We start from the raw sequence: 551,665 nt of genomic DNA, 5'->3' as shown, positions 1-551,665 counted from the left end.
TGCACTTTAAACAAGGGGTTTAGTAGGGTTTACTGGCTGGTAAAAATTATGCTTGATGTCAATGTTACTGTTATTTTCTCTGTGCTTTGTACCAGGCTTTTTTACGCACCCAGAAATTGCAAGGCTACCCAGATCAGCTGGTACAATATATATATATATATATATATATTACACAAAGGTTAACCCCTGTTTATCAAGCCTCACCCACATGCACCCAATAAAAAGGGATGAGCTGCAGTTTATTGTGTTTTATTTTATATATATATATATATATATATATATATATATATATATATATATATATATATACACAATAATATAGGAATACATATACAGGCAGGGCTGGAACGGAGGGGTGGCAACATAGTTGGCTGGGTTGCAAAAGGCACCCACTCGGCTTGGCCCGCCGTTGTATACAGGTACATCAGATTAAGGGGAAGTGCTACGAGATACAAAAGAAAGGAACTCTCTAACCTGCAGAGCTTATATATAGTCTAAGTGGGCAGGTAATATTCAGACACAGATGAGAATGCAGTACAGGTGTGGGATCCATTATCCGGAAACCCATTATCCAGAATGCTCCAAATTACAGAAAGGCTGTCTCTTATAGACTCCATTTTATCCGAATAATCCACATTTTTAAACATGATTTCCTTTTTCTCTATAATAATAAAACAGTACCTTGTACTTGATCCAAACTAAGATATAATTAATCCTTGTTGGAAGCAGAACCAGCCTATTTGGTTTATTTAATGTTTAAATCATTTTATAGTAGACTTAAGGTATGAAGATCCAATTTACAGAAAGATCCATTATCCGGAAAGCCCCTGGTCATGAGCATTCTGGATAGCCGGTCCTATACCTGTACTTGTGTTATTCCCAGTATAATCATCCTATGGATAATATTTACTGTGGTTACAAAGTTCTGTAGTTCACATGTAGTTTCCCTTTCCTGGTGTGAAAAAGGCAGAGCTTCAGAAGTTTCTGTTTCCCATGTGTCCCTGCCCTCTGATCATTTCACATTTAAAGGAACTCAGTATCTAAACACAAGAGAACTCATGCATGAATTGGATACTATTTACTGTGGTTGCAAAGGTTTGTAGTTCACATTTAGTTTCACTTTCCTGAGTCAGAGCTACAGCAGTTTCTGTTTCCCATGTGTCCCCGCCCTTTAATCATTTCACATTTAAAGGAACTCAGCACCTAAACGCAAGAGAACTCGTGTGAATTGTATGAAAAGATACAATTACAGAACAGAACAGAAACATTAGCCATGCACCAGGCAAGTGGGGTGCACAAGCTGCAGTAACTGGGCCACTGGCCAGGGCTCTTGTGGTTGAGATATTTGGATCACAGCAGCAGATGTAGGGCAAGATTAGGGCAGAAACAAAACAAAAAGGGACAGCGTTTTGATGGAGAATGCAGGGGAAAATGCTAATTTTGTGGGATGGAGCCCGTTTCTCACCCCTCACCTGGTGCACAGTCTGAGAAATGAACTGGAGCAAGTGACTTTTGTGAAAGTGGACTACCTATTCCATACCTCCCTACATTTGAATATTGTATTTTTGACCATGCCCATTTTGTGGCCCCCCCCAATACATGACCATTTTAGACACTAATTTGTCAGGTTATGGAAGAATCGAACACATTTCTTTATGCGTTATTACAGTTTTGCCAATAAAAGTGAAATTCCCCTTTAAACTGCATATCTCAGAGACTTACTGATCTTATCAGTTATAATTGTATACAGTAAGGGTGGGTTCATGAGTATTCAAACGCCTCCTTATCTCATTGAACAGGGTGGTTCCCCTTTACAAGTTTTAGTATGTTATAAAATGACCAGATAATAGCTGTTCCTTAGTCTTCATTCTTTATTTGTTATAGTTTTGAATTGTTTACCTTTTCCTTCCAGCTTGCAAATGGGGGTCATTGACCCCCTATCCCATAAACTGATACTCTGTGAGACTACGATTTTATTGTTATTTTTTGTTACTTGTCTTTCTGTTCAGGTCCTCTCCTATTCATATTCAAGTCTCACATTGAAACCACTACCTGGTTGCAGGGCCAGAACTAGGGGAAGACAGAGTAGGCACGTGCCTAGGGCGCAAAGATGAGGGGGCGCCAGGCACGTACCTGCTCTTTCGCCTACCTCATGTCCGGTCCTGTGTCTCCCTGGCTGCCGCTGGTAATTTGCGGTTGAATTCGCTTGCGCGCATGCACATTGGCGCGTAATTTCATGCATGCGCGCTGGCGAGTACTTTCGCGCATGTGCGATTGAGCAGGCACTAAGCTGGCGCCGCGGCCGGCCAGGTTGCCTAGGGCGCCTGGCCGGGTTGGCCCGGCTCTGCCTGTTGCTAGGGTAATTTGGACCCTAGCAACCAGATAGCTGCTGAAATGTCAAGCTGAAGAGCAGCTTAACAAAGAGCTAAATAATTCAAAAGCCACAAATAATAAACAACGAAGACCAACTGCAAAGCGTATCAAAATATCGCTCTCTATCTCATACTAAAAGTTAATTTAAAGGTGAACAACAGGTTCCGGACTGAGAATTAAAATAAACCCTGGAATTTCAGGTACACAGAGGCCCAATCAGCCCACATAGAGGCCCAAACAGCCCCCACCAGCCCACTGAATACTGACTTTCTATGGGACCTTATAGCAGCCCCTCTGGCATTTGCCAGAACTCACAGATTGCCAGTCCGGGCCTGCTGAACAACCTATAATATTAGCTATGAAAGCAAGATTATGAACAGGGAAAGCACAGTGAATATATATTTTATCAATGTTTGTATAAGTGATTAGTGTCAGTGTGAGTCTATTACGCAGTTGAGCAGTTAAGTCCCATACATTCGCCATTCACTCACCTGCTATAAAAATCGTCACAAACAGAATCCTGTGCTGTTTCCCCAAAAGTGATATGTGTTAATTCCCAGATCTTTTAAAACCACTTCAAACTCACTGCGGTTTATGGCATTGCCCCTGCATAACTGTCCTGTGTTCTACCGGCACCATACCAGCAGTTTTGTAAAGCAGAAACTGTGCCGCCCTTTCGAATCTTCGAATCTGCCCCTAGCAACTCCCTTGTTTCCAGAATGAGTCCAGATATAGTCTCCTCTCCATATGATCTTTGGTAAATATAACAAATGGCTTAGAATGGGTGGTCCACAAAAGTAATTTGCTTCAGTTCATTGCAGCCCTTGGTACCCCAAATATGGACAGCACTAAATTAGAATATCGAAGTCTCTTAACTTTGCTCCATAGGCAAGTCTACTCTCCTGCTCTCTGCTTCATTATATTGGAAAGGGCCCCAGAGCAAAGCTCTACATCTGTCTCTCTGCACAGTGCTACTGACTGCAGCTCTGCAAAAAATCAAAATCACATTACTTTAAAATAAATTATTAAATTAAAGGGTTAGTCACCTGAAAATGAACTAATGTTGCAGACAGCTGTGATAATTGAGAATTTGTCAAACTATTTTGAACTTGACTTGTGTTTTCTTTTGGGTTTGTGTTGTTTTATCCACAAAGCAGCATTTTTACTCATAATTCAAGTGAGTTTACAGTATGTAGCTCCTGCAGAAACTTGTGTACAGTGCGTGCATGATCATGTTGCACAAGTTTTCATAGCAGGAATGCCTCTTATTTAAATTAAGTTTCAGAAACTTTGTATCTTTTTCTTGAGTCAGTGCTGGAGAACAAAGAGAAAGTCTGGACATTTCAGTAAGAAACTGCAGGCTGAGCTGTCAAAATAGGGAATGTCCTGAAGAAAATGGGACAGTTGGGAGGTATGTAAGCTTAGGGTGTGCCTATTTTAACAGAACTATCCTTATTTATTGTAACTGGACTTCCTGGTTCTGTAGTCCTGACCTGCTTTTTGTCCCTGTCTCTCTGTTCTGCTTCCTGGTTCTGCAGTCTTGATCTGCTTTTTGTCCCTGTCTCTCTGTTCTGCTTCCTGGTTTTGCAGTATTGCTGGTCCTGCCAAATTGCATGATGCATTTTACAATTAAGAGAAGGATTTTTCCAATAATACAGATTATCCGTGTATGGCTATAGTAAATTGAGAAGCTCTGTTGACAGGGTCGAACTGGGGGGCCCGTGGCCCACCGGGACTGCTGTCCAGGGCCCCCATTCAGACCCTACTGCACTCCTACTGTGTCTCCATGAGCGCCGCCCAACGGGTTGCAAACCCCCGGGCCCCGCACATGAGTGAAAGGGCCCCACAGCAAAGCTCCTATTTTTGTTTCCTGGTTTGTGTGTTTGTTTTAATAAATATTTTAAATGAGCCCATTCAGTGCCAGACAATTTTTGCATCTATTTTACATTAAATAACAAATTTTTTTTTTTACATTTTTGAGTTTATGGGAAATCCCTGGAGGACTAGATCTAGGGCTCTAAATACCAAAACAAAAAAACTAAATTTAAAATATTACATTTTTTTTTTATAATACAAAGAAATACATCAGAAACACAAATACAACATTTTGTTTTTCAAAATTACAACGGATTTGCAAAGTCTAATGTCTTCTGAGCATGTTAGTATAAATATAAGTACACTTAGATTTCTAACTTGTATTAGCAAACCCAGCAATACAAAAAGGCCATTAATAGTAAGATTTGCACTGTTCAGGTGGAAAAAAGATGCCCCAATAATTAATACAAACAATTCAGCTCTTAAAGTGGGGCACAGCAATACCTTCTCTGAACATATCTCCTGCATATCCTTAGCTACTTAGACACAATATCACAAATATGAATGAGGTTTTCTAAACAGTTTAGTGCCAATATGCTTAGGATTACCAAAATATGTGGTATGTAAAGCCCCTAAAATAAAATAAGTGCTTACAAACATTCATAAACTGAGACTTTCACTGCTGCAGAATAAGGAAACTGGGTTTTATGAGTCATACAATGCCTTAACAGTGAGTTGACCCCAGAAAACCATATATCTTTTTTGAAAATTGGTAAATATGTGTTTTTGCTACAAATTATTGGCTACAACACAGTTTTAAGACACAGGTGCTCATCTTCTAGGTCCCTATAATAAAGAAAAGTAACTTTTGTCAGAACCAGGGTCTTAATCCCAATCTGGTTCTTCGGTGTATGAGTAGGTACCAGTCTATTTGAATATTTAGAAGTCGTTACAAGTACACGAAGAAAGGCAGTATCTGGAAATAGAAATAGGTATTTATTATTTTATACTGTACATGAATGATTTTCAAGTTCAGCTCTGTAATACAGGGGTGAACATTGTTTATAGAAACCAGGTACCCTGATGTATCATCCTTAGATCAGAAAATTAAAAAGTGGGACCTTGTGCTGTTTAGGTTGGGTCTCCATGATGACTTCAATTCACGATGCGATAATGGCAGAGCTCACCCGGAACAGTGTGTCGTCCTGCTTGATTGCTGCTCTCGCGATAGACCGGTCACTCCTTGCCGGCTACTACATCAAACTCACAAACCGCTGCGGAGCGCTGATCAAGAACAAGCCAGGAGTCTGACACAATTAACATCAATCTTCGGCTCTATTCACACATGTGAGGATAACAGTGGAGGGTGTACAAATCGAACGCGTTTCATGCCCCATAGCTGGGCACTTCATCAGAGTAATTTGTGTGCACGTGTGTGAATGAATAAATAGCTACGTGCGTGCATATAATTAAAACATATAAAAGGAAAAATTATACTTTCATTTAATTTAAAATACAAGTGATACTGTTGAGATAATTATGCTGAAATATATGTGTAATTATACAATACACATTACAACCGCATAAATTGTGTATCAATGTGTAACTAAATAAATTATTGCACAAATGAATTATTCAAGTTGTGTTCATTTAGTGTATGTGTTTTGAATAATTTGGTAAAATATGAATACAATATCACTATAGATATCACTTTATATTAAAAACCCCTTATGTATCAAATATCCTTCCGTGTTCAAAAGAAAGAAAGAAAGAAAGAAAAGTGAAAAATATATGTACTATGTGTCCATGTGGTTCATTAAAATGTACGAATCAGATAATAATTAAGACATATATATTAATATCACATAATAACATTATTCACTAGAACCATATAGGACACGTATCTATATGCATACAGAAGCAATTTAACATTCCAAATTTTAAAAGGTATATTCCAATAAATGCTAATATGCCAATATATATCCTTAGGTGTTCATATTATATCAACTAATGGAACAGGATAAATTTACCAAAAAAGAGTAGACGTAATCTATTATTTCTCTCCATGATGAAATAATGTTAATTGAACAGTGATTAACACACGGCAAATGGTATTACCACTGCTTTAGGGCTCATTTAACTTTTAAATTGATTTCCCGATACCAAAAGTGCACAGAGCTGATAGAGCAGGAGGATAAATCCCATGTTTGTTTATCAGAAGCCTTTACCTTATATAAGTGCCTTTTACAAAATCTGCATAGGCCAAGGCTCTGCACCTCCTCATGGAAGTTATTCAGCAGGTAACATGCCAATGAACAAATGCAGGACCTTTGGTAGAATCACTGTACTTCAGAATGCCAGGACAGATATGAAAGACATTAGTCAGTGGGTTTCAGGCTTTTGGGGTTAAACTATCCCTCTTTAAGGTCCAACATTTATTTGTTCACCCCCCTTAGCTCATAACAATTTTACTGTAGAAACCAGGGCTACTATTTCCAGTGGTTCTCTACAGTAGTTCACTGCTACATGCTGCTCATATTTTCAGCTGGGATATTTCATAAGTATTGGAGGATACTATGAATGAGTTCATTCCCAAAGAATCAACCATTTCCCAGGTTCACAGGGGCAGACCGGAGCCAATTGACCTGAAACATTCAGTTACACGAGATACACTCTTGTCCTCACAATCTCACATGCACACACAGTGTGTCTTCCCTGAAGCCTCCAGGACTCCTGTCATGTGAATGTGCACTGTGGAAGTGCCATTAGCCATTGAGGGGGCCTCCTATGCCAATAAACTGTTCCCCTGCGGTGGAGTTAGGCTCCCAGGGTCCTGCACCACAGTTTGGGAATTACTGCTTTAGGACTTATTTATTATTCACTTTGATTTTCCATTATCGGAGGTGCAACAATTCTAGATTGGTTATAGGCAACCCACTATTCCTTATCAGACAGTAGGTGGTGGGATGGTCCAGTCAGAATGTCACACACAGAATCCACTGATTTCTCCCCACAGCAGGAATAGTATCCAAAGTAAGATCCGCTGTGACACATCCATTTTTCAAATACTGAGCAGATCTCAGAAGCTGTAAGTGGAAATTTCTGTTGACCTTGTTGAGCTTGTTCTTCTCTTTCATCTGTGGGACTCCCTAGGTAACGTTTATACCCCAGAACACGTGATAACTCCAGAATGAGGGTTCCAGGGCGGGAACCTTGGCCCAACATCTCCTTTTGGTGCCAAAAGTGGGGACTTAGATAAATAACGATTTCATCTGAACCCTGCAGTAGCTCAAAGGTCTCAGGAATTGCACAGTAACTTTTCCTAAATGTAACGCTGAGAAGATTAATGATCAAATCTTGCACCAAGTTTAGGGGGATGAGGGGGAAAGTCTTTTTCTTTGGAATGCCAACAAAATCCTCAGGTTTCACCACTAAGAGACTGTCCTTTTTCTCCAGAGCATCAAATAGAATCCTCAGGGTTCTCTGCTTTGCTTTCTCTGCCACTTTCCTCTCTTCCTCACTCAATAACGAGCCTTTAGGAGAATATTTTGGTAACAATGATCTGGAGCTGAAAAATACAGTAGATTCTATAACACCTGTCTTATAAAACAAAAACCTATTTCAGGGGCACAATCAATAAATGTAAATTCCTGTACTTTGCAATTGGCATTGGACACTCGCTAACATTCACAGATGCCAAGCGCCATCATTTCTCCTTCCCGGTGGCTTGCCCAACCAATATACAATGAAAGTCCTGTCGGGATAAGGGCCACGTTTACACACTGATGTGACCTTCTCCCAATGGGTTTCTGTAGGTCGCCATTATGAGTTTATCTTCCCTCTTTAGCTAAGCACATTGGTAGATAAATCTGGTAAAGACCTACTGCAAGGATCTCACTGCGTATGCCCAGTTTTACAATAGAGCTTCGGACAAGCTGCAAACTGTGAACTTTAAACTACCAATTAAGGAAATAAGCCAGTGGTTCAGCTGTGTGTCAAAAACAAGAAGCTGCTGTATCAAGAAAATATGCTATGTATGTAATGTATGGAGATATAATTTACAGACCTGGATAAAAGGTCTCATACCTGTACTAAGGGTCAATATGCCATTTAATATTGTGGGTCATAACACAATTCCATGCTGGAGGTAATGCTGCAACATGTTATCACCATAAGCATATTTCCAATAAATATGAAATATACAGAGAACAACTGCTACTGGTACTTTTATGCTTATAGGAGTTGGGCTGACCTAAACACACTTCTACGGCACACTTGTATACTCTGATTTTAGTAGAGGTTTCCCTGATGGTAAAAGAAAGTGGTACATGTTTATGAGTCCCCCCCTTCCTGTTTATAGGGGAGTTGTGTATGAGAGAGGGGACTTGTGGCATAGTCTATAAAAAAGGTACCATTCTCCAAGGCCTGATGATGTCTGTGTTATGGGTTCACGTCTCATGCTCTTGGTCTTGAAGGATCTAAGAATAAAATAAGACTGTTATTAGCAGCAGTCAGTGTGAGCACTGCATTGTGAGAAAGAGAATAACACGGTTCATTTAGGCTTCTGAAATAGTTAACAATATCTAGATCTCTGTTATTTTATGCTTGTGGGCTGAACCCCTTTCACTAATCTGCAGCACTCCCAGCGATGTAAATTTTACATTTCGAGGTTCTATATCTTAATCTTTCTATCTGGGACCTTGCCCGACAAGGCATCTAGCATGTGGCAACGGTGTAAATAGTGTTGTTACCATGTCTGTGTATCTAATACATTTATTTGACTCAAAGTAATTTCTTAATGTAGCATAGATGTGCTTATTACATAATGGTGCCTCTTCCAGAATAAGCTTAGTGCACAGAAATGCACAGCACCATGTGAAGGCTGAATATACCATAAAATTCAGCAGCACTCCGATAAGTGATTCAAATGTTTATTCGTGCCACTAGCCAAGCGACGTTTCGGGCTATTCCAGCCCTTTATCAAGGGCTGAAGGCTGAAGGTACCTAAACAGTTTTACAGTTATGACATCTAGTAGTTTGGACCAGGTCAAGAGACAGAGTGCTAAAATCCAAATCTCTGTTTTTGTATGTTTTTTGTACATAATGCACTTTCATTTCAAGCTAGAAGCACAAAAGATTTGTATTGTTTCCGGGAACCACCACTGTATATGAACCCATTCTTACCTTCTTTCAGGTATTTCAGGTGGTACCATTATATCGTTTAAACAGGAGCTCAGATCTGAAAGTGCACACACAGAATCCTTCGACTCCTCCCCGCAGCAGGAATAGGATCTATAGCGGTGATCCCCAACCAGTAGCTCGTGAGCAACATGTTGCTCTCCAACCCCTTGGATGTTGCTCTCAAGGTCCTCAAAGAACATGATTATTTTTGAATTCCAAGCTTGAAAGCAAGTTTTAATTGCATAAAACTAAGTATAGTGCCAAGTAGAGCTTCTTGTACACTGCCACTCCACATAGGGGCTACCAAATAGCCCATCACATCCATTATTTGGCACCCCAAGGGACTTTTTCATGCTTGTGTTGCTCCCCAACTCTTTTTATATTTGAATGTGGCTCACGGTTTAAAAAGGTTGGGGACCCCTGATCTATAGTAAAATCCTTTATGGATCATCCAGGTTTCGAAAGCCCAGCAGATATTAGAAGCTGTAAGTGAGAACAGGGGTGGATCTTTGTTTCCTTCTCCCTCCTCTTTGGGTCTTTCTAGGTAACGTTTATACCCCAACACATGTGATAACTCTAGAATGAGAGTTCCAGGACGGGACCCGCACTCCAGCATTTCATTTTGTTGCCAAAAGTCAGGGCTCAGATAAATAACGATTTCATTTGCATCCGGCAGAATATAGAAGTTCTTGTTATTCACATTGTATCGCTTTCTAAATGTAACCTTCTGAAGATTAGTGATCAGATCTTGCACCAAGTGTAGGGGGATCAGGGGACACATTTTCAGTCTTCTATGGCTAACAAAATCCTCAGGTTTCTCCACTAATAGACTGTCCTTTTTCTCCAGAGCATTGAATAGAATCATCAGGGTTCTCTGCTTTGCTTCCTCTGCCACTTTCCTCTCTGCCTCACTCAATAACCATGGCCTGGAACTGAAAATGAGATTAAATTAATAATTATTTCAGATAAAAAACACTGCCAATGAAATAAGATTTTATCTGTGCCTGAAAATGGTAATCTAGTAGTGCATTGTAAAATGAACTTTAAAGGCAATGGCACATAGGGTGTTTTGCTGTCCTTGAGGAATTTGTGCTACCAAGGTATTTTGTGCATTTTGTCATTTGCAGGGGTAGTGTGATATTATCTATCCCATGTGCTATTGCCCTCTGGGACAAGGAAATCCATTTTATCATCTTTTTGCCTATGCATATACCATAAACGCCATATTGTTTTGCTGAAATTCATTTGCAAAAATGTTGGGCCTCGAGGTCTCAGCAATTATTTGGTGGCCTCTCCTGTGAGTTTTGCATCATCAGTTAGGAAAGGAAAATAAATCTCTGCTCTGCCCCAAGTCAGAAGGAAGGGGCTAAAACCTTAATCAGTTTGTAAGGTAGTGTAATGCAATTTGTTTCAATGGATTGTTCAAGTTGTAATAAAGTTGGATGGTAGTAGGGAAGTAGTAATTTGGAGAAGAAGCAAGGGGGAGGTAGCCATTCTAGCAGTGTGAGGATCAGGGGTAGAAGTTGTTCTGGAGTAGGGGTAGAGTAGGTTGGGATACTTACAACCTTTGCAACAACCAGAGTGGAACCCCAAGCTTGTACCTGCTGTTGAGACAATAAAGCCAAGTCTTCCTTACTTTCTTTGTGAAGTCGGCAGCAACCTTGGCAAGCGTACCCAAGGTCGATGGAACGAATCTGTTGGTCACAGACTGGGCCGAGCAACTACCAGGGATGACTACTCGGTGCAAGTGTACAAGCCCGGGGATTTAATTATGCCCCCCCCAAGCAATTGGCATTGCTGGGGGGGGCATAATTAAGGCAGTAATTAAATTATCAGCCGCAGAGAGGACCACGTTCGCTGAGATCATATGGTGAGGTTGCCATAGTCATAGACTTGCACACTAGATTCTTCATACATGTGTAAGATTATGATATATAATATATATATTATATTAACCCCCCTTGACCAGGTTTATCGATTCTCTTGATCAAGCAGACAAATAATTCACACCAATAAGAGTAAATTAAAGTGATTATATTGAATAATACATCAATCGATTACAATTCGACTAAAACATTATTTACAATATGTACAGTTACTGCTTATTTATACAGTCTAAATTTTACCCATCATAGTTTCTTTCTGGCTATCTGTTGGCTCCTGCTCCCCTCATTCCAGTCTGGCCAGCTCCTGCTCCCTTCAAATGCAAAAGGCCCATCACATGGCTGCTCTCTCTTCTCCTAGGCTGCTTTCTCTCGGGTGCTTCCTTTCTTCATCTCGACCTTTAGGGCAGTGGAAATAACTAAAATTGCCTGTAGTAAAACTAACGCACCTGTCACGAACGGCACCCAAAATACAGAACAGATGCTAGGCTCCTTGGTCTCACCCTCAGCTCTTGCTTCTGTCTTTAACAGCCACCTTTCACCTTGGGAGGAGCCATTGGCTAATCGGATGCCGCCAGGTCTTAATAAGAGAGGAGCCAAGAGAAGGTTCTGGACGAGCAAAGGGGCACAATCGTTAGCAAGGTTTTGGATGGAAAGCACATTTCTTGAAATAGACAGAGCGAAGTCAAAACAGGCTGGGTCGGTGCAGGCAGAGTTCAAGTAGGGTCAGACAGGCCAGGTCAGAGTTCAAGCAAAGTCAGACAGGCAAGGTCAAAACCAGAAGATCTTTCAGAATGGTCAGGCAGGCACAGGTCAGAATTACAGAGTTCAGAATACTCAGACAGACAAGGGTCATGATCACAGAATTCAGAATAGTCAGGCTGGCAGGAGTCAAAACAGGAATCAGAATATACAGGAATTGCACGCAGGAAACTACTAAGTAGAACCAAACGACAGGCAATGAGTGTGGATTTAAAGCCCCTTTAAATATTCAATAGTTCACGGCAAAACACAATGACGTCATGGCGCTGGCGACGATTGCGAGGTATAAAACCCGTAAATTCGCCGCACGCATCCTGGTGATTACCACCATTGGAGGAAGAAGAACCATGCAGCCAGCATCCCTGCCGGCCCACTAGACCACCAGGGTGAGTGATCGTTACAGCAGCTCTCAGAAGGAAACTTCGGGTGACTTTGCAATATCTTGGTTTTACCATCAGAGATTTCAGTTATTTCTAATGGAGGCACATTTTCAAGAGATTTGTTGACCGCAGTCATGCATAAATGCATAAATAATCGCAGGTGACAAGTCTCCCCTTTGGCCACTAGCCTTATTCATGTTTTCGAATACCTGAACCCCCACAGCTCCAAGCTGAACAGATGAGGAGATAAACCCCCAACTTGCCCAATTCCAGTTGAGTTCGTTTCTAACATACACAAATTACTTATATGCAGCGCCGTTTCTGGGGAAGGAGCCGCCTTCCCCAGATGCCCCCCCCCGCACCGACTTACCTGTCGAGAGGGGAGGCAGGAACACGATTGCGGAGATCGCAATTGCACTCTCTCGCAATAGCACAGCCGAATTTCCGGTTTAAAAACTGAAAATTCGGCTCTTAAATGTGCAGGAGCGGCTTTTTGCCGCCCCTGGAATCCTCTCCGGCGCTGCCGCCTGAGGCGAGCGGCTCAGCTCGCCTCATTGGCGGAGCGCCCCTGCTTATATGGTTCAGCCCCTTCCATTCCCAGGAAATACTTTGATATGGATAATTTGGGTCAGGGTGTAAGCTACTCAGAAGACTGATCTTAATCAATATAACTCCCCATACACAGTACATATAATATGAATATGGCCCCAAACACATACATAACATAAGTAAATGGAATACCTAACACATGTGCAGAGAGAGAGGGAGAGATACTTCCCCAGTCAAGGATCCTGATTGTCTGCTTTGTGGACAATTTGTGGCTGGCAGGCAGTTCAAGGAGGGTGGACACTGGCAGGGGCAGGGAGTGGGCTTGGTGGTGATGTAGGGATCACTGTGCTCTGGGCCCCTCTGAGATTTTTTTGCAGAGGGGGCTTGACACACTAGTTATGCTACTGCTACTATTCAAAACACTATTAGGATCCCTCTCTCGTTAACTGTGTTACACAAGAGCAACACCACAACCTTAATTTTATGGTGTTATTTGTCTTTAAAGTGGATCTGTCACTTACACATAAAAAGCTGTATAATGAAAGTCCTTTGTAAATTAAACATGGAACACATTTTTTTTTTTTCATTTAAACATCAATACCATAAAGGTGTTTAAACATCTGAGATGTCAATCGAATATTATCTGCCCTGCCATTATGCCTGTGTCTATGCTAGAAGTGGCACAGTCAATTACTTTCACTTTCCATTCAGCAATTCCTACATGTCACTGCTCTCCACCTTTCCTCCTCAGGCTCTATAATTGTGTAGGGCAGTGGGCATAGTCATTAGGTCCCCCATTATCGTACATACACAAGATTTTGGGGTGATACGCAATTTGTCTTAATAACAGTGTCCACAAAATGGCTCCTGCCTGCTTGCTGTGATTGTATAATTTCAAGACTGAAGGAAACAAAATTTAAATAATAAATATAGTGTAAGTAAAGTTTATTTTGTTCAACAAACGTAGAAAAGAATTTGGAATTATTTCTTAGGGTACCTTTAAGGCAAAACTTTCACTAATAGATTTGGCAGATTAAATGGGTGCAATTTGTTAGTGCAATTCTGTCCATTGTGATTTACTGCATTCCAAAACCCTGTGCATTATATGTAAATAATTCACCAAAAGTGGTTTGTGAGCCTATTACACAGCTGAGCTTTAAAACTTGTGACATTCGTCTTTCTCTTACCTGCTATAAGAATCTTTACAAACAGAATCCCGTGCTGTTTCCCCGCAGCAAGAATACAAGTGATCTGTGTAAATTCCCCAATGTTTCAAGACCGTTTCAAACTCACTGCGAATCTGATTGGCTGAAAGCAGACGTGGTTCATGTCGTTGCCCCTTGCCGACTGTTCCTTGTCCCACCAGCAACGCACCAGGAGTTTTGTGAAAAAGAAACTGTGCCGCCTTTTCAATCAGTAACCCAGGACGAGAATCTGCCCCTAGGATCTCCCCTTGTTTCCAGAATTGGGGGCCCAAATATATTCTTCTCTCATGTGATCTGGGGTAGATGTAACAAATGGCATAGAATGGGTGGTCCACTTTCACAAAAGTCACTCGCTCCAGTTCTGTCCTCAGACTGTGCACCAGGTGAGGGGTGAGAGATGGGAGTCTTCCCACAGAATTAGTATTTTCCCCTGCTTTCTCAACCAAAACGCTGTACTTTTTCTTCAGGGCATCCTTTAGAATATCCAAGGCTTTCTGCTTTGCTCCATAGGCCAGTCTGCTCTCCTCCTCACTTAGAGGGCAAGGAGATGTGTCTTCCAGACAATTCATATTGGAGACTGTAAAGGGCCCACAGCAAAGCTCTGCACCAGTCTCTCTGCACAACGTTACTAAATACACTGAGCTCTGTCATTCCTTATCTGATGCCTAGCTAGTAATATGACTAACTAGAGAAAGAAAAAAAAATAAAGAGGAAGTCACCCAATAAAAATTAACTCATTGCAGACAGCAGAAATTATTTTTAAATGTAGTAGTTTTTATGAAACAGCCTGTGTGTCCATAACCATAAAGGGATACTGTCATGGGAAAACATTTAAAAACGCATCAGTTAATAGTGCTGCTCCAGCAGAATTTTGCACTGAAATCCATTTTTCAAAAGAGCAAACAGATTTTTTTTTATATTCAATTTTGAAATCTGACATGGGGCTAGCCATATTGTCAGTTTCCCAGCTGCCCCCAGTCATGTGACTTGTGCTATGATAAACTTCAGTCTCTCTTTACTGCTGTACTGCAAATTGGAGTGATATCACCCCACTCCCTCCCCCCCCAGAAGCCTAACAAAAGAACAATGGGAAGGTAACCAGATAGCAGCTCCATAACACAAGATAACAGCTCCCTGGTATCTAAAAACAACACTCGATAGTAAAAGCCAAGTCCCACTGAGACTGATTCAGTTACATTACGTAGGAGAAATAACAGCCTGCCAGAAAGCAGTTCCATCCTAAAGTGCAAGCACAAGTCACATGACTGGGGCAGCTGGGAAACTGCCAATATGTCTAGCCCCATGTCAGATTTCAAAATTTAATATAAAAATCTGTTTGCTCTTTTGAGAATTGGATTTCAGTGCAGAAGTCTGCTGGAGTTGCACTATTAACTGATTAACTGCCTTTTGAACAAAAACATGACAATATCCCTTTAAAATCAATACAAGGAAAAACAATCAATTAAGGAAAAGTGGATGATTCAGTGGCAGATGTGATGGGGTGATATATACAGACAATGGAAAGTTTAAGACAAATATCTGGTATGTGAAGGAGAAGTAAGACAAGTGTATGAACTGAATCTTTACAAGAAAAATAAAGGACTAAGGCATAGTAGAATAAAGCAGGAGAAAAACATCAGAAAATAGAAGGAAAATTAGAAAAAGCAGAGATTATGGAACAAGAATAACAAAACAAACGTGCACTTGTTTATTTATAATGAATATTAGGGATGCACCGTATCCAGGATTCCTTTCGGGATTTGGCCAGGATTTGGCTTTTTTTAGCAGGATTCGAATTCGGCCGAATCCTTCTGCACGGCCTAACCGAATCCAAATCCTAATTTGCATATGCAAATAAGGGGCTGGGAGGGAAATTGCGTGACTTTTTATCACAAGACAAGGAAGTAAAAAATGCATATGCAAATTAGGATTTGGATTCGGTTCGGTATTCGGCCGAATCTTTCGCAAAGGATTCGGGGGTTCGCCCGAATCCAAAATAGTGGATTCGGTGCATCCCTATGATTAAAACTTTGCCTGTCAAGCATGTACGGCGTACGTGCTGGCAGGCAAGGGCTCTAAGAACTTCTTGCGCTTACACTGTCTCCTCTTCATCTGCGGCTTTCCGCTCCAAAGGAAAGCCGCAGACAGCTTCATAACCCCCTTGGCAACGAGTGGAGAAGGTTGGGCTGGGAGGGGGATTGCCGATTAGCCCCACAATGACCCCAAAGGCAAAGCAACGTCACTAGGACGTGCCTGCTGCGTGGGTATTTAAATTCAGCCCCCAGCGCCACTCCCCCTCTTTTGTGCTGCACGTGGACGACTTTGGAGCCTCCCTGCTGCGACTCTCCTGCGATCCTCCTGCTGTCTGTGCATGTGAGATCTGCTGTGCCTGCCACCAGGTAACACTTTTGCACCCATTTACACCTTTATTTAGCATAGTTATTTTTCCCCCACTTTTTCCACATTTTTTTTTGCTCACACCTACTACTCACACCTATACTCACACTATACTCACACCTATACTCACACTATACATACACACTTTGCAAGTGTGCTCCTATACACATAATTTTACTTTGCCTTTACTTTTGTCTTTTCCATTATTTCATTGTTCTTGCCCTTAAACCTGCTTATTTGCTCTGTTTGATTTTTTGCCATTATCATTTTGTCCAATTGATTTTATTGCCATTATTCAATTTTCAGTGATTTTACTTTATATTCTGTTCTGCATTACTGTTCATTATATTTTATTGCTTTATTGCTTGTGCTAGGCAGTTTTATAATTACGTTTTCTGTTTTGTGTTGCTGATTACTGATTTCTAGATTTTCTTTAGTTTTATTGGATTTCCATTGTTTTATTGGATTTTTAGTGTTGCTTTTTGGTCGAGTACTTGTACTTGCTTGTACTTTGAATTTTCAGTTTTGTATTTCTGATTATTACTGTTTTTTTCTTGCTTTCCAGTGTTTTACCGAATTTTCTGCTTTGCTTTGTGGTTGACTACAGGTTCTGCTTTGTACTTTTTGGACTTTGCTTATTCAGTTTTCTATTTCTGATTATTACTGTTTTTTCTTGATTTTCAGTGTTTTACTGCATTTTCTGCTTTGCTTTGCGGTTGAATACAGGTTCTGCTTTGTACTTGCTTGTACTTTGCTTTTTCAGTTTTGTGTTTCTGTTGATTACAGGTTATTTACAGTTCCAAAGGAATAGAAAAGAACCCCCACTTGATCAGTTAAACTAAGGCAGTCACAATGTAATTAGGACACACTTATTAATTGTAAGTTGAATTGTAAGCACTTATAAAAACACCACTAATCAGAACATAAGGTTGAATATAACACTTAATAATAATTTATAAAGTGCTGTGCAATAAGTTATAAAGTGCAGTGCGATAAGTTAATTATAAAGAGCTCAGAAATCCAAAGGATCTATATTATCTTAAACCATGAAATTCAGGCGAGCCTCCTTACACAAATTTACCCCTTACCATTATAAACAATGATATTGTGCCAATTAATAGAGTGATACACCAATTAATCACTAATTACTAAATGGATAGTTTGCAATGCTAAAAAATTAATTGGTATAGAAACTTACTAAAATAGGAATTTTAATTCATTAAATATAAAGTGCTACAGTGCTGTGTAAGATGGTACTCCTACATAAATAATAAGGTTCAATTGATTAAATTAACTAGAGGAACATTTTTGAACTAGTTTTTTAATTAAATTATTTATATATTTATAAAAACCATTAATTGCTCTTATTAACTAGTTCATATACAATGGTGGTTTGTACAAATAAAAATGTTCCTCAACATTCCTGTCTATATGGAAACTCCTGGTTTAGGATCATAAATGCAAGATTAGCATGCAAAAAATTAAACTAACCAGGGTGAATGACAGGGGTGTCTTATCGTACTATATAACACTGAGTTATGGCGTGGGTGTCATGACAACGGCGGCACCAATAGGAGGGAGGCACACGTACTCCAGAAGGTCCTCGCGATAGGTGTAGTGGGAGCGTATGAGCGTGTGCGATCAAGGGGTAAGATCCCGCGAGAACTCAGTCACGTGACGTAGGACGTGGAAGTAACTTAAACCACGCGTCTGAATGAACATTTTCATTACGCCTTGACAAAGCAAACATTGCGAAACGCGCATCGGCGTTCCTTTTCTTGATCTTTTGGCTATTTTATTTAAATTACTTAAAAACCTTGGGTTAAACAATTCTTGTGAGGGTGGTGGAAATAATCTTTGCTCAGTTCAGCTCTTTCTCTTCCTCTGCATACTAAACTCCCAGGAGACCGTGGAATTGTGGTTTTACAGGATATATTAGCCTCTCAAACCAGCTTAGGGCTCAGTTAATTACGAGACCACAGTCCCGGTTACTCTGCCTTCTCCATCTTTGTGGTGTCCCAGGGATAGAAAAAATCAGGTAGCAGTTTTGGGACAACTCCACCTCCTCTTATTTAATTTTCCTCCTTTTTTCATGAATTTGAGCATTGATTTTTAGTTTTTATCCTGCTAAATGGCAGTCTAGTTAATTTAATCAATTGAACCTTATTATTTATGTAGGAGTACCATCTTACACAGCACTGTAGCACTTTATATTTAATGAATTAAAATTCCTATTTTAGTAAATTTCTATACCAATTAATTTTTTAGCATTGCAAACTATCCATTTAGTAATTAGTGATTAATTGGTGTATCACTCTATTAATTGGCACAATATCATTGTTTATAATGGTAAGGGGTAAATTTGTGTAAGGAGGCTCTTCTGAATTTCATGGTTTAAGATAATATAGATCCTTTGGATTTCTGAGCTCTTTATAATTAACTTATCGCACTGCACTTTATAACTTATTGCACAGCACTTTATAAATTATTATTAAGTAATATCCAAAGAATAGAAAAGAACCCCCACTAGAACAGACTAAACTCAGGCAGTCACAAAGTATTATTGACACACTTATTTATAGTTAGTTGAATAGACACTTGATTATGCCACTTATTAAATTATTATAAAGTGCTGTGCAATAAATTATAAAGTGCAGTGCAAGGATTATTAGTGAGGAGCTTAAAAGACCAAATTTCTTTCTGTCCCACAATATTATTAGACAATTAATAGAGTGATACTAAATTGATCACCAATTTCTAAATTACTAGTAGTGCTAAAAAATTATTTAATAATTAATTGACTAAAATGAGAATATTGAATAAATTAGATTATAAAGTGCTACAGTGCTAAATGAATTTAGTAGTCCTTCCTAATTAATAAGGTTCATTTCATTAAATAACTAGACTGCCATTAGATAGGATAAAAATAAGAAATTAATTAAATCATTGCTCAAATTCATGAGAAAAAGGAGGAAAATGAAAAAAGAGAGGGTGGAGTTGTCCCAAAACTACTACCTAATTGGTTCTATCCCTAGGACACCACAAAGGTGGAGAAGGCAGAGTAACCGGGACTGTGGTCTCGTAATTAACTAAGCCCTAAACTGATTTGAGAGACTACGATATACTATAAAACCACAATTCCACGGTCTCCTGGGAGTTTAGTATTGCAGAGAAAGAGAAGGAGTTGAACCGAGCAAAGATTCTTTCCACCACCCTCCAAAATTAGTTTGACCCCAAGTTGAGTATATCGTTTTAAAAGATAACCGGATCTGGAAATGAAACGCCGACGCGCGTTTCGCTATGTTAGCTTTGTCAAGGCGTTACGCCTTGACAAAGCTAACATAGCGAAACGCGCGTCGGCGTTTCATTTCCAGATCCGGTTATCTTTTAAAACGATATACTCAACTTGGGGTCAAACTAATTTTGGAGGGTGGTGGAAAGAATCTTTGCTCGGTTCAACTCCTTCTCTTTCTCTGCAATACTAAACTCCCAGGAGACCGTGGAATTGTGGTTTTATAGTATATCGTAGTCTCTCAAATCAGTTTAGGGCTTAGTTAATTACGAGACCACAGTCCCGGTTACTCTGCCTTCTCCACCTTTGTGGTGTCCTAGGGATAGAACCAATTAGGTAGTAGTTTTGGGACAACTCCACCCTCTCTTTTTTCATTTTCCTCCTTTTTCTCATGAATTTGAGCAATGATTTAATTAATTTCTTATTTTTATCCTATCTAATGGCAGTCTAGTTATTTAATGAAATGAACCTTATTAATTAGGAAGGACTACTAAATTCATTTAGCACTGTAGCACTTTATAATCTAATTTATTCAATATTCTCATTTTAGTCAATTAATTATTAAATAATTTTTTAGCACTACTAGTAATTTAGAAATTGGTGATCAATTTAGTATCACTCTATTAATTGTCTAATAATATTGTGGGACAGAAAGAAATTTGGTCTTTTAAGCTCCTCACTAATAATCCTTGCACTGCACTTTATAATTTATTGCACAGCACTTTATAATAATTTAATAAGTGGCATAATCAAGTGTCTATTCAACTAACTATAAATAAGTGTGTCAATAATACTTTGTGACTGCCTGAGTTTAGTCTGTTCTAGTGGGGGTTCTTTTCTATTCTTTGGATATTGTGAAATTTTTGAATACTGACTTTAGTCAGACCTCCACCGGAATTAGAAGGATAAAAATCAAGGGGTGATTCGTGTTTGTATTTTAAATTATTATTAAGTGTTATATTCAACCTTATGCTCTGATTAGTGGTGTTTTTATAAATGCTTACAATTCAACTTACAATTAATAAGTGTGTCCTAATTACATTGTGACTGCCTTAGTTTAACTGATCAAGTGGGGGTTCTTTTCTATTCCTTTGGCGTTGTGAAATTTTGAATACTGACTGCAGTCAGACCTCTACTTGAATCAGAAGGATAAAAACAAAGGGATAGTGGGGTGATTTGTGTTTTTTTAGGTTATTTACAGTGTGACTAGTGATCAGCTATAACTGCATTTTCTTGAATTTTCCATTGTTGCTGTTCATTTTACTTTTTTCAGGAATTGTTCCATAGTTGATCAATACTTGATCCCTAACTGCTTCTTGCTTGTTGTGTAACTAGTAATCCACTATTTTGACCAATATTCATCAGTAGTTGGTGACTGAATTATTGTATTTGGTATTGATTGTGAGTTCTTTGGATAGTACTGTAGGTTTTTTGTTCCTGTGAGTTCAGGGGGTTAGCCTATTTGTTCCAGAAAGTTCCAGGGAGTTTGGAAGTTTAATGGCTTGGTTGTTTTGTTTCAGTTCTGCTTTTTTTTTGGCCTGAGTTTATCTGTTTATCTATCTGTGTTGCAGTAGTTTTACAAGTTTTACATAGAGTGATTCATCTGTTAACATTTTCCGACAGTGAAATAACTTTTAATAATCTGATTTTATCTGCTTGTTCTTTGAATTAGGGGAACTATTTTGTTGGCAGCATGGCAAGAAGGTTTTATAGTGTTGAAGAGGCTGCTGCCCTATGCATGGCCTCTAGCTCAGAGGAGTTTAGTGACTCCGATTCTGAGTATGTGCCCCTTGAATCAGAAAGTGACTCTTCTACTGATGTGTTACCTGGTAGTAGTAGCACGGTTACTGCCCTTGAGGAGCCCATGGAGCTTGAGAATGTGGATGATCTGGTTGAGCAGGAGTTTGAGGATCAGGAAGAGGGTGATAGGGCTGATGCTGCAACTGGAGGAGAACCTGCGTGGGGGTCTCCTTGTAATTACCCCATAGAGATCCCCCCATTTACTGCAGTCTCGTTAAGGTGGACACCAGTAATTATGAGCCAACACATTTTCTTCACTTATTTTTGACAGAGGCTATCCTATAGGATATGGTCCAATACACAAATGTGTATGTCGAGCAATATCTTGCCCAAAATCCCCTCCCTAGATATGCTCGAGCTCAGTCGTGGCATCCCACTGATATTGCTGAAATGAAGAGGTTTGTGGGACTCACTTAGCAAAGGGTCTCATAAAAGCTAAATCCCTGGAGTCCCACTGGGATACCACTACGTGCTATCCATTCCTGTCTTTTCTGCCACGATGAGTAGAAACCGGTATCAGCTACTGCTCCGGTTTCTGCATTTCAGTGACAATTCTACGGCTGTTCCCCCTAATGATCCTTCCCATGATAGGCTGAATAAATTGAGGCCCCTAATAGACAGCCTGTCTGAGCGCTTCGCAGAAGTGTACACCCCCTCCCAAAACATCTGTATTGACGAGTCCCTTCTCCTTTTCAAAGGGCGCCTACACTTCCGTCAATACATCCCAAGCAAGCGTGCCCGCTATGGGATAATGTTTTATAAACTTTGCGAAAGCAGTTCGGGGTACACCAACCGCTTTTTTATTTATGAAGGAAAGGACTCCCCCTGGTTGTCCCCTTGACCTGACTGTCAGTGGCAAAATTGTGTGGGAGCTCATCACTCCACTACTGGGCCACGGTTACCACTTATATGTGGATAACTTTTACACCAGCATCCCCCTATTCAAAACCCTCCATTGTTTAGACACCCTTGCCTGTGGCACCATAACTCATACCTAAAAAGGTTTGCCCAGGGAACTCCTAGACAAAAAATTGAACCGTGGAGAAATATATTCCCTTAGAAATGATGAGCTCCTTGCCATCAAATTTTTTGATAAAAAAAATGTTTTCATGCTGACAACTATCCACAACAAGTCAGTAATTGACATACAGAGAGCTTGTAGGCTCCCAAAATCTAAGCCTCTCTGTTGTAAGGAGTATATTAAGTACATGGGTGGTGTTGACCGAACAGACCAACTTCAACATTACTACGATGCCACCCGAAAAACAAAGGCCTGGTACAAGAAAGTTGGCATATACCTGATTCAAATGGCCCTGTGAAATTCCTATGTTGTCTATAAGGCAGCAGTACCAGGCCCCAAAAAGTCTTATTATAAGTACCAGTTGCAGATAATCCCTGCCCTGTTGTTTGGTGGTGTCGAGGAGGCAGTGCCTGACATGCCTGCCAGTGACAATGTGGCCCGATTGGTGGGGAAGCATTATAGACACGCTTCCACCCACTCCTGGAAAACCAAGAGCCCAAAAAGCCTGCAAGGTGTGCCGCAAAAGGGGTATCAGACGAGATACACGGTACTATTGCCCAAAGTGCCCGCGTAACCCCGGGTTATGTTTCCAACCATGCTTTGAAATATACCACACTCAGCTGCACTACTAAAAATGTTGTAGATTGTTGTGTAGATTGTTGTGTACTGATTGACTTTATTATAAGAATTGGCATCCCGCTTTGTGCAAAATTTATATTCAGGGCACTCCTAGCATTTTATGTCATGGTTAATTTAGTATTTTATTTTACCTAAAGTGTTATAGCTAGCACCGGGGGTTTAGCCAGATGAGGAGTTAGGTGAAGGACAAGGGCAAAACAATATATCCAAAAAAGATGTGTGGACCTCCAATGATGAAGAAGCAATTATATTAAAAATAGAAAATTTATTTAGAACATGAAGACCTAAGGACAAGGGCACCTAAAAATTTGTGGTGCGTGATGAGATAATTTCATCTTGCCTGCTAATGATAGTCTCTCTGATGCCACAAACATCTCATAAGCTCCCCTCTGAGTGCAGTTGCTGAGTATATTGGTATTTCTGGGCAACATTTCAGATTTTACTAGTATATTGGGTCTCCCTGTAATTTTGGTTAGTAGGGGCTTTGGATTTTTGTAAAGTGATCTTTGCACATTCAGGGTTTTTGTTTGCAGTTGGTCAAAGAAAGTTATGGTTTGTTGGTAAATGAGAACAGTTTGCATTTCAAAAGTTTAGGCTAATTGTCTTTGTCTTTATTCTGTCTTTTTTATGGCAAGTAGTTAGTACTGTACTCAGGGCCGCCATCAGAAATCACGGGGCCCCACACAACAAAATTTTCGGGGCCCCCCCTCACGACACCTCCCCTAACCACGCCCCTAACCACGCCCTCACCTTAACCACGCCCCCACCACAAAGGTCACATGGACACATTCACAAACAAATAAAATCATTTTGGCAAAAGGGTTATTAAGCCTGCAACCACATCAAGGTAGACTCTTTAAGCAGGTACCTGCTCTAACCTAAATTGCACTTTGTTTTACAATTATTCTATGTTTAAATTGTACCAATAAGAGCCATTTTGTTTAACCCCTTGGTCAAAAAACAACCAGTCCTAATAAGGACAATGGAAGATTGAAATGTGCCCATCTAGCTAGCATGTCTAATGTATACACACATTTATTGTATAATGCATTTTATGTATACATTAAAAAAAACTGAAACCTAACCACTGGACAATTATACACTGTGATTGTAAACATATAGGCCATCAATAATAACTTTGATTAGTATAAATAAACAGATATACACCATATTTTTATAATAAACAAAATTACTTTTATTAATATGAATAAATAAAGAACATAAGATATAAAACTATTTTAACAATAAAAATAAGAACTTTTATTAGTATGAACTGTTCAGAAGTATAAATAGAAACCTAGTTGTACATGATTCATGATCTAACCACTGGATGATTATAAAGTGCATTGGCAGTTTGTGATTGTTTGTAAACATATAGGCCTTATATAACTTATTTTTATAGCAAACAAAATAACTACTTTTATTTGTATGAATAAATAAGATATAAAACTATTTTTACAATAAAAAATAAGAACTTTTATTAGTATGAATAAATAACATTTAACTTTTTAGAAGTATAAATAGAAACCTAGTGGTACGCGATATAAAACTATTTTTACAATAAAAAATAAGAACTTTTATTAGCATGAATAAATAACATTTAGAAGTATAAATAGAAATCTAGTGGTACGTGATTGATGAAGTAACCAGGATACTCAAAAAGATATGACTGAAAGTGTCAAGTGCTTTGTAAAACCATGTTCTCCTGAAGCTTATTGCAAATAGTGATATACACAGGGCTCAAAGTCTCCTCACTTTACTGCTTGCAAAATCTTTGATAAGTTCTTTGAAATCCAGGTGATTTGCAAGTTCGTGTTCAATAGAAAGCATTGCCAGGCTATTCAGTCTCTGTTCACTCATTGTTGACCGTAGATAGTTTTTAATCAAGGACAGTTTGCTGAACGCTCTCTCTCCTTCGGCCACTGACAGAGGAAGTGTGATGAAGATACGAAGGGCAACACACACCTGTCCAAATATGCCTTCAAGCTGCAGGTCATAGATACAATTTAATAATTCCAGTTGACCAAGAGACCCTTCAAATGTTTCATTGTAGACCTTACGAAGATGTTGTAACTCATCCAGTAATGAGTCTGTAAGATCTTGAGGGTATTTGGCAACCAGCAACTTGGTGGATGCTTCTAGATCTTCATTTGTTAGCTTCCTCAACTTCAATATTTGAGAAAATAAATTGCATATTTCTTCAATTGATTTAAATCTCTGATCTAGGTCAGAAATGATAGTGTCCAGGGTCACGAGAAAAACATTGACTTTAAAAACAGCTTCAGGATCTTCCAGTTGACCAGGAGTTTGTGACTTCTTTCGGCGAATCTGTTGTGTGTTCATAAGTTCAGCCGGAATCTCCATGCCATCAGCAACCAATCTAGCCTCTGAGAGTAGAGCAGGCCACTTTTCTCTAAGAGATTTCATTTCTTCTGCCAATGCTCTTATATTTGCGGCTCCAATCTCCATGGAAACTGACCGTGCCTGCAGAATTTTGTTCCTCTCATCAAAACACTGTAGAACTTTTAGCCAAAAAGTTGCCAGTAGAATTGCACGGAAAGAAGAAAAATAATTATACAGCCCCACAGCCTGTGACTGTGCATCACTTGTAAGCCTTCTAGAGGAAATTATCTTCTCAAGTGCTTGGAGAATGCTTGGCAGCTTCTTAGCGACAGGCCGAATTGCTTCAACTCTTGAACTCCATCTAGTGTCACTTAGACCATGCAGTGAACCAGCAATTTCCTCAGTTAGGGTATGCCACCTCTCAGGACTGTTGCTAAACAGGATGTACAGTCTATTCACACTTCCAAAAAATGTCTTCACTTCAGGACAGCTGGATGCTGCATGCACGCCAACAAGGTTTAAAGAGTGTGCAGCACAGGGGCAAAAAATGGCTTGTGGATACTTCTCCAGGATTCTGGATTTTACTCCTTTAATTCTTCCAGCCATGTTGGCTCCATTATCATACCCTTGCCCTCTGCAATCTTTGAGGTCGATGTTGCGCTCACGCAATCTTGATGTTAGCATCTCAGCAATTTCCTCACCAGTCTTCTGAAAAAAATCAAAAAATTCAAGAAATCTCTCTTGAATGCACCACTTACCTGTCTGTGAACATCTGTACACATAACGTAAAACGATGACATTCTGCTCAGTATGGGAAATATCTGGGGAAGCATCGCATATCACTGTAAAATAGATAGCCTCTTGCCTTTCGGAAAGTATTGCATTGAGAACATGCCGTCCACACAGATTGATGAATTCATTCTGGGTTCCCCATGATAAATAATGAGCTGGAAGTTTTTTCCCTTTTTCTTGGCTTCTCTTCACTTTGTCCAGTTGCTCCTTTAGGACAGCATCATAATGGGCAATGAGCTCAAGGATACAGAGAAAATTCCCATTCTGAATGTCTCCAACTCTTTGCGAACTCCCTCTGAATGCCAAATTTTTTGAAGCAAGAAACAGTTACATCAAGAAGCCTCTACAGGAGCACAGTGAATTTCTCTGCTTCCACTGCCAAAGTTCTTTGAATGTCATGGTCTACACCCTGTCCACCAACAGATTTCTGAAGGCATCGCCAGCTCCAGTAGTTCTTCCTGTGCTGTGCTGAATGTTCATGCTCTGGCAATTTTTTGTACAATTTGTGCCACTTTGACTTCAGTGGATCATACCCTTCCTTTCTGCAAAGAGAACTTCCTGTTTTATTGGCAGAGTCTGTTGAAAAAGCAAGGCAAGTTGTACAGTACAAGACTTTCTTGCTGTCGCTCCATCTAAGCCAATCCCTTAGGATCTTTTCACGTCCATTCGGTGATTTTGAATACAAGTGGAATTCACTAAAGGCCTGGCCGTGTTGCAGGAAGCATTCTCTTCGATTTCTGTGGTGGGCAAGGAGATGTCACATGAAGGCAAAATGCAATTCTCGCTGCAGGAAACTGGCTCCTCTTGGACATTGCTTAAAGATGTGCTGACAATTGGCCCAATGACTTTGCCAGCATCCATACGATCTTCTCTTGCATCTTGACTGCCAGTGTTAGATTTTTTAAAGTATTGGAGCAATGGTTTCTTGTTTTTGATTTTTTCATCTTCATGCTCTCGCCCTCGCTTCTCCTTTCGTTTCTGAGATCCAGACTTATGGTGATACATTCTTGTAGCTGTGATGAAGGCCCTTTAAAATCTTACCTTTTTTTATGCAAGATGAATAAGATGGAGCCCACTTGTTACAAAGTGTAAACAAAATACCTCTTGACAAAAAAAGTTAAGCACAGATTATGGACACAAGGGCAATTACAAAAACAGCAGATAAAGTGCAAAATGTAAAAAGTGCAAACTGAAAAATAGTGCAAACCGATGCAAACGTATCAAACTACGGACCAAAATCCTAGCAAAATTACCAAAACCCAAGGCAAAAATGAAAAAGTAATACAAATAAACACAAGTGCAAAAGTATCAATGTATCACACTAGGGACCAAAATCCTAGCAAAAGTACCAAAGCCCACGACAAAATAAATAAAGTGCAAGTTTTCAAAAAATAAAGCTCTACAGTAAACCCACAGCAGAAAAAGTTAAAATAATAAAAAAAACAGCTAAGCACAAGGCACCACAAAGCAGCTAGGCCTGTAAATGCAAAACCTATATATATTTATATACAAAAAAAAACTGTAAAGATGATGGCAAGCAAAGTAAAAGTCCTATGAAATGTCAGAAAAACCCAAAGTGCAAATAAATCTACATCATAGGACAAAAAGAAGGTATTGGAAGCAGTATAAAAATAATGCTAATAAATCTCAAGCACACAACTAACAAAACACGAAAAGTGCAGAACTATACAAAAAGGAAACACCACCAAAACAACTAAAGAGAACAGCTGATACAATGACCACAACGACACAGAGATAATAAACTTTTATTAATAAAGTCAAGTGACAACAGATGTAAAACAACAACAGCAAGTGCAATACTTACCTGTTGTCTTCACCTCCGTTCAGCAGGAGGGCTTCAAGGCTGAGAATAACGTCATGCAAACAGCTGGGCCACTCCCGCTAAATATCAACAGTTCCTGTTCTTTTGCAGTTGTGATACAGTTTAGCTGTTTAAAAAGGAAGGGAGAAAAAAAGAATTCACATTATGTCTCAGAACTACTTAAAATCAAAGGTAATCACAGACATGCACAATTGGTGGCCAGAACAGGGTGAAAAAATTGGTGGCCAAGAGTTTCATAACAGGATTAAAAAAAACAATTGGTGACTGGGAGATTTCTGACAGGACTAAAAAAGAAAAAAACAATAAGTGTTCAGGAGTTTCACAACAGTGATTAAAAAACAATTGGTGACTCGAAGATTTCTTCCTGGATCAAAAAAGAAAAAACAATATGTGTTTATGAGTTTCATAACAAAAAACAATAAGTGTCGAGGAGTTTCATAACAAAAAACAATAAGTGTTCAGGAGTTTCACAACAGTGATTAAAAAACAATTGGTGACTGGAAGACTTTTTGCAGGATTAAAAAAAAGAAAAGACAAAATGCAAAATATGGGACCAGGGCCCTACTACAATGTAGCAAAACAAACATTTGTGACTTGTTAAGAAAACCAGACAGGGCCCAAGACCAAGAAAAATAACTAGTGACCAGGGCTCCTACTAAAGTTATATAAAAACACAATTCAGGGGAATACCAGAGCTAGATTGGCAGCCATGTGTCACAAAAAAAAACCACTACTGCAAGTCAGGGGCCCTGCATGGGGAACAGGGGGCCCTGCATGGGAATCCGTGGCCCTCATTTGGGGTTCAGGGGCCTGCATTGGCAGCCAGGGGTCACAAAAAAAAAAAAAAAACACTGCTGACCAGGCCCTCTGCAAATCAGGGGCCCTGCATGGGGATCAGGGGGCCCATTGGGGGATATGGGGCCTGGCATGAGGATTCAGGGGCCCTCATTGAGGGTTCAGGGGCCTGCAGGGGCATCAGGGGCCCTGCATTGGTGGCTCAGGGGCAGTATGGGGTTCAGGGGCCCTGCATTGGTGGCTCAGGGGCCCTGCATTGGTGGCTCAGGGGCCCTGGATTGGTGGCTCAGGGGCAGTATGGGGTTCAGGGGCCCGCATTGGTGGCTCAGGGGCCCGCATTGGTGGCTCAGGGGCCCGCAATGGTGGCTCAGGGGCCCTGCATTGGTGGCTCAGGGGCAGTATGGGGTTCAGGGGCCCGCATTGGTGGCTCAGGGGCCCGCATTGGTGGCTCAGGGGCCCGCATTGGTGGCTCAGGGGCCCGCATTGGTGGCTCAGGGGCCCTGCATTGGTGGCTCAGGGGCAGTATGGGGTTCAGGGGCCCGCATTGGTGGTTCAGGGGCCCGCATTGGTGGCTCAGGGGCCCGCATTGGTGGCTCAGGGGCTACATTGGTGGCTCAGGGGCTACATTGGTGGCTCAGGGGACTTACCTGCTTGTGCTGGCGTCTTCTTCTTCCTCCAGGAGGGTCTTCTTCGCCGTCTTCGCCGTCCGTTCGCTGTCTCCAGGAAGCACGTCCTCCTCCAGCGACGTCCTCGATCTTCTGACTGCAGGCGGCAGGCGGCGGCGGCTTAAATAGAGTTGCGCCCGTGCGTACTGACGTCACGCGTACGCACGGGACGCAGCTCTGTGGGGAAAAATGCAGGGCAGAGTCAGGTCGCGGCCGGGCCCCTGGAAGCGGGGAAATCCACCGGGCCCGAGAGGACTGTCCCCCCAGTGACCCCCTGATGGCGGCCTTGACTGTACTGAATGCATAGCCGAGATGGTTGGACAGAAATATGGCACTTGACAACTGAAAACCCAATAGCTCCGCTTTCAGTGCAGATTCTTTCTGGGTAATATATATTTTGCTCTTGTGTAGGCATTCAGCTCTTTTTTTTATTTAATTTTTGTGCACAATTGTGGTTGGCATGCCGCATATTGGCATGATGGGGTGGTATAGTCTATTGAGGTCCTAGGTGACTATTGGGGAGCTTGATTAGACTTTAGACATAAGTTGATTTTACCTCTTTAGCTAATGACACAAGTTTATTGTTGGCATTTCAAATGCTCCCCTTATAGTGCAGTTACCGAAGGCACCTGTATTCCTGATGTATATGGTGGCAAATGGTTTTATTCATAATTGTGCAGATTTTCTATTTGGTGTTCTAAAAGTATTTAAAATAAAAAAAAAAAAGCAGCATTGCACAAGGATTCCGAAAAGTACAGATGAAACAAAAGGGTCGAAGATGCTCCACTAAACAGATAATGGTAAGTAGAATATTCAGTAGCTATTCAGGTTTTTTGTTACTTGTCTTGGGGTTTTGGAGAGAAATTTTGAATGTTTTTTTTTCTTCATTTCAGGCCAAACCATACATTTTAAAAATAACTGAGTCCACAATTCTGCATGCAGGAAAGCAAGGGTGTGGCCGCTGAATAGCTGCAAGTGTGCACTTTCAATGAATATGCAGTTTATTGGGGGATTTTACAGGTAAGGGGGTGTTGATATTGAAAAACTGAAAGGTGCGCGCTTAGAGAGCAGCCCCAAATTTAGCTTTTGTCCCTGTTTTAGGGTGTTTGATAGCCATGTCTTTAGTTGCATCCATACATGTGGGGTATTGTTTTGTTTGAGAGAAGTTTTAGATTTTTTTATTCTGTGGAAAATTCTAACTTTGGGTCTTTTTTTTTTTCTTTATTTCAGGCTTAACTGTAAACTTCTATGGAGAACTGTGTCCCCAATTCTGCATGTAGGAAAGCAAGGATAGCACCACTAAATAGCTGCAGGTGTGCACTTTCAAAGAAAATATCCTTTGTGTGGGGTATTTCCCAGGTAAGGGGATGTTTAGACTGAAAAACTGTAAATTGTGCACTTAGAAAGCAGACCCAAATGTAGCTATTGCTCCTATCTTAGGGTGTTTGGTTGTCGTGTCTTTAGTTGCATCCATACATGTGGAGTATTGTTTTGTTCAGAACCATTTGTATCTTGATAAGTAGCAGGTCTTTTTAGTTGTCATGGCGATTTTGGGGAGAAGTCCAACTTTGGAACCTTTTTTCAGGTTTTTTTCCTTTATTTCAGGTAAAACCGCAAATTCTACTGAGAACTACGCCCACAGATCTGCATATAGGAAAGAAAAGATGGCACCGCTGCATAGCTGCAGGTGTGCACTTTCAAGGAATATATGGTTTGTGGGGGGTATTTCACAGGTAAGGGGGTGTTTAGACTGAAGAACCGCATGGTGTGCACCTAGAGCACAGCCCCAAACTTTCCAGCTGAATTTGCTATTGTGTATTGACCCTGTTTTGGGGTGTTTGGAGGCCGCGTCTTTAAGTGCACCCATACATGCGGGGTATCATTTTGTTCGGGAGAAGTTGCAGGTTGATACTTAGAAGTTTTTTTCTAGTTGTCATGGCAATTTTGGGGGAGAAATCTAACGTTGGAACTTTTTTTTTTCTTTATTTCAGGTCATACTGCAAACTTCTACGGAGACCTGCGCCCACAGACCTGCATGTAGGAAAGAAAGGATGGCACCGCTGTTTAGCTGCTGGTGTGCACTTTCAAGAAATATATAGTTTGTGGGGTATATTTTACTGGTAAGAGGGTGTTCAGACTAAATAACTGCAAGGTGTGCACCTAGAGCGCAGCCCCAAACGTTCCAGCTGAATTTGTTATTGTGTATTGACCCTGTTTTGGGGTGTTTGGAGGCCGTGTCTTCAGGTGCACCCATACATGCGGGGTATCATTTTGTTCAGGAGAATTTGGAGATTGATAATTAGCAGGTTTTTTTAGTTGTCATGGCAATTTTGGGGAGAAATCTAACGTTGCAACTTTTTTTTTCTTTATATCAGGTCATACTGCAAATTTCTACGGAGACCTGCACCCATAGATCTGCATATAGGAAAGAAAGGATGGCACCGCTGAATAGCTGCAGGTGTGCACTTTCAAGGAATATATAGTTTGTGGGGTGTATTTTACAGGTAAGGGGGTGTTTAGACTGAAGAACTGCAAGGTGTGCACTTAGAGCGCAGCTCCAAACTTTCCAGCTGAATTTGCTATTGTGTATTGACCCTGTTTTGGGGTGTTTGGAGGCCGTGTCTTTAGGTGCACCCATACTTGTGGGGTATCATTTCATTCAGGAGAATTTGGAGATTGATAATTAGCAGGTTTTTTTTTAGTTGTCATGGCAATTTTGGGGAGAAATCTAACTTTGGAACTTTTTTTTTCTTTATTTCAGGTCATACTGCAAATTTCTATGGAGACCTGCGCCCTCAGATCTGCATGTAGGAAAGAAAGGACGGCACCACTGAATAGCTGCAGGTGTGCACTTTCAAGGAATATATAGTTTGTGGGGAGTATTTTACTGGTAAGGGGGTGTTTAGACTGAAGAACTGCAAGGTGTGCACCTAGAACGCAGCCCCAAACTTTCCAGCTGAATTTGCTACTGTGTATTGACCCTGTTTTGGAGGCCGCGTCTTTAGATGCACCCATACATGCGGGGTATTGTTTTACTCAGGAGTACTTGTTCATTCATATTTTGGTTCATTGGAATATTTTTATTGGAGTAATTTTGTCAAATTCACTTCTGACTTTGTGACTGTGATGGTTTTTCAGAAAAAAAAAATCTGCAAAAATATTGTTGCGTTTTAGGGTGATCTGTATGAGAGTAGCTTCATTTAGAGCACAAACTATACCACAGCTAAAAACCTAGAGGTATGCAGTTTCTAAAAATACCTAACTTATAGGGGTATATCACTTCTATCTTTAGATATGCCATGTTAACCTATAGATGCCCTTATCTGTTGTGTTCCAATGTAAAATTGTACAAATTGCTGTTTTATTATTGGGGTGTGTTGTGGACAGGAAAAGTGGGATACCAATACATACCTGGTATCGTTGGATTCAGCAGAGTCGGGGCTTTTACAAACAGTAACATTTTTGTCAGTGAATGTAATTCTTCTTTGAAAAAAAACACAACATAAAAATATTTTATTTTTATTTAACTTTCTTTTTACTTATTTCACTCAAAATGTTTGTTATATCTCCATAAAAAGTACAACATTTTGTTTCAGTTTTCAAGCCCAATCCATTAAAAAAAAAAAACAATATATAATGTGTCCTATTTCATGTAGGTTTTCTTGTCAGAAATCCTAACTAAAGGCTATGAGTGCAAAATGTCTAAAAACTGCTTGGCAGTAGATGTTCGTTCTTAGGACAAATTGGCTGGCAGCGAAAGGGTTAAGGACATGTGCCCTTGTTGTTTGTATACTTAGTAATGTGTACATAACAATGCCCTCTTGGCAGTGCAGCAGTGGTATAACTGTGTTATTATCATCTGACAGCAGGATGTTGTCCAAGTAGTTACTGGTCTCAGCATATAATGTGTTTGGATTTCTAGTACATACAGTACTGCATTGCATTCCTCCTAAATGTTCAGATTTTCTCAGGACAGTCCCGTGTTTGACAGCTCAGCCCGCTGGCCTGAATCCTTATTAAAATGCCTGCATTGCTCTTTGATCTCTGTTCAAGCTGAACTGAACAGCCAAAAAGGGTTATAAAGTCTTAGTGACACCTTAAAAGGGGAGTCAAACCTAATAATTGAAAGCAACTTTCCAATATACATTCATTCCACATTTTCATTGGCTTTAAAATTCTAAATGAAAGCCGCATCTGTCCCTTTCTAATCTCTGTCCTGGTGGTTCTGACCATTGAAACAATGTAGCAGAAGCCAGCTGATTGACAGATCTGTGAAGAAGCATGTAAGTCATTATGAGAAATGGAATTTTGGTTGGAGGTAAGCTAACATCTGCTACATTGTTTGCAGAGACAGAACCAGCAGTGAAAAAAAGAGACAGACTCGTACTGATTTCAGCTGCAGTCACATTGTAGACCGTCCAACCTCCTGTATTTGTACAGAGACAGTTGAGGTATACAGTACAATACAGCGCATTATTATTATTATCCTTCTGAAGAGTGGGACTGTAAGGTGCCTGCTGCTCATCTCATCGTGTGCATCTTGACGGTTGCAAATGCGTGCATCATGACACAGGCATGTTGACATCACTACGCTGGAGCATGCATACGCAACATGGAGCATGCATACGCAACATGCTTCAGGGACGCTATACAGCCTCCTTCATTGCAGGGTGCTCTCCTTGACTATTTGCGCCTTATTCTCTGTCTTGTTCTCCAGTGCAGTCAAATCGCTCTTGGAAGGATCCAGCATGGAATTAGTTCTGCACAATTTAGTATCTTCAGCAAAAATTGAGACGGTCACGGTACAAACTGATAGTAGAGTTACTGTGATTTTCTATGTATTCCAGTATCTTAATACTTATTACTAGTAATAGTAATAGTAGAATGGTATCCCTATTTGAATAGTGGCATCATATTATCACGCTCACATAATCTCTCAAAACCATGCCAGACCTTGAAGAATCCTGGAAATACATGAACTTGTCTGAATATCCCCCAGGCAGGAAATGTTTTTCTTCTTCAGAGGCCAACAGGAGCTGAAGAAGTTTTTTTTTTCTCACCCTTAGATTAAGTTTGGGAGAAAATGCTTAAGATAAAACAGTTATCTGACACATGAGTTAATTTTCAGATGACTTCCCTTTTAATTCCTTTATTTATTTATTTATTTATTTAAATGTGGTTTCGATTTCCTGCAGAGCTCAGTGTATTTAGTAACGTTGTGCAGAGAGACCAGTGCAGAGCTTTGCTGTGGGCCCTTTACAGTCTCCAATATAATGAATTATCTGGAAGACACATCTCCTTGCCCTCTAAGTGAGGAGGAGAGCAGACTGGCCTATAGAGCAAAGCAGAAAGCCTTGGATATTTTAATTGATGCCCTGAAGAAAAGGGACAGCGTTTTGGTTGAGAAAGCAGGGGAAAATACTAATTCTGTTGGGAGACGCCCATCTCTCACCCCTCACCTGGTGCACAGTCTGAGGAAAGAACTGAAGCAAGTGACTTTTGTGAAAGTGGACCACCCATTCTATGCCATTTGTTACATCTACCCCAGATCACATGAGAGAAGAATATATTTGGGCCCCCGATTCTGGAAACAAGGGGAGATCCTAGGGGCAGATTCTCGTCCTGGGTTACTGATTGAAAAGGCGGCACAGTTTCTGCTTGACAAAACTCCTACAGACGTACAAGGCCAGCGCCATGAACCACGTCAGATTCGCTATGAGTTTGAAAGGGTCTTGAAACATTGGGGAATTTACAATGGTCACTTCTACTCTTGCTGCGGGGAAACAGTACGGGATTCTGTTTGTGAATGTTCTTTTATCAGGTAAGAGAATGGTGAATGTCACAGGCTTTAGTGTTCAACTGTGTGATCAACTCATGCCAACACATATCAAATTACATATACACTGTACCTTTCCCAGTGCATATTCTTGTCACTATAAGATGTTACAATGTGCACACGGATCCCTTAGCGCCACACCATAATAGTCTAAAGGGGAGGTAGAGCAGGTCCCTGCAGAGTAACAGTCACAACAACAAGTGTTATTTATTTTAGCCAGTAGCAGCAGTGGCAAAGATTTTGCTTCCACAAAACAGAATAACAGCAAAATTATACAGACAGTTATCAAACATTGTTCCTCATGTCGGGTAGGTAGATATAGGTAGGTGACTATTTATAAAGGGTATGGATGATCTCAGTTATGAAGAAAGGTTGGCCAAGCTGGGATTCTTTGCACTGGAGACAAGGCATATACTCCCATATGTATTAAAAGGCACTACGTTTGCCCAGGATCAGTAACCCATAGCAACCAGTAAGATGTTTGCTTTTAATCAGATGACCAGTAAATCCTACCAGCTGGTTGGTTGCTATGGGTTACTGCTCCTGAGCAAACTTAGTGACTTTTATTACATAACCCCCTTAGTATGGATGTGATCACTTGGTATAACTATTTATGGGGACGCCTAACATAATCGCTCTGCTTCTTTATCCCCTAGTAGATCTTTCCAAAGGACACAAGGGCACCCCTTGAGAACAAATTAGGTTCCAAATTGTGTTCCACACAGAGAGCTGTGATGTTGTGGAATTCTCTCCCGACAGTGGTTGTACTGGCAGATACATTAGATAACTTCAAGAAAGGGGTGGACAACCTTTTAGCAAAAGAAAACAAAAGACCATTGGTATTAATACAATGTTAATACAGGGACTGGTCTAAAAATGCTCTGAAGAAACTGTACTCCATCGGGATTAACTAAAGGTTAAGATATTGACATGTAATGCTATTTTCAGTTCCAGGCCATGGACACTGAGTGAGGAAGAGTGGAACTTGGCAGAGGAAGCAAAGCAGAGAACTCTGATGATTCTGTTTGATGCTCTGGAGAAAAAGGAAAGTCTCTTAGTAGAGAATCCTGAGGATTTTGTTGGCTTAGAAAGACTGAATATGTGCCCCCTAATCCCCCTAAACTTGGTGAAAGATCTGATCACAAATCTTGCCAGTGTTACATTTAGGAAGGGATACAATGTAAATTATGTTCTGCCATATTTAGACAAAATCATTATTTATCTGAGCCATGACTTTTGGCAACAAAATGAGATGTTGGAGTGTGGGTCCCGCCCAGGAACCCTCATTCTGGAACTGTCACAATTACTGGGATATAAACGATATTTGAAGGAACCCGCAGATGAGGGAGAACAAAACAAAGTGCAACAACAGCCACATAAATTCCCACTTACTGCTTTTAACATCTGCTGGGTGTTTGAAACCTGGATGAGACACAGAGGAGTCTACTCGGGATCTTATGCCTGCTGCGGGGAAGAGTCAAGGGATTCTGTGTGTGCACTTTCTCACTTGGCCGTCTGTTTGAATGATATAACCCCACCACCACTTACACCTGAAAGAACATTAGAACCACCTTATTATCTGTAAAGATTCTATTAATTGTTTACTGGTTCTGTGTACAGTAGTGGTTCCTTTGCCCATTTTGAGTAGTGGTTTCATGTATAGTAGTGGTACCCAGCCCGATCCTTTGTGGCATTGGAAAATCAATGTCCAGTAAACAAAAAACATGGAAATTTGTAAAAATAAATGGGCCCCAAAGTGTCCCTGAGATCTACAGTTCCTGTAAAGTCTGAATTTTGTGATCTGAGGAAGTTAAATAAATAAATACCTGTTTCAGTTGCCTAATATTCTATACCATCATGTGCTCATACAAACTCTTTAACACACATACAGACCGGTACTCACAACTCATACATTTTCATGTAGTAATACTCATAAATAGTGATACAGGCTGATACATACTAATCTATTGATAGACTAAAAGAGACTCATATGTTCTCATACTGTATATACTCATAAACAAAGTGTCACGGTCGGCACCCTAAACCAGAACTAGTGCCAAGCTCCCTGGTCTCGGCTCGGCTTCACCAGTAGTGTGACCGCCTTTGGCTTCGGGAGGAGCCCTCAGCGTACTCAGATGCCACCTGGACTTTTCGAGAGGAGCAAGGCGAGGAGTTCTGGCAGGCAAAGGGGCACAACTGTTGTTAAAGTCAGTTAGGCCGAGGTCGTGGTAATAATAAGGTAAGACAGATTCGTGGTCAGACAGGCCGGGTCAAGGCAGGCAGATAGCTAGAGTCGTCGGGCAGGCAAGGGTCAAACTAGGTAATCAAACAGATGGGATGAGGCAGAATCAGAGTCAAATAACAGGCAGAGGTCAAACCAGAACGTCAAACAGGAGGGTTAAGCAGAATCAAGGTCGGTTTCAGGCAAGGGTCAGGTTCCAGAGATCAGAGTAGTCAAACAGCCAGGCAGGGGTCAAAACAGATAATCAGGATTAGATTCAAACAGAATAGCAATAGCTAACAGCACCAGGAACAAATCCTATCACGGGCAATGACAAAGAAGAAAATGTCTCTTTAAATCCATTTGAATTTCGCGCCATTGCGTGCTGACGTAATCACGCCAGCGCGCATGCGCCTATAAAAACCGGAAGTGCGCGCGCGGCACGCATTAGGAAGCCGGCAGTGAAGGAGAAGGACGGTGCGGCCGGCGTCCCCGACGATGGCGCGGCAGGCGTCCCCGCCGCACCACCACTAGACCACCAGGGAAAGGATTCCTTACACAAAGTCTTAGGGTGTAATATTAAGTGTGCACCAGGTCGGGTAACCCATAGCAGCCAATCAAATGCTAACTTTGCAACATTTATTGTAACAAACACAGTCACATGATACTCATTTGGATTAGGTTTGGTCAGACACTTGGATTCGGCTGAATCCTAAGCCTGCTGAAAATAGCTGAATCGTCGTTAAATCTCGAACCAAATCCTCGATTCAGTGCATCCTTAGTACTAAGCCTCATACATACTCGCCCACAAAGACACTGGTAAAGGTAATTTATGTCATTGGAAAGATCAGTCTCTCCAGTATATTAGTGTTCAGTAGAGCAGAACAGGGAGATAAAAAGCATGTCATACTGCGGAACCAGGAAGCAGAAAGGAGAGTCAGAGATTGCAGGTCAGTACTGCAGAACCAGTATGCCCAGTTACAATTAATACCAGAATTCTGTAAATGGCCACACCCTGAGCTCATGCAGGCAGCAGGCAGGTATGACTGGTTGCACAATCACTTCTAACACTCTGTACAGGTACAGAGCTGTCAAAACCTCCCCTCTCCCCCCCCCCCATTGTTTCAGGAATTACCAAATTTTGGGCTCTGTTCCCCTGATTTCTCATGATTTTCCACAATTTTTCTGACGATTTGCATGCAAAAATCCAATGAGTGCAGGAGCAGAAGATTTCAGTGATGCCAGCGGAGTGATATGCACATGCGCAGCACGGAATCTGTGACTTCAGGAGAACTTGTGTGACTGCATGTGACATCACTCTTGGTCGAGTAAAAATTTTCATCCCCCCATAATGAGTGTTAATAGGTTGACAGCTCTGCAGGTAAGTGTAAAAAACATGTCCTAGGGTGATAAACACATATGACACTAGCTTATACAGAATATTTTTTGGATGCAGTAAATAACAGGTAGGAATCCAAAACTTCCCAGTGCCAGTCTGTGTTTCCAATGGCACCTAAAGTTGCCCAGAGTACCACTGCGTTCAAAAGTACAATTCATAGAATTGTTGAGCTAGAAATCCCTGCCTCTCCTGATCTCTCTTCCATTCTGCAAGACATTACAGAACATGAGGCTTAGCTTTCCTTCCTTAGCTTTAGACTTAATGGCCAAGTCCATTTGGGATGAAGTATGGGCTGTTTGCACTGGTCCTGACTAGAATTCAACCCCTGAATAAGTGATTCCAGTGCCTTCTCTATGTCCAGAGCTCTGATTCATTCTACTTGCTGTTTCTGCTTGCATTGTTTTCGCAGTCTATTTCTCTAGCCATGATAGTTACATAGTTAAATCGGGTTGAAAAAAGACAAAGCTCATCATGTTCAACCCCTCCAAATGAAAACCCAGCATCCATACACACACCCCTCAATATTCTCACATAAATTATATATCTACCCATACCTATACTAACTATAGGGTTTAGTATCAGAATAGCCTTTGATATTATGTCTGTCCAAGAAATCATCCAAGCCATTCTTAAAGGCATTAACTGAATCGGCCATCACAACATCACCCGGCAGTGCATTCCACAACCTCACTGTCCTGACTGTGAAGAACCACCTACGTTGCTTCAAATGAAAGTTCTTTTCTTCTAGTCTAAAGGGGTGGCCTCTGGTACGGTGATCCACTTTATGGGTAAAAAAAGTCCCCTGCTATTTGTCTATAATGTCCTCTAAATGATGGTACAGGGCAAGCCAGCCTGTCCTGCATTAGCTTGTGTGTCCCTTAGCATGTAGCCTTCTTAAAGGAACAGAAACACCAACAAATTAATGTGTTTTAAAGTAATGAAAATATAATGTACTTTTGTGCTGCTCTGGTACAACTGGTATGTTTGCTTCAGAAACTCTACTACATTTTATATAAACATGCTGAAAAGGAGAAAAGGCACAGGATACACAACAGATAAGCTCTGTGGTATACAATTGGATTCTTTAGAACTTAAGAATCTGTTATCTGCTGAGTATCCTGTGTTTGAATGGCTGCCCCATGGCTACACAGCAGCTTATTTATATAAACTATAGTTGCATTTCTATAGCAAACACACCAGATTCCTTTAAACGACTTTCATTTTATGGTGTTACTGTTCCTTTAATTAACTTAACAAGAACATGTGAAGACACCTCCACTTTGTATCTCTTATTCATGTAAGCATTGAATTCAGTCTGGTCATTACCTGTTTAACATCATTGCCTGCTGCTTACTAATCATCACAGGGAAGTCCCTAGAATTCCTGTACTCCATACAGCAGTTCCTCAAAGGAATTGTTCAGTGTAAAAATAAAAACTGTGTAAATAGATAGGCTGTGCAAAATAAAAAATGTTTGTAATATAGTTAGTTAGGCAAAAATGTAATGTATAAAGGCTGGAGTGACTGGAAGTCTAACATAATAGCCAGAATACTACTTTGATTTGCTACTTTGGTTTTCCCTGATTGGTTACCAGGTAGTAACCAATCAGTGCCGTGAGGGGGGGGGGGCACCTGGGCCACGACTGTTTGCTTTTGGATCTGAGCTGCATTCTAAGGATGAATTGCAAACTCACTGAATAGTAATGTCCCACATGGCCCCCTTCAAGTCGCTAACTAACTCAGAATTATAGAACTGAAAAGCAAGAAGTAGTGTTCTGGCTATTATGTTAGACATCCAGTCACTCCAGCCTTTATACATACATTACATTTTTGGCTAAATAACTATATTAGAAATATTTTTTATTTTGCACAACCCATCTATTTAGCCAGTTTTTACACTGAACTGTTCCTTTAAGAAAATGTTGTGTATGTAATGGAACACACCCTTTCTTGGAAGTTTCTTATATAAGGAATACGTCAGCTGATAGACAGACTGTCAGAGGGTGCTGAGCACTATGGATGCCATGGACTGTTGGGATGATCTTGGGATGATCTTGGGAACCAGAACAAAGAACATAGAAGAAGTTCCAGACTATGTGAACGTGAGCACAAATTGGCTGTGGAAACAAAAGAGAAAGCTCACTTGCCTCTTCTGCTCCAAAAGAAACACCTGGATAAGGTAAAGGATTCTGAATGACACACACACTTGTCCTCTAACACCCACACAAATCACTAATTTATAAAGGCTTAAGATGTCCATACAGAGGCCAATGAAAGCTTCTGACTTGGCCCTCCACACCATATTGATAATTCATTGGCCAGTGTCCAGGGCCCTCCGGATTTCCTGACCAATATCTAGCTAAAAATTAGTCATTTATTGAGCAGGTTAAAAAGTCCTGTAGGACTGGAAAAAAACGCAACCTCCCATAGTGACTGAATTAAAGATGACAATCCAGGATATACGACGAATGGAATATTTGGCAGCCTTACACAGCTCTCATCTACCAAATTACGAGAAAGTTTGGTCTCCTTGAGACCTATTGCACCCACTGACAACATGATAATTTGCTCCCAGATAAGGAACTTCCTTCAAAACACCCCCGAGCTTGGATAGTTCTGATGTCTTTATTTTGTTATTTTCCTTTCCTTCTCCTTTTTTTTACTTTCTCTGTCTTCCTTTTCCTTTCTAAATACATCTACAGAATGTTGATAACGTTGATGACTTCTCTGGTGGGCCACCCCTTTGCTGGGGGCAGGCGAACCAAGGTGTAAAGGTTTTTTTTTTAAAGAAACATACCATGCTTTCTTATCTTTTTGTATAAAATGAAACAATATGTTGATATGATGTGCACAATGTCATTGAGCAGATGTTGTAAAAATGAAGACTCAACATTAAAAAAAAAAAAATAGTCCTGTAGGATGAGGACATGATCAAGGAGCAGATTCCATTCCTCAGGGGTCTCTGAATAGGGTTGCAAACCGGCCTGGGCAGTAAAAATGATGGTTGATCCCAATGTTATTAATAGGGAAAAAAGATAAATCTATAGGAAGGCCGGTATTTTTTTTCCAGAAAAGGTGGCAACCCTATAGAGGACCCCAGTGTGCTTTTATACAGGCCAAGGAACTATGAGGTGAGCAGTTCTATAGACCAGCACTGGCTCTTTGTGAAAGCACATGATCAGAAAATGACCTGAGATGGCTGCCTACATTCCAATATTATAATTATAAAACAATACACTTATTGGGTTAGGAATAAAATGTTATATGGTAGAGTGAATTATTTGTAGTGTAAACAGTGTAATTTAGAAATAAAAACAACACCATATAAATCATGACAGAATCCCTTGAATAAATCACCTCCAGTTGGACTAATTAAGGGAACATGTAAGTTACTCTGGAGAAATACTGCATCTGTTAATTTATAATCCACCCTGTCTCCATGGTGATAACAAATCCACTTAGTTATGTGAGGCATGCGAAGAAACTAGGGATGCACCGAATCCAGGATTTGGTTTGGGATTCAGCAGAATCCAAGTGCCTGGATGAACCGAATCGAAATCCAAAAATTTACGGGACTTTTTATCAGACAAACAAGAAATTCAAAAATTTCTTAACCATGTAATGTGCCCTTGGTTCTTCCCCCCCACCCTTTTCCCCTATTTACATATGCAAATTAGGGTTTGGATTTGGCCGAATCCTATAATAGTGGATTCTGTACATCCCTAGGAGAAACAACAACAACTACTACTATTTGGGAGCATCATGTTGCTTCCACCTGTATTCAGTGCTTGGATGTGCATGTCAGCACAGGCCCATGAGAAAGATTTGGCTGAGTTGAGTTAGCTGTTAATAAGCTATAGAATGACCAGCTCTTAACAACCTTTAAATTGGTCTTCATTTTATTTCTGTTTTTTAAACTTTCTGATTCTCAGGCGAGGGCCACTGAACCCATCAGCCAAGAAATATTGCTCTGCGAGGCTGCAATTTTATTATCGTTAATACTACTTTTTATTAATCATCTTTCTATTTGTGCCCTCTCCTATTAATATTCCAGTCTCTCATTCATACCACTGCCTGGTTGCTAGGGTAATTTTCCCCTAGCAGTCACATACATGCTGAAATTTCAAACTGGAGAGCTGGTGAACTGCTAAATAATTAAAAAAGCACAGAAAATAAAAGGTGAGGTCCAACTGCAAATTGTCGTAGAATATCGATCTCTATGCCATACTAAAAGTTAATTTGAAGGTAAACAACCTTTAAAGTAGTCTGAGTGAATGTTATTTTTTACAGTGTCTAGTGTGAGGGGCCACCTTATGAAGACAAGTTTCTCCACCCTACTTTCTGTTGCCCTTTAAGAGGAATGTTATAGCGACAGTGCTATGTTGAAATGAGAGAACCCCCCTGCTGGCCAAAGATAGGGAATGCAGCGTGACACAAACCTTGTAGCATGGAGCTGCAAAGTGTAATTTTACACTGATCACTGGTAATTCTAATGGGATTTAATAGTCAAATATCCAGCTCATAAACTATTTAGTATTCTTAATCAAAACGGCAGCAAATAGCATGGGCTGCACATATAAGTCAATGCAGATCCGTGTATATAAAAGGCAGAGACAGGCAGATTAGAAATTGAAGAGATTTCTTTAAGAAGCATATGCTTGAGTCAGACTAGCCAGGAAGCCTTGTACCCAATAGCCTCCATTTCCCCAGTTATACACCTCTCAGTCCCTGAAAGGCAAACATTTCTGTTGGGGTTTCCAGCTGAGGGTGCACATAGCACTTTAGCTACATTAAACTTCTGATTATAGCAGCAGCACCATCCCCAGACCTGACTACGTCCCAACAGTCCTCACTGCAGATTAATTATACTGACTCTTTGCTATATTTTTATACTTGCTTATGATAGCATCTCATACTGTATGTTTCAGCTCCAGGGAAGTGTTCCTGGGAGATATTGCCTATGGTTCAATCCTGACTGAGAAAGAGAGGAAAGTGGCAGAGGAAGCAAATCAAAGAACCCTGAGGATTCTATTCGATGCTCTGGAAAAAAAAGACAGTGTCCTAGTGGAGAAATGTGGGGATGCTAATGGCCTTTTGAGGCAGAAGAATTGTCCGATGATCCCCATGTGCTTGGTGCAAGATCTGATCACTAAACTACAGAATGTTGAATTTAGGAAAAGAGAGTATATGGTTCATGAGAGCTATGATCTCACAGATTCAGATAAAATCATTATTTATCTGAGCCCCCACTTTTGGCTACAAAAGGAGACATTAGACATTGGGTCCCGCCCTGGAACTCTCATTTTGGCAGCTGCACAAATTCTTGGGTATAAGTACTATGCAGAGACACCCACAGATGAGGGACATGTTCAACAACATCCACCCACGGTCCCACTTTCAGCTTATAGTATCTGCTCGGCGTTTGAATCCTGGATGAGACACAGAGGATTATACTCTGGATCCTATTCCTGCTGTGGGGAGGAGTCAAGGGATTCAGTGTGTGCAATTTCTGATCTGAGCATCTGGTTGAATGATATAGCCCAACTATAACTCTAACTACATTCATATGAGATATTTAAAGCAGGGAGAGGGCTCTATTTCACAACCTTTGATTATCACTCCACACCCCCAGAAAACACATTGCAGGCTGATAGAAATAGAAACATTAACCCAGAAACACATCCCATAAGAAGGTTTGCATATCACACCATAAAGGAAACCTAAAAGCTCAATAAATACATGTTATCTGTGTAAAGCCATAGACATAGTTACAGCACAGAATGTGACATTGCACAGTAAAACATTCTGGTTAACTGCTACGAAATCAACCTTCTCTAGGTATGGAAAGCTTGCTTTAGCTTGGTTGGAGGGTTCCAACGCACAAAGGATAATCAGGGAGTACACATTACAGGACATATAAGAGATTACATACCCCTACTATAAATTATAAGGATATTAGATGTCACTGAGGCGTTCTGTGACCACATAAAGGCATGAGGCTGTAGACTGATTGTGCAACTAGTTCTATTTATAGTAAATATGACTAAAATTACTATAAAAGACTTACTTCAGTTCCGCTCAGTGAACTTTTGGCAGGTATTACTATATACCATGACATTCAATTGCAACTACAGGATTAAACCAAGCATCAAATCGCTTCTGCCAAACAATAGATTTATTGGCAAGGAAAACATTTTGATTTTAATGTTTTACTCAACATAAATGCAATCAGTTCATTAAACACTTGGGGAAAAAGGAACAGATATAATGTACAATATTTTATAATAAAAGCTGTGAATCATTTAATCCCATCTTCTAAGAGCCTCAATGTGCCCCCCCACCCAAAAAAATGGTATGACAGCTAGGTTGTCTTGTTGAATCTTGGTCTGTCATACTCCCCGAGATTGGCTTCTTTCATTCTCTGTCGGACTTTGAGCTGGTCCAGACGCTTTTTATCCACCTCCCTCTTTGCCAGCAGGAAGAGCAGGATGCCAGATGGAAAGCCAATGGCCCTGTGTCATGGAATAAACAGATTATATCTGAGCAGGTCGGTGCTCAACTAAAGGTGGATTGGACTGTACATCAAGCAGTACACTTATTGGAGACTGTGCATTTTGCTTAACAGAGAAATCCTATGCTGCCACAACAGCAGAGGAGAAAAAATTAGCAACATGGATGCATTTAAAAGGCATCCATGTGAATTTTAGGATTATTGGGTCACCTTCCTGTATAAATTAAAAGGCTGAGGGTATTTGCTTATAAAGCCCCTTTGGCTCTAGATAATACAGCAGAGTATTAGCACTTATGTATAAGAACTCCAAATACTGATTCTTATGGGTTTCATTGGGTCCTTTACTTAGCAGGTCTGGCAAAATGCTGGGAGATTATTACTCATCAAGTGGCATTGAGTGCTGGCAGACAAGGACATTATATGATGAATAAGATACATGGTGATAAGCTGTTTTAGTATCTGCGGGATCAATAGACTTGCATAACTAAAGGTCATCCAGAGCAGGAAGGATTCTGAATGGGGAAGCCACCTACATTGGGAATTAAATCCTGAGCCACAAGCCTAACAGAGATCTTTGATCACTGCAGATAACATTTTTTTTCTTATTATTGGGGTAAAAAAAATTGCAAAAGTGTTTAGGAGGAACAAGTGATGGATATCTAGTTTTTTATGGGGAGGGCTTTAACACATTTATAATTGTGTTGACTGCTATTCCACCAACCAAGGGCAAGAGAGATGATGATATCTGTAGATTCCCAACCAGAGAGGTGTCAAAAGCCCCAAGTTTTTTTAAATGGCTTTACACAAACAATAATATACAGTCTGGGACCTGTTTTTTTAAGTTTCTGTTGCCTCCTTACCATGCCAGACCTACTTTCTTCAGAGGGTTTTTGGCTTTGCGCTGGGGGATGTACTCTGGTGTCCTAGAGGCCTGTTCTTGTAGCTCAGGTTTGGCCCACAGACGTGAGTGGGTGTGCAGCTGCTTTGCATTGTGTGGTATGGAGGACTGGAAAGCAGAGAACTGTGACTTCACAGAGTCAACCAAGACAGCTGGAAATACAATAAAAACTATGATTAGCCATTAAGGAAAAATTAAGTTTACCTTGTTTTGTTTTAATTTACATAGACAGTACAGTATAGTAACATAGTAAGTAAGGTTGAAAAAAGACACATGTCCATCAAGTTCAACCTTTTAGATTTTTTTTTTAATCTGCCTAACTGCCAGTTGATCCAGAGGAAGGCAAAAAAACCCCATCTGAAGCCTCTCCAATTTGCTTCAGAGGGGGAAAAATTCCTTCCTGACTCCAAAATGGCAATAGGACTATTCCCTGGATCAACTTGTACTATGAGCTATGTCCCATAGCCCTGTATTCTCTCACTTGCTAAAAAGCAACCTTCCTAAAGCTATCTAATGTATCAGCCTGTACAACTGATTCAGGGAGAGAAGTCCACATCTTCACAGCTCTCACTGTAAAAAACCCCTTCCGAATATTTAGGTGGAACCTCTTTTCTTCTAATCAGAATGGGTGACCTTGTGTCAGTATGAGGATATAGCTTACTGTGTGTCCAGAATATGCCTTTTCTGTACATTAGTATTTATAGATATGGAAGGGAGGTGTCATGTTTCCAATTAGACAGTACAATATGAGGGTATAACTTACTAGATTCATTCCTTGATTTATACATATGGTAGAGAGCTTACCCCTGTATTACACAGAGTGTCAGGGGAGATAACTATCATTTCCCCTACTAATAATCAATTGGAGCTAAAAAGGGACCTTTTCCAGATCAGGACTAAGAGTGAATGATGACTGAAACCAGTTGAACTGCAACTATAAAGAACCCACTAACAGCTGGAGGAACGCTACAGAATATGTATCACTGCATACAATACACAATGTATATCAACAAACCATTTCTTAACTTATATATACACAAGTTATTACTTGTTGTGATGTTACCGGGTGTCTCAGTCAATACCCTCTCTGTTCAACCCTAAAGCAAGCCCTGACTGACTATAAAGCTCTTGGAACCTACTACCAGTGGCCCTCCAGTTAAAATACACTTCCCAGCATCCCGAGAGTGACCCTAGCTGCCACCTTCGCTAAACAGACATAACAAGAAACCGAGAAACGTACCCCACATGCGCCCTCTTCTCACTGACACCAACATCCTTCGCACGGGCGCCGCCATATTTGCTGTTTGAAACCACGACTACTTCCTGTCATGCGTAGGGCATTCTGGGTGTAGTAGTTCCAGTGCGGGATTTGGCGTGTTTAAAACCATTTCTGACAGGACTTTACCTGTCAGAAATGCTTTTGACAGGTAAACCTTTGTGTATTAAACTGTCCACAAATAAAGCTCTCAAGGCAAATTCAATTTCCGGCATGCACTAGAAAGCGCATGCGCATTATGTCTTGTTTATGTTCCCATTGCTGAGCGTAAGCGAATCAGTCCTGGGATACGCTAAGCACTGGATTGGCCTAGAGTCGCCTTGCTCACCTCCTATTGGCTGCGCGCCTGCTTCTGTCCAGCAGCTGATGCATGTTCTGTTGTGCGGAAGCGCAGTGCTGCGGAGAGTTTCCCACGTGTGTGACTTGGCCTGCCCTGGGGTATCGGTACCTGAAGGACAAGGACAAGGCTTTGGAACAGGTGCAGAGTAAAGGTTCATGGTGTGATTGGTGGGCGTGTATGTGGGCCCTGGAGCTGTGACAGGAAAGGGGAAGTGTGGGAAGGCAGATCATGTCCTTATTTCTCTGGCCCTGGTTTCTATGTCGAATGCGGCTGTTTTGTGCCGATTCCCTGCTGGACTCCAGGAACGTGGTGTTTGGTGACTTAAGTAAGCCCCAGAGGGCCCCACGTGTCATACAGATATCCTACATGCATATGGTCAAAGGTGGTCCTGACGTCTAGTCCAATAACAGAGTTGGACTGTCTGTAGCCATTCCTGGCAGTTACAGTCCAATAAACTCTTGTCTGCCACACGCCCCTCCCCCCATTAAAGGGGTTACAAACCACGAAATAAATATTCAGCTTAAAGAAAAGGCAATATCATTCTAAGCAACTTTTCCAGAACAGATTATGTACAAATGTTCCAGATAAGATAAATGGGTTGCTTTCACTATCAATTGCATTCACAGATATCTTTAAAATCAGTGAAATTGTGTAATCAATGTATATTGGGGAAGTTTAACCCCTTTTCTAACATATACTGGTATATTCTCCATCAAGTGTTCCAGCCCACGGAAACCCACTGCATTTGCTATTATTGTTCACCTTTGATTTTTCTTTAAGTATGATGTAGAGTGATGCTATGAGACAAATTACAATTGGTTTTCATTTATTATTATATGAGGTTTTTTTTTTAGTTTTTTATTCAGCAGCTCTCCAGTTTGCAGTTTCAGGAATGTGGTTGCTAGGGTCCACATTACGCTAGCCGCTATGCATTGATTTGAAAGAGAGGCTGGAATATGAATATTAGAGGCCTGAATAAAGAAAGATGAGTAATAAAAAGTAGTAATTACTATATATTTGTTGCCTTCCAGAACATTTGTTTTTTAGATGGGGTCAGTGACCCCCATTTAATTTTTTAATTAAAAAAAAAAAATAAATAAATAAAAAAAAATATATATATATATATATATATATATATATATATATATAAAAATAGAAATGAAGACCAATTGAAAAGTTGCATAGAATTTGCCAGTCTATCCCATCCTAAGTAAATACAGTTAGTAAGGAAAGATTGACCTCTGCGCTTAGTGTATACTGATTGCTTTGGTGCAGCACCGCTTTGTGTGTGGGATCCACAAAAATCAGTTTCAAAAATAGGGTAGAGGTGCGCTCCGAAGGCTTAGTATGTGTCTGCAGGGGAAGAAAGAGCACTAATAGTATAATACCGTCGGAAATAAGAATGGTAGGCTTGATCTGTGCTACTCACATTCGGATAATAGGCGCTTAGATAGAGAAATCGGATACAGGAACAAACAACGAAGTGTGCCTGTCAGATAAAAAGTCATATATGGTGAAGTATAGCGAGGAAATTGAGCACAGCCCGCACTCAGATTGTACTTACAGGATCGCAGATGTTAGATCGCATATCGATGACTGCCATGCTATGTTCAGTGTTAAAGTTTTCACTGTAACTTTAACACGGAGCATAGCATGGCAGACGTGAGACTGATATGAAGCAGTTGGAACATCCAGCAGGGCATGTTTGCAACTTTCATTCAACTCACAGGCAGTAATACTTACGTTCGCCTATAATCCGAATGTGAGTAGCACAGATCAAGCCTACCATTCTTATTTCCGACGGTATTATACTATTAGTGCTCTTTCTCCCCCTGCAGACACATACTAAGCCTTCGGAGCGCACCTCTACCTATTTTTGAATTTTATCCCATACTAAAATTCAACTTTAAGGTGAACCACCCCTTTAATAAATATTTCCCTTTACAATTGCTGTTACACTGGTGGTGGGAAGGTCGTACCTGTATCACAGTGAATGGAGAGGGAACTTTAAAGAGAAAGATTTATCGTAAGCAAAGGGAAACGGATTCTGATGCGCATATTCAAGTGAGCTGCGATTTCCATGCCAATGTGTGAGCCTGTTTGCAGGGGCATAGGGGTCAGATTGTAGGAGCCAACACTGGAGTGCGTATCTGGTGGTTCTAAAGTCACGGTATGACTCTAACCCCACTTCCTTCCCCTTTGTAGAGATTACACCACCACCCTGTGTCCCACTCCTCATAAGACGATGGAAGGAGCAGGAGCCGGGGAGGCTGGAGGTTCGGGGTCCCCCAGCCCTGAGCCAGAGGAAGCACAGGCACCAGCTGTAGAGTTTCATGAGGATGAGGAGATCATCGAGGTGCTAGAGTTGAATGATGCTGAACCAGATCCAGGTATTTCTGATTGATTCCCCCAACAGGTGCTGAGTGCATAATGTCAGAGTTCCAGCCTTGCCGTTATGTGTGGCATAAGCAACACAGTCATGGGGTGAGCCCTGTACCATGGGGCTTTATTTAAAGCCATGTCAATTATTGGACATTAATGAATGCAGCAGGGGTCACTGTTTTCTTTTCTGTGTGGGCCATAGTATGCTCTTAGGTTGGATGGATGGTTGGGGCTTATACTAGTTAACTACTCTCACAAGTAGACTGGCCATTAAAAGAACCCACTACATGACCAAAAGAGGTTGGCACCTGCCTGTCCAACATCTCATTCCCAAACCAAGGGGATTAAAGGAGAACTAAAGCTTAACTAAAGAAGTAGGTTAGAAATGTTGTACATTATATTTTGGGCTTCTGTACCAACCAAAGGCAACCTCATCCCTTTAGCAGTAAATATATGTGCTTTCAAAGATGCCCCAGTAGCTCCACATCTTCTTTTCTGCTGATTCACTGCACATTCTCTATGCTGCTGTCAGTTACTGAGCTTAGGGACCGACTCAAAATATACAGTACACATAGAATACAAATGTAGTAATATGAGGCTGTTTAGTAATTTTAATACAGATAATTACTACATGGCAGCACAGAAACCAGTGCAACTATCATCAGAATTTAATAATCTGCCCTGTAGCATCAGCTTATATTACAGGCCAACCTTTATTTCCACTTGATAATTTGCGACAATCCCTAAATTTAGCTTCTCCTAAACTGCTCAGAGTCCACTGAGCATGTGAGTGTTGCAGACACTTTCCAAGATGGTGACCCCCTGTGACAAGTTTGAAGTCCTCAGTCATTGCTGCTATTGAGAAGCTGAAACTTTAGGCTGGTGCAATAAGGTCATTATATAAAACAAAGCATTTTTAGCCATATTAATGTTTAGGGTTTAGTTACCCCTCCCTTTGCTAGATATTAGAACATTGTTGCTGTCATTCAGCCACGAGCATTCGTGAGGGTGGGCACTGATGATGTGGATCAGGCCTTTCCCACAGTTAGGGTTCCATTTCAATTGTTTGAAGTCAGAGCTCTGTAAAGTCAGGTTTTTTTTTTTTTACTCCCATCCAGCAAATCCATTCTGTATTGACCTGGCATTGTTCATGTGGGCATTATTGTTCTGAGACAGGAAAGATGAGGCATTTTCTGTAAATGTCTTCCATCTGGTCTTAACATATATTGGTACATGGCTGAGCCTTCTTGTACTGTACCTTTTTGACCATTTCATAGAAAGTACATCGTGTCATGGAAAGGTAATGTCCTGCTTACTGTCTCTTTTGCCCAGATGATCTTGCCAGCGACATGGAGGATGTGGACTTCGCAGATGATCCAGAAGATGGGGAAATGGCCGATAATGAGGAGTGGGAGACAGAGGATGAGGGAGTAGAAGAAGGAACAGACCCTCATGATGACAGTGAGCTGACGTTCTCCAAACATACAGGTAATACCTATCAATAGGTTAACTATTTGTGGTGTTGCCTATTTATTGATATCACTGGCTTTCACTCTAACATGGAGCAATGTAACTATCACATTGCACAGTCAGGAGCACCAGTTGCTGATACATTCGTTTCCATTTGTTTCAGCCTCTGTGTTCTGTGTCAGCATTGACCCCAAGGAGAGTGCTCTGGCAGTGACAGGGGGAGAGGACGACAAGGCATACATTTGGCGCCTGAGTGATGGAGAGACTCAGTTTGAGTGCACAGGTAAATGTAATGTTGCTGACTAGTCTTGCACTTGTCTGCTTTTTTTTATTGTACTCATGTACTTAAAAAAATAAAATAGGGTGGCAGCTGGCCCACACAGTGGCATGCAAGTTTGTCTTTCTTGTAAGAGGGCGACAATATTCTCTGACGGGGGAACTTGGCAGTTTTCACACACTTGCCTTCATGGGTTTATTCATTTTACTAGCTGCTGGGGTTGGCCTTAGGAAACATACTTGGTATTATAAAGCTATAGGAGTAATTGATTAAGTTTATTTGCATGATTTTAATGGGACTTCCTATAGTCCAGTGATACTTATAAGTTAAAAATATAAAAAATAAGAGAAGTTGTTTAGAATTGACCCTTTCATAACATACTAAACAATAACTTAAAGCTGAACCACCCCTTTAAAAGCAGTTGGATGTAAAGCATCAAGATTTGGCATTCTACTCCGTTCTCTTTTTTTACAGGTCACAAGGATTCCGTTACTTGTGCTGTTTTTAGCCACGACTCCACTATGGTGGCCACAGGAGACATGAGTGGCCTGATCAAGGTGTGGAAGGTGGAGGGGGCACAGGAGATCTGGTCTTTTGAAGTGGGAGATCTAGAGGTAAGGTAATTGAATGGGGTCTGGTATCTTGCCTTGCACCTGCATTGGGATTGGGATAAAATGGGGCTTAACTTGGCTTTCCCACCAATTGCTTTGGTGGTGTCAACACCTTTAATCTGAAATACACAGCAGTTGCCTCAGAGAATTGCCAAATCTTTTACAACCTACCATATGCGTTCTATCTGCCCCCTTTTTGGGTCTATGGCATGTAAGTGACTTGATCTGCCCTTTTCTCCCCGGTAGTGGCTGGAATGGCACCCTTGTGCCCATGTGTTGCTGGCTGGCACAGCTGATGGAAATACCTGGATGTGGAAAATACCCAGTGGCGAGTGTAAGACCTTGCAGGGCCCAGGCTGCCCGGCTACCTGTGGCCAGTTCATGCCTGATGGTAAGAACCGTAATAAAGTCTTGTGTCCATAATATATTGTTTGTTTGTCAGTAGGAAAAGATATGGATTTTAGAGCTTGTTTGCTTAATTACATCTAGTTCTGCCTTGGAGCTATATGTACACATTCAAGAGACTCAAATTATGTCTTAAAGTGCAATTAAAAGCAATAACACAATTTGGTCTTTGTTGTATTTGTTTAGGAAGGAAAGCTGTGGTGGGCTATGAAGATGGAAGTGTGCGGATATGGGACCTGAAACAAGGAAGTGCTCTTCATGTCCTCAAAGGTTAAAAGCTTATTCTGGTCTTACCCCTTAAGAAAATGTTTATGACTCTGATGATGCTGCTCGTTGCTATGAAACCTTGGGTTATTTTTGCGCAGTGACAGCAGCAGTGTGAATGGGTTGATATCATAGATCCATGGTGATGCAAAACCATTATGAGAAACAGCCATATGTTGTTTAATTTTGGATTTTAATGTATAAAACTTAAATATTTCTGTGTTGCAGGCACAGACGGACACGCCGGGCCTCTCACTTGTGTGGCTTCTAACAACGATGGCAGCCTCGTACTCACAGGTTCAGTGGACTGTGATGCAAAGTTGCTGAACACTGCAACCGGCAAGGTGAATGCTTCTCTATGTGTGGTCCATAATGAACACTTATTCCCTCTAGCGCTAAAGTATCTTTGTTACCTCAAAGCCTCTGTGCTGGAGGAGAGTGTCTACAACTGTTCTTGCATTATCATTCTCATCTCCATTCTCTATTCTTGTGTTCCAGCACCTACTGTAAAAGTAGAAGTAAAAGTAGAAGTGGGTCCAGGGATGCCTCCCTTGTTCAGGAGAAATATTGTGTTGTCTTTCTGACAGTGCACATAATCGAGAAGGAGTTAGAGGGAACATTGCCAGCTTATTAGTCAGTCTGGAATCTTTCTCTACAGGTTGTTGGCGTTTTCAAGACAGAAAGCAATGTGTCCAAGGCCTCAAGACGGGAAGATGGAGAAGCAGAGACCAACTCAGTGGAGTCTTTAGGCTTCTGCAATGTGTAGGTTGGGGTTACAATTTCACTCAATTTGATAAAATCAAGTTCACAGCTAATTTAAGGGTTTGTCAGTAATTGAGACCAGCTACGTTTGTTTTTGCGTCCGTAACTAAATGATGAAATGTTAAAGGATAACTAACCCCCAAACAGATACCTTTTAAAATTGCTTATTTGCGCACTTTTGCAATTTCCATTTTTTTTCCTTTTATGGAAAAATAATTTGTACTCCTTACAAAATGTGTAGTGTAAAGAAAAGTTTATTTTGCTCAACTAACACAGTCAAATGGGATTTGGAATTATATATTAGGGTGACAGGTCCCCTTTAAGAGTTAATATTTCTAAAAGCTCTGGCCCTGTTCCCACATATGGCACCATATGATCTTGTAACGTGCAAGAAATTGTTTTTGGCTGGCGTCCCCTCCCCCCCACTTTTTTCAAATGGTGATCTGTACATCTTTCCCTAACAAATTCCTAGTAATTCGTAGAATTGGGAGTTAGCTTTAATGTTTGTGCATCTATATCTTCATGTATTTCCTTATACCATGTTGTCTTGTCTTTAGCCTTCCCCTGGTCGCTGTTGGTTATCTAGATGGCACTTTGGCTATATATGACCTCTCTTCTCAAAGTCTGAGACACCGGTGCCAGCATGAGGTAGGTACTAACTATCGGAGTAACAGAAAATGAAACAAAGTAACAATGCACCCGCAAGTTAAATTGAAACAATTGTAACTATCATATATATCTATTGAGGAAAAGCATGTTGGAACACACAATGACTGCCGTGTCCCTCCTGTATTCCTCCAGTTAACTAGTTCAGGTGCTGAGGTAATTAATTAATTAAAACTCAACTTTTATTAATCTCATTGAAAAGAACACGCTACACAAACACATCATTGGGGATCACCCACAATGAAGCTGGACAATGTCCATAAAAATACACATAACTTAAAACCACATAGGATGGACAAGTGGGATATTGGTGCACTGATATCCAATCAGCCACTGTCTCTACAAATATATTCAGTGATGAGGCATATATAAGTTTATCTTTGCTATTATCTATGTATACCAAATATTCTGGTTGTTAAAAATTAATCCCAAAAGACCACCAAAAAACGGCTTATCCTTTTAGCCAGATGGCTATTTCCTTTTAGCCAGAGTGAAAATATGCCTTTTAGTGACCAAGCGTCAGTAACTGGTCATTGCCAAAGCCAGTCCTCCCAAACCACCCTTCCATCAATTCCCAGAGTGATTCTGCCTACCTACCCTTATGCCCCTGAAGAAGCCGGGTGTCCGGTGAAACGCGTTGGGTGGCATAGGTGGACAGTGGGAGACCAGCTCCCTTCTGCTCCCTACGTAGGTAGGCAGAATCACTCTGGGAATTGATGGAAGGGTGGTTTGGGAGGACTGGCTTTGGCAATGACCAGTTACTGACGCTTGGTCACTAAAAGGCATATTTTCACTCTGGCTAAAAGGAAATAGCCATCTGGCTAAAAGGATAAGCCGTTTTTTGGTGGTCTTTTGGGATTAATTTTTAACAACCAGAATATTTGGTATACATAGATAATAGCAAAGATAAACTTATATATGCCTCATCACTGAATATATTTGTAGAGACAGTGGCTGATTGGATATCAGTGCACCAATATCCCACTTGTCCATCCTATGTGGTTTTAAGTTATGTGTATTTTTATGGACATTGTCCAGCTTCATTGTGGGTGATCCCCAATGATGTGTTTGTGTAGCGTTTTCTTTTAAATGAGATTAATAAAAGTTGAGTTTTAATTAATTAATTACCTCAGCACCTGAACTAGTTAACTGGAGGAATACAGGAGGGACACGGCAGTCATTGTGTGTTCCAACATGCTTTTCCTCAATAGATATATATGACAGCATGAGGTAGGTACCAGGTCCATTACAATTCCACAGTAGGTATTGAGGGTAAGGTATTTATACCTTTATTGTGCTCCCAGAACATCCTTTTTCTGTATACAGTAGAACCCCCATTTTACATCCCCTGATTTTACGTTTTCCCTCATTTTAAATTGTTGTTTTGTGGTCCCACCTATATAATATGCATAATACATTTCCCTGATTTTACATTTTCCTGGATTTTACACCATTTTTTTCTGGTCCCCTGAAAAACATAAAATGGAGGTTCTACTGTATTTTAGGGATGCACCAAATCCAGGATTCGGATCGGAATTCGGCCAGGATTCGGCCTTTTTCAGCAGGATTCGGCCGAATCCTTCTTCCTGGCCGAACCCTTCTTGCCGGCCGAACTGAATCTGATTCCTAATTTGCATATGCAAATTAGGGGTGGGGAGGGAAATCACGTGACTTTTTGAAACAAAACAATTACGTCTAAGCTGTTTTTCCTTTCTCATCCTAATTTGCATATGCAAATTAAGATTCGGTTCAGTATTCGGACGAATCTTTCGCAAAGGATTCGGGGGTTCGGCCGAATCCAAAATAGTGGATTCGGTGCATCCCTAATTCCTACTGTATTTGTATTTATACATTGTGAGAGAGAAGTGCCATATTGTTTTCCCATTGTACAGTACCATATTTTACACATCTATTTCTGTCTATACAGTCAGGAATTGTTCAGCTGCTATGGGAGCAGAACTCACCTGTGGTGTACACCTGTAGCTTGGATGGAGCTGTCAGATTATGGGACTCTCGTTCAGGCAAAATGATAAGTGAATACTTTGGGCACACAGCTGAAATTCTCGACTTTGCTCTGAACAGGTGAGTAGACAAGTGAGGACTGCTGCTTACAATGGGTATTAGATGGAATCTGTACCACTGTGACAGAATGCTCTGTTATATAGATAGCTGTAGTCTCGGCCATAAAGCTGGGCAGTACTGCTGTTTACGATGGGTATTGGATAGGATCTGTACCACAGTGACAGAATTCTGTGTTATACAGATAGCTAGATTCTCAGCCATAAAGCAGGACAGGACTGCTGCTTACAATGGGTATCAAATATGAGTTGTGTCACTGTGACAGACTGCTCTGTTATACAGATAGCTAGAATCTCAGCCATAAAGCAGGCAGGATTGTTGCTTACAATGGGTATCAGATAGGATCTGTGTCACTGTGACAGAATGCTATTATACAGAGAGCTAGAGTCTCTGCCATAAATCAGGTCAGGACTGCTGCTTATTGTTATTATATTGAATCCATGACACAGTTTTTCTTTTTACAGAGATGCTTCTATTGTGGTCACAGCGTCAGGGGATCACCAGGCTAAAGTGTTTTGTGTGCAGCAGCCAGATCGTTAGAAGCGTCTCCTTTACACCCTTATAAGAACATTGTGAGCCACTGGTGTAATCTTTCCTACATACGTATGTGAGGATTTGTGTGCAAATATTTCTTTACGTTTATATACACATCTCCAGAAGCCACAGCGTCCCTCCTGCCTATCACTCTTTTATATGGTGTGATGCCCAGAACTGCGAGGCAATATGTTATTTTAATCTGTATTTCTGTTACTTGAGAACCTCACTGATCTCAAAGAAAAACAATATTTTATTTGCCCAGAAAACTGTGGGAAGTGATGTTGCAGTTCTGTGGAACAAATCATGTGACAAATAAGTGGCAAGCAAATGTTAAAGTGGCCGCCCATATAACCTTTAATATATTATAGGGACTGCCATACACAATGGTGATTTGCCAGAAAGGAGGTGAATGCAGCATGCTTATTGGTTACTTAATGTAAATATTTGCAGCCATACTGGAGACAGCCACCATTGGATTGGGGTGTGAGATTGTATGTTTGAGGCTTGTTTACACTGCAGCCAATCATCAGACTAAGGCGTACATATACATGGAGAGTATATGTGCAAAATAGTGAAATGGATTGAAACTGCTTGAATGAACACTCACAAGTAACTCACATTTATTTATGCATTTGCAACGCGCTCAAAACACATCTTGAATGCATGAGTCTTGTGCCTGTGGGTAGCCCTAATATAAGACACAGTAAATGATTGACCACAAAACAGTGTCTTCTCTGTCGTGGGTGGAAACCTTGAAAGGGATGGTGGGTCTCTTTCGACTTGCCCTAACTATTAATATTATAATAAAGGAAAATAGTTTACCTGTACCAGGTGTTCTCTCTATCCTCTGAGGATTTTCATTGGTCTAAAATAGCAGAAAAGGGGAAGAAAAAATGATGAGGGTATTGTGTTTGTATGTGTGTGTATGTCCTCTGGAGTCTGCTGCAGATAAAGATTGCTTATTAATGGGGGAAATATGTTCCATTACTGGTGATTTGTGTTTGTTAGAGTGACTGTGGGTGGAGGGCAATAAAATATGCATTGAGATCTGCAATTGCGCTCCAAGTGATTTGATTGGCCCCCTGCCTACCTAGCTACTTATAGCTCCAGGAAATATAAAGCTCCAATAACCCATTGCTATAAATGTTAAAGAACAAGAAACCCCACCAGGAAGCCAAGCTAGTCCTGGTTTCCAGTGCACATGCTTCTGGTTGTTGCTCAACATTGACTTACATAGACACCAGGGGGTAAATTTATCAAAGAGTGAAGTTCCGCCACTAGAGTGAAATTCCGCAGCTCTCAATTCATTTCTATGGGATTTTGAAAGGCGTATTTATCAATGGGTGAAAGTTCACCCTTTGATAAATACGCCTTTAAAAATCCCATAGAAATTAATGGGGAGTGGCGGCATTTCACTCTAGTGGAGGAACTTCACTATTAACTTCATTCTTTGATAAATATACCCCCAGGTGTGATGCAGCTGTTGTTGGCCACAAACCTGGTTCTCTGTATGACCAAGCATGGGGGGGTTAGGGCAGCCTCTGGGGAAAGCGCTTGATTCGTCATTTACTTAAAGCAACGTCTCCAAATATCTGTTCTTACATTTCCTATGTATTTATAAAATGATGGGCATTGCTCATGTTTGTTCATATAGAACATCTCGGCTGATATCCTGCTCATGGGTTGCTGTGTTATTGATGCCGTGCTAATCTTTAGTGCCTTTTAAGTTCATTTCCTTCTGCAAATGCCTCTACTTGCTGATGAATTGGAACAACTGGAACCATTGCCACCGTTAATGATCTGTTTATAAATCCACACTCTCTACCATCTATAAAAGATGGCTTGTTATGTAGATTTATCTCACTGGAGCAGTATAAGCATTACTGAGTGTGAGTGAAAATGTAGTGTATTAAAGGCAAAGCTTTTGTAAACTAAGTGTCAGAAGTTGTCTTTTTAATCCTATGGTGTTGGCTGGATTAGTCCCCCGTGCATGTACTGTTATGCACAGGTTCCCAGATGATCACATTCATGTCTGATTCAGCTACTCGTGGTGAAACTTGGCTGATTCAAATGACTGTATCATATTGGACAAGCATGCAGTTTAATCAGTCATGTGGGATTGTGACGTCTGTGGGATTGTCCTGGCCTCTTATTGAGTGAATTTGATTTATGTCCCCACGGGGGCGCCAGAGTTTAACAGCTGAAGCTGCCAGAGCCTTTAACATTTCCTTTTTCACTGGTCTTGCGCCACACTGTGAGCAATGCCTTTGTTACTTGTATATGCGTATAAAATCCAGAAACTACTATTCCTTTAGGGCCCCTTCATCCTCCAAACCCTGCAGAAGATGATCTGTTTTCTAAGTTTACATTGAAAAGACACATTGGTTCTGCCACCGCGACACGCTTATCTACAGAAAATTGGTGGGGGGTGGTGTTAGAATTTTTTTTTCTAGGTGAAATCAAGTGGACCCACACTTAACTCATAGTCCCACCACCCGATCCAAACTAAAATAACTATTCACTGAACTAATGGCTGACATAAAACTTCCAGTTCTGCTGAATTGTGCTTAATCCAAGGTGTATTGAGAAGGGCTCTTGTTCCTCTGTAGAGTGATTAAACTGACACACACAATTAAAACAAACATAAGAGATGTATTGATACTTAGCACAGACGCTAAAGGACCCCTCCATAAAATGGCTCAGCAGCAATTCCAACATAACCAGGCACTCTGAAGTCCAGGCAGAAGCCAAAGAGTGTCCCCCAAAAAGAAGCTTTATATATGTTTCCCCCACACAGTATATAAGAAGTATATACATTTTAGCAGCTAGCATACTATATATATGGTGAAAATACATCATTGCTGCATACAGTATATGTTATCACTTTGCATACTATATGGTTATTATACATCATTATTTAGTACATCTCATCAGTTAGCATACTATATATGGTGAAAATCAAGCATTAAACAGTGTCCCATTCATTGAATTGCTAAAAGATCTAAATGCCATCTTTAAGGTGTTGCTCTATTCTCTCTATCTTCTGCTCTGTCAATCACTAATTTTCCTTACACAAGGGAATAACAATGCTGCTATAGTTGTATGGTAACTCTGTACAGGCTATGAGCAAATTTAGGGGCTGTTCCTGCTGAATTGTACAGGGGCAAGGCCGGCATTAGAAATCAGAGGCCCCCGTACAACAAAATGTTCAGGGCCCCGGCCCCCAAGCCCCACCCCAGATCCCGCCCACTCCACACTACAGTTAAAAGACCACATAGACATCAGTGCTAAAAGAGGTAACCCCCCCCCCCCCACACACACACACACATTATAAAAAGCTATTGATGGTCAGGCCCCCTTATAAGTTAAAAAAAATTGTGGTGCCAGGACCCCCCATAAAAATATTTAAAAAAAATTGGTGGTCAGGGCCCCCCCTACAAGTTAAAAAAAATAATTGGTGATCAGGGCCCCCCTATAAGTTAAAAAAAGAAACATTTGTGACCAGGGCCCCCATAAAAGTGTTTTTAAAAACAAACATTGGTGATCAGGGGCCCCCCTGCAAGTAAAAAAAAATTGATGGCCTGCCCCCCCCAAGTTATAAAAAGCCATTGGTGATCGGGGCCCCCCAGCAAGTAAAAAAAAAATTGGCCAGATCCCCCCAAATTTTTTGCTTGCCACGGTTTAGTGTCTAAGGGGGGTACCGGCTATGCTTTACTTACTTGATTAGCCGGGCCCCCCTGTTTTCAGTGTGCAGCACAGCAGCTCTGTGCACGGAAGATTTTCTCCTATTAAGTACCCTCATGGTCCTTTAAGAATAAGTCCCGGTAAAGCTGTACAGGGATTCGATAAGGGAATCCAATCCCAATGCAGATTTACCGGGACTTATTCTTAAAGGACCAATGAGGTTACAGCAAATCTTTATAGGAGAAAATCCGGCCGGCTAATCAAGTAAGTGAAGCATGGCCTCCCCCCCCCTTAGACACTAAACCCTGCGGGCCCGGGACAACTGTCCCCCCTGTGACCCCCTGATGGCGGCCCTGTACAGGGGAATACCTAAGCTGCCATAGTTTTACAGGCCGCAGAGCAAACCCTAGAAATAATGGCAGACTGGACACATTTTCAATGCCGACATAACCTCATTAAACCTGGAAATTAGAGATGAAATGTAATATCACAGTCTGGTCACTAAGGATGGGCATTATATAATAGTGCAAATGCTAATTAAAGGGATGGTTCACCTATAGGTTAACTTTTAGTAACTTTTAATAGTTTTTGAATTATTTGCCTTATTCCTCTGACTCTGTGCAACTTTCAAATGGGAGTCACAGACCACATCTAGCGAACCGATGCTCTATGAAGCTACAACTGTATTTTTATTGCTACTTTTGATTACTCATCTTTCTATTCATGTTCCCTTCTATGTTCTTTTCTCATTCCTGTCTCTTATCCAAATCAATACATGGTTGCTAGGGTAATTTGGACCTTAGCAACCAGATTGCTGAAATGGCAAACTGGAGTGCTGCTGAATAAAAAGCTAAATAACTAAAGAAACAAATGAAAATTTTGCCAATTGCAAATTGGAGCTCTCGGAACGAGCGACTCACTAGCTGGAATTAAACAATTTTGTCACCTGGCATCTATAATATCTCTATCCACCTTGCTCCAGTCCTGAATTTGCTCTTTCCCCCTGAAAATGCTAACTGCACTCTGTTTTAGATTATCAGGAATCTAAAACAGAGTGCAATCTCTAAATGTGCTAAACTATCAAAATGGGACTGCACTACCTGAACAGAAAAGTGACAGAGATGTGTAAGGATCTGAAATAAGAAGCCCCTTACCAAATTTAGCTCGAGAAATTTGCCAACACATATCAGGGCACAAAGTAACACACATTGCAGCCACTAGGTCAGTCTCCTTGAGCGCAACAAAAGGAAAGAGGGTGGTAGAGCAATACCTCGCTGCAACATTGGTATAAAAATATTGTAAAAATGAATGGAACGCATTTATGGGGAGGGGGCATCATCCCAAGAGTGCAGCTTGTGCAACCACAAACTTGATGTGGAGCGGAAAAGCTGGCTAAAAGTGAACCCTGGCAGATCATCAACAAATAGTAATAGAAAACAGACACAGACAGACAGCGCTGTGTGGAAGGCGGTTTTGCATTGCCCACCAATGTAGTTAAAAGACAAATCGCACAGTTGCAGGAACACATGACATGGCCACAGATGGACCCTGGCAGATTGCTGACTGCTTGTCAATAATGTAACACACAAACACAGACAATGCTGTGCTGTGTATAGGGCAGTTTTAAATTGCCAACTAAAGCAGTCAAAAAACAGATCACACAATTATGGGAACACATTGCATAAATACACACAGTAGTGTAACTAGAGTGCGCCGGGTCCCCCTGCAAAAAAACATTCAGAGGGGCCTGGCCACTCCGTTCCCCATCCCCCTGCCCTCTTCCTGCTTCTACCATGCCAATGCCCCACCCAAACTCTGCCCATGTCCCGCCCAACTCTGCCCATGTTCTGCACCAACTTGCGTCTCCTTCCTCGCCAGTTAGAGAGCAGCTGAGGAGGATGTAGTTTTCTAATTAGCTATAGAGGAAGTAGACCCCCCTGCGACTATGAGATCTGCTTTCTCTATAGTTACGCCACTGAATACACAATTATGACACCTAATTACCACATAAACCCAACCCAAACTAATAGAGATGGCCATTCATGAGTTAAGATGGCCATAGACGCAAAGATCTGATCGTACGAATCAACGTATGATCTGACTTTCCCATCTCCCGACCCTCCACTAACCATAAAGATCAAAGTCTTCCCATTCCGATCAAATAAAGTAGTTAAAGAACAGATCAGCCAATGTTCTGCCCCTGACAGCAATCGTACGATAGTTATGTCTGACAAAGCTACTGACAGTCGCCCACTGAAAATCGTACGATCGGCAATACACGCAGAGATATTATCGGCAGCCGACAGAAGTTTTCTAACCTGTCCGTTCGACCAAACGACCGTTCACCGCCGGACGAAAAATGTCGGGACTCTCCACACATGGTCCGAAAATCGTACGAATCCACGATTCGTACGATCAGATCGTTGCGTCTATGGCCAGCTTAACACACAGATGATTTCCAAGAGGACCAGTTGGTTATAATGATAGAAGATACAATTAGAGGACACAGAGGGGAAAAATAAAAGAGAGAAAAAGAATAAAAGGCAGAGAGAAAAACAGACAGACGTGAGAGTGAACCACCACATGTAGGGTTGCCACCAGGCCAGTATTTTATTTATAGGGAAAAACCATAAAAATATAGAAGGGCGGTATTTTTCTGCAAGGTGGCAACCCTAACCTCATCAGAAACCTGGATTGAAGCAAGAGTCCATTAGGGGACCAGAAAACAGGTCAAATTGCTAGAACTACATATTCAAAGATAAGACCCAAGCTGCAAGTAAAATGTTTAACATAATATGGAACTCATTTGGCCAGTATTGGAACCTAGATATGTTCTTAAGGAAAAAATACAAAAAGAAATTGTGGGAGAATAGTCAAAGGCAGGACTGACCAAACAAACGCCAATGAAGTACTAGAGGGTAAATCTGGTTCACATGTTGAAAAGAATCGAAAAATGAAAGTCTGAAAGGCGGAGCAAACTCATTGGAAGCATCCATATCAACTCTTGTTATTGCACAAAATCTAATACACAGATATAGGAGCAAAGCATGCCAGTGCATGAGCACAATGTTAAAGAAGTCCAAAGAGCCAATACCCTACCATTTGTAGCAGAGCAAATATTGTATTATGAAAGTGAAATAAGACATAGATAAAGGGGAGGAGTTCATTCAAACTGCTTGGTGCAACAGTGTCCAGTCTGTGATCAATAATCATGTGGCAAAATTGGGGCAGTGAATGTTGGGTCACCAAAAAATGTTTAGCAATAGGCTGCAAGGTTTGTCCAGTACTAATGGCTGTCCTAATGGAACACCTGTGATTCCCTGAGGAAGATCACAAAGATATGATCAAAATGTTGGAATTTCTTTTGATTGTTTATTAAAATCAGTCAGTGTATATGTGTGTGCGCGTGCGCCCTGGAAAGAGAGGGAGGGCCCGGGTGATAGTGAGAGATAGGGCTGAGCACTGAAGCACTTCCCCTTGCTGTAACTGAAACTGTAGAAGTCACATCACTAAGTGTATTGGCTGTTCTGACTTCACAAAGGGAGGAATGAGCCTTGAGAAGCAGCGACTGACTGCAAGGAGTTCATTAGCCAGAAACTGCTGGGAAGCTAAAGATTGCGGGGGATACAGGAGTCTGCAGGTAACTTCTTTACCTTTAAGCCTTGGGATAATCCATCAATGTACAGAGTTCTGCCAGGACTACAACCCATGAATGTGGTACTGTGTGTCCAACTGGGCATCTACTAGAACAATTTGTTATTAAAGGGTAACTGCAGCTGAAAACTGTTTTATTCACGAAGCAATTTTCAGCAACTTTCCAAATATACATTAATTTAACAAAATGTAGATGGTTTTAACAGGTCAGTTTTGCAGGTCTGTCAATCAGCTTGTTTCTGTAACATTGTTTGAGGAGTCAGAACCAGCAGTGCAGAGAATATAAACAGCCAGACAGTGTAATGAATGTTTATTTGAGAAATTGCTGAGAATTACATTTTTATTCATTGGGCAAAATCAGTTTTGGGTGAAAAGCACCAAACAAAAGTGCCAGTTAGCTCATACTTATTGCCTGGGCATATGGGAAGCAGATGAAATGTAAAGGGGAGGAATACAGGCCTTGAGTTCTCTGCAGGAATGCAAGGGTGCCAGGTGTGTGCCAAACATGCACTGCTGTCTACCACTTGTTAGCCACAGAGATAAACTATGTAACATCAGCAGCAAACCTACAGGAGCTTCACCTTCACCTTTAGTAAACGGTATGTCTCAAATTAATCATTGCAGTTGGAGCTGCTATGGTGATTCCCTCTGATACATCATACATTTATACATTTATGATCTGCTTACTTTATAGACATGGTTTTAAAGGTCTGCTGCAGTCGTTCCTAGTAATGAGATTGAATATATCAGTAGTGTCTTTTCCCCCCTGGAAAACAAACTGATTAACACACTATTGGCAGGGTGCAGTGCCAGGGATATTGCTATTATATCTTATGATAATGACAGTTCTTATAAATACATATTGCAAGTAAATGTTCAGGTATAAGCAAAAATGGTTGCCATAAAGGGATTTTGTCATTATATTTGGGTAATGGGTATGAATGTAGGTTTCTATAAATCCCTGGATCTTGCACATGAGAGACCCCACAGAGAAGTAGCCAGGACATTGTAAAGCAGCTTCAGCAGGGCAAGATGGAGTTAATAGGGTAAGATGGAGACAGTAGGTCAAGATAGAAACAGTAGGGGAAGACTAAGACAATAGGTCAAGATAGAGACATTGAGGCAAGGGTAGTGTAGAAAGAAGGGTAAGAAGGTGACAGTAGAGCAAGATGGAGACAGTAGAGTAAGAGGAAGACAGTAGGATAAGAAGGTGACAGTGGGGCAAGATAGAGACAGTAGGGAAAAATGGAGATTATAGAACAAGATGGAGACTGTAGGACCAGATGGTAGCAGTAGGACAAGATGGTGACAGTAAAGGTGACCATACACTTAACAATTAAGATCTTTCCTGCAACTATTGGTTGTTCATTTTCAATACAGACATTTAGAGCTGAATCATCAGATATGCAGGTAGAAACAATAGAATTCTACCCGTATCTGATAATTCAGCAGTAAACAGTGGGCAATGTTCAGGATCAAATTTTTCTGACTTGGCCACCATCAACAGGTTGACCGATATCCAAATCTTTTGCTGATATAGGTTGGCTTGTCTCTTGCCACACTCGCACTCTATATCATATGAGTTCATTTTGTACAATAATATCTGTGTATCTATGCCCACCTTAATGGAATGTTGGTGACAGTAGGACAAGCCTGTACAACCAGATGGTGGCAGTAGGTTAAGATAGAGATTGTAGAACAAAATGGAGACAGTAGAACAAGATGGTGACAATAGAGTAAGATGAAAAAATTAGAATAAGATGGTGATAGTAGGACAAGGTGAAAAGAACCCTGTCTAAAATCATCTCATACCATTGCCTTTATTGCTGGCCATTACACAGTGCTGTATGAGAGAATGAACTTGGCTAAGTTTGCAGCCAACCGTGAAAAACAAATGGATACACCTCATCCCTATAAATCATCCAGAGGACCTCCCCCGTGTAACAGAAGCCATTTAGTGTTTTATTGTGTGACCAGCGTGTTTTGTGCACTTGGACAGTCACCACTTTATGGGTCACGTTCACACTCTGTACACACGGACGCGCATGCCAGTCCCACGCATTTTCCTAAATTGTCTTATAGATAACCAAGGAGATTTCCACTTGATGCTATTAAAGGAGAGATGTACTGTATTTACATGCACTGTTTGGTTTGTATTTATGCCCCTGTTCCTTCTGTGCAAATTGGCATTAATTAGGAGATGCAATATTGTATATAGGGGAAGGAGTATGGCACAAGTTCTGTACAGCTAGAATGTAGATAACTGCAGTAACAGCAAAAAGTTTAGTTCCTCAATTAGAGGAGGATGAGAAACCTTGTGAGTCAGGCTAAACAGGGAATCAGTGGCGAGACATTAAGGAGCAACTCAGGAAAACTTTGTATGTATCCTAGTTAATGGTATTATTTACCCTTTACATATGGTCATATTCTATATGGTGTCTCCTAGTTCTAAACAAGATCCTTGTTGGATCTTATTACGTAATAATAGGGATGCACTGAATCCAGGATTCTAAAAAATCACATGACTTTTCATCACACACAGGGCTGGAATGAGTGGCACGCAGAAGAGGCAGCAGCCTAGGGTGCAATGATAGGGGGACGCTGGGCAGCTACCTCTTAAATTGTCTTCTGCCTACTCCTAGTCCACACCCCTCAGTTTAACTCCCCTAACTCCCTCACCCACCCCTCCATCGATGTCCCCTTCCTCCTCTCCTTTTTCCCTCCGTCGCTCACCCCTCCCCTTTTAACCAAGTGCTGCACATACAGTTCTCTTTCCTCCTCGTTTACCTAATTTCCATATGCAAATTAAGGTTTGGATTCAGTTCAGTATTCAGCCTTGTCTTTCACAAAGGATTCGGGATACAGCTGAATCCAAAAATAGTTGATCCGGTGCATCCGTACAGTATACCTGTATATAAGATCCAAAGTTTGGGTCTGACGCTGATATATATTGGTTAACAGGGAACTGGGTGGAGCTCTGAAGATGTTTAAAATGGCAAGCAATAACACAATATACAGAGAATAAAAATGAGCATTTAGGTCCTGGTCAATCAGAGCTTTGGCTCTGCTTCTCTCTGCCTGTGTATTATAAACAGGTGGAAAGATGTGGATCCATTCTGTTCGGCAGCTACATATAGTTGCACTGACAGACAAAGCTTCAGCCTTTTTGGATCTTTCATTCAGTGCTCAGCGGTGAAGACAGGGAAACACAAATACTCCAAGAATGTGCCCCTTAGGGCACTTGTACCTGTGCCCCACCCTGGTCAAGATTGATCCCTTTTATCTGCTTATAATTGGGTTATAGGGTTGCATCTGTACACACACTCCTGTTGGCACAAAAGTATGGAAGGTGGCCTTACATGTGCATGGCCAGGTGTACATTTCTATCAGCCCTCGGGCCAATCGGTTAGTACAGTGCTGTCCAACTTCTGTGGTACCGAGGGTCGGAATTTTTCTGGCCTACGAGGGCTGACAATGGAAGCCAGTGTTAGCCACTTTTTAAACAACACACGTTACCACAAGACCATGTCTACATTAATTTCACTCATATGTGAAAAATTTAAGTCACATTAAAACATACCCTTTCTGTTCTCTGCTTCTCTATAGAAATAATTTAGCAGAAGTCACTAGTCAGTTCTCCTCCAGGTCTGTTAATCAGCTGTTATATTGTTTCAAGAGTCATAATCAGTCGGCCAGAGAATATAAACAGTAAGAGAGATACTGCTTCCATTTGCAATCACATTTACAATAAATAAACCACCACAGCGTTGCCATTTAATTGCTGCAAATCACTTCTTTATGTCCCTTTGGTCAACTATGCATCCAGAACCGCTGATGAGATCTAACAAGATTGAAACAGGCTGTCTGCAAGTTTGGATATATGGCTTTGAACCATTAGGCTGTATCTGTGTTCTGGATGCAGTTGGCCAAGGGACATAAAGGAGTGGTTTGCATGTCTCAGCCCATGATGCCTTATGGGAGAATTACAACTCTCATTTTTGGTATCTAGGCAGTGCTGTGTGTATGGCATGAGACAAGTGAAACAAGATGGCATGAGACAAGAGAAGGCTTCACTTTGCATGTAATTGCTTGTGAAGGCCTTTTTGGCTCATTTTAGCCCATCTCATCCTAGACAGAATGTAGAGAAACAGATGCTGAGAACATAAACTTGATTATTTCCGAAACAATGCAGAATTTTTAATTGATTGTATTTAGAAAGTTTCTTACTTCAGTATGAGGAAGGTTATATTAAATTTTCATTTTCGCGATAGTTCTCCTTTAAGGAAGGATGATTAGTGCCCCTATTTGTCTGTTCTCTGGCCATGCTGCTATCAGTCTGATGCGACTATAAAGGAAATATGATATGAATATTGCAACAATATTGGAAGAAATGTAAACTACAAATAGCCGACTCTATTGCGATATACAGACTCTCGACCCATTATGGCAGAGAAACTATGACCTCAGAGGAATGTATCAGTTTAATTAAGTAATTTCACAAGCTCTGCAGTCAGGTCCTTGATACTTAATGATCATTTTAGAAGTTGGTTGCACCATGAGTCATAGAATTCACATGCTCTGACTGCACCACAAATGGACAATGCTGGGCCCCACGGCACGGAAAGAGATGAACAGGCAGCATTACAGCAGCAGGAGAAAGATAGAGAGGCAGGCACTATTTGCCCATCCACCTGCCAGCCAACAGCACCCAGTCTAGTGGGCCGCACCAAAATGGTCCAAATTGGGTCCCTCAGTTGAAAAGACTGGCTGTGGCTAGTATAATACTGGGACAGACGTCACTAAGCGACATTGTGACTCTCTCTCTCTCTCTCTCCTATGTTCCTGGATTGCACTTTCCACTTACTGCCTGTTTGCTGACTTTAATGATATAACTGAATCCTACTTTATAGAAAAGTGGCTATAAAAATCCAATTCTCTCTGCGGATGTTTACATAACTTGGCATCATCGCCCCCGACAAGATGAGGGAATTTGGTAGGATTTTTATAGCCACGATCCCATCCTTGACCATAAAGCCTTGGTTGCTATAGATTCCTTTGAGCTGTTCATGTGCAGGAAAAGATTCATACAATATAAGATCAGTAATTACATTTTACGTTCATGCAAAGTGCCAGAAATAGCACTACCAAGGGGCCATTAACATGCCCATTACCGTTCCCTTAAATAAGTCTGTTGCAAACTGGTAGAGTAAAACTACCGACAAAGAATTCACAGCTTGTGACACAGAGTAAGGGCACAGGTTGTTGAACGAAGTCATAGCCAATGATACACAAAGGAAATTCCATTGTTCCTAAAAGATTTTTATCTTTTCTTAACAGATGTGGGAACTGTGGGATATGGGTATAGTAAGGTGAAACAGTGGAGCCATTAGTGCACCCATTCAAGTTCCCTGGAAAATGATCCCTGTTTTCTGGAAATGTGTTTATAGTAAGGTCAAATGGTATCAGGTGAAACGGCAGTGGGGCAGGTGTACAGTGAATATATAATGACCTGAGATTATCGTGTTGGTGAACTTTTTCTCTTTATTCTCTCCTGTTGCATTTTCTTATTGCTCTTTTATTGCAATTCTTCTGTTTCCTTATGCATTTTAATTTTTTACTCCTCTGCCCCTCTTTGTGCATCTTTTTGTCAAGTGCCTTTATTCCTTCCCTTTATGCCATCACATTTTTCTTTGCCCCATCTGCTTTTTTCTTTCTTTCATTCTTACATTAATATTTATACTTCTTGTTTCTGTAATCCCTCACATGGCGTCTTATCAAGGATGGCAAAAAGCAGCCCCTGGTAACTTTAATAACTGAACTTCCATTTCTTAATGGGAAATTAACAGATGCTGCCTTTAGAAAGAGTCTACAGTCTTTAAGGAGAGCTTGGTGCACATGCTGATAATTTCCCTGTTTCCATCATTAGCTCCCAAATTATGTTTTGTTGCCCCTTTATTCAAAAGTCATTCAGCTGAATGGTTCCTGGTGGGTCCTTTATCACAAAAGTGAAGTGAAACTAAAAAGCAAACAAGTTTCCTGAATTACAATTTCAAACCTGATTGTATTTAAGTAACACCGTAACTTCCTGTGTACTAAAAAGGCACAGCAAAATATGATATTGATACTGGGCGACATTTTCCAAAGCAGTACACACAACAGAAAGCAGTCTCAATATAACAACAGGATGGTGGCAGTGGAGTCCATAAGGCTCAGTATATGTATGAAAACAGATCATCTTCATAATTGGAGTTTTGGAGTTCCTGAAAATATTTTGCTGTGGCCCCATTAACTTTTAGCCACACAATTGTGTTGCAGAATTGTTATAAAATATGCCCAAAATGTTGACATGAACCTTTCTTTTTCTAACAGAGTCCCCATCAAAAGTTTGAGAAGACCATCATTGACTTAATATATTTATGAAGAGAATGGTTACATTGCCCCCACCAAAGACATATCTCTAAATATGGAATTTCATCCCAATAATTTCTCTGCTGATAATGACTTGGAGGCACAGCGACAACTTATTTTCCTTCTCTCCAGCCCACTTTCTGTCTTCATCATCCTTTCCAACCTCTTCATTATTATTGGGATTGTGTTCAACAAGAAGATACACAACACAGCTAATTATTTCTTCCTTAGCTTGATGTTTGCAGATTTACTTACAGGAGTGGCGCTTCCCTGCATACCCCACATGAGATTTGACAAGAAATTTGGGTATCATGTGTGCATGATCTCATACATTTCACCCAACTTCTTCTTCCTGTCCTTTTTAGCCAACCTTCTAATGGTTCATTATGAGAAATACCTGTTCATTGTATATCCCTTGAGGTACCACAGCATTTGGATGCACCGCTGCGTCCCACTATCCCTTGTTATAGCATGGACCCTGCCATTGTTTTTTGCTTGCTTGCCTATGATGGGTTGGAACAACTGGAAGATCGATTCCAACTGCTCTTATAAATATGTCTTCACAAATGCATACATCTACTTGGAAACCTATGGTGTAGTCATCCCCTCCATCTTGGCAATTGCCTTTATCACAGTCAAGGTGCTAACTGTGGCCAGGAAGCAACTAAAGGACATCAAGAAGCTTCATCGCTCAGTTCAGAGCCAGGCAGTCATAGAGTTGGAGCACCAGATGGACCTGAGGTATGCCCGCTGCATTGCCATAGTGTCTTTGACTTTCTTGGTCTGCTGGGTTCCCTATATTGCAGTCCTCCAGGTCTCAGTCCTGGCCATTGCGCATTATGAATTCAGCTGGTGGATTATCCTCACCCTCACGTGCGTGGGCAGTGGTAGTGCTGCCATCATCCCAATCATCTTGGGTCTCTGCCACCGGGAGTACACAGAATTGTGGAGGAACCTGTTTAGCAGATACTGCTGCAAGCACAGGGAGACTCTTTCCAACCTCCATAACATGACTAGCAAGGAAGAGACTTTGCATGATGGTTTGACTGATGTTAAATAGTAACTAGACAAAATCTTAGATTAACTGCTTGGTTCTGAAGTTCTTCTACTGACTGGGGATGGAGGTAGCCAGAATAGAAAATAGATGATATTCTGTGCATGTATGGCGGAAGATGAGCCAACCGCTAGTTTTTATCGGGCTCCTTCAAATGCCAATGTTTACTGCCGAGTTGTTATATACAGGTATAATTTTATTGTTTTTACCTGTACAAATGATAATACAACTCTAGATGTCTGTAATGAAAACAAAGGCCAGTAACAAATGGAGTGCTACAGGTTGTGTAAGTAGCTTGCCGCAGGCTGTGCCCCCACAGTCCTAAAGATGTGAGAATTCCCTTCATTATAAACCAAACACATGGTTGTAATTTACTCTCCGGCTCCTGAAAGACATCTCTCTATCTATTCACTACTCAACATTATGAGAAAGGGCCTTGTTATCATGACAAGGGTTAAGCGGTGCAGCAGTAATATTACACTATAAGACAGCTTCTGCAAGTCCAAACATCTAAGTGGTTTGTGGAGGTACCACATAATTGGAAATCTCCTATTTATGGTAGGACCAATGAAAGTTTTCCATATTTTAAAGTAGCATTCACAGAAAACACATGGACTTTTTTTTAAGAAATTTGGGACAATATTTTAATTTAAAATATGGGAAACTGAAATGCACTGGAACTGGCGGGACCACAAAAATATGATGCAAATAAGGGAAAACATGAAATGTGGGACCATATATATATTGACTATTTAAATATCTGAAAGAGAGGGTTATTCACTAGCTGATGTTACTGTTTTCCGAATGATTTGATGTACATACAAATGTTACCTTTGGTCTAAAAAAAAACAACTTTATTATTATTTTATAGATACTGATTTCTTGTCTCAACCTGAGTTCTGGTTTCTCATTCTGTGGGTCACTGGCAGATTGGCTGATTCCAGTAGAGTGCAGTGCATTACTGAGCACCAGACTGGTGACGGTTGCTAATAAACCATTTATAAGTAATAGTTAAACCTATTTGTGAAAAATAATCATTAAAGGGGAACAACTCCGTCTCCTCCCATGCATTTCCAACTAGGCTGCTTCCGGCACAGTTCTACCTGCCCTTTCTAACAGCACCATCTGGGTACCTCATTCATAATGCAGAGCATGGGTGTTTGACAGAGTCACTTACAGTGCCAATGCTCATTAGTGGTTGTCACCAATTCAGCGGACTAATTAAAGATAGACAGCAGGGATTTGTTCCCATTTAAACACTCTATTTAAAAAGTAACTTTATTTCCCAAACATTTCTCCTCCTAAAGCGTTTCGTTAACACACGAAACGCGTTAAGAGGAGAAATGTCGGGGAAATAAAGTTACTTTTTAATCCACCGCTGACCTCTGGTTTGTGAAAGTGCACGCAGCAGTTCTGAAGTGATTGTCGGCTAGACCTCCCTAAGCTACGGGTTCGGGGCGTCGCACCCGAGCCAGAGCCTTGGAGCGGTGAGTAACCTGACTTGAATGTTTATGAGAGTAACAATTTAAGCGACTGGTCCGGGGCATTTGCACCTGGACCCACCCAGTTAAAGGGTGAGCGATTTTAAGGAGGATTTTTATGTGTTACCACATTGTATTAAAATTATTGGCTGCAGGGTTAGAGCATATTCAAAAAAGTTTTGTTTATACCCATTTAAACACTGACTACAGCTTGGGTGCATGTTTACAGTTCCTCCAAAAGACTTTGTAGATAAGACAATTTGTACCATAAATGTTGCACTAATTCCAGGATGCATGTGGAATACTTGTTTGGTTGTATTGTCATGCCAAGTTTGTCCGCACCCCATATATATTATATCAGCCATGATATTTATTTTTAAGCACTGCAGAGCATTTCCTTTTATATTCTATTTATGGGAATGGATAAGAATAAAAAGTCTGCTGTGAACCTGAGCCTATCAAGGGAAAGATAGAGCTGCAGCCTGCATATAGGGGTGCAAGGGCCCAAAACACTACACACTCCAGTTATTTCAAATAGGACCCTATGAACCTCAGCCCTTGTGCAGTTGTTAGACTATAACAGAGAGACACTGAATCCAGGCTCACAAATAATGCGTTTTTTGTTCATTTTGTTTATTTTTGGTATTTGGCCAAATCTTTTTCTGAAGGATTCTTATCTTTAGAGCCAAAGGAAAATGTGCTCTGTTTATACTCAGAAACTTTCATCTATCTCCCCTTAAACTAAACAACTACAATAATAATAATTATATTAAAATAAGAGAGCTTTCAAGTATGCACTGTTATGGTTAAAGGGACAGATCACCCTCTAATGAAAACATTTCATGTACTATTATACATGCATGAGACCTCTTATCCAGAATTCTCAGAGTCTAGACCTGGGGTTTTCAGGATAAGGGGTCTTTCCCATTATCTAATTTGGATTTCCATATCTGAAATCTACTAAAATTCATTTCAGCATTCAGTAAACCTAACAGGATTGTTTTGCCTCTAGTAAGGATTTTATTATATCTTAGTTGGAATCAAGTACAAGGTACTGTTTTTTATTACAGCAAAAAAGAAAAAAATTCAATTACTGTATTTGCTTAAAATGGAGTCTATGGGAAATGGCCTTTGTGTAATTTGGAGCTTTCTAATAATTGGTTTCTGGATAACAGATAACCCATACTTGTATTTTATTTATATAGCGTCAGCATATCCCACAGTCCTTTACAGAGATTACACATTTCCTCCAGTCCTTGCCTCAGTGCTTACAATCTAAGATCCCTATAAAATTCACAAACAAAATTCAGGAGCCAGTTAACCTCCTTGTAAGTTTTTGGAGTGTGGGAAGTGAGGAAGATGATGAAGCGCCCAATAGCGCGAAACGCGTCCGAAGACGGCTGGAGGAACAATACAGCAGGAGGTGCCAGTGCCTAATAGTTACAGTTGCTTTTATTAATATATTTTAGCTCCACCTGTAATGCATTATCAATAAATATTAATTTGGCATTCTGCACAGAAAACTTCTTCTAAAAATCTTTTCCTGAAAACTTTCCTGAAGATCAGTAATTCCCAGACTTTGAAACTACACTGAGCCTTTCAGCAAACTGTCAATTCCATTATCTCTTCCCTTCGTTCTGTTATATCTGCCAGCTCTGAGGGATGCCTGGCTCCTTATTATACTGAATGAACTCACTGTGAGATCTGAAATTTATTTTAATCCAGAGAGAAGACTTTCAGGGATCAAGTGCAGATCAATGGGACTCTCTTACAGTTCTTAGGAGACTGAATTTATTTAATACATAATATTTATATTATATTGTAGTGGATTTTACTCCCCCCTGCCCTTTACACAGTGCACCACTATTAGAAAGTTTTAGTCCCACAATTTCTTAAATTCTTTACTCCCATATCCTCCCCCTGTAAGTGTCCATCAGAGTGTTCTAGTCGCCAGGGTGGGGGGCATTGACTTGAAGTTGGAGAACAAAGCCTCTCAAGATGTTGCAGATAAAGAGATTACAGGCTGATACATAGTCAAATGGATTTGATGTTGTTTCTTTCATGTCTATAAACAATAAATCCATAAAGTAAGAGGTTAGTGGCATAATAAAAACATTATTCTCTGTATAGGCTGTGACAGATCATGCTTCCAAAAGAACTCATGGTGCTACAATTGCATTTACTCGCTCCTCATATCTATCACCCAGAACCTCTCCTCCATAATCTAAGACTGTCCAACTTCTGTGGTACCGAGAGCTGGAATTTTTCTGGCCTACAAGGTGGAGGGATGATAACTGAAGTCAGTGTTAGCCACTCCCTGTTTTTAAACCACACCACTTTAAACCACATTCATGTTACCACAAGACCATGTCTACGTTAATTATGGTATCACACCAAAAAACAAATGGTTGGTGCTCACTGCTGGGATTTTATCACTCATATGTGAAAAATGTTGTCATATTAAGACATACCTTTAAATTTATATATAGGGAAACCTATCAGGACCACTGTAAATTGTGCTACATACAGTGACACAGTGCTGGTGCTCCATTAGCATTTTGTATAAGGGCTGAACAGGTGAACAATGTGGTCAGTTTCAGTCTGGGTCTCAGTTGTGAACTGTGCGCTAGGGTGTAAATAATAGAGGTGTCACAAGTGTGAACAATTTTCAGGATCTTATTTGCGGATCTAAATTTGAGGTATAAACAATGCAGGGGCCATTTAATCTCTTTAGTAAATCTTACACAAGGCAAGCAAACCCAGCAGACACACTTTCATGTGGGTGGCCACACAGGGGGGGGGGAGTCACACAAGAGGAGATTCCAAAGTAGCATTCTCAGGTACCAGGATCCATAAAGTTTCTATTGGCTTAGATCAGCGCAGTCCAACTGGCAGCCCATGGGCTGCATATGGCCCGCAGGCTGCCAGTTGGACCGCACTGATCTAAGCCAATAGAAACTTAATGGATCCTGGTACCTGAGAATGCTACTTTGGAATCTCATGGACTTTATATACACTGCCACTGAAATCCCAGAGTGTTCGTCAACTTTATCCCCAGCATCCCATTCCACCAACACATCAGCCTACAAATCCCATTCCCACAAACACATTAACTTCTGCATCCCAGTCTGACCACCCATCATTACATATTCCATTATCCTCTGCCTCTTTGTTTTCTTCCAAACACATTCCCTCCTCATTACAAATTAATTCTCCCTATATTTGTTCTGTCTTCTTTATTGTCCAGAGCCATACAAAACTCTTACTCCATCACACATTTCAAATCAAATGGGTGCAAGATGGTTCCGTAGAATGGCAAGTGTCATATGTAGGGCTGCCATCAGGGGGGTACCAGTGGGTTGGTTAGATCATGGGTGTTGTTGTCATAAATGAAAAGTAGCCAGGGTAGATCAGGGGCATGACCATGCATGCAAGAAGCTTTCTTTATCATTGGGGGCCTGTTTTACTTGTTAGCAAGGTCCGAAGGCCCAGGTGACAAGTTGGCTTATTTTTAAGGTCTAGTGGGTGGGGGCCTTGGCTAACTTAGTAATGCGGGTCCCATGATTACTGATAGAGACCCTGGTCATATGTTAAACTTACATATCCAATGTAAAGAAGCCTGAGCACTAGCTCAGTGGGCTAGTCAGTAGAATATTGGGCATCACCCCAATGTCTGTTTACAGGTGCAGAAACTTAGGGGCCCACTTAAACCTTGTCAGATATACACCCACATCCCAAATGGTCAAAAAGCAACCTTTCCAGCCAGTATCTCCATAGACATTTTTCTATGGCATGACCATTCTATCATAACACAACCTAAAAACATATGAAATAGCAGATAACCGTTAGTTCCCATTTCTTGAACGGAAACGTACCGTGATTGTTATGTTTCCCTGCCCATTTATGTAGTAGAAAGTTTTCTGTCAGTATTACACAATGCCGGTAAAATTTACCTGGCCAGTAAAAATTATGCTTGAAGATAATGTTATTAATAGGGAAAAAAGATAAAAATACAGAAAGACAGGAATAATGTAGCAGAAAAGGTAGCAACCCTATATGCAGGAGATTGTAAGCACTTTAATATGTTTAATATGTGAGTGTGCAGATGGAGGGGTGCTTGCTCTCCACTCATAAATATCATGTTGGCAAACATACGACTTCCAGCAAAGTGCCTCTCCCTCTGACAGCCGCACAGATAAATGTGTTTCACGAGGGTCTGTCTTGCACTTAAACCCTCATGTTCAGGATTTGCTTCTCTCTGATACCCACGGAAATACTAGAACAAGCTCAGACACTCTGGGTACCACTTATTTATTTTTCATGTCCAGGTAATCAGAGAGGAACTAAAAAACATCACTATACTCACATATTTCTATATATTTCTATACCTTTTTACATTTCATGTGTTTTTTTATGATTTCTAGTCAGTTTCTTACCCTAATTGTCACTGTGACAGAATGATCAGTTATACAGAGCTTAGATATATAGGACAGAGAACTCTGAGTATCACTCATGTATTATAAGGGATAAAATACCCCCCTGTAAATTATAAGGATATTAGAAGTCACAGAGGAGCTCTGTGACCATATAAAGGCACAAGGCTGCAGGCTGAGTTATACAGGGAGCTCTGAGTATCTCTGAGTATCACTCATGTATTATAAGGGATAATGTACCCCTACTGTAAATTATAAGGATATTAGAAGTCTCTGATAGGCTCTGTGACCATATAAATGCACAAGGCTGCAGCAAACATTATACATTAAAAGGTAACTATAGGTCATGTTGATTGTTTTTTCACTGATAGTTCCGCTTTTGTAAGTAATTGTTACTTGAAGTTCCTAAACCTGAATGTTTTGTTTCTGTTTCCTAAACCTGACTGTTTCACTTACAGTTTCTAATGCTTACAGACCCCTAATGCACAAATATGGCAGCCTCCACATAGAGGAACATGGGGATAAGAAAGGCAATGTAAAAGAATCAAGCAAATACATTTATGGCAAAAATATAATTATCATTGAAAGACAATGTTATGATATATATTAACAAAAAGTTTTTTTTCTGGTGTCAGCATCTCTTTAAATTATATAAAAAAGTGTGAAGTATAAGGATAATAGAAGTCACTGGGGCTCATTTATCAACATTGGGCAAATTTGCCCATGGGCAGTTACCCATAGCAACCAATCAGTGATTAGCTTTTTAAAGGCAGCTGCAAGTAGAACAATGAATGCAACCATTGTTGCCATGGGTTATTGCCCATGGGCAAATTTGCCCAGTGTTGATAAATGACCCCCACTGAGGAGTTCAGTGACCAAGAAAGGCACAAGTCTGCAGACTGTGGTCAGGAAACTCCAAGGTAACTTGTAATATAATGAGCATTTTACAATACCGTCTACACAACTAATAACATAATATGAGAATATATATTACAAGGTATCTTTGGCTCCTGTGGATAATAAAAATATATTTTTAATAAACCTAAAACAATTTTTTTTCATTTTCCATGCTTTCTTCTGTCCCTTCTGTTTCTGTGCCAGTAAAACATGAGCATTTCCCTCCTCCTCTATATTTTTCTGACATATTGTTTATAAATTGTCCCTTCCTGGTATTATTTTCCCTCCCTGGGGTGTGATGGGATCTTAGCAGATAAATGGTTCAGCGTGGGCACTAGCTGCTCTCTGTATCTCAGACACAGGCCAGGATCTGAAGGCAGTGCCCTTATCTGTGTGTTGGTGCCTAGTAGCAGTGACAATGCCAGACACAGCTTCAAGACGACAATATTTATGTTTATCCAAAAGAAAGACCAGTACTGTTACTAGAATTTTCTGGGCCCCAAAGCAAAATCCTTGTAGGGACCTCCTAAATGTATACTGAATCTGCTCAGTCTGTGCCATCTTCCTTTGCTTCCTTTATATGATTTATTCCAGGACAAAAAACTTTGGGCACTATAATCATTTAAATGTCTGCTGCCTCCCATGCATATAATTCACAATAAAATGGTTTTCTCTCTGTTGTTCCTTTGTTTTACTGTGTCTCTTAACTTCTCCTATTTCTGCTTTGCAATACAACATAAAAGCTTTATCACACTGGCATAAATTGGAATTTGGCAGCAGTTGCCATATTGTTATAAAGCCTCTACAACTGTCAACTCTGTGCTGAACGACCACTCACAGAGATGCCATTTTGTTTCCCTTACACTGTACAGTATGAGGGTATAGCTTACTTAGTGCCCAGGACATTCTTTCTCTATATATTTGTATTTATACATATGGGCAGAAGGTGCCATATTGTTTCCCTTAGACAGTACAAAATTATGATATAACTTGTGTGCACATAGCATTCCTTCCCTGTGTATTTTGGAGGATCCTAGGAAAAAGCCTGACATCCCTGTCTCAAAGGAAGAGTTTACAGCGCAGGAAGCTGGGAGCTAATGGACATTTACTTAGCACGGGGATGGAATAGGGGGGAACCAGCCCTTATCTACTGTCAACATCTCCACTTGTTTGTCTGTATGAGAAATTGCTCTCCATCAGATAATGAAGAGACAAAGGTCTTTCTGTCTGCGAAAAAGGCAGACTAATGGGACACGTCTGGAATGGTCTCCTTATCTGGCCTGCATTTAGAGGGATAGTATTTCGTATTTATCATTTTCTTTTTCTGTAAACATTCACCAAAGCGTAAGACCGCATCTTTCATTAAACCAACTTCTTGCACTTCCTATGTCAGATAATCTGAACCCACAAAATGATGTTACACAGTCAGACAGTGGGGTAAAGGCATAGGTGACACAGTTGAGTAGGGTGCACAGAGAATTGTCACCTTTGCCCTGTTACAGATTCTAATGGCATAGAAACAAAAGATATGGAGGAACATTGGACGAAGTCACCAACCACTAACAATTGAATTTATCAATCAACCATGGGTGTACCTGTGTGTCACTACATCCAACAATATATTTTGATGCCTAAATATGCCATAAGCCCCCATAATATGAACAGATGACCCTCGGGAACATGCTAGAAGCTCTGGTTTTTGCTCCATCTCCACTGAAGATGATTTCATGGAAATTATTAATATTTAAACAAAATGAATATTTTTATCCACAAGTGATCTCTCCTCTTGCAAAAATATTTTGCTGAAATATTCTGCCTCATAAAAACAGATAAACATAACGAGCAGGAATATGAGGTTGGAGATGGGAAGATAAACTCCTTCCTGTAAATGTGGTGCTGCCCAATCCCATTCTCATGGCTTTGCTCATATCCTGCCTCCCTGACAATACACATCTGCTTTCCCCCAGCAGCTTCCATCAATGGTTCTGTGACTTGTTATAAATTGTCATGAGTCTCTCATGGTGCTGTGTGTGTGGGGGGTGGAACATTGCTACACATAAAACATACCTATCATATTCACTGGTAGAACTGCTTCAGGGTGAATGCTATTATCCAATACACAAGAACCATACTGTAAAAAAAAGTTCCTTATAAACAGCACTTACTAATGTCATAAGTTATAATCAGTACAAAGTGATGTCTTATAAGATTCCCTGTTGCCAAATATAATTATATTGTTAACTTGGAGTTCCGTGACCTGTAGCCTTGTGCCTTTATATGGTCACATAACTTCTAAGGGACTTCTAATATCCTTATAATTTACATTAGGGGGTACATTATCCCTTATAATAAATGAGTGATACTCAGAGTTCTCTGTATAACTCAGCCTACAGCCTTGATTTTCAGTAGGGGGGTGCATTATCCCATATAATACATGAGTAATAGAGTTCCTTGTATAACTCCACCTTGTTTAGCAAATGCAGATATTTCTGTTGGTGTTTGCATGCTTGTTTCATGTGATGCACATCAGTAAATTCAGATGCTTGTGGATGTGTAGCCTAAGTCCTGGCTAACATTAGTTTTTTTGGTAATATAATGCTGTTGTGCTTCACAAGTCTCATTTTGTCTGGTTCTACTAAAACTCAAATCCCATAAAAACCCCAAAGGAAATAATTAGCATTTTGAACCTACCTGTGCTATTATTGCTGCGGAATTAATGGGTTACATGTAAGACTTGCTATAATGTGTCATTCACATTGTCGGCCCCTGCAGCCTAGAAACATCTCTCTGATCTTCTGTTGTTTCAAATTCATTACGTTAGCAATGATTAAATGGGGTATTCATGTGATGACATTATTCCTTTAACTTGGAGATGATATCCTATATAATTTACATTGCTCTCCGTGCAGCTCTTTACCCCGTGCTGAGTATATTGGAACTTTATAAATAAAATCAGAATATTTATAGTTTTGCCTTTGTGAGTTCATTAGTTACCAGTGCTCATAATGCTCAATACAGGGGGCTATTTTGTAAGTCCTATAAATTAACTTGATCATAAACCTCATGTAAGGTGGTGGGGGAGATTTAAAGGGCCCCTATGAAGCACAATGCTACACATATACATAAATATATCCTTTATCCTTTATCATTTTGGCATAGGGCTGCTCTATGGGGTTGTCACACTTTGCGTGTACATTCCAGGTGCCTCAGGGACAGACATTGTGATGAAGAGACAGTTATACATTTGATTATTGCCACCATGCCAGCACATACAGATACCAGAATGTATATATGTTATGTCATAACACCAAGTACATTGGCATTGAAGTTTAACAAGGGGTTAATATTAAACTGAGGGCCAGCCAAGGATGGATGCGGCACTTAAATTAGTTTGCTTGGAATGCATCACTGCCCCTATGTCTGCTGGTGCTTTTTGCTTTATAAGGTAATGAAACTATGATCCCACTGGCCCATTAGTCCCATAAGAAAACAGGTCTTAGGGGGGGCTGCATCATTTGTACTGTTAATTAATGAAATCCTTCATTTTTTTGTAAACCATGTCCTACTGACATATTGCAGGGCCCAAACACAACCAAGCCAATCAGCCCAGTTCAATAGCTTTCCCCTCCCCCTGTGGTGAGATCTGCCATCTTGAAATGTTTAACTTGGCGTGAGCAGAGCCATGATATCTCTGGGATTATTTATATGCCCCGGGAATGAAAGGCTCACGCAGGATGGGTTTGGGCTGATAAGGAGAGAAGTGGGATATAGAAAATACAAATATCTGTCTTGCTGCCTGCTACACCCCACCAAGACCGATCCCCCTGACTAATAATGTTTAAACAATGGATCCTATCTATATTTTAAGAGATATACTTCTGTAATAATACAGAGGTGCAGAGCACATATTAGACATTTGCAGTTTTTGGGACCAGCACGGTAACTCTTACCAACTTCATAGTATCCCACTGGCTGCCATTGTGTAACGTTGTGTGCCTAGTAATGACCCCGCAATAATGCGATAGATCAGTATTTCCAATGTTTCCATTTAGGCTATGGGAAGCCCCTTAAAGGAAAACTATACCCCCAAAATGAACACTTAAGCAACAGATAGTTCATATCATATTAAGTGGCATATAAAAGAATCTTACCAAACTGGAATATATATTTAAGTAAATATTGCCCTTTTACATCTCTTGCCTTGAACCACCATTTCGTGATGGTCTGTGTGCTGCCTCAGAGATCACCTGACCAGAAATACTTCAACTCTAACTGTAACAGGAAGTAGTGTGGAAGCAAAAGACAAAACTCTGTCTGTTAATTGGCTCATGTGACCTAACAAGTATGGTTTGTTGGTATGTTTGTAAGTACAGTGAATCCTAGGATCCCAGGGGAAGGCCCTTATTTTTTAAAATGGCAATTTTCTATTTATGATTACCCTATGGCACATACTACTAGAAAAGTATATTATTATGAAAATGGTTTATTTACATGAAGCAGGATTTTACACATGAGCTGTTTTATGCAATATCTTTTTATAGAGACCTACATTGTTTGGGGGGTATAGTTTTCCTTTAAGTGCTTATTGTTCTCTGGATTACAGGATGAGCGAGCAGGCGGCAGTTACCTACAACACAGACACATGGGCATGATAGGGGGTTCACGAAGGCTGCTTAATATTATATTGATACAATTCACAATAAAGCTACAGTTATATTCCCTTCTGTAGCCCAAGTGTGTCATTTTCTGCAGGAAGCTGCTCCTAACAATCTGCTGTCCAACACATTTTGGATGAAGTTTATTTTGCAATGGCATGTTTTTTTATGGATTGTTCTTGCCAACAGAAGCCCGAAAACAAGCCTATGGATTTTGTTTTGCCTTCCTCTGGATCAACTAGCAGTTAGGCAGGTTAAAAATAGTTGAAAGGTTGAACTTGATGAACACGTGTCTTTTTTCAACCTAAATTACTATGTTACTATGTTATAACATGAGCGCAAAGGTTCAATGGCCTGTAAGTAAAAGTGCTTTAAGTTAATTTAGGATGGCTTTGGCATGAGTAGCATTATAAACCTCCCTCCTGGGTAAAATAACACACCCTCCCCAGGACCCCAGTACTTGGCCAGGTACTGCTCTCCAAGTAAAAGTGGGATTATAACATTGCACTGATCTCTAAGGGACAGGGAAATCAGTATAAATCAGTTTAAAAACCTCATCTAGGGCGCAAGTTCTTACAATTTGTTCATAGAGATAGGGGTGACTGGGGAAAATTACCAAGCCACACCCCTTTTAATTGGAAAGTGAACAACCCAGAAACAGAAAGTACAGGTAAATGCTAGCAGAGTTGGGATTCACTTTCCCAGGGGGCAGTTCCTAATCTGAAAAATTCTGTGTGTCTCACACAACATTTCATTCATGTGTGCCCACACTGTGACCCTTAAAGTACTGAGATTCCATAAACCAGAGGAAATTGTTATTAATGTCACTTTTTTGACAAACATTTATTTTGAAACTAAAGAGAGTACAAGAATCCAAAAAAACCCCTATGATTATGCTTGGCTAAAAATATAATTTGCTTACGCGATAGTGATGTGTGTTTAAACAGTGGAACATTTATGGCTTTGCATTAGCCAAATATTTATGAGCTGACCAAGGCGGGAGAAGGAAACCATGGCCATGTTTTTCCAGGGTTTGACACTGAGAAGAGCAGGTATATTTCTGGGCACTTGCCTGATCAATTAGTAGAGGGCACCAGCCCCTCCTGATGTACTGTATGTATATACAGGTATATATGTCTCACAATATATATATATATATATGTATATATGTCTCACAATAGTTACACCAGACCTCTCTGGTGCCCATGGCAGGGTAATGGTTGATTTATAGACAGGGCTTTTAGAGACCTGGATAACAATGTCATGGATCATTTGGCTCCTGGATCATGCACATCTTGTCCATCCATTGTCCAGGAAAACTCTAGCTCTTGAGTATAGAGAGATTGATGTTTTTCTATCCTGTTGTCCTAGGTGACACCTCTACCAGGGGGTGTCCCTGTTCTAGAACTCGTAGACTACTGCAGAAAGCCAACAACAATAAAGTCATCTTGGGAAAGAGATGGAGGGTCAGGCATTAATTCCTAGGGTTGGCTTCTGCCATTTCCACTGCTGCTAGTGCCATAGCCCTTATGGGCCGACCTACAGCAGGAATATCAGGATAGCTTAGCTGAGGCAGAGCAAACAAAACTCCAAATCTATTAGAACACACACACATATACAGTATATAAAATCATTTTTATAATAGGCTTGCTATTAAAGGGTTTTTAGCTAAAAGGGATAATTATGAGATGGCATCTGGAATCTGACTGATATCCGGACTTGATTCGGAATGATTCAGTAGCAGCCACATACCCTTTGTTGTTCCAGGATTGTGATTGCATTTAATGGGATTTGATAATATTTCCTTATATTTGTAATAAAATCTCCATCATCTGAATAAAGTTCTGAACACACCCCAATGCTGTAAACAAAAGACATCCAGTGCAAGTTATATGCCTATTTTGATAAATGTCTCCCTTTTCTTCTAAAAAAATAAACAATACACATTTGTTAATGTTTTAATGCAGATTCTGCATGACAGCACCAGTGGCAATAAGTCATAACATGTTAAACTTTTCCACAGAGCAAAGCCAGTCGATCTGACTCAGACCTTACTATTAGTATTATCAAATATTGTAAAGCGCCAACATATAGTGCTGTGTTGTAGAATAGAAGTGTGTATATATAAAACATATATACAAGTTTATGAAACTGCTTTAGCCTGGTTTCAACTAAAATCAGTGCAATACAAACTACAGTTGACCACTCATCAGGACCAAGCCCAGCCCCTTGACTGGTCAATGGAAAGAGAGCAGCCCAGGGTTGGGAGCAGTTTGGTATTTAATGGATCTAATGGAAATGATCTATGGACAAATCTCAGGTTTATTTATCCTTTGCCACAGACCATGTGACCAGGATGAGAGACTCTGATCAACTGGGCAAAATATTGTTTACATTTAAAAATAAAATATCCATAAAGTAACGTTAGTCATGCACCAGAAACCCTGACCACACACAGCAAGGGAGAGCCTTGGGTTCTTACTGTGCAGAGTACTCTGTGCCCTCAAACACTTGCTTGCCATTGGCTGTTTCAATAGTCTTGACAAGTACCACTTTCTTTGGATTGAGTACTGCCTGGACTGGGGGGAATGAATTTGACCTCAGGGTGCTGGCTGCAGAGGGAATGATTGGAAAGTGAAAAAGGTTTAGATAGCACAATGCCTCACTGATGGAAGGTCAAGCTGACTGCTAAAAAGGACCTTTTCTGCCCCTTTTTCTTACAGGGGTTGCCCTTCTAAGCTACACAGGTATCTACTTCAGGCTAGGGGTTCCCCATCTAGCACCTTGTCCATACCTTGCCCATCCTCTGCCGCTACTTTGCTACTTTACAGTGTTCTGTACCAAGCTTTAATAGAAAAAAAAGGATTTGAGAAGCTGGTTAGCAATGGTCGGATACTCATTAATGTAGCCTGAGGAAAATGCAGCTTTGGTGCTTTACCAAACCCTAAGTATCTGTCAGTCATTAATGCAGCCTGAAAAAAACACAACCAATGCCTTTGTGTTCAACAGACAGGTACCAAACAGGGGCAGGAAACAGGCGATTTGTCACATGTTCCAAAGAGCAGACAGGTCATCTTGGGGCATGGGGGGAGCGATTCTGCCAAATAGAAAGTAGAGGTCTCTTGTTAACGCAGCATGCAGAACATGGCACTGATGAACCGGCAAAGTGGGGGTGAAGGGCCTTGCTGAAAAACAACATGGCATTTGGAAGCTTCAATTGCTAAAGGGCTGTCTTGACATAACTCCATTTGGCTGCCCTGGAAATCTGGAAAATCACCCACCCAGGATTTGAACTCAAGACACCATGGCCGATAAACAGGCATTCTAGGCGCTGCGCCACACAAACTGACTGTCCCCTTTGTGCCTCTGCATTGAATGGTAGTGCCGGAAGTCCATCTTCTGCCTAATAGAGTCAATACCAACCTGAGGTACATCTCTAAGGAAGGCTTCCTAAATAGCAGAGTCAATTGGGCACTCGGCCCCCGGACAGGTAGGTTGTGATTTCAATTACCACCTCTACTAAAAACTCAGTGCCAAAACATCTCGTTGGTTCTGCTTGAAATAGCTCTTGAGAGTGATTCAAAGACTATCATCCACCTTCCATTTGGCTGAACCTTTTCCTTACAGGGCATGTCCTTCTTAGCTACGTGGGTATCTACTTCAGGCCAGGGGTTCCTAGAATTTTGCCCTTATCCTTGCATCAACTTGGGTCTTTTTTTTCCTTATACAGAACCCTTTTTGGGGTTTTCCTAGCATCAGCCTGAAGTTGTCCTTGTCAAACTGCTTAATGAGGACAGTGTTCTGTACCAAACTTTAAGAAAAAAGGATTTCAGAAGCTGATTAGCAAAGGTTGATTACTCGGTAATGTAGCCGGAACAAAATGCAGCTTTGGCGCTTTACCGAACCCTACGTATCTGTCACTCGTTAATGTAGCCTGAGGAAGATGCAATCTATGCCTTTGCGTTGAACAGACAGCTACCAAACAGGCCTAGAACTAGGGGCAGGGAAACAGGCAAATTGCCACATGTTCCAAAAAACAGGCAACTTGAGCTGAAATGTACCCCCTGGGGCTCGCACGCCAGAGCCCTTTGGGGGAAGGAACCAGGCGATGTGCTGCATGAGCCATAGAACAGCCACGTGGGGGTGCTGATTTTGCCGAATCCAAAGTAGCAGTCGCTCTTGAATGCAGACTGAAGAAAATGCCACCGGCGAGACTGCATAGAATAGAGGGTTCTGTACAGGCATAAAGAAACCCTGAAAGGTTCAGAAAATAACCCAATCAGGATTTGAACTCAGGACTCAACAGGCAGGAAAAAGGCGCGCTAGGTACTGCGCCACACAGACTGACTGGCTTAGAAGAAGTCCATCATCAGCCTTCCATTTGGCTGCACCTTTTCCTTACAGGGGTTGTCCTTCTAAGCTACCCAGGTATCAACTTCAGGCCAGGGGTTCCCCCCTATAGGAAGACTTCCGGAATAGCTGCGTTGGTAAGACGTGTGCCTCTGGTCCTGAAGGTTGTCGGTTCGATTCCCAACTGTGCTGAAACAGCTCTTGTTGGTTGTGCTTCAAATAGCTCTGGAGAGTGATGGAAGGACAAGTGCCAGAAGTCTATCATCAGCCTTCCATCATTACAGTTGTCCTTCTAAGCTACACATGTATCTACTTCAGGCCAGAGGTTCCCCATCTAAAATAAACTTCCGGAATAGCAGAGTTGGTAAGGCACATGCCCCTGGTCAGGAAGGTCAATTCCCGCCTCTGCTGAAACAGCTCTGGTTGGTTGTGCTTCAAATAGCTCTGGAGAGTGATGGAAGAACAAGTGCCAGAAGTCTATCATCAGCCTTTTCATTTGGTTGCACCAATTTCATTAAAGGGGATGTTCTTCTAAGCTACCCAGGTATCTACTTCAGGCCAGGGGTTCCCAATCTAAAATAAACTTCCAGAATAGCAGAGTTGGTAAGGCGCGCGTCCCTAGTCAGGAAGGTCGATTCCCACCTCTGCCAAAAACTCGGTGCCGAAACATCTCTGGTTGGTTGTACTTCAAATAGCTCAAGAGATTAATGGAGGGACAAGTGTCAGAAGTCCATCATCAGCCTTCTATTTGGCAGCACCTTTTTCCTTACAGGGGTTGTCCTTCTAAGCTACCCAGGTATCTACATCAGGCCAGGGGCTCCCATCTGAAGTAAGTTTTCTGAATAGCAGATTCGGTAAGACGCGCACCCGTGGTCAGGAAGGTCGTTGGTTTAATTCCCATTCTCAGCCAAAAACTCTTTGACCTGGTCGGGAAGTCCATCATCAGCGTTCCATTTGGCTGCACCTTTTTCCTTACAGGAGTTGTCCTTCTAAGCTACCCAGGTATCTACTTCAGGACAGGGGTTACCTGTGTAAAGAAGGCTTCCCAAATAGCAGAGTTGGTAACGCGTGTGCCACTAGTCAGGAGGGTCGTCGGTTCAATTCCCACCTCTGTCAAAAACTCAGGCTCAAAACAGCTCTGATTGGTTGTGCTTCAAAAATCTCTGAAGTGTAGTGGAAGGGCAAGTGCCAAAAATCCATCATCAGCCTTCCATTTGGCTGAATCTTTTTCCTTACTGGGGTTGTCCTGCTAAGCTACCCAGGTATCTTCTTCAGGCCAGGGGTTCCCCACCTAAAGGAGACTTCCGGAATAGCAGAGTTATTACGGCATGTGCCCCTGGTCGGGAAGGTCGTTGGTTCGGCCTCTGCCAAAAGCTCAGTACTGAAACAGCTCTGATTGGTTGTGCTTTGGAGATTTATGGAAAGACAAGTGCCAGAAATCCATCATCAGCCTTCTATTTGGCTGCACCTTTTTCCTTATAGTTCTTGTCCTTCTAAGCTACCCAGGTATCTACTTCAGGCCCGGTGTTCCAAATCTAACAGAGACTTCCGGAATAGCAGAGTTGGTAAGCGGTGCGCCCCTGGTTGTGAAGGTCGTTGGTTTGATTACCACCTGTGCTGAAACAGTTCTCTTTGTTTGTTCTTCGGAGATTGATGGAAAGACAAGTGCCAAAATCCTTTCCTTACATGGTTTGTCCTTCTGAGCTACCCAGGTATCTACTTAAGGCCAGGGGTTCCCCATCTAAAGGACACTTCTGGAATAGCAAATTTGGTAAGGCATGCACCCCTGTTCGAGAAGGTTGTTGGTTTGATTCCCGCCTGTTCCGAAACAGCTCTGGTTGGTTGTGATTCAAATATCTCTGGAGAGTAATGAAAGGCCAAGTGGCAGAAGTCCATCAGCAGCCTTCCATTTAGCTGCACCTTTTGGTTACAGGGGTTGACCTTCTAAGCTACCCAGGTATCTACTTCAGGCCCGGGGTTCCCCATCTAAAGGAGACTTTAACTGCCAGAAATGCATCATCAGCCTTCCATTTGGCTGTACCTTTTCCTTAAATGTGTTGTCCTTCTAAGCTACCCAGGTATGTCCTTCAGGCCAGGGGTTCCCCATCTAATGGAGACTTCTGGAATAGCAGAGTTGGTAAGGCATGTGCCCCTGGTCGGGAAGGTTGTTGGTTCAATTCCCGCCTCTGCCAAATAAGGAGTGTCCCGAAACAGCTCTGGTTGGATGTGGTCCAAATAGCTCTGGAGAGTGATGGAAGGGCAAGTGCCAGAAGTCCATCATCAGCCTTCCATTTAGCTGCACCTTTTTTGTTTCAGGGGTTGTCCTATATAGCTACACAGGTATCTACTTCAGGCCCGGGGTTCCTCATCTAAAGGAGACTTCCGGAATAGCAGAGTTGGTAAAGCCCAGGTCGTGGAGGTAGTTGGCTCAGTTCCCACCTGCGCTGTAACAACGTTGGTTGTTCCTTGGAGACTGATGGAAAGACAAGTGCCAGAAATCCATCAACAGCCTTCCATTTGGCTTTACCTTTTCCTTACATGGCTTGTCCTTCTAAGCTACCCAGGTATCTACTTCTGGCCAGGGGTTCCCAATCTAAAGAAGACTTCTGGAATAGCAGGGTTGGTAAGGCTCAAACACCAGGTTGGGAAGCTGGTTGGTTTGATTCCCATCTCTTCCAAAAACTTGGTGTTGAAACAGCTCTGGTTGGTTGTACTTCAAATATCTCTGGAGAGCAATAGAAGGACAAGTGCCAGAAATCCATCATCAGCCTTCCATTTGGCTGCACATTTTTCCTTACAGGGTTTGTCCTTCTAAGCTACCCAGGTATCTACTTCTGGCCAGGGGTTGCCAAACTAGAGGAGACTTCCGGAATAGCAGAGTTGGTAAGGCTCAAACACCTGGTTGGGAAGCTCATTAGTGCTATTCCCTCCTCTGCCAAAAACTCAGTGTCCCAAAACAGCTCTGGTTGGATGTGCTCCAAATTGCTCTGGAGAGTGATGGAAGGACAAGTGCCAGAAGTCAATCACCAGCCTTCCATTTGGCTGCACCTTTTTCCTTACAGGGGTTGTCCTTCTAAGCTACCCAGGTATCTACTTCAGGCCAGGGGTTCCCCATCTAAAGGGGACTTCTGGAATAGCAGAGTTGGTAAGATGCTACCCCCCCCCACGTAGGGAAGGTCATTGTCTTGATTCCCGCCTCTACCAAAAACTCTGTGCCAAAACAGCTCTGGTTGGTTGTGCTTCAAATAGCTCTGGAGAGTGATGGATGGACAAGAGCCAGAAGTCCATCATCCACTTTCCATTAGGGCATTTTTCCCTTACCTTTTTATCAACTTGGGTCTTTTTTTCCCCATACAGAACCCTCTTTGGGGTTTGCCAAGCATCAGCTTGAAGTTGACCGTGGCAAATTGCTTAATGAGGACAGTGTTCAGTACCAAACTTAAAAAAAAAAAGGACTTGAAAAGTTGATTAGCAGAGGTTGATTACTCGGTAATATAGCTGGAACAAAATGCAGCTTCAGGAGATGCAGTTGGTAAGATGGGAGATGGTAAAGACATAGCCTAAAGCAGGCTATGGGGCAGATTTACTAAAGGGCGAAGTGAGTAACACTGGCACTAAGCAGAATTGAACGCTAGCAGTTCTTTGCTTTGATTTTCTCGAATTGCCGAAGTAATGCTAGCAAAAACTCATCAGCGTCCGACGCCCAGGACGAAACTTCGCATTTTAGTAAATTAGCTTGTCTGAGCGAACTTTTGCTTGGCGAAGCGTTGTGATGGCTGCGAAGCTGTTGCTGGAGAATTTTGCCCCTAAGTCTCCTACATTTCCTCCTCAGAATTACATGCAATGTAGGGGCAGATAGGGGCAGGAGAAGAGGACACATAGTTGCCTCCACCTGATTAATGCAGCAAGTGCCATGTTAGCATTGGGAGATACAGGGCTGTGGCTATTCCACAAAAAAAGCCGATTGTAGCTTTTTGTACTTTACACACTGCATGCAGCATTGTAAATAAGGCCTTTAGTCTAGGTAAACAAGTTGTTTTTGGTTGGTATCTTTTCCCCCTACCCTGAAAAATTTCCTGTGCCGCTTGCCTATGGTAATTACAGGACTCCGTGTAAGCGTTGCTCACCTTGTGCCACTCCACCAATGCCACATATCCATGCACTCCACTGTGTCACGAGATGCGCTCATTAATCCGCAAGTACCATCCCACTTTCCTACAACAAGTCTTTCCTGCACACTTTAAAAACAATAATCCAGAAGGATTAGTTGAGGGCCCAATGAGCAGAGGGCTGCCACTCCTCACAGCAGGGACAGTCAGTAAGTACAAAGCAGTCCCCTGCCAGATGCAGCTCAAATGCAGCTCAGAGAAGCTAAGACTTCCCCAGCACACACAGGCTTCATCAGTTTATAGGGCAATTAAATAGAAGCAATGGGAAGTATTACCTATAACATATGGATTGTTGTAAAGCCACTCCTGGGTCCTTAAGGGCCACTATTAATGGCACATTCACAATCAAATAAATAATTGTAAAGACGAACTGCAACGAGAGAAAAGCTGTACAACGACTGGTTTGTAAATGACCTTAGTAATTCACTAAGCGAGATCTACAGGCCAGCAACCCCTCAACTCTTTCAGTGCAATCCTACACTAGTGATACTGCCCCAACTGGTTGGATGTGCAGGAAAGGTATTTTTGTAGGAGTGGGTTAAATGAAATGCCCGTGTTGACTCTCTGTACTTCCTGCTCCTGGGGTGGAAGTGTGGTAACACATTCTTATACATGCATGTTCAAACGTATATACAAGCTGTCCACAGTGCTGAAGGGAACAGACACTGAACAAAAGTCTACTACTACCGGGTATTTATGTCCTGGTTCCTACAAATGCCATTTATCTCAGTTCGGCTTTAAATAAAACTTAGCCCACATAGATGTCCACGGTGGGGGGCAAAAGGGGGGAATTTACACCTCCCAGTGAGTTCATTGGTCCAATTCCATCAATCCAGTTGGTTTGAATTCCAAACTAATTAGTCCAAAGTTTTTCTTTTGGGTAATTGCTATCTGGCCAGTTAAGTGAAAGCCTGACCCAAATGTATACAGTCCAAATTTTTCATGCCCAATGGGAACTACCCTGGTAACCAAGGGTCTTACCCATAGATACAAGATTTACTTAACATAAGTAGCATTATACCCATAAGTATTCTCCCATCCACTATTTCAATAATCAGCTGCCTTCATATCAGTAAACATTATTTATAATGTTGATTTCATTTATAACTAGGGCATACAGCATAAGATTATCTGTGGATGAAAAACAGCAGATTAGATATACATATCAAACACCAAGTTGCCCTACTACAAAAAGCATTTTATGCTTCATGCATCAACGTAATTGGGACTGATTTCCGATTGGAGCTGTCTGAGAGTTTTGGAATATACTAGTGCATTATATGCAGAGATCGCACCCATATATGCCATGCCAAAAGGGTAAACTGTTACCCTAAGATTCTCAATGTGACTCCCAAAGAGGGCCTTTATCCAGAGGATATGCAATACTACATCATATCACTTTGCTAGCCTATCTCTCACTATATTCTACTGCACTACAACTTCCCTCATTCATACAGTAGCTGTTTGCTATAGGATAACATAGAGAATATTTTGCTCCTTTGATAAAGTTTAGTCTGTGTTTTCTGGGAGTTGCATTGGTTTTCATTAGCAAAACTGTAATAACACATAAACATTGCACTAAAATGCCCAGAAATGTGTTCAAACGTTCATAACCTAACAAATTTCTTAAAATGGACATGGTAATTAGGGGATGTGCACAAAGACCACGCGCACACTCAGGCCCTTCGTAGGATTACGCTGGTGCCCAAGACCTGAGGGAGACGGCATTCCCAATGGACCAATGTAGGAAAAAAGGCCTGGCACACGGAGCAAGTTAAACCGGGGTCCTACCCCTGGTGTGTTTATTGCATCAAACAACGTTTCGGAGGGCGTTCCCCCTTCGTCAGGTGATCAAATCACCTGACGAAGGGGGAACGCCCTCCGAAACGTTGTTTGATGCAATAAACACACCAGGGGTAGGACCCCGGTTTAACTTGCTCCGTGTGCCAGGCCTTTTTTCCTAAATTAGGGGATGTGGCCATAAAATGGGCATGGCCAAAAAAATGTCACCACATTCTAGCATCTGTCAGGTGACCCCGGTGGAGCCAATAACTGTTAGTTTATACAGGAGCAGTGGTATCTAGGGTTGCCACCTTTTCTGTAAAAAAATACCGGCCTTCCTATTTACCGGCCAGGTGGCAACCCTAGTGGTTTCTCCTTGTGAAAGTTACAGCTTGAAGACCCAGCAATTGCACTATTCCTTTGAGGGCCCCGCTGGGAGCAAGAGACACATGTAGCAGTGATATACTACCAGACACAACTATGGGGTCACCACAATTTTACTTTTGCTATTAAAGGCTAAATAAACCTGCTACCCTCCATTTTTAATTGATAGTGTCCTCCCACAGTACCTGCTCTAATTGCAGGGTTGGTGGGTGCCATGTTTGGCTGCATCACATCCGTGTTTGACTCTGTGGATGTAATTGCCAAGCAGGAGCAAGTGCAATGGAAGCCAGGACCAGATTGGCTACCAGTGTGCATGCTCCTGCTTAGCTTAACAGGGGCCTCTTGATTAAAATCCAAGGTTGACGTTTAGTTCTCCTTTAATCACAAACAGGGGTGCTTTGCCAATGAGGCGAGTTGAGGCTGTCGCCTCAGGCAGCAGCGCCCCACTAGGTACCAGGGGCAGCAAAAATGCAGCTCCAAATGTAGTCAAAGAACAGGGGAGGAGGCTGTCATTTTCAGGTTACGTTATTCTAATTGTTTGTGTGGATTTAGACAGATTTACAGACATTCATGACTCAAGGAAAAATGAATGACTCACAGGTAGGGTTGCCACCTTTTCTGGAAAAAAATACCAGCTTTCTTATATATTAAACTTTTTTCCCTATTAATAACATTGAGATCAACCATTGTTTTTACAGGCCAGGCCGGTAAAATACCGACCAGGTGGCAACCCTACTCACAGGTGTATCCCCATGAAACCTGGGTCTGTTGATTTTTTGGGGAAAAATGACCACACTTCTTATACTAATATGGTTTTGCCCCATTAATAACATTGGCATCAGGCATTCATGATGCCAGCCACGTGGCAACCCTAGCAATACCAACAATCACAAGAGAATGACTCTGTGTAGCTTGGTCTCCAGGCTGCAAGTCATGGATAAAATAAATGTATTATAAAGTAACTTTCTGATCTCTCCAATCATTTGTTGTCTTTCCCCTGGTGTCTCCAGCTCAGGCAACAAAATGCTTAAAATGACTTTTTATTAAAGTTAATGGGAATTAATTCCAGTAAAACCATTTACCATTTGCATAATGGTGGGATATTCCCTGCCAATGCCCTGAATACATATATATATATATATATATTTTTTTTTTATATATATTTATTTATTTATTTTTAATCTATTTATGATGCCATACCTCCCAACTGTCCTGTTTTTTGAGGGACAGTCCCTCTTTTGAAAGCTCAACCTGCAGTCCCTCATTTGTACTGGAAAGCCCTGTTTTTCGCTGCACTGAACAGCCAGAAAAAGAAACAACGTTCCTAATTTAATTGGCTTTTGGCAGAGAGCCCAGAACAGTCACAACAGAAGATGATACATTTGTAACAATTCAAATGTATCTAGATAATCAAATAAGTAATTGTAACAATATAAGATAACAGGTCCCTTGGGAAAAGTTAGACTCACAGGATAAAGGGCAATTCACCTTTATTAGCAAACTGTAATAACTGAAAAAAACCACAGAAATATGTTCAAACTTTTATAACCTGCTAAATGTTGTCAAATGAACATGGTAATCAGGGGATGTGGCCACAAAAATGGGCGTGGTCAAAAAAAGCTCGCCACGCCACGTGCGGAAACTTTTTATCCCTCTTTTTATTTCCAAAATGTTGGGAGGTATGTGATGCATCTCTGGTGAGATTCATTATTTATTGATATGGTAAGCCTCACAAGGTGAAATAGCAGCTATATCTGTCACAGGAACATTGCCGAGCCAACAGGAGAGAAACAATAACAAAGAGAAGCAAAAGGGACATGAGCAAGCATTGGACAGGGGGCTTGAAGTGAATATACCTTTAAAAAAATGCAGACCCTATAAACTGAAATAGCACACCACCTCAAAGAGTAAAAACTGCTGTTTATTAGGCTATTAAAAATGCTTTAGCTCCACCTATCCTCATACTGGTAAAGTCTGTGCCCATCAGAAAGTTGCTCTCATCTCAGCGGAGTAATGAGAAGGTAACGTTTCTTAGGGTATTTATGAAAGTGTGCAAGGTAGAAAAATAGCTTACAAGGACCGACTTTTCCATCTCAAAATCTCAATTTATCTGTTTGTGCTGCAGAACTTCTACCCACTTTGCATCCAGGGCTGGAAGTAGTAATTAGTCCGGCAATTGTTACCTCAGTGAAAAGTGGGTCTTTGCAGTCAAATTGCATACCTCCCAACATTTTGGAAGTAAAAAGAGGGACAAAAAATTTTTTTCTGCATGTAGTGCAGCAATTTTTTGACCGCATCCCTTTCTGTGGCCACACCCCCTAATTACCATGTTTGTTTTACAAAATTTGGCAGGTTATGAAAGTTTGAAAATATTTCTCCTTATCTAAACTGTGTTTTTGTGTCTTAAAATTGTTACAAAGTATCTTATTTGCACCTGTGTCTGTTATGGGCTCTCTGCTAAAAGCCAATTAAGTGGGAAACCTTGTTTCTTTTTCTGGCTGTTCAGTGCAGAGAAAAGAGGGACTTTCCAGTACAAATGAGGGACTGCGGGTTGAGCTGTCAAAAGAGGGACTGTCCCTCCGAAAAAGGGACAGTTGGGAGGTATGAAATTGCTTTGCCCACGACCGCATGTGGCTCTGCGCGGTTGCTCATGTGCGTCCTTGGTTGCGCGCTGTTGCGCACGCGCGTCCCCGGTTACGCACGAATACGCACGTGCGTCCCCGGGTACGCATGGTTACGCACGCGCGTGCCCGGTTGTGCACGGTTACGCTCGCGCGTCCCCGGTTGCGCACGAATACGCACGTGCGCCCCCGGTTGCGCACGGTTACGCACACGCGCACTTGGTTGCGCACTACTGCGGCTGGCTTGTCTACTGCAGCCGCCGTCTGGCCTGGCACAGCACTGTTTGCATCTGTGTCCTAATCTGCAAACTAAAAGGCATGTGAGGGAGCAGATAACATAATTCATGTCTGTGCAACTTGTACCCCTTCAGCTGTTGTTCAACTATGACTCCAAACATTCCCTGACGGCCTGTAAATGCAACAGTACATTATTTTAAGGTAATAAAGGGGGCACATTTATTTGGAATAATTTGTCTGAAAAAAATGCAACTGCACAGCCTGAGGCAAATATATGCCACATAATCGGCTCTCTCATACACTGTACGTGATGCCATAATAATAAGTCACAGATAGCTATCACAATCTTAATGCTTCTGTAGTCTCTAATTTTTGTCAGACACTGCCACCTAGTGACTAGAATAATTAAGAGCAGCATTTATACACAGTATCTATGGGATATACAAATCTTTTTATAAAGTGTAGGGCTCCCATACATCTCAGTTTTGCCAGGATAGCCCCTCTTTTTAACTCCAGGTCCAGTGTTTGGTGTTTGCTTTCACAGTTAGTGCCGCTATTGAGCAGAGGAGATGGAACACTACATGTCAGAAAGGAATTTTCCTGGGTGAGGGATTGTGGTAGCCTCACTATATGATGTATGGGAGTGAGCTAGTGTCTCGTGTGACAGGTAGGGTTGCCACCTTTTCTGTAACAAAATACCGGCCTTCCTACATATTTATCTTTTTTCCCTATTAATAACATTGGGATCAACCATCATTTTTACCAGCTAGGCCAGTAATATACCGGACAGGTGGCAACCCTAGTGACAGGCAGAACCTGGAGACCCCCAAGGGATTGCCAGGGGCTGTTTTTTGGGTTTGTTGGTTTGTGTTGGGTCAATAGATTTTCCCATTTTTGATCAGTAGGTGCTGTTAAATTCCATCTAAAACACAAGACTATATAGTGAAGGATGTGACTGACATCCTTGTGAAGGATGTGACCTAACATTCCCTTGTGCTTTTATTACTGGACCCAGATATAACAAAGTGGAGGCCCAAAGTGGCTGGTTCTGATCTCATTTTGTGCCTGTTTTTTTCCTTCTCTCGGTTGTTCTCCATAGAAGGGCAGAGATTACTGGCACTGGCACCTTTATATCCAACCTGAAAGGAACAGAGATGACAGGTAATGGTTAGTAACACCAGCTCCTCAGATTTTCCCGCTGATCCAGTGCGGAGCTTTGATGCCCGCTGTATAACTGAGCTCCTGGGAGTGTGCCATTTATTCCGTGGTGTCGGTCCTTTTCCTCTGTACCTTTTGAACTATTCTGGCTCACGTGTCGGACCATGAAAAGGCAGAAACACAGAAAGGGGAAAACATCTTTCAGATCCTTAAAAAGTCTCAGTGTTCACAGTCTTTCTAATAATATGTCCTAAAACTCTACATGTAACTGTAACCCTCTACCATCAGTACCAGCTCAGACTCTGAATCCAACATGAACCTTGAACTCATAAGCCACCAATGTTTCTTATGCACTGGGGGAAATAAATCAGCCATAAAAAGTTTTTACTTTATCAGTGAAAAATAAAGTTAAAATTAAAACCAACAAATTTATAAAGGTCATTGTATCACATATATAACCCTACAGCAACATACCAGCACATGTCATGCACCAGAACTTAAAAATTTAGACAGTTCTGTCCAAATACATTATGAAGTTGGTCTTTTTCGTCCTGCAGTACTGAAGATATAACATACTGTAAAACTATGTCAGCAAGCACAATATAGCAGGCCAGAAACATCCAGAAATACCATAAAGCCAGCAGAGATATTCCCCTGTACTAAGCAAAATGCAGCAGGAACAGCCTGTAAAGAGAAATACCATAAAAATATAACAGGACGTAGCTAAGCAGCATGTACACTTGAAACATATAATGCACTTAATCCATGAACTTGACCCCAAGACTCAGATAATGCTTCTCCTTGGGAGGGATATGCTATGGGTCCACAAAGCAAGGGAACAGATAAATGGCCCTCACAATGCACCTTATGCCCAGAAGCTAGACCTCAGATGGGTCATAATAGGAGATGCTTGCCTTGGAAGTGTACACAAACGAGTCTGCGTAAACAGCATGCTGACAAACACACTAGAAAATGGACGCCCCTCCATTTTTCCACCATGCAACAACCAGTTCCTAGTAAAGGAAAAACCTTACAGCACCAGCCTGGTACACCCCCCCCCAAACATTTCTGATGATAATCTCACCTGTGACGATGATCAAGATCATTTGGGATGCACAGTGTTCCAGAGAACAATAGAGGATAACCAATTGGCAATGTCTATTGAGAATAAACTCTTTCTAAAAATAGTGGAACAAGAACTAGTTAAAAACAGTTGGGTCGCCACACTACCCTTCAGGCCTCAGAGACAACGCCCTTAAACTTTTCTCTTCTCTCAGACGCAACTTTCAAAGAAAACCAGACATGAGAGATCACTTCTTTTCTGAATGGCTATTTGAAAATTGCCATGCAGAGATAGCACCCATCCTCAAAGACTGAAAGAGGAGTGCTGGTACCTACGAATATTTGGGGTATACCACCCAAAGAAACCAGGACAGATTAGAGTGGTCTTTGATTCTAGTGCCAAATTGAAAGGTGTTTCCCTAAATGACGTTCTCCTAACAGGCCCTGACCTCAATAACAAACTTCTGGGAGTACTCCTTCGTTTCCGCAAAGACTCAATTGCCTTTATTGCTGACATTCAACAAATGTTTCATTGTTTTCTTGTTAGAGAGACAGACAGAAACTTCTTGAGATTTTTCTGGTTCAGAGACAAAAACCCTTCCAAGGACATCACAGTGTACCGTATGAGGGTGCACATCTTGAGTATGGGTCAGATGTCAGCCAATTAGTAGAAAAATACGTTTATGTAGATGACTGCTTAAAATTGCTACCTTCAAACGAGGCTGCAATCAGTCTTCTAAAAAGGGCACAAGAAGCACTTGCTTGCTCAAACCTCAGGCTTCACAAAATAGCTTCCAACAGCAAAGAAGTAATGGAAGCCTTCTCTTCACAAGACCATCCAAATGATCTGAGAGTTAAAGACTTGGGAGCTGACTCTTTACATGTGCAATGGAGCCTTGGGCTTCTGTGGGACTTCAAGTCTAATACCTTTGCCTTCCATGTAAACAGGGAAGAAAAACCCTTCACTCGCAGAGGTATCCTGTCCACAATAAATAGCCTGTATGATCCTTTAGCTGGTCTCAGAATGATCTGGCACAGACTTAACAAGTGCTATGGCTCAGCAGAGGTAGTAGAGAATGTACTTTTCAAAAGAATTGATTTTCCTAAAATATCCAATAAAGGTTACCAAAAACTTAGGGAACTAAGTGACTTGTTAATGGAACAACAAGTAGCCAAAGCTGAAGGGGACTTACCGGGGCTTTCATTCCTTGACACAGTCAGAGGTGTTAACCCCATAGTGCAAAAAATGCCCTACAACTTACAAGAGTGGTGGATGGCACATGGGTCAAAATTCAAAGAAGTGCACAATGTCCCATTTCCTCCTTTCACTGTATTCTTGGACTTTATATACCAACAAGCCAAGATGAGAAATGACCCCAGTTTTGATTTCACTTTGCCACACGCCACCCCTTCAGTACCTAATACTCACAAAGCAGCAGTAACAGAACACAAAACTAATGCTTCCTCTTTAGATTATTTTCACAGATTTGCAGAACCTTCTCATGAGGAGACAAAGAACAAAGACCCTGGTAAGCAGTGTCCTTTACACCAAAAGCCTCACCCTCTTCTGAAATCAGCCTTCAGAGCCTTCAGAGAGAAGTCCATAGAGGACCACAAAACCTACTTACAGGAAGGCAACATCTGCTACAAGTGCTGCTCATCTACATCCCATCTTGCCAAGGACTGTAAGGTCAGTGTAAAATGTACAGAATGTGACAGCACACATCACAACACAGCTTTACATCCTGGGCCAGCCCCATGGAATGTACCTTACACCAAGAGCACCAGCAAGCATGGCAGGGAGAAGGATGACACTGCCACAAACACACTAGAGATCACTTCCCAATGCACAGAAGTCTGCAAAGGTGCCATAGGCGGCAGATCCTGCTCCAAAATTTGCCTGGTCAGAGTGTACCCAACAGGCCAAACAGATAAAGGCATTAAGCTCTATGCAATCCTAGATAACCAGAGCAACAGATCTTTAGCCTGCCCAGCATTCTTTGATGCATATAATGTCAAAGGCCCAAGCACTCCTTACTATCTAAAAATATGTGCAGGAGTTGTTGAGACCGCAGGAAGAAGGGCATCTGGCTATCGAGTAGAGTCCATAGATGGAAAGGTATGCCTACCCTTGCCAACTATAATTAAATGCAACCAGATCCCAATAATACATCTGAAATCCCTACACCGGACGTAGCTAAGCACCATGTACACTTGAAACATATAATGCACTTAATCCCCAAACTTGACCCCAAGGCTCAGATAATGCTTCTCCTTGGGAGAATTATGCTACGGGTACACAAAGAAGGGAACAGATAAATGGCTCTCACAATGCACCTTATGCCCAGAAGCTAGACCTCGGATGGGTCATAATAGGAGATGCTTTGGAAGTCTACACAAACCAGTCTGCATAAACTGCAGTCCAGGGGTTCCCCATCTAAGGGGGACATCTGGAATAGCAGAGTCGCTAAGGCGCACGCCAAAAACTCAGTGCAGAAACAGCTCTGGTTTGTTGTGCTTCAAATATCTCTGGAGAGTGATGAATAGACAATTGCCTGAAGTCCATAATCAGCCTTCCATTTGTCTGCACCTTTTCCTTACAGAGGTTGTCCATCTAAACTACCCAGGTATCCAGGACCGCCATCAGAAATCACAGGGCCCCATACGACAAAATTTCCTGGGCCCCTTGGGCTGCGCCCACCGCAAGCCCCACCTACAGGTCCGCCCTCCCCACCCCACAAGTCCGCCCCCACCACAAAGAAAAAAAACAAAAAAAATATTGGTTGCTAGGGTCCCCAAAAGTTAAGAAAAAATTAAAAGGTATTGGTGGTCAGGGCCCTCCATAAAAAAAACATTTGTGGCCAGGGCCCCCCCATTAAAAAATATTGGTGGCTAGGACCCCACATGAGAAAAAAGAATTGGTGGCCAGGGCCCCTTAAACGTCCATGCCTTCCTGAAGTCAGCAGCTCTCAGAAAGATGGGGGGCCCGGCTAATCAAGTAAGTGTGGCATGGCCCGGGCCCCCCTTACCCTCGGGGCCCACTACAACTCTCCCCCCTGTCCCCCCCCCCTGATGGCTGCCCTGCAGGTATCTATGTCAGGCCAGGGGTTCCCCATCTAGCATTTTGCCCTTACCTTTGCATCAACTTGGGTCTTTTTTTCCCTATACAGATCCCTTTTTGGGGTTTGCCTAGCATCAGCCTGAAGTTGAACTTGGCAAATTGCTTAATGAGGACAGTGTTCTGTACCAAACTTTAAAAAAAATAAAAATAAAATCCAGACTGAAGAAAATGCCACCGGCTAGATTGCATAGAATAGAGGGAAAGTCGTTGGTTTGATTACCCGTCTGCCAAAACAGCGCTGGTTGGTTGTGCTTCAAATATCTTTGGAGAGTGATGAAAGGACAAGTGCCAGAAGTCCATCATCAGCCTTCTATTTGGCTGAACCTTCTCCTTACAGGTGTTGTCCTTCTAAGCTACCAAGGTATCTACTTCAGGCTCGGGATTCCCTATCTAGGCGAGTCTTCCGGAATAGCAGAGTTGGTAAGGCTTGTGCCCTTGGTCAGGAAGCTGTTCGGTTCCTGCTGCTGCCAAAAACTTGTTGTCGAAACAGCTCCGGTTGGTTGTGCTTCAAATAGCTCTGGAGTGTGATGGAAGGACAAGTGCCAGAAGTCCATCATTTGGCACAACTTTTCCTTACAGGGGTTGTCCTTCTAAGCTACCCAGGTATCTACTTCAGGCCAGGGGATCCCTAGCTACTGGAGACTTCTGGAATAACAGTGTTGGTAAGACACGCGCCCCTGATCAAGAAAATAGTTGGTTTGATTCCTACCTCTGCACTTGGGTGCCAAAACAGCTCTGGTTGGTTGTGTTTCAAATAGCTCTAGAGAGTGATGCTAGGATATGTGCCAGAAGTCCATCATCACCCTTACATTTGGCTGCACCTTTTCCATACTGGGGTTGTCCTTCTAAGATACCAAGGTATCTACTTCAGGCCAGGGGTTCCCAATCTAAAGGAGACTTCTGGAATAGCAGAGTTGGTAAGGTGTACACCCCTGGTCAGGAAGGTAGGTGGTTCGATTTCCACCTGTGCCAAAACAGCACTGGTTGGTTCTGCTTCAAATAGCTCTGGAGAGTGATGAAAAGACAAGTGCCAGAAATCCATCATCAGCCTTCCATTTGGCTGTACCTTTTCCTTAAATGAGTTGTCTTTCTAAGCTACCCAAGTATGTACTTCAGACGAGAGGTTCCCCATCTAGCATTTTGCCCTTACCTTTGCATCAACTTGGGTCTTTTTTCCCCAAACAGAACCCTTTTTGGGGTTTGCCTAGCATCAGCCTGAAGTTGACCATGGCAAATTGCTTAATGAGGACAGTGTTCTGTACCAAACTTAAAAAAAAAGGATTTGAGAAGGTTGGTTACTCGGTAATGTAGCCGGTTCAAAATGCAGCTTTGGCGCTTTACCGAACCCTACGTATCTGTCACTCGTTAATCCTGAGGAGGATGCAACCTATGCCTTTGCATTCAACAGACAGCTACCAAACAGGCCTGGAACTAGGGGCAGGGAAACAGGCAAATTGCTCCAAAGAAAAGGCAACTTGCGCCGAAATGTACCCCCTGGGCAGCGCCGATCCGCGCCTATATGCCGCCTGAGGCGGCCTTCCAGTGCCGCCCCGACCCCTCCTCACGGCGCTCACATTTTCTGCGCAGGAGGGGGTCGGGGCGATGCACGAGGCTAGTGCAGAGAGCGCAATTGCGCTCTCTGCACTAGAAGAGCCGAATTTCCGGGTTGAAAACCGGAAATTCGGCTCTTAGTTACCAGGAGCGGCATTTTTGCCGCCCCTGGTAACCAGGGGGGCGCTGCCGCCTGAGGCGAGTGTCTCAACTCGCCTCATTGGTGGAGCGCCCCTGCCCCTGGGGCTTGCACACCAGGGCCCTTTCGCGGAAGGAACCAGGCGATGTGCTGCATAAGCCATAGAACAGCCACGTGGGGGTGCTGGTTTTGCCGAGTCCAAAGTAGCAGCCACTCTTGAATGCAGACTGAAGAAAATGCCACTGGCGAGAATGCATAGAATAGAGGGTTCTGTACAGGCATAAAGAAACCCTGAAAGGACTGGAAAATCACCCAACCAGGATTTGAACTCAGGACTCCACAGGCGGGAAAAAAGGCACTCTAGGAATTGCGTCACACAGACTGATTCTCTTAGCCAATTGTCCCCTTGTGCCTGTGCATTGAATGGCAGTGCCGGAAGTCCATCTTCTGCCTAATAGAGTCAAAACGAACCTGAAGAACGCATATAACGGAGACTTCCGAAATAGCAGAGTTGGTAGGGTGTGTGCCCCCCTGGTTAGGAAAGTCATTGGTTCAATTCCCACCTGTGCCGAAATAGCTCTGGTTGGTTGTGCATCAAATAGCTCTGGAGAACCTACAGAACCCTTTTTGGGGTTTGCCTAGCATCAGCCTGAAGTTGACCGTGGCAAATTGCTTAATGAGGACAGTGTTCTGTACCAAACTTTAAAAAAAAAAAGATTTGAGAAGCTGATTAGCAAAGGTTGATTACTCGGTAATGTAGCCGGAACAAAATGCAGGTTTGGCGCTTTACCAAACCCTACATATCTGTCACTCGTTAATGTAGCCTGAAGAAGATGCAACCTATGCCTTTGCATTCAACAGACAGCTACCAAACAGGCCTGGAACTAGGGGCGGGGAAACTGCCACATGCTCCAAAGAAAAGGCAACTTCCATCGAAATGTTCCCTTGTGCCTCTATGTTGACTGGCAGTGCCTGCAGTCCATCTTCCGCATAATAGAGTCAATACAAACCCGGGTACCTCATTAAGGGAGACCTCCCAAATGGTGCCAAAGTTATGAGTTTGATTCCAGGCTTTGCTGGAAACTCAGTGCCAAGGCAGCCCTGGTTGGTGCTGCTTCAAGAATACTGGATAGACCAATGGAAGTAACTGCAGAGAGATAGCAGTACCTGTACTATTTGACTGCCCCCATTTTTTTTCAGGGGTTGCCCTTCTAAGCTACCCAGGCCTCTACCTCAGGCCATGGGTTCCCCATCTAGCACTTTGCCCATACCCCTTGCCCATACCTTGGATCTAGGGGTAGAAAACAGGATATTTGCCATATGCTCCAAAGAGCAGACAGGTCATCTTAGCACATGGAGGGGAGCGATTTTTCCAAAACGAAAGTAGAGGTCGCTCTTGAATGCAGCATGATGACCCGGCAAGGTGGGGGTGAAAGTAGCCTGTAGTAGGGGCAAGCTGTCTGTCCTCAGGTCGGTCACTGGGATTGCCAAGCTGTTCATCCCGAAGGTCTCCCTTACTTGGATACCCACGGTGCGTATTGACTCTGTTAGGTGGAAGATGGCCTCTCGGCAATTCCTGCTAATGTAACGGTTCTGGAGATATTTGGTTGTTGTGGTCATCGAGAACCTCACCGAGCAGCTATTGGATCTGTGGCTTTTTTCAACCTTTGTACAGAACACTGTCCTCATTAAGAAATGTACCAAGGTCAAGTGTGGATGGATCCAAGACAAGCCCAAAAAAAGGGCAGCAGTTTAGCTGTCCCGCCGCAGAGTCTAGATCTGCACAGCGAGGTTCCGGATGACCATAACAACTGGATGTCCCCTTGTGCCTTTACATCAAAAGGCAGTGTCGGCAGGCCAATGTGGGGCTTAAGATACCCCGCCTTTGATGGAAGGAGGGGCAAGCTGTCTACCCTAGGTCAGTCGATAGGATTGCCAAGGTGTGTGTGGGGGGGGGGGGGGAGTTTGGCAGCTTCCTTTGTTGAAGAGCTATCCTCAACAAAACTCCATTTGGCTGCCCTTTTTCTACAGGGGTTTCCTGTAAGTACTCCCCCTCCCACTGCCATTTTTGAGGTGTGCCTTGCATCAGTTTGTAGTTGACCTCGGTAAGTTGTTTAACAAAGACAGGGTTCTGTAGATAGCTTGAAAAAAAAATGTGAGAAGCTGAATAGCGAAGGCAGCTTTGGCGCTTTACCGAAACATAAATCTGTCGGTTACTCATTAATGTAGCCCGAAAAGGTACTCACTGGGGTTCAAACCGCAGGCACTTGCGAAGAGAAACCAGGCCATAGAACAGCCACACATGGATGCAGGTTTTGCCAACTCTAAAGTAGCAGTCACTCTTGAATGCAGCCTGAAGAAAATGCCACAGACGTGCCTGTATAGAAGAGAGTATTCTGTACAGGCATAAATAACCCGAAAAGATCTGGGAAATCACCCACCAGGAATTTTGAACTCAGGACTGTCCTTGGCAGACAACAGGCACTTAAGCCGCAATGCCACAGAACCTAATCCTGCAGGGAGTTGTTCCAGATGACCGTTATAATAGATTGTCCCCTTGTGCCTCTGCATTGACTGCCAATACAAACCCGTGATACCTTCCCAAAGGAGGCTTCCTGAATTGCTGGCGTACCCCCAGTCCAAAAGGTTGCACGTTCAATTCCCACCTCTGCTAAAAATTCAGTGCCAAAGCAGCTCCGGTTGGTGTTATATCAACCAACTCTGGAGAGAGATGAAAGCACAAGTGCCAGAAGTATATTGCCCGCCTTCCATTTGGCTGCCCACTACAGGCTGCTCTTCTAAGCTACCCAGGTATCTACTTCAGGCCATAAGTTCCCCATTGCCCTTACCTTGCCTTTGCATCAACTTAGGTCTTCCCCATACAAAACACTTTTTGGGGTTTGCCTTACATATCTGTCACTTGTTAATGTAGCCCGAGGAAAATGCAACCAATGCCTTTGTGTTCAACAGACATGTACCAAACAGGCCTGGAACTAGGGGCAGGAAACTAGCAATTTGTACCCCTTGGGCTCGAACACCAGGCTCTTTGGGGGGGGGGGAAAGACCAAGAAATTTGCTGCATGCGCCATAGAACAACCAAGTGGGCATGCAGGATTTGCAGACACCAAAGTAGCAGTCACGCTTGAATGCAACCTGAAGCAAATGTCACTGACAAGCCTGCATAGAAGAAAGGGTTTTGTACAGGCATAATCAAACCTGAAAGGGACGGGAAATCACCCACCTGGGATTTGAACTCAACAGGCAGACAACAGATGCTTAAGCCGCTGCACCAGAGAGCCTGACCATGCCAGGAGCAATTCCGGATAACCATAACAACCGATTGTCCCCTTCTGCCTCTACATTGACTGGCAGTGCTGGAAGTACATCTTCCGCATAATAGAACCCCAGGTAAAATACCTAAGGCCTACCAAATGGGCTAGAGGATAGGATATGTGCCCTCGGATAGGGTGTGTGCCATTAGTCCCAAAGGTTGTGAATTCAATTCCCACCTGTGTCAAAGCAGTTCCAGTTGGTTGTGCTTCAAAAATACTGGGCCAATGAAAGTCATTCGAGAGAGATGGAAGGGCAAGCTGTATGTCAAAACGTGGGGACAAAGCACAATACCTCACTGATGGAAGGTCAAGCTGTCTGCCCCTAAGTTGCTTTTGCTAAAAAGGGCTCTATATTTCTGCCCCTTTTTCTTATAAGGCTTGCTCTTCTAAGCTACCCAGGTATCTACTTTAGGCCAGGGGTTCCCCATATAGCACCTTGCCCATACCTTGCCCTACCTTTTCCCTTACCTTGCTTATACCTTGCCCTTACCTTGCCAAAGCTTGCCTTTACTTTGCCTTTGCATTAACGTGGAATTTTTTCCCACACACAGAATCCTTTTTGGGGATTGCCTAGCATCAGCCTGCTAGGCTACCTTCTCCCCCACCTTGCATCTGTGCCACCTTGCATCGGTGCCAATGCAGTTGCATGCTGCATTCAAGAGTGACCTCTATTTTCGATTTGGCAGAATCTCTCCCCCATGCCCCAAGATGACTTGTCTGCTCTTTGGAGCATGTGGCAAATCACTTGTTTCCTGTCCCTAGTTCCAGGCCTGTTTGGTACATGTCTGTTGAACACAAAGGCATTGGATGCTTTTTCCTCGGGCTACATTAATAAGTGACAGATTTATAGGGTTCGGTAAAGTGCCAAAGCTGATTTTTCCTCAGGCATTTGTTTGTTCTGATAATGTATGAAGTACTTAATTTTTTTTGTAAATCATGTCCTACTGACATCTTGCAGGGGCCCAAACAAAGCCAAGCCCACCAGCCCAGTTCAATACTTCCCCCTCCCACATGTGGTGAGATCTGCTATCTTGAAATGTTTAACTTGGCGTGAGCAGAGCCACGATATCTGGGATTATATGCCCTGGAGTGGCCCATGCAGGATGGATTTGGGTTGATAAAGAGAGGAGTAGAATATGGAAAATACAAATATACAGTATGTCTCACTGCCTGCTACACCCCACTAAGACCGATCCCTCTGACCAATAATGTTTAAACAATGAATCCTATCTATATTTTAAGAGATAAACTACCCTACTATGATTTTGCTTGGCTAAAAATATAATTTGCTTACTTGATAGTGATGTGTGTTTAAACAGGGGAACATTTGTGGCTCTGCATTAGCCAAATATTTATCAGCTGACCAAGGCAGGAGAGAAAAACCATGGGCATATTTTTCCAGGGTTTGACACTGGGAAGAGCAGGTATATTCCTGGGCACTTGCCTGATCAATTAGTAGAGGGCACCAACCCCTCCTGATGTATATACAACAATGTCTCAATATAGTTACACCAGATCTAGTGCCCACGGCGGGGTAATGGTTGATTTATAGACAGGGGTTTTAGAGACCTGAATAACAATGTCATGGATCATTTTGCTCATGGGTCATGCACATCTTGTTCATAATTTGGCCAGGAATACTCTTGATTTTCTGGACATGAGTATAGTGAGATTGGTCTTTTTCTTCCCTGCTGTCCTGGGTGACACCTCTACCAGGGGGTTGAGATATCGACTCCCCCTTCTGGAACTGGTAGACTACTGCAGAAAGCCAACAATGACAAATAATCTTGGGAAAGAGGTGGCGGGTCAGGCATTAATTCATTCATCTGGCAAAGGGTGTTTGAGTATGGCTGTCCATTATGATTGTGCAGGTAATGAATGCACCACTTAAATGGGTTGTTCACCTTTAAATTTACTTTTAGTATGATGTAGAGAGTGTTATTCTAAGACATTTTGCAACTGTTTTCATTTTTTATTATTTGTGTTTTTTTTTAATTTTTTAGCTTTTATTCAGCATAACCTGTGGAGTTTGAACAGCAGCAGCCCTGATGCCGCACCCCTCTGCGCTTCTAACTTGTAGTGTTGGGGTGGGTCGAGGAGGGGCTGCATCACTAGTGCAGTGAGCGCTATGCACTCGCTGCACTAGAAGAGCTAAATTTCCATTCTAATAAACGGAAATTCGGCTCTTAAAGTTACCAGAGGCGGCTTTTTGCCATCCCTGGTAACTGGCCAATCCGGGCTGCCTGAGGCAAGATTCTCGCCTTGCCTCATGGCCAGAGCAGCCCTGCACATATCTCTAGTTTGCAATTTCAGCAATCTTGTTGCTAGGCAATCATGCATTGATTTGCAACCTAGCAACCATGCATTGATTTGAATAAGAGACTGGAATATGAATAGGAGAGGGTCTGAATAGAAAGATGAGTAATAAAAAGTAACAATACATTTGCAGCCTTATAGAGCATTTGTTGTTGATGGGGTCAGTGACCCCCATTTGAAAGCTGGAAAGAAGAAGGCAAATCGTTCAAAAGCTATAAAAAAGAATTAATGAAGGCTACTTGAAAAGTTGCTGATATCCTTCCATTATATAACATACTAAAAGTTAATCTAAATGTGAACCAGGCATTTAATTAGGAAGTGCAACAACTCTGCTCTTGACAATGTTGCCCAAAGACCCCAGGGTTGGCTACTGCCATTTCCACTGCTGCTACTCAGTGCCATAGCCCTTATGGGCCGACCTACAGCAGGAATATCAGGATAGCTTAGCTGAGGCAGAGCAAACAAAACTCCAGATCTATTAGAACACATACACATACAGTATATAAAATCATTTTTATAATAGGTTTGCTATTAAAGGGTTTTAACTAAAAGGGATAATTATGAGATGACATCTGGAATCTGACTGCTATTTGGACTTCTAGGAATGATTCAGTAGCAGCCTCATACCCTTTGTTGTCCCAGGATTACGATTGCATTTAATGGGATTTGATCCTTTTTCCTTATATTTGTTATAAAATCTCCATCATCTGAATAAAGTTCTGAACTCACCCCCTTTTTTCTTAAAAAATAAACAAAGAAATACATATTTGTTTATGTTTTAATGCAGATTCTGCATGACAAGCACCAGTGGGAATAAGTCATAACGGGTTGAACTTTTCCACAGAGCAGAGTCAGACTTTGCTATTAGTATTATCAAATATTGTAAAGCGCCAACATATTTTGCTGTGTTGTAGAATAGAAGTGTGTATATAAAAACATACACCCTGCCCCCCATGCTTCCACATATAATTGTTTTCTATGAAACAGGAATGGCAGTGTAAGCAATTCAATGGACCAGGAGCTCCCTCTATAGCTGGAAGCTTATGAAACTGCCTTGAGCCTGGTTTCAACTAAAATCAGTGCAGCCACTTGGCTAGACAATGGGAAGAGAGCAGCCCAGGGCTGGGAGCAGTCTGGTTTTAATGGATCTAATGGAAATGATCTATGGACAAATCTCAGGTTTATTTATCCTTTGCCCCAGACCAAAGGATGAGAGACTCTGATCAATTTGGCAAAATATTGTTTACATTAAAAAAAAAAAAAATATCCATAAAGTAATTCATGCACCAGAAATCATGACCACACACAGTACAGCACGGGAGAACCTTGGGTTCTTACTGTGAAGAGTACTCAGTGCCCTCGGACACTTGCTTGCCATTGGCTGTTTCGATAGTCTTGACAAGTACCACTTTTTTTGGATTGGGTAGCGCCTGGACTGGGGGGACGGATTTGACCTCAAAGTTCAGGGTGCTGGCTGCAGAGGGAATGATGGAAAAGAGAAAAAGGTTTAGATAATTATATTAATATAAGTCTGGAGGCAACAGACAAGGAATTCAAGGAAAAGGCAGTATGGGGGAATAGGCTTAAAAAATATTCTGGTCACACCCCTGATCCATTCTGCAAATAGTTCATACTTTATGGAGATCCCATTCCTTTGTGGCCTGTGGAGTGGAGGCTGTCTTGCCTGAATGGCGGCACTTGAGAGGTATAAGATATGGCTACTAGTTGGGAATATTTCTGGAACTCACCCAGTTTGTCTATAGCATTTGCTTGAACATTTGGTTTTTGGTCTTGCATCCTAAATAAAAAGAATTAAGGCAAAGGTTATTATATTGGATAATACCATATCATTCCATATTTCACTGGTGCACATCTAATTAGGAGACACACCGCCATTGAGGGTTCTGAGTTTAGACTGTTCCCTAACAGCTGATCAACTGGCATCATACTCCAAATATTGGGATATCCAATTCTGTGGGTCAGATATTTGTAATAACAGAGAGCAGAAGATAACAGACAATGTCCTCAAAAAGGGAGCAGCAGGGGGTAATAAGCATTGGAAAGAACAGATACAGACACAGGAGATGAGAGGCAACAATAAAGTGGTAGTTTTATGGGTTTGTAGATGGTATCTATAAACAGCCAGTGTATAAGTTAGCAGATGCCTCAAAAAGTTCCCCATGGCCACCAAAATACCCTCTCTTATCTCTATGCCCAAATATATGCACCCCTACCACCTCACCTGGTCTCCTCCCCCTCCAGCAGTTTTCTGTAAGTGGCAATCTCAATGTCCAAGGCCAGCTTTGTGTTCATTAGTTCCTGGCATTCTCGCACCTTGAGGGCTATGTCCTGTTTTGCTTGCTTCAAGGCATCCTCAAGGTCTTGGATATGAGATTTAGCATTACGGATTGCATCCTCCCCGTTCTCCTCTGCCATAGATATAGCACTTTCCAGGTTGGCACGCTTAAAAGGAGGATAAGTGCAAGACTGGGTAAGATACAAACTCAGGTTTAAACTAATTTTAGCCTAAATCAGAGGTTAAAGGGGCAAGGCATACAGCAGACAAAGGTTAAACTGTGCCAGTGGCTCAGTGACCAACAGGGAAAAGAGACCAAACAACTGTTTTCTAAGACTCTGATTATCTGTTCTCCTTTCCATAGTCATGTAGGGAGCACAGCTTGCACTTGATAGAAAGGTTGATTGGGCTCGTAGCATTGGACTATAGATAGCGTAGTGTACATTGCAGTCTGGTGGAACAATAGCTCCCTCTAGTGTTCATGTAGATACTGGGGAAAAACTGGATTCCCTCAGATGGCATGAGGGGTTCCTTAGTGGGACTAAAGCAAATGTGCCAATCTTTGGTTCCAAGAAGACTAAAGGACTTAAAACTGGAAATCTATATGGATGAGGAGCAACTATGGTCTGAGAGAATACCTGTTTTTTTAGTGCCTCATTGTCACTGCTGGCTCTCTGAATCATCCGGTTCATGTCATTCAGTTCGTTCCTCAGAGACTTTAGCTCTTCATTGTTTCGTTTTGCCTGATTCTCCATGTCTTCGATCTGATAGGAACAAATCATGTAACTATAAACATTGCTGTGTCCAGGGGCTTAAAACTAGATGAAGCACCCACTATGGGCCGAGACAACCAACAGACCAAGTCTGCTAATCCTAATGCACCGGATAGTTCTGTCTTACAAACCCAAACATAAAACCTGTTCCATCCATTACCACTTTGTTCAGACTCAAAACATGCCTTTGTATCCAATAAGGATCAACATAGAATTATGGTGTAATGATGAGGCCACTGCATGACCACTGATCAGTGACTAATCAAACTATGTAGACCAGTGCTGCCCAACTGGCGGCCCGCGACCTGCCCTTGTGTGGCTCCCCCACATGGAAGTCTGACAACTGTGACTGCTTACCTTGTGCATTGATTACACCTCAAATGCACTGTAAGCTCCTGCATGATTCACACATGTGACACCTCTATTGTTCACACCCCTAAAGCCCTGTACTGTTCACACCTCAGACTGAAAGTGCCCACATTTGTTCACAACTCATACAAACTGCTGGAGAGGCACCAGCATTGTGTCACTATATATAGCACAGTATAAACTGTCCATCTTAGAGTGGCCCTGATAGGTTTTACTTCTGCCCTATTCTGCCTTCCCTATGCTCTCTGTGTGTGCCATACTCTGCCTGCCCTATGTTCCCTGTGTGCACCATACTCTGCCTGCCCTTTGTTCCCTGTGTGCACCATACTCTGCCTGCCCTATGTTCCCTATATGCCTTACTCTGTCTGCCCTATGCTCCCTGTGTTTGCCATACTCTGCCTGCACTATATTCCTTGTGTGTGCCATACTCTGCCTACCCTATATTCCTAGTGTGTGTCATACTTTGCCTGCCCTATATTCCTTGTGTGTGTCATACTCTGCCTACACTATTTTCTTTGTGTGTGCCATACTCTGCCTGCCCTATGCTCCCTATGTGTGCCATAGTCTGGCTGCCCTATGCTCCCTGTGTGTGCCATACTCTGCCTGCTCTATGCTCCTTGTGTGGGTGCCATACTCTGCCTGCCCTATATTTCTTGTGTGTGCCATACTCTGCCTACCCTATATTCTCTGTGTGTGCCATACTCTGCCTGCCCTATGCTCTCTGTGTGTGCCATACTCTGCCTGCCCTATGCTCTCTGTGTGTGCCATACTTTGCCTGCCCTATGCTCCCTATGTGTGCAATACTCTGCCTGCCCTATGCTCCCTGTGTGTGCCATACTCTGCCTGCCCTATGCTCCCTGTGTGTGCCATACTCGGACTACCCAATGCTCCATATGTGTGTTTTAATCTGCCTGCCCTATGCTCCATGTGTGTTTCATACACTGTCTTGTGTGCCTTGCTCTGCCTGTGAGAGGTGAACCTGGTGGGGGTTTGCTAGCATTTGGAAATACTTGTTAGGGGGTCCCCAAGGTGTTTAATCATGTGCTGGGGATTGCTATGCTATCCACAGGGGAGGATGAGGCATATGGATTTAAGGGTATGTCTTAATATAACTTAATAAACTTGTTTCACATATAAGTGATGGGTGATATCCCTGCAGTGAGCACCAACCATTAGGTTTTTTGGTGTGCTACCACCATTAATGTGGACATGATCTCAAAAGTTCTTGTGGTAACATATGTGTGGTTTAAAGTGAGTGTGGTTTAAAAAACAGTGAGTGGTCAACACTGGCTTCCATTATCGGCCCTCCACCATGTAAGCCAGAAAACCCACCTTGCATTTGTACCAGTATTCAGCCTCCTGTTGGCTCTTCTGGGTCATTGCTTGGTACTGGGCCTTCACCTCATCCATGACGTGCTTCATCTGAAGATCACGGTTGTTGTCCATCGCTACGGTGACCTTGGAATTGTGCGCCTGATGTTCCAGCTCCTTCAGCTCCTAAATACAGGATTCTCTTTATTATGAATGGTCTCTTTCGCTACATTTTATTCTCACTTCAATCTGACATACTTATTTTGTATATATATTTATATATAATAATATTCAATCCATTATTAGAAGTGAAATGTCTGGCAGCTGCTTCAAATGCTACAAAGCAAATGATGAAGGATTGCAAATTCATTAATAAACTGTTCTATAGTACTCTGTACACTGGGACCTTGCCTTCATTTCTCATGTAATATGTAGTCTATCTCGCCCCCCTAAATCTGAAATACCTCATCGTACAGCTGCTTTAGGTACTGAATTTCATCAGTCAGGTTCTCCAGCTTGGATTCATTGTCCACCTTGTGGAGATAAGCGTCATCCAGGTCCTGCAAATAGAAATGTACAAAATAGGTCAGTGGTAAGTGACGGCTCCTCCACTTTGCTCGTGATTTCACCAATTACAGAGGTTTCTTATTAATACTGGTCTTTGTCTGAGCATTGGGGAGGTCTCATCTTAGCAAAGGAACTAAAGGCAAATGAGGGATGGATACCATTAAGTACTGCAGTCAACTAATTGTCACTTCAACTGTGACTTTCTAAAAGGCTAATGTTTCTTAGTCCTTTAAAATTTTCCTTCATGTGGCCAAAATCTCACCTTCTTGGTCAGTACAAAGTCATTCTCTATCTGGTTCCGTCGATTAATGTCATCCTCGTACCTACAAGCATACATGATGCACAATCAGTAAATTTGAGTGAATACACAGGCTTCTCTTGAATCTTTTAGAGAATGATGGAACGAAGCTCAGCTCTGAAATATGTGCTTTCCAGGTTTAGAATCAGAGAGATTTGATTCTACTCTCCCAAGTGGTGCAAGGTTAAATGTACTGGGCTCCTTCCATCCCCTATGAACAATATTCTGTATTGTAAGAATAAGAAGAAACACATTATACTGGGAGAAAGTGAGGCGATACTACATATTCCAAGATGAGGATGTTTATGTTAGAAAGTCATCATAAGGACAAGAAAGAAGGAAAGGGGCATGATGGAAATGTGAACCTGTTCTTCAGTTCCTCCACCAGTCCCTGCATGTTCTGTAGCTCCATCTGCAGCTTCTCCTTTTCATGCAGGAGCCCGTCAATCTGCTGTTTTAGCCGGTTTGCTGATGCTTGTGTGATCTGATCAATATTGGATTTGTACTTGTCTTTTTCCTTTAGAAGAGCCAGCTGGGTCTCCAGAATCTTGTTCTGCTTTTCAAGGTCCCGTACCTTTAAACACACAAACATATGGTCTATTGAGTCCAGTACTAAAGTGCATAAGGGATTAGGGGTTTGTTGTTAAACAGACAGGGGAATAACAGGCATGGGGCGGGGGATGTTGGGGTGAATAAATATTGGATAGAATTCCTTGCTTTATAATGTATATTTTTTAAAGGACCAGAGAGGTTCCAGTGAGACCTGCATTTTGGCTCATGCACTCCCTTTTCTACAGCAGTAACCAAAACATATCTGATCCCCACTGCTGTAAGTGGTGCCTCTAGCACCCTGGGTATGTAACTAAGTTACTCTTTCTATTAAATCACAGTGATTAGTGATTTTCAGAATTCTCAGTTGTACTGATCCAGTGTATAGTGGCATTGTGCTTGGATAGACTCCTACTCCTGCTGCAGACAGCACTTGTTTCTGTGTCGCTATGCATCTAAATGAAAAACCATAGTAGAAAATGGATTTGAGGTGCAGGAGAAACTGATACAGAGAAATAAACCCTATAACCCTTTATTGGGAACAGGACAGGTACCTTTCTCAAAGACCTGGGCAGGTGATAGGGAAACCAGGGAACCCTGCAATGCAAATATAATCATCTGCAAGCAGGGAACGTCATATTATTAATGTAAAATTAATGTAAATAAATAAATGACTTGACTGAAGTTCATCAATTAGAGATCTAATGATAAACTGATTAACCAACACCTTGTTTTGCTGACAATTTCCCTACAGTAAAGGAAAAATCATGTTACAGTCTGCTGACAAAAAGTACTGCAAAATTAACTCTTTGCCCACTAGGTGGTAATGTGTTAGCGTCAGGGGCATTCCTGGCCCCTCCGCCTCCTGAGGCAGCATCAGTTGCTGCCGCCCCCCACGTGCGCTTACCTTTTTGCGCCTGAGGGGGTCCACAAGGGTGGCAGAGAGGGCCAGTATGCTAGCGCAGAGAGCCTAACTACTCTCTCTGCGCTAGAAGAGCGAATTTCCGGTTTGAAAACTGGAAATTCAGATCTTAAAGTACCAGGAGCGGCATTTTTGCTGCCCCTGGTACCTAGTGGGGCGCTGCCGCCTGAGGCGACAGCCTCATCTCGCCTCATTGGCAAAGCGTCTCTGGTTAGCGTTACACAGGTGCTGTCTGCTAACCAAATTGCAATCTCTTACCCTATACCTTTAACTAATTTTGCATAAAAATAAAATATAGTTCTATGCAATTTCCCAATACACATTCCTCTTTCTCTTTTACAGTTATTTGCAGGGAACCAGTACTTTTGGTGCTACATGGCAATTTAGGACGTTACTATTCTGGGTGAGAAGACACATTTGGAAAAAACCTCTTAAGCACAAATCCAGTTACATTCCTCCTCACTGCTTCCCCTTCTGCTTTTCAGTAATAGACGTGTGTGCTTATAACCAAGTTATTATCCTGGGCATTGGGATGTACTTACAAATACCAATGAAAGTCCATTATTTGGTCACTTTGCTTTATGTTCCTGCTGAATTGTCCTTAGAACAGGGGAATATCGTATAGTTCTATGGTATGTTTCTGTACAGGCTATGAGTAAACATAGGGGGCTGTTCCTGCTGAATTGAGCTTAGTACAGGCGAATGTCATAACTCCTAACATTTGATAAATTAAAAGAGGGACAAAAACTTGTGTCGCGCGCAGCACAGAGAATTTATTTTTGACCACGCTCATTTTATGGCCACACCCCCTAATTACCATGTTTATTTTACAAAATTTGGCAGGTTATACAAGTTTGAACACATTTCTGGGAGTTTTAGTGCAATGTTTTATATGTTAGAACAGTTTTAGTAATGAAAGTGAATTGCACTTTAAGATGCTAGTCTCAAGTCTAGCAGATAGAACTGGCCAATCAAATTGAATCTGATAACTGTATCTGTGAGACTGGATTCACATGTATTGCGCCTTGCTATAAGGAGCTGTAAAAGGAAATAAGGTTGAAGGGGACCATAGCTCCCAACATTTTGGAAATAAAAAGAGGGACAAAAAAAATTGCCTTGCATAGTGCGATGAATTTTTTGAACATGCCCGTTTTTGTGACCACACCCCCTAATTACCATGTTCATTTAACAAAATTTGGCAGGTTATGAAAGTTTGAACATATTTCTGTGTTTTTTTTCAGTTACTACAGTTTTGCTAATGAAGGTGAATTGCCCTTTAAGCTGTGAGTCTAACTTCTCCCAAGGGACCTGTTATCTTATATTGTTACAATACTTATTTGCTTATCTCGAAATTACAAAAGTATCTTATATGCAGCTGTGGCTGTTCTGGGCTCACTGCCAAAAGCCAATTAAGTTAGAAACTTTGTTTCTTTTTCTGGCTGTTCAGTGCAGAGAAAAACGGGACTTTCCAGTACAAACGAGGGACTGCAGTTTGAGCTGTCAAAAGAGGGACTGTCTTTCTAAAAACGGGACAGTTGGGAGGTATGCAGGGATGTCAACTGTAAAACTGTCCCCCAGTTCTATTAAGAACCAGGAGGTGCTGTTATTTCTAATTCAGTTTAAAAACTACTAATATCTTAGCAACATTAGCAAAAGAACAAAATAACCAAAATAAATGGCAAATATGCTCAGGGCAGATTCGCTTACAGAAGTTCTTATAACCATGAAACGAGATCCAGGGATCATATGATTCATGTTGTTTTCAGCAAATATTTCTTCATTATGTCAAAGGAGCCACAAAAGGTTTGCAAAATGAAAAAGCAGCAATGCATGCCAACAACAGCCAACTTCTGGGCTTCTAGTATTGCTACCAGGTTAAATAGAAAGTAACACTGAACCAGGAGAGTCAGGTATTTTCTCTATATGATTTACAGATGTATGTGGGGAGGGTCTGTATATATAAATAAAACTGGATGCTAGTGGTAACTCTAGATAGCAACTGTTAGTCAATGAGCCCAATAAGGCTGCCATCATTTTTGATTTGGAGAAATACAATTCCAATTAACTGCTCACATCTTTGGTAATGGGGGGAGGGGCATACATGGCTATAACATGACATGAGCAGGGTCATTATTGTGGGGGGCTGGTAAGGGGCATCTTGGCTAAGGGGGATCCTGAGAGAGACACAAAGGTCCAATTTGTAACTCATAGTATTCTAAATTTGGAAGTTAAAACAAATGTAGGCCACACGTTCACAATCACAGTCACACCTTCAGCAATTCTTCTGTTTGGGGACACTATTGTTCAGCTTCAATCTTGGCAGTATCCTGTTTGCCATGGGTAACTTTCCCTAGCAACTAGGCAGTGGGTTGTAAGTCCAAATGAAAGCTGAATAGGAGGGACTTAAGAATAATAATACAATGTAACCTCACAGCTGTGCACATTTTTGGTGAATGATCCCAATAACTAGATGAAATTTCATAGAGGAAGAACAGCTACTAAGAATAGGTCAGTCTGTAATGTACTAACAATCAGTTTAAAGGTGAATTTCCCCCTTAAAAATACTTCAGTAGCTATAGCTACAGTAGCTATAGTACTGTAATTTAAAGATCTTCCCCTTAACCATTTGCTCACATCCTTAAAGGCAAAGCTAACTGTATTGATAATGTTTTATTGGCTATAATTAATTAAGGACCACTATTCCGTAAAATAATCCCAGCTAATAATAAAGAGAGAAGTCCCCCTGGTTATATTTCTTTATTTTGTTTGGAGCTTCCATTCATTCTGCTTACTTGTCTATGTCAAAAGTTTCAGAGAGCAAATATAAGAGAGAACATTAGCTGCCCCAGCCTTGCACTACTGCTAGCACAATGTAAATATTAGTAAATACTGGAAGCACCACCTGCTCAGGTGGGATGGATGAATCTCTAGAGGTAATTTCTGCTAGTGTTTGGCAGATCACTATGCCCCATTGTGCCTCCAGCAAGCACACAGACTGTAAGCTCTGTGGCTCACTGAATGGCAGATCAGCCTCTGTGTATATTTCATGGTAAACAGGGTGCATAGAGAATCCCACCTTTAGTCCCCGGATACATACCTGCTAAGCTCATTCAGTCCCACATAGAACTCCTATTAACTTACACATCCAGCCACCCCTTTGATACATACTGCAGAATTAATTCTAATCCTGTCACCCTCCCTTCAGTACACACAGTATAAATGGCAAATAGCCCCTGAGGAGAAATCATGACTCATAAACATGCGGCTACAGTATTTATTACTGTATTACTTATTAGAAGTCTGTAGGGCAGTGCTGTCATTTCATGTCCCTGTATCCCTGAAAGCCAGTGCTGGGAATTGTGGTTGGAGCATGTAGGTAGAAAATGATGCTTTATATAAATTATGAGGCACCAGGGCTCTGTGGACTTTTAAATAAGAAATAAAAACAGTTCTGCCTACATTAATATTTGTGTTACATCTCTATGAGTAAAAACATGGCGCCCCCAACCCACCCACCAACTCTTGTTACCTTGTCTATGAAGTTAACAAACTGGTTGTTGAGGCCTTTCATCTGCTCCTTCTCTTGGTTTCTCAGCTGCTGCATTTGGGGGTCCACCTCCATGTTGGGGAGCGAGGAGAGCAAGAAGCTGCTGGAGCTTGGGGTGATACGGGACAGGTTGAGGCCACTGTTAGATCTTTGCATTGCTGGCTGGAAGCCAGTGCTGATTCGGTACACAGAAGGCCTGCCAGATAAGGACCCATGAGAGTGGCTGCTGAAACTCCTTGGGCTCCCATAGCGGTTATTGTACAAACTCATGGTTGTGCCTGGGGAAAGTGGAAGCAACTGGAGCTGGTGTTTGGAGCAGGAGTAGACCCGATGTGTCAGTAACAAGGAGCTGACAGTAAATAACTTGACATTCCTCTTGTTACACCTGCTGGCACATCATTAGAATAAACCTACCCCCTGCCCTGCCTGGGGATGGGCCAACTCATCTGGTTACACCGCCCCCCCCCCTCTCTCTCTCTCTCTCTCTCCCTGTTTCACCTAAAGATAAATACCTTTACTCCTGCTGCTGCACCGCCTTTCTTTTGCTCTTTTGTACCTTTGTACTGTGCTCCAATCTGCACCGGGGCAGCAGCATCAACATTCTCTTCTCTTTTATACCCATTCTTATTGCATGTCTGTTTGCTGCTTGTTCGCTCTCAAAACCCACAAAAGATTAAGAAAATACCTATAAAATCCTGAGCACCTGTTCAACCACAGGGCAATTTATATCTACTTTTGTACTTATTACAATTATTCTATTTTATGCAGTGAGACTTTGTGGGAAAGTCAGACATTACAAATGCCCCTGTTCTAATTCTATAACATACTGTACATGGATAATGCACTCCAAACTAAAAATTATAAGGATATTAAAAGTCACTGCGGAGTTCTGTGACCATATAAAGGCACAAGGCTACAGGCTGAGTTATACAGGTATCAATGATGTATTATAAGGGATAATGTACTCCCTACTGTAAATAATAAGGACATTAGAAGTCACTGAGGAGTTCTATGACCATATTAAGCACAAGGCTGCAGGATATATAGTTATTCTATAAAAGTGTTAATATGCACTAAAATGCCCATTCTGTATTATATCATCTTTTATCTAAAATGCTATTTAGTTTTAATTTCTGCCTCAAGAGCAGTCATGCAAATCCCTCAGTTATCCTGCCTTAAATCACTTGTGTGTTTGTGTGTGTATGGGGGTGGAGTGACTGGCAGTTCCCACCCTCTTCCTGGTCATGCAGGTAAGACTCATGAATAATGAAGTAGAGGGCTGGTGCCTATGACCTGCAGCAGTATGTAGCCCATATCCAAGCACAGACTGAGCACTTTCCTACACAGCTTGTCATAGCTCAGCTTGCTGTCCTTTACTCTGGACTGGCTCTGCCGTTTGGCACCTATATTACTGCTCCCCCCTGGAGCTGCCCCTGATCCCTGTTCAACTTCTCACCTGTGCCTCTTCTAGTTGTTACCCCATAACATCCTGAACTGCTCTCATGGCTTTCTATGGATCCAATGACCCCCCAAGCCGGCGTGGCAGCTTCTCCAGTGTATCTGGATCCCTGACCCCTTCCCGACTCCCCTCCCTGCGGGCTGGGATGGACACCTTTCTGCCCTCTGCTCGCTCTGGCATAGACTCTCTACTCAACAATAATAACAATCAAGAGGTGATGCAGGGGCTGAACGAGAGATTAGCTGGGTACCTTAAGCGAGTCCGTGGCTTGGAAGAGGAGAACGGTAAACTACAGGATGAGATTGACAAGATCAAAGCCAAGAAGAGCCAAGCCACCCAAGACTGGGATGCCTACCAAGACCCTTTACACCAACTGCGAAAACAGGTGAGTTCAATGCCCAGTCCGTAATAAGTCAGAGCTTCCTATTTATTGCACCCCCTTTATACCACCGTTGCATACTGACAGACAGTCAAATTCACCTCATGCCACCGTCTTTCTAATGCCACCCTCTCTATAATGCCAGTTTTAGCCTGTGCTTCAATCAGTTGTTGGATGGAGGGAGCACTGTACTACATTCTCATTGCTATACTGCGACCTCTCCCATGCACTGTATCTGTAACCCCAGCATGTTGGATCCTCCTTCTTCTCCTCTGTGCCTCATATTTACTCTACTATATCTTCCTCTGCCCCCTCTTGCCTTCTTCATCAAGGGTGCATCTAGCCGTTAGCCTTACTGCTATTGGTGAGTGACAGTCCTTAGCATCCCCTAGACAACTGCAGGGTTGCAGGTTGGGTATTGTTGTAACTCTTAAAGTTGAATGCAATCCTTAAAGGACTAACATCCTACAGCTCACAGAGAGATCTGAGGGGATTCTCCAGTCCAGAGCTATGGCAGCCCTCCTGTTTTTTAATTAACATGGGGAGATAACATTTAGCCACTTTACACTGACAGGAGGAGCAGGAGGAATAATATGGTTATGTTTATGTGTTTGTTGCTGGATGGAATATTTCAGTTCTTACTCCCCTGTTGCTGAATATTGGGCCCTATTTGCCTTCTCAGGCCACACACTGTTCTCATTCACCTTGGCAGATGCACCTACTGTATTCCAAGCTGCTGAGCTAAACGTCGCAGTTTAGTACTAGAGGAATTAACCATTTTATTTCCAGCAAAGTAGTCACTAGACATTGCACAGGCAAAAACAAAAATCAACAGATTGGTGTCCATTGTTGGTAGTTAAAGAGTTAAAGTAAAATGCAACATTGTTCCAAAGAGCAAGTTTATGTGTTTTCTGCATGACTTCACATCCCCTGTAAATAAAGCTGTATGGAAATATAGGCTGAGAACTCATGGTTGGAGGATGATTTGGGGTGTTTTTGGTACCATTCTCTGTTCTAAGCTACTAAAAATCATGGGAATTAAAGCACCTGAAATGTACCTGTGTGCCATTGCCCCAAAACATGAACTTCTGGCTTTAAACTCGAAGATCCGGCCATAGCTGCTGTACATGCTGCAGTGCACACTGCTCAGTGCAAGGGCCTCTGGGAAGGAAAACATTAAAGACTTTGCTGTGAGAGCCATTGGGCCTGGGGAGTAGGAATGACTCACATATTGAACTTGATCACATTCCTCAGCAGGTTGGAAGAGATAAGCTTCAGTCTCTTGACCATATGATGAGAACAGGGAACAGGTTTTTCTGCCCTTGGTCAGGTCTTTCAGTGTCTTTTCCTACTGAGAAATGTTGCAACCTGCTCCATGCAACCCCAGCAGCATCTTGTATTGTTATTGAACCCCCTGGGGCAAGAGAACCATGTGATACTGGGAATATCGTATCTCATTGATCCATGTTCATTACTATGCAAGAAATGCACAGATTTAAAGGGGAAGTTTCCCTTTATGTAATTTATTGCTATGAAATAGAACATAAATAAATAATGCTTCTTGGCGAGTTCCTCCAGTTTCCTCCCACACCCCAAAACATACAAACAGGTTAATTGGTTGCTAATAAAACGGATCCTAGTGTGTGTGTGTGACTGTAATAGGGACCTTAGATTGTAAACTCTGTTGAGGCAGGGACTGATGTATAATTTCCGTAATCTGTATAGCACTGCGAATATGTAGGCACTATATACATAAAGTATAATAATGGGCAGCTCGTCCTTCTTTGTATGTTCTATTCTGGGCATAATACTGTCATTTTCCTTATTTGCTTTTCTCAGTGTCAACTTCACAGCACGTCCGTGTGCAGAACCGGTGGAGCTGGAATTAAATGCCCACAATTTACATACAAGTAAAATATCTGCAAACTCCCCACAGCCCCAAAAACAAATAAAGTTTTTTCTCAGGAACACTCAGATGCTGCCCCAGGGTTTTAGACAATTCAGCATTGTGATGTCCTGCCTGAAGGCCAATAATAACATTCAAACAATTGGATAGAGATCTGGACTAGGTCTGCTCCCACTGTTGTTACACCCCTGATACCAACACAGAAAATATGTAAAATATGTAATTATATGTAAATATTTCTAATAATTTGACAGCTGAAGGATTCTGTTCCATAATGATGGAGCTGTCAGGCTGATTGTCCTGTGTCCCTGTGCTTCTTGCAGGTGGAAGTCTTGAATATGGACAATGCCAAACTCCTGTTGCAGATTGATAATGCCAGACTGGCTGCCGATGACTTTAAAGTGAAGTAAGTGGGTTTGCTACCAGTCTATGTTTGGCAGATGGGCAATATATGTGGCCAATGACCCTATAAGTTCAGCATCCAACAGAGATCTGTGGCCGCATGCAAATGATTGTGCTGCAGCTGCTTGGTGCATAAATAGCTGGCATGTAAGGGAATTCCTGGGCAATGCCCTCATTGATGCCCATGAAATTTGCATGTTTTATAGTGAGATGCAAATATCTGACTTGTATTAACGAAAAGGCACAACTAGCGCTTGGCACAGACCTTATGCAGAACATTCAGCAGGCTGGCAATAGCAACATGGTGAATGGCACTGATTGTGGCACTTCCCCTAAGCCAGGGGTAGGCAACCCGTGGCTCCGGAGCCTCATTTGGCTCTTCATCCTGCTTGCTGTGGCTCAGTCTTGCGGCTTTCACATAGTGTATAGAGCCCTCGCACCTGCTTTACGGCTTCTTGAGTGTGCGACCGTGGTAAGCTAACCGTTAGCTTACCGCTGTCGCACACTCAAGATGCCGCCAGCAGGTGCGAGGCCTGTATAGACATGCCAGGCAAGAACGTGCCGCAGCAAGATGATTCATTATGGTCCTTACTGCGGTCGCACACCACAACCAGAGTTCAGCTGCAACAGGTGCAAGAGCTATAGACGAGGATGTGACGCATATTTTAATGACGCTTATAGCCCTTGCCTTTAAACTGATGTGAACATTAGTATTTAATAGGGCTATTCAGTGTTTAATTTATTTCAAAGTAGGCCTACACATGCACACTGTATATTTGTTTCTTGTATTCTGTTGTTGTAACAGTTAAAATTAAAAAAACTTTTAAAAGTTTATAAGCTGTGTTATGTTTTGCGGCTCCAGACTATTTTTCTGCAGTGGAAGAGGGGGCAAAATGGCTCTTTTGATAGTAAAGGTTGCTGACCTCTGCCCTAAGCTAAAGCCATGGGCAATTATTACAGCTCTCTGTTACAGTGTGGGCAAACAATGGCAACAAAGGGGTTACGGGGTTATGTTAAAGTTACACAGGTGTGAGCTGTGCCTGCCATACTGGTATTATGTCTGTTTTTTTGTTGGTAGGATAGAAACAGAAGAGAGTATTGCTGATGGGGTGCTAAAGGACACCCAGGGTTTGCGCAAGATGACAGACGACACCAACTTCGTGCGAATGAAGCTGGAGGGGGAGTTGGATACAATAAAAGAAGAGCTGGCTCACCTTAAAAAGAATCACAAGGAGGTGAGAATGTATAGGACTATGGTTAGAAAGTAGCTCAGGCGTACAGTTCCAGGGTGCATTGCTGTGCCCATTAAAGTTCCTAAATCCAGCAAGGAGCTTAGACACACACTAGCTAATGTGGTGGGTATTTAAATTGACTTGAAAAGGGGACTAATAACTGTTTGGAACAGTTTTGTGTTAAACTATTATAAACCAAAGATCGTAAAAAGGCTCATGAATTCCCAGGCGGTCTCCTTGTAACTGACACTTGCAGCTATCCAATCTCTTGATGAAAAACTTTGTAAGCATTGACTCTGATGCTCATCAAGTGGGCTGTCTCCAAGCAGTTGTGGCAAGTCTAGTCGTCTAACAGCATCCAGCAGTTGGAATCTCAGCTAGCCAACCCCCTGTTTAAAAGCATCACACTGAGATAGTAGGAGAATAAGAAATAAGGCAGATGGGATCTAGTTAATGACTGGAGCTCTGAATGTTTTGTGGATTATGTGAAATCTCCATATTTAGCGTCTTTCTGATAATATCTGTTAAATGTATCTGCTTAATTACCCTCCCCATCACCCGAGGCAGAGAACATATTTGGGGACAGTCCAAAATGTTCATTATTCTCTCTATTTACCTGTGTCGCAGTCACATTCTCAGTAACCAGCAGGGAAGATATAAGTTTATATTTATGCAAACATCTGCTGCTGCGAGTGACAGGAATCACTAGATCAGGATAATGTCTTTTGTACATTAATGGGACAGTGAGTTTGTCTGGACTTAGGCTTATTTGCTTCAATGTCAACAGAAAACACTAAGACAGTGCTTCCTAGACAGTGATGCTCCCCCTGGGAAGGCCAGCCTAGAGGCCATTTAGGTTGTGATTAGTGAAAGAACACCCATTGTAAGCAGCAGTCCTGTCCTGCTTTATGGCTGAGATTCTAGCTATCTGTATAAGAGAGCATTCTGATAAAGTGGGCACTGATCTGAAGTCACAGCAAGTATCATATTCTGCTTCTTTATTATGAAGGAGGTGGCATCCCTGCAAGCGTTGATTGGAAATAACAATGTGAAGGTGGAAGTAGAGGGACCCAAAAAGTCTGACCTGAATGAGAGTGTTGCCCTGGTTCGCAGTCAGTACGAGAAGCTGGCAGAGCAGAATCGAGCAGACGCTGAAGCCACTTATAAGAAAAAGGCAAGTGTTGGGTATGATTAAAAGGGTTAATAAGAGGAGCTTTTTTGAAACTATAAAATATGAATCAATGTCAAGCTACCAGAGCACTCCCACCTTCCCTTTACAGTATCTGTCTGTAATTGTAGTTTAACAGCATCTGTTAGTTGCTCCATGTAACTGAATTTAGACGTACCCCCCATCGGCTCATTTTCCTTCTCTCTCCCATTGCAGCTTGATACTATGTCCCAGGAAGCCAATACTAACAACAAGGCACTGGACCAAGTCAAGAACGAGCTGGCTGATCTGCGGCGGCAGCTTCAGGGCCTGGAAATAGAGCGTCAGACTCTCGAAAAAACTGTAAGATTTTGCACCAGTTGTTGTTATGGGTGATGTACTGTATACCCTGCCATTGTTCCTAGTGTGAAATTGCTTTGACTTCCCTTCTTGAACTTTTGCAATTTTCATTTTATTTTTACAACAGAAACCAAGCAGGAGTTGCTGCCACCTGTGATGTCCTTCTGTGGGCAAACATATCTTGGTATGCACAGGCAGATTCAAGACTTGTGTTCTGATTTGTGGCACTTGTGGGATATAAATTTCCTGGTGGCCAGGGCATTATGGCTGGCAGCAACTGCAGACAAAAGTAGTAGCACCACGGTCAGTAGCAGTATTGTTTCCCATTCCCGGACAGTGGGATGTGTCAGTGTAAAGCCTATCTAACAAGCTGCACAGACTCCCTTTCTACTTGTCTGAAACTGAAAGGACCTAGGCTGGGAACCATCTGCAGGCTCACTTTTTTTTACAAATCTTATTAGTTTCTTTTTTCTGTCTCCGCACCAGGTGGACTCCTTGCAAAATGCCCTGAGGGACACAGAAAACCATTATGGTTCCAACTTGATGGACCTAAACCAACAAATCTCCAGACTGCAGGAGGAACTAGCGGCCTGCCGTTCGGACATAGAGCGCCAAATGCGAGACTACGAGACCCTGCTGAACCTAAAGAACAAATTGGAGAATGAAATTCATGCTTATCGTACTCTGCTGGATGGATTCCTAGACAAGTGAGACTCAGACCTGATGTCTACTACAAGCCCAATGTCACATCCCATAGAGTAGGAAGGGGAGGGAAAGCAGGGGACCTCGGAAATGTTTAAGCACAACTAATGGTCTGTAGTGATCTCTGCTTTCAATTGGAGGAGAGGTGAACCTCTAGGATACTGATGCTAGTATGTCCCCTGTGCATTTTGGGTATATAAAGCTTATAGAACAACAGATGTTTCCCAAATGTCTCTCTTTTACTTTTACTGAGGGTGGACACCCCTGGTGAATTTAAAAGAAATATTAAAACAGAAATTAAACTTTTTTCCCATCTGTCATAACATGGTCTTTGCATAATATCTGTAATTGTGCCCGATACTTTTACATTACTAATCTGACTCCCCCATGTTCTTCTATGAGGAGGCTGCCATATTTGTGCAACAGTAGTCTGTTAGCATTGGAAATAGGTTGAGGAGGACAATCAGGTTGACAAAACAGCCAGGTTTAGGAACTAATAACTTACAAAAACAAACATATCAGGGAAAATAATCAACGTGACCTACTTTTAATGTACATGAATATTTTAAAAGAGTAGTTTTCTAGTATCCGTACACATTTCTTAGGATGTCAAGGGAAATATTTCAATGTTTTTGTTGCAGAGAGGAGCAGCCTGACCAGCCACCGGAAAATGAAACAAAGTGAAGAGCCAGGTATTGATAAGTAAGTGATACCACAATGGGTGCAGCAACTAATCAAAATCCCTAAAAGCATTTCTCAGTATGATTTGTAGGTAATTAAGAGGGTCTAATCTGGGAGGGGGGAGTATCGGCCACAATACTGCAATATTGTTATCTATATTGCTGTTATATATTACTGTATAAAACTGGTGTATGGAATACAGCTTATAGCCATATATCTGAAATATGGCACAAGATTCTTACAGGTGCTGATGGGTAAGTGGGTGGCCTGAAACAAGCAGTTAATATAAGATATTTCTCATATCTTGGTAGGTTTTAACTTACACAGAGGCATATTAACACAGAATTGTATTGGTGCTGATGGGTAAGTGGGTGGCCTGAAACAAGCAGTTAATATAAGATATTTCTCATATCTTGGTAGGTTTTAACTTACACAGAGGCATATTAACACAGAATTGTATTTTTTTTTTAAATAGTTTTTATTTTGTTTTGCAATAACATACAGAAAGGAAAAAAACAAAACATAATGGCAGTAAGAATTCTGACATTTTGCAGTGGTACAAAAAGAAAAAAGGTATATACATTGCATTATGCAGTGCAGTAATAAACAGAAATAAACACATGAAATTTTACATCTCTTTTCGTAGTGTCTTTACTCGTACAGTTGCTGTCTGCCAACGGAGCAGATCTTATTTTGCCATTAAGAGAAATAAAAACAAAAAGGGACAGAAAGGTGAGGAAAAGGGAATAAAAAAAAAAAAAAGAGAACAGATAAATTAAGCCCTTTAGTATTATGGGATGCGCACGTCAGTGCCATGATGCCATCGTGTCATACAGCTTATAACTGTCACATTTTCTGTCGCAAAGATTAATAGTTACACAGTCCCATAGGATACAAGAGAATACAAGAAACAAATAACAACATAAAAATAGACCAAACAAGAGGTGAAGAACTTCTGGTAGAAGAGTATTTGCATAAAGCTCCCTGACATGCAGGGGTGGGCCGAAACAACACGTCGGCTACAGGGGGGGGCAAAAAAATTTTACTCACTGGTGCGCTCAAAGTTAAGGTGATAGTTACAGTCCTGAGAAGGACTCTCATGTAGTACCTCATGTTTTTGTGCAACCTTGCCAGAGAGGCGAGACAGAGCCCTGGAGACGGGCGATGATGTCCTTTGGCGGGCCGCCATCCCGTTTAGGCCCCAAGGCCCGATGCACTCTATCCAGGATCAGCTTATCATGCGGGACATCTGGGATCAGATCTGCCTCCTGGAGATTGATTACCGTGTCAGGTAGGCCGCGTATACGGATGTTGTTCCTGCGGGACCTGTTTTCGGCGCCCTCCATTCGGTCTTGTAGACCTATAATCTGTTGCTGAAGGCCTGTCAACAGATCTGTATGAGCAGTAGTTTCAGCAACCAGCTCATCCACTTTATCTTCTATAGCGGCCATTCGAATGCCGAGTTCCTTGATCTTCTGTGTGACGCGACTAGTTATGGAGTCTGTGACCGACTTAAGTTCAGCCTGTAGCATTTGTTTAAATCTGCTTATCAGTTAATAGTGCTACTCCAGCAGACTTCTGCACTGAAATCCATTTCTCAAAAGAGTAAACAGATTTTTTATATTCAATTTTGAAATCTGACATGGGGCTAGACATTTTGTCAATTTCCCAGCTGCCCCTGGTCATGTGACTTGTGCCTGCACTTTAGGGGAGAAATGCTTTCTGGCAGGCTGCTGATTTTCCTTCTCAATGTAACTGAATGTGTCTCAGTGGGACATGGGTTTTTACTATTGAGTGTTGTTCTTAGATCTACCAGGCAGCTGTTATCTTGTGTTAGGGAGCTGTTATCTGGTTACCTTCCCATTGTTCTTTTGTTTGGCTGCTGGGGGGAAAAGGGAGGGGGTGATATGACTCCAACTTGCAGTACAGCAGTAAAGAGTAATTGAAGTTTATCAGAGCACAAGTCACATGACTGGGGGAACTGGGAAACTGACAAAATGTCTAGCCCCATGTCAGATTTCAAAATTGAATATAAAAAAATCTGTTTGCTCTTTTGAGAAAACGGATTTCAGTGCAGAATTCTGCTGGAGCAAGACTATTAACTGATTCATTTTGAAAAATGTTTTTTTCCCATGACAGTATCCCTTAAAGGAACTGTGGCACGTTTAGTCACAGCCTGATTTTTAGCTCTGCCGCTTTTAGGCATCTTGTAGACAGGGCACAAGGTAAAAAACACCAGTGATATGTTACCAAAAGCCCAGATATAAGCCCGAAAAGCCCCCCCTGGGAACAGAGCTAAGATGGAACACGTCTTATCTGTACAGCATCCTTGGGCACGCCCCCACAGAATTGTATTTTTTACTGTATTGCATGTATATTTAAGACAATGTTTGTAATTAACTAGATTGTGTTGGTATTAGTGTGTCCAATAACACACACACTGTTTTGTCTATTCAACTATACATAATAGAGTGATTGGTAATTTGTAAATTCCTTACAATTTAATTATGTTCCCTTCCAGGTACAGACCCCCCCCCGGGCTGGATTCAGAAGAGAAGCAAAAAGAGAAAGTTATATTTTCATTGTCTTACACGAAGAAACCATTGATTTTAAGGCCGATTCCCCTTGCCCCACGACGTGTGACTTATTTTAAAACAACACGCCTCTCTTTGTTCTTTTGAGTCTCCCAGCACTTAATAAAGCGTTATGTCTAAACAAGGTGTTGTGTTGGTGTTACAGCTGTATTAACCATGGAAAATTAGGCAAATGTTTCATATATTCCTGTTGCAGGTCTTTTCCCCAGCATCCATCATGAAACAGCTAGCAGATAGTACCTTCATCTGTGCTGGGTAGTCATAAGCAATGGCGAGGCCACACATGCACCCAATGCATCTGTCCAAATTCTTCCTCTGATGCACCTAAACTCTGTGCACTGCAGTCTGGACAGGGCTCCTGCTCAATTCTGTCCAGTGGTGGCACTGGTTCTGTACACCTTGTTCATTGCTGCATTATGTAACAGTGATACTATGTAAGCACGTTATACTGAGAACATATGGACAGTTAAAGGGAATAAATGAAGTGGAGTGAAAAGGACATTGGTGCAAGCTGCAAGGGGATTCATCACTCAGCAAAACAGCAGAGATTGAGGATATTAGATTCACTTTGATTGAGTACATTCAAATACGTAATTTGTTTTTAAGTGCATGATTTGCCTTACAGCCGCGAGAACCATTAGTCTGGGTTTCATGTAAACCAGTTCCTTAAAAAAACAAAAAAAAGTTTGCTCACAGCTTGTACAGAGAGAGATAGTATAAAACTATACCAGTGTAGGTATTCACTGGTACTGAGCACAATTCAGCAGGAACAGCCCCCCTAAGTTTACTCATAGCTTGTATAGAGAGATAGTATAAAACTATGGCAGCATAGGTATTTCCCTGTATTATGTACAATTCAGCAGGAAGATATTTGGGTATATACAGTTTGATAAAAGGGACATATGGGATAATTCCCCCCCCCAATCTTATAGGCAATAATGTAGAATATATGGAGCTGGTCGTATTTGGGATAAAAATAATCTTTAAAAATGGCCCCTTTATAGTAGCGCCCTATAGATCTGCTTAGTAGCTGTCCGTATTTCAAATGAGGGATGGGGGTGTCCTAACTATCCCTGCCTGAAGCACGGTAGGAGGGGAATAGTAATTCACAGCACAAGCAAATCGAGGCTTCAGTTTATTATCAGGTCAGCCTAGTTCTGATTGGTTCTTACGGTGCAGAGTGCTGGCGGCTCAGCCTGGGAAAAATGGCAGCAGCAAGTGGAACACATGGGGGGGGATTGGTATGTTTTTTTTTTTTTTTGCAGAAGTTTTCAATAAACCAACCTGAAACACTACTTTTTAAAACACATACCTTCAATATTTAAAGGAGTATACTGCACTTCTTGACATATTCTTGTTTTTCACACAGTCACTTTTCCAGTGGTTCTTTATACATGTTAAAAAGACTACAATGTTCAGAAGCCATATATTTTAATCACCTTTTTCACAGGCCTGTTCAGCAGATACAGTGCTTATCCTAAAAGAGGTCTCAGAACTATATAAAATAACCAGGGCCAGAATTAAGGTAGAAAGATTTATTATCAACAATCCCAAAAAACACATGATCATAACTGTCCAGTTCATCCACGTGACGCACGCATCAGGATTCTGGATGCTCAGTAAAGAAACAGGGAGATTCAGAAGCAAAACATGGAAAGGGGCGGGGATAAACAGTGACGTGACACTGAGTTTTTTTTTTTACCGTTTTTCTTTTTTTTCTGTCATGGCAAAAAGCGCAGCTTCAATTACATTGGCATTTACAGAGTTGCACCTCAAATACACAACATATTGGATCCATTCTGTATTATTCAGTACCAGGGGACAAGAGAACTGAACCAGACAACAATTCACTAGTCTGCTCATGGCGTCACTGCAGATGATCAGCGAGCGGCAAATGTTTTGCCCCTGCAAGAATAAAAACAGACATTTAGTTCAAGGGAAATCAGTGTATTAAGGCCACATTTAGGGCTATTAAACATAAGTATTAAATAATCGCTGTGTAATATAGAATGGGCAACTTTACAGCAGACAGGGGTATAATAGGTGCACTATGGGTGACTATCCTGTCCCACACAGCAACCGTTACACACAGGAAGTGTTAGGGGTTAGTAAAGCAAGAAGACAGCTGTAACAATATATATTTTTATGCTTCATATCAGTACTGCCCAACTAGAGATCATTTCTCCCCCTACTACAGCCAGTACCCACCAACAGCAAATAGGATGCAAATTATAAAGATATCAGAAATCACTGAGGGGTTCTGTGACCATATAAAGACACAAGGCTACAGACTGAGTTATACAGGGAACTCTAAGGGGCAGATTTATCAAGGGTCGAATTTCAAAGTGGAAAACACTTTTCGAAATTCGAATAGAATCCTCGGACATTCGAATTCGAAGGATTTTATTCATTGTACGATCGTATTCTGATCGTAGTAAGATTGTACTCCCATTGTATTTCGAATCGTACGATTGGAACAATTTTATCGTACGATTTTCCTTCTAAACAAAAAAACTTCGAAAATTGCTCTGGAAGGTCCCCATAGGCTAACATAGCACTTCGGCAGGTTTAAGTTGGCGAAGTATTGAAGTAGAAGTTTTTTTAAAGAGACAGTACTTCAATTATCGAATGGTCGAACGATTTTTACTTCGAATTGTTTGAATCGAATTCTAAGGTTGTAGTAGCCTATTCAATGGTCGAAATACCCAAAAAATTACTTCGAAATTCTAACTTTTTTAACTTCGAAAATGCACTCGAGCTTAGTAAATCTGCCCCTAAGTATCACTCATGTATTATAAGGGATTATGTGCCCCCTACTGTAATTTATAAGGATATTAGAAGTCACTGAGGGGGTTCTGTGACAATATAAGGGATAATGTGCCCCCTACTGTAAATTATAAGGATATTAGAAGTCACTGAGGGGGTTCTGTGACAATATAAGGGATAATGTGCCCCCTACTGTAATTTATAAGGATATTAGAAGTCACTGAGGGGTTGTTCTGTGACAATATAAAGGCACACGGCTGCAGGCTGAGTTATACAGGGAACTCTGAGTATCACTCATGTATTATAAGGGATAATGTTGCCCTACTGTAAATGATAAGGATATTAGAAGTCACTGAGGGGTTCTGTGACCATATAAAGGACCAAGGTTGTAGGGGACTCTAGGAAAGTTTCCCTCTGTTGAAATCTATACTATTCACATTCACCATCAGCTCAGCAACTGTAATGTGAAGAAAAGACTCCCTGCCTGCAGTCGTTATCCTAATATATATGAATTATTATGCTTTATTCAAAGTGTGCTGACATTGCTCCCATCAGTCCCTGCTCCAGTATTCTTTACACTCTAAGGCCCCCATCACAGTTACACACAGTGGTCAGTTCTAGCAGAAGCCGACTGGTTGTAGCTTTTTGGAGTGTGGAAGGAAACCCACACATAGACCGGTGGAAACCATGCACATCCCCTGCAGATAGTGGTCTGTTTAGAACTGAAGCGAGGACCCCAGTGCTGCAACACACCAGTGTTAACTACTGCTGCTTGCCGTCATTAACCAGAAAGCTGGTTAGTAGTTATCCAGAAACCAGTTATCCAGGAAGCTCTGAATTATGAGACGGCCATCTCCCATAGACTCCCATTTTACTCAGAGATATAATTAATCCTTACTGGAGACAAAACAATCCCATTGGGTTTACTGGGTTTTTAAATGTTTTTTTTAGTTAACTCAATAGGAATGAATTACCTTCAGTCTCATAACTGTTTTGCTACTGCATCTCCCTTTGTTTTCTAGAAGAAAAATGCTTTCTTGTAAGCCAAAGTCCAGATTTTTAACAGGCAGTTTTCTTATCTGCTCCACAATGTCTGAGCTTTCTTGCATACACTATTCCATACCTCTTCATTCTTGGAGCCAGTGTTTTCAGCCGAGATTAGATACTAGAACTCTGGCTGGATCGCCCCCAAGCAACACTGTACACCAAGGCAACAGTGGAAAACGACTGTCTCCCCATAAAACGCCTCCTCTGTTAATGAGACATTTCTGATTTGATTTTGAAGATGGGGACCACTGAATTAGTTTTCATGGAAGGCACAGTGGGACAACAAAAAAAGTTGTCCTAGGGGACCTAGTTACATTACTGGTTTAAACAAACTTCCATAATAAACTCAGACTGTGCACTTACAGGAGATGATTTTAATGCAACACCAAATGCAATGCAGAACCGTTATTGGGGCCCAAAATATCCTCAGCTCCCAGTAAATCACATATTCATTAATATCTTGGATCTATGGGATGAATAGAAGGTGCAACACCTGGATCTTGTTCCCTTATTGATTTTTGGATAGCCAATCCCTAAAGCCATGCCTCATATTAGGTATCGCAGAATTATAATATTAAATACATATAATAAATATTATAATTATAAACTCACAGACTGGGTTTCCCAAACCACCACCAAGTACTGGAGACCTAATAAAGCTCTCCTGCCTCAGGAATGCACGGTGCGAGAGTTGGTCAATGGGAATCTCACCCACAAACAGGACAACAGTGTGAATGGCCAATATAATCGAAATTTGGGGTCACTCACAGCACTACTGTAGAAAAAAGTGTAAACACACACAAAAAACTGTGATTCTCACAGACTTGATTTGTCAATTAACACTGATGTCAAATGACTACAAAAATGATGGCCAACAGACTGGTCATCTGCAGAGCAACCCACCTGCACCAAACAGCCTTCATCTTGAGTCCACAGACTATAGATAACATCAGTGGAATATTAAACAATGGCTATAGTCAAAACCCAAGAAATACTGTACATAGTCCTGTCACTAGATGATGAAAAAACATTTGACAATTTTGACTGGTGGTACCTACATATGATCCTCAAAGCATTCAGCCTCCCACATAAATTCCTAAAAGCATTAGATAATTTATACTAATCTCCCACAGCTAAAATTTGCAATCTGGACATCTACTACTTAGAATTCCTAATACTCAATGGAACCTCTGGGAGCCCACTCTCGCCTCTACATCGGACCCCTGGCTATCAAGATTGACATTTGATACTTATGATATGAGTTGGACAGAATCGCTAAAAAATTGTGTGGTTTACAGATGATAAGATTTTTACACTCGCCTAACCCATGACATCCCTCCCAAACTTATTCAGGAGAGGAGCTAAGGATGGGAAATGGAGGAGATAAGGAAAGGCAAAATACAAACAAAAAAGGGGAAACTAAGAAAACGACCAACAAGGCAAAGGCAAGGAATCAAATGTTAAACAGTAACCCCAGGAAGACGCAATAACTAAAGATCAGGGCAAGAATGGGGAGAATTCCCAAAAAGGAGCAGTTGGAAGGAGAGGAACTAGTTTTCCTAGAAGAAGATGGAGGTTTCCAGGGAATTAAAAGTATATAAGTAAAAAGATACAGTGGGGAAGGGGAAGGTGGTCAGGCCAGATCCCTTAAAGCCTTAAACTATTAAAAAAAGTTTTTATGTGCAACCACTTTTGGGTAATAATCAGCATTTATGGTTCATGTGATATGAGAAATCACGGAGGAAAGCATAAGGGACAGTAACAGTTTGTACACAGAATGTTTATTTTTGTTTTTCATAATATGAGACAAAGTCATGAATACCCTTGGATTAATTAACTATGTTTTTGTAAAGTTCTTTGGATGTATGTGCATTTGTTCTGCATTAAATGGGATACAAATGCTATTTTCTTATTGTGGTTGCCTTGTTTGCATTGATCAAATAAAAATTCCCTTCAATATGAATAAATACAAATATACAGAGAAGGAACATGCTATATCCACATCTTCATAGATGCAAATACACGGAGAAGGACAGACACAGTAAGCTATACCCTCATCTCCTTACTTACACACCATTTCCACTTGGTGTATTGGGACAGCACATGGAGCCCAGTTAGTGCTAATAATCCCAAAGCATCTTGTTGCCAATTGTTCCCATACTCACGTTATAGTTTTCATCTCTTTCTTCTCTGCGTCTGGACGGGCACGATTCAGAACTTTAAGGAAGTCAGATGTTTTCGCCCTCATGCGAGTGTGGATGTATGCCTGTGGAGAGGGGGATACAGCGCATGAGTGAGCAGTTAGAGTTGCTCAGATTTTATATAGTTACTTATTTAACAGTTATTTAATTAGTCACGGGCGATGTGTCTCAGTTGAGCTTACTTGTCTCTTTCACTCTCAAAGCTTAAATAAGACAGGAACATTATAAGGAGACACTTGCAGATGGCTAGAAACATGTCCCATTGTCTCTTACAGACCCATTGCAGGCACCATGCAACAGAAACCAGAGAGCTGTATCTAGCCAGTTTCATGTAGCAGCCACAAATCAACATATGTGGAACAGACCTAAAGTCCCATTCCAGGAGAGGGGCAGATCCCACACTTACCTTGGAACACTTGATGTGATAGTGCAAGTAATCACGGAATGTGTGGATAAGATTGATGGTGTTGTCTCGTGCATTGGCATTGGTGTGGCGAGGAAAGAGCACTATGAAGGGAATAACACAGGAACAAGTTAGCACCTGGAGAAGGCAAAATTGAGCCATGTTGCCTTGCTCCGGACAACAAACTTACCAAAGGTGATATATCCAATGTTGTCCCCCACTGCTGCATCAGTATCTTTGAGCTCAAGGGGTGGCTCCCGGTGGCTGAAGAGGACCTGAGGAGCTGTGTGACTGGCACGCCGCCCTTCCTTAAACTCCTACATAGAAAAGAATCAGTGTAACTGGCACCACTTTAGAGGGACTGCACACACTAAGGGTGGGGGCACACGGGGAGATTAGTCACCCACAATTAAAAAGGTAGTCGCCACGACAAGGCGATTGTCTTTGTGCAGGGAAGATTTTGTGCGACTTTTGATTCATGCTACATTCTCATCCCACGCAAGAGCCTGAAGTCGTCTCGGCGTTCATTCCCTCGGCATGACGTCTCCACACCATTACACCAGCGCAAGAATTTAAATACTATTGCGGCTACTAATCTGTGTGTGTGTTTGTGTGCTTGTAGGAGATTTCAGTACTTCTCTATGTACATGCGATTTCTGACAAATCGCTCCAAAAAGGGTCTCTGTGTGTTTTGGAGCTACATGCGATCTCAAATCACGCTGTCTGCATAATAGCTGCCGATTTAATCTCCCGGTGTGCCCCTACCCTAACAATAAGAGATTTAAACAGCTCATAATTATCTATAAACTGATGTAGATCAATAAAATAACTAATATCTGCAGTGCAAAAACCTCTTAAAACATCTGTGAAGATCAAGCACTGCACCCCCAACCTGAACAGTGGGAGGGAAACAACCCAGGAATTACAAGAGAACAGGAGACTTGTGTTTGGGTTATTACAGCACCATCACCTACAGAGTGCAAAATAAGTGCACCTATAAAATCAACTCACTGACCTGCATGAAAACCTTCCCGATTACCACATCATCATCATCTTTAAAGACTGTACTGAACACAACTGTCACCCGGTCCTTCTTCGCTTCTACGTACCTGTGAGATAAAGGCTCGTGTTTAGAGTTGGTGATACTGACATCATCACTGTGTCTCTTTGTTTTTTTTAAGAAAATATTAAAATAAAAATTACACACTAGACTGTGTCTCTTTGTTTTTTTAAAAAAAATATTAAAATAAAAATTACACACTAGACTGTGTCTCTTTGTTTTTTTTAAAAAAATATTAAAATAAAAATTACACACTAGACTGTGTCTCTTTGTTTTTTTTAAAAAAATATTAAAATAAAAATTACGAGCAACTCATTGAACTTACATGGTTTCATCGTCCCTATAGTGGATCACAGCTCTCTTCTCTCCGTCCTTGCCCTCCTCCTGGAACTTGAAGTATTTCTCAAAAACAGAGGCAAAGCAGTTGCGCTTCAGCATGCCGGCCTGGTGGATGACGGAGTCCTTGTTGGAAGGCAGAGACTCCAGGTCATAAAGCAAAGAAACATTGTAACCTGCAGAGAGAAAAAGAGAGATTTTTGTATTCACCGTTAAATCTTTTTCTCTTGTTCTATATTGGGGGACCCAGGCACCTTGGGGATGAAGATCCTGCAACTTGGAGAAGGACACTAACTTGTTAACTTTGACTCCTCCTCCTGCTCTGGGCTTTATCCCCTGCCTCCTTCTTCTATGCTCAGTTTCAACCGAAGAGGAGTGTAAGATATAGCAACACAAAACAAAGAACGAGTCTCTCAAACCCCTCAGAACCTCCTATAACAATGAACTCCCAACAAGGAGTAACTATATACAACCATAGGTCGTCTCACAGCAGTGTACAACAGGGCGGGAAGGCCTGTGTCCCCCAATATTGGACAAGAGAAAAAGATTTAATGGTGAATACAAAAATCTCTCTTTCTCTTGCCTAATTGGGGGACATAGGCACCATGGGGATGTCCCAAAGCAACCCCTGAGGGCAGGACACTGTAACCCCTATTAGGTGTTCAGTTCATGGCTGTCTTTAACACCTTCCTCCCGAAGCTGGCTTCGGCTGAGGCCTGTGTGTGAAGCCTATAGAATTGTGTGAAGGTATGTGGAGATGCCCAAGTAGCTGTTCTGCAGACCTGCTCAACAGATGCTTGATGTCAAATTGCCCATGACGTGCTTAGTGATCTTGTTGAGTGTGCTCTAACTTTTAGTGGAGTTTCTTTTCCCTTCACTCTGAGGACACTAAAAGAAACTCGGCATAGTAGGAGGAGGCAGGGGATGAAGCCCAGCGCAGGAGGAGGAGTCAAAGTTAACAAGTTAGTGTCCTTCTCCAAGCTGCAGGATCTTCATCCCCATGGTGCCTGTGTCCCCCAATTAGGCAAGAGAAAGGCTGATTCACAAATGGATGCTAAGAATTACAATTGCAGAATTGTATCTGTTTGTATATAGTGAAGTCAGTTTGCTTAAGTGCTGCCCAAGAATATAATTCCTAGAAGGATTAATATTTGTATCTGTACAGCTGTAAAGATGTATGCATTCTCTACGCCGTTCAACGATCACATTCCCAGTGATTTCTAATTGACTGGAGTTCATCCTAACTTATGAGCCATACCTCACTCATAAACAAGCAGAGCTGCTACAGTTGCCTACCATTAACCTGTTTAAACATGCAATGAGACACAGGGTGATATCGAGCATTATGTGACTCAAGAATGGGGGACAAATTGCTCAAAATCCCCCAGCATTCACTCTGAAGGGTAACCGCATGCTAGCGTGCTTGCTTGACAGGTGATTGTCACTTGAGTGAGTAGATTATGTTAAAGGACATGTAAAGTAGTCAAGAAAAGTGTATAAAAGAATGTGAATTTGTTAAATACCTTTGCACAACAGCCTTATTCATACTGCATCTAAATGAGAAACACAACATCTGAAGGAGGGGCCCTACTTACCAGACTCTGGGGCCACAAGAAAATTTCCATAAACCTTCTTTAAAACCTGCAAAGAGAGAAGAGGGGAAAAAACAATTAAAAGTTAGAGCATTGTGGAAACTTCACTTTATCCAAGATTCCAGCTAACCCACAAAGTGATGTTAATGTGCCCTGCCTGTAATTATGTTATTGGGAAAACATCCATAAACATTTATGTTTGATCAGGATTAGGGCCTGTATAGCACCGACATGTTGCATCAGCAGATGAGAAAGTAAAAAGAGGGTCATGCATGGCTACAGTGTGTTCAGTCCAGTGGCTGATTGGCCAGATTATGTGGAGGATCGATAGATGTATGGACTATCTGTAAGGACTATGGTCTCCCTGAGTCTGTGTGGCTTTTCACTAAGCATTCTTTTCACACACTTCACGATATGCAATAATACATTGGAGCCACTCGAGGCTGAGGTAAACAGTTCCTAGGAAAATGTGTAGTCAGGACACCCTAACAAATGTGGCCCCTGTCCACAACTCCTGGCAACCAGTGATTTGAACATTCATTCTAATCAAGTAATACAGATTATGCACACCAAAACTCAGAAGTGTGCTCTACCCTTTAAGCCACAATCTCCACTCGGTTATAAACTGCCTATCCCTAATATTTATTCCGGATATTTCCAGGTCACTAGGGACTCCTCTAGAGCTCTGCATGTGTGGAAGTGCCGGTGTCAGTGAAGGTGATATTATATGAGCAGTGGAGTTGTGCTGGGGTAGTGTAAGGTTCCAGAGAACATTCCTGTGGTGTCGGTGTTTATGCTGAGCAGAACGAATGATAATGTGATTCAGGCAAGCACAGTAACTCAGGAAGTCTGACACACTTCCTGCTCTCAGACCATATTGCTACGCAAGAACCCGGCAATAGAGAAAGCTCTTTGTTTTCTTCCATAAAAGGCCCTACAACCCCCCCCCCCCCACACACACACACACACACACACACACACACAGAGGAAACATCCTCAGTGCAATACACCTCAGGCCTGACAGTCAGCCAGACTACTGAAGCAGATAAAAGTGGGGACATATTGGTTACACAAAGAAATCTGATATGTCACCATAACGAAACAATAACCACTGTGGGCAAACAAAGGATCTCACGGAGATATCAAACTGCTTGATTTTAGGGTAAGGTCAGACTGTGAGATTCAGAGAGATTTAGTCGCCTGCCGACTAATCGCCTCTTCTTTGGGGGGCGACTAATCTCCCCGAACTTATTCCCCCTGTCTTCCGCCTGCTAGAATGAAAAAATGCTTGTGGCATGGCACTCATGGTGCTTAGTTTTCCGAAGTCGCCCGAAGTTTCCTCGTGAGGCAACTTCGGGCGACTTCGGAAAATGAAGTCCCGCTCAAAAGGGAATTTTTAAGATTGCAGTGCAAAGGAGCAAGAGGCTAAAAAAGATACAGAAGGAAGCAATGAAGTGCTCCTCTGCTGTTTGCAAATAGAATTCAAAAATGGAGGTCACAATCAACCTATCAGGCCACTGGTAGGAACTTATCTATATAGATGGTGGCAGGTATGGCCTTCGGACAATCTATTGTCCCTCAGATGTTGTTGATCTTGAAGGGGAACTATCGCAAAAATTAAATATAAGCTTCATCATACTGAAATAAGAAACTTTCTAAATACAATCAATTAAAAATTCTGTACCGTTTCTGAAATAATCAAATTTCTCTTCATTCTTCTTGCAGGAGTTGGGCGTTAGATAACCACTGACAGATCCAATATATCTTATAGGGGGGCTCCTTTTGCCTAGAAGATGTATCAAAGCTCACTCTATTAAAATCGCCAGAAATCCTGTTTGTACTGGAATCGGCCATTTGACTGAGCTCTAATACATCTGCTAGGGAGATGCTGAGAGTTGTCACAATAACTGGAGGGATGTGAAAAACCAATGACTGAATGCATGCAATCTGATTGGTTAGTCTGACCTGAATCCCAGCAGCAGTGCAAAATACATAATACACCTTGCTACATCATTTCATGTTTTACAGATAGGACATATTCACCTGGCACCCAATGACTTAACATCAATATACATACAATTTGCCACATGCTCCAGTAACACATAATATCCACCCCTGAGGCCAAAACTATATGCATCTATTTGGCAGGTCCATAGAAGCCCATTGGTAAAGAACCATGCTTGGCCATTGATGCTTTTCTCTCCTAATGGGTCTAAATAACTTCCTATTGTTAACCAATTGGTGATCCAGTAGTGAATCCTGACTTGCACGCTATCTGGTGCAGTGTGACTAGCTTTATATATTTATGGTTGGTACAGAAACCAATCAAGCTACCTATAGAAACCAATCAGGGTGTAGTATTTACTGGACTTTTTTTTTTTTTTTTAAAGCAAGGATCGTATTGGTTTCTGTGCGTTGCTGGAGAGCATATTAACTGGCCATTACATATAAATGCACAGAGAACATTTTCATTACCTTCCAGTCCTCCCCAATTTTGTCCCCAAATACAACCCACTGTCAGAGTTAGGCACCTCAGGCTGAATTGCCACAGTTCCAAAAAAATAGTAACAGATTCACTACCCCAGGTACTGGTCATATGGATAGATTTGCTCACCTCATCAGTTCCATGCTCCTGTAGCTCTTTGTAGAACTTGAGGGAAATACTGATCAGGACTTTCGCTTTGTCTCCATTTGGGTTGGACACATGATACAGGACACCATCAAAATCTGTAAAACAAGGTAAATTAGTGTTACTGAAGCAAGCACCGCCAAAGCCCTGGCATTAAAACCAGCAGTGAAAAAAATTATGCATCCAAAGAAACAAAAGCCTATAGAGACACCACAAAACTATTCTAGCACAGACATTTCCCTGAACTAATTCAGCACAAACATAACCGGACATCAGCAGAGAACAAATTTTGGTTTCCCCCGGCAATGCCTGAAGCAGTGGCTCAGGGTGACAGCCTAAAGATCAAATAGGCAACAGGCTTTAAAAAGTCATGCATGCATTACTTACTGCAACCACCGGGACAAGACCGAATCACTGGGTAAGATCTGCATTTTTGATCACCTGTCTACAGTCATGCGTTAATTGCCCTTGCTAGGGCACCTGCCTGTACAACTGGTTATAACTGAAACTGTTTTTGACTAAATCAGAACAAGAGCCAACCACAGTAAACACTATATGAAACAGACTAATATCTTATAAGGTTTATTACATGGGGTTATAGTGCAATTAAAGGGAGATTTTTTTTGATTGCCTTTAATTTCCTGCCAAGAGTCTGTTTTACACAACAGTAATTGACTATAAAAAGGGCCGAGTTCCCCAGAATAAACTTTGTGTAACTACATGTACAATGTATTATCTTTCAAGGGGTAGAATCCACCCTAAGTGCTCTGCTAGAAGAGTGAACATAAGTACACCAAACATCTATACTGAGTTTGATACATCAATATCCTCCCCACCTGCCAACAGGTTATAAGAGTAAACAAACTATTCTATTTGGTAATAGGTTTTAATGGTATACTTTCCCTTAAAGGAACAGTAACATCAAAAAATTAAACTGTTCAACCGTACATTATATTTTAATTACTCTAAAACTTTGTTGGCGTTACTGTTCCTTTAACAATGAGTGACATCTCTTAATGCAAGGTGGCTGGAAGCTGTCATATGCCCCTGCACAGTACGACATGAAGGCAGAGTTTATTGTGTGGGCAGAACATACCTTGGATCTCATATTGGGAGTTGCCATTGAAAAGAAAATAAACTCTTTTCCTGTTTATCCTTTGCTTTGGCTGATAATACAGATTAAGTGTCAATGCAGTTAATGATAGAGCACACGGTAAGTGCAGAATACTTAGGAGGGCTGTTCATTTACCCAGATGTGCTTCAGCTAGCTGCCATTTTTACTGCCATTTTATAACATTAACCATGTTTTCTATACATAATCCTAATTGTCTACAATTATGGATATGGAACATTTGGGAGTAGGTGCTCAACTCTAGGATAAATCAGCTTTCTTGTTGTTGAGAGTCAGCGATCATTTAACCTGCACCAGTCTCACTGGCTACATTACACTAAATGCAAACTGTAACTCAGCATTATTAGAAAAGAATTGAGTTAATCGACGGCTTTACCTGCAAAAGTCACTTCCACCGCCTCTGGCTTGTTCCTGTACAACAGACACAGACATGGGATTAATAAGGGCAGGACAAAGCATAGGAAATCAATGCAATCACGCTTAAAGGGATTCTGTCATGGGAATACATGTTTATTACAAAACATATCATTTAATAGGCCTCCGTCAGCAGAATCCTGTATTGAAATTTCCTTTTCAAAAGAGCAAACACATTCTTTTATATTTAATTTTGAAATTTGACATGAGCCCATTTACTTATTTTCCCAAGTGCCCTCAGACATGTAGTTTGTGCTCTGATAAACTTCAGTCGCTTTTTGCTGTTGCACTGTGAAATGTGTTAAAGTCAAATCAACAGAACAACGGGCAGGTAATATTGACGCCTCAGCTGAAGGGTTTTGTTGCCTAAACTGATAGCACCTCCATGTTTCTCTGCTGGTGTCACTACTCTGCTTGGGGGTAATGGCGCTGCTGGAGGGAAACCCTCCTGTATTTTAGCAGGTGGGGAAAAAATCTTGAAATCAGAAATGTCAAAGGGAGCATTGTCATGCAATCATGCAAGTCAGAGGTCCCACGTGTGACAATTTAAAGGTATTTCCAGGTGCTCTGTTGCCTGCTGGGGGCACGATATCTCAAGGGCCACAAAGCACATCCTTTGCCATTTACGTAAAGGCTACAGCACATGGGGAGGGATGCGGGTGTAACTGGTGCTGCTGTTGGGGACAGTACCACAGGCCTAATGGCTAACGCTGCTACTGCAGGGGGAGCGTAAAATATATTTTCAGGTGTTCTGTTGCCTGTTGGGGGCAAGATATCTTAAGGGCGATCAAGCACAGCCATTGACATTTCTCTAAGGGCTACAGCACATGGGAGGGATGTGGGTGCATAACTGGCGCCGCTGGATTCTGGATGGCGGTATTTTTGACCATTCGTCCACAGCATGATGAAACCTCCACCAAATTTGACAGTAGGTAGCAGGTATTTTTCTTGGAATGCGGTGTTCTTCTTCCTTCATGCAAAGTGCTTTTTGTTATGACCAAATAACTAAATTTTTGTCTCATCAGTCCAAAGCACTTTGTTCCAAAATAACTGTGGCTTGTTTAAATGAGCTTTTGCATACAACAAGCGGCTGTAACATGAGTGCAGAAAGGGCTTCTTTGCAAAAAATGTGGTCTTTGGAGGTGATCTTTGGGTTGTCTGTAACCATTCTCACAATCCTCTGCATATGCTGCTCCTATTTTTTTCTTGCCCTGCCAGACCTGGGTTTTACAGCAACTATGTCTGTGGCCTTCCATTTCCTGAGTACATTACGTTGTCTGGGGCCACACATGAAATACACTAACACTTTTGATTTTTAAAAGTAAATAAAATGCACAGAAAAGAACTACAATACCAGTTGGATAACCAGATGGAGCTATACACTGGAATATGGGACACCTGGATATTAAATAGACTTATTATTATAATTATTATGAGGTTTCCTCGGGAACTGAGCGATTCAAGCTGGGCCGCATTCATATCTATCCTGGGACGCATGCAGCCCTCAGGCCGCAGGTTGGACACCCCTGCTTTAAATATTTGCATTTCTGTGCATTTAAGTATAACCTTTGCTGAACATTATCTATAAAAAGTTAAACTTTTGTGGACTTTCTGTCCCTACTGCCAAATAGAGACAAAATTGCCTGCCCCATTAAAGGACATTACTTCTGGGTTATAGTGATGTCTCTTGTGGGTTACACAGCTGGTTGAGTGTGCAGGAAAATCTACTGGGGGACAGGTATTGGGTCTGAGTGGGTAAAGCAAATCTCTAAACCCTAACACATAAGCGGGGATTCTGTTGCCCCAGCTGACCATCACATGACCAACCGCAAAGCTCAAACGCCATAAAAGTATTGGGCAGATAGTTCAAAATATTTCCCCAGTTCCCAACAGGAAAGTGATCAAATCAGGAGGAACAGGAGTGTCATTATTTTGGGCACATGCACAGTCTAATGCCTGTGTATCGCTGCCTTAAGTCAAGGGAGAATTTTTCAGCCAATGTAAGTCATGAAGCAGCTCCTAGTATTAAGCATATAATTCTATTCATTGGCCTCATAACTAGGACATTACGGGTTGCTAATGACACACATTTATAAGTGACATAAGTAATAAGCAGTCTGGTACATCCGCCAACACTGGTTAGCAATATAGCTGGGCTTGTCCCAACATGCACTGCAAAGCTAAAGGAATCTTTACTGATGATAGGACCTGCCAAGACAGGCAGGGAAATGCACCAAGGATGAGGAAGGTGTAACCCCGCCCCCTTCATAGCAACTCCTCTGAATTTTCACAGTAGGTGGGGCCAAGCTGATAGCAGGAATATATATATATATATATATATATATATATATATATATATATATATATATATATATATATATATATATATATATTTATATTTATATATTTTTTTTTTTTGAGAGAGAGAGAGCGCAAAGGGAGACTGAATCATACCGCAGCTCTGTATTCTCACATCTCTGACCTCAGTGCAGATTGCAGAGTGTGAAGATACCACATCCTACAGCCTCGTACCTGCAGTCAGGGTGGGTGCATGTGGATGGGACTGCACTGGAGCTTGTCTGCAGCAAGAATACATAAAGCTTTATTTTAACAGTCCACCCCCCACCCATCCCCGCCCCAAGGGGTCACTTTAAATAATTCCACAGCAGAGAGAAGGGGAACTTACTCTACCTGGGAAGGTTTAACTGCAACTCTCTAAACACCCCAAGTCAGAAAATGTATCAATATTCTGCAACTTTTTAGCACTGATATCTAGAGAAGAGATGATATTGAATCATCCTTCCGAGTCCTACCCGAAGGCATGGGCTCCGTTGCCCAAGTGTCCCAGGCACTGCCCCCGGACAGCTTGAGCAGGTGGGTTCCCCTTTACCAAATCTAGGGAGGGCCCACCATCCCCAAAAGGGATTGGGGTTGTTTGGACTCCCCTTCACCTAAGCTAGGGGGAGTCCCGTCTACCCTGGGTTCTGCCAAAGCTTCCCCCAGGGCGTATCATGGCCTGCGAGTCCAGCCAAAGGGACTAGGACCACATCCAGGGTGCTTAAACCAAACACGAAAAGGGTGCTGGAGAGAGCGGTGCAATGCCATTGATTGCGTTGTTAGGGCTCCGGCTGGCGGCCGGCAAAAAGAAAGAAGAGGAAAGGAGTAGTGGAGAGAAGATTTCCCCACTAGCCAAGCAGCCGGGGATATGGGAAGCAAAGCAAGATTAAGCGTGGGCATGTATTATACAAGAACCCAAAAAATTGGGACAAGCACTTCTCCATAAAGGATCACTACGCATCGCTTTGGTCAAGCTTCCACTTCATCGGCCTATTCCAGCGGATCAAGCGTATCTGACTACACATGATCATAGTGGCCCAAAGACCAAGTGTTTTCACTTCCTCACATAGGATTATAAGAAGGTACTACACTTGATCTTAGCCAAAAGGCAGAGAAGAGATGCTCAGCCCACACCTGGCCTTGGGGTGATAGAAGATATGAGGATTAACAGCTGGAGGACCACATTTATAGAGATATCAGGGGGAGCTAATGATCCCACCTACACTCATACACAAGCTCTGTAAAATCAGAACAAAGCTGCAGTGTTACAAGACTAACAGAGCACAATGTGCCTTCAGTTGGAGTAGTGCAAAGTGCAATGTACACCCCCTGTAGCCCTTTCCTTCCCCCTGCCCTCCTAAGTAAAACAATCTCAACTCTCTTGCACCCCCTATAATTTCTTCCTACCCTAGCCCTCCTCCCTATCTGTAACCTCTTTCTACTTCCTCTAGATCTCAATGAATCACCCCTCTTTAACAACCAAGACCCACCCACTGCCCCATTAGTTTATGACCTTCATTCCCACTGCCAACCTCACACTATAATCCCCCCCCCCCCCAAACGCCACATATTTTCCCAAAAACCACTTCCCTATTTTACTACCTTGGTCTCCCTTATTCACCCTACCCCACTAATATTTTCCAGGACTCAATAAATGTGATGTCCTGGCCCGCCCCCCCTTACACCCCAGTCCCCTAACCAACTTACCCCCAGCTCTGGTATGTACCCCAAGACTAACTCTCTTACCCCAAGCTCTGGTGTGTTACCCTAGCTTTACTCCTCTTCCCAAAATCCACTTTTCCTACCACAGTGGGGTATCTAGAAGTTACTGGGCCTCAAGGTAAGATCGTGTAAGGGCCCTGAAACACTAGAAAGCAGGCATTTACATAATTATAAACTTCTTATCAATGTCTATTTGGGCTCCCACCCCCCAGTACTCACAGGGCCTGCTTCCACCACCACGTGACACGAAGGACCCCCTCTACTATCTCCAAACACCCCCGCACAAAACACTTTCCCACACCCTAAACCTTTCCCCAGTCCCGGCTCACCCGGCCGCCGCATTCTCAAATTTAAGGGTGAGGATCTCCTCAATGATCCGGTTATTAACCTCCAGCAGGATCATGGCGGCTCCAGGCGGGGGAACAGCAGGAAACAATCGGATCGGTATTTCGGTGTCAGTGTGACAGGCCGCCGCTCCCTGCCCAGAACCACTTCCCTATTCCCGTATTGCAAGATGGCGCCGCCCACAGCAACTTCCTCCGTACGCAAACATGGCCACCTGCTTTGCACAGTCTGCCCCGCTGCTCCCCAGAATGCGCTTCATTCCGTACACTATTCCGTACATTAATACGGCCGCTACTATTCTGCTGGTAAAATAACTTTTTCAAGTCCGTACACCAATATGGCCGCCTCCTGCAACTATTCCTTATAGGGATTAGCTATCCCACCCCTGATGGCACTGTCAGTTATGCACTCTTGCTGCACTTAGTATTGCCCTATTTCCACAAACCTATGCCATGTTCCTTTACTGGCTGGTGCAGTTGGGAAAGGTGCCAATTCTACTACTGAAGAAAAAAAATACTTTTAATATTTTTTCTGCTTGTGGGAGTTTTGTCCTGTTACAGCATCTACTTATTTTTTCACAGGGAAACAGCAGTCAAGTCTTTTTATGGTAGGCATTGACTCTCATGAAAGAAGTATTTAGGCAAAACTGCCACCATTAGAACAATAAAAAGAGACACATATAGTGTGGTGGTGAAAATTCTGGCCACACCCCCATTCAAAGGGGTTATTCACCTTTCAATTAACTTTCTGTATGATGTAAAGAATGATATTCTGAGACAATTTGCCACTGGTTTTCATTTTTTATTATTTGTGGTTTTTGGGGCTATTTAGCATTTTATTCAGCAGCTCTCCAGTTTGCAATTTCAGCTGTCTGCTTGCTAGGGTCCAGATTACAATAACAACAAACCTATATGAATTTGAGAGGTTCTGAATAGAAAGAGGAGCATTAAAGAGTAGAAATAACAATAAATATGTAGCCTTACAGAGCATTGCTTTTATAGATGGATGATCCCCATTTGAAAGCTGGAAAGAAAATTAAGAAAAAAAAATGACCTATTTAGTTGCTTAGAATTAGCCATTCTATAGCATACTAAAAGTTAATTTAAAGGTGAACCACCCCTTTCATGAAACTGCATTTTTTTAGATGAATGGCAGCATAAGGAGTAAAAAAGCACTAGGTGCACTTGCATTATATGAAAGACACAGTGGCCTTAAGCATTCCATTACACACATGCACCCCCAACATTTCACAGGAGTGTATGAACCCTCAACGTAACACTGGGCTGAGATGCTCTGATGTCCAACTGAATCCCTATAAAATAACCCTGATTTTGACTTGCTAGAGCTAGACCATATTTCATCCTCATGGAATCTCATGGAATCTTCTCCTAAACTAACCCTTTTTTGTCCCTGAGCAGTTGTCAAAAATGCAGCCCTAGTTGCAGTTGTTGAAACTGTTTTTCACCCTTTCAACCAACAGCTGAATATAAATTTCTCTTAAAAATTTCCTCGCCAAGAAACTTCGGGCGACTTCAGAAAACCAAAGCAATCCAAATGCCATACTGACAGCGATTCGCATTCTTGCCGACGGGAAGGCATTTCGGGGAGATTAGTTGCCCGCAGTAGAGGAGATTTGTCGTTGGGCGACTAATCTCCCCGAATCTGAATGTCTGCCACCACCCTTAAAAACATTGGCATCATGCAAAATCTTTACTGCCCAGGCTAGTAAATTACCAGCCAGGTGGCAACCCTAGCTGTGAGGTTGCATACTGTACACACTGCTCTGTGCTCCCCACACGCCATTTTTGTGCAGCTTGTGATTCATAGTGGTGGCGCAGCGTATCTTGCAAAGCCAGTGACCAAACTCTTGGAGCAGACTGGCAGAAGCCAAGCTGTGTGTACATTCAACCTCCAACTGCAGGTTATGTAAGGAAAATCAGGACTGTCTTAAAAAATTTGGTGCAATGTTGGGTGGTGGGAGGGTGTAGCCACTTAAAGGAACAGTAACACCAAAAAATAAAAGCATTTTAAAGAACTGTTGCCCAGGAATAGTAAAGGTTATGTATGTGCTTTAAATGAGAATTTATTTTTTGAATTACTTATATTAGATATACCATGACTTGGATGAATGAAAATCTTCATAGTCAGCTTTAAAGGAGAATTCAACCGTAAAGTAAATAAAACCCTACCCCCTATGCTACATAAACCCCCCTCCCTCCTCCCCCCATCCTAGTTGCTACCCCGGGCAAATGCCCCTAACGCTTTACTTACCCCTCGGTGCAGATTCTGTCCAGCGGAGTTCACGGTAGCCATCTTACGGCTCTTCGTAATCTTCGGAATGAGAGTAATGCTTCGGCAATTACCGTGACTTACGGCGCATCCGCAGAAAATTGCTCCAACTGTGCATGCACCAACACGGCACTTACTTCCCGAAGGTTACCAAAGAGAAGAAGATGACTGCCATGGACTCCGCTGGACAGAATCTGCACCGAGGGGTAAGAAAAGGGTTAGGGGCATTAGCTTGGGGCAGCAGTTAGGCTGGGGGGTAGGAGGGCCTGGGGGTAGGAGGTAGGGGGTCTATGTAGGGTAAGGGGGTAGGTTTTTTTTTACTTTATGGTTGAATTCTCCTTTAAAAAGACTTCTATAGTTTATATAAATAAGTTATTGTGCAGCCATGGGGGCAGCCATTTAGGCTAAATAATTATTGGCAATGGAGAGGCATTTTATGGAGATTTGTCCCCCGAAAATGCCTCTCCATTGCCAATAATTCAAATTGCTGGCGGTATGCACAACATATTGCTAAATCCCCCAAAGTTTCTTGCGGAAACAACTTTGGGGCATTTTAACAATAAGTTGGGTATAATACCAGAGATTTAAATTATCTTATTGTGTAGAATAGAATGGTATTCTGCAGAATGCATCTGTCATCTGCTATGTAACCTGAGCCTTGTTAGCCCCTCTTAATTATAATAACTCCGAACCCTGGGAAAGTGAATAAAATGGTGGTGTGGTGCTCACTAGAATAGTATGCTACTGCCAGGGCCAGCTTTAGGGAACAGCAAAAAGAGCATTTGCTCACCTTGAGACCACAACATTACAGGGGACTCTTAGAGGACCCCATCAGCCACATTATTGTGAGAGGAAGTTTCCCTTTAACATGATAGATAGTGATGTGGCCTCACCTGTATGGCACGTACGTGGGCCTGTGTCTTGGGCTGGGTAGATAAGTAAATTCCTCAGAAGAATTACAGGACGGCAACACGCCCTTGATCATCTATGATATAAGTATGTAACACGGGTTGGTGTATATCTACAGTGCAAACACAGATAAGACAAACACATAAATGAGATTTTGAACAATAATGCAAATATATGAGTATTAACTCAATAGCCTCCCATGGGCATTCTTTATAGTTCAATACAGATGCAGAGCAGCAGGCAATAGCGTATGAACTGTGACCCAAATAATGAAAATCCTGTGTTATTTTAATGGCTTGAAACTGGGCATCACCGGCCAGGAATTATTATATCGCTGCCAATATTACTGCATTTCCTCATTTGCACTGTGTGAGACACCAGTTAATGATCAGATACTTACCTCTACTGGCATGACCACTTATCCACACAATTCAGCTTATATTTAACTTTATGGAATAATGTGTCTCTGACTTTCAGTGTCTAACACTTCCAATCTTCTATCCACTGATGGGCACATAGTGTGGCACTTGATGCCTTTAATGGTATGAGGTGGCCTGTAAGCAAAGCAGTTGAAAGGTGAAAAGGGACTTCTTTGGAGTCAAAAGGGCTGCTGTACATAAGAAAGCATCAGCCCTGAGCTCAAACAGAAAATTATATTGATCTGACAGGGAACAAATTTACAGATGGCCATATATACGCCAAGAGTCATCATAGCAGGATACCAACCAGAATAGCAAGGGAATCTTACAATAGGCCCAGATTTCAAAGAGCATTCTGGTATGCCTGGCCAGTTCCTCTAAATTCCAAGCAAAAACCATGGCTCCATTCCCTTACCCATAACTTCCAATGGTCCTGATATAGATAGGGCAGACTGAATCAAGAACTCCAAAAGGGGTAGAGCTTACCATAAAGTAGGTGCAAAGTTTCCTTAAAAAGAAACTTTGGGCAACTGTGACCTGCAAATGTTTCACCACCAGCAACTGAATGCTGGCCAGTGGGAAGGAAACAAGGGACGTCCAGTCACCTACAAGGTGACTTTATCACAGGCTACAAAATGTCCCGTGTGCCATTAACCTAAGAATGAAGTCTCCTTGTACAGTCACCCTCTATAAGCACCTCAGTTGGTAGTCTTCTCTGATCCTCCTGATAGATCACCATCACTGTGTGCCATGGACCTAACAATAGAATAAGATCTTGAAAGTTTCAGCAGTGAAACAGGTCAGGAAGGATTTATTATCTTCTATTGTGCACATGCCAAAAGTAGTGGGTGTCAAGTGAGCCACAGAGCTAGAGGATGAACAATTGCAGTACGTGTGCCACAGTCCAAAGAATGTTTGTTCCCTTTGCATAGCTCTGCTCATGGTCATGCCCTTGGATAAACAGCTGTATGATTCACTGATGCTCTATAAAGCAGATAAGCCTAAATGAAATTCTCTCTCCTCCATATCTTGGTATCAGTATCTGATCCAATTCACCTTTACCTGTTAAGGCCCCTATTTACTAAGATTTTTTAAGCATCGAAACCTAATCTTCTATTGACGTTCCCACAGGAGCAGTGCTGTTTGCTCAAGGAAAGGACCTTATTAATTTAATATGTTTATTCATTGTTACAGTCACTTGCACAACTAGTACAAATAAGTAAATAGTGATTTCTGAAAGCTCTATCAGCATCATCCATGGGTGTCACAGGTCAGCAAGTTTAAAACAGCTTATCTTAAAAGAACTCTCCATTAAGGAACCACCTCTGTCAGGGCATGATGCTGAGCTCTGGAGGGACACACCAGCACCCCCAAGCTTAGCCTACTGCTGTAATACCCCCTGCAACCCTTTGCTTGTGATTGGCTTTTACAAAGGAAGGCAAAAGTGCTATAGAGGGTTTTAAAAAATGATTTTGTGAAAAGTGCTCAGGTTTAGTTGATGCATTGCCAAGTATATATTTAACCTTTAATCAGTATTGTTTTTAGGGGTGCCCAAAAAGAGTTTTAATTAAGAATAGACAGGATGGAGACAGTAAAGGAAGATTGAGACACCAGGAAAAGATTGATACAATATAACAACATGAAGAAAGTATGACAAGATGGAGACAGTAGAACAGGATGGAGACAGTAGGACAAGATTGACAAGGCAGAATAATTGGTGACAAAAGTAAAATTTGCACAGGGGAGTGGAGACCAAGACAGGGACAGTAGGATAAGATGGAGACTGCAAGGCAAAATGGGGATCGCTGGACAAGATGGGGACAGTGTCACAACTGTAAGATAGGAACCCTGAGGCTGCTTAGGAGATCATACCAGAGTGCCATGCCGGGACCAAGTCTTCACCAACGCTCTTTTTGGGCTCTGGAACTATTTGCTGTGGGCGAACAAGAAGAACATGATCACTGCAGATTTGGATCAGAAGTGCAGTGTAGGCAAGGTACAGGCAACGGAATCATAGTCAGGGACAGGCAAGGAGTCAGGGCATGCATATTACAATCAAGGGTCAAAAAACATACAGAAGGTCAAAAACCAGAAGAACAAAACTATAACCAGGCTTGGGCAGGAACTGTAAACACAGAGCCTATCTTGGGCAAAGATTACTAACAGGAGGTGCATTTCAATTTCAAATTTGGCTCCAAAGTGATGTCACATTGCAGAGTAAATGGTATGACGTCATTACACATGTATGAAAGAGCATAGTGACTGAGCACCAAGATGTAAGAGAGTGCACTGGTCTCTGGGTGTGCATTACAGACAGTAAGACTAGCTGGGGGACAGATAGAGGCAATAGGACGAGATGGAGACAGTAGGACAAGATGGAAATAGGCTAAATGAAGACAGCAGAACAAATGGTGATAATGGGGTGAGGTGGACAGAAGGATAAGATAGAGAGAGTACAACAATATGGAGACACTGAAGAAACATGGGGAAAGTAGGCAAGATGGAGGGCGTAGAACAAGATGGTGCCAGTAGGACAAGATGGAGACAGTAGGGACAAGATAGACACAGACAAAAATGTAGACAATAGGACAAGAAGTAGACAGTAAAACAATATGGTGTCAGTAGGCTAAGCAAAAATTCTAATCGGCTCTAATCCCCAAACCTCAAAAAACCAACAAATTAATTAATAGCACAGAACCATAAATGTCCGAGCTATATAATGGCTGCAAAATTAAGTGTAAAACTGCAGCTCACACGATGGGAGAAGTGACCTGGGTGTAAAAACCCCAGGTCCGACACCTTCGGATTAATTCCACTCAAAATAAGCAATGTTGTCTATGAAGCCAACTATTGGCGCACTCACCAAGTCCGGCGTATGGCCCGGGTGCCGTGACCTGAACCTGTAGCTTGAGGTGAAAACACGACCAAAGAATGAACACGCACTCCTGCAGCCAGCCGGTAGGATAAAATCAAAGCTTTATTCTATATTACTAAAAGTTAGGCGTCCTAATGCATTTCGTATCCAGCGATACCTATGATTAAGTATCGCTGGATACGAAATGCGTTAGGACGCCTAACTTTTAGTAAAATGGAATAAAGTTTCGATTTTATCCTGCCAGCTGGCTGCAGGAGTGCGTGTTCATTCTTTGACAGTAGGCTAAGATAGATATTGTAGGGTGCAAATCTCCCCTGCTATTCTTAGGATGGCTTCCAATCAGTGGCGGAACTACCGGGGGAGCAGGGGGTGTGAGCGGGCCAGGGCCTGCACCCCCTCAGGGCCCCCTGGCAGCCCGCGTGCCACTGAATTGCGGGCCGTACGGAGGGGGGCAGCGGCTCGGCTGCGCGTCATGCACCAGGGCCCACCCCCCTCTAGTTACGGTACTACTTCCAGTAGAAGCTTAAGGGAATATAAAGTGATTCAGATATAATTCCAGTAATAATTCCAGTCCAACACAATGTTTGGTAGGAGGGTCTGGTGTGTGTATTATGCTGGACGCAGACACACAGGTTATATGTGAAATACCAAAATTGCACAAGGTCATGATTAGTAATGCAAATTTTTTCGTGAAACTGCAGCAAAAATTTGCAGCAGAAAAATTTGATGCAACAAAAAAATTGTCATAAGAAAAAATGCTCATTGACTTTAATGCATTTGGATAAAAAAAAGTCACCATAAGAAAAAATGCCTATTGACTTTAATGCGTTTGGAGCGTGAAAAATTGTTGGTCGTGTAGTAAATTGTTGCGCGTATTTGACGCCCATTGAATTCAATGGTTTTTGTGAATTTTTCATCGCTTCACAATTTTTTTTACAATTTAGTAAATTTTTCGAAGAGACAGGGACAGATTCACTCATCACTAGTCATGATCATTTATGTCAAGTAGTTGAGCTTTAGACCTGTTTCTTGTGGGGCAAATTTATCAAGGGTCAAGTTATTTAAAACTCCCATGAACTCCCATTTAAAACTCCCATGAAATCGAAATTCAACCAATTGAAATTTATTTAAAAAATCGAATTTTTGAAACTCTGAAAAAAACTTTTCAGGCTGCAAACAACTCCACATTGATCCCAGGACATCTTCCATAGGCTAAAACAGAAATTCCACAGTATTAAGGTGGCGAATAGTCGAATTTGAGTTCTTAAAGGGCCAATGTATGATAAATCTCAAAAATCTAATTCAAATTTTTTTTTAAAAACTCCAATCGAATTCTAACAATTCCCTATTCGAATGTCACAGTTTTGGCCATAAAAAACTCAAAATTCTAATTCAAATTCGAAAATTAGAATTTTCACTTCGACCCTTGATAAATCTGTCCTTTAATATTCACATGGCATCTTTACCTTGGCACATAAGCAAAGCAAGTAAGCTGGTTTTCCAGCGAATGCAGACAAAATACTTATAAAAGCAAATTATCACTATCCGCCTTCTCCCTCTGTGCAGCTTGTGCTCTCAAGCAGACAATGCAATTTATTTTTCAAATATCAGGACAAATAAAAGCAATTTAAATGTTATACGGATAAGTGATACTAAGCAGCCTTTATTAAACAGTTATTCAGCTATACTAAATGCAGAAAATTACTTGTGCTCTCTTATAAGTGCAGGGATAGAACACTTACTATGCAGACATAGGCTGTATCTTTGTCTAGCAGTCTAAGGGATTTAAAGACCAGGGTAAACTTAGAAATGGAGAGGGGCCCGTGTAATGCAGGAATAGTGGGCCCCAGTTTTGAAAAATAAAATGCAACCAGGTCACTTTACGAACACAAGTGCAGTGTGAAAAGTGCACAGGCAAGAGACAGTATGAATGCAGAAAAGTTTAACATGCAACATCACATGCAATAAATGTTAATTCCCTTTTAAGAATTAGACTGAATATAAGAAACAGGACGAAAGGATTCTGGGATTGCCAGGATTTTGGATTTCTATTGTTGCACTTAATAACAGATATATTTAATTAATATTTTAGCATTTGCAGCAGGGGTGTCTACGTTGTCACTCATACTAATTCTTGTTGACCTACTGTTCCCAGCATCCCCACTGCAGAAGGAGCTGTACCTCGATATTGTGGGAGAGTTGCACCATCCAGTGGTTACAAGCAGTATTCACAAGATATATATATATATATATATATATATATATATATATAGTGTCTGCCTCATGTACTAAATTACATTCTTACCCTACTACATACACTCTCCCCAGTGTGAGATACATTTGCCAACGCTGCTAGATATATAGTTTGGGCAAATCCACCAATAATCTTACCTGCTTCCTCGTATTTTATGCAAACTAAATCAATCAGGAATGCAGCTTCTCTGTGTGTTTGCCCAGGCGTCATGCCAATGTGCTGTACTAGTTTAATGGACATTAATCATTTCTTACTGGCAGTCTCACTGCAGCTCATTCAATCATTTCTATTTATTTACTATTCCAAAAACGAGATATAAAAGTTAAAGGAAATGACACATTCATTATCAAGCTATGTTCAGTATGTCAGGTGTGACCCCATGAGATGAACTATAAATATAATCGACTATGGCCAGAACAGTTAGTTAAAGGACAAAAAAAGTTAACTCACTAGGGGGCAGTTTGTTAGGAACCCCTGCTACAAACAACCTCATCTATAAATAACTCTCCTGCTCGGGTTAATTTGCTCGGGCGCACTGAGCTGACATTAAATAAAAAAAATTTCTTGAACCCTCCCCCTCACATCCCCAAGGATCTTCTCTCTAACTGCCTGTCACAAAAAGTTTCCCTGGAAGGATCTCAATAAGTGGCATCATTCCTTTGGCATTCTCTTACCATTATGTCACACTCTTTCCACTTGCAGGAGAAATAAAACCTCAACGTTGCTATTAAAGAGCTTTTCTTTGCAATGAGTTCAATTATTTTACCCTAATATCCAATTTCTCCTGATTCTTACTCTCCTGTTTCAAATACCTGGGACACAGCCTCCTTTTTTCCCGATGCTCTTCCACCCTGCCACTGACTGACTATCTTTGATCAAAGGCAATTCCTAATCCCTAAAGGTGCACTATTTGTCCCATAGAGAGTCTCTTCCACCAAACCTGAACTTCAGAAAGATAACACAAATGTAAGCCACTGGATATCACATGCCTAAAGCTTCCATGTTCCTCTGTAGGAACATCAAAGCCCTTATGAAAAATGGCATGGTTGTCAGAATCTGCGTGCCACCATGTGTGCATTGCCTTCTCTTTAATGTGTAGCCACCTTTTTTTCTAATGGTCAGCCTCCACTATTTCCACCACTAAACATTCACCAGACCTGCATTAAGTCTGTCTTCTGAATTTATCTTTTCAATGTAACCAAATTTTTAAACCCCAAAACCTAAACTACACTCAGGGCTTCAGGTAAATCCTCAAGCTCACAACAAAACCTGGTTTCTATCTAAGGCCCAAAAAGCTGCCAGCTTTTCAATCTTGATTTGAGACCCATTGGAAACCTATTGACACATAAATCTGTAGGTGTTTTCTTAAGGGTGTGGGGACACACGCTAAGATTCCGGGGAGATTAGTCGCCCAGCGACAAATCTCCTATTCTTCGCATGACTAACCTCCCGAAAAGCCTTCCCGCTGCCGAGAACGTAAATCGCCGGCGGGATGGCACTTGGAGAGCTACGTATTCAGAAGTTGCCTGAAGTTTCCTCATGAGGCAACTTCGAGTGACTTTGGAAAACTAAGTGTTACGAGTGCCATCCCACCGGCGATTCACATTCTAGCTGTCACGGTCGGCACCCTACACTAGAACAGAAGCCAAGCACCCTGGTCTCGGCTCGACTTCACCAGTTAAGTGACCGCCTTTGGCCTTCGGGAGGAGCCCTCAGCTTACTCAGATGCCACCTGGAGTAACGAGAGGTGCAAGGCGTAAATTCTGGCAGGCAATGGGGCACGACTGTTTACAAGGATACTGGAAGATAGGAAGCCACCAGGAACCGGCAGGCCGGGCCAGCACAAGCAGGTAGAATAATCAGACAGGCCAAAATCAGGATAGAGATTGTAGAATAGTCAGATGACAGGCAAAGGTCTCAGGATTGGAGAGGTCAACGTAGTTTCAGACAGGCAAGGTCAGGATTGGAGAGGTCAGAGTAGTAACAGGCAGGCAAGGGTCAAACACAGTAGATCAAGACAGGAATCACAAGAATAACACCCAGGAATAAGCTAATTGAACCTAACAACGGGCAAGGTCCTTTAATCTAAATGGATTTATATACCTTTGAATTTCGCGCGACTGTGCCTTTAAATAACGAACGTGCGCGCTGCGTGCGCCCTAGAGGAAGCCGGCACAGGAGAATGAAGCAGCGCGACTGCTGCTAGACCACCAGGGTAAGTTCCTTACACTAGCTGGTGGGAAGGCATTTCGAGGAGATTAGTCGCCCAAAGAAGAGGAGATTTTTTGCTGGGTGACTAATCTCTCTGAAACACTACGTGTGCCATAAAAACAGTATATCTTATCTTATCTTGAACTCTTGGTCCCAGATTTACATCTACATCTATACATCTTTCTATCTGTTCACCTTCCTCTAAAGCAGGCATGTCCATAGTCAGGCCCGGGGGCCAAATGCGGCCCGTTTTTAAATTTCCACCGGCCCTCAGACTCCATCATGAAATTAATAATAATGCGGCTCGCCAGCACAGTTCAATCAGGAATCGCGTCGCTGTAGCAGTAATATTTGGGCACATTAGTGAAATGATCTGCCACTTGGTCTATACTGCTGCCTGTGTGCTGAAGGTGTTAGCAATAGACACATACTGGAACGTAGTGGAACATAGTGACGCCATACTTCTTTAGTTTACTGTACTGGCATGTCAGCCCTAAAGAAATATGCGAAAACAGTGCGTTTCTATGTGCCAGTACGTGTCTATTGCCAACACCTTCAGCATATAGGCAGCAGTATAGACCAAGTGGCAGATCATTTCACTAATGTGCCCAAATATTACTGCTATGGCTATGCGATTCCTTGTTTAAATTAGTTAAATTATGTTAATAGTTCAAAGAATGTCAGGCTGAATGGTCTGCCCCCACACATTTTCACATCACCAAATTTGGCCCTCGTTGCAAAAAGTTTGGACACCCCTGCTCTAAAGACTCTCTCTCCAAGTTCTAGGGCTGCTCATCCAAATTCCTGTTGCTCTTCTTCCTACTTACAACATCTTCCATTCTTCCCCTTCTCTATTTTTAGCATATACATCACAGTCTTCCCTTTTTGGTTCCTCATGAACTTGTTGTGCCTGACAAGAGACACCGCCCTTCTTTCACATTAAAGGAGATAACTTTTATTATGATGTAGAGAGTGATATTCTGAGATAATTTGCAATTTGTTTTCATTTTTTATTATTGAGGGTTTATGAGTTATTTACCTTATTCTTCAGAAGCTCTTCAGTCTGGTAACTAGGGCCCAAATTACCCTAGCAACCATGCATTGATTTGAATAAGAGACTGGAATATGAATAGGAGAGGGTCTGAAAAGAAGGATTAGTAATAAAAAGTAGGGATGCACCAAATCCACTATTTTGGATTCGGCCGAACCCCCGAATCCTTCATGAAAGATTCGGATACCGAATCCGAATCCTAATTTGCATATGCAAATTAGGGATGAGAAAGGAAAAACAGCTTAGACGTTCTTGTTTTGTTACAAAAAGTCCCCACCCCTAATTTGCATATGCAAATTAGGATCCGGATTCGGTTTGGCCGAGAAGAAGGATTCGGCCGAATCCTGCTGAAAAATGCTGAATCCTGGCTGAATCCCAAACCGAATCCTGGATTCGGTGCATCCCTAATAAAAAGTAACAATAACAATACATTTGTAGCCTTACAGAGCATTTGTTTTTTTAGAAGGGGACAGTGATGCCCATTTGAAAGCTGCAAAGAATCAGAAGAAAAAGATAAATAACTATAAAACTATAAAAAAATAAATAATGAAAACCAATTGAAAAGTTGCTTAGAATTGGACATTCTATAACATAATAAAAGTTACTTTAACGGTGAACCACCCCTTTCATCATACTTCCATCATTCAAAATGGAATCAGTCTAAAAACAAATCCCTACCCAAAGCATTTCACAGGGTGAGCCTGTCAGTATACAGTACATCTCGCAGTGGGCCCAACTGTTTGGAAAATCCCATCAGCTCTCTTATTTCTGCCATAGAGCTTTGTTATAAAGATACCATAGTGCATTATGCCATTAAATACCCACAACTGAGCTTGATTACAGAAATGGAACATCTGGGATGATGAAGGTGTATAGTGTAATGGAATATTTAGGGTAGGATAGTGGCAAAATGACAACTATATGAAGCAGTATTATATACCCTTGTAGTTATGCAATATTGAATTAAAGCAACAGCTCCTTATCGCTAATCTCCCCAAACCATACAAGCTCTCACCCGTATCATGCATAAACTGGCCTCCACCACACCCAAGCATCAGGCACAAATCCAAGACAAACAACTTTAAATGTAACAAGCAATTTCTGTATATGATAAAAATGAATTCATATATTGGATACAACAAAAGCGGACCCCTCAAAAAAATAAATGTTTATTGGCACCCCACAAAAGTCATAGGGGCAAATTCACTAAAGCACGAAGCGCCTAATGTTAGTGCATCATGTCACCAGCATCATGTCATTTCGTTACTTCACCGATTTACTAACGGGCGCTGGCGTAAATTCGCTAGCGAAGTTGACCTACTCCAGCGCTACTTCGCACCCTTACGCCAGGCGAAGTTGCGCTTTGGCAAAGGGTCAATGTAACTACGCTAATTCACTATCTTACTGAATGTTACCTCTTGCGCTAGACTTGCCTTCGCCACCTCAGACCAGGCGAAGTGCAATAGAGTAGATAGGGATTGCTTCAAAAAAACGCTGGCGTTTTTTCCTTTTTTAAGGATGATAGGGTGAAAAAGATCGTAAATTTTTTTGGGGTACCCTCCTTCCCCCCTACATTCCCTAACATATGGCACCTAAACTATACACTGGGCACATGTGTAGGGCAAAATAACAACTCTATTTTATTTTATGAAGCTTTCCCAGGCTTGTGTAGTGTAATGTATTTGCTGCTACATATACGTCCATTCAACTTTAACTTGTCGCCGTATGCAAATTAGGCATCGCTAGCGTAACTTCGCTTTGCTTGACGAATTAACGCTAGCGCAAATCGCTACCGTTCACCTCCCTGAACGCAACTTTGGATTTTAGTGAATTAGCGGCGCCCTGGCGAAGTGCGGTGAAGGCGTCGCTAGCGCATTTTCGCTGCTTAGTGAATTTGCCCCATAGGCTGCAATAATAAGTATTTCTGGCCAACCAAGATTTTAGGATCTGTGCCACCATGACAGAATGCTCATTTATAAATAATGCTAGAATCTTAGCCATAAATCAGGGTAAACTGTTGCTTACAATGGGTATCAGATAGGACCTGCACCACTGTGACAGAATGCTCAGCCATAAAGCACAATATATGTTGTACGTGCCCATTCACATTGATCCTTTACTTCCCCAGAAGAAATTGCCTTCTGTTTTAGATTGTGAAAGGCAGAGTTCCTCTTTCTTATAGTAAATGGGCTGCACATTGGTGCTGGGCACAAAGACCTGGAGCATCAGAAGAAGGAACAAGCACAGAGCAGCGGCAGGTAAGTGCACTGCAATATCTCCTGTTATATAAGGAAATACATCATACAGAATATAAATTATATTTGGGAAATTATAATGTAGTTTTAACAAATTTGAATTGCTGTTATTCAATTAGCAGTTTTTGAGGTTTCTGTTCTGCAGTAGTGGGTATTAAGAGTCTTGGAGTTTGGGGTCCCTTTTGTAAGCCAACATTTTGTCAGGGCAATTTAAACCCCTAACAAGTTTACGGATATAGGAAAATATTGGCGTGTCAATAATACAGCCATAGTTTCAAAAATATCTATGGCAGCATGTAAGTGTTCAGCCCAAATCTCACCATAACTGACCTTCAGGTTTGGGTTTCAGGGATATCAAGGAAAGCAAATAAACATTCTCTTGAAACCTTGCCTTTACTGGCTCTACAGGGAATCCACAAGTCATTAGAATTCAGAGCCATAATACTGGAACAACTTTTTACTTACCCCTCGACGCAGATTCAGGCATCGGAGTTCACCGTAGCCGTCTTCCGGGTCTTCTTCTGGCACTTCCGCAATTTCAATCCATTTCGGCGCATGCGCAGTTGTCGCAAACCGGTGAATTGCTCCAACTGCGCATGCGCTGCTTCTTCGGTCTCCGTCTTACCTTACCGAAGACCTGAAAGATGGCTGCGGTGAACTCCGATGCTCTGACTCTGCTCCGAGGGGTAAGTAAAAAGTTAGGGGCATTTCCCCGGGAGGGGGGGGGGCAGTTAGGCTGGGGGGGAGGAAGGAGGGGGGTTTATGTGGGGTGGGGGTTTGGGGTTTTTTTGATAAAGGGTTGAATTCTCCTTTTAGTCTGGTATAAAATCGTGTAAACATTAAATAAAGTCAATAGGCTTGTTTTGCATCCAACAAGGATTCATTATATTTTAGTTTGGATTAAGTACAAAGTACTGTTTTATTATTACAGAGAAAAGGGAAATTATTTGTAAACATTTTGATTACTTGATTATAATGGAGTCTAAGAGAGACATCCATTCTGTAATTTGGAACTTTCTGTATAACGGGTTTCCAGATAAAGGATCCTTTACCTGTATCTCTCTGTACTGAATTGTGCTTAGTACAGGGGGGATACCTATGTTGGCAAAGTTGGCAAAGTTTTTTGGTATTTGTCTGTACAGGCTATAAATATATTTATTTTTGTTCCTGCTGAATTGTGCTTTGTACAAAGGGAATACTTATGTTGCCATAGATTTAGGCTAGGGCCAGACAAGGCTACGATTTGCAGATTCTCTCCAAGTGAAGAATCTGCTGCTCCCCAGCTTTTCTTCATGCAGGGCGGATTTGGCTCAAAATGCAAAATGTCACTTGTCAGTGCCGAAATCCACCGATTCTGCCTGCACCCAAGCGGAGAAAATGTTTCTGGGTGCAGGCAGAGCAGGAACGGAGGAGCAGCAGTGAGCTGATACTCTCCCTGCGTTTCTGGACGAGATCTGCAATCGTCTAGCCCTAGCCTTATAAAATTTCACTGTACAGGCTTTGAGCAATCTTAGTGGGCCGTTCCTGCTAAATTGTGCTTATTACAGTGGAATACCTGAGCTGGCATCATTTTATGGTATTTCTCTGTTTAGGCTATTAGGCGGCTGTTCCTGCTAGGGTTGCCACCTTTTCTGAAAAAAAATACCAGCCTCCCGATATATTTATCTTTTATCTTTTTTTCCTATTAATAGGTGGCAACCTTAGAACTTCCTGCTCAGTTGTGCTTAGTACAGGGGAATATATATGCTGCTGTAGTTTTATGGTATCTCTCTGTACAGGCAAATTTAGGTGGCTGTTCCTGCTGAATTGTGCTTAGTACAAAGGTTTACATATAATGTAGTAGCTCTGTGTAAATATACACGGGCCAGGCCAGCGGGTGATGTAGGCAACCAGGCCGGCCACTTCGGCCCCAGCTGCAGCAGTGCACAACCACGTACGTGCGTTCATAACCGCGCGCAACCGAGGACGCACATACGCAACCGGGGACGCACTTTGACTTCAGAGAGCGCACCAACTTTTCACTGAGGTAACAATTGCTGGACATGGGGAAGGCTGCATGTGAGGTACTTGCCTGGCTCCCCCCCAATCTTTGCACCCTAGGCACATGCCTCTTCTGCCTACCCCTAGTTCCAGCCTTGCACAGCAGTAACACATAGATGTGTACTGTATGAGGTCCTGCCCACCAGGTCTGGAGTGGGAGTCAAAATAGACCCTGGCATTCCAAGTACTCAGAGCCAAAATGAGAGGGTGGTGGGGGTGGGGAAGGGCCCGGTGGGTTGGGAGGGAGGGGGAGCTGGGTGGCGGGGCGGGGGGGGAGGGATGGCGGCGTGGACGTCGCGGGAGGAGGGAGAATACCATGAAACAAAATGAGAAGAAGCCTCCCTCCGGGAGTTGGAGGTCGGGGCGGGCTGGAGGAGGGAACGGCAAGGGCAGGACGGGAGAGAGAGCGGGCGGGGGGGCAGGAACCGGAGCGTGGGCCGGTTCTGGGTCCGGAGGGCAGGCGAGAGCCGGGTGGGCCCGGCGGTGGAGGGGCCAGAGCCGCACGCGGGTGGGCCGCGCGGCCGACCGCGCCCGGGGCGCGGCCCGCGAGGCGCCGCGCCGGCGCCCGCGAGGCGCGGCGACGCCGCGCCCGCCCCGCGCCCCGGGGCCGCCGCGCGCGCGCGCGCGCGGCCGTGGCCGGCGCGGGCCGCCCGCAGCCCGCCCCGGGCAGCGGGCCGCCCGGGCCGGCCCACGCCTGGCGCGGCGCGCGCCGCCGCCCCGCCCCGCCGTCGGGCCGGACCGCGCGGGCGAGTCGGCGCCGCCGGCACCCTCCCGGCGCGGCGGAGCCGGCGGGGCCGGGGGCGGCGCCGCCGCGCCGCCCGCCGCCGGACGCGAGCGGCCGGCCGGCCGCGAGCGGCGGGCCCCCCGCGCGGAGCCGCCGGCAGCTCCGCGCGCCCGCGCGGCGTGGTCGCCTGCCCCCCCCCGCCGGCCGCCGGACCCGCCGCGCGCGGGCGATGCGGGCGCTGCGGGGGGGTGGCCCCGCCGGGAGCGGAGGGCGGCGACCGCGGGCGGCGGAGCGCCGGCGGCAGGGGCCCCGCGCTAGGGCCGCGCGGCGCGCCGCCAACGGCAGCGCGCCCGGCCGCCCGGCGGGGCCGACCGGTAGTAGGCGCGGGGTGTCCCCGCGGTGGCGGGCGCGGGCGCGCGATCCTCCCACCCCACTAATAGTCACTGTCTATGGGACCTTAGTGCAGAACCCACAGATTGCCAGTCCGGGCCTGCTGCCCACAGCCCATTTGTGAGAAGCTTCAGGTAATATAACTGGGTAGAATACTGATCAATCGCTTTTCAGTGTGCTGTTTCTATTCTGACATGCAAATATAGACAAATCAGATGCCGCAAACCTGATCACAGTACAGAGACACTGATGTCACAAACAACTCTAGGGAAACAGAACCTATGTGTTTTGCAACATGGTTACAACAGGGATGGCCGGACATGACTTGTGCAACCTCAGGCCCTGCGTGGTGCAATAACTGACATGCTGCCTAATCCTGTCTGTTGTATTTTCTCTGCAGAACCACCAACCCTGATGGAATTCTCAGTGAACAGGGCTGTTACCATCTGCAACTGGGTCTTATTATATGGCCCTGGGACCAAAGGGGGTTTAGTAGGGACATGTAATAAGACCATTCACTGCAGAAGAAAAAACGATACAATAATAATGTCACTTTCCAACCAGGCTGATGGGTTAAACTACATGGAAGAGTAGGAAGGAATAAGACATATGGGTTTGTGGATAATAAATACAGGACTCGGATTTTACAATCTGACTCCAGTAACACTGGTAGGAGGACTTTTTCTATATTGTTGCAAAACTGAGAATCCAAAGACACACTGAGACAGCTTCACAATAACAGAGTGTTTATGACTTTTATGGAGATTTTATGGAGATACTTCATTGGAATCTCTGAATGACATTGAATTATGTATATAGAAGGTAGTATGGCAGCACCAACGGATGAACACAAATACTAGCACGTGCCCATAAGCCTTACTGAATATTTATAGACAAATATGGTGAAAGTGCATAATATTTCCCTTCCAGATCATGCCAAAATCTAAGCTTCTGAGTTTCCTCTCAGAACTGTGGTAATATTGTGGTCACTTAATGAGTACATAGAAGGGGAAGTGACAGAATTGGATATTCCTTTCCCAAAATGTAGACGTAAGCAGTTTTTTTTTTTATAAACATTCACTTTATTTAACCGGACTATTTTTCTGATGCCTTGGGCCCTGAATTCCCTACTAGAATGGGCAGTGTTTTTTATTTCTTTCATTGTGGCGCTATTCAGTTCCAACTTCCTCTTCCACAAGCTTTCCATCACTTGAAATGATGATGATTTTATTAGAGACCAACACACTGTCCCCTTCCTGCTGCTTTAGGGGACTTAACCATTCTGCTAAGTGTCTTACACTCTGAAACCCAAAAGTAATAGAATGCTTTTTCCTGTCTGCATGTACAGCACCTCCATTTCCCCTCAACAATAGATTCTGCCAGAAGTTTTTTGTCCTCCTTCCACCACCAAGGCAGCTCCTGCAATGCCGCCCCCAGCACTTACCTTTCCTGTGCCGGAGGGGGGTCCTGGTGGGCAGCATTGCCAGTGCAGAGAGTGCAACTGATTTGTCTTTCACAAGGGAAGCCAAATTTCCGGTTTAAAAAAACAGAAATTCAGGTCTTAAAGTTATCAGGAGCAGCTTTTTGCTGCTCCTGGTAACTTGCTGGGACCAAGTTTTCTCTTACTTGCCTAATTGGCAGGGCTGCCATCAGAAATCACAGTGCCCCATACACCAAATCAATTGGTGGCCAGCCAGTTTAAAGGCCCTCCTTCCACAAGTTGTAAAAGACCATTGGTGGCCTGAGCCCCCCCACAAGTTAAATACCATTGGTAAACAGACCCCCCCACACAAGTTAAAATAAGTCATTGGTGACCAGGGCCCCCCTTAAGTTTAAAAAAAAAAAAAACCATTGGTGGCCAGGGTCCCCAATAAAAGTTACATAAAAACCATTGGTGTTCATTGGAATTTACATTGAAAAGTTTTCTTAGTTCTCCTCTTGTTCGGCTCCTTCTTCTCTTTTTTCGATTTGATTCGTCAGCTTCGGGTTCTTTCGGCAGCTTTCAGATCCTTTCAGCGGCTTTCGAATCCTTTTGGGTCTTTTCACCGACTTTGGGTCTTTTCGGTGGCTTTGTTTTTTTTCTGAGGCTTTGGTTTTTTTCGGGCCTTTTCAGAGGCTTTGGGTTTTTTTCATGGCTTCGGGTATTTCTGCGACTTCGGGTCTTTTCGGTGGCTCTGGGTCTTTTCGGTGGCTTTGGATTTTTTCGGAGGCTTCAGGTCTTCTCATCAGCAGCGGCTTTCTATTCTTTGAGACTTAAGGTGGGGCCAGGCAAATCCAGGAAGTGTAGCACCGCCGGGCCCCCCTTTACGCTTCAAAAACCGACGGGCACGGTACAGCTTTACCCACTGTGCCCCCCTGATGGCGGCCCTGCTCATTGGTGCAGCACCCTTGCCTCCAGCTTTGCTGCCCTTCTAGCAGACATGTTGCTTTTGCAATACAATCTCTTTGCAGCACTAGGACTGGTTTCTGGTTCACGGGCTCCCTCTGCTCGTCTTCTACTAAAAGCACTGTTGGCCTGTCCTCCATTGTGGCTCCCTTTCCAGGCCTCCAGTGCTGAGCAGGGGCAGATTTACATAGCGGGAAACCCCTAGCCCTGCTGTCATTTGTCGCCCCCGTACCCTCCCCTTTATTTGCGCAAATTTTTGGAGAAATGGGGATTGGCGCACAGGAAGTTTAAAAAACTATTGTATCTCCTGGGCATCCCCAGTGTTTCTGAACCAATGTGGGTGTGGTTGGGCAGCATGCCGCCCTCTAAAATCCTGCCTCCCTAGGCTCGGGCCTTGGTGGCCTTTCCACAAATCCGGGCCTGGTGCTGAGACATGCTTTCTCCTCTGTGACAGCAGCCTCCATGGCCAAAACACTGTCCAAACAGATTGCAGAGCTATGGCTTGTGCCTGTCTTCCACTTAGGGTTGCCACCTCACCCCTTTAAAACCGAACACAAATGGAATCCACAGCCTGTATGGCTAATCAGCATTTCATGTATATGCATGCTGCAGACTGAAATGATTTATGTGCAGCCATGCATCATTCATCTAAATGATTTTCTAATTAGCCATGCAGGCTGTGGATTCCATGTGTGTTCAGTTTTAAAGGGGTGAGGTGGCAACCCTAACTTCCACTCTAGTTACTGTGCTATTTCTATGCTTTGCAGTTGTTCCTGATGCAGGCAAAGCCTTGACTTTATTTTTCACCAGAACTCCATTTTACTGTGAGTCTGCCAGCAACAGATGCCACCCGGGTTTCTTAAAGGAGAAGGAAAGCTACGGAGGCATTTTATTGCCAGTAGATTAGCTGCAATAGTGCAAGCTAGAATGCTATATTTATTCTGTAAAATGTTTTACCATACCTGAGTAAAAAGCTCTAGAAACTCTCTGTTTGTTTAGAATAGGAGCTGCAGTATTAATGTGGTGTGACATCACTTCCTGCCTGAGTCTCTCCCTGCTCTGGGCTCAGATTACAGTAGAGAAGGGAGGGGGGGAGAGGAACAAACTGAGCATGCTCTTGCCCAGGGCAATGAGGTTTAAGCTGAAGGCAGGAAGTCTAATACAGAAGCCCATGTGTACACAATAGAAGGAAAGAAAAGGGAAGATTGTATCATACTTACCGTGATCTTCCTTTCCTGGACACTCCATGTCATACTTACCGGGATAGCCCCGCCCCAGTGCTCCCATCAGAAGGACCCTCCCCAAAGCTTTAAAAGCCCAACCCCACCCCCCAGTCCGGTGTCTCGTAATAAGCTTCTAGAAACTACCGAAAAAGGGATGGGAAACCTGACATGGAGTGTCCAGGAAAGGAAGATCACGGTAAGTATGATACAATCTTCCCTTTTCCTGGACACTCCATGTCATACTTACCGGGACTTAGCAAGCTAATATCCCAATGGGAGGGAATTTGTTACACATAAGGAAGTGGCCGAGTATAATCTATACCAGATAAAACTCAGAAGAATGAAACCCCCAAAGGTGGACCAAAATCACCTTGTGGAAATCTGTGAACTCTATTTTCAGAGGAAATGGACTGGAAGAGAATAAAAGGAAATAGTACTCCTTAAAGGAACCCACACCAAAGTAATGATACCGAGTGTGAAACCAGCATGACAATTACATTTAAAAAGAGAGAACTATCTCTTATTAAATCGAAGCGGATAGGAACCCAGAGTAACACTTCTACATAGTCTTACTCCTACTACTTACCAGCACGTTTATTCCAACCGCATAACATCCACAAGAGGACTCTTGGAAATGGCTCAAAAGCATGGTACCTGCAAAAGAGGATTTAGTAGGGGGAAGGAAAAATACCATCACTAGTATTCTACATGACCCCGCTCTGTATGACACTACCGGTACATGGCATCACCTAGTGTAGTTCCCAGTCTCTTTAATACTAAGGAACCTGTATTTATTCTAGACCATAACCAATACACCTCTCAATGAGAGGTCCGTAGAATGACTTATGGAGAAGGAGTGCTGCCAATGTGGGAATACCTTACCTGCCCTGTGAGGTATCTAGAAGCATTCTGCAGTCTGTACAGATTGAAATTGTTTTTATCTTTAGCTCATGATCCAACACCAAACAAGACTGGATAGTATTAAAGATCAGCGTGCCCTGGAGTAGACCAGGTAAAAGAAATGCCTGCAGATATGCATAACCTTGCTATGATACAGTCCTCGAGCCTTCACAGATGTGACCTGTACATAGCTGGAGTTATTGTACCCCATAGATTGGGCCTATAAACAATCTGTATGGCCTGCTCCCATGAGTTTACCATATAGGAAGAAATTTGAATGACTCAAGGAAGTATTACAACCAACAATACTGCTAGAGATTGGTTATTCTCAAATCCCCGGACATGGACAGTACCATCCTTAAGTGTTCAAGATTAAAATTAATCTAGGTATGGAGATATAATTATTTACCTATTATTCTGCAATGGAACTCCCCTACTAACCATACATACATGTCCAAGCCTGTTGGCAAGAGATGCAATAACCAGGACCTTGCCTAAGGCCGATACTGCAGCCTTGGTCTAAAAGGATAAAGTGTATAAGACCCTTTTTATAGCTTGATGTTAAGCCCTATGATACTTACCTCAACTAGCCAGGCCAGTCTATGGTGGTGTAAAAGGCTAAACCCAGAGTAACATAGCCCTTTAGAAAACCCAGCATGCCAAGATTGCATGCTTCCTGTCCACCATATGGATTAACATTACAGAATAGCCTGTTATAACGAACCTGTGGATCAAAACTTTTAGCTATAACTGAATTGATGGAGAATACCTAATTTTACAGCCAGCTTTATATGGTACCCATTAATATAATATGTCCCATGAATATATAGTCCGAGAGCTGACCCCTATTGTATTGGAGACAAACTAAATAGGTCTGTATTATAAAATACCTCATTGCAAAGCTCTAAAACCCTGTGGCAGTAGTGAATACAGTATACAGTATGTGATTTAGTCAAACATTTGCACTGACTGATGCACCCACTGTCTTCCAGACTGAGACCAGATAAGTTGCACTCCTGTAACCAAGAAAGAGATCCTGATGAATATCATACCAGTTTTATAAATAGACCTTGATTTATCATTGGAATATACAGAACATCTATCTTGCCTGATATCCAGCTGTGGCGATATTAGAATCCTTGTTAAATGTATATATGACTGTATACATTTCTACGTCCATTTAGCCCCAGGCCAATCCTATCGCAGAAGCAGGATACGTATTTATCTTATTTTCTTAATCAGCAGGAATAAATCCAGTCGTAGAACATAGATTCTAATTAGTGAGATCCTTAAGACTGATAACTATTCCAACAGCCTATAGTTGAATGTAAGCAAATATATGGACCACGTTGACTTCAAAAGTTGTGGTCTACAAGTTCATGTTATAATACAGCCATTGTATAATACCTACCTGCTGTTTGACTATTGCATAACACCCATATGCAATATAGTCGTATACCTTTAAACCAGAATTGGCCACTACTCTCACACCATCTTTGTAACGGTGCATAATCCTATATATTACATAGCATTTATATGAATCAGAATTGGCCTTAGCCAATCCATTTAGACAAGATACATGTCTACATCAGTTACCACCTTTACTGTATCTGTAACCCATATACCGATTGTGGAATACTTACCGGGACACAGTCCCCTAAGCCATTATGGACTGCTGTAAATAAGGGTATAATACTTATCTGCAACACAGCTGACGTACTTAATTAAGTTCATAATACCTATATCTGACTTGGCTAGCGCCTTTAAGTCAGTCTTGGCTGCTGTTATCAGCAAGCATACGTTACCCTATTGGCTTATTTGCAAGAGTAATCCATGCTTATAACCTAAATCAAAGTTACTTGAAACAGACATGACCCAGGGATACTGGAGCCTTAACTTGTGTTACTATGCTTACATACAAACCTGAAGGTTATATAGGCACCCTCCGGAAATGCCTAGAACCTTACCACACCCATTACTCATCAGTTTAACATTTACCTTCAGTTTGGTTGTTCTATTGATTGGTGTCCAAACCAGAGAGATGTATAGCATGTTCATTTACTTTAGTTATAACCTTAGTAAGCACCAAAGCCACTGAAATATTTAAGCATATACATACAGTAAGGTTATAGTAGTGACCAGTGGCTGGCCCAATTAATGTACGACATGTGCATTAGTATGTGGTTATTATAGCCAGCTCCGAACCACTGATGTTACCCCATCTACATTCAGTTTGGTGTAATATTAAAAAGTGCCTATACCAAAAATTTCTAACATGTACATTCATATTTGGTTATTAAAACCAGCTCTGGAACCACTAAAAAGTTTCCACATATACAGTCAGTTTGGTTACCACATAATGCAGCAACAGGCCCAGAAATGTATAACATATGCATTTGTATTTGGTTATTCAAGCTAGCTCTAGAATCACTGAAATGTTTCACATATACAGTCAGTTTGGTTACTGCCTTTTGCAGTGACAGACACAGAAATGTATAATATATGCATTTATATTTGGTTATTCAAGCCAGCTCTAGAATCACTGAAATGTTTCCACGTATACAGTCAGTTTGGTTACTGCCTTATGCAGTGACCGGCCCATAAATGTATAACATATGCATTTGTATTTGGTTATTAAAGTCAGTTCTAAAATCACTGAAATGTTTCCACATATACAGTCAGTTTGATTACTAGAAAATGCAGTGATAGACCCATAAATGTAGAACATATGCCTTTGTATTTGATTATTCAAGCCAGCTCTAGAATCACTGAAATGTTTCCACATATACAGTCAGTTTGGTTACTGCCTTATGCAGTGATAGGCCCATAAATGTATAACATACACATTTTGTTTCCACATATACAGACAGTTTGGTTACTGCCTTATGCAGCGACAGGCCCATAAATGTATAACATATGCATTTGTATTTGGTTATTAAAGCCAGCTCTAGAATCACTGAAACAAACAGTCAGTTTGGTTGCAATATTCAGTAGTGCCAGGACTAGGAATTCCTACATAATGCAGACAGAGCACTCGGCCCAAGAGTAAAGAGGCCCCTTTCTCTGGCTGCCCATCCCAGCTAGCCAGTATCCACATGCTCACACATATACACACGCATATACACACATATATAAACACATATAAATACTGGCTAAATAGTTTACTTCCTTCCATACAGCAATGTCTAAGCTTCTAAGCTAGCTAAATCAGAAGCAGAGTAGAAGAAGTACATGTTAATTTAGTTCACAAACCTATACTATAAAGGAAAGAGTAGTAACACAGAACCTTACCTGATGTTTCAGATAATCAATCTGAGCTGCTAAGGGAGGGGCTGGGAGGGGATCTACCTGTTCATTAACTGAACCTGAACACTGACCTCCAGACTAATTACCCAATTACCTGCAGCTGCTGTTAACCGAACCTGCAGATCAACATAGTATTCTCAGTGCTGAAATAAGAAGGCTAACATTGTATTTGCAACATTCACATCACATATAGACAAGTCTTGCCTTAATGCTGCTTTCAGACCCTGCAGATCATCATTGCATAGAACTGCTCTCAGCACGTAGAAACAGTTTTGCATTATCACTGCATTGCATTATCATTGCTCATAGAACGTAAATATCAGCCTTGCAGCTGCACAGTTCTTCCAATGGCCAACATGGCTCATACTTTTTTAAGAGTTAGGAGACTCTGGAACAAGGTGGCATTCTCAGCTTAAATTTAGCTTTAACTGCCAGTAGATTTAAGACCTCAGGGTTTTCTTTTATTTAACCCTGGAAGCTGCCAATTACCTCAACCTTGGGAAAGTCTTTTGAGGGAGGCAGCTGGCTCTGACACCTAAATTCCTCCAGAAGAAAAAATAATACCCCCATGTGGGGGAAAAAAGAGAAGGAGGCCATAAGGTTCAGGCCGCTAACTAAATATTTGTCATCAGAATAACGTACCTAACTGCCACCTCCCTCTCCCATCCGTAAAAATCATAAAGGGTGTATGAGCCATATACCCCAATGCCGCTGGACGCTTTTTAGACATGCCCAGGTAGGCATACGGATGGGGGGACATAGCACTTGCCACAGACCTGGATGTAATCAGGCTGGAGGGCACATGGATCAAGGAAAGCAATGATATTAGCCACAGTAAAAACTGTGCCTACCTGATCCAGATGTTTAAACACTGAAGATTCCACCTGAGGTAATGTGCTTAGGGGTAAAAGATCACCAGGACCAACCCGAGTCCCTAGGACGCTAACAGCAGCCCTACTGCTTCCCCAAGGTTAAAAAGAAAACTTGCTTCTAACAGGAGCAAAAAAAAAAAAAAAACTGAAGCAGAAGGAAAAAAAGACACCGGACTGGGGGGTGGGGTTGGGCTTTTAAAGCTTTGGGGAGGGTCCTTCTGATGGGAGCACTGGGGCGGGGCTATCCCGGTAAGTATGACATGGAGTGTCCAGGAAATGCTGTGTTTCTTTTGACAGGGGACTCAGAGCAACATTACTTTGGGGGTTTACTGGTATATTTAGATGGACCTTTCTGATAAGGCTTACTTCGTTGTAACCTTTCCTTCTCCTTTAACTTCAGCCTCCCTGTACTTGGCAGGAAGAGTGGCTATTTTCAAATAGCAACAACATTTGAAAAGATATACTTAGTAAGGACTTAAGTTGGCCATAGACGCACCAATAATATCGTACGAAATGAATTTTCGTATGATATTTTGTGCGTGTATGGCAGGAGATGAGCCGACCGATATCAGCAGAAGACTTGGATATTGGTCGGCTTGTTGATTGGCCCTGGCGGAAAATTTGCCTTTGTAGGCACCTGAACATTGGCCACTGTTTAGTGCTGAATCGTCAGATACAGGTAGAATTCTATTGTTTCTACCTGTATAGCTGACGATTCAGCTCTACACGTGTGTATTTAAACGAACAATCTTTCTTGGATAGATCTTTTCCAAGAAAGATCGTAATTGTTACGTCTATGGCCACCTTAACCCTCTGTGGCAAACAGATGACATGGGAAAACCAATACCAGCACACAGGGTATAGCCAATAGCTAACATTCCTTCTCTGTATAATTGTACATATGAGTATGAATCTTACTGATACAATTCTCATTACATAAACACAACAAAAAACAAACCAATGTGCAATCTTCTTTACATAAAGCCTGACAAACCTAATACATTGAAAATGCAAAACATAATGTTAGTAAACAAATGATTTCTCCCAAAAAGTGCTCTTTCTTATATTCATATCTTTAAATGGGTTGTTCACCTTCAAATTTACTTTTAATATAATAAAGTGGGCCAGATTCAATTCAGTGGGAAAAAGTTATCTAATGGTTTAACATGTGAAAAACTCATGGACTTCAAATTCAGTAATAAACCTTTTTCTCACTGGATTAACGGCTGTGGGCAGGACCTCATACAGTACACATCTATGTGTTACTGCTGTGCAGGGCTGGAACTAGGGGTAGACAGAAGAGGCATGTGCCTAGGGTGCAAAGATTGGGGGGAGCCAGGCAAGTACCTCACATGCAGCCTTCCCCATGTCCAGCAATTGTTACCTCAGTGAAATGTTGGTGCGCTCTCTATAGTCAAAGATCTGGCCCAGTAAGTGATATTTTGAGACAATTTGCAGTTGGTTTTAATTTGTTATTATTTGTGGATATTAAGTTATTTCGCTTTTTATTCAGCAGCTCTCCAGTTTCCAAATTCAGTGATATGGTCGCTATGGTCCAAATAACCTTAGCAACCATGCATAAGAGACTGGAATATGAAAAGAAGAGGGCCTGAATAGTAAGATGAGCAATAAAAAGTAGCAATAAAAATACATTGTAGCCTTACAGAGCATTTGTTTTTTAGATGGGGTTAGTAAACCCCATTTGAAAGCTGCAGAGAGTCAGAAGAAAAAAGCTAATAATTAAAAATTACTTAGAATTAGTCATTCTATAATATAGTAAAAGAAAACTTAAAGGTGAACTACACCTTTAAGGGAACATTCCTTTACTTTCCCAGAGACTAACTACATACATATTGGTAAGAGGTTCTATATGGTTCCCTTAGCTAGCACAGTCAAGGTATAGCTTATTGTATGAACATTCCATCTTCTAGTTTCAGTACTAATCATTTTCTTCTATTTGTATTTCTCTTAGGCTGCAAACCAAGAAATAAGCATGTCCTTTGTTTTTGATGGGTCCTTGTTTAACGACTTTGACTTTAACTACACAGACATTTCTACAGAATTTCCAACTATTATCTCCGCCCCATGTAAAAGCACATGGGTTATCAACAAATATTTTGTGGTTGTGGTCTATACTCTTGTGTTCTTTCTTAATGTGGTTGGCAACAGCCTTGTAGTTCTGGTCATCTACTACAACAAGCTGAAGAGGACATCTACTGATGTCTACCTTCTCCACTTGGCCATTGCTGACCTCCTGTTTGCCACTACCCTGCCCTTTTGGGCAGCATATAAAGCCAGCCAGTGGGTGTTTGGAATTTTTATGTGTAAAACTGTGTCAGTATTACAGGAAGTCAATTTCTACAGTGGGATCCTTCTTCTGGCCTGCATAAGTGTTGACCGATATCTCGCCATTGTCCATGCCACTGAAGCTGTTACACAGAAGCGACACTGGGTCAAGTTCATTTGTCTGGGCATTTGGATTTTTTCACTCGCTGTATCACTTCCAACTCTGTTGTTCAGAACTGTGTTCAAAAGTCCTAAAGATGCATATGTCTGCCATGACAGCATTGGGAATGAAAATACAGAAGACTGGATGATCATCTTGAGGATAGGGAGACACTTGGTTGGCTTCTTCATACCATTGATGATTATGCTCTTCTGCTATGGATTTACCATCAAAACCCTCTACCAGACCAAGAGCAGCCAGAAGCACAGAGCAATGAAGGTTATATTTGCAGTCGTTCTGGCCTTCCTGATCTGCTGGTTACCCTACAACCTCACTGTTATTGTAGATTCCCTGATGAGAACCAAGTTTATCAATGAGACCTGTGAAATGCGAGAACATTTAGACGCTGCCCTCTCAGCTACTGAAATATTTGGCTACATGCACAGCTGCATCAACCCCATTCTATATGCATTTATTGGACAAAAGTTCCGGAACAGTTTCCTGAGAATCTTGGCCAGCAAGGGCATCGTTAGCAAATCATTCCTGGCTCGTTATGCTCGTGGGTCTTCCTTTTCCATTGGCTCCACTTCTGGAAACACATCCACCACACTATAACCAGCCTGCAATCATTGTAAATCTTTCATTTGTGTTTGCATGGCTGCTTCTGGCCACATAAAACTTGATATTCACTCAAACTCCGAATTGGACAGGGAAAAACTGCCTTCAACTGCAATTCTAGACATTAGAGCTGGTACTGTGTCTGCTTTATGATCAGGCTATGATCAGTCTTTATATATTTCAAAAGTCTAGCTTCAAATTCTATGATAAATTCTGATAATATTCTGATGCTTTCCCATGACCCGTAAGCTTAGCTCCAGAGAAGCAGGGATAACTCTAAAGGCTTGGATCAATACTGTTATAGGGTTAGCACAGTAACTTCAGTATAACAAATACTTATTTCTAGAGTTTAGTTATCCTTTAAAGGGATACTGTCATGGGGAAAAACATTTTTTCCAAAATGAATCAGTTAATAGTGCTGCTCCAGCAGAATTCTGCACTGAAAGCCATTTCTCAAAAGAGCTAACAGATTTTTTTATATTCAATTTTGAAATCTGACATGGGGCTAGACATATTGTCAATTTCCCAGTTGCCCCAAGTCATGTGACTTGTGCTCTGATAAACTTCAATCACTCTTTACTGCTGTACTGGAGTCATATCACCCCCTCCCTTTCACCCTGAGCAGCCAAACAAAAGAACAATGGGAAGGTAACCAGATAGCAGCTCCCTAACACAAGATAACAGCTGCCTGGTAGATCTAAGAACAACACTCAATAGTAAAAACCATTGTCCCACTGAGACACATTCAGTTACATTGAGAAGGAAAAACAGCAGCCTGCCATAAAGCATTTCTCTCCTAAAGTGCAGGCACAAGTCACATGACCAGGGGCAGCTGGGAAATTGACAAAATGTCTAGCCCCATGTCAGATTTCAAAATTGAATATAAAAAAATCTGTTTGATCTTTTGAGAAATGGATTTCAGTGCATAAGTCTGCTGGAGTAGCACTATTAACTGATGTGTTTTGAAAAAAACATGTTTTCTGATGACAGGATCCCTTTAAGCTTGTGTGATTACAGATTTAATCCTTACACTGTGGTGCACTGGAAGACTGTAGAAGACATATAAAGCAATATTACAGCCTAGGACTGAACTACAGAGAATTGGGGGAGAGAGGACTGCGGGAGAAATGTGTGTTTTGCAGGGAAATCATATAGAAATAAATAAAAGGTATACAAGCAAGGGAAGGATAATGCTAATCATTGTGAAAGAAACAGCTAAGCATTAAGAAAGTTAATGGTGCTGCTCAGGTCATTTCATGTACCATCCATGTGTTGAAGATTAAATTCAAAGTCTAATCCTATTGGTGTATGACATGCCCTTGGCAGAACCAAAACCTTCCAGAAATATTTTCTTTCTGGGGTATGTAATAAAAAGCACATTTGCCCAGGTGCAGTAAACCATAGCAAGCAACTAGCAGGTAGCATTTACTTGTCACTTGTTTAAAAGCAAACAACCTAATGACTGTACCTAGGATATGTTGTGCCTTTTGTTAGTCTTAAACCTCACGATAATATTTTTCTCTGAACCTCTTCCCATTCCTTCTCCATGCTTGATGCCTTCTCCAGCTCCTGCATTCAGTGTGAACTATATCCATGGGCTCTGGCCTCTTCCTGCATCTTAGCTACACTCTGTGCCCTATGTGACAACTCCTTGCTCCTTCCCCAAACTCCAGTTATCTGACTCTGGTTCCCATGTTCATTACCTCTCTGTCTCCTCTCTACTCCTTCTCTATTCTCTGTGCCTTTTATTCTTCTTTTTGCCAAATCTCTGCACCTTTTGTGCTTTCTCTCCATACCTTCCTCTGATCCTCACACCTTTTCTACCTCCTCGCCGCCTCCTTTTTGCTAATTTTTCTGGTCCTCACACCCTCTTCGCCTCCTTTGTTTTATCCCCAGTATCCATGACCTCTCCACTGTGAGGTTTTCTCTTTTCAGTTATCTCAATACCCACTCCATCTCCTATCCATCCCTGGTCTCTATGATCTCAACTCCTCACCACTTCTTCCTCTGATCTTGTCATTCTCTTCATTCTACCCCATTCCTCTCCGTCTCTCTCTGGCCCTTCAACACCCAATCTGCCTCATCTCAGCCCTATCCAAAACCTCCATTACGACTTTAGCTTTGATCCACTCGTCCCCTGCTCTCCAATCCAGTACACTTTCCCTCCACTCCTTCCACTTCCCCCTCCCACCTCAATCTTTGTACCTCCCCTCAGTCTCTCTCCTTCCCCATCTATTTCCTTCTGCAAATGGGTAAATCAGCTACAATAAATTAATTGTGTTTTACTAAAAATATATTAATGCCAAGACTTGTTGCTTGTATGAAGAAACCTCAGTAGAAATGAGGTTCATGTTCCTACTTCCTGTTACAATGTTCTTCCTTCATTGCAGCATGTACAGTACTTCCTTTATATTTCCTGTAAAAAACTGCTGTTGCTGAATAAAAGGGGATTTTCTTGATCTGCTAAAAAAAAAGAGCTGAGAAAATGAATGTAAAGTAATGAATGGCGTGGGCGCAGCCTTATTTGTATTGCACTTAAAGGGAACACTTAAAGGGGATCTCCAGTGCATGTTATTCTAAGTAACTTTCCAGTAAACAGTTTGAAAAAAAATCAATATTGCATTGATAATAAAGCGTAGGATGCCATTTTGTTTGAAGAACTAGAGGTGCTAAAGTGGAAATTTTATATAATTTCGAGTTGTCAAGATAGCAGCAGTATTTACACTGCTAGTATAATGAATTTAAAACAACAGCACCACTTGCTGGTCATTTTGGATGATTGCTAAATTTTAATAACACATTATATATCTGAATTTAAAGAGAGGGGGTGATTTATTGTCGATTTATCCTCAAGGAGTAATGATGAGTTTATTCCACACATTTAATTTGCAATGGGAATTTTAGATACAGATGACTGTTGACTGCAACTAACACTAATACCCTATTGAACTGAATGTGTGTTTAACACTTTAAAGCAGTTGAACAGAGTCTGAATAACAGACTTAGGAATCAGCTGTGATAACAATAACATATACACCCAGATTGACACATACTGGCACACACTTCTTGTAAAATTATAAGGTATCTGAAATCATAGTTGCAAAGAATAAAGGATGCATCTTGCAATATGTGTTGGGAAATGATTGACTTCATCTCACTGCATCCCTTTAACAAACAATTCAAATATTAACTCTTTCTTCTGCACTTCTGCAGGGAAGTTCATGTTTAAAGACCCACTGGAACATTTTTAGTGATTTTTCCTCCTGCACACCGAGATCCATAACATTTGCCATTCATCCTGCTGGTAGTAGGGCATAGAAGGGTGCTGAGCCCTAGTAACACATGAGGTTAAAAAAAGTTCAAAGGGCAAATTACACATGTATATTATACATGTATCACCTAGGTACTATAGGGGTTAATGCACATTCATAGCTGTGGATGCCATTGATTGGAAAGCCAAATGGACATATAATTAGCAATTGGTCTTTACCCACAATTTGGTATATGAAGTTGCTCTTAAAACAGATTGTGTCTGCCCCTTGCAATCCCTTTTTCAGGGTAAAAAACCAACGTATCAGGAATCAGGAATCTACAGTCCTCCAGTCAAGACTCTATGTCCCACAATGCCTTGCCTTGCATCTCTGTTATAAGTCTTCTTTACAGGTCTGGCAGATGCAAAGAATTATGGGAATTGGAGTCTTCAGTGAAAAAATTGTGGGTGGAGACATGTATATACACGTTTTACATTAATGGTAGATTACATAGGAAAAAAACAACCTTTTTCCAACTGTTTCTTAATAGTGCATGATGTTGAAATGTACTCATAATACAATCTCCTGTTGCCTGTTTGCAGTTTACTGGGTTATAATGCTGCATAAGCTAAAGACTTTTCTGGCCTCCTTTGACTGTTGGTGGGTGCTGGGAGTTGCAGTCTATAGGGCTACAGGTCAGTCAACACTGATATGAAATGTTAATATCTTAGCCTGTGGTCTCCATCTTGTCCTACTGCCATCATCTTGCCTTACTCCCTCCATCTTGCCCTAATATCCACCTTTCCCTGCAACACATCCTATAGCTTTGATATATTTTGATCACTGTCTCCAGCTTCTGTTACTGTCTTCATCTTTTTCCACTGTCTCCATCTTGCCCTGTCTCCATCTTACCCTACAGTCTCTATCCCGCTCTATTGTCTTCATCTTGACCTACTGTCTCCATATTCTGCTAATGTCTTTATCGTTTTCCACTGTATTCATATTGCCCCACTGTCTCAATATTGGTCTAATGTCTTCATCTTGACCTTCTGTCTCCGTCTTCTGCTACTCTCTTCATCTTTTTCTACTGTCTCCATCTTGCCCTACTGTCTCCATCTTGTCCTACTGTCTCCATCTTGCACTACTGTCTCCATCTTGAACCACTGTCTCCATCTTGCCATACTTTCTCCATCTTGTCCTACCATCTGTGTCTTGTCCTACTGTCTCCATCTTGAGCCAACGTGTCTGGGGCTATGGGCAGCTGACACTATTTTCTTCTCCCTAAAGTCATTCTGTATAAAGTATGTGTAAGTAAGTGTTATTTGTTAAACACATGCAGATTCCATAGCAAAGAGACCCTGGGGAAGAGCAGACAGAAAGGCACTAAGGCAGCCTCTGTTGGCTTTTTGAATCATTATCCCAAAAAGCTTCTCTGTGTTGCAGGGAAAGCATTTACCACCTGTGGAATGAAAACCAGACACACAAATATGTACAGCTAATACACAGGAGGAGAAATAACTTCTCTCTGAAAAAGAAACCCCCATTGTTGTCTAGAAGTAAATGGAGTGCAATCAAATCTGTAAGGGAATGAATGGTTATATGGGAACAGGGCCCTGCAGTCAACAGGCCTCTAACTGAGAGGTGTTATGAATGGATCCTGGTTGTAGGCATTAGAAAGGTTACGTCCTTTCACTCACAATAGAGTATAAGGTGTGATTTTTCTGAGTGTTATGCAACATTTTTAAAGGCAGACGTCACGTAACCTTAGATTAATCCTTAAGCATACGCCTGAGACCAGTGCCCCGACCAGCCACTTCGGCACCCTCCGCAGCAGTGTGCAACCAAGTACGCGGAGGGACCGAGGACGGACGAGCGCAGCCGAGTGCGGTCGTGCGCAAAGCAATTTGACTTTAGAGAGCGGCGGAGCGCACCCACTTTTCAGTGAAGTAATACTTGCTGGACTAGGGGTAAGCTGCATGTGAGGTACTTGCCTCTTCTGCCTACCCCTAGTTCCAGCCCTGCCTGAGGCAGTTGGGGACTGTGTTTCAATTTTTAAAATATTTCCTCCTCTGTTTTGCCTCTCTCCACTCTAAGCTGAATATTAAAATGATATCTGTGAAAGGACTGTACATCGCAATCCAACAGCCCCAGTCCCTTCCCAGAGACTATTATCCCACTGCTACTATAGGCACCATCTCTCCCTGCTATACCTGCTATCCCACAGCCCCAGTCCTTTCCCAGAGACTATTATCCCACTTCTACTATAGGAACCATCTCTCCCTACTATACCTGCTATCCCACAGTCACAGTCCCTTCCCAGAGACTATTATCCCACTGCTACTACAGACACCATCTCTCCCTACTATACCTGCTACCCCACAGCCACAGTCCCTTCCCAGAGACTATTATCCCACTGCTACTATAGGCACCATCTCTCCCTACTATACCTGCTATCCCACAGTCACAGTCCCTTCCCAGAGACTATTATCCCACTGCTACTACAGACACCATCTCTCCCTACTATACCTGCTATCCCACAGCCACAGTCCCTTCCCAGAGACTATTATCCCACTGCTACTATAGGCACCATCTCTCCCTACTATACCTGCTATCCCACAGTCACAGTCCCTTCACAGAGACTATTATCCCACTGCTACTACAGACACCATCTCTCCCTACTATACCTGCTATCCCACAGCCACAGTCCCTTCCCAGAGTCTATTATCCCACTGCTACTATAGGCACCATCTCTCCCTACTATACCTGCTATCCCACAGTCACAGTCCCTTCCCAGAGACTATTATCCCACTGCTACTACAGACACCATCTCTCCCTACTATACCTGCTATCCCACAGCCACAGTCCCTTCCCAGAGACTATTATCCCACTGCTACTATAGGCACCATCTCTCCCTACTATACCTTCTATCCCACAGTCCCTTCCCAGAGACTATTATCCCACTGCTACTATAGGCAGCATCTCTCCCTACTATACCTTCTATCCCACAGTCCCTTCCCAGAGGCTATTATACTCACTGCTACTATATAGGCACCATCTCTACTTACTATACCTGCTACAACCAGTATTGTGGGCCTGCAAGTGCATGCTAGGTACCCCTGAATATGTTTTGTTAGGCAGAGCAGCACGTTGAAAGTACGCCTCTGGCATTTTATACTGTAACTATACAGTGTATTGTTAGTTGAAAGAGGTCAAAAGATAATATGTAGCATTTTTACTCTAATTATTTCTTGAACATTAGTTCTTTATAGGGCAGGTTATTTTTGGTGGGGATTCTCATTGCTAGTCCCCAGTGCAGTATGTTGAATCACAAGGACCAGCAGGGGACAGTAATGCCTTACATTTCTTGTTGCTGGATCACTTCAATTGCAAGAAAAGATTGTATGTTAGAAAACTACAGATGCCCAATCTTTGATCCTCCAGTCTTAGGTGATGCTGGAAATTGAAGTAATCTAAAGGATCAAGGATTTCCATGCATACCTGACAATTTTCCCTTGAGTCCCTGTCCAAAGTCACATCCCTGTCCTCCATCTGAGAGTATGTGCAGTCAAAGTTCTAGAAAGTACATTTCACCCCTGCAGCTCTCTAATTAAAAAACCCAAACTGTCCCATTGAGGGGTTCACATGTTGCCCCCAGGTATTTATGATTGCAGACACTGCCAGTCTCATTATATGTAAGAAACCTTATTGTTCTTCTTAATGAAATTCAGAGGAAATTAACTTGAAAAAAAGTACAAGGCAGCCAAGTTCAGGAATGAAGCACTATGGCACAACGAAGCTGCAGGCTGGATATATATGACATCTAAAAAATTGTTACACAATACAAATTTGTTGGCCCCCTCTAATATTGGGGATCCCAGTAAATCGCCTCTCTGCAAATGAAAAATAACAGGGCAATATTTTTGAGTGCCTTTTCACACCTGCTGTCATTTATTGGGTTTATATTGATATACAAATATATAATTTCCCAGCTGCCCCAGTCATGTGACTTGTGCCTGCACTTTAGGAGAGAAATGCTTTCTGGCAGGCTGCTGTTTTTCCTTCTCAATGTAACTGAATGTGTCTCAGTGGGACATGGGTTTTTACCATTGAGTGTTGTTTTTAGATCTACCAGGCAGCTGTTATCTTGTGTTAGGGAGCTGCTATCTGGTTACCTTCCCATTAGTCTTTTGTTTGGCTGCTGGGAGGGGGGTGATATCACTCCAACTTGCAGTACAGCAGTAAAGAGTGATTGAAGTTTATCAGCACAAGTCACATGACTTGGGTCACCTGGGAAACTGACAATATGTCTAGCCCCATGTCAGATTTCAAAATTGAATATAAAAAAAATCTGTTTGCTCTTTTGAGAAATGGATTTCAGTGCAGAATTCTGCTGGAGCAGCACTATTAACTGATTCATTTTGAAAAAAAATATTTTTTCCCATGACAGTATCCCTTTAATAACTGAAAGAGAAGGAGCAGGTCCTTGCCAAAGTCTTGCAATCTATTAGGGGTTATTGTTAAACTACATCTCCCAGCATCCATCAACAACTAAAGGCTTACAGCAACAGAGCTTTATAATTTATTTCTTTTACACCAATCTTTATCCCTCTTCTGGTGTTAAACATCTCACACACTGTCATAAATCAGCCCGCGAGTGTCACAGCTCTAATGTTCCATAAAGGTATGCAAACATTTACACACGAATAATGCGAGTGTGAAACGTGCCAAGAGCAACTGCTCCCCATGCACTGCTGCCCTTGGAAGTGTCAAAGCCTCTGATTTCACTGGAGGAATGCACTGACTAATCGCACAAACGTGTGCATTGACTCACTAGGGGACTTAAGAAAGTAAGAGATAAATAAACTGAGGGAATAAATCAGCAGTGTAACTATAAAGGGAGCAGATCCAGGGACTGCGGGATGTAAGGGGGGAGTGTGGGCCTGAAAAAGTTTAGTGATTCCTCCATTTCCAACACCTGCACCCCCACCCATGCAGTCTCCCTGTGGGAGTCAACAAATATACTTTTCTTATGGCCCCAGGATTGTTGCATTACATCCCTGCTCTAAATCATCTACCCTCCCTACAAAGGATTTACACCAAATGTAAAGCTATGGGGGGGGTTCATCCAGGTAATAAATATTCACATGTGAGTAACCATAGTCTTGGTTCTTAGGTGATTAGATCTGACGAGCAGGTCACTGTGGCTCTTGAAACCCCCATTCTTTGCAGTTTCCATATTAATGACATGATCCAGAAGTGCCCATTGGCATGAGTTAGATATAATGTAACTATTTAGTAAGGATAGATTAATAAGGGCCCTAAAAAGGTAATAACTCACCACATAAAGGAAGAGGCCCAGGTGCACCGCCCTGAGTCTTCAGCAAGGGGATCAAACCAGGGAATAATATAGAGCAGGCACTCAAAATAAAGGCATTATTCCACCAGGCGAGTAAAAGCAAGTAGAAAACCTTTATGTCCAAAAATAAAGCCTTACACGTTTAGCTATATATATATAGCTATTGCAGTTGGTCTTCTTTTTATATTCTTTTGTGGGGAGGGTTGAATTAGTGTCTTATCTTTTAAAAAAAACAGGGTTGGACTAGCCTGCTAGAGTACCAGAGGATATTGAATTGGGGGCCTAGGTGATACAGAGATGCAGACTTGGCAGAACAGAGGTGTGGCTAGAGAGGGGCAGGTGGTGGCAAGATCTTCAAATCTGGGTTGCCATCTCTGGAAGGGAGATTTCATCACCAGCATAGAAAGGGTGTATTTAGTGTAAAGCTGACCATGGATGCGCAGATTTACTCTTATGTCCGACTAATGATTGTGCGTTGCAATCTCCCAACCTACCACAAACCATTTCGATTAAATAAAGTAGTAAAAAGAACAAATCAGACAATGTTCTGGCTATTACTTTACAGACCGCAATCGTACAAAAGTTATGTCCGACAATAGTAATGACAGTCACCCATGTACTCAGGCAATACATGCAGATATATCATTAACCAACAGAAATCTTCTAACCTGTCCGATCGACTAAACAACCGATAAAAAATGTCTGGACTATCCACACACGGTCCGAAAATTGTACGATACGAAGATTCGTACGACTTTATCTTTGTGTTTATGGCCAGCATAAGGGCAGTCAACTCCTAATGGAGATTAATGGGGGGGGGGGTGACCAATTTATTGCCTTTCTAGCAATGAAGAGTATGTAGAATCAGTAGGAATTAATTTAGGGAGCAGTCTGACTGGCCACTTGCCTGCTGGGTGTCTTGTTTGCCTTTTACTGTTTGTTGGCAGAGTGTTTTATAAAGATTTACTTTACTATAAAAGCGGTACATTTAGTTTTCCTTTAATTCATTTGGAAAGTTACAAAAACAAACCCAGACTTTCCCCTGGCACCCCAGACTGCCCTCACCCTACAATGCTTCCCAGGCAAATGACCATGTCTGACTATTCAACGTGTTGGCTCTCCCCCCTCCATTACCTGGACGCTTAGCATGGGTATGTGGGGCATCCTTAATCTGATGCCGCCCTTGCATACCTGTCTAGGCTTCCCAGGGTGGGACTTGGCACGGTTGCCCGTGTGTCTCTCAACGTTCTACCTGCTCAGAAGACACTTTTTTGGCTCATGTTTCACTGTCGGTTCCCAGGGCATTGCTTGGACTCCTCTGGAGATGGAGGGAAATAAGACACTGGAATTAGAGAAAGAATTTTGGGCCCTTGTTTGCTGGAGAGATGAAAGGAGTGAGCACATACCAAACCCACAGAAAGCACCTCATTCTAATCCCTCCAGTGCAACGGGTGCGGTTATCCACAGCTGGAACCTCTGGGTTAATACTGAATGGGAAGAAGAGAAGAGAGTATAAGAGTGGGAGTTGCCATGTTGTTTGCCTTAAAATACTTCTAGATAAATACTGACAAATGTTGTCATCTTGGTGGGCATGCTAAGTAGCAACTAGTCTCATCCCTGAATGGTAGGCAGGGTTCAGCCCACAAGAAAGAACAAAAACAGACTGTAGAGCTGTATATTGTATAGCCAGTATCTTTGTTAATAGTCATAAAAGATTACTGATGGGAGTTCAGTCATTCCTTAACCTCATCCCCCTGGTGGGTGGCCAGAAAAATTCCTTTTATAGGAGTTATTTGCTGTCAATCAGCAGGTACCACTGATATTTCAGGTTATTACAGCATAGGATTTGTCACAAGCTAAGCACACTTATGCATGAACAACACCTAATTTTGTACATAGACTATACAGAAATACCATATATGAGAGACACCATAAAACTATGGCAGCTTAGGTATTTCCCTTTACTAAACACAATTCAGCAGGAACCTCCTCTGAAGTTTGCTCATAGCCTGTACAGAGAGATACTAAAAACTATAGCAGCAAGCATAGGTATTCCACTGTACTAAACACAATTCGTCAGGAACAGCCCCCGACATTTGCTCATAGCCTGTACAGAGGGATACTATAAAACTATAGCAGCATAGGTATTCCCCCGTACTAAATACAATTCAGCAGGAATATCTGGAGTATTGTGGCTATTAAATGTTGTAGGATATTTCTATGCTATATTTCCTTTGCATATATAATTTCTATAAGCCATGATGATACCCATGTCCTACGTGGATGCCTCATTGCCAACACAAGATAGGAGCTAGGTTGCACCTCTTCAGGTTTTGGTTTTTTATGTATGTGAGACTGCTACTCTATGCTGAACTCCATGGGATCTCTAAGCCATTAGTAGTGCTGCGTTTTTATCACCGACTGATACAATTTTGGCCACGGTCCCAATGTGGCACATCTGTAAGGAATGTAAATGGAGTTTTTATAAGCTCAGAAAAATGGTACTGGGCTCCCACACTCCCTTCTCACATCCATTCTTCAGCTTTGCTTTTAGGGGTTTTCCTCCACCAGAATTATTCTGACGCTCACCTGCCCCTCCCCTCCCTTTAATTCCCAAGGGATGGCTCTGCGGTTTCTTCTCAACCCCATTTTATCAAGTAGACAGAGATGAGATCCAGATGGCCTGTGAGTGCCAGATTTTTAAATCAGCTCTGGTTGGCATAGTATTCCGCCTACCTGAAAATAGGTTTCATGCAAACAAAAAATAAACTTCCAGGCAGCCAACTCACCCCCCCCCCCCCCGTGCTCAACCATTATGCACTCCCACTGGAACAAAGTCGCTCTATCACAATCAATAATGCCTTTATCTTTTTGTCTCCACTGCTTTGCACTGGCCCCTGGGTCAAGGTTCCAGTTCTTATGGTTATCATGCTACAAGTTGTTCTAACACTTATAATTTTAATATTCTCACTGGAAACAGTTAAACTTTGCTTTGATCTGACTGTTTACATATTTCCTCTATCCCTACCCTCATTAAGCTGGCCATAAACAGCCCAATAATAAGTGCCCTTTAAATCTGAGTCAGCATCTTTTTTGGTCCATGTATTGGAGCAAACTAACTGCTTGGAAATAACTGGCCAAGGATTGACCTGTTGATGGGTCCCTCTACTAACTGGACTGCAGGAGTACTGATAATAACACATTTATTGGCCTGGGCCAATTTATCACCTGTGCCAATAGTGATCCTTCTAGTAGCAACGGCTGTATCCTCACTTATCCGAGGCCTGTGATCCTAGTCCCAGATTTTCAGTAAGAACAAATATATATATTTTTATATATTTATATTTAGAAAAGCTTTTTAAAAGCATGTTCTGTCCCAGATTCTGGGACAGAATAAACCATTTGGCTAAGAGTGTATGTGGCAATTAATTCTACACTGGGGAGCTGTTCCCATTGGATGTGTCTCTGCTCCCTGAGGAATAATACAGAGATAATGACCATTGATTGAGAATTTGAGATTCTTTTATCAATATATTTTAACCCAAATATAATTACACCATATGGCCCCACCTATCCAACTTCTCTTTCCCAAACTAATGGGGTTTATATAAATAAGGTTCCCACTAGATGTTGGAACATTGTTGCTGGGAGTTGCTTCCATTCAGCCACAAAAAAACATTAGTGAGGTTGGGTACTGATGTTAGAGATCAGGCCTGGCTCACAGTTGAGGTTTAGTTTTGTTGAGGTCCATGCTCTGTGCAGGCCAGTCGGGTTCTTCAGCCTGTTGCCATAAAGTAGGAAGCACAGAATTGTCAAGAATATAATTGTATGCTGTAGTCTTAAGGTTTCACTGGAATCAGGGGACAAAATCATGAAAACAGTTCCAGCCCATTATTCCTCCTCCACCAAACTTTATTGTCAGCATTCGGCATTCAGGCAGGTAGTGTTCTCCTGGCATCTGTCAAACCCAAACTTTTACTTCACACTGCCTGATTGGGAAATTCCATTTATGACCTCAAAGGACAAAATTCCCGCTGCTTCAGAGTTCAATGGTGGTGCCCTTCATCCCACTCTAGCCAATGATTGGCCTTGCATTTGGTTAGGTTTGCTTAGGTTTGTCTGCCTCTGGTCCCCCCTCCCAAAAAAAAACTCTTGCTCCCCATGGAGAGTTCTTGTGCTGACTTTGCTTTCAGACAGTTTTGGACACAGCAGTGAGTGTTCCACATGAGGACATGGAATCCTTGTGTCTGGATACTTTTGGTCATATAGTGTATTTTATTATATATTTATGTATTCTGTATTACGCCACTAGGTGGAGCTTGCAGAGAAAAACTATATAATCCTTCAAAAAATGGCATTACTGCAACAAGGCTCCAAATAACACCCATAACCAACCCTCTCTCATCACTGTGTAGGTAAATGACAGAGTCTTCAAGCAGATTGTATCCATTGATATCCGTGGAATATAGAAGATGAAATGATTCATGCCAAGTGGCATTTGGCCAACAAATGCAATTATCCCAATTCATACCTTAGTGATGATATTTTAGGTCTGTTTTTTTGCAACAAATCAGCAAATTTGAATCAGTCTACAGCAAGAAACAGAAAGCAAAGATCTGATTGGTTGCTGTGTGTATAAGCATATAACACCTTTGCTAGTAGATCAGTCCTTCAGTAAGGTGAAACAATGACTTTTCTTGGTTTTGTTCCAAAAGCTATTTATATCCCGTAATCATTTAAATCATTCATTTTCAACAGAGACACCTCTAAAGGATGAATATTGTGACTTATGTTCATCCTGTCCTGATGTGTAAATTCTTATAAGATGCACATTGCTTGCACACTAACTGAGACCACACAAGTTGTGGCCCTTTCCACGTTTGGGCAGGCAGCCCTGCTAGGTCTTATGGGTGATAGACAGCTGTATGACAAGTCCTGTATCTATAAACAATCATTGTGGTTTTATGCTCAGCACTGTAATACCACTTGTGGTTTTGGCACGACTCAGAGACACGCTGCATGGGATATCTGTGTGTGATTGGCCACAAATCATCTGCCTGCTTGGTGCTTGCTAAACTCCAAATTTCTTAATATTAAGAGATTTGAGTGAGAGGTTGTATTATAGCAAAAGGCACAAAAGCCAAACTTTTCCTATGTACCTTCAATCACAACCAGAAACTGCTCCTGGTCTTCTGTCGTAATATTACAGGCAAAGGGGAACTATATCCATTCTGCCAAATAAAATTGTGCATGCCAAATCTAAAATTCAAACAAGTGCTTGAAAATACTAAATACATAGTTTTGTTTCACGTATGTATTGTAATGGATAATGTACCTCCTATTGTAAATTATAAGGATATTAGAAGTGAGTTCTGTGACCACATAAAGGCACAAAGCTGCAGGCTGTGTTATACCAGGATCACTCATGTATTTTAACGGATAATGTACCCCCTACTGTAAATTATAAGTATATTAGAAGCCACTGAGGGGTTCTGTGACCATATAAAGGCACAAGGCTGCAGGCTGAGTTATACCAGGATCTTAGAGTATCACTCATGTATTATATGGGATTATGTACCCCCTACTGTAAACTACAAGGATATTAGAAGTCACTCAGAAGATATTCAGCTCATCACAAATATCAGAATAAAACAAGTTTAAATGTCAGTATAACATTAGTAGCTGTGTAAGCCATTAGTAACAGAGCTCCATTCTAGTATTATATATCATGTACAACATAGAGTAAATTGGTAGGACCCTCAGAAATGTCGCATTTGCCAGGATATTGGCAGTGTTTCTGTCATTAATCCAGGGAGACTTTGTATATCTTTTCTTTTCACTCGGCTCTTCCATTGACTTTGGCCTGAAATGACAAGAAGAAGAATGCGAAGACACATCAAAGGCTCCTGGGAAAAGAGAGAGCAAGAAAGGCGTGGAAGGGACAATGCAAAAGCTTTTTATAAATAAGGTGACAACAAAGAGACCAGCTCCCCCACCTTCTACAGAGCATAGCAATGACAGGGAACACTTGAGAACACACTGATGTCTGAGACATTGCTTGTCTTTTGCCCCCCACCCAGTTCTTCCATCACCCAAACTCCCTGCTTGTCTTGCACTTGGGAGTTGGGGAAATGAAATGCAAATTCACATTCATGGTAAATCCCTTTGTTAGCTTTAGCAAAGCAGACAATGAATAATGAATGAATGATGATTCCATGAATGTCATACAATGTTTTCTCTTTAGCTCTGTGAGTACAATAAGCTATGTTCTTGTGTGAACTGTGTAATGTGAACAGTATGGCAGCTCCCATTTATATCTATAAATACAAATATACATAGAAGAAATATTGTGGAGATACAATAAGCTATAACCTCATAGTGTTCTGTCTAAGGCAGGGGTGTGTGGCTCCTGTACAAAATCGGGGTTGAGCTCTTCTCCTGCTCTCCCCACCTGCGACCTAGCACCAGGGTCGGACTGGGGGGCCCGGGGCCCACCGGGACTAATGTCCAGGGCCCCTCCGACCCCCCCTGCCTCCCTACTATGACGCGCCGAGCACGATTGCACGAAGGCGCTGCTCGGCGCGCCTGCGTGTAGGCGCCGTTCCTCAGTAAAAGGTGCCGCGCGCATGCGCAAATGGCGCTGCGCGGCACGTAAAAAAAACTTTTTTTCTTTTAAGGACGATCGGGACGGGGGACTGGCCCGGCGGGGGCCCATTAGGGGTCGGGGCCCACCGGGTTTTTTCCCGGTATCCCGCCGGGCCAGTCCGACACTGCCTAGCACTGCTGGCTTCCGGCGCCTAAATTTATAGACTCATGCCAGGTCTGGACTGAGAATTAAAATAGGCCCTGGCATTTAAGGTACACAGAGGCCCAATCAGCCCACATAGAAGCCCAAACAGCCCCCACCAGCCCACTAAATACTGACTTTCTATGGCACCTTATAGCAGCCCCTCTGGCATTTGCCAGAACCCACAGATCTGTGGCTTCTGGCTAACGCCAGAGAGGCTGCTGTAAGATGTCATTGAAATTCACTATTTAGTGGCAATTAGCCCCAATCGCCCAAATGTATTTCCCTTGGATCAAAGTGGAACTTCGTTCAAAAGTGATTTCAGAATTTTTTCAAGCATATGCTATCTATTTGGGACTCTATTAAATATTCTGCTAAATTGATAACCCCTCATAAACCAGCCACCCCATTGTGGGGCAATCCAGAATTTCCACCAGGATTAGAATCTCTTCAAATGGTGAAATTTGCACCAAATATAAAATATATTAAAGATCTACATCACCCTACTGGTAAAATGACTTGGGAAAGATTTGAGGGTAAATTTCATCCCCCGATTACTGAAAGATTTTCGTTTTCTACAAATTCAGCACAATGTCGGACTAACAATAGCTGATGCTCTGGTGCCTTCAAAGGAGCCCGATCAAATTTTTTCAGCCGACTCAATCGAGCAACTGATCAATATCCAAGTCTTCTGCTGATATCGGTCGGCTTGTCTCCCACCATACACGCACCGAATATTGTAGGAAACTTTGTTAAGTAAAATATTATCTGTGCGTCTATGGCCACCTTTAGACAACAATATCATTGTCCAATTATAAATAGGTTTGTGGTGTAATTTATTGCTAAATTTGTCCTCATGCTGCTAAACAATTGGCCTATTTCATGGCCATTCCCTATTACTATGAGAACAAAGAGGCTAAATAGATGGAATAACAGATTATAGTATGTCAAGAAAAGAGACTAGGAGAATAGACATTGAGAGAGGATAAGAAGAATGATAGTACTGAGAGTGGGCCCCTGGTATATGTTTTTTTTGGGTGGGCCCCAGGTGTCCCAGTCTGACACTGATTCGGCATTATTTACACTCAATATACAATAACTGGGAAATTCACTATTTAGTGGGTTGGTGGGGGTCTGTTTGGGCCTCTGGGTACAGTAATGCCAGGGCTTATTTTCACCCCCAGTCCAGGCCTGGCTGAAAAGGTTCTTCAGGATTACAACACGCTACTTTTCCTAAAGCAATAGGAGCACCAAGGAGGAGGTTCTGAAGTACAAAGTCATTAGAAAAGGAAAATCATCCCCACTGTGGGCACTGCCTTGTGAGTATTTATAGATAAAGTGAGGGTTGTTCCTTTGGTTGCGAGGTAAGTATTTAAGCAGCAGAAATCTCTTTAACTATTAAACCAGAGCGGAGGCTTTCCGCGCTCACTATGAATATGCAAATTCATTCCGCGGATGGCGCAGAGGAGCGCAATGCCTGCGACGCACTTTAAAAAGGAGTCGCGGAGGGAGCAGCAGGGTAGTGTCGCAGTGCTCCAACAGGTGGGCGGGCCCTTGTTGCACCTGAAGCACAAGATGTGATTTGGGATCAGGGTGGGTGGGGGAGAGGAGTCCCCAAGGCAGAGCCCAGGTAGGGGAAGAAGTGTGTGAGTTGTAGTGCCAGGTTTTTTGAACATCTTCGAGCCCCTGTGACTTCCTGAAGGGTGGGAGGAGGGAGGAGGAGCGGAGGGAAGAGAAAAACAAGCAAGTCCCACAATAAGTCCCCCTCCTTCTCTCTCCCTGTCTTATACCGAGTACACGGGACGCTGACAGCCAATCGGGGGCACAGTCAGGAGGCATGGGGGTATCGTGAGCCTGGCATGTGAGCCCTTGCTGCTATTCACTGCACCACACCTCGCTCCTCTGCTGTGTCTGCAATAGGCACAGGTAAAGCCGTGCCCGGGAGCCCACCTGCTGCTGTGGAGGGTGCCACTGGCAGCTGTCTGCATGGGATGCACCGTGAGCTTTATCTGCTGTGAAGAGGACCCCACGCACATGTCTGCCGAGCACCAACATGAGGGCGAAACGAAGGAGGAAAAAAAGAAGCTGCTTCCTAAGGTAAGGGACACGTGCTCCTGCTGCTGGGGCACCCAAGGGGGCGGGGCATCTCTCCCAACCCTCACTATCTGGGAGATTACCCCCTAGTGAAAGTGCTTCTTATGTAGCCATTCTTTTTGGGGGGTTCTTGGAGAGGCTTCATAAATTCATAAGAGAATCCCTAGTACAGGTAGAGGATATCAGGCAGCTTCATGACAATGTATCACTCCATTCCCTGCCCAGGACACTGCCCTAGTACTTCTGACTGTTGAAACAATGTAGCAGACGCAAGTTATTTCCCATACCTGTCAAGATGCATGCACTGCTGAATTCTGCTACATTGTATCACAAGTCAGAACCACCATTGCTTCAAGTAGTAAGGAGTTTTAACTTTAAAAGGGTGGTTCACTTTTGGGATGCACTGAATCCACTATTTTGCAAATTAGGATTTGGATTCGGTTCGGCCTGGCAGAAGGATTCGGCCGAATCCAAATCCTGCTGAAAAAGGCCGAATCCCGAACCGAATCCTGTATTCGGTCCATTCCTAGTTTACTTTAATTCTAAGCAACGTTTCAATTGGTCTTCATTTTTTCTTTACCATAGTTTTTCTAGCTTTCAGATGGGGGTCACTGATCCCATCCAAAAACAAATGCTCTGTAATGCTATACATTTATTGTTATTTCTACTTTGTATCACTAATTTTTTTATTTGGTCCATTTCCTAATCATATTCCAGTGTATAATTCAAATCAGGGCATGGTTGCTAGGATAATTTGGACCCTGTTAGGGTCCAAATTATCCTAGCAACCATGCCCTGATTTGAATCCAGCCTTCTGGTTTGGATTTTCAGCAGTCTGGTTGTTAACCAGACTGCTGAAAATCCAAACCAGAAGGCTGCAGACTAGAAAGTGAAAAAACTCGAAAACCACAAATAATGAAAAATTAAAACCAATTGCAAATTGTCACAAAATATCACCCTCTACATAATAATAAAAGTTAATTTAAAGGTGAACCACTGTATACAGGAAAGTTGCTGAGAATTACATTACTTTCATTAGGCCCCATTTTATTTTTGGGTTTATATTCCCTTTAATTATATTTGTGACATTGGCTGTTTATCTGTTGTAATAGGTGTTAATTTGCCTGTCTGGTCATTAATCAGTTAACTGCTAAAAAATGTTATATAAACTTCTGTGTGGGGGTTAATTGCTGAAGCGGAGAAAACTCTGGCCTGGCAATTAGAAGGTTAAGTGTTCTGTTATACGTGTAGCTTGGCATGACTACTTGGTCCTTTGGAGTCAAACGTTAATTAACATTGTTATTAAAATGTTAATTACTATTATTATAAGTGCTAGTGTTTGTGCTTTGCTATGATATGATCAAATGCCATTTTGACACAAGTGGAAAGGTCTGATTGGCCATTAGTTGGTTAATTATTAGCGTTATGTAAGTGTTAATGTGACTAATTGGCCTCATGATGGGGAATTTCACTTTCTTTTATTAAAGTGGATGTGTTTGCTTTTAGCTACTTAATGAACATTGCCACAATTATTAATGGGCAATACTGAAAAAATGGCATTAATACTAGAGTCCATGGGCAAAAAAAAAAAACCCTTTAAGGTTTGTGTGTGAATGATTGTTTGAGTGACTTGATATTTTCTCAAATGCCAATTCTGTTATATAATGAAGTGCTAAGCTCATCGCATTGTCTTGCTGCCCTCTTTTATTAACAGTAAACAGAGCTGGACAGCTGATTTCTTATTTGGAGTGGGGAAAGGGGGAACAAAATCATTGTTTTTATGAATGGCAGAACCAGCAGTGACCCATCCTTAATAAATACATAAAGGGGGGTGATACAAGGAGTTTAGTATGCTCTGTGTAATTCCTACGTGTGATATCAGTTTCTCTGTATTATAGAGTTACAAAAATATCTGTAGGGAATTCTCTGTGTGACGCAGGAAGCTAACATTTGGATTCAGTGATGAGCTTAAATACCTTGCCCCAAGGAACATTTCTAATGGTACTAGGCACAGCAGAAACACAATTTTCCTCTATTCCTTCCTTGTTGGTCCTAATAGGTCTTCACCAGTACATATGATTGGACTTTTTTAAGGGGAAATATTAGGTTAATGGGTTTTTTTTGTCATGCAGGATATATATACCTATAGCCTAATCAGTCATTGTTCTGATGGCTAACTGAGAAAGTATAGCACCCTAGTTCCTTCACTTTGCATACAATGGGAATTGATCCATATGGATATCTGTGCAACATTATTAAACCTTGTAATCATCATGTAGTGCCAATCAGTATTTAAACGCTGACAGGAGCAGGGCAACTTGAATCCAATCAGAGCATTAATACATGCAGTTGGCTTTACCAACTTGTGACCAAGCAGATCAAAGTGAAAAGTTGTCCCAATATGCCCAGATTTGGTCTGGCATTTTGATTAATTTCAACTGTACAGCCTGACAATTTTACTGGGTGGATGGGACTTATATAGATGGGGAAATGAGAGAAGCCAAAGCACCCCTCTCATTTGGTTTAAATGAAGGGAATAGTGCATAAATTGACCAATTGCACAACAGCCATCAGTTAGTTAAATAACTCAGGGGTGTTTGAACAACCTGTAGTTAAAGAGATCATTAGAGCATTCAGCAGGCCACATCAACCTGTAGCCAATCACACCATTAGAACATGTATAGAATTAGACTCTCCTGTAACCAATCATAGTAGTATCTGTACTTAAATAGATCAACCTGTAGGTAATTAGAACATAAAACATGCACAGGGTTAGGCCAAACTGCAGCCAATCGGAACATAAGAACACGAACAGGTTTAAAAGCAACTTGTAGCCAATTAGAGCATCAGAACATGTACAGGGTTAGAGGAACCTGCAGGGCTGGAACTAGGGTATGCAGAAGAGGCATGCCTACCCCTAGTCTGGTAAGTGGGTGCGCTCTCTGAAGTCAAAGTGCTTTGGGCACCCGGCACGCCAGCACACGCACGTCCTCGGCTCGGTTGCGCATGATTACGCACGCGCGTCACTGGCTGCGCACAGTTACGCACGCGCGTCCTCGGTTGCGCACGGTTATGCACGCTGCGGCGCACTGCATCGGCGGGGGCCGAAGTGGCCGGCTGGGTTTCCTGGGGCACCTGCCCGGCCTGGTCCAGCACTGGGAACCTGTAACCAGTCACAGCTGAGGAACCTGTAGTCAATGTTATCAGTAACAGTATCATCAGACTGTTTGGGGAATTCTAACTCCCGGCCTCTTTAGGCAGATTATCTGAACATCTTGTTGTTAGAGGTGATCAGTCTCCTAGCATTCTGAATTCTGATTCTGGGATCCAACGGGAAAAAAAATCAAGAGAATAATGTTATACAGCTCTTGGATAGAGGGTTTTCATCTGTATTTTGTAAATTGATAAAGCAGTTTCACTTGGCCCAATTTTTAACTAGGGACTAAGGTAGGTTGGACTTGGATGCATTGCTTGTTGGACCTTTGATGTCTAGCAGTACAAGCAGAAATGGGCTTCATGGCAGCCTCAGTCCAAACTAGTTACATAGAAAGAACATCAAGTATGTCCTAAGAATTCCAAGCTCCTACACTCAGTTTGTTTCTAATGAGAAGTTGTTGCATCTGGTGCCCTTGTAACTACATTATACAGTGACTCCAGGGTCACCATGTGCGCGGCTAATCCAGCCAATCAAATCCACTTTCTTCGGGGGCACTGGCGGGTCATGAGAAATGATGTGATTAAAAAGTCAAGGAATGAAAGGACACGTTTACCGTTTCCTCGCCGCTATCCCACTAGGAGAGGGTAAAGGATTAATTCATTGCATTGTACTACATTGTACTGCAGGTGCATTCTCTGAGCAAGAAAGGGTTAACTGTCAGCTCTGGGGTTTGCATTAGATAAAGGGCACTAATAGAACATGTGACATTGCCCCTGTGAGAACGTAGAGACTCAGGGTTGCACCTTCCCCAAGAAACAATTTAGGAGGCTTATGGGGAAGAACTAGTGTCAGATGATTTTCTTTTAGATACTTAGGGGGTTATGTAATAAAATACACTAAATTTGCCCATGTGCAGTAACCCATAGCAACCAGCAGGTAGTATTTACCACTCACCTTTTTAAAAGCAACCATCTTATTGGTTGCTATGGGTTACTGCTAATGGGCAAACTTAGTGTCTTTTATTACATTTAGGGGATAAAGTATAATAAACCTATAGAAGAAACTTAGCATGCATAAATACAAAGGTGTGTTCTACCATCTCTCACATACAGCAACCAACGGCAATTTCATCAGCCCTTTATTATATCCACCATAGGTCTATATGACAATTACACTTTGCACTGTATACATCCAATTGTTATTAGAGTTGGCCCTTGTGGTCAGGTTGCTTAGTGGGCTGCTCTACTGAACTACTCACTTCCCTGCTGCATTGCAAAATATGCCATCAATGAACTGATATCTGACCCAGCAAAGCTTTCTGTATGATAGATACTTTGGTGTCTTCTGTTACTTGGAGGTCAGATGGAGCAGAAAAGTTACAAACAAGGAAATATTATTGGTCCAACATCACATGTTCCACAGTGATGTACATAAGGCTATATTACAGCAATCAATATACAGACAAGCAGAGACAGCGGGTAATGAGGGCCCTACCCCCAAGGATTTCTAATCAAAAGCATCAATCAAATGCAAAATAACTTGGGAAGGCTCATTCCCAGTCAGGTCTCGAGACGCCCCTGGATGGCCGCCAGCCCTTGATCTAATTACTATCCGATACCATCTTTTATTTTTTTCCTTCCTACAAAGTAAGACCCTTAATTCTTTCACTGCTCAAAGCCCCATAGAGCCTCTCGTCATAGACATGAACATTTTTCAGCTTTAGCTCCAGATTTCCCTCTGCAACATGTAGAGGCTTTGATATTGGGCTTGCGTGCAGCCCTACTTTGCCACAAGCCCTCTTCCTTTCAGACATAAAGATAAAGTTGAATTTAAAAATGACCTTTAGTTTATTGCAGAAAATGATATTCTAACACAATTTGCATTTCGTTTTTGTCTTTTGTAAATTAATTATTTACTTTCTTTGTTCGTCAGCTTTCCTGTTTGTATTTGCCCTGTTCCTAGCAACAAGGCAGTGGGTTGAATGATAGACTGGAACATGAAAGATACAATACCTAAATGAAACACAAGCTACAAAAGATGCATTGTAAAATTAATGAGAACAATTAGAGCTGCCTTTAGGCAGTAAGGGTTGAAACAGAATGGACCACACAGGATCCCATACACAGTTGGGGTCATTGCACAGCAGTAGTTGTATGTAGGAAGAGTGGGGCATAGTAGGTGTAGTCACGCAAGATAGTAACTATTGGTCAAGATGACAACAGAAGGCCAAGATGATGACAGTAGGCTAAGATGTCAATAGTAGGCCAGGTAAAGACTGTAGAACAAAATAATGGCAATTATAAGGTAAAATTGTGCACGGGAATAAGATTGCAACAGTAGTTCAGTATAAAGATAGTAGTAAAGATAGTAGGGCAAGATAGAGACAGCAGGATAAGATGGTGATTATAGGGCAAGATGCAGATAGTAGGGCAAGTTGCAAACAGTATGGCAGGATGGAGACTGTGAGTAAGATAAAGACAGCAGGACAAGAAGGTGGCATTAGGGTAAAATGGAGACAGGCTAAGGCAGTAGGACAAGATGTTGATGCTAAACTGAAAACATAAAACACAATAGTGACAACAATAAGATGTCAACAGTAAGTCAATATAAAGACCCTAGGACAAGATGGGGACACTAGGACAAGATGGAGAAAGTAGGACCAGGTGGAGACAGTAGGGAAAGATGGAAGCAGTAGGGCAAGTTGGAGACAATTGAATATGATGGAGACAGTAGGGAAAGATGGAAGCAGTAGGGCTAAGTTGGAGACAATTTTACATGATGGAGACAGTAGGGAAATATGGAAGCAGTAGGGCAAGTTGGAGACAATTGAATATGATGGAAACAGTAGGGAAAGATGGAAGCAGTAGGGCAAATTGGAGACAATTTGACATGATGGAAACAGTAAGGAAAGATGGAGGCAGTAGGGCAAGATCTTGATGTTGAACTAAAGAAGCTGCTGGTATGAGTGGTGAATTATTTTTAATCATCAAGTTTCATTAATTTAGATGTACCTCTAATAGACAATGTATAACATTTGGTAGGTATTCTCAGTATATACATCAGGTTTGTCCAACCTAGAGCCTTTTAGACTAAACACCAATAGCTGAAGGCTGGGAGTTGTTCTTCAAAAATAAAGACAAATTGGCCAAACCTGCCTTGCATCCCCTACTGCTAAAGATTACCCTCACAATAAGAGGGATCCTAACAATATACATGCAGTTCTGGTATCTGGTTGGAGGGAGAGGCAAGTAATTCACATCAATTAAAGGGCAATTGTGTGAACGCTTAGATTACTGAGTACATGTGAAGGTGAATTTATGTTTTAAAAATGTTTACTTATAATACTTTCCTTCTATGCTGTCTGTAAAAGCTTTGAGTTTTGCGGATGAATAAAAAGGGCCAGTCCTAAGAAGCTCCTTCTTTTTAGCCTTCTATCCGGTCTTCTCCATTGTCCCATGACAAATCCATTAATGCAGTTGGGAGAGGACTGGAAGGCTTAGCATTTCTGAAGAGGAGAGTGGAGCTGGGGGCTTATCTCTGACCCGCAAGTACCAAGAGGTCACCAATTAAAAGGCAAATGACAGCAGAGTTATGGGAAAGTGTCGTCTGGGAAATCTGGGGAAAATGCACAAAAGAAATTAAGAAAACATATACGTATATGCACACTGGGGTTAAATTTGAGGGGTTGAACTTAATTTATCTTGGTCTTCTTTTAACCCAATTTAACTATGAATAATCTATGTAACAATAAAAAATACATATAAACTTTTATAAAAGTACATTGAGCACGTAGCAGGTATTGATTATATTTCCTGATACCTTCAGTTCATTTTTGTTCCTTTTGTTGCAGGCAGGGCCAAAGAATTTGAATACCACCATTCCTTTCCCTCTGTACCTCTGCCTGTCTGTTGTTTTAAGGCTCATTGGTTCCTAGGAATGGCAGCTTATCCATAGGGGTGCTGTGCCTGCTCTGCAGTTTCCAGCTTTGGAATCACGGAATTGACTGCCAGAAGAAGAAAAGGCATTTTACTTTTTATTTTTGTTAGAACATCTGCAAATCTGTCACTGTGAACGTGCCTTTGCACTATGGATCAACATGTGCCTTAGGAGGCCTTGAAAACATTCTCTCTTTTCTTTTGCATGCCACCAAAGTTGAGGCAGGTACATAAATATGTACCTGCCAATCAGTGGAGAGACCAGACCACAACTAGTTGGGGGGGGGGCAGCATTGAAAAAGCATCTTTGTATAAAATTAGTTTTATGCATTTGACTTTTATTTGTACACTTCTCTGCTTTGTATTGTGCACCTGCGTATAGACTGTAACCTTAGTCTGTATTCATGCAATATTCTGTGGTTTGAGGAACAAGTTTGAACTCTGTTTCATACAGAGGCATGTCATGCATTGATTTTGTTTCCATTCTTATTGAATTTGGCTCTGTTAATGTTTAAATTGTTGGCATTCTTATGTTCTGATTGGCTAACGGAGGGTCTGACAGCAAAAAACAAGGGACAACCAGAAACCCAAAGATCCGCAAAAAAAAAAAAAAATCAGTATAAAAATTATTTATTAAAAATTACATTAAAATATCAATTTCTCCAGTGGACCTAAGTGTTTTGTGCCCCCAAGGGCACTTAGTCACGGGCTATCATTCACCTTTCAGGAAGTGACACATACAGAGAAATGTGCAACTTTTTGTGCTACTTGCCTGGAGGGCAGAAAGTTGCATCTTTGGGGCTAAGAGCAGATTGCAGAAGGGAAAGGTGCAGCTGAAAATGGTTGTTTTTTGTCCATGCTCAGGGCATACTCTGTCCCCTTTCTGTGAAACAATGGTTGTATAGATTAGGACAGTGTCAACGGCTCTATAAGGGTAAGGTCACACTGGGAGATTCGGGGGATATAGTCGCCCGACGACTAATCGCCTTTTCTTTGGGGCAACTAATCTCCCCGAACTGCTTCCCCCTGTCTTCCGCCTGCTAGAATACAAAAATCGCCTGTTGCATGGCACTCGCGGCAATTCGTTTTCCAAAGTTTCACTTGACCTTACCCTAAGCAGAGAAGTCCAGAGTTTTTAGATTTACCTATACTAGATATACCATGACCTGGATGAATGAAAATCTTCATAGTCAAGTCCAGACCAAGTTGGGGGTTAAATGGAGTACCATATGTGGTATCCGAAGGGTAAAGAAGGATAGTCGTCATTTTCAGGCAATGGTTCAGAGGCAGGTAGTAATGAGACGTGGTCAGGAACAAAACTGGAAGTCAGTGACTGAAGACTCAATTAGGAAAAGTAATTTGGAGCATCTAGGAACTTTGTGAAGAAAGACCTATTTTTGGGGCATTGAACCCATGTCTTGGCGTTCCTTTTATTTTGACTTTTCACGCCATCTAGGATGCAATGACATCACGTGCGCGGCACAATGAAATCGGTGTGTGGTCCTGGGCATCTCCATCTTGGCTCCACAACGGAGCACTCTGGACAGACGGCTCCTTTAAAATCTGGTGAGTTGACAGGTCTGTGTTCAAATAAATGTAGTATTTGCAATATTTGGAAAGGAATGAGTTGGTGGCATGTTAGGATTATTCAGGTTTATTCATTACAAATTTGTTACTGCAGGCAAAAAGGCTGATTGACTTGTTAGGCTTTTAGTCAACTGAAGGCAGTTCCATGCTGAAATATTTTGACCCGTCAAACCTTTCAAGTTAGGATTGTTGTTTTTTCCAGTTTCACCGTCTCATCCTGGCAGCTGCCAGCGTCTCTGCCACGAGCTCTGTTAACACTTCCAGCTTGTGAATGTGTGTGTCAGGAACGTTGTTTAGAAATTCAAGTTATGTGAAAGTCAAGGTGTGCTAGGGGAAAGAGGCTTTGCTTACCCCCAAAGATCTGCACGTTAGACTTGCCCACAGGAACCCCATTCAATTCCTTTACAAAGTTTTGGAAACTGGTTTATAAACCTGACCCCTAACTTCTTCACCAATACTACGGAATAAACCACTAGGCCTATTGAGCAATTGGGACAGGATATTGTTTCCAACTCCCACATAACAAATAACTGATGAAAACTGACTATTCCACTCCCATCTCCTCAAATCCATTCTGCATGGACCTGGATTTGTGCATGGGCACCTAACCCAAGCTACGGAATTTGACCACATGATGTTTTAGATGAAGTACATGGATACTTTTGGATTTTATCTGGCCAAAACCCAGCCACATAACAGTTGGGCAGGCAGTCATTTTCGTCCCATACATGGTTTAACAAGCTGCAGACCCCCATGTAGGACTAATAATCTCACCTTTATATCCCAAGTCCCAGAAATCACCTGTAAGCCGCCCTACTAATTGTTCTCCCCAACCCTCAGATGTCCAGATTGTCATTTAGTTTATAGATGCCCAGTGTAGTTCAGCCAGGGGCCTGTGCTTTTGTGCCAGGAGGAGGCATCCTTGCACGCTTCTAAGTGCATGTCTGGCTTTGATAAGCCTGACACAAAGCTCTGACGTCCTGTGGAAGACAGATTCCCCCTCCAGTTATCTCAACACTTACCCACTTCAATGCCAGAGAAGCCTTCAGTGGATTTTCTGCTGTGTGCATTTGGCTTCTGTTTCTCCTTCCAGTGCAGGGGTAGTGTTACACCTCACCGACTGTGTACACAGGAGAAGGGATTGTTAGATAGTCTGAATTCTGTTACACCATATGCAGTTACCTACAATCCGGATGGCTCTGTTTGTCTCTCGCTAAAATCAAAATACCACAAGTTCCCCGGAGAAGTTGCGCTTTTATCTCTCCGAAAGCAGATATGTCTGATCCGCCGTCACCGATGCTTTGTCTTCCAATGTAAATTCAATCTTTCAGTGCACCGAGGAAAGAATCTGCTCTGCATGAATTCAAATTAATAATAGTTACTTTCGGCTCTCAGGGCCCTCGCTGTGTTGGAAACAATGAGAGAATTTCCGTACTGTGCTCTTCATGAGCCGCATTATGTAACAACCCTGCTGACTAATAGCTAAACCACCTATGGCAAGTGCTGCTATGCCAGGCCCAGATCCAGTAATAGAAATCATGATTAAAGTGGCATTATAGTTTTTATTTGTTTATCATTTTTCTAATATTTAAACTTAAAAGTTTAAAGGGGTAGTTCACCTTTAATTTAACTTTTAGTATGTTATAGAATAGCTAATTGTAAGCAACTTTTCAGTTGGTCTTCATTTTTTTTATAGTTTCTTTAAATTATTTGCCTTCTTCTTCTGACTCTTTCCAGCTTTCAGTTGACCCCATCTAGCTCTAGCTCTTAGAGGTTCTGTACTTCAAATGGTAACACTGTAGTTATTGCTTCAATAAAACTCCTAGCATATGTTTGTAGTTCCATACCTTGAATGTTATTACTGGAACTCCCAGCAGCCACAAAATTGCCCAAAGAATAAAGATATGTTGAGACCTTTCAGAATGTAACACACATCCACTCCTCACCACAGGGTGGCATTGCTGCGCTGCCAGGTTCTCCTTTATTGGCAGGAAGATCTGGTTCATTAAACTGCTGCCAAGTTACAAATACAGAACGTAAACTCCACAGTGTTTGGGAAAAAAACAGTGGAAATATATAACAAAAGAGGATTCTTTGTATGATCTTTAAAGGAATAGTAACATCAAAAAATGAAACACAAACTTCTGTGTTTGCTTCAGAAACACTTATAGTTAATTTAATAAGCTGCTCTGTAGCCATGGGGGCAGCCATTTAAAGGTGAAATGGCTCCGATTACACAGCAGATAGCAGATAAGCTCTGTAGAACATAATGGTGGTATCTGTTATCCACTATTTAACCTGTGCCAAGTAGCCTTTTTACGATTTCTGGCATTGCTACACAGCAGCTTGTTTATATGAACTATAGTAGTGTTTCTGAAGCAAACAGATGGGTTTTACCGCTGCAGGGCAACATTACATGGTATTTTCATTACTTTAAAGCACTTTCATTTCTTGGTGTTACTGTTCCTTTAAATTGAGGGATTTGATCAGCACCATGAGAAACATTCTGATGACAGGGTTTGACATTAAGGGAGATGATATTTTGGTTTGGGTCAGTTGTGAATGTTTTGGGAAAGAACCAAATCCTGATCGGGTCCTCACCTCTCCAATTGCCGAGTATACATGTGGCCATCCTTCCCCCGCAGATAACATTTGGCCACATTCACAGACCAACAAGTTGCTAATGGAGTAACTCAGTTGGCAGAGATGTTCGTTGCCCATGTCCAGCCTTTTGTCTCTTAGGCTACGGTGTCTGCACAGTGAGCCAAGGCAATGTATTAAGGTGCAGGTGCATGGAGCAGCATCAGAGGAGCGGAATCTCGCTCCACATTCTCTGGCCCTAGCCTTACCCCCTGTCCCTATGGCTTATTTCACTTGCCCTGGGCATTTTCTCTCTGTATCTTTGTATTGGGCTGTTTGTTTGTGGTGTTTACAATGCCCAAGGGGCAGCTTCTCATGATACTCTTGAGTAAATATACAGGAGGTAGAAGGATGGGGGAGCTGGGGGAGAGATTTGTGATCGGGTGCTGACAGACTGACACCCACGTGTGTTCAGATTCTCCACTGGTCACACTGCATTACCTACAGCTGTACCGACTGCTGCAAATTCCACTGCCGTTTTCTGCAAATGTCAAACAGTCTCATATCATGAGTTCAGTTTAAGGGTTGGGGCAGACGAGCAGATTCGGGGAGATTTAGTCGCCTTGCTTCTGCGTGGCAACAATCTACCCAAACTGCCTTCCGTCTGCCTTCCATATGCTTGAATGAAGAATCGCCTGCACTAATACACTCGCGGCACTTCGATTTCCGAAGCCGTCCCACGTTTCCTTGTGAGGTAACTTTGGGCGACTTCGGAAATCGAAGCGCCGCGAGTGTATTAGCGCAGACGATTCTTCATTCAAGCATACAGAAGGCAGTTTGGGTAGATTGTCGCCACGCAAGAGGCGATTAGTCGCCAGGCGACTAAATCTCCCCAAATCTGCTCGTCTGCCCCAACCCTAAAGGTCCAGAGAAGACCAGACCCACCTGCAACTGAAATACTGGCATGTGATATTTTGGGGCCTTTTAAATTATTTTCATTTTTGTTTTTAGCTGTGTAGTTCAAAATTGCAATTGCTGTTTGGTGGATCACTTACCACTAAAATGTATTGGATCAGACCTGCCAGGAAGAGACTAGATTGTGCTGTAGTGAGGGGGAAGGAGCCAATCATCGAACAGCATTCACTGATTGCCCCATAGGGAAATATACAATGCTCTGGCAATGGCCTGTAATTTCAGAAATCCGTGAGATTTTGGAACCTTGGATTCTTTTGCCATATGGATGCTGTTACAAAATGTAATCAAGGGGCAGCTTGCCTTCAGGCATTACCATCACTTTAAGGGTCCTGCTCATTCCAAGCTGAAAGGTGTGGGGTGTGACTTGTCTGAAAGCTGTAAGGTCTCGTGCACAAATGTGCATTTTATGCAATTGTGATAACTCAGGCTAGTTGCTGCATTTCTGGGAACCTAAACCAACCATGATGGTGAGGGAATCATTAGACAAACATAAGTGGAGATCTGGGGAAGCAGAGGACCGTACCAGCCCCCCCCCCCCACGCTATGGAGCTGGTCTCCCTATGATTCTACAATTGCCTAGCTCCACCTTCACTAAGGGTTTAAATACAGGTGACTCCTAAAACATCTGAAAAAATTGAAAGGATAAGGTTTTTTTTTTTTTAAAGAAACTGTAACACCAAAAAATGAAAGTGTATCATAGTAATTATAATATAATGTACTGTTGCCCTGCACTGGTAAAAGTTATGTGATTGCTTCATAGACACTACAATAGTGCTGTGTAGCTATGGGCAGGGCCGTATTTATACATAGGCCCCCCGAGGGCCTGTTCCTATGGTGGTACTGTTTTGGGGGTGGCTATTTTTTTTTTTTAAACCCTCCCCACCTTCCACCACGGATTTCCATAGGAAATCAGGTGACTGAGCTGAGGGTGTGAGGGAAGAATGCGGAAGTGACGTCATGCGCATGGAGCACTGACGTCATTTCTGCTGAATATGTTGCATGACATCATGTCCACGATGCTTGACGTCTGCGTGCATGACGTGTGACATCAGCGCGCCGGCATATGACGTCAGCGCACACAACGTAGGGTCGTGTTTAGGTCCGATGCCTAGGGCAACATCAGACCTAAATACAGCCCAGGCTATGAGAGTAACTATTCAAATTGAAATGGCACAGGTTACATGGCAGGTAAGGTCAGTAAAACACCATTGTATTGTACAGAGCTAATCTGTTATGTGCTGTGTAAACTGCCAAGTACCATTGTATTGTACAGAGCTAATCTGCTATGTGCTGTGTACCTTTTCTCCTTTTTCAGACTGAAAGGCTGCCCCCGTGGCTACACAACAGCTTAGTTGATTAAACTATAGTAATCTCTCTGAAACACAAACAGAATAGTTTCCATTGCAGGGCAGCAGTACATTTTATTTGAATTGGAATAAAATAATTTAATTTTTTGGTTTTACAGTTCCTTCGATGTTAGAGTAGTGACTTGGTAAGAAACAACCTGCTCTCTGCCCCGTGAACATTCATTGATGTCATGGGAAAACTTTTTTTTTTTTCAAATGCATCAGTTAATAGTGCTGCTCCAGCAGAATTCTGCACTGAAATCCATTTCTCAAAAGAGCAAACAGATTTTGTTAAATTCAGTTTTGAAATCTGACATGGGGCTAGACATATTGTCAATTTCCCAGCTGCCCCCAGTCATGTTACTTGTACTCTGATAAACTTCAATCACTCTTTACTGCTGTACTGCAAGTTGGAGTGATAGCACCCCCTCCCTTCCCCCCCCCCCAGGAGCCTAACAACAGAACAATGGGAAGGTAACGATATTGCAGCTCCATAACACAAGATAACAGCTCCATGGAAGATCTAACAACAGCACTTAATGGTAAAAGCCAAGTCCCTCTGAGACTGATTCAGTTACATTAAGTAGGAGAAATTACAGCCTGCCAGAAAGTAGTTCCATTCTAAAGTGTAGGTACAAGTCACATGACTGGGGCAGCTGGGAAACTGACAATATGTCTAGCCCCATGTCAGATTTCAAAATTGAAAAAAAAAAAATCTGTTTGCTCTTTTGAGAAATGGATTCAATGCAGAATTCTGCTGAAGCAGCACTATTAACAGATGCGTTTTGAAAAAAACAAATTTTCCCATGACAGTATCCCTTTAAGGAATAACTGTGTTGGGTCCATTGATCCCAGCCTGCATTTTAGAGTTGATTCAAAGAAGGGGGGGGGGGTGGTTCTTGACAAGGGTACATGAAGAAAAATGTGAAAGCAGGCATATGTACCTGTACTTAGATAGAAGGTGTGCTTTTGAGTACAGATACACGGAGACGCAGAAGAGAGCAGATATAACAAGATTTGACAAGGACCCCCTCCTTTTAATCAGCAGGGGAGAGCTCTAAAACACTTCAGAAAAAAAGTGTTTCCCCTTTAATGATGTTCTGTGTTGCTGCACCCATTATGTTTGTGTTTTGTAGCTGCTTTTGGCTGGACAAGCACCATCTTTGTATCTGGCCATGGTGATGTTGGCTTCCTTTTTTGTCCTTGAATGGGTTTGTCTGTAGTGAGTACGAGCAAGTTCAGAAGCACCCGGGAGATTTTTCTCTTATTAGTGGCCCTTTGATTTTTGGAGTCATTTGTTCTCTCAGTGACAATGGCAGGACAAAATGAATCCTTTTGTGCCCCTACACCCCTGACTTTATTCCATCCTCCCTGGCTCCACAACACATAGGAACAGCACATCAAAGTGCAACCCCCTCACCTTCATTCTGCCTTCCGCTTGTATCTGCCTATATGGGGTCTTCTAGACCTGCCGACCAGTGCAATTCCTCTTTTCCTAAGCCTCAAGGAACTTGAACAATTGTACTGCAGTCTGTGTTTCTGTTCTCCTGCCAACACTGACGGAACTGCCCTGATACAAACCATATGTATGTCACACTGTGAGTTAACCCTCTCCAGGCTAGCGCTTACCTCAGATACCTACATAGAAATGATGGGGTAACAGTCACCCTGTGATAATTCCAGGGTTACCGAGGGCACAAATTAACACTCACCCCAAATCCCACTCTTAACTGGCCTTCAGGCTGGGTCCTCTTAGCTCTTAACAAGGTTAAAAATATATAGTAACATTGGGGTAACAGTAACAGTCATCCTGCTATAGTTCCAGGGGTATCCAGGGGTACCCAAGGCACAAATAAGAACTTACCCTATATCTTACACTAACTGCCCTAACTGCCCTTAGCTCATAACAAGGTTACAGGTATATTGAAACATTGGGGTAGCAGTCACCCTGCTATAGTTCCAGGGAACAAATGAGCCCTTCATAAGAAGCTCTAGTGGCCTGGAGAATCATGTTGCTGTTTACAGATTTGTGAAATGTGGTTTCCTTACTGAGGATGTTGAAATGAATAGATATGAGTGCAGGTAAAAACTTGAACTTCATTATCTTGAATTCATTATCAATATACATGCGTTTGAGATGCATGGTTGTTATATACTATACGCAAAAGTGTAACTTTCACTCATGAATTTTAAAAGATAGAGAAATATTTTCCTTTAATTGTTTTAAATGTGTCCTCTTCTTAAGCTCCCCATAGATGCGACAATTCTTCTTGCCGAACGACCGATTTTAGGGAAGCCCGACCAATCCTTCGAAATTATTGTGCGGTTAGTGGTATTCGAACGATCGTACATCTTATGATTTTTCGGTCGACATCTGTCGGGAAATTGATCGGCCAGGTCAAAAAATCTTTGTCGGTCCCAGTGCAATCTATCTATGTTTGCAGGGCCAAGCAGGCAGCTCCCCTTTGTTTTCCTGGCAAATTGGTCTTTTTAGTTGATGGTAAATTCGTACGATCGTACGATCGTTCTGAGAAGATCGTGGTCTCACGATCAGGATCTGATCTTTTAAAAATCTCAACATCTACAGTATGGCCAGCTTAAGTCTTAGTAGCCAAATATTCCCTCTCTGTATAAACAGCCTGGCTTGCATATAACTGGGTCCTGAGATTTAGGGGAAACAAACACACACACATTGCCCACAGACCAGAGAAAGTTCCTGCCGCTGACAGACAAAAGAACAGAAAGAGGACCAGCAACAGACAGAAGTGCTGAGAAGTGTTGAGCACAATTTTTTCTTTTACTCCCTCTTTTCATGTTTAAAAACTGCAGGAGGGAAGCAGAATTCTAAAAAGAATTAATGTAATTGCAGTGGTTATTTGTCCAAATTGGAACGGACCCAGTATGTGGCCCCCTACTTTCTGGTGAGTGTTGCACACCTGTCAGCAACGTGTTATACAAAGTCCTGACTTGGAGGAAGAGATAATCGTTTGATGAAGTCATTTCTTTTCTTCAGCCTTGTAAATAAATAGTCATTTGGCACAAACCCAAAGCCACTTTTGCCCGGGTCACTGGAAATTCCTTTTACTGATCTGTCTCCCTGGAGGCCCAATTCATTTCACTTTCCCTGCACAGAAATCATAGCCTGCCCTATAGACAATGACAATGCCAGTCTGGGAGGGGGTGATTGGTGAGCAGGACATATTTGTAGAATGAGCCCAGTGACATTACTACAGGGGGAGCAGACCCTGTGTGACTGTAGCCTCAGTGAGACCGTTCTGCAAATTTCTTGTTCCCTGTCTGCCAAACTGCACCCCCGTTAACTGCCACATACCTTAGTTCTCAATTGCTTTGTGGGCTGTCCCAGAAATATTTTTTCCTTTCCTTTGTTTTGCTAATAATCCATTAGTGAGAGGCAACACTTAATTAAATATTAATTGGGAGATACTGTAAATTTGTGAAATGAAACAATGTCCCATAACTACATTTGTGTAACATGGACACTACAGTATGAGGGTTAGTTTGTTGTGTGCCCTCTACGTTACATCTCTGTATATTTGTGAGGTGCCATATTGTTTCCCTTAGACAGCACAGTATGAAGGTATAGCTTATTGTATGCCCAGAACATCCCTTCTCTCTATAGTTTAGTTGATACCGCTCAACTACAACTCACAGAACCAAATATTTGCTCCTTACTGGCTGGTAGAGAACAGGTTAATTGCAGACTGATGTGTATAAAAACTAAACCTTTCAGGGAATCGGATGGGAATTGTTTTGTTGATAAATAGGGGGTACTGACGTAGAGCCTGTTTCCTGGGAAATGTTTGTCCTGTTGCTATGGTTCCAGTTTCACGTCTATGAAGTCGGTGGACAAACAAGAGAAGAACATTATGATGATTTAAACAATTATACAGGTTGGACATCTCTGGTAGGGATCCTCCTCATTCTTGGCTGCTCAGGAAGGCTGGAATGTGTAGTTCAATAACAGCAGTATCACAGGTTTTCCATCTTTGATCCATAGGCATTCTTCTCCCTTGCTGTCAGGAAGGCTGGGATTTGTAGTTCGGTAACAGTTCGATTACAGGAAATATGGTGCATGTGAAAGATGCAATGTATAGTTGTGTCAATGTATAAAGTAACCCTACAAGTCACATTGTTGCATTAGAGTCCAACAGCCTTAACAAATTCAGGAGCAGTTACTCAAGCTACAGGGTGCATTCATAGCCCTGCAGGAAACAGGGTGCTCACTGCTTACACATGGCTGTAAGGTCACTAGATAGCTTTGACCTGACTCCAGAAGCTCTGACAGTCCTGCAGTTGGTGCAAAAATAACACAAATGTGTTTTTATTTATTCACTTGAAATGTATCAAGTAAAGTCCAAATATCACCTTTTCCCTAATTCCCTTTACTAGTTCCACGTTGTTCTTCTTGTGTATATGCCTCTTTCAGCCACATTGTTTCCAACACTTTATTGTTACACCTTTATCTGGAACACTCTATTTATACCACTGCAGGACCGATTAGCCCAGAGATTGAGATAAGAAAGATTAGCAGGGCAAAGCAAACAACTCCATGGCAAATTTAATAACCAGTCATTTTTTATGTAAAGTAGAGATATTTTCTAACCTTGCTATAAGGTTCCTATGACACGAAACAGAAATATTCACAAATAATGTTCCTTTAAGCACAGGGATAGTTATCGGATAGCCAGAGGCAGAGCTGGGTTAAAGGCATAGCAATTCTGCCCCGAGTCTCAGTTAATGATCAACTGTTCATTCCTGGGAGATGGTGACTTGTTGTCCAATAACAAGTTTGAATACATTGTTGACTGCATGGGACCTTGACCAGGGCTTATTCCCAGCGGAACTCCCCAGCTGCAGTCTCACCTCCACCTGGGGATCAGGACTGAACTCTGGAAAAGAGAAGCCGAGAGAAGAGCGAGACTATGGGCCCCTGATATGTCACAGCATTAAACAGAACCTGTAAGTGTGATTTCATCTTTTGGTGTTGGAAATCTTACCTATTTAAATGTCACTTCTGTGTGCTAGCCTCGGGGAGGGGGGTTAATATGGGATGGTGCAGTGACGGAGCTGAGTGCTGACAGGGTCCTGGAGAGATTCCAGCGGCTGAGTCACTGCTCTGTGTTGGAGGGATAGTATTGTGGCTACAACATGTAAAGCATAACTATCAGCAGCTGCTGGGAGTTGTAGTTTCTGATCAGTTAGGGCTCTTACAGACGAGCGTTTTTACCTGCGCTCCCCTGCGTTCCGTTTTTCTGCCTTCAGCCGCAGGGGAGTGCAGGAATAGACGCATTACATTTTTTCCAATGGGGCTGTACTCACACAGCGCGTGTAGGCGCCGAACGCATGAAAAATGCAGCCTGTTGCGTCTCAACCTGCGTTCAGCACCTACACGCGCCTGTGTGAGTACAGCCCCATTGAAAAAAATGTAATGCATCTATTCCTGCGCTCCCCTGCGGCTGAACGCAGAATAACGGAACGCAGGGGAGCGCAGGTAAAAACGCTCGTCTGTAAGAGCCCTTACAGAAGGGCAACTTGTGATTATCCAGATCTTGATGAAAGGTTTCTTTCAACGGTAATAGGCCGCATAGCCAACAGTCTATATTAAGTATGTTAAGTGGTGATTCACCTTTTAGTTTGTTATAGGATGGTCAGTTCTAAGCACCTTTTCCGTTGGTCTTCATTATAATTTTTTTTAAAATAGTTTTTTAAATTATTTGCCTTTTTCTTCTGACTATTTCCAGCTTTCAAATGGGGGGGGGGGGTCACTGACCACATCTAAAAAACAAATGCTCTGCAGGGGAGCACAGGAGTAAACGCACTGAATTCTTTTCAATGGGGCTGTACTCAAACAGACGCATGTAAGCGCCGAACGCAGGAAAAATGCAACATGCTGCATCCCAACCTGCGTTCGGCGCTTACATGCATCTGTGTGAGTACATCCCCATTGAGTGCGCCTACTCCTGCGCTCCCCTGCGGCTGAACGCATGAAACCGGAACGCAGGGGAGCGCAGCTAAAAACACTTGTCTGTAAGAGCCCTAAGGATGCTGCTGTATTGTTACTGCTACTTTTTATTACTGATCTTTCTATTCAGGTCCTCTTCTATTTATATTCCAGTCTCTTATTAAAATCAATACATGGTAGCTGGGGTAATTTGAATCCTACCAACCACATTGCTTAAATTTAAAACTGGAGAGCTGCTGAATAAAAAGCTTAATAACTCAAAAACCACAAACAATAAAAAACAATCATAAATTGTCTCGCTCTCTACATCATGCTAAAAGTTAACTCAAAGGTGAAAAACCCCTTTAAGCACAATTTAGCAGAAACAGCTCCCTAAATTTGCTCATAATCTGTACAGAGAGATACCGAAATCTATAGCAGTGGAGGCATTGCCATGTACTAAGAATAATTGAGCAGGAATAGCCCCTAAGTTTGCTTATAGCCAATACAAAGAGATGCCCTTCCCCTGTACTAAGCACATTTCAGCAGGAACATTTAAGAGGATAATTGCCTTTTAAAGGGGTGTGGTTGAAATTCTAGTCATTGTATGATGTCATAGAACCAGCTGCACCTCTGCTAGAGGCCCCACCATAATCAGGCCCCGGTTTGCCAAATTTTGTAGTGGTTCCAATTCCAATGTCCATAAGACTCCCCCACCCCCTCACTTAATAGAACTTCCCACTTTGTTCTGTCAGATTCTAAAATATAACAAGGTTCCATTAAAAGCTGTGTTTTTAGAAAAAGCTGCTTGCTGGTAAGAGGGGCCCTGTAAGGATCCGCAACACTGTTTGGTGATTGTTTTGCCATGAAGACTGCAGCTTGCTTCCTGCAGGGATCAAATACCTTCACCTCTCATTAATAATTAGGGCCAGCTGTATATATACACTAAGGCAGCGGCCCTGCCATCAGGGACCACTAATAGGTCTGCAGCTTGATTCAATTAGGCTGGAATAAATATAGTCTTTTCTTAATTATGATGTTTTTATTGATATCATTGCCCCCCCCCAATTTGCTCAGATAGTTGTGAAATGTATTTGTTTGCCAATCATTTGTTGAAATTCCTATTTGGGAGGAACTCCACGGGCGATTTTGGTGCGATCCAACACGCTGCGCAAAAACGCAAGCGTCAAGTCGGATGCGATGGAAATAAGGTAAGCAACAGGAACGTTGGATGGTGTTGCAGCGTTCGTCTGACGCAACATGACTGTCGACGGTGCACGCTACGTCTGCATCAGACAGTCGTGACGTATGCATGCCGACATTTCCATCTCTTACCTTATTCCAGTCGCATCCAACTTGACGCCTGAGTTTTTGCACAGCGCGTCAGATTGCCCCAAAATCGCCCGTGGAGTTCCTCCCTTTGAAGGAGAGTATATATTCATCACTAGTTTAATTAATGGATTTTGGGGCATATGCTATCTTTATAGTAAGGACTGTGCACGGGTCCACTTCAAAATACTACATATAATTTAGAAACCTGCACAGCTTCTTACTTAAAACATTTATTAGTGCTTAGCCACTCTCTCCTGACGCGTTTCGCACTATTGTGTGCTTCATCAGAGGAGCTAGGGTAATTTGGACCCTGCTGAAACTGCAAACTGGAGAGCTGCTGAATAAAAAGCTAAACAACTCAAAGACCAATTGCAAACGGTCTCAGAATATCACTCCCTATATCATGAAGGGAAATACAAACATAGAAGCAACAGTGCTTCAGGTTATCATAGTAGTGAATGTGTTAACCCAGTAGTATGGACGTGCTTCGCCTCAGCTGCACACAGATCATGGCCGCAGGACACATAACACAAATAGAGCTAACAATTAACAAAGTTTTGCTGAGGGAAGTAGAGTCCTGTTTGCAGGCAGAACTTAACTCTGCTCACTCCATGAACTTGGTGCCAGCTGTATGTAGGAATAGTACAGTCAGAACCATCTGACGGTTCCTTAACATCTGATGTGGGAGTTCTAGAAAGCACACAAAGTGTGAACTTTGCTTGTTAACCCTTTCCAAACCATACCATACTTTTTATTCTTTGTCTTTTTGGGAATAAACCTTTTAATCACAGACAATATGGGAAGATTGGACTTGCACAAAGGGGCACAGTGGAAAGTTACGTACCTCTCTGTGCATGGTAGCCTGCTCTGGCAGGAACATTAGAGTTGCATCTAAAATCACATCTGCTAATTATATTGTGGTTATTACTTAATTGTAGGAGATAACCTTTACACAGAATATTATCTGCACTCATAACTGTGTAAATATCTGCAGCTACAGAGCTGCAATTCAACAAGTTAAGGCCACATTGTGCTCCGCTTATATCAGCATTTAACTACAGTGGGGTCCCTGGCTGAGCCGGTGAATCTCAATATGGGATTGTGGAATCCAGTGTGGGTAGAACTTTGTTGAAACGATTATAGCCTCACAAGACTTCCAATTGTATTTATATGCAAGACTTATTTGCAGCACTGCTGTCTGGAGATGATGTTAGTTGTGATAAGAAAGCGTAGTTAAAGCAGAGCAAGCAAAACCCACAGAGGCTCACGTGCGCCAGAATATATCTATCAACTCTGTGTAAACAATTAAAAGGGTTTATTTATAAAGCAGCAATTATGTAATAAAAGTATCTGGTTAAAAGCACATTTTGCATGGCTAATTAGCAACTAATTAAGATTCCCGCTGCAAACTGCACTGGCTTCTGTGCAGCTGAACAGTATTCGCCTAGACAAAGGATAAATGCTTATTCAGCTAATGGGTCTCATGCGGGTCTTGGTTGTAAAGGGATAGGAGGTTCCAACTTTAATCATAGTGAAAACCATGGAAACATTATGTTTGAATTAAACTGAAACCTCTGCGCCTCTTTCTTTTTTGGAACAGAAATTGCATCTTGTTGGCTTTATTAGTTACATTGAATCACAATGCTGTCAGTTCTCCAGGTGTACCCCAAATTATTCCGTCTGGCTCTGTTGCAACATTTCCACGCAGCACCTGAAACTGCTACATTGTATTTTTTGAATTTGCTGCTGAAAGTAACATTGAGTTGCTCTCGGTTGTCCCATCCTGCGGAGGTTGCAGAATTCTAATCACTTCCAGCCATCGGGTTTCATTCGAGAGAAATCACATCTAGATAACGTGTCCTGCTAAATGTCTGACATTTCCCTGGCTCACAGCATTGCTCCCTTTTAATTAGCTGCCTTGTTCTTTGCTCACTTAGATTGGACTGCGTAGTTTTCTTGTTCCTTAAAGGGACGCTGTCCTGTTGTTTTTCTTTATAGTATTTACATTTATATAGTGAATAAAGTACACCTTATTGTAAAATATAAGAATATTATAAGTCACTGAGGAGTTCCATGACCATATAAAAGAACAAGGCCTGAGGCAAGTCATGGAACTCCGAGGTTACTTCTAATATCCTCATATTTTCCAACAAGGGGTACTTTATTTATTATAATACACAAGATGTAGTGAGTCATGTGACAAAAATGACCTCACGACTCACCAGTTATAACTGATGACATCACTAGTCACCATTTATAAGGAAATAATTTACAGGATATTCATTGCTTTTGTGTATTATATGTATAAACCATGTCTCAATATCTGTTGATGGATTGTAAACTGTGCCACTAGGGGGGCAGGAAATCTAACAGCAGAGAAAATCATTGTTGAAATCATTGGAAAACTGCACTGCTGCAAATGCTCCAGCCCTCTTCATAATATTATTACAATTGTTTGGAGCAGCTTGTCTATGTGAACTTCTTTGTCCAATGGCACATGAGCTCATTTCAAGTGCCACATTACTGCAAGTAGCCAAAAAAAACAGTATCAAATTTGTTGAAAGAGGTTTTATCACATGAGAATCGCCCCCGGAAGCGTTTGTGCCAATGCTTGCAAGGGGATAGTTGCCTGGAAAAGCAATTCTTTTCTGCCGTTACCTGTAGGGCTAATGACAGACTGGACTACCTCCCAGTGAATCAAATTGCTAATTATTTTTCCAGTGTTTACTGAGGGGGTGGTATCTTAACATGTTGGCACCCCCAAGAATCTGGGTTTCCTTGTCCTTTAAACTGAAAAACATGTAATAGGTACCTGGTGAAACCCTGTGTTCGATATAGATTAGAAATAGTCAATCTGAATTGCCCTACTACTCCTATAATCCAATTGACAGCCAAAGCTGTCTGCCATCTATCTTGCAGCAAAGTGTTTGTGTAGTACAGCTGCAACTCTTGTATGCCCTTCAGATTGGGCATACTCTGCTGCAGAGATGCCTCACTGTTGTAGATCTACAGTTCCCAGCTTTCCCATTGCCAGCAGAAAGGTTGTAGTTCAAGAGCAGCAGTGCGGGAGAATGCATAGCAATGGCCACAAACACTCCCCACTGGGAGTGAATGTGCAAGAAAATGAGAGAGGAATCCAAAAACTGAGTGCTGAGCTGTGTTATTCTGAGTCTGATGATGATGGAGTAGTTGCACCTCAAAGGCTTCTGCTTATGGTTACCAGTGCTTTTTTCTTTTATTGCTCTGTGTTCATTTTTCCTGGGCTATCTCTGCCCTCCTCCTCCTCCCCCTGGGCTGCTGACTGATACCTCCCTGCACTTCTAATGAAATGCACTGGTCTTGTAATTACTGCGCTGTTGCTGATTTCTTATCACCACCTCATACCTGACTTTTACAGAGTTGGCAGCCACAGAATGAGGCTCCCCTGAGCGATTGCCCTTGTGTCTGGGCGCAGGCCAGGGCTCTTGGACTCTGCGCCAGGAGGTGTGTAATACTATAAAGTACATTCCTTAAGGCCTTGGCTAGTTCTGCCTTGTGTGTGTAACAGTATGTAGTTGTACGCCAGCTGGGCTGCATTAATAATTGGCGCAGCCACCCTACAGGAGTAAGCATGAGTCTCCTTGGATGCACAGTTACCTGTCCCTTAGTGGTATCAAACCAATGGGTCACCTTAAGGGGAATAAAATTCAGAACTCACAGGGAACTATTGCAGTTACTGAGGGAGCTTGAAGGAGTTGCCAGCTGGTGAATTCAGCAGGTTGCCACCTCCTCTGCACATGCAGCCGTTGCAAAAAGGAAGGGCCAATGGCATCCACATTTTTAAATAAACAAGGTGAATAACTACACTGGCAGCACAGTCAATTGTGATGCCATTTGTACCAGCTTGATGCAATGTCGGGTCCCACTGATGTCACTTGTGATGTCATGCTGGTTCCACCATCCTCCTATAGGAGGTTGCACAAGCTCCTATATTGATATGTATTGCTGAGAAAGTCAGTTCAATTGATTCATGTTTAATTGCACTAAGGGATGGCTTTTTACAGTTTTAGGATTCAACCAGTCCCAATTGCCTGCCCTAAACAAACCCAAATCATCATTGTAATGTGACTTTGAATTATGGCTGAGCCGAACACGAGTGAAGCTGAGCCAGAGTAAGTGCTGAATCAGTCGCTCTGTGGGTGGCAGTTTTACTTATTAAGCTATTTTATGAAAATGAAAATTGAAAAATAAGGCAATACCAATAACAATTAGGCTTGTCTACAATAATGCTTGGTTAGGTGGTTTATAGCATTGTAGCACATTCCCAGTGTATGATCTAGTATTATCTAGCCAACAGTGCTTAAAGGATCTGAGAGAAAAGAGCAGAACCAAATGAAGCGATAAAGAAAATAATTTCATAATATTGCATGTCTTGGGGTCCTCTGCTGTTCCCAAACAACAGTTCCTAGCATTCCCTAATAGACACATGGCCGATTCAGGTTACTGGTTTGCCTTTCCATATATATCATACTTTTTACATTGGGATTTTAGGTGTTCTTAACACAAGTTTGTGGAAAGGCCATTTCCTGGGTGGGAGGGAAGATATTTTGGGGATGGGGTAGGTTACCCTATACACTACTTCTGCTGTATAAAAAAAACTCAATGCATGTTTAGGTTTAGCCAAGAGCTGCACTTTGCCAGCACCTGTTAGGGGATGATGGGATTTTAGGTTCAACAGCAGATTAAGGATAATAGATTGGACATACCTTGTATTTCTTGTGCTTTACATATATGATATTAAGTTTACACTGTGCCAGTATATTATTCGCTTACAGCCTGTGCGTATATAATTGGGAGGGGGGGGGGTTTACAATGTTCCTATATATACTATGCAGTTACAGTCTGTGATATATATTTGGGGAATATACCATGGGTTTGTATTGTGCTGTTTCTGTCTGTATGTTTATGATATGAGTGTGGGGGGGGGGTCGTATGGTGATAATATTTGAAAACAGGGCTTGTGGCTTGGGAAATGCCCATTCTGGAAGATATTGCTTTTAGGGATAATGAAACTGATATTTTTTCACTAGCTTCATACACCGGTGTACATTTGTATGCCATAGTGCCCCTCCCCTGCAGATAATTCCGGAGAGTGCTAATAAAAATTCCTGGCACATTCAGGACTTGTTCATGACGATCATAATGCTGTGTATTAGAGGGGGGTCCTGTTGAGCTGAATACCGGGCCATATTTTTATTTTGCATGGGTTGGAGCTCTCACCTTTCTCTGTCCCTCGTGCCCTTCTGCAGTCATGTTCTACCTGGTGTGCGGAGCTGGGCACAAGTTGGCAATGCTGGGCATGGTTAAACAAGATGCCCTTGTCAGCTTGTGGGAAGAAGGCACCACTGCAGCTTGTGAGATACAGGGATGCTCAGCGCTGGTTGGGGCATTTGGGCTCCAGTGATGAGCCCTGGACAGAGGCACTTGCTGATCTGACAGCTCTGGATGTATGGAAAGGAGGGAGGGATCTGGGAAAGGATGAGAGCTGAGTTAGGGGCAGAAGGTTAGTGAGCGCTGCTCTGTAGAGGGGAAGGTAGTTACCAGAAGGATTCAGCCAAGCAGCAGACGGGGCACTGGTCTGGCATTTTCTTTCCTTTTACACCAAGACAAGGAGAGAGCAAATGGCACGTTTCTCTAGATGCTTTGCCTTTCTGCTCCAGTGGGGGAAATACCTGCTGGCTTGCCTGCTGCCCCTGCGTGCCTGTCGGAAAGACAAGGTAAGTGACATCCATCAGGGTCATCTAACCCAAAGTGTACAGCCTTTGTTACAACTGCTTGCTGCATTTACACTAGTATGGCTAATGGACTTCCCAGAGTCCCCAGGCAGAACCCAGAACTGCTGCAGAGCAGCTGAATTCTGAAATCTGTGTTCTGAGGGCTTAAACAAGGGAGTTACTCTCTGCTGGGAGCCTCTCACTGCTGGGTGATTCTGTCTGCTGGGTGCCACTCTCTGCTGGCTTTTACTCATTGCTGGGTGCCAATCTTTGCTGGGTGCTACACAGGAGAATTTAACTTCTTGGGCTATACAGATACTTGCCCTTGGTAAGAGCATGTTGACTTGTGTGTCAGACAGTGTATAGCAGGGATCCCTAACCTTTTTTATCCGTAAGCCACATTCAAATGTAAAAAGAGTTGGGGAGCAAAGCAATTATGAAAAGAGTCCTTGGCATGACAAATAAGGGCTGTAATTTGCTATTTGTTAGCCCCTATGTGATCTGGCAGCCTACAGGAGGCTGTATTTGGCAGTACACCTGGTTTTTATGCAACTAAATCATGCCTCCAAGTCTGGGATTCAAAAATGAGCACCTGATTTGAGGACGCTGGGAGCAACATCCAAGGGTTGGTGACCAACATGTTGCTCACAAGCCATTGGTTGGGGATGACTGGTGTATAGTAAGTGATGCTGGCATGGGGGAGGTACTGTAAATATTATAGTGTATATAGAAGTTGGGAAAGGCGGCTGTGACATTGACATGTTTATAGGATGGCAAAATTATATCAGAGGAAGGCACTGTAACCATGGGTTACTGTTAATAGTAAGGCAAAATGTGAGTATGACACTGGGAAATAATGTGTATAGTAAGGCAAATGGAGTCAGAAGAAGGGTCTTTAACAATGGAGGCAGCATATATAACTATAATATATAATTAAGGTAGTGTAGGGAAGGTGCGAAGATATTGTGTATAGTAAGACAAGATGGTATTAGGGAAGAATCTGTAATGTCTTAAGTGAGGCATTATGGTAACAGTGACACTTAAATGATCGCTGCCCAACCTGCAGCCAACTTCTCTTGTTACTCTATAACTATTATTACCCCCAGACAGACGTCTTCCCATTCAGTGGGTTCCCAACTCCATATGTGGACTATAACTCCCAGCATCCCCCAGCAGCAGTGGTTCAGAACTCAGTTGTAAGATGCTGCCTGATTAACCCTTCACTACTTTACTTTTAGACATTACATAGGTAATTTCCTTGGTGGTGCGAGCCATCGCAAAATCTCCAGCTGTTCTTGTGACATGGCTCCAAGCATTTCCTAAAGTTGATAAGTAGATGGAGATTATAAATCTCTCATAAAATAGGACCCTAATGTATGCTGTGAAACTGGATGCTGCCTTGTGATGTGCACTAATAAACAGGTGAAACTGATATCCTCATAAAAGTAATTTTAGTAAGTTGATGCTCTCCCTTACTTCTGTCTCAGGGAAGGAACATGCTGTGCAGACCCTCTCCGCTGGCCTGGGTGGCTGCATTGCTCACACAGCTTGTGCTCCATGCTGATTGGTACAATTATTTTCATTCAGTGCTGTACCTAGATGTTACTGAGACCCATAATGAAACTTGCAAAATTTGATCTGTTTTGCCAATATATATTGATAATTAATTAGGTCCCCACAGGGGGCAGCTGTGAGCTCTGCTCAGAGGCGGGCCTTGCCGGCCGGGTGCCCTAGTCAGCCCAACCGGCCAGCTCGCCCCTAACCTTGTCTCGGTGCTCGCGTGCGCATACTCGGCAGCAACATTCAAGGGTGCAAATCTAGTGCCAGGTCCAGTCTAAGAGTAGGTAGAAGACAGCAACATAACTAGAGGGGGGCGGGCCCTGGCGCGGGATGCGCAGCCGGGCCCCCCAGCCCCCCTCCGTATGCCCAGAACCGGCGGAATTCATGGCGCACAAGCTGCCGGGGGGGCCCTGAGGGGTGCGGGCCCTGGCCCAATCGCACCCCCTGCTCGCCCGGTAATTACGCCACTGGTAGAAGAGTTTGCTGCCCAGCGCCCCCAAATCATTACACCCTAGGCAGCTGCCTCTTCTGCCTTCCCCTAGTTCCAGCCCTGGGTCTGCTTCCTCAGTGTATAGTAACACCCCAGTAATGGGAAGTAGCAATAACACATGGTCCATTGTATTGCCCTTGTGAAATTGGGGGCAATCGAATGCTCTTCCATTGCTGTACCTCAGGTGTGTCAGTGTATTCCTAAAAAAATGCATAGGTGGATGCTGCGACCTTCAGATATAGTTGTACTGAAAACTCTATGGAGTCGCTGAACCAAACCAATACAAACCGTTTGTATATGTAACTGTATTTTTATGATCCATGGGCAAAATTAGAGCCATACACTGACTGCACTGGTTTCTGTACTGCCATAAGCTAAGCACTGAATTTGAATGCTAATTGGCCATGCAGCATGTAGATTGTGTTTATGACCATCCGAGACCCCCTCTTCTACCCTGCAAGAGTTCCTTCAACCTCTGCCTGTGCTCGTGTCACCAGATTTATGGTATAGGGTTCTTTATAAGAGGCCCGTTCTGCTTGGGTCTATACCCTTTTGTTAATCCACTAAAGATAATAGTCCTGCCATTTTAAGGATCTTGGCACTGATTTACTAACATAGGTGCTGAACTGCCCCAATAAAATTTGCCAATATCAGCCAATTGGCAATGCATTTTTAACTTGCCTGGGCTGAGTGAGAATCGTCTTGATACCCTGGGATTGGTTTGTGTCTCTGCAGCGATGATTCCCCTCTCTTGTAATTCCCCGTCTGTCTCTAAATTGGCAGTCTCCGGAATGTACTGTCTCATGACCAACTTTTTGGCTGCAAAAAATCCAAGGATCATTTTTCCCACTCAGAGGAGGGAATGCATCATATAGGTCATGTGATGTGCTAAGGCATGGGGGGGGGGTTTGGAGGTGGGTGTCTGCCAGAGCTCTGGACCATATTATATTTAATCGAGCCTCACTTAATTATAAATCAATGTTTTACTCTGAGCCATGGAATGAACAGTCCCAGGGGCATTACTGCTTCCATTTTTAATAATATAACCTGCATGCATCTGTCTCTGTGGCTCTGTTTGTTTGTGTGTATTTATATGTTTATATCTATTTATTAGTCTATTTCTATCTGCCCATTCTCTGTCTGTCTTTTTGTGTAATTTGTATCTGGGCTTGCCACTTCACCCCTTTAATACAAGCCATATATTGAATCCACATTCAACAGCATAAGTAGCAATTAATTTAGATGCATGCTGCAGATTGAATTGATTTATATACAGCCATGCAACATGCATGCATGTTAATTGCCAATTAGCCACGCAGAATGTGGATTCAATATGTGGCCGGTGTTAAAGGGGTGAGGTGGCAACCGTAGTAGTATCTTGTCAGTCAGTGCCTGTCTACCTATTATTTATTCAAACATTTCTAGAAAGTTCCATAGTGTTCTATAACACCAAGAGGAACAGGAGCACCAGCTCAGGGAAAAGTTAACAACTGGCTATACTAAGGAAGTGCCTGCTATATATTGGCTGTGTGGAGGATACTGTGAAACAGTCTAATACAGTGGTCCCCAACCAGTGGCTTGGAGCAACATGTTTCTCTCTGACCCCTTGGATGTTGCTCCCCTTGGCCTCAAAGCAGGTGTTTATTTTTGAACTCCTGGCTTCAGGCCTGGATTTACAAACGGAGCACCCCTATGCTGTCTCTACTCATCGCCCCCCTCCCCGTACGCATCCCTCTCCACATCCGCATCCCCATCCCCCTCTTTGTCCGCATCCCCCTACCCTTCTGCTTCCCCTTCCGCTTCCCCATCTGCGTTTCCCTCCCCGTCACCTTGTGCGCGCGCGAATATGCGCATATCTTAAATATGCATAAATGTGCATGTTCAATTGACTTTAATGCAGCTGGGCTGCATGCCGCCCTGAATTTCTGCCACCCTAGGCCCAGGCCTTTGTGGCCCTGCTACAAATCCGGGCCTGCCTGGCTTGTAGGCAAGTTTTGGTTGCATAAAAACCAGATGTACTGTCAAAATGAACCTCCTGTAGGATGCCAGTCCATATGGGCTACCAAATGGCCAATCACAGCCCTTATTTGGCACCCCCAGGAACATTTTTCATGTTTGCGTTGCTCTCCATTTCCTTTTACATGAATGAATGTTTCTGACAGGATAAAAAGGTTGGGGACCCCTGGTCTAATGCATTGAGCTGATGTTCAGAGTCCATTGTATGGCAGCCCTATATACTGATGCTGGATCCATACCCTGTGCACCTGCTGCACTTACTTTAATGATAGTTGGCACTTGGCACAGATTCTGCTATTGAGGTGGATTGCACATGAGAGGGCAGGAAGGAACATCTGAAGAAGCAGGAGGGAAATAATGCAGCCTATTAACCAAAGTTAGGGGATTAGAAGTGGGCTGAGAAGTTGGAAGGGGGCAGCAGGGGCATTTAACACCAGGCAAGGAGAGGAGGGATGGACCAGGCACTTTCAAGTAACCACACTGTTTCATTCACTTTACATCTTCTGCCAAGAGAGCCAGTAACACTGGGGTTAACAGAGCTCCGCATAGTGATGCACAAATTGTTAGCTATATAAGTGCAAGGTCTGCTCTGGGCTTTTTTGTTTTAATCAGTAGAGTGCACAGGGGGTGCGGCAAGTACACATATATATCTTCCTGGGCCCTCCCATTAATATTATTATTGCCTGTTTGGCATACCACATCTTTAACCTTTCCCAGTTACACAGTGCCTCTGTTAGCTTTAGGATATGGCTACACTAGGCTGTTTCTTGGCCTGCAGAAAAATCTGAGCTGAGAAGCAGTGAGTATGCATTTCAGCACTGAAATCCACTCTGATTCAGTGGCTCCGGGTACAGACACACGTGAAGGCTGATGCTAGCGCAGGGGCTAATTCATCCTGATGTGTTATCAACCTTATGGTTAATGAAGTATAACCATAGCAATCCCAAAACACTACCTTTGACTAAACATTTAATATGACATATAATTTGATATTCTGAGACAATTTGCAATTGTTTTTCTTTTGTTTTTAAATTTATTGTGGTTTTTCAATTGTTTAGCTTTCATTCATCAGCTCTCCAATTTGGAATTTTAGCAGTGATCTGGTTTCTAGGGTTTTGTTTACCTTAGCTATCAGGCAATGATTTTAATGAGACACTGGAATATAAATAGGATTGGGACTGAATAGAAAAATAACAATCATAATACAACTGTGAGCTAACAGAGCAATCAATTTTTGACTGCTGTGGTCATTGACCCTCATTTGAAAACTGTAAAGAAGCAGAAGAGGAAGGCATATAATTCAAAAACTATAAAAAAAATAATGAAGACCAAATGAAAAGTTGCTAGGAGTAGGACATTCTCTAAAATACTAAAAGATAACTTAAAGGTGAACTACCAGGGGTTGGATCTCTAATTGTCTCTAGCAAGTAGTTTGTGTTGAATCCTGGTATCTGGCCAAATTGAAGCACTTTTTACAGTATTTTGCTGAACCCAAAATCTTTAGGCAAACACAATCCAAACCCTTGAAGTTTCCAAAAGCTTCTGATTCCGGATAACTGAATGCAATTGTTTGTTCAAAATTAATGGAGTTTTTCTACTTTTCTCAAATTTGAATATGCAGATTAGGGTTCTGATTTGGCCTAGTGGCAGAACATTTTATTAAACATTCAATATTCAGCCAAATCCAGACATTATGGATTTGGTTTGCATTTTAACAGTAAGGCAGGGTGCACTGTAGTAGTGGGATAGTGAGTATAGTAAGGCAAGATTGTATCAGGAGTGGGGACTGAATCATAGGTTATTGTGCACTGTAAGGCAATAAAGTTTCAATTTCGGGGCTGTGCCTGTGACAGGGAAGGGTCTGTAACTGTAGGACAGTATATATTGTAAGGGATTTAGGAAAATTGATAGAATAACTTTCTAACAAAGCAATGGACTATCTCTGTCCAGGTGGGATTATTTTAAAGAAAAACTAAAGCCTAACTAAAGAACTAGCTAGAAATGTTGTACATTATGTTTTGTTATTCTGTACCAGCCCAAGGCAACCACAGCACTTTAGCAGTAAAGATCTGTGTCTCCAAAGATGCCCCAGTAGCTCCCCATCTTCTTTTCTGCCGATTCACTGCAGATGCTCTGTGCTGCTGTTACTTACTGAGCTTAGGGACCCACTCACAATATACAGTACACATAGAATAGAAATGTCACAATATAAGGCTGATTAGTAATTAATATGGATAATTATTACATTGCAGAACAGAAACCAGTGCAATTAGCATCAGAATTTAATAATCAGCCCTGTAGCATCAGCTTATATTACACGCCAACCTCATTTTCTGCTGGATAATTTGTGACGACCCCTAAGTTTAGCTTCTCAACAGCGGCTCAGAGCCCACTGAACATGTGAGTGTCGCAGATACTTTCCAAGATGGTGGCCCCCTGTGACAAGTTTGAAGTCCTGAATCATTGCTGCTATTGAGAAGCTGAAACTTTAGGCTGGTGTAATAAGTGTAGCATATAAAATATGGTATTTTTAGCTATATTAATTTTTAGGGTTTAGTTCTACTTTATGTTCTGTGCATTACTGGAGCCATCACTGACCCAATAAGGAGTCATATGGGATCTTTCACTAGGATCCTGCATGGACTTGCTCTTTAGCCCCTGGCTCAGAGATAATGTAAATGCTTTAGGGCTAGTCCACACGGGGAGATAGCCCTGCGTTTGCGGTCGCGGCGACAAAGCGCCGCGCCAGTCGCCGCGACCGGCGCAGGCGACAGTTTTGTATGGGCGCCTATGTAAAAACGCCTGTGCTAACCACACGAGGCGATGCGCTTTTCAACAGTACTTGCCTGGCGAGGCATTTTCAGGCGACTGTTGAAAAGCGCATCGCCTCGTGTGGTTAGCACAGGCGTTTTTACATAGGCGCCCATACAAAACTGTCGCCTGCGCCCGTGTGGAATAGCCCTTATGGGTATGAAATCCCTTTTGTGCCTGAATAGGGCTGAATTCTCTGTGACTGCCTCTGCTTCGTTTTAGTCACAAACACGGCATCTACAATGTAGATTTAGGATTAGTACTATAGATTTACTAGACACAATAGTATCAATTGCACATTATCTGAAATCCATTTACAAAGTCCATGGAGGTGCCTGTGATTTAGCTATGAGAGTAGATAAAATAGGAATGTTCAGATGAGACAGAATAAACTAAAACAAGGAATTTAGAAAATGTATAAATCAGAACCAATCTGCAGGAAATTAACATAGAGCTAATAAAAGCTTGCTTTCTCCAACTTGTCTTGCTGTCAGCATCAGCCTTTCTGTCTCCATTTCAACCTATTGTCTCCATTGAATCCTACTGTCTCCAGCCTCTCCTGCTGCCTCCACATTTTGCCCTAATGTCTAAATCTCACCCTACTGCCTCCAGCCTTGCCTATACTTGCCAACCCTATTCTTCCTCCTGACAGCTGTAGTTGATGTGGGCTTCCTATCGTACATGCAATGCTTGCTGGTGGGGGTTTGCCCTATATGGCCATCCCTTCAACTACTGCATTGGCCAAGATGTGGCACATGCTCACAGACCCTACTGGAGCAGGAACGGAAATGATTCCAAGAGATGAAGCCACATGTACATTTATGGGGGAAATCTAATAAGTGTTACGAACACCTGGCGCCAGCCATCTGTCTTGTTGCTTCCCAAAGGCTATAAGAATGAATGAGTGGCCCTGTTATAATCCCCAGGTGGGCCTCATTAGTTTATACCCCTGAAAGCCTCCATAACCCCCGTCCAACTGAACTGACTTTATAGCAGAAGGACTTTATGTCTCGCTCTTTCATGCCTCACTGTAAACCCTCAGCCCTGACGACTGCTCTTTGGAGCTGCAGGGACTGTACCAATATTTCTGGCAACATTGTGGCTAGTTTGGTACCAGGGAAGAATCCACCTATGGTGTCTGAGTGCTTCTGGTAAATTTCAGCTCACTGGGTTATTTTGCGTGGATGTGGATAAAACCTACCTAAATGCTCTGCTCTCCCTTTTTACTTGTGGTACAGTCACTGTGCCCAGTGGCAGGTTTGGGGGGATTACAGAGATGACTGAGATGTATTCTTTCTGAAGATTATGTGCTGGAGATGTACATGAGAAAGTTATTTTATTTGAGAAAGTGGCACAATTTAGCAGAATTTCCACTTTTATCTCAGGGTTTGTTCCAGACACTCGGAAATGGACTTTCAGAATATCAGAAGAATGGGAAGCACATTAGTAGCCAGAATATTACTTTTTCCTTGTCCTTTGTATATGAAGGTTAGATACTCAATTATAAACAGTTACATGGTTCTAAATGGACATCTTGTGTATCATCTTCTTTCTGCTACTCAGTACTTTGAACCTAGACTACTAAATTTAGTCTGAACATTAGTCATCCATACCCAAGAAAGAAATGACTGCAGGTTAGGGGTAATAATATGCAATGTCAGACTGGGGGATTTCCTATTCTCTTTATTTTACGTAGTATCATCTAACTGCACTTCAGTTTACAAGCAATTGCCATAAAAACATGATTGGAAGTGTAGGTCTTGATGATTTTTCTGGGCATTTTGACCCCATTTTCGGAGATGTAAATTGATTGGCCCTATGTGCCATTACCCTAAACCGAAGAGACCATCTATTCAGTCAAGGAAGGTATTTGTGCTTGTAAAACAAATTGAGAATCACATTTCAATCCAAAATGGCAATCCAAAGTTCTGACCTACAGCCTGAAATTGTGGGAATTACTAACCCATAACTAATGGCAATAGTAAATCTATGCAATTATACCACAATTAGGGGGGTTATGTGGCCGCAATGCAGTGTTACCACAAACCTCTGCCTGAACAAATCTCTTCATCCGGTATAGGTTACAGATCTGCTTAGTTTGGTGTAAATGGTGCTGATACGGCAAGCGCAGGCAGCTGTGTAAGCACCACAGTGGAACCTAAGAGGTTAATAAAGATTTACTATCAAGCTTCAACGAACCCCCCACCCACTGTTCCACTACAACTCTAATTAATGTAAAGTACTGACTGTCCTTTGGAGGTTTTTAGCTGAGAGAGTTATTGTCAGCTGAATGGGATTTTACCCAGCAATTTCAAGCAGAGATTAATCTTAGACCTTTGGCAGATGCAATAGTGAGACGAGATTTAAGGTAACCCTGTGCTTCCCGCACTCTGTCCCTCTAGTTTCTGCCGTGCAGCCAACAATCACTTAATACCATTTTAAACCTACCAGCTTAGTAGTACTGTGCCATTTCAGTCCCATGGAACTGGCATCAAACACTGTATTGCCTTTATAGAAGATAAGTTGGGCCAACTGTATGTAGAATTCCACTACCTGCCTGGGCTATTCATAATCCTTTTATGGCTGAATAGTTTGACAATGCTGTGGCCTTTTTTGGATAACTCATATGATCGTACTTAAAAGTTCACTAAACCATTTTTTTTTAATTTTCTCATTTTATTTCTCTATAGGAAATATATAGAGGTGTACTGTTCCTTAAAGGGATACTGTCATGGGAAAAAAAAAAATTTTCATAATGAATCAGTTAATAGTGCTGCTCCAGCAGAATTCTGCACTGAAATCCATTTCTCAAAAGAGCAAACAGTTTTTTTTATATTCAATTTTGAAATCTGACATGGGGCTAGACATTTTGTCAATTTCCCAGCTGCCCCTGGTCATGTGACTGAAAACATTTTTTACTTCCTTGTTTTGTGACAAAAAGTCACACGATTTCCTGGATTCGGTGCATCACTAATATCTATGCCATTAGTATTACCCTGTAACTAAGTACAGTTCTATAGTAACAGGCCCTTAAGTATGCTTATTGCTTATACAGAGAAATGCCATCATTCCCAGCATAGGTATGTCTTTTTACTAAGCACAATTCAGCAGGAACAGTCCCCTAACTTTGCACATAGGCTATACAGATACCATAAAACTATTGCAGTTTAGACCTCTTTCCACATCCCTGTCTTCAGGGCTGTTTTTACTCCTACTACTCATTGGTTACCCATACTGGTGGGACCCTGCAGAACACTTGCAAAATACAGTACTGCCATCAATAAATGCTTGAAATGGTAAGTTATTAAGGGATAAATTCTGGGCACATGGTAGGGATATTTCTCATTATTTGAAATAGACAAGTAGTTTTTGGTCCAAATTTGAACTGTACAACTACCGCAGACGTATCAAATAAATGAGGTCCTCTTCTAGCAATCCTCCTGTGCTGCTGTCGACACACCAACTGTTCAGAAAAATTAAAATTGGAGGAAGCAGAGGGGCAGAACTATGCTGCAAACTTCATTTAATTAGTAATGCACCAACACTACATGTTTCAGGCCAGCATGCCCTTTGTCAGTAGTCACACTTGACTAGCTTAGTTCTGCCCCTCTGCTTCCTCCAATTTTATTTTGCTGAAGTAGTTTTTGGTCATGCAGTAGTCACAGTTTTAAAAAAAATAATCTTAGACATAACGGGGCACAATAAGTTCAATTTGGGGGTATTTGCCATGTGCAGTAACCCATAGCAACCAATCAGATTTCTTTCATTATTCTACGAAGAACAGCTATGAGAACAAAACCGTTGATTGGTTGCTATGGCATTTTGCACTGGGACAGCTTTGCTAAGAAATCGTAAAAGGACATTGACATGAGTTCCTGTCTCACAGAGCTTACAGTCTATATCAGCTGTCAAAGGCATAGGATGAGTAAGGGATTTACACATGCCCATTAGATGTCGACAGAGGAGTTTTCACCAGGAATTTAGCCCTGCCCAATGATTTTACCATTGAGATGTTAATTTTTCGTGATCTTGTGTGTTATACTAAAGCAACCTCCTAAGCTTACAGTTCATCCAATTGCAGTTGGGCGAGTGTGGGGCCAGCGTGATTTCTTAAAATAACTTCTGTTTTGACCAATGGACATGGGAGGAGGTGGAACTGTCCAGGAGTCTTCATCATTACTTGGAATTTTTCATATATGGGTTTATATTGTTTTACCTATGTTGGTGCTGTCCAAATGATAAAATACAAAAGGGGGTTGTGGGAGCACTCACATTGCTAAGTAGAAATGTATATAAGTATAAGGGAAGTGCTACTGACATAACCAAATGGGTCAGTGCACATTCCCTGGGCCCCTGTCTAAGTAATTCAGTAGATATGCAAATGCATGTGTTCACAAAGACAGGGGTTTTTAGTTACAAAGTTATGATCATAAAGTTGAAAAGCCACCATACCACATCAAGGTAAACCCCATATGGCGGTCCCTAACTTATTTACCTCCAAATTATTATACTTTTTTTTAAAAATGGACATTGGTTTGGGCAATCACTCTCTCTTAAAAGCTGCAAGTTAGCAGCGGGGGAGGATTTAGCCCTCAGACAGAAACCAAGGTTCAGCAGACTTCTACTTTAACTAACGCTATTATGCAGAGAGGCACAGGATCCCCAACAGGGCTGTACTGAGAATTAAAATAAGCCCTGGCATTTCAGGTACACAGAGGCCCAATCAGCCCCCACCAGCCCACTAAATACTGACTTTCTATGGCACCTTATAGCAGCCCCTCTGGCATTTGCCAGAACCCACAGATTGCCAATCCGGGCCCCAATACTATGACTGGAGGTAAACAAGTTAGGGACCGGCAGGTGGAGGGGGTGGTGTTAAAAGGGCGGGACCGTGCTGATAAAGGGGGCGGGACCGTGACACACTATTGGCTGGCTGGGTCGTGCCGTCAAAGGGGGCGGAGCCATACACGCGAATTTGGCAAGAAGCCCAGGAAAAAGGGAAGTTTGGAGCAGGTTGGGGGCAGGCCACGTGCTTTTTTTAGGTGTATTACAAATCTACCGGCAGCTACATTGCCGGTAAATTTGTAATACCGGCCCCAGCCTTGGCTGGTGTTTTCCCGGCTAGGCCGGTAAAATACCGGCCGGGTGGCAACACTAACCGCCATATGAGGTTTACCTTGACGTGGTATGGTGGCTTTTCAACTTTATGATCATAACTTTGTAACTAAAAACCCCTGTCTTTGTGAACACATGCACTTGCATTTATACTGAATTACTTAGACAGGGGCCCAGGGAATGTGCACTGACCCATTTGGTTATGTCAGTAGCACTTCCCTTATACTTATATACATTTCTACTTAGCAATGTGAGCGCTCCCACAACCCCCTTTTGTAGCTGTCCAAATTATACCATTGTGTGGGACTATTGTCAACTATAGCATTTGGTGGGCCACAGTCACATTTTAATAATTATAATGAAGTCATTGAACCTTTTGGGTAAATTGAGGGCCACAAAAAAAATTGAAGGGCTGCATCCATCCCCTGAATCTCCACTGTTTGCAATTGTTCTGAAGTGACACCACAATAGGCACCATGGTGAGAGCCACAAGTTTCTGTCAGTGTTCAGACAATACCAAGGACTTTGGCCTCTGCATCTCCCAGTAAATTATAAATGAGCTTGTGCTGCATTATTATATAAAGATGTCACGTGTGTCTCGCCTTGGTGTCATCTCTTTAAGCACAATAAGGCAGTTATTTTATGCCCTATGGATTTGGGGGTTTTCCTCCTTTATTAACAGACCTGGGGAATCCCTCTCTGAGCTCTGAGATGTATGGATAGGGGATTAATGGTTACTGGATACCCATACAAGCCCTTCCTCCTATATACCTGCAGGCTACACAATGAGTAGTGCTGACAGTCAGTCAACACAAGCAGTGCCTGCACTCATTCCATTGGAAATATTTCCTTTTAAGAATGAAAAAATGTTCTTGGTGCCCCACCCCTGAATGTTTGAAACAGGGATGGAATAACTACAAAACGCTGCCAAAGTGTGAGAGGGGTACAGGTCTTATTCTATGGGATGTGGTTTGGGGCAGGTCTCATTGTAAGAAGCTCCTGATAGTAATTTATATCAGTCTCATGTGATGTTTGCCTCTCTTTGCTCTGGTAACCACAGACAATGCTAATGCAAATATCATTATAAAGCACAATCAGTTGGGATTTTCTGTTGCGTTAAAACAGGGCACAGATCTAGAAATTGTTTGGATTGGATTTGCAACATTTGCAATAACTTAGGTTTAGCCCTTAGTAGAGTGTCCTTTATAAAGGCAAACTAAAGCCTTACTTCAGTATTAAAAAACAATCACAAATAGAAAATTGAAAGTAATTGAACAAGTCTTTTATTTCTGGTGAGCTGTCTGAAAACAACTGAACTGAAGAAGTGTTGTAAGGTGAACAACGCCTTTAAATATTCCATTTATAGAGCTCAGAGGACCTGGAGGTGTTTCATGTTTTATTAGTGCGCTTTTTTAAAGCAAAGCTGGGTAAAGGCTGCCAAGCAAGTGGATCTTTCTTTGGTTTGACTGTGTGAATGTGATAGGCAGGGGCGATTCTGGCTATAATGCCACCTGAGGCTGCCTTCTTTCGCCGCCCCCACCCCTCCCCACGGCACTAACCTTTATAGCGCCGGAGAGGGCAGGGGCGGTCCGCGACGCTTAGTGCAGAGAGCGCAATAGCGCTCTCTGCACTAGAAGAGCCGAATTTCCGGTTTGAAAACCGGAAATTCGGCTCTTAGTTACCAGGAGCGGCATTTTTGCCGCCCCTGGCAACCAGGGGGGCGCTGCCGCCTGAGGCGAGTGTCTCAACTCGCCTCATTGGTGGAGCGCCCCTGGTGATAGGAACCATGGATTGTAAGCTCCACTAGGGCAGACACGGATGGGAATGAGGTATAATCACTTTACATTGCTGTGTAAATGTGTTGGCGCTATATAAATAACAGACAACTGGGCCCTCACATTACCAACATGCACAGGCCCTGTGGAAAGAGGAATCCAAATTTGGCCCCATACACAAGTCAAGAAGCCACCTATTCACCCCAGAAAGGGCCAATCTGGCAGCCTATATTAGCTGCCATCAGGGGGGTACAGGGGGTACAGTGTACCAGGCCTGGGCTAAAGGGTGACCCGGCTGTGCTGCAGTTTTTGAAATAGCTGGGCCCCCATAGCAGTGCCACCTCTTCGAAAGTCCTGAAGCACCGAAAAGTTGAAGTCCCGAACTGCTGAAGTCACGAAAAGGATGGGTGTGACCCAGGGGGCCCCAAAAAATTTGTTGTACATTGTCCCATGATTTCTAATGGTGGCCCTGTTGGCCCCTGACTGTCCAGATTAACACACTTGCTCTGAACAGGGCTAACATCCCAAATCTTACTTACAGTGCCGTTCCTCTTGTAATTAGTTCACTACTGCCTGAGCTCCCTTCGTGTAATGGAGCCCCAATAAAAAAGTAGGTACATAATTTTACACCTTGCCACATCCTTAAACCACCCTAGTCAAACCCCATTATGCCCAGAGCATGTCTGTGATCCACCAAAACCCCACTAATTGGACCTTCACAGCTCTTAGACCCCCCACTGCTACAGGGCCACTGATTGTAGATTGATATTTTATTGTGGTATCAGGGGGGGCATATGACATACAGTAGGTGGTTTTCCTGATTTTGAATTGCTGGTAGCAGGAAAACATGTTCAACTCAGTGAGTTTATTAATAAACCATTTCAGGGTTGGACTGGCCCACCGGGATACCAGGAAAACTCCCGGTGGGCCCGGTGTCAGTGGGTCCTCTTGCTTCTAAACCATTTAGCCTACTGTATTTCATGGTGATTCCCTATTTATATATGGGACAAATGCTTAATAATGGAAGACTATAGTAAGTAGATATAAAAGACTAGGAGAATAAAGAGGTTGAGTGAGGAGAGGCGGAATAAGAGTTTGGAAAGTGGGCCCACAGTCTAAGGTTTTCTAGTGGGCCCTGGTATCCCAGTCCAACACTGAACCATTTAATATCTTGAAAGACAAGATACATGTCAGCCAGGAAGGGGTTACTTCAGCCTTACACCACATGGGAACTACTGAAGGCTTTACATCAGCATCTGTCAAACATCATGTGCAGGGAACTGTGACCTGCCCAATCTGGCCAGACCCCTCCAGGTGACAGAGACCCCCTCAGGCTGAAGTGAGGGATTGGTAACTGATCCTGTATCCTTTCCTCTGGAGCTTCTTATCCACATCTGCCCAGTCCTCCTGTACTGTAATCTGCCCCCAGCCAAAGGAATCCCACAGGAAACAATGTAAAAACTTGTGGATACATTGTATCTGCAACTTCTAATGAAAAGTCACCCAGCAGGAGCCTGGCCACTGCATGAAGGAACCCTGCTGCATTGAGCAGCCTCTTAGTTCTGTGTGAGTGCTCTAATTGCTGCCTAAATCATGAGTCTCCTGCCCCAGGCTCTGGGAATCTCACTGATAGAGTATCACACTCTCATTACTCTGATGAATGGACTAAGTGACCGGGATAGAAGAGAAAACATGACCTTTTGCTTTCTGTTGCTGGACACCTCCAGCCATCCTTATGGCTAATGAATTCTCTGCCAGAGTATAGGGGAAAGACTCACTACTGTCTGGTATTAGCCATTAGCCATGGTATTATCCTACCTTAATCCCCCCCCCCCCCGGGAATAGGATAATCCTGCTATTTAGTTTTGGGATTCCATCATTCCTCCCTGGGAGCCCTTCTGACTAATGCACATAGATAGATTGAACTGCAAGTCTCAGCATCCATCAATAGCTCTCCATTCATGGTTCAATTACAGCTCCTAGCAACCCTTGACAAGACATCTGAAGCCTGAGCTGTGGTGGTGAAATTATAACTCTCCGTACCCCTTGACAATCACTGTGTCTGTATATGTGCACATATTGATATATGCGCTGTATCCAGATACATGCAGTCTCTAAACCATGGGTCGCCAACCTTTTTTTTACCCATGAGCCACATTTAAATGTTAAAAAAAGTTGGAGAGCAACATAAGCATGGAAAAAGTTCTTGGAGGTGACAAAAATGTGCGGTGCTTGGCTATTTGGTAGCCTCTACATTTCTTGGCAGCCTACAGGAGGCTCTACTTGGCGGTACATCTAGTTTTATAAAACAAAAACTTGCCTCCAAGACTGAAATTCAAAAATAAGCACCTGCTTTGAGGCCACTGGAAGCAACATCCAAGGGACTGGAGAGCAACATGTTGCTCTCGAGCTAATGGTTGGGGATCACTGCTCTAGACCAGGGCTGTCCAACTGGCGGGCCCGTGGGCCACATCCCCCCTTCTGTGGCCCCCCATATGCTGTGTCTGTTTACCATATGTAAGCTTTAAAAGGTATCACTACAGAGATAAACTGGCCCCTGCATTGTTTACAAGGAAACTTCAGGCGACTTCGGAAAATGAATTGCGCATGTGATTAGAGCCGGCGATTTTTCATTTTAGCAAGCGCAGAGTGAGGGAAGGCGTTTGGGGAGATTGGTCGCCGCAAAGACGAGTCAATTAGTCGCCAAGCGACCAAATCTCCCCAAAATGCCCAGTGTGGGTTTACCCCAAACCTCAAATTCAGACTGTAATCCCCTGTATTGTTCACACCTGTGATCCACATGTATTGTTCACACTTGTGAGGAAGAGTTTTGGAGAAGCCGCACACCACACAAACCCAAAGATTCTTATCCTGGTGCCCAGCGATAGAGGAATCGGCCACCTCACAACAAGGGTAAGAAAAATTTCACTGGGCACACAGGAGTTAGAATTATAGCTTTCCCTGTCTACTGTTCTGTTCTGCCTTCCCTCCCTGTGTGTGCCATTCTCTATTTGCCCAGTGCTGCTTGTGTGTGCCATTCTCTGCTTGCCCAGTGCTGCTTGTGTGTGCCATTCTCTGCTTGTGTGTGCCATTCTCTGCTTGCCCAGTGCTGCTTGTGTTTGCCATTCTCTGCTTGTGTGTGCCATTCTCTGCTTGCCCAGTGATGCTTGTGTGTGCCATTCTCTGCTTGTGTGTGCCATTCTCTGCTTGCCCTGTGCTGCTTGTGTGTGCCATTCTCTGCTTGCCCAGTGCTGCTTGTGGTGCCATTCTCTGCTTACTCAGTGCTGTTTGTGTGTGCCATTCTCTGCTTGAAAAGTAAGAAACCACTGGCACAGCATGGGTTACTTCTAGCAGGGAAACCCCTTGCTCATTTATTGCGGATCCGCAATAAATGAGCAAGGGGTTTCCCTGCTAGAAGTAACCCATGCTGTGCCAGTGTTTTCTTGCTTTTCGTGGATTTCGAGGTTGCCAAACGCCTCCTACACTGAGAACCTGGGATTCGTACTGACTAGGAAGGCCAGGGTGTGTGAGGGTAATTTCTTTTTCTAAATCCATTCTCTGCTTGCCCAGTGCTGCTTGTGTGTGCCATTCTCTGCTTGCCCAGTGCTGCTTGTGTGTACCATTCTCTGCTTCCCAGTGCTGCTTCTGTTTTCCATTCTCTGCTTGCCCGTTGCTGCTTGTGTGTGCCATTCTCTGCTTGCCCTACGCTACCTGTGGAATGTAAGCCTGTTAGGGTTTTATTCTTGTGGTTTGTTAGCATTTGGAAATTGTTGTTGTGGAAAATGAATCGCGCATGTGATTAGAGCCGGCGATTTTTCATTTTAGCAAGCGCAGAGTGAGGGAAGGCGTTTGGGGAGATTGGTCGCCGCAAAGACGAGTCAATTAGTCGCCAAGCGACCAAATCTCCCCAAAATGCCCAGTGTGGGTTTACCCCAAACCTCAAATTCAGACTGTAATCCCCTGTATTGTTCACACCTGTGATCCACATGTATTGTTCACACTTGTGAGGAAGAGTTTTGGAGAAGCCGCACACCACACAAACCCAAAGATTCTTATCCTGGTGCCCAGCGATAGAGGAATCGGCCACCTCATAACAAGGGTAAGAAAAATTTCACTGGGCACACAGGAGTTAGAATTATAGCTTTCCCTGTCTACTGTTCTGTTCTGCCTTCCCTCCCTGTGTGTGCCATTCTCTATTTGCCCAGTGCTGCTTGTGTGTGCCATTCTCTGCTTGCCCAGTGCTGCTTGTGTGTGCCATTCTCTGCTTGTGTGTGCCATTCTCTGCTTGCCCAGTGCTGCTTGTGTTTGCCATTCTCTGCTTGTGTGTGCCATTCTCTGCTTGCCCAGTGATGCTTGTGTGTGCCATTCTCTGCTTGTGTGTGCCATTCTCTGCTTGCCCAGTGCTGCTTGTGTGTGCCATTCTCTGCTTGCCCAGTGCTGCTTGTGGTGCCATTCTCTGCTTACTCAGTGCTGTTTGTGTGTGCCATTCTCTGCTTGAAAAGCAAGAAACCACTGGCACAGCATGGGTTACTTCTAGCAGGGAAACCCCTTGCTCATTTATTGTGGATCCGCAATAAATGAGCAAGGGGTTTCCCTGCTAGAAGTAACCCATGCTGTGCCAGTGTTTTCTTGCTTTTCGTGGATTTCGAGGTTGCCAAACGCCTCCTACACTGAGAACCTGGGATTCGTACTGACTAGGAAGGCCAGGGTGTGTGAGGGTAATTTCTTTTTCTAAATCCATTCTCTGCTTGCCCAGTGCTGCTTGTGTGTGCCATTCTCTGCTTGCCCAGTGCTGCTTGTGTGTACCATTCTCTGCTTCCCAGTGCTGCTTCTGTTTTCCATTCTCTGCTTGCCCGTTGCTGCTTGTGTGTGCCATTCTCTGCTTGCCCTACGCTACCTGTGGAATGTAAGCCTGTTAGGGTTTTATTCTTGTGGTTTGTTAGCATTTGGAAATTGTTGTTGTGGGCCCCTAAGGTGTTAAATCATGTTTTGGGGGGTTGCTGTATTATCCACAGGGGAGGATGAGGCATATGGATTTAAGGGTATACTTTAACATAACTTAAATTTTTCACATATGAGTGATGAGGGATTTCTCTGCAGGGAGCACCAACCATTTGGTTTTTTGGTGTGCTACAACCGTTAATGTGGATATGATCTTAAAAGTTCTTGTGGTAACATGGGTGTGGTTTCAGTGGGTGTGGTTTAAAAGGGGGAGTGGCCAACTCTGACTTCCATTATTGGCCCTCCACCACATAGGCCAGTAAAATTTTGGCCGAAGTTGGACAGCACTGCTCTAGACGATATTTAACTCTATGGCTGGCCCAGCTTGTATTGTAAGCTCTATGGGACAGGGATCTCCTTCTTCTTGTCTCTAACACTAAGCTCTTATTTTTTAATGTAACTGTACTTTGTATTTATTATTATTATAATCACCACTGTTTGTTCTATTAATTTATTGTTCTTCTGTAGAGGTCTGTATACATAAGTAGTAGCAGTAGCAGACTTCTCTGCAGGGTTTCTCCTCTTGTGGAATCCTATATTGGATGATGCGGCGCAACCTACTACATGGATCTATTTACTGAATGCTTCTGCCTTAACATTTTATGATGTCCAAAGGGGCTATAAAGTTCCTGGGGCATCTGTAAAACCCCAGGTTTTTGCAATAAAACTGAAAAAAAAATCAATTGCCTGAATAAAGGTTCACACATTAACGGGCGTCTTTCAGTAAAGTTTTAGGATGGGTTTGTGATTTGGTTACATGGTCTCAGAATGTCACATGAATCTATTCCAGTGCAAGAATGAATAAGGGGGTCTCTGGGGGTTAAATGTATCTTTGGAGATTTTAAAAGAATGGTGAAAGATTTCCATCAGGCATAATGATATAATATTTAAAGGACACAGGACTTGCCTATAGGCCCTGATGAACTGACTGCACCAAAGAGGCAAGGGGGGTGGTAGGAGTGAGTGTACATACCTCCCAACATTTTGGAAAAAGATTTGCCGCATGTAGTGCAGCGAACATTTTTGAACACAACCCATTTTTTTGGCCACACTCCCTAATTACCATGTTCATTTTACAAAATTTGTCAGGTTATGAAAGTATGAACACATTTCTGTGTTTTTTTTGTTATTACAGTTTTGCTAGTGAAGGTGAATTGCCCTTTAAGCTGCAAGTCACAGTTTCCCCAAGAGACCTACTTATCTTAAATGGTTACAGTTGCTTCTTTGCTTATGTTAAATTGTTACAAATGTATCCTAGTGCATCTGGTGGTTGTTCTGGGCTCTCTGCCAAAAGCCAATTAAGTTTGTTAAGAAACTTTGTATCTTTTTCTAGCTGTTTAGTGCAGGAGATCAAGGAGAAGTCGAGACATTTAGGGAGGGGGCACACGTGAAGATTTGGTGGAGATTAGTCACCCAGCGACAAATCTTCTCTTCTTCGGAAGACAAATCTCCCCGAAATGCCTTGGCAACTTCGGGTGACTTCGGAAATGTATGCCATCCCGCTGACAATTTGCATTCTTGCCAGCGGGAATACATTTGGGGAGATTAGTCACCCGAAGTAGGGTAGATTTGCCGCTGGACGACTAATCTCCCCTGATTCTTCACGTGTGCCACTACCAGGACCAGATTTACATAGCGGGAACCCCCTTTTCATTTGCATATGGGAAATGTAAAAAAATATTTTATCACCTGAGCATCCACAGTGTTTCTGAACCAATGTGGGTGTGGTTGGGCAGCATGCCACCCCCTAAAATCCTGCTGCTCTAGGCCCGGGCCTTAGTGGCCTTTCCACAAATCCGGGCCTGGCCACCACCCTTAAGTAACAATCCAGGACTGCGGGTTGAGCTGTCAAAATCGGGATTGTCACGCTCAAAACGGGACAGTTGGAAGGTATAAGTGTAGAGATCTGTTCTCAGGACTGGGAGAGGTTAGTCTCTCTTATTTTAAAGCGGAGCCCCTGTAGCCAATAATATCACTGTTGCTTTGACAGCAGTCCTGTCTTACTTTATGGCACTGATTCTAGTCATGCGTTGAGGATCACTGCAATATCCGCACATGCCTTTCCCAACTGACTGGTGGTCTTAGACGAAGACCAAAAAGTGGGTGGCGTTCAATGATGGATTTGGTACAAAATAGTTTTAAACATGTTTTGGTTGCTAGAAGCTGTGTGCCTAGCAATTACCAAATTACATTTGCATATATATGTCTGAAAATGTCAGGACAGAAAGGAAAATGGTTGTATAAAATATGTGACAGTGGTGTGCAGCCTTCACTGTGTTGTGGAAGTACTATAACTCCTAGCATCCCACTGGGAGTTGTAATTCAACGGTGGAGTCCCATCTCACGGCAAAGGAAGGCTCTGCCCCAACATATCTGGTAAAACATTTTATAAACTTTCCTCATAACGTCTGCCCAGTCTGTCAATGAAATAACAGGGGGTGGTTCATTTTACTTATTTACCCCTGGACAATTAGAGCAAAAACAGAAATAGATGGAATACTCAACCATCCTCAATCACTTGGGGAGAACGTATGTTTATATATAATCACTCCTGCATGTAAACATATTTATGTAATGAGGGAACTGAAGGCAAGAATTATATTTGTTACTTCCGCCCCCTCCTGCCCACAGATTCATTGGTAAAAAGAAGCAAAGGAAGCAGCGGTTACTGGCAGGACAGGATTTACAGAGATTTTCATCCAGTTGCTTGAAAAGGGGTTCTGAAGCAGCTGTGGTAATTTTTCACTCAGCTTTAGGCCAACGTGGCAGCAAACAAAATGACCTGTCATGCATGGATGGATGGAGGTATACATTTGTGTGCTCCTGATACAGACCCTAAGCAGAGAGAGAGAGGTGCATTGTACCCCTCAACCCCCAATGTAAGACCCTATGTGGGGGAATTCCACAAAAGTGGAGTTAAAGGGGTGGTTAACTTTTAGTATGTTATAGAGCAGGGGTCCCCAACCTTTTTCACCCGTGAGCAACATTCAGATGTAAAAAGAGTTGGGTAGCAACACAAGCATAAGTTACTGGGGGTGCACTGCCAAATAAGGGCTGAGATTGGCTATTGGTAGCCCCTATGTGGACTGGCAGCTTATATGAGTCTCTGTTTGGCAGTACATGTTAATAATTATGCAACCAAAACTTGCCTCCCAGCCTGGAGCAATATCCAAGGGGTTGGGGAGCAACATGTTGCTCATGAGCTACTGGTTGTCGAACACTGTTATAGATTTATCAATTCAAAGCAGCTTTTCAATTGGTCTTCATTAATTTTTTTTTTATATAGTTTTTGAATTATTTGCTGTCTTCTTATGACTTCTTTCCAGCTTTCAAATGGGGGTCATTGACCCCATCTAAAAAACAAACACATGTATTTTTAATGGTACTTTTTCTTACTTATCTTCTCTTTTAATTTCCTATTCATATCCCAGTCTCTTATTAAAATCAATGAATAGTTGCTAGAGGTCTAAGTCCCAGAGAACATTTAGCTTATTCACTGAACTGCAGTGGGGCTTTTATAAATATGATGTATTTACTGCAGCTTCACTTTACTCCAACTTTGTGACTCCCTCCCCCCTGAAGTGACTGTTCCTCATTACGCACCATTTACCAACCTATTGAGCGTGGCCTAAAACGATTCCAATGCAGCACTGTGCTGCTGTACCAGATGAGGAAGTGATCCCCAGTGTTGACTCATGAAATTTTGGATGAGGACCAGGGATCTTGAGTGATTTTTAGACAATGACCCATGGAGTCCTTTATGCTTTATGTGCCCCTTACCACTAAAAAGGGGGCAGGGGGTTCTGACTGATTTGTATAAACAAGATTCACAGTTTGAACCAGTTTGACTTTCCATCCAAAGTCCCTGAAGGCAAATGGAGGCGAGAGTGGGGGGACAGAGAATGAGAAATAAGGGCAAGCGCAGGTTTCTGAGCCAGGAATGTCAGCTGTTTTCTATCTACAGCCTGGGTCACATTAACCTTTTCCTCCTGGGGTGCCCAAAACTCACATGCCTGCTTCTTTCAGCTCAGGAGCAGCAACAACAGGAATAGTATCTAGAAGTATTTGCTAAACTTCAGTTCCCTACATTCTTTACTAGCCTTTTGGAGTTGTAGTTCTACATATCAGCGGGGAATCTGTGATCCTCTAGATTTTACTGACAGAAAGTTGTACATCAAGGATTAATCATTCTCCAAGAGCTGTCCTTCAGAGTTGAGAATAGGCAGGGCATGGGTTTGGTGCTATTTTGATCCCATGCCATAATCACCATAAATAACTTTATTAGCCACTGTGGTCAGAAATGCCATAGTGAAACTGTTGTGCCACCCACCAAGACTTACAACTGAACTACGTGTGACAGACAGACCTACCAGCCAATCAGTAGCTAGCATTTACTGGTCATGTGGTAGAAAGCACACATCTGTTTCGTTGCTATGGGTTACTAGACCAGGTGCAAATGTAGCAACATGTACATGTTAATCCCAGTACAAAGGAAATGGCATTAACTGTTGGTTCTGATGGGCAATGGTTCCTGTCTCCCTGCAGTTTATAAATTGTGACTTATTTTATCAGGGGCACACAATGAAGAATGCAGAGGAAAACCAGGGCCCCAGGGCCCAGGAAAAACAACACCTGTGATTTAAGCCATTGTATGTGGGAACACTGAAAAATATGCAGAAGCATTCGGCACAGCTTCCCAGAGCTTATGGGACGCCCAGAGTGGAAATACAAGTTCTGCTTCATAGAGAAAACATAACATTTACACATTCCAGCAATTTTTGTTTTTGCTTTACTTTCCCCAAGTTTCTAAGAAGTGTTGTTGAATTATCAGGCATTATTTTTTTGCCTCCCATAGCCATCCTGTTGTGTTATAATTTCAGTGTCTAGTAAAACAGGACATGGCATCTTATTGGGTATCTCCAGCCAGGCAGGGCTTGTACCTGGGTTTTCTGCTAAACTTTATACAATGCAGCAGTCAGGGAGGGAAGTACAATATGTATGTGGTCCAATCATTGCTAGGGCCATGAAAACCTAAATTTTGTATTATTCCATTGGGGGCACTAACTAAAACAAAGTGTGTTTAATATGGCAGCCCTGCTTGTAGAGAGAGGACATACATCTGTGTATTTAAGACATTTGGCATCCTTGCTCTTGAGTTTCCCAAATGGGAAATCCCTCCCTGTGTCTTGGATTAAACAGAATATGTTTTGCTGTTTATATTTACGATTGTGTTACCCATGGAATTATGCCAAAACTGAACTAGAGAAGCCTTTGCCCCTCTGCCAGCAAATGAATTATTCCGATGCCACAACGTGTCCCCTTCTCTTGCCCGTGTGTGGTATCTACCAGGAACTGTAAGGCGCACGCCAGCATGTTCCAACCAAGCTGTCTGTGCCCACGGGCCATGTGCGTCTAGGCTTCAGCTTTCTATTATAGGAGAAATCTCATTTGTTTAATTACTGGCTGTACTAAGATGGGATTTGGGTATAAAGGAGACTATAGGGTCTAAGAAATAGAAAATGTAGGAGGCAGGAGCTTCCATACTGAATGGAAAGAATAACATGACACCTCTAAACGATCTTGTTTCTTTACATGAAGTAAAAGTGAATATTCAGATACGCTTCCCATCTCTGTGCTGAACATGTTTTTCAATGAATTGAATACTAAGTGAGATGGGAGGCCTCTACTTGCAGGCCTTTGGGGCTGACTAAGCTGGAAGTTCCCGTATCTTAGTATTTATTTACATATACATGTATTCTATTGGCATCCATCTGATCTGGGCAGGGAACAACTGCTGTTACTCGCTCTGTATGCAACACTCGATAGGCCAGGTCTTTCAAGGTTAAATGAAGTTCGGAATAATATGGATATAGGCAGAGCAGGTATATGCAGCTTGTGAACCACCATCTGATGAACTACAACTACAAGAGTAGTTGTAGTTTAACTAAAAATTAAGTTGCATGACATAATATAGAACATGTGCTGTATATATTGCATGTGCTATTGTTACCCCTAATCAAGAGCCTGCCTTGGCTCTGCGGCACCCCCCCAAAATCTTGGTATTGTTCCACAGTGTATCTCACTAGCCAGGCAGGGGTCTGCTCTCAGCAGCCAGAAGGAAATATAAGACCCTTTTTTCCCCATGCATGGATGGAGGTGTATAAGCAGGGGGGATGGTGGCCCAGAAGAAATTGGGGGGGCGGGAGGTCAGAGGTATACGGTGAAAAGGAAATTCCAGAAAATTACACTTTTAGGGAAGAAGAAAAAAAAGTTGCTGGTGCTGTAGCTGCCAGGCTAGGGATAAAAAGAGAAATGAGGAGAGAGTGAGCGAGTGAGAAAGAGAGAGAGGAAATATTTTGGAGAATAAAAAAAGAAGTTTGAGGGAAGGTTTGGCCGGGAGTCCCTCCCTCTCCCCAGGAGGTGTACAGCCTGTGTGTGTGTGTGTGTGAGCGGATGAGGGAGAAGTTGAAGAAGGAGAGAGAAAAGGCAGGAGCTATTCTGGGACAGAAGGGACCAGGGAGAGAATTACCCTATAACTCTATTCTCGGATTATCTGGGACCTAAGGATAAAGGAGAGGAGTCAGGAATATTTACACGTGTTGCCCTGTGTAGTGTGTGTGCACACTATGGATCTTGGAAGTATATGGCTGCAGCTCAGTAGGCGCCTGTTGGCTTAAGGATACCATAGCCACTTTGCCCAGCATGCCCTCGGCATCTCACTGTCTCCCTCGAACTGGTTCGGACCACAGGATGACCTGGCTGTGCCTGTCCTGTATGCTCTGGGTACGTAGATATTTCTCTTCAGATGCCCTTTGTATCCCATCTTTAAAGATTGAACCCATATGTTTTTCAGCTTTAGCCGATGTGTATAAAAGCTAAGGTTGATACTTTCTAGGTCAAGATCCAAATGAAACTATTAAATAGTGTGTTTCACTTTAAGTGCATATAGGATAAAATGCCATGCTCTGGTGTGTAGCTTATGTAAATAATTTTGCCACCTCATCTCTTTAAAACCAGACACATGCTAAATGGTTTTATGTATGCTGCAAGCATTTCCATGAAGGCATGCATCTCCATTAATTACTGTTTAGCCATTCAACATGTAGTTTTGAGGGGTGATATGGCAAGCATAGTTCAGCAACAGCTCTAGACTTCCCACTTGGCCACTCCAGGTATAACATCTCAATGGCATTTTGTTTATTGTGAATCCCTCCCTATAATTAGCTAGTAGCACAGACTTTAGACTTTCAGCATTTCCATGCCTTAATTGGAAGCAGTGCCATGGGCATAGTGGGATTTGGCAAGCTGCGTATGGCCATATTAGAGCACATTGTGCAATTATTTTGCCCATTGGAAGGGTTAAGTTACAGTTTAGATTGTGTGTTGGCAGTGAGCGGGCATTGTCGCTGGCATTTTCTGGGATGTCACCAAGCTGCTAATTACAGCGCAGCACAAAGAGGTTTAAGGTCACCCTGGAGTATGTGCTAGTGAAAGCTGCGACGTGAACGAAGATCGTTAAATGGGGGTGTGAATGTACATGCAAAGTAATTAGAGGCTTGTAACGACTGTTAGAAACTCGGTATGGCATCATAATAATAATAATAATTGTTGCCCTATATCCCACAACCCCACCCATGCCTATACAAGTAATTAGGGGCTTATAAAGAATTTAGTGAATGAGTCCCTCAGTATATTATAAGGATGGAGTCTATGCACTTAGCACAAACACAATGGCTTTGATTGAAGTCATCACACTCTTGTTATTGCAGGCACTTTATTATCTGATTTATTGCCAGTTTGTAATTACGTAAGAGCTTTAGGGAAAGCACAGTTTCGCTAATGGTTATTGGATAATGAGCAAAGCCGGAGTATTGCTGGCACAGACTGGAGCAATCAGCAGACCTTATTGGAAAGGGGTAGGGGTTTTAAAGAAAATGGTGGGTCCAATAAGATATCTGGATTATGGAACTGTTGCCAGTGGGCAGGTCTTAAAGTGCATCCCTGTTGGCCCTTGTTAGGGCACAGGGGAATGTACATAAAAAGTACATAAATATTATATCACCTTTAGGTACATCAGGGCCCTGCAGGCCAAATACTGATTTGTCATTCCACCCATCCAGATGAGGGCAACACGGCTCCAGTGAGGTCTTCTGAACATGTGCCTCATCTTTCATTTTACTGTGTATGATGGATTAATTGAAGAATCTTAAATTCAGGGCCCTCCAGCTGCTGTGAGTTGTTGTCCCAGCACAGTAGAGGCACTTAATCCTGTTAGAATTTAACACCTATCTTCAGTAGTAATTAGTAATTAATTTACATACATGCTGCAGACTACGCTGATCTCTGTGCAGCCAGGCAGCTCACATTTAATCAGTGGCTAATTACCCATGCTGTGTGCAGATTAGATGTGCGTCTAGTTCTGAAAGGGTAAAGTGGCAACTGGCAGCACTATCCCACCAGCTTGCCAATAGGAACTGCTTATTTATACTTTTTAAAAGGAAGTTAAACTTGAAATGAACATTCAGCATAGTTGTGGGTGCTGTTCTTAGCAATAGGCAGTACTTTGAATCGCATGTACTCTATGTATGTATAACTCTTGTTTATAAAGTTATGATACTAGGATACACAAATTTGAAAAAGTTTTACTGGAAAAAGAATAGTAGACTTCTTTAGAAAATAAAGAAAAATAATGAACCATAACTGTAAAATTCAGCCTCAGATTCAGTTTGCTTTTTAGATTTCCAATGTTGCTGATGCAGTCTGCTAGCAACCAAATTTTAAATTTCAGTATGAAAAGGGTCAGATAAATTGTTCAAAACATAAAAAAATAAGTATAGTAATACAATTAACTATAATTCGGAAAAAAACAAGGATAATTTTCTCTTTACGTTTGTTCCCAGAAATAAATATGTTTGAGATTGGCAGAGATTGGCTTTAAAATTTACCGTTATTCTAATCCCAAATTGATCCATGTTCCCGATGGTCTGGACCTGGTATGTGTAGCCTGTGGTTCCACCATGTGCAACTCTCGCCAGACCCCAACAACCAAGACTTTTACTAATAGAGAACCCTATTCCCACCAATGTGAACCAGGCCATACATTGCATCTTATTGGCCACAGACTGGGTCATTCCAAATTAAAGCTGGCCATAAACGTTCAGATTTTACCTTTGTATCCAACTAACGATCAGACGTCCCAATCTTCAGACCAACCACTATAAATTCAAATTAAATAAAGTAGTAAAATAACAAATCAGGCAATATTCTGCCTGTGACAGCAATCAAACAAAGGTTATGTCTGATAAATTCTAGTGACAAGCTCCCATTGATATCGTAATGTAGACAAAATATGCAGAGATATTATCGGTAGCTGATATAAATCTTTTAACCTGTCTGATCGATCGCCAATCGCCATGGTATGAAAAATGTCTGTATAAAACTTTGATTCGGGCTGGTTTGAAAGTCTTGTTGGACTACACAGGGCCCTTGTTATGGTCCTATTCTGGCAGGTCTCATTGGGCCCTATTGTGATATGAACGGTTTATTGTGGTGGCCATATGACTAAAGAAACTCTCATTTATGGATCTCCCCAAAGAGCAAATCGTTACTCTCCCCCCCCCCCCATTGACTTTAAGCATTAGGGTGAAGGAGATAAGTAAGTAAATGTGCCCTAACACAGGTGACTGATCTCTTGAAATTCACTCCCATGGGCATTAATGTTAGGCTTGTGACACACGGGCAGATTCGGGGAGATTTAGTCGCCTAACGACTAATTGCCTCTTCTTCTGGGCGACAATCTCCCCAAATTGCCTTTGCGTGCCTTCCCGTCCCCTATAGTGAAAAGTTGCCTGCGCTAAAGCACCTGCATCGCTTCTTTTCCGAAGTCGCCCAAAGTTTACTCACGAGGAAACTTCGGAAAACGAAGGGCCGAGTGTGCTTTAGCGCAGACGACTTTTTATTATAGCGGACGGGAAAAAACGCAAAGGCAGAAAAGTTGCCTGTGCTAAAGCACACGCATCGCTTCGTTTTCCAAAGTCACCCGAAGTTGCCTCAGAAGGCAGTTCGGGGAGATTGTCGCCCAGATTAAGAGGCGCCAGGCGACTAAATCTCCCCAAATCTGCCTGTGTGTCTCAACCCTAAGTGTTGTGGCACACATGGAGATTTACTCACTTGCAATAAATCTTAGTTACTGCAGGTACCTAATCTTCCCAAAGTGCCTTTCCACCAACAAGAATGTGAATCGACAGCGGGGTGACATATCGAAGCAACGCTTATGCCATCCCATCGCAATTGCCATTTTTGCTGGTGGGAAGGCACTTTGGGGAGATTAGTCGCTCGCAGTAGCGAAGATTTATTGCAGGTGACTAAATCTAAATCCCCCCCATGTGCCACCACCCTAAAGGGTAACTTTGGGCTACTTTGCAAAGCACAGGTGGTGTATATTTTTTTTCCACCAGCAGTTTACATTTTCAGGAAATTAGGCACCCACAGTAGAGCATATTTACTACAGTCAACTAATCTCTTCATGCTCTTCGTGATATTAAAAATACTTCAAGCTATAGTTTTTGTCAATGAATTCCTTGCTATTTTTACATTGATTGGTTTTGCACAGTTAAGAAGTAAAGCCATGCCCTGTGACTTTCCTGCTAATTTTTGCTGTGTCCATTTTTTTTTTAATGTTAAATAAACCCTATTAATTTATTTATTTCCTGTTATTTATATAGTGGCAACGCATTTCCACACCCCCTGTCACAGAAGAGCTTTCAATCTAAGGTCCCTATCACATTCAGATACACTATTGTCAATTTAGTCAGAAGTATGTTTTGAAGTATGGGAGGAAAGCCACACACACTAGGTGAAAACATACAAAGTCCTTGCAGATAGAGCCCTGGCTGGGATTGAACCCAGTGCTGCAAGACACAAGTGTCATCCTACTGCCCTCAATGTGAATTTTACTAAATTTTGTTGTTGGGTTCTGTTTCCCTGTAGGAACTGGGGTTAACTTTGCTGGTCATAAAATGAAACTTCTGGTGTTTTATTTCTGTTGCTTTTGACACATTTGCATCAATTTTTTTATACATTGTTTCATCCTGTTTCCTCTAGTAGCAAACACTTTGCCTGGATAATCTGGAGGAAGCCATTTATATATATATTTGCCCTATTAGTGAGAATGTGTTTAGGGAACACACTGGGCATCATTAGACTAAATTGGCACGTCTGTGTTTATTTTGTCAGAGAGCTAATTGAGTCCGTTACAAACACACAGAGCTTTGCTGTTCTCCAGTGCAGTGATCTCCATTCAGCCTGTGATTGCATAGAATGTTGGGATGTTGCTCAGGGATAGAACTAATGATGCAGGGAGCCTGGGACACCGATCTAGTGAATTAATAGCATCCCTTCTTTATTGAGAAAATATTGTAAAGACTAGTCAATGTTCTGCATCATTCTACAGAACATTTGCAGTGGGCCCCCAGCCTCACATGGACTACGTAGTGCTTTTGGAGGCCTGTTCATTTTTCAGTGGGTTGTTGTAGTTTAGCAGTTCCTGTAAAGGTAGAAATTCACTGATACAGACAGTAGAAGGAGAGTCAGTAATTGCTGACAATGTAATTTCTGTTGTCCCGAGACTCCCACCAGCATTATGGGGTCATGCTGCTGATCAATGGCTATTGTTACATTCTCACTTTGAAGGCAACTTCATAGCCCGGTGTCCCCTCTAAATGATCCATGGGTACAGCCTCCAGCAGTGCAAAGTTCCATACAGTAAATAGCTGATTGTACTTTCTCCACACAGTGTTATGACCTGAACTGTCAGGGGGATTTTTCAGAGTGGGGCATTATTATTGCTGGTTTCATAGCCCCTAGTTGTTCTGCTATATGCAATGCTTTTTATTTTGCAGGAATGCTTCTGTTTTCATTGTAAACCACTGTGTAATGTTTAGTAGAGTAAAATCCAAGGGTTAACTCTTGCTTTTTTACATAAAGCAGCAGTCCTGCCCTGCTTTATGGCTGAGATTCTAGGTATCTGTATAACAGAATATTCTGTCACATTGGCACATATCCTATCTGATACCCATTGTAAGCAGCTAAAGTCTTAGCCATAAAGCAGGGCAGGACTGCTATCTGTATAACAGAGTATTCTGTCACAGTGACACAGATCCTGATACCCAGGATAATTTAGAGGTGGATAAGTAGGTGAGTGGTGACTACAAAAAGTTTATATGGGTTACTGCCCATGGACACATTTTCCCAGTGTTCATAAATGACCCAAGGCCCGGACTGGCAATCTGTGGGTTCTGGCAAATGCCAGAGGGGCTGCTATAAGGTGCCATAGAAAGTCACTATTTAGTGGGCTGGTGGGGGCTGATTGGGCCTCTTTGTACCTGAAATGCCAGGGCCCTTTATTGATTCTCTGTCTGGACCTGAATGACCCCCATAGTGAGCAGCAGTTATGTACAATGTAGCCATGTGCATCAGATTGTACACAGTGTGATTCTGCGTCTGGGTGGAGGTATGGACTCAAAGTTACAGTCTGACCCATTAGGGGGTGTCAGTAGCTCAATGGGTTTATATGTCCCTGTAATACAAAGCTATTTGCATTTGGGTTTTGCTGCACTATGTTGCTTTTTAAGGAACAGTGCATGTGCATCTGTCTGTTGTCATTTGCCCTGAATGTGCCCCATAAAGCTGCCAAATAAACACTTAAATAAATACACAGCTTTGATGTATATTATTAAGGGTCAGTTTCATACCTTGTTGTGTCTAAATTACCACATGTGACATTACAATTTGGCAGAATGAATCACCCTGTATATGATTGACTAATATACATTGTCAGTACTGCTTCCTAGAGATGCCAGGAACTGATTTAACTTGTAAAGTCACAGGCTGTTTAGCTGATGATCTGACATCTCTTTTCTTTGGTGACTGTATCCTCATTGATCCACATGATTAGCAGACAGAGCATCCCGGGGGGACATCTCATGTCTAGTTGGTCACTTGGCATCACAGGGACATAATTGACTGTCCTGCTCCCCTGCCTGACTCCTGTCTCTTTATCCTCCCATTGGGAGTCAAGTTCTTTTGGTTGCCAGGGGTCAGTGTGGGATGTCTGCAGTGCGCTGTGCAGCCTGAGCTGGTGACCTTTTGCTTTTATGGGGGCAGTAAACTCCTCAGGGTTTCCTTTAGTGCAGGATGGAAGTTGAAAGGTCAACAGAGAAAGAACATAATTGAGTGAGTGATTATGCCCAGGGCAGTTTGTACCTTTAGTCAGGGGTCAGGAAGCCACTGCCACTCACTGTGATATTAGGAGTCACACTTTCCTCTCACTGCTCCTTGTTTCTGTTGTTTAGGAAGATGGGAAGAACATGGTTTTGTCTCCTTGTGAGCCGAAAACCTTCCAGCCTACAGATGTGAGTATCATATTCACTCAGACTGTATAATATGCTTAGCAGTTATTGTTTCTGAAGGGGTTGCCGTCTCATACACTTTGGTCTGTGATTTGATTCTGACTGGGGCGCTATAGGCATGGAGCTCTTGAAAGTCTGTAGGTTTGATCATGGGCCCCCTGTTTCCTTCTTACACTGAAAACATACATGCGGGTTAATTGGCTTCAGATGGAATTGACCCTGGTGTAGGTGTGTGAGAAATGAGATAGCAAGCTTTGTTACACCTGGGGCTACTAAATATGCTGGCACTATATAAATAAAGAATAATAATACAGTAAAACAAACATTTTAAAACAACATTTTTTCCATAGGGCCAAGCACGCTGGAGACAATTGTACCGACTCTGTCCCTTAATGGCAGGAAGAGAGCGGCAGAGATAAGATTGGCAGAAATGTTGGCGGGAGTTTATATAGGCCGCACAATGAATGCAGTGTTTCCCAATAAAAGAAATACTATAAGTTCAGTGATTGTACAAACACCAAGGGGAAAGGGGGCGGGGGAGCCTTAGAATCTAAAGCTGATTCGTGATTTAACCCTTTCCTACCCAGTAGGAAGTTTTTGGCTTGGGGCTAGTATTGGGTGCAGGTGGGAAGCTCACGTACCTGGCAAAGCACTTACCAAAAAATGAGTACAAATTGCCCAAATACTGGTTGTGTTACAAATAGCTACCAGAAGATTTTAAAGGGGAAGTATTGTTCATTTTAATCCATATAGCTCTGCAAGCTAACTAAAATTGGAGCTCTGCTGTTGCTGGAGGGTGCTTAATAAAACAGAATTATTTGCAACACAAATTAGATGGTGGTGCTGTTCTGTTGCAATGCTATAGAAATATTAGACTTTAGCCAATCAGGTGCGTTATAATCTGTAATTTAATTTTTACTGAGATGTTGCTGGATTACAGATCTCGGCATACCCAATTATTTTGTGAGCTGGAATATCCATATATAAGATAACTAACTAACGATAACTAACCAACTGCTGGCCGGCAGCATTCTCATTGGTGAATTTGCTTGCATCTATAATATTTTTTTTTGGGGGGGGGGGTCAGTATTATAAAGGGCTTAAAGAACTGGAAATGAAACAAGCACAATAAATAGCAAACTGCTTGTTTCATCACCTAAATGAGCTTAAGGTGGCCATACACGGAGAGATCCGCTCGTTTGGCAATGTCGCCAAACGAGCGGATCTCCTTCCGATATGTTGGCCAATATTGGGCTGATCCCTAGGGCCCAACGATCGGATCCTAACGCATGGGAAACGGGGGTCGGATCGTGGGACCACATCAACGAACAGATGCGGCCGCAATCCGACTGGATTTTTTGTCCCATCCGATCGAGATCTGGCCGACAGTGGCATAACATGATTTTCCTGTGATCTTTGCAAAACTATTTTTGGAGAACCCCTGTGCAGAGGGACAGTGCACATGTCCTTACCTGGACCCCTCTTCATCAGTTACCCCAAGGTGTAGTTATACCACTGTTTAGGACACATCAGTGTCACGGTCGGCACCCTACACCAGAACAGATGCCAAGCACCCTGGTCTCGGCTCAACTTCACCAGTTAAGTGACCGCCTTTGGCCTCGGGAGGAGCCCTCGGCGTACTCAGATGCCACCTGGACTTAACGAGAGGTGCAAAGCATAAGTTCTGGCAGGCAATGGGGCACGACTGTCTTACAAGGATGTTAGAAGATAGGAAGCCACAGGAACAGGCAGGCCGGGCCAGCCCAAGCAGTAGAGAAGTCAGACAGGCCAAAATCAGGATGGAGAAAACGTAGAATGGTCAATGGACAGGCAGAGGTCAGGATTGGAGATGTCAGAATAGTCACAGGCTAGCAGGGTCAGGATTAGAGAGATCAGCGTAGTAATTCAGGCAGGCAAGGGTCAAACACGGCAGAGATATCAGGAATAAAGTAATAGCACCCAGGAACAAGCTAATTTGAACCTAACAACGGGCAACTTGCTAAAACCTAAATTCCCCTTAAATACATTTGAATTTGGCGCCATTGCGCGCTGACGTCACACGCCAGCGTCACTGCGCCTTTAAGAGCCTAGAGTGCGCGGCGCGCGCGCCTTAGGGGAAACCGGCACCAGGAAGTGAGCCGGAGCTGCAGGAGCTGCGCAGCGGGCGTCCACGCCGAAGGAGCGGCGGTGGACCCCGCTGCCCACTAGACCACCAGGGTAAGTCCTGACAATCAGTTTTGCAAAAACAAAGTTTTGATAATACATAATAGAGCCCACCTAGAGGACTTTTTTTATGCTGGAGTGAAATGTTTGGCTGCACCGCCTACCAGCATAGGCTCCAGACTACTCCTCTAAAATCTCACTAATACAAGTAGTTGATCATACTTATATTAGTGAGATTTTACTTTTTTATACTTTCCTATGGAATCAAATTATAAGCAGTATCTTCTGATAATAATCCTATGATAATATTCAGGCAGCTGTGATATTGTTGGAGCTCAGAGCTGTGTCGGATAAGAACTGGGATACAAAACAGGACCTGGCATTCCAAGTGCACAGAGGCCCAAACAGCCCCCCACCAGCCCAATAAATATTGACTTGTCTATATAGCATCTCACAGCAGCCCCTCTGCCATTTGCCAGAATCTACAGATTGCCGGTCTGAGCCTGGATAACAATCTCCCCTCCACTTTTCAGAGCCTCATACACAAAATGTAAATTTGCTGCAGAAACGTAAAGCAGCCTCTAACTTTCAACATATTTCCTGGGACCCCAGGGACCCACTCACGTCCGCCAGAAAATTCCTTCCCTGGATGTGCAGAATGGAGGTGGTTTGGCAGAGAAATTCCCTCTGGTCGCCTTTAAAAAGAAGATATTAATTGTATGTATATTTATGTAGCGCTGCTTGTATAACCTGTGCTGTGAATTCACATGGGATTTATACTGCAGTCAAAAGATTTCATTTAGCTCTTCTGGCTTCCTGTTGTACAGCTGTTGTTAGGACAGAGTGGGCCACAATTGCAAGAGACCATAAAGTTGCTAAGCAGTAATACTTGTATCTAGACTTCAGCAAAGATTAAATATATTTAAACTACTCTGTAGCAACACAGGTGTACTTACCCTTTATTAACACCCTTTATTGGTGCTTGTCCTCTGTGGTTCTGATGCACAGTAACCTGCCCTTTGGACATGAAAACTTGAAACATTGGGTTACTGCAGGTGAATACGAAATCTTGCCATATAGGAGCCAATAAAAGCTCAACCCAGACCCAGTTGGGAACTAAACAGTCCTTGTATGGGGCCCAACCAATATTTGTACAAGTATAGTTAGTTACATAGTTAAATTGGGTTGAAAGACAGTCCATCAAGTTCAGCCCCTCCAAATGAAAACCCAGCATCTATACACACACCCCCAGTGTCGGACTGGAACACCAGGGGCCCACCCAAAAACCTTAGACCAGGGGCCCACTCTCAGTACTATTATAATTCCTCTCCTCACGCAACCTCTATTCTGCTAGTCTCTTTTCTTTACATGCTATTATCTATTATTCAATCTACCGGTATTTAGTCTCTTTGTTCTCATACAAATAGGTAATGGCCATGAAATATGCCAAATGTTTTGAAGCAGGAGGGCCCACTGACACCTGGGCCCACCGGGAGTTTTCCTGATATCCCCGTGGGCCAGTCCGAAACTGCACACCCCTGGCTACTTTTACATAAATTCTATATACCAATAGCTATACTAACTATAGAGCTTAGTATCACAATAGCCTTTGATATTATGTCTGTCCAAAAAATCTTCCAAGCCCCTCTTAAAGGCATTAACTGAATCCGCCATCACAACATCACCCGGCAGTGCATTCCACAACCTCACTGTCCTGACTGTGAAGAACCCCCTACGTTGCTTCAAATGAAAGTTCTTTTCTTCTAGTATAAAGGGGTGGCCTCTGGTACGATGATCCTCTTTATGGGTAAAAAGGTCCCCTGCTATTTGTCTATAATGTCCTCTTATGTACTTGTAAAGTGTAATCATGTCAAGCGCCTTTTTTCCAGAGAAAACAACCGAGCCTTGACAGTCTACCCACATAATTTAAGTCTTCCGTCCCTCTAACCAATTTAGTTGCACTTAGTCTCTGCACTCTCTCCAGCTCATTTATATCCCTGTTAAGGACTGGAGTCCAAAACTGCACTGCATACTTACCAGGGACCTATAAAGAGGCATAATTATGTTTTCATCCCTTGAGTTAATGCCCTTTTTTATGCAAGACAGAACTTTATTTGCTTTAGTAGCTTCAGAATGACACTGCCCAGAATGACACTGCCCAGAATTAGACAACTTGTTATCTACAAAGACCCCTAGTTCCTTCTCATTTAAGGAAACTCCCAACACACTGCCATTTAGTGTATAACTTGTATTTATATTATTTTTGCCTAAGTGCAAAACCTTGCATTTATCAACATTTATCAACATGAAGTATCTATCAGGCAGGTTTGAGATATCTGTCTCCATAGGCCCACTGTTGGATCTGATTATTGGCCCACAGGCCAGAGATTGAATCAGCCTGATATGGCCCAGAATGGGGGTGCCTAAATTGGGCAAAGATCTTGCCAGGTCTGGTCTGAGATTCAAAATAGACCCTGGCATTTAAAGTTCACAGAGACCCAATCAGCACAATAAACAATGAATGGCTATGGCTATGGGTAAAATTGGTGTTTTGCTGAGGATTCTGTTATTTGGGGCTACTCAACACCCATAGCCTTGTGCTAGGGCAGATATTAACAATCACTATTATGGAAACAGTACAAATTACTTTCTTTAGCCTCCTGTACCCCCTGTGAGTGAAGGGCACAAAGGCACAGCTACTACTGGTATTTTATATCATTGTATAAGGTGCCAAGTGTGCAGCAGCAGTGCCGGGCCAAGTCTGTCAGTTGCCCCAGGCAACCCGGCTGGCCGTTGGTAACCGAGGATGCACGTGCGTAACAGAGGACACGCATGCATAACCGTGCGCAACCAAGGACGCATGTGCGTGGTCGTGCGCAAAGCACTTCGACTTCACAGCTTTGCACCCTAGGCACATGCCTCTTTTGCCTATCACTAGTTCCGGCCATGATTGGCAAGCTTTCCTGGGTCCCCTGCTATTCATTGCACATATGATTAAATGCTGCTTTCATGTGCATGTATGTGAACATATAAAGCTGTAGCATCCTCACTCTTTTTTTGTTCTCTGCTGGATTCCATCAGTATTCTGTCTATAGTGGGAAAGTGATAGCAATGCTGCCTGTACGGTATAAGACTGCTTGTTAAATTGGGCTCATGTAACAAGTGCCTTTAAGTTCCTTGGAGGAAACCCACACAGACACAGGGAGAGCATAAAACTCCTCGCAGCTCTCCTTTCATAAAACTCCTTCCAGCTGGAATGTAACCTAGTACCCCAGAGCTGCATGGCAGTAAAACTGCACCACCATAGCTCATTAGTTGGGTCCTGGGGTCCCTGTCTGTCCAAAAAGAGATCTTCATGAACCAGGGTACAGGGGAGGACGGTCCAAAAGATTTTGCTGCAGTATCCAGTATATTTTAACACCCCTGCGCACTTCAACTCTGCCTGACCCCCACACCATTACATATCAGAGACGATCCTTAGCTTGATAAATATATATATTTACATGGAGCACCAATAAGCACCTAATTAAAGGAAAGTATCTAATTTTTACAAGCGAAACAAAAACTCCTTGTAAATGCGACGTCTCCGAGGTTTTGAAAAATGCTGACTGCATCGCCCGGGAACGCCATTCATTCCTGATGATTCCATTCTGTCTGCACACTGCATGGAAATGTATGGGTCTTCCTGGGTCCCTTTTAGAAACCTCTCGGATTATTTTACTCGGCTGCCTAATTTGATTTGCTGGTTCACAAGTCGTTTGCCGGTGTGACCTGTGCTGTTAAACTCAGAGGGACAGCAGAAATTGTCTTCCTTTAAAGTCACAGGTCAAGTTTAATGAGCTTCCTTCATTAGCCACAAGCAGCCAGCGGGGCACCATTCAACTTCAATGGTTCTATGGGAAGGGAAATGCCCCAGAGAAAAGACCTAGGGTCCTAGGACATTCACTGACCAGACAGGAGAGTGTAGCCTTTAAAGAGACCCTGTTATAATACTATACCTGAAAATAGCGCTAGATCAGGGGTGTCCAAACTGCTGCCCGAGGGCCACATGCGGCCCAGGATGTATATGAATGCGGCCGAGCTTGAAACGCTTGGTTCCCGAAGAAACGCCATGTCACAAAGGATATAGGAGGAGGGGGGACTCTGCCCATTGCCCAGTTAGTAATAATAATAATATAATTATAAGTCTATTTAATATCCATGTATAGCTTCATCTGGTTATCCAACTGGTATTGTAGTTCTTTTCCGTGTATTTCCTTTACTTTTACAAATCAGACGTGTTTGTGTATTTCATGTGTGCCCCCAGACAATTTTTCTTTTTCCAATGTGGCCCAGCCAATCCAAAAGTTTGGACACCCCTGCGCTAGAAAGAACTTTTGTATTTTTTTTACTTAAATATTTAAAAAGTCATGTCCTATTAGATTCAATCTGATAACCATTGTAAGCAGCAGTGTTGTCGTGCTCTATGGCTGAGATTCTAGCTATCTTTATAATAGAGCATTCTGTCACAGCAGACGCAGCCCCTTACTGATCAATTTCATAGATTACTGGGTAGTGAAAGTGATTTTATGGACAGAAACAAAGTTTTGGTTGTATTTATTTCTAGCAGCCGGAAATGACACCATTTTATTACTCACTTTTCCTCATTTATTCCTTTATCCTGGCTGGACGCCATCGCTGATTTAAGCCTGTTTTGCTTGATATTTCTCCTCCGGGGTCTCTTTTCCTTACCCCCCTCTCACACCTGTGGAATGGTAAAATCCAGTGACTGCCTCTCTCTCTCTCAATTCACATCCAATGTCAATATTCCCTGTATTATTTCTGGCAGCTGACAAAGAGGCTTCAGGACATATGAGACTGTGAGGCATACTGTCATCCCAATGAAATGATTTTATTTGTGCCTGGAAGTAATTTACTTTAACTCTAATAAATGAAGTCACTTTTCATTTGCTGCCATAGGGAAATATATTTCCTGGGACTCATTTGGTGGCCATGTCTACTTCCATTGTGCCGCGCCCCAAATACACTGTTTAGGGTAGATCCAACTTCGGGCGATTTAGTGGTAAGTTGGGCATACTGCCAGCGATTTCAATGATTGGCAATGGAGAGGCATTTTTGGGAAATTTGTCTCATGTGCCGTGCTATAAAAAAATCGTGGTTGACAAATCCTTAAACACCCTGGGTTTCTATTGTTTACAAAGTAAGACCTCAAATAGAAACAGAAGAAAGCACAGTATTCCTAATAGAAAAATATTATGTTGTGATCTGAGCAGTAATGGGGTTCTTTCCCTTTAAGCACCAGGCATTCTTTTTCCACTTAAAGTGGAAGTGCTGACATAAGCAGTAATGGTTGGGCTGAATAGTGGTGATGTGCGGGCCAACATTTGGGTCCACTGCTGCACAAAGTTTGTGGCCACAGGCGGTTGCGTGCTGAACTTTAGCGATCTCCTAGTGCCCCACTTCTGCCGGACATACTACCTTTTTATATACTCAAGCACAGGCATGCCCCACTCTCTTCTGTGACATCACAGCAGGTGTGTGCGGGTAAATAAGTAGGAGCTTACGATGGGTTTGTGTCAGATGCGGGTTCTTGGAGGTCTGATTAGGGTCGGCACTGCAGCACATCACTACTGAATAGGGCTAGTATGGGTGCTGTCAGGTTTTTCTTTCCCTTTGAGGTTAATTTGGTACTGGTGGTCCTGGACACTCCTCCACCGGCTTAGAAAGGCATAGAAAATGCCCAATGTGGCATGGCCCTTAGTGTCTGTATGAGCCAAATTTTCATCTCCCTATACCTGTTTATTGTAAAGTTTGTAAAGGTCTGCAGTTTTGGTAAGTTAGGCTTACAGACTTGTGATTGGTTAAGCCAGCATGCATGTTTAATTGGGAATAGTCATTGACTTAAATGGTCCTGGGAACATGATAATGAATAACCAAGTTTGTGCCCAACATCAGAGTGTTCCTACATCAGAAGAGAAGGAACACAATGAAGAAGAAAGAATGGGAAAGAGGTAGTATGAGACTATATATATATATATATATATATATATATATATATATATATATATATATATATATATATATATACACGTACATACATACGTTTAGGCAAGCCTCTGGCAGCTCCATTCAGGTGCATGAAGAGCTGAAAGTTGTTGCAGCGAGAGGCGGGTTTGCACAGGCCTTGAAGTCGTATCATAATAAACCCTAAGAACTGAGAGGCCCCGAGTTAAGTTCTTTCTTGGCACTGTATCACAGAGATTCTCTGTACGTGGCTCTGCTTCTCTGCAGTCCAATTTCTTCCATGACCTTTGCTGATTAAGGGCTTTTATGTAGTGAAATTAACATCTCTCGGCTGCCTGTGCTGAAAGGCTGTAGTCACTGGGGTTTGTTTAGCCAAGGCTTGAGGAATGAGGAGCGATGAGTCTGATGGGCAGGAGGGCAGACTCCCACGGTGATAATACCGTGGATCTTTCAGATGCTTTGGCTGGAAGAGTGGACGGATGGAGAAGCAAGAGTTGGTGCAGTTTGGGCAGGGCTGGTTTGGATGGAGCTGTAATAGATTAGTATAGGTAAATCTAAAACAACTGGATTCGCTGAGTAATCATTGATGACGTTTCACTACTCACCCAAGCAGCTTCTTCAATTCAATTGACTGTTGTGGGAAGTTCTCGGCATATAAACTCCAACTAATTCAATCACAATGGCACATTGTAACTCTTCAAAGAGGTGACATCTGAAATTGTATAGATTCTGTGTAGTTGTGATAGGATTATCCAATGTGTCATACACCTAAAAGACAAGGGACACTCCTTTGAAGATAGCAAGGTCCAAATCTTGGATAAAGAAGACCGCTGGTTTAAAAGAGGCGATTCATTTTAAGGTGGAGAAACCATCCCTGAACAGAGGCGGGGGCCTTCGACACCACCTGTCTGCTACATACAATGCTGTTCTCACATCTTTAACCAGGCAGATTCAGAAAATTTTACACATCCATTGATCCAGCTCTTACAAGTAACACCTGTTTCTCGGAGTTACATGACACATTGGTGATCCTATCACAGTAACTACACAGAATCTACACCTCTGTGAATTTCAGATGTCACCTCTTTGAAGAGTTACAATGTGCCATTGTAAATGGATTAGTGGAAGAGTTTATATGCTGAGAATTTCCCACACCAGTCAGTTGAACTGAAGAAGCTGCTCGGATGAGTAGTGAAACGTCTTCAATGATTACTCAGCAAGTCCAGTTCTTTTAGATTTACCTATACTAGGTAAATTGAAAGTAGGTTGTTTTTTCCAGCGTTTAATGTGTATAAATGAATACATGTAGTTGTATTATGCTTCACTGCATAGTAATTTAGATAAATGATACAGACTGCACTGGATTACATGTAGACTTGTATGCTTCTAAATCAATTTCTAATTAGCCATGCATCATTTGGATTAGGTGCCATTCTGTATGCACTCTGAATGGAATGCAATGAGCTACTCCTTTCTCTGTATGTGGAATCACCAATAGCTTTTAACATTCTACATGGGGGGGTGCATATGGGCAGGACATTGGTGTCACCTGGCACTGGCAGGGGGCTGATAAATGTCTGGACTAATAGTATCTGGCAGTTCAAGCAGTTAATTGGGGCTACATTCTACTTGTTGATAGAGCTCACTGCCCATGGGGCAAACATGTGGCACCCGGGGGGGGGGGGTTCCAACTAAATGAGTAGTATGGGGGGGCAGCTCTGCATAAGACATTTTCCAGTTTATGCTAAAGGCAAGTGGTATAATTGTACAGACTATCCCCCCCATCTCTGAAACTTTCTGCTGCACTATAATAAACAGTGTCTGCCCCTGAGGGTGCAAGGTATTTACCTTAATTACACCCATGTATATATAGGTCCCGGCACTGGTGTTTACAGAGATGTGGCTTGCCCTTGTCACAGGTCTAATTAAAGGGGTAATTAGGCTGTGCAGCTGCATTTCATGAACTCCAAGAGAACAGAGACACCTCTGAGTGCAGCCAAGTCCTGCTGAAACTTTTTGCTATTTATAAGGATGGAGAGAAAAGATGCCGATTCCAGAAATATGTTTGTCCTTATATGGAATGTGGGGCGCCCAACTGCCTCCTTCGAAGTCTCATTCTATTCCTGTTACAGCTCATCCGATTCTCTTGCCGGTCTGTTCTGTTCTGATGTGTTATGTCATTCACTGCCTGGCATCTACTGGGTTAAATTCATGGGAGAGGTTTGAATGTTACCATTGCAAAACACTGTAAAGCCACCAAGCACCATGATTGGCTGCCAACTTGCCCACTCCAGACCAAGTCAGCAGTTTATTTATTGATCTGTTTATAGGGTCACAACAACAGCCTTCCACACCAATATATGATTGGGTTATGGTCAGATATCTATACGGTAGGCTCAACAATTCCTTCAGGCCGTGGACTGTGGTCCTCAGGGCTCCATACGCAGGGCACCATAGTACACACCTCCCAACATTTGAAAAACCTAAAGTGGCCATTTTTGGCCATATCCCCTAACTACCATGTACATTTTACAAAATTTGGCAGTTTAGGCTTGAACATATTTCTTGGTGTTTTAGGTATATGTTTTCCCCAAGAGACCGGTTTATCTTAAATAGTTACAAATGTATCTAAGTGCAGGTGCTGAGTATTCTGGGCACTCTGCCAAAAGCATCTTGTTTCAGTAACATTGTACCTTTTTCTGGCATCAGTTCAGGAGATCAAAGGGAAATACAAGCAGATCTTTTTGTTTATAGGTGGCACACATGGTACAATCCACATTGGTACCGTCCGAGCAGCCTGTAGAAGGGACCATATTCATCTCAACCTATATAAATATGTCCAAACACTAATGTTTTTGGCATTATTCATTTTATTCTCCCGTCATTCATCACAGGGAGATTTTTCTTGCTCCTTTTGGCACAGGGCCCCTATTCCTGGGCCAAGTATTTTTTCTTCTTCCCATTAGAGAGAGATTCTCAGCTCAGGTGCTTAATCTCCAGATCTGGTTTCATGGTGTTTAAAGGCAGCGTGGGCTCAATTAAGCACAGACCTTTAATCTCCATGCTTCCCCTCTGGGTGAATCTGAACAAGTTCAATAACAGCAATTCTCTTACCCCTGAGTTAGTGCATTACCCCTGGGGTAGGAGGGGTGCTGAATTTTGCATTGGCCTGTTTTCTAGTCATGAACTGTGGGAAAATTAAAGCAAATTTATGAAAATCTTAACAAAAAAGTTTTATCTACTAAGGGGGTACAAAGTAAAAATCAGCTGGTGCAAATTGCCTTTTTTTTAATGCCCACGATGAGGGGCAAGAAGAAGGGTTAGAGAGCATGAAGGGGGAGTGAACACCAGAGGGCCCATGATACTGAGTGATGGGGGTGCTCTCTGTTGTGATACTCATTGCTCTCCCTGTCAGGTGCTGCTGGCTGTGCAGAAACCATTGCAGGCCCCAGTAGAAACCTGATTTAGCTGCTTAATTCTCCATGCACAATGTAGCTTTAAAAAGTTATGCATGGCAGCTGTCATTTCTTTATTGGTTCTTGAAGCTGTATTGCTCCACATCCTCCAGATGGTGGCACTATTTAAATAATCATTGCCTAAAAAAAAGAGCCATATGTGAAAAATATAGCAGAGAGACAGAACCAGATACCTGCAATCTCTATTAGTGGATTCTCTGTTGGTTTATGGCACATGGGCTAATTTAGCAGTCTCTTCTATGTTGGGGGGAGACTGCCGAGAGTTGCAGTTGAGAGTTTGCAGGTTTTATTTGGTGATGAAGTTGACTCCTCTCACCCATGCCTATTATCTCTCACACTGGGGCCACTGGCTCAGGTTCCCAGACAGGCAGATCAGTTTTTGTGTTTTGGTCATTGATATCAGTCACTGTCAGAGTAATATTTATTTGGTCCTTTTGGTCTGTATATATTCTCTGCACTGCTGGTTCTGACTCTTTAAACAGTGCAGCAAAAGCCAGCTGATTAACAGACCCGGTAGAGAACTGATTTCTGCCACGTTGTTTCAAGGGTCAAACCAGAAACAACTTTGTTTATTTGTGAGTGGCATCTCACTTTCCTCTGCCTGCGGTTACTCACTGCTGCCCTCCTGCCTGCTCCGCACTCAGCTGGGATCCAGATGTCCTCAATAAACAGAAATCAGAACCGGGGAGCCTGGGTGGTCTCAGACAGGGCAGGGGAGGAGGGGGTGCAGGATTGGAACACTTCATTCATGCAGATGTTACGGGAGGGAAACAATGATTCTTCCGTAGGTTTTCTACTTCTACAGAGATTTGGGTATTGGGAGGGGAGGGGGTCGGGTCCAGAAATGGCAATTGGAAGCCTTCCCTGTGTGGGGAACAGCAGATCACAGTCCTATGTATAAAGCAACTAGAAAAATGCAATTGTTCCCCAAAAATGTTGATTCTGGTATGTGAATGTAACTAGGAGATGCAGTGTGCTGTAAGGAACAACTGTGTCAGGGAAGGGGTTGTAACTGTGGGAGTGTGTGTATAGTAGGCAGAATAATGGTAGGCCTGTTAGACATGCAGAGTGTGGCTGCTGTTGGGATCCATTAGCCTGTTAGGGGCTTGGGAATTGTGCGTGATGGGTTAAGTTGAGGTGCCATTAATATGTAAATGTTGGGGTTTTAGGCCCTGCTACTAACCTACCTTCCACAATATTATAAACAATTGTGCTATTTAGGACACACCCACCATGGTCAGAAACACATAAGTCTTCTAAACCCAGCCCACTTATCAATAATGCCCAGCCCTTATAGTGGCCCTTGATCTAAGACTGTTTGACTAAATAGGGCCAGTTAGGAGGTACAAGGCAACTGGGAGAAAGATGAAGCCAGACCATCAGGGCTGGAACTAGGGGTAGGCAGAAGAGGCACGTGCCTAGGGCGCAAAGCTTGGAGGGCACCAGGCAAGTATCTCACATGCAGCCTACCCCTAGTCCGGCAATTGTTACCTCAGTGAAGAGTGGGTGAGCTCTCTGAAATCAAATTGCTTTTCGCATGGCTACGCTCATACGTCCTCGGTTGCGCATGATTACACACACGCATACTTGATTGCGCACTGCTACGGAGGGAACCGAAGTGGCTGGGCGGGTTGCCTACAGCGACCGGCTGGCCTGGCCCGGTACTGCAGATCATTAACCATTATGTTGCCTGGGGGAGGGCAGTTAATTTGGTGGCAACTCTGTATTTATTCAGAGCAATTAGGATCTGCAACAGTTCGACTGGAAACCATTTGCTAATTAATTTACTCACTCTAATGTATTCCAATGGGATGGACTAAATGTCATTACTTCCCCTTTACTCTCTGCCAATTACTGCTAATTTGTTTATTAAGCATCGGGCAATTAGGCCTCTGGGTTTGTTTAACCATCTCACTGCCGACACTCATTGGCTTAGCTACAGCTCTCATAGCACTTATGCCTTTCCTTATTGCTTGAGTGCCAGGGGTACCCAGGACACAAATAAACATTTACTCCAAATCTCACCCTAACTGACCTTCAGGCTGGGCCCCTTAGCTCATAACAAGGTTACAGATATATAGAAAAATTGGGGTAACGGTCACCCTGCTATAGTTCCAGGGGTATCCAGGGCACAAATAAGCACTCACCCCAAATCTCACCCTAACTGGCCTTCAGGCTGGGCCTCCTTAGCTCATAACAAGATTATGTATATATATATATATATATATATATATATATATATATATGTTCAGAAAGTACCTGCACTCAATCCCTTCTGATTCGTGGTGGGTGCTGGGTCAAGTTTATAACATACAATCTTCAGAATGGACCCGCACTCCAAATAGTTCAATCAAAGTGAATTTTATTGAATCATCACAACACATGAGTGATGATTCAATAAAATTCACTTTGAACTATTTGGAGTGCGGGTCCATTCTGAAGATTTTATATATATATATATATATATATATATATATATATATATATATATATATATATATATATATATATATATATATATATATATATATATATATAGAAACATTACCCCAAATCTCACCCTAATTAGCCTTCAGGCTGGGCCCCCTTAGCTCATAATTATGAGCTAAGGGGGCTATGAGCTATTGTGTATTCTGGGAAATGTAGTTTAACTGTTCAGGTTGCCCATCCCTAGGATAGAGCTGCTGATCTCCCTCATAGAAATGATTATGAAACATTGTATCTCATAACTTTGATCTTAAGCAGCCACTTGTTCCCATTTCAGAGTTTTTCTCAAGTATCACTATAGGAGTTCTATGAAACAACTAAAGCATTAAAATGCAATGTTTGTGTTGTAATGTGTGGTTTGTCTCCATCTATTGGCCACTAAGCAAAATGACAGGTTAATGTTCTGCATGATGTTAACAATGGCATTCTGGGACATTTGCAGTTGGCCTTTTCTTTCCCATTATTGTCGAACTTCTGCATTTCGACACTGGCAAATAAATTTGGGAATCTTTCGTGAAAATTCGCCTGTGTCAAAAATTTGGACGCGCCCGAAAGTCAGAATTGCAATGCATCAACACTATTCGGACGCCCATCGACTCTAACGCCAGCATCAAAATTTACTTTGCGGACGTGCGTCCAAAATTGGACACAGGCATCAATTTCAATTTTTACGGTTTTTTTTTGCAAATTTTTCGGAAGAAATTCGCCCATCACTATTCATTTCCCCTGCTTTTTCCAGGTAAAAATGTTTAATTGAGAAATGCCTCCTTCTAGTGGCCAAAATGTGTGTCAGGCTTCTACTTCCCTTCAAAATATTTATGATAACCCATAGGATTGTGGTAGATGGAGCATTTTCTCCTCCAGCATGGGTAACAAAATGTCCACAGTTACAGCCCAGGAGTAGGAAATACAGAGAATCAGAGCTCTATATATGTTACCTACGGAGACTGGATTCACTTACCTGGAGGCAGGACCTTACTAGGGCTGGGAGATTAGAATAAGCAATGGAAAGCGTGAAAGAATTTCCTTTCTCTCTAGTAACAAATTATTCCTTCTGCTTCCACAGCCTGAAGATCTGGAAGGCCAGAACCTACATACGTTCAAGGTGAAGACCTTTAAGAAGGTGAAATCGTGCAGCGTGTGCAAGCAGGCCATCACCAGAGAGGGCAGTTCATGCAAAGGTAAGTGGGCCCTCACAGGAAGGGTCCGGCCCTAGAGGATACCAACCTGCATGGCATTTCTAATTGTCTAATGTTAATTTAGGAGGCAGCTTTAAATACAAACAGTGCAAGCTGGAGCTCTGCCCACACACATTACTGGAAGCACAGATCCTAAACCAATAGCTTTATAGATGAACTGCATTTCTCTGCATCCTAATGACATGCAGAAGGTTGTGCCACTGGTAGTTTGGCAACATCTGGAGAGCCATAGGCTTGGGTGATTGCATGTGTAATCATGTTTTTTTGGTTTATGTTTGTTTTATTACTATTCCCTGAGTGAAAGAGGGGTGACATCTAGTGGTTGATCTGAGCAACACACACAAATGTCAGATCACTGATCCTTGGTCCAATTGACTGAACCATTTACTAAGGGCCACTAATTGTACAGCAAGGTTCACGAGCAAGCAAATCTCATTTTAACTGTGCTCTGTGTTCCTCTGTGAACAAAATCTTCTGTTCATCTTCACTTTCTTGTGTCTGTTAGTTTCATAAGTTGTGTTTGACTGCACATCTTATAGGGAGCATTGCTTGTATATTGCTGGGAGCAGGGCTTTCATCAGAAGTTTGGGGTCCTGTACAAGTCATTTATATGGAAGCCCTCATGTACACAGACACACAGTACCTACATTTTTCCCAGGCCATTGTTTATGCTACACAACTCATCAACAAGCCATTAGGTTTTGCTAGGACAAAAGGTTTAACTTGTTGGATGTATATTTTTTCAGTCACAATTACTATGATACAAACCCACCAATCATTGTACTGAAGCAGAGGTGTAACTATAGAGGAAACAGACCCTGCAATTACTGGTGGGGGGCAGAAATGATATGGGCCAAGTAGGACTGGTTAGTAGCTGCAATATATATGTCCATGCAAAATGTATTGCTACCAAAGTTTAGGGGCCCAATTATTTTGCTATGGTGTGTAGTAACTAGTCAATAGAAGTTGAGTAAATAAATAGTAAAGATAACTAATGTGCTAATAGTTCCGTTTATTTGGGGGCAGTGGAGTTTTCTAATTCATTGGGGGTCATCTGCCTGCCCCTGCCACTCATCTCTGACTTGTCATTGCTTGATTTTTAAGTTACATAAGTTTATTACATTAAGTATAGTTTCAATAACTAGTCATTAGACCAGCGCCGGCCCAAGTTACATTGACGCCCAAGGCAACCGGTGCGCATCCCTGTCCCCTCCTGTCAGGCCTGGACTGAGAATCAAAATAGGCCCTGGCATTTCAAGTACACAGAGGCCCAAACAGCCCCCACCAGCCCAAAAAATAGTGACTGTCTATTAGAACTTGCAGCAGCCCCTCTGGCATTTGCCAGAACCCACAGATTGTCAGTCCAAGCCTGCCTCCTGTGTGTGAGCATTTACACGAATATGTACACCGATGAGCACCAGTAAGGAGACCCCAAGGGTCCAGGGAACTGTTGAAACTGCCGGCTTTTGAGATCCTGCAGGTTCTGAACTAGGGGAGCACAGGCAGAAGCCGGATGTGCCCAGCACCCCGTTGCACCCTAGGCACATGCCTCTTCTGCAGCTTCTCTGCATTGCCATTGCTTGATAGGTAGTAACTTACACAAGCTTCTGTAGAAGTCACATTATGTTTCTAGGCAAGTCAGGGTGGTTTTTGCTGAAGTTATGTAAGTTTTAATGTGTATATATATATATATATATATATATATATATATATATATATATATCTCTCTTATATCTTATATCTATCTCTCTTATATCTTATATCTATCTATATCTATCTATCTATCTATCTATCTATCTATCTATCTATCTATCTATATATATATATATATAATATCTATCTATCTATCTATCTATCTATATATATATATATATCAATGAGCAGTTCTCCTTGTCGTGCTTTTTGGAACAGAGATAAAAGTTTAATTAAATGTGCCATACCTGTTTCATTATATTGCTAAGTGCCGAGGTTGTTACATAATGTTTTGAATTGTTACAGTGTATCCTAGATCATAACCATGTATCTGATTCAGGAAATATGTTTGAGAGTTGTCACATTTAAAGGATTATTGATACTGTGACAACCGGTCGGTTCTATGTGTAAGTGAGTTTTTCATTGACCTCATTTCCTGTTCAGGCCCATAGAAGAGTATAAAGTTTTTGTTTTAATCACATGTTGTATCTTGATAACGGTCCAAGACCAGGACCGAAACGTCGATGCATGTATTATGCTCTTTTTTAAAATTGAAATAAATAAATTAAAAATTTTTAAAAATTCCAGTGTGCGCTGCTAACTATCCATGGACTGTTATATATAAATGTCAAAAAAGGTCCGCACACATAGGACTTGGATAAAGAAGAAAAAGTGTAGTTTATTCAACGTTTCGGCCCAGTCACTTGAGCCGTCCTCAGGAAGTCAGATTCCAGAATCCGTTCTTTTAATCGGTTTGCCCCTGCTACATTGTTTCAAGAATCTGAACAAGCAGTGTACGTACATATAAACAGACAGACACTGCTTTTAACAGCAGTTATTTTGACAATTAACTTATTGAAAATGACTAATGAATGTTTACTGGGAAGTTGCTTAGAAACCCATTTGCTTTCATAATGCTTTGACACCCATAGAGCTGCCTGGTGCATTGTGGGAAGCCACGTGTTTATGATTGAGGTTAGTATTGCAGTAATATTCATCCCACACTAGGTGGCAGCATTGTACCTGCAAATCCACCAATCTCCTTGTAATGTCCTCAATGCCATCAGTCAGAGCAATAAGATGAGGGAGGGGGAGCTTGTAGAACTCAAGGTGTTGTTGAACTTCATCTTCCAGTACTCCCAGAGCCGCAGGTTCCCATTTCTTATTTCATATTCGAGGTTTCAGTACCTTTTGGACGCAAGTGCCTTTGGGGTGCAATTGGTGTTCAGGGCCCTCATTAACTCTCAGTAGGAAATATTATGTATTGTAACACTGAGCACCTTGCACTTTCCTCCAACTACTCTGTGCAGCAGGGATTCAGACCAGTTCTGTGCCCCCCGCAGCGCTTAATTGTCTTTAACTGATCTGATATGCCCGGTTGAGAATTCCCTGCCCTCATTAACCTGCTCTGAATGGAATCTGCTTAGGGTCCTGAACCTGTTGTTGGACCACAGCTCCCAGGATCCCATGACAGTCGTCGGGTTGTGAGTGGGTGCAAGAGATAGTAGCAGGGTGTGCAGCACTGATACAATGTCTTACTGGTGCACCCCTGCCCCAGTGTTTCCATTTCTCTATACTTACTATCCTCAAGCAACTGATTCAATGCGACTGTAACACACACACATTACACAACACACACAGTGTAACAATACTTCATATCAGGAGGTTAAACTTGTAGCTGGTCTACTGAGTGTAGCAGATCTGTGCACACTGCACAGTATGCAGATATCCACGTGATGATGAACTGTAATGCTTTACATCCCATGCCAGCTAGGTGCTGCCCATCACTGCTGTAGGGAAGAATCCATAGCACCCAGAACACACTGATTAGAACAGCAGAGAAGGCAGCGGGGAGCATCAGGTTTTCTGCTTTCTCCCATCTGTTCCCTAGGGGAACCTGGATTCAGACCCAGAGCTGTAAAAGGAATGAAAGAAAACAGGGACTATAAATCTACAGGGGGCCAGAGAGATTGAGGAATGTGGGAGAGAGAGGGACCCAGTCCTGCCAGAACTCTCCCCTCTCTCTCTGTTTATTCATCCAACTCGCTCACTTCCAAACAAGGCCTGATATAGTCGAGCTCTGTGCCCGTTCCATGGCCCTTTATGGAAAGCTCTGCAATTGCACATTCACTGCCATACTGAACCTGAGGCCGGGAGGCTGCTTTTAACCCTCTCATTGTTACACAAGGGTCTTATAAACTCATTGCACTGTATGTTGCAACCTCTCTGAGTATGCCATCCTCTGTCTGTGCCATTCTCCATGAGTGCCACCTGATGGGGCTAATGTCATCACATTCATTCAAGTCCCATGACTTCATTAGTAAATAAACAAGGAAATGAGGGCAAGTAACTTTATTAGTCTCTTGGGGTCTGAGCGGCAGGATCATTGCTCTTTCATCTGCTCCTCCCACTAAACTCATAAAGACTGTACCACCATAGGCATTCCCCTGTTTTAAGCACATTTCAGCAGGAACAGCCCCTTAAGTTTGCTCATAGCCTGTACAGAGAGATCCCATAAAACCCTACACTGTGTGATGTGTGATACCATAAATCCAATGCCCAGACAATATTCTAGGTCCGCTCCCCTTTCCCAAAATCATGACAATGGTATCGGAAGCTGTAGTGCACCCACAAACTTCATGTTGGACCTTCCCAATTTTTTCCCTGCCTGGGAATTCTGTAGTGGATGCTACGCCGGTGTTTCTGCATAGTGATCCAGTGAGCGATTCACATGCCAGTATCTGAATACACAATATTTATATGGTTCACAGCTTTACCCACAAAGGTGCATGAGAGTGCTGCAATGATATACACTGCCATTGTTGTATTAAGGGGTGCATGGCAGTGCTGCTGTGGGTTGGACAGACTATGTAGTACTAAGGAATGCATGACAGTGCTGCTGACCTTTATTAATCCTCATTGTTAGAGGGTAAATGACTCAAAGTGACACAGTGTTCTGTCCCATGACCCTGTGCCCCGTACCTGGCAAGCCAAAGTGAGAGCATGCCCAGCTGCACTCTGTACCACCCTGCATAGAACAGAGGGATCTGCTGGCCGGAAACATCCTTGACCTTTACTGACCATTTCCAAGTGTAATTTCAGCTTACGCCAGGGTATTTACAGAACTGTATTGTATCACCAGTATCCGCCAGATGGACAGAGCCACCCACCCAGGGTGCCAGTGGCAAGTGGCTGTGCAGCTGCAGAGTTGGCAGAGACTAACATATTCAGACCTTCACTCTTTTGCCCTCACACTCCTCCAAATAAAAAGCAGAACAGCATCAGATATTAAAATGCTAAGCTCAGAGCTCCTTTTATTCATGAGCCCGCTGGCCTATCGAGTATAGCAAACACTCTACGACTGTGATCCCCAACCAGTAGTTTGCAAGCAACATGTAGCTCACCAATCCTTTGGATTTTGCTCCCAGTGACTCAAAGCAGGTGCTTATGTTTGAATTCCAGGCTTGTACTTCCAAAAAGAGCCTCCTGTAGCCTGCCAGTCCACATAGGGGCAACAAATTAGCCAATCACAGCCCTTATTTGTACCCCCCTGGAACTTTTTTCATGCTTGTGTTGCTCCCCAACTTTTTTTTACATTTGAATGTTACTCACAGTTAAATGTCACCTACAAATCATCTACTGCCTGGGGTGTTTGTTGGCAGGAGTGCAGGGTCCATGGCAGAATCACCTGGAAATGGTAACTGTGCATTCACACCTACTCTCTATATCTGCGCCTTGCTCAAGCAAGTGCAATAACCCCCCCACCCCAGGGAAATGTCAGTGTAACTTTCCCTTTAAATGATTTCCCTGCCTGGGTTCAGTACTCTGTGGTGTCCCTTTCCTCTCCTTGGGTCGTTTCCGCACTCAGACTCCCAGCAGTGAAGATAGGAAGTCGGTATTGTCCAGAGCTAAATGGGCTTTTCCTCTCAAGTGAAAGATCGGAAAGTGAGTGCGCTGGCACTGTGCACCTGACAGGCCTGATAACGCCATTCGCCTTGCGCGTCCTACGGAGAGAGTGACCTCACCGGCCCGGCCCTTTCAGGGACACTCGGCTCTGGGTGGGACCTTCTCTCATTGCTAGAAAGGAAAAGCAGGTTGTGGCACTGTGTCCTTTACATACACGTGATATCATATGGGAGGTGCCCAATACTTGCTGCCTATCATCACCATTTAACTGCAGTTACTTCTACAACTTCAGGCCGGCTATTAGCCCACTGGTTACCTGGACCTCTGGGTAGAGAGTTCTGCCAGCAAATAAAATGCCCTGTGCATACATAGACTACTCCCTGTTCTGCTCCAGCCATGCCCTGTCCTTGGGTTACCATCTGAAGGCCAGTTAGGGTAAAATTTAGCAGCAGCAGAAGCAGATACCTCCCATGCAACCTACCATTGGGTTTAATGGAAACCACCAGTGCTTTTGATGACTGTCAAGACTCCAATATTGGAGGTGACCCATGACTCCCCCATGCTTCCCCCCTCTTAGTTGCATGGCCAGTGCCCTTCTTTTAGTTATGCCATCTCATAGATGCCTGTTTGCTTTCTAACTCAGTGTACCCCAAAAAGATTACAAATAGTCAGGCTTCCATTATATGGATACTTCACAGCAACCTGATGATTTGTTTCCAAGGGGAAATTGGGGACTGTGTGTGCAATTAGGAAATTCCTTTCCAGAAGGCTTCCATGTTGTAAATGAATTATTAATCATTGGGCACAGTCTAAAGAGCACAATACTGTTTTTCAGTCGGATAGTTCACCATAAATAAAGACTTTTTTCAATTACTTTCTATTGTCTATTTGTGACAGTTTTTCTCTTTTAAAGTTTTAAAATTAATTTTTCACTTTTTTTTTATACCTTCCTAAAGCAGCTCTGGATGGGGGTTCTAAATTGATTAGTTGATACATTTCTTATCTTTGTCCCTGCTGAGCTGAATCCCTTTGTTTCATTAAAGGCAGATGTTAGAATTGATATACTAGTTGCTAACAAGCCACAGAAATGTATCAACTAATATAGCAAATTGTAACTTCAGAATCTGCGCCTGAATTACTGAGCTGCCAGACTGAAGCATCACAGAAAGGTACATCAAACTTCAACTTTGGGAAAAAAGTAGGGATGCACCGAATCCACTATTTTGGATTCGGCCGAAACCCCAAATCCTTTGCGAAAGATTCGGCCAAATACCGAACCAAAACCAAATCCTAATTTGCATGTGCAAATTAGTGGTGGGAAGGGGAAAACATTTTTTACTACAATTTCCCTCTCCACCCCTAATTTGCATAAGCAAATTAGGATTCGGATTCGTTTCAGCCAGGCAGAAGGATTCAGCCGAATCCTGCTGATAAAAGCTGAATCTTGGCCGAATCCCGAACCGAATCCTGGATTCGGTGCATCCCTAGAAAAAAGATAAAATGGAAAGAAAATGAAAAAGTCTTTATTTCTGGTGAACAGTCTGAAAACATTTGTACTGAAAAAATGTTTGAAAGGTGAACAACCTCTTTAAAATGGATTCTAGTTGTTATACTCTTCCCCTACAAGCCAAGTACTGCAGGAACACTGCCCCTTTAAGAATGTTTAGATGCAAGTGTCTATATTTGGGGCCCCCTCCCTAGCCACCACCTTTTGCCCCTCGTCCCTGTGATTAAGGGAATGCTGTGATTCATTGAGTTTCCCATTAGGGCTGCGTTACTGTGTGGCTGTACATGCCAAGAATTTCCTGCCGTCTGCTGGGGACGTCACGGGGACAGCACCGTGCATGTGTGTGATACTTGGCACTCTCCATGCAGCACTGTCCATTCCAAAACACCCCTACTAGAGCCCGCAGGATGATGGGTGCATATATAGAGGCTGATGTGAGTCTCTTCTATCTCAAACAAGGGGCAAATACAATCTGGCCTTTGTGTGTGCCTGGCCCTGCACCTGGCAAAATGTAAGGAGACTCAACGCAGGAAATATCAGCTTTGCCTTTAGCTTGCATCGTGGTCTCCTCTTGTTCAGCCATGCACAGGGAATCCAGTGGCCCCTTTCACTTAAAGAGAGGGGGTCATCAGTTATTTGGGGGGCAGGATACTGAGCTCTGCAATGTGAGAAGGGGGTGGGCAGGCGCATTGCTCAGAAATCTTGCTGGAAAGCATTTCTGATCCAGGAGTGACCCATGTATAGCAAGGTTTTGGGGTCCCCAGGGCATCTAAAAGGCACCCTATCTACCTGTCACTGCTATGTGTGCGGCAGCCAGGGTGCTTTCCATGTAATCATATTACAAGTGGTTTCTGGCATTTATTTCAGTTTTGTGCTGGAGGCAGTGACACAGTGGCACATTTCTGAGTGTGGGCATTGTACTGCGCACCTACCAACTCATGACTGTATGTACCCAAGTGTAAAGCTGACCATATATGCAAAGATACTATCGTACGAAATGAAGATTCATACGATTTTCAGACCATGCGTGGAGTGTCCCGACATTTTATGTACCACGGTGAACAGTCGTTCATTCGATAGAACGGGTTAAAAGATTTATATCGGCAACTGATAATATCTCTGCATGTATTACCTATCTGACTATATCAATGGGAGAGTGTCACTATTATTTTAGACATAACTTTCCTACAATTGCTGCATTCAATTAATGGCCTGAGCATCGTGTGATTTGTTCTCTTTACTACTTTATATAAATCTGAACGTTTAGTTGCAGGTCTGAAGATAGGCACTAACGATCATAGGATAATAATCTGCATGACTATTGTTAGCATAACTATGCGTAACATAGTGCAACTCCCTGAGCATCTGTATCACGCTGCTGGGGAGGGATTAGAAGACTTGTTTGTTTTTGGTTTGTTAGCATGTGGCCCCCCGGGGGATATAAACCAGAGGCGAGAATGTGAGGCCCCAGGCAAAGAGTATCAGGGGCCGGGGAAGTGCATGTTACAAGGCAAGCAGTCTTTCCCAGGGTGAGGCTAAACCTCTAGCCATCGTACCTGTGCACAAGGGGCCAGCATTGGCCCATGGCCAGCGTGTGAATGAGGGAGGGGGGGCATTCCATGTGCCTGAGATCCTTAGGATAAGCAGCCTTTCAGATATGACTAGCTGTGGCTCCGTCAGCAAAGGAAGGATTTTAACCTCTTCTCTCCCTGTTTTCCTTTCCTGCAGTTTGCCGATTGTCATGCCACAGAAAATGTGAAGCCAAGGTAAGGAGGAAATATTCTTTTTGTCTTAAACGTGTTAGTTTTGCACCTTTCTTTTATTTAAAGCAAGTATAGCAGGCACACTTCCCCTTTAATGCAGGGAAACTTGCTGGAACCTATGAAATTCTAGTTCCAGGGGGATTTTGCAAAATGGATCTATGACCCTAGTAGCAAGAGGGACTAGTGAGGGACAAATAGCTGACAGTTATTAAAGGGGAACTGCAATCTTTTAAGCACAAATGACACCGCTGTTTCCATACCTGCTGCAGGGGAAGAGTTTTTATTACACGTGCCTGTGCCTTGAAGCATTGTACTGACAGCTCTTGAGACAAGGGGATTCGGAATGTCAGTTTTAGGGAATGTCTGTTCAGATATGCATCTCTAAAGCTGAGGCCTTAACATGTGACTCTCCAGCTGTTGCTGAAAAGCTTTTCTCAGCAGCCCCTCAGCATCCAGTGTATATAGGGGTCTTTTGGGGCTTGTAATTCAGCAGACTTGGGTGAGGAGAGAGATCATAATGGACACTGTGTCATTGGAAAACTTATGGGTTCCATGGTTGCAGTGTCACACAGAGTGAATTATATTTCAGCAAGCAGTCCAGTGCCCTTATTAATGCCATTAACTGAATATGCTAATGAAATTCCGATCTACACAGATACAAATGAATAGAACATACTGGTGATGGGTAGCGCCAGCTGTAAACCATAGCACACAAAATGTATTGATTTCTAGTAGAAGAAGTAACCGCCATAATGCCAATATGTGTTCCAGAGCATTGCTGCTTTCATAAAACATGGGGACATTACTGTTTATTTAGCAGATCCTGCCAACTAATTAAAATTAAAAAAAGAAATAACAGAATTGTGTTACTGGGCAAGGCCTGGTACCCTGCAGCCATCCCTGTGACTCCTAAATATGGGCATGAGCCACCCGGGTGCCCCACTCTCAGCACAAGACCCTACCTTTGCAGCCTGCAAATTTACCCTTTGCATTTGCATTTTTCAGGCCCCTTGTCTTCCACTGCTAGGGTTGCCACCTTTTTTGGAAGAAAATACTGGCCTTCCTGTATATTTAGATTTTTTTCCCTATTGATAACATTGGGGTCAAGCATAATTTTTACCGGTCAGGCTGGTAAAATACTGGCCAGGTGGTAACCCTATCCACTGTGCCCCTGACTGGAGTACCTGCTAAGTTCCAAGTAGCTTTGGGATTGTAATTTCTTTCTGTATATTTGTGATGCTAATTACATTGGACCATCAGTCACCACTAGGCAGACTTCAGCCTGACATAAACCCAATGGTCACGATTAGCGACAGATGGGCAGTTTTCTCCACCAAAACACACAGCGTGATGACTGCCCCAGCTTTGTGGCTCAATAAACATCACATTTTCAGCCCCTCCCGAGTACATAAACCAGTTTTCTTATCCTTAATTACATCAGGCGGTTCTTGTGGATCCATCAGCCGGCAACAAAGAGCTCAATAAAAAGAATTTGCTATTAAAAGCGCTGCAGTTTTCCAGTCCATAAACCTGTCGTTCCCAGTGCCGTGGGGCCCCTTGTGTTGCAGCGGAGATGTTAGGAGAGAGCATCTTTATGGTTTAACTGGCTGAGTGATCTGTTTGCTTTAGTTTAATGTTCTTGTTATTAATGGCCAGGCCTCAGGAGTGACCCATAATGCACCTCTCTGTGATGTTCCAAAGCTGCATGGCGCAAAAGAGCAGTTAATGAGTCTTCACCTGCCAACCATTTTCTCTTGCATTCCTGGGTAGGAGTTGTTGGCACATGCTTGACATCACCTGCTCCTGCCAAGATGTTCAGAAAAACAGCTTTTACCTTTTTTTTCAACTACGTTGGCGTCAGGTCAATGTAATGGGGGGGGGGGGATGAGAAGACATTGCAGGTAATAAAACATGGGTGGCTGTCAGTGGATGCTGGGAACTGTAGTTGAACAACATTTAGAGGTGTCTACTTTTATGTTGAAGGAGAAGGAAAGCTACCAAAACATTTTATTGCCAATAGCCTCAATAGTACAAGCTATAAAACTATATTTATTCTGGAGATGCTCTACCATACCTGAAACAGCTCTAGAAGCTCTCTCTGTTTCTTTAGGATAGCAGCTACCATATTAGCTTGTTGTGACATCACTTCCTTCCTGAGTCTCTCCCTGATCACTCATAGCTCTGGGCTCAGATTACAGCAGGGAGGGGAGGGGGGCAAAGGAGAGGGAGAGAGGAGCAAACTGAGCATGCTCAAGCCCTAGCCCTGGAGTTTTAAGCTGAAAACAGGAAGTCTGATACAGAAGCCCATGTGTACACAATAGAAGGAAAGAAATGTGGTGTTTCTTTTGACAGCGGACTCAGAGCAGCATTACTTTGAGGGTTTACTGGTGTATTTATAAAGACCTTTCTGATAAAGCTCACTTAATTTTAGCCTTTCCTTCTCCTTTAACTGTTATCCACATTGATGGATACATTGATGATGTTCTAGTCAACCTAGGCCCCCATTATTATCTGATCATTGGCCTAGGGGTCAAACATCAGTATCCACTAGTGACTCACATGTATGTTGAACACCCCTGTTACCACCTGGAGCAAGAACAAACTCTGTGAAAGAACAGGCCTGAATATTAAGTTCCCATATACAGAAGTTCTCTCATACAGTTTCTTCCCTGTGCAAGTGGAGTAATGGGGGTGCAGATTAGCAGGGAGTTGTGCTTGCTGTTCCAAGGATAACCAAACCCCACATAAAACGTGACACAGAAACTCTAACTTGGCTTCAGTTGAAAAGTGACACCTTATAAATAAATGGAACACCAGTAAGTAGTGAGTCAGAACTTGCCACCGGCTGGATAAAAAAAGGAAACATTCTGTTCTGTACATCTGTGTTGGATTCACAGGAAAAAAAGTTATTTTGTGAGTTTGCCTTGGGTTCCATGGGCTTCCAGCTTCCATTGTGTATATACAACCCACTCATCTATGTCAGTAAGATCCTACTGGGCCAGGGAAAGGCAAAGATCTGTACGTTTGTAGCTGAGGTGGGAACCATTGGCTCAATATTGCCCCTATCTTTGTCTTAGCCAATTTTATTATTCCCCTTAGCTACTTATCCAGACTCCAGGTTCATGAAGGTCATCCCATGGAGTAGGGCCTACTGGATTGTTCTAAAGCCCAATTTGACCTCCCAATGTTGGTGCAGCAACATCTGGGGCCTCAATGTTAAGAAACAGGGTTCTGGTTGGAATAAAGTGTAGTGTATGCTCTCCAGATCTCTCTAGAACATCACTCTACAGAGTACACAAGACTATTCTTATTGCTGTGGAAGGACTTTGTGATCTCCAAATAGATTGTGAAGGACTTTATGTGCTGTTGGGTCTTCAGATGGTTCTAGATGATGACTCTCAGAGAGATACTCAGAATCATTGCACAAGGACTCAAATATACAGGAAAACCTTCAGATGGGAGAGCAAGCTGACAGCTGACAATTCTCATGCACCATCCTCCTCTTTTTACGAGATCACAGCCGTCTGCCTCATAAAGTTGATGAGGATCTTGCCACAGGTTGGGGCCATTACCCATTTGCTATGTGGGGGTCACAGTGGGGTCCAGATGTAAGAGAAGTGCAGATGTTTGGGCTGGAGTATAGCAATAACATTTTAGGCAAAAAGCAGCGGTGGGGGGTGCAGACCACTTCTCGTGAATGAGAGGGATTATGGATTCTCTTGAATGGCAGCACTACCTTCCCAGCTAGAAACACTTTCATGGCCCATTATTGTCCTGTCTGCCTGACTGCCTACAGATGGCAAGAAGTAAGGAACACACAGATAAATAGACACAGAATCCAGATTTATTTCTACCGGTAGATCGTCAGGATAGTGTACAAAAGCAAGACACACCTGCAACTCACTTGCTGCTTTCAGCAAGTGAGCAAGAATCTTGAAAGCAGCAAGTGAGTTGCAGGTGTGTCTTGCTTTTGTACACTATCCTGATGATGATGCTCTGTGGATCAAAATGCATAGATGTGAATTTGGAGGAATAAACCTTTTTCCACGTTAAATTGATGGTGGTAGCTGAGAGTGCTTTCTTACACTGGACTGTGTAAGATAGATGGTGAGCACCCAGCCGAGGTATTTGTAGTGGAGAGTGCTGATGGAATTATATATATATCTCCATGAGCGTGGTGTGCTGCCTTGTGTATCGTAGATAGGAATCCCAGTAACAGACAAACTCTTGGACTTCATAATATGGTTAAAAAAAAAATATATGTATATATTTATATTGCCCAAAAAGTTATTCCCCTGAAAAATTTGCACCTTTATAAGGGTTCCCTAGAAAACCCTTTCTATAAAAGGACACTGGTAACACATCCACATCTTTCTATAGAATGACACTCTATTCATACATGTTACTGGCCACCAGGTGTTCCTAAGTCTCACCCTCGGCCAACCTCTAATTTTGGGATTAGGTGTTTAGGAGTTTCATTGACTGGAGGTGAATGAGACTCACAGGGCGATTACCTTCCAGGCTGGGTTGCAGGACGTAACATTACAAAGAGACATGTGGAATGTATTGAATAGGGGGATATGGGCGGGAGAATTTTGCCTGAAAGATGTGAAAGGGAATTACAGGAGACGGGGAGTTAATACTACAGTCTGTGCATCATCTGGTAGCCATTAAGGCATCAGAAAATCCATGAAAGTCCTGTTTCTCTGGCTGTGCTTTGACATGGCTTTGTAACCTCTGGAGGGATAGGCTGGGGTCACAGTGATTATGAGAAACTTACATGGACACTTTCCTATAATAGTTTTTCTATTTATGAGGGGGGACAGAAAGTTTGGAAGGAGCATTGTTTGTTTGGAAATGCCATGTTTAAGATGTATAAGGCGTGAGTCTCATTCAGCTTTAATGTGTCATCCACTCACTGATTCTATTATACTTGTACGATTGCTCTGGATCGTTTAAAACTAATAGCTGATTGGCTGATGTGGGGTTACTGTAGTGGCACAGATTCATGCGTTCCTTATCCTTTCACCAAAATGAAACTTTACCCATCCTGCTCTCTCTGCTATTCCAGACACCAGCAGTGCCGGGCGCTGTATGCAACCCGGCTGGCCACTTTGGCCTCAGCTGCAGCAGTGCTCAACTAAGTACGTGCGTGCGTAACCGTGCGCAACCGAGGACGCACTTTGACTTCAGAGAGCGCACCCACTTTTCACTGAGGTAACAATTGCCAGACTAGGGGTAGGCTGCATGTGAGGTACTTGTCTGGCGCTCTCCAAACTTTGTGCCCTAGGCACATGCCTCTTCTGCCTACCCCTAGTTCCAGCCCTGCAGCCCCTGCTCACCAGTTTAATTCTTCTAAAGTCTACCTCACTACACGCAAATATACATATTCCACCCTTATAGCCTATGATTCTTACCCTTTGCTTTCTTCATTAAGCTCTTTATTACCCTGGCCCACTGCCCATTATTTTCTCTACCTCCTGTATAAACCTTATGCTTTGTTTCCTTCTCTACTTTAGCTTCTTTCCATCCTGCGCTTTTAAGCTCTTTTTTTCATATGTTTCAACTCCTCCATTTGTCATGTGTCCCCTTCTCCCAAGTGCTCCCTTCCCACACCCCCAGTTACATTAAATCCACTGGAACTCTCTTTTAGTTCCCCCTATGAGTCACTTCATGTTCTGGAGACGGATTTGTTACCAGAACTCCAAACATAGAACTCTATTCTCACTACTGGCTCATGTTACGTTTGCACCAGCCTTTATTATTTATTTCATTGTAATTCTCCCAGATATTCAGCAGGTCTCAACAGTTAGACAATTTTGCTAAATATTTAGACATAAAATAATGATAAAAAATAATACAGCAGAACACAAGGAGCGATTTCTGTTGGATACAATGTGGACTCTGGGCCCCTTTACGTTTTATAGCCTTGCAGAGAAACGCTGCTATCCATGACCTGCAGCCTCCATCTGCTGTTGAACTACAACTTTAACCCCATTGTCAAGCTCTAGTCAATGAAATGGAAACATGGATCATTGATAATGGAGGGGCCCCTGGGGTTTTTTTTATCCTTGGCGCCAGTACTGCTAGTATAAAGGATTCAGTGGATAAAGTAGAAATCTGTTATGGAAAAGCACAGTGGGATAGAGATATATAAAGCTATACAACACAGCAACATTGCAACAGTAACTGAGGATGAAAAACGGCACACAGCAATCTCCGCCATGTCTAGTTTTGCTTCGGATAAACAGGATTTTAAAAGGTAATAGTACTGGATAACAAGTTGCTCGTTTGAGTACAGTGGGCCTGGAAAAAATGAATTAATTGTATACAGCGCAGGGGAATATGTTGGCACTTTATAGATACATAATAATAATACATAAAACTGCTGCTGGTGCCTGAATCTAAGAGCCGACTGATATATTGTAACACTGCAGAGCTGACAAATTCAACTGAATCGGTAACAGTCACAGTAAACACTAGCAGAGATGTACTAAGACCCCATAAGCTCTTTTGGCAAGGTATTGATTTGTGGGACACTGCTAATAGGCATGGGTACTGCATAGATGAAGCAATTTCAGAAACTCCTCAGACGGCAGCTCCCCACTGGTTATCAAGGGCAGCAAAAATGCCTGGTAACTGGAAATTCATCTCTTCTAGTGCAGAGAGCCCCCCCCCCAAGCCACGGCAAGGGGGCCAGGATCACCCCTGCTTATACTACTGCCAGTGTCTGTGTATTACCTTTTACCATTTGCTTTGCCGTAACTCTGGCTCTAAATCACCTATGACTCTGTGCTCCACATTGTTTCTCTGACCTGCTCCCCGGGCACTACTGGTCTAGTTAAGCCTTACTCTGTTTCTGTCTATAAAGATCAGTGATCCAAATACATAGTAAAAGATGAATAAAAATATAATATAATTCAGGGGCGGCATGTATCCATAAATCGGTCTATAGCTAAACGTTAACACTAGCGGATCCATCCTAGTTTAATATATGAACCATTTAATGGAATAACTTTCCCACTCACTGGAGATATATATACAAACCGCTGACTATATTCTTTATATAATGTGTGGCTAAGTGGTTGCTGTTTGCTGGGCACAGAAAGTTATGTTCCAAGATGAATCTGTTGTTTTCCATCTCCGTAAACAGCAACATTGTTACCCTGAGTCCTCAAATGCAAATCCAGATGTTGTTAATAGCAGAGCTGTTTACTTGGCTGTATGATAGAGTGAAATCTGGGAGCAATTCTGTGCCCATTTGTGTTTGTGCACTGATTGAGGTAGAGTGTAATTACCAAACAAGCAATTGTTGAGCATATGGACCATTTCTGTCTGCTGCAGAACATCATCTTAAACCACAGAGCAACAATTCCCTTTGTTATTGAACTTGCAGGCGTGAACTAGACCTACTTTAAAAATCAACATAAAAAATAAAGCTCAAAGCTTGAAAACTTCCTTTAGTGCTAACTGTACATCATATAGTATCAGTTATATGTCTCAGGGAACTCTTTGAGTATCACTCATGTATTATAAGGGATAATGTATTCTCTACTGTAAATTATAAGGATATTAGCTATCACTGAGAGGTTCTGTGACCATATAAAGGCATAAGGCTGCAGGCACAGTTATACAGGGAACTCTTGAGTATCACTCGTATTGTAAAAGATAATTTACTCCCTACTCCCTAAATTATGAAACTATTTAAAAATATTTCCCAGTGTTTTTTCAGTATTACTATTACTCAGGTATCATATTGTATAACTTCTGTTCAGTACTTGGGGTATTTCCAGTGATTGATACCCATCAGAGGGTGGGACGTGTGACCAAGCCGGAAAATATTATCTCAGCTACAGGAAGTCATTGGGGAAGTTGTCTCTGACTTGGAATCACAGAGAGATCAATATGCTGAGTGTTTCCTATTGTCTTTCTCTCTTGCTGCTGCCGTGTGTTCTACTTTGTTTCTGGCCACAATGGGAGCTTGTGGGGGCCGACACACTGCACACACATGTAATGTTATTAATGACAATAAATAAACACAGACAGAAGCCTTCCCGTAAGTGGGATGCGAGTGGCTCTGTAACAACACCAAATAAAGGCATTCTGGTATGTATCCTGTCTGTTCCTTCATCATACTATAAATACAGGGAGATGTGTTTCTATTGCTAATATATTCCACTCCTATGCTATTCTGGCAGTCAGTAAAAATGTCATACTTTACTCCTGATATATTACATTCCCTCTGTGCTTTTATACATTTCTGTGGGAGCTGCCATATTGTTTCCCTTAAATATTATACAGTACAACCCCATTTTACATTCCCTGATTTTAAGTTTCCCCTCATTTTACATTGTTGTTTTGTGGTCCCACCTATATGCATAATACATTTCCCTGATTTTACATTTTCTTGAATTTTACACCATTTTTTTCTGGTCCCCTGAAAATGTAAAATGGGGGTTCTATTGTAGTATGAGAGTTTAGGCTATTGTGTGCCCAGATTATTCCTTCTTGGTATTTATATACTGGTGGGAACTGCCATACAGTTTCCTATAGACAGTATATATATATATATATGAAGAAGGCTCGAGTACAGGAGCCGAAACTTTTTTTGCACTTCATAAGTACTGTGTGTGCGGTTTTTTGTTTGCTATATATATATATATATATATATATATATATATATATATATATATATATATATATATATATATATATATATATATATATCTATCCTCTCCTTTGCATTTGGAACAGAAATTCCACAGCTCAGAAAGGTTACTGCATCTTCTCTCTTGGACACGGAAACCAGAGACGGTGCTAAATGGTGCTTGGCTTTATTTATGAGGTTTATGACAAGTTATAAGGTTCTGCTGGAGTGCTGCCAGTTTCAGGGCCCCCTCTCCCTGTGAAAGGAAAGCTCTGTCGGGAATTGTCTATATTGTGAACTGTTAATCTTCCGGTGCAGTCCCAGCATCCTCAGCTCTCAGCGCCTCGAGCTAAAGCTTCTCAGGAGCACCTCATTTTCTGTCAAGAGTCCCTCTGCAAATCAAGATGTATAGCTTCAACTGGGATTACATGGTGTATTTTGTTTCAGGGCACTTACAAGGAGGCCTTTAAGGACCAGTATGGACTAATAAGATCATGGAAGAAATTTGGGCACTGAGAAAATCGTCACTCACGGCTGTGAATTTAGTTTCCAGTACATTGAATTTTGCAAACATTATTTGTACGTGACATCATTTCCATAGGGCGTCTGCATGTGTCAGATTCTGGTCTGCTTTTGGGGATCTCAGAATTGGCACTGTATTGGCTAGAAATTTCCATCACAGAAAACTCAGACATTAAGGGAAACCATAATCCCATAATCCAATTACAAAATGCTCTGCTCTGCAGATAGCTAGAATGTCAGCCATAAAGCAGGGCAGGACTGCTGCATTGTATGAAAAAGGAAGCACATTTACATTATTGATGAGTAAGTGCAGAAAATAATCCAATCCCTATTCCGATGCACCCAAACAGGTTGTGCAATTCAATTCATATAAAGTTCTCCCTAAATGCTCCCTTTTGCCTTCCCTATAAAATCATCACAAATGTCTAAAAACCTGGACATAAGCCAGAATTTCAGGCTCGTTTGCTTGAGGAATGTTTTTCAGTCTGTAAATCTTAAGTTAATGGCTATTTTGTACACTATTAAACATGTTGGTGATGGGCAGTTAGCCAGGGCATAGAAAGGCTGCCAAAATTATGGGTCTGAACACATAGTTCTTGAAGAAACTTTTTTAAAACACATCAGAATGAACCCAGGGAGAGATACAGGCTGGGTAAGTGCTTTCTGGAACAAGAACCAAATTCTTGCCATTTTACCCTCTATATGGAAGCCAACCCTGTTATAAAAGGCATTTGCCAATGAATTATGATATCACATGATGCAATACTGTATTAAGGACATTATTTATGGTGGGCTATGACTATCCTAATCAGGCAGAAGACCAATTGATTTTATCGATAGCACTGAAGAGATGTCATGTTGAGATGTTTCTAAATTAACAGTTTGTGTCTTTGGCCAGTAGAGGGGTCTCTTGAGCACCGAAGCCTACACGTGTGGCCCTGGCAGTGATGGGACTATTCATATCCTTGACTGGCACATTTTCCATAGGCTATTGCCTATGGGAGTTTTCCTTGACACATTTGCACATATGAAGAATGATACATAGTAGTTATAGTAAGGCAAGATGGTGACAGTTGGAAAGATGGCAAGACTAGGGCTTGATGGAGACAGTAGGTGATGATCGAGACAGTAGTTGATGATGGAGACAGACTTTATAACAGGTATGTCAACTCTCCCTGGAGTCTCCAGTATTTATTAACTGGGCTTGGATGGAGAAGTATGTGGTTAGAGCATAAGAGAGGTGTGTTCTGGCTGCACCGAATCCACAAAATTAGGGATGCACCGAATCCACTTTTTTGGATTTGGCCGAACCCCCGAATCCTTCACGAAAGATTCGGTCGAATACCGAACCGAATCTGAACCCTAATTTGCCTATGCATATGCAAATTAGGGGTGGGAAGGGGAAAACATTTTTTACTTCCTTGTCTTCTGACAAAAAGTCATGCATATGCAAATTCGGATTTGGTTCGGCCGGGCAGAAGGATTCGCCCGAATCCTGCTGAAAAAGCCCGAATCCTGGCCGAATCCCGAACCGAATCCTGGATTCGGTGCATCCCTACTAAAAATCTCTGAAAAATTACCCAAAGAAGGATTTTTTCTGTTTAGGACTCAAGTTGCTGTTAAAGTACAATGTAACAGGTTGTCTGGGGCTGCTGGGAGTTGTGGTCCAAAAATCACTGAAGAGCCATATTGTGCACAGTCCTTCACTATATAAATAAAAGGATCTGCAAAAATGTATTGTGCCCTGGCCCTGGCCACTAATAATGACAGCCTGGCACATTTGTGGCACAGAATACGGGCTCGACAGGCAGCAAACCCAATAAAACGACAAACCAGTCGATACATGACAGAGCAACCTGACATTATCCCTCCTGCAAAAACCTGTCGCCTTAGGTGATGGCGCAGGGAAAGGGCCTCCCTCCGTTAGAGCAACTTGTTCTGGTTAAACAAACAAATTCCTTCATGGCTGTTTACCTACCGTCACAAGCACGCGCCCCGTAATCTCCCTAATGATAAGTGTGCAATGTTACTGACTCTAGCGCTCACCAGATGAGAATTCCAGGCCCCCCTGGCTAAAAAGCAGTCATTACTCTGTGATGTAATAATCGCTATGTCTGTCTGAGCATTAGATGCCCACACTGCATGGCTGTCTCCATTGGCAAACCTCTCTGTGATTAAAGGGGATGTAAACCCCAAAATAACATGAAACATGGAAGACATTTCTACAGCTCTTAGATGAGCAGCAGCCATTATGGAAAAGTAAAAGCTTCTGGGATTGGCTGAGGCTTTTCTTTCATTCTTTTAATTCTGTGTATGATCATTGGCCAGTTTGGGCTACTTGTCATCGATGCCATGTTTCCTTTCCTACCAACACTTTATTGCCAAACATACATATGTTTCCCAGCTGCCTTCTTTGTTCTGTGAAGTTCCCTGAAATCTGCGTGCCGAATGCTGAAATATTCTCAGCTTGATAAATCCTTTGGTTTAAAGGAGAAGTATGCCTCACAGTGAGACTGAGTTGTGTACAGAAGCAAATCTATTCTCCATAAATACATTTACAGTATATATAAATGGAAGCTACCATATTGCTTTCTTTGTATGTCAACAATGACTTCTAAAATAGCTTTGCAAGCCCTTCCTCCTAGCATCTGCTGTGCCATAGATACTCTTGTCTTACAATTTACAAACCATGCCTCCTTCCACTGAAAGCAGAAGTGTAGAACAAGCAACCAGGTGATAGCAAAAAAGGAAGCAACAAAGAACATAGGACATTAAAGAGCAGAACAAAAAGCAGCCCGAAGTAAGGGCACAAAAGGGGGTGGGAGAAGGGGACAGAAAAGGGGATGGACATAAAAGGGCAACGAGGGGCAGAAAAGGTAAGAGGAGAACATAATAATGGCTGAGAGTGTGAGAAGAGAATTGGGGAAGCAATTACAACTGCTGTGTAACATGCCCGTGCTGGCTATGTAAAGGATAATAGGAAAATCTAAAGACATAGGCGAGGAAAAGGGGCACAATAGGAGGTATAAGGTTTGTGAGTATAAAAGAGAAAGGGTAGAACCTGTGGAAGACAGGACAGCGAACTAAAAAGGGCAAAGCCAGAAAGGGGCATAAAGGAATGGAGTGTAGAGAAAAGAGAGGAAAAGATCAAGGAAATATAACAATGCCTCAACCAGCAGTACGGGGCTGTAGGCTTAAAACTAGGTTTATTCTCCCATGCTGGACTCTGCCCAGTTTAATGTCAGCTCTGTGCCAGTGTATGGAAGCCTGTGCCAAGGCGCCAACTATGGAATCAGTGACTTCATGTGGCAGAAACGTAGAACAACACAGATAAGGACTCTGGTCTCCACACTGCATGTCGTGTCTTGCAATTCTGAAGTTCAGCGAATGTCAGTCATTTGTTGTTTTACAGAGGGAGCCAGGCAATAACATTGGGTAGGACTTCTTGGCACGGGTTTATGTACTGGTGTAAGGCAGGGGGTAAGAGAGTGTGTAACACTGAAATAAAACTTATAATTCAAATGTATGTTTGAACATGAGCTGGAATGATTATTCTACAGTAGTTACCTGTGGGCTGCACTGGACTCCTGCGTCATTGACGCCTGCAGCTCCACTAGCAGCCACCGTGATGAGTGCTGCTGAATGACGATTTGCAGAGATAAATGACTTGTTGCTGTTTGCTCAGTGATTGCCCAGCATGCAACAGTATATTTGCAATTACGCATAGTTGCTATTGTGTTTGCCTCGGCATAAGGATTGATCATAGGCTTCCACTGAACTTTGCTACGTAGTATTTTAAAGTGGATGATGCTGTTCTGTTGATAAATAAATGATGAGTGGTATGGCCGTTCCCACACAGGTAAAAAATGCAGATATTCAGGGGTGAGTGAGTGTGTAGCATGTGGTGTAACAGCTTTCATTCTCAACATTTTTCATGGTACAGGTGGGAAGGAGCTGTGTCTTGCTGCTTGTAGGATCTGTAGGCTACTTGGCTGAATTTCCAGGTTTATGAAGAGTCAATTTTCATAGTCTGCAGCCATATAAATCTACGAGTTTGTGTTTTGTTTCTTATATTACTAAACATTTCAATGATTTGAATGGAGCTCTATTTATTAGTTGTTCAATTTATTAACTTTGGGAATATCAGCCTGAAGGTGTTATGTTACCCAAACCAATATCTTAAATTACCCACCCCAATGGTCATACCATTAGGTAAGGATGTGTCTGCCCTGCCAGTTACAGACTCATTTGGATGATTTTATTATGTTAATTTTAAAATAATATATCATCAAAACAACATCGACGGTAGGATAAGAGGGAGACGGTAGGACAGGATGTAGACAGTAGGACAAGGTGAAGACTAGAAGGAGACAATAGAGTAAGATGAGACAAGAAAACAGTGACAGTAGGCATTTAAGAGGTAGTAGGACAAGATGGAGATGGTAGAGCAAGACACAGACGGTAGAACAAGATAGTAGAACTGGGTGGACCATTCAGTTACCATCAAAGGACAACTTCCAGCACCCATCAGTAGAGGAGCACTCTTAACACCTGCAATTCCAATTTAGTGGCGTTTCAGGTCCTTCTGCCACCCTGGGGTTACCAAAGCAATGAAAATGCATTCTCTGTACTAGTAGAGCTAAAATTCCTATTTAAAATATGGAATTTCAAATCGTAAAGTTACCAGCAGTGGCTATTTGCTGCCCCTGGTAACCTGCGGGTTGCTGCCGAATGAAGGAAAATTTCTGCGCTTGTTTCATGGCAGTGCTCTGTTCCAGTCCTTTCATCCCAGGTCCATAGTAGTAGGACTGCTACCCAAAAGCAGGAGCATGTAGGGGCAAATGGACTCTCACAGAGATATACCCTCCAGCTACATTGTGTGTGCCTTGTCTTTAAAAGTTTAGCACTTAAATAATATAAGAATCCACATTTACACTGTGTTTGTCCTTGATACCAGCATCTGCTTGTAGCTGATCTTACAGACAGAATCAACTCTCCCGGAAGGAATAGCATTTCTGGTTCAAACAACGTATATATCAGCACTGTCAGATTCTCGGCTAGCCAGCTGCTGGCAGTGACGTCTGTGCTGGAAAATGTGCCTGGAATACATTGAGTTTGATGGCAAATGGCTAATACATAACTCTGTTTCTACAAATATATTTATCCTTAATTCATGTGGAGCTGAGCTGAGAGAGATTGTTTAATCACATCAGCCCCTGCACCAGTGGAGCTAACAATCTAATTTCCAAACCAGACAGTTACCCTGTAGTGCAGAGGGCTAAAAGTGGGGTAATTTGGACAATAAATTAGAAGTATGAGGTGTTTGGACTTGCAGCAACTCAGGGTTTTAGAAGCCATTCAGTACACAGCAATCGGAGAATCATTTGTAGGGGAAACAAAGCCAAGCACAGAAAATGTTGTCAAGTAAGTGAGAATTCACCTTTGACGCTTGGATTTTAAAGTTCCCAATAAATGTGTGCAAATAGGGTTTATTGCTTCCCGTCCACATTGTGGCCTAATCCTCCTCCTTCTCACCTGCCATCCAGGATCCCGGCCCATTTACAGCAAGTACAGGGCTAGGGAAGGGGCTCGTGTGCAGAGGATCAACACCTGTCAGGGGCTCTCCTTAGTCTTTGTAGGGCCCCAGGGTAATGCTGCCCATATATATATATATATATATATATATATATATATATATATATATATATATATATATATATATATATATATATATATATAATGATCCACTCCTTTGATGGCTACATGCCCTGATTCAGTGTGTGTGTATTTTACCACTCCAGAACTGCATGGGTTGTACCTCTGCTTTATGAGCTAACCAAGCATGTTTGTTAGAAAACTTCCACCTTAATGTATAACTGCAATAATTAATACAACTGAATCACTATGTACTGTATCATTCATATTTGCAACATTAATTGAGCCAGATAAAATGGATTTAAATATGTTTATTCCTATGGCACCACAAAACTGTATTGATGTCTTTTTAAAAATACATCTTAGATTGTAAGCTCCAGTGCACAGGGTGGGACATACCTCCTGTCTGGTTCATTATTTGTATGTATCTGTATGTTTGATGTAGAAATCCTTATATAGCAAAGCATGTGAAAAACTATGGGGAAAAAGAGAAATGTACCCAAAATTGCAGGATTCAGATTAAGAGAAATGTCCTGCTTTAATTCAGACTGATCAGAGCAAATTCCTGATTTGTTGAGATGGGTGACACCCCCAGAGACAAATTATACCTCCTGAGGTTATATTGAGTTTTTATTGCTGTCGTCCATGTGGCTGAGCTGTCAGGCTTGTTCATACAAGTGAAGAACTCTCAAATAAAGCATTGCTCACCCCTGTGCCACTTGGAGGGTTAAAGGCCAAGTAAGACATTTATGATGTCTTATGTGTATCAGCCCGGAGAACGTCTGGAGTTACTTGAGCATGTTGCTGTTTGCTGAGTGACAATAACACTTGCCAGTCAGGCCTGTAGCAGTGGGAATGCAAACAGCTTTTATTCAAACTCCTGCCAGTTCTCAGTGATCCCGCCCCATTCTCCGGGAGTTTGGTTTACCTGGGGGATGGAACGCTGTCAGGATTAATTTTTTCCCTCTCCCCAGAGCATGGAATTTGTAGATAAAGTCGCACAGGTGCTTTGCAGGGGTTGAGTGGTTGTAGTTGAGATGAATATGAGCCCCCTGATTTTTAGCATGGATGAAGAAAAAGTCACTTTTCTTGTGCCAAAATAATAATATTACTTACAATGAAACATTCCTAGATGCACAACCTGCAGCTGTGGGTGAACAATGCATAAGTTGGAAAACACTGATAAAGTGTTTCTGTTGCCATATTGGCCTGATTTCTGCTTCTTGTTTTGATATCTCCATCTTGCCTTACTCTCAGCATCTTGCCTTATTTTCAGTATCTTGCCTTACTCTCATTTTGCCCATCTTGTTCCACTGTTGTCTTTTTACTCTACTGTCTCCATTTTGCCCAAATGTACCTATCTTTGCTCTGCTATCTCGATCTGCCCCTATGGTCTTCATCTTGCCTACTATCTTTGTCTTGCTCTTCATCTTGCCTACTGTCTTCATGTTGCTCTCCATCTTGTCCTTCTGTCTTCTTGCCCTGCTGTCTTCAATTTGCCCTCATGTCTCCAGATTGTCATTTTGTCTTGTTTTATGGCCTCCAACTTGCCTTATGTTCCCTATAATGTCCATATGTCTTCTTCATGTCCTACTTTCTCTTACTTGCCCTACTGTTTCCATCATTCTTAAGGTCCCCATAGACGCAAAGATTTTTCTTTGGTGAATGACCGATTTTAGTGCAATCCAACTAATCCGTCAAATTATCGTGAGGTTTGTGGGAATCGAACGATCGTGCATCTAACAATTTTTCATCCATCAGCCAGGTTCAAATATTTTCATTGGTCACAGTGAAATCTATCTATTGTCCAATTGTTTGCAGGGCCAAGCAGGCAGCTACCCTCAGTTTTCCTGGCTTCAACTAGACAACATCGCTTGAAATTGTCTTTTTAGTTGATGGACAAATCGTACATTAAAACGATCGTTTCAGGATAAGCTTTTAAAGATCTTTACATCTATGGCCAGCTCGTCTCTCTCGATCTTGTCTTACAGTTGCCATCTTACCTGACTGTTTCTGTACAGTCACCATCTTGCCCTTAGATAATGGTTCAAATTCAAAGTATAAATCTGCAGAGCAAAAGAAGTCAAATAATTCAAGAGACAAAATAAAAAGAAAAAAACAAACCCTTCCCCAAGCACGTTGTTTTAGAAAAATACTATTAGCATCATGCTAAAAGTTAAGTTTCCCTTTAAGTGTCCAATGTCACCAGCTAAGACTAGTGTTTTGAAACTGAACCCTTGAACCCGGAGTCACATCAGTAGAATATAACTTATCATCTGTTAAGTGGCCCTGGCCCCTTATGTTTAGCTCCTTAGCTGCAGGGAATCCAGAGCACATGAGGCTTTGCTACATCCATGTCACACGGAGTCGAGGCACAGGGCTGCCAGTGAGGGGTTAAGGCAGCTGCATGTATAGTTATATTTCAGAACATGTGGAGGGAGAGAAATGGACAAGGAATTCCTTGGTCTTCCTCTCCCTCCCTCCACCTCTCCCAGCTGTATATTCCCTCCCACCTGGTCTAAGCACAGGACTCAGTCCCTTCCTCTCTCCCCAGGCTGCTTGCACTCCGCCTTGCACTTCTGTCCTGTATCCCTATTTTTTTTTTGTTTTTCTCCTTCCCCATGGCTGCTGGATTCCATGCTTTTTAAGGCTACGGAGAGCTGCCAGCCGGGAGTACTGGTTGGGTGTGTATGTGTTTTGCTTGGAGTGAACAGCGCATGAGAAAAAAATGGATAGGGTGGAATAAAACAATCCCCCCTCCTTCCACTTAGCCCTGCGAGCTTTTCCATGCACACTGTTTGCCTGTAAGCCCCACGCTTAGTTGCACACAGGAATACGCACGCAGGCTTGCACTCACCTCTCTCCGGAATTTTTACCTTTTTATTTTTATGCTTTTCGTTCTTTTTTTTTTAAATGTACAATAAGTTCAGAAATTCTCAGATTGGCGTTTTGTGTCCCTTCTTGGCACTCGGCTTTCACTCCCCTCCTCTGTCAAAGTGAGATGGGAGACTTACGGGGAGTGACAGATTAGCAACTGGTGCCTTGACTGATAAGCATTGGATTTGCACAGGAGCCACTGGCACTTTAACAAGGTGAGGAATCTGTGTGTGTGTTTGTGTTGCATCTGATGGCAGAAAGGGTAGACTTCTGTTAGCCTAAAGCAATTCCTTGCACAGAAAGCTGTTATTCATATCATAGAAAATTCTGAATGTGAAATCTTGTGCACTGTAAACCCAAGTCCTGATGATTAAAGGTGCGATTTCTGTGCCTTATCCTCAGTCAGAACAGGACATGTAAAGGGGAAGTTTACTATCTACAAATTGTCTTCATAATCTAGGTAATGTACCCATTGCTTATTAGTGATTCCTTTTCTTCTATGCCTGGCTCCATTTGGCATTCACACAACAATGTGGTTGCTAAGGTTAACCACCCTAGTAACCAAAAACATATTCATAAAAATGTCCTTTCTGGTTGGTACTTTTATATATTTATTCTGACATCAAAACCACTTCCAAGTGTTATTAAATAACATCAGAATCCCACTGTCAGATATAAGATGGGAGTTCTAGTTCAGCAACATGGGGGGGGGGGGTCAAAGTTTGCTCTCATCATTAAATAATTTACTGTAAAATGTAATTATAAAAGCACAAGTTTCTAAGGTTTAGAACGCAAATACTCCGCTTTCTGTTTGTGGGATGGAAATGGTGCAGAGTAAAGGACGCGGTCCATGAGCATTGTTGGAGCCATAAGACCAATTCAGTAAGTTTCTGTAATTAAGCAGAAAGCATTGAGAGAGGAAATATTCATATTTATATAGCTTCTGTGGTTTGGCCATATGGTTTCTGCATTGCTGGGCTGCTTAGCACAGAATTAGCTGTCAATGGGCTTGCTAATTTTATATGGCTTCCACCCCTCCAGTTTCAGATTCTGACCATGTACTTTAAATAACCCTTATTATTCTCCTCTTCTTTGAGGTGCTTCTAACAAGGCATAAAATTGCACTTTACCGGTGTCCCCAAAAAGTCTGTAGGATTAGGCACCATTTAATGGGGGTGTGGTTTATCCTGTATCTACTTTTGGAACTGAATGTTTTTTCCTGTCTGATACTAAACATGGTTTAACCAGCAAATTTATACACCTTCATTACCCAAAGTTATAGTGCTGTATGGACAACGGATCAATTATGTTGGCTGCTTAGAGCTGCATTCTCCTAAATTTTGGATAGACCATACCTCCCAACATTTTGGAAGTAAAAAGAGGGACAACATTTTTTTTCGCATGTAGAACAGTGAAATTGTTTGACCATGCCCCTTTCTGTGGCCACACCCCCTAATTACCTTGTTAATTTTACAAAATTTGGCAGGTTATGAAAGTTTGAAAATATTTCTCCTAATCTAAACTTATTTTCACCTGTTAGCTGTTCTGTGCTCTCTGCTAAAAGCCAGTTAAGTGAGAAGCTTTCTTTTTCTGGCTGTTCAGTGCAAAGAAAATAGGGACTTTCCAGTACAAACGAGGGACTGCAGGTTGAGCTGTCAAAAGAGGGACTGTCCCTCCGATATGGGACAGTTGGGAGGTATGGATAGACCCATTAGCAATATAGCAGGTATAATAGGGAGAGATGGTGGCGGTGCCTATAGTAGCAGTGGGGAGAATAGTCTCTGGGAATGGACTGTGTGATAGCAGCTATAGTAGGTAGTGATGGTGCCTATAGTAGCAGTGGGATAATAGCCTCTGGGAAGGGACTGTGGCTGTGGGATAACAGGTATAGTAGGGAGAGATGGTGTCTATAGTAGCAGTGGGATAATAGTCTCTGGGAAGGGACTGTGACTGTGGGATAGCAGGTATAGTAGGGAGAGATGGTGCCTATAGTAACAGTGGGATAATAGCCTCTGAGAAGGGACTGTGACTGTCGGATAGCAGGTATAGTAGGGAGAGATGGTGCCTATAGTAACAGTGGGATAATAGTCTCTGGGAAGGGACTGTGACTGTGGATAGCAGGTATAGTAGGGAGAGATGGTGCCTATAGTAACAGTGGATAATAGTCTCTGGGAAGGGACTGTGGCTGTGGGATAGCAGGTATAGTAGGGAGAGATGGTGCCTATAGTAACAGTGGATAATAGTCTCTGGGAAGGGACTGTGGCTGTGGGATAGCAGGTATAGTAGGGAGAGATGGTGCCTATAGTAGCAGTGGGATAATAGTCCCTGGAAAGGGACTTTGACTGTGGGATAGCAGGTATGATCTATTATTAACAGCCTTATCACCACTAAAGGCAGCATTACATGGCATTTCATAGGTGTTTCTGGCAGTGGGTAGGAAGCAGCATCCAAGCGAGTGACATATACTTGTTTGTACAGAGCATTTCAGAATTTTGAAGGGAGAGGATAAAGCAGTTCTGTGCCCTTTTTTAAAATTAACCACATAAAATCAATTTAGTATTTGCACTAATGACCCAACTAACATATAAAATTTTGCTTGAGTGACTCATAAGTGGGTTGTATATCTCTTTCAATGGCAATCAGGTGACAACACCCTGATAACAGAAAACCTTACTATAAACATCAATTAACAAATAATTGTTTTTTAAAGGGGAAAGAACTGGAAGAAATAATTGTTCTGCTCCTAATCATCTTCATCTAAATTACTGATGAAATTCCTTTTGGCTCTGCATCTCGTGAGAAAGTCAATGTGCCGGGATATCTGTTGGCACCACAGAGATGCCAACTATAAATTAGCCAATTGGTTTGGAAAAAGTCATTTAGATGTGTGAAATTATCATAAAGCTTAAGGCAAGAAACAGGTTCCTAAATCAGCCAAGTAGAAACAAACAGTGGGACCATTTGTGTATTATGATGCATGCAGGTTGCAGTCTGTGGGAGCTTAGTCCATACAGAACTCTGTTCTTGGGCGTGGGGAAAGAGATACTCAGAGTTGCCTCTATAACTCAGCCTGCCACCTTGTGCCTTTATATGGTCACAGAACCCCTCAATGACTTCTTACAGCAGGGTTGTCCAACTGGCACACCCCCCCCCCCATTGTGTGGCCCCCCACATGAAAGTCTGCTTGCTGTGTCTGCTTACCAAGTGTAAACTTTTAAAGGTATCACTACAGAGATTAACTGGCCCCTGTATTGTTTAAAGATTAAATTCAGACTGTAATCCCCTGTATTGTTCACACATATAATCCCCCCTGCATTGTTTACACTTGTAACACCTCTATTGTTCACACCCCTATGTACAGCTCTGAGACCCAAACTGAAACTGCCCACATTTTTCACTTGTTCACACTCATACAAACTGCTGAAGGGGCACCAGCACTGTGTCACTGTATGTAATACATTTTAGAGTGGTCCTGAGTGGTTTCCCTGTCTTCTGCTCTATTCTGCCTTCCTTATGCTCACTGTGTGTGCCATTTTTGCCTCTCCTACTCTGCCTGTATGTGCCATGCTCTGCCTGCCCATGCTCCCTGTGTGCGTCATACTCTGCCTGTGGAACATAAGCCTGGTATTTATTCTGGGGGTTTGTTAGCATTTGAAAATTGTTGTTAGGGGCCCCTAAGGTGTTTAATCATGTGCTTTTGGGGAGCTCTGTTTTTCACAGTGGAGAAGGAGACATATGGATTTAAGGGTATGTCTTAATATGACAACTTTTTTCACATATAGTTACATAGTTAAATCGGGATGAATAAAGACCATCAAGTTCAACCCCTCCAAATGAAAACCCAGCATCCATACACACACCCCTCCATATCTTCACATAAATTTTATATACCCATACCTATACTAACTATAAAGTTTAGTATCACAATAGCCTTTGATATTATTTCTATCCAAGAAATCATCCAAGCCATTCTTAAAGGCATTAACTGAATCAGCATCACAACATCACCCGGCAGTGCATTCCACAACCTCACTGTCCTGACTGTGAAGAACCCCCTACGTTGCTTCAAATGAAAGTTCTTTTCTTCTAGTCTAAAGTGGTGCATACCTCCCAACATTTTGCAAATAAAAATAGCAACAAAAAGTTGCCGCAGTGGATTTTTGACCACTCCCATTTTTGTGGCCACACCCCCTAATTACCATGTTCATTTTACAAAATTTGGCAGGTTATTTGGCAGGTTATGAAAGTATGAACATATTTCTGTGTTTTTTTTCAGTTATTACAGTTTTGCTAATGAAGGTGAATTGCCCTTTAAGCTGTGATTCTAACTTTTCCCAAGGGACCTGTTATCACCATTGTTACAATACTTATTTGCTTATTTTAAAATTGTAACAAAAGTTATCTGCTGCTGTGGCTGTTCTGGGCTCTCTGCCAAAAGCCAATTAAGTTAGAAACTTTGTTTCTTTTTCTGGCTGTTCAGTGCAGAGAAAAATGGGGACTTTCCAGTTGAGCTGTCAAAAGAGAGACTGTCCCTCTAAAATGGGGATAGTTGGGAGGTATGGGGGTGGCCTCTGGTACGGTGATCCTCTTTTTCGTAAAAAGGTCCCCTGCTATTTATCTATAATGTCCTCTAATGTACTTGTAAAGTGTAATCATGTCCCCTGGCAAGCGTCTTTTTTCCAGAGAAAACAACCCCAACCTTAACAGTCTGCCCTCAGTGATAAGTGATATTCCTGCAGTGAGCACCAACCATTTGGTTTTTTGGTGTGCTACCACAAATAATGTGGACATGGTCTTGTGGTGACATGGGTGTGGTTTAAAGTGGGTGTGGTTTAAAAGCAGGGAGTGGTCAACACTGGCCTCCATTATCGGCACTCTACCACGTAGGCCAGAAAAATGTTGGCCCTTTGTACCACAAAAGTTGGACAGCACTGTCTAACAGTATATCCTTATAATTTACTGTAGAGGGTACATTATCCCTTATAATGATAGTGATACTCAGAGTTTCCTGTATATCTCCGCCTGCAGCCTTGTGCCTTTATTTGGTCACAGAACCACTGACTTCCAATATCCTTATTTACAGTAGGGGGTACATTATCCCTTATGATATATGAGTTATACTCCAAATTCCCTGTATAACCCAGGCTGTAGCCTTGTGCCTTTATAAGGTCACAGAACCCCTCAGTGACTTCTAATATCCTTTTATCTTTTTAATTATATTTTACAAGAGGGGGTACTTTATTCATTATATTATTTATAGAAGGGGTAAATTATCAGTATGCACAGCACAAGTTTACAGGCAGGCTAGACGAGACACATTGCTTTTTATCTTCTCTCAAATTCCTGCATGCCACTTACTATTTTATTTTTAGACTCATGCATGACTAAATAGGACTTGGAACGCACACCCCTCTCCTATCCCGCTCTCTCTTGGTTTACCTGTCTGATTGGTCAGGTGAAAACGCTCACTGTATTATGTCTCTGTACCTACTTGTTCAAGTGTAAGGGAAAGTAAAGGTATGGAACCCTTGTGGTGTAGTGATGATCACTAAGGTTTAATTCAGGGCTCCCATTTAGTTAGGTTCCTTCTCCAAGCAGCTTCCATTAATCATCAGGCTCAGGAGAAACAACTGAAAGACCAAAAATGCATATGCAAATTAGGATTTGGTTCGGTATTTGGACGAATCTTTCGCAAAGGATTTGGGAGTTCGGCCGAATCCAAAATAGTGGATTCTGATTGTTTTATTTGTTTTGGGATCTAGTACAATAAAAGTCTTTTTTTTTCTATTGCTCTCTGTCATTCTCTCTGGGAGCAATTGCTCTGCCTGCTGGGAGAACCACCCATCTGACCTATAAATTTGTCATGTGTTAAAGGAGACATATAGGATAAATGAAAAAACACAAATTTTGTAGGCAATTATAAGTAATATATGGTGTTTCTTTTACATGGTGCTAAGAATTATTATCTTTAAAAATAACCCCTTTATTGGAGCTCCCTATAGATGTTCTCTGGTCCCTGTCTGCAGGGGCAATCCGTGGGCTGCTTCCACCTGAGGCAGCAACCCCGATGTCGCCCCACTCCATGCTTAAAAGTTTAGCATCTGAGCAGGTCTAGAGGGGCTGCATCCCTAATGCAATGAGCGCTACAGCACTTTTTGCACTGGAGTTACTTTTTGCACTAAAATTTACAGGAAGCGCTTTTTGCTGTCCCTTGTAACAAGGTGCTCACCTTAACTCATGGCAGGAGCGGCCCTGCCTGTCTGTGTTTCAAATGAGGGGTGGGCGTGTCCTAACAGTCCCTGTCATACATACATGACAGACATACTTCAGTTCCCTATCAGGTCCTGCAAGCTGCTGATTGGTTCCTGTCCTACAGTGCAGTGCAGGCCCCTGCACGGCCTGGGAATTCAGGGAGCAGGAAGAAAAGGGAATGATTATTATTGTTTTTGCATAAGTATTCAATAAATCAGCCTGAAACACTACTTTTATTAAGCACAATTCTTCTTTATTATGTAAATTAGAATAATGCACTGGTCTTATTTTTTACAGAAAATGTCTCCTTTAAGAAAGTGAAAATGTTTCACATTCTGACTTTGGTCACAGTGAGTGCAGCATTGTTCCTACTCATGGAGAGACCTTATTATGCTCCCTAGTAATGTCTTGTAGGCAGGGCCACCATCTAAAATCTTTGGCCCAATAGAATTGGCCAACTCCACGAGAACCCATATGCCATACCTTCCAAATCTGATTTTGACAGCTCAACCCGCAGTCCTGGATTGTTACTGAAATGTCCCGACTTTCTCTTTGATCTCCTGCACTGAACAGCCAGAAAAAGATACAAAGTTACTAAAACTTAATAGGCTTTTGGCAGAGAACCCAGAATACGTGCAGGTGCACGTGGATACTTTTTGTAATAATTTAAGTTAAGCAAAGAAACAATTGTAACAATTTAAGATAAACAAGTATCTTTGGGAAAATGTGACTTGCAGCTTAAACGGCAATTCACCTTTATTATCAAAACTGTAATAACACATACAAACCACAGAAATGCGTAAAAACCTTCATAACCTGCCACATTTTTGAAATTAATATGGTAATTAGGGGGTGTGACCACAACATAATTGTGGTCAAAAAATTTGCCTTGTGCCAAATCTTTTTGTCCCTCTTTCTATTTCCAAAATGTTGGGAGATATGCATATGCCAATGCCCATATGAATTCACAAGTATCTTGACATGTGTGCTTGATCACATCGCATAGAGTGAACAAAGCATGCTGGGACAGTCAAGGCACTCAATGCTTGTACACAGAGAGAGCACGGAGAGGCTCCTGTGTTTTTCCCTGGAAGCTGGGAACATGGAGGAACATCTGGGTATGCTGTTAGCCGCTGTTCATCTGGGGAGTGTGAGGGAGCAGCAGGGGGTGTGTGCGCTTTGGAAAATGAGCGATAATCGCGGCAGGAAGTCACTGTTATTGTTACACAGGCTGGGATGGTTGGGAAATAATTTAGAACATGTTACCAATCTGGAATGGAGTAAAATAAAAAAGAAGAATGGCCAGATGCATTCCCCTCTGCATGTCACCCATCTGCTGTCAGAGAGCGGCACGCACGCCGGCTTCTACTGCAATCACAGTGAATAATCCAATGCTGTGTTTGTAAACATTGTTACATTATTTGGAGAAATGCCTTCCTTAATCTCCTAAAACGCAGAGAAACGTGCATGATTCTTTGTTAATTGATCTGTACCTTGCATTGTGGGAAGACCCTATGTTCTAAGGTTGGAATGTCCACGCAAGCCCCCCATTTGTAATAAAAGCACTACGTTTGCCCAGGTGCAGTAACTCATGGCAACCAATAGTACATCTTTTAACTAGGGTAACATTAAGTGGGACATGCCAATTGGTTGTTATAGGTGATTGCAGCCTTTTGTTGAAATACAGCTTTCAACTGTCAATGTGTGCTTGGAGTACTTACTCTATCACTGAACAAATGCAAGTTTAGCAACATTGATTTAAAATTTTACTATCACCATCTTATCCTCTGTTTCCGTCGTGCCCTACTTTTTCCATCATGTATTATTGTCTCCAACTTATCCTACTTTCTCTGTCTTACTCTACTTTCTCTTTCTTGCCATACTCTTGCCATCCTATCTTCTTGGCTCCATCCTGCCCTACTATTTTGTTTTGTCTTGTTCCTTTCTAGACCTACTGTTGTCACCTAGCATTATTGTCTTAATTTTTCCTAATGTAATCTTCTCCTACTTTCTTCATCGTGTCCTGTTACTATTTTTACTACTCTATCTTGTCCTACTGTTGCTATCTTGCCATCTTTCCTTATTGTCTCCATTTTGCACTAATGCCTCCATCTTACTCAACTGCCATACTATCTCCATATTTCCTTACTGTTTCCATCTTGCTCCTCTCCTCTCTGAAAACCAATATCTGAGGTGGCTGTTGGTTCTTGGAACAATCTTCCTATATAATATAAATCTTGCCAACTCATGGAATACATTTCTCGTCTGCCTCACATGATACTTCTAGTTGTTAATAACTACAACTCCCAGCAAACTCCAGCTGCCAGCCTGCTGTAGGTTTGATATTGGTTGACTTTGACCTGTTGCTGCCCTTATTCCAAGTGATGGAAAGGCCTGTTTGTATCTAGCTTCAGGAAATTCTTTTATTGAATTACTTCTTGTTTCTGGAACTTAATTGAGTAAACTGGTGCAGTGATCAATGACAGAATATCATCTCATGTGAATTGTTCTGCTATCTCTGCACGTCAAGGGAGAGATCTGATGGGAAACAGAATTTTAATATATCCAACAACTCTCACAGATACACTTACACAGACAGTGGACTAGTGCTTAAGGCCATTCTTGTGTTTAGGGAAATACTCAAACCTGCCCTACTATCACAGTCTTGTCTACTTCTCTCTATATTTTCCCATCTTGCCCTTATATCTCCCCAGCTGTCTGTATTTGGCTTTAATTAGTCACTACTTACTGCTTCCATCTTGTCCTACTGTCTACATTTTGTCACGATGTTGTCAATGTTGCCCTTCTGTCTCCATCTTGTTCTAATGTGACCATCTACAGTTTCCATCTTTTCCTTACTTATTCCTTCTTTCTTTTCTTGCTCTTGATGCCATCAATTCATATTTCTCTACATTCACCATCTTGCCATACTGTCTCCATGTTGTTTCCATCTTGCCCTACTGTCTGAATCTTGTCCTATGGTCTCCATCTTTCCCTACTGTCTCCATCTTGTCCTACTGTCTCCATCTTGCCCTACTCTCTGCATCTTGTCCTACTGTCCCCAGCCTGCCCTTCGGTCTCCATTTTACCCTACTGTCTCCAACCTGTCCTGTCACCATCTTGCCCTACTGTCTGCATCTTGTTCTACTGTCTCCATCTTGCCCTACTGTCTCTATCTTGCTTTGCTGTCTCCACCTTGTCCTACTGTCTCCATTCTGTCCTACTGTCTCTATCTTGCCCTACTGTCAGCACTTTCCTACTGTCCGTATCTTTCCCTACTAAATCTTGTCCTACTGTTTCCATCCTGTCCTGTCCTGCCTATTGTCTCCCTCTTGCCCTATTGTCTCCATTTTGCCTTACATTCTCAATCTTGCCCCACTGTCTCCATTTTGTCCTACTTCCTCCATCTTGCTCTACTTTCTCTGTATTACCCTCCTGTCTCTGTCTTGTTCTACTGTCACCATCTTACCATACTATACATATGATCCCATGTTCCTATTACATATGCTCCTCTGTGGGCGCCAAAATGTGCAGAGCCCAGAGTCACCCCTATTTTGACTTCCTTAATCTTCTGTCTGTCTCTCCTGCATACACTTTTGGTCGGTCCTCATGTTTCCCCCCAGTGACAGGTTGTGTTACCTTTTTGTGTAACAAGAAACCAGCTGGTTATGGTGGGTGGAAGCAGAGGATTAATGTCCTTGTTGAAGAGGTGTTGTGTGTTTCCTATGAATTCCTTTCTCAGACTGTTTGTTTTAGCTGGGCTCGCCAGTGTTTTTGTCTTTTTGGAACATAATAATGAGTGAGAAATGATGGCGAAACACACTCGGATTTATATGTACCATATGGAGGGCTTGAACGCTCCTAGGACGGACTGGGGTGCTGAGCGCCAGCTCCTTGGCACAGTTGGTTTATAAGATACTAAGCTTGTTGTAACTTGTCAGTACTGCCTCCACACAGTGATTCACTAGTGATAAAAATACTAAAAAACAGCACTTTTGGAAAGTTATATAATAATTATTATCCTTTAGTCCTGTAAAATTACTTTATTTGGCCTAGAAAAAGTATATATACTTAATATTTTCATGACAGTATCATACAGATAGCTAGAATCTCAGCTATAAAGAAAGGCTTGTTAGGGAAAGGAAGGAGACTTTGAAATCACAAACATGACTAAAGGTTTTTTGAGATTTAACATATGTTTCTTGCTACTAAGAAGGAAACACAAAGTTTTATTTTTTGTGGGTAGTATTTATTTGAATATAAATGTGCCTGGTGCTTTAATGACCCGGTAGAACATGCTGAAATATTCAGCCTTTGCCTCCAGTACGTGTCAGGATACTATCAAAGCACAATTAGGTAAATTGCTCAAAAGTCATTCGTTCTTGGCTATTAAATACCTGAAGTCACAAAGGGACCTATTCAGGGAAAAAATAAACAACCCAGTTCCACCCTTTTGCCAAAAAAGAATAATTGTTCAGTGACATGAACGTCTCTGCATCCATTTCCATGATCTTTGGACCCTCTGGAATGCCATTTATGTCAACAACCAGGGTAATGGATGCAGCTAATGCTACAATTTCAAAGTCCTTCTAATCGCTGTCAACAAACATTTTTCAAAGGCGGTGGGTGGACGGGAACATTGTGCCAAGTTAGCTTGCTCTGTGCCTTTAGCCCGACCCGTGGAGGAATCTAGTCCTTGTGTGGGAACTGCAGTCCACAGGGACAGCGCAGCTGAGTCACATGGGGTACACCAGCCACATGCTTGTAAATTCCCAGGGCTGTGGGGAAGAAGAGATCAATTTAACATGTTATTTCCAGCCTCCTATCCTGATGGGAGCCTCCCTAGTTAGTGGGAATGACACATTCCGGAACATACAGAACATCTGCTAATGGTGCATGACAAGACTTTCTTTCAAGGCTTCCCCCCTGAATGTTACAGGCCAGATGTGAGGGCTTCCATCTGCTCATGAGAGCTGGTGCCCATGCTGCTACTTTGTAGGCACCAAGAGTTCAGGACAAGAGGTGAAGTTAAATATATTGAGCAAGTTGTAATAGAATGGGACGACAGGGGCCCCACCAACCACCCTCCCTGCTTCATTCACCTTCCATCTTCTGTTACAATATTATCCCTATTATTGTCCTCCTTCTTTTGCTCTCCATTTATCTTCTCTAAATCCCCACCTTCCTCCTCACTTCTCTCCCTTCGCTCTATTTCTTTCTTCTCTACCTAGGGTTGCCACCTTTTTCTGGAAAAAAAATACTGGCCTTCCTATATATTTATCTTTTTTCCCTATTTATAACATTAGGATCAAACATCATTTTTACCAGCCAGGCTGGTAAAATACCGGCCAGATGGCAACCCTATTTCTACCACATTCCCGGAGTTCCTTCCTCTCATGTTTACATAGGTCTGCTATAGGTTATAATAGTAGATATTTATGTTCATCATTCCTAAAACAATATTTATTACAACCCAGAAAGACAATGTGGCCTCTGGTATACTATGTATACATAGCCATAGCCTGGTACTTGGGTTTCTGAACGTGGGGATGCTAACATGCAGAGAACATTGGAATAAGACAAAATAGGGGTGCTGGCAGGTGATTTGGCTCAACTGGCCAGGGAGATTTGGGGACCCACTGAATCCTATGGAACCATGTGTCCTGCTCAGCATCATAATGTTTCCTTTTTACAAGGTACAGAGTGCTGTTAAGCTTTTTGTTCTGTGTGCATTTGCCCTGCACATGGGGATGAAGCTAAGGGACAGTATTAGTTCAATTATTTTCACATTTACTGGAGAAATCCAGCTGCTGTTTGAATTGGGTGCAAATTATATTTCCTGACTTAAATGACAGATCTTTCCTTTCTATATAAGTACCTATCTAGTGCACTTACCTACTCAGCCACTAACCACTAACTTGCACACTCAGTAATCTGTCAGTGCATTCTGTTACCAAGTAGTTTACCCCTACTCCAATGAGGGCTTTTACTTCTACTTGTTTCCTACAATTTCTTGCCATCTTATGTACTTATGTACTTCCGACTTGGATTTTCCAGTTGGGTCGCTGTCTTTACAACCAACAAGTGGACCAACTCAGGGACTGTCACCAACCTGTGATCTTTTCCCACCCACCAGTGCCACACATCGTGGTGTTCACTCACTATCCAGTTGGTTAACACACCCACATGATGCAGAATGTAAGCGATTCCATTTATTGTCTTTCAACTTCAGAATCCCAAGTGCTTCTTCCACTGCTCTTTGCACCTCTCCCCTGCTGGAAAGGGAATGCATCATGCACGGCTCTATCAAGGAAATAAAAGAAGTTAATATGAGACAAGACCAGACACGCAGAGCCACTTATATGAATGATTGGGAAGAACAGAAAGGAACAGTTTAATCCTATGGGGGTGGTATTGGCAGACAGGAGAAAGTTTGGTTGCTCTGTACACTGGAATGTCTTTGGAATAAAAACAATCCTTTCTAAGGTTTTACTGATCTCACAGAATATCTAATTTCTTTAATATATATAAATAAATATACAGAGAAGAAATTTTCTGGGCACACAATAAGCAATACCCTCATACAGTGCTTTCTATTATGTATAAGCTTTTTGTACTAATTTTAGGGGGGCATAGTTGCGCTTTCCTTTGTCACAATGAGCAGATGTATGATAGTAGGTTTCTGTTTGTATGTTTGGTACAGTCTATAAGTGACCCCTGGACTCCCTCTCATTTTGTGGCCCAAGTGCATGGGAAGCAGGTCCCCTTGTGGTCACTGGGTGGATGATGGAGAAGACTGATTTGTGGTTCCCATTCTTCCCCTTTTGCTTTTTTGCTGTGTGTTGGTTTAGCCATTGCCACTGAAAACAGCCTTAAACAAATGATTAAACATTTGAGAAGTTCAGTCTAGAAACCCATTCCAACGATAAGAGAAGGCAGAGCTCCAGGCAGTGTTAGCAGAATTTGTATGGCAGTGCTCCTGGACTACAAATCAATCCTCTGTAGGATCCATAGTAAAGAATGTTCTACCGGCAGCCCTCCTGTTAAACTACAAATCTCATTCTGGCTTTTACATACTATAAAAGCCAGACATGGTAATGGTGGCTGGACTTAATAGTTTAGCTACTGCAGGTATTTATTGCACAAACTTCTACAAGGCCAGTTATTGCCTAAAGGAAATTCCATCAATAAACTTTGACATATTGTCAATGTTTTTTAAAGTGATTTGTAAATGAAATTGCTATTGGATAGAGTATCCAACTCTACCCAACTCTACAGGAAGCAGAGGGGGCCCAGGAGTGTAGAGGGCCTAGGAGGTAATTTTTGAGCAATTTCAATATATCATGGTAGAATATGTTAATTTACAAATTACCTAGTTTTGGGACCCTAAATTAAATTTTCCTTTGGGGCCCAATAACACCTGGTTACGCCACTGTCTCTACCAATTCAATTCACTATTTGTTCTGAATGCTAGTACCATGGAAACATTATTTTAGTAATCACATCTTCTCCAGTCAAGACTCTATTTCCCACAATACCTTGCAAGTTTTATGAGATCTACACTCAGGGCTGCCATCAAGGGGGCATAGGGGAGACAGTCATCTTAGACCCTGTGGCTTTCAAGTTTTAAGGAGGTCCCAGCTGTGCTGCACTTCCCAGATTAGCCGGGCACCCCTTAAATCAACAAAGAAGCAGCATAATCCACCGAAAGGAAGTGAAGGGAGTCAAAGTGCAACAAGGGAGCAGACAAAAAGAAGCTAAGGGAGCCAAAGCCGATACGAGGGAGCTGAAGTCGACTAAAGGGATCAAAGGGAACTGGAACTGAAGTTACTTGCAATGAGGGAACCGAAACCAACAAAAGGAAACAAAGGGAGTCAAAGCCACAGAAAGGAAGTGAAAGGAGCCAAAGTTTCCGCAAGGGAGCCAAAGAAGAGGAGAATGAGAAAGACCAACTTCCAAACTTTAAGATAAGTTCCAATAAGCCACTGGCCACCAATGTTTTTTAACATTGTTAACTTGTGGGGGGAGCCTGTGATCAATGTTTTTTTATAACTTGTTGTCAGGACCCTGGCCATCAGTGGCTTTTTATAACTTGAAGGGGGTGCCCTGTCCACCATTTTTTTTGTCTGTGTAACTTTTACTGTTTTACTGTGTGGGTGGGATCTTGGGTGGGGCTTGGGGGCCCAGAAAATGTTGTCATACGAGGCCCCATGATTTCCGATGGTGGCCCTGTCCGTGACCACCCATGTACTGTGGCCATACACAGCCTCATATAAGCTGCAGTGCTGACCCATGCAGACCGAGTTACCATCTTACTGGATCTCCTTATTGGCCATTGCAAGGGGGTCTCATGACCGTTACCTGGACCAGATATCTATATGGTAGATTTCTGAAGGGTCTGCACAGGCCCCTATTAGGATCAAATTGTTGCCTCAAGGGTCAGATGATTGGTCACGAGACCTCCTTGCATGGGCCAATAAGCTGCTGATACATAAAACACATAAGGAGATCTTCTAGCATGCAAGAACTGGACTGGAGTATATGGCCTCGCATGGGTAGTTTTGGCCTCAGGGCCATAGGGCTAGAGATACAGTACTATAGTAATGTGTTTTTGTTTGTTTATCTCCATTAATACTGCACATTGTGTTTCTTTCTTTCTTTAACTCACAGTTCCACTAATGACATTTGGGTTCTGCCTTTTTCTTCCTCTTAATCACAGATTAGATTGCTATTGCTGGTTTGTTTCCCTTATATTGTAGCAGAATGTATCCAGTTTTGTACTAATGATACCACTAAATGTAACTGGAACTGTTTGTAATGGCATTAAATGTAGAAACACAAAGGATTAAAGGCTCCATCAAACGTAAACATTGGGGAACTGCTTTTGGTTCAGATGTAGGCAAATTGTATTAACATAGAGTATTTGGCCCAGAGGGAGGATGGAGATCTCAATGTAATTTGGGGGGTGGAAGGGATATTATGGTTGGTCATTGCTTGGGATTCAGTAGAATTCTATTTATAGATCTTTATTACCCAATCCAAATAAAGTTTTGGTGGATGTTTGTATATTTCACATTGTTCTTGTGACAGTTTTAAAGGGGAAGTTGTACTCTAAACCACATGTAATAATATTTAACATATTCTGGAATCATTTCCTGATACTCATGGGGTCCCTTGATTAATGCTGGGAAATGTAGTCCCCCATGTATCAGTGTGAGTTTGTGCAACCTGATTTACACACTCAGTACAATTAGTTTTAGTGCATGGTGCCAGATGGGGAGAGCATGATACACAGTGGTGTGATGGATACCTGTACTGGTATTTATCCTGCTATAATAACTATTCTTGTGCCATTTCCAATGTACCCTCTGATCCTATTCACTTCACTATCTGTGCACATTAAGCAGGGGGATTTTACTGCTTATTTTTTACCCCTTGTCTGGATCTGTAGTCTGTCATTCCTCAGCTGAGGAATTCTATTGTTGGATAAACAGGTTGCATACCGGCACCAACCTCTCCTTTAGCAGGGATCCCCAACATTTTTTTTTACCTGTGAGCCACACTCAATTGTATATAGAGTTGGGGAGCAACGCAAGCATGAAAAAAGTTCCAGGGGAACCCCTATATGCACTGGCAGTCTGAATGAGGCTCTGTTTGGCAGTACACCTGTTTTTATGCAACCAGAGCTTGCCTGCAAGCCAAGAATTCAAATATAAGCAAATGCTTTGAGGCCACTGCGAGCAACAGCCAAGGGGATGGTGAGCAACATGTTGGTTGGGGATCACTGCCTATGTTATCATATGTTGATGCATGTGGTCTGGTTTGTCTAATGTGGGTATATGGCATGGGCATGAACAGGCATCACTGTGAAAATAACAGATGTGCCAAACACTCTATGAAATTCTTGTGATTTTCCTTGGCCATGGTTGCCCTACCCTGTCTTTATCATACCATATCCTTGCTATACCATCAATACCCCACTGTTCCTGTGGGACCACCATGTTGTGCTGGTCCCAGAACAGTTGCCCCTACTGGCCCACCAAATAAAGTATGTGAATCTACTTGTATTTTACTGCACTCAGTTATGTATTATGGTGCATGCTAGAGGATTGTAGTTTCAGTCCAGGGACAGCCAGAAGATGGATAGATACCTATCCTTTTGTCCAACCCAAGGGACATAAATCTTTAGCTTTTATCCCTTGGTGCAGTGAGGGTGCCTTTGGGGTACTCTGACTCACACTTTATGAATGTGGCCTGCACAGAACTCCATAAGCATCTGACTCCTCTTTATAGAGTGCATGGCTGTGTCTGAGCCATTCCTCTGCTCCCTGACCCAGGCCTCTGCAGGCAGGGAGGTACGGGAATGTAAGGAAGCGGAGGGGGTGGCTGTAACTTGGGTAACATCTGGGGATAGTTAACATAATTTGCTAGTGGGAACATTTTGTATCACAATGAATTAAAAGGAAAAAATAAGAATAAAAGGGAAAAATTTGCAGATATTCCATTCTCATTATAAATATTCAGGCGTGCGTCTGTAATGTGGATGATGGGAATAGTAGTTCAGTCACAGCTGAACAGTTCTGATATAAAGTGTAGGAACACTGCTGTCCAACATACAACTTCCCAAAGGGAGAACCTGTGAGGACACACCATCAGCTCTGTAAGGGTCTGCGAGAAGGCAAATTGCTTTGGCTCTTACGTTGCTGATGCCTTGAGCTTGGCTTGGCTTGCTCACAAACGTGAATGTTTTTTCGATGAAAGGACTGCAGAGAATGAATCCATGAGCCTCAGGGAATTTGTATTCGAATGAAAATGCCACATCCTTGGGCTCCACCTATATTTGCTGTATATTAAAGCGACACCAGCCATAGAAACTATGTAACAACTCAGGTAAGGAGAGTTCAGGTCCCATCTGCCCTCAATTACCCATTCAGCCTTGTAAGGACGTCTGTGTCTAAACGCAGGTAAATTAGGCTGAGTGTCTGCCCCAGCGAGGAACCCAAATGCGCTCAGGCAGGAATGTGTTTGGGCTACGTGAGGACAGGAACGGAGAAACATGCAGCATTATGGGAGTTATGGGTGGATCATTGGGGATCAAAGGAACGTTTACAATAAAAATGTTATAAGGATAACAAAACGTCCATATTACTGTGGACTAAAGAGGAAATAACACACAATATATATGGGAAATGTCATATTGATTTCTATTGCAGATACTACAGTTCCCTGGGTTCCTTCATCATATGCTGGATTGTGTGTCCAGGAGCACTTGAAATATTTATGCTCCAATTTTCAGCTGTATACAGGGCTGGTTTTAAGAATGGGTAGAGTGAGCATTTTTTTGCTGGGCCTCCAGAGTCATAGTAGCCTCTTTGGGGGCAAAAGGGTGATGTTTAGTATAACAATTGGTGGAAATTTTTAGTAAATCCACTAGGGATATCTAAACCATAGCCTATTTAGTTGCTGTTAAAAAGCCAATCCCATTGACTTGCATTAATATTCCCCTACCCCAGCCTTCCTGATGGATTTAACTTCTATGTACCATTAGGCCTTATCAGGATTTCGGGGCACCAATGAAGTCACAGCCCAATCCCCATTATTTCAGTTCTTCTTTCTTAAGATCCAGAACCCCCACCTCTCCGCACAGCAGCTTGGTTGTTTGTGCTAAAGTTGGAGAGCAGAAGGAACTATTTTTATAATTCCTTGCAGGATAATAATCTCAGTTTACATAATTCAATAAATAGAAGCACTTTGTCCCGGAGAGATTGCCAAGCTTGAGTCTTTAATGGAGCTCTGACCACCAAAGTCTCTGTTCCATCTTGAAATCATTTCTTGTAACCCGTCATCTGCAGAGCTGGCATTGAGCGCGGTGCCACAGGCTGATCTGTTAAACCCAGGCACAATAGCTGCTTGTCTCCTTCAGCTTCTATGGAACATGGGAGATCCATGAGCGCCTGCTTGGTTACCACTCAAAAGCTTGCTTTCCAACAGTAGCCAAGAATGTGGCATTATTACTTACGCTCTTAAAAAGTCGCATAAGGACAAATCTGCGGTGCTGGTGGTTTTTGCGCCGCTGTAATGATCCGTCCAATGGCTGACATCCCCCTTTAAATTTGGCCATATTGCTAGAACTGGAAGACATTGGGATTTATCCCTCAAATGAGCTGTCGGACTGGTATGACAGATCTGCGGGATTCTACTTTTCTGTTTGGAGCTGTTTCCTTAGTCTATTCTGCAGACTTCCAGCTTTATTAAAGGTTGCTGAGAATTCTGGGAGGAGTTGTAAAAAATAAGTGCACAAATATATTTTTAATTTATTGTCATGGAGAAACATATGTTTTTCTGTGAACTATGAACGTTATGTGCTCACATACAGGGTTGCCATCAGTGGGTACTCCAGTCAGGGGCCCTGTGTTGGGGGTTGTCTTGAGATGCTAAGGTGAGAATTGTGGGTTGTCTCTGGGATGGGGCTTGTGGAGGAAAGGTAAACTAGATTATGGGCAGGATTTTGGCATAATGAGGGGGTGCTCTGGCTAGATCAGGGGAGCAATGATGCATTCAGTGACATTAATTTGTCTTTAGGGCCCTGTATGCTACTTTTTGGCATGGCAAATAATTGGGGTCGCTTGTGATGTGGGCCTTACTAACTAAGTAGTATGGGGGCTCCATGATTACGGATGGTAACCCTTCTTGAATAGGGGTACATGTATCCCAGTACTCATATAATTGTCTCTACTTTCTATCTGGCTAAAATACATCAGTCCTGTCTTACATTATGGCATGCATTCCATTTGACATATCTACAAAATGGACAAAAATAGAGTTTCCCTAAAATTCCTACACAAGTGAAGAGAGAGCTGTGGAGTTCCTCTTTACTGAACTCTGTTTACACTTTCTTAATATATTTGCCCCTAGATCAGGGGTGTCCAAACTTTTGGCTCGCCGGGCCACATTGGAAAAATAAAAATTGTCTGGGGCCACACGTGAAATACACAAACACGTTTGATTTGTAAAAGTAAAGGAAATACACAGAAAAGAACTACAATGCCAGTTGGATAACCAGATGGAACTATACACTGGAATATGGGACACCTGGATATTAAATAGACTTATTATTATATTATTATTACTAACTGGGCAATGGGCAGAGTCCCCCCTCATCCTATTTCCAAGCATTTCAAACTGGGCCGCATTCATATGCATCCTGGGCCGCATGTGGCCCTCGGGCCGCAGTTTGGACACCCCTGCCCTAGATAAACTGTAGCAAAACAAGTACCTGGCTCATAAGATACATGTGAGGATGCATTCAGAATAAACTACAAGCCTGTTTAGCATTTATACCGCTGCCATCAGAGGATGCTTATGACATAACACTAGAAGATATAAGAAAGGTCAGTTGGCAGAGTAAACAAAACTATTGAACTCTAAATATAAACATATGTTCCTTTTGTTTGCCAGAGGGAAAGAGAGGTTTTCATCACCCTTTATACAGTGTTTGTGGGGGTGTGGGAGATAAACTGAGTACTTGGACTTAGAGCGTACAGATTTATTACAAACAATACCACTCTAGAACTAAACTTAGGACCCAGCATTGCAAGATTGAACCACTGAAGTATTGAGCCCGTGTAGCATTTGCCTAATATAACCCCTTATCAATTGCAAGTTTAATATCCATCCTCTTCTTGCTGAATTTAGAGATAGATGTTGATCCATTTCTGCCATTTATCTCTCTTGCTTGTAAGTGTGATTAACACTGTGTTTCTCTGCCTTTATGGAAGGGATATAACGTGTCAGTGGCAGGAAGGAATTAGAATGTTGCATTTGAGTTGAATTATTGTCTGTGGTTTTCTCAGCATTTCTTTTAAGTTTATAGCCATCCCCTGTTGGCTCTCCTTCTTTCTTACATTCGATAAGCTCTTCTGCAGCTCTTGTTCATATACAGCTTCTGAGTGTTGTAGTTCAACAGCTGCTACAGAACTACAGATTAAAGGCAAACATTTAACTGCCTAAGCAAATATGCTGGTACTTCAAGGTTCTGTTCCCTTAGTTGGCTGGAATGCACGTGCCTGTGCTTGTTATCCTTTGGTTATTCACAGTACACAGACTGCTGGCCCCTCTGGTCAGGTAGGGGGGCTAAGGCACCTCATGATGGACAGGTATTACGTCACATACAATTTTCGCATTCCCAAGCTCAGACGAGATCATTGGCAAGATAAGAGAGGCCAGTGTAGGATTGGAACTGGGACTGTTATTGAGAGAGAGCGAGGAACAAGGGCTGATTTATCATGTCGGATGCCTGGCGGCACTTACAAGGTATCCTGAGTTTATTTAGCAGTTTTACTGGCTTTTTGGTTAAACAAGACTGAAAGGGTGGTATTTCATTGAAGCTGAAGGCTTGCCTTTCCCTTCATTATAATCCCCTATAAATTAGGGAGTTTCTTCCACTTATGCATCTTTGTATGTTTTTAAAAAATGGCCTTAGTTATAATTCCCATTTAAATACATGATATGCAGCAATGGTTGAAGGCAGTGCCGGGCCAGGCCAGCCGGGCGCTGTAGGCAACCTGGCCAGCCACTTCAGCCCCCTCCGCAAGCAAGTACGCGCGTGCGCAACCGCGGACACACGAGCGCAGGCGAGTGCGGTCGTGCGCAAAGCAATTTGATTTCAAAGAGCGCACCCAGTTTTCACTGAAGTAATACTTGCTAGACTAGGGGTAGGCTGCATGTGAGGTACTTGCCTGGCGCCCTCCAAGCTTTGCGCCCTAGGCACGTGCCTCTTCTGCCTACCCCTAGTTCCAGCCACGCCTGGACTGGGAGTCAAAATAGGCCCTGCCATTCCAAGTACGCAGATGCCCAAAGAGCCCCCAACCAGACCACTCTATGGTAACTTTCTATGGAACCATACAGCAGCCCCTCTGGCATTTGCCAGAACCCACAGATTGCCAGTCCTGGCCTGGTTCCAGCCCTGGTTGAAAGGATGCCTGAAAGATATGTTTGTTTAGGGACTTTGCCAGGGGTTTGACAAAATCAGGCTGCTTGATTGGGCCAATGATCAGATCATAACAATGTCTTTGGCCATAAGATCTTATATCCCCCATAGCCCCATTTAGTCCAAGAATCACCAGTAGCAACCAGGGAGTGTGAAGTCATGTATGAAGGGTCTCATATGGCATTATAATACATGTGCTTTGTTCATAGCCTGTGCATAGGTATTCCACTGTATAAATTAACTATTCCCTAGCATCAACCCTCTTTGTCTACTCATAGCCTGAACAGAGAGATGCCATAAAGCTATGGCAGCATAGATATTCCCCTGTATTAAGCACAATTATGCAGGAACAGTTTCCTAAGTTTGCTCATTGTCTGAACAGAGAGATTCCATAAAACAATGCTTATTAAGGGTATTGTAGCCATTTACTGTACCAGCTAAGGGTAGAATAATAGCCAGTGGGAGGGACAATATTTACTTGAAAGTCCATTGGCTGAGAAAAGCATTACCTATTTGGACCAGTTTGTGGGTGACCAAATGGGTGCAACTATCCTCTTGTTGGAGTGAATTTCTGTTTACCCAGCATAAATTTTCAGATTTTTCCCAGTCCTGTACCTGACAGTTCCACATTACATGAGACGTCTCCACCTCTCCCATTGTCAGAATCCAGGGCTATTCCAGTGCTGGCACTCTGCTTGTAAACAGTGCGCACGGCTGATTAGCGCTCCTCCCTTTCCTTCCTTGGATCAATCAGCGGCGCAGGGAACACAATGCTTGCGATGTTCCTGTGCAATTGGGAGATGTTTTGGGGAGAAAGACAGGGCGTCCTCTCAAAAACAAAACCATGTGATTGCAAAACAAAGTCCGTCTGCCAAAACTGCTGTGTTCCAGGGAGCGGCTTCCATTTTCTTTGGTGGTGGGGGGCATTTCCAAGGGCAACTCCCACCTGTATGTATAAATGTATATATACAGATCACTAGCGCTTCAGCTGCAATATTACATAGTAACATAGTAAGTTAGGTCCATCAAGTTCAACCATTTTTTAACCTGCCTAACTGCCAGTTGATCCAGAGGAAGGCAAAAAACCCACCTGAAGCCTCACCAATTTGCCTCAGAGGGGGGAAAATTCCTTCCTGACTCCAAAATGGCAATGAGACTAGTCCCTGGATCAACTTGTACTATGAGCTATTTCCCATAACCCTGTATTCCTTCACTTGCTAAAAAGCTATCCAACCCCTTTTTAAAACTATCTAATGTATCAGCCTGTACAACTGATTCAGGAAGAGAATTCCACATCTTCACAGCTCTCACTGTAAAAAATCCCTTCCGAATATTTAGGTGGAACCTCTTTTCTTCTAATATTGCATGTCCAGATGCATTTTCCATTAGGCTGATGTGCCTATGCCATTGACTACAAGGCTATCCAGCTATCAGAGCACATACAAGGTGAATCTCAGTCCTAAAATGTACAATTTTACAATATAAAAACACCATTTTGCCCCCAAACCTCATTTGGATCTAACAGTGGAAGTGATTAGGCATTAGGCGTTGGTGGTCATGAGTAGCAGTGGCACTTTCTGTACTGGTGTCTTTGCTCCACCTGTCATTTCCACTTTTATGACACAGTTCAAGCACAACCCAATGGGCTTAAAACATTGGCAGCAAAGTCAGGTTAATTGTATCTTTCATGTGACCTCACAGCTTTGCACAATATTATTGTTATTTCTCCTTCAGTTTGGTGTAAATGATCACAATTCAGTGAAATACGCTAAAAGGTACAGTATCTGTGGCCCTGCGCCAGCACTGCCATATAAATCTGCTGACAAAATTACAGCTTTACTCTGTCATATTTTATATCAGAAGAAAAGCCCTGGGGATTAATCCCAACACGGCTGTTTAGTGTCTTCAAACATGGAAAAACGTGCCTCGCTGGTTACAGTGCATCCTCCCTTCTCCTGCCCTTGTGCCTAAGCCTCTGAGGTGCCTCTGGCAGCCGAGTACTCACCCCCCTCACACATTCCTGGGCAGCTCTTAGTGTTAGGCAGTTGGTATTCAGAGTGACTTTAGAGGAATGTAAACAGAACAGGGTTGGGTGGGGAGTGGGAGAGGTCAGGTAAAGTGGGCCCCTGCTGACTAGGCTGGGAGTTACTAAAGAAGGGGCTCCAGGTAAGGTAGGAAAGCTGGGGCCCCAATTTAAAAGTATGTTTGTAAGCTATGCAACTTTGCAGTTTTTCTGTTTTGTGTTTTATTGAATTATGTGCTTTTTTGATGCTCTGCAACCTGAAACCAAAAATGGCATGTGTTTGGCAAGTGTCACTTCCCTACAGAATTATCATTATTTACTTTCTCACTAAAAACAATATAAAGGAAAATGAACCCCCTACTGTAAATTATAAAGATATTAGAAGTCACTGAGGGCTTCTGTGACCATGTAAAGGTGCAAGACTGCCGGCTGAATTATACAGGGAACTCTTGTATCACATGTGTATTAAGGGATAATGTGTCCCCTGCTGTAAATTATATGTATATTAAAAGTCACTGAGGGGTTCTGTGACCATATAAAGGCACAAGGTTATAGGCTGAGTTATACAGGGAACTCTGAGTATCACTCATGTTACTCAAGAGATAATGTATCACTCATGTATTATAAGGTATAATGTACGCCTACTGTAAATTATAAGGATATTAGAAGTCACTGAGGGGTTCTGCGACAATATAAAGGCGCAAGGCTGCAGACTGGGTTATACAGGGAACTATGAGTATTACATATGTATTAAGGGATAATGTACCCCCTGCTGTAAAGTATATGTATATTAAAAGTCTCTGAGGGGTTCTGTGACCATATGAAGTCACAAGGCTAGAGACTGAGCTATACAGGGAACTCTGAGTATCACTCATGTTACTCAAGGGATAATGTACCCGCTAATGTAAATTATAAGCACCCAGACAATTTTATATACAAAGTGTGTATATATAATATGCAGAGAGGTCTTTTTTAGCTACAAAATGTATGCAATGAGAGTTGTGTACAATAAGTATATGTACTTTATGTAGAGGAAACTTGACAGTTGTGGCGGCAGAGGAAGGAGAGAGTCAGGAAGGAGACAGATTAATGAGGAGTCAAAGTACAGCAAGCGCTCATACAATTCAATTATCGTGTATAAATTGCGATTTTTCTTTTTTCTGTGTTCCTGGCATAGATGTATTTTCTGGTCAGTGAGTATAGAGACATTTAGACATTTTTTTCTGGTTAGTCTATGGCTCTATTGCTGCTGTTGTTGTCCTACAGATTCCAGCTCTACTACTACTTGATAGTCTTTGGTTAAAGCTCCCATTGAAAGGACTACTATTAATGACTACACCTGAAATTACACTCATGGTAGGACCCAGGAATAGGTCAACAGTCACTCTCCCTACGGTTGCTAGTGGGTAGCCACCCGGGAGTAGACTTAAAAGAACATTATACCATATTGTATTGCATACAACTAATGTGTTACATTTGCATACCTCCCAACATTTTGGAAACAGAGAGAGGGACGAAATTATTTGCCGAGCAGAGCATGGCAAAATTTCTTTGACCACGACCATTTTTGTGGCCCCATCCCTTGATTAACATGTGCATTTTACAAAATTTGGCAGGTTATGAAAGTTTTTTATCTGTTATTAAGGTTTTGCTAATGAAGGTGACTTGCCCTTTAAGATGCAAATCACTTTCCCCAATAGACCTCCTAATCTTAAAATCAAAATTATCTAAGTATCTTTTCTGGACTCTCTGCCAAAAGCCAATGAAGTTAGAAACTTTGTATCTTTTTCTGGCTGTTCAGTGCAGGAGATCAAAGAGAAAGTCGGGACATTTCAGTAACAATCCGGGACTGCGGGTTGAGCTGTCTCGCTCAAAATGGGATAGTTGGGAGGTATGCATTTGTATAGGGCTGAGGGAGACAAGCTCAACTGAATCACTCAGTGTGGACCTATTTAAGCTCTAATGAGGAGCAAACTGCATAAAGCCCTAAATAAAATGTCAGTGTATATTGGAAAGTTGCTTAGAATCACATTTTGATTGTTCTAATGCAGTGATTCATTTCAGAATGGTCAGGCCCCTGCTCTCTGTGGATGATGTTGTGTGAGTGGAAGGGTTAAAGGAACAGTAACACCAAAAATTAAACTGTCCTAAAGTTTACTGGTAAAACTGATGGGTTGGATTCAGAAACTCTACTATAGTTTATATAATCAAGCTGCAGTGTAGGCATGGGGGCAGCCATTCAAAGCTAAAAAAGGAGAAAAGGTATAGACAGCAGAATACAGATATTCTTCAGAATATATCTTTTATCTTCAGTGTATTCTGCGCTTGAATGGCTGCCCCCGTGGCTACCCAGCAGCTTGTTTATATAGACTTCAGTTGATTTTGTGAAGTAAACAAACCAGTTTTGCCAGTACAGGGCACCAATACATTATATTGGCTTTCCTTTAAAATCCTTTCATTTTTTGGTGTTACTGTTCCTTTAAGTCTTGGCCTCAGCAAATGCATTCCTGCCTTGCCAGAAGCGTGCCATACCTCTGAATAAGCAGATGCTTTTTTCCAAGACCAAAGACATAGAAAGAAAGGGGGGGGGGGTATTTTTCATGTTTGTTCATTTAAACCTGGCCCTTTCTTTGCCCTTATATAGAAATATTTTCCTATCTGTGATTGGACTGTGCAGTATTTTGCCAGTTTTCCTGCATTCAGATTGGCTTGGCGTCCCTAGGTGTGCATGTGTGCCGGAGGGTTGTTTGGAGCCTTGGAGAAAAGCAAATCAACTCAATCCATGCCCTTATTCTGTTTTACCTGCTTATGTGCTGGATGTTATACTACATTTCCTAGAATCCACTGCAAACATATTCATCCATGTAGGATATCGTGCAAAACAGTTTTGAACTTATATTAATGGCATAAGCAGACACCAGGGCTCAAAATGGAATCTTATTTTTTAGTGGTTCTATACGTCTGCACTGTTACATTTTACAATGTCATTGTATAAAGGACAACTGAGCCCTAACATAAAAGCACAACTAGGGAAGAAGCAGGGACAGAACAGGAGGTTGTATTACATATAGGGTATTATTCTATAATACATAATAATATGTTTTCTCTATAACATGAAGGAGAGGACCACTTATAAATTAAAGGGAAAATCTACGAAAACTCTAAACAACTTCCCAGCATAAATTCATTCCACATTTTCACTGTTGTTTGTAAATATAACCAATATTGACACCAGATCTGGATGTTTATATTCCCTGCACTGCTGGCTCTGACTCCTGAAAAAAGGAGCCTGGTATTTATGGCGCTTGTATCTGGACATTGGGCTTAGAAGTGACCTTTTAGTGTCAGCTTTACTTGATGTAGTTATATTTGTATAATTATATCAGTTTATTCACATTTTTGCCATACCAGTGTATTGTGCCGTTCCCAGTTGCATTTTGCATTTGTGACTGTGTGAATGCACGGTTCTATGGCAGTCCTTTGTGCACAGGCTTAAAGACGTGTTTGTGCTGCTGCTAGTGGAGTGATTTCTGTGTTTGCTCTTCTTTACACAAGGCCACATCACACGTTTGCTCTGAGCCTGGGAATCCTCCCTGCTATGTTCTGTATGTTTGGCTGCTCTCCTGAGCTTTGTTACTGTGGTGCATTTCTGTTGTGCTGGCAAAAAACAAAAGGCAAAGTGTCACACATCCAGGCGCAGGTAATAGAGGCAGGGACATGTGTGGCTTCACCTCTTGTTAAACCGCAGCTCCCAACAGCTACAGACAGCCAAGAACTACCAGCAACTACTGTGCCTCTCATTCTTTCCTAATTACAACTGGAACTGGGGCCAGTAACTGGATCAGCATTGTATTATGAGCTTGACGTTGTTTCATTTGCTATAAAGGCATCCAAGCCTTTCTTAAAACTATCTATTACATCTGCCATTACCCTCTTCATAGTTCTCATGAAGAGGTTACACATAGTAAATAAAGACACACACAACTGATGGAACCTTGTTTGCCTGGAAAGGTCATTAGGTTCATTAAAAGGGTCACCCACTGTAACCTACAGCAAATAATATCCCTCTGATTTGTGTCTGTAAATTACCCTCCCATTTAGACTGTAAATTGTACGGGGCAGGGACCTCCATGTCTTTGTTATTTGACACTAAGCACTTACTCTGTGCTTTATATTTATGTGTATTGTATTTAGGGATACTCCGAATCCAGTATTTGGTTCGGGAATTGGCCAGGATTCTGCCTTTTTCAGCAGGATTCGGATTTGGCCGAATCCTTCTGGCTGGCCGAATCTAATCCTAATTTGCATATGCAGATTAGGGGCCTGACTTTTTGTCACAAAACAAGGAAGTAAAAAAAAAGTCCCCTTCCCACCCCTTATTTGCATATGCTAATCATTTGCATATGCAAATTAGGATTCTGTTCGGTATTCAGCCAAATCTTTCACGAAGGATTCGGGGGTTCAGCCGAATACAAAATAGTGTATTTGGTGCATCCCTAATTGTATTTTTGTATTTATTATTGTAATGGCCCCCTGTTTGTTCTACTAATTTATTGTTCTGCTGTACAGTACTTTGCCTTCAAGGAGAGCTATACAAATAAAAATATACATACATTAGAAACCAGAGAGTTTATTGCTTGCACAGGGCCCCCATTGAGAAATAATAAATAGTGATCGTAGCGTGTGCCCTGATATCACATGTAAGAATTAGCTGGACACAGGCAGGTGGCAGAACACATGCAGTTTGTGGCTTAAGCACAGTGGTCAGTGTACATATGTCAGGTAGTTCTGTAACCAGGCACCAATAACTGGCAGATTCCATGAATATCTCAGAACATGCCGATCATTCTGGCATCTTCTCTTACACAAATTGTAAGATCTTTCAGGTGCCGCCACAGAGGCTGTCAGACTTTACAAAGCTCACGGAACATTCTGACAAGGCCACTGATATTATTATCTTTTATGTAACACTCAGTTAAAATGCAACTAGCACAGAAGGTGTGATGTGTAAATAACACTGTGTGTTCCGCCTGGCTATTGTGCCGCTCTGTGGGAATGTGCCTGGTGCCAAACGACCTTCTACAATCTTAATAAACTGGTTTCTTCTCAGAACCAGGAAAATGTTCAAAGGATGTTCACCTTTAACAGCCGCAAACAGAAAGATAATCAGTAATAGTAAAAAAGAAAAAGAAAAAAGTTGACCTTTCCCTTTTAGGAATGAACAGAAACCCACGACCAGCGACTCTTCAGACCTTCATAACTGCTGACTTTTTATCTACAGTTCTCTTGTATGTAAAATACTTTTAATTATTCCGCCACAATATATTGCTCTGTTATAAAGATATCTAAAATCTCAGCAATAAAGCAGGGCAGTGCTGCCAAATGGGATCTGTGCAACTGTGACAGAATATTCTATTTGTTGGGTAATTCACAGTCACCTCTGCAGTTGGAGGCTCACAGATTTTGCTACTCTTGGAAAAGAAGCATGTTGTTCTGTTGGCTGAACGGATTCTTTTCTGGGAAAAACATGATGATGTTTTGAGCTAAATAAATAGAAATCGTGACAAGCAGCTGAGTAGGGATAATAATTCTGTTTGTTTGGAGATGGAATCTGGGCTTGTCGCGGGAGCTGCAATCTAGTGCCCAAACACGCAGCGCAGCCAGTATCTGGTTCTTGCTAAAACTGCTCCCAGGTTCCCCAGAACACATTCCAGGCCCTGGAAGTCTATGGCCAGGAGCCAGCATACCCAGGCTATTTCTTCAGGACAGGAGACCTTAAATGGTAGTGTTTTACCATTGCAAACAACATTGGGAAACTGTAAGCCTCTGGGAATGTACAAAGAAGGGCCTGCTGCAGTGATGCTGTTTAACTGTTTCACAAGTGCAAAGGTTTACATCTGGCACCATTGGCAGGACCACAGGGGAGATCAGGTGGGAATGTGTATGTTCCCTTGTATGTGCTGGTGATTCCCATAGTTCCCTTGCTTTCACATCATTCTAGTTTTGTTTTAGAGCCCTGAGGTCTGTAACTGAGATACAGCCATGAGGCTCCACTGATAAATTGCTCAATATCTTCATTCATGGTTGGCCAGTAAAGGCATGTGCGTGCTCTCCTTTTAACTTTCTCTATTCCTACAAGGTCTATAAGGAATATCATAGTAAGAGTCAGCAGTATATTAGCTCTCACTCATATGTATAAATACAAATACAGGTGTGAGATCACTTATTCAGAATGCTTAGGCATGAGGGTTTCTGGGTTTCTATTTTTTTTCTGAACAAATTAAACGTCTTCCTAGAATATAGGGTGAGTTGCCGTTATACCCCTGCGCACATGAGTCTGATTTCTCTGGACAAGTATGATGTCATATGTAATGATCAGTAAAAATCATGAAAACAATATCTAGCTACTGGGCTATCTGGTGCTGAGACCCCTCTGTGACAGGCACTTGACGGCAAATGTAGGTCAGCAGGTATATACCAAACATCTAACGTAAGCTTCCTCATATGAACGCAGTATGGCAGCTCCTTCTCATTTGTTTAAATAAAAACATGTGGAAGGGAGGGAATCCTTATAAAAAGGGTCTATGTATTACTGTTAAATTAATATTGTGCAGAGTGTAACTAGGGAGGAATTCCAGAGGGCCGCACCCTGTTATTGCAACTAAATATGAAAAACATGGTATTCGTTTTAATGTTTGCCAGGCGCCCCTTGGTATATATAATATGTGTGTGTTGGGATAGTGGAAGGAGTGAGTCTAAGGCAGAGAAAAGATCAGAGGATTTCCGAGGCCCCTTGAAATGATTAACACTTTATATGAGTCACAAAGATGGAAACCCCATTATCATACCTCCCAACTGTCCCATTTTTAGAAGGGAGTCCCTCGTTTGTACTGGAAAGTCCCGATTCTCTCTGCACTGAACAGGCAGAAAAATAAATAATGTTTTTAACTTAATTGGCTTTTGGCAGAAAGCACAGAACAGCCACAGCTGCATATAATATAATTTTGTAACAATTTTGAGATAAGCAAATAAGTAATTGTAACAATACAGTAGAACCCCCATTTTACATTTTCAGGGGACCAGAAAAAAATGATGTAAAATCCAGGAAAATTTGAAATCAGGGAAATCTATTATGCATAATGTATAGGTGGGACCACAAAAAAATGCAAAATGCGGGAAAACTTAAAATCAGGGGATGTAAAATGGGGGTTCTACTGTATAAGATAACAGATCCCTTGGGAGAAGTTAGACTGACAGCTTAAAGGGCAATTCACCTTCATTAGCATAACACAGAAATATGTTCAAACTTTTATATGCAGTATGTAATATGCAACTATAGGTACATGTTAGGCATGGGTCAAATAAAACATATGTAAAAAAAAAATAAAACATGTTAAGGGATCTCAATAGACTGGCTTATTATTCATGTTGAACTGAGGGTTTAGTTACCCTTTATACATGTTGCTCTGATGCTCAGTAAATGTATTCCACATATTAAAGGGCAGTGTCCCTGCCTTGCTTCCTGCATCTCCGATATTATAATCTCCTTTGTTTTGGGTGCCCAAGGGAAAAGGGGTTAAGGGATGGATAATGACAACCTCACCTTTATTGTAGCAGGACATGGGTCTTCTGAAGGGGAGCAAAATGGTTTGTCACTGTAACAGTGGGCTGGCGTACGTGTGACCTGCACTTTACTGGCAGGACCCCTGCTGTGCCCAGAGGCTCATTCTGTAGTTCAGTACAGGCATGCAAGAGGTGTGCAAAGGTCACCATTTCATTAATTCTGGCAGCTAAAATCAGGGAGGTCAGACTTTAGACCTTACGAGCAGTTGTTCACTATAGTGCTTATGGATCTGAGATTTGGAGGACCCTAACTTGCTGTCTGACTAATAGCAGCTGTCAAACTATATTCCCCAGCATCCCCTGACAGCATTTGACTTCAAAGGCTAGTTAGGCCTTGTACTGTGCCCTTCTGTCCTTATCTGGTCCTACTGTCTCTATCTTGGCCGACAGTCTCCACGCTGCTGTACGGTGCTTTTCTGTAGGGCTGAGGCAGGCGCCCCTTCTCGAACCCCCATTTAAAGTGAGCTCTGGAAGCAGCCTACCCAGCCCTGCATGGCATTGCTGTCTTCAGCTCAGTTGCTGAGATTAAAAGCAGTCCTGTGTTCTCCTTCTCCTTGTCCCTGTGCCAACTCCAGAGCCGGACCTGAATTACATTATTGTGTGTTCCAATATTATCCTCTATTAGTCCCCAGAGAGCAAATCTGCCCCAGCTCTGAAGCTGAGAGGGTGGGAGGGCCACCCCCTAATCTGGTTAGTGAGATCAGTTTACAGGCTGAGCTGAAGATTGCCAAAGAAATACATCCAGAAAATATGGCAACTACGATGCCTCCTTCTCCCCCCTATGACCTTGATTTCAATTAGCAGAAGCAAACAGAACCCTAGATCCTAAGCCTCTGGGTATTTCTGTACAAGGAGCAAGAGCGGAACTGGTTGCACTTTAATAAAGTACAAAAACAGGGTGCCACCTGACAGTTAGGAAGAACTATTTGGAGAATAAAAATGATCACGGGTTAATACATGGTTTTGGCTGTCAATGTGGCTTGTACAGTATATCTACATAAGGATAGGATCTTCCATGTTATTTCCTATTGATAGTACAGTATGAGGGTATATAGTGGATTCAGCCGAACCCTCGGATCCTTCACGAAAGATTTAGGCGAATACTGAACGGAATCCTAATTTGCATATGCAATTAGGGGTGGGAAGGGGAAAAAATGTTACTTCCTTGTTTTGTGACAAAAAGTCATGCAACTTCCCTCCCCGCCCCTAATTTGCATATGCAAATTAGGATTCGGTTCGGCCAGACAGAAGGATTCAGCTGACTCTGAATCCTGCTGAAAAAAGGCTGAATCCTGGATTCGGTGCTTTCCTAGTATATAGTGCATACAAAATATGTATTTTTGGAAATGGATGGGAGCTGCCATGTTGTTTGGATCTGGATTTTCTGTGTTTAACAGTACACTTGGTATTTCCCTAGGATGATGGGAATGTAGACAAAAGGCTGGATGTTAAAGGAACAGTAACACCAACAAATGAATTGTTTTGAAGTAATAAAAATATAATGTGGTATTACCCTGCATGTGATAAAACTGACATGTTTGCTTCAAAAAGACTACCATAGTTAATATAAACAAGCTGCTGTGTAGCCATGGGGGCAGCCATTCAAGCCACATGTTACATAGCAGATAACACTCTGCAGAATCCCATTGTATATCAATACAGGGCTTCTCTGCTATCACTAAGTGATCTGTGAATTTTCTTCTTTTTGAATGGCTGTCCCCATGGCTACACAGCAGTAGTCTTTCAAAACGAAACACATAACTTTTAGGGCTAGTCCACACGGGGAGATAGCGACGCGTTTGCGGTCGCGGCGACAAGCCTGGCGATGCATTTTCAGGCGACTGTTGAAAAGCGCATCACCTCGTGTGGTTAGCACAGGCGTTTTTACATAGGCACCCATACAAAACTGTCACCTGCGCCGGTCGCGGCGACTGTCGCGTCGCTATCTCCCCGTGTGGACTAGCCCTTACCAGTGCAGGGCAACGGTAGATAATATTTGAATTACTTTAAAGCACTTTCATTTTTGTTGCTGTTCCTTTAACCATACTATGTGTCAATCAAAATTGCATTCAAACAATTTGTATTAGGCTAATGCAGGCCATAGACGCAAAGATTCGATCATACGAATCTTCGTTTTGTACGATTTTCTGACCGTGTGTGGAATGTCCCAACATTTTTAGCGCCATGGCGATCGATCGTTCAGTCAATCGGACAGGTTTGAAGATTTCTGTCAGCTACCGATAATTTCTGTTCATGTATTGCCAATCTGACAATATCAATGGGAGACTGTCACCAGCTTTTGTCGGCATAACTTTCGTATGATTGCTGTCAGGGGCAGAACATTGTCTGATCTGTACTTTTACTACTTTATGATCTGAATGGTTAGTGGCAGGTCTGGAGATTGCACTGTGTGATCATTAGTCTGATATTGAAAGTATATCTGCACGTCTATGGCCAGCTTATGGCCACAATGGGCTGATGCTCAGCCTGCAGAGAACCAATCCCTATGTTTGAATCAACGTTGGCCCAGGTGCAGGCACGCGGAGCAGTTTTGGTGTAAGTATGCATTTTGGCGCCAATATCCACTCCATGTGCTTGCACCCAGGCTGACTCAAGTGTAGGGGCTTATTTTCAATCCGCAGGCTGAGAATCAGTACAGTGTGGCCGTAGCCTCCCGGCATAAGAGCATTACCTGAAATAAAGGTCTCCCGGGACCTTTATTTCAGTTAATGCTCTTATGCCGGGAGGCTTTAGAATATGAGTATTATGACCAGAGGTAAATTCTTAGGGACCACCATATGGGTTTTACCATGACGTGGTATGGTGGCTTATCAATCTTATGATCATAATTTTGTAACTAAAAATGCCCTGTCTTTGTAAATACATGCATCTGCATAGAATACTTATATGACAGGGGACCAGGGAATGTGCATTGATCAATTTTTCTTCTTTTTCTCTAAGAGTGCTTTACTGAGTAGATAAGCAGGTAGATCGGTGAATGGCTAAATGTAGAGAGCAAAATTTAGTATTTTTCGATCTACCTGCTTATCTACCCTGTAAAGCACTCTGCATACCCCACTGCTTCACCATATTGGGAGAGGAGGAGGGAAAAAAATCTTGGTCACAACCCCAATTGAAATAACTTATCCCTCTTGTTGAACTACAACTCACAACTTTTTTTCTTGTTTTCCAATTACAAGCATACACCGCAACGACGGAACAGTTACTTGATTTCTCTCTACAGGAAAAGTGATTATCCACCTGGATTGAATCTATAATTGTTTTTATGTATATTTATTCTTAAATTATTCATTGTGTTTCCTGGCCGGCCAGTGTTTTAGAGATTATATATATATATAAGTATTAAATTGTACATTTTTAATATACTGGCTTCGTAATCCACTTTAATAACTAATAACTAAGCAATGTTAAGTTGAGTATCTTAGTATTTAAATGTTTTTATTTATTGGCCAGATTATTGTTCAGGTTTCATAAAGCAGAAATCCGGACAGAAAGTTGAGACCCAAACAGGCCTTAGAAAAACCAAACTGTTCGGGTCAAAACCTGGTCTTCCCATCAGAAAGTGGAAGTATTGTTTTGTATCTATCTATATCTGTGGCACATTATTATAATGAGATGGGTAAATGTTTCTCTGATTTTCAAGCAGTAACTTACCCAGGCCAGCACTGCCTTCATTTAGGCTATGGACACTAACTATACTATGATATCTCTATCTCCCAGTGATTGAAATATATGATTAATCTGTCTGTCTCTTATCTTTCAGATTGCATCGCCCTGCACGCCTCGTGTCAATTACGAGCTGGTAAGTGACCCTTTGTTTGGTCTCCACTAACCTCCATGTGTGGGTTTCTCCTAAGGGAATATATAATCCATACATGGATTTTTTTGTATCTTTGTTGGAGCTGCCCTAGTGCACCCCAGCCTAACTCCATTCACTCACACACACAGCAGCAATGTTCAGGCCAATTGCTCTGTGAATGAACTTTGAACATGGGCTTTATCATCATCATCATCATTTATTTATATAGCGCTGTCAAGATACACAGTGCTTATGGGACCCTTTCCTTATTTATATGTGTATTCCATCCTGGACTACCATCAATAATCATGGGGCATCATACCACCCCTCCAAGCCCCCCCCAATATTTGCCCACTAGTTACTTGGCCATCTGGGGTGTTTGTCCCTGCCAACAAGTAATTACCAAATTTACCTTGCCCATACCCCAATTATGTCAAACTCTGCTCATGACCCACACAAGCAACACCCACTCCCGCTCCATCTGCTACTAGCAAATCACTCCTTTTTGTCTAGGCACTATCATTTGCAATGGGTCCCCTGATTGCTGTACCCCCTTGTACCCATATCATACACTTGCTCTGCTCCAATCCTTTTTTAAAGGTGAGAGAACCATAGCAGCAAAGGGGGTTATAAGAGAGGCAGAAGCTGGAGGTAAGCATGATCTGTTAGATGGAGCAGAGGGGGGCCCTTTTTTAAACCCAAGACAAATCCTCCAGAGGGCTTGTCTCTGCCCTTGTTGCCCCCTTTCAACCATACAGCAGATTAGGAATTTCATGTTCCATCTCATTTCCTACTTATCGCACAAAAGAAAACATTCTGTAACTTCCCTGATTTATGAGCCCTTTAAATCTGCTCTGACCTAATAAATCACTGTGCTGGGTATGAGATAAGCCCCTTAATGCCAGTCCCTGCTACTTCTCATTGTCCATGAAATCTTCTGGGATTGGGCTATGGCCTCCCTGGTACTTCTCATTAGACTTCTGGAATTTGGCTGTGGCCTCCTGATTTTCTTCTGTACCCTTTGGGCTCCACAGTTGCACTGGGAAGGGCCTAACCCAGATGCGTGGGAGCAGAGGTTCTGTCTATTAATAGAAGAATCCTGGACGTCTGGGGGATTTCTCTCTCGCAGGATTATTTTCTTTAACTGGGGTCTCTGGGTCTTTTCCTGGTGTAACTGACAGTACCACTTCCTACAGCAAATAGCATCTCCCGGGGGACTTGCCCTTCTCAGTGAATTGCCGCAGTCTCACCCTCTGACACCAAGTTCCAAGCAATGGCCTGATGCAGTATTGTAATTTATCAGCAATGGGGGAAACCAAAACATTTCTACATGGATTATTAAAGATGATGTAAAACCCACCATACAAATGAAAGTAAATATAATCTAAGCAAGGTACTCTAAGCAATTGTTCAATAAACATTCATTTGAAATCTATTTGTGTGAATCAACTGGCTCCTGCTACATTGTTTCAGAATGCAGTAATATATACTGTATCGTTGTACAGATATCAGTGGCCCCCCTTTTACAGACTAGCTAGGATGGAGCCCAAGCAGAACAGAGCATGTAACAAGCTTGTGTTTCCATTTGGCAGTTTGGAGTGAAGATGCCTCCAACCACAACACCCTCCTTTTCTCCCCTCCGGGGCTTTAATAATTGTTTCCAAATCACACAGCGGACCTTCTTTTATCTCTGAGACAGGCACAACGAGTGCCCTGACCGCACCAGCAGGCCCTTGCCGTAGGAGCCTCGCGACTGGGATAAAGTGTATTTAAGGAGGCAGCATGCCAACTGAAGGGCTATTTTAATATTTCTGTTGTTTCCATACAAAATAAATTAAAGAAATCAAAGTGAAAAGCTAGGGAGCCAATCTAATCATCTAATCATCTCCCTGGCGATTAGAAAAAAACAAAAAACAAAAAAAAAAAGCCAATTCTCAGGAAGTACTTTATTTTTGTGTGTTTATTTCCCTTGATTTCTGCTCAGTCTTTCTCTTTGACTCATGATTGGGAAATCAAATCTTAAAAGCTAAATATATATTACTTGTGCATAGTGCATATAGCATCCAGTGCTAACTGAACTACAAGAAATCTCAGTTCTATTAGGCTAGCTAGGAATGCCGGGACTTGTAGCTAAGGGTTGGGATTTAGAAGATGGCTGTTGCCATGTTGCCTGATTCTGAAAGTCATAAATCTGAATAAAGCTTTGGTGTGCCTTTAAAATCCCATATATTTTTTAAAGGTTCCTGTGCTGGGTTTTAGAGAGGTCCCCACACATATGCCATGTCCCTTAGGCCAGAAGGCAGTGACCAGTCTTGTGATACCGTGGCTTTGGGACACCTGGCACAGCGCTTGTTTCTCTACCTGGACCTCAGCGAATGGTGGTTGTGGACTGCTGTACATTACAAGACAAACAGCGCCACTTGCTGGGCAGCAACAGTACTGCACTGATTCCTTTAGAACAAATTCATTGGCCTGGGTAGATCATTATAGGGGGGGTAGAAAAGGCCGACCTTTTGCTTTGGTTGTGACAGATGAACAGATGATTTATCAAATAACATAGTAGCAGTGAATGGAACCCCCCCCCCAAAAATCTTTGAATTACATACTTTATGTGCAACATTATGCATCAGATAAAACAAATGAATTGTCCCCTATAAAAACCAGATCCCTTATTTTAATAACCCTTGATATTTGTACAAGGGTATTCTTTCTCTTTAAATCAGCTTCAGACGCTGTGCCTTCACATTTTCAGTCCACTGTGCCCAGAAGAAGTTTCTAGAAGTTCCACATCTTTCCCCAATCTGAAACATTTTGGCTAAATAGGACTACACATCCCAGAATGCTCTACTGGGGTCATAGGCAGTGCTTGCTCCATAAATGTATCTCAGTATTTGTTCTTTTTCTCCTGTCTGCCTTCTTTGGGAGCAACATGTCTCTTGTCAGAAGCAATAAACCCTGAGAGGAGGCAGAATCCTTAAACCAATTTCCCTTGGCCATTTCAGCTCTCACAGTCAACGCAGAATAAAAAGAGATTATCCCTTTCTTTGATTGGCCTCTTACAGTTTGGGGGGTCTTCCCTGCCAATGACACACAGGAACAGTGAACTCATTTGTATATAGTATGGAAATGAGGATAAAAAGTCACAGAAACTTGACTTCTCTTAAAAATTTGGCCATACATGAACTGACTATTACATTAATCCAATCAGCCCACAGGAGTAATGGACAGATGTTATATAATATATATATATATATATTATATAACATCTGTCCATTACTCCTGTAATATACATGGTGGTGCACCAGGAAGGTAGCGAAGGGTGCCACTCTTAGTGGGCGATGGCTCATTATTTTGTGGGTGAGTGGGTGCTGGGAATTCTGTTTCATGTTGGACTCCATTCCTACACAGCATCAGTGACCCCACAATAAAGAGTGTTTATTCTGCATGTAAGGTGTAGATTTTTCTGGAACGCCTCAACTGTGGTATCAGTATGGTCACATATTCTATTCTAATCCACACGTAATGAACAGAAAGCATTGGTTAAAGAGGAACTCCTATCAACAAGGAATGTAACTTCCCAATATGCAAAAATGTTCCCTGGTTTTCAGACACTGAAAGCGTTGTCTGTCTGGCAGTATTCTCTGCACTGCTGGTTCTGATTCCTGAAGTTATGTGGCAGCATCCAGCTAACAAACCTGGAAGTGACTTCTGCTACAGGGCTGATTCTGATAGCAAGGGCTGGATGAAATGACTCCATAACTCAGCTGCTCCTAGCAGGCAAACCTATTGGTGTGTAGTGTCTGGCCCATATAAGAACATTTTCTTGCTTGGGGCCAGAATAAGTGACTGGACTGTGACTCAGAGGGAGCAAGTTTCCATTACTATCACCCTATCAGATGAGTCACCCATTCACCCTGTGACTCAGGCACCCAAACACTTCATTGAAACAGGCCCTTACCCGGCCTGTGTGCAGTACAGCTATAGGACAAAAAATGCCGCTGCTTGGTTTTAGCAGAGTTTATCTCTATGGTGCCCCCCTGCCCCTGGTAGCATGGAAATGCAACTGAAAGCCATATGTTTCACAATATCAATTAAGAGCAACAGCAAATTATTTCTAAATATCAGGATCTATCTTTGTCTTCATCACACTAAAAAATAATTTTAAATTCAACTGAACCTTTCACCATGGATTGCCATGGGAGATTTTAGTTCCCCTTTGAAAAATAATGCAAGTAGTACTATAACTCCCTCTGGCTAATCTCTCTGAAAGGGAGTATTATGAAGAGCAGATCACACCTGGAAAGTCTTTTGCAAATCCCCCTGAAGTGTTTTCCTGTGGACTAGACGCCATATGCAAACAAGGCCCCAAAGGGCCCCACTGACTGAGACGCAGACATATTTTCAGTTTTATTCACAGCCTGTTTGTCCTGAAATATGGGAGTGGAATATTCCTGGTCAGGAATGCGACCAAACAGAAGCAAGTTGTTGGAAACACTAGGAGATTTTAGGAAATGTCTGATTATTGTAAATTAAGACCCTGCGCCTGGGGAACCAGCGACCAGCATGTCTTTCCTTGTGGTTATGGGGATCAGCCACTACTGTCTGATATCACCAAATGGAAATTGTTAGCCCAGAGTTAATTGGTACTTGTTCTTTCCTATCTTTTCAAATATTTTGATGATCCCTCACTCACTGTATTTAGGGTATCTCCGACAGAGTAGCAGCCCCGTCCAGCCACAAATCTTAATCTTAAAGCTGATTTGTTCTTTCCTATACCCAGTGGCCCCCTCAGGCTTTGTATCTTGGATGTATATGCTTCCAGAAATGGTGTGGAACTGCAGCGGCCCCTGGGACCACTGACGACAGCCAAATTCTGAATCCAGATGAAGAGGTCAAAGCATTTCAAGGCCAAACATTCTTATGACATGAAGGAACATTTGTCCAGTGCCAGTTAATTGACGTTTCTATAGAAGTGGCTCTGGTCCATATCTGCTGCATATCTGCCATCATCTCATATCTCCTGTTCTCTCTGCCAGCTCCTAATGACCCACATGTCATGTGACTGAATGTCAAGTGTTCCTTATAGAGGGAACTGAGATCTCTGGATATCTTTGCAGTGCTAAGACCGGCCTGCAGTGCATATGGGCAGAGAAGCGATTGCTGGACACTCACCCCAGGACCACTCGTCCGCTCCTGAACAAGTTACACAGTTGGGGGTTCCAGGGTCCAGCATCCGAATAGATATAGATTAAAGGATTATGTAAAAAAACCAAAATGTGCCAGTGCATTAAACTCTTTTTGATATAGAAGGAATGTGCCTTAAAATGTTTTGTTTATGGTTACTTTATTGAAAATTTCTGCAAAAAAAACCTACTAGCCCCACCCATCTGTTCCACTTCCTGCTGCCTCTTCTCTCAGGCTGTGCAGGGGAGCCTGCGACACTCAGCACAGATAGGAACCAATCAGCAGCTAGGCTGACCTGATAGGGAATGGAAGACTGTCTCTGCTTGTGTGACTGCAGAGCTGTGATTGGCTATCCCCCTCCTACTGTCAGGCCCGGATTTGAGGTGAGGCCACAAAGGCTGGGCCTAGGGTGGCAGAATTTAAGGGGTGGCGAAATTTTAGAGGCAGCATGCTGTCCAGCGTTCCCCAGCGCCATGGCGCACGCACGGACGGCTGGCACTAGGGCCGCGAGGCGTCGGACGGCAGGTGCTAGGACCCAAATCCGGCCCTGCCTATTGTGCTTCTGGCAGTTACTGTTAGGACACGCCCACCCTTCATTTGAAACAGGGACCAGAGAACATCTATGGGGAGCTCAAATATATTTTGAAGACTATATACATTTACAGCCAAAAGTAAAACCAGCACCATATAGCACATTATTGCCTACAAAATTTGTTTCTTTTACATTTATCCTATATGTCTCCTTTAAGGGGTTGTGTAATGATAATGTCTGCCAGTGATATGCAAATTGCACAGCTTTACTTGTTGGACTACGATTCCCAACATCTCCACTAAAAACCAAAGTTTGCTGTTCATCAGTATAGTGAATCTCTATAGAGGATTCAATTCAAAATAACTTGTATTTTTACAAAAGCACAGCTTGTAATACAGTGGACTTCTATATTATTCTGTTCCCAAGAGCTTACAATCTTACAGAAGCAATGCAATGGGGATCATAATAATCCTTTTGCGGCTAAGGACAGTGTGGTTTTTTGCAGTCAGTTGATACCAGGAGTTGTCTCCTCGGGTGAGGTGGCTGAGAGTTGCAGTTGGGGTGGGTGGCAGTGACTTCAGCAGCACTCCCTTTCTGTGTTGATGCACTTATTGATGGCAGAATAATGGCTATATCAGTGGAGCAAACATTTACAGTTATTTTGTTGTTATTGGTCTGCAAATCGCTGGCAATGGGCTTAAGAACATGTGCCTTGTAACTGGCACAGCCCTGTGACTCATGAGATGCCACACGACTCTCTATCTGGAGCTTTGTGGTCTGGGTTGGATAGTATCCAGTAACCTCTCAGCAGATTATCACTCCTTGTTCTTATGGTGTCCAACACCCTGGAACCAGGGGGTGGATAGGGGGAGATCTGGCACCAAGTTTTATTCTTTTCTTTATACCTCTGACTATCCCCACATCCCACAATCACAGAATTCCCGCAATAGCCGTGACCTTGACTTCTTCAGTCCAGGTGCAGATCTCACGTGCACAGCCAGGCTGCCCTGCTTTATGGCTGAGATTCTGATACCCATTGTTAGCAGCAGTCCTGTTCTGCTTTATGGTTGAGATTCTAACTATCTGAATAGCAAAACATTCTGTCACAGTTTTAAATTGAATTATAAAACTAAAAGTGCCTTCGGCCATCAGTGGGGAGTTTGGGAATTGAATTGGGGGGGGCGGCAGTTTGGGCACCAGTGACTGAAATACTAGGCATATCCATCAACTTACACAGTGTAGGAAGGTGACACTTTGTGCTGAGCGCTCTCTGCGTCCTCGGAAGGCTCACGGATCTCTAAACAGATTCACACTTTTTCTTTTAATTGCAAGAATCTGTGTGCATCGTGGGAGCTATAATAAGCCTTCCTGTGGCAGTAAATCACATGCTGAACACAGCCAGCGTATCTCCCAGTTCACAAGGATGGTGAAACTGTGATCAGTGAAAGAATGGCTCAAACTTCACGTATCACAAATGCATCATATGATCCCTGTTCCAAACTCATATGCGTCATACTCAGTACTAAAATGGATGTTTCAGTTCTAATTAGCTTTGTTTTGGATGCTAACAATATACACAGCCTTGTTAGTGGTCTTTAGTTTTCTAAAAAAAAACAAGTGACCCTAGCAACTTGAATGTGCACGACACTTAAATGTCTGAACTAAACCTATCACCCCCCCAAAGTTTAAATAATCATCCTCTTTGTATGACTGTGTAAGATATTGTAGCCAGTTTTAACAGGCACTTCTTTTGCACAGAACCAGTGTATATGATTTTGTGTAATGCTTCCCCTCTCCATTCTCATCTTATTTTCTTCTTTTCAGCCATCAAGCTCAGAAAGTCCTCAGAAGAATGTAGAAACCACCGTAAGTATTTTACTATATTGTCTTTGGGAAACAATATGGCAGCTTCTGGATAACATGCTTTTCTATATTTATTAGGTGTTCGTAGTATTAGTATATTTCTTTATGTTGTTCAGGCTGTCCTACCCTATGCAGCTGCTTAGAGCACTACAACTCCCATCATCCCCAGTAGACATTCTGTAACAGCTAGGAGCACATGCATAGTACATGAGTAACTTATAGTTATAAAATCCTTTAAAAAAAGTCCTGACTGAATGGATGTGAGTGGTCCATAGAAAAGGAAGGAGTTAATTAAGCTTTTATTCACATCAGCTGATAAGATCCTGACTCTCTGGCTGCTGTGAAAATGAATCAGGGAGGGAGGGAGAGGAAGGAGCGTCCCCCTTTAGCTCAGGCAGCAGCTAACTGCTTCCCACTGAAGGCTCTGATTCGTGCGCACTTATCCTGTCGGGGGACCATGGAAGCAGGGCTGAGGATATTTACATGTTGGGGTTAAAGATGAAAAACTCTGGTTATACTTGCCTCTGAACATTTGGGATCAGAACTTGCTATGATGCCCTGGAATAGGTTGGCACGGGTTCTCAGCCTCACCAAGGTAAGATAACTTGGCACCAAACCAGTAGGCTTTTAACTTGAGAACATTCGATTTGGGCAGTGACATTCAGACTTGGAAAGTGGATTGTCCTCAATGCAAACAGGTCATTTACTCTGTGAATATATCAGTGTTGGAAAATATTGCACCAAATGGTCCCTAACCGTGTAGGAACTATAATAGGGTGACTGGTATGTGGAACTATAGCATGGTGATTGTTATGACCATGGAACTATAGTAGAGACTGCAAAACTATAGTATGGTGAATGTTATAAATGTGGAATTACAGTAGGGTGACAGTTGACCATGGAACTATAGTAGGGTGACGGTTTCACCATGGTACTCTTGTATGGTGTTGTGGAGCAATAATCGGATCCCTCCGAAACAGATGTTGATGTTGCATTAAGATGTTTATTAAGCACACATGGGAGTAGTGAAAGCCAATCAACGTGGAACTATAGTTGGATGACTGTTATGATTGTGGAATTCTAGCAAGGTGACAGCTATGACCATGGAACTATATCAGGATGTCTGTCATGATGTTGAAACTGTAGTAGTTTTTGAATTTGAATTTTGAATTTGAATCAGGATTTTGACTGTGGAACTATAATAGGGTGGTTGTTATAACCAGGTTTGTAAAAATCTATGTTATAACCAAGGGCTGGGGGGACAGTTGACCCACAAAAAGCGCTTCCCCAGAATGTCCATGATCCTCAGCCAGACACTGTGGGTCTTTGTTTTGCAAAGTTTTTTGGCTTCTGTATTCTTGTCGCATCCTCTTTTGTTTGTTCACTTATTCTTTCTTGGTCTGTTTTCCTCTTTTGTTACTCCTCTTCTGTCCTTTCTCTGATTTTATCCCCCAAATACATTCTTCTATCTCTCTCCCCTCTGCTTTGTGCATTCCCTCCATTTATTCTCCCTTATAAAGAAAGTGGGAACAAGAGGGGATGCTGGAAGTTGTAGTCAACAACAACCAGAGACTATACCCCAGCCCTTCCACATTGCTAGGGGCCTCTTTACACTAACCGGAGCTCGACCACTTGTGCTTCCTATTACCAGAGCAGTTTGTGGCCGTATGTTCTGTGCACATGTTTCCCGGGTTTGGGTTCTATTAGTCGTGCATGCCTTTCTCTTTATTGCTCAGATGTACAATTTATGTGGAATTTTACACTGATACTCTTGAGAATTCATGTTTTTTAGTGTGTGTGAGTTAGGGAGTTGTGTGTACTGGCCTATGTGTGTGTTTAATCCTGTTGTGTTATTTACACAAGCACATCTTGACTCGCTGCCTGTTTGTACAGAGAGCTCTGCCTCTCCGCATTGTGCCTAAGTGCATGTGAATTTTATTTACCCTGGTAAATGATTTGTCTCCATTAGTCACACAGCTTCCTGTTAAACCCTCTCTTTCTCTCTATTTCTTCCAGGGATCCACCAAATCCTCCAGAAGCACTCAGTCCCGCCGCAGACCATCAAGGTAAAACAAGTGTTTGCACTTGCAGTTATACAGCTGGGGCTGGCAGCTACAGGTGATACATGTTGCAAGATAGAATTTCAGTACTTTTGACTGTATGTCACACCTCTTCCCAACGAAATCAGCCTCTGTATATGCAGTTTCGAATCTATTCCAGGGGGAGGCTGACCATACAGCCAAAATCTATTAAGAGTGTGCTGGAATCTGTAGAGGGGCAACAGGTTAGACAACCTGACATGAAGAGAAGTCCATCTTACAGCTTAGGGCTGTAATAAAATCAGATCTGTCTTTAGCTGGAGTGAAAAAAGGGGACCTGCCCTGGGCCCCATAGTACAGAAGTTATAGGTAGAAAGAGGAGGGATAGTGGTTATAGTAGAGCAAAGTGGTATCATTATGGCAAGGTCAGTACAGTAGGATATTTTGGGGGCAACATGGAAAGATGAAGATAGTAGGACAAGATCCCAATTACAGCAAGATGGTATCAATAGGACAGGATGGGGCAATAGGCCAAGATGGAGACAGCAGAGAAAAATTGTATATGGGGAAATTTGGTGACAGCTTTATTTTTCAGCCTGTAACCTTTTCCTTGTTCCCAAGGAAACTCCAATAGGCTGGGGGCTGCATGTTAACAACAGCTGATGGGTCATAAAATGGACCTGCCTTTTTTTATATAAATAACACGGCCCTGACAAAGTCTGCTGGGGCTTCCTCCTTCCTGCCTTGCTCCGGGTCCCTTTTGTCCTGACAATATTACTGTGAAGTATTGTGGCATGAGCTGCCCAATCCCACAGGTGTCAGGGTAACGGCAACTCCCTGTCATGCCCATTTCACCCAAACAGCTGCCTGATATCTCCATGAAGGCTTAATGGTTTAGATGGTGATGCAGTGATCTCCAGCTCCCAATAAGGGAAGTGATGGTTCAGCCATTGGGTAATGTTGCACTCTCACACAGACAGCTGCAGTCAGATTTAAGATTTCCTTATTCTCCTAGGACAGAGGGTGAGGCTGCTCACATACCTCTAATCCCATGTGACTTGAGGTTGCATGCCAAACCCACAAGACAACTGAGAGCTTTATGGATCTCAATTAGATGAAGACCACAGAGCTAGCAGTGAAGGGGTTATGGGTATATTGAGAGGCGTGTGGAGATCTGTTAGACCAGCAGTGAAGGGGTTAGCCTGAATCCTTCTCGCTGTCCTACATCTGCATTTGGTCTCACACTTGTCTGACATTCATGAGGATTAAGCTATATCTGAGGACTGATGAACTCTGGGCAGGTTCTTATTGAACTCTATACATCTCTGACAAATATCTGAGACTTAAGTATAAAAATGTAAAGTGCCAGATCTGTTCCCTCCCCAGAAGCATTAGCCTGATTCACGCCATGGAGGACAGCTGCGAGTTAGACCTCACCTACATCACCGAACGGATCATCTCTGTCACCTTCTCCACCGGGACCGAAGAGGCCACCTTCTGCCGAAACCTGAAGGATGTAGCGCACATGCTGAAGTCCAAACACGGAGACAATTATCTGGTAAATCATGTGGGCAAAATGAAAGCCAGTTCAATCCCTTATTAATTTATAACCCTCTGTTCCTAACCTTGTTGCCACTTTCTATACTATTCCCATGTAAGGCAAAGTGCTAGAAGATTTTGATGGGAAGGAATAAAGCACCCATTACATCTGATTGGATGTGGACTGATGGTTAGAGGGACATTGTCATCAGAATAAAATCTCTACATATACTAGGAAACATTGAGTCATGTTGTAAAAAGTATTGCAGTTATAGCCACATTTTGTGTCTGCATGAGGAGAGTATTTTAGTGCATTTTACTATTTTTATAACAATTTCAGACTTTTTTTGGCAGATATTTTAGATATACACCTAGGATATAGGCTTACTTTGCACCTGTTACTGCATTCTGCCTTTAGACCAGGAGTGCCCATACTAATGTGAGGTCTACTTTTAGTGATGATGTCCCATTATTATCTACATCCATAAAAGCGTTTTTAGCATTCTGTTCCATGGAAAATATTACTTAAATATTGATTTATACCTTTGATATAAATAATTTATGAGAACAACTATTTCTTATGTAACCTTAACATAATAAATATCTGAATAAAAATAATTAAATATATGTGTGATTTAGACAAGCAGTTTGTTGACAGTGTCTTGAGATCTACTGATCACTAGCTAAAGGTCTACTGGTAGATCCCATCTACCTTTTGGGCACCCCTGCTTTAGTCTCATGCACCTTCTCCAATATTGTCCTTGTTGCCCTTAAATGGATTCTGTCATGATTTTTATGATGTTGTTTTTATTTCTAAATTACACTGTTTACACTGCAAATAATTAAATTAATAATTAAATTCACTCTACAATGTAAAATTTAATTTCTGAACCAGCAAGTATATATTTTTATTTGTAATATATGTGTGTTGGCAGCCATTTTAGGTCATTGCCTGGTCATGTGCTTTCAGAAACAGCCAACAGCAGTTCCAGGATGGAACTGCTTTCTGGCAGTCTGTTGTTTCTCCTACTCAATATAATTGAATGTGTCACAATGGGACCTGGATTGTGTTTTTCTTAGCTGTTATCTTGTGTTAGGGAGCTACTATCTGGTTACCTTCCCATTGTTCTGTTGTTAGGCTGCCGGAGGGGGGGGGGAAGGAAGGGGGTGATACCACTCCAACTTGCAGTACAGCAGTAAGGGTAAGGGCACACAGGCAGATTCGGGGAGATTAGTCGCAGGATGGCACTCGCGGTGCTTCGTTTTCCGAAGTCACCCGAAGTTGCCTTATGAGGAAACTTTGGGCGACTTAGGAAAATGAAGCGCCGTGAGTGCCATTTCACTGGCGATTTTTCATTATAGCCGGTGGGAAGGTAGGGTAAGTCAGTTCAGGGAGATGGTCGCACGAAGAAGAGGCAATTTGTCGCCAGGGCAACTTATCTCCCCGAATCTGCCCGTGTGTCCTTACCCTAAAGAGTGACTGAAGTTTTTAAGAGCACAAGTCACATGACTTGGGGCAGCTGGAAAACTGACAATATGTCTAGCCCCATGTCAGATTTCAAAATTAAATATAAAAAAAAAATCTGTTTGCCCTTTTGAGAAATGGGTTTTAGTGCAGAATTCTGCTATTAACTGATGCATTTTGAAAAAAACATTTTTCTCCATGACAGTATCCATTTAAGCAGGGTCATTGTATGATGAGCTTTATTTGTAGCTCCCCTCTCCTCATCCATATGGCACAGAAAATTTTGAAATGGACTAAAACTGGACCTTTCCGAGCTGCTGATTTAACTCTTTTGCCCCCACAAAAATTTAACTCTTTTGCCCCCACACACTCTGTAACATATCTAGTGCATCTTACATGCCTTTAAATGTGGATGAAACTCAGTCTCAAAGATTCCTTTAAAATTAAGTTTACTAGCTCTTTGCCTTAAACTGAAATTGCTATTATTAATTCCTTTCCCTTTATCCCTCTCTCCTCTTTGAATCTGAAGATCTTCAACTTGTCTGAACGGAGACATGACATCAGCAAACTCCATTCCAAGGTAACCAATATTAATACGACCATATCTGGTGTGGCGTGTAGAAGTTTAGTCCTAGTGAATTTTACAGTCTAATGGGCCCAGTTGCACCCGGATCTAGTTAAACTCCTATATTTTTTTGGGGAGATAATGGACACCCCAATGTACAGTTTGGGGCCCCTGGTTTCCTTGCGGTTCATTTTCTCTCCTGACTCCAACCATGTTTGTGAGGAATGTATCACTTGGGTTTAGGGTTCCAGGGATTCCTCGGTGTAAGAGCTCAGAGAAGATGTCCATTTAGGGGAATAAAGAAGTTGATGTGAAAGGAAAGGCTTTGCTTACTTTGTTTACTCCACATCAAACATCAGCCTGGCTTGGCTGAGAGACAAGGGTTTGTGGTTGACCAGCAGTTTAGCTAATCTAGACCCATATTGGCTCTCTTAGACCCTCCTTTGATCTAGAGCTGAACCAGAGCTTTAGGCTGCTGTTGGGTGCTGGCACTACTTTGCTGGAGTTTTTCCAATAGAATGTATGATACTAAAATGGGCAGATTTGGCATTTTAGCCTCAGAGACACTTCTGTACATGATGCATGTCTCTGCCTTACATGTAGCTTGCTGCTGCCTGCTGCTAATTATAGCATGTGAAGTCGTCCAGTCTCATCGCTGAGGTGCGACTTACACTATAGGTGTCTGTAATACCTCTTTGGCATCAGCATTTATTATGCAGCTGTGTTTTCAGTACAAGCTCCCATGCTTTTCCAGAGAGACAGAACTTAATATCCATCCAACGTTCCTCAGGTTTAACTATAAAGGTTTGGGTTTCCCATCACTTGGGGGAGGGGGCTTTCTGCAATCATCTGTTTCATAGGGGTCCCTAAATCCAGTTGTTTCCAGATCTGATTGTTAGACATGGGACACAATGAAATATAAAGAGGGCTGGGTAATCACATTAATACTTGGGGGTTTCCAAATCACTAGTTGGCTATTAGGAACACCTTCCTAGGGCCTGCAATGTAATCTGGTACTCACAAGGAAACAGATGACTGGATCACTAAGGAGGTCCCTTTATTAACACTGTACTTTTTCAGCTTTCACAATATCAGTTGTGAACTTGACCCCATGCTCAGTCCACTCAGGGACAGTTCTGTCGGGGTGTAAGATAGATGCCTCATTCCAACTGTCAAGGAAAGCCTTGCTTTGATCCACCTGATTCCTAGAATCTTTTCTTTCCGCAGGTGTTGGATTTTGGATGGCCAGACCTACACGCTCCGGCGCTGGAAAAAGTCTGCAGCATCTGCAAAGCGATGGACACCTGGCTGAATGCAGATCCTCACAATGTCGTTGTCATCCATAACAAAGTAAGTAGATTTAAAGCAGAATTTTCCCTGACACTTTCAGTTCAGTTGTTGGGGAGTCACCTGCTCAGTGATGATACATTAGTTGCTGATATTTCCCATTAAAATGAAATTCTTCCAGGTGTATTGGCACATGCAGTCTGGCTCATTACAGATGACAGGCTGATGGTATCACTGTGACAAGTAACATTTTAACTTTAATATATTCCCCAGGAATGTCCTAACTTGCTGGTTTGCTTCCCTTGGAATTGGACTTCTTGCCAATTTATTTTTGGGTCTAGACCTGCGGAGGGATGCACCGAATCCACTATTTTGGATTCTGCCGAACCCCCAAATCCTTCGCGAAAGATTCAGCCGAATACCGAACCGAATTTGATTCCTAATTTGCATATGTAAATTAGGGGTGGGAAAACATCTTTTACTTTCTTGTTTTGTCATGCGATTTCCCTCCCCATCGGTAATTTGCATATGCAAATAAGGATCCGGTTCGGCCGGGCAAAAAGGATTCAGCTGAATCCGAATCCTGTTGAAAAAGGCAGAATCCCGAATCAAATCCTGGATTCGGTGCATCCCTAATATATATATATATATATATATATATATATATATATATAAATTCCCAGGATTTTGCAGAGTGTATTTATAAGATATTCCTACATACAAACCATCCATTGAGTATTGACTGCAGAGCTTTCCCTGGGAAGAATTCTCCTGCCAATCTGTTATCCTTCCCCAAGCTCCGCAGTGTGAGACAGGGAACAGGGAGGCTTTTATTCTCCCCCCGCAGGTGTTGGTTTCCTTTCGGAAATGACATTTCCCTGTGTCGGGCTTTATAAATGTGCTTTTGTCGTTGCTGAGATGTTTTGTTCCTTGGGATCCTCAGTATAGAGGTTATCAGTGTTACTTGGTTACATTGTATCAGCCGGGAGATAATCTTTTCTGCTGAAATGGGGCATCAGCCATCCATTGTGGCACTTCAGCCTGCAGCTGCTGGACGATGTTGGGAGTTATATTTCATCTGGAAGGCACCGGTTAAAACTGCTGGTTCTAGGGACGTGAAGATGCTGCCCTATTTCCATATTAAGCCTTGTGCAGGTCAGGAATTTCTGGGTTTCCATAGCAATCAGCAATTAGTTTTAGTGGTTCATAATGAAAGCAAGCATCTGATGCCTCACTTACTATTTAATTATAGTTGTAACAAAATAAAATGTGCCCCACCCTGGTGCTGGCACCTTATCTCTACTTTTTTTTACTTTTCACATTCCCTGCTATTCTTTTCAGGGCAATCGAGGGCGGACAGGTGTGGTGATCGCAGCCTATATGCACTACAGCAACATATCTGCCAGGTACATTTATGTGTGTGTGTGTTTAATTTATATGGAGTGCTCCCCTTGGATGGCCCTTAGTTAGTTTGTTATTCAGACATGCACAATAGGGAGCACCACTGGGCATAATATGTAGGAGGGTTCAGAACTTACTGCTTGCCTATAGTACACAGCTGCCTTGTGTCGACCTGTAACCTGCAAATGGATTTGATGAAAGGTGCAGCCTGCACTGAACCACACTGGCACAAGTGCTTTATGGTTGGGTGGTAAGGGCCACAGAATGAGCTCCAGTCATTATAAATGAGGCTTCTTGTGTAATGTATTTTAATTGGGACCTGAAAGATTAATGTTTATCAAACTTGGAGGCTCACTTGCAGCTTTAGCGTTTCCCACATTGGTACAGTGTTGGACTGGGATGCCAGAGGCCCACCAGAAAACCTTAGAGCGTGGGCCCATTAGAAAACCTAAGACTGTGGGCCCACTTTCCAAATTATTATTCCTACTCTCCTAACTCAACCTCTTTATTCTCCTAGTCTTTTATATCTATTTACTATAATCTAGTCTTACAGTATTAAGTATTTTTTTCCCATAAAGAAATAGTGAATGACCATGAAACAGGCCAAATGTTTAGAAGCAAGGGGGCCCACTGACACCTGGGCCTACAGGAGTTTTCCTGGTATCCCAGTGGGCCAGTCCGACACTGCATTGGTAACTTGGACCCCAGACAGTACCTAAAGCATCTTGTATGTGGACATTTCCATTTTTCAAATCTGAGGCCTTTGAAAAGCGTTGCTATAAATGGACAATGGTACTATATAAATAATAATAATAAATAATGGGGCATTTACCGTTGCCCAGCCACATTCCGACTCACCTGTAGGGAAATTTTAGGTTCTTTGACTGTGTGGATCTGGCTGATAATTATTCAGAACATTGATGAATATTTTGCCAACCTGCATCATTAACTGTATGACTATTGGGCTCTTCAATAAGTGGCTATGATTGGCTCTGAGTGTCTGCTTATGAGATGAGACCATTTATCTGTTATGAGACCCTCTATCCTTTCTGTTGGGGGCTTGAAGTTTTATTCCTGTGCTTACAGTGCAGACCAAGCTTTGGACAGGTTCGCCATGAGAAGGTTCTATGAAGACAAAGTCCTTCCGGTTGCACAGCCTTCCCAAAAAAGGTCAGTGTCGACATTCACATACTTAATATTTCTTTCCCCAAATGTCTCCTACCTTGGACATCTACTTACTTACTCCCTAACTGTTTTCATACTAATGGGAGGTGGCTGCTATCTTGTGCTGTAGCCTGGAAAACAGAAACCTAAAATAATTAGGCCTACTTGATCTAACAAACACTGTTATTTTTAATTTAGGAAACTGGGTGTGAATCAATGTTACTGGCTGACCATGTCCATCTGCCTCACAGGTATATAAACTACTTCAGTGGGCTTCTCTCTGGTGCCATGAAAATGAACAGCAAACCTCTCTTCCTGCATCATGTCATCATGCATGGGATCCCCAACTTTGAGTCTAAAGGAGGTAAGTTGGGTGCCCTCACCTCTGGGTAGGCCCCTTCGGTTCTCCAGCTGTTGATTAACTCCAACTGTCTGAATGGGGTAGTGGCAGTTATATAATGCAACATTTTCACAGTGGATGGAGCCAGGTCCGGACTGGCAATCTGTGGGTTCTGGCAAATGCCAGAGGGGCTGCTATAAGGTCCCATAGAAAGTCAGTATTTATTGGGCTGGTGGGGGCTGTTTGGGCCTCTATGTGGGCTGATTGGGCCTCTGTGTACCTGAAATGCCAGGGCCTATTTTAATTCTCAGTCCAGACCTGGATGGAGCCCTGAATGTTGCATATGCTTGATCCTCCACTCTGAGGGATTATGTATTTAAAGGGATTGTTCACCTTCAAACAACTAGTTGTTTTCAGATAGATCACCAGATACTGTATAACGACTTTTTACAATTACTTTCTATTTTCTATGTGTGACCATTTTTCTAATATCGAAGTGTCATGTTTCACCTTCTAAAGCAGCTCTGGGAAGGGGGGTCGCCGACCCTGTAAACTGTTCTAAATGGATACATTTAGCTGATACATTTCTTATCTTTGTCCCTGCTGAGCAGAATCTCTGGGTTTCATTACAGGCAGCTGTTGGTACAATAGTTGCTAATACTCCAGAGATGCTGCTGAGAAATGTATCAACTAAATGTTGCAAAATTGTAACAGTTTAGAGTCTGCGCCTGACTGAAACACCAGAGACAGGAACATTCAACTTTTTTTTTCTTTTATCATATCTCTGTTTATTTGTTTTAACATTAAAGTATACATCTTTCAATAAAATGTTATCTGCAAACTAACAAAAGGAATAAATAAAAAAATATTCTTGTAACATATTTTAAACTATTACTTCTAATAGTTATATTGTTAAATCTTGGAAGTTAGGTAAACTTAGTTAAAGACAATGAAAACTGTTCCAAGCATATCTTCACTGCAAGGGAAGACTAGTTCTGGCCTATGAATAGAATGTAATTTAGCTAACCTGTAGCGGAAAGGAGGGAGATTTTTTTAAATTCTTCCCAAGGTTGCCATATAATTTTGTGAGCCTCTCTTTTGAGGAACATTCAACTTTAAACTTAGATTTTGGAAAAACAGGAAAAAAAAAATAATGGAAAGTAATTGAAAAAGGTATTTATTTTTGGGGAACAATCTTAAAACAACTGAACTGAAAATGTGTTTGGAAGGTGAACAACCCCTTTAAGAAGAATACAACTCATCTGTCCTTTCCTTGATGCAGGTTGTCGTCCATTTCTGAAGATCTATCAAGCAATGCAGCCTGTATACACCTCGGGCATCTAGTAAGACTTCTTGTTTATTTCCCTCTTGTCTCGTTCCTCCATTGAGCCCAAAACAGAACTCAACATTTGTGCAGTGTGTGGGAGGGAGAGCTCATGGCAGCTTCCAAGTCTAGTTGTGTTGCAGGTTGTAGCACCTCCCTGATAGCTGAGCAGCTATAGGGCAACAAGCTTAATGGATTCTCTAGGCCTCATTACTAACTTGCCATCATTGTTCTTTAATTGTAGCATATTGCATTTTATATAGCCCTCTTTACTGCACTTGTGCAAAAATGTACCTTAAGACCTTTAAAACATGACAGTCCCATAATGCATCTGGTGCCATATGACAAAAATGCCTCTCCATGTGTTTTCGGATAAAATTAAAATGTTACAGGGCTCTTATGCAATCCACTCTTCTGCTTCTGATTGCTACCCTGATTGCGCTTTAGGAGCGCTGTAGGTTTCACCACTAGAGGGAGACATTCACCCCATATAAACAGGCAGGAGAATTGTACAAAAGCCCAAAACTTCTGTTTCTTTGTTTCTTCCTTCCAGCAATGTGCAGGGAGACAGCCAGACGAGCATCTGCATCACCATTGAACCGGGGCTGTTACTAAAAGGTGACATCTTGGTAAGAAGGATTTGTTTCCTACCTTAATCTAAGGTTCTCAAACTGTGAGGGGCCCAAAGCAGATGAAGGGTCCAGCCTGAAGGATAGTTTTGGTGAGACTCAGGTGAAGACATTATGCTGCCCAAGTTATTGTAGGGACTATACAACCATGATACAACGTTTTCAGGTGTATGTATATCTTTATATGAGGGCCATGGGGCCCCTGATCAATGCTGATCAGGTTGGGCTTGAACCCTGAAAACCTCTTAAACAGAAATAGTTTGGGCTTGGTTGCTGAATTAACACCACAGTCTTTCTCATCTCCAGTTTCCCTGTAAACACTAAAATAGAGATGCAACCAATACAACCCTAGTCCATCATGGAGGAAGCAGTGAGAGACTAATTTCAGTGGTGCAAGTAGAGTTGGCAGCCCCCTGAACAGCAGCTGTATGAATAAGGAAAGTATAACAGCCACCAGACTTTGGTTATTAAAAGAGGATTGGGACAAACCATGACAACCAAGTCTCAGACATTCATGCACAGTTGCATTTTGTTTTATAAGAGAAAGTGGCTGCATCAGTAACACTTTATATAATGCACCCTGGTCTATTACTGCCAGGGCTCATTATTGCTCTTTATCTTGCCCCCACTGTAGTTCCATCTTTTTGGCTTACTGTAAATATGGAGACCAGATGGAGAAGCTGTTTGTGAGGTGATGGGGGGAGTAGAACCCTGAGTTCTTTGGCAGTTTCCTGTATATACAGTATGAGTCAGTAACACTGCATTGGGTTCTCCAATGTCCCTGGTTCTGCAGCTGGATTGGTACAGTGTATCTGAGACTAGCATGTCATATTGTATTAGGGTAGCTGGTTACCGTGTGGCAGGGACAGCTGTAAGATGCCATAAACAGTCACTATTCAATGGACAGGTGTGGGGGGAGGGGCTGTTTGGGCCTCTGTGTACTTGAAATGCCACAAGCTGTTTTGTATCCCAGTTGAGGCCTGGTATCCGGGGCTAGGTTGTTACAATATATTTTGATTGATTGATCATTTAGAAGAGTGGGGTGCAGATTTAGCATGTTTGAGGCAGAATGTCCCATGTGTTTCTGTAGGGGGTGGGCACTTCAATTCTAAACATCTGAGGCTTGAAATAGATGTTGTTTAAATCAGTCTGTACAGAAGGATAAACAGAGTACAGAGAGAGGAAGCCCCCACTTTATAGCTCTGGCTGCATTGCGAACCACCTACACAGTGAGAAATGTGAGATTAGGGACCTAATTAACCTTCATAGTCTGTAGCATCTGCCTTTATGCCATTGTGCTGGTTATCTGAAAATATTGATCACCACATGAATATGTGTGTCTGCAATTGCCGGGCGTACAAAAAGTATAAGTACTTGGTACTGTCCAGTCACTGATGAGTTAATGTTCTGCTACACAGCTGAAGTGCTACCACAAGAAGTTCCGCAGCCCAAACCGGGATGTCATATTCCGGGTGCAGTTCCATACATGCGCTATTCATGATCTTGGGATCGTGTTTGGGAAGGAGGATCTGGATGAAGCTTTTAAAGGTACAGGAATGAGCACATTCTACCTGTCATATCTACTAGGCACATGTTTATTGAGAATGTTTTAGACATTGGAAGTAATGGGGAATCTCAGCATTAGCCCCTCTAGCAATCTTCCATTGAGTACCCCTGGGTAAGTGAATCCACCCCCTCAGTATTTGACCAGATCCAGTGCACTGATTCTCTGTAACAAATTTTAGTTTGGACCATGCACCCCCCTGTACTTGACCATGGGAAAGAGATCAGCTTAGGAGGAGGAAGTACAAATAATCAGAGCTCTGTGCCTGGGTAAGTGCTGGGGGAATACTAGATTCAGTTTCTCAGGGGTAGGCACTTCCCTGACAATGGGAAAGAGAACAGCCCAGGAGCAGTAATTCAGGGGATCGGATTTCATTAATTGCGCATGCACTGGAGAGAGTTTTGATACTTTTAACCAGAGGGAGGTTCCTACCTGACTATGGGAAAGAGGGCAGCCCAGAAACAGGAAGTAGAGAGAATGAGAGCTCTACCTGGATATGTATTGAACAATAAGACATGTACTATTTAAAAGTGTGTTAAATAAAGGCATTTTGCAGCAGAACTTCTGCGCTGTTTTGTATGGACACCTATAATTTTTGAACCACTATTGATGGCTTTGGATGGAAGCAAGGTGCCGCGATACCTAAACTAAACCACAGAGGAACAAGTACCAGTTTATTACATTTACTATTTAAAAGTAGGTTAGGCAGGGGTGATCCTCACCTCCTCCTCCTAAGGCGAGTTTCTCAACTCATCTCATTGGTGCAATGACCCTGGGGTTAGGGCACTCTCTGCAGTGGTCACTTTACACCTCTTCTATGCCAATATAATTGCTAGCTTGCATGTGACTTGAAATCACTAACATACTCACTAGCCCTGTTACGGCAGATCTTTCGATGATGTCACAAATATTTTCTGCTCAGTTACAATTGGCTAGGGACACCCACTTTTGGGATTTTTTGCTGTGTCAGACATTAAGAGGAATAATCTCACTAACAAGATAATACATAATTTAAGTTCTTGTATTTTTGCTGATGCTTCTCATCTGTAATCAAAGCAGCTAATGTATAAGTCTCATTTTAGCCTATCCCCCTCATAAGACTTGTAAATTATTTATGTTCCTTAAAACCATAAATGAGCTTCTTTCGTGCACAAACCCTTGATCCATGCTGTGTGCTGTTGACATCAAACCCATAATTGCGATTGGTTATTATTATTCTATGTATATAAAAGGGCTTGGTTATTCTGTTTCTTGGGCACATTCCTCTAGTAGAGCACCAGTTCATTTTCCAATGTGGATTCAAATGCAGTTGGAACAATAAAATAAAGTATTTTATTTGCTTCTGCTGTTCGTGACATTGGGTAGATTTTGCTGCATAACCATTCACTGGTGATGTCATTTTGGTTTGGTTGTGCCCTGGCCAATCAGATTATTCTTTCTCTTTCAGATGAGCGTTTCCCTGAATATGGAAAAGTGGAATTTGTTTTCTCATATGGACCTGAAAAGATACAAGGTCAGGTTTGATTTTTTTAAATATTTTTTCTCATTGTATGTTGTTGGCAGACCAACTGTTTTTTGTGTTTCTTATGTAACAAAGTGAAATGACCCAGTGGGCCACATTATGGCACATGACATAACTCTGTGTAGAACATTGTTCTATGGCAGAGATGATACAGTGGGTCATGGGGTAGGCCATAATGTGTTCTTGAGATGGTATTTGCTATGCAGCCGCCCAGTATTGTTCTCTATGTAAAGGCGAATTCATTCGGCACCTAGAAGCAGTTAATACATGAATAACTGATGGAAGGGAGCTGCGTTACTGGAAACGTAGAAGCCCTGGAGGAATCCGTGTCAGCCCCACCACACATTCTTTCCAGTCAGGCGGAAAAGCAAAAATAAAGAAGGGTGAACTCGGGATTATCAAAAAAAAACTCTGTTTTGGTAAATCTGCAGACCACACAGATAAACATAGACACATGCAATGTAACTGGGCGGCCGGCGTACCACAATGGCGAACCTCAGGCATCTGGGTCTGTTATTAACCCCATAGCACTGCCAGAGACCTCCCAAAATAAGGGTCGGGCAACAGATTTTATGAGCTGTGTGTGTTTGTAACTAATAAACAAATGAAAAATCCAGTGAGGGGAGCTGAATGGGAATCATAGGCCTTTAGCTTACCCCTTATGTACTAAACTAGGAGTGAGAGAATAACCCCAACTATAGCGGTAATGCTTTATTTACCAGTAGATCCTTCCAGCTGACAAGAGGGCACCCATCCCAATTAGATGAAAGGAGGTTCCGTCTAAATATTCGGAAGGGTTTTTTTTTACAGTGAGAGCTGTGAAGATGTGGAATTCTCTACCTGAATCAGTTGTGCAGGCTGATACATTAGATAGATTTAAGAAGGGGTTGGATGGCTTTTTAGCAAGGGAGAGAATACAGGGTTATGGAAGATAACTTGTAGTACAAGTTGATCCAGGGACTTTTTCCCCTTCCTGACTCCATGATTTTACAACAGCCCCTATGGCATTTTCTACAGATTGCTGGTCCGGCCTGGTGGTGTTGGGGGGGAAGGTGGGGAAAGAAGGTAAAATAAGAAGAGAAATGGTAAGAGCACTGGGAAGACAGGGAAGAGGAGGGGACATGGTGGAAGACAATGTAAGAAATAGACAAATGATGGTTGGGAAAGAATATGAGAAGAGACTGGTGAGGAGATGTGAAAAAGGCAAGAGCAAAAGGATGAGAGCAGGTAAAGGTGAATGAGAAGGGTTGAATGAGAAGGGTGAGAAACAGCAAGGAATATAAAAGGGGAAACTAAAGATTTTTTTACGTAAAGGGACAGATTGACAGTACTTTCAGCTGAGATTATGTTGCTATCGACTGCGTGTGGCAACCCAGAGACCTTACCTATCACTCTGTTACTGATGGACATCCATACATTTTCCCACCATGCACCAGGGTTGGATTATTGGATCCTTGGATCTCTCCGCAGTCAGCTGTGCCTTTTCGTAGGATTTGCACCAAAAATGTACTGTACTGTATTTTTCATGGGTTTTCATGTTCCATGTGGATATGTTGATTAAAGCAAGGTTCCCCAGTAAAGCTTAGCAAGTATTCTGCCACTGGAGGACGTGTGTCATTGGAGTGTGAGTGGGCTTTGTATGAACATGGAACAATGGGATTTACTTGTTATCTATATGTTTGGTGCAATGCGGCTTATTAACCTCTATGCAATGCATCTTCCTCCACAGGCATGGAGCACCTGGAGAATGGACCCACCGTCTCTGTGGATTATAATACATCTGACCCTCTGATTCGCTGGGACTCGTATGATAACTTTAACGTGCAACGAGAGGACAGCCTGGAAGGTACGTGCATCACCCTGTGTATTGCAGATGACAACCCTATCTTGTTGACTTGGAATGGAGATGGTGACTTGAGATGCTTCAGCAGTGGATTTTGGGAAATGTAGTTCAACAACAGTTGGCTGCAGCAGGAAAGCCAGGGACCACAGGTGGCTGTTACTGTGTAACTAAACTATAGAAACACGTCTCACTAAAAGATCCAGAGGATCATTAAAAAAAAAAGGGAAACCTAAAGAGCAACTTTGTGCAGTGAGAGAGGAGCTCCCTCTGCTGGACAGTTAAATAGATTGCAGGTCCAAAGATGTCATGTTGGAGCTAATTTGCCTACATAAGTGCTATACTGCACCAGATTGGGTAGCCATAGCAACTAACCACATATTTGACATAATTGACTAACTGTATATTATTGCTTCTCGGTTGCTCTGGGTAACTGCAATTTACCAGCCATGTAAGTAACTAGCCATTGTGTGCTTTTGACAGCCAGCAGAAAACCAGACTGTGTAAAAAGATACAAGGCTCATTGCACAAATCTATGTAGCAGATAGTGGGTTTGAGTTCATGCCAATTAAAAAAAAATAGCTGAACATACCGGGACACTAAGTGGCATCACTGTTCCCTTATTAATAGCATAAAATACATGTATTGATATTATGGCTGCAACTTTCCCTTTTTTTTATAGAAGAGGGATATCAGGTCCAGAGAAGAGGAAGGCCCTGACAATGCCTGTGGTTAAATCTGACCTACCACACGTGACAAGCCTTGCGAAAATACCATCCACGTTGCTAGCATTAGAATCTGCAAAAGTAAATTACATTACTTGCGGTGATTTGGCTTAATTGTGGGATAATACGTACATTTCCCAGTGATTAAGCTGAATTGCCATGAGTAATTTAATTTACTTTCACTATTGTTAGTGTAGGGGATGTCATTGTTGCCCGCTCTTGCACTGATTTTTCAAAGTTTACTGTGTGCCATTAACTCATGCCCCCTTTGTACCAGCCAAAGTGGCATGAGCAGTGTGCTGGGTTATGGGGGAATCCCAGATACTATGCTGGTGGTCCCGAAACATTAGAAATGCAGGGCAAGGGGTCTGGAGCAGTAATTGTGTGGGCTCTGCTGAGACAGTTGTTGCTCTGTTAATGGCCTTGGAAGTGTCACAGTTTATTCCCCACCTGTCTGCCTTCTGAGTATGTGTGTGCCTGGGCAGTCAGTTGTGCTATGTACTCCACCACCTTACCCTCTGCTAACTGAAGGTTTGAAGGGGTAATACCCAGGGGCCAGGGCTGTGCTTTAATTTTGGGAATTAAAAAGTAATCTATAGGGGCAGTATAGTTGCTTTCCTTATACTTAATTACTATACTTACCAGTAGCTGGGAGAGGATGCTGGGAGTGGTAGTCCATCCAACAGCTACAGCATGAAATTCTGTATCTTGACTGTGGTGTATATGACTTGCACACACCCAGGGTTCAGGTGTGGGGGGGGGGGCACCAGTAGGAATATTCATTTACAGCTTCTCTCTCTCTCAGAGGAAATGGACCACCTGCTACCTGTTATTTGGCCACCGGAATTGCCACACTACCCTGCCAGAGTCAGTGCAGAGAGGAAGGGACTCAGCCTGCAAAGACTGCCAGGCGTCTGCCCCGTGTCACCAGCTGTGATTTAGTGCCGACAGGAGGCAGCCAGTCCCAGTAATAGATTGGAATGTGGGAAGGTGACTCTACAGGGAAGGGGCACAAATAGACCTGCAAACCTCTCCCCCCACCTGCGCTTTCCCTCTTCCCCATTTATACGTGGCATTAGGGGGGCCCACTTCTTGGAGGGGCCCTGGAGAATGGCATTAAATGAGTTTATGGAAATGGGTTGCATCTGTGGGATAGTGTGTATAAAAAGGCAAAATGGTGTTTGGGGAAGGGGCTGTAACTGTGTATAGTAAGTCAAATTAGTGTTGTTGAAGGGAAGCAGGTAGTGAGACCAGCAAGTGACACCCCAATTTTCTGTAAAATCATTTTCTCCTTCTCTAACTTTATAGTGTTGGCCGATACTCTGAGCCTGTTGGACAAGTCTTGCATTCCCCACCCTGCCCAGTAACTCTGACACCAGCTGGTGGGTTGGTGCAACATAGCGGTGCCAACCCTGTGGTGCTGTGTCACAGCGCGTGATACAAGTGTTTACAAACTTCTCCTTAAGTTTGTCAGGAATTAACAGGGGAGGTGCAAAAATTCCCCCCACCCCCACAAGGGATGAAATGTCATTTCTTTCATCATATCCATTAAAATCTTTAGCACCACTGATATTCTGCCCAGGCACCTGGTACAATGGTTGTGCCTACAGTCATGTGCACAAACTATGTCTCTTCTGTTTCTCTACACCCCCAAGTCAGTTGAGCAGATTTGGTAGTGGATACTGGGAGTTGGAGTTGAACAATAGCCGAAGACTGCAGGTTGGACAGGCTTGATAATATTCCTTTTGGTATAATGAAGAATCCCTTTGTACAACTCAGCGATGCCCACTACTGGGCCCACTTGCCATCTCTAGACATCTCTAGCTGCTCTGTGCTGTTGAGTGCAAACTTAGGCATAAATCTGCCTGTGTAGCTGAACCCTATAACCCCATTCAGGGGGAAAGGCTTGAGCCCAGGAGGGGGCGCAGACTGAGAAGTGCAGCATCAGGCCAAGGGGTGAATAAGTGTTTCCATTCACTGGCACCAGACAATGCTGAAAGGCTGAATCAAACTGGCCAAATTCTGAAGCTTCTGACTGGCCAGAGCAGGGGGAGAAACTGCATCTCTAGGGAAAGGCCCATCCCAGTTTAAGTCATCAATGGAAAACAGAAAGGTCTAGCGGGCTCCCTGCAAGGACCCCTTCTGTGCCAGGCATGGCGGACAGTTAATCAGGAAGCATGAATATTACTGGCATCCAAGGGGCTGGTTATAAGGGATAGTGTTGCCTTTAATGATTTCTCCCACTGAATGAGGCTGGTGCCAGCAAACTAATCACAGTTGCTTTGTTTTAATGTACAGTTGTCATCAGAACACTCAGAATTGCCCCCTGCCACTGCCTTGTAAATCCTGAGATTGCCACTGTTGTACTATTTCATGGTGCCCGGCTCATCCCAGAGGTTCATTAACAAAACTATATGACACGAGTGACATGACAAACAGTCCCCCCCCTCGGTTCTGCCCAATCTATCCGTAACCGCTTCGGAATGTGCAGACAATAATAAGTTTCCTCCTTGTCAATGCGGCTTTAAATAGTTGCTACCAGGAGATGCAGTTTGACGAATGTTTCCAGCTTAGTTCTGGCTCCCAGAATGCACTGGGAACAAGGCCAGCTCCGTGCTGAGTTCCCCACTGCACTCCATATGTTATTTCCAAGTTAAGTCACTGGTTGGTCCCGGCTGTTTATGTTCCTCGCTGCATGTCATTTTTATGCTAACCCCATTCCTCTTGTAATGCACTGTGTGTGTGTGTGGTGTGGGGTGGGGGGGGGGGGGGGGGGGTTGGCAGGGTGCTGGATTTACAGGAAAACTATAAGGGGGAACTGTCACTGTGATAAACTCCATAGACCATATGGTTTATTTTATAACTGTTCCACCAATAGCTTTAATAATTTACTTGCTATAGATATTTAAGCTTTTGTGGGCTCCCGCAACCTACCTCTCTCATTCCTGCTGCAAGCAACTCACTCATGCTGTGAGTCCCCGGCTGACAGCAGAAACCATTGATTGTGGAGGGCATTGTTAGGGCGAGAGAGCATGTTCCAGTGATTCCCCAGGTCTAATGAACTGGTTCAGTGAGTGATTTGCATTGACAAACTGGCAAATAGTTGGATTACGGAAGACATTAAAAACCTTATAATCAACTACAGTTCCCCTTTAAGGTGTGTCCTGCATCAGAAGAAAATTTCCAGCCGCCCATGTGATTCCAGATGGGTAGGTGCTCATCAAAATATTTGAAATTGCCCCTTGGCTGATTGTGTGGGCCTGCCAGCCAGTGCACCCCTTCTGCCTTCTTTCACTTCAATAGGAAATGTCTGACAATGCCATTATTGGTGCTGTTAACATAATAGCAGCCAATAGGAACTGATCAGTCGTAGAGCAGAGTGGGCTGAAGCTGCTACTGTTAAGAATTGTATTAACTAAATTAAGGTTTGAAAATAAAACTTAACTTTGGAGGGTGAACAAATGCAATAACTAAGAGTATTTCTGAACTTGAATGCTGCAGAATATCTAGAGACTATTTCCCATGTTCAGTCCACATGTGGGGTTGGTTAGAAGATGCCCTGTCAGTAAGAATTTGGGTGGTTGACTCCATATAAACCTCACCGCCCATTACCCAGTGGCCCATAACCCTTGGCCTGTAACCCGACATAAATACCTTTTATTTTATTCTCTTGGAAACAAAACGGCTCATTGACTGTTGCACCAATCAAGTCCAATGCGCTGCTGCTTTTATAGGCTGCTTTTACAGTCCCTTCTGGGAGCCCCAATAATGGCACATTTTAAAGGGCTCCTGTTTTTTATCAGCAAGCCAGCTGGTAGCCAATCGCAAGCCTTTAGCTCCCAAATTGGGGTCTCTCTATGGAGTGGCAGGAAAAGCAATTGGCCATTGTGACTCAAATGAAAATTCCATTCCGGGTTTGGAGAAAATCCTGGTGCCAGAGATTGTTATTGTTTGATCATTCCAGAAATACTTTATGGCTTCTCCTTAACTTGCTTATGTAAACCTTCCATGAGAGCTACTGGATGTAAAGGGGAAATATGCAATTTATCATATACTAGCAGTTAATCTTATATTTATTTTCCTACGAAACCTTACAAGAGCAAAGCTTATTTTGTATCCCGTTCTCTGTATATTTGTATTTATATGTCTAGGAGCTGCCATATTGTTTCCCTTTAGAAAAATAAGTGTTGGTCAAAGAAATGCTGAGGGTTGTTTGCTGGGGGGTTGCATGTTTCAGGCCAGCATTCTAAAGATTGCAATTCCAGTTCTGATTGTGACTGCTGAAAAAGGCTCAAGTTCCAGTGGGATGTGAGGCAACTTCGGGCGGCTTCGGAAAACAAATTGCGCTGATTGCCATCACGTCTGTGATTGGGCGACTAATCTCCCCGAATCTGAGCGTGTGTCTCTGCCCTTAAGTGACAATATAACTTTATAGACTATGTATTTAACAGGGCTAGCAGCTAAGATTCTAGCTATATAATCGAGCATTCTTTCACAGTGGCACAGATCCTATCTGAACCCATTATAAGCAGCAGTCCTGTCTTGCTTTATGGCTGAGATTCTAGCTATCAATAGGAATAGTTAAAGAAGGAGATATTTTAGTCTTCCTATGAAGTCTTTTCTTTCTTCCATTCCGATTTCAAGTTAATTTAGATTTCTCACTTCTTTCACAAGTTTTGTTATTTAGCCTAATCCTGTAGAATGTCTGATGCGATTTTCCCAAGATTCTGTCAGGTCTGGGGCTTAAAGGGTTATGCGGAGCAGAATGACTTCATTGACGGTGCAGGGTATTTGCATAATTAATGCAGTTCATTCACAGAAAGATGCACAGCAGCATTAATAAACATAAGTAGAGGCTCTCTGTGCCATGGAATTTAGGACAGGGTAATCAGAGCTGAGAGGGTAACAATGAGCCCAGCATGTGAGCCTGCTTGCTTGGCATTCTCTGGATGTGCAGTAACAGTGGGAAAATGGGCCACCAGTGCACAATGCACATTCATGTAAAAGCTCTAATTAGGTGTTTCATTTAACCCCTTTAGAAGGCCGCAAGATCACAAGTTCTGAATCAGCTCAGTGTGTTTGGGGACAGGCCTGGAGGATGCCTTTTTTTAAACATGGGGGGTGCAGAAACGATGAGGTTTTACACTTGTGCTGAGAAAAAATGATGTATGATTAAATTAAAGGGGAAGTTATACTTACTTTTAGTAGTTTGTGGGGTGGGGAATCAACCTGAAGGCTAGTTAGGTGGCAATGTTCCCCATTAAGCTGTGCCCAAATTGTGAGCCCAGCTCACACAACAAATTGTGGTGTGCACAAAGAATTTTGTGTGAAAACACAACATTTTTTATTAATTTTAGCCTGGGCACAGTTTAAAAGTTTAAAATGTGAGCACAAAATAATTTTTGTATTGCACATAGCTGAGAAGGAATTAGAGGGAACATTGTTAAGGTCCCCATAGACACAAAGATTTTTCTTTGGTGAACGACCGATTTTAGCGAAATCCGACCAATCCGTCAAATTATCATGAAGTAAGTGGGAATCGAACGATCGTATATCTTACGATTTTTCAGAAAATTGATATGCCAGGTTAAAAAATGTTTTATCAGTCCCAGTGCAATCTATCTATGTTTGCAGGGCTAAGCAGGCAGCTACCCTCAGTTTTCCTGGCAATATCGCCTAAAATGGTCTTTTTAGTTGACAAATCGTACATTTAAATGATCGTTTTGAGATAATCGTGGTCTCACAATAACATCTATGGCCATCTTAAGGTGGGGAATCAATCTGAGGGCTAGTTAGAGTAGGCTTTTGGGTGATTATTTGATGTATTTGAGGGGGGAAGGGGCAGAGGCTATTATCCCCACTGCTACTATAGGCACCATCTCTCCCTACTATACCTGCTATCCCACAGCCACACCCAGAGGCTATTATCCCACTGCTACTATAGACACCATCTCTCCCTACTATACCTGCTATACCACAGACACAGTACCTTCCCAGATGCAATTATCCCACTACTACTATATGCATAATTTCTCCTTACAATACTTTCTATCTCACGGTCACAGTACCTTCTCAGAGACTATTAAATAGTATCATAGCTCCACAACTGGATGACATGTACCCAGGAAGGGAGAATATGGGTGACTGGACATAGATCTGTCTTTTTTTACATTTTACACAAAGGAAGCTGTCATATTGTTGACTATGCACTGTCCAGAATTGCTAGGATATGTTGTCACATCACTATAATGGCTCACAAGTTTAAAGTAGCAGCATTTGCTAAGGTTCAATCTGTCCTGCTGTCTCCTTGGGGGTCTTTTAGTCTCAGGTATCAAGTGTCATGGCGTTTTCCGGAAATAAACTGTGGCTCAGGGCGTTCATAGCAGGGAACCAAGATATATTTTGGGATATTCAGAAAGCTGTTGGTGGATACTGTAACATGAGAGTCTGTAGCCTAAATATCATTGTAAATTCTGGAGCAATGAGACCTGCCAATAATCCTGACTTTTTTGTCTAGTTGCAAGCTGACAAACAATTTGGTGGTGCCCTAAATGCATACATTTCCTCTCCCTTGTTATGTAAAGCAAAAGAAGCGCAGTGTGGTTGTCAGGGTTGTTGGGTGCATCTTGCATTGCTGTGGGTGCTCTTCTCTGTGATTACAAACTGCAGTTGGGTCCACATCAGCATCAGTGTACATGCACCTGTTAGAAGATTGCAGGGAAGAAGACCTGAAGCCATGCAAAATGGCACCCACCAACCCAGCTACACTAGAAACAGCTTAGTTTAGGGGGTCATAAGTCATGCAGTTCAGTAGAGGGCGGGAATTAAAGGGGGCCCAGTTATTAGTAAGAGTTTCTTTTGATATTTTTCTAATATTTCCAGTGTCTTGTGCCGTTTGCTTCCCACATAAACCAGATATTAAATTGCAATAAGATACAGTGTCAATCCACCATGGCAGCTCAGAGCTTTTTTTATGCTGTTTTTTACACAGCATAATAAATATTGTGTTGGTCATCCACTGCCAGAGGATACTGGGAGATGTAGATCAACGAGAAGCCGCAATGTTAGAGTCCCCTGCTCTGCATATATTATTATGAAAAGCACAGTGTATTTCGAGACATTGGGTCGATCAAAGCAACTCTAATTTACCCTTTATATTTACAATAGATGAGATATGTGGCTAATTTTGACCCTTTAATCAACGAAGATGTTCTTTTTAGACCCAGAAGCCAAAAGATGGTGGGGTTGAATTCATGCCAGACATTTGGAGTTGTGTCGCTCAGTGAGGATATATTGCAGATATTTAACTTGCACTTTTTCAATGGATTCGCACACTGAGGTTAATGCCACTCTCCAACACAGTACATTGAATGCCAAATATTGCCCCTGGCAGACTGACAGAAGACGTCCCATTCCTCTGTACTTGTGATTTAGATTTATCTCCCCCTTGTCTGTACAGGAAAAGCTTCTGTTAGACTACTAATTGTTGGCTAAAATCAGTTCTTTTTGACTTTGATGCAGTTCAGGGAATTATTGACTTTTTACCCCATCCGTGCTGCCCTGTGACTAAAAGATTCCCGAAATATTCCGGGGCAGGGAAGCTTCAGCTCAAATAGGGTGGGGTGCAACTGAACTGTTGAGTGAACAGTGATCTGTTTCACCAAATTGAGTTAAAGATCGGCTGCCCTTTTCATGTACACTGCTATCATTATGTAGTAGTCCCACCCACTGTTTGAGTTATAGACTTTTTTCCCTTCCCCTGGAAGCTTCCATCAGAGTGTTTTAGCCCCACCCACTGCTTGAGTGACACTGCCTGTCCCTCCCTTTGTAAGCTTCTATCAGAGTGTTCTAGCCCTAGCCACTGTTAGTACTCATAGACTCTCTGCCCCTCTTCTATTAAGAGTCTATTAGCATGCACAAAAAACTTGGAGTAGATAAGTGCTGTATAATTTCAATGCATCTTCAAGAAATAATACTATTCTGTATAGACCCTAATGACCCTTAGCCAAACCCACCTGCTGATGGAATATTTAACCCTTCCTCTGTACTGGATCTGTGTACATACCGTACTAACGCAGTAATTGTTTTCACAGCATACTGGTGTCTGGGTGCTAGGGTCTCACTTACCATAGCAACATTCATCAGCAGCAAGATCTGTTTGTCTTTCCTGGTTCCGACTCTGGAAACAATCTAGCCAAAGTTCTGTTAATTGTCTGACTACTTCAGGAGTCAATGGCGATACTATTTACACATAACTGTTGAGCCGGTGAAAATGTGTAATGAGTATATATAGGGAAGTTGCTTAGAATGACTTTTTCTTTCATTATGGGGGCTTTCCCCTCATGATTACAGTGCCTCTTTCTTTGGATCAGTTATAAAAGAAAATGAAACCTTTGAAGTGCTAAAGGGTTAAATCTGCCGGCACAAAGTATGACATTCCTTTATTCCCTGTACATTGTGCCGTATCATCCGCGTCTTCCCATTACGCCTCCTCGGCTCTCACATGGGCCCCTATTGTAACAGAGTACAGACTGCTCCGTGGAGCTCCTGGCCGCACTGATGTCATTGTTGAATGGTAGAGCCAGGCCAAGCCCCAGGGAACCAGCTGGCTGAGCTGCAGAGTGTCTCTATCCCACTACAAGCGAGAGACAGACACTCCTCCTCTCTCTCTCTCTCTCTCTCTCTCTCTCTCTACTCTGCTTTGGACATAGCACAGGACTATATGTTCAGCCTGTTTATTGCGGCACACACATTCTTCTGATGCTCACAGAGAGAGACGTCCTACTGACTGAACACTGGTGAGTGAAATCTGTGCTGCTCAGAGGGATGCCTTAGGCTATAACAGCATCTTAGAATGGACAAGGCGGTAGCAGCTGCCGGAGAGATTTATCAGGGCTTTTAACTTCTTCCAAGTTTCCACTTCTTATCTGCCTGGGGGTATTTAGTGGAGTAATGATTTGGTGCCAAGTGGCTGGAATTAGGGGGGATTAACCCCAACACTTTCTCCTCTCTACCTGTGTTTCATGAAAATATTTTTTAGATTTCATATTAAATCTGTGGAGCAGAGACGGGCTGTGCTTTATTATCTAAAGGGAAAGTATTGCTCATTCCCTGGTAGTCTGTATTTTCCACCCCTCTGTTTATGGGGGGTCTAATCCCAAGCCTGTCTGTTCTGATTAAATTCCCTTTTCAGATTTCTACCTATACATTCTAGTGGTGCTGTTCCTTTGATTTCTATGGAATAAGTGCAGCCCTAGAAACAGGTGGAATGTGGTAGTGCGAGTGACATTATCTCTAAAGCACATTTAATGAGTCACAGACATAATGAGCCATACTTGCCTTTGAATATAGTCCTTATCCCCCGAAGCCAAAGTGTCAGCCTGCTGGTGTTTATGTTCTGACGGGTGGAGTAAAGTATAGTATCATTTACTGGCAGCAGCATAGGCGAAACTTAACAGTGTCAAGGAAAAAAGTAGCAGGCAGCACAGCTGGGGAGGCTGGTGGGAACAGAGTTACAATTAGTACAAGTACATTGAGATACACTCAGCTTGAACAGCACTGCAAATAGGAGCTTTAATAACCTGGATATTGGACTGGTGGGACTTTATATAGAAGGCTTTTTCTGAGCAGAGATTCTACAGTGATGCTCAGAGCCTATGAGGGACCAAGGTATTTGTCATCCAAGCTTTAACCTATGTTGCAGGGTGAAGAAGTTTATAGGTCACAGGCTCCCTTTCACTCCACCAGGTACAGACTTCTGCAAATCTCCAGCTTTGTTAATATATATGTGTGAACACACATCATTGTGTTAGTGCACAGGTGGGTACCAGCAGTATATATTTAAATGTTTCCATAACTGGGTAGAGCAGGGGGTATGTGAGACAGCCCATTGTTCAAATGGCAGGCTGATTGGAACATTTCCCCCTACTGTGACATCAAGCTCTCCATGAGAAGACTGGGGGCCAGTTTTAGGGTAAGGCAGAAAGGCATCACAGAAAATCCACAGAAAGATTATATCCATATGTCATATCTTGTTTAACGTTGAGATAAAGTGTGATGTTGTCTCCTGTCACATTCAGTGGCCTAGCAACAGGGAGTGAAAAAGCGATGAACAGCCTAGGACCTGACTAAAAAGAGAGCAACTATAGAGCCCCTATGGACAGGGTGGTTTGTGTGTTCCTTAAAGTACCCCATTGGTGAGGAACAGAGGTGCTTGTGTCCCTATAGCTCACCTTTGAATAGGGGTAAAGACGCATGAGCCCCAGTGGTTAGGGACTCATGGATAGAGTTAGAGTCCTTTTCAATAGTGGTATATGTGCTTGTCCCAGTAGAGCCCCATTAGAGAGACATAGAGGTTCCTGGGTCAGTATGGAGCCCTTATTTATAGTGTTGGAGGTGTGTGAGTACCTGTAGAGCTTGTAGGGATAGGGAAAGGTGCATGTCCCAGCAGCGCATCCTTGGATGGAGGTGCATGTGTTCCAATGGTCTGTATATAGTGGTAGATGTATGGGTGTAGCCCCTTGGTTAGGAATAGAGATTCATGTGTCCCTTTGGAGTAACTCTGTAGGGGTTGATGTATGTGTTTCCCCATTGAATAGTGATAGAGCTGTGTGTCCCTGCAGATCCCCTTTGGATAGGGACAGAGGTGCGTGTGCCCCCGTGTGCGTGCATATATGTGTTTGCATTCTTAAGCTTAAAGTATTTAGCAGAAATCATACAGCTGTGCCGCGTGTTGTTCTTACCCAGGATTAAGTGTAATGAAATCTTTCTGTTTATCCAAGCAACGGGCATGCTCAGTGCTGTCTCGTAGTAAGGGAACATCACTGGGAATTGGGAGGCTTTTCTGGAAATAAGGTAAAATTCTATCCACAGAAGGACTGATCCAGGCATAGTAACCTGTTTGGGATGCCAGTATAGTTATACAACCTGCTATTTTCACTCTGTTGTTAAACTACATCTATCAATCTCACCAGGCACCTGTACACTAAACCTGTGGGTTCTAATTCATCATGCCCTGCTGTTTATGACAGACCACTAAAGTGTCTTGAAATTTGACATTTATTGCCCTTTCCCACTTTTATTTCCCTGAACCTGTAGCTTGTTGCAGATGATAATAATCTGAGTGACCTTGCAGTTGGAGAATGCTGAACAGACCTGGTCTTTATTCAGACTAGAAGCTAATTGTAAGGTGAACTTCCCTTTAACCCTGAGACCAACCTGTGGTACTAGGGCAGCAACGGATGGCTACTAAGAGTCAGGATCCCCTTCCCCTGCCATAAATGTCATGCACCTTCTTTGCTTAGAGCACTGATAGGTCTGTGCAGCAGCCCTACCCTAGTGATCCCTAACATGCCCGAGCAGCTGCAGGGGCCACAGGCCATCCTGACTATTTTTATTTGCTTGTGATCTATTTTTGCATCTTTTTCTATTGATCTCTGCTGGGGGAAGAGGACACAGAGAGATGGCAGAACATAACTTTAATTCCTTTCTGTCTCCTGCATCACATCCCACACTCATTTATTATTCAATGAGGTGCATAAAGAAGTGGGTTCCGGTAATGAGTTTTTGGCACTTTCATGATCCATTAGTAGAGAACACTGCAAGGTGGCAGCCATATTGGTTCTGATTATGCCCAGATGCTACTATCCCACAGGAACTTGGTTTATGTCCTGTTGTCCCAGGCTTTGAATAAACAGAGATAGGGAGACGGCAAACATCTCTATTATTTTGCATTTGTTTTGAATCCCACTCCAACCTCTGGATAAACACAAGGCTGATCCTGTTCAAATATTTCTCTGTGTGTCTCTTTCCCTATGGATGATACACTCAGCCCTGCCGAGAGATGAGTAACCGAGACCAGGACCAGTTCACTTCTAAAGTGTCCCAGAAAATATTTTGCTTCCTATAAATTCCTTGGAATGAAAGCAGCAAGGCTGAATGGGAGGGGAGTCAGTGTATCAGACACGGGCAACATTGTATCCATTTCAGCTTCCTATGTATAAGGTCAAACTGCTTGTTATTAGTGGGCATGACAGGAGAGTAAAACAGTTCAAACATAAAGGGGAACTTCACCCAAATCATGTTTATGCCTAATGAGACACATTCTAACGTTTACCAACTTCCCAATATCCATTAATTCACCATTACTGTTGGCTTTATAGTTATTAAGATGTGTCCATTTCTGTTCTTTGCTTCTGACTCAGTGGTATAGTAGAAGGCAGCTGTCTTCAGGAGTCAGAAGCAGTAGTGCAAGGAATAAAAATAGCCAAATAGACTACTTACAAATAACTTGAAACCCAGGGAGAATGAGGAATGAATTTATATGCAATGTTGCTTAGAATGAGATTTTCTTTCATTAGGCAAAAGTTTCTTGCTTCATATGATTTAGTAAAGACTAGGCATGTACAACCTGCTAATTTACAACAGCAGATGGAGGGCCACATATTGAGAGGAATTTTGCTGGGGTCACTGATCCTGTGATGTCAGCCTTGGTTTATGACAAATGATGGTGGGGGTAGTGGGTCATTAAAACCCCATTCTATTATACACTTTGCATGCAAAGCAAAAGTATACTTAGCAACATCTATCCTGCTGAACTACAATTCTCTGCATCCCCAGGAAGATTAGTGCTGTAAATGTATACAGTATAAATAGCAAATAATAATACTTTTCATAATGAAACAGCCTGCAGAAAGCTGGTATACCGAGTGTAGCAAGTGCAGCTTCACACTGTCTGCTGGTTAGAAATATAGCAATGATAAATAGTCTGCACTACCCCATTAAATCTAAATCTAATAAATAGTGTTTCTTAAAAGATTGTGATGGTACCAACCATTGCTTCGCTGATTTTACAGGAGCCAAAGAATGGCTGTTACTGTGGCGCCAATGATAGAATTAATAGAAGATTCATATTGGGAGCTGCATTATATTTATACAACAGGAACAAGTGTAAAGGAACTCTGCCCAGTTGGCTGCCATTTATTCCTGATGCACCATCTATCAGGGATCTGCTAGGAAAAATGTCAGGGGATGCTGGGAGCTGTAGTTTAGCAACACTAGAGAGAATGCCAGGTTGTGGGCAGTCTAAAAAATATTTTATTACTAATAATAGCAAATCTCTGTGCAGCAATGCCACAATGCAAAGCACGACAATTAACTTGGCCCCCAGTGCACATCCATTGCAGGTTCCCCCAGCTTGCACAGTAAGAGGGGGATTCTTACAGCAGCAGGGAAGATTTCTTGGATATACCCAGCCCCTGGCTCTCCCATTCACACAGCCGCCGCTGTTAAACTCATCCAACCTCAATTTTATTGCTAAAGTGTTTAAAGGAACAGTAACTGCTTATCACTAATGGCATGGGGAGTTTATTGATGTGATTGCAGTTATGTTTATAACAAGGCATTGAGTCACGAAAACCTGTAAGTGACACTCTTTTTCATTGTTTGCAGCACTGCATCCAAAAGAGGCCTTAGTAGAATTAGTTAGGAGAGTGAATGAAATACCAGAAGTTTCTGCATGTTGCTTGTAGGTTTAAGGAAACAATATATCTTTTGTATCAGAAAGCCACATGGGCTTTTGCATTAGAGAGTGATGACAGTATCCCTTTAAGACAGACTTGCATCTTCTGAAAGCATTTTAATGACAATCCCACATTTACCAATTTGGACGGGAATTTTTCCAATGAATTCACCACAAATTGTTAGAAAATAAAAGGCTAAGAAATGCGTTTCACATAGCTTTGCTGTTCCCACGCCAGCGATCTGTGCCACTTAAAGGGAAATTATCATAAAAAAATAATGTTTCTCTTTGTGTGTGGCGTGAAAGTAACATATTGTGTAGCCAAGATGCTACAGTCTGCATTAATATTAATGTTACCAAATCATGTGGGAAACTGCTTTATGGCTGAGGTTCTAGCTATCTGTATTACAGAGCATTCTGTCACAGTGACACAGACCCTATCTGATACCCATTGTAAGCAGCAGTCCTGCCCTGCTTTATGGCTGAGATTCTAGCTATCTGTATAACAGAGCATTGTGCCACAGACCCTATTGCATACCCATTGTAATCAGCAATTCTGAGCCCTTAAGGGTAAGGTCACACTGGACGTTTTGGGGACATTTGGTCGCCTGGCGACTTATCGCCTCGTCTTTGCAGCGACCAATCTCCCCAAACGCCTTCCCTCATTCTGCGCTGTCTTAAAATGAAAAATTGGGGGCGATAATCACATGCGGCGATTTCTTTTCCGAAGTCACCCGAAGTTTCCTTGTGAGGAATCGCCGCATGTGATTAGTGCCGGCGATTTTTCATTACAAGCCAGCGCAGAGTGAGGGAAGGCCTTTGGGGAGATTGGTTGCCGCAAAGACGAGGCGATTAGTCGCCAGGAGACCAAATCTCCCCCCAAAGTGTGACCTGACCCTAACAAAGCATTAAGCCAAATCACTGGGATAAGAAAGCTTAGCAAGGTAAAGGGGAGAACTCCCCAGCAACATTCCATCTCCTGTCATGTAGGCAGTATGTGTATAATTAATCTTTTGTGCCCACTTATAAAAACCAGAGGGCAGAAGTCTGAGTAATCACTGAATTATGTGTGTGCACAGTAAATGTTCTGCCTTGTGCACTGGTGCCATCGGTGGGTGCAGGAGTACAACAGTAATGCTTAGAGGGGACATTATGCTTTGTAATTCTATGAAAATTCAGTGCTTGTGCCATTTATTTCTTCTCACCTCCACCCTAACAGCTTGCTGTGAATCAGCCCACTGAGAGCTCCCCAGAGGGTCTGAACATATCTACATTCCTGGCACACTGAACCCCTGAGAATTGGGGGGGGGGGCAGAGTGAGTCAGTGCTAAACAGTGAGGTGGGGATGATAAACACAAATTAATGTGGGATATGATTGCCTCTTCATTGGCTTCTGTGAATGTGCCAACTAACTACACTTTGGAAAAAAGTGTTATAATGTGTGTGGAATGTATGCCCACAGCATGGGGTTACTCATTACCCAGATCATAGAGTTTTTAGTGAAAAGTATCATCATTTAACTGTTGTTGAAGTACAACTTCAGTCAAAAACCGCAGTAGCTTGGTTATTGTCAAATTTTTCTACTCACCATTTTGTCCTACTGTAGCAATGTTGTCTGATTGTTGTCTTTTTGACCAACTGTCTCCATCTTGTCTTATGCAACATGTTCACCTAGTATGTATTTACAAACTAAATTAAGGGCGTGCGGCTATTAAAGGGAAAACATACCCTATTTATAAGCAGATGAGATACAACTCATGAGAGTAACATCTGTTTTATAAACTTTCCACAATCTCTTTGGTTTGCAGCCAGGAAAATGTTCCCAAAATTGCCTTGCTGGGAAAGTTTTTCTGTCTTTGATGGGTAAATGTAACAAACCTCTTTGTGGGCAGAGAAAACCCAGATGAGTTACAAATGCCTTGTATTGGAAACCTCAAACCTCTGCTAAAAGACTAAATCAAACGAAAAATACTTTATATTGTGTAGGTTAAAATTGTTTTAAAATCTGAATTTTTATGAATAATACTTAATGGCAAACTGTTTTTACATTAGATAATAACCAGGAGTTTCAATGTGAATTCAATGATGAAAGCCTTACTAAAACAAGCAATAAGTAGTCAAATATAAATAACAAATGTAAAGGCACAATTGTAATTTTCAAAGCCAATAAATATATGAGATTGGAACCTCTGGGTTACCATTGCAGATCCTTGTGCCATGATGTTATCACCCTCTTTGGAGGCTCTCTATCAGCCATTCCTCCACTTAGGGGATCTGAGCAGATAACGGTCTTCCTGTCTGCTTATGGCTAATTATTGATTGCCATATGTTTGTATACTGCGTTCCAAAGTGCCATTGTGTAACACATTAACAGAGGCTGTTGTTGGAGGAGAAATGCAGTGGGGCTGAAGTACTTGAAATAGGGACCGACTCCTGTGGGATCTGAGTGCTGGAATTTAAATCAACAGCACATTCAGTTTATGACATGATATTTGTATCGATGAAGATGTTAATGCTTTTTGTTCTGCCATTGGAATTGATATGAGAGGAAGGGCTGAGGCTTTTGTGGTTTCTCTAGAGAGACATTTTGGCTGTAGCAAGGGCTTATGGATATCATAGCATTGCAGTAAGCAAAAGGGTGGAGGGGTGAAGATATTAACATTGCTAAATAATGACTTTCATCTGACATCCAGTCAAGTTCTTAAGTGACTTAAGTCTTTTTCTCTTTCTGCTTTGTAGAGGTTGGACACACTCAAGGTCCCTTGGATGGAAGCCTGTACGCCAAGGTGAAAAAGAAAGAATCCACAAACGGCAGTACCAACACAGTCAATGCCAGCGGAATTCCACTGTCTGCTGCTCCTAATCACGTTGAACACACCTTGTCCGTAAGCAGTGACTCTGGCAACTCAACGGCTTCAACAAAAACCGACAAGACAGATGAGCAAGTTGCCACAGCAGCTGCCAACCAAGGGTTGACCCCCGAGGAGAAGCAAGAGCTGGAACGACTTCTTAGTGGCTTTGGCTTGGAGACTGACGGTCAGATGCACAATTTAAATCCAGGTACATCTGTAGCAGGAGCAATGCTGCATGTTGTGCCAGCACAAGTTCACGTCAATGGGGAGAGAACATCTCCAGCAGTAGAACGAGAGACAGATATTCTTGATGATGATCTTCCCAACCATGATGTTCACAGTGTTGGAAGCTTGGGGACCCTGTCTTCATGTGATGTCACTCCAAACATAAGTGAGGCAGGCTACCAAGATTCTCACCTTCACATGTCCTCCTTAACCAATGGTCCAGCCACCATTAATGGCATTGATAACCTGCAAAAACATGGGTTTATTGGTAAAGAGACTATGATTAATGGTGGCTACCCATACAACAACCAAAATATCTTAAGAAGCGCTACAATCCCTCATTCCCAAGATGCAGGAATCCAGATGCGACCTTCAGTGTCTGCTCAGGAAAACTTGATGTCATATCAAGTCAGCGAGCCCAACTGGGGACAGCCTTCTCCATCAAATATAACACAAAAGCACTTATACTATTATGACCCAAATGGCATGTACCGTTCACAGTCGTACACCGCTGCTGAACCAGGGAAATTTGAAACCATTTCTCAACTACCGCAAGCACCAGCCCGTAGTGTTAGTAGCAGAGAGGCAGTGCAAAGGGGTCTTAACTCGTGGCAACAAAGTGGAAGCAGACCCCCATCCCGTCAACAGGATGGAATTACTGAGAACCACATTGTTAGTCCTAACCCTCAGTCAAGCACTTTCCAGACTGTTCCACAGAGCCACAGCATCCCAGAATTCCCACAAATGGCTTCCCAGAAGGAGATTGAGCAGTCTATAGAAGCACTTAATATGCTTATGCTGGACCTGGACCCTTCATTCTCACAAATGCACAAGTCTCAGAGTGTTCCTGTTGCCCCCAGAGAAGAAAGAGCTCTGCCAGTCCAAGGATCTTTCTCAGCGCAGCCATCACTGGGTATTTATAGCCATCCAACTCCACAGTTGGCTACACAAAGGCCTAGCAACACTTATGTGGCTCCTGGCATGGTGCAGAACACTGGATCTTCTCAAAGTCAACCACACTTGTCATGTGAACAGGTTTCAAGAACATATTCACCTGGGGTTCAGCATGACCCAGCACGGTCTGTTGGGGCAGAAAGAGTTCTGAATGACCATAGGGAGCCTTATGCTGCAGGAACATTCTCTCCTTATGGTTATCAGAACCAACAACCTCCTTTGGCATTGACAAGAAGCTATAGCTATGGAAGTAGCGCGTCACCCTCCTCGGTTCCACCTTTATCAGCTTATATGCAAAGCAATACTCAGCAGCCCATTCTCTCTTATCCTGCTTCTTCTGCAGTCATGGCTCAATCCCAGTCTCCTTCCAGAGAGCCAGAAGATGAACAGTACAGTTTGGAAGGGCTGGTAGCTCAAAGGATTGCTGGTAAGTGAAACTGGTGCCTCCGTTCTGTGTTTGACTCTAATCTGCAAGGCCCAAATGATCTGCATGTCCGTAACAAAATCAATGTTATGAATCTGTTACCACCACCATTTTGACCATTCTCTGGTTGACCCTTAACTTAGTTCAAGGGAAATACTTTGTCTACTTCTGTAGTAGATGCCACAACTAAATGCTTAAATAACCTACTTTTTGAGTAAAATTTGTTATCTTCTTTTTATTTAGCCATCTCGATATCTGGTTGCCTCCATTAGTGAGGATGGTAGTACTAACTACTATGCTTGCAGTGAAATCCAAGCTCAGCCAACAGCACTCAGGATTTAGTATCTGGACATCAGAAGCATTAGATATAAAGGCTTCTTATGGTTAATAACTGCTGCGACTAAGTGTTTGGTTGTTGTATATACAAAGAATAGTCATTACAGAGTGAGTTTGGAACATAGGGACCAGCAGCATATGGTCAACCAAACATTCTACCCTCAAGACAAATTTAGCGCTCAAGACAACTTTTTGCATTTATCCTTTATTTCCTGTATGAAATAAATCAGAATAGCAAACTGGATAAACGTATGTTGGAAAAAGTAAAAAAAAAAAAAAATTAAGAAAATATATATATATCAATTAAGGAATAGCAATTAAAGTAATATTAACAATCACAGCGAAAATTATTTATTTTACCTTAGAACTGTTTATTTCTATTCCTTATCAGGCAGAATCCCTGTTTTCTTATAGCACTGCAGTTGCTATTAGCTCTGAATAGTTTTGCCATCTTTTATCTGTCCCACCCATCTTTTGCATCTTGGCTACAATGCAACGTCTTATGACATAGATAGAATTAAACAAAACACACTATACAAATTCTGGAATTCTTTATCTGCCTCTTATTTTATGAAAAAAAAAAAATCATCCCATTAGGGTACCTGGAGACACACCTGCTGCAATTATTTTGCAGCATTGTATTGAAACTGAATTTTAAATGCTTTTTCTACTGGCTTCTGAGACATCCTGAAGCTTCATTTCAACCTCAGGATCCCCATTCATTATATTGCAGTAGGGTATTTTGACTAGAAATGTATATTAAAGACACATTTTAGGTGATTAATGACAGCATTTATGGGGATGAGACTAAAGTTGGCCATAGACATGTAGATTTACCTTCATATCGGACAAACGGATCGTTCGGTGCTATTTCCCGACCTGCCACTAACCATTCAGCTCAAATAAAGTAGTAAAAGAAGAGATCAGACAATGTTTTGCCCCAGACAGCAATTGTGTGAAAGTTATGTCCAACAAAAGCTGGTGACAGTCTCCAATTTTCTAACCTGTCTGAATCAAAATCAAAATTTTCCAGGCAAGTCGATTGACAAACCAACCAATATCCAAGTCTTCTGCTGATATCGGTCAACTCGTCTCCCAATATACACGCACCGAATATCATATGAAATTTTGCTTTGTGCAATTATATTGATGCGTCTATGGCCACCTTATTTATAGAGGTGAGAGCCAGGGGTAGATTTTATATAAGCACCAAACAAGCATTGCTCATAACTAAACCTTCCAGACTTACTGCTCCATTAAGTTTGTGGAATGGAGGAGCTGCCATGGCATATTGCTACAGGTTTCTAGGGACCAAGTAACCTCAAACCGATTATTTTACATGCTCCTTTATTTTCCCTTCTGATGGGGATTATGTATAATACAGTCTGACTCATTTAAAAGACCCCTCTACCATAAAATCTTCCTGCTGAGTGATGTTTAGACACGCTTCAGCTATAGGGAAATGTGAATGCAATGCTAAAAACATGTAACGTACAGTCATTGGGTGCGACCCGTGCCATAAATCAGCTTGTTGTGCTTCAAGGGAAATGCATAGAGACACAGGCTTTATTTAGCCGCTGCACAGAAATAAGCCCCTTACGTGTTTCTCCCGGGACATGTATGGAATGTCGTCCATCACCAGCAGTTTTTAGGGCACAGAGACGCAGGGCTGGATTTTTCTCCCTCTAGATTTAGCCATAGCCCACATGCTTTTTCTCCCAAGAAGTTGCTAGGATATTTAAAGAAGCCGTGAATTTAGGCCTTGAAATGGGATCCGGATACAGTAGGATGAGTTACAGTATCAAAAGCCGGGGGAGTGCTTGTCACAGTAACATTGCGACCTAGAGTTGTTTCTTTATTGCAAAGTTAAAGGAAGAAATAAAGCAAGGAGGGATGGGTACACACACAGTTGTAGTTCACTTTTTCAGAATCCAATTGATGCCTATGTATCAGTCTTTGGCAAAGTTGTTGCTCTTATAGAGCAAATGTTTTCTATTGACGTACAATGTCTCACTTTTACCATGACTCACTTTTACTTAGAGACAGAGGGAAAGTAAACTAGCAATACAACTGTATTAGATATGCTGAGAAAGTATTTTGAATCTCTAGCACTCCATCTGTAAATAAAAGGAAAGCGAGAGGGGCAGATGAGGCCTCATTTATTCCACTGGGAATCTTGCACCCTCTTCTAATAGTGACACCTGAGTAAACAGCTTAGTGAATGGTTGTCGAGATTACAATGTGTCATTTGGAATACACCTGGCTCCATCTGTAGAGCTGGATCAGCTTATATCTTGGGTGGTTGGTTTTAGCACTGGCAGAGGATGACAGTGGAATAACTACAGTAGATTGAGTACAATAAAAATACAAGACAAAAAGGAGAGAGACAAAGGATAAGAAGTGACAGCTGAAGAGTCTCATCTCAAAGCTTTCCATTTACCCTCTGTACCAGAGTAAATATACCGAGTCATGTGCTCCTTTATATTGGACAGGCTCCAGAGTTCAGTAGTTGAGTTGACTTCATGTTGACCGGATACCGTGGTGACCCAATGTTATTAATAAACCCAGAATCCAAGAATACATGCACGGGAAATGCATTAGCGACAGGCAGACGGAACAAAGGTGTGGATAAAGGTAAAATGAAGGGTGAAATAAAGGGCTTGGTCAGGGATTCTTCAACCAGCGACCTGTCCATTGTGCTGAAAGTTTTAGTTCAATTACATTGTCTAAGAGGAACTGTATGGCAGCTCCAACACACATGAATATACATGCATAATGTATAAATACAAATATACAGTGCAGGAAGGTTTTATACACACAGTAAGCTATACACTTTGTGTTATGTGGGACCTCTGCCAAGCTCATAGTGTTTACACACCAACAACATGACCATGTGAGAGCCACGTGCGACAGCTTAACATGATCCGTCCATAACACACACGGTGCCCGGGCGCCAGTCTCACCAGCTGTCATAAAGATCAAATATAATTTATCAGAGTAATTAAATATGAACATCTATTTGCTGTGCTCATTGGCAGTGTCATCCCATTGGATTATCAGTTCTCCATAGCTCAGTACCCTACCCTTGAATGCTTTATGCAGGGTCGGACTAGGCAGCCTGAGTACCACAGAAGCTCCCACTTGGCCCAGGCCCCTGTTGGCCCCAGTCATTAGCCTTTCTCTGATTCCAGCACAAACCTATATAACCTCTACAGCATTTAGCTGGTGTGAGAGTAGGCCCTTGATGGCAGGTTCTCTAGTTGGTCCTAGGGGGCCCAGTTCAGCACTGCCTTTTTTATTTCTATCCACAGATTCTTCATTTGCAAATATAACTGTCCAAGAGAAAAACATTAACATTTTTTCTTTTCCTTTTTTCCTTCATCCTTTTCATCTTCCTGTCTCTTCTCCATGGTGGATTCCCCCCTTTAATCCTCTGGCTCATTTCTTCCTTCCTGTTTGCATTGATCCTTCAACCTGCCCGCGGCCTCTCCATTTCACCAGAGTACAACAGCAAACTCCGGAATATCCGTAAAAGCATGAATAGCCCCCATCCCCATGCTGTTCACCGCCAGCGCTCCTTCACTTTCTCTGGTCTGTTCATCCCTAGCTGTGCATGTTATGCTGCCTCCCCAGCCTTGTGCCCACCTGCTGCTCATAGCATGAGGCTTCTGCATCTTATTTCTGCACAGTATTTATTCTGTATATTTTATTTGTGGGGTTTTTAGGGTGTTTCTATTCTTATTTGTTATTCAGCTGCTCTCTTTCCCATGGTCATGCAAAAGGGTGGAGGTGGCCCCTGTCTGAAACAGATAACTAGAGATGAGACCATCTCCATCATTTGGACCATGAGTAAGAGAGCAACCCCCCAGGAATAGACAGTACAGAGAATCAGAATTTTTTACCTGGTAAGGACCGATGACAGCCTCGATTTACAGTGATATTAATATGACCAGTGTGCCCTGGGTTCATTCCAAGTGGACAAATGCTTTTATAATAAAAATAATGCTATCACTTGTTGATTTTAAGGCAACTAACTATACGTGTTATTGCTTCTGGGTGATATTAAACCTATCTGCTTTAAACTGGATGCATGAGGGCTTAGAGACAGTAGTTCTGCTTCTAACTGTTTGAAATATTTGCTGCTGCAAGGTGGTGTGGGGTGTGACACAGTGTTCTGACATATTCGGTTGGTTTGGGCTATTACAGCACTGCATTCAATGACGTCTCTAAATACCTGGCCGGTATCAAACACAAATTGCTTTTATAGATTAACGGCCCCTAGCATGCATGACTTTGGCTGAGTTGGGCGGGTGCCAATATGGCTTTTCTACAGTTGTTAAGGTGCAGATGAATGCTAAGTATTTTTTGCAGGCTGTGATTATGATTGGCTGATTTTGTTGTGGTGTTGATGGTGTTAATTGTGACAGAATCCCATTGATGTTGTGTTACAGTTACAGAGTGACTCTATATATGTAATTCATTATTACGAGGTGCCTAGTGAATGAAGCTGGCAATTTTTATTCCATCAGCATAAGAATGTATTTTTTCCCCTTTAAATACAGTATCTGTATTCCATAAATGCATTTTGGTTTGTGTGATATCTTAAAGTCCAGTGGGTACACCTTTGTTACCATTTCTTTCTTTTTTTTTAGTGCTATGGAGTAGAATTCCTTTTCTGTGCCTGTTCCCTATTTAACTTGCATTTAAGCTTAACCGGCCCTAAGTCTGTATCCAAGAACCTGAAGTTAGTTCTTTAATAAGTTTTGCAGAGCAGCCAGGAACCTCATAGAGATTTGCCTTGTGCCAGACCTCCTTTCATTCCTGCCCCAGGTCTAGCCAAAAGCAGAGTGCATAGTGCTGACTCTATCCTCTGCAGAACACATTACAGCCGAGACCAGAGTTCTCTCTCTTAAGTTAACTTTTAGTATGTTATAGAATGGCTAATTTTAAGAAATTTTTCAGCTAGACGGGATAGCACTCGGAACGCTTTGTTTTCCGAAGTTGCCTCACGAGGTGATCCGAGTGCCATCCCGCCGGCGATTTACAGCAGGCAGGAAGGCAGTTTGGGGATATTAGTCGTCTGAAGAAGAAGCAATTTGTCACTGGGCGACTAATCTCCTGAAATAGCAGCATGTGTCTCTGCCATTAGGCGACAAATTTATTTTTATTGCTACTTTTTATTACTCGTCTTTCTAGTCAGGCCCTTTTCTTTTTCATATGCCAGTCTCTTATGCAAATCAGTGCATGGTTGCTAAGGTCATTTGGACCATAGCAACCAGATTACTGAAATTGCAAACTGGAGAGCTGCTGAATAAAAAGCTAAATAACTTAAACACCACAAATATTAAAAATAAATAAAACCAATTACAAATTGTCTCAAAATATGACGTACTATAACATACTAAAAGTTAATTTGAAGGTGAACAACCCCTTTAAAAACAAGATCCCAGGTGACTTTGACTTTGTACTGAGATATCTGTCTGTTTAGGAGAGTAGAAGGGAGGCAGAGGAGTAAATATGGAAGTAGAGAGGCTTTAAAGGGACAATCCAATTGTTTGTAGTTTGTTAGGGCTACTCCACATGAGGAGATTCGAGGAGATTTTGTCGCCTGGCGACTAATCGCCTCGTCTTTTGATCGACTATCTCCCTGAACTGCCTCAGCGTTTTTCCCCATAGGCTACAATGATAAGGCGCCTGCGCTAATGCACACGCGGCGATGTGTTTTCAATAGTCGCCCAAACTTGCCTCAGGGCAACTTCGACTATAGAAAACGCATCGCTGCATGTGCATTAGCGCAGGCGACTTTTCATTGTAGCCTATGGGGAAAACCGCTGAGGCAGTACGGGGAGATATTCGCTCAAAAGACAAGGCGATTAGTCGCCAGGCGACAAAATCTCCCCGAATCTCCTCGTGTGGCCTTACCCTTTGAAGGACTTGGGAGTAAGGTACAACATCCTCAAAGTAAAATAATGACGGATAATATGAAACATAAAAAAGAGTCAGAAGTGGAAAAAGAGAAATAAGAGAAAGTAGGACGGATGCAATTGTATCTTGTTTATGAGTCAATAGTGAATAATGCCAGGAGAAAACACCCGTAGAAACTATGCAGTACTTACATTACGCTGGGTGTCCAGGGACAATAACGTAGATTCTATCTGTACAAATAAGCAGTGTCCCCTGCGTAGCCACCATTACATACGTATTATATTTCCCCTACTTTACACGAATCCCTCAGGGAAATCCACACCATTATTAACTAATCTCACCACAAAGCCTCCTCTTGTTTTATTGTACTGTTTCTTCTAAGCACTTTCCTAATGCACTTCCAGAAGCGGCTTAAAGGGCAACTAAAACCTATAAAAGAATATGGCTAGACATGCTGTGTTTTAATATACTGTAGAACTTACTGTACCAGTCCAGAGGTTCAGCAGCCCTGTAGTAGTAATGATCCAGGTTTTCAAAGTTGCCCCCTCCCAGCAGCTCCTTGTCTTCTGATCCTGTTAGGCTTTTTCTTTTGTGTGTCAGTGGCACTGCACATGCTCATTGTGAACAAAGGTACGTTTGAGGATCCTAGAAAATGATCAAGTGTGGTTCATTTGTTTTAGAAGCTGGTGCTACAAGATTGAATTTAAATAGAATAGATAGATACTGTAGATAGACAAGCTGTATATTGTAATCTGGTTCCTTATGCTTTTCTTGTGTAACCATGGTTAAAGAGTTACAAAAGAAGCACACATAAAGCTGTTTCAAGCATGAAATAAGTCCAAGAAACACATCTGGGTGGATATTTTGAATAAGATATTGAAAGGGGCAAAATTCTTGACCCCTCCAACCCCTGTTTCTATATTCACTTTATCACTTGACACATAGGCTTTCCATAATTACAGCTTTCAGTATTTGTTCATTATGTTCACTTGCCAAATAAAGACAGCACCCCACATGCCTCCCTTCCCCGTTACCATATAGACATAGCATTAAGCACTTTCTTGGAAGAACATCATGCGACCCATTTGAAGACAGGATCCCCTAATGAATAGCCGGCTTTTATTTCTTCATGCCTCACCATGTTTCAGCCATTAAAAGGTTATTGTTGTGTGTGTGTGAAGTTTCCATTCCAGCCTTGGCTCACAAACAATGGCCCTTGTTTTGGTGCTTGAGAAGTTAGACTCTGTGTGCAGAGTATTTCCAGCCTGTGTAGCTCTCCGTTGTGTTCCAGCAGGAAGACCCATGTAGGACGGGTTGGGACTTGTTGAAACCCATGATAAAATACTCTGCATTTCCTGCTCTGTTGGAAGGCAATGATGGTGAATTCTCGCAATATTTATCTTAAATACACAGTGCATTCTTATGTGTCTGCTTAATTCTTTAGTGTCATTACGTACCTTCATCTTCTTCCCCAAAGACCTGATTGAAAAGCATGGGAGAGATTATATCAGTGTCCTTTTAGCAAGGAAATAGAACATTCTATTTTGGTTCCTAAACTTTGGGATTAGCCTCCCAGGGGTTTGGAGCAGTGGTGGTGAGGGCTCAACATAATTTATTAGGCTAACCTAATTAAGAGTTGTGGATAATGCTGTACCACATACCCCTTAAAGTTCCGGTACGAGGCCAATTATGGTGAGATTAAGGATGAACATGGCATTATGAATGGTTGATACAATGTTATGAGCTGGGGCTCCTGAATATAAGATGGTCCTCCAAGGGGGGCTTGAACTAAAACCAACCGACAACCACTACTTTACATCCTCTGTTGGCTGGTGTGGCTTAAATAAAGTTGGTAAACCCCCAAGGATCACATTTGAATGTGGTTGGATGTCATTGGTTGGTAATCAATCAATCAAAGCAACTTTACACTGACCAGTTATAGGTTAAATGACGCTGCTCCTGAGCCTTCATCAGAAAACCAATTATTCCTCAGATGGTTTTTGGAATGTGTCTTGGCCAGGGAAGGACAGGTGGGGCTCTGTTGCAATAGGAGTCTATGAAAGATGCTGTGATATCTAACTGTGGAGCTCAAAGGGGGCGTGGCTTGCTGATAAGGCCACAGATGTGTGTGTCTGGCCAGATCAGGGGAAGGTCAGACATGATTTATTTAGGTAAATATTTTAAAAACACTGGTTCCCATTCCACTTAAGGTGGCCATAGGCGCAGAGATCCACACGTTTAGCGATGTCGCCAAATGAGCGGATCTCTCCCCGATATGCCCACATTGATGTGAGCGATATCGGCCTGATCTGATTATGGACCCTAGGACCAAACGATCTGATTGTAATGCATCCGAAACACGCACAGATGCGGCCACAATCTGACGCGATTTTTTAACCTGCCCGATCAAGATCTACCTGACTTTTGGCCAGATATTGACCAGGGAATCCCATTGAATGGCCCCACACATGGGCCAATAAGTTGCTGACTCTGTCTGTCGGCAGCTTTTATCAGTCCGTGTATGGGGACAGGAAAAAGCTAAAAACTCCTTGGGTGGAAGCTGTAAACTAAAAAGTTGTTCCTTTCACTATTTGCACCAATTGAATTGCCCACTAATGTGTTTTCAGTGCTTCGTGTTTGTCCAGTGATGGTACAATTGGCCCAACCTTTACCTCTTGTTGCATTTTCTTATCCCGTTGTACAGCTGAGGGGCCACTAGAGACAGCACTGCTGAGTGTTTAAAGCACGATCTCTTTCCATAAACAGCATATTTTACAGCACCCCACCCCCCAACATGGGTTATTTATAGAGTTTGGAGAGTCTGTGGGGCCCAAGGAGGTGAGTTTACAGGGCCGGCTGACTTGTAAGCTAAAGTGGAAGAGGGGGACGAGGAACTGACAGAAGAAAGAGCAGAGTTTGTAAAAATAAAAGACAGGGTACCAGATCAGTAACGGTGTGTAGCTTGATTGTAGCTGTAGTATAGAGAGTCTGTTAAGCCAATAAATTGTTATAGGAGTAATGACTTGTCTCAGGGAATAGTAGAGCCAACATTTGTTTAAATTAACAAGTTCTTACTTACTCCTTGTTCCCTTTCGGAATATTGCTGGGTTTATAGGGCAGACTATTAAATTACCTCATGTAATGGACAGGTCATTATAACTGTGTTATTCATATCTTAAGCACATATTTCTGTAGATCAGGGATTCACCAATGTGTCATCTGTAGGGTGATCAGCCTTTAATACACTGCAATTTACTCCTATATTAGATCATAGTAATTGAAAGATGGCACATTATTGATGGGACAACCACACCAGGCTGTCTTTAATAATGAATGTGGGTCTCATCCAAAGAACAGTTTCCAAACTCTGCATTCTATTCGCTGAAGTGCTCTGAAGTGACAGTTTCACTACAGCACCAATGCCTGCGCTGAATCCCTGCAGCTACTGACTGACCACAATGGGCTGAATATACAGGCAGACCCGGAGAATGTAGGGATGCTCTAGCAATAAATTTGGTTTCCATAGAGACCCTCTTGCTCAATTTTCTGACCAAAGGGCCCTGTCTTTTCTGTATCAAAGAAAGGTTTACTGTTTTTCCAACATCCCTTATGTTATTTGTGTTACAGGCACTAGATTCTAAGCCGTTTACATTCTCTGCTCTGCTGGTTCTGGCTACAGAAACAATGTACCAGAATCCAGCTGCATCCCCGTACAAATATAAAATGCACCCTACATCTCCGACTCCCCCAGCTTTGTGTTTTAAAAGGATCCATGTCAGACACTTGCTCTGCTGCCTCCAGTCTCTGATTGTGTTACACAGAAATCCCACCACGCCCTCTGGCGGCCCCACTCAAAGGGAACACATCTAACACTCTTTTTGTGGGTGGGGTGCCTTTTTGTCTTTTTTTGTGTTCAAAGATAAAAAAGGGAATTTTAGTCACTCCTTGTCCGTGGCGAGAACATCACTGGAGTGTTATGCATATGACTCATTAGTAGGAGTTGGCGGTTGCTGGCATCTTCGTTTCCGCAGTCCCAGAGGCACCCCCTGCTTTTCTCTCTGCCCTTTAATTCTTTCCTAGTAACGTTGGCTCCAGATCTGTTTCATTATGTTCTTCTGCCTCTCCCTGTGTCATTCCTTCCATCCAGTGCCGCATACACCCAGTGCTTTCCATGATACTAGCCGCAGTGGGGGCAAGGTCTTCTAAACATTGCTATGTGAATATTTAGTGCTTAATGGAGAGCTGAGGGGGAAGTTCCCCTACATTTTAATTAGGGATGCACCGAATCCAGGATTCGGTTTGGGATTCGGCCTTTTTCAGCAAGATTCGGCTGAATTCTTCTGGTCCGGCCAGACCAAATCGAATCCAAGCCTAATTTGCATATGCGAATTAGGGACGGGAGGGAAATCACGTGACTTTTTGTCACAAAACAGGGAATTAAAAAATGTTTTCCCACCCTAATGTGTATATGTATATTCGGATTCAGATCGGTATTCGGCCTAATATCTTGTGAAAAGATTTGGGGGTTCAGCCGAATCCAAAATAATGGATTCGGTGCATCCCTAATTTTAATATAATGCATTCCATATAACTCAATATGACTCAAGAAAGCAATGCATTTGATTTTCCCTACCTAAATATTTTTGGCAGTGTAGCACTACATGGATAATGAGCTCCATGGCATCAGCACCAAGGCATTGATACGAGTGTCAGTGTACTGTATGAAAAGTGGTGGGTCTAAATAAGATAAATTAGCAAAAATAATAATAACACACACGACCTCAGAATCAGTCTGTTATTAGGTTAATCTGGTCATTGTTTATAATCCATTTAATGCTGCTTTTTCCAGGAGTGCATACCCGGGATAAGACTCCAGATGAGATAGGGTCCATGGCACGGAGGCGCACCACCAGCGAGGGGCAATATGAAGAGAGCCATGCAGAACTCGGCTCAGTGAGTAGCCCCACTAAGGTGCGCTCACCAGTGCGCTGTGTCTCTCCAGAAGTTGCATTCACCATCGCAGCAAACCCAGGAGGGAGACCCAAAGAGGTAACCTCATTCATCAGTGGACATAGGCAAAGACTCCTGTAATGTCCTTAACCTGTTTTGTAGCACTAGAAATAAATGAGATGTTCTGGACTGCCCAGCTCCCTTGTATGTAATGGGGTCCAGCAAAGCAACATCTCTGATAAGGATGCTGGGTAATAAAAGGCATAGATAGTGACAATAGGCAGGGGCAATCCCAGCCCCTCAGGTAACAGGTAATTTGGCTCTTAAAGTTACCAGGAGTGGCATTTTTGCCACCCCAGGTAACCAGTGGGGCGCTGCTGCCTGAGGCGAGTTTCTCAAGATGGAGACTGTATGGCAAGATGGAGACTGTATGGCAAGATGGAGACTGTAGGGCAAGATGGAGACTGTAGGGCAAGATGGAGACTGTAGGGCAAGATGGAGACTGTAGGGCAAGATGTAGACTGTAGGGCAAGATGGAGACTGTAGGGCAAGATGGAGACTGTAGGACAAGTTGGAGACTGTAGGGCAAGCTAGAGACAGAAGGTCAAGATGGAGACAGTAGAGTCAGAAACTTTTAGGGTAAGGGCACACAGAGCAGATTCGGGGAGATTAATCGCCTCTTCTTCAGGGCGACAAAAATCACAGCGGAATGGCATGACAACTATTGTCCCAAATCTGCCCATGTGCCCTTACCTTTAGTGAGGGATTACTGCAACTATCCAGGGGGGGCAATATAAAAATGTAAGTAAAGAAAATCATGCAGGGGGGGTCATGGTAAGTAAGTGTCCTGTTCCAGATTCTTTTAGATATCTATATATTTAGATATGTGTTGGAGTCTGGCTGGTCAGATCATAAGAAATGGGTCTGATTAATTTCAGTCTGTCCTGTGCTGGAGGGAATTGTTTGGTCATACTAGAGTCTGTCACATCAATATAGCCCCTAAGAACACAGATACCCAGTAACAACATGTTTGTTTTGTATTTAATTCACACCATCTCCTGGTACTCCTTCTCCTCCCTCAGCCTCATCTGCACAGTTACAAGGAAGCCTTCGAAGAGATGGAAATGACTTCACCAGTGATCAGCCCAGTGGCCACAGGTATCCTTAGTTCTCAGGTCTCAGTAGAGTTGACATTGAAAGCACTATTCACTGATGCAGCAAGAACCAAGATAAAGAAATGTTCAAAAATGATTGATAAGTCTAGTGACACTGCTACATTTATTATGGGATTACTTAGAGAGCTAGAACATTAGACGACACCAATCTGCAGCTAGTCAGAGGAATAGATGCTTACAGGATTATACCAACCTGTAGGCATTAGGCAGGGGTAGACTGGTGGTTCCCACTGGGATGTTTCACACATTAAGTTGTTGTTCTTCAGACTGGGGCTGCATTTGCTGAGCAGACAGAAGTTGGGTTATAATGTTCACAGCATTAGGCAGCAGGGAGTGGGCACTGGGGACATTCCTAAATAACAAAGCTTTTGTGTCACATTAACAGAGAATCTGTGGAATTAGCTCATTCTGGCTGGCACTTCATGTTCATCCAAGTAGTTAGATTATTAAAGAATAAACCATTTTCCTAAGCATAATTTGAAAATAATTAGGGAATATGTAGTGAGTTTACCCTAGTTGTTGATATATGGCTAATATTAACCTACCCTGTTTCTTTCCCCACAGTAGCGCGATCCCCCCCTGGTTTGGCCAAGACTCCCCTGTCTGCCCTGGGACTGAAGCCCCACAATCCCGCTGATATAGTGCTCCAGCAATCAGGAGGTGAGTCTCTGAGTTCTTTTGCACTACATATCTTCATATTGCACTGCCCCAGCCATCTCTGTACTGGGATTCAAAATATTCCTGGCATTACAAGTACATTGAGGCCCAAACAGCCTCCACCAGCACAATAAATAGTGAGTATCTATGGCAACTTACAGCAGCCCCTCTGCCATTTGCCCAAACTCACAGTTTGTCAGTCCGGGCCTGGCCGTAGCTGTAGTTGGGGTACAGTTCCCAGCATTCTCTTGGGTGATGAAGGAAACTGTGGCAAATAGGTTAGACTGCACACAAAGCAATATGACATAGCATTTTATTTATGTAACCTTATGGAAGATAGTTGTCATACTGTTCCTGTCCCCAACTTCTCATCTTCTAGCTGTTGCTGAACTACAGTAGCTACAAGCGTTGTGGAATTGTAGCTGGAAAGTCAGTTGCTGACCATCTCTGAAGAGATGACAGATCCCCATGTTTAACAGAGCAGTCTGGGTTCCATCTGAAATCCTCCAGCAAGATGAAATAATTCTGTTTAAACAGAGCATATCTTGTAAATCCATTGTGCTCTGACAGTTCCTGGCTCAGATCCATGGAAAGTCTGTTCCATGGTGAAGGAATGTTACATGAATTCCATAGATCAGGCCCTTATTGGACCTCAGTAGGTGAGGACATACATCTGTAGAGCAGAGAGCTCTGGGGAATCTCATGGAGATACATTGTTTCAGGTTCTACATTCCTCTTCCTATAAACACCATGAATCTGCACAGCCCATCACGTTCCCCACTCAGAACATAAAATACAAAATGAGGGAAGGTATCCCATGATTCCCGAAGGTCGGAGAACTTGTAGGGAAGGTCTGAAGCTGCTGTATAGGGTGTGGCCCTAACTGCTGGTAAAATGCAACTCCCAACATCCTCCAGGCCCACCCACTGCTTGGCCATGGGAAAGAGAGCAGCCCAAGATCAGGGAAAGTAGAGATGCAGAGTTTCATGGGAAAGAGAGCAGCCCAAGATCAGGGAAAGTAGAGATGCAGAGTTTCATTCATAGGTATTTGTCTGGTGGGGATGCTTTCAAATACCCTGGTAAAGTTGGACTGATGGAGGTAATATGTTACACTATGTTACTACTTCTATTATATTAGTTTCAGGCTGCTCTCCGTCTTGGGTCTGGGCACAGTGAAACTTAATACACCTAGAAGAGGGACAATGAACCCTGAGCTTTAGGTTACCTTTGATACCAGAGGGAGAAAAATCACTTAGTATTGCAGTTGTTAAAACAATGAAAATAGGCTGGTTGCCCTGCCAGATATATACAGTTATTCAATATATAGCATTCCTGGCACATTTTGGCTGTCTGTGGGATGCAGTGAGTTGTAGTATGGTAGGCGTCTCCCTGTCTCACCAATTTCCTCTTTCATCCTTTCTGCACCAGAGACAGTCAGGGAAACAGTAATTGGTTACATGGAAGGTAAGTGGGTTTTTGCCTGTTGCCCCATTAACCCTTTCTTTGGGTGCAATGGATGCGTCTGCTTAAACTGCTACTTTTAATCAGCTTTATGGGGCTGCGTTGTGGGCTTGCCTTTGTAAGACCAGGTTTGGGGGACTTTCATTTGGATTCAATTCTTTTTTTTTTTTTTTGATCTTGGTTTTTGTGTCTTCTGGGGGGGGGGCTCATTTTGCATGCTGGGACAACAGGGTTTGGCTTGCTGAGTGCATTACATCCCTTGGGAACTGGAACTGAACTCTCCGCCCTCAGGATTTCAAAACGGAAATAAAATATCCAAAAATAAACACTAATCAGGAAGGTCTCCAAGTGCAAGACTTTCCCATCACTGTGTAGAACGAGGTTCTTATTCAGCCTCAGGTGCCAAGATAGGAGTTTGAGTTTTTCGTTTTAGGGGAAGTTCAGCAGAAAAAGAAATATTGTAAATATATAAGGGTTGGGGCTCTTTCACCCAAGTTTTACTAAACAGCCCTATTTGCTGATGTCCCTGAATGTCACAGTTTGCTCTTCCTTGTCTTGGTTTGTGCTGTTCTACATTGAACTGAGAAAATAACATACAGAGGAATTACTGCATCTCCTGTAACAACCCTGTAGCCTTGCTGTTGGCCATTTCTCATCACATTACCTGCCCTGTATATTTACTTGGGTGGGGGTGGGGGGGGTTTATTGTGCAGCATCTACTCTAAATGAGCCCCAGTATGATCTCAAGCTGATTTACTCTTCATGCCTACAGAGGTCGCTATTACTTTTCTGTCCATATGCCATCCTGAGCCTCATTTCTCCCGCCTCCTCTTAAATCACTTCACCCATATCCCCACCTAACACACACCAGACATGCCCCACAGAGCATCTTTACTTCATGCAGAAACATTGCACATTTTGGAATGTGGATCCAAAGTGAAGTCCATTTTAGGGGGCAGGAACACAGAGTTTCCCTGTTTGAATCAAGCTGTCAGCTCCCTGTGGGCCTGTTTGCCTTCCAAGCTGACAGCAAGTAGAACTGTTTAGTGAGAGGCTAAACTTACAGGAGGCGACTGTCTCCTCAGCCTAAATAATGTGTCATTTATTGCCCTTGTTGCGCTAGCAACAAATTGAACTGATCCGTAACTATGGATTATGTCATTTCCAAAATAGGACTTGACTGTGGCCCCAGTGTGTCCTAGAATTATGACTCCCATTACTCTGTGTCAAGGAGCAGTAAGAGTTGCACTTTGACCATATAACAATGTTGACTTACCCAAAGGTTTGGAGGTGGGGGGCTCTAAAATGAATTTTCTATGGGGCCAGTAACACCAACCAGTTATACCCCTGAAACTCACGTTTATAGGAATGAAATGTGCAGGGCGATATTTCACATTTTCCCTTCCATATAAGGATGAGGCTAGGGGTGCAATGAAATAAAAAGGATTCCTTTGCTCAAACATGACAAGGCCTTGCTGTGCAGATTGACTGGAGTCTGAATGAGACTGAAGAAATTTCCCCAGTTAGGCAAAGTGGTATAGACCAATCTATTAGGATTCAGGTGTTTAAAGAACACAATATCCCATTTGCTTTAGGGGTATTTCCATTGTAAAATACATTCTAGGGGTGCATATCTTTTTACTTTTATCTGTGGTTTCTTCCAGTGGGCCTCTGTGTTGCTGGTGGTAGGCTTTCATGTCATGTGTGTCCAGCCCTAAGGTTGTGGTAGAAATGTATTCCTGGAAAGAGAATACAATTGCACTTACAGTTCAGTGGAGGCAGCATACTTTATCACTATATTCAAGTTTTAGTATTGATTTAAATAAGAACAATCAAAATAACTTTATAAAGAAGTATAAGAGCCAAGCCCATTGGTAAACCCGCTCATGCAGAAGTGCAAGGGTTAGCGGAACAGTTAAGGGCACCACTATAGCCACTATCAAAGAATCTTCTATTCCAGATAAAAGTAGAGCACTGTAGTCAACCACTTGCTGAAGCATGAATGAGGATAAAGGAGTGATGAGGGATAATATGTGGTAAAGCCTCTCACTCTTTGCTTATGTGGAGAAATTCCAAGTAAGTAATTCCCAAATCAATTAACCTATTGTTCATATTTGGGATACTCAGCTCTAAATCTGCTGGTGCCAAAATAAATCTTTATGCAAGGAAAAGTGCAATGAAAATTAGAATGAAAGAAGGGATTTTCCTTTCCCTACTGAGGTCCCATTCTAAATACTCACATCACAACTCCCATCATCCTTAGCTAGCTCTACTCTGTAAAATTGCACCACGTTTGGTTCTTATATCAGTTGCTCATATTCATGAAACAGAGAAATGCTCCTCTCAAGGAAACTCATTTGGTTATTACTCTTACATCTAACTCCCTTGAATAAATCTCCATATTGTGCCTTAAATCTGCTGTGTTATCTAATAACATTCAATTATATCAGCCTTTCTCCTACCATATCATTGCTCCTTTTCTTTAGGGGGAGCAAAGGGTGGTCCTGCTGATGGTTTGGTCTTTTTATTTGTAGAGCCCAGGAGTTATGTTGAATCTGTTGCCCGGACAGCTGCCACAGCAGGAGCTGTGCCCCCGTCACCAACAGGCCCTCAGGCATATAGTGTTGATAGTCTGATGAGGAATGGGGGTTACCCCAATGTTTTCACCTCCCCCAGTCCTATCTCTACCAGCAGCCCCATACACAGCACTGAGGGGTAAGTATATCCTTAATGGAGGGATATAGTATATAAATATGTTGTTTCATGATAATGGAATATACTAACAGTATATGGTGAAATACCATTTGACTAATTACTGCCGCATTCCCTTTCCTTGTGCAGATCCCTACGGAGTTACCCATCAGTGGAGAGTGGAGCTCGCATTCCCACTCCCACTCAGCCTTCAGTGGATTCCAGTTTTAGATCCACCAGTTTATCGCAGCCATCCCCTCAAAGCAGTTATCAGAATGCATCTCCCAGCCCTAACATGGTGCCATATGCTGGCACTCCAGCCAGTTCCTATGATGGATATACGTATTCCCCCAGCAGTGCCCTTACCCAAACAGATGGGCTCTCTGGACCACAAATGAATGCAGTCATTGGTCACATGGTTCATGGAAGCCCTAAGGCTCTTCATAGAATGGTAGGCACTAACACGCCACCAAGTCCAGGTTTGGGAAGGAGAATAGTCACCCCCAATATGGCGACTACACCTGGAAGTCCAAGCATGGGTAGGCACCCCCTGGGTACACATATCACTGCACCCGTGACAGCAGGTAGCCCCAGCCTTCCTCTTCATCAGGTTGTGATGACAGGAAGTGCGCCCGTGACTCCTGGTAGCCCCAGCATGGAGAGACATGTAATGTATGGATATTCCACACCTGATGAAAAACGACCAACATTGTCACGGCAGAGCAGTGCGTCTGGATACCAGGCACCACCCACCCCATCCTTCCCTGTCTCCCCTGCCTATTACCATGGAATGAGCAGCCCTTCTTCTTCCTCTCCTGACTCAACCTTATACCGGCAAGGAAGCCCCGTCCCACAACCATCTCTGCCCGAAAAGAGAAGAATGTCATCGGGTGACCGATCCAACAGCCTTCCCAATTACTCTACCCTCAATGGAAAAAACTCTTCTCCTATGTCCAGTGGGATGTCCAGCCCCAGTGGCGGAAGCACAATGGCATTTACTCACACACTACCAGATTTCTCCAAATTCTCCATGCCAGGTATGGTTTGAAAGCAAAAAATTAGTGAATTCTAACTCCACTGTGCTGAAGGTCTAACCTTATATTCCTCTTTCCAGACAGCAGTCCGGAGACCAGAGCAAATGTGAAGTTTGTGCAGGATACATCCAAGTACTGGTACAAACCAGACATTTCAAGAGATCAGGGTAAGTAGCACTAAGCACTGTTGATGCCCATTGGCACAGATTGTGCACCTAGATATGTACATTAGAGGTCTGGCACTTCTGCCTACTGTCAAACTTTTCTGCGTTCTTCAGACATTCAGACCCTTGTTCATTGAATGTAACTGTTCTTAGTTCTGACAGACTGCAACAGTTTCTGCCTGTATAATTATGTAATAGCCAGGCCCGGATTTATGGAAAGGCCACCAAGGCACGGGCCTAGGGTGGCAGGGTTTTAGGGGGCAGCATGAAGGCCAGTCACATCCATGCGCCAATCCCCAGTGATCAGGGGTGAGGAATGGCAGTGGGCCTAGGGGTGCCCACTTAGTAAATCCGGCCTGGTAATAGCCCCTTGTTGCAAACTGAAAAGTACATCCAAGAATAAGTTTTTTTATGGAGATGAGCCACCTAGTGGTAAAGCTATGAACAACCGGTTATTTGGAAAATGAGAGGCCCTGCATAAAACACAATTGAATAGCAAATTAATTGTACTTGAATGTCATTAATTGCTGCCTTATTATGGCCATGGCAAGTGCAGCAGTTTAAAAACCTTTATTTGCGGAAATTATCAAAAACACCATTATTCACCCCCAGGGCCGTATTTACATAGCGGGCACCCCTCGGCCGCTGCTGTTCCTCGCCCCCGTCCTTTTTCATCATCAAAACTGGAGCAAAGGGGATTGGCACACTGGAAATGCAAAAAGAATCTCCTGCGCATCCCCAATGTTTCTGAATTAATGTTAGTGTTTTTGGGCAGCATGCCGCCCCCTAAAATCCTGCCGCCATAGGCCAAGGCCTTGGTGGCCTTTCAAAAAATTGGGGTCTGTTTACCCCAGACCAATTCCCACGCAGTTGAACAGCCCCTGTGTAATCTGGGGCGGGTAGATGGCTAAAATGACAATACTGCCCACCAGAGAAGTATGATACTGAGATCTGCCTCCTCTTCACTTCCCAGCAATCTCCTTACTGAAGGACAAAGACCCTGGAGCGTTCATTATACGAGACAGCCATTCATTCCGAGGAGCCTATGGACTTGCCATGAAAGTTGCCACCCCGCCCGCTAACGCTGGCCAGCCCAGCAAGAAAGGTAATTAGCCATGGATTCTCCCTTTGAAAAAAGCTGAAAAAAAAAGTTATTTTTATCCTGTATTTGAAATAACAATGTACTTTCCGACACTTTCTCTGTAGGCGATGTGACCAATGAGCTTGTGCGTCACTTTCTGATTGAGACGAGTCCCAGGGGGGTGAAATTAAAGGGCTGCCAAAATGAACCTTACTTTGGTGAGACTACATATAACCCAGACAGTGATGTACTGGCATATGGGGTGGGTGGACCAAGCTGTCTGGTGGGTGTAAACTCTTACACAGAGCCAGAATGGGGGCAATTGTTACAAGGTCTGTATGTAAATTTGATCTGTAAATGGAAGTACCACTTTATACACCACTGCCAGGTTTATGGTAGGAAGGGCATCTGACACTCGGCATCAAAAGGGGCCCCAGGGAGGAACTTAAATAAAGATACTAAGGACACCCAGGTTGTGCCACCTACTACCCCCAGCTGTTGAATTGCAATAAAAAAACAAAAAATTAGAAAGAACTCCCTGCCACCCTACATTGCCCAGGGGCCCCCATTTATTCTCTTGTCATCTTCCTTGGGCAACAAACTAAAACATTAGGATATACTTTACCTAAGTGGGAGATGCTATATCTGTTCCCTAGAGCCTCATGTTTTCCTTGTCTCTTCTACTCAGGCTGCCTGTCGGCTCTGGTGTACCAGCACTCCATCACTCCACTTGCACTGCCCTGCAAACTGGTCATACCAAGCAGAGGTAAGTGTCTCTGCATGTTTAATCAGATTGGACAAATACACGATACATCTTCGAGTCTTACTGGCTAATCCCATCACCTGTTTCCTTGACAGATCCCTCTGATGAGCCCAAGGAGACGGCTGCTCCGGCTAATTCAGCCTCAGATCTACTGAAACAGGGTGCAGGTACTGACCAAACCCAACCTAACCTCACCCCTGGGCATTTATGAAATTAAAAAGAAAATAGTTTATAGGGAGGCTGTGGACCCCAGGTTCAGAAGGGCCCTTGGTTAGATTTGTACACTGGTATGTTTGTTTGCTTGCGGGTTAGGCTAGGGTATTTTTGCCACCAGATAGTTGTTTGAATGCCAAGCTGGCAAGAATGGCAGAACTATGCAGAATCACAGTCTATGGCAAAATAAAAACACATTTCTCAGTTAACTTTCCATTTTATATACAGTAGATATGACAATTTCAAGGGATCTTTACATTCCAGACTGACTTTGTTCCTCCTTCCTCCCCGATCAGCCTGCAACGTTTTATTCATAAACTCGATAGATATGGAGTCACTGACCGGCCCACAGGCCATTGCAAAGACTATTGCAGAGTCGCTTGCTGCTGATCCACCACCAGCTGCCGCTATCGTTCATTTTAAAGTCTCTGCACAAGGAATCACCTTAACAGACAACCAGAGGAAGTGAGTTTGGGATACTGAAGCTGTTGGTCAGATTTAGATCTGGGCAGTTATTCTAAAGATGTTTGTAGGGGGGGGGAATCTCGATTAAGGGCTACTGCTCCAGCTTCTGCCACATCATGTAATGCAACTGAGCATCAGGAAATTCAACAAATAAAAAAATACTTTGTCTTACAGATTATTTTTCAGAAGACATTATCCGCTGAACTCAATCACCTTCTGCGACCTTGACCAACAAGAGAGAAAGTGAGTAAATCTCTCCAGTCACTGGGGCTTAATAATGAGATTTTACATCTCCGAGTACAAGTGGGGGGTCTTAGCCCCCTCTATGTGCCTGTCTGTATTAGACAAGGAAATAAATACATCTAAATAATCGACCATGCCCCATAATGCCAAAAACCTTACCTATAATTCATCTAAATCCCTCCACAATCCCTTATGGCAGTGATCCCCAACCAGTAGCTTGCGAGCAACATGTTGCTCACCAACCGATTGGATGTTGCTCCCAGTGGCCCCAAAGCAGGTGCTTATTTTTAAATTCCAGACTTGAAGGCACGCTGTGTTTGCATAAAAACCAGGTGTACTGCCAAACAGACCCTCCTGTATGGTTGCCATTCTATATAGGCCCTACCTAATGGCCAATCACAGCCCTTATTTGGTACCCCCAGGACTTTTTTTCATGCTAGTGTTGCTCCCCAACTCTTTTTGCACCTGAATGTTGCTCGCAGGTAAAAAAAAGGTTGGAGACCCCTGCCTTATGGTGACCCTTTGTGTATGCCCAAGTATGACACTGCCTAGTGTTGCTTTTTGCACCTCACACTAACCCCATCAATTTTGTTTGCTTTCCCAGGTGGATGAAGACTGATGGGACACAAGCCAAGTAAGTGACAATACTACAAGGGATTATAGATGTCTGTATCTTGGGTTGAGTCTGTGGGGAATTGATGTGTGCAGGTGCTTTGGCATGTCCCAAGCTACCACTTTCGTAGTGAGTCTATCCAAAACACTGAGCGAGATACGGGGCTCTGATTCAATGTGCTTCCTGATCTGGTCGCATTACTATGGTCAGATGACTGGGTTTGCTCTTTGTCTGCAGTGCTTTGGCCACTAGAGGGAACCTTTGTTCTATCACACTTCTCTTGGCTATTGTCTATTTCAGTCTGGCCAAGCCTCACCACCTGCATGGACATGGGAAAGCCCAGGAGCACATAGTACACACAGGAGTTTCTACAATTGCCTTAAGGGCACAAGTGGAGTTATATATCAGTTTCCCTAGAATAAATTAATTGTGTGTTCTGGGCCTAGAGCAAAGGAAGTATTTTGTGCTGTGCTATATAATAGCTGCTATATTAAAGGGCAAGGTGATGGGTCATGGAGAGTTATGGTCATATACTCTAAACATGGGAAGGGAGTTATTCCAGAGGCAGAATTCACTTTGCTGCACTTGAAATGGATTTACATGGGATGGGTGCCCTGAGCTCGTGCTCCAGCATTCCATAGTTGAAAGGGGTGTCATTTTCCTTGGAACCAGACAGTGGTTTAAATAAAGAGCAAAGATAAAGAGAGGATCTGTATAATTCATAAAATAACTATACTAAAGAAGCCTCCGGATTAATCTGCTCTCTGGTTGCCGGGGTCATAGACCCTTACGACCATGTAACACTAGACATCCCAGGAGCTGTGCTGACTAGTCTGGTTGTCCATGTACAACATTTTAAGTTGTAACTTTTGCTGTAAAACCAACCAACCTAATTATAGCCCTGTCCTAATCAGACACTGGGGGTGGCATCAATGACTATTTGCAGCTGTCTTTGTTCTCTAATAATAACTTGAATGGCTCAGACACAGGCTAGGACTCCTCAGCACTACTCCCCCATTACTGATTTGTATATATAGTGATTCCAGCAAGACCTCAGGAGGCAGAAATTAAGAGGAGAAAGAAACAATGTAGTGTTGTCACATGTATGAATGAACCTGTAATGAAAATGAATCTAAAATTAGGGATATGGTTGACATGATACAACTACTGATTCCTTCTCAGCCATTTATACATTTTGCTTGTTGGCACAGAAATCCGCACAGTCTGCAATCAGCATCCATAATTGCTCTTTACCCATACATTAATATAAGTCTGTTGTTTTTAATGGTTGAGGTGGAATTCAGTTCTGTTCTTCACACCCAAAAGTCAGATGTCCCTTGATATTTTCTGAATTTACTCAGTAGTCAGGGTTTGATAGGGCAAGTTGCAGGCTCACTGACATAAGTTGCTGCCGTCACCTTTTGTTCTACCATAACCTCCTGTGACCCATTCCATCCAACAACTTCCTCCAGCTTAAACAATCTCCAACTCTTACTGCTTCCAACTACAACTCTAAAGCTGGCCATACATGGAGAGATCCGCTCGTTTGGTGATGTTGCCAAATGAGTGGATCTCTCCCCGATATGCCCACATTGAGGTGGGCAATATCAGGCTGATCTGATTGTGGGCCCTAGGGTCCAACGATCAGAGCATATTGCTGCCAATACAGGCGGTCGGATCGTGGGACCGCATCTATGAACAGATGTGGCCACCATCTGTCAGGATTTTTAACCCTGCTCGATCAACATCTGGCCAGATATCGGTCTGGGCCCCACACACAGGCCGATAAGATGCCGACTCGGTCTGTCTGCAGCTTTTATCAGCCTGTGTATGGCTTCCTTAACAATCTCAAACGCTAATAACTTCTAACTACCTCCAACCAATAAAACTACTTCCACCTACCTCCAGCTCAGCTATCTTGATCTCCAACTACCTTTTATAGCATCCTTTAATTCTAACTCCAACAACCTCTAACCACTTCCAACAACCTTCAACTCCAATTACTTCCATGTTCAATAACCTTCTATTTTAACCAAATCCAACTACCTACACACTAATTACTTTCAACTGTCTCCAATTTCAACTATTTCTACAACCTCCAACTCTAACTTGGATATCCACCTATCTCCAACTCCATAAACCTCCATCTCCATCTGTAACAACCTTCAATTCTAATTATCTCCAATTACCTCTAACTCTAACTTCTTTCAGATACCTCCAACAATCTCCAAAACTCCAAATACCTACAACTCTAGATCTGCATTCTTTAGTACTAGTAGAGATAGATTAGTTGGACCCTCAGAATTAACAAAATTGTCCTTTTTTCCCCCACAGACTCTTTGGATTTGTAGCCAGAAAACAAGGAAGCACAACAGACAATGTGTGCCACCTGTTTGCCGAGCTTGATCCAAACCAACCAGCCACTGCCATTGTCAACTTTGTGTCCCGAGTCATCGGCCTGCAGAAAAGATGAGTAACCCCCCATGAAATCCTTCTATAAATAAGGACTCCTGAAAACAGCAAGAGAGAATACATGATACAGGAGAATGGAGGACAGTTAGTCCATGGAGTGGACAAGCAACAAAACAAACAAAAATTGAATCGAAAGAAAAAAATTTACGCAAAAGAAGAAATTGTAATTATTTTAACACCCCCCTCCGCTGATGGAATTGGAGCAAAATACATGCAGGCACTAAACTGTTCTCAGATCCCATTGGCTTCCGGATCAATTGACGGCAGCATCAAGTATCTAAGGTGTTCATTTTAATTGAAATCTTGCTGTTACTAAACCATATATATATATACAGCTATATAAGTGCATAAGTACACAAACCTAGCATACACAGGATTTATAATAACTCAATAGGAGAGTATACTATTATAAGGCAAGATTTTTATACACCGCGTTGGATGTACAGATCCGGCTCGCTATCTACTCTGTTTTTAAATATAAAAAACAAAGTATATATATTTTTTTCTTCCGTTGAGGTAAATGGAAGGTCAGATTGGATCATGAATGACATCTGCATTTTTAGGGATCATTTTTGATTTTGCATTGGAGCCTTAAACCCCACTTTGTCTGATGTATGATAAACACCCTCAAAAGAGCCTCTATGTAGTGAAACCTAGTGTTCAAATGGAAATTGCTGCATCCTGGAGGCTTTAGTGGTGACAACTACTGGTCAGACAGAATATTGCAACAGTCAGTGGTGGGGCAATGGCTTTGCACAAGCCCTTCCCTAAGAAGGCAGTAATTCACGATTCACCATGCGCATGCTGACCCAGTTTTGCATGTTCCTTTAGCAGCTATAATGCAATACACTTGAATGAGCTTTGGTTTGTGAGAGATCATGAGGAGCATGTTGTGTCAGATCTCCTCGGATCCTGCCAGATGAACTGCTCTTATTCCTGATTGGTTTGGGCACTGGTTGGTGATGCCTTTGCTCTGATGTTGCTGTTAAAGCAACATTGAAGGTCAACAACAACCAAGGGCTGAGCATTGCATCATTATTCACCTTCAGTACAAGTGATAAGGAGAATAGTGCAAGAAGGGCTCAATCAGGTGCAAGGTTACACTGTATACTATCTTGCTATCTCTGCAAGCTCAATACCCATAAGCCTGCTGTGCTGTAAGTTGCTACAGTAGAGTCATAATGCTAAACTACACTTCCCTTCATACCCTGCAGTACAGGAAAATCTTTCTAGGCATGCAGGATCTAAAGGCTAACTCTATGCACCATTTGATATAATATGTACTTAATGTTTTACATAAATATTTGCTGATGGTGGGTCCATTGGGGGATTCCCTGTATCCCAACAGGCCAGCATTACCCTGTCTACAGTAACATACTACTAAATCCCTCTAATGGGCAGAATGCAGTGGATGATTCTAAATCCTCTGCAGATAGTCAGTATGGGGGGGGGGTTCTTTGCTAATGCAGGAATGCTGGAGCTACCATCAGAGTGGAGATATAAAATGTCAAAAATCAGGATTGCTCGAACTAGCTACCTTCTGAAGGGACCCTTCTGATTTATGTTTTATCTTTAAAGGGACCTTTCTGATTAGGGATGGCCGAATTTTTTTCGCCTTGTTTCGCCGTGGAAATGACGCTCATAGACTTGTATTGCGTCATGCGACAAAAAAGATGCGCATCAGGGCGTCATCGACATTTCGCCAGCTGCGAATTTTTGGCAAAACGAAATCAAATTCGCCCATCCCTATTTCTGATATTTGGCTCCCAACCCAGCCTGAAACAAGCCCCTAATATGTATGAACCTGTAGGCCTATTCATTATTTAGCTCATTTTTCATACTATAGGAAATCTTGGCTTCAGCTTCTCCCTTTGTTTATAGATGGCCCGAGCAAGTGAGAAGGAGAAGGGGCGGAACATTTAGGAAGGTGTGTGAGTGTGCATAGTGTTTGTATACCAGGAAGATACCAAACATTTCTGGGGGTTTATTATGACTACCCTGCCATAGCTCATTGCTCCCCTTCTTGGGCATTTCATGAATCCACCCAGGGATTTTTGGGACTTTCCATAAACCTTTGTGAGTGCCTTACTGGTTTCATGGCCAGATGATGCTGTTACTTTACCATGGTGTGTCTCATAGAGCATTGGGCTATGGCACAGGCAATAAGGACCCTATAGGTAGGCCCTCTGGCTGCTAAAGAGAAATGTTGGACTGGTCTCTTCAGTAGCAATGAGTAAGGTGTGTTGGAAATCCTGCAATGTTGCAAGGAGAGCTGGATTCATGTGATACAAAAAGGAGTGGACAGTGTAAATTAGCGGCTTTAAACTTATTGCAGTATGAGGAATTGAACAAGGTCATGCCGCTAAGGGAGGAGTCAGAACTTAGATGTTTCTATGCAAAGTGACAGCCAATCAGACACTTATTCTAGCTAAGGGAACTGAACCATAGGCTGTTCATCACACTCCCAACTGGGGTTGTAGGATACAAACATCTAAAACACTTATAGTGGCAGTTAGGGGTGACTTCCTACTGTTGCATGTGGATGTTTTTATTGATATTTAAGTATTTAGCAATGACCATGTGTATTTCATACCCCAAAAGCAGTTCTGCTTATCAACCTCAACCAATAAAATGCTACCTTACCTGAGGTTAGAGGATCTTAGTTGGAAAAAGACTCTGCCTGCCCTGATATTGTGTTACCGACACTATCCTGCTTTACTATACACACTATCCCTCTCCAGATACCTCTCTGCCACAACTGCCATAACTTCTATTCCCTATATGGGTCCCTATAAAGATGAAAAGTTTAGGGCGCAGTGGGACCCCCCACTCACTACAGACTGCTCTGAGCTAAATGCAAGCCAATGAATTTGCCATCCAGCCTGGTATTTTTGGGTAAATGGAGCGAGCAACGGATAATGTCGGATCACTGCATCCTGATTACTTTGTGTTTTTGGCTTTGAGCACTTGAGATACTGACACGCACGTGTGCGCACACTCACAGCTACATGGAAATGGCACAGATGGATGGATGACGGGAGGGGGTAGAAGGAATCATATATGAGCACGCCACCTGCTGGCTTAATCCAGGAACTCCCAATCTGCATCACTGCAATTGTTTTTTTAAAGATAAACTCCCAGCATCACATTTGAGATGCCTAAAGGTTTGCCAGTTCCCTTCTTACAGAAAAAACTGGGTTCAATAAGCTTTTGCCTTAATTAGTTAATTGCTTCAGACAACACTCAGTGCACCTTACTTCACAGGCCAATAGCCATAAGAACCAATATGACACTTTCCCTGTGTTCTGTACAAAAAGCACTTGGGAATCTTCATATGCGCTTGTTAGACCTCTAGACATTATATGTGTATATATATATATATATATATATATATATATATATATATATATATATATATATATATATATATATATATATATATATATATATATATATATATATATTGGAAGATATACCAAGGGGAACCCTAAGAACTACTACGTTACTTTGGACAACCAATATCTGCCAACTGTCTCCGGTATCGACTCTTAGATTGTAAGCACTTTGAGCAGGGGCAGTGTTGCTCAATTCCAGTGTGAAAAGTATTGATCTGTAATGCTAACTAATGGTTAATCTGTTTGGGATTGAACATGGACTGCAAGTTCCTCCAAGAACGTACCTGGGAGCAAAGCTCTGATTCTCTTGAACAATCTCAGTGAACAAAACACAAATCTCCAAATTACTTTACCTATCTGGCAAAAACCACCCCCCCGCTTGAACACTAGGCAGCCCAAAAGAGGATCAAATCCTTGTATTCATTGGGGAGCAGCTTTGATTAATTAGGGGTTTGTTTTTGGAAGTTTAGAGCTTTCCCTTTAATGGGGGGGGGCTGGAGAGACCTGGTTTTTGCCCTCATATTTTATTTGAAATGTGCAATAAAAAAACTTGTGACCTTTAATTACATTGAACTACAAATTCCTAGGCCCTGAGATGTACTGTAACAATAGATCACTGCACAGAACAGACTGCTCCTCTTCTTTGACAATCAGGGTTGACCTTTAACTGGCAAGTGTAGCCCTGGCAAATATTTGCATCCATCTTAAAGAGGGCATTGACCCATCATCCTCTCTAAAATGAATTACAATTAAGCCATTGGTTGAGGATCCTGGAAGTTGTAGTTCATAATAGCTGTCGGACTGGAGTGCCAAGGATTTACATGCCATTTAGATTTCCCCCAGTCTGCAGCCTGTATTTTCTTGTTCATAAAACAGAATCCAAAGTGACCTTCAATGCAGACTTCCCCCACAGACAACTCTACCCTACCAACCCAACAGCCATAGGAGCCCCCCAAATGTTGCTGAACTACTACTCCCAGGATCTTAACTAGTTGTAGGTTACCCTTGACTGCTATCCATTTCCTGGCCAATGGGGACAGGGCTCCTCTGGCCTTGTCAATGCAGCCTGCAATTTCATTTCTCCATGTCCCGTTCCTGCATCAAAATCCGCAAGAGTTTCTCAACACGCTTATTTTTATATATTTTGCGTCACAGCCTATCAACCGCAATCAGTAACAAAAGAAAATTAAAAAAAAAAAATAAAAGTTAAATAAAAAAATAAAAAAAATTAAAGAGAAAACCCCCTCTCTCTGTATTTATATAGATGGAAATATACTTTATATTTTGTATCCATGTGCTGTTAATGTTATCACTTGTATAAATATATGGTGCGTTATATTTCTGCCCCCGCCCTGGCTTCCACTTCCTGTTTGTACAGATGTCTCATTCCTTGCAATTTATTGTATGGCTTTGTCAGTGATAACATCAATATATAAAATATACTTTTGCTTGGAATTAATGTCTCTTTCTTTCATGCAATTGTCTTTTATAAGGAATCTCTGCCATAAAGCAGGGCAGGACTGCTGCTTACAATGGGTACAGAATGCTGTGTTATAAAGATAGAGAGAATATCAGCCATAAAGCAAGACAGAACTGCTGCATACAATGAGTACCATTGTATCTGATTGCTATGGGTAACTGCAGATTTTGCAGATACATCAATACTGGAATATCCGTGGCCTGGAAGGAAGCCAAACCTAAGAGTCTGGGAATAAAATCTCATAGTAGATATCACAGGGCACCACGCCTGCATTTTTTCACATCGGATCGCGTGGAAATAGTTTGTGTAGTCCTACCCTATGGGTCAAAGCATCTGAACATTCACAGCACTAAAACAGCACGTAGCCAATCAGAGCATTAAGGTACCGGCACGCAGGTAAATCTGTACTACCACTAGCAACAAATCTCCCAGAATGCTTTCCCACCAACATTAAAGTTTATTGACGTGTAGGCTTTCCCATCAGCAATATAATTTATTGCCAGCGGGAAAGCATTTCAGGAAGATTTATTGCCTGCTTATAGAGAAATATAGGGTTAAAGAGATATAGAAAGATTCATATATATATATATATATATATATATATATATATACACATATATATATATATATATATATATATATATATATATATACACATATATATATATATATATATATATATATATATATATATACACATATATATATATTTCTCTGTCAGAATAAAACAGTACCTTGTACATGATCCAAACTAAAATGTAATTAATCCCTATTGGAAGGAAGAAAAACCAGCCTATTGGTAGACGTAAGGTATGAAGATCCAAATTACGGTAAAAATCCATTATCCGGAAAGCCCCAGGTCCCAAGCATTCTGGATAACCAGTCCCATACCTGTATGTGTATGTATGTATATATGTATATGTATATATATATATATATGTATATGTATATATATATATATATGTATATATATATATATATATATATATATATATATATATATATATATATATATATATATAAAAGAGAGAGCTATAGGGAGACACAGAGAAATATAAAGCGATTTGGAGATAGATAGATGAAGATATAGGGAAATAAAGGGAGCTATTGAGAGAGATTCAGAGATATAAATTGATAGGGAGATATATAAATCGGTTACTTTGGTAGAAAAGTGACATATATTAGATTTATAGTGCGTTTCCTTTTCTCCTGGAGCAGAGAAATGTTAAAGGAGAACTTAAGTCTCAGTCACTGGGGAGTGGCAAATGTAATGCACCTGCTGGTGATTGTAATAGCTTGATGCCTCAGGTCGCTGCTCCTGTAAGTAGAAAACTACTGAAGTTCATTTGGTGCGATCTTCCTTCCTTTTCAGTCTTCTTTCTAAGGCACGACAGGCATGTGCACGCTAGAATGAAAAAGCCAGCTTTTCATTTCTAATTTCGGACTTTACTCTATTGCGTATTCGCCAGCCTGAACCAGAATGAAAAAAAGATCCAAAGAAGATGGCGACAAGGATTATCTACAGCAGTGCTATATTTTTCTGGCATACATGGTATTAAGTCATATTAAGACATACCCTTAAATCCATATGCCTCATCCTCCCCTGCTGATAACACAACAACCCCCAGCACATGATCAAACACCTTGGGGACCCCTACCAAGTATTTCCAAATGCTAACATCCCCACCTAGTTCACCTCACACAGACAGTGTATGGCACACACATAGAGCATAGGGCAGGTAGAGGATGGCACACACAGGAAACATAGGACAGGTAGAGTATGACACACACAGGGGGCATAGGACAGGCAGAGTATGACACAAAAATCAGGACTCTAAGATGAACAGTTCATACTATGTTACATACAGTGACACAGTGCTGGTGCTCCTCCATCAGGTGTGAATAATGTGGGCAGTTTCAGTCTGGGTCTGAGGTATGAACAATACAGGGCTTTAGGAAGTGAACAAAAGAGGTGTTACAGGGGCCAGTTAAGATCAGTACACTAAACACAAGCAATCACAGCAGGCAGATTTTTATGTGGGATGGGCCACACACAGGGTCGGACTTGGCTGACCAGCTGTTGCACTGCTGCGTTTTACATGTATGCCAACGCTGCCTTTTTCGCGCATGCGTGTGCGTTGCAGTGGTTTTCAGCATGCAAATTTAAACATACATTATCATTTTCATTTCATACAATGCACTAATGAAATATCATTTGATAATTCCTAGTGGCAATTTTCATTTCCTAACAATACCTTCAAAATAGTTCTGTCTGGCCCATTCTGTTCTTTGTACCTCTGGTTCTGACTTCTGGCCATCGAACACCTTCTCAGTGGCCCATCATCAGTGAAGTGATCAAACTGTGTGGTATTGTAGCCTTTGCTTTACATTTCTAACTTGCAGTCAATGCTAACTGCTGATGGGTTGCTGCAGGTAAGTGCAGTGGTGCAATTTAGCCCAACTTCAGTAATTTGCTCCGTAGATGGGATTTGGAGCAAACAAGGGATAATGTAAAAAGTAGGCAAGAACAGGAATTTTTGTGCATCGAAGCATAAGAAAACAATCCAATAGGGATATATATATATATATATATATATATATATATATATATATATATATATATATATATATATATATATATACTATACACAGTGTCCCAAAGTCACAGCCCCTTCTTACTATACACACTATACCACAGCTACACCCCGTTTCCCTGCCTTACTATTGCCTTACTATACATTGTGTCCAAGAGTTACCGTCTCTACTTACTATACTCAGTATTCCACAGCTAAAGCCCCTTTCCCTGACATGGGAAGATTTTCACAATTCCCAATACCTTCACCACTACTGTGACCCACAATTATTTTTATCTATGCAAGGAGTGTGCATGTTCTCCTTACATCTGCATGTGTTTCCTCTGGGTACTTCAGCTTCTTCCCATACTCTAAATACATACATACAGGCAGGTTATTTGGTTCCTGATAAAACTGGCTCTAGAGACTTTAGTATGCTTCGCTGGGGCAGGATTGGTGGGAATGCATACATACAGTAGCTAAATAAAATATATCCATTATGTATCTGCAGTATATTTATTCACCACTAAGAGGTGCCACAGACCTATATGTGAGAGATACAGTGTCTGGAGGGAGAAATCTGAGAAAATGCACTTGCTACAGTTATAGCCGAGAGGCTCAGCCTGTGAGTGGGTGGCTCATTAGTCAGGCGATGCTTCCCCTCTGTCTAATCACTGGCGCTAGGAAATCAAACCATTCATTTTTCTCTTAAGTCTCCCCATTGGGTTTAAGAGCAAAGTACAACATATACAAACTAAAAGAAAGAAAGAGAAAATAATAGAAAGATGTATTATCAAGGTTGGTTGAGACCTAGAACAAAGCACAAGATAAGGCACCATGGAGGTGTGGAAAGAAAGGAAAGGAAATGAAAAAGGAAAGAAAGAAAGAAAGAAAGAAAGAAAGAAAGAAAGCAAAGAAGTAGTTTGGCTTTCCCTGGCAGAAGAGGAGTTAAGGTAGAATCGGGATGGCTCCGTAGGGTCTTATCTTGCACTCTGTCCTGGGGTCCCACCCAGCTTTCATCACATAGCTCTTTGCACAGCTTGGTGTGTGGAGAATGAAGTTGGCTGGGGTTCTGGGCCAATAACTGTCTCCAAGGCATTCCTAGGCAGCTGGGATCTGGAAGATGGGAAGCTCTCCAGCAAGAAATTGTGATAAAGCAGCCCTATAAATGTCTCTGTATCTGGGCCCCTTTGCACCATCAGGTCAGGGGGGCAACCTTTGATTCAGCAGTGATACAAGACGAGGAGTGACGTGCCTCTCATTGTGCTTGGGGACACAATATCTGAGCTAGAGGGATACTGTCAATGGAAAACATGTTTTTATGAAATTTGCCATGGGGCTAGACATATTGTTATTTTCTCAGCAGCCCCTAGTCATGTGACTTATTCTCTGATAAACATCAGTCACTCTTTACTTCTACACTGCAAGATGGAGTGATATCCTCCCCTCCCCAGCAGTTCATCAGCAGCCTATCAACAGAACAATAGGCAGGTAGTGGGCATAGGTAGGGAAAATGGGGGAGGAGATTTGGTAAGGGTTGCCGTTAAGGACAGGGAGACCACATGTATTTACAAGATGCTAACGCTGGTTCCAGTATTAAATGTATGTTTGCAAATGCAAGGAGTCTGACTGGTAAAATGGGAGAGCTGGAGGTGCTCGCGTTTGAGAGAATATATAATGTGACTAGGGTTGCCGAAACATGGCTGAATGAGTCCTAACCTCGTCCTATGGCGTCGCTACATAGACGATATAATAATCGTCTGGAAGGGCCCCACTGACTTACTGATCGAGTTTGTCACAGGATTAAACAATAATGATTTAAATATAGAGCTATCTCTTACCTATAGTCACAAAGAAATAAATTTTCTAGACTTGACTATTTACCCAATAAATACAAAGTTACAATTTAAAACTTATTTCAAGGAAGTGGACACAAATAACCACGTCCTACCCAGTAGTAATCACCATCCACAATGGATCAAAAGTATTCCATTTAGCCAAATGTGTAGAATCAAAAAGAATTGCAGTGAGGAAGGGGTGCAAAAGAAACAACTGGTAAACAATAGGTTCAGAGAAAGAGGATACAACAATAGGATATTAAAAGAATCTCGGGTAAAAGTAGACAAAATAGAGAGGAGTGAGCTATTGATTGAAAGAAAAAAAGACAATAAAGAAACAAAACAGGAAATAGTGTTCCCCACTACATATAACCCCTTAGCAGGGGATATAAGTAGAATTATCAAGAAACATTGGGGGATCTTACAATGTGATATAGGATTAAAAAAGATCATTCCAGACGAACCGAAAGTCGTTTTCAAAAGAGCAAACAATTGAAAACAAATTTTGACAAATAATCATTGTCGAGACAAAGACAAACAACCAGATATTAGTGGACACCCACGGGCAGGTTTTTTTCCATGCTCCCTATGCACAGCATGTAAATATGGCAAAAAAAGAAAAACGTTTATTTCAGAAGTGAACAAAAGAGAATTTAAAATTAAACAATGTATTAAATGCACAACTGAATGTAATATATTGTTTACAATGTTCCTGCGGACTACAGTATGTGGAAAAACTAACAGAATGTTGAAAGACAGAATCAGAGAACATGTAAACAATATAAAAAAAGCTAATGAAAAACACAGTGTCTCAAAACATTTTAAAGAAGTCCACAATAAAAATCCATCATATCTAACATACTGGGGTATAGAAGAGGTTAAGAAAAAGGGGAGAGGAGGTGATTTGGTTAAACCTTGCAAAGCGAGAGCAGATGGATTTATAATCTAGGAACATTTACACCAAAAGGTCTAAATATAGATATCAACTTGAGGGCCTTTCTGTGAACCCAAATCCCCCCCTACAGTATATAATGCTGGAATATTTAATTAATTTTAGGAGAAAATCCAACAATATTTTATTAGAGTAAATTATTGCTATTATGAATATCAGGTATTGCTGGGGAAACCAATATTCATCATGACGCAATGAGAAAACTTTTTTTCTATATGTCTTTAAAAAACCTTTATAAGGAAAGATTTTTAAAGAAAAATTTTTTAAAGAGAAAATGTTTTTTTTATAAAAAAGTTTTTTTTAGACTATTGTTATTATAGACTGTATTTATCAATGTATAACTTTGTAAAAACATAAGTTAATATATTTATATAATATTATAAAAGAGAGATAAATTGATTGGTCATAAAGAGTTCAAGAACAATAGAGATGAATATATGACAACCCAGCAGCTAGTTAGGGCAAAGAGGAAGGAAGGAGAAAACACGCCACCAGAATTATCGCCAGGATGTATTATTACAATTTGAAGCCTTTTGAGAAAGTCGAAGGACGAAATGCGTCAAGGCATCACTAAGTGCCTGAGGTCTACACGCGGTGGGAAAAGATGCCGGCGACTTTTCGCACCTAATACCTACAGTTTGCAGACTCTTGGGGACGCTGAAGCGGTGACTGTGGGAGACAAAATATTTTATGCGATTTTATTACTGGAATATTGTGAGTGCATTTTTTAACAATTGTTCATTAAAGATGTTTACAATTTTACACTATGTCAGTGAATTTCCATAGTGGGATGAAGCTTTGGAGCCGCATGTAAAATCCGCTGCTGATATCTACGCCTCTGTACTGCGCAGTATCCCTTAAACGTTCGTGAGTACCCCTCTATACAAATCCGCATGAGATAAAGTCTAGGATAGTGGATAATACGCTGGAGTGGATACAAGGGACACTTTTATTTATTTATTGTATATGCTAATCACATAAAGGTGTGTGTACACATTTGGAAAATACTACACCTTATTGGCAGAAATCTCTCTCTTCTCTTTTATTCTCTTTCTCTTTTTTCCGTGGATCTGACCTCGTGCTGTGAGCGCTGGTTTTCCTTTGAAACTTTGGATCCTTACTTTAAGTCTGAGGGAGAACAGACAGACGATATACCGGCAGAGGAAGCGGACAACCAGAACCATTGATATCCTTTTTTCCTTTACTGAATGAGTCACATGACTGGTCAGTGGCTTTTCTTTGTTTTGGAGGGACAGAGGCAGAAGCTTCTGATGCAAATAGAAAAGGCTGCTAGTTTGGGGAAAGTAATGATAATGGGGGATTTTAATTACCCAGATATTGACTGGAGCAACAGTACTGCCAGATCAGTTAATGGGAACAAGTTTATAAACTTGTTGCATGACAATTTTATGGCACATGTTGTAGATACTGGATCTAATGATCTCTAATGACCCAGAAATAGGGATAGGCGAATTTGACCCGTTTGGTTTTTAAATTTTTTTAGACGCCCGTCTTTTTATTTTGACGCACAATGCCATACAAGTCTACGGGCGTCATTTTTTCGGCGAAACAAGGCGAAAAAATTCACCCATCCCTACCCAGAACTTATAGCAAATGTGCAAGTGATTGAACCCCTGGGCATTAGTGACCATAATGTGATATCATTTAATGTCTGGTGCAAAAAACAAATATACACTGGGGCAACAAAAACCATGAATTTCTGAAAATCTAATTTTAGTGCCTTATGGACTATCCTTCAGGATATAATTCATAAAGCTTTAATACAAACTAATGTAAACAAGGCGCCAGGGCCAGATGGCATACATCAGTTTTAGACCAGCCCCTATTTCTGATTTTCTCAGATTCACTGTCATCTGGTATGGTGCCTATGGATTGGAGAAAAGCTGATGTCATTTCAATATTTAAAAAGGGATTACGATCTCAGCCTGGCAATTATAGGCCAGTAAGCTTGACATCTGTGGTGGGCAAATTATTTGAAGGCTTGTTAAGGGATCACTTTAAAAATGTTGTCCTAGTGAATGGCATTATCAGCAGCAATCAGCATGGCTTTATGTCAGACAAATGTAATTGCTTTTTATGATGAGGTAAGTAAGATGCTGGACAGTGGGGGGGGGGGCAGTAAATGTGATATATTTGGATTTTGCCAAAGCGTTTGATACTGTGCCCCACAAACGACTGCTTTCTAAACTAAGGTCTGTTGGGCTTAATGAAGTCGTTTGCACATGGATAGGAAACTGGCTACAGGATCGGGTACAGAGGGTGGTTGTTAATGGGACATTCTCTACTTGGAGTAAGGTTCTTAGTGGGAGTTGTTCACAATAGAGAAGAGACGCTTAAGGGTGATATGATAGTTATGTATAAATATGTAAGGGGATCATATAATAATTTCTTATTTACCAGTAGGTCCTTCCAGCTGACAAGAGGGAACCCATTCTGAGTGTGTTTTTTCTGCAGTGAGAGCTGTGAAGATGTGGAATTATCTCCCTGAATCTCGCCCTGAATCAGTTGTACAGGCTGATACATTAGATAGCTTTAAGAAGGGGTTGGATGGCTTTTTAGCAAGTGGGGGAATACTGGATTTTAAAAGATAACTCATAGTACAAGTTGATCCAGGGACTGGTCCGATTGCCATCTTGGACTCACAAAGGAATTTTTCCCCCTCTGAGGCAAATTGGAGAGGCTTCAGATGGAGTTTTTTTTACCTTACTCTGGATCAACTAGCTAGTGATCCCCAACCAGTGGCTCGTGAACAACATGTTGCTCACCAACCCATTGGATGTTGCCTCAATGCTGGTGTTATTTTTTAATTCCTGGCTTGAAGGCAAGTTTTCGCTGCATAAAAAACAGATGTACTGCCAAACAGAGCCTCCTGTAGGCTGCAGGGCAAAGAAGGGCTATGAAATAGCCAATCACAGTCCTTATTTGGCACCCGACCCGCCCGACCCTAACCCGCCCCCTCCCAATCCACACCCGGCCCGGGCCCGCTGCTGCCCTCTATTTATAGACCTGTGCCCGCCCCGCAGTGATGTCACAAATGGGGTGGGAGGAAGTCTATAAATTAGGGCACCGGAAGCTGGAACTGCTAGGTCGCGGGGAGAGCAGGAGAAGAGTTGGACCTGGACCCGCCCGCGACTCGAAGCCCACACATCACTATATAACACCTCTCTTGAAGGATTTATTTGCCACCTAGTGGTAGACATAAGAATAGCACCACAACCTAGGTTGTGGTTAAATGCAATGGGAAGGATAGAAACAATAGCTGTCTCAAAGCAGTTCCATCTTGAAGTGCTGGCTCCTTTTTAAAGCTCAGAATCAGGGACAAAGCACTGAGATGGCTGAGATTTTCAATTTAAACAGTGAAATAAAAAGTAAGCCATAAAATCATGACAGAATCCCTTTCATCTGCCCCAGTCTCATATTCACTGCTTGTTGTCCGTGAAGCCTTAAGGTCTTGGGCCTTGCCTAGAAGCAGACATATCGCTACGGGAAGTACTTTGTGGTCACCATGCTTGGAGAAGTAAACCCAGACTTTACAGAATGAAAGGACTATATCCAATAATTATATATAATTTTTATAATTTTTTTTCGCCAGGCATGGTTTTGTGGCAAAATTCAGCATTTTACGATCTGCAAATTTCTTCGCAAAACTGAAACGAAAATTCGCTGCAAGAAAAAACGCAGACTGACTTTAATGCATTTGGACAAAAAGTCATCACAACAAAAAAGTCGCCAAAACAAAAAGTCAGCACAAGAAAAAACTCTAATTTACTTTTGGAGTGAGAAAAGGCATTTAAAAATTTGCCATGCATCCAAAAAAAATTGTCACCTATTGACTTTGATGAGTTTCGTGAATTTATGTGCATAATATATGTGCATAAATCAATTATTACATTTAAATATTGAACGATGCAGGAGGCAGACAGGGCCGAGAACTGCTACTTCTATGTATAATAGGGATGCAATATATTATGTATTAGTCCCCTGCTGTTCTGTGACTGCAGGTACCATTGCAAGTTGCAACAAAGTATTAAGTAATCCCTGATTTAATGTAAGTAGCAAAGCACCCATAGAAATAGTTGGGGGGGTGGATACACCCAAACCTGACGAAGGGCATCAATATCTCTAATTCATGTGTTTGCATGGAAAATTCCCTTTCCCAAAACCTGCTGGACTCTGACTTTATGGCTAACCTCAGAAACCAGGCCTAATGGGCTTCCTGACGCGGCTCAAGTTAATGATTTGGCCAGAATATCCCAGATTCATGTTTCTCCATCAGCAAAATCTCACTCAACCCCAAGAAAGAGAAAATAAATACAGGGACAGAACTGACTGGAGTGACTTATTGGGGGTGGGGGTCTGACCATGGGAAAAATAGCAGCCCAGGAGCAAGAATCAGTACTGGAGGCAGATTGGCTTGAAATTTGTAATGGGACTGATAGAAATGGGCCCAGTAGTGAATTTACCTTTATGTGTATTGAATCTGCCCATGTGTGCCAGGGAACCAATGATCCATTATTCATGGGAATGGTTAAATTGCAGGCTAAAGGTTGGAAGGGTTAGCCAAAGACTAACATTCCTCAATGAGTCACAATGTAATATCCAGCACTGCATTTTTCTGTATAATAGCCCATAATCAGCCCTGAACCAGATGGGAAGTGGTCTCTGGACTGAAAGAGTTCCTGCCTCCTACCATGAACTTTTGCCCACATTAACATTAGAATAATCCCCAGAGAGTGGCCCCAGGTATCTGCAAGGCAAGATGCCAATCAGAAATGTGTGTATGGAAATGACCCAGAGAGAACTTTGGATGGTCCTGATAAAGAAAATTATTATTTTGTGATGTGAACCAATAGGAAATATTCCAGCCTATGGTTAGGAAGGACTTCATGAAATCATTGTAAATATTAGGGCTGGATAGAACGAATGATGTCTGGTAAGCCACTAATCAAAAATGTAAGTCAAACCTTTCATTGCGGCTTCTTAGGGAGACTCCATATGGGGAGAGCGGGAGAGGGCACAGCGCTCATTAACAGAAGATAGATTTACCTACTGAGAACTTGACATGAAGAGAGAGGGGTCAGTACAAACCCACTGCATGTTTATCCCTCTTACTACATGCAATAAAGGGTACTCAGTAACCACCTACCTACCACAAAGCATTCTATTACTTGATTAGCTGTTGTTTAATGTAGGTCTGTAGTAAAAGTTGTAGCCTGGCATGCAAAGGTGTGGAATTCATTTGTACTGGCTATGGAAAAATCTGACTTTGTAGGGACTATTTATTCAGCTGTTGGTGAACCCTAGTTCTCCAATTATTGAGGTTGCACCTCAATAGCAACTAAAGGGGCACAGGATTGATAAAGGTACTGCTGTTCTAATCTCTTCTTACTATACTTGCTCCCACAGCCAACTGCTACTATAGGCACCATCTCTTCCTACTATACCTGTAAGGGGGTACACCGAATAATTGGTGTGAATGTTACTGTACTGGAATGTGTGAGAGTGATGTAAATTTGTTAATGTTATATATCTGGGGAACGAAAATAATGGTAATAATTGTAATGTGTTAGAATGTGTTAAAAGCAATGCATGTTTATTTGTAGTATTTTAAGTTTAGTTGTAATTTACACCCTATTATCCCACTGCTACTATAGGCACCATCTCTCCCTGCTATCCCACTATCACTGTCTCTTAGGATTACCTCCTAAAATATACTACTTAACCCAAGCCACTTGGGTCTTCTAATCATTGTTGCTAATTTTCTAGCTGTAGCACCCCATTATTAGTGCATGTGAAAATACATGATTTTTGCAAAATAAGGGTGTCCCATTAGAGCCACCATTACTCCAGTGTCCCAAAAGTAATTTTAGCCGGTTGTGTTCCTGTACAGAAATCTCAGTGTTAATACCCCAGAATTTCCCCACTTTGGCTGTTCCTGTTCTATGCACGAAAGGTCAGGATCACAATCATAAAGGGAAAGCTGGTTTGGGAGCTCAGATAACCCAGAAAGGAAGCCTTGGTTAGAATGACAGTACTAGAATCTTAACACTAACATACAATATGTATCAACTGACTGACAGAAGGACACAGGTGTGCAGGGAATATTATATTCCTCGTCCATCAATGCCCCTCCAGTGCCTACAGAGATCTCCTCTGTATCTCTTTCCCTTCAGCTCTTCAGAATATAAAGCGAAAGAAAGAAAATTGCTGTCACCAAAATGCAACATAAAATGTGATTATCCAAGCCGAAAATCTGTGTAAAATATGATGTAAAGATATTACATGGAGGGAACAAAATAGTTAAAAGAACGATTCACTGTACATACTGTATGTGTTTGTTTCTTGGCACCACATAACTATCATTGCTTTATGTCTTACACAAACTGCGGTACTGACTTACTTTGTGATTGAGATTTTATATATATATATATATATATATATATACACACACATTAACTTAGGATTAGAATAAAGATGGACATAGAGGGCTCAATAAAAGCTGCTGATTTGGCCTCTCTAGGCTATGCTGGCAATTGATAGGGTCCTTAGGACGGCTTGCCTGAGTGATAGCTGGCTGAAAATTGGCCATATATCTATTGAACAGGTTTGAATATTCCCACTGGGTGAGGACCATTGATGTAGTCCTTGTCTGACAGGTGTAATGATTTGAGCACTGGTTAATATACTTCCAGCTTAATTGTCTTACAAGACACAGAGAAAGATAAAAGACTGCTGGCATTGTTGGCTTATTATGTAAAACCCCCTAACAAACCTACCTTGTTTCATTGGTACAGCCATGGTTTTTCTGTGTGTAGAGCAGGGCCCACATGCAACAATGAAGTATAGGCTACAGGTGTGCATTCTTCAAGTACCCTGTGCTCAAATCTGCAGCTGTCCAGGAACTAGAGGAACAATGGCCACTCTAAAGGAAGCCACAAGGTTTTTTGGAGGTGGCTGCTGTGGAAAGCAGAATAGCAGGAGCAAATAATATCTTAAGCAACATTAAACTGTCATTATTAAAATAAAAAGGGTTGAGTTGGCCTAAATGCAATGATCTGTTTTATAATATCTGGCTGGCTCGGCACAATTGGAAATGTATTTATATTAATCTGGAATAGAGGCCTGGACTGTTTAATGTTTGGACTGAAGCCAGTTCCATTACACGGAGGTGTCTGGTGATAATGAGATTTAACTCTCCTGCTCTTGAAAGTTCCAGCATTTGCTCGGGTCTTTTCTGTAGGTTTAAGGCTTGTAATACTCAAAAGTAGTGATGGGCGAATAAATTCGCCAGGCACAAATTCACATCGAATTTCCACGTTTTGCAGCCAGCAAAAAAAAATTGGCAAAAATTCGCTGGTGAAAAATCCGCTATCTCAGAATAGTCGAGAGCATAAAATTTTCCTGTGTCAAAATTATTTGGAAGCCCATTGACTTTAATGCATTTGGACAAAATAGTCGCACATATAAAAATTGTTGCTCGTGTCAAAATTGCCGTGAATCAAAATGATTAAAGGCACAGATTCACTCATCACTACTCAAAAGCTACTCTTCCCCATTATCTAGTAATACAAAGAAGGGATCTCTCCCAAAGCACTTTGTATTCTGATGATGGTTTAATCTTGTTTTTTTTGTATTTATTTTTTTACTTTTTTTTATCTTTCCTCTTCACCTCGCTCTTTCCAGCTTTCAAAATCGGTCACTGACCCCATCTTAAAAACAAATGCTCTGTAAGGCTACGCATGAATTTTCATTGCTACTTTTTATTACTCATCTTTCTATTCGGGCCTCTCCTATTTATATTCCAGTCTCTTATTCAAATCTATGTATGGTTGCTAGGGGAATTTGGACTGAATTTGCTGAAATTGAAATTGAAGAGCTGCTGAATAAAAAGCTAAATAACTCAAAAACCACAAATAACTCAAATGTGAACAACCCCTTGAAGTGCTGTGCTTTAGCACATTCCAGTATAGTCCAGCATAGTGAAAAAACCACTGTGATTGCCCATAGTACATTAAAAAGCGTGAGCATAACTCAGTTCAAAGAAATCCACAAGTGTAGTACAAACTGTCCTGCCATTCAAAATGATTTACACAGGAATATGACATTAAATGATACCCGACTTACTGTAAACAGGAGAGGCTGATCACTATCTTGCTGGTTGGAACCTTCTCTCCATCAAAACCTGCAATGCAATGGGTGTTACTATAGCAGAGAACACATCTTCATTTAACCCTGCTGGAAATTCAGGCTCCAAAATCATAATCCAGTATATCTATATTTTATTGATTCATTTTCTGTTCATCCTTTATTCTGATTTTCAGACTCATGAAAACTCGCTAGGGTCAGAGCTACAGGATGGGGCTTAGGCAGACAAGTAACAAGAAAATGAACAGCTGCTACAAAGGATTGCAGTATTGTTTCCACAGAACTATGCCTTTAAATCCCTCACTTAGTGGTCAGGCACATGATGTCATGTTTAAAGGACTTTTCCAGAGGACTCATGGAATAGTTTTGGCTTTGCGCATGTATCCCAGCCCAGTGAAGAAAATTATTGATTGCAGGATAAACTTTCCGTACTTAGACGTATTTAACTGCAAAACGCAACACCAATCCGGCAATAAAGATCCATTTTCTGCACAATAACAATGGAAAGCAGCTGTAATTGGAAATACTTAAGCGACAGTACTCTGGCAGCTCCCTGATATGTACAGTAATAAAGAGACGTATGGCAAGCCTTTTCTTCAATTGCCAATAAACACATCAAAGGCACCTTGTTTTATTCTCTTCTGAGCAGCAGCCTATGGTTAAAACTCTAATATTCAGTGTACTGTTAACCTTTTGGCTGCCAGCCACATTGGCTGCTATGTGAACCGCATGTTACCTAGCAACAAGAGATTCACATTGAATAACTTTGAACCCAGAAACAAAGCATCGCTTGCCAGTAAGATTCTTGCCTATAAGTAATGCTGTTTCTATTATTTGTGGCAAGTGAAGTGTTAAAAGCACAGAATTATTATTTTTCTTTATACTACCCTGAATTATCTTTGCTTTTGTGTGTATACTTCAGCCCAACATTACGTAGAAATATTGGCAGATGTACATGGTTTATGGATTCTGCCACTAGGGGGAGCATGCAAAAAAGGATAAGCAACACAGAGAACTCTTCGGAAAATGGCACTGCTGCAAATACAAGGGGTGTACCGAATCCGGGATTCGGTTAATCGGTTCGGGATTTGGCCTTTTTCAACAGGATTTGGATTCAGACGCATCCTTGTGCCTGGCCGAACCAAATCCGAATCCTAATTTGCATATGTAAATCAGGGGTCGGTTGGGAAATCACATGACTTTACATCACTAAAGAAGAATTTTTTTCCACTTTTTCCTTTCCTGACCCTAATTTGCATATGCATAGGATTCGGATCGGTATTTGGCCACATTTTTCACCAAGGATTCTGGGATTCAGCCGAATCCCAAATAGTGGATTCAATGACGGCAACACTAAAAAATGCCCTCTTAATGCCCTCTTAAGCCACAATACGTTGGAGCAAAATATCTCCATAGACGTTTTAATCAAAATGCAGGTAAGAAACATCTGTTCTGTCTGATGAATTGGATGTGGTTAATTTTAACTGTTTGTGGCCTATAATATCCTAGTTTTTTTTATTTTGATGGTAGTAACTGGGGTGTCCAGTGGCTGGGGAAGTGGTGCTTTGAGATCAGGTTTTCCCAGATACCCCAGACCAACACTGGTTCAGGGAGATACAAGGTGCCACAGGGGACCCTGGAGAGGACTGTAAGGAGAGGGATGTGTCTCGTGTTGTGCCAATATGGGTAAAGTAGTTTGGGGAAGGAAATACTACCAATGTCCTAATAAGTTTGCTAGGGAGAGTATTTTTTATAAGTCTACACTAATCAGTCTGGTAGTTTGCATCATGAACGTCATGAAGCTACTTGACTTGCCCGTTACAGAGTTTCATAATTTATTTTACGTGTCCTGTTATGTTTTCTCCTATGTAAAGTTTATTGTTAGGCAAAGTGTTTTATTTCCTAGTGGGATCCCTTGATGTGCATCCAACATGCAGCTCTCAGGTTATCAGTCTTCCTCTGCTCCCAGGTGTGCCAGACTAGCAGTGGTTTAAACCATGCATAATCCAGGGCTGAAATGTATAGGGCTCAGGAACTCTGGCAAAAACATTAGCTATATTTAGCCACATCCACCCTCCTGCAGGAAGCCACCTCCCCAATAAAACGAGAGCACAACTCGGGGCCCCAGGTTACGGTCTGTGTTAATGAATGCAGGTGTGTGTCATTAACTATTAGCTGGGGTCTGGGGGAGAAACAACTAGCTCACAGCTGCTCTCCCACTACTTACCCCAACAGTCACAGAGATAATTAACCAGATCGCTCACAGCAGCTAAACAAATAGATCAGATCCACAAGGGGATATTAAATAGTTTGTGGTTAAACCCTCATAATCTGTGTGTATTCATGAACCTTGTAGCTGCTGTGAAAAAACATTATGTTTGTTAAAGAGGGATATCCAGCCTGTGACCATCTTGATGAAATACAAGAGCCAAAGTGTAATAGCCAGCGCTGAGATCTGGGGGTTCAGCAGACTTTACTGCACAGGGTTCGGAAAACATGGACATGGTGGTACTTTCTCCATTTTGACCTGCTGTTATCTTACTTTTGTCATCTTGGCCTACTGTCACCAACATGCACTTCTGTCTTCATCATTTACTACTATTGCCAGCTTGTCTGGATACCCCATATTGTCCTACTGTCTCCATCTTGTCTTGTTGTTACCATCTTGTCCTGCTGTCTCTCATCCTGTCCTGCTTCTGCCATCTTATTCTGCTTGTCGCTCATCATGTCCAACTGTTGCCAGCTTGCCTTACTGTCCCCAATCTTGGCATACTGTCCCTCATCATGTAGCACTGTGCCCATTGTGTCTTACTGTCATAATCTTACCCTGATGTTCCCATCTTGTCCTAATGTATGCATCTGGTCCTACTGTCTCCTTTTTCCCTAGCACCTCCATATTCTACTGTTACTATCTTGTTTTAGTGTCACCATCTTACTCTGCTCTCTCCATCTTGGCATACTGTCACCATCTTACTCTGTTCTCTACGTAATGTCCTATTGTCCTTGTCCTGCTGTTGCCATATTATCTTGCTCTTCCTATAATACACTTTTGTCTCCATCTTGTTCTTCTGCCCCTCCCCCTTGTCCTGCTGTCCCGATCTTTCCCTAGAGTCTCCATCTTGGCATTGTGTCCTTCTTGTCCTACTATTGACTCCTTGCCCTGCTATCGCCATCTTGCCCTACTGTATCCAACTTGTTCCAATTTCGAGTTTCATCATCTTACTCTACTTGGTCCTACCATTTTGTCCAGCTTTTGCCATCTTGTCTTGCTTTTGTCATCTTACCCTCGTGTCTCCATTTTGTTCTAGTGTTACCATCTTACTCTACACTCTTCATCTTGTCCTACTGTGTCCATCTTGTCCTACTTTTCCTATCTTGCCCTACTCTCTCCATCTTGTCTAATGTCACGTCTAACTCTACTCTTTTCATCTTGTCCTAGTGTTGCCATCTTACCCTGGTGTCTCCATTCTGTCCTGCTATACCATCCAAGTCAAGTTATTTTTACTTTGACTGCTGTACTGCAGCTAGAGAGCAGTCGCCCCTCGCTCTAACTCTAAAGAGCTATCTATCTAATATAAGAAATCACCCATTAAACTGAGCAGGTTTTAGCTGTCTAACAAAAAGTCCCATCACAAATTGATGTATTAAGTGACATATTCGACTGCAGTTTAAAATCCAGATGTAAGGATCAGCGTGAGGTTTATCATCACCTTGGGATTTTCAACCCTATAAAGCATTAAACTATAAAGTGCACCTGCTTAGCACTGAAGGAAGGCCAAGGAGCAAATTGTCTGACAATCATACACACATGGAGCTCAATAATTAAAAAGGGCAAATCCCATTCATATATACTCAGATTGAATTCCCAGAAAGCCCTGGATTTCCCCCCAAACAATGGAGAGTGGTGCCATTTACCAGCTACAGCTTTAACATCACTGCCGAGAAAGGGAAGAACCTCATTAAATTTTTTCTCATTGTGAGAGGCTCAGGGACATGGGGGTATATTCAATTACATGTGCTAATTCTCTATGTTTGTAGGGAAAAACTGTGATGCTTAATTTACTCTTTATTGGCAGCCAGAAATTACCAGCAGCCCACATGGAAATGATGCTGACCTGAAATTAGAGGTGAGACAACCCCTTGTTTGCTTTGGCAATGGGAAATTATGTTTGCTAAACTCATTTTGTGGTGCTGGAAGGAGAAAGAGGTCATAATAGTCAGAGGTATATTTTATCAACCAAATGAGATGCTGATGTATTTAGCACCTTTTTTGGCACCATGATTTTTAGGTTTAGGATCAAAGAACTAATTCTCTTGTGCCCTTGAAAACTCTGCAGCCCTCCTCTTTCCACTGCCCTGGCATTAAGGAACCAATCCATAACTATCTTGGTGCCCTTGGCGGAACACTGCCAAAAACAGAATTTTGGAATGGAAGGTTGTCTGGATACTAAGGATGCACCAAATCCACTATTTTGGATTTGGCCAAACCCCCGAATCATTCGTAAAGATTTGTCCGAATACCAAACCAAATTCGAATTTGCATATGCAAATTAGGGGTGGGAAGGGGAAAACATTTTTTACTTCCTTATATTGTGCCAAAAAGTCACGAGATTTCCCTCCCCAATATGCAACTTAGGATTTGATTTGGCCGGGCAGAAGAATTCGGATGAATCTGAATCCTGCTGAAAAAGGCTGAATCCTGGCCAAATCCCGAACCGAATCATGGATTCAGTGCATACCTACTGGATACTGATTCCTCCTCCAACCACCACACAAACAGGGTTGGGCCCCTTTGGATCCATGGCCATATTTTGTTATTAGCCCAGCCTCACGAAGCACAGGCTAGGATAAGCAAAGTAATGTTGTAATTATTTTCTATTTCCCACCTCCACCATACATAGTGGAAAAATGCTTCATTCCATACTATGCTAAATCAACTCATCCAGTTGTGCCCAGATATGCCAACTGTTCTGTCTCAGACAAACAACTGGGAGACATTTCTAACATAGAAATTAGGGTGCTGGGATTTAATAATCAAACTCCTTTTCATGACTTAAGCTTTTTTTCAGCCTCTTCTATTATTCCTATCTTGCCTTACTGCTTCCATGTTGTCCTATTGTCACAATGTTGCCCTTTCTGTCATCATATGCCCTACTGTTTACATTTTGGCTTACAGTTTCTACTTTGTCCTAGTGTCTCCATCTTCATTTACTGTCTCAGTCTTGTCCACCCCTACTGTTACCATCCTGTCCTTTTTCTCCATCTTGTCCTACTGCCCCTACAAAAAACAATCCCGTTCTCAGCCTCAAAACTATAGGCCAGTTAGTCTGACATCAGTGGTAGGAAAGCTTTTCGAAGTTTTAATAAAGGATAGGATACTGGACTTCATAGCAAATCATAATACTATGAGTTTGTGCCAGCATGGTTTTATGCGTAATAGATCTTGCCAGACTAACTTAATTTCTTTTTATGAGAAGGTAAGTAGAGACCTCGATTCTGGGATGGCAGTGGATGTGATTTGCTTAGCCTTTGCTAAAGCATTTGATACAGTGCCACACAAAAGGTTACTGGTTAAATTAAGGAATGTTGGCCTGGAACATATTATTTGTACCTGGATAGAGAACTGGCTAAAAGATAAGACTACAAAGAGTGGTGATAAATGGAACATTTTCTAATTGGACCAGTGTTGTTAGTGGAGTACCGCAGGGCTCTGTACTAGGTCCCTTGCTTTTCAACTTGTTTATTAAGGACCTGGAGGTGGGCATTGAAAGTACTGTTTCTATTTTTGCAGAAGATACTAAATTGTGCAGAACTATAGGTTCCATGCAGGATGCTGCCACTTTGCAGAGTGATTTGTCTAAGTTGGAAAACTGGGCAGCAAACTGGAAAATGAGGTTCAATGTTGATAAATGCAAGGTTATGCACTTTGGCAAAAATAATATAAATGCAAGGTATACACTAAATGGCAGTGTGTTGGAAGTTTCCTTAAATGAGAAGGATCTAGGGGTCTTTGTAGATAACAAGTTGTCTAATTCTGGGCAGTGTCATTCTGTGACTACTAAAGCAAATAAAGTTCTGTCTTGCATAAAAAAGGGCATTAACTCAAGGGATGAAAACATAATTATGCCTCTTTATAGGTCCCTGGTAAGGCCTCATCTGGAGTATGCAGTGCAGTTTTGGACTCCAGTCCTTAAGAGGGATATAAATGAGCTGGAGAGAGTGCAGAGACTAAGTGCAACTAAATTGGTTAGAGGGATGGAAGACTTAAATTATGAGGGTAGACTGTCAAGGTTGGGGTTGTTTTCTCTGGAAAAAAGGTGCTTGCGAGGGGACATGATTACACTTTACAAGTACATTAGAGGACATTATAGTCAAATAGCAGGGGACTTTTTTACCCATAAAGTGGATCACCGTACCAGAGGCCACCCCTTTAGACTAGAAGAAAAGAACTTCCATTTGAAGCAACGTAGGGGGTTCTTCACAGTCAGGACAGTGAGGTTGTGGAATGCACTGCCGGGTGATGTTGTGATGGCTGATTCAGTTAATGCCTTTAAGAATGGCTTGGATGATTTTTTGGACAGACAGAATATCAAAGGCTATTGTGATACTAAACTCTATAGTTAGTATAGGTATGGGTATATAGAATTTAATTAAAAGTAGGGAGGGGTGTGTATATGGATGCTGGGTTTTCATTTGGAGGGGTTGAACATGATGGACTTTGTCTTTTTTCAACCCAATTTAACTATGTATCTATGTAACTATATTACCCTGTTGTCCGTACTGTCACCATCTTGCCATACCCCCCACATCTTTGCTCTTTTATTGTCATTTTGTCCTCCAATCACATTCTTATCCTACTGTGGCCATTTTGCCATACAGTTTCTTTAACTTTACCTTCTGATGCCATCTTTCCCTAACATCTCCATCCTATATTGCCATCTTGTCCAACTGTCTCCGTATTATTCTTCTGCCTCCATCTTGCTCTGCTGTATCTCTAAGATTTATAATATATATATAATACAATTATTCCCCTCTCTTACTAGGGTAACGGTTCTTTTGAGCAAGCAGACAAAGAATCCACACCATTAATTGTATATTAAAGTGATTGTATTGAAAAATAAATCCATCTTAATCTACTGTCTCAATCATGTTCTACTGCCTCCATTTTGCCACACTGTAGCTGCTATTCATACTTTTCTCACCTACAATTCCTTCTTTGCAATTTGACCCTAGCTCAGCCTTCAGAGATTGTACCCGTAACACTACTTTCCCCTTGCAACATCCCTCAGTTGATAATAAATTGAGTGTTTATTTTAATACCTGTTCAGCAAATAGCAGATCATGTTGTGTTAGGGGAACGTAAGAAAAAGTCTGAACATGCCTGCATATCAAGGCGCGTAGCAGTCAGGCATTTCAGTGAGATCTTTTATCAGTAAAATATATCCTGGCTGGAGGATTAGCTCAAGACAGGCGCTGATTCCAGCGCTGATAGTATTGTATTTACTGCCAACATTTAGACAGAGAAGGAATGTGAAATGCACAGTGAACACCACTAACATGGATAAGGAACCATTTCCAGCCGTGAATCCCATTACAGTTTACATAATGCCACAGCCACTGAAAGCCACGCAACCACGCAGCCACAGTCCCTTCCCAGAGGCACTGCTACCTTGGCTTGGGCTTCTCTAATTGCAACTACAACTATTTAGTAGTTGCAACAATAAAAACAAACAAAAAGCCAAATCCAAATAATAAAACATGGTAAAGGCACAGCTCATTTGTTGATTTCAAAGCAGAAACAAAGCCATATTTAGTGGAAGGAGATGGAAGAGGTATCTGTTTGGACAAACACCATATGTAATATCCCCTTGCCATGAGTGCTGGATTCAGTGCCAACCTCAAATTACTAATGTGAACTCACTGAAATAACACATAATCAGACCGCACGGTGCCTCCAGAATGGGCCAGTTTGAGAATCGCTCCAGATGAACCAGGGCAGATCCTCCCAAATACATGGTGTTTACTTTGGTCTGCTCTGAACTTTGCCTTCTCTCACATTCCGCATTTACAGAACTGAGTTTTGGAAACTTAAAGGAGAAGTCCACCCAAGTATAACGTTGGCCCAGAGTGTCATTGTAGGCTACATTGCAACATGCATCCATAGCAAATGTTCATTTAAAGTTATTTGTAAATACAATTGCTATTAAATCTGTATCTGCCTGTCTCTTTTTATCCATGCCACCGCACGTCCTGACTACATGTTCCATTGAAACAACATAGCAATAGTCAGCTCTCTTCCAGCCAATACTTAATTTCCCACAATTCCTTTCTCGCTTCTTCACAGGTCTGACAGTCACAATATATGCAAGCCATTGTGGGAAGTGAAGTCTTAGCTGGAGGAAATCGCTGCTGCTAGATTGTTGCAGTTGTGTCTGTAGTCAGGACAAGCAGTGCAGAGAACAGCAAAGAAAAGGCAGAAACCAGTTTCAGTAGCAATTACATTTAAAATCACTGAAGCTATTTAATTAATGTATACTGGAAAAGTGCTTAGAATTAATTATGCATAATAGGGATTCCATTGCCATGTAATTACCCTTTAGTGGTTCCACCCTTATCTATCTTCGTTTTATTATAGTTTTAGCTATCACAAAACAGTGAAGTGAAGGTTTAGGATTTTCCCTTATCCATCTGCAGAGATAGTCAGGCTGGCAGACATCCGTGGCACTGTGTGGTCTGATTATGTGTTATTTCATTATTTTTCTGTGAATTTATGATCATTTTCAGTTTGGAAGCTGGAAAGGTCCATGTGCCAACTGGACTGACCTCATATTCTCACTCTGTGTCCAACAGCCTAATTATCAGCAGGGATAGTTTGCACTCTTAAAGGGAAAAATTAACCCTCTATACTGTATATTGGTCATATATATTGATGGGCGAATTTATTCGGCAGGCGAGAATTTGCAGCGAATTTGCGCGTTTGCCCACTGATGAAAAAAACCCAAAAATTTGCTGCCATCAAAGGTTTTTACGCCGGCAAAAGTTTCGGACACCAGCGACGATTAATGGACGCCCATTGCCTTTAATGGGACCCTACCCCCGCTGTGCCATGTCTTTTTGCCGCGACTGGCCCAGTAGGAAGAAGCCGCGCAGGGTGCGGATCTGGGCCGGTGGAGCCAACAAGGACCCACCGGGTTTTTTCCCAGGGTTTCACCAGTCCGACCCTGCTCTCTGGTCCCCTATGATATCATGAAGGACAGAATGAGAATCTGAATAGTTTTGTAGATAGAGTTTGCTGCACTTATATGACTACAGCAAGCTTTGAAGCAGGGCTGCTTAAAGGGGCTGTTCACTTTTAAATATACTTTTAGTATGATGCAGATTGTGATATTCTGAGACAATTTGCAACTGGTTTTCATTTTTTATTATTGGTAGTATTTGAGCTATTTAGCTTTATATTCAGCAGCTCTCCAGTTTGTAATTTCCGCAATCTGGTTATTAGGGCCCAAATTACAATAGCAACCATGCATTGATATTAATAAAAGACTATGAATAGGAGAGAGCATGAACAGAAAGATGAGCAATACAAAGAAGCAATAACTATAAATGTATTGCCTTACAAAGCATTTGTTTTTAAATGGGGTCAGTGACCCCCATTTGAAAGCTGAAAACATTAAGAAGAAGGTGGCAAATCTAAATCAAAAACTCTATAAACAAATATAAATAAAGGCCAATTGAAAAGTTTCTTAGAATTAGCTTTTCTATAACATACTAAAGGTTAACTTAAAGCTGAACCAACCCTTTAACACCTAAACAGCCCTTCAAATTACCGGCTGTTCGGGTCAAAACCGGACAGGTGGCAACTCTAGTTTTATGCCCCCTAGGCAGGTCTGGACTGAGATTCAAAACAGTCCCTGGCATTTCAGCTACAGAGGCCCAAACAGCACCTCACCAGCCCACTAAATAGTGCCTGTCTATGGCAATTTACAGCAACCCCTCTGGCATTTGCCAGAACCCACAGATTGCCCGTCTGGGCCTGCCCCTGGGATTAAATGGCCAGGAGATAACAATAAGTCATAAAAGTCATAACATAGAGAAATGAAGAAAGCAGAAATGCCCTTAACCAAATTTACTGTATGGTATGTTGTCTTTTATGTAAATTCTTAGCATAAGATAAAATATTTACAGGTTAACATTTGTGGTGTCATGCTTTTGAAATTAGAAATGCAATCTTCTCTGCCATCTTTCCATCATTTTCAAGTTATTTAGAATGAAAAGTATAAAAAAATGAGCCAAAACCATCGCTTTTGTGCCTAATTAAGCTCCTTTACTGTTCCTATCATTTGTGTCTCAGAATAGTTCCACGAGTAACCACAACTGCTCTTTCTGTGGTCTGTCATTTCTTAGTCATCCTTCTGTGCATTCCTTCCCAAATACTCTCTCTCTCTGTGCGGCTTGGGTCTTCCTAGAACCACTCTTGTCTTTGTATTGAAACACAGCTTTTGTTTTACCCACTCACCTGTACCCACCCCTACCCACCTTGACTTTTTACTTCTTTATCAAACAAACTTAAATTATTAAAATTTAAAAGAAGCACAAAGTATTCTCCAATGTTCTTTTGTCAAAAGAGTGCATTTATGTATGCATTTTTTAAGAAGTGAGTTAATGTTAAATAAATTTTTCTAAGATTAATAATGCAACAGGAAATTATATATACACTAAAACCTTAGTGTAATTTAGGGATACCAGTCAGTTTCAGGGGTACCCAGTGCACAAATAAACACTCATCCCCAAATCTCACCCTAACTGGCCTTCAGGCTGGGCCCCCTTAGCTCATAATAAGGTTACAGATATATATTGACATTGGGGTAACAGTCATGCTGCTATAGTTCCAGAGGTACCCAGGGCAAAATGAAGCACTTGCCCCGCATCTCATTCTTGCTGCCCTTTAGGCTTGCCCCCCTTAGCTCATAACAAGGTTATAGATATATAAATATATATAGAAACATTGGGGTATCGGTATCCTTGCTATAGTTCCAGGGGTACCCAGGACCATGGATTTCAAACCAGAAATTCAGCTTTTGTATTGCAGAGAGCGCAATGTGCTTTCTGCGCTATTATCGTGGAACCCCTCTGGCGCCAAAAAAGTGAGCACAGAGGGGCCCTGAGCACAGAATCATCCCTGTAAATACCCGCCCGAAATTTCACCCTAACTAACCTTCAGGTTGGGCCTCCTTAGCTCATAACAAGGTTACAGATATACAGAAACATTGGGGTAACAGTCACTCTGGCTCTGCTATAGTGCCAGGGATACCAGGTCACAAATACATGTTCACCCCAAATCTCACTCTAAATGGCCTTCAGGTTGGGCCCTTTTAGCTCACTACACAAACTAAACAATTTAATGGAAAAATCACAAAACTGAAGAAAATGTTGTGGTGCAACCCAGGGCTGTATTTTGGTCTAGTTCTGCCAAAGGCACCAGACCTCTTCATGTCCATTGATGCATGCACAACAATGACGAAAACCCCAAACTAAACTGAGACTGATTTGGCTGAAAAGCTTCGTTAGACTTATTGGGAAAAACAGAGGAATAAATGAAGTCATTTTCAGGTTGATATGTTTTAACTGTTGTATTTTGATGAGACCAATTTAAAGCAAGTGGTATAAAACTCTTCCTAAGAACTATAAAGGCCAGAGACACATTCCAATTCTGCCTTCAGGTTCTTGCTAAGCCCATTAACTAATTTTTCTGAAAAAGAAAACGCATTCACGTAATTCTGTAATTACATCAAAACATGGTTTCTATCCGACAGGAAACTCCATTCTTCTTCCAAACGGCACAGAAACTGACCAGAAATTACAGGTTTTGTGTTCAGGGGAAAAATTAGGTTTTGTTGAGTAACACACATCAGTACAAAAATCCTGGGAAGAAGCTTTTAGTGTAAAGTACAAATAAAATTACAGTAAGTTTAGATTTGGCTTATGTTTGCACAAGGGCTTAAAGGGGAACTGTCAACAAACAGTGTTTCTTATTTTCCATAGGGGCTTAAAATAGATCTTTTTCTGTACATACAGTAAGAGTTTCTGTTTACATTTCATTGATAAAGAGCTGTGGTTTTGCTTGTATTTTCCTACGTTCCTTCTCTCTACCTTTCTTGTGAAATGTCTCATTTCAACTTTCTCTGATGCAATATGAATGAATGGTGGAAAAGTAATGTTTCACAGGTGATGTACTGTGTGTAACCCTTCATAGCAGTTTAGTCGCTCTTATTATAATCTTTGCTAGAATGTCAACTAAAAGGGATTATGGCTTTCTAGGAATGTAATTGTAAATTGAAGTAAAGCTTTAGCCAAGTAAATATGCCCAGAAGCAACATCCCCTGTTACTCACTGGTGTAATGACAAGGATGGAAACAAGGGGAAAGCAGGGAGGGAGAAGAATCTGTTGGAAAATATGAATATGGAGAGCCAATGACTGTTCTTCTAAATACCTATAAAACTTCATTATAAGTTAATCTTCATGATTTTCCCATAGCAGTGCAATATGGTTGGAAATGAGGGTTTAAAGGGGTGGTTCACTTTTAAGTGAGCTTTTAGTATGTTATAGAATGGCTAATTCTATATTAGTTATTGACGGCACCAGTCAATGGTTTCTTTTGTTAAAATGCCTTTATTAGGACATGGGCTCTGACCCCAAACAATTGGCTAATAGAATGGCTAATTCTAAGCAACTTTTCAATTGGTCTTCATTACTTATTTATTTATTTATGTTAGGTTTTGATTTATCTGCCTTTATCTTCTTACTTTTTCCAGCTTTCAAATGGAGGTGTAACAGTGTCTTCTCACCCTGGTGGTCGGCCGGGACGCCGGGCGCTTCCTCGGCGGGGACGCTCGCCGTGCTGCCGCTCCTCTGTAGATCTGGGGCCTTAGGGCGTGCACGCCTCACGTCTCCTTCTTTTATAGGCGCATGTGCGCTGATGTGTTGACGCCAGCGCACAATGGCGCGAAATTCAAATGGATTTAAAGGGATATTCTATATTTTCTAGTTGCCCGTTATAGGATCTTGTTCCTGGTGCTTCTGTACTATTTGAGCTTATGATTATCTGTGATTTTGACAACCTTTTGTGACCCCTGCCTGCTCCTGACGATTCTGACTTCTGTATCCTGACTCTTGCCTGATATCCAACTTCGCTTATTCTTATTACTACTGATTGATCTCCTGGTTTGACCCAGTTTTGTATTCTGCCTGCCTAGGAACCCTAGCAACAAGATTGCTGAAATTGCAAACTGGAAAGCTGCTGAATAAAAAAAACTAAATTCAAAAACAACGAATAATAAAAAAGTAACTGCAAATTGTCTCAAAATATTACTCTCTACGCTATACTAAACGTTAACTCAAAGGTGAACAACCCCTTTAAGACTATAATCTTTGCTAGAATGTCAAGAAAACAGGATTACAATTTTCTAGGACTATAATTGTAAATTAAAGTTAAGCCTTAGAAAGGTAAATACAGCCAGACGGAATTCCCTCTGCTACTGGCTAGAGTATAATGGCAAGGACAGAAAGAAGGGGACAGCAGAGGGGAAGAAACATTAGAGTCACTGATCCCTGCCAATCTCTCAATCCCCTAGCACCAAAACTGGAACCCAGTTATAATCCCATTTTACCGATGTGACTGTAGCAAAGCAATGTGCTGCTGGGAGATGGTGGAGGAACACAGATGTCCTTGCATAATAAAATGCAGCTGCAATTATTCCACCTTCCCCTCTAAGGTGGCAGAGATCTCCATTTTTACTGAAAACATCTGTAGTATATCAATGATATCAGTGAAAATGGGGCATTGCATTACAGGAAGCATTATTTTCTTTAACGGCTGGTGATTATCATTAAACATTATAACAGCTGAATAGGATGTGTAATTAAAGGACAAGGGAAGCATGTATTTCTGGCTTTGCACAATGCAAATAAGAATATATGAGTGACAATTTCTTTGTTTTATATGGCATCTCAGTGCCGGCCCAGCCAGGCGCTGCAGGCAACCCGGCCGGCCACTTCGGCCCCAGCCGCAGCAGCGCGCAACCGCGCGCAACCGGGGACGCGCGTGCGTAACCGTGCGCAACCGGGGGCGCGCGTGCATTACTGTGCGCAACCGAGGACGCACTTTGACTTCAGAGAGCGCACCCACTTTTCACTTAGGTAACAATTGCCGGACTAGGGGTAGGCTGCATGTGAGGTACTTGCCTGGTGGTTCCCCCCAAGCACCCCTAGTTCCGGCATGATTTGCTTGCTTTTTATAAAACTATTTAAAAAGTTAAGGGAACTTGTTTTTTTTCAGATTTTTGGGCAAACATATCACCAGGCTTGGTTGGGAAATATATATAAGAGAACAAAGTAAGGAAAGAGAGGCATTTGGGCTGCTCCTCCGCTCCAGCCCTGATTGCATGAGGTGTAAAACCCGCAAAAAGCCTATTAATCTCTTCTTTCCTCCATCTGCCCCTGGCCCCCCCAGCAGGCTATTTTTATCTTTATTTTCTCATTAAACTGTTTCAGCTGAAATACAAAAGGGACCTTTTTTCCTCCGGTAGAGTAACCCTTTGCCTCCCAATCTATGGATGCTGTGCATGATTTCTTTGCAGCTGGTATAAGTGATATATGAATTGTTTACTGAAGGACAGTGACACTGTTTGGTGCCCATTAGCTTTCATATTGCTTGTGACTGGCTTCAGTTAATATGCTTTCTAATGAAAATGTCCCATGTTTGGCTATTTCTCATGTGTTTCTCATCTAAATTCAGTAATGTTCAGACCTGTTTCCCACAGAGACAGCAGACTTTTGCCTTTATACAGCAAAGCCAGGGCTGGGTGGGAAGCAGGTCCGGACTGAGAATTAAAATAGGCCCTGGTACATTTCAAGTACACAGAGGCCCAAACAGCCCCCATCAGCCCTCTAAATAGTGACTTTCTATGGCACCTTATAGCAGCCCCTCTGGCATTTGCCAGAACCCACAGATTGCCAGTCCGGGCCTGGTGGGAAGTGAAGGAAGGAAGCTTACAGGTACCATAGATTATCATTCTCAACAGCCACTGGTAGAGATCCTTCTTCCATTATATTCCCCCAGTGAAGTGATACCCCTCTCAGGCTCCAGTACTATGGTTTCCTGATGTAAATGATCTACACGCCTCTGGGCCCCCTATATCTATAAATGTAAGGATTCCATCTTTTGGTTTTTGCCTAAGAGAGTAAAAAGAGTATTATGGTCTCTGTCAAGGCAAGTACCTAAGCTACTAACTAGGCAGTAGAAAATTAAGATGTTTAAAATGTTCAAGGTGCCCCATGGTTGACCACCTAACAACAAGAAGAACCTGAAGAAACTGAGGCTAAAACTCTTATGGAAACCATCTGTTCATTCTGGGGCTGGAACTCTGAAAGACATACTGTACAGATGAGCTGAGCACATCTTGAATAGCAGGTCTATACTTAACATGTTGAAGGGTTTTAGAGTTTCATAGCTGGTGGAGCTGCTGCTTAGATGCCACATGAACTCCCCTTCATTTTCTGCTGAAAAAGTTGATGAAAGTGACATCCCACTGTACCAGAATGCGGAGGAATGTGCAAGATCAATAGATCAGAACAATGCAACTAGTGCACAGTGTTGTTGTCTGTACTTCATGCAAGCTTTGTTTCCAGGAACTGATGCATGCAATATCACACAAGTGGCACAATGACCCCTCCCCAAGTTGCTTCCAAGAATACTCAGTATCCCACCATGTCCCTGAGGTTTGGAAATGGGTTTAAATGTCTGAGATTGAGTCAGTGTGTTCTGGTGGGTTGGCGAGGCAGCTGCTTGCAGCAAGCTAATTACAGTAAATAAGTCTACTTTATGGAGTGGCAGAGATGATTCAGTGTGCCAAGGCAGGAACAACGTCCCCAGCACACACGTCTTTTGGTGGCAGAGCCCTGGATCACTGCCACAGACATAATTAATAGACACAGGCAATCATTACCTCCTACTATAACATATAAGGATATTACAGCCTCAACTATTTAATATAGTGAATAAAGTACCCCCTATTGTAAAATATAAGGATATTATAAGTCACTTCGGCCTTGTGCTTTTATATGGACATGGAACTCAGAGGTTACTTCTAATATCCTCATATTTTCCAACAAGGGGTACTTTATTTATTATAATACACAAGTTTTAGTGAGTCATGTGACAAAATTGACATCACTAGTCACCGTTTATAATCGATGACATCACTAGTCACCGTTTATAAGGATATCATTTACAGGCTTGTCATGGCTTTTGTGTATAATGTTATTGTTATTACATATTTATAATGTGCCAGCATATTCTGTAGGACTGAACCATGGAAGGATGTATAAAATATACAAATTACATACAAGCACTGGTTGATAAAGGGGGTAAAGAGGGTCCAGCATAATGGAGCTTACAATGTAAAATGTTACTTATTGAGCTACATATGGACCACTGAAGGGAATGCTGTTTGAAATCTACAATATCATACAGTAAAACATCCATTATATATTTTAATTGCTCATAAATAAGCATTAAGGGACTTGAAGCTATGGCCATACAGGACGTTTTCAGCCTGCGTATTTGGGCTGATCTCAGCCCATGTGTGACCAATGGAGCAGGGGTAATGGGCAGATCTGTGTGCCCATAGCTTTACTAAACAACATTTTCTATTCAGTGATGCCAGTGGGACAAGCATTGCCCATTAAATTTTTTCTCCTGGCCTACTGCTTGCATAGTGGGACAAATGTAATTCTGACTGCAAGCTCTAGAGGGCGGTGCTGCTCCACGACTAACAATCTTCTCTGCTGAGTCAGCGCTGGCTTTATCATGTAACCGAAGTTTCTCAGGCTAACAGGATACACAGGAGAATTGCAGGTGCCTTCACATTTTGTGCCATGAAAGGTACTCCCACCCCCGGTACCTGAAAAGAAGCAATACTTTGTAAATCAGGGACTCTGTAAGAGAAAGAGAAGGTTCAACTATGTAAGTTGAATAAAATCACCATACACATCACCCTCTTCCCTGAAATATAGGGGAGCAGTGCCAAGAGGGGTGCAAGAAAACAGCACCATTGGCTATAAATTGTGCCTTCAATGAAGGCAATGCCCCAAGACTCAAGGCTCATTTCACTTCACCTATGCCCTGGGGAGATCAAGTGGCAGTCTGTACGGTATCGTGTGCCATTCTGCATATGGTTCACAGAACTTTTGCCTGTGGATCTTACTGATTATAATGGATCAGTTTTAGAACATAGATGTGATCTGTCAGTGCAGAAGGGACAGCCATTGGGTAGAGAGAGCTGTGCTTTCCTACCCAGCCCAGCACGCTAGACAATCATCCAACATATAAAGAATTCTATGCAGAGTGAAGAGGGCCCATCTGAACAGGGTATGGTTGAAATAAGCAGTTGCAAATGTTATTATACTGCTTTGCTTCCTGCTTGGGAGCTGCACCTTGCCCACAGTCCAGCCACTATCAGGAGGAACTGACCCATATGTGGGGGCATCACTGACCTATATTATTGTTGTTATTATTATTATTAATAATGGGTGGTTCACCTTTACTTTAACTTTTAGTACTGTATGTTATAGAATGGCTAATTCTAAGAAACGTTTAAATTGGCCTTGATTTTTTTCTTAAAGTTTTTGAATTATTTGCTTCCTTCTTCTGACTCTTTCCATCTTTCTAATGAGGGTCACTGACCCATATAAAATAAAAAAATTTTTTAGGCTACTATGTGTGTATTGTTATTGCTACTTTTTATTACTAATTTTTCTATTCCGGCCCTCTTCTATTCATATTTCAGTCTCTTATTTATATCAAAGCATGGTTGCTGGGGTAATTTGGACCTAGCAACCATATTGCTGAAATTGCAAACTGGAGAGCTGCTGAGTAGATACATAGCTAAATAGCTCAGAAACCACAAATAATAAAAAATGAAAACCAATTGCAAATGGACTCAGAATATCACTCTATACATCACACTAAAAGTAAATTTAAAGGTGAAGAACCCATTTATGACACCTTTGATATACAAGGTCAAGGAGCTAACAGTCAATCTATCTGAGTCGGCAGCATGACACAGTTCCCTGCAATTTGCTCCGTTCCTGCTGAAGCCTCTGGCTGTTTGCGTTACATCACGCTATTATTATTTTATGAGCCGAGGAGATGTTTTTTCTTTCTCTTATATGTTTGTTTTGGCAGAAGCACAGGGGGCCCCTCCACCTCAAGCAGAATTATCAGAGGGCACGTTTATCAGTCGAGCCTCTTCCCTAAAAGCACTGAGCCCGCTGAAAAGAACAGCTTGCTGGTATTTACCATATCCTTCACTGTTCCATGGGCAAATAAACCTGCCCTGAAGTAAATATGCTCAAAATGTAGTTTTGTAATTTCCCTCCCCAGTTTTTATTTTATAAATACTGCAGCTTTTTTGCAGCTAATTCTTGTTAATAGAGCTGAACTTATTACGCTGCTCTTGCACTTTCATCCAGGTTGTCAATAAATGACACCCAGTGAATGCTTCTCCTGCTGGCCTGGGGCTAAACTAAATATACAGGCTGTTTCCTCCTAGCTCACCAACCTCCCCATCTCCTCCTGGTTCCCATCCACGGACACTGACCCATTCCTCTTACTCTGAATTTTTCTGGCCTACATGGTGGAGGGACAATAATGGAAGCCAGTAATAGAATGTAGAAATGGCGGAGCTCACCCAACTCTCTGCGTCTCCTCTCGGTTGCTGCTTTTACAAGAAAACATAGTGATAACAATCTGGCAGTGGGTGTGCAAAACGTACTCTGCCCTTTTTCAGAGTTAATTGAGACACGTAATGTTTAATTAACTCTGAGGAAGTGCCGAGTATAGGGCCACGAAATGCGTACGTTTTACACCCCTTTGCTCCATCAAGGTGTTGAATTAAAATCAAATGTTTATGCCCTGCAGCAGAGAAGATAAAGGGCTGCAGCTGAATTGCCTGGAGGGTAGCTAATATGCCGAATTTAAAGGTGAACTATGCACCATTTATATTTGGGTCTTGGAAAATCATGTCAAAATATTAAAACCCCGGAGACATTACACTGTCTGCAGATCACACGGTTAAGGTTCTCCCAGGAGTAACATAAAGCAGTGAAAGGGTGGGAATAAGAGAATGAAGCTTTGGAACAGTTGTGCTGGAAGGAACTGATGATTGTATCTTGGACCTCACAAAGCACAAATCAGTCAGTACCTGATGAAATGAGCCCAGACAGCTCCTTGGAAGGACTTACAGTCAAATACTTTGGCTGCAAATTTTGGAGACTAGAGAGACCTTGATGTTAGTAAAATGGGGAAGACCTTGAAGGTGGATAATGTATTTTCCACTTAACATTGTGTGGGTATGGCTTACTGAGTGCCCAGAACATTCCTTCTATGTATATTTGTATTAATAAATATGAGTGGAAGGAGCCATATTGTTTCACTTAGACAGTAACATCTATTGGCTTGCAGGGAATGCTGGGAGCCTGCTCTCCCTGCTTGACATGTTAAGTGGATTCCAGACACTGTAGTGTGTGACATATGCGGGTAATTTATGCTGAAAGGAAAATATATTGTCATAGACCATATAAATGGCCATTATTTCAATCTTTTTAGGTTAATATACTCACAGGAACAATTTGGAGCAGTTCATGTATAAACAAGTCACTGGGATTGCAAAAGCACTTTTACTGCCTGAGTGATATATGGGTGCAGGTGTTGAGGCTGTGAGTGTGCCAATATAATGTTATCCCTGCACGTGGCTGTCATTAGCAGTGCATCCAAGCTACATACCTGCTGCCGATAGCTTATGGTTATAGGAAAGTGGCATCTTTGGCTGCAGGTGGGTGATGGGAGTTGCATTTCAACAATAACTGGAAGGCTGCAGCTTGCAGCAATGATATAAAGTGTTTTTGACACTTTGCCCAATTGTCACCATGATCCCCTGCTTTTACAATCTTGCCTTGCTGTCTCCATCTCGTCCTTCTGTCTTCCCATTTGTCAACTTGCTGACATTCAGTTACCATGTTTCCCTACAGTCTTGCCCTTCTGTCTCCATCTTGCCCTACTATTTCCATCTTTTCCCACTGTTTCCATCTTGCTCTACTGTCTCCATCTTGTTCTACTGTCTCCATCTTGCCCTATTTTCTTCATCTTGCCCTACTGTCTCTGTCTTTCCCACTATCTCCATCTTGCCCTAATGTCTCCATTTTTTCCTGCTGACCCATCTTCTTCCATCTTGTCCTTCTGTCGCCATCTTGTCCTACTGTCTCCATCTTGCCCTATTGTCTCCATCTTATTCTGCTGTCTCCATCTTGTCCTGCTGACCCCATCTTACCCTTCTGTCTCCATCTTGTCATGCAGTTATCATCTTGTACTTCTGTCTCCATCTTGTCCTGCAGTCATCATCGTGTCCTTCTGTTTCCATCTTGCCCTAATGTCTCTGTTTCAGCAATGACAACCCATTCAATTGAAGTGTGAAAAAACAATAAAAGATGCAATCATTCATTAAAGCTTTTAATGAAGTATAAATAGTTGTCTACAGATGTCTGATGGATAACATTGATAAAAGTAGCAGGAGAAGACACTGCTTGTTTCTGTTTTTGTGAAGCTCCACCCCATCTTGCCCCAGTATCATTTTCTTGTCCTACTTTATTCATCCTTCCCTACTGTCTATAAAGATATTGGCATTTATCTTCAGATTTGCACCGCCTTCTCAGTCCAAAGTAACATGAAAAGACAAAAACATATCTATTTTGGTTTTTCCAAATATTAACTCACCTCTGAGCCATACAAATACACTTCTTTTCTCCAGAATGAAAATCCATTCAAAGTTTAGGTTATGACTAAGGAATTAAGGGGAAGAGGGAATTAAAGGGGAACTCTAACAAAAAACTGCTTTTGTGCATAATGAAAGGAAAATTGGAAAAGGAAAAAAGATACAAAATTATGAAAACAGGCGAAGTGGCCTAGTCCATTGTTTCAGAACCAGAGAATAGATTGACTGACAGAGAATGCTTTCAATGGCAATTAAATTTACACATACCTTAATTACCAGTGAAAATGTATAATACATTTTGATTTGAAGGTGCTTAGAATAAGATTTACTTTATTGTGCAAAAAACTATTTTAGTTTGGAGATCTCAAAGGCTGGGTAAATTTATTGGGTTCTCCTGAAGGCTTTTAGAGTTAGTATCTTAGGTTATCTCAAAGGCTTTTATGTGGTTTTCAAAGACTTTTAGGGTCAGCATCTAGGGTTACCTCCAAGGCTTGTAGGAGTTGCCATGATTTATGGTTTGCCCAATGGGCTTACTCTTTTTAGGAACTGTCTTGAAGGCTATTTGGTTTAGCAGCTAGGGTTTTCCGAAAAGGCTTTTCCCTGAAGGTTTGTAATAGCTCTTCTGGCTTTTTTAGGGCTAGTATCTTGGGTTGTCTCTTAAAGCTAGAGTTGAGTTTTGCAGAAATATTTTGGGTTTAAGACTTTTTATTAGGGTTTTTATTGAAAGAGGAATGAGGTACTAAACAGATGGCATTGTCCCAACAGGTATCATCAGAAATCTGCTTGTACCCCTTACCAGGGGCGGAACTACCGGGGGAGCAGGGGGTGCGAGCGGGCCAGGGCCCGCACCCCCTCAGGGCCCCCCGGCCAGTTCCGGGTTTACGGAGGGGGGCGGGGGGCCGGCTCCGCATCCTGCGCCAGGGCCCGCCCCCCTCTAGTTCCGTTTCTGCCCCTTACCCTAAGGTTATAATGACTTTATTGCTGTAACAGTCCACAACATATTTAAGAATGTTAAATGATTTATGTATTAACATGAACAAGGTCTGAAATGTACCATATGTTCCTATTTTATAGTGTTGGAACCTGGACAAGTCCAGCAAGATATACATCAGCTGTATGAATAATGTATGGGTAACCTTATTCTCCTGGTCTCATCCTTTATTTTAGTCTTTAGTGGGAGATGATTTACATAAAAGAAAAGGAAAAAAGAAATGGCTGATGTCATCTTCCTTGTGTCTCCGGTGGCTGAAATAACACAGCCATTCCCCTCAGACAGTAAGAAATAGGTTTGGATGGGCAAAATATACCCAGGATAGTCAACTTGCGGCCATCCAGAGGCTGTTAAAGTACAAACCCCAGTACCCCCCGCCCCGACAGCCTTTGAGACTGAGACTTGCTCAATATACATAAAAATACAGTAGGTTTCTGGGAATACATACATCACAATCCCTCGAATTAACTTTATGAGCATCACTTAACTCCTAAAAGAAATGCAATGTAAGGGTATAACTTATAGCATTTGCAATTGTCTAAATAAAGCAGCACTGCCATAAGTAATGCACAACGGGGCTCTTATATATGAATTTACTGTGGTTAATATAAGAATGTTTTGCCTCTTTAAAAATGAAAGCCCATAGGGTAAGCAGAAGATTATTGTCCTATTAAGTACCCAGGGAATAGAGGTCTGGTTTCAAGCTAATTGGCTCAGCCATTAATCAAATTCATATCTGACTAAATTATACATGTGTTTGTTTCTTTGTTAGTCAGTTCCTATAAATACATTGTTCAGATGATAATTGTGTACATTGAATGTTCTCTGGGTTGGAGTAGGGGGATCAGATTCTTGGCACAATATAACATACATTTTTTTGTACATGAGCAGTGGTGGAAGTGGTCCCCTGCAGCATGTCCATTGGCATGACAATATACAAATACTGATAGATAAATGTAATATTTCTTCTGTCTGCCACTCCACTCCTTTCTGTTTCCTGAATCCTTTCCCGTCTTTCTACTTCGTTTACCACCTCTCCATTATAACTTTCTCATCTCTTTTCCCTTTTCCTATCTCCTTCTGTCTCTCAGTCCCTTCTCTTTGCATGTATTTTTATCTCAACAATTTGGCTTTAGCCTTCTCCTTCCCCCTTCTTTAGTCTTCTTTTTCCTTCTTGTTTTTATATTTCTGAACTCTCTCTACTCCTTAACCACCCTTTCCCTTCTCATCTCTACTTCTGTCTCTTGTGCCCTTTCCTTTGCATTGTTACTCTACCTCTTAACTCCAACCCATTTGTCTCCTTAATCCTAACCCCCTTTCCTTTCGCCTCTCTCCTTCTCGCTCTTATTCGCTCTTTCTTTCCTTTTGTATTTTCCTGTCAACTATTTCACCTTACTCTCTCCCCATCTTCCCTCTTCTGTCGTCTTCTATATTTATTCTCCCCATTTGTGTGTCAGCACCCTAACCCACTTTCCAATCTCCTCTCCACTTCTGTCTCTTATCCCATCTTCTTTCCTACTCTGCCCAACTGTTTGGTCTTACTTTGCCCAATCCTCCCTTTTCTCCCTCCTTCACTATTTTGGTGGACAGCAAATAAGTCAATTGACCTTCAGGCTTAGCTACTAGCAGTATCTAGCTTAGCCAACAAGCTGTCTTTCCAATCTCTTCCTAACTGATCTTTAGGCTGCCCCCTAGCCATAGCTCCAGGTTCCACAGTTGGCGTGCCACTCCTCTATAAATGTTCTGTAGAACACTCCTCCTATTCCTTGTTTCTTTAAATATTTGACATTGGTCATTGTCACCTATGTCATGTTCCTTGCTCTTATGTGCAATTTGTTTAAGCTATGCACACAAAGCATAGACATTCTGGGTAAAATATAAGGAACTCTAACTTAAGACTATGTTTTTCAGCAGGTTTAAATAGGAATGGATTGAGCCCAAAAAGGACACAAAAGTATGAATGGTCAGGAGTTTTTACTTCCTAAAGAATGGTTGTAATGTCCCTTGTCTATTTCCCCCACGTGAGTCTTGGACCTTCTATACTCACCTCTGTTCTCTCTGAATCAGAGAATTTACAGTAAAGCTGTGACCCTGTAGGTTTTAGCACATTTGCTCTTCTAGCTGTCAGTTTGGCAAGGTAAAGGTAAGAAGGTTAATCCTTCATCACTGGGGAAGTCTAAAGCTTTCCACCAACAGCCAACACTGTATGCTTTCCCCTGCATTTCTTTCCAACCTGCTGTTTTCTTCTTGCTTCTTTAACCCCTGGGGTACCATAGATTAGCCTAAGAACCTGCTCGTTGACGTCAGCGGTCACGTTTTTGGTTGGACGCCCAGTCTCTGTTCATTTTTGTAAAAAAAAAATATTCAGCAGCGATCCCCATCATTATCGAAGAGGTCAGAAGAGCCTTTAAATTGCTGAAGTTTGAGTCATGGCTCTATGTAATAACAAAGTGCTTAAAAATCTGGGAAAGATTTGAGTCTTGTGTTCCACTCTTGTTCCATTCGGTGCAATGCCTGGTGCTGAAGCAGAATTTGATTTTATTAACCTCTGACATTTCAGTGACACGCATATGTAAAGTGCGTAACCACATCGTATTTGTTTGCTGTAACTTGATATCTTTTCTTTGGAAAAAGAATAGATTTTCCTGGGGAAACAATGCACGCACTGGGTGGAGGTACCATTGCTGGAGAGCAGAATCGCTGGCTCAGCTCTAACTTCACCTAGGAAGTCCATCCAACCACAGTTGGAGCCAGAACTCAGATGTAGTCATTACAGCTGTGACAACAACTCTATCTGATGTTGCTTAGGGGTGATGTCAATGCAGAGACATCTGTCTTTGGACCACTATGGAACATCTTCTGGCTGGAATCTCAACATCGTTTTCTGGTCCTGGAGGATCAGTTTTATTTATTTTGTTCTTTTTGGTCTTTAGTAATGGAATGGAGAGGCAATAAGCATGAGCTTTAAATGTGATGGCATTCTGCGTACTAGGACACCAAATAACAACCTACACTCATACTTTGCACATGGTCTACTTGCACAAGCTTTATTTTTAAATCATTATGGTTTCCCAAAAATGGTTTACCAAACTTGTTAAGTGTTTCAAGGCCTCCGGAAGAAATTGACTAATTAATAACCTGACTCTTATTGCTTCTGTGAATAGTTGGAGACCACACACTAGAACGGTGTGTGGGATTTTATTTTCTCCTTCTAAATGTGGCGCAGGATGGAACTCAACAACGGCTGCCGAATCTCAAAGGAACACAGCTGTTTTCATACAGGAAGGGAAAGTTTTCTTTAGTGCCTTAAAAAAGTCACCATTCCACCCCATACAAATCAACATTTGAAACAGATCTAATTCCAGCCAACCTTCTGTTAAAGATGTAATTAAGACATCAGGCTAAGGTGAACATGGATGCACAAACCTTGCCTTGATGGAGAAGGAAGTAGGTGGGACATTTCGGGAAAGACTTTTAGAACCAAAATATGTGAGGTCTGTAAACTGAACACAAAATCTGGAGACTGCAGCTTTCCGTATAAGGACACTTGCCATGTTTCATAAATAATAGTTACTTGTTTGTGTTGGGATGTTATTATTTTGCAGAGAAATACACTGGAGATCCACTGGAAGGCTCTGAATAATTAATCACTTTAATTAAATATATAATCCAAAAAACATTTGAAACGTCAACATACGTAACAGCCAAACGAATGGATATAAACAGAAGTGGAATACCAAAGGAGAAGACAAGGTGAGTGGACATACTTAATGAGCAACCCCAGATGTAACCTATCCAGAGAGAGGACAAGTTGAATGGTACATACAGAATGAACAACCACAGGTATAACCAGTCCAGATGGAGGGGAAGGTGAGTGGTACATACAGAACGAGCAACCACAGATGTAATAAGTTTAGGCAGAGGGGAAGGCGAGTGGTACATACAGATTGAGTAGTCACAGATGTACACTGCCCAGAAAGTGGGGAAGGTGTGCAAAACTTACAAGTGAGGAACCACAGATGCACCCTTCTCAGACAGCTGGTAGGAGTGGTACATACAAAATGTGCAACCACAGGTAGAGGGCAAGAGAAACAACATATGCAGTATGGATATTACATATACACCTTGCCCATACAGAGGGAGATGACAATACATGAAAATCCCATTTTAATGAGGTAAACACAAACAGTAGCCAAAGCTTCAGCTCATTTGTATGTAAAACAGCAGGAATTCTGGGAAGTATGACTATCTTTATTCTACTAGTATATAATACTTAGGATATCTGACTAGCCACATTTGGTAGAAAAATATTGCAAAGTTTCTTTGCTCAGAAAGAACAACAGAAGAGTCACTTGACTTGGCTTCTCTGGTCAAATCTGGATGGCAACCTCACATAACTCCACCGCTTACCTCCTTATATTTTTGCCTACTGTACTCAGTTGATAAAACTGAACATCAGGTAGCATTGTTGTTTGAAGTTTTTGTATTTTCTTAATAGGGCGTTTCTCTTAATCATGATACTAACACCCTGCATGGCATTGTAGGAGTTCCAGCCCCACCACCAACGTTCTAGTGATGATAGCTCGTTTTGAAAACGCCATGTTTTTGGAGCTACAGAAGCCTGAAAATACAGTCCCAACTCTTTGTGGAATAGCAGAAATCAGTATGATCTTATAGGGACTAATGAGCAACAACACATATTTTCATACTTCACAAAAAATTTGGGCTGTTGTATCTCTAAAAAATATGGTGATTTTGACATTGGGTCCAGGGGATAGCAATTCTATCTCTCTAAGAGGACATTGCTCCTAGTTATTTTAGTCAGAGCCCCTTCCATTGTGATATCCTTTAAAGGAGAAGGAAAGGCTTTGTGCACTTGGGGGTGACAAATGTTAGTCACCACCAAGTGATTGTATTGACTTACCTGAAACCCAGGGTTATACCAGTGTGCACCATGGAGCGATCCTCTTCTGGCTTCTTCTTTCTTCAAATTTCCTGGGGCAAATGCATGCGCAGTTGAACAATAGCTGACTTTTTAGTTAAAGTTTGGCTTCCCATTCTACTGCGCGTGCACAGCCTCGTGAAGAAAGAGGAAGATGAAAGAGGATCGCTCCATGGTTCTCACTGGTATAACCCCGCCGGTGCAGTTTTCTGCTGATAGGAGCACCGGCCCGGGGTTTCAGGTAAGTAAATACAATCACTTGGGGTGCCTAACATTTGGCACCCCCAAGTGCACAAAGCCTTTCCTTCTTCTTTTACAGGCAGAGCCAACAAGTTGAGGGCAAAAAAAGTTCAATAGTCCAAAAAACTTAAAACATTAAGACCAATTACAAATTGCCTTAGATCAATACTCTCTACATCTTGCTTAATCAATTTAAAGGACAACATACACTGAAAATATTACCTTTAATTAACACTGTAGGTTTTCCTATAAAACCTATTACAGTGCAGCACTGTAGATAAAGGCTATATGAGACCCTTATGTAAAAATGTTACAAAAAGAAAGTTGAAGCTGACCTTTTGTAGTGCCAGAAAATAACAAGCAAGAACTCTGGAAAGTTGTTTTTCGAAAGGGCAAAAATGATGAGTATTTTCCGACTAGTGTGAAAATGAATGAAAAACAGCATTTTGGAAACTGGCCTGAGACAATTAGAGCGAGCACTTGTTATTCCTATGCTGTGTAGGAAAGCAAAGATCGGATATAGCGTGCCGAGACGCATTTGTCTTTTTCTTTTTTACTATTATTTAATTGAAGAGAGAGGTGAATACTTTAAACTTACAAAAATGATGTGTACTATTTGCAAACCAAGGGGACCGAGTTGATTATTCCATGGAAAGCCCACTGGTTATTTCCTCTTATCAGAACGGCGTCCTTGTGAGACTTACACAACAGGAACACTGAATTTCAAAGGCAAAATGGCAGAGAATGAAACATTAATCATTTGTTACTTGTCGGAATGGGTTATGAATCTGCATGAACAACAGATGTGGGGCAATCTAGTCTGACAGCTTCACAAGAATAGGTACAAAGGTTTTTCAGATTGCTGGCAGTGCAAACAGAGTTGTAATTAGGAACCCCTATACTGTTGAATTCCACAAAGGCTTGCTTCTGTTAACTGCTGTAAGATCAATGACAGATAAAGCTTCCTCTATATATAATGGAAGAAGTTTCCCAGTGTGCTGCGCTGGCAATTAACAATGCCACCTAGTGACCAAAATCATATATGCTCACTTCCTGTCCCTCATGTGTAAGGTGCATCAGCTGCACTTAGATACTTTTGTAACAATTTAAGATAAGCGAATAAACAATTGTAACTATTTAAGAGCAGGTCTCTTGAGAGAACTAGCAGCTTAAAGGGCAACTCACTTTCATTAACAAAACTGTTATAACTCATAAAACATTGCAATAAAACTCACAGAAATGTGTTCAAACTTTCATTACCTGCCAAATGTTGTTAATGTTAATTAGGGTGTGTGGCAATAAAATGGGCGTGGCCAAAATTGCACTGTTTTTGTCCCCCTTTTCATTTTTCAAATGTTGGGAGGTATGCTAGCAGTGTTAGAGGTATGTTTGCGTCTGTTTACAGACCTCAACGGCTTCCTCGCAAATAACTTTTGCGAACATTTGCTGTGTATGTAATAAAATTTCACAATATTTACCAAAACTCCAGAAGCAGGTGTTAACGCTAACCTTTGCTTAGCAAACTTACAAAAGTTTTCCTTCAGGGCTGATAATAGTTGATCTCCCAGGATCGCAGTCATTTTGGTCTGAGGGGTTATACATGTCCAGATATCAGCCAAACTGCCCAACAAAATCTGAGCACACACGGCCAACTTAAAGTGATACTGACACTAAAAAATGAATTTTAGCATATGAATGTACATTAAATGTTACCTATAGGTCATGTTGATAATTTTTTGCTGAGAGGTTTGTTTTTGTATATAATTGTTAGTTGAAGTTCCTAAGCCTGACTCTCTGACACTCTGACTTTGCCAACCTGACTGTCCCATCTCAGCCTGTTAGTTACAGTTTCTAATGCTAACGCACTCCTGCTGCACAAATATGGCAGCCCCCTCATACAGGAACATGGGGGATCAGACAGGTAATGTAAAAGCATCATGCAAATACTTTATACTTTTAAAGTTAGAAGTAGCTTGCAAAGCCAATATTATAATAGATGTAAAAAAAAGTTTGATTTCAGGTGTCAGTATCTCTTTAAGGAGTAAAACGAGAGAGAAGATCAGAAGATCCTTATAACCTGATCATCTAAAAACAAATTTGCATTTAAATAGTTATGTCATATAGAGGGGCTTTCATTCTCCTGCTATTTCTAATGGGGAGAGTTCTTGACTCTGTTAAAGGTGAACAATCTAGTAATCTGATTGGCTACATTGAATTTGTCATGTTTATATTCTAATGCTGTGATTGACTACAGTTACAGTAAGTTTGTCTCAGTAATGTTCTGTGAAGGCTAAAGCTATCATTCTGACTTTTTAAATATATATCACATTATACTATTATACTATTATATATATATATATATATATATATATATATATATATATATATATATATATATATATATACTATTTGTTCACTTGACTGTTGTACATTGCGTCTTATTGATAGGTATTAGTGATGGGCGAATTTGCGACATTTCCCGTCGCCGAAAAATTCGTATATTTTCCACGAAATTTGCGAAACGATGAAAAATTTGCGAAACTGCGCCGACGTCTTGTTTTTGACAATATTTTTTCACAGGCATTTTGCAAATTTATTCGCTGGCGGTGAATCAAGCAAATTCTCCGCAAATTCGCGCCTGGCGAATAAATTCGCCCATCACTTATAGGTATACCTTCTCACTATTACACATACAGAGACTGCGCACCTTTCCACTAAAATGGTTTACCAAATTATTCCATTTTCAGAAAACCCATACTGCAAATATCTCTGGAGAAGAAGAGCAATACAATATCTCAGCATATCACAAATATCTCATGAGCCACTGGTGTATTTAGCTGAGGCCAAACTGGTAAAATAGGCCCAGCCTGAAGGCCTGAAGGAGATTTGGGGTTAGTGCTTAATTGTGCCGAGGGTACCCCTGGAACAATAGCAGGGTGACTGTTACCCCAATGTTTCTATATATTAGTAACATTGTTATGAGCTAAGGGGGCCCAGCCTGAAGGCCGGTAAGGGTGAGATTTGGAGTGCTTATTTGTATAAACAGGATTTTGGCTATTTACCTTGCAAAAATAGACCAGTTTAATTCAAGTCATTTCATCAGTTACCCATCACTGCTCATAAATTAAGTTCTAAGAGACAGAAATCTGGTTTTGATATTGATGCAGCTATTTAATCCCTGATGACTTGAGTCCTGTTTCCAGCATCTGTAGATGGTTATCACGATGCACAGCTCCTTTTGCAAGTAAAGTTGATAAAAAGCATTTGTTTTATGAGCAAATAATCAGTACTCAAAGAGGGGTGGGGTGGCATGGAATATATTTAATATCACAGGAGAGGAAGCGTGTGGGTAATTTCACAGCTCAAAGCTCTACTGTCTGATCTGAATTATAGTAATTTGGGTGAGTTGTTGAGACTGAACAGCAGGAGAATGAGCAAAATTCATTTTTGAAGGGAAACTGTCTTCATCAGAATAAAAATGCTCCAAGGTGTAGTAAATGTTGAACAAATCAGTCACAATGGAAGCATTATGTTTCTTCTGCAGCTAACAGCACAAGGGACTTGTTTGCAGCAGGAAAAAACTAAAGGGGTGTAAAAATGGTTAATAAACCACAATACACAATTGTTACTGGACTTTCAGAAGACAAGGCTCAATGTGACTTGAGGAAGGATCACATTGAGTAGATGTCATGGCTTAGCATGGCTATCCAGCCTACAGTCAGCCTGTGCCTTTCAGAGTTGCTCTCTAGTGTGTTTGGGTTGTGGACCAGTCAATTCAACCTTATAACAAAAGGTTATGAGGATAAATGTAGAAACAGCAAAGTAAAAGCAAAATGCCCAAAAGATGTCCAACATATTCCCAAATCAGGGGGATTAATGTGAAGTTGCCCCTCACTTTGCTGCTACAACAGCCCTTACTCTTCTGGGAAGGTTTCCACTGGATGTTGGAACATATTTCAGGGATTTTCTTCCATTCAACAACAAGAGCATTAATGATGTTGGGCACTGATGTTGGGGAGAAGGCCCGGCTCGCATTTAGGGCTTCAATTCATCTCTCGAGAGCTCTATTGGGTTGAGCTCAGGGCTTTGTGCAGTCAGGTTCTTCCCATCTTAGCAAAGCCATTCTATTCACATCTGGCTTCGACAATGGGGGCATTATTGTCCTTTAAGGAAAAATGATTCCCATAATCATGACAGACTTCGAAAGCACCTTCGAAAACAAACATCTGGGATGGTGGCTTTTTTTTTTTTTAAAAGGTTTTTATTTTGCATTTTATAACAATAAACAAACAAACATTATATTATGCATGGTTCCATCTTATCGTATTCATCTCAGTACAGCGTGAGCATTCAATACATTTGAATCCTGTACATATGTATACACTTCTACTTAGTTGCAGTTCTGCATCTGCTACATCTAGTTCACTTTAAATAGTTATGTCACTGCTAGCTTACCATCTCTGACATTAGGGCTCCTCTGTGGCTTCTAGCCAGACCGCAACACTAGATCATACTTCTGGGGACACTCTCTTGTCGTATAGGTAAGTTGTATTAGGGTGAGTGTTGTTTTTAACAGGTTCAACCAACCATTAAACGTGGGGGGTTGGGCAGACATCCAGTTCAGGAGGATACACTTCCTGGCATAGAATGATAGTGTACGAAAAAGTATTCTCATGGCAGCCCTTGGGGTGACCTCATCTATTACACCAAGAATGCATACCTTAGGGGTTATTAGTTTAGGTAATGCTGGTTTATCTTGAATATAGTTAAGAACCTGAGACCAGAAGGCTTGGATTCGGGGGCACGACCAGATGAGGTGTAGGTAAGATTCCTCTGGGGCTCTACACTTAGGACACTGTGGCGAGTCGAGTCTGTTCATACGGAACAGCCTATTGGAGTTAAGTGGAGTCTATGTAGGATCTTGAACTGAATCAGTCTATCTCTGGTTTAGACGAGGTAGTCATAGGCCCTGTCAGTTGCCTCCTCCCAGTCCTCATCCTCCAATCCTGGGATGTCTCTGCTCCAGGCCGTACCCGCTGCGTTAAATGGAGACTTAATAGTAGCTAGGAGGAGCAAGTACAGCCCAGTAATAAGTTTCTTGGTGGTCAGGGCTCTAAGGGCTAATTCTATCTTACAGGTTGGTGGGTTCAGAGAAATTGTGTATTGGTGGCCTGCCTAAGTTGGAAATAGGAGAACCAGGGGAGAGGCTCCTGGGTTTGGACATGTTTAATGTCAGTCCTGTGATGTACCGCTCCATCCTTGACCAAATCCCCTAGCGTACGTAAGCCCCATCATGGCCATATTTTGTATTCCGATATGTGTTGCAGGCGCGGGAGGAAGGAATTTCCCCATAGGGGTAGATGAGGCGAGAGGAGGGGTAGTGCTTGTTTGCAAGTTTTGAGTGCTGCTGGATGGTGGCTTTTTAGGTGCATTCCTCCTAGAAACTATTCCTTTATTGACACATGTTCATGGGCATTTGGGCTGCATGGGGCTTAACTCTGCGCATGGAGGATGAGGACGGCTTCCTTAGTACAAGGCTGTGGATTATGGGAATATGTAAAACATCTCCATATATTACAGCTAACACAACCAATGTGCACTGGGTCAGTGTTAGAAACAGGACCCTGGAGGGATTTGTAGTTTGTAGACACTCTTTATGTAGGGGCCCTAAACTTTTTGCCTATCTCCAAGTCCTTAGTATTACTGTAATTGATCCATTTGGAGGATTCATGGGTTTTCTTTTACCTCAAACCTTCATAACTCTGATCTTTTTACATAACAATATCTTTGTGCAAGAGCCAAGTGCCCACATTATATATGTATGAGATGTTAATTGTGTCCTCACCTAAGACAACGGAGTCTTGCCCAACACCACCCACTTACACAATGGCATAATTATCTCTGCTCTTGCCTCATTACCCACAGAGCTGCAAGGGAAACAAACACAAGTGTGGAAAAAAGGGTTTAGGGTTTAATTGCTGGAGAAATTCTGCCAAAAATATTTCAGCTCCTTCTTCTCCTTATGTTTTTCCATAGGAAGTTTCCGATACGTTTCCATGGAAATAAAATTCTGAAGTAGATCGCCATTATCATTAACCAGGAGAGCTATGAGCCACATGAGCTCCTATGTACTAAATATCACTTATCTACTGGGGTGAGTGGGGGCGATGTGAGACAATATGTTCGATAACTGTAGCATCTGTAGTCATGTTAATGGAAAGCAGTCCTGCTTTGCTTTGTGGCAGGGATTATAGATATACTTTCAGGATCAAAGCTGATGTCCCACAAGACAAGAAGGAGAGCAGAGAACATTACAATACTTTCCTCTTCTCACTAAATGAATTTTCTACTGGTTGTGTCCAATCAGCTAAAATGAACAACAGGTGGTGCTGCTGTTTTAAATATCTGTTTTTTTATTTTGATTCCTGAAACAATGTAGATGGTCAGTTCTTCTCCAGTTAAATTAATCGGCTGTCTTCTACTGCATTGTTTCAAATGTCAGAACCAGCAGTGCAGAAAATAGACACAGCCAAACAGATACTGTTTTCAATATATTAACTGCATTAACTAACATTTTTATAAGGAGCAGGATCTAAGCAGACTTGCAAGCAACTCAGAAAAACAGTGCTGTAAAGTAGCATTAATGCAATAAATCAATAGAAGAGATGCATCAGATAAGATGCTGATGATTAGAATTGTATTTTTAGGGCTCTTGCATCACCCGTTGCCTCATTCGTTTGTACTGCAGTGAGAGCTGTTTGCTCTGCCCTCATCACTTGTTATGATAATCAGCAGCGAAACAAAAAAAAAAAAAACAATTTAAACACAAATTAGGTCATTGATTTGCACCTGGCATTCCCAGAATCCTTTGTTCTAGCACATTGCTGCCGCAGTACTAAATACATGGAGCAGAGGTGTCAGTAGAGAATGACAAACAGATTAACACTTTGGCAGCAACACCATTCACTTCTGGTGACTAATTGTGTAATCAACACTCAGATCTAATACTGGGCACATGCCAACCTGTGTTTTGATTTATTATTAAGGATGGGCAAGCTTCTGTCCCAGTGTGATCTTTGCAGCTCATAGGAATAGCGAGATGTTCCAGCTTGATACAATGTAAACTATGAGTTAATTAGTCTTGACGCAAATATACAGAGAAGGAATGTTCTGGGCACACAATAAGCTATAAACAGTACTGTCAAGTGGAGGCAATATGACACTGCCCACCCCTGTATATAAATACAAATGTACAGAGTAGAAATGTTCTGTGCATACAATAGTATACTATACCCTCTTACTTTAAAGACCTGTTAACCCTCATTTTTGGGAGTATGTAGCTGATGCAGTTTGTTCTCATGAATCAATTTTGGATAGATTGTGACTATGCTAAATCCAAGGAGTTTCATTATAAGGCTTGGAAATCAGTGGCATCAAATGGGATAGCCTAAGCCACAAAGGTTTTTTTCATTAACTTCTCTACCAAATGGAGGCCTTTGTGAGTGACTATTAAGTAACTTAGTAAGATTTAAAAAGGTCACTGGATGATGCATCACTCAAGGTGACACCAAGTGAAACAGAGGTGGGAGTAGTGATAATAAATGTACTTTCTGCTTGTTGTCTATTCACCAAATTGTTTCCAGCAACTGTTCTTACATTTTGAGAGATGTCTGGGAGAGGCTGAAGGTTTTGCTTCTATTCTTCTGGATTTTGCAACTGCTATCTGTGCATGGCCAAGAACTAATTATTGTTGTTAGGTTGCTAAGAGTTACAAGATTTGTGAACACTTTCACACTGTTAATACATTCCCCGAATTTAAAGTAATTCTGTCATGATTTTTATGGTGTAGTTTTTATTTCTACAGCAAATAATTCACTCAACCATGTAAAATTTCATTCCTGAACCAACAATATTACAGCTGTAATATTGGTGTGTAGGCGCCATTTCAGGTCATTTTGCCTGGTCATGTGCTTTCAGAAAGAGCCAGCACTTCAGGATGGAACTGCTTTCAGGCAGGCTATTGTTTCTCCTACTCAATGTAAATCAAAGAGTCACAATGGGACATGGATTTTTACTATTGAACTATTATCTTCCCATTGTTCTGATGATAGGCTGCTGAGGGGGGTTGGGGTGATATCACTCCCACTTGCAGTGCAGCAGTAAAGAGTGACTGAAGTTTATCAGAGAACAAGACACATGACTGGGGGCACCTGGCAAACTGACAATATATCTAACCCCATGCCAGAATTCAAAATTAAATATAAAAACCAGTTTGCTCTTTTGATAAATGTTTTACAGTGCAGAAGTCTGCACTATTAACTAGTGGGGCATATACCAATTTATACACGTTACTGTAGAAAAAAACTCAGAGCCATTCTTTGCATTTTTTTTTGTTTTCATGATATCCATAGCATTAAACTGATAATATCATGAATGTGTAAGAACAAAGCCCCAAAGCCAGTTATGAAGTGCTGGTGGGCACAGGCTACAATAGAGCCCTGGACAGGGGGTAAGAATGTCTTCCAGCCATTTGTGCTGCACTCTCCACCTAGCACTGGATTTTCAATCTGGCATGAGTTGTAGATGTGCTTTTAAAATGAAAACCCCCTTAGTGCCTTAACACTTGTACTTGCATCCAGGATCTCTGTAAATGACCCATATAAATTATTGAGGTGTGAATGGAGATATATGACTATGAAGAGGGGTGTAACTTGTCCTCCCCATGTCCTCCTTCCAAACAATAAATCTTCTCCTATTGGCTGCAGCCCTGCCAATGTAAATCTATGGGCGAGGGTGTGGGCCCAGGGGAAAGAAACTCACAGAGTTGTTCAATTTCTGGTCCTTACTGGGCCTCCTATCCCTCAGACTCACCTCTGCTCTCATTACTCTGCATGACCAAGTTACACACACACATATATATATATACCGGTATATACAATGTACATTTAACAGTATTAGCTGGCCAATAATTCTTTTACAATTTTTCAAAATTCTACAAATTCTTTTAGTTTGGATCCAGAAAAAGAAATGATTTTCAAAATAAAAGTAGGGGATCCGAATGTGTGACTGCAAAGTTGAAAACAGGGGCATGTATGTTGGAGCTAGGAGCCACGTGAGCAAAGAATGCTGCACAAACCTTCTCACGCCTTCCCCACAATAAATCACATGTAAACCAGTAACTGCAGAAGATCAGTGCCTCTACAGTCTTGATAATCCAAGACAAATGGTTGCTCCGTGCACTTTGCTTTTTCACTCAGAGGGCCCTGTTTAGAGCTGGAGTCATTTATTAAGTATATGTTGGGAGATCCATCTCTGTGGCGTGCGTTTCCCCCCGAACGTTATTGATCGTGATGACTAAGCAGCTTGAGAAATGGCTCAGGGTTATATGAAAAGTTGAATATTATCTTTCCTACCCACAGTCTTCCTCATGTACATTTCTGTAGGGTTTATGTCAGTTTTACGGGACAGTGTGACAGGTTTCCATTCAACATGTGTCCAACTGTGTGTGTCTCAAGGCTTCCTGTTGCTTTGTTTTCCCCTAACTTCTATAACAGTATTTCTGACTAGCTACAGCCTTCCCAATTTCCTCCCATACATCTCCTGTAGAGTCACATAAAAAGCCAGTAGAGGGCATGGCCAAGTTTCACAGTGGGCATGGTCTGAAATTATTGGTAGCATGGTCAGCAGGTAGGCTTTGTGCTGTTAGTGGAAGTACTATTTCTGGACTGCTTTCTTTCCCAGGAACCTTATCCTGGGTAATGGAACAATACTTACCAAGATACAAAGCCCTTATTCTCTGTACATCCTGATACAGGGCTGCTTTCCTTTCCATGGTCAGACAGGAACCTCCAATTCTCTTACCAGGAGTGATCCCTATTTAGGGCCTAAAAAATTAGTTGGGCAAGGGAAAAGTCCCCCCCCCCCCGAAAAAAATATTACAAATATTATTCAGTCTGTTCAATAGCAAAAATAATGAATATCGCACTTGCCTTATTGAATCCAGCTGCAGCTGCATGTGTTTATATGAACAGAGTGCCATAAGGCTTTCAGACTTAATTCCTCGACTAGGGAAAATAGCATGGTAGCTCAATCCAATTATGAAAAAAATGCCAACTTCAGTCAATAATTCACATTGAAATATGTAGAAAGCTTCATTCCACATAAGGAATGCAAACAAAAATAATCACTGACCGCATAATAAGCCACATAATCATTAATCACCGTACCCGCACGGTATAATTATTGAGATACTAATGGACACATTGTCTCTGAAGAACAAATTGTTTGGCTGTCATGCCACCGAATAACCAAGGCAAAATGGATATAAAGGAGATCAGGAGAGTTTTGAGTTGCCAAACCTCAGTTTCTGTGCGGTTGGTGGAACCTTCCAACTACGTGGGGATTCACAACCGTTTGAATGGTTTGGGGTCGGCTTGAGTTGCATTTTGCTTGGCCATGAGATCCAAAGGCATTTGGCAGTCTGACCGAGGAACCACAATCTCAGAGTTTTGGAATATTGAGTGTTTAGAACAGACAGAAGACAATGCCATCAGCTTCTGAAATCTGAGAAGGTGATTGTCCTAGAACCTGGATGGGCAGCTGTGCACCAACTTTGCATGAACCCTTTCTACCTTGTAAATGGAAAGAATTTAAGTACTCTTATGACTGTTCTTCTCCTTGTATTTCTTGGGCTTGTGAATTATTTGATTGATATTTTGTCTTTTTCTGAAATGAATTAAATAGAGGGGAATAGTTTTTGGTTTCGGGATAAAAATATACTCAGACTTCAGAAGGTATTTGTATTCAGTGTTTTATTAGTGAGAACCCTTGAGGGAGGAGCTCCTAATTCACCAATATTGTGATTACAATTGTCAGCACAAAATACCAGACCTCAGTTACTGTGAGGTGGAATTGTAAGGGACCAGTTACTTAGCATTTAGATTGTCACGGCTGTTGGAGGTGACCTTATTCACTGTGAAGAGAGATTTCGCCTGGTAGGATCCAACGTTAGTTTTCATGAAGAACAATAGCTATGGGGACTTTAAATGGAAGCCTACGAAAAAGGCATCACAAGTGGGAGGGATGCATATTCTTTTCATGATCTCCGTACTGAATTACAGTGCCTATCAACCTAAGGGGTGAGAAGGCACAGTCTGTGGTTGCCTCTTGTATTTCAAGTACTGGACTAGGTTAAATGGGACCTTTCTCTAAATGTTCATTCAAATGATTCTTTTCTCTCTATCCAAGGACAAGGTCATGCTGCTTTTGGCAGAAACAACCTGAGAATGATGATTTATGCTAAGCTGAAACTGCAACTTGGTATCAACGTTATAGAAGCTAGACAAAATAATTAAACACTCTTAATATTTCCATTAAGCCCTAACAAAGAGAACACAAATACAGTAGAACCCCCATTTTACGTTTTTCAGGGGACCAGAAAAAAATGGTGTAAAATCCAAGAAAATATAAAATCAGGGAAATGTATTATGCATAATATATAGGTGGGACCACAAAACAACAATGTAAAATGAGGGGCAACTTAAAATCAGGGGATGTGAAATTGAGGTTTCACTGTACTATTTTAATTCAAGGCTATTTTTAGTCAAATACTAAAAGAAAGTGTATTAGCCATCTAACATTGAGCATCTTAGTAAATAAGATGTAAATTCTTCCTGGTTGTACTGAGAACAGGGAGATAAACCACGGGGATGAAATATCCTCAGTGCACAGCAGACATTTACAGGCACGCATGCCTTTTAATAACCCTTTATTATTACAGCAGAACAGCAGCCCCTTCTCTTGGCTCTTCTCATATTTCATTGGCTGAGAGAGAAGTCAAGGTCAGTTCAATAGCCGAGAAATAATCTGTTCCGTAAAGCAGGACCTTAGTCCCAGATCTCATGTGGTTTCGCCTTTCCTGAATAAAGCAGCTGTGGGTCTTGGCTTGCAGTCGCAATAGAACATTCACTCCTATCCCACAGACTCCACATGTTCCCACATGATCCATAAACATGACTTCAGCTTCAGCCATTTTTCCTCTTATTCTGGGGGAATAGAGAGTCCTTTAGCAGAGCTTTAGATTGGGCAGAAAAGGGCTTTTAAAATGGGCCCTAAACATCAAAAGCCTTCCTGGGGAGGGAACCACTGACAAAAGTACAAAGCGTATATTTGTGATTTTATCTATATACATTAGGCATGTTAAAGCGTGCCATATAATAGGCACTCTCACATGCACACATATGGAAACATACACATGTATACACATACTCATAAACACACAAACACACACATATGTGCAATGTTTATTTTGACTTTGACTTTGAAGCAGAAATTGGGTGAGCAGGGAAAAGAACATATGTGATGGAAATAAGGAACAAAAATCTTACGGGAAAAGAGGAAGCAACAGACACAGAAATTCCGGAATAGAAACATAGAAAGCTGAGAGGGAAAATTCTGCGTAAAAGCCAATTTAAATTTCCCGAAATAAATCTGAAACTAAATAGGTCACCGGGCTACTGAAACCTGATTAAGTTCAACGGATACCACAGGTAGCTGAGATGTGTTTGTCGTTCTGAATAAAGGCAATCTCTTTGTACTTAGGGCAATTAGGAAGTGTTGTAGGCAGTACTGCTAGTCGTTTGATTAGGAAGGGTTATTGTGAATATCAAGCCCCCCCCATTTTAAACTATCAAGCAGAACTGATTTTGATTTCCACACCATTTGTTGTTTTTTTGGACTGTAAAAATAACACCTTGCTCGTCCTTCTCCCTCTTTGTTCTACTGTTGCCATCTTGTGATACCGTTTCCATCTTGCTGTACTATTTTCATATTTCCCTAACATACTGTATGCATTTTGCTTTCCTATCTCCCTCTTATACTTCTGTCCCAATCTTGTCCATCTGTTTCTATCTTGCTGTGTCTTTTTTGCTCTACAATCCTCTTTTTTGCCTACAGTGTCTCAATACTGCTCTACTATGTCCATTTGACCTTTGGTCTCCCCTTGCCCAACTGTCTTCCCCTACATTCTCCATCTTGCTTTACTGTCTTCCGCTTGCCTGAGCTACTGTTCACCTACACCTTTCTCCATTAGGTCCTATTGTTTTGTCTTGCTTCACACCATCTCTATCGCGCTTTCTTCTCTTCAGTTTGACCTGCTGTCACCAGCTTCCATGTTCTTCCTACTTACAACTGTTGTTCTACAGTGCCCCACTATATGATGGGAGCAGTCAGCCCTACATATACCCAGCTCAGTCTGGCATATTTTAAAAAGACTCCAGTAAAACTTTTCCTTAATTTCTCAATAGTTTGATTGTTAGCCCAGGAATTTAGATCTAGAATTTTACTTGTGACACATATGTAGCCTATGCGATAGTGAATACGAAGTGTAAGGAGCTTTGAAATAACTGTTGGCTTATCATTATACAGATTCATGCTTGGATCGAAGTTTCCTAAAGGAAGTTATATTCTATAGGGAATAGTAGAATGTGAGAACAAGCTGTCAGCAGTGCATGGCAGTAAGGAGTTAGGCAGATAATGGATTAAACCAGACTAAACACAGGGTGCATTCCATTTTAGCTTGGGTGAGTGATGTTGGGAGGAGATGCAGACAGAAAGGGACTGTGGATGTGGGATAGCAGGTATAGTAGGGAGAGATGGTGCCTATACTAACAGCGGCATGATCATTTCTGGGAAGGGACTGTGACTGTGGGATAGCAGGTATAGAAGGAGAGATGGTGCCTATAGTAACAGTGGGATAATAGTCTCTGGGAAGGGACTGTGGCTGTGGGATAGCAGGTATAGTAGGGAAAGATGGTGCCTATAGTAACAGCGGGATGATCATTTCTGGGAAGGGACTGTGGATGTGGGATTGCAGGTATAGTAGGGAGAGATGGTGCCTATAGTAGCAGTGGGGATGATAGTCTCTGGGAAGGGACTGTGACTGTGGGATAGCAGGTATATTAGGGAGAGATGGTGCCTATAGTAGAAGTGGGATAATAGTCCCTGGGAAGGGACTGTGGGGTAGCAGGTATAGTAGGGAGAGATGGTGCCTATAGTAGCAGTGGATAATAGTCTCTGGGAAGGGACTGTGGCTGTGGGCTAGCAGGTATAGTAGGGAGAGGTGGTGCCTATAGTAGCAGCAGGATAATAGTTTCTGGGAAGGGACTGTGGCTTTGGCATAGCAGGTATAGTAGAGAAGAAAAGGTAGACAGACTCATGTGTACATGCTACTAACTGCCAAGCACAAAGTAAAGTGAATCTAAATTTTGATATCATTCACTAATCCATGTAATTTATTCTGAAACAATAAAAACAAGTTTCTGGCAGAGAAGTTGTTCACCTTTCAGTTAACTTTAAGGGGCAGATTTATTAAGGGTCGAATTGAAATCTCTAATTCAAATTCGAATTTTCACTTTTTTTATGATAAAAACATTCAAATTCGACTAGGGAGTTATCCATAAAACAAAAACAAATTTGATTTTCAAGATTTATCATACTCTGGCCCTTGAAGAATTCTAAATTTAATTATTACCCTAGCAACCATGCACTGATTTGAATACAAGACTGAAATATGAATTGGAGTGGCCTTGAATAGAGAGATCATGAGTAATAAAAATAAAATTTAGCGGTAACAATAAATTGTAGCCTTACATATGGGGTCAGTGCCCCCCATTTAATTGCTCTAAATAGTAAGAAGACGAAGACAAATATTTAGAAAACTATAGAAAAAAAATAATGAAGACAAACTTAAAAATTGCATATAACTGGCCATTCTATAACATACTAAAAGTTAAAGGTCTGCAATGATTTTTATGTTATAGTTGTTATTCCTAAATTACACTGCTTACTCTGCTTATAATTCATTCTACCATATAAAATTCCTGAACAAACATGTATATTTTTTTAGTTGTAATATTGGTGTGTAGGCAGCCATCTTGGGTTATTGTGCCTCATCCCGTGCTTTCAGAAAGAGCTGGTGCTGCACTATAAAACTGCTTTCAGATAAGCTTTTTTCTCCAATTCAATGTAACTGAAGGAGTCGCAGTGGCACTTGGATTTTTACTATTGACTGCTATTCTCTTATCTACCAGGGAGCTATTGCCTTGAGTTAGGGAGCTGTTATCTGTTTATTTTCCTATTGGTCTATTGATAGAGGGGAAAGTGGGGGGGTTATATGTATGCATAACTGTATTAGTAAAGCGCTGTTAAGGAGTCATAGTGCCATACAATGCTAAAACTACAATATAAATAAAAGTACAATATATAAAAATACACACAGGGAGGACAAGTCAGACAATAAATACAATAAATATACATAGCACACAGAGCTCATATAAAGACACAGCGCTTAAAGGAGACCTAAACCCTAAAAATGAATGTGGCTAAAAATGCAATCTTTTATATACTGAACTTATTGCACCAGCCTAAAGTTTCAGCTTCTCAATAACAGCAATGATCCAGGACTTCAAACTTGTCACAGGGGGTCACCATTTTGGAAAGTGTCTGTGACACTCACATGCTCAGTGGCCTTTGAGCAGCTGTTGAGAAGCTAAGCGTAGGGGTTGATTTCTGTGCTGCCATGTAGTAATTATTTGCATTAATTACAAATCAGCCTTATATTGTGACATTTCTATTCTATGTGTACTGTATATTGTGAGTCAGTCCCTAAGCTCAGTAAGTGACAGCAGCACAGAGCATGTGCAGTGAATCAGCAGAAAAGAAGATGGGAAGATACTGTGTGACACATATCTGTACTAAAGGGCTGCAAACACCCAAAACATAATGTGCAACATTTCTGCCCTTCTTCTTTAGTTAGGCTTTAGATCTCCTTTAAGTGCTATGTGGTAAGAGACACTTACCATCTAAGTGGGTGGGCGGCTAACATACATACACTAATTGGAGGGGGAAAAGTGTGCAAGTTAAAGGCATTGTCCAAAAGGTGCCAGAATTCTAGTGCTCCAAAAGGTAAACTTTTAGTTTTTTCTTGAAAAGATTGAGAGAGCACTCCTTACAGAGGAATTCAGGGATTGAATTCCAGAGTTAAGGAGCGGTCAGATAGAAAGGTTTGAAAGGAGAGGTGGCAGTGGATGCAGGGTTGGACTGGGCCGTCAGGACAAGTGTCTTTTGCACGTTTGTGGAGGCAGGCAGGAGGCTGGAGTTCAGGAGGAGGCCCTGGGACTACCAGGAGGGGGGCCCTGTGACAGCAGTCCCGGTGTCCCCGTGCCCCCAGTCCAATCCTGAGTAGATGTGACAGGTGTGAAAAGAAGTTGGCTCTGAGAGCTCTGAAGATGGCCAGAAATACACAGCGAGAGAAGTGATGAAATGGAAGGGCTTTGAATGTTAGCAGAAGGATTTTATATGCTATCTTTTGCTTAACAGGCAGACATGCTAAGGATTTTAGTTGGGGTTGAGCAGGTTCAGTCTTAGGAGAGAGCAGTAGGATCGAGTTTAAGATTGATTAGAGGGAGAGAAGCTCAGTTTTGGCCAAGTTGAGCTTGAGGTTGTGTTGGTTCATCCAGGAGGAGATAGCTAGTAGGCAGTTTGCTATCTGGAAATGTAGCAGGAGATTTGCAGAAGGAGGTGTGTAAATAACAGCTACCCATGCAGCAAGAGGGTAGAACAGTTGAACTGCATGCACCTCAAATGAAGCAGCAGAACACATCATGAATTAAAGTGGATTTGTTAGTAACAGAGCGGGTATTAAGAAGTGCACAAGAGAAGGGGAGATAAGCAGAAGGCACAGTGGGAATTGGAATAAGGTTAGAAAGTTTAGCAGCATTTTGGGTTTGAACAGAGGGGGTCCATAATGTGGGCGATGGCAGATAGGTATATGGAGAGATATCGCCTGCAGCAGGTAACAGTAGAAGAGAGAGTGAGAGCAGGTGGGATAAAGATTTGAACTTCCTATGGCTATTTGAAGTGGTGTTTGGAAGTGCTAAATTTTTCAGAAATATATGTAAGGTATAGGAACAGCAGTGCGTGGAATGGAGCAGAGAGTGAGATATGATAGAGAGGGGACAGTCAGCAAGAAGTGTAAAGGAAGAAGTTACCTTTGGAAGCACAAAGATGAATGACACCATTAACAGGACTGGTGACATTCCACCAGTAGATCTTGAAAATTAGATCCCAGTTTACTAAGCAGTAAGGCTGCTGGGTCTTCTGCTGTGACTTCTTTGTTGTTCCTCTTGTTGAACTCCTTATTAAACTCCTTTTTAGATTACTTTTGAATAATTCACTTTGGAATGATTCACCCCTACATTGCTTTCCCAAATGATGTCTTAGGATATAGGGGGATCATGCTGGACCACTCCAGGAATTAGATCTGATTGCAGCGAGTTAACTAACAAATTAAATAACTCAGCCATTTCACAGGACCAGAGCAGTACAAGAGTGAAGATAGCCCCAAAGATATCATCACAGAACTACAAAGTTTGTTTAAAGATGTTTATGAGGAGGGTCATATAATCAACAAATTGGGTGAACAAGGGAACACAGACATGAGGTATTGGAAAGTAAAAGTACAAGGAATAAAACAGTGCTACAATTACTAATAATAAAGGCAGAAATGCAGTATCCAGGGCCACTATACAGATGGATTTGGAATAAACAGTGCAACAATTACCAATCATAAAGGCAGAAATGCAGTATTCAGGGCAGCAGTACAGATAGATTTGGAATAAACAGATCACTTGTGAATGATTCACTTTAGAATTATTCACCCTTGTGCTGCGAACCTTGCACTGCTTTCCCATCTCAATTCGCAGCACAGCAGTAAAGAGTGATTGAAGTTTATCGGAGCACAAGTAACATGACTGGGGACACCTGGTAAACTAACAACATATCTAATTTCTCTTTTGAAAAACAAATTTCAGTGCAGAAGTCTACTGGAGCAGAACTATCAATGGGGTTGTTCACCTTTATATGAACTTTTAGTTTGATGTAGATATTTAATTTGTGATTTTTCAGTTATTTAGCTTTTTATGCAGCAGCTCTCCAGTTTCCTATTTCAGATATCCAGTTTCTCTTTGATACGAAGTTTCTGGAACTTAATTAAAATAAAAGGATTTTTGGCAGAGAGCCCAGAAAATGCACTTAGATACATTTGTAACAATTTAAGATTAGCAAAGATACAATTGCAACTATTTAAGATAAGCAGGTCTGTTTGGAGAAATGAGAGTCACGACAATTTCACCTTCATTAGCAGATGCAAAACTGTTATAACACATAAAACTAAAACTCCCAGAAATGTGTTCAGACTTTCATAACCTGCCAAATTTTGTAAAATGGGATCTTTCCCCCCCCCCCCGCTTTCCGTTTTCTAAATGTTTGCGCCTCTAAGAAATATATGGAGGAGAATGTACTGTATATTTGTTGCATATAAACAATTGACCTAGATGTTAATTAACTGGTGATTTGATATTATTAGTTTTTAAAGGAAATTCATATATACTGGGGGCTGACATTTAGGCACTCACCCTCAGTGACTTTCCAGGTTCCTTCATTTTTTTTTACAAATGGACCAAATGCAGAATTTGCTTGGATTTGGTATTTCCGTTTCAATAATGAGCACAGTTTTCCAGAATTCAGGGTGTTCAGCTGAACTGAGTCTCAATTTGTAAAATCGTGTGAATTTAAATCTTTGGTGTGACAATGTTTTGGTCAGAATCACTGACATTTTTCACAAATTTCTCCAAATCCCTAGAAATGTAATAAATACTTTTCCCAGAAGGAATGAAGCAAGTGACATCAGGCAAGATCGCTTCCATGCTTATTTATAAACACTTTAATCTGGGAAATGTCCCATAATATTAGTATTTTTCTTTATTGCCTTTTATGCTGTTCTCATCATTAGATGCCCGTGATAACTCAGTGTTTGCTCTAAGACTGAGCTTCTCCAGCAAGGTGCAGTTAATATTCCATGTGGTCCCTGGAGGGTTGTGCCCAGATAATTCTCTCGTGATTATTCCCGGCTGTCAGCTGTGTTTATCTAGTGCCTTAACAATTGCACTGAGAGGAACAATACCCCCTTTATTACATACAGTACAGCTCTGATGACTTTTCGCTGCACCACTGATGAAGGCTTTGGCTTGTTCAATTAATGGAAAGACTCCCTCTTTCAAAGACTCTGAGAATTCAAGTTAGGTATTAACCTTGTGAGGACCCCAATAGGGATTAATTTGCTTAATTTGAAGGTTCTCTGTACTACGTTGCTACAATGTATACGAAGAGCACTTATTTTAAACTATCAAGAGCCATTTGGGGGATAATCCTGAGCCCTCTGAGAATTTCCCCTCTCTCTCTAGATTATTCATGAAAAAGGGTTAATATGAACTTCCCCAAAATGGAACTGATTATCTTAATTACAAGAACTATACTCAAAATTATTCCTAGGCTGGTATCTCTCTGTACAGGCTATGGTCAAACTTAGAGGGCTGCTCCTATTGAATTGTGCAAAGTATGGGGGAATACCTTGGTATCTCTGTGTAAAGGTTGGGGGCATCATTTCCTATGTAATAAATACAATTAATGTCAAGCTTTTTATTGACAATTCATATTTTACTTTATACAGGTAATACATACAACCCAGTTACATTTACATTGAACCCCTGTAAGACTCTGCACCAGAGCATGCAATCTAATTCTGATTGTGGCACGTAGGATGCTTTGCATGAAGCCACCAGTTATGTTTTCACACAAAACTGTTCCATTTTGGTCCTATAAAATAATGAATGTTTGGGATCTGTCACAACTGATTTATCTATGTCTTTCCAAACAGAGCACAAAGCGCAATATGTTTCAATATCACACCAACACCCAGTGTCCAGGTTTTTTTTGAGGTGTATTTCCCCTTTACATTTCCACTCTTATTGGTGACATTTTATAGTTTTTCCAATTTTTCCACCACCGATTCATCAGCTGGCTCCCTCAGCGGTGTTTAGCAGTGTGAGTGCAAATTTGTTTTAAACTTTTTTATACTTTTTAATAAATGGTCTTACACTATCCTGGCTTTATATCTCTCTATGGGAACATGAGGAGCTGACAGGAGAAGGAGGGAGAGACCTGCTAAACACTACGAGCCATATGTTACACCTACAGTTTGTAAGTAGGCCATCCAGCCAAACGGTGGTGGAAAAATTGGAAAAACTTTGCATGTCACCAATAAGAGTGGAAATTTAAAGGGGAAATACATCTCAAAAAAAACCTGGACACTGGGTGTTGGTGTGATATTGAAACATATTGCGCTATTTTTTTCTGTTTCTTTCTCTGTTGCCATAGGCGCTGATCTGCATATACATTTTAGGAGAGGTATTGCGTCTCACCCTAATTAGCAGAATATTTAACAGAACATCATTCACCTATTCACAGATTTCAATACAAAATTTGTATGGTCCAGAGCTACAAACAAAGGGTGGATTTGCTGCTGGAGGGCACTGGTGAGTTTCACTCTGTACATTACTATAGACACCATCTCTCCCTACTATACCGGCTATCCCACAGCCACAGTCCCTTCCCAGGGACTATTATCCCCACTGTTACTTTAGGCACCATCTCTCCCTACTATACTTGTTATCCCACAGTCCCTTCCCAGAGACTATTGTCCCCATTGCTACTATAGGCACCATCTCTCCCTACTATACCTGCTATCCCACAGTCACAGTCCCTTCCCAGAGACTATTATCTCCACTGCTAATATAGGCACCATCTCTCCCTACTATACCTGCTATCCCACAGTCACAGTCCCTTCCCAGAGACTATTATCTCCACTGCTACTATAGACACCATCTCTCCCTACTATATGTGCTATCCCACAGTCACAGTCCCTTCACAGAAGACCCAGTCATTTCAGGGTGTCTGGGAAAAATATTTGTCCTTTAGTTCATGAAAACTTCAATATCATTTCTCATTACAGCTTCCCTATAATCAGCAGGAGTTTAGGATCCTGAATTAATTTTCATATCAGTATCTCATTTTAATGCAGCCCCCCATCAACGTTAGTGAAGAGAGGATTTTTATGCCTGGAGACCAGTATGTTCCCCATGTAAGTAAGTAAATTGTACCTATCAACGTCTCATGGCCGGCCCTGGGATATTTAATCCACACATATTAGAATTTGCAGGCAAGGCTGGAACTCTCAGCCTTGTGTTTGTCTTTCAGCAAAGTCTGTTCTTCTTGATACATTAAGACACAACATGGGCCATGTGAAGACAAACTGCAAATTGACATTAAATGGTATATGGTTTATGTATGTGATGTTGGGGCAAAAATCCAAGTATCCACACTTACATAGTATGCTGTGCCTCAATATTTAGCTTACCCTCTGTACTTTGGGCATATGCCATTGTATAAATATCAGACGTATAACCAGCTGACTCACTGTGTGCCGCGGAATGAGAAGCAGGAGCATTTTGCATTCAGTCTTTGTGTTTTCCAGATGCAGCACATTTTACTCCCACAGCCTCTCATTACCACTTTACTTTTCAGCTGAGACATCGAAGTTCCCATCACATATGAATCAGCATTCGTGGCCCCGGGTTCCATCCCGTTACTTAGCAGGCACCGCACTCTAATTAAATTTGCATGAAGACAAACTGGCCATATCTACGTGCGCCCCTTCCTTTCTCAGCTCAGGAATTTTCCACAGAATGAATCAAATTTGCATAATTTTTTAGGGAAAGGGCAATTATTTTATCCAGGCATTCCTTGTAATGCAATTTTAAGATTCTGGCCCACATGGAGTATGTACGATGGGGAAAAAAAAAATAAAGCTTTTCATAGTCAAAAGCAAAAATAATTTCCATAAAATGTCAAATAACGATAGTGCCATTGGCAGCGCTGCGCAGCTGTTTGTGTTTAATCACTGTGTGAGAGAAACTTCATTTCAATCTTATATTCTTGCAGAAGCCTTCACAAGAGCCATGAAATTTTAACCGTATCTTGACTAAGGTTATTATTAAAGGGATACAAACTCCCTGCGAATAGCCCCATGGCTGGAACTGAGTGTAGGACCCAGGCTCTATCCACTCAGAATGCAACATTTCTGAGAAAGTTTCTGAAATTGTGTATGCCCACCCAGCGATACTACTGATTCATCAGCAAGTGCAGAGCTTGCTCCAGATATACAAAGCATACAGGTGCCTTGGGGCTGCCTTACACCGCTCTTACTAATGAGCGGTTGAAGTTGCGCTCCCCTGCGTTCCATTTTTCTGTGTTCAGCCGCAGGGGAGCACAGGAATAGACGCATTAAGTTCTTTTCAATGGGGCTGTACTCACACAGGCGTGTGGAGGTGCTGAACGCAGGAAAAATGCAGCATGTTGCGTCTCAACCTGCGTTCGGCGCCTACACGCGCCTGTGTGAGTACAGCCCCATTGAAAATAAGTTAATGCGTCTATTCCTGTGCTCAGAAAAACGGAACACAGGGGAGCGCAGCTTCAACCGCTCGTCAGTAAGAGCCCTAATTAAAGGATCCACCATCAATCCATCATTTGCATTTTTGCACTTTGATAAATGACCCCCTACCATATGCTCTTGGCAGGTGGGCAATTCCAAGGCTCCCTTATACCAGTGTGCCATACATTTCATGCAGAGCATCATGTGCATCCAAGTAGGGTCAACTGGCAAATGGCCCTGGACAAGTAAAAGGAGTGAATTTGGGGATGGTGACTTACCAGGCTGCATAAGCAAGGTGAATGGGGGCAGATTTCCTAACCAGCGAAAGTTCGCCAGCGACGGCTTTGTAGCCATCACAACACTTCGCCAGCGTAAATTCGGTAGGACAACGCCAATTCACTAAAGTGCAAAGTTGCGCCCACGGCGCCGAACGCTGGCGAATTTTTGCTATCGTTACTTTGGCAATCAAATTGAAGGTGCGCTAACATTGCCTAATTTGCATACGGTGGGAAATGATAAAGTTACATGGACGTATATGTTGCAGCAAATACACTACATTACACATGTCCAGGGAAACTTAATAAATAAAATAGAGTTTTTATAATGACCTACACATGAGACCAGTGTATATTTTATGTTCCATATGTTAGAAAATGGAGGGGGGAACCCGGTTATCCAAAAAAAAATTCATGGACCTTTGCAGGCTATCACTCTATCACAAAAACCCCAGCATATTTTGGGACTTAGAAAAATTTTGCACTAAAAATTGAGGAAGTCCTATGCACTCCATTGCACTTTTCCTGGCCTGAGCTGGCGAAGGTAAGTCTGATGAATGAGGTAACGTTCAGTAAAATCCGCATCTTAGTGATTTTGCGGAGTTATGTCTGTTCGACCAGAGCGAAAATTCGGCTGGCATTACAGTGCGAAGCAACACTAGTGTCTACCTCCTTCGCTAGCAAAGTGACGCCTGCACCCTTTAGGAAATCGGCAAAGTTCCGAAATGATTTCATGCTGGCGAATTTCCGCTAGCGTTAGACACGTCGCCCTTTAGGGAATCTGCCCCATGGAGACAACTTTTATCTTTTTACACCAAAGGTTCATGGGAATATCACTATGTTTATAGTCATGGTTTGGGTGATAAAGTGCTACAGTATAAAAGTATCTATGTTTATAATACAAAAGTTATAAACACATATGAAGATATTTCTTTTCTTGTGCTCCTAAAAACCTTCCATCCTGGCACAACACATCCATAGTGTTACAGTTGGCCGCACTGCCTGCTCTGTACAGCTGAAAGCTCTAAAACAGAACTTACGCAGACGCTCTCATTGCCTGGATGCTGTGCATTTGGTACCCTGGGGTTTGTAGCGAAGGAACATCTGGAACAGAGAAAGAATTAAACAAATGGAGGGTGGAGGGGGGATGTAGGAAACTCTGGGTGTTAGTGATGTGAAAATGAGCTGCCGTGAGAGGCGCTGTCATCTAAGCACACCAGGAAAAGCAAGCAGTGAGGAGAGGATCAGGCTGTGAGCGCCTGGGAGAGTGCAGAGGGGAGGGTGGTTGAGCTCTCTCCATCTGCTGCAAAGTGTCAGGTGTGAATATGATGGAAGCTCTGCTGTTTTGTGTTTCCAGGATGTGGAGTAAATTATAGTGCTCCCCCCGGGGCTAATTGTGGCACATGTTTATGTTTTATGGGCATTCTGGGAAAAAAATGCTGCATTTGATTCAACTGGCACAATTTCCTTTGTTTTTATAACTTCCTTAATGGTCAAGTTGTTGGGTACAGGGGTCACCTTGTTCCTTATGCTCCAGAGTAGGCACAATGGGCAAATTGGCAGCTCATATAAAAGACAGCACAATGGCCACACTTCTGCACAAGCTGCCTTGCTTAGTGATTGGAGGTTCAGCCTTATTTCATAGTCCTTCAGCTCTTCAATGGCACCTCAATGCCTCCGCTGCCATCTTGCTCATTTTCTTGTCTCCCACTCTTCCTACCTACAACTGCTGAGGGACCCAGGGCACCAGGCCACAGACCTCTGGAAAAGTGATCCATAACAAAGTGGCTATTGACAGATAAACACTCACAGCAACGGGGCCTATTTATACTCTGGCAACAGCCTAAGAAGAATCAGTGAAACATATTTTGTGAGGGTGGAGAGCTTCATTCAACAGGGCCCTTTCCAGCAGCTGAACATGTGGACCTCAAGCTGGGGCTCAGCAAAGCGCAGGTGTTTGGCCCACGAAAAGCGCTGGCAGCCAGTAAATTCTAGCAGACAAAGGTTACTGCTTCCATTTCACACATCAAATGAGAATTAATGGCACAGGGGCCCCGGGAGAGAACTCAGTGAAGCTTAAGGTTAATATGTTTTGTACTTCACTGACAAATAAAAATAAAAGTGTAACTCAGTTCCTTTGTTTTACTGTTTGTTTTATCCATTCGCAACTTCACATGTTGTTCCAAGATAGCACGGAGAGTTCTGTACTCTGTATAACTGAACTGGGGCGGAGAGGGGAAACGAGGGGACAGAGGACAAAAATGGCTGACACGTGGGCAAGAGTCATTATAGACTTGGTTTTCCTCTCCTCCCCCCCCCAGGCACTGAATGCAGCACTTGCCAGACTCAGTGAGTGCAACTCCCATGTCAGCATGTTAAAGGGATAATATCATTATTGCTACCAATATTCCCCCTAAGATGTTCTGTACATCATGCACACACAACTTACAACACAAGTATTATGGATCAAAAACATGGTGATTTCAATTTGAAACAGCACTTTGCACACTGCAATTGAGTATGTAAATGAGCCAACTGCTTGGTAAGGCTGACCTGCATGCTGAGTCAGTAACACCTATAGAACCTTGGGCAAAATGAAATTTGAATATTTTAATTAAGCAAAGAATAATGGCTCTTTATTGAGGAGGACAGTATGTGCTGCCCAGATCAGGGGCACAGCCCAACTGCTGAAACGTGTGCCTGCTGTACTGTCTGTAGGATTAGAACCAGTGAGGACATGTAGTTAAGATTCTGCTTCACTCATCAGTAACATTCGGTCAGTCATTGGGGCAGTTTGTGGGTGTGCAACAAAGATGCCCTTTCATTCGGTCTCCAGAAAAATATCCCCCCACCCACTAAGGACATGTGATCTGCTGAGGAAGTTCTGTATTAGTACAATGAACTATGGAGACTACTGAATGAGCTGTGGATTCATGAGGGCGGTGTATAACTTGGGGGGGTGGGTATGCATGTGCACTAATAATAACCAGGCAAGGCTATTCAGAGATCCTTATGAGTGTGACTCAGTGTCAGTATCAGAAGTGAGGAAAAGGGAGAGGAGGAATCCTATCTAAATAATTTAGATATAGGGCTGTGGAGAATATGGGACACTGGCAGTGTTGGAAGACTGGAGGTCATCTAAGATTGGGGTTAGGGTTACTTAAAGGGATTCAGCCATCTCAGTGCATTGTGCCTGATTCTGAGCTTTGAGGGGGAGGGAGGGGGTAATATCACTCCAGCTTGCAGTGTAGCAGTAAAGAGTGACTGAAGTTCATCAGAGCAAAAGTCACATGACCTGAGGGCTCCTAGGAAACTGACAATATGTCTAGCCCTATGCCAAATTTCAAAATGAAATATAAAAAATCTGTTTGCTCTTTTAAAAAATGGATTTCAGTGCAGCATTCTTAACTGGTGTGTTTTAAAAAACACATGTTCTCCCACGACAGTATCGCTTCAAACTGTGGAGCTGTTATTAAACTACAACATCTAGCACTGCAATTTAATTGTAGTCAAGTCTTGTCCAAAGAGCTCTTATGTAACTGGGAGCCGAGAGAAGATTACCCTCCCCTAATGGTTCAAGCTGCTTCAAATGAATGGCACTTAAAGTTACTGAAATATAGTTTCCATAAGCATCTCTGTGGGTTATACTTTCTATCTGTTCAACATTCTGAAGCCAGGAGCATGTGCTTGTCCCACCATTATCAATCCTCATAATGCCTTCTCCTCAGGCTTTCATGATGAAAAATAGCTTTTAGTGTAAGACAGTATCACTTTAATGAAAATGCCTGGTTGTCTATGATTTTAAGGTGGTAACGGAGCCTTCTTACTATATCTCCTGCCAAACCTGCTTCTTCACTTATAGATATTAAGATATTTTCCTTTAGCTCCAGTAAGCAATATAGTAGACTGTAAGCTCTACGGGGCAGGGACCTCCATCCTTTTGTCTCCTTGACACTAAGCACTTAATCTGCATTGTAACTGTTTATGTACTTACCGTATATACTCGTGTATAAGCCGACCCGTGTATAAGCCGAGGTACCTAATTTACCTAAGAAAACTGGAAAAATGTATTGACTCGTGTATAAGCCTAGGGGCAACATACCTCCCTCTCCCATAGCGCAGTACTGTCTGTATGATCTGTTGCTCTAATCTTGCCTTATATCCGTCATTAATCGCAGAAAAATACGTGAGATATGACTGGTGCTGCCACATGACTGTAAGATGAATCTGTAACACTCCCTCACCCCAGTTTCATCATGCTGAATCATATCCCTGTTATATTTTATGACAGTCAAGCTAGTCTGGGTGCTATGCCATTCATTTCCTATACTTTTGTCTATTTGAGCACTATAAAAAATGTCCCATACAATTTGCTGTCAAATCCTTTAGATTGACATTAGTGGCTGGTGTTGGACTACAGGTACTAGCTGCATGTCTGTGACTGACTGTGTCGCCGCCCGGAGCAGGTCCAGGAGCTCCGGGCGGCGCGTCCTTCCCTGCCGGCGTTCGCTCCCAAAATGGCGGCGCCCATGGCCGCCACGTGGGTAGCGGCCGGCGCAACTCGACACCAATTTGTATTTATTATTGCAATGGCCCCCAGTTCTACACATTTTTTGTTCTGCTGTACAGTGCTTTGCCCTCAAGAGTGCTAAACAAATAAAAATATGCTTATATACAGTACATCTGTCACAAAGGGACTTCCTTTCTGGCATTCTGGGTGGACAGTGCTTGAAGTCTGTCCACCTCTCACATTTCAGCCATTAACTAATGTGCATACTAACAGTGTTGCAGGAACACGTGGCATAAGCAGCCCCCTTGTTTCTCACGCTTATATATAAAGAGGAGTTTATTATGTTGTAGGTCTGGTTAAATAGCTTCACATCTTCCCATAATTGCTCTGTAGAACATAGGAGACAGGGCATAGGATGTTTACTATAAGGTTTGGGTTAAACACATGTATGTACTAGGTCTCATTTACAACTGCAAGTGCAGTGTGCAACCGACGCAAATTGCCAGTGTTTTCACCCACAATGTAGCGTTCCTCCAATAATTTCAGTGTAATGATGGTTGTTATTGGTGCAACTATGTGGAGGTGCAAGGAGCAGGTTAGATACAAGCACCATTAATAAATGCGCCCACAAAATTTTTAAATATTTTTTTTCCTGCAGTTACAGTCATTAAAGGAAAACTATGAACCCGAGCAATATAGGTCTCTATAATAATATATTGCATAAAACAGCTCATATTTAAAACCCTGCTTCATGTGAATAAACAATTTTCATAATTTCATATTTTTTAATAGTATGTGCCATTGGGTAATCCTGAGACCAACTCGACACCAATGATGAGTCAAAAGTGATTTAAATTTGGCAGTGATTAAATATTAACGTTATTAAATCTGCATAAGGCTCATGTTTGCCAGTTACTTGCTGGGCCTGAATTTGTCCCTTAAGCAATTACAGATAAACATGATCTGATTCCCAGAATGCACTAACTTGCTGCACTTTGTTAAGACAGTATAATCCATGGAACGGCCTTGGATCTCTCCTCCTGTGTACCGAAAAGCAGAAACCCTTTCCCATTGGCTCGCTCCTTATCCCACGCTCTAAATAGGTATTAATTGGAAACTGATGTACGTGTATTTATAAAATGCTGAGGATGAACATTAAAAGCATTCAGCAGGCTCGTTTTTCCAAGAAATCTAAGGAAAAAAAAGCCTTTTAGTCTCTGTTATTCAGTAAAAGAAAAAAGCCATAGCCTTGAAGGCTTTTTGGATGCACTCTGTAAATCAAGAGAAAGAGGGATCAGGATACAAGCCTTGGCAGATACAGTTTTCTCAAAGCTTTCGTAGGTAAGGCACACACAAAAAGTGTGTGGAAAATGGAATTTCCCAGAAATGGTCCCTGGGGCAGTCCTGAGACCATTGCTGCCTTCCTAATATGTTGTTATTTGATGTGAGATGTCTCAGTGCATTGCTTCTGTACTACCGTAAATCTCCTGTACATTGGATTTAGCCCACACATTGGTTAAACTGCACTGTATAATGTACTGTAAGGCAGGAGACGTCACATATTTTGCTCCTACGTTCCTCTGTGCTAAAGCTAATAACATACAGTATGCATTCTCCACCAATGCATTTCCACCGTGGTACTGGAGTTTTCACCCCCAAAATCACAGTCCCTTTTTGGTACTCTTGGTTCTGTCTCCTCCGGGTCTGTTAGTCAGCTGCTTTCTTCTACATTGATTCAAAAGCCAGGACTACTACAACAAAATAGAAACAGAAAAGACAGATGCTGTTTTAAATACTCCTAATTCCCTTCACCCAGGACTACTACAACAAAATAGAAACAGATAAGAGAGATGCTGTTTTAAACACTCCTAATTCCCATCTTATTCTCCTGCCCTTGGCATTTATAGAGCAACAAAATCGGTTGACATTCTATAATACAAATCATCTATTTTATGAATACCACAGATTACAGTTTTAATCAAAGACAGTGTCACACCCTTACCCATTGAAATGAATAGTGGTTTCTGTGCATTGTGTGAACCAGAGGCACAGGGTGAGACTGGCCCAATGGACTACCAGGCTTAATCCTTAGTCCTAGTGGACCTCACCTTCTTGGGGTTGTCAGTCTATATAGTGGTGATAGCTAATTTCCTGCATACTTACCTACTAGCACCAATCCTTTCATCAAATTCACCTCATGATGAGGTTTCACTCATCTCCTACCTGTCAAGCTAATCACAAATGGCCCTAGTGTGCTTGGGTAGAGTTGGCACAAGGGTAAACTGACTGGTGGAGGTCAGGGTGAAAAACACCCAGAACACAGTATCTGAAACAACAATTAAACTCCAGCTCCTCCTTGTTGTTCACAGCATAGAGTGAGCTCCATCTATTGACTGTTGATAACTCCATATTGTTTTTGTATCATACTGTACTAAAATGGAATAGACACCAGAATGTAGATATTTTACTGGCATGGAAGTCTTTATTTGACATATACCACACCTTCAGAATATCCAATCTGAATATCCTAACTGTTGATGCCCCTTCTTGGCATGTAGATGGGTCTTCAACAGATACAAACAAGTGAGAGGAGCCTCAGTTTGTGTAACCAACCCCAGAAATGTGTATATAGCCAAATCACATGATACTGAATGTTCATTCAGCAGGCTGATGATTAGAATAACAGGAATATTGTATATACACTTTCTGCATGATGGGTTTCCGGATAACGAATTCCATACCTGTGTAACCAATTTCTGTGCTTTAAAATAAGATTTGGGTGGCTTAAAGACAAACTGGAATTTGGCTTACAAGTATTTAACTACTCCATACTCAGCTCACTGTAAGGTAATTTTGACAATTAATTAGCATTTCTTTTAATTACAGAATATCAAATCAAATAGGAGTGGAATGAAATACAACTCAGTGGATAGAAGGGGTTAAAGACGAATCTATGATTCAAGCATTGGGTGTATTGGGAATATCACTGTGTCAAGTTACTATTTCGTTACACAAAGATGAGAGAATGGAAGAGGAATCTGTCCAGTGTTGGTCTCCACAAAGGAACTTCGGTTCTGTTTGCCTATAGATGATTGCAACATAAAGTTGGAATCCTGTGTTTGTGTAACATTAGGGTAAGACAGCTCTGCCAAGCCCCTTAACCTCTCTTTAGCAGCTATGTGTCATAGGTTGTGTAAAAGTATCATATTATCTTTTCCCTCCTGTCCCCATGGGTGCAGGCTCATTACATCACAATGGCAAACATAGCCCACAAACAATGCATTCATTTATCTGCTCATTTTAACTGTGAACTATGAGCAGGGCAAACAAAATTTGAAGGGCAGCCCTTCTATTAAAATGTTGTCAAAATACTTTACACCACAGGTGCTACAACGAGGGAAGGTAAGGAAATTCTAGGTAGGGAATTCATATCCCACCTAGAATTTTTGGATTTATTTCTTAAGCAAATTAGTAGATCAGCAGCATGAACAATCACATCCACTGCTTGCAGAAGTGCAACCATGGGAGACCTAATTCCTATCCTAATCCGGGATTCGGTGCATCTCTACTTGCTGCATCCTCTATCCCAGAAGCGCCCATACTACAATATACTAATGCGAGATCTACTATTAGTGATGATGTCCCATTATGATCTACATCAGGGGTTTCCAAACTTTTCACTCGCAGGGCCACATTGGAAAAAGAAAAATTGTCTGGGGCCACACATGAAATACACAAACACGTTTGATTTGTAAAAGTAAAGGAAATACACAGAAAAGAACTACAATACCAGTTGGATAACCAGATGGAGCTATACATTGGCATATGGGACACCTGGATATTAAACAGACTTGTTATTATATTATTATTACTAACTGGGCAATGGGCAGAGTCCCCCCTCCTCCTATATCCTTTGCAACATGACGTTTCCTCGGGAACCAAGCGTTTCAAGCTCGGCCGCATTCATATACATTCTTGGCCGTTTGGACACCCCTGATCTACATCCATAAAAGAATTGTTGGCATTCTGTTCCATGGAAAATATTAGTTAAATACTGATTTATGGGAAAATGTATATTGCTAACACTATTTCTTATGTAACCATAACATAATAAACATGAAAAAGCATGAAACAGGAGGGTGATATAGACAAGCTGTTTGTTGACAGTGTCTTGAGATCTACTGATCACCAGCTAAAGGTCTACTGGTAGATCCCAATCTACCTTTTGGGCACTCCTGCTCTATCCCTTATATTTTAAAATATACTTTCCACTGATAGCTGTTTACATATCCTTAAATGTAACCTTCCTTACTCTGTCCCAATTCCCAAAGTGGTGTCACCTCTAGTACCTTGCAGAACAAGCTTTGATGGTGCCTGAGGATCAAGACGCTTGTCACATCAAAATAATTGATCAGCAGTATCACACAATGATTGATGGTAAATGGAAATGATTCTACAGGTTGTGACACCTTTTCAGATTGCTAGTAAACACACAATGGCTTGGTATGACAATTTCGTTTGATTGCTTAATGTATTGCTTTTTATTTTGATAAATATTCTCCTAGAATGAGGTGTAATGTTCAACTAAAGTGCTAACTAGAATATTCTGCCATCTTTAGATTACAAAACCACGGTTCTTGATGCCAGGTAGATTGTGGCTTGTGTTGGCTTGATTGCTACTGCATTGGGTGTAGCTGTTGGGAGTGGCACCCCCTAGGCATGCTTCAATCCCTCAAACAAGAGAACAATATCAGGAAAGGGGGAGCTCTTGCATCAGTGACTCTCACTTTCCAAGTTGTTACAATATCTCATTAAGTGATGAACTCTGTAGAGTCAGAAGAACATATACAACTCGTCTTCCCTGCACTGCTGCCTGTATTAAAACGGAGCCATCCTTTGTCAATATATGGGATAGCAGTATATGAGCGTGGGAGTTGTGGTGGGGCCTGGACTTATTTGCAAGAAATTAGCTGACCATCAGTTGAAGAGCTGTGTTATTATGGATATCTTATCTGCCTCCATCTTGTCCTACAATCATCCTAGATTGTACTACTATTGTTATCTTACCCTACTGTCTCCATTTTGTCTTTCTGTCGCCATCTTGCTTTACTGGCTCCATCTTGTTTTTATGTCACCCTCTTACCTCACTGTCACATCTTGCTTTACCATAAAAAAAAGTGCCCTTTTAATTAAACACAGGGGCTCCATTAAATAACTAGTGCAATATACAGTAGCTTTATGTCCATTGTTGCTTATTTTTGGTCAAGTCCAATATATGCATTATATTGCATATAATAATGCATTTAAGTTAAAACCGCCTGAAACTCTGCGGGGCCGATTAATGAAAGTTCTTAAAACGTTTGTTTCTCAGAATTGTATTTTTTAGCACAAATACATTTTTCGTACAGTTTATTTATCAAGTGTAAAAATCATAAGATCGAAGAATACAAAATTACAGCAATTAAAAGCTGTTGAGATCATGTAGAAGTCAGTGGAAGTCCCTTTTCATTTCTTGCAAAGATCAGGCTTTCATTCGTGGTTTTAGAGGTTTTCAGAGATCAAAACGTTCATTGTCAAATGGATTTTTTGTTTGTTCATGGAAACTGTGTTTTTTTTGGCTTTTTTCAGTGGCTATTTCCGTTCGTACTTTTTGTATTCGGATCTTTTAAAGACTTAGAGAAATAAAGTTTAATTGTGGTTTCAAGAACCTCTAAAACCTTACAAACAATCACTTGGAGACTGCAAGGTGGTGCAGCATGACTCATAGAGAAGGGGTGAAAAAGCAGAAAAGGCAAATATATGAAATAAAACCATAAGCTACACAGATTTAAAATACTTCAATCTTAAGGTGGAAATACATGCAGAGATCTGCTCATTGGGTGAAGTCGCTAAACGAGCAGATCTCTCCCCAATATGCTCACCTTGAGGTGGGCAATATTGGGCTGATCTGATCATGGGTAGTGATGAGTGAGTCTGTCAACTACAAGAGGTCCTCTGCACTCAACCCATTATCAATATATTTAAGACAAAGACATTTTGTGCATACTGCTACTAAAAATGCCTTACCCTTTAAACAACACAGGGATTGTTTGTCCATATATTGCAATATATTTAAGCTGGCCAACTACGTCATTGTCATCCCTGGTCTGGCCAGTCCTACGCTTAATTTTCATCTGATTCATTAAGAATTCAATTGCTTAATTATACATTTTACAAAGGGACTAAGTTTTACCTGCAAGGGTAAGGCATTTTTAGTAGCAGTATGCACAAAATGTCTTTGTCTTAAATATATTGATAATGGGTTGAGTGCAGAGGACCTCTTGTAGTTGACTATATGTATTTTGTGGTCACAGCCTCATTGCACCCCCGCCTAATGGTTTTATAAAATAGTGGTGAGCACAACTTTCCCTTGTTTGTTATAGTTTATACAGGAGCAGTGACCAGCTCCATGTTGTAGCTCCCACCCTTCCCAGCTATAGTCAGGTGATCCCACTGGTGTCTAATAAAAGGGCAGCCAAGTTTGGGAGTTTTACTTTGAAAGCAGCTAGTAAGTTGCAGGTAAAACTTAGTCCCTTTGTAAAATGTATAATTAAGCAATTGAATTCTCAATGAATCAGATGAAAATTAAGCGTAGGACTGGCCAGATATGGGATGACTTTGACGTAGTTGGCCAGCTTAAATATATTGCAATATATGGACAAACAATCCCTGTGTTGTTTAAAGGGTAAAGCATTTTTAGTAGCAGTATGCACAAAATGTCTCTGTCTTAAATATATTGATAATGGGTTGACTATAGTTGACTATATGTATTTTGTGGTCACAGCCTCATTGCACCCCCGCCTAATGGTTTTAAAAAATAGTGGTGAGCACAACTTTCCCTTGTTTGTTATGAGTGAATCTGTCCCATTTCGCTTCACAGAAAACAAAATAACAAAACGCATTGAATTGAATTGAATTTTTGTCCAAATGCATTAAAGTCAATTGGTGTTTTTTCTTATGGCGGCTTTTTTGTCTTGGCGACATCTTTGTCTTGGCCACTTTTTTGTCATGGGGAATACATGGCTGCCGAAAAATTCGCTCATCACTAATTGTGCACCCTACAACAAGAAAACAGGTGGTTGAACTGAGGACCTGTATCGATCATACCTGGTGGTACAGTGGGGGGACAGCAGGGATGCCCGCCACGATGTGTTCCTCCTCCGTGAACTTGCCTAGGGCACGCGTGCCACGCATCTTCTGTATTTAAAGGCGCATGTTCGCTGGCGTTGTGACGTCAGTGCGCAATGGTGCGAAATTCAAATGTTTAAAAGGGACATCTATGTGTAAAATCCTTGCCCATTATAGGACTTGCTCCTGGTGCTGTTAGCTTTTGCTATTTTGATCTTGATCCTGTTTCTAACTACCTGTTGTGACCCCTGCCTGTTCCTGACTATTCTGACCTCTGTATCCTGATCCTTGCCTGAAATCCGACTATCTCTTCTGCCTTATCCATCTATTTGATCTCCTGGTTTTGACCCTTGCCTGCCTGACCACATTTTGAACTCTGCCTGCCCAGACCCAGCCTGATTTGTTTATGCTCATTTTCTGCCTGCCTCGACTCGCCCTGTTCCGATTACGATTCTGTCTAACACCTTGCACCACGTCCTTCTACCCAGAGACTTTGCTTACAGTTGTGCCCCTCCCACTTGTTTAGAAGCTTTCGCCTTGCACCTCTCGTTTTAAGACCTGGCAGCATATAAGTACCTGAGGGCTCCTCCCGAGGCCAAAGGCGGCTGCTACAGGCAGAAGCACGAGTCGAGACCAGGGTGCTTGGCATTGGTTCTAAATTCTGGGTGCCAAACGTTATATTACCACATCAACGAACTGATGTGGTCCTCAATCTGACGGGACATTTAAACCAGGTTGATTGACATCTGCCCGATTTTCAGCCAGTTATCGATCGGAGGAAGCCCTATGGGATTTTTATACGAGTATTTATCAATGGGTGAAAGTTCAAAATCCAATAGAAATGAATTGTCGGAATTTCACTCTAGATGACTGTGGCGATCTCTAACTTCACTCTTTGATAAATATGCCCATTGTTGTCGTCAGCTTATAACAGCCCATGTATGTCCATCGTAAGCATTAATGCAAACTCATTTGTCTAGGGCTCTTACAAAGTGTCCTACATATGTTTCTCATTCCTCGCCCACAGAGGGAGAAATCCAAGCAAGAAAATGTAGACTGCAAACCAAAAGAGAACAACATTAGGGAAAACATGCTCAATGCAAAGCTTCTCCCCAAATCAACTTCATATTTTTACTGTATGTTGTAACATTATACCCTGGCTGAAATATATCACTCCCTCTGCTATACCCATCATAGCAGACAGGATGAAGTTGTATACATTTACATGTGCAAGGGTGGATACTCTCTGTTATGGCAACATAGTTCATCCTTTATTCTCTCAGGGTGGACATGATTAGGGAGAGCAGGGCTGTGTGAACTTAGGAAAGGAACATCTATCTTTTTTATTTTCCTTCAGTTAGTATTAATGACCACCATTATGTTTACATTTGATGAAGCACATGTTTCAGTGGAATTACGGTTAGTGAAACATAAATGTTGAAAGACAACTTTTTTCCCGGTGATAAAAAGACCATTTCTCAGGAGAGATGAAAAATGATTGGCTTTATATTGAAGCTTGTGATTAGGGTCAACTATTTAGAAGAGAAACTACATCTACTCCCTCAAAAAGAGCTTAAAAGAACTTAAACAAATAATTTGGATTTTCCTAGTTGATTGTAAGCGCTGATTGCTAGGAATTGTGTAGATTTACTCTTGATAAAAGTCTTCTTCAAGCAGCAAAATACATATTGCACAGATCTGATTATCAGTGATGTCAAGATGAAACACTGCATATAAGAGTTATTAGATATACATAGAACTATAGCAGTTCAACTGTTACTGCAATGTTTCTATATATCTGTAACCTTGTTTTGAGCTAAGAAGGCCCAGCCTGAAGGCCAGTTAGGATTAGATATGGGGTGTGCCCTGGGTATCCGTGGACCTATAGGGTTAGTTCCATAGTTTGGCAACCTCCATAAAAATGTCCTAAATCCAGACTATAGAACATTAATTCAAGCCACCAATTCAAAATTGTTTCCTGGTTCCCGTCTTTGCAAGCAATCACACAATATAAATGTAAATGTCAGACTAAACTATAGAAGTAAACTTTGACTGCAAAGTGTTTATTGAGGTAGTGGTTAACACAACATGTTTCTGGCAAGGCCCTTAACTTGATAAAGGGACTAGCCCTTGATCATGTTGTGTTAACCACTTCTTCAGTATCAGCACAGGATACTCAGTGGGAGAAAACTGGAACAGTCAACTATTAATCTTCTTGGAATTGCTCCCATTTGTGCAAGCCCAAACACACATGCTTCTAGCCACATGCATTGGTTGAGGGATATAGGGAAATGGAGACGCATTTATCTATTTTGCTCTACCAATGAATGTGGCATTATCATTAGCCTATTCCACTCTTTAAAAATAGCCTGTAGAAAATGAAAACATAGAAAGAAAGATGCGTGCTACTTCTTCGAAATGCTCAATAACTACAATCTCAGCCATAAAGCAGGGCAGGACTGCTGCTTACAAATGGTATCAGATAGGGTCTGTGTCACTGTGACAGAACGCTCTGTTATACAGATAGCTAGAATCTCAGCCATAAAGCAGGACAGGACTCAGGGGCATAACTAGTTGTTACTGGGCCCCATAGCAAATTCAATTTAGGGCCCCAAAATATTTATAAGTTGGCCTATTTTACCAAGATATATTAAAATTGCTAATTAATTAGGGTCTAACTGGGCCCCCTACACTCCTGGGCCCCCCTGCAACCGCAGGGTCTGCTTCCTCTATAGTTACGCCCCTGACAGGACTGCTGCTTACAAAGGTTATCAGATAGGACCTGTGCCACTTTGACTAATGCACAAAAGTGACTATAACTTTTAAAATAAATAAAGTACATCAGTCGTTTCCCAATCTACTCTTCTTAACAAAAACCAGTTGAAAATGAGAGAGAGCAGCAAGCCAACAAAATCACAATAAGATTGTAGCATTACCTTCTGGGGTGCTCGTGTATTTTTCATCTGCTTTTGATGAGGCAAACAAAAGGGTTGATGAGCCAAAAATACAGAGAAATGCAAAGTCAGATGCACGATGTTTAGCATGAATACTCATAAGTCATCTGCTATTTTTAAATGCTGTTATATTGGATTTTGGATTCAGCCTTTGTTGCCCTTTGGAGGTATTTAAAGAGTACTCAATCTGGTGGTAATGAGAAACACACACACACACACACTTAATCTGCTGTTGAGCATACATTCCAAATGTTGCAGAGACCTCTCAGGGCACGGGTGATCCATATAGGATTCCATAAGAAGGAGATTCAAGAATAACCCACAATATATTTTGATTTCAGATGAAAATGTGACTTTGAGATAATACAGTAAATATCATCAGTGCAGTTTATTAACGTTTGTATCTGTTCCATGGCAGAATTTCATTTTGAAATGTGACATGTCCATTTCCGGCATTTACAGACTTGCTGCTCTCATGCAAAATTAAAAATCCACCACTTTGGTAAGTACTGGAATGCAAAATCTCACATCTGTAATGCAAATGTGCAAAAAACATTATGATTTACAACTAGTTTTTTCACTTTTTATTGTACCTTTCCCTGCACTCTTTGGGGCAAATTCACTAAAGGGTAGGGATGTAGCGAACCGCCGATAATGTGTTCGCGAACGCCGGCAAAAAATGCGAACAGTTCGCGAACAGTTCGCGAACTTCGAACATCCGAAAATCGTTCGATTCGAACGATCGAAGGATTTTAATCGTTCGATCGAACGATTTTCGTTCGAATCGAACGAAAATCGTTAGATTTTAGCAACCGAATGGTCGAATGGTCGAACGATTTTGACGCGAACGCCTATTGGCGAACGTCGCGCGACGTTCGCGAACTTGCGGCGGACGCGAACAGCCGATGATCGCGCGAACAAGTTCGCCGCAGAACAGTCCGCGACATCCCTACTAAAGGGTGAATTGTTGCCAGCGAACGCTTTGCCACACTTTGCGCCAGTTCGCAAAAGTTAGTTACCACCAAGCTATTTCACTAAAGTGCAATGTTTTTTCCTGGGCGCCAAGTGCTGGTGACTTTTTGCTAGCGTTAATTCAACAGTGCAATCGTTTTAAAGCAAAATTATGCTAGCAATCGCTTCTGCCTAGCGAAACTTTCTCTTAGGTCAATTTGAATTTGGCGGGTACATTAAAGTCGTATGGACGTTCTTATTAGAGATGTTGGTGCAAATTCTTGAAGTGGCCACTTTTTATTACAAATGTCCAAGGAACCTGAATAAAGACAAAAGAGATCCTTTAATGCCCTACACATGAGCCCACCCTAAAACAAATGTTCCATGCCCCACAAATGTCTGGGGAAAAATGTTAACACAAAAAAGTTTAATAGTTAGGACTTTTGCAGACAATCCCACTTAAAAAAGGACAAGTTGTCAGTGTTTTTACAACTCTAATGCATTTCCAGTAGACAGGATATGATGTAACTGAAATAAGATTGAGGAAGCTTCATTTTAGCAGTTCACCTGGTCTGAGGTGACGAAGTCAACTCTGGCGAAAGAGGTAACGTTTAGTGAAATTCTCACTTAACTGAATTTGTGGAGTAACAACAGTTCCCCCGAGCGAAAAGCTGCCTGGCGATACAAATGCTAGTGACGGTCCCATTCGCTAGCGAATTGTCTCCTACACCTGTTAGTAAATTGGCAATGTCCCTTCAGATGGGATTTCTGGCAAAATGTCACTTTGTATGAACTCCCCATTGCTTCAGAGCCAGTACAGTTAGCCCCATAGCTCTATCCAAGCAGATTAAATATCAGCAAGTTTTCCATCAATCTCAGGGGTTAAACTTTTCTGAAATGTGCTAAATCAGTGTCTCAATAGAGTCGCTCCTGGCACATCTGCTCTCACTTATTCCTGGTATCACACACCACAGTTTGGAAATATTGACATTTTAGAAGGATGTGCATATTATAAATTAAACCAAAATCAATAGACAGAAGGTAGGAGATTCAGGAGAGCGTCTGTCTGGAATCCATTAAGAAAGGGATTTCTCTTTACAGTTAAATCTCTGCTGGGCAGATACAGTCAGGAGAATAAGTGTGTGATGTCTCCGACACTGCCATATAATACAGGGATATGGAGCAATAGATACCGATACAGTACAAACTTTCTTTTTGATGTCTATTCCAGAAATGTCTTAGGGGCTGAAAACACGAGCAGCTGCTCTATGGTTTGCATCTAGTTGGGCTTTACAGACCAGCTGAAGTTAGCAGCAAGACCATGGGTTAACATGTATAGATGGACAAATAAAGACAGACAAACACAATGGTAACAATACGGCAAGGAAGCAAAGAAGCAACAGAATGGCAAGATGAAGATTGCTGGACAAGATGAAGACAACTGGACTAGATGGAGACATCAGGAGAAAATGACCACAGTAGGGAAAGAACATCACTGTCAGGCTTACCGGAGAGTTTAGATGATGGATACTTACCATCACAGAATAACAAGATGGTAAAAGTAAGGCAAAATGGCAAAATAATTTTAAGACAATGACAAAATAACAAGATGGAGACAGTAGGGAAAGACAGCAAAAGTAGGTCAAGATGGAGACAGCAGGTCAACATTGAGACAGTAAGGTAAGATGGCAACAGAATAACAAAATAGAGACAATAGAGAAAAATGGATGCTGTAGGGTAGGATGGAGAAAGCAGGACAAGTTGAAGACAGTAGGATAACATGGCAACAGTAGAGCAAGATGGAAACAGTAGAGCAAAAGGAAGATAGTAGGACAAGACAGAGGCTACAGAAGGACAAGTTGGAGACAACAGGACAGATTGGCAACTGTGGGACACAATGGAGACAGTAGGGTAAGACAGAAGGACAAAATGGAGACAGTAGGAAAATATGGAGACAACAGGAGAAAATGACAACAATAGGAAAATAAAATGGCAGAAAAACAAGATGTAAATGAAAGGCAAGATGACAAAAAACTGAAAGATAACTAAATAACAAGATGCAGACAGTAAAGAAAGCAAAAGTACAACAAGAGGGAAACAGCAGGGCAAGATGGCAACATAAAAATAAGATTGGGACAGTAGGGCAAGATATAGAAATCAGGAAAAGTTGGAGACAGAAGAATAACATGGTGACAGTAGGAAAAGGTGGGTACAATAGGATAAGATGGAGACAGTAGGGCACACTGAAGATAGTAGCACAATATGGTGACACAAGGGCAAAATGGTTACAAAAGGCCAAGATGGAGACAACAGGACAAACTGGCAACTGTGGGACAAGATGGAGACAGTGGGATAAGATGGAGACAGTAGGGAAAACAAAGATAGTAGGACAAGATGGTGAAACAAGAGCAACATGGTGACAGTGGGACAAGATGGAGACAATAGGGAAATATGGTGACACAAGCAAAACATGGTTACAGAAGGACAAGATGGAGACAACATTACAAGTTGGCAACTGTGGGACAAGATGGAGACATTAGAACAAAATGGAAGCTCTAATACACTTTATCAGAGTTGCCTGCTTATTTATTGCATTTTAACTGTTGTTACAGAGTAGTACCTGGGTCATCTTTCAGCCTAGAATGACTAAATTGGCACCTGCTATCATGTCATGGACAGTTATATTTAAAGAAAGACTTTTCTATGCAACATTGTAGCAAACATAAATGAGCCTTACAGAGAAAAATGCTCTGGTTATGAGTCTACAGGGTTCATTTACTTCAGCAGACGCAGTGGGCAACTTGTATTTTTCCCTGCAGTGAGTCTAAAACCACTTTCTTTAAAGGTACTTACATCCAAATCTGCTCTGTGCTCAATACTGATTACTGGCAACACCAAATTGGTTGGATTAGTTTGTTAAGCTTTGAACTTCATAGGCAGGTGTGTCCAATCATGAGAAAGGTATTTAAGGAGACCAATGGCAAGTTGTGATTCAGTTTGACTCTCCTCTGAAGAGTGACAGCATGGGATCCTCAAAGCAACTCTCAAAATATCTGAAAACAAAGATTGTTCAGTATCATGGTTTAGTGGAAGGCTACAAAAAGCTATCTCAGAGGTTTAAACTGTCAGTTTCAACTGTAAGAAATGTAATCAGGAAATGGAAGGCCACAGGCACAGTTGCTGTAAAACCCAGGTCTGGCAGGCCAAGAAATACAGGAAGCTGCATATGATTGCATAAGATTCTGAGAATGGTTACAGACAACCCAAAGATCACCTCCAAAGACCTGCAAGAACATCTTGCTGCAGACGGTGTATCTGTACATTGTTCTACAATTCAGCACAATTTGAACAAAGAACATCTGTATGGCAGGGTGATGAGAAAGAAGCCCTTTCTGCACTCACGCCACAAACAAAGTCGCTTGTTGTATGCAAAAGCTCATTTAGACAAGCCACAGTCATTTTGGAACAAAGTGCTTTGGACTGATGAGACAAAAATTGAGTTATTTGGTCATAACAAAAAGCGTTTTGCATGGCGGAAGAAAAACAATGCATTCCAAGAAAAACACCTGCTACCTACTGTCAAATTTGGTGGAGGTTCCATCATGCTGTGGGGCTGTGTGGCTAGTTCAGGAACTGGGGCCCTTGTTAAAGCCGAGATGATTTCAACCCAATATCAACAAATTATTCAGCATAATGTTCATCAGTCACAAAGTTGAATTACACAGGGGTTGGGTATTCCAACAAGACAATGACCCTAAAAACACTTGGAAATTTACAAAGGCATTTATGCAGAGGGAGAAGTACAATATTCTGAAGTGCCCGTCACAGTCGAAAATGTCATTGAAAATCTATGGGATGATTCGAAGCAGTCTGTCCATGCACGGCAGCCATCAAATTTAATTGAACTGGAGAGATTTTGTACGGATGAATGGTCAAAAATACAACCATCCAGAATCCAGACACTCATCAAAGGCTATAGGAGGCTGTTATGCAAAAGGAGGCTAAACTAAGTATTGATGTAATATCTCTGCTGGGGTGCCCAAATGTATGCACCTGTCTAATTTTGTTATGATGCATATAGCATATTTTCTGATAATTCAATAAACTTTATGTCATTGCTGAAATACTACTGTTTCCATAATGCATGTTATATATTAAAAGGAAGTTGCTACTTTGAAAGCTCAACCAGTGATAAACAAAACTAAAGAATTAAGATCCCGACATTTTCATATGACTGTAGTTGTGCTTAGTCCTTCCTGCCTTCTATCCTGAATTAAGCACTGCTGCACTTTTAGATGCACAGCACTGTGTGAACCCTTGAACTACCATCAACTACCATCAACTCCTGGCTAGGCAGCCCCGTACAGTAAATCAGTCATTTCAGAACTCTTGAACTTTATATTTTTCTGGTACAAGTAAATAGTTAGTATTAGATATTCCCTCAAAAAGGCCAAAATGTAATTTGCTATTACCAAAATATGCTGAACAGCAATTTTTAGGGACGTTCCAGTTAACATTTTTGCAAGTAATTTATAGTTCTGGAATGATGGACGCCCTGCAGGCAAACTATACATTTCGGCACTAATATTGATGTAATTGAAGTTCACTTTTTTAACTTTCTAGCCTTGGTAGCAACTGATGATTACTGTGAGCTTCTGGTAGCGAAACCCAAGGCACAAATTTCAGTACAGAAACGGACATTGACACAGCCTTTTACGGTTAAATTGCAGCTTTGCTGGAGTTTATTTGCAAAAGAACACAATTCTTCAGCCCACTGGCTTCACATGGGGAATCACATAACAGACAGTCCAGCTTCAGACCCTCACTGGTGTTCTCTTCACTCACGTTTGAGTTTGGCCCTCACTGGCTTTCAGCGGACCACAAGTCCCAGAATCCTCTCTGGGCACACTTGAGACACTTGTCTCCTGGGAGTGGTTTCTCTGGTCCTCTCTATCCTTAATTAACTAATTACTTAGCTAGCTATTTACAGTAGTTTAGCCAGCTGCAAACCCTTACATAGAGCAAGGGATGGAAGCCCACCCTTCTCTCTTCCATCCACTCCAGGGACCCATAATCCACCTTTTACTGAGCCAGTTCACACTTTAGACTGCTTTTCTAGGTGCAGCAATAAAGTTGTCCCTGGAGTTTAGATTTCACCAGCTTAATGCTGGTCAAATACAGACAATATAGTGCCCTTTAGACACCCATATCTTACAATATATATAGATAATGTAGGGCCTGTTACTTATTCCACTTATCTAGGAAATGTTCCAGAGATACAGTATTATGTTAAATAAATAAATGGAAAGCATTGCTAATGCCAAAAAAGAAACTGTATCTTATTTAATCCCTGGAACCCAACCAATTACACTTATTTCAAAAGATGGGCGGTAATACATTCATGTGTGATGAACAAGACAAATTGGTTAAAATAAAACTACATCAACTCCCTGGGTTTAAGGAAGGGTAAAATTTGCTAGAATTTCCATGCAGATTAAACAATTAATAAATAAATGCATACATGTTGATAAAAATGGCATATTTGATCGTTGTGGAGTTTTACTTTCATTACAGAGGGTACACTGCAAGAACCATGAAAAGTTGCTTTGTAGGGATGTAGCGAACGTCGGAAAAAACAGTTCGTGAACATATTCGCGAACTTGCGTCAAAAATGCGAACGGTTCGCGAACGTCGCGAACCCCATAGACTTCAATGGGAAGGCGAATTTTAAAAGCTAGAAAAGACATTTCTGGCCAGAAAAATGATTTTAAAGTTGTTTAAAGGGTGCAACGACCTGGACAGTGGCATGCCAGAGGGGGATCAAGGGCAAAAATGTATCGGAAAAATACATTGTTGACACAGCGCTGCGTTTTGTGCTGTAAAGGGCAGAAATCACACTACATTTCTAAACCTGTGTAATAAAATGCTTTAAAACGTCCGGCGTCTACATGTAAAGGTTACAGCCTGTTCACACGCAAAGACGAAACGCGGCGCTTACTGCAAAAAAACGCAAAGAGCTTTAATGAATAATACCGTCAAGTGAGCAAATGATAGTTGTTAATTACTAGTTGAGCTTGTCACCTCCAGGATGTTCGTCCTGTTGGTGGCAATATTTCTGTAGTGGTGTGTTTAGCAGTCACCGTGCCTGTGCGCACGTGCACGGTCAGGCAGAGGTAATTCAATGTACAGTGAAGTGAACCAAAAAACACTGATTCTGCAGTGTGGGCCCAGTTTTGGTCTACTTTATTGATCACCTGCGGTGACCATAAAAGATGCGATTTTGCCACTGTTGCAGAACCCTGAAAAATTAGGCATGTGTACTTTCCTGAAAAATTATGTTTTTTTTGTCGCAGCCACTGAACCAGAAGGCCAGAAACAATATGCCATATAAATGCTGAAAATATATTTTTTTTTTGTCGCAGCCACTGCAGCACAGAGGCCAGAAAAAATATGCCATATAAATGCAAACAATATTAATTTTTTTTTGTCGCAGCCACTGCAGCACAGAGGCCAGGAAAAATATGCCATATAAATGCAAACAATATTAATTTTTTTTTGTCGCAGCCACTGCAGCACAGAGGCCAGGAAAAATATGCCATATAAATGCTGAAAATATTCATTTATTTTTGTCGCAGCCACTGAAGCACAGAGGCCAGAAACAATATGCCATATAAATGCTGAAAATATTCATTTTTTTTTGTCACAGCCACTGAAGCACAGAGGCCAGAAAAAATATGCCATATAAATGCTGAAAATATTCATTTATTTTGTCGCAGCCACTGAAGCACAGAGGCCAGAAACAATATGCCATATAAATGCTGAAAATATTCTTTTTTTTTTGTCACAGCCACTGCAGCACAGAGGCCAGAAAAAATATGCCATACAAATGATGAAAATATTCATTTATTTTTGTCGCAGCCACTGAAGCACAGAGGCCAGAAACAATATGCCATATAAATGCTGAAAATATTCATTTTTTTGTCACAGCCACTGAAGCACAGAGGCCAGAAACAATATGCCATATAAATGCTGAAAATATTCATTTTTTTTGTCACAGCCACTGCAGCACAGAGGCCAGAAAAAATATGCCATACAAATGATGAAAATATTCATTTATTTTTGTCGCAGCCACTGAAGCACAGAGGCCAGAAACAATATGCCATATAAATGCTGAAAATATTCATTTTTTTGTCACAGCCACTGAAGCACAGAGGCCAGAAACAATATGCCATATAAATGCTGAAAATATTCATTTTTTTTTGTAGCAGCCACTGCAGCACAGAGGCCAGAAAAAATATGCCATATAAATGCAAACAATATTAATTTTTTTTTGTCGCAGCCACTGCAGCACAGAGGCCAGGAAAAATATGCCATATAAATGCAAACAATATTAATTTTTTTTTGTCGCAGCCACTGCAGCACAGAGGCCAGGAAAAATATGCCATATAAATGCTGAAAATATTCATTTATTTTTGTCGCAGCCACTGAAGCACAGAGGCCAGAAACAATATGCCATATAAATGCTGAAAATATTCATTTTTTTTTGTCACAGCCACTGAAGCACAGAGGCCAGAAAAAATATGCCATATAAATGCTGAAAATATTCATTTATTTTTGTCGCAGCCACTGAAGCACAGAGGCCAGAAACAATATGCCATATAAATGCTGAAAATATTCTTTTTTTTTTGTCACAGCCACTGCAGCACAGAGGCCAGAAAAAATATGCCATACAAATGATGAAAATATTCATTTATTTTTGTCGCAGCCACTGAAGCACAGAGGCCAGAAACAATATGCCATATAAATGCTGAAAATATTCATTTTTTTGTCACAGCCACTGAAGCACAGAGGCCAGAAACAATATGCCATATAAATGCTGAAAATATTCATTTTTTTTTGTCACAGCCACTGCAGCACAGAGGCCAGAAAAAATATGCCATACAAATGATGAAAATATTCATTTATTTTTGTCGCAGCCACTGAAGCACAGAGGCCAGAAACAATATGCCATATAAATGCTGAAAATATTCATTTTTTTTGTCACAGCCACTGAAGCACAGAGGCCAGAAACAATATGCCATATAAATGCTGAAAATATTCATTTTTTTTTGTCACAGCCACTGAAGCACAGAGGCCAGAAACAATATGCCATATAAATGCTGAAAATATTCATTTTTTTTTGTCACAGCCACTGAAGCACAGAGGCCAGAAAAAATATGCCATATAAATGCTGAAAATATTCATTTATTTTTGTCGCAGCCACTGAAGCACAGAGGCCAGAAACAATATGCCATATAAATGCTGAAAATATTCATTTTTTTTGTCACAGCCACTGCAGCACAGAGGCCAGAAAAAATATGCCATACAAATGATGAAAATATTCATTTATTTTTGTCGCAGCCACTGAAGCACAGAGGCCAGAAACAATATGCCATATAAATGCTGAAATATTCATTTTTTTGTCACAGCCACTGAAGCACAGAGGCCAGAAACAATATGCCATATAAATGCTGAAAATATTCATTTTTTTTTGTCACAGCCACTGCAGCACAGAGGCCAGAAAAAATATGCCATACAAATGATGAAAATATTCATTTATTTTTGTCGCAGCCACTGAAGCACAGAGGCCAGAAACAATATGCCATATAAATGCTGAAAATATTCATTTTTTTTGTCACAGCCACTGAAGCACAGAGGCCAGAAACAATATGCCATATAAATGCTGAAAATATTCATTTTTTTTGTCACAGCCACTGAAGCACAGAGGCCAGAAAAAATATGCCATATAAATGCTGAAAATATTAATTTTTTTTTGTCGCAGCCACTGAAGCACAGAGGCCAGAAACAATATGCCATATAAATGCTGAAAATATTCATTTTTTTGTCGCAGCCACTGAAGCACAGAGGCCAGAAAAACTCAGGATTTACCTGGATTCAAATTAAACCAGTAGAGTTTGCACCCTAGTTTGTAACGGTGGTGGAGGGAGGAGGACGCTAAAGGACAGCTGTGTGTGGAGTCATGAGGCGTGCAGAGAAGGACAGCTGCATGGGGAGTCAGAAACTCAGAACAAGTCTTCTGGCGTGCAGTAACCCTCCGAGATCCACCCCTCATTCATTTTAATAAAGGTCAGGTAATCCACACTTTTGTGACCTAGGCGAGTTCTCTTCTCAGTTACAATCCCTCCTGCTGCACTGAAGGTCCTTTCTGAGAGGACACTTGAGGCGGGGCAAGACAAGAGGTTCATGGCAAATTGTGACAGCTCTGGCCACAGATCAAGCCTGCGCACCCAGTAGTCCAGGGGTTCATCGCTCCTCAGAGTGTCGATATCTGCAGTTAATGCCAGGTAGTCCGCTACCTGCTGGTTGAGGCGTTCTTTGAGGGTGGATCCAGAAGGGTTCTGGCGCTGCCTTGGACAAAAAAACATTTGCATGTCTGACGTTACAGAGTGGCCAAAGTGCTTTGTCCTTGCAGGTGCGCTCGTGGCAGGATTACTGGCACCTCTGCCCCTGGAATGTTGATGAGTTCCTGAAGTGACATCACCCTTAAAAGCATTGTACAACATGTTTTGCAGGCTGGTTTGTAAATGCAGCATCCTTTCAGACTTGTGGTATGTTGGTAACATTTCTGCCACTTTATGCTTGTACCGAGGGTCTAGTAGAGTCGCGACCCAGTACAGGTCCTTCTCCTTAAGCCTCTTGATACGGGGGTCCTTCAACAGGCATGACAGCATGAAAGACCCCATTCTCACAAGGTTGGATGCAGAGGTATCCATCTCCGCTTCCTCGTTATCAAGGACTGCATCATCCACGGTCTCCTCCCCCCAGCCACGTACAAGACCAGGGGTCCCCAAAAGGTCACCACTAGCCCCCTGTGAAGCCTGCTCCTGTTGGTCCTCCTCCTCCACAAAGCCACCTTCCTCCTCTGACTCCACTTCTGACACCTCTCCCTGCGTTGCAGCAGGTGCCTGGGTTCGTTCTGGTGATTCCGACCAGAAATCGTGCGCTTCCTGCTCCTCGTCACGCTGGTCTACAGCCTCATCTGTCACTCGTCGCATGGCATGCTCCAGGAAGAAAGCAAAGGGTATTAGGTCGCTGATGGTGCCTTCGGTGCGACTGACCATGTTTGTAACCTCTTCAAAAGGGCGCATGAGCCTGCAGGCATCGCGCATAAGCACCCAGTAACGGGGGAAAAAAATCCCCAGCTCTGCAGATCCAGTCCTACCACCCAGTTCAAACAGGTATTCGTTGACGGCTCTTTGTTGTTGCAGCAGACGTTCCAACATGAGGAGCGTTGAATTCCAGCGAGTCTGGCTGTCGCAAATCAAACGCCTGACTGGCATGTTTTAACCGCTGCTGAATGTCAGCAAGGCGTGCCATGGCTGTATAGGAACGTCTGAAATGGGCCGACACCTTCCTGGACTGCCTGAGAACGTCCTGGAATCCTGGGTACTTTGAGACAAAACGTTGGACTATTAAATTCAGAACATGTGCCATGCAGGGCACATGTGTTAAATTGCCCAGTCTCAGTGCTGCCAACAGATTGCTTCCATTGTCACACACCACTTTTCCGATCTTCAGTTGGTGTGGGGTGAGCCACTGATCGGCCTGTGACTGCAGAGATGACAGGAGTACAGATCCGGTATGGTTTCTGCTTTCCAGGCACGTCATCCCCAAGACAGCATGACAATGGCGTACCTGGCACGTCGCATAGCCTAGGGGGAGCTGGGGGTGCACAGGTGTGGAGGAGGAGGACCCAGCAGCAGAGGAGGAAGAAGAGGAAGAAGACGAGGTAGAGAGCGAAGGAGGAGTAGAGGTGGTGGCAGAACCGCGTGCAATCCGTGGCGGTGACACCAACTCCACTGTCGTTGTTGAGCCACACATTCCCTGCTTCCCAGCCATTACCAAGTTCACCCAGTGGGCAGTGTAGGTGACATACCTGCCCTGACCATGCTTGGAGGACCATGCGTCAGTAGTCATATGGACCTTTGGCCCAACACTAAGTGACAGAGATGCGGTGACTTGGCTCTGCACATGGTGGTACAGGTGTGGTATTCCCTTTTTTGAAAAAAAATTGCGGCTGGGTACCTTCCACTGCGGTGTCCCAATTGCTACAAATTTGCGAAAGGCCTCAGAGTCCACCAGCTGGTATGGTAAAAGCTGGCGGGCTAAGAGTGCAGACAAGCCAGCTGTCAGACGCCGGGCAAGGGGGTGACTCGCAGACATTGGCTTCTTACGCTCAAACATGGCCCTCACAGAAACTTGGCTGGGGGCAGATGACTGGGAATGGGAACTGGTGGTCAAGGTGGAAGGCGGAGTGGAGGGTGGTTCAGACGGGTCAAGGACAGCAGAGGTAGAGCAGTAAGATGCTGGACCAGAAGGAGGGTGGCTTTTAGTTTGCCTGTTGCCTTTGAGGTGTTGCTCCCAAAGTGCTTTGTGCTTGCCGTTCATGTGCCTTCGCATAGAAGTTGTACCTATGTGGCTGTTGGGCTTCCCAAGACTCAGTTTCTGACTGCACTCATTGCAAATTACAACGCTTTTGTCAGAGGCACACACATTAAAAAAATCCCACACTGCTGACCTTTTTGAAGCTGGCAATCTGGCGGTAACAGTAGAAGTTGGCGGCGTTGGCGGCAATGGCGGGTGCGTTGGCCGGCTGACCACAGGTGCCGATACATGTTGTTGCCCTACTGTTCCCTGCGAGCTGTCCTCCCTGCTTCTTCCAAGTCTTATTCTCCTCCTGCCTCTCTGACTCTCCGTCTCTCCATCTGAACTATCCTCCTCTTGCTCTCTTCTACTGGGCACCCACAAAACATCAATCTCCTCATCATCATTCTCCTCAGATGCATCAATTTCTTCTGACAGCTCACAGAAGGAAGCAGCAGCGGGGACCTCCTCATCACTCATTATGTCCATCTCTGTTGTGTTCTCTGCCAGAATTAAATCTGGTGTAACGTCCTCATCTCCTTCATCTTCTTCTGCCAATAATGGTTGCGCATCACTCAGTTCAAGAAACTCATGTGAAAATAACTCCTCTGACTCCAGTGAAGAAGGGGCGCCGGTGGTGGAGGAAGTGTTACGTGGGGTGGCCATAGCAGTGGAGGATGAGGATGTTGTGGTAAAGTTAGAAACGGTAGAGGATGGGGTGTGCTGTGTAAGCCAGTCAACTACCTCTTCAGCATTTTGGGAGTTCAGGGTCATTGCCTTTTTAAAACTGGGCAATTTCCTAGGGCCACAGGATAGCATAGCAGCACGGCCCCTAGTACCTCTGCGTGGCGGCCTGCCTTTGCCTGGCATTATTTTTAAAACAAAAACAACAACAACAACTCAGGTGCTGTTTCTGGAGACGGTATTATTATTGATATTTAGACGGAATGTGAACAAGCTCACACAGCTAAGTGGCAGTGGTTTGAAGAACACACTGGGCAAATAATGCCTGCAAGGTCAACGTATACACTACAGCAGTGGTGGATACGGAATATATTATTGCTGCTTGAAAAACGTCACTCAGGTGCTGTTTCTGGAGGCGGTATTATTATTGATATTTAGACAGAATGTGAACAAGCTCACACAGCTAAGTGGCAGTGGTTTGAAGAACACACTGGGCAAATAATGCCTGCAAGGTCAACGTATACACTACAGCAGTGGTGGATACGGAATATATTATTGCTGCTTGAAAAACGTCACTCAGGTGGTGTTTCTGGAGACGGTATTATTATTGATATTTAGACAGAATGTGAACAAGCTCACACAGCTAAGTGGCAGTGGTTTGAAGAACACACTGGCCAAATAATGCCTGCAAGGTCAACGTATACACTACAGCAGTGGTGGATACGGAATATATTATTGCTGCTTGAAAAACGTCACTCAGGTGCTGTTTCTGGAGACGGTATTATTATTGATATTTAGACAGAATGTGAACAAGCTCACACAGCTAAGTGGCAGTGGTTTGAAGAACACACTGGGCAAATAATGCCTGCAAGGTCAACGTATACACTACAGCAGTGGTGGATACGGAATATATTATTGCTGCTTGAAAAACGTCACTCAGGTGCTGTTTCTGGAGACGGTATTATTATTGATATTTAGACAGAATGTGAACAAGCTCACACAGCTAAGTGGCAGTGGTTTGAAGAACACACTGGGCAAATAATGCCTGCAAGGTCAACGTATACACTACAGCAGTGGTGGATACGGAATATATTATTGCTGCTTGAAAAACGTCACTTAGGTGGTGTTTCTGGAGACGGTATTATTATTGATATTTAGACAGAATGTGAACAAGCTTACACAGCTAAGTGGCAGTGGTTTGAAGAACACACTGGGCAAATAATGCCTGCAAGGTCAACGTATACACTACAGCAGTGGTGGATACGGAATATATTATTGCTGCTTGAAAAACGTCACTCAGGTGGTGTTTCTGGAGACGGTATTATTATTGATATTTAGACAGAATGTGAACAAGCTCACACAGCTAAGTGGCAGTGGTTTGAAGAACACACTGGGCAAATAATGCCTGCAAGGTCAACGTATACACTACAGCAGTGGTGGATACGGAATATATTATTGCTGCTTGAAAAACGTCACTCAGGTGGTGTTTCTGGAGACGGTATTATTATTGATATTTAGACAGAATGTGAACAAGCTCACACAGCTAAGTGGCAGTGGTTTGAAGAACACACTGGGCAAATAATGCCTGCAAGGTCAATGTATACACTACAGCAGTGGTGGATACGGAATATATTATTGCTGCTTGAAAAACGTCACTCAGGTGGTGTTTCTGGAGACGGTATTATTATTGATATTTAGACAGAATGTGAACAAGCTTACACAGCTAGATGGCAGTTGTTTGAAAATGAAGAACACACTGGGCAAATAATGCCTACAAGTGCACTACTATTGGTGCACTACTATGAAGAACAGCAAACAGCACTGTACACGTTAAAGAACAGTAAGATAAGTAAAATAAAAAAAAATTACATGTATATTAAAAAAAAAAAATTCTCGGGTTGGTGCTGCTGAACTACTAGGAGCAGCACAGTAGCACACCAGTCCCACTCCCCAACACTGCTAGACTAATAGCACTGGGCTCTTATAGTAGCAACTAGCAAAGAAAAAAAACAAAAAAGAAAATAAAAGCAGTCCTTACAAGGACTATTGGGTTATTACAGCAGTCAGCAGATGAGATCAGAAGAGATCAGTGCCCACAGCAGGCAGCTACATACAGAGCACTGCAGTAGAAGGTAGATTACTAGCCAGCAAAGCTACCTAACCTAAAATGTCCCTCAAATCCCTGCAGACTTCTGTCCCTCCAATACAGAGCAGTATCAAGTAGATTACTAGCCAGCAAACTTACTATCAACTGTCCCTCAAATCACTAACAGCTCTCTCCCTACACTAGCTCTTCCAAGCACACACAGGCAGAATGAAAAAACGCTGCAGGGCTTCAGTTTATATGTGGAAGGGGAGTGGTCCAGGAGGGAGAGCTTCCTGATTGGCTGCCATGTATCTGCTGGTCTGGGGTGAGAGGGCAAAAAAAAGCGCCAGGTAAGGCGAACCCAAAATGGCGAACGTCGCGCGACGTTTGCGAACATTCGGCGAGCGCGAACAGTCGATGTTCGCGCGAACAAGTTCGCCGGCGAACAGTCCGCGACATCCCTATTGCTTTGGACTCTCCTCACGGGTTCTGACTAATAGGCACAGTTGGGGAGATACTTTATTTTTATGAACACCAAACAATGGATGTGCCACTAGTTAGGACCACAAAATGATGGAGACTGCAGGTCATTATAGTGCTATGTATGGTTGGAAATGCCCCCAACCTGCTTACACTTGTTTAAAAATAATTTGTAGTTGGATTACTAGTGTTCTATATGCGGGATTCAAAGTAGGGTGAGGTTTCTAGTAAATCAGTAGCTCAAGTCTACTGACAAGATAAAAAAGACTTTATTAGGACATACAAAAAGCCTAACATGTTTTGTACTTGGTTGGGCACTTACTCATAGGCTGGTTATTAGTGTTCTATAAACAATACTGTGCTACCATGAGCATTGCTGGTTAAGATATTTTACTCTTTAATATCCCTCTCCTTGCTGGCTGCTGAGATCTATGGTTTTCAGGTTTAAAGACGTTGCTACTTATTACCCTAATGGAACTAAATGAAACCTTAATGAAGAAGGATCTAGGAGTAATTTCTGTTTAGTACAGGATTATGGTATCTATAGCAAAAATGTCAATCTACAGAAGTTAACCAATGATATGCTTGTAGTAATATAATTTAATAGGCACTGCACTTTTAAGGTGGGCGTAGACTGACCAATAAAAGCTTACATCTCTGGTCTGGAAGGACAGCTTCTTGGTCTTTGTATGGGGCTGACCAACAGGCCTGCTCAACCTTGTCAATCAAACAGATCTGGCAGTGAATAGACTAGAGTTCACAAACCCAAAATTGAATCCATGAAGGTTGACCAAGGCGGGTTGATTTAATTCAGAGAGGAGGTGAATACAAGAGAATGAACAGTTACAGGGGAAACCAGCAGGCAGATGTTTATCCTGTTTGATCTAACTTGCAATCCAAATTAATAATGACCAAAACTACAGCATTAATGAGTCAAACACCAGGGCAGCTTTGTAGTTCAGCCTATGAGTGTCAGTAATGCCCCATTCACCATCTTTGTTAAATTTAATGCAATTGCATTAATGTACAGTCCAGTAGTACCGCTTACAAAAGTTCTTGGTTAGGATCCATGCTCACGGGTTATTCCAACATGTTTTTATTATTGCTTTAAAAATGGAATCATGACATGCAGATTGCTTGAGTATCCTGGCTGCTTGACAACACCATTACTGATTAAAATGGAGCTTTGCCAAATCAGTCAAATAAATCAGATGCTGTTTTTTTCTGTTTCTGTTACTCTGCACAGAAATGTTGATAAACAGTTTTTCAGGTCCCATCTGATAAATACATTTTCTAGAAAGTCATAAATGTAATATCAAGCTGGTCATTCTTTATAGCTCTGTGGGTTGCAAATTAACGTTTATCATATGCTATCACAGAATTTATGGGGAGGAGTAAATTAATGGAAATGTATCTTCGGAAATGTTTGTAGTCGCCTTTTGCTTCTTTAACCAATACTTTTCTTATCTCTGGAATTTAAGGAAAGCAATAAGTCTACAGGCTGCAGGCCATGTTCTCCAGTGTTGAGGGTTCACAAAGGTATTGAACCATGGAAATTTGAATACCCTATTTAAGATATTAGTTTGAAGTAAAAGCAAACTTCTTTGTATTCACCCAGGTATTTTGGTTTGTTTATAAAGAGATTTTATAATTAGCATAAAGAGGTTTAGCATAAGAGAATTGTTTGGTTCACCTATCTCATCCCCACTCCCTACTTTTGTAAAGAAATTTGGCCAGGTCTCTAAATAATACATCTGATGTGGGCAAATCCAATTATTGACCCTTGGGCCAAGGTTCCTATTACATGGGATGGGATTCAACAAGACATCTGGCACACTGAGGGGCTCTAGCTTGAAGATAGCTACTGTGGCTATCCTGCCCTACTGTTGCCATCTTGTCCCATTGCACCCAATTTGCTTACTGTTTCCATTTTGCCCTTCTTTGCCCTACTGTCTCCTTTTTGTTTTTTGCAGTACCCATCTTGCCATGGAACCAACCTAGGGCCTGCCAGATACAAGGATCCTTCTTTAAGTGATAACAAATTGTTCAGATTACAATATCCAGTTTTTCAAGCTTTCAGCAGCAAATTTCTTTTTGCACTATTCGATTGGATAGAAGGTTCCATTTTGAACCTCCTCTCCAATTTGGAGAGCCGTTTGGAATGTGGAGAACTTAGAGAAAGGGCATATTTGAACGAGAAAGAAGATTAATGGCAAGGCAGGAAGGAAGAGCTCAAAATATAAAGTATGAAATCAGAAGAAAAAAAGGTATGTGGAGACGAATTGAAATGTACTCTATGGTTCCTATTTATCATGCTGTGTAAAACGTGGAGTATAGCATTACCTGTGATGTTGCCCACAGCAACCAATCAGCAATTAGATTTCAACTGTTAGAAAACAAAAGCAAAGATCTGATTGGTTGTTATGAGCAACGTCACTGGTAATGTTCCACTTTTTACACAGCATGATAAATAGACCCCTAAATGAGTACTGTATGTTCCATTATATGTAAATCCAGGGACAGTCATCCCTATATACACCCACTAAAGATTGCTCTGGTGCCAACTGTTTCTTAGGGCAAACAACCAACATATCACAGTGACAAATAATCATTTCTTAGCCAAGTCTTAAACCCACCACTGCAAACAGACCTATTTTATAGACCCTGTTTATTATTCTGACCTTCTCATCTGAGTTTGGCTACAAACAATCAGCATATTAGCCTACACATTAACTGGTACTGGAAATCCCGAAAACTGCTGACACTGCTCTAAACAAATCTAGCACCTTCATAATCGGTTTTAATAATTGTTTGACGCCACTTAATTCCAGCATGGTTGGTGCCAAGGGCTCAGTATACCATGGGGAATCCAAGACTCTGGTAAGGGCACACTGACTCATTATTTTAGGGAAAACACCCTATCTTCTGTTTTTGGAAGGCAATCTCCAAACTGTTCTGTCAGCCTAATCTACCCCGGAGCTAGTGACATTCAAAGCATTAAAGTACAGCTTAACATTTCATATTTATCAGCATTAGCACAAATCACATAAGTTAAGTCTCTGAGATGAAACATTCATCCACGTGCTGTACAGAGATACCTCAACCTTTGTTGGTCTTGCATGGAAGCCCAGCTTGAAGGTTAATTAAGGCAAAGAGATATTTGTTCACATAGACCTTCTTATAACTATGGCAAATAGATCATACAGCAATGGTTTTATGTATTCAGAACCTTGTAATGAGGCCAGAAGGGGCAACACTATTGTAAAGCTACAGACATTTCTTCAAAGTCCATGGGATATCATCTAGCATGGGTAATGGTATATACTATAGTGTTGCTCCATTAAATCATGGCACCAGTATGGTTGTAACAGATACAGTCACTGGTTGACTCAGAATATGATTCATAAAGCTTTAATAACAATTAATGTAAACAAGGCTCCAGGGCCTAAGAGAGCTTAGTTCAGTTTTAGACCAGCCCCTATTTCTGATTTTCTCAGATTCACTTTCATCTGGTATGGTGCCTATGGATTGTAGAAAAGCTGATGTTATTCCAATATTTAAAAAGGGATTATGATCTCAGCCTGGCAATTATAGGCCAGTAAGTTTGACATCTGTGGTGGGCAAATTATTTGAAGGCTTGTTAAGGGATCACATTCAAAATTTTGTCCTAGTGAATGGCATTATGAGCAGCAATCAGCATGGCTTTATGAAGGATAAGTCATGTCAGACAAATTTGATTGCTTTTTATGATGAGGTAAGTAAGATGCTGGACAGTGGGAGGCAGTAGATGTGATCTATTTGGATTTTGCCAAAGTGTTTGATACTGTGCCCCACAAACGACTGCTTTCTAAACTAAGGTCTGTTGGGCTTAATGAAGTCGTTTGCACATGGATAGGAAACTGGCTACAGGATCGGGTACAGAGGGTGGTAGTTAATGGGACATTCTCTACTTGGAGAATGACTTAGGGGAGGGTATTGTAAGTAATGTATCAGTGTTTGCAGATGACACAATTAACCAGCCCAATTAATTCCATCCAGGATGTGGCATCCTTGCAACACGATCTTGACAAACTGGCAATCTGGGCAGCTAAGTGGCAAATGAGATTCAATGTTGATAAATGTAAAGTCATGCACCTGGGATGTAAGAATATCCAAGCCACTTATACCCTTAATGGTACTGCACTAGGCAAATCCATTATGGAAAAGGACCTTGGAGTCCTTGCAGATGATAAACTTGGCTGTAGCAAGCAATGCCAGTCAGCAGCATCAAGGGCAAATAAGGTCTTGAGCTATATTAAAAGGGGCATAGCGTCATGGGAGGAGGGGGTCATTCTTCCACTGTATAGAGCACTTGTAAGGCCCCATCTAGAATATGCTGTACAGTTTTGGTCTCATCAGTCAAACAGGACCTTATTGTATTAGAGAGGGTACCGAGAAGGGAAACTAAGCTGGTAAAAGGAATGGAAAATCTTAGCTATGAGGAAATGCTGGCAAAATTGGGGATGTTCATGCTGGAGAAGAGGCGCTTAAGGGGAGAAATTATAACTTTGTATAAATATATAAGGGGATCGTATAATAATCTCTCTAATGCTTTATTTACCAGTAGGTCTTTCCAGCTGACACAAGGTCACCCATTCCGATTAGAAGAAAAGAGGTTCCGCCTAAATATTCGGAAGGGGTTTTTTACAATGAGAGCTGTGAAGATGTGAAATTCTCTCCCTTAATCAGTTGTACAGGCTGATACATTAGATAGCTTTAAGAAGGGGTTGGATGGCTTTTTAGCAAGTGAGGGAATACAGGGTTATGGGAAATAGCTCATAGTCCAAGTTGATCCAGGGACTAGTCCGATTGCCATTTTGGAGTCAGGAAGGATTTTTCCCCCTCTGAGGAAAATTGGAGAGGATTCAAATGTTTTTTTTGCCTTCCTCTGGATCAACTAGCAGCTAGGCAGTCTTTTTTCAGTCTTACTTACTATGTTACTATGTTACATAGTTAATTTGGGTTGTCCATAGATATCAGTTTAAGTTTGTGGACCCTGATGCAATATACTATATTACATGTTGGTAAAATCAGGCATCTTACCTTGCACAGTACACCCATGATATATATATATATATATACCAGATGATCTTCACCATGGCTGCATAGGGATGCTTTGAAGGTATGCAAACAACAGCTGGATGGATGCAATAATCTGTATAATGTAGAGAAAGATTCAAAAATGTAAAAAGTAGAGCAATAATAAGTCTTTGGTATGTTTGCCCAGGACATATTTAGCTAGGAGAATGCTCTGACTCTCAACCAGGACAAAGCAGGAGGCAGGGAAGAGGGTATTTAACTACTGTAATATGCCCTACGATTTATTCCCTGTATATGGCAAATACATAGAATTTTCAAGAGGTGGAGCTGTGCAACAAGGGACGTTCTGACTTGCTGAGTTGATTTGCTCTGATTTCTTACAATAACTGCCAACAGAGCATATACACAATGCACAAATCTGTAAAAGGACCAAAGGAACAAAAGAGAAAGTGACCAGAAAGTTATCCAGCCTGTTCTGCATCCAGTCTTGTTCCACATAAAAAGCAGGGTCCCACAATGAGGGGAAGAACTTGAGAACCTAAGAGTCTTCTGAACTTCTTCAACAGACTTGTATAAACAGGAAAGACCACTCTGAACAGGTCTCAGTGGACCATGAAAAACTCTGGTACTTCCTGGGAACATTTAAATAGGGAGTCAGGAGTGTCTGTAGAGCCATGAATTTTAGGTCTATTAAATGCCACGTCATCGGGAGTTTGTGTGCCCTAAATCACTAATTGAGTACTTAGTGATGAGCATCTGTCCCTCAAATAAAACATCCAATACCATACAAACAGAACAACTACCATGTTCTTTATTAGCATGTTACCCTTAAAGGAACGCCAATACCCCATGTTGGTTTAGTAGCCATGGACCCGAAAAAAGTCCTTCTATTTACTTTTTTTTTCTCCAGGACAACATGACCAATCCACTTTTTTTTCTTCCTACAGTTATCTTATAGCTTGTTTTTTTCCTTTCCTCTTCCTCCTTCATCTTATTCAGTTCCTCTGCTTCTTCAATCATCTCACAAAAAGACCCTCCTCCTAGCACCTGGCAGTAATATAAGCATGGGCGATCCTGACAACCTTGCTGCTTGATGCGGCTTAATGCTATCAGCCGCTCATCTTTTTGGCACCAGGGGGGCTGGGGAGGCCATGACGAAGAGACGAATTTCTAGTTACCCTGATAGCCAGTGGCGAGCTGCTGCCTGAGGCAAGTTTCTGAAATTGCTTCATCGGCGAAGTGTCCCATAAAGCCATACCTTGCCCAAGGGGCTTATGGGGTTTTAGTAATCTATAAAACCATTTTTCCCACAGCATTCTTTCTTTTTGGGTTTTTTGCCCTGGCCTCCTTCTCCACTGCCATTCCTCTGCTTCTGTACCACCACCCTCAGCTTAAGAATAATTTTGGTCACCTTCCTCCTGACCAGACTTTCCCTGAATGCCTGGTACACTTTTTGTCATATTTTCCCTTATTTGCTCTGTTAGCTTAGGACAAAATTTCTTAACATTGCATTTTATCCCATTTTTAAACACAAATTTCAATTTATCTGTGTCAGGGGGCCTATCGGCTCCCAGCGCAGGAAGCCTCAGTCTCCTCTAAGTCCTTATTCAGGTACACAAACAGGGTTAGAAGAAAGCAGTCTTTGGAGCTAATTTACTTAGATGTGAATTTGTGATTCGGAAGGCTCCGCCATACTTTGCTCAACTCCGTAAAATGTTATTTTGCAGCGAATACTCATATTTATCAAAATTCAAAACTTTGTCTTGGGAACTGAACACTGCAGTACTTTTGTCAACGAAAATTCGTCAGCGTGAAAGTTTCTTAGCAAATTTTCTCTAGCATTACTTTCTTCCTAGCAAAACTTTATTAACATGCTTACTCTTAAGTCAATACATAAAGTCATACGTATGTATTTATTAGTGATGTTTTATTTAAATTGCTGGAAGTGGTCACTTATTATTAAAAATGTCTAAGCAAGCAAAATAAAGACACAAGAGATTCTCTATTGTCCTAGACATGAGCCTACCCTAAAATAAATGTGGCATGTGCTTTAAATGGTTAAAAAAGTGTAAATAACATTTATATAATAGTTACTCTGTAAACATAATCCTACTTTAAAATATGAAAAAACGCAAGTGTTTTGTCTTTTTTATTACATTTTTGGAATACAGGATATGATTTCACTGACCATAGTGTTGAGGATGTAGCTTCATATAAAAAGATTTTTGGCGAAAAGGGTTATGTATTGGAAAGTTCGCACCTTGATAAATAATGATCGTTTTCCTGGGCAAAACGATGAATAACCTCCATTGTGCTGTGCTTTTTTGCCAGCGAATTGTCTTCTTCACCTTTTTTTCCACAATTATTCACAATTTTCGTTGACAAATTTTCGCAGGGGATTTGTGAATTTGGTCGCCGGCACCGATACGCGGAAATTCGTCACAAATTCATGCTAGGTGAATTGATTGAAAGAAGCCATCACCATGTTGTCCATAATACCAGCCTCAATCTGTGCACCAGCAGCCATTTCCATGTTACATGACTCTCTCATCATGAGAAAAGGGGGGGGGAACAAGGGTGGAAAAAACAAAATAATGGTAAAAGAAAAACAAAACAAAGGGATTATTTATACATATGGGAAGGAGGTGCCATATTGTTTCCCTTAAAATGTACAGTATGATGGCATAGTTATTGTGTGCCCAGAACATTCCTCCTCTGAAGGAGGTGCCATATTGTTTCTGTACAGTATGAGGGTATAGCTATGAACTAGACATGTGCTTGGCTTGCCCTTACCATGCATTTTTAGTTACAGATGTAGTGACTGATATACATTGTGCAAAAGCTGTCTCAGTTCACTCCTGTACAGCACAAAGCAGATTACTGTGTTTTTTATGAGAACTTGCAAAGCCTTAAAAAGAGACAGTGGGTCTGATTGTAGCTCTCACCCCCCCCCCCCATGTCTGGTTGATTAGTGCTCCCTTCATTGTTACAGGACACCTGTTTATAGTTAAGTTCCTTCTCAGTTTGGAGCTTTTCAGGAAAGATGAAACTTTTCTACAGGCTGTGGTATCTCTGTGTCAAAGCCCCACTTTGGATCAGGATCTTAGAAAGCTTCCGACAAAGTATGAACTCCTACTCTTTCACAGGGACCCCAAGAGGCTTAAATGACAAGCCAGTAAGTACAGTGAAACCAGTACGACAGCCACGTGCAATTAATGGTTAACAAGCATGACACAACCGGTTAGTGAACTACCAATTAATTGCTAAAAATACCCCAGGTGAGTCAATACTCCATCATTTTGCTCTGTCTGTCTTTATATAAGTCAGTTAAGTGGTATAAATCTTTCTGACATTTAATATACCGAGTGCCTTGCAAGTTTCCTCTTGTTGTAGGAATATTATCCAGGGCTGGGTGAGTCAATGCTCCTCTGTCCCAGCTGTAAGCTCCCAGCTCAGCGCTGCATGGTTCTTATTAGCAGATCTATAAAAATCAAGTTGTGCCCCATGTGGAGCCCCTGAGCAGCAAGATAAAAATAAAAAGGACTCGTGCTGTAAATATTTGGTTAACTCACAGAAATCTCTTTAAGGAGATTGGCAGTGAGAAGTCTGTGTTTATCATTGGGTTTTGGACTGTTGAGTGTGTTCCACAGAGAAAAAGAACAGTATTAAAGGAGAAAATGCCCTGTTCATGACTGGGGTTTCACTAGTTTCAATTCACCCACCTCTGCTTTTCTCTTCTTAGGGTTATGTCCTCATCTCAAATATCATAGCTGCCCCCCTCTCTGTCTCTTAACCGTATTTACTCAAATTTGGTTTTCTCTCCCCAACACAGGCCTCATTCTGTGTATATCTGAGTATCAAAATATCAGGCTGTGTTTCTCTCCCCACCTACTATATCAGCTTTGTGTCTCTCTCCCTACCAGTTACCTCAGTTTCTATAAGTATCTATAACTGTCAGTATCAGAATGTTAGCCTCTGCATTATTTCCCCACCAAATACTTCAGTCTCGTTTACCCCTATTAGATACACCAGCCTTACTGGGGCTCATTTATAAACTTTGAGCAGTTCAGAAAGATTCACACAGTGAACATATTTGTCCTGCCCTTGTTTATATTTTTAAATCTGGTGTTGCCATTCTGCTTAAGAGATGGGATAACTGGTATGTTATGTTTTGGGTAGCCGAGGATGAGTAGAGTATTACTTTATTAGCAGAGTCATGCAGGCATTACACAGCAGTAACTTTCACTTTTAAGCTACCAGGAAGTATGCACAGTATAAGTATGAGCACAGTGACATCTACAGGCGATTTGCTTGAACACCACATATTCCCCCTGTAGTAGGAAAGCATTTGGACAACTATAATAACAGCAACAATTAAACAGTATGCATTTTAAAACAATATTATACATTATTCACATCACAAAGTCCTTTGTCCATGCAGGTAGTTTTCTGATTCTCTCAGTACGCCTTATAGGTTCACTTTCTTCAGGCCTATTGTAGTTGACATTAGGAGTGGGAAAATGTCCTTCATCAAATGGAGCTTCTCCAAAGTCATATCTAACAGGAGCAAGACGACTTGCATTCCATATGCGTCCATCAGACAGTTCATATGTGTATGGTCCTCGCTGGCGTCTCACTTCAAGTGGTGTAGTAAATTTAGATTGTCCTTGTTTCAGTATTCTTGGTTTCTTAATTCTGACTAAAGATCCAGGCTGAAAGTGTACTTCTCTTGCACCATGTTTTCTGTCAGTATAAGCCTTGCATTTGGCCTGATGATGTTTCACAATGTCAGCAGTAGATGATTTTGTAGGCACAGTATTTTGTGGAAGTTTGATGTCTGCAACATGTAACTTAGTGCACATCTGTCTGCCATGTAATAATTCAGCTGGAGATGATTGGGTTGTTGCATGGTAAATTGCTCTGCAGTTATGTAGGAACTCTGTTGTCAATACTTTCCAAGATATCCCATTAAGATTTGATGTTTGTAGTGCTTCTTTCAGACTTTTGTGGAATCGCTCAATTTCTCCATTTGCTTGTGGGTAATACACTGAATACACTATGCACAATGTTCCTCTCTCTCAGAAAGAATTCAAACTCAGATGAGACAAACTGTGGTCCGTTGTCTGATATTAACTCCTTTGGATTACCTTCTCTGCTGAAGACTGTAGACAGAAATTTTATTACTGTAGCTGATGTTATATGAGAAACAAATGCAATTTCTGTCCATTTACTGTAATAGTCTATCAAGGTTATAGCAAATCTGCAGTCTCTAGGAGCATCTGTAAAAGGACCCACAATATCAATAGCAAGTTTTTCCCATGCTGAATTAGAAAATGGTACTAGTTTTTCATCTGTTCTCAACTTAACTTTGTGTACAAAGTTCTTTGCACAGCCCAGTGAAGTGTTGCTTTGTGGTGAAATGTTAGACATTGGCTGTGTGGCAGGCACTGGTGCTGTAGTAATGAAACAGTCAACTAATTGTAGGTTTAATGCAGCAAAGAGATCCCTTCCAATTATAGCAGTACCCTTATTCACAATGTAAAAGTCACATTTTGCAGTATTTGATTCAAATTGTATAGTCACTGGCAAGCAACCAAGCACAGGGATTGGAACTGACCAGTTTCAGGGCAGGTGCAACAAGCGGATCTTTTGCAAAGAATTTCAAGAAAATATCCTTTGGTAGTATAGAAACAGCTCAACCTGTATCAAGCATCAGGTTAATGGAGTGTCTCTTGTCAGCAGAAGCAGCACTGACACTGACAGTGCATATAAACTTGTCTGGAATAAATGTACCTGCTTTATCCACACTTAATACTGTGACATTTGTAGTAGTGACTTCATGAACATCTTTAGCAGAACTACGGCAGATCTTAGCAAAATTTCCTACTTTTGTGCAGTTGCAGCAACGTTTAGCTTTTGCAGGACATGTAACGTGATTTACAGTGTGTTGTGTTGAACCACAGCGAAAGCAGTATTTTCTATTTGTATTTGCTGCATGGTTTTGCAGTGTAGGTGAATCCCTTTCCTTAGCACTGTATTTTGCCTGTGACTGTGCATTATTAGGCCACAGTGCTGAATTCACAGTCTGTACATTCCCAGCAGTAACCTGACAGAGTTTTAGCCTCTGCCACTGCTGTTTCAATTTGGCTAGCAACTGTAATAGCCTTTGCAAGGGTTAAATCCTGCTCTAGGAGCAGTCTCTCTCTAATGCGAGGTGAGTTTGTTTTTTCCACTATTTGGTCTCTTAGCATTTCATCTGTTAGATTCCCAAACTCAAGGTAACAACCAGCTCTCTCAAAGCTGCTACAAATTGTTCTGTGGATTCGCCATTATGTTGTCCATGTTGGCGGAATTGATATCTTTCAGCAACCACATTTACTCTTGGCACGAAAAAGTTCTTTATAGCAGTAAGAGCAGTTTCATAAGTCTCATCAGGTAATGGTAATGTATAGAATATATGCTGTACCTCTGCTCCTAGGCAGTGAATAAGTAAAGCACGCTTTCTAGCTGCAGAAATCTCCCCTTGGTCAGCAGCAATAATGTAATTTTCAAACATATGGATCCAAGCAGTAAACAGTATAGTAGGCTCACCAGGGTTTGGAAGAAAAGCTGCAGGCTGATGCAGAGGTAGAAGAGCCATCCTTGTCACCATGTTTTGGGTAGCCGAGGATGAGTAGAGTATAACAGTGCTTTATTAGCAGGCTCGTGCAGGCATTACACAACAGTAACTTTCACTTTTAAACTACCAGGAATATGCACAGTATAAGTATGAGCACAGTGACATCTTCAGGCCATTTGCATGAACACCACACGGTAGGCGGTAGCGCAATCTCAGGTGAGCCTGCAGCTTTCTTTTAGACAGAGGAGAAACTGCACACAGACACCATGGGGCAAATTCACTAAGATTCGTAGTTGCGCCAGGCGCAACTTCGCCGCTCTTCGTCACACTTCGCCAGACTTCGCCAGGCGTAGTTTCGCCAGCGCTCCGTAAATTCACTAAAATCCGAAGTTGCGCACAGGGGTAGCGTAAGATTGCGAAGTTGCGCTAGCGTTGATTCGCTAAGTGAAGCGAAGTTACGCTAGCGAAGGTTAATTGGGACTTAGAAAATTTTTTGACTTTTTTTGAAGCAATCCCTATCTACTCTATTGCGCTTCGCCTGGTCTGAGGTGGCGAAGGAAGTCTAGCGTAAAAGGTAGCGTTCAGTACACTGCGCGCGTTAGTGAATTTGTGTAGTTACGTCCATAGCGAAAATTCGCCAGGCGTAAGGGTGCGAAGTAACACTAGCGAAACTACGCCAGCGTTCGTTAGTGAATTTGCGCAGTAACGAAAACGCCAAACGCTAGCGAAGTAACGCTAGCGTTCGGCGCTTCGGTGCTTAGTGAATTTGCCCCCATGCTTCTCTTGCTTCAAGAAGACTTAACTTTATTAACACTTTTGCATTAGCAGACAAAGATCATGTTACATGACACTGTGTCAGTATCAGATTACTATGGGATCTGTATGAGAGCACACCCATTAATGCACATCTTAAAAGCTGGACATAATTGCAATAGCTTTTTAAATATGGTATAACAATATTTACAACAAACACCAAATGTGACCATGCTCACACAAACGTCCATCTTATTTGCAAATATTAGTGCACAATGCACATTTCACTGTGATTCACAATGGAAAGACAGACACAGCAGTGCAAAATGTAGGTGTTTGGGGAAAATATGTGCAAACCAAAAACATGCAAATAAATGTGCACTGCACCAACTTTTTAAATGACCCCCTCATTTTCTATTTCTCCCTAGCTGATACATCAGCATCAACATATCAATCAATACATTTATCATGTACATCAAACACTCTCTTGTCTTGCAAATAGTAGAAACATCTTAGCGTCTAAGACTCTGTAACGCTCTCTTTCTCCACCAAATACATCAGTCTCTTCACCTCCCCTCGGCCAGATTAATCAACCTCTGTATCTGCCTGCTTCCCTTATACATCAGCCTTTATGTCGCTCATTAGTGATGTGTGGGCCACCCTGATACCCCTGGGACCTGAAGACGGATGGATTCAGGCTGACCTCCCTTGCCCATTTGTGGGTCGTGGGCAGGTTCGGGTTGAGCTGTTCTGCCTGCTCCCCCCCCCCGCCTGCGACCTTACACTACCGGCTTCCGACTTACGGTTTAATAAGTGCACGCCTGTCCGCCCCACCTCTTTTGTGATGTCATTGTTGCGGTGGGGCAGCGTGGGTCTATAAAAGGAAGGCCGAAGATGGGTGTGTGCAGTCAGGTGTGTGCGGGTTAGGGATGTCATGTGTGGGTCGAGTTTTACTTGACCCTCTCATCATTGTTGCTCACCTTAGCAGATACATCAGTCTCTTCCTATCAAAATATCAGCCTCTGTATATGTTTCTTCACCAAATACACTAGCCTTTGCACCTCTCCCCAGATACATCAGCCTCTATGTCTCCTTCCAACCCTTATATATTATCACTCGCCCTACCAGACTCATCAGAATCCATACTCTATCATATGCATTACCCAGATGGATCAAACTTTTTATCTCTGTCCTCCACTGAATATATGGCAGGTTGAATCTCTCTTTGTACCACCCTCTGCATCATTCTGCATATAAAATACATCACACTCTGGATCTTTCTCTACACTCAGTACATTATCCCCTGTATCTCTCCCCCACCAGATACACACACAATTTACCTGCCTTATGCATTTAAAGGAACAGCAATGCGAAAAAACAGAAAGTGAATTAAAGTAATTAAAACATAATGTACTGTTGCTTTGCACTAGTAAAAGCTGTGTGTTTGCTTCAGAAAGAATTGTATTATTTATATAAACAAGCTGCCGTGTTGCCATGGGGGCAGAAAGGATATATACAGCAGATAACAAATAAAACAACATTTTATTGGAACAAGCTTATATGTTACATGCTATGTAACCTGCTCCTTTTCTCCATTTTTACACAACAGCTTATTAATATAAACTGTCATAGTCTTTCTGAAGCAAACATGCCCGTTTTACCAGTGCATGCTAACAGTATATTATATTAAAACGCTTTCATTTTTGGGTGTTACTGTTCCTTTAAACAGACTGTTTTACTGACTAAAAGGAGATATCATACAACATCTTTCATATTGCTTAATCCTTCGTCAAGTCCTTAATGAAGGTTTAAGAAATTCAAAACGTATTTCTTCAATAAATGGTTAAACAGTTGGTATTTGCCTGACTGTTGTACTGTCCTACTAATACACTTTACCCATAGTGTAAAATAGAACCTGGAAACATGATATCATTAACACTTAGGTCTTCAAGAGAGCTTTTGTTTCATGGACTCGCAAGGATTGCAGGCTAGACGGTGTCTGGATCTCTGTGGTTAGGGCCCATACTGAGTTGGATACACATACCAGCACTTGTTGATACACCCCAACAAATACATCAGTCACAACCTCATAACTTACACAATAAAGTCTTTACATCTCTCATCCTCTACACCTCTTTCTCTGCCAAACCAATATGCTAATGCATTACTCTACAAAACACCATATGTTTTGTCTGGTCAGCAGCTGCACCTCCCAGTACACCTTCAGTGCTCCCTCACCAGCTCACACTAGATCAGCCATATTTCTGTTTTAGTACAGCCTCCTCAAACCCCTTCCAATATATAAAGATCCCTAAACCCTCTCCCTCAGATAAAAAAATAGACAAAGGACTCTTATCACATCCCAATCCCATTCACCTTTTTCTTTGTGAATAGCATATGACTCAAACACTGGTAGTAAAATTGGAAGTCTACCTAATGAATATTCCAAGTCAACTATTGGAGGCCAGATCCAACCAATGTGCTGTACCTGAGATGCTTTGATTTGCACTTGTGTCATAATTAAGATGAAGCATAACTAGTAAACTCAAACAACAGCATTGTGAGAAGAATAAGCAGAATGTTCCAATATTTGAACTTTTTAGTGGCTCTCAAAAGACCTTCTTTTGTCTATTGTTTTCCATCGCATAAAGTGGTTTCCAAGAGATACTTTCTTTATCTATAACGCATTCTTATCAACTATGGATAGGACTTCATGGATAAAGGTCAAAGTTGGGAAGATCAAGACACAATCTAGTGAATAGGGTCTGGAAGGTATGAAAATACATCTACGGCATGGGTCAATCAACTAACCAACCAACCAACCAACCAAAAGGAATATTCATTCCTCCTACAACTGAGAGGGCAGTTTATGAGTTGACCCATCTCTATTTGCTCATAAGATTAGTATGAGCAAATGAAGGTCACATGAGTAGACTAAGTTTGGGCGAGAAAGCACAAAACATTGGAATGCAATGGAAGTCTACCTGGTGACCATTCCAGATCAAAGTCTAGTACCTAGAACACAGTACTGTTCTCTGTTGTGCCGAAGATGCTGTGTTTTCCACTTGTAATCATAATTATGAGGTACAACTAATCATCTCAGACGTCAGCAGGTAAGTGTAACAGACAAGGCAATATGGCAGCTTACCCTGCCTTTACTTTTCACATGCTGCTTCCAAATATATTTTTGAAAAAACGTCAATTTCTAACAAAATGCGCAAGCAGCAATCATCCTTTTGGAGAAATAATGAACACATTTTGTGCCAATTTTTGTAGCATGTTGGCAACACTCCCTAGGTGCTGCTGAGTATACAATTTCTATTTCTTATTAGTAATATAAACATGAATGATACCAAGGCCTGAGTCACTGCACACAAAAATTAACTGAAAGCACGAACTGTTTACGTGCGGTTACACCTCTCTCCGTTCACTTAGAGGCAATAAGTCAATATGTAACCCAATGACGTTTATTACTGACTTAAACACTAGATCCACTGTGATGATACAGAATGAGATTATACAAGTGGCTATGATTAAAAAGTAAGTGGATTTATAATCAAATGAACAATGCAAAAGCTATGTAAAGGTTGTGATCTCAAGGGCCATCTAATTGTGTGAGGGCCCAGGCAAGGCAGAGTTTGCAGACAGTTTTCTGACATTTATATAAAATAAATACTGTGATCAAGTGTATACTATTAAAGGAACAGTTCAGTGTAAAAATATAAGCTGGGTGAATAGACAGGCTCTGCAAAATAAAAAATGTTTCTAGCCAAAAATTTAATCTATAAAGGCTAAAGTCAATGAATGTCTAACATAATAGCCAGAACCCAACTTCCGCTTTGCAACTCTCTAACCTGTTATCAGGCAGTAACCAGTGACTTGAGGGAGGAGCATATGGGTCTGAATCTGAGCTGAATGCTAAGGATCAATTTCAAACTCACTGAACATTTACTGTATGTCCCATCATCCCTTCAAGTCACCGACTAACTAAGAGGTTAGGGAGCTGCAAAGGAGGAAGTAGTGTTCTGAAGGTTATGTAAGACATCCGTACACTCCAGATTATTAGAATTTTTTTTATTTTTTGCAAACCTATCAATTAACCCAGTTTTATTTTTACACTGAACTGTTCCTTTAAATGTCAGTTGCAGCACAGATATAATTAGTTACTAGTGTCACCTTGTCCTACTGTCTTCATTTTATCCTGCTGTCATCAATCTGTACTACTGTTTGCAACTTGCCATACAGGCTCCATCTTCTCTTACTGACACAATCTTGTCTTATTGTTATCGTGCTGTACTGTCTCCTACCATCACCATGTTATCCTACTATCTCCATCTTGTCATACTCTACCTGTCATACTCACTATCTTATTCTGAAGTGTTGCAAGACGGGCAACATTAGTATATATATTTACTTTTGCCAATGTGCCCTTTTTTCACCAGCTTACATAACTCAGGGTGCCTCATTTACTAATAGCTAGCATGGTACCAAACAAGTAAAGCAGAAAGGATTTGCACCTTGTCCCTGTATCATGTAGTGTATATGGGAATGTTAACACAAATGCAAAACCCAGGGTGTTACCTTTGGACACTGTGTCCATGCACTTTTTTTGTCATCTACATCTGATGCAAAAGGAGGGTGTGTAAGTATACACCCCTGCCCTGCCCACCTGATGTCAACAATGACACAGATGTACCTGAAATGCAGGGTGGTATTGACCCTGTATTATTGATTATGCCTTGTGGCAGATGATGCTCTTACTGTACACTACATTGTGTGAATAAATTGCAGAATGTGCCAATATTTGTACCTTTTTCTGGCCTTTACATAGTTACCTGGAGCTAAATTATTTTACTGCTTTGCCTCCCATGGAATATCTTTGTCTACAGAGATTACGAGAGTTTTTTATCTACAGTGAATTATTATCCATGGGCAGGGCTTAATGGACTAAGGTTAAAGTGAACCTAAAGAGTAGATCAACCAACCAACTGCAATGTATGGGACTAGAAGACTCTGATGGCAGCCTACAGGGATAGGAAAGGGGATCCGTAACTTAGGCAATGAGTGGGAATAGAACACTCTGATAGCAATTTATGAGGATGAAGAACATAATATTGTCCAAAGCAATGGGCTGGGGGAGAGGCAGGGTGTTTGCTGCTATTAGCGATGAGTGACATTTTTCTCCAAGCAAGGTTTTGCAGCAAAGTTCTCCACTTTCCCATGGGCAAATTTTCAAAAAACAGCTGGAAAATTTGCAGCAAAATTTCAGAAAAAGTCCCAATGACCCCACTGTGTTTTGCAATTAAAAAGTCACTATAATAACAAAAAATCCATTGACTTCAATATATTTTGTTCAGAAAAAGTCGACTCTGTTTTAAACTCTGGCGTTTTTTCATATTTTAATGTGGGATTTTGTTTACAAGTAGTAACTGTTAAATATAGGATATTTACACTTTTAACCATTTGAAGCTGATGCCACATTTGTTTTAGTGTAGGCTCATGTCTAGGACAATAGAGAATCGCTTTTGTCTTTATTTTGCTTCCTTGGATATTTTTAACAATAAGTGGCCACTTATTGTCAGCAATTTCACCAACATCACTAATAAAGACATATACTGTATATGACCTGTATGTATTTAAATTGACGTAAGTGTAAGTATGTTAACTAAGTTTCGCTAGGAAGAAAGGAATGCCAGAGAAAATTCAATAAGAAACATAAGAGCTGAAGAATTTTAGTTGGCGAATGTACGCTAGTGTTCATTTGCTGAGGCTAAATTTTGCAATTAGACAAATTTGCGTATTTGCTGTGAAAACACATCTGACAATGTTGCACGAGGTACGGCAAAGTTTCCTGAAGTGAAAATTCGCACCTAAGTAAATTTTCCCCAATGTGTGCTGCAGTCTAGCACATAAAGAATCAGACATCATTTGACCCCTCCAGTCTGACACTGCTTGTACTTGCTGGTATCAAGTCTACGTACATCTACATTTGGGACAAAACAATCCTATTGGGTATATTATTGTTCTTTTTTTTCTAAGCCTTAAGGTATGGTAACCCAAATTATGAAAACACTGGGATGTATAACCTTTTCTATTAGAGTAATGAGTAATATTGATCACAGTACTGGTATAGGACTTGTTCTCAAGAATGCTTGGGACCTGGGGTGTTCCAAATAACAGATCTTTCCGTAATATGGATCTTAAAAAATCATTATATAAACCCAATAGGCTGGCTTTGCATTTATTAAGGATTCATATATCTTAATTTGGATAAAGTACAAGGTGCTGTTTTTTTATCACATAGAAAAAGGAAATCCTTTTTAAAATTTTGGATTAGAATCTATGGGAGACAGCCATTTTGTAATTCAGAGATTTCTGGATAATGGGTTTCCAGATAATGGATCCCATACCTGTACCAATGGTCTGTCTATCTGGCCAGTAACCCAGTCTATTCTTATTTGAATTACAATTTCTCCCTTGTGACATTAGAGCAGGACTATAGTCTGTAAGCATTGTATCAATGTTACCAAGGACAGGAGGATTTATCAGCCTCCAGATTCATCCCTGTAGCCATAACTGAGAATTCAGGGCTCACAATTTGTTGCTGATCAAAATATATAGATATTACTGTTGGTGCAAACAATGTGCTTTCCATATGCTCTAAGTGATTAAGTAACATTGAAATTAGAAATACGTAACTGGGAAAGCTGGGAAATAACTTGCGTTCCAACTGTTCCATGGCTGTTGACCAACGTTGCTTCCGAATGCTGGAAATCCTTCGAGTAACCTTATCCTTAGTTCTAGATAAGAGATAATGAATCAGGGTTCAGCTTGGTATAAGGATGACTATGTGCATGTACTGATAGGTGATTTGATGGAGAATCAGATGTGCAATAACAGAACAAGCAGTTCCTACTTCAAGTTAAATCTTTGACCTTATGCACCCATAGGAGGCACTATTTGTGAACCATAGGCAACTGTGGAAAGCCTAGGAAAACCATTCTTGATATATCACTGGGCCAAGCTAGCTTGTTTCTATAGTTTAAATACATTAACATGAAAAAAAGAGACTTCCTAATAACCACATTATTTAGTATAAAAGGTAGCAGCCTGCAATGATGAATAAAATATAGTGTCTGATATCTGGACTCCATTATTGTAGCTCCCCATTGCTTCATTCTGATCTGTGTCTGTTACAAATGTTTGGTGGGGCGCCCTAACAGCCCTGCTTCAGAAGAACAGAAGGAGGTAAGTAGGCAATCACAACTCTCTCTTCTCAAGAGATAAGATACACAGTTCCCTGGAAGGTCCACCTAGTTGCTGATTCAGATGTGTAGATTCTCATGTACAGCTTAGGAAGGCAACCTACAGGAACTGTAAAGACTGTGTGGTACTAAAGAGGGTTTCCATTAAAGCAAATTTTAAAGACAGATTTCTTCTAATTTTATTGGTGTATAATGCAACTGCAAATACTTGTTCTTAAAGCTATTTGTCCCCTTTAATCAACTACAGAACATTAAGGCCTTGGGCTACATTTCTGGATATGTGCTGTATAACTGCCAGCAGGTGACAGCACAACATAGGAAAGAAATAATGAATAATAGGCAGTATCCGTACAAGGTAATAATAAGTTAGTGCACTGCAACAGAAGGAAACCTATGAACTGAAATAAATAGCACATTTATCTTATTTTCTATATATTTAAAGCATGCAGAATAGCAATAAATCTGCATAAACTATCGCAATAATCTATTTAGATCCCCCATCAGAAATTCAGAAGAATCATAGAAAAATGTTTTAATAAAAGACTGATTTATCAATTGATCCATTCAGGTTTCATCACCATTTTTATACAATTTTATGCCAAAAAGGACCAACCTCACATTACTGATCAAGGGGATTCCATATCCACACAAACAATAATTTTCTTATTTCCCTTTGTTGACACCCAAGTACACTTACTTGGGTGCGTATTCTATAAAGTTTTTTTTGCTAACCAAGTCCATGGATAACCAAGTCTCAGACCTAGGAGTAGCTGTGTAGGGGGCAGTAATATGAACTGTAACATTCATCATCAGTTGACCAAAAATATATTTTTAGATGCACTGTGGCATTCACAAACTCAAAACCAAAGACATATTTCATAAAACGTAAGTAAGTTTCCCATTTCTATTTTTCATACATGCTATTGCTATTCCTAATATATTAGACAGCTGCTTCTTGAGTTTTAAATTCTAATACCCTGATTTGCTCTAAGAAGGTACTAATGGTCTGATCGACTACCGGTTGTTAAAACTATGCAAATATTTTAATGATCTGATTGGCTACAGGTTGGTTTAGCAATGAACATTCTGTTGCTCTGCTTGAGATCAAAAGAAGAAAGAAACTGTAAGAACGTGAGTCCTCTGGTGCTCTGGCAATGGTGGTGGTCCTCAAATTGTTGATTAGTATACTTGTAATTATTTCCAGCTAGAATGTACAAATGTTCCGACTTCCACCATGATTTCTGACATCCCAGCAAAGAAAGTGTAGGAGGGTAAAGGTTTTGCTAACCTTTAGGTTCTTTGGTTTCCTTTTTCTTATGTGAACGTATTCTGCTGGCAGTTCAGTGACTGGCCTATAGAAAAGGATAAAGGTTTTTCATGCCCCAGTCAAAGTGTTAGCCAGCTAGGCTGGGTCCTTAGCAAGCTAGGCTGGGTCCTTTTTCCCATAGGGGAGGGGGAGTAATTCCCTAGAGGTTATAAAAAGTGATGTTGCCATGTGTTTTGCCTCTGTTCAGTGTACCCATTGGAAGTGGGGGTGTTGCTGCTAGGGCCTGAGGTGGAGGTAGGCCTCAGTATAGGTGAAGCAAGTGTCAGGTCAGAAAATGTAATAGGTCAGTATAGAAGTGACAGATAAGTTTAGGAAAGTTAGTGAGCAGCTAAGGCTCCAATAAGGAGTTACTGAATGGTTAGCACCCTGCGGTGACATTGCTGCCAGGTTAGGGACTCTAGTGGTTAAGCCCAGGAATAGAGAGATCCTTGGAGTGTAAAACCAGCTGTGAGGTACCTTCAATGGGGATTGTGCACCAAAGGCAGGAAAGGTGGCTCAATTCACAAAGCTGACTAACAAAGGATCAGACAGTATCTGTGAGAAATACATTTGTGTAAATGACCTGCTGCCACTACTTGCTTCATGAAGTGTACCACCAGTTCAATAAATGTTCTGCTGTTTTAAAGAACTACTGGCGCCCAAAGTTTATTTGATCAAGAGTGATTGCTGTGTGCTTATACCAGTGTGGTAATCCCTTCCTCCATACCATAAGCGAGGCCCCCACCTGAGGATAAAGAATCTAATTATATTGTGCCTACTGGGAGTTTCTGGGAGTTGGACCCCTTGCCCGGGTACCGAAACCAGTAGTTAGTAACCCAAAGGAAGGTTTAGGAAGACCCTGACCCATCCGCCTGTTACACAAGGTTTTAAGATCTTGGCCCTATATTTTGTTCAGGCCCCTGCTTAGATTATAATATGGTTGACTATATATGAAATCGTAACTTTGTAAGCATTACGTACAGTAATTGTATAATTGCTTAACTTTCCAACACAGAAAATGGCCAACTTTCAATTGTACTGGGTTCCTCTGAGGTAGCAGCCCCACAATTGGAGAATCTCTGTCAAAGAGTTTTGTCGTGATAAAATGTTTTCATTACATTGTCCAAATGTGTTTTCTGTGTAAAATGTAGTACTTTGTGAACTTTCGTTGGGATAAAACATTGGTATTCTCACTTCTACTGCCTATTGTAACCGTACAGCCAAAGATGGTTAATAAAACTGCATGTGCCTGGATTCAGTATGTCTGTATTTGTCTCATGTTTGTATATACATTTATTCTACTTTAATGAGTTTTGATGAGTGAGATCTTCCTATGCAAATTTAGCATGTGTAGATATTGTTTGATGGGGGTTTTCATTTGCAACATACTTTATACAATTCTGGATTAAATTAGGACAATACATGTTATAAATAACCCATGTAGAAAAAAGGAACTTGTCCTAAAAGAACAGGTCAGCCACCCAAGCTTGACGTAGATAAGAAGAAATGGTTAAAAAAAATAATAATTAAGGCCTATAACTGCTCTGTTCTATATATGCACAGAATCCATCATTTTTGTATTTGGCTGAATACAAACATCATAGCCAACCCCTGATTTGCAAATTTAAATTTGAACAAAATCCAAATGACTGAATTTAGCAAAAATAAAAAAAAGTTTGCCTTCCATTGTCCAGTGCTTTAAAATAAAATGGCTAAGGGTCAAGATTCCGTTTGGTTGAACACTCGATATTCGACCATCGAAGTAAAATCCTTCGACTTCGAATATCGAAGTCGAAGGATTTACCGCAAATGCTTGGATCGAACGATCGAAGGAAAAATGTTTAAATCGAAAGATTAAATCCTTAGAATCGGACGATTTGAAGGATTTTAATCCATCAATCGAAGGATTTTCCTTAGATCAAAAAAAGCTTAGAAAGCTTATGAGGAAGGTCCCCATAGGCTAATATTGGTGCTCGGTAGGTTTTAGGTGGCGAAATACGTATTCAACGTTTTTTTTAAAGAGACAGTACTTCGACTATCGAATGGTCGAACGATTTTTAGTTCAAAATCAAAGTCATAGTCGAAGGTCGAAGTAGCCAATTTGATGGTCGAAGTAGCCAACAAAAAAAGAAATTCAAAGTATTTTTCATTCTAATCCTTCACTCGAGCTTAGTAAATGTGCCCCTAAGGGGACAAACAGATCAAAATTCAAGTTAGAAATCTAGTGTTTTTCACTCTCATGCATTTACCTAATGTAAGTGAGGGGGAAGAGACAAAGCTCCTAATGCAAATAGAAAAGGCTGCTAGTTTAGGTAAAGTAATGATAATGGGGGATTTTAATTACCCAGATATTGACTGGAGCAACGGTACTGCTAGATCAGTTAATGGGAACAAGTTTATAAACTTATTGCACGACAGTTTTTTAGCACAGGTTGTTGAGGAGCCTACCAGAAAAAATGCTATTCTTGATTTAGTGATCTCAAATGACCCAGAACTTATAGCAAATGTGCAAGTCATTGAACCCCTGGGTATAAGTGACCATAATGTTATATAATTTAATGTCTGGTGCAAAAAAAAAAAATATACTGGGGCAACAAAAACCATGAATTTTGCAAAAGCTAATTTTAGTGCCTTGAGGGCTGCCCTACAGAGCATTGATTGGGGCATTAGGTTTTCAGCTAAAAACACAGAACAGAAATGGTTGTCCTTTAAAATGATATTAAATCATTACTGTTCTCAATTTATTCCCTTAAGGACTAAACGTAGAAGCTCTAAGAATCATCCTGTGTGGCTTAATACAGAAGTAATGAAGTTAATGGGAAAGAAGAGAAAGGCATTTAAAAACTACAAATCTGTAGGGACAGAAGCTGCATTTAATGAATATAAACACTGTAATAAATGTTGTAAATCAGCAATCCGGAAGGCTAAGAAAAGAAATGAAGAGTTAATTGCGGTGGAGGTGAAAACTAACCCTAAAAAGTTTTTTAAATATATTAATAGTAAAAAGATGCAGGTTGAGAGTGTTGCTCCATTAAATAATGGTACCAGTATGGTTGTATCAGATACAGATAAGGCAAATGTGTTAAATCAGTTCTTTTCTTCAGTGTATACAATAGAGGAGTCTGGGTTCACAGGCTCACTTAATAACTGCACGAATGGTTCAGCTCAATCTAGTCAGTGGCTGACTCAGGATATGATTCAAAAAGCTTTAATACAAATTAATGTAAACAAGGCTCCAGGGCCTGATGGCATACACCCCCGGGTTCTAAGAGAGCCTAGTTCAGTTTTAGACCAGCCCTTATTTCTGATTTTCTCAGATTCACTGTCATCTGTTATGGTGCCTATGGATTGGAGAAAAGATGATGTTATTCCAATATTTAAAAAGGGATTACGATCTCAGCCTGGCAATTATAGGCCAGTAAGCTTGACATCTGTGGTGGGCAAATTATTTGAAGGCTTGTTAAGGGATCACATTCAAAATTTTGTCCTAATGAAAGGCATTATGAGCAACAATCAGCATGGCTTTATGAAGGATAGGTCATGTCAGACAAATTTGATTGCATTTTATGATGTGGTAAGTAAGATTCTGGATAGTGGGGGGGCAGTAGATGTGATCTATTTGGATTTTGCCAAAGCGTTTGATACTGTGCCCCACAAACGACTGCTTTCTAAACTAAGGTCTGTTGGGCTTAATGAAGTCGTTTGCACATGGATAGGAAACTGGCTACAGGATCGGGTACAGAGGGTGGTTGTTAATGGGACATTCTCTACTTGGAGTAAGGTTCTTAGTGGGGTCCCCCAGGGCTCAGTATTGGGTCCACTTTTATTTAACTTGTTCATTAATGACTTAGGGGAGGGGGTTGTAAGTAATGTATCAGTGTTTGCAGATGACACTAAATTATCCAGCCCAATTAATTCCATCCAGGATGTGGCATCCTTGCAACATGATCTTGACAAACTGGCAATCTGGGCAGCTAAGTGGCAAATGAGATTCAATGTTGATAAATGTAAAGTCATGCACCTGGGATATAAAAATATCCAAGCCACTTATACCCTTAATGGTACTGCACTAGGCAAATCCATTATGGAAAAGGACCTTGGAGTCCTTGTAGATGATAAACTTGGCTGTAGCAAGCAATGCCAGTCAGCAGCATCAAGGGCAAATAAGGTCTTGAGCTGTATTAAAAGGGGCATAGAGTCAAGGGAGGAGGGGGTCATTCTTCCACTGTATAGAGCACTTGTAAGGCCCCATCTAGAATATACAGTTTTGGTCTCCATCACTCAAACAGGACATTATTGTATTAGAGAGGGTACAGAGAAGGGCAACTAAGCTGGTAAAAGGTATTGAAAATCTTAGCTATGAGGAAAGACTGGCCAAATTGGAGATGTTCACGCTGGAGAAGAGGCGCTTAAGGGGTGATATGATGACTATGTATAAATATATAAGGGGATCATATAATAATCTCTCTAATGCTTTATTTACCAGTAGGTCTTTCCAGCTGACACGAGGTCACCCATTCCGATTAGAAGAAAAGAGGTTCCGCCTAAATATTCGGAAGGGGTTTTTTACAGTGAGAGCTGTGAAGATGTGGAATTCTCTCCCTGAATCAGTTGTACAGGCTGATACATTAGATAGCTTTAAGAAGGGGTTGGATGGCTTTTTAGCAAGTGAGGGAATACAGGGTTATGGGAAATAGCTCATAGTCCAAGTTGATCCAGGGACTAGTCCGATTGCCATTTTGGAGTCAGGAAGGAATTTTTCCCCCTCTAAGGCAAATTGGAGAGGCTTCAGATGGGTTTTTTGCCTTCCTCTGGATCAACTGGCAGATAGGTAGTTAATTAAAAAAAAAAAAAAAAAAAAAAGGTTGATCTCGATGGACATGTGTCTTTTTTCAACCTTACTTACTATGTATGTTACTATGTTGCACCAATGTTCTCTGGCATAAACAGAGAAAATTATTTTTGAGTTGCCCGAGATTCCTATAGGCTTCTATTGAATGGATTTACCTACCTACTGTAACTTGAGAATGTGTTAACTGATAAAATACCTTCATAAAATAAAAGATAAAGTGTGTCTTGTCACCTATGCACTTCTGAGATGTTTTGGTGGAGGAAACTCTTATGAAAAACTTGTATTTGGAGCATCCCTACCCTTTACCAGAAACATTGTCTAAAATGCTAGTTTTGGTAGTTTGGTAGTTTGTTTTTAGTCCGGTCATCAACAAATTGTATACACCAGTTTCCCACACATGTACAGTACAATTCTGACAGTGGACATAAGGAAAGGATCATCTTCACACTACAAACAATATTGGATCAATGAGCAGAGATCTGCTGGAAACCCCAATCTGGGTTCAACTACAATGTTACCTCTCTAGGGCAGAAGTCTACTAAGAAATATAACATGCAGAAAAGAGGTTGAGCAACATATAAATCTCAGCTGTCAAAGTCTTTGTGTAAATCTACACATAAATAGCATGTCACACATCTTGCAAACATTTGAAAAGACTTTTTGAATCCTTGGAAACATCCTACTTCTCCACCTTTGTTTGAACTTTTAGTGAGTGAACTCTCTGAACTTGGCACTTATTCGCTTTTGGCACAGTTGAAAATACAACATAGTCTGAGGTTATGGCCAGAGAAGGCAAAACAGATGCAGGTAAACATTTACTTATGATGTGTATATTCCCTCCTCAGCAAAGGGATCAGTATAAGTGTCTCAGCATGTACGAGAAGCAGAAAAGGGACAGCGAGTCAAGCTCAGGTTCAGGCAGATGGCCAGACATTGGAATCAAAGAAAGTCATTGTTGTGAAAGGAGAACAAGCAACCGGTAAAGGCAGTGAAATAACCGAATGTGGATTGTTTGGATCACCCTGACAGCTATTACATGCACATGCAGGCAGTATTTTATATTATAATTTTTTCATTTTTGCAATGACAAAAAATTTATTTTCAATACATAAAATAATCCACGAGTAGCTACTGTTTTCTAAATGTTTTAAATCGAGGAACCTTAAAACCTATAAGAAAATTAAAAATAATTAAAAGAACCCATTTGAAAATGTAGTTGCATGTTTACATGACAGTTTCCATTAAAATGCATTGCATCATCTCCAAACACATAAGGCATATTTAGTCACAGCACACTGTAAGAATGAGTTGGTGTCACGATCGCCGCCCAGAGCAGGTCCAGGAGCTCCGGGCGGCGCGTCCTCCCCTGCCGGCGTCGCTCCCAAAATGGCGGCGCCCATGGCCGCCACGTGGGTAGCGGCACCGGCGCAATGACGTCAGCGCAAGGACGCCGATGACGTCACTATGGCGCCAAATTCAAATATAAAAGCCATACCAAGACGCCAGAATGGCGCCCAAGTATAGGATTCGTTCCTGTGTGTTTCCTGGGTTTCCTGTCTGCTAATTTGAAGACTTATCTTGTTCCTGTTTGTTGCTGACCTCTTGCCTGGACTTTTGGACTTTGCTGATATTCTGCCTGCCCTTGAACCCTTGCCTGGACTTTGGTTATTCTTCTGGTTTACCCCTTGTTGGACACCGTGACCTTGACTCCCTTGTGGGCTTCCTCCTTGATCCTGACAACCTCCCTGGTGGGAGCATCCCGGCTCCCTGACAGTTGGCAATTGAAAATATTTGAAGACACAAAATACTTTCTTGGTTACTTATTTTGGGTCCACCAACGTTTGGACCCAAAATTTCCTTTAGGATAATTTTGCAACATGGCGGCATTCATGGAAAGCACAGCCCTATGAAACAGCTAGTTTTAACAGCAGGTGTTTTAATCATTGTATTACTAAAACTAAAAAAATATTGAAATAATTCATGTAAATTGCCAAAGTACTCAGAAGAGCATTTAGAAGAATTTTACATTTATTTGTTTAGAGGGTTCACATTTCCTTTAAAGTCATATTTATTGTGCTCATATTGTGCAATGATGTCGTGTTTTTTACGTTTATTACGGTGTGCAAAGTTGCATCCAACTTTATACTGCTTCTACAATTCTGGCCAGTGCCCATTCGCGCAGGCGCGCTAGCGCCCATTCACACATGCACGCCAGTGCCCATTCGCACATGCGCGCCAGCGGCCATTCGCACGCACACGTCTGTTTGCACATGCCCGCACCGGCCGGCCAGGTTGCATAGGGCGCCTGGTTGGCCTGGCTCTACTATTGATTAATGTAATAAACTTGCACAAAGACGCTTGTGAATGTTAGCAACCATGTTTGCATCTTTTTTGACAGATTACATACCTCGACGACTTCATCGCAAAGTTTGCGACCAAATGGCTTTTGAGAACATTTACAGTGTATGCAATAACGTTTTGCAATAGCAAAGTTTTTTTTGACAAAATATTCATCGAAATTCCAGAGCAGGTGTTAACGCTAAACCTTTGCTTAGCAATAATGTGCAATGTAATTTTTGCAATTTTTTAAAGGATTTTAAATTGGGAGCATTGCTAAACATTTGCAAAAGTGTCATTTTAAATAACTCCTTTTATTACATTCCCCCTTAAGACTATCATTACCACTAATTTAAGGAAATCGTTGTTTTTATTCCACAGCCACCCAAGGAGATTATAAGATATTTTTACAGTCAACTACAAATAGAGGTTCTCAGTTGTGGCATTTTTCCCTGTGAAAATAGTGATTATGTTACTATCATAGGTCCAATAAAGTCAAGTTTAATTAGTTAGTGACTTTGTAATATTGTGGTATTCACATGAGGTGGGGGGGGGGTAACGTTCCATGCTATATTGGTTGCAATGTGTTAAATAATAAAAATATGTTGGAAAACAACAGACATAGATTGTTCCAGTGTATGTTACTTAATGCAGGGAGGGTCTATTGTTGCTTAGCAATGTGATGTCATGTTTGACCTGTAACCCAGTATTTTTATTTCTTCTTCCTCTTCCTGTCTATGCTCTTTATGAGCAGTTCCTGTTGCGCACATGTTTTGCTGAATTCTATAAAGGAACCAAGTTACTGTTCACACAGAAGTTGGTGTGTCTGACCTCACTTACAGAGAAGCTGCACATGCAGTTCAGATCAGCTCTCTGCTAACAGGTAATGGGCCCAGATCACAGCACCACTGGTATCTGATCCTGAGAATCTCTGGAGATACAGACAGAAGCTGAACACATGGTAAAATAGCAGCTAGTCTGGAGTTCAGGTCAGGCATAACAAAGCTGAATAATCAGCTATGCTAATGGTGGAAATGCTTTTATGTAAGGATGATCGGTGGTAGGTAATCAGCACAGAGAGACCAGAAAACAATCCAGAGGATTGGGATAAAAGAAACAGTCAGGCTAAAGCAGTTATTAGCCTACTGGTGGAAGATGATCAACTGACTCACAGCAGGAAAGAATCTACAGCAAAAGGTATGTGGAATGCACTGCAGGCACTCCATGAGAGATCAAACTTAAACAGTAAACTGTACCTGCTGCGTAAACTTTACAGCATGAGACTGCAGAAAAATAAGCTCAGAGGAATTGGAGAGAACATTAAAGACAGCCATTTAGCAGCTCTCCTTCTATGCAGCCTTCCTGAATCATATAGCCCTCATTGAAGTCAGACCAGAGTCAGAAATAACTCTAGAATCTGTCAAAGGCAAGTTAACTGATGAATATAATCACAGAAAGGAAAACAGAGCTGTGAATGAAACTATAGCACCAGAAACAGCTCTTAAAGCTGGAAATATTGCAAAAGGAGATGCACAGAGCAGAGTGTGTTTTCACTGTAAAAAGCCAGGCTATTTAAAGAAAGACTGCTTTATATGGAAAAATAAACAAAAAGTGCAGTGGCATTGGCAACGACAGCAAAAGAAATTGCAAATGGTGTTGCACATAAAACGCTAGATAGTATAGATACACAGTGGAGTGCATGTTTCAAGCTTACTCAAGATAACTGCTCATCAAACTGGTGTATTGACTCAGGAGCAACGAGTCACATGACAAGTGATAAGCATTTCTTTGATCAAATAGACTTTGAAACTGTGAGAAAGTGTTCCTTGCAAATGGGGACAGCACCACTGTGAAAGTAATTGGTCAAGGCTATGTGTATTGTGTCACAAGCACAGGACAGAAACATAATATACTTGTGAAGGATGCACTGTAGGTTCCAGAATTAGAGGGGAGCTTCCTATCAGTGACATATTTAACAAATGCAGGGTGCTCTGTTCATTTTAAAGGCAAAGTATGCACAATTCAGAATGGTTCAGAAATTATAGCTGAGGGAACAGTAGATAGACATCTGTATGAGCTCAAATGTGCAGAAAAAAAGGCTAAAATTGCTACCCCTTCTAAATGATAAAACATGTCTTATAAACGTAACTTCCCAATACAAATTCATTAAAAAAAACTTTAATAGTTTACAAATTATCTATAAGTGTAGTTCTATTAAAAGTAGTATGTGCCTGTCCCTTTCTATACTCTGCACTCCTGGTCTTGACTATCCATGCAAAAAGGATTAGAAAGAGAAGGGAAAGGAAGTAAACAACATAAAAAAGAAAAGAAAATGAATTTATAAATGTCAATAACATTGTAAATATTGCAAGAAAGAGAAGAGTTAGGATAAAGTAATTCTAAAGAGATTGGGACAATGAAAAGGGGGGGATTATGAGAGAACTTCACAGAAGAAGGATAACAACAACCGAGGATTAAATAGAAGAGATGAAAGAGAAGTTAAGATGTTATGGTGGTCATTCATCAGTCCATTCTAGGGTAGCCCTTGGCAATTTTATTCTCTTGACTACCATGTTACAAAAAGATTTGTATCGGAAAAACTTGATCAATCATGAAAAAAAAATAATCACCATGAAGATCACATTGGTCGGATGATTTTTACAAATCTGATAGTTTAAAAAAAACTGAATCATAAAATAGGCTGCTATCAATGGTATTAAATACAGTAAGTGGAAAGATAAGAAGGTCTGAATATTTTTCCAGAACGATTGCAACCTGAGCATAGTCTGATTTTGAATACATCTGGTGATTTTTTTCCAGAAAGGTAGCAGACAGATGGTTTCATCAGGTGTTACTTTACTTTAAAAAGATGACAACCTGAGCCCATTCTGACTTTGGGTCCATATGGTTTTATTTTTATTTTGTTTAGAAACATGGCAACATAAACCCATTCTGACCTCTGGTACATCTGGTGTTAGTTGTTTTCCAGAAAGGTGGTACCCTGAGCCCATTGTGCCCCTGGGTTCATCTGGTTTCGGGTTTCTTTCCAGTCAGGTGGCATCCAGAGCCCATTCTGACCTTGGGTCCATGTGGTGTTATTTTTCTTCAAGAAAGATGGCAATCCGGGCCCATTCTTGACTTGGGGGTACATCTGGTCTTACTTTGTTTTCAGTTTACAGCCTGAGCCCATTCTTGGGTCCATCTGATGTTATGTTTTTCTAGAAAGGTGGCAACCTGAGCCCATTATATCCTTGGGTTCATCTTGTTTTACTTTACCCCAGAAATATGGCAACCTGACCCCAGTCTGACGCTTGGTCCATATGGTGTTTTTTCCAAAACAATAGCAACCTGAACCCATTCTAAACTTACCAAATTTTGTCAAGCAAAATAAACTTTAATTACACTATATAAATTATTTGAATATTGTTTCCTTCGGTCTGGCAATTCATAATTATAGCAAGCAGACAGGCGCCATTTTGTTGACACTGTTATTAAGGCAAGCCTTGCATCAGCTCAAAATCGTGTTTGTGCACCAGTATGAGGGACCTGATGTCCATCCCCAAGCACTGGCTACACAATTAAACGGTAAAGAAAAAGGGGGAATGCCTGGAGAGCAGACATAGAGGAGGGGCAGGCAATATTTGATTGACAGCTTAGATTTTTAAATGAGTTTACAACAGCTATGAATGCTTTACTAAAAACACAAATTTGGATTTCATGTTTAATTTGAAAAGCAGTTTTATTATACAGCTTTTTATGACTGGGTGACAGGTCCACTTTAATAAGCCCTGGGGAGAAAGAGAATGGCTTACCAGTTACCTATTGCACCACGCACAGCCAGCTTGCTAGCCCTAAGCCCCTATTATTTGGTTTAACATTTCTTTGGGTGTAGACAAAATGATAGGGTGGAGCAGAACCTACTAAGATTTGTACTTTCCCCTTCCCTTATGGATTCCCCCATCAATCTAAAGAAAAAAAAATAAGGAATAATTAGGTGATGCAGTGAGTTTAAATGAGAAATATTACAGAGTCTGTTTAGATTTGGATTGTCTGGGTCAGTTTTATATATATATATATATATATATATATATATATATATATATATATATATAGATATATATATATATATATATATATATATCGTATATATATACCGTGTATATATATATATATATATATATATATATATATATATATATATATATATATATATATATATATACACCTTATTATGGACAGTACTCTGATACAGTATTTGGATCTTTCATGTGGTTGTCATTTTTATCTTGGAAATGACCCCCCACCCTTTTATTCCTTGAGCCCTGCATAGTGTATGATGATCTTGTTAAACATGGGAATTTGTGGTTTGCCAAAGCCCACAGTGACAAAAGTTCTGGATTTAATAATGTTTCACCAGCCTTTGTATCTAACTGAAAACACATTTTATTGATCTGTACATAGCTGCTGTAGACGCCAGAAAACAAGACCATATGGTCTTCATGACTAAAACTGAAGATACATAAGGTATATTGATTTATCGTAGGGACAGAGCTGTGAAAAAATTAGAGAGATATTTGTTATTTTGGGGTTCGTGTTCCCCAATATTTTTTCTTTTTCTCAGTCCTCATCTGGAAAGAGCTTCAGCATTTTGGCATAGGCACATATCACAGCCACATTCTGCATGAATAATTAGAAATATAACCATTATACACAGTGGAGTAAAATAAGGAACAAAGGATGCCTTCAAGGCAGCTCTATCTACAAGGCAGATAACAACTCAGCCACACCCTCCTCTCCCCATTATACTCAAACTTTCCTTTCTAAAATAGTTTTGTTTCATATTCTGTGCACTTCTAATGACAGCTGGGTATTTTTTTATGACTAAATATTCATAACATATACACATATATTCACATTTTCTGCATTGCTATAATACCTTGGAAAAATATGTACAGTATATTTGTCATTGATAAGTTAATACTACAAAAATTGCAAGTGCTATGATGAATTTGACATTTGGTGCAATATGCCCTAAAGTCATGATTTCTCTTGTCTTCTTCTTCTTTCTTAATTAATTTTCTTACATCCTCTCCTCTCCTGTTGCGGATCTTTTTCATCTACTTTGCCATTTGCTCTCACCTCTTGCCACTCATATTAATTCCTGTTCCTGCTCATTTCCACATTCTTTTACCCTCCTCTCTTTTTATTTCCCCTATTCTTCCTTCTAACCTTCCCCTAGAGTGGGGGTCCTCAACCTCATTTCCCCATGAGCCACATTCAAATATAAAGAGAGTCAGGGAGCAAGACAAGAATGAAAATAATTCCAGAGGGAAATTTAAAAAAAAGGCTGTGCTTGGCTATTTACTAGCCTCTGTGTAGACTGACAACCTACAGAAGGCTCTGTTTGGCAGCACACCTGTTTTTTATGCAACCAAAACTTGCCTCCAAGCCAAGAATTCTAAAATAAGCACCTGCTTTGAGGCCAATGGGAACAACATCCAAGGGTTGGTGAGCAACATGTTGCTCATGAGGCACTGGTTGGGGACCACTGCCCTAGAGAATTGATTTTCCCTCTTCTGGAAACTGGAAAAAGTTCCAGATATTGACCCGTTGAATAAAACAGAAGTAAAATTATAATAATTTGAAAGAATGGCTCAACATAGTGGATGTGTGGCCTTTTTGAGGCATCTAATAAATATGCAACACCTACTGTAATACCAACGCATATTCTTGGCAAACTCATTGGATCTCATTTCATTGTATCTACGATAAATACAATTCTATAAATAAAAATGTTTTGGGAACACTTTAATTTTCCCTTTTGGACTGTTCTTTCCCAAGCTTCCTCTACTAAATGATTACTTTACCCTTCTTTCGAAGCCAAACCCTGATTGATAAATTGCCCTTGGTGTATTTTTTATTGTCCAAGTGAAAGTTCTGCCTATTAGGGAAATCCGATAAAAAATCAGTTGTAAACAGCATCTGAGACAAGTTATTCTCTCCAGCATCAATGGCTGCATGCTAATTTAAATGATAATAGTTCCAAAAATGGAAAACAGCTTTGCAAAATTATGCAAAATGATTGCATATATCCTGGGTGTATACTTTTGGCAAATTAGTTTGAACAAATTGGCAATATGGAGCAGAGGTCAGAGTTTCAGATAAAATGTAAAACGTTTATGCATTTGGGGTTGAAATATAAGTAGGCAAGTGTCAGTGGCAACAATGACCAGCAGCATATTGTATTTGTTAAAGGAACAGTAACATATAAAAATGAAATTGTATCAATTATATAACAGTATAGTTTACTGTGTTCTGTTCTAGTAAAAAGGGTGTTTTGCTTAAAAAAAAAATGACTATAGTTTATATACACAAGCTGCTGTGTAGCCATCGGACAGCTATTCAAGAACAGGATACACAGTAGATAACAGATATACTATAGAATCTCATTGTATATTACTGTATATTACAGAGCTTATCTATTATCTGCTGTGAAACCTGTACCTTTTCTCATGGCTGCACAGCAGCTTGTTTATATAAACTAGAAAGTTCTAGAGTTCTTGTTTATATAAACTAGAGAGAACTAGAGTTTCTGAAACAAACACATAATTACTTTAAAACAGTTTAATTTTTTTTAGTGGTATTATTTAGGTTTAGATTCAAAGAAGGAAAAAGTTATTCTTCCCCTTTACAATAAGGCATTGGTGAACATTGGTGCTGATAAACTTATGGAAGGAAACTCTCCTTAGGGTTCCACACTATGTAATGCTATGTAATTATCAATTTACATTTTACAGGCTGGATTCTTAAACCCAGCAATACACGCCATGATCTAGTCCTATTTTCCTGGAAGGCCTGGTATAGCTTTTTAACTTACCCTATGGATTTGCCAACAACAAACATAAAAAGCTGAATTTTATGTATTTTACATTTCTGTTATTCCTTAAAAAGACTTTGCAACGGTCTTCTGAAAAGCAGCTCAGCATGTTTCTGGCACAAAGGCAAACATGACAGCCAATGGCTCCTGCCCACTTTTTAGAGAAAGTTTGTGAAAACAGAAAAAAAATCTGTAAATACCTGTAATTGTTCCACTTCCTAAACCCCCATCCTGTGTCTGTAAAGCAGGACAGAGTTTCTACCCAAAACATTCTTAAGAGCCAGAAATTTAATTGCATGATCCAATGCACTAAATAGAGTGGTTAACCCCTGGCCAGCGAGACAAACCTGCCACTAACTCAGACTGAACAAGAAAGCCTATTTAAAGCACTGAAGCAGCAGACTGGGGCTGATTAACATTCCTGGGATTTTATTACTGTATTTTTACTGTATATTACCATAAATTCGAATCCTGTGTCAGGAATTTTGGAATAGAATCTCTGTTGCCCAATGAAATAAAACACAAATCACCTGGAATCAAATTTTCAGAGTGAGAAGGTGCACACAATATCCTATAGAAAGCAAGGGTCCTTTCTGTAAGTCCAGATATTTTAAGATTTTTATTGGTTTGCTTTCTTAAAATAAAATAGTGCTGACTGTAGAGTACCGGCATAATGTCCTTATTCCTGTTTGACTAGGTTTGTTTTGTATGTACTCGATCCAGGGAAAATACGTGTAGAAACTATTTGAGATCTGGGAAATCAGAGTGACCTTGTTCTGTAACTTCTTTTAAACAGACTTCATTAGCGCAAAGATATGCCTTTGTCTCTCTTATTCTAGATTGAAGGGCCTTGGGGGCTAGGTCCTCCTGAACTGCTCTACACTGTAGGCAGAGCTATCTTTGGGTGGGGATACTACCAAGTTGTTGGTTAAAAAGAGTGGGATATAGAAGGAATGGAGTGGTGACAGCACAACAAGATGATGACAGAAAGACAAAATGGTGTTAATAGAACAAGATGGAGACAATAAGACAAAATGGACTTAGTAGGACAAGTTGATGATAGTATGACAAGAAGGAGACAATAGGACAAGCTGGAGATAGTAGGACAAGATGGGGAAAGTAGGACAAGATGGAGATGGGACTTATGGAAGGGTATCAAGAAAAAAACATATCAAAGCCAATTTCTGGTCTGATAAAACTAACTTTTTTGCATTAGCACAAAATGCAATGTGTGAAGTAAAGTCAATTGTGCTAGGCATCCTGGGAAAACCATCCCCTAGTAACACATGGTTACAGTAGCATCATGCTGAGGTGTAATGGAAATATGGATGGGTTAATAGAATGCAATTTTAGAAGAACACCTGAGACTGGAATCGAGGTTCAACTTCCAGCAGATCAATGACCATAAACATATTGTCAAACCTAAACTAGCTTGAACCAAAATGTCTATGAATGGCCCTGTGAAAGTTCAGACTTTAATCTGATTGTGGGGCTTGACTTTAAAATTTGCTTGAGAACCTGAGCACTTTTATCAAGAAGAAGTAAAACCCATAACCCCCACTACTCAATGTGGACATGCACAAGCATTCATTTGTGTATACGTGAGGGGCGTGGTGGCTGGCTGGGTTGACTGGCCATCTTAGCCAGGAAATGCTTGGGATCTTATATTGTGGGCCATTATTTATTTAATGGGTAACAGCTCAGGGGAGTTTTCTGTATCACCCTAACCTCCAGAACTTCTGCAGGACGTCTATTTCCACTGCATAGGAGATTGGTCATTGATATCACAGTATTTACCTTGGATTTGTCTTTGCTTTGTTTTATTTGTAAAAATAGGGTATTTATTGACAGTGGGGACAAAAATGGGTCTGAGCCCACAAAATCTTTCCAGCACACATTATAGCTTTGGGGGAAGGGATCCCCTCCGTCACTGCTGCCATTTCTGTTTATATACTTACTGAGCCCTATAGACTGTAGAAACAGTTTCTTTCCAAGTAGCAGGAATATACACTCACGGGTGACTGTAAAAATGGCAATCATTTTATATAATCTCCATGCAAATACAAATAATGCATAATATTCATGTAGATGCAGTAGATCCTGCACCACAGGATCACCTAGCGTTTCTTGACATATTGTATAATAAGAATGTTTGATTTACATGGTGCTTTTCCTCTAGAGACACGGGACTCTTAATTTCAGTTATGACAACCATCTTTGGTCACTTAAGGTTTTAATTACTTTTTTCTATTAGCTGACCACAGGATTCAAATCAGTGTCCCAATCAGAGTAATTAACCTCTGAACCAACTCCAGGTCTCCAGCTGAAACTCCCCTTGCAATTCCCTTTTACAAAGTGAGGTCAGGAAACCAAGCTCCTCATTACAGTGTTCCTTGTTGGGGGAATGTTTCCGTGCTGATCTTTATGGGGAGTCAGTGAAGTGTCCCCTAGGGAAGGTGACGAATTGGCACATACCCATTATTGTCATTGGTATATATTTATATAAGTATTCCAAGATGAAATCTATTTGGCACAATGTTAATTTCCTGTGTCACAATCACAGTTCTCTGAAACAGAATTTACTGAATTGCAATGTGCCTTCAAGCAAACACATGTCACACAAAAGCCTGATCCATCTCATCCCTGCTAAGTCAAGGGGCTAAGAGAATATATTTATACCCAATGCCAGGGGACATTGTAGAGGGTACATTTGTACAAAGTATATCATTATATACAAAGTATATCCTTCTTGTAGGATGCTCCACATCCCCTTTACTCTTTAGGATACAATTACCAAACCCCTTTGCTGGGGTAGCAGGGAGGTTTACTTTAAAGACAAAATAGAATGAAATGTTGACATATTGGCTGTTCTTCCAGATACTACTGAAGGCACCATTAGGGTGAGACTTGGCATGATCACTTTGTTGTTCTCTGTAGTGATGGGTGAATCTGGGCCATTTTCTTTAGTCAAATAATTCACGAAACAGCGTGTCAAAATAATTTTGACGATCAATTTTTTCTGACGTGATCAACAAATTTTTATACGCACAACTATTTCGGCAAAATGCATTTAAGTCAATGGGTGTGTGAATAATTTTGACGCACAACAATATTCATGCGAGACCAATTTTTTTTGTTTCAAATATATTTTTCACTGGCGAATCTTCGATGCAGTTTTGCGAAAACATTTGCGGGTGGTGAAACGTGATAATTGACCGCGTATCCATGCCTAGCGAATGTATCACTAGTCCTCTCTATTACTGGAACTGTGACTGAATGGTCACTAATGGACATATTACTGTTTCTCTATATCTGTAACCTTGTTATGAGCTAAGGGGGCCCAGCCTGAAGGCCAGTTGGGGTGAGATTTGGGGTGAGTGTTTATTTGTGCCCTAAGTGCCCCTGGAACTCTAGCAGGATTACTGTTTCCCCAGTGTTATCATAGATATTTAACCTTGTTTGGAACTAAATGGGGTATATAATTTAAATAAAAACCACAGGGAGTCACTTAAACTAAATAGAAAGTAAGGTTGTGCATAGACACCCCTGGTGACCAAAACAGGTAACAAACATACTCAATATATGTTCTTGCACAACTTCAAATTTAAAAAATGTTTTTTCATTTAAAATACATTAAAACCTATATTGACCCAATATAGACAGCCTAATACCTTTGTAACCCCTTCTTGGCCACCCCCTGTGCCATAGGTTATACATCATACCTTCTTACCAATAACAGGTCCCGAATTCCCTGGGATTTGCCTCTCATGGCCTCCACCTAATGGGATCCTGGAATACACCTGCGGGTGGCTCCATTAGGAAAAACAAACACAATAATAGCCTTTCACCAGGTAGCGCTACCTGCCCAAATACCTCTCCAGATGGACAGAGGTAGTTGTTCTCAATGTATCAGACACACAAACAACACCTTTCAACACAGCTGTGGAGATCTGCGCTCAGCCCAATATTGTTCAATTTATAGAATGCATCTATCCTTTCATGTGGATGTGCCAATCATCCAAAGTTGTCTGCACAGTCAATCAACGAAAGGAGAGCACTTTAATGCAAGACAGTAAATAAATAAAGAAGAATTAGCAGTAAATGTGCATTGAAGTGCTCTCCTTTCGTTGATTGACTGTGCAGACACAAACAACACCTGTATCTTTAACAGGGGATACATGCTGAATCCTTTCACTACCCTCCCTCAGGCACACTCACCCAGGGGTTCACATAGATCTGGAAGGCTCACACAGAGCTGGAACAGGCATCCACAGTGATGAAATCCTCAGAGGTTCCAAGCTCTCCTAGCCAAGTGCCCAACTTGCTTGAATCCTTAGGACATGCTCCCAACATTACACACAGTGTGAGCAGAGCAAAGCCCATCCCATTATTTATTATACCGCGAGGCTGCAAAAAGTCCAAATCCAAAAATACTTCATTGCCAAGACACGCTGTTGGGGTCCTGTAGACGTCAATGACAATGGTCCCATTTCAAATTTTAAGAAAGCATGATCTGCTCTGAGTTTCGTCAAAAGCCAAAAGAATTGGGGTTTCTAGCGACTTCTTGAATAATTTGAGCATTTCAGCATAAAACCTGAAAAAATTGTTTTTTTGTCTTTTTTTTGCAAAAACCCGAATTTTTGGAGTTTTTTCCCAAACTGATTTCATCAAGTTTTTTCAATGATAAATTAGGTCAAATAATGGATTGTAATTTGGTCTGACTTTTTTTTACTTAAAAAATCAGAAAAAATTGTAATTTTATAAATAATCCCCTAGTCAAAGGGTTCTAACCAGAGCATTCAAGCAGCAACATACAGTATATAGGTGTCACACCACACCCACCAATTACTTAAAATCAGTTTAAAATATATCATCAGTTACATCACAGATGTCAGTCATGTTTCCAACATTATGATATATACAATGCCTAATAAGTTCATAATACCTGTACAATCAATTCATGTTCCTGGGCCATATATTATTCCAGCTCAAAAAAATTCAATATTGACAAATCTGCATTGCATACATTATAAATAAATTTCAATAACTCAGTTTAAACATAACAATTTGCATCAAAAGTAAAGTTGATTCCAAGGATATGCATGTCTGTAAATAAAAAATCCAAAATACCTCACGCTTTTGTAAAAGAGTCAAAATATCATCTCCTCTTTCTAAATTTTCTTTTGCTACATTCTGCAAAGTGCCTAGTGACGTTAATTAAATCAGAATAACTGCCATTACTAATCTGATTCATTTGTTCCTTGATTTTGTCTTGAAGGGCTTGTATAATACCAACGATATATTGCTTCTTACATTTTTGACATGCCACTTAATAAATCACTGTGTGGCTATTACAATTAATTTACTCCTTTATCCTATAAGACTTATTTGTTACCGTTGATTGAAATTCCGATGTTCACAGGCAACACACTTGCTTCCACAGCACTGGCTGCCACAATTATAGTAACCTTTTAGATCTAAAAAATGGGTACGTATAAGATTATTTCTTACAAATAAACTGGGGGATAGGATATGGGCTCCTGGCTATGCTACCAGCTCCCTGTCTCAGGGTCTCAAAGTAATTCTTATCCGTATATAGGATAGGCAAGAACTTTTTTACTACCTGAACTATTTTGGTGTATTCTTTGCTAAATCTTGTAATAAAGGATATTGTATACCTCCTGTTGTCATGTTTCTTATATTTTTTGTATTAGTAATGTTTCCCTGTCTGTTCTGGCTGCTCTCACAAGTGCACTTTATATAGCAAGGGACAAGTGTAATCAGTAAAAACGACAACCATCCAGACATTTTTTAAATAGGTTCCAGAATAAAAGGATAGCACTAGGTAGACGGCCAACTAATTGTCATGCCCTGTCATTTCTTAAATGAAGTCTCTTTTCAGGCTCTCTGTTACCGCCCCTTTCAGTCTATCTTTCAGATTCCAATCCATTGACCTTAGTGGCCACATAGCTGAATAAATTCCAAAGTGGAAATCTGCAGAGTATAACCAGAGATAAAAACCCAAAAAGTAAATAAACTGGATTCATTGGAAAAGTAGATCTTAACACAGAGAACATCTGACATCTCCAGTGAGATCCAACGATAAAAGGAAGAATGTTAAAAAAAAGAAGATGAAGTAGAAGAGGAAAGATAAAATAAATCCGGATTTTTCCCCTTCCTGGTTTGCATTTCTATTTTAGGGTTTTCTTAGCAGCAGATGGAACTGTTTTGCAAATATCTTGGTCTGTTTAACAGCAGAGGCCCCAAGGCGAATAACTGCAACTGTCAGATGGAAAGGACCGCAGAAGAATTACTGGCTGAGGAGCAGTAATGCTCCCCTGACCAGATTTCCATCCACTCATCAGTTTCTTTCCCACTTCCTCTGCAAATGTCCTTTCAGTTAAAGCAATATGTCTAGGAAGATGTAGTTAAGGGCCACAGCATCTAACCCCAGTTCAGAACCAATCAGAAATCTGCATTTATTATCCTAAACTCAACAGACAAACAGCACAATATATTACAACCCCTATAACTCTATAAAGGTATCAAACCAGCGTTCATGTGTAGATAATCATGAGCAAACTCGTTTTAAGTTTAAGTTTCACTTGAGAAACAACAGAAAAAGGGACAGAAGTTTTGATATGAACCAACATAGTAACTTTTAATGAAACTAGCCAGATATTACTTTTTACTATTTTGGTCTTTAAAAAATGTAGTAACCTAAAGCAGCAGTTCACCTATACAAACAGATCATTTTCAACATGGCAAATTTCCACTTTTAGTTTCATTTTTGTTTATTTTATCCATTGCTAGCTATTTTCTATTTTTTACAGTTTCCCAAAAATGTTTATTTTTGTTTTCCTACCTATTAAATAAGTTGGGTTACCAATTTATAAACCAGTGTTTCTTCACTTTTTTCTTTTAAAAAAAATGGCTGATTTTGCACCTTTTTTCAATTACTATTTTCTTTTATAGGAGGAAATGCTACTCTATTCAATAGGGGGGCAGTAATCAGTTTACAATATTTGGCCCATTTTGGGTCCCAATGCATAAGGTTAGGAAACCATGTTCTCCATAGTATAGCTTGGTGAGCATGCTCAGTAGGGGCTGTAGCTACAATTCTTACAGTTCTACGGGGCTGGTGCAGTGCGAAGCTGGCTGAGAGAAAAAAGTTTCAAGATACTTTGGCTTCCAGAGGAAATGAGCAAATTGGTCTTTTCACAGGTGTCCCTATTAGAGTGCAAAGCAGGCCTGGCCAGCAGCGCTGCTCAAATTAAGGACGGGAAGTCATTTATGGACATGGGGGGGACATAGAGCCCCTGGGACAATAAGAATGTAAGAGAGTTCATGTCCAGGTCAGTATTTAACTAACTGTAGGTGATTATCATATGAAAACTATTTAGAAGACTTTCTCCATACAGCTAGACTTTGGCTTCTGTTCAAACAAATAACTTCCGTATCATACACCAGCCAGCAGTACTAATAGTATTTATTAGACACATGAACAGGGCCCCGGTGTCATGTATTCAACATTGTAATGAGGCATTCTATGCCAGGGATCTTTATCTCCAAATTCCAACAGCCTTGTAAAGGTGGCTATTTGACTTTTCGGCGACCCAAATTTGTAGAATTGTAATACCAGTACTTACAGAATTGTTATTTCTAAAAATATAAAATCTGTATATTAAAATATCATAAAAATGCAGCCTTATGTGCTAGGGATACACCTCTGTTGCTATACAGGTAAGGGACCTGTTAATGAGAATGCTTGAGAATTGCTGTTTTCCAGATAACAGATCTTTCCTTTATTTGGATCTTCATACATTAAGTCTACTAGAAAATCATGTAAACATTAAATAAACCCAATAGGTTGATTTTGCTTCCAATAAGGATCAATTATATTTTAGTTTGGATCCAATACAAGCTACTGTTTTATTATTACAGAGAAAAGGAAAATCATTTTTAAAAATGTGAATTATTTGGATAAAATATGAGAGATGGCCTTTCCATAATTAGGAGATTTCTGGATAAAGATGGTTTAATGTGTTGTGGATATACAACATTCTATTAGACTTTTTGTTCCCAAAAAGTGGGGCTGCCCCACTTCCCCCAGGGCAGGGCAGCCTGGAACTTAGTGTGGCAGAGATTTGGAAATTATAATTTTTTTGTCATCATGTTTTCTACTCAAGTTTTAGATATTCTTAGAAGCATGGCTGATACTATATTATTTCTATATCTGTAAGCTTCTTATGAGGTAAGGGGGGCCCTGACCACATGTTAGATCTGCAAGCCCCGGCTTGAACTAAAAAAAGTATGGCAACCACTGCTCTACAGGGCCGGATTTAAATAGTGGGTGCCCCTAGGCCCACTGCCGTTTGTAGCCCTTGTCCCCTCCAGGGGGACAGGAGCAATGGGGATTGGTGTTCTGGAAATTTAAAAAATGATTGTATCCCCAGTGTTTTTGAACCAATGTGGGTGTGGTTGGACAGCATGTCGCCCCCCTAAAATCCTGCCGTCCTAGGCCCGGGCCTAGGTGGCCTTTCCACAAATCTGGGCCTGCTGCTCTAGCGTTGTTGCTGTTGGTTAAATAAGAAATGTAAAGGTAATCAGAGGTACTGTAATAGAGTAGATGTAATCAGTGTGGTAGTTTCACTCACTTGTCCACTAGACGTATGGAGAGAGATGGAATGATCTTTGCATGAAACCCTAATAATGTATATTAATGAGATAACTATCTTTCCCTTTTAACCTTATCACTTTACCAGACCCTCCCCAATGCATTCTTTAAGATGAGTGAAATAGTAAAGTAGACATTCAGCACTCTCATATAAAGAGAGCAAGAAGATGACTTTAAAAGCTATTTAAAGGTAGATCAATTCAACTACTTTTCCCAGCAGCGTGATAAATATATTTTCCCACCCCAACATCATGGGTGAAGACATCAACCATATCAGGCTGCTTCAGCACGTTCTTCAAAAATGTACTTTAATGTTTATTAACATTACTGTCAGCAGCTTTATGGACCTGGTTAAAGTCTCCAGTAAAGATGACTGGAATGGAGGTGTAGAGTTACTGCGGTACTTCCCTAAGCAGAGCTTTCCTCCTGAGCCCTGAGTGTGGCCCATCGATGTTAATAAGCCACAGTCTACACCCTTCCATTGACACATCCAACAAGAGACATCCCCCTAACTCAGCTTCCATGAGATGATGCACCTGGATCTCTGAATGTCCCTGAAATAGGATCCCAATGGTTTGCTGGAGGAAAAAAGATGTCTGCTGAGGCCTTGGTAAACCTAAAACATGGCACAAGCCAACTTCATATGGAACACATTGGTGATGATCCAGTATGGACAGAAAACTATGGGTAAAATCTATTTTTTAGGTCTTTTCTTTCTCCTCTTTTTCTTCTCCTCCTGAGTGGTTTCACCCTCCAGGTCTTGAAATTTTTGACATGGGAACATCATCCAGAAATTTTTTTTCTGTGCCAAGGGATAGATCACCTCCTTTACGCCTCTTTTTTCCCAGTGGTTTACAGGCTTATGGCTTACATGCTCCTGTTGTAACGAGTACTCACCCTGGTGGTCGGCAGGGACCCCCGCGGCATCTCCGGTGGGGACGCCAGCCTCTCTCTTTGCCGGCAAGGTAATCTAGGGTGCGCGCGGCGTGCACTGCTGGGGTTTATTGGCACATTGACACTGGCGTATTGACGTCAGCATGCAAGGGCGCCAAATTCAAAAGTATTTAAAGGGACCTTTTATTTTTACTCATTGCCCGTTGTTTGGTTTGTCTTAGTGAGTTTCTGGGTGCTATTCTGATATTCTGATTCCTGTTTTGACTCTGCCTGACTTTTCCTGATTTCTGTGATCCCGACCTCTGTCTGGTAAACCGACTATTCTGATATCCGTATTCCGACCCGTGCCTGTCTTGACCATTCTGATTGTACTCCCGGCTTTGACCCTTGCCTGTCTGACTTTGCTTGAATTCTGCCGGCACCGACCCGGCCTGTTTGACTACGTCTTTACGTCTATTCCTTGAATTGTGACCTTCTGCCCAAAGACTTTTTTGTTTAACGTTCATGCCCCTCTGCTCGTCCAGAACACTTAGTTTGGCTTCTCTCTTATTAAGACCTGGCGGCATCCAATTAGCCGAGGGCTCCTCCTGAGGTGAACGGCGGCTGTTAAAGGTGGAAGCAAGAGCTGATACCAGGGCCCCTAGCATTGGTTCTGGATTCTGGGTGCCGATCATGACACCTGTCCTTTGTCCATTTCCCCTCCTTCTTCACTCTTGCTCTCAAATCACCCTCTGTTGCACTCAGATTCTCAGATTCTTCAGCAAAAGTTTGACCAGCAAACTGTTCTGGATCAACTTGTAAGACCAGCCTGCTTCCCCCCCCCTCTCTCTCATCCCCCCTTGCCATTCTTTGAAGCTCACCTTGATTCTCCAGTACCTTCCCTCCAGAATTTTTGTTTATTTAAATGGACAAATTTATAATATAGGTCAATCTGCTTTGATGGAATTTGTCTTGGTGGGATGTTTTAATTTGTTGTGTCTCAGGCTTTCCCTTCCTTTTGCTTACTTCCACCTGTCCATTGCTTTTAGAAGGGCTAGAGACTGTTTACAGTTCTTTGAAGAACTAGATTTTGCAAGTAGGGCTTTAAAACTTTGCCTCTGAGGCAAACGAACAAGCTGGTTACCTTGGGGTTGGGAAGAAAATTAATTGGGGTGGTACAACAGCCAGTAATGGCTGACTCACAAATCTGGCCCTTGAGCTGGGGCTGGCACTCAACGAGCTCTTCCCTAATCTCTTCCAGCATTTCTTCAGCCATCCCCTCCTTCAAATTAGGGCAACTCTTACTGATACAGTACTATACAGAGCATCAGGGAAAGCTCTGTGCGAGTGGCCAAAGAATCCACACAGATTGCATTTGACATCTTTACAGTCCTGTCCTATGTGACCATGTCACCACAATCTAACCACTGCACTGGTTTTGGCAAAATGACCATAAGAGCAACATTTAAACATGCCCTTGGCTAATCAGGGTAAAAGATAACTCCTCTCTCATCAACAATGAAAACAGATGTTATATTCCAATTTAAAGAACTGAATTCAGACTCTTATATCTGCAGGGGTTAGCGTGGCCTGCTTTAAAAAGATCTTCACATTTCTGCTGGGTATAGACTCGCTTTCTACTTTCCAGTTTTTCTAATGTGTACATTTCAGCATTCATATGGCTTACTTTGGACAAAAAAACTGCTGAACCTCCAAGATGACTGCCACCTAATTCAGGAGTAGCAAGATGGCCACCACCCAAATCAGGAGCATCAAGCCACACCTGGTCTCTGTCACCTCCAATATGGCTGACAGCACCATGCACTTCCTGTTAATCTGTTATGTAAAGTACATGGGAAATCTAATGTACATGCCACTGGAATTTTGCTGTTTTATTTTGTATGTTTGCTTTGTAGCTTCCCTCAGCACCATCCCCCAGGAAGGGAAGGAATCCCTTTCCCCAGAGCGGTGGGAGCCTGGTATGAAGCAGTGGAAGTTATGTGAGGAGCTGGTACAGCACTTGCAGATGCGCAAGCTTGGTGTCACGGCCGGCACCCGATACCAGAACAAATGCCAAGCACCCTGGTCTCGGCTCGGCTTCACCAGTAGTGTGACCACCGTTGGGCTTCGGGAGGAGCCCTCAGCTTACTTGGGTGCCACCTGGACTTAACGAGGGGTGCAAGGCGAGATGTTCTGGCTGGCAAAGGGGCACGGCTGTTAGCAGAGTCTTTAGGCCGAAGGTCACGGTACAAAAGGACAAGGCAAGCGGATGGTCAGACAGGCTGGATCGAGGCAGGCGGATAACAGAATCGTCAGGAAGGCAAAGGGTCAAAACCAGGGGATCAATCAGATGGGTTGAGGCAGAATCGGAGTCAATAACAGGCAGAGGTCAAACCGGAACGTCAAACAGGAGGATTTAGCAGAGTCAAGATCGATTTCAGGCAAGAGTCAGGTTCCAGAGATCAGAATAGTAAAACAGGCAGGCAAGGGTCAAAACAGATAATCAGGAACAGATTCACACAGAATAGCAACAGCTAAAGCACCAGGAACAAATCCTATCACGGGCAATGCTAACTATGGGAATGCCCCTTTAATACTTTTGAATTTGGCGCCTCTTGCGCTGACGGCATTACGTCAGCGCGCATGCGCCTTTAAATCAGAAGTGCGCATGCGCGCGCGCACAGGAGCCGGCACAGGAAGAACGGAGCGGCGCGATGGGCGTCCCCGTCGAGGGGGCGGCAGGCGTCCCTGCCGTCCCCCCACTAGACCACCAGGAGAAGGTATTTTTATTACATTACCCCCCTCTCTAGGGGGGGCCACTGGACCCCCAGGTTTACCAGGAAATTTGGAGTGGAATTGCTTCCTGAGGCGGTCAGCCTTGATGTCTTCAACTGAGACCCAAGAGTTCTCCTCAGGACCAAAGCCCTTCCACCTAGTAAGGTATTGTAGCTTACCTCGCACAAGGCGGGAGTCGAGGAACTCCTGGATCGCATATTCAGGCTGACCTTCAACCAACACTGGGGGAGGAACAGACAAGTGACGAACATTAGTGGCAGGCTTTAAGAGAGAAACATGGAAGGAGTTAGAAATTTAAAAATTAGTGGGTAATTGAAGACGTACAGAGGATGGATTGATTATAGCAATGATGGGGTATGGACCAATGAACCTGGGACCCAATTTGGGAGAGGGGACCTTCAGCTTGATGTTCTTTGTAGACAACCATACCAAGTCCCCCACCTTGTACTTGGGTGCTTCCCTACGGAATTTATCAGCAGCTTTTTTCTGAGCTAGGGAAGCTGCGGACAAAGAGTTGTGTACCCGAGACCAAATTTCAGAAAATTTAACGACAGAGGAATTGGCAGAAGGTACAGGGGAATTAAGGCCAGAAAAAGAAAATGCTTTGGGATGTAACCCGTAGACAATAAAGAAGGGAGACTCTCCTGAGGAGGAATGGGTAGCATTATTGTATGCAAATTCTGCCCAGGGTAACAGTTCGGACCATGTAGACTGATTATCAGACACATAGCATCTAAGGTATTGTTCAAGGGACTGGTTTACCCTTTCAGTTTGACCATTCGTTTGGGGGTGATATGCAGTGGAAAAGGATAACTCAATCCCTACTAAAGAACAGAAAGCACGGCAAAACCTCGAGACGAACTGGACCCCCCTGTCAGAAACAATATTCTCAGGAAAACCATGTAACTTAAAAATGTGAGTAATGAATAGATCAGCCAAGGTTTTAGCAGAAGGGAGGTGTGGAAGGGGAATAAAATGGCCCATCTTACTGAACCTATCCACCACCACCCAAATCACAGTCTTCCCTTGGGAAGGGGGCAAATCTACAATGAAGTCCATCGAAAGATGGGACCAAGGTTTCTCAGGAATTGGCAATGGATTTAACAGACCTTGAGATAACTGACGAGAAGATTTAGATCTTTGACAGACTGGACAGGAGTTGACAAAAATTTTTGTGTCCCGTTTGAAAGAAGGCCACCAAACATGACGGGACAGTAGAGAAACAGTCTTAGTAACTCCTGAGTGCCCCGCCATTTTAGAATCATGAACCTCCTTCAAAACTTGCTCCCTAAGCTCCTCAGGAACAAACCATCTCCCAGGGGGAGTATCGGTAGGAGCAGATGTTTGTAAGGGAAGTAATAGGGAGGAAAGATCGGATTCTAAAGTGGCTAAAATTAATTCTTTGGGGATGATGGGAGTACACTCACTAGAGTCGGAGGGGAAAGATTCAAAACTCCTAGAGAGTGCATCCGCCTTGGTATTTTTGGAACCAGGCCTGAAAGTTAAAACAAAATTAAACCTTGAGAAGAATAAGGCCCACCTGGCTTGCCTAGAATTTAGGCGATTAGCGGATTCAATATAAAGTAAATTCTTATGATCAGTATAGACCGTCACCACATGTTTTGCAGCCTCTAGGAGATGCCGCCATTCCTCAAAGGCCAATTTGACAGCCAACAATTCCCTGTTCCCTATGTCGTAATTTACCTCTGCAGGTAAAAACTTCTTAGAGAAAAAGGCACAGGGATGCAATTTGTTGGAAATCGGATGCCTTTGGGAAAGGACTGCCCCCGCTCCCACCTCAGAAGCATCAACCTCTACAATGAAAGGAAGAGCGGGATCAGGGTGTTGAAGAATAGGGGCAGAACAGAACTCTCTTTTGCTGGTTTCAAAGGCGTGTAAGGCTTCAGGAGGCCAAATACTGGGATCAGCGCCCTTCTTGGTTAAACTTGTGATGGGGGCTACAATAAGAGAAAAATTCTTAATAAATTGACGATAGTAATTGGCAAAACCAAGAAATCTTTGAACAGCACGTAACGAAAGGGGTTGGGCCCAATCCAGGACAGCTCTCACCTTGCCTGGATCCATTTCTAGACCCTTGTTGGAAATAATAAACCCCAAAAACTGAACAGAAGAAACCTCAAAGGTACATTTCTCTAGTTTTGCATAAAGATTATTCTCCCTTAGCCTACGTAAGACTTCGCAAACATGATTACAATGTTCGTTTAGATTGGAAGAAAAAATAAGAATATCGTCAAGGTAGACAACTACGAATACCCCCAGCAGATCTCGAAAGATGTCATTGACAAATTCTTGAAAAACTGCGGGGGCGTTACAGAGCCCAAAGGGCATTACTAAGTATTCGTAGTGGCCATCCCTGGTGTTAAATGCTGTTTTCCACTCATCCCCCTCTCTAATACGAATGAGATTGTAAGCACCTCTAAGATCAAGCTTGGTATAGACTTGGGCACCTTTAACCTGGTCAAATAGCTCAGAAATTAGAGGAAGGGGGTAGCGGTTCTTAATGGTGATTTTATTTAAACCCCTGTAATCTATACAAGGGAGAAGACCACCGTCTTTCTTACCCACAAAGAAAAACCCAGCACCGGCAGGAGAATTAGAGGGTCGGATGAAACCTCTCTCAAGGTTTTCTTCAATATAGTCCCTCATTGCTTGGGCTTCAGGTAAAGAAAGAGGATACGTACGACCACGAGGAGGAGTGGAACCTGGAACTAGGTCAATGGGACAGTCATACTGTCTATGTGGGGGTAAGGTTTCAGCAGCCCTTTTGGAAAAAACATCGGCATATGCCGAATAGGCTGCAGGTAAACCCTCAATTGAGGTAGTTGCTATTGTTGGAGGAATACATACGCCCCCACAATCTGAACCCCACTGAGAAATCTCCCCCGTAACCCAATCAATATGAGGATTATGAACCTGGAGCCAGGGTAACCCCAAGATAAGAGGAGAAGAGGCACCTTCAATAAGAAAAAGGGCTATCTCCTCACTGTGAGAATCGTTAATACAGTTTTTTTGTTAATTACACCTGACCCTAGGGGTCTTTTATCCACCGCTAAAATTCTCATGGGGGTACACAGAGGGACCAGAGGAATACCATGTTTGGCTGCGAAAGCAGTATCCAAAAAATTACCCTCCGCCCCAGAGTCCACAAAAGCGGACAAATTAACAGAACCCGTAGGCCAAGACAATTTAACTGGTAATAAAACCTTGGAGGCAGATTGGGGAGAGGAAACGCCTGCACCCAAATGGAGCTCCCCTTCTCCATTTAGGCTTGGGCGTTTCCCGGCCTCTTAGTACACTGATTAAGGAAATGACCCTTTTCCCCACAGTAAATACATAAACCTAGGGAACGCCTGCGTGCCTTTTCCTCAGGAGATAAGTGGGATAGGCCTAACTGCATAGGCTCATCCTGAGGTAAAGACACAGATGGGTTAGATACCTTAACATTAGTGACACCAGAATAAGAAGAAGAAGTCCCCCTTTCACCCCTTCTCTCTCTCTGTCTCCTATCTATCTGGATGGCGAAAGACATGAGGTCATCCAGATTGGAAGATAGGGGGAAATTTACCAGACTGTCTTTGACAGGATCTGACAGCCCTATACGGAACTGACTACGTAGAGCCATATCGAACCTTACTTTCTCCTCACCTGTTGGAAAGGAGTGAGGGAAGAAACCAAGGTATAATTTACATGCCTCTTTAAAGACAAAAAATTTAGCTCTATCCCCACTGAACTTATCAGGGAATGCAATTTTGGGTTCCTGGGGTCTAGCAGAATCACCCCAAACAGCAGAAGAACCCTCAGGGGAAGAGACAACTGGTCTCATTGGCTGCTGCAAAGTTTCAAGCTTGCGGGTCAGATTGTGAAACCCCTGAAGCAAATAGTTTTGCTTCTGCTCATGGTCCTCCATGCGCTGTAGCAGGGCAGTAAGGAGCACTTCAGTGGTAGTTGGAGGAGGTGAAACGGAAGCAGCAGCAGAAGCACCGTCTAGACTTTCGTCCTCCATGGCCCGTGATAATGTCACGGCCGGCACCCGATACCAGAACAAATGCCAAGCACCCTGGTCTCGGCTCGGCTTCACCAGTAGTGTGACCACCGTTGGGCTTCGGGAGGAGCCCTCAGCTTACTTGGGTGCCACCTGGACTTAACGAGTGGTACAAGGCGAGATGTTCTGCCTGGCAAAGGGGCACGGCTGTTAGCAGAGTCTTTAGGCCGAAGGTCACGGTACAAAAGGACAAGGCAAGCGGATGGTCAGACAGGCTGGATCGAGGCAGGCGGATAACAGAATCGTCAGGAAGGCAAAGGGTCAAAACCAGGGGATCAATCAGATGGGTTGAGGCAGAATCGGAGTCAATAACAGGCAGAGGTCAAACCGGAACGTCAAACAGGAGGATTTAGCAGAGTCAAGATCGATTTCAGGCAAGAGTCAGGTTCCAGAGATCAGAATAGTCAAACAGGCAGGCAAGGGTCAAAACAGATAATCAGGAACAGATTCACACAGAATAGCAACAGCTAAAGCACCAGGAACAAATCCTATCACGGGCAATGCTAACTATGGGAATGCCCCTTTAATACTTTTGAATTTGGCGCCTCTTGCGCTGACGTCATTACGTCAGCGCGCATGCGCCTTTAAATCAGAAGTGCGCATGCGCGCGCGCACAGGAGCCGGCACAGGAAGAACGGAGTGGCGCGACGGGCGTCCCCGTTGAGGGGGCGGCAGGCGTCCCTGCCGTCCCCCCACTAGACCACCAGGAGAAGGTATTTTTATTACACTTGGGTATGTAAACCAGCAGTGTGTTTTATAATGCAACTGTGTGCAGTATTACCCAGCGTAGTGTTGTCACTGGGCAGCAGTACTGGCTTCATCACTAAGACAGCAGGAGACCCCTGTTGGTCTAGAACAGCCACTACCAGGGGAACAAAAGGCCTTGAACACACAGTATTAATAGCATTTTCAGCAACATTTTTAGTAGAACTCTCCACCATAGAACTGTCTGCATTCACTGCCATATTCACTTTGCCTCCTCTTCTCCCCACATTCCACCACTTTTGTTCTTTCTTCCCACTTCCACTCTCCCCTTTACCAGCTACTTCCCTGTGGCCACTGGCTCTTGCTGATGGCTTGGCCCATTCCTCCGGGCTGCTGCAGGGACTCTCCCCAGGAATGCAGATCTTGGATTCCTCCCTGCCCACATTATGAGACCCTCTGCTACTTTCTCCTCTGGGGTTTGGAGGTACAGCCCTCCTGGACCTGGGCTAATACTCTGCATCCTGTAGGACACTTACAGCTCAGATGAGCATGTCTGTTTTGCTCTCATTTTCTCGGAAGAAATAGGGATTGGTAGCACCAGATTGGTGCCTGATATATAGGGTGTTATGTATTTTTAATGAAAATGTTACAAGAAAATATTAACATAACTTAGACTAACATATCAACCAAGGCATCTACCTGCACTGTGCACCTCGACCAGATGAGAGAAATCCAGTGTGAGATGCAGAGAAAAGCATCAGCAAGCACCATAAGGATGGCAATAAGTATAAGGGCAGTTATGTATTCATGTGGCCATTCTCCTATATGTAGGGTGGGGTGCAAAGTGCATGAGTATAGGGTGCATAGATGATGGACTTGCCATTTTTTGCACTTTGCACTCTGCATGTAGTAAAACCGCCTATAGTCATTTTCCGTGAGATGAAGGGTTACACAAAGAAACTTTATATATATATATTTTTTACCCTGCTGAATGAGTTTTATAAATTTCCTATTTTGCCTTAAAAGCTACTGCGTTGGCAAGGAGGAATATTTTCAGGCTGAAGGGAACCATTAAGAGATTGATTTTCATTGTGGTCCCATGAGGCTCATTAACACACCTCTTACTACTGAACACGAATGGATGAATCCCAAATTCCCCCCTCTAAATTACAACCCTGTAAGTGAATGTTTCACTGAGCCGCTCCCAGAAAAAAAATGAAATCAATGTGTTATTGCCATCTAACTATCTCCGATTCCAGGGCAGAAACAAATCTTTCCTATAATTAACATATCGATGACAAGATGAAACTGTATCCCCCCAAGTAGGGAACATTTCAACTCGTACCAAAGAAAAGAGTAAAAAGGTTTCCATCTCCAAGTCTGTTTTTCTCATTGTTTCTGGAAATTAGCTAATGGGGGGTGTTAATAACTTCACATGAGAAGCATCAGCTGTTGAGCAGCATTTGAATGTTCTCAGAAGCAGAGTGACTAGTCTGTGAGTAAACTCTGCAGCCAGCGTCATGGATCTAATTGCTGTCACTGTGAAGTCGTTTTGCTGAGTAAGGCTCTGTCATGGACTTGTTGGCTGTAAATTTGGGGATTGGATAATTCAGAGGGATTATACGATGTTAAAAGTATCTATACTTATTTAGAGAATTTAGTAACCAGGAAAAAAATATTTAGTGAATATTTTCAAAGTTACAATGGCAGCCTTTTTATGATCAAGTCCATTATATAGACATGGTTTGGCTACAGGTTGGCTTAGTTCTTATTTTCTAATTTGCTACAGGTTGGACTACTCCTCTTGTTAGTTCTCATATTGTGATTGGCTACAGGTTGCTCTAGTACTGTTCTGTACAAGTTCTTATATTCAATTGGATACATTATTATTAACATTATTAACATTTATTTATATAGCTCCAGCATATTTTGCAGCGCTGTACATGCGGGCTGTGCAAGTCCTTATATTGTGATTGACTAAATATTGACATACTCCCATGCAAGTTCTTACATTCTCATTGGCTGCACATTGGCTTACTCTTGTGCAAGTTCTTTTGTTCTCATTGGCTATACATTGGCTTACACCAGTGCAAGTTCTTACATTCTCATTGGCTACATGTTGGCTTAGTCCTGTGCAAGTTCTCATATTCTGTTTGGCTACATATAGGTTTACTCCTGTGCAAGCAATCATATTGGTTGGGTTATTGACAATTCTCATAT

The 551,665-nt window shown here is 41.9% G+C and overlaps 12 protein-coding genes and 1 long non-coding RNA gene across 22 annotated transcripts; 8 read left to right on the top strand and 5 right to left on the bottom strand.

Moving 5' to 3' along the window:
• Nucleotides 1-6,200: 6,200 nt before the first annotated feature.
• LOC121398175 lies at nt 6,201-9,536 on the bottom strand. Its single transcript, XM_041576972.1, has 3 exons — nt 9,373-9,536; nt 8,601-8,666; nt 6,201-7,756 (listed from the first exon to the last, which is right to left on the bottom strand). The coding sequence occupies exons 1-3, from the start codon at nt 9,399-9,401 to the stop codon at nt 7,126-7,128; spliced, it is 726 nt and encodes a 241-aa protein (XP_041432906.1). The 5' UTR covers nt 9,402-9,536; the 3' UTR covers nt 6,201-7,125.
• A 200-nt stretch (nt 9,537-9,736) lies between these two features.
• On the bottom strand, nt 9,737-14,810 carry LOC121398293. Its single transcript, XM_041577349.1, has 2 exons — nt 14,131-14,810; nt 9,737-10,301 (listed from the first exon to the last, which is right to left on the bottom strand). The coding sequence occupies exons 1-2, from the start codon at nt 14,715-14,717 to the stop codon at nt 9,764-9,766; spliced, it is 1,125 nt and encodes a 374-aa protein (XP_041433283.1). The 5' UTR covers nt 14,718-14,810; the 3' UTR covers nt 9,737-9,763.
• A 20,075-nt stretch (nt 14,811-34,885) lies between these two features.
• Nucleotides 34,886-37,389, top strand: LOC108701270. The gene is made up of 2 exons (XM_018235669.2): nt 34,886-35,556; nt 36,520-37,389. The coding sequence occupies exons 1-2, from the start codon at nt 35,009-35,011 to the stop codon at nt 37,154-37,156; spliced, it is 1,185 nt and encodes a 394-aa protein (XP_018091158.1). The 5' UTR covers nt 34,886-35,008; the 3' UTR covers nt 37,157-37,389.
• Nucleotides 37,390-41,205: 3,816 nt separating this feature from the next.
• On the top strand, nt 41,206-44,740 carry LOC108701268. The gene is made up of 2 exons (XM_018235667.2): nt 41,206-41,369; nt 44,119-44,740. Exons 1-2 carry the CDS (start codon nt 41,206-41,208, stop codon nt 44,738-44,740), a joined length of 786 nt encoding a protein of 261 aa, XP_018091156.1.
• A 603-nt stretch (nt 44,741-45,343) lies between these two features.
• On the bottom strand, nt 45,344-48,080 carry LOC108701269. Its single transcript, XM_018235668.2, has 3 exons — nt 47,840-48,080; nt 46,562-46,751; nt 45,344-45,702 (listed from the first exon to the last, which is right to left on the bottom strand). Exons 1-3 carry the CDS (start codon nt 47,892-47,894, stop codon nt 45,552-45,554), a joined length of 396 nt encoding a protein of 131 aa, XP_018091157.1. The 5' UTR covers nt 47,895-48,080; the 3' UTR covers nt 45,344-45,551.
• A 204-nt stretch (nt 48,081-48,284) lies between these two features.
• On the top strand, nt 48,285-59,599 carry aamp.L (angio associated migratory cell protein L homeolog). The gene is given in 12 exon segments (NM_001095171.1): nt 48,285-48,353; nt 50,421-50,605; nt 51,930-52,085; nt 52,231-52,350; nt 52,819-52,958; nt 53,202-53,346; nt 53,547-53,630; nt 53,853-53,968; nt 54,283-54,386; nt 54,944-55,034; nt 56,980-57,134; nt 57,596-59,599. Coding segments are annotated over 11 exon segments (1,332 nt in total). The 5' UTR covers nt 48,285-48,353; nt 50,421-50,460; the 3' UTR covers nt 57,672-59,599.
• A 4,904-nt stretch (nt 59,600-64,503) lies between these two features.
• On the top strand, nt 64,504-73,359 carry gpbar1.L (G protein-coupled bile acid receptor 1 L homeolog). Its single transcript, XM_018235666.2, has 2 exons — nt 64,504-64,992; nt 71,376-73,359. Exon 2 carries the CDS (start codon nt 71,470-71,472, stop codon nt 72,472-72,474), a length of 1,005 nt encoding a protein of 334 aa, XP_018091155.1. The 5' UTR covers nt 64,504-64,992; nt 71,376-71,469; the 3' UTR covers nt 72,475-73,359.
• A 37,557-nt stretch (nt 73,360-110,916) lies between these two features.
• On the bottom strand, nt 110,917-121,187 carry krt8.2.L (keratin 8 L homeolog). Its single transcript, XM_018235665.2, has 9 exons — nt 120,771-121,187; nt 116,136-116,344; nt 115,735-115,795; nt 115,370-115,465; nt 114,927-115,091; nt 113,091-113,216; nt 112,399-112,619; nt 111,905-111,954; nt 110,917-111,630 (listed from the first exon to the last, which is right to left on the bottom strand). Exons 1-9 carry the CDS (start codon nt 121,056-121,058, stop codon nt 111,491-111,493), a joined length of 1,356 nt encoding a protein of 451 aa, XP_018091154.1. The 5' UTR covers nt 121,059-121,187; the 3' UTR covers nt 110,917-111,490.
• An 899-nt stretch (nt 121,188-122,086) lies between these two features.
• On the top strand, nt 122,087-131,771 carry krt18.3.L (keratin 18, gene 3 L homeolog). 2 transcript variants are annotated; one of them, XR_001933034.2, is made up of 9 exons: nt 122,087-122,632; nt 124,856-124,938; nt 126,013-126,169; nt 127,176-127,340; nt 127,551-127,676; nt 128,160-128,380; nt 129,017-129,077; nt 130,191-130,347; nt 131,578-131,771. XR_001933034.2 is itself a non-coding variant. In NM_001096265.1 (8 exon segments), coding segments are annotated over 7 exon segments (1,137 nt in total). In that variant the 5' UTR covers nt 122,116-122,290; the 3' UTR covers nt 129,060-129,077; nt 131,578-131,771.
• A 1,399-nt stretch (nt 131,772-133,170) lies between these two features.
• Nucleotides 133,171-153,259, bottom strand: arpc2.L (actin related protein 2/3 complex subunit 2 L homeolog). 2 transcript variants are annotated; one of them, XM_018234659.2, is made up of 11 exons: nt 153,233-153,259; nt 152,817-152,908; nt 145,193-145,227; nt 143,670-143,782; nt 141,059-141,104; nt 139,453-139,639; nt 139,083-139,176; nt 138,258-138,384; nt 138,071-138,171; nt 137,629-137,729; nt 133,171-133,555 (listed from the first exon to the last, which is right to left on the bottom strand). In XM_018234659.2, exons 1-11 carry the CDS (start codon nt 153,242-153,244, stop codon nt 133,531-133,533), a joined length of 933 nt encoding a protein of 310 aa, XP_018090148.2. In that variant the 5' UTR covers nt 153,245-153,259; the 3' UTR covers nt 133,171-133,530.
• A 10,232-nt stretch (nt 153,260-163,491) lies between these two features.
• On the top strand, nt 163,492-179,223 carry cxcr1.L (C-X-C motif chemokine receptor 1 L homeolog). The gene is made up of 2 exons (XM_018235663.2): nt 163,492-163,900; nt 177,711-179,223. The coding sequence occupies exon 2, from the start codon at nt 177,732-177,734 to the stop codon at nt 178,797-178,799; it is 1,068 nt and encodes a 355-aa protein (XP_018091152.1). The 5' UTR covers nt 163,492-163,900; nt 177,711-177,731; the 3' UTR covers nt 178,800-179,223.
• Nucleotides 179,224-195,887: 16,664 nt separating this feature from the next.
• Nucleotides 195,888-403,769, top strand: tns1.L (tensin 1 L homeolog). 8 transcript variants are annotated; one of them, XM_041577147.1, is made up of 35 exons: nt 248,140-248,468; nt 255,038-255,097; nt 270,311-270,425; nt 279,277-279,314; nt 331,684-331,722; nt 339,260-339,301; nt 341,315-341,364; nt 342,724-342,895; nt 344,871-344,921; nt 346,134-346,256; nt 347,535-347,599; nt 348,681-348,764; nt 349,010-349,122; nt 350,381-350,441; nt 350,976-351,051; nt 352,470-352,599; nt 354,063-354,128; nt 355,867-355,983; nt 372,961-374,679; nt 378,514-378,603; nt 385,787-385,986; nt 386,970-387,045; nt 387,627-387,722; nt 389,148-389,183; nt 391,715-391,895; nt 392,022-392,908; nt 392,986-393,072; nt 394,043-394,174; nt 394,276-394,368; nt 394,839-394,916; nt 395,009-395,080; nt 395,423-395,591; nt 395,766-395,834; nt 396,439-396,468; nt 398,782-403,769. In XM_041577147.1, exons 1-35 carry the CDS (start codon nt 248,388-248,390, stop codon nt 398,918-398,920), a joined length of 5,637 nt encoding a protein of 1,878 aa, XP_041433081.1. In that variant the 5' UTR covers nt 248,140-248,387; the 3' UTR covers nt 398,921-403,769. The 8 variants fall into 8 exon arrangements, with proteins under 8 accessions (XP_041433082.1, XP_041433081.1, XP_041433084.1 ...); XM_041577148.1 differs by lacking the exons at nt 248,140-248,468; nt 255,038-255,097 and adding an exon at nt 195,888-196,293; XM_041577150.1 differs by lacking the exon at nt 255,038-255,097 and having other exon boundaries at nt 248,141-248,468.
• LOC108701264 lies at nt 197,322-204,039 on the top strand. Its single transcript, XR_001933136.2, has 2 exons — nt 197,322-199,215; nt 203,298-204,039. It is a non-coding gene; the product is annotated as an uncharacterized LOC108701264 (long non-coding RNA).
• Nucleotides 403,770-551,665: the final 147,896 nt, after the last annotated feature.

Source organism: Xenopus laevis, chromosome 9_10L (assembly GCF_017654675.1).
Source record: "Xenopus laevis strain J_2021 chromosome 9_10L, Xenopus_laevis_v10.1, whole genome shotgun sequence".
Classification (NCBI taxonomy): domain Eukaryota; kingdom Metazoa; phylum Chordata; class Amphibia; order Anura; family Pipidae; genus Xenopus; species Xenopus laevis.
This window is presented reverse-complemented; position numbering and strand designations above follow the sequence as displayed.

Excerpts from the sequence above, each read along its gene's own strand:
- LOC108701269 (XM_018235668.2), bottom strand. The coding sequence starts at position 47,894 with ATGGCGGCGCCCGTGCGAAGGATGTTGGTGTCAGTGAGAAGAGGGCGC. Across the intron at positions 46,752-47,839 it reads GAGAAGAGGGCGCATGTGGG|CTGTCTTGGTTGACTCTGTG; the intron begins GTACGTTTCTCG and ends TTGTATTTCCAG. Across the intron at positions 45,703-46,561 it reads AAGAAAGTAGGTCTGGCATG|GGCCATTGGCTTTCCATCTG; the intron begins GTAAGGAGGCAA and ends TCCATGACACAG.
- LOC108701270 (XM_018235669.2), top strand. The coding sequence starts at position 35,009 with ATGAATTATCTGGAAGACACATCTCCTTGCCCTCTAAGTGAGGAGGAG. Across the intron at positions 35,557-36,519 it reads TGTGAATGTTCTTTTATCAG|TTCCAGGCCATGGACACTGA; the intron begins GTAAGAGAATGG and ends TGCTATTTTCAG.
- gpbar1.L (XM_018235666.2), top strand. The coding sequence starts at position 71,470 with ATGGAATTTCATCCCAATAATTTCTCTGCTGATAATGACTTGGAGGCA.
- cxcr1.L (XM_018235663.2), top strand. The coding sequence starts at position 177,732 with ATGTCCTTTGTTTTTGATGGGTCCTTGTTTAACGACTTTGACTTTAAC.
- krt8.2.L (XM_018235665.2), bottom strand. The coding sequence starts at position 121,058 with ATGAGTTTGTACAATAACCGCTATGGGAGCCCAAGGAGTTTCAGCAGC. Across the intron at positions 115,796-116,135 it reads GTGGAGGAACTGAAGAACAG|GTACGAGGATGACATTAATC; the intron begins GTTCACATTTCC and ends GTATGCTTGTAG. Across the intron at positions 111,631-111,904 it reads AAATGCTATAGACAAACTGG|CCAGCACCCTGAACTTTGAG; the intron begins GTGAGTTCCAGA and ends TTCCCTCTGCAG.
- tns1.L (XM_041577147.1), top strand. The coding sequence starts at position 248,388 with ATGCCCTCGGCATCTCACTGTCTCCCTCGAACTGGTTCGGACCACAGG. Across the intron at positions 344,922-346,133 it reads TCAGCAAACTCCATTCCAAG|GTGTTGGATTTTGGATGGCC; the intron begins GTAACCAATATT and ends TTCTTTCCGCAG. Across the intron at positions 355,984-372,960 it reads ACGAGAGGACAGCCTGGAAG|AGGTTGGACACACTCAAGGT; the intron begins GTACGTGCATCA and ends TCTGCTTTGTAG.
- LOC108701268 (XM_018235667.2), top strand. The coding sequence starts at position 41,206 with ATGGATGCCATGGACTGTTGGGATGATCTTGGGATGATCTTGGGAACC. Across the intron at positions 41,370-44,118 it reads AAAAGAAACACCTGGATAAG|CTCCAGGGAAGTGTTCCTGG; the intron begins GTAAAGGATTCT and ends TGTATGTTTCAG.
- LOC121398175 (XM_041576972.1), bottom strand. The coding sequence starts at position 9,401 with ATGGTACCACCTGAAATACCTGAAAGAAG. Across the intron at positions 8,667-9,372 it reads CCTGAAATACCTGAAAGAAG|ATCCTTCAAGACCAAGAGCA; the intron begins GTAAGAATGGGT and ends TTTTATTCTTAG. Across the intron at positions 7,757-8,600 it reads TCATCAGGCCTTGGAGAATG|CTCCAGATCATTGTTACCAA; the intron begins GTACCTTTTTTA and ends TGTATTTTTCAG.
- arpc2.L (XM_018234659.2), bottom strand. Across the intron at positions 138,172-138,257 it reads CATTGGATATATCACCTTTG|TGCTCTTTCCTCGCCACACC; the intron begins GTAAGTTTGTTG and ends TTCCCTTCATAG. Across the intron at positions 137,730-138,070 it reads ATCACATCAAGTGTTCCAAG|GCATACATCCACACTCGCAT; the intron begins GTAAGTGTGGGA and ends CCCTCTCCACAG.
- LOC121398293 (XM_041577349.1), bottom strand. The coding sequence starts at position 14,717 with ATGAATTGTCTGGAAGACACATCTCCTTGCCCTCTAAGTGAGGAGGAG. Across the intron at positions 10,302-14,130 it reads TGTAAAGATTCTTATAGCAG|TTCCAGGCCATGGTTATTGA; the intron begins GTAAGAGAAAGA and ends TCTCATTTTCAG.